Source organism: Thamnophis elegans, chromosome 1, assembly GCF_009769535.1.
Source record: "Thamnophis elegans isolate rThaEle1 chromosome 1, rThaEle1.pri, whole genome shotgun sequence".
Lineage (NCBI taxonomy): Eukaryota > Metazoa > Chordata > Lepidosauria > Squamata > Colubridae > Thamnophis > Thamnophis elegans.
In genome coordinates this window covers 25,609,906-26,130,209 of record NC_045541.1, presented here as the reverse complement: position 1 = coordinate 26,130,209, position 520,304 = coordinate 25,609,906, and the positions used below count along the sequence as shown (strand labels likewise).

The window sequence follows — 520,304 nt, the reverse complement described above, 5'->3', positions numbered from 1 at the left end:
AATATAACACAGGTTCGAATCCCAGTAAGGGTATGGCTATACTAGTCTCCCTTTATTTATTTATCAGCACAAATATAACACACACACACACACATATACACACATATATACATACATACATACATACATACATACATACATACATACATACATACATATATATATATATATATATATATATATATATATATATATATATATTCGTTTTTATTAGTTTATAATATAAAATACAAACACACAAAAGCAAACAATAGGAAGAAAAAGGAAGGGAAAAATGTAGAAAAGAGAGAGAAAAGAAAGAGAAGGCATTGACTTCTGACTTCCTTTGGCGCGGTAGAATAAGATAATAACATCAAACCTCAACTTTTTATTTTTATGTGGCAATATAAACTAGCCACTTCTATAACAACTAATCTACCTAATCAGTAAAACCCAAAATCAAAGTTTTATTGTTTTTCCGCCTCAAGCACCAAGTCCAGAAATGGTTTCCAAATAGAAACAAAAGTAATTGTGATTTTTTATTTATTTAATCAAAGCAGTTGATTTAGCCATCTCTCCTAACTCCATCAAATTTTGCAGCCGTTCATCCACTGTGGGAATTGAAGTGTCTCATTTTTGTGCGTAAAGTAGTCTCGGGAAGCAAATGCTCAGTGACAATAAATATGTACATAAAGGGAATTATGTAGATCAGTTCTTGGAACAAGTGGAAAAGAGGAAGTCAAAAGGTAGACCAGAAATGAAAAAAGCAGCATGGAGAATAGAAACTAGCATAAGAGGGAGCTTTGAGGCTATCCTGGGTGTGTCCCACCTGCCTTGGCAATGGTGGTAACTTTCTTTTCTTTATTATCCCACATCTGATACTGAAGCAGTTCCACATTCTGCCTCAACATTAATCATCAATATGTGGAAACAAAGCAGGGCTCTTGATTCCAAGAACCTCTTACAATTAACACTACTGTGTGTGTGAGGAGGGGAATAATTCCAGAATAAGCAGTCCTATTTAGCAACATGGAAATAAAGATAGCTTGACCTAGTTTGCCATTCGTTTTGCTAAGAATTATTAGTGATATCAATGTCAACTTTTGACCCAGAGTGATTATATTTGGAAATAAATGTAATTACAATGAGCTGAGTCATAGAGGCATCAAAGTGTTTCTTTCCTCACTGCTTGTACATTGCTAATATTTGGAAGAACTCCAGAGAGAAGCAATGTGTCTAAAAGTGCCAGAAAGCAAGTTTCTTCTTTGAACATATGAAGTGATTGTATGAACCACACCACTGGTGCCAATGGAGCTTTGATTGGCAAATCAAAGCTCTTCAGAGGGAACCCACAATCAGAAGCCAGCAAGTAATGCTCCATCAAGTGATAAGCATCTGCATGGAAGTGGATCTTAGTAATTGGAAGACAAGAGCTTTAAATCACCACGTGGTTTAGCAGATGAAAAGCAAATAAACCAGGGGAGGATGTGAATTAAATTCTGCGGAAATAAAGGAACTATTTCAACAGTTTTACCTCAAGAGTCCAATTTAAGTTTCTTTCTGGCTCCCGATTTCTCAGAGGTATGGATGCTTGCAGCAGGCACATAAACTCCCCTACATACCACTTTTAAATAAGGATCAACATTTGTTATCAACTGCATTACCCATTTGAATAACTGGGAATATATAAGAATGGGAAAACTACATATATGTGTGTCATTTGTTAATACACTGTATGACATTACTGTGGAATGTACAAAAGATATTTTGATGTAGTGGTTAAGGCACCAGGCTAGAAACCAGCAGACCTTGAGTTCTAATCCTGTCTTAGGCAAACAAAAAAAACAGTTGGGTGACCTTGGGCCAGTCACTTTATCTCAGCCCTAGGAAAGGCACAGTGGCAAACCACTTCTGAAAAAACTTGCCAATAAAAACATAGGTAATCAAAACAGTCACTAGGTATCAAGCATTCTTTTTCTAAACATACACATAGAGATGTACATACACACCAGGGACGTGCAGTCAGGGGAGGCAGTGGAGGCGGGGCCTCACCAGTGTCATGAGGAAAAGAAAAGAAAAATTAAAAGGAAAACGGCTAAGGTAATTGCTGCCAGAGTCACAGTGGATGACTCTGCTTAGTGCTTAACTGCAGCGGGAGGCGAAAGAACTACAGGCCTCCTTTACTCTATCTTTATGATCACTTGAGCAGAGTTAAGCAAGGGTTAAAAGGCGAAAAATTCCTTATGCAAAGGAGGCATGTGTTCTCTCGCCTCCTGTAGAGGGCATTTTTAGAGGCTTTTTAGAGTTCTCTGGGAGCAACTAGCTCAGTCTGACTCAGAGCTCTTGCCTTTCTCTTTTTACATTTTTTTTTCTTTTCATGAGGGCAGGCAAAAGCAGAGTTGTAATCCTCTCTGAAACAGCTGGAAAAGGTCCGTGTGGGGGGGGAGGGGGGAGGAATTCAAACAGTTTGATTGCATGCAGAGCCACGTTGCCTTTTCAAAAACACACACACACACACACACACACACACACACACACACACACAGCTGGATAAAAGTATATAAGCCCAGCTTCACTGATTACAAATTTGAAAAGGCAATGTGGCTCCACCTGCAATCAAAGGGTCAGATCAGAAGGCAGCAGGGGAAGGCGGGTATGGCAGAGGAGCTGCTTTCAAGTCATTGGAAAATATATCTAATCCAACTTCTGTGTTTGTGTTTGTTTGAGAGTGAGTGAGTGAGTGAGTGAGTGAGAGAGGGATCCAACTTCTCTGTGTGCGTGTGTCTGTTTGAGAGAGGGGGGAGGGAGGGAGAGAGGGAGGAAGGAGGGGGCGGGAGAAGAAAAAGAATGGGAAAACTTATTGTGCAAGGGGGGGAAATGCTGTCGCTTTAAATCGGAACTGAGCATGCCTGGCTGTGGAATTCTGGGAGTTGAAGTCCACAAGTCTAAAAAAATTGCTGCCTCACCAGCCATAAAGCTCACTGCACATCACCGATACACACAAACACAAACAAATACAAACATACATACACATTTGCATTGCAAAAGTCAGGTATCTTAAGCTGGAAAGGCAGACAAAATAATTCAAAGAATACAAATTTTACTTTTATGAATTTATTAAAAGCTCTGACACTTTTTCTCAAGGTCTAAGAACTGATTCAAGTCAGCAATATTCAAGACAACAAACACCCTCTCCCCCCCCTCCCAATAAGATTAGAAGAACAGTTAAAATGTTTGGTACAATTCGACTATCTTGGTAGCATCATGATTACAGATGGGGAAGGGAAGCAGATGTGAAATGCTGAATAGGCAAAGCAACTGTTGTCTTCCAATACTCAGCCTTCCCTAAACACAGCAATCGAGATCAGATTATTTAATGCCGTTGTTATACCGACTGCCATCTCTGCCAGTGAGACTTGGAAATCTACAAGAAGAATTATTCTAAGATCAACGTCTTCCAACAACATTGCCTCAGAAGGATTCTTTGTATCTCGTATTGGGACCAGGTCACAAATGTGGAAATTCCACACAGAAACAATTCCCAAAGACTCCCTGAGATAGTGACAGAATGAAGAATGCGTTTTGCTAGACCTGTGCTCCACATGAGTGAGCAACATCCAGCAAAGACCGCAATCAATTGGATATCACCAGATGGTTGGAGAAAAAGATGAAAGCCAAAGAAAACCTGGCACCAAACATTTCAGGAAAACCTGAAAAACATCAATCTTAAATGGAAGGATGCAAAGACTGTAGCTACAGATCGAGAACTGTGAAGTATGCTTATAGCTCGATGTCCTTAGCCCAGGACGTGAGAAGGTCTGATCTGAAAGACAAGTCACAAATGACAAGCACTCACTATTTATATTCTGTCAGAAAATAGACAGTGGAACATTTATTACTTGGGGACTGAACCATGAAGTGATTATTTGGATTATCCATTATATATAAAATACCGTACTCTGTTTTCTATATTTACTCAAATCATCTTAAGTTTTTCATATTAACTCATCATTAAAAAGTATAATACTTTTAATGGGATTGCTCCACATATTCAAATGTTAGCAAATGAAGAGTCATAACACAATGGATATATGTTACTAAGATCAGAAGATGTTTTGGTACTGATATATCTGGAGTGGTGTTCTTTAAGTACACGACACAGAGTAGTTTTATCATTTATTTATATCCTGCCTTAATTATTCATTATAAACTCAAAGTGGGGAATATAACTAATACTCTGTCCTCTCATTTTCCCCACAATAATAACCCTGTAAGATGAGTTGGGCTGAGAAAGAGTGACCGGCTCAAGGTCATCCAGCTGGCTTTCATGGCTAAGGCAGGATTAGAACTCCTGGTCTCCTGGTTTCTAGCCTGATACCTGAACCACTAGACCAAAGTGGCTTTCAAACAAAATAAATAAATACATGAAGTTAAGTAAAGAATTGCCTTTCTTCTCAATAATGGGATAAATCCTATTATCTTCAGCTGGTTAATTTATGAATACATTTTCATCACCTGAACATTCTCATCAACAATGGGATGCCTTAAGGTTCTCATACAAAATGTTATTTTGCTACTATTGCAAATGTTACTTCTCTAAAATGACAACTTTCCCCCAAAAAACTATTTCCAATATCAAGACTAACCTGGAAGTAAAACCAAAATCAAGAATTAAGCTATCCAATTATCTGTTCACATTTTCAGGTAATTAAAAAAAGAAATTTATTAATACTCTGCAAGAGGTTTTCAATAAATCTTCATCTAAGAACAACATTTTGAGCAGAAGGGGTTAGTTTGTTACCTTTTTCTGCATTTCAAAGTTTTGCATCACTAGCTATTTTTTAAAATGTACTTCTAAAAGGCTGTAGAATTCTCTGTTTTCTTAAAAGATGTAAACTTCACACACACACAATATAACCAACTACTAGATTTAAAAGAAAAATATGTCTTAATTTGATATTATTAAACTGTTTTTTTTTTCTGAATACTAATTGCCTATTGAGAGTCAACTTGGTGTAGTGGTTAAAGTATCTGGCTAGATGCCAGTAGACCCTGAGTCCTATTCCCACCTCAGACATGAAGTGACCTTGGGCCCATAACTGTCAGTCTTGAGAAGAAGGTAATAACAAGCAACTTTTGAAATCTTGTCAAGAAAACTGTAGAGATTTGTCCAGGCACTCACCAGAAATCAAAAGGATGACCCTGGAAAAAAAACTTTTATTTGAAATAAGTATGCTATCAAATCAAGTTGTTCTGGTTGGTCTAGGATATATTAATTATTCAAACTTGTTTTTAGAGAACAATTGAGTTATGGAATGAGTCTGTATTTGAGTAAATTTGCTAGTTCTTTTGATCACGAATAAAAATTCTACTCATAACAAGGTTAGCAACACAACTGTAACTCTATTACACACTCAAGTTCAACCAGCCAACCAACTAAGTTTATATCTAGAGATAGAGATAAAGTCTGATGTCACTAAAGGTCTGGTGAGCTAGTGAGATATTCACAGGTATATTGGCACCATGAAGTATTGTCTTGCATCTCTGACTTGAGCTTGTACATTGTTATCATTTTTGTATGGAAATATTTGTATTTGTCATACTGACTTTACTGATGATGTTTGTCTCTTTGTTATTCTATTTTTAAGATTTGTTTTGCGTTACCTTGTAAACATTTTAACACAAAAGCCTATACGGTATTCACATATTAACAAACCCAGTTCCCCGTGGAAGAGAGTTCAATTGGAAGTATCCTTGGATAGTTCCTTAGGCCTTAATCAACATATTGCAGGTACCCATGATGAATGTCTTCTGAATGAATATAAGAAACTGTCTTCTTTTTTTACTATGGCAGATGGATTGATTGATCCTTTTTTGTTTCTGAGATGATTCAAGTATCATTATTACTCTGTAATCTTATAGTAATAAATAACATGTAGATTCTTTTGAATTGCCATTTGACACTACACACCACAATACAAGGCAGAGTGGGCAATTGTAGGGTAAAGAAAGGTTATATAAACATTATATCTACAAGATAACTTTTGCTTACAATGTGATGTTGATCATCTAACTCACAGATTTTAGTGATAGGCAGAATCTTCCCATTCTTTCCCTGGAATTGATCAGAACTGAACTTCTGCAACGGAAGCAAGCAAAACACTGTCTAGAGCCGTGTTTCTCAACCTCAGCAATTTTAAGATGAGGGACTTCAACTCCCAGAATTCCCCCACTAGCATGGAGAATTGGAATTCACACACCTTAAAGTTGATGAGAAACACTGATCTAAGGACCGAGGAATCCATCTGTATTTTACTTTCCACGATATGCACAATAATTTGAACTCTTCTTTTTCTGTAGCATAGCTACAGTACATTCACAGTCTTGAGAACTTTTAACATTCTCTAAAAGTTGTCACCAATTTCTAGGGGCAGAACAAGAAAATAAATAAATGTATTTCAATGTATGAAATAAAGGGAAAATAATATCTAATTTGCTAAACTTAAAGAGACACTAAATTATATCCAATGGACCTGGGCTGTTGATCTTTCCCTCTGAAAAGTGCACGTTGCTGATCTAAAAATAGATGCATATGCATTTTGAGCTACATAAAAAATATGTCCACATTTTTGTAAACAATTATTCATAATATATGTGATGTGACAAGCGACTTTATCAGATAAACAATGTTTTAACCCTACTATTGGAAATATTTAATTTCAATTAATTTTTACCTAAGATACGTAGCTTTATACATTGCATACTTTGGGTAGCAACTTTTAGGAAAATGAAAAAGCCAAACGACAAAAGTCTTCTTTACTTGAATTGGAACAAGAATTGACCTCTGATTCATTTATTTACTGAAATTATTTCATAGGAACGTTATCATTTGCTGTTGCTGAGCTTAATCCAGCTACTGTTATCTAGACCAGTATCTTGTGCGTCTTTCCTTGACCGACCTTGTTTTCTCACATCTAGGTGGATTAGTTTGCCTTCACTTCCCTAAAAGAACATTTTATCCCCTGATAAAACACCAAGGCCTAAGCCTAATTCCCTAGATGGCATGACTAAAAGCTCATTTTGTGAATTACTAGCCTTGAGAACAATGGTCATGGTCATGAGTGCATGAAAAATTGTTATTTTAAAGCTTGAGCAATTGTAACCATTGTGCCATTTCCTTTTTTTTTTACTTCTAAGACTAGATTCTTGGTGCTCAAATGCCACAAATAACAGCCTCAGATTTCTACCTTTATTTTTCTTGCCAGAAATGACTGTCTGGAGAACAGTTCTAAATTGTGCCCCAATACAAGATTAAAGGTTTGTTTCTAAAAATGTCAGTCCAGATCTAAAAATCGAAACTTTGGATAATTTTTCACTGTCTCTCTTTAAGCCTCCATGACTACCATGTAACTATAACACCTTTCTGTCTGGTTCCAGTTTATTTTTTTCTTCTCTATCTTTTTTACCTTGAGTTCATAATTTCAGCTGCATTCGCAAGACTATATGTTCTATGTAACAATTCAAACGTGTCATTTCAAAAACACCTTCTTCTCTTTCTGACACTAAATGCTATTCTCTTCAGTCCGTTCTGTTGTCTTTTACCTTTAATCAAAATTAGTTGAAACAGTATGCCAGTTTAGGTTTTACTTCGACAGAAGTGTGAATTTTGCCAATTTTTCAGTTCTGTAATGCCCAAGATTGCTTCACAGTATGGCTCTATTTCCATAACAATGAAGAGTTCATTTCTCATGGAACAAAAAAAAAGCAGATCAACTAACCTAATCAATTAAATCCAAGGGTTTAAATTTATCTCTCGATAGACTAAATCTTGCACAGTTTAACTAGCTCCACCTAATCAGCTGGGATATTAAGCAATCCTTATCTCTCCCAAGACTGAGACAAAATCCAGAGACCTTTCAAAAATAGTGGAAGTCTACCATCCAATCTGGGTTGGTCACCAGAGGTTTAGTCTTCTGAGCTTTCCAGGATGGGCTCCAGCATAAGTCCAAAAGCTCAGAAGACTAAACCTTTTTTCCTGGTAACTGACCCAGATTGAATTCTGCAACATTATTCTGGGGCACATATATCTGCCTTTATTATGAGTGAAATTATAGGCCAGTAGTCCTCCACCTTTTCTGTCAATTCCTTATAATGCTTTTTTCTATTTTTTACAAATACAGTTGCATCAAGAATGCATGCTGGAGCTATAAATTGAATTGCTGGGTGAAATGGAATCTGTGAGAATCTTAAGAGTACAGAAAGTATTTATTTTCAGAAAATCTTTGTGGCAGTAAAAAAATGAGAGGAAAAATTGGCAGCTTTCAAATTATTTTAATTACTATATTTATCACATTACCAGTGTATTTCTAATTTTAAATAAAGTGAAATAACTAAACACACAGAAATGTATCGTGATAGTTTTCTTTCTTTTTTTATTTAGATTTAGAGATACTAACTAGGGCTTAATTTGATTTATAAGGCCTTTTGATATTAGGAAGAATATTGTAGATACACACTGGCATTTGTTCCTTAACCATTAGTAAATGTATCGCTTTTCTCTTACCCTGTTTCCCCGAAAATAAGACCGCCCCACATAATAAGCCCAATCGGGCTTTTGAGTGCATACACTAAAATAAGCCCTCCCCTGAAAATAAGCCATCACCCAAAACACAGCAACAGCCATGAGGTGACCACACTCACTGCCTCCTGCACCTCAAAAATAATAAGACCTCCCCAAAAATAAGACCAAGCACTTTTATTGGGGAAACACGGTATGGTTATGTGTCATATTATCTGCGTAAGTTGCACAGATATGCAATATATTGAAAATTGCATGAGAATTACTGGAGCCTTTTTTGATACTTGAGAGTATTCATTCTTCACCTTTATCAAAAAATTATCAAGAACTTTATCCATAAATTCCAATTTAATTTCAAGCTGAGGTTGTTGGGTAAGGGTTCCTTCAATTGTGTGAGACTAAGATGGAATTGGTTTGATTTTGCTTCATAAAGGGATTTTTTTCAACCAGTTTTTAGCAGATATATTTAGAAAACAGTGCTGAATTTTCTTTTCCAATTCTTCAAGATGCTCAGCAGTTTGAGGCATGACCTCACTGTTGTTTGTTGCAACAATATTTGGGAACATGTCCATATTGTCCTCTGTCATTTTCCAGCCTAAATCTTAACTTTTCTCTCACAGCATTAATTTTGGCTGAAGAAGACATAGACATTTTGAGTGTTGCTTTACATGCCTGAGTTTACCTTTTTTAAATAGTCAAAATCATCCTCTAAAATAAGATAACTTTGCAGACAAATTATCATTTGCCAGGAACCTTAAAATTCTTCTTTTTGCTCAAAAGTAAAAATAAATAAATCAGCATTTCATTTTTCAGTTCATAGAACGTGTGACAACATTTTTTTCTCAAAAGCCTTTTGGTCTCTATTAGGAAAAGGAGGTTTAGCATATTTGTTCCAATTTCTTCATTAGGTTGGGTAAATAAATGGGGCTTAATTGACATAGATTAAACATAGTCCAACATTTTCACAAATTTGTCTTGTGGAATTTGCTATTTATGGCCAATTGCTACGAATATTTCATAACCCAGAATGTAATCCTGTGTGATAATATGACTGTTTTTTTCCACTAAAAACACAAAGACATTTATTGACTCAATAAATATCTGTAATAATTCCTACACAGAATTTCCAAGGTCATGAAAGGATTTCTATGTAGTTAGTCATGACTATGTAAATATCTTGAACCATGATTGTTCTTCAGTTTCTTTCCAACATAAGAACAGCCTTTTTAAACAAAAGTGTAGTGAGTGCCAACTTCACCTCTGGGGATAGGAGGAGATATGTCATGATTATTATTTTTAAAAAAACTTACTCCACTTTGAAGGAAAAAATGAGAAAGGAGATGTGTCCTCCAAGTCTTCACTGCAGCATCAAAAAAATGCTACTGTAGTTCTTGGCTATATGTGCTGAAGTCCAATGGTGAGTCTATTAAGTAAAAGAGATGGTGTTTGTGTCATTCATGTTATAAGAACAGTACCACTATCCTTATTTAAAATACACTTAGAAACCTTGCAATGTTTTCTGAACAGGTTTTGGTAAATATTAACATTAAGTAGCACTTCCTGCTTGACTGAAGCAATCGGGGAGATGGGATTTCTGCGAATGGCTGTTTGGGGAGTTTGCTTAAGACAAGTTTTTTTTTTTAAATCAAGGCTTGCAATCTGCTTGATTTTCCCCCTGTCCCTTCTAAATAAACTATTACTACTTTTAAAATTACTGAATGTGTTTAATTAAATGTGTTGGTGTTGTCTGCTCCTTAGTTATAATTCTATCCATTCCACTTTGTTTTGAATCGCAGTGTTTAGCTAACTTTCTTAAACATAACCATTTATTCACCATCAAGGAATCAGAAACAGCTATCTCTCGATAAAACAGCAGTGCAAAATTCTGCTAATATCTGTCATATCTCATTGAAAAGATTTTTTTTCCTCTTGCATTTAACCATATGCAAATAAAGCTGCAATTTTTCACAAATGTAAGGAAGAGACCACTGGTAATAAAATATGGATGATCGTTTTTTGTTGGTTCATTTTGCTATGTGTTTTTTAAAATTAACATATCACTAATCAAGCCACAGTGATTCAGGCCAAATTATCTTTTGCGTAGATTTCTTTAATGCATTTTGTATGATGCTTCCTTTGAATAAAATTCCCAGACATTAGCCACTATTACCAAGTGTGTACTTCAGCGACCATACATCACTCAACTTGAACTAACTATATAACAGGTCATTTTTTTTCCAAGCTAGTTTGGAGTGTTAGCTTGGATCTATAAAGCTCAAATGGCTTGAGGCCAGGTTCTGGAAGATTGATTCCTTCCCATAAGGAACTTGCTTATGATCTATAGCAGGGGTGTCAAACTTGATTTCATTGAGGGCCGCATCAGGGTTGTGTTTGACCTGCAGGGGCGACAGGCGGCGTGGCTAGAATGGGCTGGCCAGCTCAACATCACTCGTGTCGGGGATGCCTGTGGTGGCTCAAGCACTCTGCCAGCGAAAACAGGCTCCCATGCACCGTTTTTGTGGCAGAGGGTTGCTGGAAGCTGTGGCAGCCAAAAACAGAGCTCAGGAGTCCTCCACTGTTTCCAGGGTCACCCCGCAGGCAGATCTAAGTGCCCTATGGGCTGGATCCGGCCCCTGGGCCTTGAGTTTGACACCCCTGATCTACAGTCACCAGGGAACGTACTTTATGCTCCATCAGCAAGAGAAACTGGTTCAACTGCAACGCAGGACAGTACCAATTCTGGAGCCTCCCAAAGTAAGACAAGTAAGTTCCATCTCTGCTGCAGGTATTCAGCTTTTTTATTTATAGAAATATAAAAGCGTACAGACAGACATTCTTGTTTTTGTTTCACATTAAAACAGAGTTAAGCATCTGTACATCGATTTGGAACTAAGCTAGTTTTTGAACACGAATAGTAATAGCAACTTAGCAGTTATCAGATGCCTAGGTTCAAAACTAAACAGAACTGGAGCTAGTTAGCACATGGATTGGATTTCTGCAAAGACTATAAAAGCCGAAGACTAGATTGGAAAGTAAAAACAAAAACAAAAACCCACCTCAGAAGCCAGAACAAGCCACTTCCCAAACTACACAGATTTAGCCATGATGTTACCAATAACTAATTTCAACAGATAGCTTCACTAAAAGCAGTCAACCTATGACATTGTTTGGAAGAAGAAACTAAAACTGAGTGACATACAAAATTGAAACATAAATATCTTCCTATTTAAAAAGAAGGCCATGTCTCCATCTTCTTTGTAAACATAATTGAGAAATTAGCAGAGCACAATAAGTTTTCAAATGGTTCATTTATTAATAAGTGTCAATTGGTTCACTTGTTCTTGCACAATACTTCTTTTGGGCCATAATATAATTGTCGCAGAAATGCCATTTTTTATTTACTGCTATTTACAGTTTTTCCACAGACTTAAAATAATCTGCTCATTAGTTTTAGCCTGGCTCATTCTTACTGATAAATAGGTCAAAATGTGCTGCCACATTAGAAAACAAGATTAAGCTTTCAAAGGAAACATTCCTAGTAATATTCACTTATACCCAATTTAAACATACAAGTCTCCATAGGAGGGGAAATGGCGGCTTCAGTTCAATATATCTTGCAATAAGCTACTGCCTGCACCTTACTAATTACATTTCTGTTGAATGCTAACGGTGTTCTGATGCACCTTGAAAAGAGTTGGGAAACAGTTGTTTTCAAGAATCCAAAGGGAAAGATTATGTGCAAAGTAAACAAGGTTTTGCACAATAAATCAACAAAAGCAACACAATTTTCATTTTCATAGTGCTTATATTGCATAGAAATATAGAAAAGGTTAATATCACTGAAATCTCACTCATATATTGTGGTCTTTAAGATTTTATGCAAGATCCTTAAAATTTCTACGGTTCGGGCATATTGCAATGATACCAAAGTCTTTAAAAAGGCTTCATTCCCTGTGTTTTGATTCTCTTAAGAACTGTATGCTCTAGGTTTCCAAGCAAATCACAAATTCCATGACACAGAATAATTTGTTTTTCTCAATGAGAAGGTACTTCAGCATGGTCTCACTATCAGCATCTGGCACTGTGAGAAATGAGGACAGAAAAGTTGAGCATAAACAATACTCTCAAGTCCACATCAGCATAGTGACTTTATTATTATTATTATTTTATTTAGTTAGTTTGTCACTCATGTACAAGATAACAGGAATAAGAATAATCATGAATAAGAACACACGAAATGGGTACAAATAAATGGGGACATTAGGACAAGGACATTAGGCACGCTGGTACACTTATGCATGCCCCTATTATGCCAGCTCCAGTATATATATAGTATAGAAAAGTGCTCAAAGGGGAAAACTACCTAGGCCTTGTAGTCAAGCAAACTAGAACACATCAAACCTAGACATTATTAGAAGGCTTTATATTATACACATTGAATGGACTATAAGGGATGACTTTCTAAATTCTCTGTTCTCCTCTCATACTATGAATCCATTGCATCAGACAATGTCTCAGGAGTACTGGGAAAACAAGGCTGGGATGCTCCTGGAATTTATTAAAGACAGAAGTTGACATAAACATAAGAAGTACACTTCTAGAGGCTACCTGTCTTGAAGACGCAATGATAGTTTGGGATTGGGACTAACAGGGGAATAACAGTAGAATCACTTCCTGCTCACAAGTATCTCAAGGACATGTAGTAGTTAATTGTGAGAAACAATATATATGATTAAGATGGATCTTGGTCTGATCCAGCAAGGCTATTTTTATGTTCTTAATGGTCTATGAGCTTTTTTTTAAAAAAAGCCAATGAAGCATCCAAAATTGCTTCAAGAAATGCTTGTAAAAAATGACTAATTTATTCCTACCATTTTTGAGCAAACATACTGCCTGTTCTTGCTAAGAATAGCAGAAGACAAAAGATTTGGATCAAGAAGTGTTGTGGTCTCCTGTTTGAGACACTGAGTGGACCCATTAATGCCTATGAATGAATGAATGAATGAATGAATGAATGAATGAATGAATGAATGAATGAATGATAAAAAGACGTTGAGACTCTAAGAAAGAGTGCAGAGAAGAGCAATAGGGATGATTAGGAGACTGGAAGTTAAAACATATAAAGAATGGTTGCAGGAATTGGGTATGTCTAGTGAAAAGAAGGACTAGGGGTGAAATGATAGCAGTGTTCCAATATCTCAGGGGTTGCCACAAAAAGAAGAGGGAGTTGGGGCTATTCTCCAAAGCACCTGAAGGCAGAACAAGAAGCAATGGATGGAAATGAATCAAGGAGAGAAGCAACCTAGAATTAAGGAGAAATGCCCTAATAATTAGAACAGTTAATCAGTGGAACAACTTGCCTTCAGAAGTTGTGGGTGCTCCATCATTGGAGGTTTTTAAGAAAAGATTGAACAATCACTTGTCTGAAATGGTATAGGGTTCCCTGATTGAACAGAGGGTTGGATTAGAAGATCTTCAAGGTCCCTTCCATTATTCTGTTATTCCATTATTTATTCATATACCTCTTTTGTGGGGAGGCTTGAAAGACAGAGTGACATAAGCAGCACTGCTGCGCAAACCCAACTCCTTTTCTTTATGTGTCACATGCATGCCCCAAAGGGACACAATTTGTGGCACAACACTGCTTTTCATTCTGATGAAAACAGTAACAGCTTGGAGCTACTCCTCATGTCTTCTGTGATCATTTCTTCCAATTCCTAAGAGACCATTCTTTTCACTTTTGTAGGAGTTGTAAAATAGTTGATCTGCAAAGCAGGAAGATGCTTTATTTTTACACATGTTGCCTAAAAATAATCCCAGTTGACTCACTGAAGAAGCGAAGTTAAAATAGTGAGCGCTTTGCCCATCACTGAGGGAACATTTTAAATCAAACCTCATCTGGGTTCAATACTTTGATCAGCCTGATTATTGTCCTGGCTTTTGTGTACAGGAAAGCCACAAAATATCTCAAAGCATTTCAGCTATGTGAAGAATGTGGAAATAGGAGAGATGGTTTTAATTACACCTATCCCTCCTTATTTAGTCAAAGAGTCCATTTACATTAATGGAGAAAAGATCTACACGCATCCATTCACTGTGAGAGTGTAGGAGAATATGCACGCTGGCACATAGGGCTAAGTAGTTGGACTGGGGTAAAAGAGGGGAAAACCATTTTGAGAGAGAATTTGTGCACATGGAAATGTTTTAAGTCTTTGTTGGACTCTGATACTTTAGACTGCAGGTGGAGAATCGAATGCTAAGCCAGCTTTCTCTCTCACATAAGCACACAGCATCAAAAACAACTGGATCACGTGACATTTATGTCTGTACCTTATTTAGATTCCACTTCTCTGTTCTCCAAATGATTCCCTCAATGACAGCCACATAAAAGATCTCAACAATATAGAATTAACACAAGAGAATTGGTTCATTTTAATATGCAAAAATCTATCAAGTCCAAATCTATTAATTCTGGGGGGAAAGATATGTGTAAGAGAGATGTGACAAATCCCACCCTTCCTTTACCCCCCCCCTTTTTTTTTCTTTCCACACAGATTTAAAAAAAAACCCTGTAAAACAAAATTGTGATGAGCCAGCTCTCTGCCAAAGCGTCCCGCTGGTTCTTCACATATTCATGCATCTTTGCAGCAGACACCCAAATAAAACAGGCTGTACTCACTTTGCCGATAAAGGGCTGAGAGTATGTTTAGTTTAGCTTCTCATAGGAAAGCTGTCATAGGAGAAAGAGGAGCTGCAGATGGACTGGACCAACGTCGGATGATGCCACCCTGGCATTAGAGGTGGAATGAAACACCATCAGAAAGGACTCTGGGACAGAAAAGGTTGAACAGCGAAAGATTAGAAATGGAGGTGATGGCTAAAAGAGCTAAAGACCCAAAATAGGGTGCTGAAGAATTAAGGGGGTTTGGAGCCAGGAATGTGCAGTTTGCTTGCCTGCTCTGATAAAGCTTGGCAGAAATTGCTTCTTATTGTCTTTTAAATGACTAAATGTGGGGAAACAAGTTGAGTATCTCTGTGGACTTGCCTCTTTCAATCAGATTCCACATACAGACCCATGGAAGATAAGTTTGTGATGTCAGGAGTGGAAGTAGAAGAATAGATGAACTGCAACATTCATTTTTCTTAGGAAAATTTATCTTGGACTTCTGGCAGCTACTAGTGCTGGATTTTCTATTATCTTTTTCCTAGGTCTGCCTTTCTTCTTCCCATGACCACTGCATGTGCTCTTTGCAGAAGGAAGGAAGGAAGGAAGGAAGGAAGGAAGGAAGGAAGGAAGGAAGGAAGGAAGGAAGGAAGGAAGGAAGGAAGGAAGGATGTTTTCAATTATTATTTTGAAAACTTCTGCAACACTTTTTTTCCTGTTAAACACCATATGTAATCAACTATGTATATTCTAGATGCCATTATCCTCCTTTGCTTTTTAAAATAGGCCTTGTTGCGCTCTGCAACTCCTACTATTCTTATGTTCCATTCTTATGCTTTGTTGAATGTTCCAGGAGATTCCAGGCTGACGTCCCTTCCAGTGCCCTCTTCTAACAGTCTATGGCAGTGTTTGAATATCTGAATGGCTCTGCAGTGTGTTATATTTCTATTGTTTTCTTGGGAGGGTGGGGAGATATTTCACACATTGCCCATTCTTTAATGCCCAGTGACGGAAAGCACAGGGCTGATTTCATTATGCAGTTTGTCACTTTGAATATGAAAGAGACACATACACACATGCTTGGGAACTCATAAATCTGTCTACCTACGTGACCATAATGCATTATGCTGGAATGATACATTGGCATATTATACTTCAACTGCTTACCGTGGTCAACATTCCTCCATAGATCTGTAACAATAAAAATCTGGTCTCTTAATGAACTAAAAGAATGTTTTTCACATATATCATATAGTACATCAATCATATATTTCCTGTCTCCCTCTCTCTCTCTCTCTCTCTCTCTCTCATCTATTTATCATCTAGAGAGAGAGAGAGAAACATTTAATAGCCATGTGGATTACAATAATAAGAGGAAAATATAAGTGGTTTTGCTAGAATCATATTTGTTCATTTGTTACTCATATCTCTTAGAAGGCTCCTAAACACAATCTGCCAAAGATGAACCACATGGAGCTTTTAATTAGTGAGCACAATAGATGGATTTGAGTGGGATGAAGATTTAAGTCTCTCCAGTCAAATAATGGTGTTCAAATGTCAGCTAGACTGGAGAAAAGGATTACCGGAGTCACAACCACTTCAGAATATTATGTCAAAACAAAGTGAAAAATGTTGAGCAATAGAAGATATTCTCCAGCAATTTCATCTTAGCAATTCACGGAGAATAACAATTTAATGGCTAGTTACTTTACTCTACAATATTCTAAGAAATTAAAGGTAAGATGTATTAACTGTGATAATGAAACCTCTCCATAAAACTAATAGTTGCACTGAAATTTAAAGGCCTTTGTAGTGACATTATTTTTACAGAACGTATTCAAACCAAATATGGATTCTTGCCTTTTTCAAGGGTAAGAGAGGGCTCAAAAGTTCTATATTGTGTGTGAGGAGCTGTAAAGGAAAGGCTACCACCAATGACATCACTACTTGGGTTCAGGCCTCCTTTTATTGCTACTGTTAGTGAAAGCAAGGGAGGAAATTGGGCCCTCTAAAAAACAAAGTGTGGTGGCCTTTGAAAACCCACAAACAAATTGTTAAGCGTGGTCGAGTGAAGAGGCAGGACGCTCCGCTAAACAACGGCTCTTTATTTGGTAAACCGGTACAAAGAAGTGCTGGCACTGTCCGGCAGCTCCCTCTTTTAAAGGGAGCTGTCTGACAGCTCAGCCACTGAGATCTCTGGAATTTCCCGCCTGTAATGTGAACCAATCAATTTAAATCACCAGACTTTTCCACCTGACAGGCGGACCAGAGGGAAACCTTCGCCCAAGGTTTCCTTCCCTATTGTCATATTCAACACAAACTGCAGTCTCCACCATGGACTCATACAGCACAGGATGATGAAGTTCTCTCAGAAACCATACATCAGAAGCCATGTATAAGGGCAGGCCACACCAAAGCTGCAAGATCTTCCTCTACTCCATTCTGAATACAGCCACCCGTGCTGTTTTCTAGAATAAAAGCATTTGCCATTATTGTATATACAACAACCAAGAAACATGAGCCTGAGATGCCAAATGTTTCCCAAAAGATTACGTGTTACATTGACAGATAGTTGGATTGCTGATGATTATAAATAAACTGGCAAAGAATAAAATAACTGCTTTGCATCTCCTGCTAACAATGCAAATACATTCTGAATTGAGTAGAAATCGTAGTAGAGCCACCAAGTAAGCTGTCCCATCTCAGAGCTCCGAAGAACATAAATGTATATAAAAATGTGGCCTGTTTCTACTGTGTTTTGCCTTCACATTGTACGTGCTGCCTGTTCACAGATACTCCTATCTACGTGAAGGTCACAGATCATCCTTAATCTGAAATGTGGTTTATTTTGTTTTGGGTTAGCTTCCTACATATATTCAGCATTTAGGCTTTTAAGACATCATGTACGGCTTAGCAATATTTACAAATCCAGCCACTAGGGCTATATCAACAAACATGGTTAAAATAACCATGATTTAGGCTTAAACATATAATGTGATCAGTGGGAAAGCATTACATTATTTCCCTTGGTTCTTTCACCCAAATAGCATGGCTAACAAACCACCCTCTGTGGTTTGTTTATAGAAGTATGCTTCTAGTTGGAGCTAATCTGAGAATGAAGCCATAAACACACTTAATTCAAGCCAAGAGTATAGTTTGTGGTTAGTTTCTCCTTCATCCTGCATTTGCTAAACAAGAAAACAAATAAACCACAGATGGGCTATTTGCTGCTTGAAGTTGGAAAGTATCCATGGCCGTGACTGGGCATGACTTCATTATCGCAGCTCTTATGGTTACATTGATATGCAAAGGTTTCCATTGAGTCAAATGGAAAATCTTATAGCAGACCACTTTAACTTTACATATTTTGATCAAAAACTTTATCCAACAAAATCTGAGAACTGAAGAAATATTGAATGCTTGTGGTATGGAGGCCCTGGGATACTTTGCAATTCCTCAGATATGAAGCAAATAAACTTTTAAACAGCATCTTAGCAAAAAAAATAGATCCAAAAGAAAAATAATGTTACTGTAGACAAAAATGCAATTTTGAAATATAAGTATTTCACTTATTTAATACAAGGAGGCTGTTTTCTGTTTCCTGATAATATTGACACATTGGATTTCTGTGGTTTTTCTCTTCTTTTATTAAATTTGTAAAAGCTACACTATGAATGACCTGAATGAATGAATATAGTAAACCAGTCAACAGTGCAATCCGATCACCATATTTTAAATTTTCTTAAGGTTCCAAATACATACCTTTCCCTTTTGAAGTAAATCCACTTTAATGAAACAGTAATTATCTGCCCCCTTACAAAAACCAAGACTGCTAGCTGTAATACTCATTTCTACATGCCTAATTGTAGGGTAGCCAGGTAAGTCATTGCTGATATAAAAGGCTGAGTTTTATGACCAAATATTAAAAGTACTCTATTTTAACTATTGTACTGGAAACCAATAAATTATTTGCATTCTAATAATTGAGGAAAATATATTTTAAATTATAGAGATAGCTTCATAAGCTAAGTATTCTAAACAATATTTGATTGTCCCAAAATTACTCAAGTAGTTTATTCATGAAAGTAATTCAACAGAGGTGAAGGAAACACAGATTAGTAATATCTTTAAATAGCAATTTCTCCTTTCTACCCAAAGAACTAGAAAAGGGGATGGAGGGAGACACATGCTCCAATCGAAGTTCAAAACTTTTTGTTGTGCTTGTTAATTGAATTGAATTGAAGATATGTGTGGAACATCATTCTTGCAGAAATAATAAGGTTGGCCCCACCCCTGACATTCTTTCAAAAAGCATGAAGATGTGGTTTTGCCAGCAGACCAGAGACCCCTGGGCACTATGGAGCCCACCAAGTGGTTGGTCTGATTGTTGTCGTCAAGGGTATCATTATGCTTTGTCAATCATGAAAGGCAGGGAAGGGCTTTTGACTATACAGGTAGTCCTCACTTTGTGACTTCTTGTTCAGCAACCATTCAAAGTTACAACAGTGCTCAACAAGAACACTTATGGCCGGTCCTTGAAGTTGTGGCTGTTGCAGTGTCCCCACAGTCACAGGATCATGACTGGGGCACTTGGCAACCGGCACATAGTTACAATGGTCACAGCTTCCCACAGTCACATCATCACCGCTTGTGATCTTCACTGCCAGCCTCCAATAAGTCAAGTTAATGAGGAAACCAGCCACTACCTGATGTTGTGCTTAATGACTGCACATGATTCCTTAACAACCACAACCTGAATTGTCATTGTTCACTGAAGATCGCATTTAATTTTGTTTTACAAGGTGCAATGACAATAATGTAAACTAACTAATTAACAGCAGATGCATTGTGGTTGTAGCATACAAATTTATCTTCCTTATATGCTATTTTGCAGAAAATAGCAAACAATAGTCACATAGTCACAACAATATAGGGTTTTTTCCTCCCACTAATCTGTAATCTTTTAAACTGTATATTTTCTCAGTGAATTACCTTATTTAACTGCCTGTGATGTTCCCATGTGTGCTTCCCCAACTGTCCATGAGTGGCCACAAGAAAAAGAATGGAGCCAGCTAATCTCTAAACTGTGACTATAAAATATCGCACATCTGGAATTTCACAGAAGAATTTGTTCATTCCTCCAGATGTTTGGAGCTAAAAAATATATTAATCTATGAAAAAGTTTTTGGACTAGCATCTTATATTACAATACTAGTTTAAGTGCTCAGGGAGAGATTTTGTCTTTGGTTTTTAATCATTTGTTCTTGTTTGTTCTGTGGGTTTTTTATAACCTCTGTGTTGTTCTAGATATAATATTTCAAGCTGTGGCAGTGGTTAGCATTGGATTCAGTAATCCAATGTTCAGATCATGATTCAACCTTGAGTTACTTTTGTTCCTTAAAATACTTTAGGATAATACACAAAGAGAAAGCTGTGGGTGTTGGGCTGGATTCCACACAAATTACATTAAAAAGCCAAACCTCTTAATACAAATTGAAATCAGTGTCAAATGAAATAAAAGACTGGATTTGGCTTTTTAAAAATACCTTGGTTGGCCTGAAGAGCTCTTATGATAGGTAATCCTTGAGCTAGGATCACAATTGGCACAAGGATTTTGACTAAGTAAATTGGTGGTTAAATGAGTTGAGCTTAATACCAAGACCTTTTTTTGCCACAGTTGTTAAGTGAAACATTGCAGTTATTAAGTGAAACATAAAACTGTTAAGTAAATCCAGCCTCCCCCCCGCCCCATTGACTTTGCTTGACAAAAGCCAGATGGGAAGGTCACACAGGGCAAGTGACAGTCTAAATGTTTTTGGTGCTGTTTTAACTTCAAATAATCATTAAACTAATGGCTATAAATTGAGGAAGACCTGTATTAAACTAGTACAGAGATAGCTAACCTTTTCCGAACCGAGTGCCCAAAACCTGCGTGTACGTGTGTGAATGCGTGTGGATGCGCCCGAACCCCCAAAAGGCAATGCACACACACCCCTAGCATATGCCCTGCCCCGTCAAGCATGCATGCCCTCCTCACACCCCTGCACATGCGCACAGCCTCCCATGCACCCCACCCCCGTGCATGCATGCATGCCCCCCGCATGTGCCCTGCACTTCCTGCATGTGCACACAGTCGCAGCCCCACACATGTGGTGCACATGCGCTGCAGAGACCTGATAACCAGCTGGCCAGTGGGAAGCATGCACGCATGCACGGTGGAACTGAATTGGGATGACGGCTCATGTGCCCACAGAAAGGACACTGTGTGCCAACTGTGGCACACATGCCATAGGATCGCCATCACAGGACTAGTACAAATAAGTTAAGCAAAGTTGTGAACGTACAAGAATGCCTCTGCAGTTCTTAAATAGCAAATTTCTCCATTGCACTGGCAAGTAATGTAATGAGAAATTACCTGGTAAGTAACAAAGTGTTTGCTTAAGGCAAACAAACGTGGATATACACAAGCACTTCCATATCAGGTTGTGTTAAGTTTGAATGTTTCTCATAAAACAGGCAAAAATCCCCACATATTATTTTAAACCCTGTCTTAAAATGAAACAATAATCAAATACTGACCATCAAAGAATTTCTACTCTAGAGGCAAGATAGTGCACTTCTGCGTAATATTTTTATCCCTTTCAAAATATTGTATGTCTTCCGCAGCTGCTTGATAGCTCAGCAGGTCAAGCAAATATGTCAAAGGCAAATAAGAAGAAAAAAAACAACTGGAAAAGGTATTTAAAATTTTGGGACTGGGTCCATACAATGGAAGCTCAACATATGGGTGCCTGTGGAATCACTAATTTGCATAAAATTCCACTATAGTTTACATTGTGATTCTTTATGATTATCCATTGTGGTTTCATTCAAACTCAAAACAAAACAGTAAGACACCCGGTCCCACCACAACCCAAGCTACAGCTTTCCCTGGAGTTAGAAAAGATTCAGCATGAAATTTAGTGTTTGATGGGACCAGAGGTGGGTTTCACTTAGTTTTACCACTGGTTCGCCGCACACTGAAAATGTGAGCGCGCACCCGCGCATGCTCGCTTTGCTCACATGTGTGCCTTTCACGCATGCGCAGCCTTCAGCATGAATGGCTTGCATGCATGCACACGGCTTAGAAAACGTGGCTAAATAGGACAGCATAGCGCCTAGGTGGGCCTACCAATTCACCTGAACCGGTCCGAACCGGCTGAGTACCACCACTGAATGGGACATAGGAATGGAATGATATCCCTACAACTGGAGAGAAGTTCTGAGAAAAATCTAGCCAGTTTGATTTAGTGGTTAAGTCACCAGGCTAGAAACTAGGAGACAGTGAGTCCCACCTCACTGTAGGTATGAGAGCCAGTTGGATGACTTTTGGCCAGTTACTGTCTCTCAGTCCAACCTCCCACACAGGGTTGTTGTTATGGTGAAAACAGGAGGCAGAATTTATAAAAAATAAAGGAGGGGATATAAATAAATTAAATCACTCAAGGGAAATTATCAAACGTTTTGATTTGATGGACAATATAAGGCTGTTGACGTACGGAGGTAGAAAAATGACAATTTAAAAGAATAGACCTACTTTTCTGAAAGACACAGATCCTTTTCAAGAATACACGTGATTCAGATTTCAAGAACATTAGCTACTAAGTTTTCTAAAGGAGAGATATTACCAAAGACTTTTTCGGAATATAATCCTGTGAATTTATTTCTTTTAGATGGAGACTAAATGAAATGTTGTCTATGGAGATTCTCAGTCATCCAGGTCATGGTTGTCCCAAAAGTGCTTTTTTCAAGAGGCAACTGGACTTTCTGGTTTTTCTTTGAAGACATTTCACTTCTCATCCAAGAAGCTTCTTCAGCTCAGACTGGTTGGTGGGGAATGGAAGGATTTATACTCCTTGCAGCCAGTTGGTCATTTACATTCTTTTAGAGAGACGTTAAGGCCACCTGGAGATTTATCTGTGTCGTCAGGGTCACCTAAGTGGTGCAAATGAGTGTGGAGCCTTCTTGGAACTGTTGACTACAGCAAAGTCCTTTCAACAAATGAATTATGCAAAACAAAAAACAATGAGTTTGCAAATAAACCAATGGCGTGACATGCATATTATGAAAAGAAAACAATAAGAAAAAATTGAAGTTACAGATAGTGTATTAATAGACAATGCAGCCTTACACTGAGCGTTTCATCAATATTATTCCAACCTGAATAAAGGAAATGACATCTCTCTTGGGAAAGTAGATGAATATTTAAAGGAACAAATTTTACCAAGGATTATAGAGGAAATGAGACAGATTATGAATGGACCTATATCAATAAGGGAAGATTGTGGGGCTATATAAAAGATTAAGCAAGGCAAGGTACCTGGACCAAATGAATTGTCAGGTTTTTATTATAAATGTTTTGGGGATGAGCTTTTACAACTTCTCAAAACATAACAAAGATGCTAGAGAGTTGGAAAGAGACCAATTTAGCAGCAATACCTAAACACAGAAAAAAATTGTTTTTAACTATGGATGATTCTAATTGATAGATTGAAAATAATTTTGCAAGAATTTATTCATGAGGATCAAAGTGGGGTTTTAATCTAAAAGTTAAAGGATAACATTAGAAATCTGTTGGATGTTTTGAAATATTTGGGGTAACATAATGAAAAATAAGCCGCATTGATTTTTTATTTTATTTTTTTTGACAAATTGAACTGAGCTTTCTTCTTCAAAGTTATGGAAGATACAAATTTTGGAAAACTTTATAACATTTGTAAGGTCGATCTATACTTTCCAAAAATCACAAATAATTGTTAATGAAAATCTAACAAAATCCTTTGAGATTTAAAAAAGGGAACTACACGGGGATGCCCACTGCTTCTGTTGTTGTTCTTCTTCTTCTTGAAATACTGAATAAAGATAGAACAGTGATGGTGAACCTTTTTCGCCTCGGGTGCCAAAAGCACGCGCGTGCATGCTATTGCGGGGGCTTGTGTGCCCACCCCCATAATTTAATTCCACCCCTTATCGTGCCCCCCTGTGCATGCACATGTGACACCACTACCCCACTGCCCCACACATGTGCGCATGGCTTTTTTGGAGCCTGGGGAGGGCAAAAATGATCTTCCCCTCCCGGAGGTCCTCCGGAGACCAGAAACAACCCATTTTCCGATTTCCAATGGGCCCAGTAGGTCCATTTTTCACCCTCCCCAGGCTCCAGAGACTTTCTATGAGCCTGGGGAGGGAGAAAAATGGCCCAACAAGCAAACCAGAAGTTGGGAAACGGACTTCCAGTTTGGCCGTTGGGTCATTTTTCTCCCTCCGGAGGGTGAAAAACAGCCTGCCAGGTTCCGTTCAGGCAAAGTAAACAAATAAGCAGGTAGTTCATGGTAAATGCAATCTTTGTAAGCCTATTCTGGTACTTTCAACAAACACACAGTGCAAAACACGAGTGAATTAAAGTCAAGCCTGTAATTCCGTACTTCCCTCCACCTTTTAAACCCTCCTGTGTCTCGCCCTCCTGTGGCCCGTCCTCTCCCATGCATGTGCAATACATCCAAGATACTCCGATGATGTGACAGACCATGCTGGTTTACATTGCCACGCCTGTGCTGGTGCCATTCTGTATGAAAGTCACTGCAGGATCCAAAAGGTCCTTCAAGCTCTTGGCGCAGCAGGGAAACAAGTGTGGTGTTCAGATTTCTGAAAGACCCCTAATAGACAGCAGCAATCCATGTCATGAAACATCCCAGTCACGAATCTCCCCACCAATGGAATGGCAGCCCCGGGCAGCTGAGAGCGCTGGGGCTGACATAGCCCAACGAGCAAACTGGAAGTCCATTCCCAAACTTCCGGTTTGTGCATTGGGTGGTTTTTCGCCCTCCAGAGGGTTTAGGAAGCTTCTCTGTAGCCTCCAAAGGGCGAAAAATGCCCCAAAATAAGCTGGCTAGTGCGCGCATGTGCGCTGGAGCTGACAGGACATCATCTTGCATGCCCTCAGAAATGGCTCCGAGTGCTATAGGTTCACCATCACGGAGATAGAAGATAAGGTAAGAGGATTGCAGGAGTAAAGTTTTAAAAAGAACCATAATGGATTTTGCAGATGACTTGGTATTGGTCTGGAAGATCTTTTGAAGAGAATTGAAAAATTAATCAGCAAATTAAAATAATTTAATACATTATCAAATTGCAAGATTAATAAACAGAAGATGAAGATGTTAGCAAAAATAATAGAAGATCAAACAGAACTGATAAATTAAATGGATTTTAAGATTGAGAAGAAAATGAAATATCTGGGCACTGTGACAAATATGAACTGTATGTTATTTCAAAATAACTATGTTAAGAATATGAAATGAAGTTTAAAAAGACGGGTTAAGAAGAGAGTTTGTCCTTGCTGGGGAGAATTTCTGTGATGAAAATGAATGCCTTGCCTAGAATGATATTTTTGTTTCAGACTGATGCACCATTTAAATACTGTAGTGACCAAAGGATAAATGTAAATTTGTGAGGCATGGAAAAAAACAGGAGTTAAATATTGTTATTACGAGATAAAAAGGAAAGAGGAAGATTGGGTTTACCTGATTTCAAATTGTATTTTGCAACTTACTGTTTGGTTTGGATGAAAATTTGCCAAACCCCAGGAAGAGGCAGTCACCCCCCTCTGTGCCCAAATTATGATCATGGGACCGTGGCAATGCTGCAATTGTCATAAGTCTGAGGACTGTTCATAAGTCAGTTATTTTTTGTAATTTCAAACTTTGTCACTAAACAAATGGTTATATGTTAAGGCAACACCCCCCAACGTTTTGGGCACCAGGGACTAGTTCCATGGAGAGAGATTTTTCCACGGACTGGAGGGGATGTGGCTTCATGTGCTGCCTGCATCGCACTGATGGGCTTTGCTTGTTTGTACAGCCGGTTTCTGGAATGTTGGTCCATGGACCGGGGATTTGGGACCTCTGAGTTAAAGGTTGCCCATAACTCAAGAAATAAACCCACATGAAATAATTAGGCACATGGTCAAAAATATCTAGAAGAAATGTAAAGAAAATGTTAGCTCATACATTTCATGGCAGTTACTACCATGTTTCCCCATAAATAAGACAGGATCTTATTTTCTTGTGACCCTGAAATAAGGCGCTTGGCCTTATTTTTGGGGAGGTCTTATTATTTTTGAGGTGCAGGAGGTGGCGAGCGTGATCACCTCATGGCTGCTGCTGTATTGCAATATTTTCGGGGAGGGCTTATTTTAGCGCATGCGCTTAAAAGCCCGATTGGGCTTATTATCCGGGGAGGTCTTATTTTCAGGGAAACAGGGTACCTATTTAATATCAGAAAGCTAATCATGTACAAAGAAATAGCACATGTCATCAGAATGTAGAGGAAGGCCTTGGGTAACATGATTTGTGAAAAACTACTAAGGTACTAAACAAATATATTAAATGGAAAATAGGCCCATATAATATAACTACTATAATATATTCATTACCATTTGTGCTGCTCTGCACCTTGTTCACTGGCACTGGAATTATTTGGAAATTAAATTATCTCTCCTCCCTCCACAGTAGCACAAGCTTGCCGAAGTACCAGGTTGAAGAAGAATGGCTTAAATACTGTTCTCTTATGTAAGCAGGTAATTGTATATGTGGAGTGTTGTGGTGACACCAAGAACTAGCAAAGAACCTAAAAGCTATATACAAGTAAACTTTTATATAAAAAAAATCTAACACTTGGTTTGTAGATACACATATACCTCACAACATCATTCAACAGTTGATCATTCTCAAAACAAACATCTGAGCTGTTCTCCAATTTTGCAGCGTGGGAACAAAAATATTCCCACAATTATCCATTTACACTGAAAATGTATCACCTTTAGAAATGCAGTATTTGGAAAAAAATTGCAGCATAATGAATAGCTATACCACTAGTCAAATTGGATGGTTTCAAAAAGTATTTCTTGGTGAGCATCTCTACGGAACATGCATGTTAGATTATCAAATGCACAGTCAATTTGTAAGGTTAAGCATAGGAGGAGAAAAGAGGAAGTATGTGAAGTAAAGTATAAGTAGAAGTGCACATAATATGAACCTAGTAGTTGAGATGGAATACTCTGGAATGTTTATTAGTTTTCTCTGAAGTAACCATGACAGTCCACAAAAAAATCTAGTTTCACTTTCTTTCCTTCCACAAAAAAAACAAAACACAAACTGTTAACCAAGGAGGGAGGTTTTCTGGTTGCTGATTCTAGGAACCTCCCAGCTTGATTATCAACAAATGAGAGGCATGATCTGTCTTAACAAGTAGAATGGGCATCTTATGGCTCTCCAGATGTTGCTGAACAAATCCGAAAATTAAAGAGTCTAATCAATGTGGAGTATTACATCCGAAATTAGGAATTCTTTCAAAACATTCAGAAGAAAAACGTATGTGGTCTGTTTTTAGGGAGATGGTGTGTAATACATTGGAAAGAAAACCGTTTTCTTACTCAATATAATCTGTGTAATCTACTGTCACAGGATGTGGTTACAGAAGACAGTGCTAGTGGTTTCAGGAAAGAATAGACACATTAAGAGGCCTCAAACTGTTGAGCAGGAGCCAAGATATTCAATCAAAAGTGGCTGTCACTAATAGGAGGTTTTGCGCAGAAGCAATGTTTCTTAAATGCTTCCTTCCTCCCTTTCCCCTCCCCCCCCCACTATAGTCTAACATGTGCATAACCATGGGAGCAAATCTTTGGAGACAGTGCTGGAACAGACTTCCTGCAACTTAGTAATACTCGAGATGAGAAGCATCCATACAGTAGCACTTCAACAAAAGAGCTGCCCCGATTAGATGATCTGTCATTGTAGAGATGACATCATGCCAATCAATTACTCCATAAAGTCAAAAATGCCAATGCTTTATATAAGAGTTTCTCCTTTTAAAATGTTTAGTGTCATTCATTAGGAGAAGAAGGAAACAAGGGTTATGTCATCTGACCCTGGAACAACCACTTCTACTGCAGGAAACCTACCATTGCAGGCATTTTCCAACAACACAGAAAACCACAGAAAAGGTCACCACTTTAAGCAATAGAAAATTTTATAACTGAACATGGGCCTTTGTGGCTTTGCAAGCATTGAAGTACAGTTGCCACTGGCCATTACACCGCAAAGTCATAAGTTGAAGTCCACTTTCAGCCACAGAAGCTGACTGGGTGAATGGGACAACCTGTTCAACCTGTTTCAGAGAGTTGCTGTTGTGGGGACAAAGGAAAAGTACAAAATAAATCTAACACAGAAATAAATAATTGAGTTTTTCTGGATTCCAGTTCATTCTTCTGATATTGTTATTGTTGCATTTGCTGTATTGTATCAACCAAACTCATAAATTTGGTTGAAGGGTTAGCCCAAAGCCACTCACTAAACATCATCTGTATCCCTATTCAGTCCCTTGATAACTCAGTTACATCTTGCGATCTTTGTTTTTTGTGCTTTATTGTAGTTTGATTGATTGTCATAAGCTGCCTAGAGTCATTGAGAGTCAGCCGGCACACAAGTTAATAAATTATTATTACATACACAACATTGTGAATTCACAACCGCTCGTTCTTTACTTGGTGTTGACCTTCATATGCATTGAGTTCTTCCTCCAAACCTGGCTGTAATGTACCAGTGTAGTATATTTGCACATCCAAGCAACATGGCCTTTTGTAATTGACAGATGAAAATGTTATCAATGCACAGATTTTCTAAGTGCTGTCCAAGATTTTTTAGCATGACACCCAGTATGCCGATAATCACCGGGACCCCTAGGGATGGTTTATGCCATAATCTTTCAATTTCACTTTTCAGATTTTGATACTTCATGATCTTTTCCAATTCTACAATTCCCCTGGTATTGCCACATCAATTATCACTTTCTTTTGAACCATAGTTAAAATCTGGGATGTTATATTTCAAGACTTTATCAGTTTGTATTCAGAAATCCTGCACTATTTTAACCTGCTCATTTTTCACTACTCTGTTTCCCTGAAAATAAGACCTCCCCGGATAATAAGTCCAATCGGGCTTTTGAGCATATGTGCTAAAATAAGCCCTCTCCTGAAAATAAGCCCTCCCTGAAAATATTGCAACACAGCAGCAGCCATGAGATGACCACATTCGCCATCTCCTACATCTCAAAAATAATAAGACCTCCCCGAAAATAAGGCCAAGCTTTTATTTTGGGGACTCAAAAGAAATAAGGCCCTGTCTTATTTTCAGAGAAACACGGTACTTTTTCAACTCTATGTTCCCACCAACTTCTTATTATTGGCACGATAATTTGTACTGTTCAGTTACAGTTAATATGTTGTTGATAGTCAGTTTGTATGGGCTTTTTGCACAAACAGAATAATAATCTACTGTTTCTTTGGCTTCCTTGCACAATCTGAACTTTGAATGATTTCATTTTTGAATTCTGGCCTTGATGCATTAGTTCGAATAACTTATTCTTGAGGAACCAAAATCAAGCCTTCAGTTTCTTTTTTAATGTTCCAGTTATAAGCCATTGCCTAGTTTTATTACTCTTGATCTTTTATTGACCATGCAATGTGTTTCTTTGCCAGCATTTTCTTGTTTTTATTCCATTATTTCAATATTATTGTTTTATTTCCTTATTTTTTTAGTTATTATTAGTACATTTTACCTTGCATTAATGCTCCTTCTTGACTTTGCATAATTAGCCAGTGCATGCTTTTCTTTTTCAACAATTTGCTTCACATGAAGTAAACCTCTGTCTCCATTTCTGCAATGTAGGTGGAATCTATCAATATCACTGGAGATGAAATACATAATGAATAGTTATCAGTTTTCTTGTTTTTTCAGTCTGTCCAAACTTCCCAGTTTAGCTTGTGTCCAGTTAATAATTCCAGCACAGCATCATATCATATGTATGACCAAACTATTGAGGGCTTTGATAGTCTTTCCACTATTTAATTTTGTCTCTAGCAATCTTATCAGTCTAAATATATTCTTTACCAAACACATTTTTAACTTGCTTGATGTTATCCAGCTGTAAAAATGTCTAGATAATTATGGGCTTCATCTTGATGGCTCCTGATGATTTTCATCATATGGCATTTAAATCCCATTACTGTTTGCTATTTTACCCTGCCTTATTGTTATTGTAGCATATTTCTCTAGGGCATACAGAATCTACTGTACATTTGTGCTGTGGTAAAGATTCTTACAGTTTTTGTCTGGATTTTGATTTCGGACTTCCCATAAAGCTTCAGATGAATCTTGTAAAGGAAATTTGTGATTTTATTAGCCCATTTTGCTATTTGATAGCCAAGATTTATTTTCTTCAAAATCACTGAAAGGAAGATCATGGCAATGAGAAATAATAAAGGTGATAATGATTATTTTCAAAGTATTTTATCAATTTAGCATATTGTTTTTTTTGAGTCTCCAATAGATCTTTCAAAAACTAGATTTTTTCCTTTTCAGAATTTCTACCTGTTTCCTTGAAAATAAGACCTCCCCGGATAATAAGCCCAATCAGGCTTTTGAGCACATGCGCTAAAAACGTGCTCCCCTGAAGATAAGCCCCCCCCAAATATTGTAACACAGTAGCAGCTATGAGGTGACCACGCTCGCCGCCTCCTGCATCTCAAAATTAATAAGACCTCCCTGAAAATAAAGCCAAGTGCTTATTTCAGAGGTCAAAGAAAATAAGAATCTGTCTTATTTTCAGGGAAACATGGTATTGCTATTCATAATTTGGTAGAATCACTTCTGGTTTGAGTGAAATAGATGATATTGTTTAAATTGGATTATTTGTGCCTCACACCACTACATTTCCCCAGCTAATGCCATTATTTATTGCTTTATGATTTCTAAAAATTCTTTTTTTCTGGTGCTAAGCGAATATTCCTAATTTTTGCTCCTTCATGCTTTTTAAATTACTTCCATCTGATCTTAATGTATCTTGACCTCATGTCTGATCTTCCACTTTGGGAATGAATAAGATTTTGCTTTTAGTTTTCTAATTTCAATACCCATTTCTTTATAATTTCTTTATAATCGCCTCTGCTGTACTCTAGGCAAGCTGATGGGTCTGTTGGATATATGTTATTTTAATCATTGAAAGCACATTATTCACATCCTTCATTACAGGTGTCAGGCCTTTGGGGGCATTACTTTCAATGCTGGTAGTCTTTGCCTGCTGGTAATTTTGCATATGCCATAATCTTCTCTTTTAATTCTTCTTTAAGGGGGTTCAGTTCATAGGTTGCTTCAATGTAGGCCTGTACTGATTCTGTTGTTATGATTTCTTTTAAGTTATCATCTGTGTAGTTCATATCAGTTGTTTTCTTTACAGTTCCAATTATTGTTATCTGAAATTTTTCTATTATTCTACTACTTGGGGTCTTTCATTTTCAGAGTTTTTCCTGAATCTCTTCCAGAATATTTTATTTTTGGAAATGGGTCTCCTCTGATCTGCAAATCATTTTTCAGTGATATTTGAGTTTGGATAAATTCTTTTCCACTGATCCAACTTTTACTTTACATAGCCCTGCTTTGTTAGTTGAAGTGTATAATAGCAGATCATTGTTATAATTATTTGGAGGGCTACAAATTCCTCTTCCTGTTATCAGCCAACTTTCCTCAGATTGTTTCTTCCTTCAGTTGCAGCTCAATGCATTTGATCAGATTTTGGCTAAGGAAAGAGAACCAGTTTGCTGCAGTTGTTAAGACATCAGGCTAGAAACCAGGAGAATGTGACTTCTAGTTCTACCTTAGGCACAAACCAGCAGAGTGACCTTGGGCCAGGCATCTCTCATAGCCCTAGGAAGAAAGCAATGGCAAACCACTTCTGAAATCTTGCCAAGAAAACTGCAGGGACTAGTCTAGGCTAATCACCAGAAGTCAAAAACTGACTTGAAGGCACCAAAAATTTAATATAAAAAAAAAAAGCCGAGGAAGGCTGGATATTGGGGGTGGGGGGGACAGACTATTTAATGAGTTATTTGCAGACAGGTTTTCTAATGGCGATGGAAATTATAAATCACTACTTCTGTCGAAAGTTACATTGGACGGTATAATACAAAGTTAACAAAAGTGTTTTATCTCGCTTGATTACTTGAGGGACCACCTGTCTCCCATAACATCTGCCTGACCAATTTGATCCTGCAGGGTTGACATGTCACACACTTTCTTTCAATTAAACAAGACCATCTCTCAGGGCTCTGGAAGTGCACTTTCTCTGTTGTAACACCTTCCTCTGGCTCCCTTGATATCTTGGATGGCCCCACTTCATTGTTGTTTAGAAGAGCCTGCGAAGACCACATTCTTCACCCAGGCCTTTGGCATGGGAGAGGGAGACCCCTTAATTCATCCTGAGGGCTGTCTTTTATTTTGATCTTTTATTGGTTTAATTTTAATTGGTTTGAGGTACCCAGAGTCACTGAGAGTCAGAAGACATACAGGTTTAATAGATTATTATTGTTCATTAGAACTAACATTAAATTGATACGCTATAGTGGTAAAGCTGCTGCTGGCCTAGAGACCAGCATCTCTGAATTTCATGTTTCCATTTGGCATGAAAACTGACTGGGTGCATTTGGGCTACTGCCTCTCTCTCAGCACAACTTACCTCATGGGGTTGCTCTTGCAGAGAAAATAAGAGGCAGGATCCTTATGCATGCTGCTTTGAATTGTGCAGGATAAAAGTTATAAGTTGTTAATTTAACAATAACAAAAAAAATCTTATTTTTGTGAGAACTTTCATATCCAAATATATTTTATTCTTTACACTGTTTCCATCTTCCCTTAAAATATTAACAGAATCCACAATGATTCTGAGAATCAGTGTTTCTGCTGATTGCTTGACAATCAAGCTGAAACTAAGTCAATCAACTAAAATTAGCAAACTTCCTCAAACTCCCAAGTTACCCAGACCTGATCCACATACCAAAGGAGAATCCTAGAATCAACATGTACAAACTTAATCCTGGACAAGCTCCCCCTATAAAAATCTGCTACTGTACCTCATTTCTCTGCAGCCTGTCCCTAAAAGCAAACTATTTTGCTTTTAGGAATAATATTTTTTCTTTCCTCACAGCTGTCTGGATCTCATTTTTATTTATTTTTGCAGAGCCCCAGCTCAAGTTGGAACCCCAAATTATTCTTCTCACATCTTGATCACTCAATTGTACAATTTTAATGGCTCTAATAAGAAAACATAAGATCTAAATGGGAAATCTGGTGGTGAGGGGGAAGACACAGGAAACAGTAAAGGTGTGTGAGTTTATCTGAGTGCATGTTGTATATATAATCTTCATTATTTGGAACTGTTCCTCATCCTTAAGAGCTTCACTTTTCCAAACTTATATTTTAATCAGATACACCTATTTATCAATATAGGATTTACTCTCAAATAAAGACTTGAGAAACTATACAAAGTTGTTATTTTCTACCTTAACAGCTTTTTGGTGGTTAAACTAAACAAAAACATGGCAGCAATTATAAACAAGAGCAAATTCAAATACACAGCAGCACAGTCAACAAAATTAATACATGTTAAAAGTCAGGCTGGCCAACAAAAGAAAACCTGGGGCATAAAGCTGCATTATAATGCAACAAATAATAGAGGCAATTTTGAGGGGTAGTAGACATATAGTATATGAAACACGGCAAATACATTGCAGATACTATCAAAGAGCTTAACACAATGTACCAAGAGTGTTGCCTTGCTCCTAGATATTTTCTCTCAGGATACACTCTACCACAGTTTGTCTTTTTCTAAGTAAAAGGGTAGAAAATTAAAAATGGTGGTTATGTGCTGTTATCGACTCCAGAAATATTCATGAAAATAAAGGAAAGGGGGTATGTTTATGCTTTGTGGCATTTCATCAACATTTTATTTTTTTAAATCAGCAGAGACAAGTTTGTAGACATCAAAGGAAGTGTCTGCAGATACTCTTGTGGCCCATTCTTGAATTACACTATGCCACTAATGACTATATATATTCATACTTGTTTTTTTTAAAAAAAATTTTTGCTGTGTCTATCAAGTCAATGTTGATTCTTAACCATCAGAAGTAAGATTTTCTCAAAGAGGATCTGTTCCCTAAACTGGCCTTTCAACACATACCCTATTATTTATTCATGGTAAATTTAACCACCTTATGAAATGTACAATGCACTGGATTACAACAAAGACTACAGACCTACACAACATGCCAAAAGCTAGCTTTCTAATTTGTAGTTTGGTAATCCTGCAGCCCAAAGGCAATTCCTCGCCTCAGGCAAGAGGAATATTTCAATTTGAAATATTGACTCTTGTAGGAATGAATACATGTCGCTTTCTCAAGAACCTGAAACAACCAGATTCTTATGCATTATATTACCCAAATAAAAGCCCAATGGATTCAAATGTCTTACTCTTAAAGAAGCAGCAATCTTATTATGCTCCACAGGTATCAATAGCAATTTTGCTAGAAACAAATGTAGATACTGTTCGGATCTTTTCCCACTGCCACTTTCTTTCTGCATTTAATTTCAAGTGATTAAATTCTTGGGGGGGGGGGGGGAGTGATTTTGAAGGTGGGGAAACGGAGCATCCTTTTCAAAAGGGAATTGCCCTCTGCAATCCATAGTACGTTTCGGATAAATCTTATTCGGGCGTCTCCTCTAATCCCATCGCTATCTTTAATAATACCGAACCAAATTCCGGATAATGGCTAAAAGAAAATGTACAGCAAATGAAAGCGTGGCACGTGCATGATGCCTGCGAAGACCACATTCTTCACCCAGGCCTTTGGCAGATCAGAAGACATACAGGTTTAATAGATTATTATTGTCCATTAGAACTAACATTAAATTGATACGCTGTAGTAGTAAAGCTGCTGCTGGCCTAGAGACCAGGACCTCCTCTAATCCCATCGCTATCTTTAATAATACCGAAGCAAATTCCGGATAATGGCTAAAAGAAAATGTACAGCAAATGAAAGCGCGGCACGTGCATGATGCCTTAAAAGGCTCCTCCTGCTGACTATTACAAAGCACCACAACATCGTCACGTTTTCTACCCCGCCCCCCGACGCGGAGGGCAATGCTACGTGACGCGCGACGGGGGGAGTTACGTAAGAAGGAAGCGGTGCATTTTGGGGATTGTAGGCATGCTAGACAACGAGGCCGCCCGCGCTGAGATGGTGAGATAGGGCATCGTTGTTCCGGGTCGACAATACAGAGCGGCGGAGGAAAAACGTGGGAGCAGGGCGGGGAGTGGGAAAGCCATCCCGGCCTTTTAATTGCGGCAATTTTGGAGGATTTAGTATTGGTATCGGAGGTTAAGCGGAGGGGGAGAAATACATCGGTTGTTTTGTATATATTGTTCTGCTAAGTGGGATTTTAGGCATTCCACCCCCTCCAAACCCACTTTTCATTTACTCTGCATGGCAGGTAATTCAGAAAAATGTGTCCCCGAGTAAGCCTTCTGGCGACACCGTGTTCCGTTTTACAAATAGGCAGCAATGCAGAGTCAGTAACGCAGCCTAAAGTTAGGTGGAAGGGAGCCTCCGATGTACTCTGCATTTAGGATTTTTTTTACTCGGCAGTTATCAGTGAGGACGGCGTCTTTAAGAATACAGCAGGGTTTTAAAGATATATTCTGTTCAAAGGATTACAAAATTAAGTGCTTCCGTGACTTAAATATAAAGTTAAGGTGAGAGAAGAGTTTCTAGCTAGAAATTCATGCGTGTTTGAGAATTTTAAGTAGATGATGCTTAAGAGGTTTGCCAACTGTAATAATATAATTTACGTTAATGCTTCAGATGTGAAGTCTGGCGCCAGAAACATGAATATTTGGCCTTTTCTTATCTGCTGCTGTCCAAATATAAATTGGGCTTCAAATTCTATTCAAATTCCCCAGCCTTCCAATTCTCATATTTTTCAACTAGATGTCCATGTTGAAGGCCAAATCTTGCCCAAACTACTTGTTGAGGATAACTCTGGAAATAATCACATCTCTCATACTCGGGATAGTACACGTAGTCCTTGAGTTACAACCACAATTGAGCCCAAAATTTCTGTTGCTAAATGAGACATTTAAGGTACTTTTACCCCATTTTATAAGCTTTCTTGCCATAGTTGTTAAGTGAATCATTGTAGTTGTTAAGTGAATCTGGCTCCCCCATTGACTTTGCTTGTCAGAAGGTCTCAAAAGGTGATTACATGACCCCAGGACACTGCAACTGTCATAAATATGAGTCAGCTACCAAGCATCTGAATTTTGATCATGTGGTCACGGGGATGCTGCAAAGGTCCTAAGTCATTTTTTCAGTACTATTGAACTTTGAACAATCACTAAACAAACTACTGTAAGTCGAAGACAGTGGTGGGTTTCAAAATTTTTAGAACCTCTTCTGTAGGTGTGGCCTGCTTTGTGGGAGTGGCTTGCCGGCCATGTGACCAGGTGGGAGTGGCTTGCCGGCCATGTGACCGGGCGGGAGTGGCTTGGCAGTCATGTGACTGGGTGGGCGTGGCCAGCTTGGGAAATATGGTGAAACTCACTTAACAATGCTCTTGCTTAGCAACCAAAATGTTGGCTCAGAAACTCTGGCATTTGAAGCATGCAAGTCTTAAAGCTGTCAAGTTACAAGACTCTTGCACCCCTAACCCTTTAGAAAAAAAAACCAGGGGTGTTCAAACTTGACAGCTTTAAGACTTGTGGACTTCCTCCCAGAATTCCTCCTCTCACTCTTCATCTTGATGATGTGCGGACAGGCGGGGGCAGGGAGCTGGAATCAGTTCTAAACGGCAGGGTAGATTTGTAGAACCTCTTCTATAGAAGAGGTTAGAACTGGCAGGAACCCACCCCTGGTCGAAGACTACCTATAATGCAAAACTACTCAGAAAGACCCATTAAAATTTACCTGGGACATTTTTCTAAACAAACATAAAGCTGCAACGTCAAACTGGAATTCTAAATTATACAAGAATGTATGTCTCGGCAAAGTATTCTGAAAGTAATGATTTCCAGTGGGAGGAAACTGAAAGCAATCTGTATTCTCTTCTATTTAGATGGCTACTGTTTTCTGAATAAACTATCCAAACCAGAAATTGGAATTCTTATCAAAATGTTTTCTGGTTCATCTTCATCTGCCCCAGCAAAAAACACTTCTACTGTTGCATTTGCTATTCACAATATCTGCCATCGACTAACTAGAAGATCACAGGGATTTTATACCAAAGATGCTGGAACTGTTTATAGGAAAAACATGGGTCTCTTGAGGAACCTAATATGCCAGGTAACAGCTATGGGAATTCTTGCAGTACATCTTATAGCCCAATCTATACCAGGTTTATTGACAACTTCTGCATAGAAACCTAGAATGAATTTCATATGTAGATCATACATTTGAGATTAAGCATGGGTTTAATGCTATTTCCTATACTTGTATGTTTACTAAAAATAGAAGCATGAAGTGATTCTAAAGGAAATATTTTTTTCAGTGATTATTAATGCAATCAAAACTACAGAGTTACCTGGTACTAAAAATTCCAAACAAATCTCTCTCAGTGCATTCCTATATATAGCTACTTAGAAATAAACCTTGTAGAATTAGATGAGATTTATTTTCCGGTAGGCTTGTATAGATGACAGCTTTATTGACGCTTCTGGGGTTTTTCAAAGGTTCTGTAGTTCAGTCCTATACAGTACATCTTTATTCAGAAATGAACCCTACTTTGGTCAATCTAGTTACTTCTACTTAATCATGCATAGGACTGAAGCTAATGTTATATACCGCTATGAGTAAAGGTACCATACTATTGCTTACATTATTAGATATATTATTTATATGAAATATGGTTATAGCATAAACAGGCTCAAAGAAATTGCAAAATCAATTAAAGATTGTATAGTTGCACTTTATATTTGAAGTTGGAAAATAGGTATATTATCTTCCATCTTTGATGTGATGTAGAAGTGATTTTCTTAGTTGCTAGTTTATTTTTGCCATAATTAAGATATGCTTTAATACACCTCAGTGTTTAATTGGAATACTACTTGTATCTATGGAGAAATGAAGAAAGAGAAATATACGGTATATAATTGTTTTAAAAATGTAATATAGTGCACGCTAAATTTTGTTTTAATTTATAAATCAATATAAATAAATAAATTTAAGGCATTTCTTCTTCAAATATCAAGTGATTTTTTAAAAAGTCAAGATTTCTCTGGTGGGAAGGATTGCCTTCAAGTCAATCTTGAATCCTGGCGACTCTCTGGTCAATACCCCGCAGGTTTCTTGGCAAGAATTTGGAACTGGTTGCCATTTCCTTCCTTCCTAGGGCTGAGAGAGAACGACTGGCCCAAAGTCACCCAGCTACTTTTATCATTCAAATAAGTTCTATGTTTATAAATAGCTGGTTTTACAGAAATATCTATTGCGACAGGTAAACACCTATGACAATTATGACATGGTACCAAAAATGATTACCTTTTGCAGCAAGTTACTATGAAGGTAACTGTCATGAATAGTTTAAGTAAGTATTTTAAGCCCAATCTTTTTATAACTCGTTATTGTTTATTTCAGGAGACAACAACATTCAAGAATGTTTGGACTATACATTCTTTATCTCCAATTTCTTATCACAGTGGAAAAATTTATCTTGATAATTACCGGCATTGTGTGAGCTGGTAATTATTATCTTTAAAAACCTTCTCCATTTCTTTTTTAGAAAGTATTTTAAAAAGAGATATTTTATCATTTTCTGAGTAATTTTATTAACTTCAGATGATAAAATTCAAACAGTCCAATATTAATAATATCTAGATATTCACAGAGACATAGTGTTTGGGTTAAAATTGGCTGAGGTGGCAATTCTATATAGAGCTAAAGCCTGACTTATCTACTTGGAAAGGTTCTGTTTATTTGATATGACTCATGTCTAGGATTACAGATCTTTGTTTTTAATTTTTTTAGCTTTAGCTTGGGCATTATGTTTTATTATAAACTAGCTGATAACCCGGCATTGCCCAGGTATTTATAGATGTCAAAGTGTTTGTCTGATAGGAAGCCATTGAGAGGGCCTTTCTTTCCCCTACTCCAGTGGTTCCCAAACTTGGCAACTTTAAGACTTGTGGACTTCAACTCCCAGAATTCTCCACAAGTCTTAAAGTTGCCAAGTTTGGGAATCACTGCCTTACTCCCTTGCCTATCGTCCCTTCCCTCTCCCTTCCCCTGCCCATGGACTCCTCTTTCCTGCCCTGTCTACGATCCTGGCACTTTGCCCTGAAGCATTTATCTGACAGGGAGCCATGTTTTTAACTTTTTTAGTTTTAGCTTGGGCATTATGTTTTATTATAAATTGCCAAAAGGCCTCAATAGCTAGTGGCATATTACGTTAAATAAAAAGTAACACATTAATAGCCTGGTATTTGTTTCTGGTAAATGCCAAATCAGGTAGCACATGACCAGGGACTTTTTGTTCAAAGTGGCCGTGAGCAGTGATGGAGAGACATGAGAAAGTAGAACTGAACTAATTGCAGTCCTGTGATAAAGTTGAACATTAGTATCACAGAGTGGCAGGTTAAAGATCCTGAATGCTGGTTGTTATGAAGATTTGGTAACAATTTAGAAGAAATAGTTCAATCGCGGAACTCATCCCCATCAGATGTCATGGTAACTCCCAACGTAGATTGCTTTAAAGGGCAGTTAGTCATATTTGGGAAAGGAATATCGGGCTATATCCTTGTTTCAGAATTCCCAAATACCAATTGCTGTGATGCTAAAATGAGAGATTAAGTGCTCATTTGCAGACTGAGTTTTCTGGGTGAATCTGCTTGGGCACCATGGCTCCTTCTCACAGTTTGCTACTTCACAATGGGACTTATTTAGTTTGGTTTAGCATGTTGTTATGCCCATATAAACCTTAATCAGAGATGGGCTGCACTTCACAAGCGGTTTGCTGGTTGTGAGGGTGAGGGTTTGCTGGTTGTGAGGGTGTGCGCGCTAGCTTTGCTCACATGCGCCCCTTTGAGAGTGAAACGGAGCTTCAAAGAATCAGGTGATCAATTCAGGCAGCTCCAGTGAGTAAAGCAGGGGCGGAGCAAAACTCGGGTGGGCAGCAAGGGTGAAGGGAACCAGCCAGAAAGTTAGTTATAAATGGATAGCTTAGCACAAGGGTGGGTGGGCAGGCCCAGACTGTGATCAAAGCTAAGGGTTCGCCCGAACCCATGCAACCACACAACAACCTATCATGTGGTACAGCATGTTAGCCAAGATAGGACTGTTGCCTATTCTAACAGAGTGCTTATGTTCTTAGTAAATAAGCAGGACTGTTTGAATAATAGAAAGGGATATATTTTAATTTCCTCCTCCTTTTGTCTCTGTCAGTATTATACCAAGAACGATTTATCAAATGCCAAGATGTCCTACCTCAGAAAAAATAGAAGATGCTTTATTTTTGGAATGCCCGATGGTAAGATTTTTTTTTAAATAGCTCTGCTGAGTATGACAAGTAGTTGATACCCTTGTGTCATATCCAAAATATGCTCCCTTCCTTTATCTTAGTTACAAGCACAACAAATTCAGTGAATTCTCAGAAGCATCATTTAATGAATGAAAGCAGCATTTTAATATCAAGTTTGGGTTCTCCCTGTTACATGTACTTGCTGTTAGTTGGGGTCAAATATGCGCTATGTGAAAGATGATAGAATAGATGGATGGATGGATGGATGGATGGATGGATGGATGGATGGATGGATAGATAGATAGATAGATAGATAGATAGATAGATAGATAGATAGATAGATAGATAGATAGATGATAGATAGATAGATAGATGATAGATAATTTTCAGGAATATGGTTGGACAAAACAGTTACATAACTCAAGAGTTTAGAAGAGGCTACAGTATTTTTTTACTATTCTGTTTTGCTCTCGGAATCAGAGGTGGGATGCTCCTGGTTCGACCCGGATTGGGCAAACTGGTAGCGGCGGCAGGACGTTCCCCCCTCCTGCTTGGATGCTTCTGCGCATGTACAGAAGTGTCACACAAGCGTGAGCACCTGAACTGGTAGTAAAAAAATTGGCAACCCACCACTGGTCAGAATATATATAAATTACAAGAAGATGTCAATACATTTGACAAAGTGCAATTCAACATCTTTTGTGATTCATACACCTTAGATCTCCATGTTTGAAATCTGATTACTATATTAAGTATTACGGTTTGATAGTGCTTCGGGTAGTAAACTATATATAATAAAGGATCGACCCAGTTTGTTGAGAGAATGTGAGGGAGGCAGTCCCCTCCTCTCCCCCGTTGCCCCATTGTTGCAGCAAGGACAGGTGGGAAGAATGGAGGAGAATCACAGATTATTCCCTACTGCCATTGCAATAATGGACCTGGCCCCAAGAGGGAGTGAAGGGAGTGGTTAAAGCAAGTATTGGAGAAGCCACCAGAATCACCAAAGGCTCTGCTTCTGGTCTCTGGTCTAGGCCTTACTTACCCCACTTCCTGGCAATCTGGAGCAGCTACAACCCCTCCCAAATTCTTGGTACTAAATTCTACACTATTTGTTCGTGACTTCTATAGGGTTCTTGCCTGTATAACTAGATTTACTGAATGTGTGGGACAAGGATTGGGAAGCCCTGCAGGAACTATGGGCCCCAAGCAGGGGTGGGTTACGGATCCCAGTGCAACTGGTACAGTGCAACGGGGCCCAGTGTCCCCCATATTCATGCGCACAATGCGCACAGCACGCACGCGTGTTCTTACATCCACGACGCCTCCGCAATGCCTCCACGACACTCCAGCTGCTCGGCGGAGCCTCATGCATGTGCCATACGCTCCATGCACATGCACGGAGGCGCCAAAGAGCTCAAATACAGGTAAGGAGCTGGGGTGGGCAGGTGGGCCCTCCGGAGTACCATACTGGAGTGCTTCCGGCAGGCACAGATACACCCATACTGGGGCATACTGCCTGCAACCCACCACTGGCCCCAAGCTAGTTACTTCTCCTGACTCTAGCACTTATTATGTCCCTGATAGCAAGGAAGGGCAGAAGGTAGAGTTATTCTGGATTTGGAGTTTTGGATTAGAAGATACAGTACCTGTTTTTGAGTGGGCTTTTTGTCAACATACTGGAAGGAATGATAAATACTTTGTACATCAGGGTTTAATAATAAAAAAGAAGAACTAGGGAAGACATGATAGCAGTGTTCCAATGTCTCAGGGGCTGCCACAAAGAAGAGGGAGTCAAACTATTCTCCAAGGGACCTGAGGGTAGGACAAGAAGCAATGGGTGGAAACTAATCAAGGAGAGAAGCAACCTAGAACTAAGGAGACATTTCCTGACAGTTAGAACAGTTAATCAATGGAACAACTTGACTCCAGAAGTCATGAATGCTCCAACACTGGAAGTTTTTAAGATGTTGGATAGCCATTTGTCTGAAGTGGTGTAGGGTTTCCTGCCTAAGCAGGGGGTTGGACTAGAAGACCTCCAAGGTCTCTCCAACTCTGTTATTTTATTCTATTCTATTACAGTTTAAAATTATAAATTGTATTAATGGGGTTGTTAATAATATGGAAGTTTGTATGGATTTTTCCTCTAAGAACATTTAAGCAACATGTTAAACTATTTAAATGAAAATAACTTAAGGAATAAGTCCTTCAGGATATTTTGAAATATAAGTCACTCGCTATTGCCTGTGCTAGCTGAAGCATTCCACAACATGTGGAGGGCCAAAAGATTGTCCTTGCCTGCTTTGGTGAATGTATCTGGACGACTTTTGCACAAGATGGTAAACAATCAGTGACATCTCTATAAAAATGAAGGCCTATAGAAGTACAGGTAGTCCTCAACGTACAGTCACAATTGAGCCCAATATTTTTGTTGCTAAGGGAAACATTTATTAAGTGAATTTTACCCCATTTTATGACTTTCCATGCCCCAGTTGTTAAGTGAATCAGAGTAGTCTTTAAGTTAGCAACATGGCTGTTAAATGAATCTGGCTTCCACATTGACTTTCCTTGATAGAAGGTCACAAAAGGGGATCACATTACCCCAGGACACCGCAACCGTCATAAATGTGAGTCAGTTGCCAAGCATCTGAATTTTGATCACGTGACCACGGAGATGCTGCAACGGTCGTCAGTGTGGAAAACGGTTTTTCAATGCTGTTGTAACTTTGAACAGTCACTAAATGAACTGTTGTAAAAGTTGAGGACTACCTGTAAAAGGCATTCCCCCAACTGGCTTTACAGGTAATCCTTGACTTGCAACAATTTGTTTAGTAACTGTTTGAAGTTAAAACAGCACTAACAAAGTGACTTACAGCCGGTCTCGCTCTTACTACTATCACACCATGCTCATGGTCACATGATCAGAATTGGAGCAATTGGCTACCGGCCTGGGCTTACAATGTTTGCGGCAACCCAGGTCAATGTTATTGTCATTTGCAGCCTTCCCAACCCACCGTTCCGACAAGTAAAAGTCAATGGGGGAAGCCAGACGCAATTAACAATTGCAAGTTTCACCTAAAGACAGCAATGATTCGCTTAACAACTGTGACCAAAAAAAGGTTGTAAAATTTGGCACAACTTGTCTATCAACCGTCTTGTTTCACAATGGACATTTCTGATCCCATCTCTGGTCATACGTCAAGGACTTTCTGTACACGAAGGCAGCCAATTGTAGTTTATTCAGCAAACTGTAGCTTAGAGAGCCGTGGCGTAGCATGACAGGTGACCTTTCTCTGAATTTTCTGGAGATAAAAGTCCTTTTTAATGCAGGGGGAAATGTTGCCCAGGCCTTCAGACTACAAGCCTTCTTGGGCAGCTGTGACCGCTCACAACTGGCTTTTCCGTCTGTCTGCAAATACAGGAGAGATACTTGAAAAGGTGTACCTTTCTTCCCACTGCAAATTCAGGTAATCAAGGTATGCTTGATATAACGCTGTATTGGTTTGTTAAAAGGAATTGAAATCTTCATGTTTCTGGAAAGCAACCCGGTCTAGTTTCAGTGCTTTAAAATGTAACCCTAAAGAGTGCAACCCATTGTACTCATTAGACTTATTCCTAGATTTCTTCAGGTTAGTTATAGGCAGTGGCGAAATTCAAAAATTTTCTGTGGGTGTGGCTTGGTGGGTATGCTTGGTGGTCATGTGACCGGGGTGGGCATGGCTGCACAGCTGACTCACACATAATATAAAAGCAGCTGGACTTCACACCAAATGGCCCCTGCAACAAACAGGAACCTCACAGAGAGCTCAAAAACAAACTATCACACTTTACACAAAAATAACACACAAGCTGCACAACTGACTCACACCCAATGTAAAAGCAGCTGGACTTCACACCAAATGGCCCCTGCAACAAGCAGGAACCTCACAAACAATCAGGCACAGCTGATTGTCGGAACTTTTTTTACTTTTTAAAGCATTTTTTTACTACTGGTTCTGGGGAAGCAGCCCGAACTGATAGCATTTCTCCCCTGGTTATAGACATGTGTCTTCCCAATTGTCTCTACCTTTCCTACTCGATCTGGCAGAAAAGATGTGCTTTGGGAGCTGTCGGCTTAGTGGTCCAGAAAGAGGGCTTTTTCTGCCATACTGTCTTCGTTTTTGTTGTTGTTGCTTTTTGGGGAATATCATCCCCCTAAGATTACATTAATCCTGTCCCTGTTACCCTTCTGTAAAACCTAGAAAATTTAGTTTTGTGACTGAGCCTGGGACCCTGAACATATGATAGAGCCCATCTCCTGCTGTGTGAATAATTGATTGGATAATACCTGAGTGCAGGGGTGAAATTCAGCAGGTTCTGACAGGTTCTGGAGAACCGGTAGCGGAACTTTTGAGCAGTTCGGATAACCACGGCAAATATCACCTCTGACTGGCCCCAGAGTGAGGTGGGGATGGAGATTTTGCAATAGCTTTCCCCCAAGAGTGGAGAGGGAATGGGATTTTACAGTATCCTTCCCCTGGAGTGGAGAGGGAACAGGATTTTGCAGTATCCTTCCCCTGGAGTGGAGAGGGAATGGGATTTTGCTGTATCCTTCCCCTGGAGTGGGGTGGGAATGGAGATTTTTCAGTATCCTTCCCCTGCCATGCCCACCAAGCCATGCCCACAGAGCCGGTAGTAAAAAAAAAAAATTTCACCCCTGCCCGAGTGCCATGTGCTTTATTTGTTATGTTATTTATTGTATGGTAAACTATTTAAAGTCACAAAGGAGCTATACAAATACATTTTATTGTTATGGTTGGTTGCACAGTCATCCAGATGTTTAGACTGGATCTGATATTTTTGCCCACCTGTTTCACAAGGACCTGGAAAAGGCTGGTGCTGTTGTCTGTTGATGTTAAAAGTGTTGCCTCAGGATGTAAGCTGTTCCAAGTAAAGCTGCCTTTTGCAATTGACTGGGGGTTATTTAGTTCTACTTCCATTTGCAGGTCTTTGTATTTTGTCATTTTTCTCCATTTCTTTCTGTTCTCTTCTGCTGACTCCAGGTACTGATTCTATCTTTGCTTTCTTTTGCCACAGTCATTATTATTAGACTACAGAATAGAAGATAATGGTAGAAGGACTGTGGCAAAAGTAAGCAAAGACAGTATCAATGCAACCCATTGTAGGCTCCTTGAGTGCGATCTTAAAAGATATGGAGCATCACTTGAACACCATCAACATTGACAAAAATCACTATTGGACAATTGCAAAAGCAGCCTTACACAGAACAGCTGATGTCCTGCAATACCTTTAACACTGTCGAACAACAACATTTGCCCATCCCAGGTTCTTGGTAAGGACTCAGTATGTGGATAATTATGATTATTATGGTAGTTTGTGTGCCTGCACTTTGACCCACACTGACTCACGAGTCCCTTTCAATGAAATCAAATGGCTATAATGACAGGTTTTACACTCAGGACTAAGATATAAACTTTTAACACAGTGTATTTGATAGCAGAGTTGAAACTGCAGGAGGAATAGCTGCTTTGAATCAAACAAAGATACATTTCCAAGTGTGTCTTTTCTTGGGCAGAAAACTCTCCTGGTTAAATCAAGCTGTGTTGTTTCTTAGTTAAATAAAAGATTTTATTCCCAGTTGGCTTTCTAAAAATATCTAATTCTATTTTTTATGACTTTTCCGCTTTATTTCTTATAGGTACTTAAGTTGGGACATGCCTCAAGAGGTCATGGCAATAAAGTCAACTCAAGTAAAACGCTCAGCAGCTGCACGACAGGTATGTTGACATGGAAGTGTTTATGATTGTTCTCTAAAAAAACTTGCCATTATATTTTAAAGAAACAGGTGTGTTGCTTTCTTTTGCCACAGTCATTATTATTATTAGGCAACAGAATAGATTCTTCATACTTTCTTGGTAACTGCATCTTTAAAGTACATAGTCCCCTTACAAATCTCTTTTGATGTTAGCATACAAGTTACTGCTCCGTTGTGTTGCAGGTTTCTAACGATACAGTTGAGACCTTGCAAGCATGAGCCACACCTTAATCCAGCCTTCCCCAATTTTAATACCTGGACTTTTTAGGGATACCATAAGTGGAGACTTAGTGGGAAGGTAAATTTGTCATTTTGAAAGATGGAAAGCAGATAAGTGCACATGTTTTATAAGTATTATAGAAAAATACGTAGGAAATGTAACAATGGCAATAGCACTTAGACTTATATACCGTTTTACAGTGGTTTTGCAGCCCTCTCTAAGAGGTTTACAGAGTCAGCCTTTCCCCCCCAACAATCTGGGTCCTCATTTTACCCACCTCAGAAGGATGGAAGGCTGAGTCCACCTTGAGCCTAGTGAGATTTGAATTGTCAAATTGCAGGCAGCCAGCAGGCAGCAGAAGTAGCCTGCAGTACTGCATTCAAACCACTGCACCACCACCACTCTTATGTACATATATGGATATCAGTTTTACACTATGTCTTGCATCTGTTTTCTCAGACAGGCATCCAGCAATCTGTACTGTACTTTCTTGCTATATTCAAAGTTTGGCCACTTTCATTTGTGGGTATGCTGGAGCTTGACAAAAAGGTACGTTCATTGTCTTAGTGATGCTCTCCTCTCTAGTAATACCTGAAGGTATATCAGTATTTTAAGCCTTCCACTGTCTTGAATCAATTAGCAATAGCTTATTTAAATTTAATATTAATGTACCATCATTATTTTGCTTCCAGGAGAGGCTATAGCTTAGTGGTGGTTTACATGCTCTCCATGTAAAAAGCCCCAGGTTCAGTTCCAGGCATCCCTCCTGATAAGGCTCCTAGGATTGACTGTGTAATACATGGAAAGGAATTGAGAGCTACTGAACAACAGAGCAGATGGTCCTTAACTAGATGGACAGTTGTGTGGTTTGGTAGAAAATAGCTACTGACATCCTCATATGGGCAACTCTTTAGGTCATCTTTTGTTATGAGTTGATCAGATGCTGGAATCCTCCAGTGATCGCTTGACTAATGCAATTTTTTTCCCATTCCTCAAACCAGATCTTTGGAAATAGCATGGCAGATGTTTCAGTATCTCATGAAATGCTGATTGTAACGCACAGCACAGGTTATGTCAGATTGTATAGCTTCCAGGCAATCTCTGAACGGGTAATAGCATACAATTACAATACTTTATTCTTTTTTTTTTTTTTTTTTTTTTTTTAGTATCACTATGAGCTTATATGAGATTTTTAAGTGAATTTTAACTTTTGCCAGTGAGGGCATGGGGAAGCAATTTACTATCTACCTAGGCACTAAACAAAAAGCATGTTTGGATCCAAATTGAAGAAAAGAAAAGATGATTGTAAAAAATACTTCCTATTTTTTATCTTTTTCCTCTTTTTGGTTTTTATTATTTTTATTATATTTAAAGATGGCTTCGTTTCATTGGATTTCTTTTAGTGTATTTAGATGTTTTGACAACATTTTGCATTTTTAACAAGAATATACTTGGCTCCAAGCCAATGCAGTGTAGAGGACATACATTTAATTTAATCAGCAATGTACCATTGAAAAGCGTTTGACCATTTTAATTAAGAAACAAGGCTATAATTTGACAATACAATTTGAGGTTGCAATCTCATACACACAATTATTCAGGAATAAATATAGGTAACTCCATACAAAGAAGATACCAAACATTTGTTATAAATCAACGTAGACCTCTCTTAGATGTGTATACAAGCACATTATATACTGTATGTGCAATAAAATTAACCAACTGTGATATTATTTTTAGTTCATGGAACACCCGGTGGATTTGGGACAGGAATACAGCTGGAATGGCAACGTTGGGATTGTGGGAAAATATCCTTTTGGCATTCCATGTAACATTAAAATAACAGGTATTTATAAAGGCTTATTGTTCATCAGCCTAACTGGTTGGCTTTAGGTTTTGTTTTTAAAAATGCTAGCATTCCCAATTGGTTTTATAATCTGATGGTATTTTTATATACTGTTATATATTAGCCTTTCCCAGTGTAATCCTATACAAAGTTAGCTCTTTGAATTCAGTGACAATCACTTCTAAGCAGGTGAATACAATAACATTGCAGCAGGTGAGGTGGTGGTGTTAAAAAGTGATACAATTTTTTAAAAGTTACACTGACTAAAATATTAAGGTGATACAGTATTCTGCTGGTGTCCCACAATAGGGAAGCCATCAGGGAAGGTCCCAAGTTGCTCTGGTTAAGTCTCTCTCCTTGCCCTTTCTTTCCTCACATGCACCAAGCTCTTCTTCCCCCCTTTACTCACATACCCACCAAGCACCCCCCACTTCTGTAGCCTCCCTGCATTCGCATTCACACATGTAACCACTAGGACCATGTTTGAAAGGAACTTAACAAAGGCACCAAATCAGAGGTAGTATTCAGCAGGTTCTATCAGTTCTGGAGAACCGATAGCAGAAATTTTGAGTAGTTCAGAGAACCGGTAAATACCACCTCTGACTGGCCCCGCCTCCATCTTTTCTCTGCCTCCCGAGTCCCAGCTGATCAGGAGGAAATGGGGATTTTGCAGTAATCTTCCCCTGCCACGCCCCACAGAATGCGCCAAATGAATTTATTTGGGAAAGTGCTCTAAAAATGGGACACCAATCTGAAAAATGCCCCTCTTTGTATCCGTCTGTTCTTGGGTGGGTGGGGGTGAGTAGGGACACACCAAGAGAGGCTGTTTCTAGACTTTGTAAGTTCATTCTACACTTTGAAGTGATTTCAAAAATTTAGTGGCAGCCAGTAAATATGGCAAAGTCCTGGCATATACATGAGACAAATTAAGTCAGCACTCTCTGTTATGAACTGTTTTCATTGGGAGGCTCATCTCCAATGCATGGCAATAACCCAAACTGCCTATATAGGTAGTTTTAAAAAACACTGTTTTCCAGACTCTTTTCTCCATCAGTATGTATCCGTCTCTTGAAGAGAATATTTTTGCAGTTAGATAGGCATAAGGCAATAGAAGCCATATGTAGCTCGCTAGATGATATTAAACTCAGTTCCTGTCAGTGGTAACTGGCTTAACAAAATATAAAGGAGTTGTACCACAACAGTATCTGAAGGACCACAGTTAATTTCTGTTACGCAATAATGCTCCTCTATAAGCTATTGATATTCCATTATGTTTTTAGCAGGACAGTTTAAAAAAAAATTAGCTTAGCATATGTGTCTCCATATGTAGCATATGTATGTATATATGCACATGGGTAGTTATTAAAATAAATTGTTTTTATGTGGCTCTATATGTGTGTTAATTCAATTTTTTAAAAGAATTAAATTATATGTTTTACCGTGTGCACCCTCAACAATGTATTTTTTAAGGTATGGTTTATGGCTTAGCAGATTGCATGACTCATTGTGGCTTCTTCAGCAAACCATTATTTAAACTAAACAAAGGAAATCATGAAATCCCACTTACAAATATACCATATTTTTTTGCGCCATAAGATACACTTTTTCTTTCCAAAAGTGGGTGGAAATGTATGTGCATCTTACGGAACGAATATGGGCGACTAGCAGCAGCCACGAACGCCAGTGGTGATCTCAGCGCCTAGAACAGCTGGTTGGCGGTATTCCGTGAGGCTGATCCAACCACCGATCAAGACTTCTTGAAGATGTTGGGTTTTCAGTAAAATTAAGAATTCTATCAAGATTTTGCTTAACTTTATATTTTTATTAGCCTGGATTATTTTTGCATTCAAATATGAACTTTTATTATTAATGGAAATATTTGCTCTGTACTTGGCAAAACATTACTAATGTTTTTGATCACAGACTCAGTTATCTAATTTTTTAATAATTAAAATCAATGAAGATAGACTTCATATGAATATTAAGCAGATTTTATCGGTTTAGCTGTCATGATTTCCCTCAAAAATGTGGAAGTAATAGAATGAAGTGCTGAAAATATTTTAGATCTGATTAATAATTAACTTACTTAATGGCGCCAATGACATATGACCAGATAGCATAACTGCTTTTCCAATAATGCTAAAGTTTCTATTGCTGTGTAATTTTTAATATTTCTTTATAATACTTACAGGAAATTGATTCCTTGAGCTGTTCATTAACTTACTCAGATAATCATTTGAAGTTCTTCTAATTGAATGCAAAGTTGCATGGTTTGTAATCATCACTGCATTATAAAGTCGAGAACTGCATTTTTCTGCACTTAGTGCAAATTCAAAGGAGAGTTTTATTTTGATTGACAAGCAGAAAAACAAGTGAAATGATAATGCTGTTCTTGTGAATATATTTATTAATATTCAGTTATTTCACAGACACTCCAGATCTTCTTTTTGAAGTCTCATCTCTCGAGAGCGCATTTCAGATTGGAGGATATCCTTGGCATTATATCATTACACCTAACAAGAGAAATCAAGAAGGAATCTTCCATGTTTGTTCTTTAAAAGACCACACTTTGGTAACATTCTAATGCTGTGAATTATGTGGTTCCCTCAGGAATGATAATAGAACCAAAATGTTAATGTTTTTTCCTTAGATATTGCCTTTTATCAAACAGCTTTATTTAGGTGGCAACATAATATTGAAAGTTAATGACTGTAATAATATTGAAGTGTTGGGCATGTACAAAATAATATATGACCAAGTTGAGGATTGTTTGAATTTCATTCTGAAAAGGATTCTGGAAATCCATATCCCATTGGGGGTGGGGGGTTATATCCAAAAGCATAGCGAACAAGGCTAACAATTATGATCTTAATCTTCATTTTCCCCTCCCCATCTGGAATCTATTTACTTATTCATATGTAGTCAGAAATAGGTCGCACTGAATTTAGTTGAGTACATTCCTGGAAAAGCATGAGTAGAATGTTAATGTTAAAGAGGGAATTTAAATGTCAGTTGATCTCATTCCAATTCAGAATTGCATTTTCAGATGTCCCTACCCTCTCCTTAGATGAATCATATAGAAATATAGCTTTCCATTAACTTCAATTTTAGTTCTTTGGATCTTTGCAGCACTCTCCCTGACCATGGCAAAAGGATCCACCATACTTAATTCTAACCAATAAGGAATTTAAAGCTCAGTGCATTTTTAAAAAGTGAGAACAACAAGTTCCAGAAACAGAGACAAACAAAACATTCTAAATATTTTTTAAACATAGTGGAACACCAAAGAAGTCTAAATAAGAGTTGATAACAAATTGGTGAAATTGTGGGTTTGGGCTGGGAAAAATTGTCTAGATTCCTAATTTCCCACAGCCTCTTTAAGAATGTTGGGATGTGCAGATGATAGATTTTCTCACAGCTTTTGATCTTTTCAATGTTAGTTTAGATTTAAATGCTTAATCTTTAATACTTAAATGTTAGTTTAGATTTAAATTTAAATCTAAATTCTGTCGATTTAGGCAAAGAATGGCATACAGGATATGAAATGTTGTTCGCTGGAACCTGACAGGATATCTTTCCACCCTGACAGTTCAGGAAGGATGCTACACGTGGGCCCAAATTTAATTAAGTAAGTGTTTGCTGAAAATTACTTTGCATCAGGATGAGAGTAACTTGCTAGTTCTGTGTGGGATTGGCTGCTCAGATTGAATATCTGATCAGCAAAAGTTAGGAGCCACACTGTGGGGTTGGGGTGGGTACAGGTGAATGAGAGCCACAGGTAATAAGGAACGGGCAAGCTAACCCAGGGTTTATATGATTGTTTAGATGACATAATCAGGTCTTTTAAGGCCAGTGAGGAGAGGATAAGTCTGTAGGCTATGATGCTGCAGAGAAAGAGAGCCTTGACAGGAAAAGCTCTCTTGGTCCTCCAGATAGCATTCTCTCATGGATGGGACCAGATCATACCTATACTACTGGATCTAACAGGACAGATGGATGCCACTGGAGAGAGACAGTTCCATAAATAACGTGGTCCCAAGCCAGGAGGCTTATCCACAATTGCTCTTTGGCCGAAATGTTTCTTAACTACTGTAGCATTGGACTTAACTGTGACAAGAAAGTTGTTAAAGAAAGGTTTAACGAAACTATGACAAGAAACGTTTTAAAGTAGGGCAAAACTCAACAACTCTCTTGCTTGGCAACAGAAATTTTGGGCTCAATCGTCCTCCATTTATGACCACAATTGAGCCCAAAATTTATGTTGCTAAGCAAGACAGTTGTTGAGTTTTGCCCTATTTTAAAACTTATCTTGTCACAGTTTATTTAAACCTTTCTTTAAAACCTTTCTTGTCACAGTTAAGTGCAACACTGCAATTGTTAAGTTAGTAACACAGTTGTTAAGTGAATCTAGCTTGCCCTTGACCTTACTTGTCAGAAGGTCACAAAAGGTGACCCCGGAACATTGTAACCATTGTAAATATGAACCAGTGGCCAAGCACCCAAATTTTGATCCAATGACCAGCAACGGTCATATGAAAAATGGTAGTCTCTTTTTTCAGTGCCATTGTAACTTCGAATGGTCATTAAACAAATGGTTGTAAGCCAAGGACTTAAAGGTAAAGGTTCCCACACACATGCGTTCTAGTCATTTCCAGCTCCGTTTCAAAGCCAAAAAGCCAGCACTGTCCAAAGACATCTTTGTGGTAATGTAGCCGGCATGACTAAAAGCTGAAATCGCACGGAACGCAGTTACCTTCCCACTAAAGATGTTCTTATTTTTCTATTTGCATTTTTACTTGCTTTTGAACTGCTAGGATGGCAGAAGCTGGACAAGAAATGGGAATTCACCCTGTTATGCAGCGCTAGGGATTTGAACTGCCGACCTTCTGATCAACAAGCTCAGTGTCTTAACCACTGAGCTACCATGTTCCCTTAAGTCAAGGACTATCTGCATGCTATTATGTATGTTACTCTGAAGAGGCACCTAGCTTTTTCAAAAAAGAAAAGAAAAAGCAGTGTTTGGCTCCATCGTGCAGTAGTTTGATCAAACAACCACAACTTCATTTTCTACCAGAAATAAAAAGCGGTAAAATAGGTATTTAGGGAGAAAGTACTTTCCCCATTCTTGTGATTGTGATTGATCCCCATGGGGTTTTTATTTCTACAGAGTTCTGAAGTTGAAGGAAACTGAAAGTACCAAGCAGCAAGAAGTCACAGAGGATTTTATCATAGAAGCCAACAGGGAAAATAAGGTGAGATTATAAAAAGAAAACTGGTTGAAACCATTATTCGTTAAGACTAATATATTTCATTGGGAGAGTTTCTGTTCCTCAGGCCTGAGCCAGAAATTACATATATAATCATGGTTTATCAAATATATGACAGTTGGCTGGATTCATAAAACATGCTAAGCACAAACCAAAACTTCCTAACCATAATGCCTGTCCTTTACCTGAACTCCTGTTAAAGGACAAATTGTTCAAGAGATGTAACATATCATAAAAATTGGGGGGGGGGGATCCCCTTCCAGCTATATTTTCTATTTTCTGCAAGGTGATTTTTTTTTAAAAAAAATCTCAGTTAAAGTTAGAATCTGTGTTCAAATAGAGGTAAAACAAATGCTCAGTTAGTGTTCTCCTTAGTTGATCATGTGTCAAAACAACACAAAAACCCCTCTCTTGTCTTCATATTTTTCATAACAAAGGTGAACAACTCTGTAACAGTAACAGCATCTGGCCGAATAGTGAAGAAGCGTTTTAAATTATTGGATGATGATCCTGAGCAAGAGGTAAATTCAGTTTTAGATAGTTGACAATCATTTGATCCTGAATAAAGCAATGACCCACATTGACTGGGTAAAGTTTGCACATGCCTACAAAATGTTTGTGTTTGTATGCCACCATTTCTTAATTGATAGCTCCAGGAATATGTTGGGGATTGCTCTCTTTTGCAGGAGAGAAAGAGAAATAAAGCAAGCATTTTCCCTTGATTATTGGCCTCTGATCTGTGAGCGATCTCCCTGTGAATTATTATTGAATAATTATTGTGAATTAGTGTGTTAATAGGACTTAAAGAATGTGAGGACTGTTAAGTTCTAGAAATTTAAGCTGAGTTGCTGCTTTAGGAATCCTGGAAAGAGAGGTGAGGAATTAACTTTGGTTGTTGATTATCCACTTAATCTCACAAGGTCGTGCCGGAAACGAATTCTATGCTGTTGAAGAGCATGCAGGTCACAAAAAGATGATAAATAATGCAAAGAAAACAGTTGAGATCTGAGCTGAGCAATGTGTCCCTACATCATTAGCAATGTATTTTTGGAAACCATTTTTCACTTTCTATTAGGAACTGTAGCCGAGATGACACAGCCACAAGAATTCTAATTCCTCAGCTTCTGGAAACCATTTCCAGCCTTGTTTCCATGGAAATGAATATAGTTGGGGGTGGGGGTGGGTGAAAACATGGTAAGAACTGTTTGAGGCTTTTAGAATCTGTAATTCATTTATATTCAATTGCCAAATTTAAAAAGAGATCAGAGAGAAGCAAGACCCCAGGTTTTACCTAAAGCATACCTTTTCTTTGGCTTTACAGCCTTAAATTATATTTTACAGAAGGAAGTTGTTTAAAATACTTGCCTGTATTTAATTGGGGGACATAAATGCAAAAGATTTTGCAGTCCATTTTAGAATAAATCTTAAAACATGGGATGTCTATATGAGTTGTCTGTGTGATAATTTCATTGTTAACAGTTATGTGCAGTATTTATTTGGGTAGTTGCTGTGTTGTTTTTCCCAAAACATCTCTCCATCTCTTAAGCTACAACGTAACGTACATTACAAATCAAATCCTGATGATGTCAGTGGTTCTGTGCCCATCTGTTACTTAAGTGGGTTGTAAATGTTATCACACATATAGGCAAGGGAACTAATGTGATGTTGAATTAGGAGAGAAACCTACAATCTATCCCACGCTTAGCCATTGGAAGCTCACTAAGTGGCTTCAGACCCACCTCACAAGATTGTAGTTGTGAGGGAAAAATTAAGAAATTGCCGCGTTTCCCTAAAAATAAGACAGTGTCTTATTTTCTTTTGACCCCCAAAATAAGCACTTGGCATTATTTTTGGGGAAGTCTTATTATTTTTGAGGTACAGGTGGCGAGCGTGGTCACTTCATGGCTGCTGTTGTTTTGCAATATTTTTGGGGAGGATTTATTTTCAGGGGAGGCCTTATTTTAGCACATGCGCTCAAAAGCCCGATTGGGCTTATTATCCGGGGAGGTCTTATTTTCAGGGAAACAGGGTTTGTATCTATGTCATGTTGAACTCCTGAATGTCAGGATGCAAATTCACTAAATAAACTTGATAATGTACAAGTAGACGTTCAGATGGGTATAACCTTGTTCATTGAAATGGAGAGGAGCCTACCTGCGCTCATTTACCTTTCTACACACACAGTGTTTACAGTAAGGCAACTGAAATTTGAGTTACTAAAGTCCACTATAGAAATAATGCAGCCTTCCAAAGATCTCAAGTAAACTGGATTGAAAATGTAGAGTATGACCAGATGAATGAGAGCAAGCACTTAAAAATGTAGAGAACATTTCCTTGTTTTTATGTTTTAAATTTGTATTGAAAATAGAAGATACTTTAAAATGTGACTAATGTGCCCAATGCTGGCTTTTTAAAAAATGTTTTTTTTGTGTGTGTGTATGTGTGGAAAGACCTTCAAAATTGTCGACTATGAAGATGAACTGAACTTGCTATCTGTTGTGGCTGTTACTCAGATAGGAGCTGATGGGGCAGCTCATCTTGATTTCCATTGTAACGAGCAAGGTATTCGGTTGAAGAGTTTTCCTTTTGTGGAACCCTGGGATGTGGTAAGTATAATGTAGGTTTTCCTAATGTTCCTACTGTCAGCATACTACAGTAACTTAGCTCTAATGACATGATACTGTCGAGCCATTTATGTGTGCCATTCAAATGCTAAAGATAAACATTTCCAAGAAATGGGACAAGTTAAAGTAAATGAGTTATAGAAAGATAATAATGCAGCAATCTGGAAATACACACCATACATTCCTGTTAGATCCATCTGATTTCTATCCAGAGCTGAGTTTTGTAGATTTAAATTGGCTGGTTGCTTTGAAGCTGTGAGATACACACACTTCCCTCCAAATAACCTTTCCAATTTAAAAATAAGCTTTAAGCATCTTTTTTTAAAAACAAAGTTGAAGGACAGGTGTTTTTGATAATTGGATAAATGCATAAATGGCATTTATTTATTTTTTAAAAGTCCCCAGTCTGAAGAAAAAAGCAAAGCAGGCTTTTAAAGCTTTAACATGGAAAAAAAATATGTCCACAGCTGAAATTCAGACAAAAGATGGACTTACAATTATACTAGTTCTTGTGTGTATGATATTGGCAATGTGTGAAAATCTGGCATTGTACAGAATGCCTAGGAAATGTACAGAATCGGTGATGATTTTAGGCAAAGTATCATATGTCTGTTATTTTAATATGCTATACCCGTGATGGCGAATCTGGTTTTGGTCCCAGGAGGCTTCAGGGAGGCCTGCTAGGCCCAAAACAGGGTGTGGGGTCGCATGTGCAGGGGGGCGAGTCGCGGGGGGGGGGGATTGCACATGAATTGCATTATGGGTATGGACATTAGCCATCACTGTGCTGTACAGTACCCTAGGTATTATATATATTATCTAGGCATTATGCAGAATGACAAGAACTATTTAGGCAAAGTATGAAAAAAGAGTCAAGAAAAGGGTTAGGCAGAGGTCCCCAAACTTGGCAACTTTAAGACTTGTGGACTTCAACTCCCAGAATTCTCCAGCCAGCTCTGCTCTGCTGGCTGGAGAATTCTGGGAGTTGAAGTCCACAAGTCTTAAAGTTGCCAAGTTTGGGAACTTCTGGACCGTTAGGGCTAGCCTTTATTGTAAAGACATATATGAAAATGAAAGAATGTTATCCTAGAACAGTGTTTTTCAACCACTGTGCCGTGGCACACTAGTGTGCCGTGACATAGTATAAGGTGTGCCGTGGGAAAATTACTTTATATATAGTCAATATAGGCACAGAGTTAAATTTTTTTAACATTTTCTAATGGTGGTGTGCCTCGTGATTTTTTTCATGAAAAAAGTGTGCCTTTGCACAAAGAAGGTTGAAAAACACTGTCCTAGAAGATCCAGTAACTTACCAATAATCTGGCAGGTGATGTCATACAAAAATGTTTTATCACCACAAAGAGTTTATGTGTCGTATAGCATTCAGGCTATCATTTGAAGTGTAAATTATGTTTTTGTTCTCCTAATGCAGATAGACAACCATGAAGTTCACTTTGATAGACATACAGTGCTGCACATACAACAACAGCGCCACAGGAAATTCAGCTGTCACGTATACCAGATGACCTGCAATATTGCAAAAGATGACTATGTATAGAAAGGAAAAAGAAGAGGATGTGCTTGGTCGAAAACTGGGGTGGGGGGGGGGATGCTGAATATTTTTAGATTTCACCTTGATTTGGAGACTTCGTTGTGGGCCATATCTGAAGACGTGCAAGTCTCTTTTTATGCAATGTAATAGTAGTAACTATTCTTCTTTGTATAAATGTAATTCTTTTTTAACTGCTTCTCAGCCTTTGGGATAAGATCAAATGTACTGTAGTATAAATTACTTTTAAATATTTATTTTTAAAAACACTCAAACGGCAAAATTGTAAATTGCCACAGATGTGTATATATACTGAATTTTTTCTAAAATACAGCTCTTTTGTATTAATATTGGTTGGAGAATTGTGCAGAATGCAAATTCAAACTACATTTTTGCTGTCATTAAAAAAAATGGAATTTAAATCACTTTTAAATTCTCTACACGGAGCAAAGAATATTCTTCAGTTTGGTAGGGGCTTAATCATGGTTATCTATGCCCTGCTACAGCTAGACATTGTATAAACACTAACTGACAGGGTTGTATTTCTTCTAACAGGCAGAGAGGGAGCTGACCTTAGTTCTTCTGTCAGCAGATAACTGATCACTTGCCAGTCATCTGAAGAAGATTGTCAAATGGGATTCTCTTTGGAAATAATACTGTGTGCAGCAGTCCACTACTAAATGCCTTGGGGTGTGTTACTATTTTACAGTTATGCAGAAAGAGTGTTTAAGCATTAAGAAATAGGCTGCTCATCAGAGGTGGGTTCCTACCAGTTCGCACCTATTCGGTAGAACCGGTTCATCAAATCTACCGAACCGGTTAGAAGAGGTTCCACCAGTGGACCCGGAAAGCAGGCCACACCTACAGAAGAGGTTCCAAAATTTTTTGAAACCCACCACTGGTCCTTGGATATGATTATTCTACACTATCATGCTCATATTTATAAAACTCAGTGCCTCTGTGAAAGGTAAGGATAACTACTGCGTTTGTGGTGCAATCAGAACGTAGCGTGTGTTGAAGTTGTTTCAACACAAACCAAAGATGCCTTTTAAAAAACAAGTTTACATCATATTCTTATGCATGCCAGTGCTATGTGTGAGGTAATTTAAGGTGGTTCTGACAAGTGTCGTCGGCATTTTCATATCCGGTCACATGGGCAGCAAACCACTCCCATCCGGTCTCATGGGTGGCAAGCCACTCCCACAAAGGAGGCCACACCCACAGAGTAGGTTTGAATGATTTTTGAAACCCACCACTGCTGCTCATTCTCCTGCTGCATTATTTCCCCAATATTACGTGTATTCCCAGGTATCCTGCTTTGGGAATTACCGGTTTTTAATTTCTTTCTTTTTAAAAGAAAAAAATCATTTTTGAAAGATGTTGCTGAGAATTATGTTCGATTACTTCAGTGTTTTATTGATAGTATAATAGAATAAAATAATAGAGTTTGAAGGGACTTTGGAGGTCTTCTAGTCCAACCCCCTGTTTAGGCAGGAAACCCTACACCACTTCAGATAAATGGTTATCCAACATCTTATAAACATCCAGTGTTGGAGCATTCACAACTTCTGGAGGCAATTGTTCCACTGATTAATTGTTCTAACTGTCAGAAATTTCTCCTTAGTTCTAAGTTGCTTTTCTCCTTAATTAGTTTCCATCCATTGCTTCTTGTTCTACCCTCAGGTGCCTTGGAGAATAGCTTGACTCCCCCTTCTTTGTGGCAACCCCTGAGATATTGGAACACTTCTATCATGTCACCCTAGTCCTTCTTTTCATTAAACTAGACATACCCAATTCCTGCAACCATTCTTTATGCTTTAGCCTCCAGTCCCCTAATCATCTTTGTTGCTCTTCTCTGCACTCTTTCTAGAGTCTCAATATCTTTTTTACATCGTGGCGACCAAAACTGAATTCAGTATTCCAAGTGTGGCCTTACCAAGGCATTATAAAGTGGTATTAACACTTCACGTGATCTTGATTCTATCCCTCTGTTTATGCAGCCTAGAACTGTGTTGACTTTTTTGGCAGCTGCTGCTGCAAACTGCTGGCTCACATTTAAATGGTTGTACACTAGGACTCCAAGATCCCTCTCAAAGTTACTACTATTGAGCAAGGTACCACATATACTGTACCTGTGTATTTTGTTTTTCTTGTCTAAATGTAGAACCTTACTTTTTTCACCATTGAATTTCATTTTTGTTAGATAGCGCCCAATGTTCAAGTATGTGAAGATCCTTCTGTATCTTAATCCTGTCTTTTGTAGTGTTGGCTATTCCTGCCAGCCTGGTGTCATCTGCAAATTTGAAGAGTTCCCCATCTATCCCCTCATCCAAGTCATTGATGAAGATACTGGGCCTAAAACAGAACCGTGGGTACTCCATTGCATACTTCCTTCCATGTAGATGCAGTTCCATTGAGGACTACACGTTGAGTGCAGTTGATCAGCCAGTTGAACATCTATTGAAAGATGTTCATTTATGTTAGAACACGTAAAACATTCTCACTTATTCATGTTAATATCCTGGCATTCTGGTGCTGAAAATAAATATTTCTTAATAGTCATAGATGTGATTTGCTTTATACAATATATTGTGCAAACTTAGTTATTACATGTTAGCTTAATACCGTACGATAGATACAGCACAAAATGTTACTGATAGTGATACTTATTGAATTTATGGGTTGAAGTAGAAAAATAGATTTTCTTATAGTTTTATAAGTTATTTAAACTTTAGCCTGCCTTTTTATTTTTTATAAATAACTCAAGGCAGCAAACGTATCCAATACTACTTCCTCTTCCAATTTTCCACTCATCAACCTTGTGAGGTGGGTTGGGTTGGGAGAGTATGACAGTCACCCAGCAGTCTGTTCATTCCTAAAAACAGCACAATCTGCTGGCTTTTAGCTTAGTGCCATGATGGCGAACCTATGGTACGTGTGCCACAGGTGGCACATAGAGCCCTCTCCATGGGCACCCCAGCCATCACCCCAGCCTAGCTCCAATGCACACACATGCACGCCTCCTGCTGGCCAGCTGATCTTTGGGTCTGCCACACATGCGCGGAGGGCATGCAGGGATTGCAGCATGTGGGGGGGGGTAGGACGTATGCACGGTGGCGCTTGGGGGACTTGCGTGGCATCCCTGCACCACATTTTGGGGCTGGAAGGCCTCCTGCACAAACCTGGAAGCCAAAATCAGGTGTGGGAGGGTGGGGTGCATGCGTGGGTGTCACACACGTATGCGTGGGTTGGGCCGCGCACGGGGCTTCGCAGGCACATTGCATTATGGGTGCAGGCACACATTCTTTCAGTACACGATGACAAAAAGGTTAGCTATCACTAGCCTAGTGTCTTTACTACTAGACCAATCGGTTTTCTTCCTTTTTCTCCTCTATTAGCTAGAAAGATCAGAATGAAATCCATGCTGAACACATATATTATAACCACCTTTGCTCATCTTAAAATGGAGAGCTGTTAATGAATTAAAAGAATAAAAAATATGTAATGCTATGCTAATTTATTATATTTCTCAAATCAAGCATATTTATATTTAAATAAATATGCAGATGGCAGAGGAATCAATTGTGGACTAACCCATCCTGCAACTCTGCTCAATGCATTCTTTTGGTTCTTACTGCATAATCTTATTCTTTTGGAACGGGAAGTCTACATTTTACATTTTGGAATTTTACTGCTATATATCAAGCTATGTAAGCCTCTGGCTATGTGACTTGGCTACATTTTTACCTTCCTATCTGTCTCAGCCAATGCAAATGAGAAGTAACTTGGAAATCATATTTTTAAATTATTCATTATGCTCAACAGTTAAGTAATATGAGAGAAAGGAAGAAATACCAAAAGCTTCCATATGATCTCTGGGGAGAAAATCTATACTTCAGCTTGGGAAAGGACCAAGAAAATAAATTATGCTTAAATATTTACAGAAATGCTCCAAACATTTTAAAAATAAATAGCCAAAGCAGAGGAGATTGTGTTTCCTTATTAAATATCTGTTTGGAGATAGAAGATAACATTCTGGTAACAGTGCTCAGGATGTGGAAAGAAGAATTTAGAAATTAACTTTATGAGAAGGTTAACAATCCGGATGTACTGTCAACAGCAACAATAACACTAATAGGAAAATTTGAAAATTACTTGGACAAATTCCTTAGCAATATAGGCAAAGTTGTTAAGAAAAAAATGGGCTTCAACTAATGAATAATTGAAGTTTTATCAAATAGTTATCAAATAGTTTTATCTTCATGAGAATCGGGAGAAGGCTGCCTGATATTTTGTGCAAACTACTTTCATGGTCTGGACTCAAGCCTTGTTTAGCTGATCATTGCCTTAGTGGTTGATAAGCCCATTATCCTCCAAGGACATTTCTCTTTATTCACTACAATTGTGAAATCCTGTGCAATCCCTCTAATTGGATGTGCCAAAGGAATAATTGAGCCAAGCTGAAATGGACAAAATTAGTTGGAAAACTAGGAAATTAATGACCATCAGTGGTGGGTTCCTACCTTTTCAGGCTGGTTTGGCGACCCAGGCCTGCCACGCCCCCAAACTGTTTCTCCCGGCAGCACCATGGACACGGCCATCTTGTTTTTCTGCTTCTGCGCATGCGCAGAGTAATTTTTATTGCTCTGCACATGCGCGCACAGTGCACATCAAGCGCGCCCACGAGCGAACAGCCAGTAGTGACTGCCGGAACCTCCCCTGATGACCATATATCATGTGCTTCACCCAATAAATGACGTTTACACATATAGTAGCAGTAGAAAAGGAATGTAAAAAACTAGAATAAGAAAAATACAGTCTGAATGACTACATCAGGAAAACTAAAGAGGTTCTGCTTACAAAAGATTGTAAAGAAAGGCTCCCAAAGACAACAAAACCTAAACTGGAATTTAAAAAATAAATAAAAAAATTAATATTTGAAAAAGAGCCAATTTATATCTAAACATTAAGTTTATTGACTCGAGGTCCCTGGAGATTTGATCCCAGTTTTACTTCCTTGTAACTTTCTACTAGGAAAGGGTCAGTTTTCCGAATTTATATACAACTCCATTAAAGTGGGAGTTAGAATTGTTTGTGAATATTCCAGCATCTTGGTGAAACTTGGCTGTAGCTGCATTAAAGACCTTAGCAAATAATTCAAAGCTATGCCTCAGCCAGGGAAAAGAGCGGTTAGAGATACGTTAGCTTCCTAAATATATTAATATTCTTGATGTTACAACTTTGAATGCATAACTTCCTTAATAGAAAACCTGCCTTGTAAATGTCCCCTGTAGTACTAAAATTTGTATCAAGATTAACATGAGCCTTATTTAGCTTCTTTCATTAATTGCAGCTTGATTGGAATCCTACATACAGAGGAGAGACATAATGTGATCCTCAACCATCTTGCTAAACCATGGGTTAAAGAAATGCAGCCTCTGCTTATGTGTGAACAAGTAAGCTGTAACTAAAGAAGCTATCAATGGTTTCTATATTATGCTAAGAAGAAACACTTTGTATTCCTCCTGGAGAAAAACCATGGTTTGTTTTAGTAATCTTTATTTTGTTTTGAACAGATCAGAATCCCTGGCTTTCCCCATACCATAACCTTGTGTGCAGACATATTGATTTTTTTTTTAACTCAACTCATTGCTTACTTGCTGTTAAGTAAAATGCATTATCAACACTCTGAATATCACCAGATATATCACCATGTTATTTTGCTGTACACAAAACAAGTGGTATAGAAAGAAAATTGGCCTGGAAAGAGTGGAAAATAGAATTATTTGCAAAATGTATAAAAATCAAATATATTTTGATAGAATAATGAAACAAAGTTATGCAAAAAGTAATATTGCCAAAGCAATAGCAATAGCAATAGCAGTAGACTTATATACCGCTTCATAGGCCTTTCAGGTCTCTCTAAGCGGTTTACAGAGAGTCAGCATATTGCCCCCAACAATCTGGGTCCTCATTTTATCCACCTCGGAAGGATGGAAGGCTGAGTCAACCCTGAGCCGGTGAGATTTGAACCGCTGACCTGCTGATCTAGCAGTAGCCTGCAGTGCTGCATTTAACCACTGCGCCACCTTGGCTCTTGCAATTGACTTGCAAAAATTGTATTTGTAGAAATCACTATAACTAGAGGACTGAATAAAGTCCCAAGTTATTTTCAAGGCACTGAGATAGTGATTATGTGCCATCAAGTCATTTTCAATTCTTAATGGCCACATAAATAAGGACCACACAGATTCTCCACGATCTACCACTAACTTTTCTTTCACATCTCCTAACCTCCTAACAGTGCACTCATGCCTCTGTTGTTGAGCCTATCCACCTCCTCCTCTTCTCTTTCTGTGTTTCCTAGAATTACAGCCTTTTCCAAGAATAGGTCTTCATATGGTATATCAGAATTTGTACGAGTGACAATTATGGGTTAATTTGTTCAATGAGCCATCTTGGCTATTCACAAAATACTCAGGCATCTTCTCCAATGCCAAAGTTCAAAGCATTGATAATCATTCCTATCCCGCTTCTTTAAACTCCAACTTTTGCTTCCATAGAGGGTCACAGATATAGCAGTAGAAAAAAAAATACATTTCAGAATCCAAAGCAATTCCTAGTGAAGCAGAATCTGGTTGGATCCTGAAATCACTTTGTCCTCAATCATGGGAGAAAAATAGACAAATATGGTTCTAGGATCCAATTGTGTACCTCTTAAGAACTATACTGAATCCAGAAACTCAGATCCAACAGAAGGTGTTAATATTTTTGTTGATTTTGTAAGAGAGCTCTTGTTAATACTACTGCCTAAACTACTCTTTGAATTTAAAAACTGGTTGGAAGCCATGTTTTAATGAAATGTCAACAGCTGTGTTCTCTGCTGGAAATACATTTAACTGTAGTCTTGTCTACAGAGCAAGCCTAATGCATATAGTGTTTGCATCGGGCTAGTAATGTAAGTATGTATAATTTATGTTTGAATTTTTTCATTGCATTTTTACTGTTTTCCATTGCTGACTGATATTTGCATTTTAATTTATTTCAAGATAAAAATTTAGACAGTTTAGAATGGATATGACCTCCATAAAAATGCTTAACTTTTGGCTGAAACTAGTACCCTAATATATATATTTTTTGCAATTTTGTTTAAAGGGTTTTTTTTGTTTAATTTTCATTTTGAGACTTTCATTTTTCACTAATCTGTGAAAAATAAAAAGTTAGGGTTTTTTTCCTGTGCAATCATACCCAGCAATCACAGATTATATTAAATGGAGAAAGCTATTGTAAAAAGAAGAGATGGAGAAAGAGACATAGTCAGAAAGTTGAGGTAAAAAAGAGATCAGGTGCAAACTCCTGGTTTGGGGTGAAAATTAGGGCCTGAGGGTGTCTGAAAGTGGTTAACTAATCAAACATTCCTCTCTCTTTCAATGTTCTACAATGTCTTCTTTAAAAGTTTCCACCTCTTTTCACCTCACTCCTACATCATGCTCTTATTTCTGCAAGATTTACCTTTCCATGTTCTGAAGGACTACCTTGTTTTTTATTAGGGATTATTCCTTTCTCATTCTAAGCCTGACGTGGATATATTAAGATGCAACCAGACTTTTTTTGACAGGCCTCTAACTTTAATGTCTTGCATATTTAAAGCTGCTTTAAACGAAACATTCTTCAACCGTCTTAAATATCTTGTGCTACTCATAATAATTTTATAAAATCATATACCCTGTGCATTCGTGTGTCTGTGTGTGTACATATACATACATAATAAATTTAACTCTTTAACTCCCAAAAGTCTGGGTGACTTTTAATACCCAACTATAAAATTAGAACAGTTAAAAGCATAAAATAAAACATATCAGCCCTGTTCAAAAACAACCTTAACAATGAAACCATAATACACTACCTTCAGGCTTGGAACAGATCCAGATCATCAGAGCTCCTGAAACTCCAGGAGAATATGTGCTCTACGTATCTCTGATGGATGTTGTTCCAGGTAGGGGCAACAATACAGAAGGTACAATTCATGGTCCCTAAATGGTGTTTAATTGAAGGGACCTGAAGCGCATTCACTCTACCTGAACACACCTGGTGGAGAGAAACAAATAGAGATAGGAGGCCTTTCAGATAACAGGCCCTAGGCCACAAAGGGTTTTATAGGTAACAATTAGCATTTTGAATTTCACCAGAAGCCAAGTGGCAGCCAACTCAGCTCACGTAGCAGCAATGACACATTGACATAACAAGTGCCCATTACTGCTCTTGCTACTGCATTTTGGACAAGCTGTAGCTTTTGGTCTTGGCAGTCCCAGGTAGAAAGCCTTCAATAATCCAATTGTGGGTTGATGATGAGAACATGAGTCTGATAAAAACATGAGTCTGAAAGGTCTTTTGGCTGAGGAAAGGGCGCATGGGATGCACAAGAAGAACCAGTGCAAAGGCCCTCTTCGTCATGGCTGCCACCTTCTCATCAAATTCCTGAAGATTCTCAAGTTGAACGGGGAACTGTGACACATTTTTAAAGCTTTCCTCTTCATCCTTATATTTAAGTAAGAAGGTAGGTTGCAGCAATTTTGTTCTCACAATAGAGTTCTAACTTTCTGGAAAAAGGATAGGAGCTGAAACTATCACTAGCATGTACCTTTTCTGCAAATAAATAAATAAATTCAAGAGTAAGAAAAAAAGGTGTTGCAGTAAATGATTCTGACTTTTTGCGGAGGCTTAGATGGATGAAACTCTGCATCTTATCTATATCCACTGATCCAACCCTAAATACCTTATTAAGCACATAGGGTTTCCTTTGGCTGGGTTCACACAACTCACATCCTCAGGTGAAACGACACCATTATTTTCTTAATTCAATTTTTGGAAGCTGAACAAATCAGTGTTTGCATTGCATAAGTTGGAATCACATAACAGTTTACCTAAGATGTGGTCATTCTTGGTTCAGTTTGCAATATAAACAGATATGAATTAATCTAAAACCTATATTTTGTAACAGCTTAAATTATTCTGCTAGATAACATAAATAAATGGATGGGAATGAAAGAATACAGAAAAACTTGACAGAGATTTTGGGGATCTAAGAATGAATGACAATAGTGATTATTTTGTATTTAAGCTTACATACAAATATAAAAGGGATGAATATGCAGTTGAAAATAAAACTGGTTTAATATGAAGAAAGAGTTAGTGAAGGATAGAAAAGAATGACAGATTCTCAGAGTAAAACAGACCAATTTCTGGTGGGGTTAAGAGTGAAAAAGAAATTGTTGGAAAGGAAAGAAATGGGAATGAAAGTAGAACTGCAAGAAAAAAAATGAATCTATAAAAAGTATTAGAAGACAAATTGCTGTCAAAAAAGAATGAATGGTATGCAGACAAAAAGAACATGGAAACTGCTTGGAACAAAATGAAAACAATGATACAGAATGCCAAGAAGTGTGTTGAATTGCGCTAATGGAAAAGTTGAAAAAGGATTTTTGGTAGAATGATCAAAATGAAAGGAAGAGAAAGATTGCTGCTAAAAAATTAGAATGACAGACAGAAATCTAATAAATATGTTTGCAAACAACATATTTAAACAACAAGAAATACATGTTTTGGAAACAGATGAAACAGTTATACAAAAGAGCTTCCAGCAGAGTGATTAAAATTAAAAATGAAAGTGAGAATATAATTTGGAATGAAACTGGAATAAGGAAATGTTGGAAGGCATTATTTTAGAAATTTGTAAAATTAATTATATTTATTTTTAAAAGTGGCTTTGAAATGAATACTATAAATGCTAGCATCCAATAAAACACTGATGAAAAGCCAATTATAACTACTATAAAAATATTGAAAAATGGTAAAAGTAATATAGCTTGAGAAATGATAAAATACATGTGTGGTTGGCTTGCAGAGTGGCAGTAAGATTTGTTCACTGTGTATGAACACATGTGTGAAGACTGCTTTTGTACCTGACACTTAGAACAATAACCTTTGGGAATTTTTCTAAATAGAAACGTAGCAAGCATGAATGTAAAAACTGCAGGGGAATAAATTTGTTTATGTGCTCAGAAAAATGTCCAACAAAATTCTGGCCAAAAGGTAACAAAGAGCAAAGTCTGGAAAATTAGGCAAAGGGGTTTGCTTAGCAAATGATTCAACATTATGCATGGACTTAGTCAAGCATTAGGCTTACAGAATAACAAGAGTTGGAAGGGACCTTGTAGGTCATCTAGTCCAACCCTCTGTTCAAACAGGAGACCCTGTACCATTTCTGACAAGTGGCTGTCTAGTCGCCTCTTGAAAGCCTCCATTGATGAAGCACCCACAACCTCTGAAGACAAATTGTCCCATTGGTTAATTGTTCTCACTGTTAGGACATTTATCCTTAGTTCTAGGTTGAATCTCTCCTTGATCAGTTTCGATCCATTGTTCCTTGTCTGGCCTTCTGATGCTTTGGAAAATAGGTTGTCCCACTCGTCTCTGTGACAGCCCCTCAAATATGCATATTCACTTGCTCGTTTATAATTTATAGAGAAACGCTTGTGATGGGGGCCACAGGTGTGTTTGGTTTAGACAGGAATTTGTGCACAAATGATGCTATGCTGGTCAAACATCCAAGTGATTTGAAGCAGATATTAGATTGTGTGCTGCAGCAAGAGGTATGAATCTGAAAATTAATGTATCAAAGACCAAGATGGTTGTGCTTGGTAGAAAAAAATGGAGTGAACAAATTGCAAGTTATATATAAATACCAAACAGCTAGAGCAAGCTGATTAAAATGTATATTTTAATATTGACTAAAGATAGAAAACCATGAAAAATGTTTAAGGATCGTTCAAATGTATCGTAAAAAGGGAATAGGTACTTTATGGTCTGTTGGAAGGAATGTTTGTCAAGCGAAAAAAAAGGATTGTGTAAAAGAGTGTACTTCTGCCTCTTTGTTATGGGAAGAGTTGGTTTATGTCAGGAGAAGGGGAAAAAATAAGTTGAATACACAGGGTTGGATTCCAGGTGTGTGTCTGTTAAAATAGGAAGTGGTAGAAATGAATTAATGTGGAATGCAAGTAAATTGAATACAAAAGTGACAGACCAATAGCAAAAGCATACAGAATGCTAAATTAGTAGCTACCTAATTTAAGTGCGGAGTGAATGAAAGAGTGGGACAGGCTGAGATGAAATAGAAAACTGAAAATAATAGCTGGACTTGATGCGATACAAAGGGAAAAAGTGCTAAGATTAAAGAGTAAAAGATAATGTACGAATGAGAAGGAAGCAAGGATACAAGGGCATTAAGAAGTATAGCAAGCTCTGTTGGTGTAAATCAGATTTTCCTTTCCTTTTCCTTTATTCATGCTCTTTATTCCTAGACTTATAATTGAACTTTTTTTCTGTACAAGGAAGAGTAATACACACCCCAAAAGGGAATAGCAATAGCAATAGCAGTTAGACTTATATACCGCTTCATAGGGCTTTCAGCCCTCTCTAAGCGGTTTACAGAGTCAGCATATTGCCCCCAACAACAATCCGGGTCCTCATTTTACCCACCTCGGAAGGATGGAAGGCTGAGTCAACCCTGAGCCGGTGAGATCCTGCAGTGCTGCAACCACTGCGCCACCTCGGCTCGGTTACTTAGCTCAGTGATGAAGACACTGAGCTTGTCAATCAGAAAGGTCAGCAGTTCGGCGATTCAAGTTACTTGTCCCAACTTCTGCCAAACTAGCAGTTTGAAAGCATGTAAAAAATGCAAGTAGAAAAATAGGAACCACCTTTGGTGGGAAGGTAACATTGTTCTGTGCACCTTCAGTGTTTAGCCATGCTGGCCACATGACCACGGAGACGAAATGGAGATGAGCACCGCCCCCTAGAGTGGGGAATGACTAGCACATATGTGCGAGGGGAACCTTTACTTTTATAGTATGTATATTTGTACATATGTGCACAGCGAACAGGGCCAATTTTGGGTCCTAATCCTATACCAAATACTTACAAGATGTGGAGGGATTCTGGCTACATGCTAGAATGTCATGGCAGAAATAGATCACAGGAAAGGGTGACAAGTCTGCATCAGAAGATAGACGGCATAAGGGAGGGAGCACAATATCACCTGAAAGCCACATAACATCCAAGCAGCTTCCAGTGCAAAAGGTACGGTAGCTTAGAAGAGCTTATATTGTGTCTTTTGGGCACCTACAACCCTACAATTTACTCCTCAATAGCCAACCACAGGCTTGAGCTTGACGCTGCCGTTTTCGGGTTACCGATATCAGCTCCGCCAGCCTCCGGGGGTGGGGGACAAAAAACCGCCTGGAGAGCCTAATAGTTCTTAAGCCAAAGCAATTTAGAAGCGCAAACTTTTGAGTTCGGCCGATTTCAAGGCCGGGGCGGGGGAGGGAGAGGAGGTGCCAAAAAAAGCGGCGGGTAAGAATGAGAAAACAGAGGAATCGAGTCTTGAAAGTCCCTGCCCGGTGCCTGAACTTCCTTCTCGATCTCCTCGTCATTCTCCAGCCCGGTCCAAGTGGGAGGAATCGCTTTGCTCGCTCTCACACCCCTTTCTCTCTTTCCCTCCAGGGTACGAAAGAGGAGGCCGCGCCCCGCCGAGCGATCCGTCTCCCGTCTCCGCCCCGCTCCCGAGTTTGTTTGGGTCCTCCGCACTTTCGCCCTGGTGTGGAGGAAGATGGAAGGCTACAAACTGTTCCTGGCCTTCCTCGCCTCCGCGTTGCTGCTCGGCGTCCTCTCCGTCGCCTTCGTCCTGGTCTGGGTCCTGAACTACCGCGAGGGGCTCGCCTGGAACGGGGACTTTCCCGAGTTCAATTGGCACCCGCTCCTCATCATCACGGGCTTCGTGTTCATCCAAGGGATCGGTGCGTAAAGGAGGACGGAAAGTGTGGGTGGGTGGCCTGGAGGACAGCCGAGCGATCAGGGGCGGGGGTGGAGAGGGAAGAGGTCGCGAGAAAAGGCTGCTGGGCGTGGGGGGGGGGGGGTTCTGGCAGACTGACGAGGGTCTGTCAGCTCTCGTGCGTGTGTGTGTGTGTAGGGGTGGTGGGGGCTTCTGGCAGACTGACAGGGGTGTCAACTCTCGTGTGTGTGCGTGCGTGTGCAGGAGTGGTGGCTTCTGGCAGACTGGCGGGGGTGTTAGCTCTCGTGTGTTTTGTTTGTGTGTGTGTGTGGTATGTGTGTAGGGTTAGGTTTAGGTGGGGGCTTCTGGCAGGCTGACAGGGGTGTCAGCTCTCTCGTGTGGGGGGGGGCTTCTGGCAGACTGATGGGGATGTTAGCTCTCGTATGTTTTGTTTGTGTGTGTGTGTGTGGTATGTGTGTAGGGTTAGGGCTAGGTGGGGGCTTCTGGCAGCCTGACAGGCGCCGTCAGCTTTCCTGCCCTGGGTTGCCACTGCAACCTGAAAAGGCGGCTTGGTGGCAAGCGGGCGCTCGCGAGGGCTGCGGTGCCAAGTTTAGGATCGCAGCTCCCAAGATGAGCAGATCTCCCTCCTCGCTGGCCCGTGCAATTGGACCTTCCCCAGGATGAGAGAAAATCCCGCAAGAGTTCCGGGAATTCTCTTGCCTTGGCGGACCGGTCCTTCCGCATCCTTGGTTCTGAAGCGGGCTCTCCAGACCCGCTGGCCCGGGAACGGTGCCTCATGACGCCTTTTAGCTAGAAAGCAAGCCTCACGCCCCCATTGCGTCCAGCGGAAGGAATAATTCTGAGCTTTGCAGTGGGAATTGGAGTTGGGGAGTCCTTGGCGCTCCCCGAGTTTGCTTTGCATACGTTTCATTACCCAACAGGGGAAAACACAATTAAGAGGTGTTGCAAAACTGCCAGCCAGATTCCGAAAGCAGACTGTCGCCTTTTCTGTTTACCCGTATAATTGACCATATCTCTCCCAGAGCAAGAAGGGCGTGGGGTATTCAGGCCTCCCTGTTTTGTCTCCCCCCCCCCCCCCCCCAGTGACTCTGCATTTTTAATAGCAGTTTTTGGAACCGTTAATTCTCTGCGGCGACTGTTTCACTGACGCCTTACCTGAGTTGAAAACCGCAAACGTCACAACTCAAAACTGCTAGTTGAGAAGCAGTTGTAAATATGGGCGGGGAGAGGGAAGATTGCTACAAAGGTGACTAATCGGGATGGTGCAAAAGAAACGACAGTGTCTGGTTTACTGAACAACCCCATTGTGTTCTGATGACTATACACTTGCTTCACTTTCTGTAGGATTGTTGTGTATATTTGACCATCTTGATTCTAGTTTGGAAGCTTGCAATAATTTTATTTCACATATGATGCAGAAATCAGCTCTGTGGAATACCTTCTGATTTATAATCCTCTTGCACTGAATGCTAGTTTTTGTGTTATTTAAAATAGATTTAATACTGCAATGGGAGGAAAACCCAGCTAGGGACTAAATACTTGGTAAAGTAATATGAATGGTGAAAGAAAGGAGTCTTAATGGTAGAAAAACTCTAGTAGGAGAAAAAAACACCTTAAAAATTAATACACATACAGTGTATAGTATTGATACTATATGAGGTTTATAGTTTCTGATAAGTACAGGAAATCAGATTTGGGCTTCTAAATTAATTGTACAAGCTGGGAGTTGTTAGATCTTCAGAAGAAGAAAAAAACGAGATTTTAAAAGTAAAAGCAAATCGTAAGAAAAGTTGTGCGCTTAATTTTAACAAATACACTTCTGTTGATGGAAGGATCAGTGCAATTTATCATTCACCTGTTAGAAGGCATAACTGCTAAATCTTTTAAACTACAATATGCATAAGTCAGGCACTAGATACTTCATACCTTGCCCATTGGCATCTGGTTATTCTCACACCCAGATCTGAATTGATTCTTCCTTCTGACATCCTACCCAATGCCTCCCTGATATTATATTCATTTTCAAGAACAACTTTGGAAATCAGATATTTTTTAGAAAAGAAATGTGGTATGTTGCAGTTTTGTATGAAATTACGCTCACCTATCCAGAAACAAATACAAAGAAAGGTAGGACTGTGCATTCTCAGACTAAAGGGGAACAAAAAAGCACAATTTACTTCCTGGTAAATAGGAGTGTTGCCAGTTGCAATGTCACAATGGCATAGCCATTATGAAAAATTTACACAGCATATTCTCATATATATCATATATAGCCACTAGATGGGTCCCATCTCATCATTGCCTGATCTTAGTTCTCTTTATTTCTCTTTCTATACACACACACACACACACACACACAGACACTCTCATTCATTGGGGTTAGAAAGGCACTTTAAGCAGATATGCTGGCAATAGTTAACATTCTTAAGGGATTCCCCCCCCCCATTCAACTGGATTTTATTTTGTTTTCCCATTGTTACATAAGCAATATCCATTGTGTATTGCTTCCAATATTATTTTACCTGTACATTATTCATGCCAGTAAAATAATTTGGATGGAACTTGGGTGGAACTATTGCAAGCCTGTGATGATGTAAATAATTTGGCAGGTGTGTTTTATCCTGGATTTAAGATCAGGGATTACTGTGATACGGAAGTTGGAGTTCTTTTGTCTTGGTTTCTGTTTGTTTTTATACACTACCCAGGTCTGTGGGGACTGGGGTAAATTATAGGCACTGTTAAAAAAAACAAATAAATACTCTATAAATTCATATAGGAATAAATTTGTTGAAAGTTGACAGAAGTGGATTAAGTTTATAACACTTATCACACTACACAGTGGATTACTGTAAATATATAATTCTGAAGTACTAAACATAGTACTATACATGTAATAAAAGCTATTTGCACAAGTTAACGGAAGGAAATGTGCATAGCATGATTGTGAAAACAAAGAGTTGTAAAAAACAAGAGCATGGGGAAAATAGCTAAGTAGTGAATTTTTTGTAACAGTTTATTTTCAGTTCAGCAAAGGTGCTACTATTTAGGAAAACTTGTGATTCCAGTTTTTATTAGTATCAACTTTTATTGTGATAAGTATATCTTGGCAAAATCATACTAAAAAGGGAGAGTCTAAATATTCAAATGTTATGAGTATTGGAGGACACATGGGCAGAATTACATAAGTATTTTATGAATGCTTACAAAACTTCATATGGGGAATACATACCAGAATAAAATATATGTACAGGAAGTACAGATTTCATATTGGAATCATAAGTTCTTAAGTGAGTCATGCCCAATTTTATAACCTATTTAGCCACAGATGTTAAGGAAATCACTGCCTTTGTTAAGTGAATTGCACTGTATTAAGCAAATCTGGTTTCCCCATTGACTTTGCTTGTCAGAAGCTGTCTGGGAAGGTTGCAAATAGCAATCACATGATTCCGGGATGCTGCAACTATCATAAATATTTGCTGATTTCCAAGCGCTTGAATGTTGATCACGTGATGGCACAGTCTTAAGAGTGAAGCCTGGTTGTGAGTCATTTTTCCCCCACGCCATTGTATTTATTTTATTTATTTATTTATTTATTATTATGTAACTTTATTTATTATTATGTAACTTTAAGCAGTTGCTCAATGGATGGTTGTAAGTGGTAAGTTGTTTTATGCTTCTTTACATAATACTTATTATAGTGGTGCTAATAAAAGGCAATTGACTGATAAATCAAAATATTATTTGGTAGCAAAATACAAACTATTTAAAACCACCATTTTTCCTATCAGCCTCTTGAAAGATTTTAAAGTAAGATTATCCCTTTTTTTATTTTGGGAAAAGCTATGAAACTGGAGTGTATGCAGTTAACTTAAACGGTGTCAAATGTCAATATTATATTTCATATAGGCATGGGGAAATGGACATTGAGCCTTTTCCCAGGACATTCCTTTTGGGGACAGAGATTTATTTAGGACTTTTATAGCACAAGTCCTTGGCACAGGCAACATGCATGTTAGTAAATATTTAAAGATATGGCGCTTAAAAAATATGTATTAGCCCAGATGGAATACTTCATTTCTTTCTTTTTGTTATCAAGAAGTTTAGCTTACTGTTAATATCTACCTATTCATGTATTATGGCCAATGTATTATGGGCTGCTGCTAAATTCTCTTTGATTTTTTTACTGGCCTAATTAGAAGATAAATAAAATAACGTACTCGGGTCATTCTGTGACATATGGGCCAGTGGTGGGATTCAATTTTTTTTACTACCGGTTCTGTGGGCGTTGTTTGGTGGGTGTTGCGTGGCTTGGTGGATGTGGCAGAGGAAGGATACTGTAAAATCTCCTTTCCCACCCACTCCAGGGGAAGGTTACTGCAAAATCCCCACTTCCTCCCCATCAGCTGAGACTCAGGAAGCAGAGAATAGATGGGGCAGAGCCCATCAGAGGTGGTATTTACCGGTTCTCCAAACTACTCAAAATTTCCGCTACCAGTTCTCCAGAACTGGCCAGAACCTGCTGAATACCACCTCTGATATGGGCTGCATAAGATACACCTTTTATTCAGTCACTCTCTCTCAGCCCACACCTCACAGGATTGTTGTGGGGAAATAAGAGGAAAGAATATTAGGGATATTTGCCACCCTGAGTTATTTATAAAAATAATAAAGTGGGGTAAAAAAGTAATCCCACCCATGTAAATTTTAGTGGAAGAATGACAGTGCTTTATCAGGTTGCATTCTGCAGCTTCCTCCCCCAGAAACCTCCTCTCAATGGGTAAACTCAAGTTTCCTTCCTTTTTTTGCATATTTCACTATGTTGTCTTAAGGCAGGGGTAGTCAACCTTTTTATACCTACTGCCCACTTTTGTATCTGTTAGTAGTAAAATTTTCTAACCGCCCACCAGTTCCACAGTAATGGTGATTTATAAAGTAGGGAAGTAACTTTACTTTATAAAATTTATAAAGCAGAGTTACAGCAAACCCCTAGCGCCCACCATGAAAGCTAAAATGCCCACTAGTGGGCGGTAGGGACCAGGTTGACTACCACTGTCTTAAGGAATCTATTTGCAGAAGCTTAAGCCATTTATTTCACTCCAAAAATCCCCCAAAATTCTTCTGGCCCAATCCACTTCTAGAAGGTAGCCATTTACTTGCTATGCATAATCCAGTGAGGTTAACATGCATACAAAGTGCCTACTTCTGCCTTTTTTAAGGTGAAATGTGGACCAGATTTGTTTATTTTTAACAGAGTTCCTTGCTTTATGAAAGATGGGCGTGCTATCTGATTTCCAATGTGCACATAGCATTTCACCCAAACAGTTTAGTAAATTGTCACAACTATAGATTCTGGTTTGTCAATCCCAACAGTAACATCTCAGAATATATAAGCAAGAGCCAACTTTATTGGTTGAATCTGGTTTAGAAGGAGCACACTAAGCCAGGAATTTTAATTTAAAAAAAAACAGAAAAAGTTTTTGTTCAATGTGTTGAGTCAGGTCATCTATCTTATCTAGCAAGTTTGCCAGTCAGTTTCCAAAATCTGACGTACATAACTTCATCACTCGATCTCTGAGATACGCCCTTTTTCTTCTAAACAAGATCATTTTAAAAAGTGTGTGTGTGTGTGTGTGAGAGAGAGAGAGAGAGAGAGAAAGAGAATATTTTAATTTCCAATTCTTTCCTTCAGAAAAGGGATAAACAGTAAAATGAGAATGCGTGACCTATTTGTTGAAGGAAATTCTCAAAAATGTCATTAGAATAATGCAAGAACAATTTTAACGTTCCTAATAAAGTTAGTTTTGTTTTAACCTTAATAATTCTTCCTTATTTCCCAATTGCAGCCATTATTGTATACAGGTTACCATGGACCTGGAAATGCAGCAAATTTTTGATGAAATTAATCCATGCGGGGTTACATACCGTTGCTCTGATACTTGCTATTATTTCCCTGGTGGCTGTTTTTGATTTCCATAATTTTAAGAAGATTCCTAACATGTACAGTCTACACAGTTGGATTGGATTGACTGCTGTAATTCTTTATGCTCTACAGGTTAGATATCATTTATAAAGTATACTTAAAAACAGAATAAGATTATTTTAACTTCAATTAAAAATGTGCTGTGTGTACATTAATTTTAACAAGGGATTTTGTATTTTGCAGTTCTTAGACATAAACCTTACAACTCGATAAATTAACCTTTGTCAAATGAAGGCGAATATACATGTCCCAGGATAATGTTGTAGGATCCAATCTGGGCGGTCACCAGTACTGAAGTTTTGTCTTCCAAGCTTAAGACTTGTACTGAAGCCTCTAGAGAGAAATTCCCTGAAGATGGGCTCCAGCACAAGCCCGAAAGCTCAGAAGACAAAATGTCGGTCGCAGTGACTAACCCAGATTGGATGCTTCATTAATCTTTGTGTTCATTGTAAACAAAATAAGAGATATAAGGTATTTTACCTTTAAGCAATTGGCATTCTGCTGCAGAAATCTGTCCAGGAACTTAGCTTCTTAAAAAATATGATAAGGAACAAATTATTTGCCAAGAAACTAAGCCAGCATAAGTGTTGTGAGACAATCTTTCTCACAAGAGGTAAATTTAAAAAGATATTATACACCACGTTTTGTGGATTCAGTAGTCTCTGAAAACATTCTTTCTATTTTGAGTACTTTTAGTAAGGAACTTTTTGATTCTCCAGCTTTTATTAAATTTTTGAGAATGCTGCTCTTTCTATATTCAGAAGTGTTTCATTTTACCATCTTTGTAAAGTGTCTTTCATATACTGTAATTTTTACAGAGTATCCTAGAAATACATTCAGACTTTCTTGTTTTTAATAGTAGGGAAGGAAATGTATATTATTTAATGTAAATTTTAATATAATATTGGGGAAGCCGTTGCTCTCTAGAAGAGCTCCATGGTAATGGTGAGGAATGTAGTTTACGGTAGTTCAACAGAATTTGAGGATACAAACATCCTTACTTCTTCCCTAAATCCACTTAGAGAAGAGGATAGGATCCAAAAGGATGATTGCAGTTTTGAGCAGTTTGACCCAATAAGCAACTAATTGCTCACTGTAGTAGAAAGCACACATTTTAAAAAGGTGGCAAAAGATTTGGCATTGGTAGCCACTCTTAAGTTTCAGGATTGTGGCCGAAGACCACAAATTTAATGGCAGTATTTTAGAGAGTTTCTATTCTGATTCTGTGGCTTGTAAGATGCAAGATTTTGCAGCCTGGCGTATCAAAATAATACACACAGGCTATTCAATTTTTTTATATTTATCTGTACTTCATGCCAAATGTGTTAAGATAAATAAAAGAAATAGGAAATAAAAGAAATGAAAGTAATATCAAGATCATTTTTTAAATAATAATAAAAAGAAGAAATAGCCTCTGCTCTTTCTGTTTAGATCAGCCATAGGACTTTGGCCTTTTAGAAGAGTATAAAGACCAGGCTCTGCCAACTGCCCCTAGGGTCCAAGAATGCTATGCAATTCTGTGTGTGGGGCGGGGGGAGGTTAGATTTTATGAGCTGAAGGTTCTCCCTCTGCCTTTTAGCTTACATACCATATTTTTCAGACTATAAGACACACTGGAATATAAGACACACCAAGATTTTGAAGAGGTAATTTTTAAAAAAAATGTTTTTGCCCTCCCCGGACCCCAGGAGCACTCTGTAGGCCTCCAAAACCCTCTGCACATCTCATTTTTTGTGAAAAGGGGGCATACAGATAGTTTGAGAAGCCTGCAAAGTGCTACTGGGGGCGGGGGAGGGCAAAAATGCAATGTGTGGGGGGTTGGGTGGTGAAAAATGGACCTGTTTTTCGCAAAAATGGGGCGTGCAGAGGGTGTGAGACCTGTAGAGTGCTCCTGGAGGCTGGAGAGGCCAAAAAACTATTTAAAAATGGCGGGCGTGCAGAGAGTTTGGAAGGCCTGCAGAGTGGTCCTAGGGCTTGGGAGGGCAAGAACAGCCCAGTTTTTGTGAAAAATAGGACCATTTTTCACTCGGTTTTGCCCTCCCCAGCCCCAAAAGCACTTTGCAGGCCTCCCAAACCCTCTCTGCGTCCGTTTTTGCTAAAACCTGGATGTGCGGGACAGGGTTTCGGGAAGCCAAAAATGCTGTATTCAGTGTATAAGACGCACCCAGATTTTCAGCCTCTTTTGGGGGAGGGGGGAAAGGTATGTCTTATACTCGCAAAATACGGTCGTTTTCCTTTTTAACTTCATTTTAATTGGCTTTTAGCTTGTTTTTAACTATAGCTTTTATATCATCATGTGATGAATGGTATAAAATATCCCTATAGGTTTTCAAAGATTTCAGGAGATAATTTAGGAATCAAATTTGGCACTGCCCCATAAAGATTTATTTTTATGCTTGTTTTTCAAATAATGGATACCGTTGCCATTTACTAAGTGTTATCTGTGTATCAGCTTGTTTTAGGCTATGTGGTCTACCTACTTCCCTTTGCCCCAACTTCTCTCCGGACAGCTGTTATGCCAATACACACATATTCAGGTCTTCTCATCTTTGGAGCAGGAATTGCCACAGCCCTAATGGGAATTACAGAAAAACTTTTTTTTGCTCTGTAAGTATTTATTTGCATGTCACTAATTTTTTTTTACAATAACATTTACTAATGAGCATTGTTAATTTGTTCCTAATTTTAACTTTTTTTCCCTGAAGGGTAAAACCAGTCCCCTATAGCCAGTCCCCAAAAGAAGCTATTTTTGTCAATGTTCTGGGTGTCCTGATTGTCGCCTATGGGGCTGTAATTTTGTGGATAGCTACAAGGCCTCATTGGAAGCGCCCACTCGAACACGTTTTCGTAATCCATCAAAGAATTGGAGAAGGATTCGGTGAAGATGACTGTCATAGTCCAGATTTGGAATTCAACAGTGATGCAGCTGCCAGGAAAAGAAACCCCAAACCTGATGAAACTGGACAGAGATCAACTATGTAAAGAAAGTATATAGCAAAATTTGCAAGAAGAAAACTCACTCTCCCTTATTCTCTCCCAGCTCTTTGACACACTTATACTTTGCTTATTAATATGTTAGAATTTCCTGAATAATGAGAAGAGTTAGTAAAGAGTTTAATTTTAGAAGTATCTATTTTCATATGATGCCACTATGGTAACTTGTACTGTATTTCTTGATAATTTTGAAAAACAAAATCTGGAATTATAACCAGGTCAACTACAATAAACACTTTTTCATTGATTTTGACTGATGGAAGTACAGATGAACATTAGATTTCAGATATTGGAAGAAAGTTATGAGAAAGGGAGGACTCCATTGAATAAACTGGCTAAAACCCTTGATATTTTTTTAATGTTGTTCAAACTTGTTTCCATAACACTATGGAACTACTGGCCATCTTGGAAAGCTGAATGATTGATTCCACAATTCATTCTTTTTTATTTTTTCTTGATTTCTGATGTTGCCTTCCACTGGCACTGGAGAACTATATGTTTTGCAGTTCAATATTATGATTATGGTGGCCAGAGAGAGAAGGGAGAGGCAAAGCCGGTGGTGGTGGGCTGATAATTTGATTACCCTGTGTAGCTTCTTTTTTCACATAGGTGCCAGCTTCTCATACAAACACATCATCTGATATCACAGCAGTCTCAGACATTATTGCTATAAGGTAATCATTGTTTTTGCACAATCACATTTAAATGAATATTGGCTTATACAGTAACTCCATTATTGGAATAGATACGTGTTGGAGTGTTTACAGTTTGTTCAGATTATAAAGCAATGTAATCTTGACTAGACTAGACTAGACTAGACTAGACTGGAAGGGACCTTGGAGGTTATTTAGTCCAGCCCTTTGTTCAAGCAGGAGAACCTGTACTATTTCAGATAAGTGACTGTCTAGGCCAAGGGTATCAAACTTGCGTTGACACAGTGTTATCATGTGACATATCACGACTTTTATCTCCTTCGCTAAATTAGGCGCGTGTAGCCAGCGCATGCCACATCCAAGCTGTGAGTTTGACATCCCTGGTCTAGACTCTTCTTAAAAACATCCAGTGTTGCAGTGCCCATGATTTCTGGAGGCAAGCTGTTCCACTGCTTAATTGTCCTCACTGTTAGGAAGTTTCTCTAGACCTAACTAAATTAAAGCTGTGTTGCTCTAAACACTTACTCTTAAAGAATGCCATTTCAACATGAGTTTGCAGGGGAGGAAATGATTTTTTCTTGGGCAATATATGGTCAACATTGTGTATATTTGGCAAAGAGCAAGTGTTCTCTCTGATCTCATTTTCCTTAATGAACAAGTGAAGCTGTTGCATTCTTTACATTGATGGCAGTTACTACCTATTTCGATAAGCTACTTATTTTTAGGAGGAGGAAGAACATTTCCTTTATTTACGCATAGAATTCAACAAGCTTTCTTCAGAAAAACTATAAAGTATTGAAAGTAATCAGGACATTCAATCTCCATTTTATGAGACGATGCTGTGTTTAGGATTGTCCAATTTTTCCAAGGACATTTAACACAGGCTTATTTATACAGAGGATTCATGGCATTTTATTTATGCTCTTCATAACTTTATTTAGAAATTATTGAAGTTAAAAATGCTATCTAGTTTTACTTTAACAATAAAAAAACTGTCTGGACCAGAGGTATCAAATTCAAGAACTGTGGGATTGATCTGGCCAATGGGGTGTTTAGATCTGGCCCATGGGGCCACTCTGGAAACAGTGAAGGACCAGCCCGTGGTGTCTCTGCCAGCTCTGTTTTTGCTGGCAGTGGGTTGCAGAGGCCATCACAGCCAAAATGGAGCTTGGGAGGGGCATTTTCGCTGGCAGAGTGCTCAGGCCACCACAGGCATCCCCAACACGAATGACGTGAGTTGGCCATGCCTACCCTGGTCCCCTGAGGTCAAAAACAACCCTGATCTGGCCCTCAAAGAAATTGAGTTTGACACCCCTGAGCTAGACTTGGTGGAACCCTTTAGTTATGTTATAGAGTATGTTATACAAAATAAAGATGAAACTTAATCTTATTCTAGGCAATATTGAGAAATATATTCAGCACATCCTTGATTACGTTTTTGAAAAGACCATCTAAAAGTATATTTGGACAGTATGGCATGAAGTACAATATGTAATTGGACTTTAGGAAAGCTAATCCGATTTTTGAATTATCACTGCAGCTCATTTGGAGAAAAGATCAAAACGGCAGCAAACGGAGAGCCTTTTAAACAGTACTCTTTTCTCAATACTTTTAACTGACTTCCCAAATCAGTTGGCTTTCACTCTAATTTGTTATGTAAATTAAAACATTCATTCTAGTGACATCTCAGAAAATTACTTAGTTTCTGAAAGAAAACAAGAAGATATTTCATGTCAGTGTCCTTATCTTGACTAGCTTGCTATTGTGGACAGGAAAAAAAAGTGAGCAGTCAACTTTCTGTGCCAGAAATTGTCTTTTCTATCCTGATTTGCTGCTGGTTGCAGTGTTACTGTGAGCCATTATAAGAATGATCTTGGGAAACAGTGGCCCTTCCTCAGACTTGCTTTTCAGACAAGTTGGGATTGCAACTTCCAAAATGAAGGATAATGAGTTAATATCTCAATATTAGGTAAGAACTGCTGTACTGTAGATGATAAGCCCCATCCCAAACATCTTCATAGCCATTTTCTATGATAACAGCTTTAGAGAACCCAAGAGCTCTCAGCATATTAGCCTGAATGCTCAGTAGGGTAACAGTAGAAGATATTAAAACTTGGCAAACACCGATCTCTATAGAAGGCAATGGGAAAGAAGAATGTGCATTATGATAGCCTTTATATTTTGAAATTTTAAACTAACATAGCAGAATTATGAACACCAAAGATTGTCTTGTGGACATCGTAAAATTGCCAAGGCTGAGAAACACGAGTTTTCTATATCAGCAGCTGTATGTGATCCACATTTCTAAAAAAAATGTATGCTGAACTATATATTTGAATATGTGGGATCAGTAGTACTTTGTAAAGTAAAAATTTTGTAACTATTTTTATATTACAATAAAAGCTATTGAAGAATTTACAGTGTTCTGTGCTAGTAACAATTGCTAGACCGTATGCTGATTTGAAATAGAAGGTGGAAATTGCAGAGGGTGAGTGACAAGCATTTTTTTCTCTGTTCGAATAAGTGGCAATTCCTTCTTATCTGATATTATTAAGATGTATTGATTCCTGAGCCTCTGAGTTGATTTTGAGGATAAACAAAGGGAGAACTCTAAGAGTTACACTAAGAGTTTACTCGGGCAAGGTTGGATTTTTGTCCTAGACCTAGAATTACAAATGTTTCAGCTGAATTCATCATTTAGACACATTATTATTTTTTTCCAATTTATAGGAACCATAAAAAAAGATCCTGTTTGCCAAGGAGTCATGATACCACCAGGATCTGAACACAATGCATAGCAACCATGGCTAGTTAGGCATATTGAATATTAAACACATGGGCTGTTCAGGAATTAATACAGGCAGCATATTAAGATTGTTAAAGTTATAATACCAAAAGTAATTGGAAACACTTTTTTTCAGCTGGTGAGAAAGAGATGGCAAAATGCCACTAAAATAAGATAATATATATTTGCTGATTTATTTTCCTGTAATGAAAAAAAAAACCTTACTGGCAATCATATATTAAATTGGATATTAATTTTCACACAAGAAATTACAAGGAAACAAGGTAACCCAGCAGTGTAATAAACTACAGTGATTTCCATTCTACCAGCAGTGTATGGTAAGTGGACCACATGAAGATAATTAAACTGTCAGTTATTTATCATACCAACTCCCTTTATTTTCACAGTTGCAATTTAAAGTATGATACTTTTTATTGTAGCAAAAAATTAAGAAAGCGATTGAGATTATTTTGCATTGATCATATGTAATCTTTCGGAAATCCCAAATAAGGATTTTTCTCCAGGGGTAAAATTAACTTACCTTCGCTACCAGTTCGCAAATGTGAGCATGCACGCAGGACCTTCCGTGCATGTGCAGACCATTAGAGCATAAAAAAACGGGACGTGATGATGTCCGGGTGGGTGGGCACAGCCTCCTGCCACCACCACTTCACCCAAACCGGATAGAAATGGCTGAATAGCACCACTGATTCTCTCCCTATATTGAGTAGAATCAGGGTCATGCCCTTTGTGATTATACCGTATATATACTTACAAAATGTAAATTCTTAATCAGGATAACAGCAGAATGTAAATGATAAACTTACAGTCATAAAATTCCCTTGCCAAGAAATCTTTATTGATATTTTGGTGCCTGAGGAAGATTACCCCACCCCACCCTCCCCAACAGTAGGGCTCTAATGTTTGGACAAAAAGGCTGGGCACTGAGAGAGGAGAATTACTGTAAAGGAAATGGAGAGCAAATAGAAGAGGACGGGAGTATGACAAAAGGAAGCAAAATGACGCAAGGATATGGAATGAGGAAGAAGCTGCACACAAACTGCTCCAGCCTTTTTAAAACAGGCCAGCAATCCCAGGCATTTTGACTGCTTTTTTGACTGAGTCTTAAAAGTGCACTAACTGGGAAAAGTTAGTGCAAATTAGCACTAACAGATCAGCAAATCTGATCTGTCTCCCAGAGTTGAAGGCCACTTCGTAGAGCCAAGAATAGAAAGAACCCCAGAGATTGTGGGGTGTGAGTCTCTCCTCTTGAAGTTGGACCTAGGGGTTCAATTGGGCTTGTTCTTGACGTACCTACCTCCCAGCTGCGTCACAACAGCCCTGCCTGCGCTCCTAGAGGCAGTAGCCGGGTTGGCGGTGGAGTTCCCCAGACTAATGGTACTGGGGGACTTTAATCTGCCATCTCTTGGTGAACACTCTGACGGGGCGCAGGAGTTCATGGCTTCCATGACAACCATGGACTTGACCCAAGTAGTTCAGGGTCCAACTCATAGAGTGGGACACACACTCGACCTTGTATTTCTCTCGGGGCAGTAGAGACATGATCTTGAGTTAAGGGGAATAGAGATCTTGCCCTTGACATGGTCAGATCACTCCTTGCTGAGGCTTGACTTTAGGATGCTACTCCCCCATTGCAGGGAGGTGAAGCCGATTAAGTGGTTCCGCCCCAGGCACCTGATGGACCCGGAGGGACTTCAGAAGGAGCTTGGAGGGATACCTGACTCCCTTGTCCACAATCCGATGGAGTCCTTGGTCGCTGCCTGGTATGTTGCAGCGGCTGAGGCACTGGATCAGATTGCGCCTTTGAGGCCTCTCCGCGGCAGTGGATCCAGGAGGGCACCTTGGTTTATCGAGGAACTCCGGGAGATGAAGCGCCAAAAGAGATGCCTAGAGCGACGCTGGAGGGCCAGTAACTCCGAATCTGACCGGACACTATTAAGAGCCTTTATTAGGACTTATTTAGTGGTGATACGGACGGCAAAATGTACACATTTTTCCGCTCTTATTGCATCCACGGAATCTCGCCCAGCTGCCCTGTTTAGGGTGACCCGCTCCCTCCTGAAAGGTGAGGAGGTGGGGGAACCCTTGCAGGGAAGAGCTGAGGAGTTTGTTCAGTTTCTGTCGGATAAAATCACTCAGATTCGGGCAGACCTGGACTCCACTTGGGCAGTACCAGCTGAGTTGCCAAGGGAGAGTTTTAATTGGACTTGCCGGGGTGAGTTCGAGTTTGTCACCCCTGAGGAAGTGGACAAGGCCATGGGAGCAATGAGTGCCTCTACCTGTTTACTGGACCCGTGCCCCTCTTGGCTGGTTTCGACCAGCAGAGAGGTAACACGAGGCTGGCTCCAGACAATTACGAACGCATCTTTGCAGGAGGGGTCCTTCCCGCAACCATTAAAGGAAGCGGTGGTAAGACCTCTCCTCTGTCTCCAACCTTCCTTTTTTGGGGAAGGTTGTCGAGAAGGGGGTGGCGCTTCAACTCCGACTGACCTTGAATGAAGCGGATTATCTAGATTCCTTTCAGTCTGGTTTCAGGCCTGGGTACAGCACAGAAACTGCTTTGGTCGCACTGACCGATGATCTCTGGCGGGCTAGGGATAGAGGACATTCCTCTATCCTGGTGCTTCTTGACCCCTCAGCGGCCTTCGATACCATCGACCATGGTATCCTTCTGCAACGGCTGGAGGAGGTGGGAGTGGGAGGCACCGTTTTACGGTGGTTCTCCTCTTACCTCTCTGACAGGTTGCAGTCGGTGTTGGTCAGGGGGCAAAGGTCAACCCCTAGGCCCCTTAAATGTGGTGTGCCACAGGGGTTGGTCTTGTCCCCCCTCCTATTTGACATCTACATGAAGCCACTGGGCGAGATCATACGACAGCACGGGGTTAAGTACCAACAATATGCAGATGATACGCAACTATCTTGCCAGCTCAGTGTAGCGGCGGACATGATGTGCTGATGCCTGGAAGCTGTCAGGATCTGGATGGGGGTGAACAAGCTTGTACTCAACCCCGATAAGACTGAGTGGCTTTGGATGCTGCCCCTGAAGGACAGCCCAGACAGTCAATCCTTAACCCTGGGGAGAGAAAAATTTACGCCCCTCAGAGAGGGCTCGAAATTTGGGAGTCCTGCATTCGCAGCTGACACTGGAACACCATTTGTCGGCTGTGACCAGGGGGGGCCTTTGCCCAGGTTCGCCTGGTGCACCAATTGCGGCCCTATTTGGACCGGGAGGCACTTCAAACAGTCACCTCAAGCCCTTGTCACCTCAAGGCTAGATTACTGCAACACGCTCTACATGAGCTACCCTTGAAAAGCGTTTGGAGACTGCAGCTAGTCCAGAATGCAACCACTCAGCGATATTGGGTGTACCGAGGTACACCCACGTTACACCTGTCCTCCGTGAGCTGCACTGGCTACCAATTGGTCTCCGGGCGCAATTCAAGGTGTTGGTTATTACCTTTAAAGCCCTACATGGCTTAGGGCCAACATACCTGCGAGACCGCCTACTGCCACATACCTCCCTACGGCTGGTGAGATCCCACAGATTAGGCCTCCTTCAGACGCAGTCAGCCGGACAATGTCGGCTGGCGGCTCCCCAAAGGAGAGCCTTCTCTGTGACTGCTCCGACCCTTTGGAATGAACTACCCCCAGAGATCTGGACCTTACCCACTCTCATGGCCTTCAGGAAAGCTGTTAAAACCTGGCTATTCCGGCAGGCCTGGGGCTGTTGACCTCATTGTTGAGGTCCAGCCCCGATCAGAATGAATGCATGTGTGGTAATTTTAAATTTGTTTTTTTTTTCTTTTCATTATCCCTTTTTCCTTCTTTTTGTAAGCCGCCCGGAGTCCTTCGGGATTGGGCGGCCTATAAATTTTATTAATAAATAAATAAAATAATTAATAATAAACAATAACAATCCCTTAAATGCAATGTCATGGCACAGAAGAGTTAACAAAGAAAATACAGCCAGCATATACCAAGACGCTCTAAGAAAATATCCAAAAAGTTAAAACAAAGAAATACAAGCACAGATCTTGGAAAAATGTGGGTATATGTGAAACCACAAATATTTTTGGAAGAGAATATTTGGCACTCAGGGTTGGACTGTGGGGTCCTTGGGCACACTCTGAGCTTGGTTGTTTGCTTGTAGACATTTCATTACCAAACTAATTAACAACATCGGTACTAGGAGGGAATGGGATTTGCTCTCATTTTTATACTATGACTTGCCCTGTCAATGTTTTTGGTGTTGATGAGACTGTTGTTTACTAATAACTTGTTTGTGTGAATTCATAGTTGCTTGATTGGGGTATTGTTTTCTTCTTGATGTTTGACCTGGTGTTGATCTTGTTTATAATCTCTGTTCATCAGGATCTTGATTACTGGCGATGAAGTGTTTTGATCTTTTTGCTTCTTTTTGGCTTTTGATTATCTTTTTTGAATGTCTGGATGCCCAGCCCTGCTCTGGAATGCTCTAGCAACAGAGAATTCCGGAAGCCTGACACTCAGACAAATCAGCCATCAACAAGCACATAAAGATAAACAACATCTACATACCACTCAAAAGAGACAATCAAAAACAGACAAAAAAGCTATCAGTAAACAACAGCCTAATCAAGGAATCACCAAGAATTCCCCCACCAACACTGACAGGGCAAGCCACTAGTAAATTAAAACAAAGCAAATCCCACTCCATTATAATTAAAGTAAAAAATAAATAAATAAATCATATTTAAGAAGAAGAAGACAAAGGAAGACGTTTTTAGTTAATCAAACGTTTAATAAAAGTTCATCTTTTAAGATTTGTCCAACACATCCAATGGTAACCTTAACAGTAAAGAATATCACCCCAGCTGCTAAAGGTTCAACCAGTCTGAGAACCATTGAAAAGACAACAGTGCAAATCCAAAAGACACAACTTCTCACCGCCATGCTTTGGTACCAAATCTTTGAGGAAGGGGCTCCAGAAAGAAGGAGGAGGAGGAGGAGGAGGAGGAGAAGGGAACCAAAGAGAGGCTTTTACCGGGTCCTGCGCCCCACAGCCAGGACCGTCCTTGCGCCCAAACCGCGTTTCTCCTGCAAAGCCCTTCGGGCAACCCGAGAGTTCCGCTTGACGCCAGAAGGGCTTTGCAGGAAGAAACGCGGCGTTTCTTCCTGCAAAGCCCTTCTGGCGTCAAGCGGAACTCTCGGGTTGCCCGATTTTTAAATCACTATCTCATCTTTTGAATTTTCACTTCAACCTTCACCTTGGTGCAAAGCTTATGCAGCAGCAATAATATTATTAACAAAAAAAGTATAAATAACAACGCAGATGAGTTAGGGACTATAGTATTATGTGTGTATTTTATATATGGATATTGTATCATTTCCCCTTTTAGTTTGTTATACCTGTTTTTTACTTCAATTAATTAAAGACAAAAATTGGGGGATGGAATATGGAGTAGATGAGCAATTAAACAATTTCAGTATCTTCATTATGCCAAATGTGTATAATAAGGCACATCCCATTCTCTACAATCCAGCAAGAACCAATTCTCTTATTTCAACAATACATACGTTCAACTTGTATTGACAGTGAGTGAACTATCCTTTTTGCCAACAATTGAGATATGAACTATCCCAACAGTTAAAATAAAGTCTAAGATGATGAATCTTTTCTTTTTCACTTAAAAATAGTCCTCTCAATAAACAAAATTCAACATAGACTGAGGATCAAACAATATGAGTTTGATAAACATAATAATTTCTCCCGTTAAATTATCTTTGGCTTCTGTCTGTGGTGAATTTCCCAAAGCAACATGCCTAATATTCTAATATTATTTCAATGCTTCATGTGATTCAGTCATGATTGTTAAATGAAACCACTTGTGTGACCACAACTTGCGACCTCCTGCCAACTTCCTCGTTGATTTTGCTTGTTTGAAGCCAGGTGGGAAGGTTGCAAATGATAATCCCATGTTTGCTGGTCAGTGCTACCACAATAAATACACAATGGTTGCCAAGTATCCAAATCATGATTATGGGGCCACAGTCGCAAATGTGTGATTGTAATTCACTTTTTTCAGCGCCTAACTTGAACCTTAACTTCAAATACTCACTAAATGAATAATCAGTGAGCAAGGACCCTGTTTCAGGTTTACTTTGGTGAATTCATGGGTATATTAATAAAGTTTTCTTGGAGATGATAGAAAAGTTGTCTCTCCCTTCTTACACAGGCAATCCTAGTTTAGCAACTGCCTTGGACAGCAACTGTTTGCAATTACAATTATGACAATGTAACTTTGCGATCAATTCTCACACATACATTATTTGCAATAATTAATTAAAGCAAAGGAAAGCTGAAATAAGATTGTAAGCACAGTTGATGATTGAGTCCCCAGTCCCAAGGGTGGTAGGCTACCTGCAGAATGCTTTTAATCAACTAGTTGGTAATTTTGACATTTCTTGGTCTTTCCTCTAAGGTCTAAGCATTAAGAAAAGGTACTTAGCATTCTGATATCAAATGATATCAGCAAAGAATTCCTCTTCACTTGTATGATTTGCTTGTGAAATACATCCTAAAACCCAAGTTGGTAATCTTTTTAGAATTCCTCTTCTCCCAATTGTTCTTTTTTTTAAGGCCTGCAATAGCACTACTGTTTTTTTAAATAGCTTCTCTGTACTACTTAATGTATTTTATTATTGCATTTTTTTTTACAGTAAAACCAATCCTGGATAAATCATCATCATTGTCATTTTTGTCTAATTTTTTCAGATATACAGTAGAACCAGCCACTGTTTCATGTTACAACAATACATTATATTTTTTCATTTAGTGTATATATAAATAATATCCACTAGATGGCAAGCATTATCAAGCTTCTTTGTCAGCTATCTCCAGCCTTCAGAAACCCCTGCTCTTGAAACATCTTACGGTACAAAAAAGAGAATTGTTACACTAACATTTATAGCCGTGTTTTTAATAATAATCCACTACTCTCCAAATGTTTTGAGTTGAAATATCTACAGTTCTTTGTATCTGAATTTTCTGAGTAGGATTGATGGAGAGTGAAGTCCAAAACATCTGGTTGTCTATAACCCTATATTTTGTTTGTTTGTTTGTTTGTTTGTTTGTTTGTTTGTCAAACGTGCAACATAGCAGGTATAAATCTGAACATGGACATGAATGAAGGAAATGAATACAAATAAATATGGACAGTAGGACAGGGACGGTAAGCACGCTGGTGCGCTTATGCACCCCCCCCCTTTATGGACCGCTTAGGAATGGGGTAAGGTCCACAGTACAGAGTTTAAGTTTGAAGCTGTGAGGGTTTGAGGATATAACAACGGAGTCGGGTAGTACTTTCCAGGCATTGACCACTCTGTTGCTGAAGTTGTACTTTCCGCAATCGAGTTTGGAGCTTCCATTTTCTTTGGAAGGATAAATACTGATGCTAAAGCTCACTGAATTGGCCACCAAATGAGAGGAGAGCACTCAGTGGAAAAGACCCTGATCTTGGGGAAGATTGAAGGCAAAATGAGAAAGGGATAGCAGAGGATGAGATGGTTAGATAATGTCATTATGCAATGAACATGAATTTGGACAAACTCTGAGAGACAGTATAGTGCTGTGATGGCGAACCTATGGCACGTGTGCCAGAGGTGGCATGCAGAGACCTATCTGTGGGCATGCACGATGTTGCCAGCTGCTCTTCTTCCAGCTGGTCTTTGTGGGCGCTGGAGCACCAGAAAAATGGCCCGAAAAACACACAAAAACCAGGCCATTTTCTGGACCGTTTTCAGGCTATTTTTCAAACCATTTTTGGCCCGGAAAATTGCCTCTTTTGGGGGTGGTTTGGGGAGCGTTTTCAGGGTGCTTTTCAGCCATTTTCAGCCCAAAAAAATAGCCTGAGAACGGCCCCAAAAAGGGTCTGTTTTGGGGCATTTTTCAGCCGTTCTCCGGCGCTCTGGCTCCTGCAAAGATCAGCTGGCTGGCACGCATGCACGTGTGTTCCGTTTGGGCACTCGGTGCTGAAAAGGTTCACCATTACTGGTATAGCGCATAGAATGCCAGGACTGGGTGGCCTGGAGTGCTATGATCCATGGAGTCACGAAGATTGAGAAATGGCTTAGCAACTGTACAACAATATATTGTCTATTTATGCTTCTTTCTTCATAGTTGGAATGTCAGCTGCCTTCAGGATATGTTTAGTCCAATGTTCTTGATTATGTTTGTTGTATTAGTCCATGGGAAAGGAACCCCATGTGTGAGATGGATCAATGAAAATATAGTTGAACTATATGATTTAGTTGAACACTCAAGTGAAAAAATGAAGTCAAATTAGTTTGCAGATAAGTATGCACACATGACTTGAGAGACCGCCTGCTGCCAATTACCTCCCAAAGACCTGTTAGATCTCACAGGGTCGGCCTCCTCCGGGTTCCGTCCACCAGTCAATGCCATCTGGCTACTACCCGGGGGAGGGCCTTCTCTGTAGCAGCTCCGGCCCTTTGGAATGAACTCCCCGCGGAGATCCAGACCCTCACCTCTCTCCAGGCCTTCTGGAAAGCCGTCAAAACCTGGCTGTGCCGGCAGGCCTGGGGTTGATGAGTTCCCCTCCCCTCTCGACTGGTATGGCTGTGTGATTTTCGTGTATTTTAATTATGTGTATTGTGTTTATGTTCCCTTTCCCCCCTGAGTTGTTCGCCGCCCTGAGTCCCTCCTGGAGAAGGGCGGCATACAAATAAACCAAATACAATACAATACAATACAATACAATGACAGAGTGATTAAAAACCAGGCTACTCTGGATTACAAGAATGTCCTGATTTAACACTAAAAAGTAATGAGCATACAACAGTGCAGTTCCCTAGAAACAACTACCAAAGTAATAGAACATGGGTGTCACGTTGCCGTCACGTGATTTATCACGACTTTTTTCCCTTCACGGAGCTGGGGTGGGCATGGCCTACATGTGATGCATCCAGCCTTTGGGCCACCAATTTGACACCTCTGTCATAGAATGTATATTTTAAATAGTTGTCTTTTTGACACTTTGTTATCTCTCAGGCGTTGTCATTTTCTGCACTCTACAGTGTTTCTTACTAATTTTAATTCCACCACTTTTAAAAGTTGTTTTAACTGATAGGGTTTTTTTTTTTATTATACCTTACTACACCCATTTTTTGACTTGTTTTTATTCTGCCCTTGAGAGCTGTAATAGGGAAAAAAGATGAATAAGTAGCTTATCATATTTTAGAAATCTATGGTAATCTTTTAAAAGGTTAACACCTGAGCATACATTAAAAAAAGAAGAAACATGAAAAATCAGTTACCGTATTTTGGGACTATAAGACGCACTGGCGTATAAGATGCACCAAGATTTTGAAGTGGCAAATTTTTGCACTCTGCAGACCTCCCAAAAATGGCCTTTTATTCCCGCAAAAACGGGCCTGTTTTTTGTAAAAAAAAAAAAGGGCATGAATAGCCTTTAGGAGGCTTATAGTGTGTTCTGTTTTTCGCTCATTTTTGCCCTCCTCAGCCCCCAGGAGTACTCTGGAAGCCTCCTAAAGGCTATGCACAGCCATTTTTACAAAGGGGGTGGGGTTTCAGGCCAAAAATGCTGTATTCAGTGTATAAGATGCACCCAGATTTAATACGGTACGTAAAAATAATAGTCATCCTCACCATTACAGTGTTATATCTATCACTTACATATGCATACACATATATCTGCTTTATTTAAATTTAATGGCTAGTTCCATGCTTGCTGTATATTACAGTCTGATCACATTTTTAGTCAAAGGAACCCCACTGAAATGACAACAGTTACAAATGGTTTTATGCAGAAATGAAAATTGTTCCCTTATTAACCTAGGCCACCAGTTCCAGATCCGAGACCTTTTTTCTGGCTTTTATTAGATGCAGCAGAACCCAAAATTGTGGCTTGTGGAAAATAATTGAATAAAACAATAGTATTGTTTAGCTCCCGCTCTATTTGCTTTTATTCTCTCCCTGGGGGAAAAGTCATTAGGCATCGTTCTGCTCAGTAAAGTTGCTCCTTCTAGCAGTCTTGTAAATCTTGGCATCTCTCTCCGAACAGAGCAAGTTAAATCAGTGCCCAATCTTTCTCAGTGTTTCATTTATGTCTGTTGAAAAATAAAAAAATCAAAGCACCTTTCTTCCTGGAGACACATAGATATTTGGGTGGTGGTGGTGGTAAAGCCTTTGATAATCCGCTTCAGGGGAGCTAGAGTCTCTGAAATTTTGGCATCCCTTCATTTGAAGCTATTGCAATTCAGATCAGTCAATAATAAGAAAGGGCTTCCTTTTTTGTGCAAGTTCTCAGCCAAGTTACCCAAACTAAATTCCCCGCCCTGATGATAAAAGAGAAAAAACCAGTGTGGTCCTGAGACTTTGTATCAAGACTACAAAGGAGAACCTGTTAATGCTGTCAGTTGATCACCACATAGAAAAAAAGGGGGGAAACCCTTGGGGTACCATGGTAGAGGCTTGTAGCAAGAAAGGGAAACATTCTGGCTGGATTTGCACAATTCACACTGAATTAATTAATTATTCAATTCATTAACTTATTTAATTTATATTTGAAACAGGTTTTGTTTTGTACCGTGTTGTATTCCCCCCATATTATACCCCCCACACAAATCCACACACACATGTACATACACATGTACAAAGACACACAGGTACAGACACACACACACACACACACACACAATTTAAACAAAAAATAAAGGAACCTTGATGCAAATACAAAACAAAATACTCAGCCCAGATTCCATGATCCAGACAATACAATGAACCATAAATTAATCCCAAGGGTTGGGTTAGCAAAATACATTAGTATCAAAGGTGCTTGGTTTTTTTTATAGCTGAAAGTATTTCATGGGTGTAGTTACTTAATGGAATGGAATGAAAAGGTGAGATTAAAGAAAACACCATACTGAGAAAAATATGAAAGTCATATACTGGCCATGAGGCGAGGCAGGTGTCAGGGCATGGATGCCTGGCTGTGAAGGCCCTGATGTAAGCCGGTGCAAGGCACATGGGGCAGCTCCACCCCCCGCCTCATGGTCGCAGCACCAGCGCATCTCTCAGTTTCCTGCTTTGTTGAGGCTGTGAGCAAGTGGAAGAAGTGGGCCGGCAGCTACAGGGGATCCTGCTGGACGGAGCTGCTAGAGTCGCTACTGCGAGGTGAGGCAAGTGTCAGGGGATAGGTGGCCTGGCTGCGGGGTCCCTGAGGTAAATGGGTGAACTCCATCCACCACCTTGTAGGTGTAGCACTGGTGTGCCACACAGCCTCCGCCATCCTCCGCGAACAATCAGAAGTAGGCCTCCTGTACATGGGGAAAATATAAGAAACCCCCAAAAATAAGCTTTACTCCTTATTTGGGGACTTAAAATAAAGTAAGACCCAGTCTTATTTTTGAGGAAACACTGGTAATAATTTTTCAGATATGCATCTGTAGGCAGTTAATAGTAGGTCACAATGATAAGTATTTCATTGATTAATAAAAAATGAGGTTGTTGTGCATTTATTCTAATATATTACAGCTATTATTTTGTGCCTGATGTCAACAGGATCATTCATATTTCCACAAAGCATCAGTGGTTCTCTCATTTTACTGAAAGATAAATAGTTGATAGCACTACTAGTAGTGCTACACTACTAAACATATACCCAATGTAACTTTTTAAATAGACAACTTGCCACTGTGGAAATCCAGCCACACAGAAAAGAAAATTACAGAATAAAAGATTTGGAAGGGACATTTGAGGTCTTCTACTCCAACCTCCTGCTGAAGCAGTAGCTCCTGTATCATTCTGGACAAATGACTGTCCGATCTCTTTTTAAAACCTCCAGTGATGGAACACTCACAACTTCTGGAGGCAAGCTGTCCACTAATTCATTGTTCCCACTGTCAGAAAATTTCTCAATTCTAGTTGAATTTCTCTTTGATAAGCTTCCATCTGCCCATGGGTCTTTGGAGAATGGGTTAACCCCCCTCCTCTTTGTGACAGCTCCCCAAATATTGGAAAACTGTTATCATGTCACCTCTTGTCTCTTCTCTTCATTAGACTAGACATACATAGTCCCCTCAATTTTCATTGTATGGTTTAGCTTCCATTAAACCATTAAAGTCTCAGTCTTTAGCTTTTAAGAAACGAGCTCTTCGTATTATTTTTCCAAATTGCAATAATAGTCCAGGTCAAGATAATGTACATGACATTTAAACTTCATCTTTAGTTTAAAGCACTGTAGTAATTATAGATTCAGGAAAATCTGAAATAATATCTATTTTGCAATGTCAGTTATAATAGAAATCACACTTATACACTTAGAGGTATACTTATGGTCTACTAAGACAACAGTAAATGTACAGCTTGCTGCTCAAAGAATAAAGTAAAGATTTCTTTAAAAATATTTTTGTATTAAATCCTTGGGCATATAACCTCAGTGAAAATTATAGGGCATCCACCATGTATAACTTAGATTAGAGGACATCCTTTACTCTATAATTACATTTTATACAGTAATGCACTAAGTGTATAGGCTGAGAGGGAAAAGTTAATAAAGCTATTAATTCAACTTCAAAATTTTATGCTTGCCAATTATCAGCAAAAAGTGTCCTAGAATTACAATTCATAAATTGTAAGTAAAGCAAATGTCTTTAAAAAAAAAAAGTACTCCATATTGTTGATCCACTTTGTTTTACAAATATGAAATTCTTTGAAACAGCAAAAATGGAAATGAATGCCTAATGATTTTAAACTTTGTAAGGAGTGAAATCTGGTGTTCAGACTGATAGTTGTGATGTGTCCATGGTTCTAATAAATAGAATCAATAGCTTGAAATTATTTTACATATACATAACCTTGAATACTACCAGGGACCAGATAGGACAAACACCTAATCTAAATAAAGACTGTCTTTTGATTAACACTCACAGCCCAATCCTCATTCACTCAAAAATGCCCTGGGACTTTAACACTGGGACTTAAAGAAAGTAATGCAGAGATGGGTTGCTCCCGGTATGTACTCAGCCATTGTGACAAGAATGGAATGGTTGACTGAATGATATATTGGGTCAAACTGCAAATATCCTAGAAATAAATTTAACAGAGATACTTCCAAAGTTGGCAACGTTTTTTGCCTTCTTTTATCCTTGAAAAAGGGACGTGGTGGCTCAGTGGCTAAGACGCTGAGCTTGTCAATCAGAAAGGTTGGCAGTTCGGCAGGTCGAATTCCTAGCACCATGTAATGGAGTGAGGTCCTGTTACTTGTCCCACCTTCTGCCAACCTAGCAGACTTGCACACAGAGAACCTCTCACAAGGCTTTCACAGAGGTAGGAGATGATGTCCCTCGAGTGAATTCTGTGACCACAAGGAAACATTTGTGGAGAGAGAGGGAGGGAGGGAGGAGGAGGAGGAGAGAGTCTCCCTCTTCATTCAGGAAGTTGGAGGGGTTGAACTCATTGGGAAACTTCCACTGAGATTCGTCACAATGGGCAGACTGGATATTGACAAAAACCATGGTGTCCTGCAGAGGTCAAAACAATAAGGTTATCTTGAAGAAAACCCTCATTGTCAAACATGGCTCTGGATGAACTTCCAGAAGAAACCCATTGAGATGAGGTTGAAGACAGAGACAGAGACACAGAGAAAGACACACACACACACACACAGACATAGAGAGAGAGAGAGAGAGAGAGAGGCAGAGAAAGAGGCAGAGAGAGAGAGAGAGAGACAGAGACACAGGTAGACAGACCCAGAGAAACAGACAGAGAGAGAGAGACAAGAGAGAGAGAGAGATCTCACATCAGACAACTACAGATTTGCCTGGAGAATCACCAACACTACATCGTTCCCACTCACAGGTTTCTGCCTTTACCTTGGGAATTTTGTATCCAAAAAGTTGCACATCATTAATAGTTTTACGAGATAGTTCAAGTGGAACAATACTTGATATGTGTTGGATTTCATGAATGACGGCATTTGTGTAGGCAACCTTACACAATCCGTGTGTTTCAGTCTCGCCTTGTTTCCCAGAACTGTGTCTATTTCCTTCTAGCATTTCTCTGAGGAACAAACAGTTCACTTACCTTCACTTACCTGGAAAACATTTCATTGATTTTAAGTAGACATTGGTTTGCTTCCAAGTACTGTACACAGTTCAGTGAGTTTCCTACCATGATACTAACTCCCTTCTTTCCCATTTTATGTAATTGGTGAAGATATTACTATTTCTACTAAAGAGCACAAAGAAAAAGTATCTATTTTCAACCTTTTTCTACCGTATTTTTCGGACTATAAGACGCACCATGATTTTGAAGAGGTAATTTTTTTAAAAAACGTTTTTGCACTCTGCAGGCCTCCCAAATCCTTTGCACACTTCATTTTTTGTAAAAAGGGGGGGGGGCATGCAGAGCTTTGGGAGGCTGTTAGAGTTCTCCTCGAGGCTTGGGGGGGAAACGAGGAAAAAGAGTCCTCCCCAGCCCTCAGAAGCACTTTGTAAGCCTCCCAAACCCTCTGCATGTCCATTTTTGCAAAGAGGGCGGGGTTTCGGGAGTCCAAAACTGCTGTATTCAGTGTATAAGATGTACCCAGATTTTCACCTTCTTTTTGAGGGAAAAAAGTGCATCTTATGCTCTGAAAAATTCAATATATATCTCTATATCTCTTTATATCTCTATCTATCTCTCTATGTCGATGGATGGATGGATGGATGGATGGATGGATGGAAGGAAGGATGGATGGATGGATGGAAGGAGAGATAGAGATAGATAGATAGATAGATAGATGGATGGATGGATGGATGGATGGATGGATGGAAGGAAGGATGGATGGATGGAAGGAGAGATAGAGATAGAGATAGATAGATAGATAGATGGATGGATGGATGAAAGGAAGGATGGATGGATGAAAGGAAGGAAGGAAGGGTGGATGGATGGATGGAGAGATAGATAGATGGATGGATGGAGGGATGGCTGGAAAGAGAGGGGAGAGGGAGAGAGATGATATAGATATTTTATTGAAGAAAAGTTAAAATACTAAAGACCAAAATATTGGAAGGGGGAGAGAAAAAAACACAAGAAGACATAAAAAGTGACTTTAAAAAAGATTAACACTTATGCACATAATATCCTCCTTAGTTGAATGCTGCTTAATATAATACAACAATGTTAATCTCCCACAATGAAAATGGAGATGGTCATCTTTGTAGTTTAATACTTTTGGGGAGTCATCATACTGTAGGAGGCTACCAAGACATCACAGGGCCAATATGAAGCACGGGGAACATAGAACGAAGGTGAATCTATGTGTCCCAGGATAATGCTGCAGGATCCAATCCGGGTCAGTCACCAGGACCAGAGGTTTAGTTTTCCAAGCTTCAGACTCATTCTTGAGCCCATCCACAGGGAACTTCTCTCTCACAAGAATGTGTGAATGGGGAACATAGACCAGAGTTGGCAAATTTTTTCAGCACCGAGTGTTGAAACAGGAGTGCATGCACATGCGCAGGGCAGTGCCAGAAACTGGAAGAGCAACTTCTTGGCATAGGTGCATGGGAGCACCGAAAACCACACGAGCAGCTACCTGGCGCGCATGATTGCCGGGAAGCTGAGCTTCTAGTTTCCAGCAAGCGCATGCTTAACGGCCACCTGCTCTTCTGGTTTCCAGCGCTCTTGCGCATGCAAAGACCAGCTGGCCAGTGAACATGCATGCACTGGAACTCGCAACAGCAATGGGTGACAGCTGGTGTGCCCGGAGAGATGGCTTTGCATGCCACTTTGTTAAATTATTCATACTGGCAGAGAAAAGGGAACAAGGTCAGCCAATGAATAGACATAGCAACTAAGTCAGCCAATGGGAGTTTAAACAGATCTGAGTCTGTGCAAAGAATTGAAACAGAAACTTAAGCAGTCTGCTGCTCTGAGAAGTAAACTAGAAGTCTGTCTATGCTTGTCTGCTGATATGAAACTAACTGCTTGTTTTTTCCTGTAACTCTCCTGCCTTGTGTTTATTTGGAAGAACCACATTTATTCATCTATTCTTATGTACGTAAAGAAGTTAACGAATCCAGCTGAATCAGTTATCTGTGTGTGCTTTCTGGGTTTGAATTGATGCAACAAACTCTGACACACTTCTGGCACATGTGCCATAGGTTCACCATCAGTAAATGGTGACAAAGAGTATTCCATGAAATCAAAAGTTGGTGACTAGTTACATTTTCTAGGATTTTAGGCATGATGAAACTTCCCATTTAACCCCAAACTTCTATCAACTTTCAAGGCATTCTGCCAACCAAGAACTAAGCACTTCAACCTTAGAAACATTACAGTTAAATGAAACAAAAGGTAGGTCTTATTTTGGCCAATAGGGCTTCAAATTTTATGCAATTGTAATTCTATGTTTCTGCCATTTTGCATCAGTGCACCAATTCAATGGCCAACTTTGAGGTCAACATTGTCCTATGGAAAAGGGAGCAGCTCCAAAGTGACAACCATCCCATCCTCTTCCAGAAGAGTTTACTCATGTTCTTGGAAAAAGCCTGACTCAAATATGATGCCTCTTCTAGGATCCTTTCCTCCATGAGATTTTTCCCCACGCCAAAGTTTCTGAAAAGCATGAGTAAAACCTCCTTTGCTCCCTCCACACTTTACCATAAGGCTGTGAGATTATACCTGTTAAGTCAAAGAGTGATACAGGTAGTCTTCGACTTACAACCACAATTGAGCCCAAATTTTTGGTTGCTAAGCAAGACAGTAGGTGAGTTTTGTTCCATTTTATGACCTTCCTTGCCACAGAATCACACCAGGTGTTAAGTGAATCATGCAGCTGTCAAGCAAATGTGGCTTCCCCATTGGCTTTGCTTGTCAGAAGGTCTCCAAAGGTTGTTGTAAGAAATATCCATCTTGGTTAGTTCCAAGTGGGGAGAAAGACACTGGAAACATGGAGGCTGATTGGAAAGAAGGTTTATTGATGGAGAGGACCCCTGGGTTTAAGGTCTTGGGCAGCTGACCACATGGAGTGGAGAGTGAGGGTTATTTATAACCTCTCTTGGGCCTAGACCTTGAGCTTCCTGTTCCTGTGCAAGAAATGTATTTTATTGGTTGTCAGACTCCCAGGGGGCTATGCAGGATGTCAGGCCTACAGCCATCTTTACTTTTGGATCTTTGGCCTGCCACACTTTCTATTATTATACTATGCATTTTCTATTGTGGGAAAATGGAAGGGGGGATTATAAGGAGTAATATACTATGTAGCCATAACAAAATTCTTTCTAGAAAGCCAAGGTCATCCTTTGTCTTTGCACCTCTGTACCTGACCAGAATTGGATGTGTGGAACTGCCAGCATGGCAGTGGGAAATTGGACCATTTGATGGACTTGTGGGTGTGGGGGCAAGATCATTAACTTTCAGCTAGGTGGGGAAAACTGGGAAGCTTTCAGATTTGGGTTTTCCCAGATGTGCCAACATGGCTCTCTTAATAAATTGGAACTTTGAGCAATACTTTGCCTTGGACTCTTATTTACTTTTGAATGCTATTTCGAATGCGGGTCATAGCTAACTTTTTAGGTTATCTGAATTAAATTTGGTCGAACCTTGCTGGGTGATGTAATGTCTCCAGGTGATTTTGTAATGCAGGGAGCTCTGCTGCTGGAATGGGTAGAGGGCTAATCCTATTATGTCCCCTCACCCTGGAGCTGAAGGTCTAATTGTCTTGTAGACAGACTGGCCCAGTCTTAATGTGCACCAAATATTTGCTGGGGGAAGGAAGCTGCTCTTTGTCTTTAAAAACATGTTTCCCCTTTTCTCATCCAGGGAAACATAATATTCTGCCTTTTTAATATTTCCTGGAATATTTCATTCTTCTAGGAGAGGGGTGGGTGCTAACTTTCTACACGGTGATCACATGACCCTGGGACACTAAAACCGTCATAAATGAGTCAGTTGCCAAGCACCCGAATGTTGATCACGTGACCGTGGGAATACTGCAACGGTTGTAAGTGTGAAAAGTCATCATAAGTTAATTTTTCAGTGCCATTGGTTACTAAACGAATGGTTGTAAATGAAGGACTACCTGTATTGAAAAATTAGCAAACAAACATTCATTTTGAAACTTCCTTTTGATTAATTAATTCTAAAATTTCAACTGATCACTCCTTCTCTTATTTGAGAGTAAGTAATGGTAGCACTCAGAGGAAAAAGGAGAGAGGACATTAGATAACAAAACAATTTTTTCGGAGTATAAGATGCACTTTCCCCCCTCCTAAAATAGCTGAAAATGTGGGTGTGTCTTATACTCTGAATGTAGCCCCGCCCACGGACCGGCCCCTACCCTTTGGCCTCCACGCGTCCTCTTCCTGGCTACAGAGGTTGCCACCGACAATGGCTTGTGTTTTTGGGCTCCGCACGCTGCATTTTCAGCCTCCAAATGCTCGATGCACAATGCCCAAAATGGCTACCTGGAATAGCTGCTGCCTTCTTTTACCTCTTCCCCGCTTTGCCTGCTTTAGTCACTGGAGCACCCTCCGAGGATCTGCTGTGCTTTTGAAGCTATTTTTCAGCCCACACACGAGGAAGTGGACAGAGGAAGTTTATTCCCTCAACGCTGGGAGAAGATTGGGTAATTGCACATTCGACGGTGTAGCTGGGACCAGGACTTGCTTGTTTTTCATGTTTTAATCTATTCAGTTTTATAGTATTAATATAGTTTTGTAAGTTTTATCTTTTATTGGGAGACTTCCCAGCAGAGATGGTATTCAGCCAGTTCTAACAGGTTCTAGAGAACCAGTAGCAGAAATTTTGAGTAGTTTGGAGAACCGGCCAATAGGCTGGCTCCCAGCCTCCCAGCTGATCTTCTTTTGTTGCCCTGAACAGGAGAACGGAGCTGGAAAGCAGGTTAGTGGGGTGGGGAGGGAATGGGGATGTTGCAGTATCCTTCCCCTGCCACCAAGCCACACCCACAAAGCCACACCATGCCCACAAAGCCATGCCCACAAAGCCATGCCCACAAAACCGCTATTTTTTAAAAAATTGAATCCCATCACTGCAGTAATGGTATCCTCAGTTCGGTAGTGGGAGTGCACACGGGGCAGAAGGTCCGTGATGACGTCTGGGTGGGTCGGCAGAGCCTCACACCGCCCCCACTACTGGTTCGCCCGAACCAGTGCAAACCGGCAGAATACCACCTCTCCTTAAAGATAACATAGATTTTCTTTTATATCATCTTTGCAATACAGGCTGATCTCAACTTATGGCCACAATTGAGTCCCAAATTTCTGTTGTTAAATGAGACATTTAAGTGAATTTTGCCCCATTTTATGACCTTTCTTGCCTAAGTTGTTAAGTGAATCACTGCAGTTGATAAGTTAGTAACCTAGTTCTAAATGAATTTGGCTTCTCCATTGACTTTCCTGCGAGAAGGTCGCAAAACATGATCACATAACCTTGGGACACAGCACACACCGCCATACCCTGCCCGCTCCGCTCTCACCAGCCAAAGTTGGGGCTCTGCGCCGCCTCCTCCCAGCTGGAGCACCACATTTGTTTGCTTTCTGGTCGCCTCCGAGGCGGAAACTGTGCTCAGGCCACCCAGGCCCCTAACAGGATCCAGGTTGGAGTTGTCTTATTTTGCATGGATCTCTAACACTTGGCTTTGCCTGCCAGCCCAAGTAGTTGGATTCACATGACACATGAAGCTGGTCAGGAGAACACAGACAGACAGACAGACAGACAGGACAAAGAGAGAGAAAGAGATAGGGAGGGAAAGAGAGAGAGAGAAACAGAGGGAGGGGAGGGAAAGAGAGAGAAACAGAGGCAGAGAGGAGGAGGGAGAGAGGGGGAGGGAGAGAGGGAGGAAGGGAAAGAGAGAGGGAGGGAAACAGAGAGGGAGGGAAGAAAAGAGAGAGGGAGAGAGAGGGGGAAAGAGAGGAAGGGAGGGAGGGAAAGAGAGAAATGATATTACAAAAGTTTTTCTTTTTTATTGTTGCTAAACATAATATTTCAAAAGCAGAAAAAAGGAAGGGACATAAAAATGCATTTATCACGTTTTTCTTAAAACAATTAGCTGAACTTTGCCTTGTTTATCATTATTTTAGGTAATAAAACCTAAAAATTCTGGTCAAATTGCAGTGTTGGCACTTTGCAATAAAGAAGTGGGTTTTGGGTTGCAGTTTGGGCACTCAGTCTCTAAAAGGTTCACCATCACTGGTCTAGGTATTGTGTGTTCTGTTATGCATACCCTTGGATTACCTCATAAGCCTCCTTAAAACACCTTGAGAAAGTAATGGCCAATTTGTTGCCAAGTGGGATGGCTTCTTTGATGCTTTGCTCCAGGGATGTGCATTGAGGGGAGGCAGGGGAGGCAGAGCCTCACCACTGTCATCATGAAAAGAAAAAAAAATGTAAAAGGAAAAAGGCTGAGGTAGTTGCTGCCAGAGTCACAGTGGATGACTCTGCTTAGTGCTTAACTGTGTAAAAAAGCCTCTAAAAAAGTGCCCTCTGCAGGAGGAGGTGAGAGAACCACATGCCTCATTTAGTCTATCTTTATGATCATTTGAGCAGAGTTAAGCAAGGGTTAAAAGCCAAAAAATTCCTTATGTAGATGAGGCACGTGGTTCTCTTCCCTACTGTAGAGGGCGTTTTTAGAGGCTTTTTAGAGGCTCTGGGAGCAACTACCTCTGTCTGACCTCAGAGCTCATGCCTTTTTCCTTTTACACTTTTTTTTTCTTTTCATGATGGCCGGCAAGAGCAGCGTTGAAATCCTCTCTGAAACAGCTGAAAAAGGTCTGTGTGTGGGAAGGGGGGGGAATCAAAAAGTTTGATTGCATGCAGAGCCATGTTGCCTTTTCAAACACACACACACACACACACACACACACACACACAGCTATAAAAGTATATAAGCCCAGCTTCACTGATTACAAGTTTGAAAAGGCAATGTGGCTCCACCTGCAATTAAAGGCTCGGATTGGAAGGCAGCAGGGGAATGGGGGCGTGGGTATGGCAAAGGAGTTGCTTTCAAGCCATTGGAAAATATATCCAATCCAACTTCTGTGTTTGTGTTGTTTGAGAGTGAATGAGTGAGAGAGGGATCCAACTTCTCTGTGTGCATGTGTCTGTTTAAGAGAGGGGGGAGGGAGGGAGAGAGGGAGGAAGGAGTGGGAGGGAGAAGAAAAACAATGAAGGAAAACTTATTTCACAAGGGGGAAAAATGCTGTCACTTTAAATCGGAACTGAGCATGCCTGGCTGTGGAATTCTGGGAGCTGAAGTCCACAAGTCTAAAAACATTTGAAACCCCTGTGTCAGTGCCTCACCAGCCATAAACCTCACCGCACATCACTGCTTTGCTCTGTGTTATCCACATGGATTTCAAGACCACAATCCTCCTCAGTAATTACAATTTTACTTGTGAGATATGCCTGAGATAGAGCATCTGTCATTGTGAAATCTTTGGTGGAGTGTTAATTAAAACTAATTTTCTTGTCAATATGATGATCTTCTGTTTAATAATTTTCTGCTATAAATTTCTTCCAGATGGAAATGAAATTGTTTGCATCCAAACTGTGATCCAAGTGCCTCTTTTTTATGTCAGCAGACATTTGTTCTGTAAAAGTCAGTGCATACGGTGAGGATATGAAAGGCTTTTGGTGTTCCTGGAATAAAATAGTATCAAACTACAGTCGGACTTATATAAAATTGCAGAACAGGTACTCTTCTTGGTACATTATTTCATGTTTATTTTTATGCTTATTATTATGCTTGTTCTATTTGCCTAAACGAATGTCGTAGTCTAATTGAATAGGCATTGATTTCAGTGATTCTGATCATAGCAAAGAACCGAAGAGACTTGGTAGAATCACCATAAAATGTATACTGTTCCAAGTAAGCTCAGCTTTTGCAAATCCTTATGGTATTGCACTGAGCGTCAATTGCAATCGGTAGGACAATCAATTTTTTCCTCTGTAATACTTCAACCTCAATTTGTATATCATGATATTTTGTTATTTTCTCCTGCTGTTTTTCATCAATTCGACCGTCTCCAGGTATTGCCACATCAATGAGCCACACATTTTTTCCCCTATAACAGCAATGTCTGATGTATTATGCTCTCAGTTTGAATTTTGAAATCTCACACTTCGTTCTCATTTTGCAAAACTTTTTCAGGTTGCAGGGTCTCAATGGTTTTTGCAAATGGTAAAACAAAATCAAATTTTCCACATAAATTGCGGTGGACAATTTTTGCAGTCCTATTATGGTGTTTATACTGTGTTTGAATGATTTCACCATTGCCATTAATGAGATTAGCTACAATGCTCTCCTTAATTTTACATAATACATTCCATTTTAACTTTAATAGTATTGATTTGCAGAGCTTGTTCTTGATCTGGCATGATTATTTGTTCAGTTTCTTTGTTAAATATTCCAGATTTCATTTGCAATCAAATTTTGATCTGTTTTTAACTTTCAATGGCATATGTTATATATGACATAATTTATTTGTTTTCAAGAACTAGGTGATGGCTAATCCGATATGGAAACTATTCTCTAATTTTCACCATTGTTAATGGGTTGTGAGGTGGTATGGTGGCTCAGCAGTTCAGATGCTAGGCTTGTAGGCTGGAAAACTGACAGCCTAGGTTTGAGACCCGAGCTCTACATGATGGGATGAGTTCCCAGTCTTGCCCTAGCTCCTGCCAACCTAGCAGTTCAAAAGTATGCAAATGCAAGTAGATAAATACATACCACTTCAGTGGGATGGTAATAGTGCCCCGTGTGCACCTTTGGCATATAGCCATGTTAGCCACATGACCACGGAAATACTTTCAGCTAGCACTGGCTCAATAGCCTTGAAATGGAGATGAGCACCGCTCCCTACAATTGCCAATGGTTGGTGGAGTACAATCCGTAAGGCCTCCTTTACCTTTTTTATTTAATCGGTTGTGGGATGCCTTAATCTTGGTTCTCAGTTGAGCTCTTTCTGGCATGAGTGAACTTCCAGGAGTTAAGGTCTCACCGACATCACTGGATCATGCAAACCCACTACCACAAAAAGCTAGATTTTTCATAATATTAATGCTACTGTTATTATTTTTACTACATGTATGACGTTCTACTTCCATAGACTCCGCGTGGCTTACAGTAGTGAATATAACAAGATAAAAGCCAAAATCAATTATAAACAGAAAATCCAACATGCCACCATTGAGAGGTTGTACAATCTTATCTATCTCCAAATACCTTCTTGAATGTTTTGCTTTTATAAGAAAGGCCACTAATAACTGGAAGTAATATAAGAAATATGAGAAGAAAGTTTAACCAAAGTTTTTGAAGATTGTCCTCTGATAGAGCTCTTCTCACCTTCTGGTCAAGTTGCCTTCTCTGTGGGAGCACCTTCCCTCTGGAATGAGCTGCCCCCGGAGCTTCGTATAATCCCCGACCTCCGGTCCTTCTGACACGCCCTTGCTTCCAGCAAGCCAGCCTGGCCTGAACAAAACAAAACAAATTATTGATCACTGTTAATTTTAATTGAATTTTTTAAAAAATGTCATTGTTAATTCTAATTGGGTTTGTTTGACATATTCTATTTAATTCTTTTTAACTTTTGTAATATGTGGGGTTTTTTTAACGTTGTATGCCGCCCTGAGTCCTTGGGAGAAGGGCGGCATATAAATCTAATAAACCAAACCTAATAAACCAAGCAAACCATTTGACCCTACATCTTGTTGGGCCTGCAGGAGAAATTGCAGGAATATATTGGTCCCTGAAAGGCATCTGGCGGATGAAGGGCTTCATGTATATACACAAAGGTAGATGATCACTTTCCAAGTGAGGTAGGGTTTCAAAATTTTCTACATAGTGTAATAAGTCCATAGAAGTTAGGATATAATCAATGGCGCTGGTTTTGGACCCTGCCATAAATGTAATCTTACCAGGATAGTTGCCAGCCCAAGAGCCGCTGAATATAAAAAAGTTGAGTTTATTCGCCATCTTTGCAAGACAAGAGGCCAGCAAAATTTTCTCTCTTGCCTTTAGAGAGTTATGTGAGGGAGGAGCTGGTTCTTATGGGAACCTCCGATGGTGGATTATGATGATATTTCATATATGGTGTATAATCATCTTCTTCCAATCTAGCATTGAAGTCTCCCCCTCCTCCTTCAACAAGACTCCATCTTACAACTCACTAGAAGTCTGCCTTGGAGTTTTCAAGCTGCTTTTTTAAAAAAAACTTCAGACTATCTTAACTCATCATTTTGTTTTCCCTTAGACCAGGGGTGTCAAACTCAAGGCCCGGGGATTGGATCCAGGCTGCGGAGTGCTTAAATCTGGCCCGTGGGGCCACTGTGGAAACAGTGAAGGACTGGCCTGCAGTGCCTCTGTATGTGGTCCTCCTGAGCTCTGCCTTTGCTGGCAGAGGGTTGCAGGAGGCCATCGCAGCTGAAAACGAAGCTCGTGAGGGCTGCGGGAGGCACTCCCAAGTTCCGTTTTCACTGACAGAGGGTTGCAGGATTCCATTGCAGCCGAAAACGGAGCTCAGGAGCCTGTTTTCACTGGCAGAGCGCTTGGGCTGCCACGGGGGCCCCCAACATAGCCTAAATCGCATTTTGCCACCTTCTGTACTAGAATCTCATGAGAGACAGTGTTGAGTATTTGTTGAAATCATTTTGAATGGGAACAAATGAAGATACCAATGAAATTAATTTTTCACTATTCCCAGTAAGGCCATATTTTCTGTATGATCAGAAAACCAATGAAACAGTGAGAATAAATATACTGAATTCTATGGACTAGACGCTGCTACCAGTTAACAAAACATTAGCGCCGCATCAGGAATCTGTTTCCAGCTGCTATTGATTTATTCAGCAACCTTCCTTCTGGGGAAAATACTTCCCAAATAGACCCAAATTATTTTGCCATGAAACATTGATGCGTACAATGTCTCCAGGCTAGAATGTGCCAAGCCCCCTTCCTGTTTAATTGGTGCTACAAATTTTAATTCAATTTCAATACTTAACTGGTCTCTGGGTATCCATTATGACATTGTCACCCACCACTGAAGCACTACTGATGATATGTCGTTTAAAACAGGCATTTTAAAAACCCATGGGATTAGTTGGGTCAGAAATTATGCACTGTGCTTCATTACCATATTATTGGAATTACATGCAGTCTAAACATTGTGTTTTTCCTCATATATATATAATCACATCACGTTAAAGTTTGATTCTAGGAGACTTAGCTAATTAGTTTTCATCATCTTCATCTTATGTTTACATTGCCTCGTTGCTGCGACATGTCTTATGTCAGCATTTTTCCAAAGAGTTTGTCATATGGAATTAACCCTGCCTCTGCTAGTTGCTTTCAGAGAATTGTGTGTATTTGCTTCAGAGTCGAGTTTCTTTTCCCAACCTCTCATTCTCCAGGTGACTTTGACCACAGCTTCCATAATTACATGAATCACGTGGCTTTGGAATTATGGACATTATAATCAATGTATCTGGCAGGGTAGATGATTTTAACTAGTCATGTCTATCTATCCTAGGCTACAATGCAAGATTCGTTTAATAAAAAGCACTACCACATATATGTGGTATTCAGTTCATAATTCACCTCCAGCAAATGTTCTGGCATGCATATAGTGAGGTAGTGAAATAAAATAATTGATTTGTATCTATTCTACTATTCCTTTCTTGTCCTCACATCTCTTACATTTGCTTGGGCGAGTGGGAAAACAGTATGGAACATGATGGTCTATACCAGGGGTATCAAACTTGATTTCATTGAGGGCCGCATCAGGGTGGTGTTTGACCTGGGGGGCCTGGCCAGGGTGGGCATGGCCAGCTCGACATCACTCCTGTCAGGGGGCACCTGTGGTAGCCAAATGCTAAGGCAGGACTTCCCTCAGACCCTCCCTCACTCTGATTATAATATCCTTCCTTCCTCCCTCCCTCCCTTTCTTTTCTTCTTCATTCTCCTTTCTTCTTCCTTCCCCTTTCCTTATTTTTCCTTCCTCACTCACTTCCCAACTTTCCTTCTTTTTCATTGTCTTTCCCTTTCTCCCTTGCTCCTTCTTGCATGCTCAAATGCAAAAGGGGAAACATTTTTCCTTTTGTTTTGTTTTTAGTTTGTTTTGCTAGCCCACTGCCAGTGAAAACTGAGCTCGGGGGGGGGGGGGGTTGCATGCTATTTTTGCTGGCAGAGGCACTGCGGACCAGTCCTTTGCTATTTCCAGGGCGGTTCTGTGGGCCAGATCTAAGCATCCCATGGGCCATATCCGGCCCATGGGCCTTGCGTTTGACACCACTGATCCAAAGGTTCTCTTGATTCAACAATTTCAGTTATAATATTTTGGTATTATTTACTCACAGCTGATACTTGCACAACCAAGTTCTTGTTTTACAGGCCCTGCTCTAAAGAAAGAATGAAAGAACCGGTTAACAAACCAGGAGGCTAGAACATCACTGAACAACTGGAATATTACACTGTGCAGCAGAACAGATTTGAAATACTGCCTTTACAGGTGGTCTTTGACTTATGACTGGTTGCTTAGAAATCGCTCAAAGTTACAATGGACACCCCAAATGTTACTTACAACCTGGTTCCGAAATTCTAAAGGCCCACTCGTGGTCACATGACTGCATTTTGGGTGCTTAGCACCAGTTTGCATTTATCACCGTTTGCAGCATCCTGTGATCACATTTACATTTTTGCCAAAAACTGGCAAACAGTGCATTTGCTTAATATTGCAGTGCTTGCTTAACAACCTTGAATTCACTTAGCCTGATGTTTTCCTTAACGAGTGCCACAAAAATTGTTGCAAAATCAGGTCGGTAATGACCTCCTTTAAGACTGTCACGACCTACAACCATAATGGGCAGGCTCCTCTTCAGTCCTAAGTCTGGGACTACCTATACTTTTCCCCATGGTAAGAATGGAATGAAACAGAATGGAACGGAACAGAACAGCAACTTTATTGTCACTTTAAATGCACACTAATCAGCATACATTAAAATGAGATTTTGTTGCATTCAGCTCTCAAAAGATAATCATTATAGCAGTTAGCAATAGCATAGACTTATATACCGCTTCATAGGGCTTTCAGCCCTCTCTAAGCGGTTTACAGAGTCAGCATATTGCCCCCAACAACAGTCTGGGTCCTCATTTTACCCACCTCGGAAGGATGGAAGGCTGAGTCAACCTTGAGCCGGTGAGATTTGAACAGCCGAACTGCAGAACTGCAGTCAGCTGAAGTAGCCTGCAGTGCTGCATTTAACCACTGCGCCACCTCGGCTCACTTATGTGTAGACACCCCTCACACACACACACATATATGACACAGAGAAACATCACAGACTAGTTCAAATGTGTACATATACATGGTGTAAAAAAAGAATCCTGTCAGTTTACAAGACAGATGGCATAAGGAACAAAGCTGTTACGGTTTCTAGTACATAGTCCTGCTATAGATACTTCAAACCTCCTCCCAGAGGGGAGCAACAGAAACATAATGAAGTGGGTGTGTGGGAGCTCTAAGCACATAGCGCTTATAAGCAGTATGTTGGATAACAGGCAGAGAGCTAATGTAGTATAGTGTAGTGTTTCTCAACCTTGGGAGCTTTAAGATGTGTGAATTTCAACTGTCAGAATTTCCCAAGGTTGATTAAACATAGTTTATTATTAAGCTATTAAATTAAGGTTAGAGACCCCCAGTTACCAAAACTACCACGGGATGAATGTGGGCCAATCCCTTTCATTCTGGTATATTTTCCAGCTTGTTGTGGCAGGGATAAAATGAAGAGAGAGCCTTACTGAACCAACTTCAGTTCCCAAAGAAAGAGTTGGATGTAAATCTAACAGGTAACATGCAACTAAAACAAACAACAATTCATGTATGGAGGAGGCATTAGAATGGGGCAAAATTCATTTAACAAATGTCTTGCTTAGCAACAAAAATTTGGGCTCAAATGTGGTCGAGAACTACGTGTATCATTTGTATAAAACAGAAAAAAACAGTTCAAGGTTTATTTTGTGCTGACCAGTGAAGCCCATCCAAACCCACATATGTAGAAGAATCATTCTTAAGGTCAAGCTGCTAATATGATAGCATTAAGGGCAAGAGATCAAATATTGCTTCTCTCCAAATACTATTTGTTGAGATGCTGTGAAAATAATCAGAATTACTGATCTAAAGTTTTTTTTTTTAAAAAAATCCCAACTGTATTACATGTGTGTGTTATTTACAGTATATTTTCATTGTTGGTTAAATTGCTTGTCAGTTTTCTGACACAGTAATTAGATTATGGTAGATCAGCCTCTCTTGATGAGAAGCAAATGTTCAGACTCTGATTGCTTATTTAAGCAAATTAGTTTGGATTGGAAATAAAATGTTGGTGCTGGCTTACACTTTAAAATAACAGTGAGGAAACATGCAAGAAAAACTGTAGTTCTTGCAGTACAGTATTTGTTGCAGTACTACAACAAATACTCAATGGATTTAGGAAATCTTATTGCCAAATTAAGCTTCTCTGGTAATGAATAGCACATCCAGAATGGTTTAAAACCAGATCTTCTTAACAGATTTGGTGGGGTAGAACTAGGCAAATATTTTGTCCATCTGCCAAGTAGCCACATCAAAAATAAATGTATTCATATTTCTATGTACATGCATATACTGTGTTTCCCTGAAATACGCGCTTGGCCTTATTTTCGGGGAGTCTTATTATTTTTCAGGTGCAGGAGGCAGCGAGCGTGGTCACCTCATAGCTGCTGCTGTGTTGCAATATTTTCAGGGAGGGCTTATTTTAGCACATGAGGTCAAAGCCTGTTTGGGCTTATTATCCAGGGAGGTCTTATTTTCAGGAAAACAGGGGATACATATATAGCACTGAGCATCGTGGCGCCCAACAGAACAGTATTGCAGCCAATCTTGAGCTAGAACATGGTAATCCTTCCCAAATCCAATTTTGGCTTGCTCTAGGCAGAAATAGCAATGCCAAGGCCTGTGAGTTTGAAAAGCCAACGAAGAGTGGCTAATAGCAAGGCCATTATCTCAAGGATGATAAACGTGTTATGCCATGATGTCAAAGATTGCCTCTCCTGCCAGAAACCGTTACTTTATTTTAGTGCATAATGGAGACTCATGATGAACACTGCTTGATTTCCCTGTTGCAATGGTGTTGAAATATTTCTTCCTTTCTAAAGGTCTATTTGTGTAATAGAATGTGCGGATGACCTTGGGGAATGAGGGGAAGAGACGCTGCCTAGAAAACAATAAGATAACAGGGGCAGGAGCCCTTAACAGATTAACAGTCAATGGAAGAAACCTAGGAAATATCTGCCATCATGGATCAAGCAGTTAAAAGTGGCAGTAGGAAGTTTCTGCTTCCAGACTGGCAAGATTCTGTTAATGAAGCCTTACAATAAAGTGTCTGGTTTACTCAGGAGGACTAACAAGTCCAAATTGTAGCAAACCATTCTGATTATTTTCAGATTAATATTTTTATACCGATGCCCAGTTCTTTTTTTGGAGAAAAAAAATTGGAAATAAAAGCACAAGGGAAGATGTGGAACAAATTCCTTTTGAAGAAGCAATGGCATTGCAAATACCCCTGCACTAAACCATTAACCACAATTTACCAGCCATGTTTACATAGTCCCACATTTACAAATACCTGTGTTGATTGAACTACAATCTGGTTTAATGGTTTTGCTGTTTAGTCCAGTGTACTGAACATCATGATGTAAGACTTGATGGAGATCATGGGACACCCCCACCACACACATATAATGTAAACATTAGCAGACATAACAAAGCCATATTTAAGGTGAACCCCAGAAAACGCTGGAAGCCATTACAATTGCAGATAAATTGCACAAAACACAGTCCTGGCAGGGAAGGAAATAAGCTACAAGGCGCACAAACTGTGCAAGAATTAGAAACAAGCTTTCTGTTCAAACTGCTGCCTATTACAATTCTAAAAGAAAGAAGTGAGAAAGAAGCAAAAACTATCTCTAATAAAGGATAAGGCTGTTCTTATCTAAATCAACTACTGTGTATTCCCAACGAAGTATGCAGGAAAAGGTAATGAAATGTTTGAAAACCAACATGATAAATTGCTTTAACACACTATGATCACTGATCGATAAACTTCAAAGCTCTCTTCAGCTGTTGGTTTTATTGCATTTAACAACAGGAAAGTTTTCCTTCTGAACAGCTATAACCTCCCACCATAATTACACTTACTAAATTATTTGATGGGGTCAATTGATTCTAATGATACTATTATTACCACAATAAAAAGCAGACAGTATCTGTATTGGTACTTGTTAGTTAATGATTTTGTATGATCCAGCCTCGCCAAATTTGTTACCAATAACTATGTAATGAATCAAAAAATCAGGTCTTTTTTTAGACACACTGCAAGTAGGAGGGAAAAGACAGTTTAACATGTGCAAATTTATGCTTATAAGTATGTCTCTATATGTGTATATATAAACATACATGTGTCCTTGTTTACCAATTACACTTCAATGATTGTTCACTTATATGTGAATAAGGGGCAGGAACTACCTGTAGATATAGGTATGATTTATATAATTGCCCAATCTCATGGCTACGACTCAGCAACATCTAAAGACTAAAATAAACCAGGAAAAGCAACAATCTACATAATAAATGTTTTGAGGCCCCAGATGTCAATAGTATCACCCCAAATCAGTCTTCTGCAGATCGATGGTTATTTCACTAAAGGTTATAGACCATAATATACCACAGACAGGTGCAGATTAATAAAATAATTTATTTTTACATCCCAATGTAGAGTTTAAAGAATAATAAGCCCCAAATCATCCAGCACTTCCATGCCTAAAGGAAGAGTAGAACCTGGGTTTTTCCACTTCTGATCCAGTATCTTAACTGCTGCACCTTACACCTTACCATACCTACGCTGTCTACATACAAAAATATATACGTACAGAGACCCATCTCTTTCCCTCTTTCTCTTTTTCATATCCACCCTACAGTATACAAAATAGACAATTGATGCTATGGGGTTGAAGAAACACTCCAATCACTTAAGGAAAGCCTTTGCTTTTGAATGTAGATTAAATAATGTGCACTCACCAATAAATAATGTAAACATAAAGAATTTCTTTCATTGCTTTGTAGAAATATTAACTACCAAATACCCTGATTCACATACCAGAGATCCAAACATCTCAAGGTTATTGGAGTGAATGCTGTTTTACATCAGTGTAAAAATCAATACAGTTAATGGTGAAAGGCAAATTAATATCAGGAGAGCCTCACTGTTTCTGGAATAATTATGTTGAAATAATCAGCATTTGCTGCTAGAGAATAACGAAGCAGAACATCTCCTTATGACCCCCACATTCACCAGCTTATCCAACTAAGCTAATTATTCCCAAATATTTCCTGCTCTATATTCCATTCAACCCAGTAAAGGATCAGTTTCCTTTGAAGCCCAGCAAAGCATATTTCGCATCATCTTATGCAAAGCAATGACCTTACTGATTCAAATGCAAAATTCACCGGGACAAAGTGTTCAGTAGAAAGATTTCATTTCCACTGAGGCAGAAAAGTATTTGCCAGTTTCTCATAATGGCTCTGCTATAAACAACCTGGATTCTAATCAGCATGAAGATAGAATGGCAATAAGGTTCTAGTTGAGGTGTTGTCATCTGAAACATTACCTACCCCCCCCGCCCCCCACCATATACATCTATTTCAATAAAATCTTGACTACATTTCAGGAAGAAAGAGAAGGAAATAACTTTCTACTCATTTTAATGTCAAAAATGTGATGCGTTTAGCAGTCTCTACTTTACCTGAGAACTGCAGATGTGCAACCGAGGCACAAAGGTTCCGTCATTTATGTTATTTCCAGGAAAAATGAAAAGTGCTCAATTCTCTGAACTGGAACTGGTCCATCAATTTCTCCCACCTCTTACACTTCCCTTGTTATCATTACTATGGCGCATCCCTTCTGGGATGCCTTTGATTCTTTCTGTCAAAAGTAATTTGTCCCCTTAATGGAAATATATAAAATTTGTATTAGTATTATAAGTTTAAATGAAAGGTCCTCGGGAACATTTTATAGATGACATTTCAAGAAAATGCCCAGTTGGAGTATTTTCAAATACCTTGGTTCATAGTACTGTTTAGGCCCCCCCCCCCCCCAATTGTCTGGGAGATGAGTGGAAGCCTTTTTAACATATTGTTTGTTTTTAATATTTATTTAGTCAGATAGCAAGAACTACAAGAATTAAGTCAGTAAAACAAGTTTGCAGTTTTTATAAAAAATTTACAGAGATAATCAGGTTTACAAACAAAAGTGCTTTAAGCTTTGTGAAGGCTTAACAGACCTATTTTTGCCTCATATCCTATTGAAAACAAGGGGGAACATGTAGTGCTACTGAAATTTTTTGGTCAGGGCAATCAATCATTCATACGCCAGCAAATGTTCATTAGTGCATAAAATATCTATCTATATACTACTAAAACTCTGATAGTTTGTAACCTTTATGTGGGGAGAAAACGCTGCATCATAGGACAACACAAAGGTATCCCAAATGGAGTAACTTACAAAACCCTGAGACCCAGAACTTCTGAGGGAATGTTATTTGGAGACTTCTTTTCTGCTTCAGCGGCTATTCAGTACGTGATCCTCCTTTTCAACGTCCACTGACAGCTTCTCATAAGTCAGTAGGGAACCCAGAAGGAACTGATATGATTGCTGACGTTCCGTGTCACCTTCCCATTTGTGGGAAGCTTGCAGATTGGAGAAATAGTGCACCCTTCACCAGTTCCTCTGTGCTCATATCATGTTGACCACACACACACACACTTCTTCACTCAGTCCTCCAGTCAGTAGTGCAATTCAGCCAGTTGTATCTGGTTTGGCCGAACCAGTAGCGGTGGTGGCCGGAGGCTCCACCCACCCACCCGGACGTCATCACGTTCTCGTTTTTGACATTCTGCGCATGTGCGGAAGGTCCTGGGCATGCGCGGAGGTGGTGCAAGCGCCCATGTTTGCCGGTAGCCAAGGTAACTTGATTTCACCCCTGCCTTCAGTCCTCCACCTGGCAGCAGCCACTTACCTGCCTGCTGGAAAGAGGAGGAGAAGGAAGGGGAGGATGGAGGGAGGAAGGAAGGGATTTTCAATACTCTCGGCCAGTTTCTCACAAGGAAACCCAATGGGGAAGCCAAAAGCAAGTCAGAAGTCACGCCTGCTCTTACTGCATTTTACCCAGCCACGGTTATACTATTTCTCTGTTTAAATAAGGAAATATTTCTGAAATGTTGTCATTTAGTAGTAACTAAAAATAATGTTCCAATCCAATATATTTACTCAAAAATAAGGACAAACGGTTTAAGTATGTCTTTCTAGTATCTGATTTTAAGATTAGAAATTATATCCACTATTATGGAAGTATTGTTACAGACACATTGATTAGGTTAAGTATTTTCTTGCAGCAGTTTTAATAGTTTCAGTAATAGAAACCTAGAATCAGTTGATACCATTTAAATTCTACAAAACAATATAAATAGGCAGAAATCTAGACAATAATCTAGAGGAAATAAAATGACCCATGAAAGGGAAAGTTAATATTTGACTTTGTGTTGTCCGTTTCCTTCATAAAGTTTAATAAAAAAATTCTGGTGAATAAACCTTTCCTTTCCTCTACCAATAGCTTCTTTCCACCCATAAAAAACTTGTGGATCAGCACCAGCTGAACCTTCATTATAGGATTCCTTGTAATAAACAAACATTTCATACCAGTATTTAAATCATATTTCTTCTGTATGCAGAAATATTATGGTGGGTGATGATGACAGACTCCACAATACCAAATATCATATATAACCATTTATAGAAAATGATGGACAACTGAATTCTTGACATGGTAATAAAGCTACTAACACTGTCACAAAGACTGACAATGTTTAAAAGATATTTCTTCAACCGACACCAGGATTACAGTTGCCTCACCCTAACCAGAAGACATAAAATGCTTTTCAATATCTCACTGTCATCCTGCTTTTAAACAGTATTAGCTGCCTACTAAGGCAAGAGAACAAAAGGATTGCCAACTATTTCTGGCATTGTCATCCAAGGTTATTTCCTTACTGCTGACACAAATTATTTTTTGTGAAGGTCAAAATACGTAATTTTCAATTCTGGTTAGTTAGTTTTAGCATATTTAAACATCTTAACAAAATTTAAAGCTAAGATATTGAAGCAAATGTTCTGAAAAGCCCAGGTCATTTGTTTGGGTTTGTCTTAGTGTGCTATGTAAACCCAGCCATTGTGGTTTGTGAGCCATTATTTATGGTTTAGCATGTTATTTATATGAACCTGACCAATAAGATATTCAACAAACCATGTATAAGCAAACCATAACTTTTTAGTATACCCATGTTCCACATAAGCTCCTTTATTAGATCTCTTCGAAGATAATCAGCATCCTAAAATATTTGTAAAACCTGAACTCAGTTGTTGAGAGTTCTAGTACTACCACAAAGGTGGGTTTTTTCACTCCATTCCTGGCCAGGAATTAATGGGGTAAAATTGCTCATTAACTATGATAACTTTTTGCAGCATATAGTCTGGAGGCATTTTAAAGATTTATGATGATGATGATGATGTGGTTAATCTTTGGTGAGATTCACAGCCTTTGGGGCTGGTTGGTAACTCAGCAGCTCGAATCCTAACCAAGGACCTAGGAACTGTTAAGGTAAGGAGGATATAAGCTGTTCCAAGTAGGGTGGTTTTTTGTAAAATCAGAATGTTCAAGTCTGATAAATTTAAAATTTCCAAATAGTGAGGTAGCCCTTTAGGTATTGCTCCAAAGGAAAATTCCTCACTTGATATTAACCATTCCGTAGATCTCGTTCCCTACTGCCAACTCAGTTCTCCATTGTTTCATCGCCTTTTCAGTAAAGGATGTAATATTTTTGCTAATGCCAGTTGTTTCTAAGCATTTTATGATCCAACTATGTGACAGTGAGTCAAATGCCTTTTTGAAATCAATCCAGACCATATTCAAGTTCGTTTTTCTGTTCTTACAATTTTCTAATATCATTTTATAAATTAGGAGCTGATCTTTTGTGCCCCTGCTCCTTCTTTTGTTGCCTTTTTGCTCTACTGGCAAGATGTTGTTTGTTTCTAAATAATCCATTATTATACAATTGTATCACAGCGGCCAGTTGTTTCGCCGGATTTGGCATTGGTTACTAGTCAGGCCCCACCCAGGGGCCTAGGACGTCGTAACGTATTTTCGTAAAATGCGTGCAGATCCAAGCAGTGAGGCTTTTTGCATTTGACTGATGGTGATTTTGTCAACTTTTAACTGTTTTAAATGTAATTCCAGTGCTTTTGGAATAGCACCCAGTGTGCCAATTACCACTGGAATTACCACTGCTGGTTTGTGCCATAGTCGTTGAATTATTATACAATTGTATCACAGCGGCCAGTTGTTTCGCCGGATTTGGCATTGGTTACTAGTCGGGCCCCACCCAGGGGCCTAGAACGTCGTAACGTATTTTCGTAAAATGCGTGCAGATCCAAGCAGTGCGGCTTTTTGCATTTGACTGATGGTGATTTTGTCAACTTTTAACTGTTTTAAATGTAATTCCAGTGCTTTTGGAATAGCACCCAGTGTGCCAATTACCACTGGAATTACCACTGCTGGTTTGTGCCATAGTCGTTGAATTATTATACAATTGTATCACAGCGGCCAGTTGTTTCGCCGGATTTGGCATTGGTTACTAGTCGGGCCCCACCCAGGGGCCTAGAACGTTGTAACGTATTTTCGTAATATGCGTGCAGATCCAAGCAGTGCGGCTTTTTGCATTTGACTGATGGTGATTTTGTCAATTTTTAACTGTTTTAAATGTAATTCCAGTGCTTTTGGAATAGCACCCAGTGTGCCAATTACCACTAGAATTACCACTGCTGGTTTGTGCCATAGTCGTTGAATTTCAATTTTTAAGTCCTGGTATTTTGCGTTTTTTTCATGTTCCTTCTCAGTGACCCTGCTATCACCTGGTATTGTGATGTCTATGATTGTGACCTTGTTTTTCTCAACCAATGTGATGTCTGGTGTATTATGCACCAGTATTTTGTCTGTTTGTATGCGAAAATCCCACAAGATCTTGACCATCTGATTTTCGGTGACTTTTTCAGGCTGATGTTCCCACCAGTTTGTTGCTGTTTTAATATTATAATTTTTGCACAAATTCCAATGGATCATTTGTGCTACTGAATTGTGCCGCAATTTATAATCAGTCTGCACGATTTTTTTACAGCAGCTGAGTATGTGATCAACAGTTTCATCAGCTTCTTTGCAAAGTCTGCATTTGGCATCATCAGAGGATTTTTCGATTTTGACCTTAATGGCATTTGTGCAGATAGCTTGTTCTTGCGCAGCCAGGATTAGTGACTCTGTTTCTTTCTTTAATGTACCTGTTGTTAACCATAACCAAGTTTGTTCACTGTCCACTTTATCTTTTATTTTTTCCAGAAATTGGCCATGCAGTGCTTTGTTCTGCCAACTCTCCATTCTTGATTTTATCACATCTTTTCTGTATTCTTGTTTCGTCTGTTGGGCCTTCAGTAGATTTTTGTTCTTTACTTCGATTAATAGATGTTCTTGACTTTCTTTTAAATAATCAGCCAGTGCATGTTTTTCTTCTGTTTGCTTCACTTGTAATAATCCTCTGCCACCTGATTTTCGGGGCAGGTATAGTCTATCAGTATGACCACGTGGATGTAAACTGTAGTGCATTGTAATTAGTTTCCTGGTTTTTCGGTCCAAAATGTCCAAATCAGCTTGTGTCCAGTTAACTATACCAGCTGTGTATCTTATAACTGGTATTGCCCAGGTATTTATGGCCTTGATTGTATTTCCACCATTCAATTTAGATTTCAAAATTTTCCTAACTCTGTTGGTGTACTCTCGCCTGACAATAGTTTTTACTTCTCCATGCTTGATGTTATCCAACTGCAGAATGCCTAAGTATTTGTAGGCTTCATTTTCGTTGCATTTAATTAGTTGGCCATTGGGCATTTCAATTCCCTCACATGCAGTGATTTTGCCTCTTTTTATGGATACAGTGGCGCATTTTTCCATGCCAAACTGCATTGAAATATCGGTGCTGAATACTCGGACTGTGTTTGTCAATGATTGGATTTCTATTTCTGACTTTCCATAGAGTTTCAAATCATCCATATATAGTAAATGCGAAATTTTTTCAGCTTCTTTGGCTGTTTGGTAGCCTAATTTCATTTTTTTAAAGATTACGGATAGTGGGATCATTGCGATGATGAAGAGAAGAGGTGAAAGTGAATCACCCTGGAAAATTCCTCGCTTGATATTAACCATTCTGTAGATCTCATTCCCTACTGCCAACTCAGTTCTCCATTGTTTCATCGCCTTTTCAGTAAAGGATGTAATATTTTTGCTAATGCCAGTTGTTTCTAAGCATTTTATGATCCAACTATGTGGCAGTGAGTCAAATGCCTTTTTGTAATCAATCCAGACCATATTCAAGTTCGTTTTTCTGTTCTTACAATTTTCTAATATCATTTTATCAATTAGGAGCTGATCTTTTGTGCCCCTGCTCCTTCTTTTGTTGCCTTTTTGCTCTACTGGCAAGATGTTGTTTGTTTCCAAATAATCCATCATGTTATCTGCAATAACGCCTGTGAGTAATTTGAAGGTTGTTGGCAAGCATGTTATTGGTCTGTAGTTTTCAGGTGTTGTTCCTTTAGTTGCATCTTTCTGAATCAAGTATGTTTTTCCAGTTGTCAACCATTCATCAATTTGGCCCTTTTGTAAAATTTCATTCAGTTGCCTGGCCAATATTGCATGTAAACTGGTCAGATATTTGAGCCAGAAACCATGTAATTGGTCCTTTCCAGGTGATGTCCAATTCTTTACCTTTTTTACTCGATTTTTGACCATCTCAGTTGTTATTTCTAATACTTGCATTTGTTTGTTGCCAATGCTTTTCTCAAAGTCATGTATCCACTTTGCTCCCTTATTGTAGTCCTTTGCATTTTCCCACAATTCTTTCCAGAATTCAACTGTGGCCTGCTTTTCTGGTTTTTCACTTTTGGTGTCACCATTCACATTAAGACTTTGATAAAAACGCCGTTGGTTTGATCGAAATTGCTGATTTTGTTTATATTGGATGATTCGTGCCTCATATCTTTCAATTTTTCTAGCTGTTGCTGTTATCTGCTGTTTTACAATCTCTACAGCTTCATTGATGTTTCTTGTATCAATCGATATCTTCTGATTAGCCGATCTATGGTTTTGTTGTTTTTAAGCCGTTGCTCATGCATGTTCTTTAAGTTACTAGCATCTGCCCTTAATTTTTTGACTTTTTGTTCTAATTGGATTTTCCACTTTGGCTTTGATGCTTTTTCTGTTGTGTGACTAGGTACTTTGATTTTAATGCCTAGTTCATTAGTGACTATTACAGCTGCGCTGTACATTAGCTGGTTTGTTTCCAAGATGGATCCCGATTCAATTGTTGAAAACACTGCATTAACCATTTTCATGATAGGGGCCAAAATTTTCTTAGGCACAGTTTTTAGTGATGGTAAACGTTGCCTTTCCTCATTAAGCAGAAAATGCTCCATGATTTTATCCTTCAATTCTTTTTGTTTTTGAGTTAGTTTATCAGTTGGTTCAGTGATAACTGGTTCTAGTGGTGGTGATGTTATTTCCTCCCCGAGAGCTTCTTCTGGGAGTTCTACTATAATGTCTTTAGTTGTGTCTTGAATATCAGTTATTTCCGCTTGTGATATTGTTTTTTGGGTTTTGCAATTTGCCTGAATTTCCTCATGTTCAACTCCACTAAACACTTTATTCCATATAATAAATCGCCTTTGATCTGCTAGTCGTTGTTCACTAACATTTGAATCTGGATATTGTTGTTTCCATAATTCATACATTCGCTTTAAATAGCCTCTTTTTTCTGGCTGAGTTGTAGTAACAGGCCATTATGGCACGGTTTTCATCTGTACTATATTTTTGTCGTTTTGTTGGCTGGTCCACTTGTAGCCCACTTGTCGACGGATGTCCAGGGACCCCAACATCCTCCGCGGCCCTTGTTAGCCCGTGCGACGACCGATGCGGTATGGAATTCTTATTTGTTTTTTTCACCATATTGTATGGGTTGGCGGGTTTTTTTTTTTACGGGACCAGATGCCAACCTGACCCCAACCCCCCTCCTTTCTCATCCGGGCTTGGGACCGGCAACGGCGGAGTTGTTGTTGTTGTTATTATTATTATTATTATTATTATTATTATTATTTCATAAGCACAAAACATATTTAGAAATGTTAATCTTGAGAAAATGCATAGTTGACAATGATTTGCTCTGTATTATTGGTTTCACTTCTGTCCTACATAGTATACATAATATCCATTTAATAAATTGCAAACTTCTGAATGACCCGGATTATTAGTGTATTACTAGTAGCTAACATTCTTGCAAAATTTTACCCAGCATTGGCAGTGTGATTTTTTAAAATGGTTAATGTGAAGAATTCTTATAATATTATTTTGCTTTGAAAGTTAAAGTACTGATGGTTAAGATCCCAGTTAAAAAAACAATATAAACATACTAAACAACATTATTGGGCTGGTGGATATATTTGGGATGTTGGCAATATGCCATAGAGGATATAGGTAATTAAAAAAATTAAATCTAAACAAAGGATAATCCAAGATGCTAACTTCTACCAATCTATGGTTGCATCTGGCATTACTTACAGATGGATGTGACTACTGATTTTTATAAATAAAGATTATTTACTCCTGTTATATGCTATTATGCTATGATTGACACTTTTCTGTATAGATTCAGTTGAATACAGAAATATTACTTTTGGTCCACCAAACAGCCCCCAGAATTTCAAATCCATGATTTGTTTGCTCAGAGATAACCATGTTAGGATGAGGAGGCTCTAGATGCAGTAACTTTATCTTGTAGGGACAAAACCTTAATATCAAATCCAAGCATATTTTTCTTTCTTTCATATTTTTCTTTCTGTGTCCAATTCTCAGAGATTGCCTGGACTAGTCCCTGGAGTTTTTTTGGCAAGGTGTTATAGAAATACCCCTTGCCTCCTTCCCAGAATTGAGAATGAGTGACTGGCTACGATCACCCAGCTGGCTTCCTGCCTAAGGAAGAAGTAGAACTCACCGTCTCCTGTTTTTTAACCTGATGCTTTAACTATTACACCAAACTGTCTCTCTTGGTTGAATTTACTTCTGAATAAAGAAGTAATACAATGGCTTGAACTCATAGACAAAAATCCTAGGGGAGGGGAGAAAAAAACCCAGAAGCACTTATCTACATTTGCTGGGGAAAATTTCAGAGAGCCCCTAGCAAAACAAACTTTCCAATATCAGCATATCACATATTTCCAGCAAAGACGGAAGATGGACTCTGAATTCACATTGTCAAGCCGGCTACGTAGACGGGGCCGCAGGAAAAATCCCATTGACAGCATTGACTTGCCGCATCGCATGCCGGGAACTGTAGTTCTCTTTCCGCATCGAACTTATAACATTGGAGACATTCGTGGACATGCTTTTCTTTTCTTAATCTAACCGTATTTCTTCGCTTCTTTGGAAGAAGATGTTTAAAATAATTAACAAACTCCCGGCCACTCGTGAAATGCAAAACGCCGTCCGCAAGGCCCGAAACGAATAAGGACGAATTTCTCCATTCCTTGCGCATGCGCCCTCATCCTATGTATAACTATGCGACCGAGCCATGACCGACCTCCTGTTCCGTCGACACCGGTTATTTCCGCGCATGCGTGCTCCTTCGGAGGATGCTGAGCTGTCGCCTGTAAGAGACCCAGCTACACGGCGGCTTTCCCCTTATTTGAAAGTCCGGCGGCGGCTTCCTCTTCCGTCCCTTCCCGTTTTTGTTGAAGGAGCGCCTGGAAACAAAGCGGCAGCGGTCTGAACCAGAGGAGGGCCTAAGTGACAGGTTAGCCTCGGGCAGGATGAGCCAATGCCGGTTCGCTAAAATCAGTGCCTCGCGGGCCCAGGGTGGCCTCTAGCAGTCCCGCATCGCCCAAGTGGCCCCTGGATGAGCGGGGCCCTAGAGGATGAGGAGGACGCGAACCACGGCCGTTGGGGTGGGAGCGGGAGGAGGGATAAGGCGGGCGGGGTGGGGGAAGGGGCGGGCGCTTTTTACGGGCAACGCCCGGCAGCCGACCCCTCTGTTTATCTCGGCCGGGTGTCTTTGGGGGTGATTCCTCCGGTCATTCCCGTTGAGTTTTTTCCGAAGAGGCCGCTGGGTGAGGCCTCCTATCTCGCCTCCTTCTGGGAACTCTGTTCACGGCTCTCCTCTCACGCGCGCGCGCGCACGCACACACACACACACACACACACACACGGCGGAAACACTCCTAGTTCTGGAGCGGTTTTTCTGGGGGAAATACAGCTAGTCCTCGACTTACAACAGTTCATGTAAGGACCTTTCAAAGTTGCAACGGCACTGGGGAAAAAGTGACTTATGGCCGTTTTTCGCAGTTATAACCTTTGCAGTATCTCAAAGGTGCTTTTTTCAGAAAGCAACTGGGCTTTCTTGTTTTTTCTTTGAAGAAGTTTCACTTGTCATCCAAGAAACGTCTTCAAAGAAAAGAGAAAAAAAGGAATTCCAGTGGCCTCCTGAAAAAGCACCTTTGGGACAACCATTACCTGGATGACTGAGTATAGACTTGACCTTTGCAATATTCAAAATATGCATATCTTTTTATTTATTTTGTCATGTTTCTGTAGTGTATATCGGACGCTTTGCAAGCTGTATGCAACGGAATTTCATTTTAATGCATGACGATTATTGTATATTAAAGTGACAAAGTTAGTCTAACTCTTAAGTTTGCAGCATCCCCATGATCATGCGATCAAAATTCAGATGCTTGGCAAACTGGTTCATATTTAGGACATTTGCATTGCCACAAGGTGATGAGATCACTTTTTGTGACCGCCTGACAAGCATAGTCAACGGGGAAGCCTGATTCACTTAACAACTAAGTTATTAATTAATCAACTGCAGTGATTCACTTAACCAGGGAGGCAAGAAAGGTTGTAAAATGGGGGCAAAACTCACTGAACAAATGTCTCACTTAACAACATAAATTTTGGGCTCAGTTGGAATCGTAAGTCGAGGACTACCTGTAGAGCCAAGTGTCTTGAGCACTTAAAAGAGCAACACAGTTATGTCTTTAATTACAATTAAAATATATGTCAACACTTTAGGCGTGGAGCAAAAGAGCTCCCAATAAACATCTAGATTCAGAACTGGGAACCAGACAGATCCAGATGCCAAATGTATTCTGTAATTTACAGCCACAATATGATGGGACACTGATTTAACAAAACATCAATAGTAATGTATGATTAGGGTCTGAATGTTTTACCCACTACAGAATGGAAGTGCTGCCTACCCAGTTAGCTGTCTTTGTTACTACTAGTCGCTACTATCCTGCCTCTGTTGGCTTTGTCTCAAGGCCTATGGTCACTTGCATTTATGGTGATAATTTTATCACCATAAATGCATTTCACAATCTGGAGAAGCACAAACCATAAAGGAAACTGTGTGTTTTGAGTTCCTGGAAGGATGATTTATTAAGTCACCTTGTTTAATAATGTTGACCCAAAGAAGTTTTCTAATATCTTTGCCTAATAGTAAGGGCTTCTTTGCAATATGTATTAAAGGAAAAGGATACGTTTATGGCAAAGAGAGATTTAACTGAATATATATATATGACTTTAAATATATATATGACTTTAAATATATATATATATATATATATATATATATATATATATATATATATATATATATATATATATATCAGCACAAATACAAAAAAAAAATGTAACAAAAAGGCAACAGTAAAAATATTGGGTTTCTGCCTGGATGGTCTCTTGTGACGAGCCGAAGGACAGAGAATGGAAGTAGTGATCTTCCTCCCACATTTGGGCATACCGGGGGTTGTAAAAATCATATATATCAGCACAAATAAAAAAAGACAAATATAACAAAGGCAACAGTAAAAATATTGGGTTTCTGTCGTGATGGACTCTTGTGACGAGCCGATAGACAGATGATGGAAGCAGTTAGCTTCCTCCCATAATTGGGGCTTACCAGGGGTTGTAAAAATCTAATAGATACCTTTCACCCTGGCTTCGCTGATAAACGGATAAGAGTCTGTGGCCTAATGGCTAAAGATCTCTGCCTAGTGTGCCTAGTATGCCATATAGCCCAGGTTCAAATCCCAGTAAGGGTATGGCTAGCTGATGAGAGCTAAATAGCTTGAAATAGATCTATACTAGTCTCCCTTTATTTATTTATCAGCACAAATAAAAAAAAACATATATATATATATGTGTGTGTGTGTGTGTGTGTGTGTGTGTGAGAGAGAGAGAGAGAGAGAGAGAGAGAATGTATGTATGTATGTATGTATGTATGTATGTTGTATTTGTGCTGATAAATAAAGGGAGACTAGTATAGATCTATTTCAAGCTATTTAGCTCTCATTAGCTAGCCATACCCTTACTGGGATTTGAACCTGGGCTATATTACATATTAGGCAGATGTCTTAGCCATTAGGCCACAGGCTCTGATCCGTTATCAGCCAAGCCAGGGTGAAAGGTATCTATTAGATTTTACAACCCCCGGTATGCCCAAATATGGGAGGAAGATCACTACTTCCATTCTCTGTCCTTCGGCTCATCCAGGCAGAAACCCAATATTTTTTTACTGTTGCCTTTTTGTTACATTTGTTGTATTTGTGCTGATAAATATAAATATATATAAATATATATATATATATATATATATATATATATATATATATATATATATATATAATCACAAAAATATTAGCTGGCTTTTCAGAAACATTATTATAAATAACTTTTTAAATGAAAGTGAAATATTCCCTATTCATCAGGGTGGATAAAATCAAATGATTTTTTTAAAAAAAATCAAAATATTTTTTTGATTTAAATCAGATTTTTTAATTTAAATTGGATTTTTTAATCAAATTTATTCTAATAAAATGCTTTTGGAGTAAAAATCTATCTAAATATAGTTTTCTATTTAAGATACATTAATAATTTAGTTTATTCAGCATGAAATGGAGCTTAGTTATGTAGGATGAGGCTGCAATATTGTGACTGGGTCACAGGAGGAGCAGCTGCGGAATAGATGATAGTTCCCCTTTAAAAATTATGATTTAAATCGAGTTGATTTAAATCAAGCCATTTTACTAGTGATTTAAATTATGATTTAAATCATGAGTTAAATTGACTTGATTTAAATCAAATCCACCCTGGTATTAATATGCTATTTTGTCATCCAGCTTCATCTGTTTCTAATTTTTATGTAGCTTCTCTGCATTTTTATTAAATTCATCTAGAGATAAATATGTTTACAATTTACAGTTTGGTGCCAAAAGTTTGTTTCAAACTTCAGGTGGTACTCCTTCATACATTATTGCCAAGGAACCATATTTTGTAGTATGCCTCTTTTATTTTAACAAATAGATGTAGAAAAATACTTAATTTTGTATTTGATTCATGTTATTGACAGGATTCTAACTATGTCTGATAAAAGTGAACTGAAGGCAGAGTTAGAACGTAAGAAACAACGCTTGGCTCAAATAAGGGAGGAGAAAAAAAGAAAAGAAGAAGAAAGAAAGAAAAAGGAAGTAAGAATTCTTTTTTCAAATTATACCTAACAGATAATTTGGTTACATACTAAAATTTACTAGTAATTTTTGTTAATAACAGTATATGTCAAGTTTTGAATGCAGTTAGCAATCTTATCTTTCAGAAACATCAGATAAATAACACTAATAATTTCATAGAATCATTTTTCTCCCCAGACTTTACATAGCTCAATATATGCATTGTTTTATCTGTATCACTACATTACTACTAGTAATTAAAATATTTCTGATTAAATATAATCAAGGCTTTATGCTGATTTATGTTTAAAAGATATCTAGTTTTGTTTCACACTTGAGTTCTTGGTGCCAGTATTTTTTCATTCTTAATTTGTTAAGGCGGTTCAAAACTACTTATATGCTCCCTGTTTGATTCAGTTCTTAAGATTCTCTTGGAAAAAATAGGATTCTTCTCTATAAAAACAAATGCAAAGAGCTCTGCAAACTTCTTTAAAGTTTTAAATCTAGCTATCTTGACCCCTTCCAGTCCGGCTTCAGACCTGGTTACAGCACAGAAACCGCTTTGGTCGCATTGACCGATGATCTCTGGAGGGCCAGAGATGGAGGCTATGCGTCCATCCTGGTTCTCCTTGACCTCTCAGCGGCTTTCGATACCATCGACCATGGTATCCTTCTGCGACGACTGCGGGAGGTGGGAGTGGGAGGCACTGTTCTGCGGTGGTTCTCCTCCTACCTCTCGGACAGGTCGCAGTCGGTGTTAGTCGGGGGGCAGAGATCGTCCCTGAGGCCCCTAACATGTGGGGTACCTCAGGGTTCGGTCCTATCACCCCTACTATTTAACATATACATGAAACCGCTGGGCGAGATCATTCGGAGGCACGGTATAAAATACCATCAATATGCGGACGATACACAATTGTATCTGTCCGCCCCGTGCCAACTCAATGAAGCGGTGGACGTGATGAACCAGGGGCTGGAGGCCGTTAAGAACTGGATGAGTGTTAACAAACTGGTACTCAACCCGGATAAGACCGAGTGGCTGTTGTGTTTCCCCCCCAATAATTTGGCTAATATACCAACACTTAGGCTGGGGGGTCAAATTCTATACCCCTCAGATAGGGTCCGCAACTTAGGAGTCCTCCTGGATCCACAGCTGACTCTTGATCACCAGCTGTCGGCTGTGACCAGGGGGGCATTTGCCCAGGTTCGCCTGGTCCGTCAGTTGCGGCCCTATTTAGATCGGGGGGCTCTCACAACAGTCGCTCGAGCCCTTGTGATCTCTAGACTGGAATACTGCAATGGGCTCTACATGGGGTTGCCCCTGAAGTGCATCCGGCGACTACAGCTAGTCCAAAATGCAGCCGCGCGAGTGATAGTGGGCGCACCGCGGTTCGCCCACGTTACACCTGTCCTCCGCGAGCTGCATTGGCTACCTGTTGGTCTCCGGGTGCGCTTCAGGATACTGATGACCATCTTTAAAGCACTCCATGGTAGTGGATCTGGGTACTTGAGAGACCGCCTTCTGCCGATTACCTCCCTAAATCGACCAATTAGATCGCACAGATTGGGCCTCCTCCGAATTCCATCTGCCAGTCAATGCCGACTGGCGACCACACGGAGGAGAGCCTTTTCTGTTGCTGCCCCGACCCTATGGAACGAGCTCCCCATGGAGATCCGCACCCTCACCACTATCCAGACCTTCCGCGCAGCCCTCAAGATCTGGCTCTCCCAGCAGGCCTGGGGATAGGCTCCTAATTACCCGCCCGAGTGTTTGTTTGATTGCTGAATGAAAGTTGGGTTTTATTATTTTTCTGTTGTTCACATATTGTTTTGTTTTGACCTTGCACTTCCCCTCCCCTGTGGTTGTAAGCCGCCCTGAGTCCCCTCAGGGAAAAGGGCGGCATATAAATCCCAATAAATCCCAATCCCAATAAATTATTTGCTTTTCATTCACATTTTTAACCAATATTCTGAGATATTTATTGGCTATATTAATATGCTTAGCAATATACTCGGGTGGGGTGGGGTTCCGTCTTTTATCTGTTTGCATTTCTTGCTAAAGTTTTGTTCTTTTCTATTTCTATTTGGCCAATATTGAAGGAAATCTTACCAATTTTTCATTTCTACAAAAAGCCTTTTTATCTTACAATAGCTTCAGTTAGTGACACTTCCAAACTGACATCATCATGCATCTTAGTGGTATACTTCCTGACCAGCAGTATTCTTCTGAGATGAGCCACTCTGATTGCTGTATTGAGTAATTTTTAAGGATCCTATAGATACACGAGAGTCTTTATATTTCATTCAACTCTTTTTGATTTTTGCATTTTAACAAGTGTTAAAATTAACACTATTTTTCTGTTTGGCATAATATTTGCTGTTAATATACAGCTGATAAAGTCAGTTAAAGCATACATGAATTTATATCACAATAAATTGGAGGTGATCTTCATGAATAGTGATAATGGATGAAATCTTTATGAACAAGTTTAAATTCAGATTGTTTGAAAAACTGTTAAGAATTATTATTGATATTAAATTCCTATGAGATCTCTTTCTAAACTGAGGACCAGGATAATAAAATTTGCTATGTCAGAGCAAAAGAAAATAAATATTTCTAGATTGTGGACAAATTAATTTGTTACTAAGACTTGTTCCATAGTAAAATTATCTTTTTTACCAAATTCTAAAAATTCATGGGAACTTACTAGGAAAAAAATTTTCTACTTATAATCAGTAAACTATATAAAGGTCGTATGAAGGAGTTTTTGAATAACTGTAACTGGTGGCCTGGAATATATTTTTGTTTGGCCATGTACGGTATTTTACTAGTACAAATACTAATTTACAGTATATCAGTAAATTATTGGTTGCAAGTCTACCTTAGTTCTTATTACTGCTATAGTAATCTGGAAGCTGAGCCTATTTTTCTGCATTGATCTTTAGAAATAAAGTGTTGAAAGTGTTTGTCTTGGCTTATAATTATATCATCCCCACTTACCTCAGTATAGTTACTAAGGATGTGCAGTGTTTCAGCTTCAATTTGGAATAGGTATTTTGGAACATGTAGTACCTCTGTGAGTCATTAAAGCAGCCATATCTTATTTCCATTCTATGGAATATCTGTGTTTTAATGAATCACATTAAAGTGGCTTCTTCACAGGTGCTATGTTTGCATTTCTGTGTATTCAAAAACAATGCACAGCCTGAATTATTATGTTCTGCTTTTCAAAAATTGGCTAAAACTAATATAGTCCTCTATTTCAATTTTTTAAAATACTTTCTGTTATCAATTTTAACAATACTAAATCATAATGCAGAATAATATAAAAATAGAAAATAAATATAAAATGTAAAAGAAAAGAACCTTTCTCTTCCTTCAAGTAGGATTGTTGCTATAAAATTTATTTTATAGATAACAGATAACAAGGTAAGACTTTTAGTAAAATATTACAGATTTATTATCACCAAATATTTTTGTTTTAAAAACATTTTTTTAAAGATGTGAAATGACATATTCATTTTAATAAAATGCATAGACTGATCAGAAGAAAGATGCCGTTCCTGCACAAGATGAGTCTGACCTTGAGAAAAAGAGACGGGAAGCAGAAGCTTTGCTTCAGAGCATGGGTTTAACACCTGATACTCCCATGGGTAAGAAGTGTACAGAACAAAATGTCATGTAAATGTCTTTCATGCAATTAAACCTTAGCATGAAACTTGAATTACTCACTCATGCATGTACCTGATATGTGTTCATTATCACTATTGTTAACTTAGGAAACTTCTCAGAACACATTGTTCTGTCTGATTTACAATTATTTTATTAGAATAATATTACTGATTTCTAATTCTTGCATCTCTTTATATTTCATCAACTAAAACTTTTAAGACTATTCCATTAAAATATAAAAATCAATGCAGCAAAAGGATTGTCAGCCTAGACCTCCAGATGTTTTTTACTACATTCAAATTGTTTAAGATTGCTACTCCTAATTTAAATATTTTCATTCTTCTTTTTCTAAGTAATTGAATGAAGAAAGGACCTATCAGTTCATAGAGTAGAAATATGATCCAGCAGAGACTTTTATTAGAGTTTGAGAGGAAGCTGGTTTTAGCTAAGTGTACTTTAAAGTTGAGAGAAACGTTTGAAGAGATTGTACCAGAAAGAACGGATATAAATTAACTCATTTTATATCATTTTCTCCAGTGGAAGCACGATGACTTCAATTCTATTGATAGAACCCCTCTTGTGAAACCGACATTTCTATTTGAAGTTTTTTTAAAGTTATTTTAAAATTCATATCAGCCTAATACTCTTTTAAGTAAAATAGTTAACTAGTGTAGATAGTTACTGCCTATTAGCACAAAGAATTAGAACTATGCCACAAGAGGGCATTGCAACATTGCAGGAAACTTCCTCATTCATTTATTCATTCAATTTCCATAGCCACCAATCTCAGAGAAGTAACTACCACTTGTTCAAGTTGTTTGAATGGGCCAATTTCTTAATGAATAAAGTAGTTTATTTGGGGTGCAAAAATGATTTATTTCTTTTAATATGAGTCTTAAAAATGAAGGATGTATTTTGGAAACAGCTGTCTAGAAAAATAGCCATATTTTAAAAAACAAAAGATAAAATTCCATTTTTTTAGCATTAGAAGTATTTAGGAAATCTTTTAAGCATTGGTTTCAAAAGTACACATTTTGTTTGTTCTAAAAATTATTTATTATCTGAAAAAATAGTCAAAGATAGTTTCAATTTCAAATGTTATTTGGCTGTGACATTTTTAAATGTTAGATTAGAAACTTGGGGAATTTCACTGCAAAAGGTAACATTCCTGGTTATCTTTGTTCATGCATATATATATAATATCAGGATAATTAAGAAATACCAGGACTATATATATTTGAATATAATATGTTACCTACCCTGGAATTTCTAAACTCTGGAGCTTATTTTCAAATGTGTTAAAGTATTCTAATTAAAAGGAAGTTCTCAGCCTTCATTAGAGCACCAGAAATTACTGTGCTTGATTTTTTTGGATCATAATTAACTACATCATTTTCTGCATCTTTATTTGGAAGTAAACATTGCTTTGTTTGGTAGTCCTTATTGCTTAATAAGTTCTGTGAGGGCAAATATTTTTGATCCCTTATATGAAATATTGTCATTACTTTATTATTTTAGTTAGGCAATTCATATGCAAGAGCACCATTAACTACATATGGTTCCCATCTGTTAATGAGGGTTCTCATTATCCTTAATACCAGGAAAAGGAAAATATTGAAGCAAATAGCCACAGTTCTACCTATAGAGGCCAAGAACCATAATCCCATAGTAAGCAGTTTCATATCAAAACGAGAGATTTAAATTTTAAAAGTTTAATTTTTAGATCCTGCATTAATTTAATTTTAGTTTTTAGATACTGCATTAATGTAAACTAATCTATTAACTGTTTAATTTAATAAACAATAGTCAATTGTATTAATTAACCCTTACTGTAAGTGCTAATTCAGCAAGATCTTTCATTTTGCTTTGTTAATGCAAATTTTCAATATGTTTTGAAATTCTAAAAGCAAAACTAGTATGCAAATAAAATAATGCTATTTCCACTTGGTTGCATTTTTTAGTATTACTTATTGTTAAGTAAGGACTCCCTTCAAATGTGAAATTTCCATTCAGAGTGCCATGAACAATAGAAAAGCTTTTGAAATTGAAAAAAAATCACATTGTTAAGTATTTTAAGCATTTCAATCTAAAAATATTTCATGAACATTACTGGGAATGAGAGAAGCTTAGTTTACTATGAGATTATTCCTACTAATATAAAATAACCAGTAGATGGCAGCAGTGACTAGTTAAAATATTTAGAGTTACAAGGCCTCTAATTTGACAATGACAGAGTATTGTACAGATTAAAAACATATAATATAAAAAAACAAAAAATAAACAGGAGTATATGTAAGAGGAAAACAAACATGCCCTAATCTGAACAGATACTGCACACCAAATAGTTATACCATCCTATATCAAAGCTTGGGGGGAAATACAGATTTTCAGAAATCATTTAAAGGCTTGCAGGGGCCATCCAAACCTCTATTCCAAAGAGCAGGAATCATAACAGAGAAGGTCCATTTCCTAGGTTCCATCAGATAATTGATGCAGCTCATGTGACAGAGGACGTATATGGGCAAATCAGCATGTAGTCATTATTGCTCGTACTACTGAATTCTAGATCAGTTGCAACTTCTAAGTTATTTTCAAAGGCAGATCAAGTAGAGTAAATTGCAATAATTCACATATGAGATGACCAAGACATAGGTTCCCGTGAGAAGGGATCCTTTATCCACAAAAGGTTGCAATTAGCCTGTGAACTAAATTTGAGTGAAGGCTGTCCTAGCCATAGATATTACCTCCTCTAAGCAGGATGTCCAGGAGGATGCCCAATTGTGTGTCGGTTTTGTATGGGGAAATACCACTAATTTAGAACCAAAGATGAAAAATTTTGAGCTCCGGAAAGATTATGCACCCATAGTCTCTCAGGCTTATCGGGGTTGAATATCCTGCCTATCCTACCCTCACCCGTATTCCAGTTTTAAACAAGGGCTCTTGACTTTAAGTCAACTGTCTCTTTTTAAAGTAATCAAATAATTAGTTGAACTAATGCTGGTTGTGAGGTGGGTTTTTTTTTTCAAATTATCATTTAAGGTACAGTGGTGAAAGAAATAATGTATGCAAATTTTGGTAAGATTTTATCAATTTCATCAGTTCTATAGTAAGTTTCAGCTATTTAAATATATTTCACCCTCCATCGGTACCTATATTTTAATTATCTGATAATATTGAGCAATACTGCATAGTGCAACACTGGAACAGGAATTGGCTGTCTCCCATTTTCTTTTATTGAGGCATACTGTGAGTATGACTTTTGTAAAAGGACACTGTAGATCAAAGCCAATACATTTAACCACAATAATAGTGAAAATATGTTTAGTGTACGAAGTTTCTGTGAAAAATTATGTTTTCTCTAAAATCAAAACAGTAAAGAATATACAATCCTACTCTCTTCAGTAATTAAAAAAAATCATTTAAGGTTAACCACTGCCACTTGACATTTCAGATTTTTTAAAAATTAAAATTAAATGTGAGAACTAGAAAACAGAATGGATTGAAAATAAATTATTTCAATACATAATAGAACATTTACAAGTCCTTATCTGCAAAATGCCCTAGGATTCAACATCAATCTCTTCTAAAACTAATTGCAGAGACGTAATTTTCATAGAACCTGTAAGCCGCCTAGAATTATCCTGTAGAAAAGATGGAGGCATTAAAAAAGCAATAAAATAAAAATAAAATAAAATAAATAACCTTGCCTGCCATTCTGTTGTTCTTGTGTAGCAGTTTTTCAAGATAATGTCTGGAAAGGATAATAATCTTAGTTCTTTCTCTCCTGATTCTTTCCTCAAAACATATGGGAATTCTACGCAATGCATTGCATTTTTAATTACTTAATTTCTAAGAAAAGGTTATTGCCATTATATTAATAATCTATATTTTCCTTGCATTTTAAGTAACATCTTTTAATATTATCCCAAAATGCATTTAATACTGCATGAATCTCCAGCATGATATGTTAACATTGTCTTTTCCCCTTTTTTTCTATTGTTCATTTTCATCCATTTTATTTATTTTTGTTTTCTTTTGTTTACCATCACTTTTTAATGCTTCCATGTTAAATTAATTTGGAAACATCCTAAGCTGTGCAACCTCTACGACTAGTAACAGCGGATACCTGTCTGTTTCACTATTTAGTCCCTCCTCCTATGTCTCCATCTTCGAAATCTGTGAGCACACCAAGTGAGGCCGGAAGCCAGGATTCTGGTGATGGTGCTGTTGGTTCAAGGTATGGTTCAAGGTTTTCTCGGAATAATTGATATTGTGAAGTATAAAATACTTTGTTAGGGTATTTTTTAGTAATATAATACACATATCAAAAGATATAGCCCATTCTTCTTGGCATGTCACAAGACATCCCAATGGCTTTCTCCTCCCTCTATTCAGCAGAATTTGTTTGAAAATGGAGGCCAGTACTTTTCAGTTTCTCAAGGCAGCTTCTTTTCCATTAAGCATGCTTGCCAAAATGTGTCTTGAATTGTACTAAATTCTCAGCTAAAACTCTGGAAAACCAAATAAGAAAATGAAAGTGTTTAAGTTGAGATAATGACAGGTATGCCTATACTAAGGAAAGAGAGTCCATGTAATATGTAATTTTCTGAAGGTTCCTAATGTTTCTAATTCCTATACTGATATTTTCCTAATGTTGCATCTTGGATTGGCACTCATTTGAATAAAATACAATTTAATTAAATAATTAAGTTCTTTGATTTCTACAGGCAAAATAAATAATCATATTTATTATCAAGTATATTTTTTTGCTGCTGCAGTATGTCAAAATACTCTAATGCTTGGTTTCACTTTATAAAAAAGTATGTCTGATAATCAACAAAATTGTTATTGGCATGGGGTGAGATGGGAAAAGTGATAGAAGCCTTGGTAGCTTACTAAATAGATTTGAAAATAACACTATGTTTTCTTCTATGGCCTTCTGCTGCTTTGTATTTATTGATTGTGGTGATATCTAATTGAGTGTTCTTCTCCTGTTCATCATTCCTTGTCTTTTTGAGTTGTGCCATTAGATTTCTTATTTTAATGTCCCAGGTTTCTACATTTCTACCACTGTACTAGTGTTTCTTTCTTTTAAGTAGCTGTCTTAGAGGTTTAAAGGATCAGTTAGAGCAAATTTTGCAAGAAGTAAAAAGGGAGAGAAAGGCCTGCTTCTATTAGTGTAAGTAGCTATGTTTCATAGTCTACAGGTTGAAACATAATGATTACTACTTGATTTTTTTAAATCTCTGGTTTACTATTAATAAACATAGTAATCTCTAGATTTATTTAACCACAGCCAGTTTAACATCATCATGTGGTCAGGTTAATATGTAGAGTAGGAGTTAATTATGCCTTTAAGCTATAAGTTTCACTTGTACCTATAATACTTGTATGAGTAGAAGACAGGGTGTGCTGCAGGCAGATGCTATGGAGTATGAGTGGGTGTTACAGGAGGTTGCTACAGGCAGGCACTATGGAGGGCAGGTGAAAAAGCAGCAGGAACAACGTGCAACCTCCTCCTGACTTCTGCCTTGATTTTGTTGTGGATAAGTCAAGGAACATTGCAAATCACAGATCACATGAACACAGTTTGCTGTGATGTTATAAGCTGGGCAACAAGTGCTTAGACTGGGAATATTTGACTTTGAGGCTACTGTGCCAGTCAGAACTCTGAGGACTGATTGTAACTCCCAGTCATTCAACACCATTGTAACTTTGAATTGTTGCTCAACTAATAGTTGTAATCTGAGAGCAGCCTGCAGCCTGATTTCTTTGTATTAATTGGTGTTCCTACTTACATCAAAGTTCTCTGCCACAGGATAATATCAACAGGATGTGTTTATTGTAGGTTTCTTCTGATAAACAGTATATAGATTCAAATGTTATAGCAAGTACAGTTCTGAAGGTAGTATATATTCTTAGTATTTTGGTATAAATTGGGGGGGGGAAGCTTATAGATTTTTTTTAAAAACTACAATTATATTTGCTTAAAAATGCTAAATAGTGCATAAGAAATTGCTGAATTTTATAGGTATAGTTGTAACAATCTTATTAAATTTAGTCTATTTTGTCTAGAAAACCCACTATAATCAGTCATCTGGAAGCTAGTTAAGTGTATAAGAATGAATTGGTTAAAAGGCACTTGAATCCTGCAAGATCACCTTTTAAAAGAATCTTGTGGATTATTTAAGATTACTGTGGTGTTAAATGTATACAACAAATAAAATATCTATAGGGCCCAGCATAACCTTACAGGCATTCCTAAAGACTCTACTTTTAAAGTCTTTTAAAAGTATTTATTTAACAAAACTAAAAAACATAAAACTAAAAAAATCATACATATTGACAAAAAAAGGTGAAATACATAATTTGAAAAGATTATTAAATATAAAGATAACAAAAACATATTTAACAATTCTTTTACCAATAACAAGAAATCAGGAAGGTGACAGAAACATTAAACACTAGTATTAGTAATAAAAGATTTTAAACAAATGGCGTATACAGCTGCAAAATTATAAAAAATGAATTATTCATCTTATCTTTTATTGCATGTTGTTAGTAAAATCTCTGAATACACATTCACATATGAATTTTAAATTGCCCTTGGGAAGTTTTCAGCTGACTCAGAAAGCTTTCTTGTCACTGATATGGTTGATTTGATAAATTTGAGTGATCTTTCTATGATTGGTACCAACATCTGCATGACTTGGCATGATTGCTGCCAACAGTATTTAAAATATGCCCTAGATAGATAGAATTTATTATGGCCAGATTTCAAAATAAAATGTTAGAAACAATGCAGGGTAAGAATGTTACATAAGTAATGCTGCATTTAGCAAAACATGTGAATATTTACTTTCCTCCTGATTTTAAAACTGCAGCGATGAGTGGAATCACCTAGGCAGTTGTATGGTTGGGCAATATCCTAGTGTAGGTTGCCATCCTGTCCAACAGTTACTGGGAAACTATTGTATTTTTCTGAGTATAAGACCTCCCAAAAACAGCCTGTTTGTCACGAAAATGGGCCTATTTTTTTTTAAGGGCATGAATAGCCCTTAGGAGGCTTGTAGAGTGTTCCTAGGGGGGTGGGGGCAAAATTGAGCAAAAAAAATGTCCATTTTCTGCTCATTTTTGCCCTCCCCAGCCCCCAGGAGTTCTCTGAAAGCCTCCTACAAGCTATGCACGGCCATTTTGGTGAAGGGGCGGGGTTTCAGGAGGCAAAAAATGCTGTATTCAGTGTATAAGATGCACCCAGATTTTCAACTTCTTTTTTAAGGGAAAAGGTGCATCCTATACTCCGAAAAATACGGTACATGCTAAAGTTTACCTCAAAGTCTTAGACATGTAGATCAGTTTGGCAAGGCTTCTTTGCCCCAGCTACCATGCCCCCCCTCAATCTTTACCAAGAATTCCCACTGCTTTTTGCTTAATAACATGCACATTTTAGGGTTACAACGGCAAGCAGGATTGACTAGATCAATAAATAATGCAGTTGGATGATGTCTCACTTTACAAACAGATTGTTTAGCAATGGCATCCCAATCCCAATTGCCATCATAATTCAAGAACCAACTGTTCATTTTTGGGGGTGGCTAGTCAGAAATCCAGTCTCCCTAGAGAAGAGAAGAAGAGCCAAGGTGGCGCAGTGGTTAAATGCAGCACTGCAGGCTACTGCTAGATCAGCAGTTCAGCGGTTCAAATCCCACCGGCTCAGGGTTGACTCAGCCTTCCATCCTTCCGAGGTGGGTAAAATGAGGACCCAGATTGTTGGGGGCAATATGCTGACTCTCTGTAAACCGCTTAGAGAGGGCTGAAAGCCCTATGAAGCGGTATATAAGTCTACTGCTATTGCTAAGAGCCTAATGCTGGGAAAGATTGAGGGCAAAAAAAAGAAGGGGATGACAGAGAATGAAGTGGCTGGATGGAATCATTGAAGCAATAGGCATGAGCTTAAATGGACTCTGGGGAATGGTAGAGGACAGGAAGGCTTGGAGGAACATTGTCCATGGGGTTGCGGACACGACTTTGCAACTAACAACAACAAGAAGCCAGAAATTACATAGCTGATTCCTTGCCATTCTTCAATAAGATTTGCTTTGTGTTTTTCAGTGCAACTAGGAAGTAAAATGCAATTTATAGAATACTTGGAAATAATCTTACTTGCTTACTAGCCTTACTTTGTCCTATAGCGGTAAGCATATTGCAACCATTTCATCCACAATATTTTATCCAGTAGAGATATTCAAGCCTGATAAGTCAGCTTTTCAATAGAATCCCACTAAAATATGTAGTCTGCTATGATTTATTTGCTAATTATACATTCATATAATAATTCTCTTTTAATAAACTTGTAATTCATCAGTTTCAAAGATAATAATAATCCTGTCTTACTGATATAGTTTCTATGAATTTATTATATTAAGATCATTTGGCTGCTGATAAATTTACAGTGATTTCACTTGATGGTGCAGCTTGGGCTATAATATGTCATTTTTTCCTTCTCTTTGTGTTTTCCACAAGTGCAGGGTCTGCTTTTTTTGGATCAACCAAATGTTAATCAATTGGTTGCAACTGGAATTGATCAAGTGGCTTGTTGCCCAAGCCTGACATCATGAGCTAACAGTAAATGACTCACCCCAAATCACCCAGCTGTCTTTCATATTTTAGGCAGGACTATAATTCACAGTCTCCTGATCTCTAATCTGGTGCCTTAACCATTAGACCATACTGGCGCTCTTTACTGTAATAAGCCTTCTCAATTCATATTCATTTAAATTAGTAGAGAGTTAGGAATATTTACAGAACAAGTCAGGATAGTGTTTGACCTCTTAATGTCCCCAGAAAGCACAGTAATGTAATCTCTTATTAAAAAAGCGTAAATAGTTCTATACCTGCTGAAAGTTTTAAGATCAAAGAAATCATAGAGTACTTACTGGTAAGCCACCTGCTCGATTTTTCAAATATAGGTGAATTAATTGAGTTTGAATGAATAAATAAATGTTTCCCTTTTTTGCTACTAACAAAATTGATTAAAAACAAGATTTAAAATATAATAAAATTGAAAATATAATAAAATCAAGATTAGACACTGCAATGTATATTCTTGAAACTTTGGGTAACTGGGAGAATGAGAACTAATGAAAAGTTTAGCTACTATGTATTTACAATAATGTTTTGTTGGTTGCTTGCTTTTTGTGAACCTTTATTAAGATCTCTTTCTTAAAGAATATACATGAGAATTATTGGATTTAAATTTTTATATGAAAGATTTTGAATAATGGAAAGTGTAAACCAGTTATACTCAATATACATGAGTCTCAAATTATTTTCAGGTTGCAGAAAACCAATTTCAATATTTATAATAGGGAAGAAAATCTGTGTATTCAGAGAGTAAAGCTGGTCTTTTTGCATACATTAGAGGAAATGGGAGTTAAAGAGATAACTGAACACTCCTTATAATGAAGGTAGGACAGAAAGCTAAAAAACTGTGAGAAAGTTGTAAGAAAGAGGCAGAGTAAAAAAGGAAACAGAAAGGTAGAGGATTTAATTAATTAGGATTTAATTTAATAAAAGAAAGAGACACTAGTTGCCTTTGAGAATAGTGTTTTGTGCCTTATTATTTATAAATAACTGTTCCTTTGAGTAAATGAGAGACAGAAGGTAATAATTCTACCCAATAATGACAATGACATTCTTCAAAGAAAAAAGCTGATAAAAAGTAACATTAATATAAACACTTGTATCATTTTTGGGGCCTTGGCAACATGATTATATCCCAATAATAATTTTTGGAATAATTATGCCATTTCTGACTCCAGACTATTGGCAGTATACATAAAAATAGTTAATAAAATGCATATGCATATTTAAAGAAAGTATTCAAATAAATATATTAAATATATTTGCTTTTACATTTTCATTGCAATATGTTGCATTGTATGTTTATTATATGAATATACTAGCTTCTGCATCATGCTCATGCACTTTTGATTCACTGGAATTTAAGCATATGTAGAATAAGTTTATTAAACATGCTGTTTTCTTGACATTGGATGTCTTGGGTTGGTTTTAAATTAAATGGCATAAGCCCAAGGCTGTGCTTAACCCGTAATTATAGCAATGTCATGTCTTGGAAACACTAGCAGTAGTATATCCCAGTGGAAAAGCATTTTTTCTATACCCAAAGGTTTATGTGTTGACTCATTTCCTTTACCAATATGACAATTTCCTGAACATATTTAATGCTTGGGGCAAGATTACAATATGTTAATGAAATGGATCAGATGGCACAACTAAATCTGTGTATCTATGTTATCAATGTGCTAACATGTTTTTCATGGTTTTGAAATTAAAATTCTTCGAAAATATAATGTATCTAGTAATACTATCAATTGCACCTAATTAAAGAAATCTTTGTTGGCTAATTTTAAAACATTTACTTTGCATGTATTTTGACATGAATAAAATTGATGAATCACAGATTTTATAAATAATTAATTTATTTAACATTAATACTTTAAAAATGTAGCATATTAATATGCTTATGAAAAGGTACTGTGAACTATTTGATTAATATAATATTGCAGTCATAATTAGGGGTACCATATATGGACTGCAGAAATCTAGGCAGCAGCAAAAAGATACCGAAAACAATTGGTTTTCAGATGTTGATAGCCCGTATATGATATTACTAGCAATGCTAATTGTTTGTATTTTAATTGATTATATATTGCATGTTTTCCTGTAGCACTGAATGTCTACTTGATTTTCACTAACTGACCTTTTGGCATTTCTTTGTTTTTGAAACCATAATATGAGTAACAATAGCCTTAACATTTCATAGACTGTACTTGCTTCACTAATCTATGGCCTTTTTTACTAATGCTGCATGGTTGTCCTTCAACCTATGTATCAGGACGCTGCATTGGGATACTGATCCATCTGTTCTACAGCTCCACTCTGATTCCGATCTGGGGTACAGCAGAGTTTTTTTTATCTTCCATCTTTATGTAGCAATTGTTTATATATGTTCAAAGTAAGATTCTTAAAAATAACATGTGAAACCATTTTTCTTGTGATTATGTTTTAGTAAGTAATAATATAGTGTTGAATTTGTTAATCAGCAGGTTTTTAGAATACATTTCCAAACAGTATAAAGCTAGAAAATATGTGTTTGGGAAAACTGACTAACAGAATTGGAAGGGAAAAAAACCTGTAAATACAACATAAATTACAATTCTGGATTGTCACTTTTGAATTTACATTCAGCACTTTAAGTTTTACTTATTTACTAAATCTTCTTTCTAGTTTTTTAAAAATAATTTATTACCTTTTGATATTTGTAATAAAGTATGACTCTGCAAATAAGTCTGTTTACAAACTTATAGTGCAGCAATTAAATTGGCCTATCATATAGGAGTAAAGACTAAACAATTGCACTGGGAAGAGTATAATATAAATATTATATTTATACTTTATTACAGTGGGTGAAATAGAACAGGACTATAGAACAGGGCTTTTCTACCTTATAACATGTTTGAGAAGCATAGGTGCATTATGACCAAAATACAGTAGACATATATTCAGATGCTTAATGTGAACCATCTCGTGATGTATTATGATAGTGCATGCAATACTTTGGATTTAGTTTTGAAGAGGTACTTTTCAGGAATGCAAACATGGCTCTTAACTGCAGCTCCTTAAAGATGTCTGGTCTGTTTCTAAGATCACACATCAGTAGCAGGAGCCCCCCTCTCCCCCGCTCAATAGTTACATGTTCCTTTGCATTCTGGCACACCTCTCTCAGATCAAATCTGTGCATTCCTATCATGAAGTTCTTCAGGCATTTCATGAATCTAATTCAAAAATCATTGCACAATCGTGTCTTAATTATAATTGATTTCAACATGATAAGATACTTTATAAGCTAAATTATAACTATTGAGTTAACATATAAAGCACATGCTTTATATTAGGTTGGATCCAGTCTTGCACATTATTTATTGTTGTTATTAGCATTTCTATATGGCAGAATAATAGAAAAAATAATCAAGTAAAAAAATCAGTTATCCTGTAGTGATGTTTTGGAATTCTTTGAAGGGATTTTGAGAGTATGGGTCTGTACATGACCATCCATAAAATTCTGGAATGAATCCATTTTATTTACCTTTAATAGCAACTTATCCAAAATCCACTAATATTTATGCCAGAAACAGTATAAGAAATTGTGGTCGATTTTAGTATAGTTATATTGATTTTCTGTCAAATTTTCACATAGAACTTCTCCATAGAGTACTTGTGTTGGGCACGGTGTTGTAAACACATTCCTTAAAATGTCCCACTTCATTTTCTTTAGACGTGGACCTATTAAACTTGCAATGTCCAAAATTACTCAAGTTGACTTTCCTCCTCGAGAAATGGTCACATATACAAAGGAGACCCAAACTCCAGTTATGACTCAGCCTAAAGAAGGTAAATATAAATATCATTCTTACTGTTTCCTTATACATCAAGAACATATTTCTATATAAAAAGACTTATATGTGACAAGGTAAGTATCATAAACCTTGATACCAAAAATAAATTCAATACTTTTATTGTGGAAAATATTAAAAAAATATTTGCAGAAAGGAAAACAATTGTGTCAAGAAATTTGAATTGACAAAGAATTCTGGCTTATTTCTTAGATGCTCTTACCTTCATTTGATATTTTGATAAAGTATCATATACAGGTCTTTTTCTCTTAGAGAAATAAGGCTTTGCAGAGTTTCCTTAACATAAAATAAATTGCAGAACCAGTTATAGTCACAAGGGCAACAAAAGGCACATTTATAGACAAAGTGGCCATGCACAATTATAGCTTTAAAAAAGTTTTTGAAAAAGTTAGCATATTTAGAACATGCAAAATGGCTTTCTATTTTGACACTGGGATGTGCTGTGGCAAAAACTAAAAACAAAACCCCTGGAACTATGTCTCTGCATGTTAAAAATGTGTTCTAAAAGACTGGGTAACTATCTAGAACACGGGTTGCTCTCACATGACAAATTGCAACATTTTTCCTCTTTGTGAAGCTGGGGTGGGCATGGCCTGCATATGACGCATCCGGCCCATGGGCTGCCAGTTTGACACCCCTGATCTGGAAGAAACTGGATGGTATGGGAGTGAGGTGCAATCATAATTGCCTCTCATCATTCTTTCTAGTTTGTATGCATAACAATATTTAGTTCTGACAAAAAACAAATTTTCTCTCCCTCCCTCCCACTCCCTCCCCCCCTCCTCAAGGCAGCAAACGTGCCTAATTTTTGACCCCCATTTTTCCACAATAAGCCTTTGAGGAGTGGGGATGGGGGTTGGACTGAGAGTGATTGGCCCAAAGTCACCCAGTCAGTTTGTGTGTTTATGTTTAAAACTTACAATATCCTGGTTTCTTGGCCAGCATCTTAACCACTGTAATAAATAGGCTTTGTTATAATTAACAATTAATTCCCTATATAGATGGTCCTCAGTTACCAATCACTTGTTCTGCAACTGTTCAAACAATAATACTGAACAAGTGATACTTAAGATCGTTTTTGAAGTTCTGGTAGGTGCAGTATCCATGCAGTTATGGTTTGATTATGGTTTGTAGCCTTCCCTTCTGGCTTCCCACAAGCAGAGTTGGAGGGGAAGCCAGCAGGAAATCAGAAGTTGTAGTCATATGAAGTCCTCATTTAATGACCCACAGTGATTAACTTAACAATGGTAAGCTAAGACAGCTTTGCTAAGCAACATGTTCATGTGATATCACACTTTACAACTGCATTACTTAGTGACAGAGGTTCTTGTCCCAATTATTTTTGTTAAGTGAGGACTACCGGTAATTGTTCTCTGTTTCTTGTCATAGATAAACAGATCCAATTTTTATGTATGTGTACTGATGTAGACATGTAGACAAAATTCCATAGAAAGTGTTATGAAGGTTATGGTTGGGTACTTGAAGAGAAAAATGGACGTTGGCAACAGATTCATAGTGCATCGGTATGGTTAGGAGAGCGCTGACTATTTGAGCCTTCCCTGTTTACATTTTGTGATAAAATACATAGCAAAATCCCATTGGGGGGAAAACCCACTTAGAGTCAGGTCAGCGTGGAGTCAGAGAGAAAATTGGACATAGGTGTGTATAAATATGTAGAATGATTGCTCTTTTAATTATCAAGTAGTCTGGTTAGACTCAATATGGATTACAAATCTATTTTAAGATTAAAAAACACTTCTATTTTTCTTCTGTTCAATTGTGCTCATTTCTTGGAGACCACCTGGACAAGTCCCTGTACTTTTCTTGGAAAGTGTTTTGAGAAGTGGTTTGAAATAGCCTCCTTTCTAGGGTCTGAGAGAAAGTGACTGGCCCAGCATCACCTAGCTGGCTTCATGTCCCAGGTGGGATTAAAGTACATTGTCTCCTGGTTTCTAGCCTGATGCCTTAACCACTATGCCAAACTTGCCCTCAAATATACTTTACATTTGTAACTTAACTTTATATTAAAGAGTTATACTAAAAGGTGTCCTGCAAAATATATTTTGTATGCTATATATTCTATTTATTTATTCATTTGTGCATTATTTATATATTCCTATTAGACTAAAAACTAAAAAAAAATCTAGAAGGCAGTGGTAAACTTCTTCCTAACTGTTGGTTACAGGGACTTTGAGTCAAACTCAACTCAAGAATTAAAGTGGAAAAAAAGTAACAAAGTATCTTGCACAATGTAAAAAAGCAAAAAATAAAATAAGGAAGTAACAGGTCAAAAGAGCAGCTATACGAGAATATACATATAAGAGATCCAAACATAAAGAAAGGAAGGAAGATTACCTTTCTTGGGAAGGAGGAAGGGGAGGTTCTGTTTTGAATCTTACAGTTTTCCCAGAATAGCTTATGAACTTCAGCAGAAGCTATAGGGAGCAGATTTGATGCTCAAAAGGCATATGATGCATGCCCATTGCATGGTCTGCTAGAAAAATTGTCTATAAAAGCAAAGATGTCCCCTTTTTTAGAAACTGAAAATGATTAGGAAGTTGTAAAGACTTGGTTCATTAATTATCTTCTCATTCTTAATATTTTCAGGTTTTAACAATTGGAAAACAATAACTCCATAATTGCTCTATATTATAGCTCTATATTATAGATATATTTGAGCTTCCATTTCTGGATGTATTGTTCAGTATGAAAGTACTAAATTATTACCTATACTTAATTCTTACAATGTTCCCATAACAAAATAATATATATGGACAGAATATTGTGTGTTAATAATTGTAATTTCCAGTCTTGTACTCTATTGTATATGTAGGACACAGTAGACCCCTGATATGAATAAATAGTCCCAGAACATAGGGAAAATAAAAGTCACCATACGTACTCCTTTTTCTTAATTGCCTGTGCAATGTTTTATAGTACTTTAGTATTGATCAAACTGAAGATTCAGTAAAATATTAGTCTCATGTGTTTCTGTACTTCTTTCCTGAAAGAAAAATGTATACAAAGGAAAAGTAGTCAAGTTAACACGTAAGTTAGAGGTTTGATTGTTGATGTGTATCTTCAAAGTGACTTCAGATTGCCTGTCTGTTATTCCCCAATACAAGTAACAATCAGTTAGCTTCCATTGAATGAAAGCTTGTCGTTATCTTGCAGTGTTACTGATAGGTGTCACTGTCAGGACTTTGATGCATAGGATTTTTAATAGAATGAGAAAAGAAAGGTAAGCAGGGATGCAAATGAGGCCTCTAGCAGAGAAGTGAATCTAACCAAATTATCTCAACTTAGTGCTTTAATATTGTCAAACTTTTATCATTTGAAAAATTCTAAATCTAGAAAAATTCTAGATGTAATACAAAAAGATTTGTCTAGGATACTTCCTTCTACTATTTTTAAGAAATATCTGCCAAAAACAAAATAAAACAGATAGTAAATGTGATCTGAAGACACTTCGGCTTAACAAAAGACACCCATTTCACAGATGATTTAACTTTGATTAACCTACTCTGCAACAACAGACCACGCAGACAACTGGAACTTCATTCTCTTAGAGTTGTAGCAAGGCGCTGTCTAATTTACAGTCTGCTTTTCTTCTCATCTCAACAAAATATAGCACAATTTTGATGTTAACACTAAGTAAAAATTCACTGGTTCATTTACCATTCATTGAGAAGAGATTTGGCATTTTTAAAGTAACTGCTACTTTTACAGATTTTTAATGCTTGCCTTGTAACCTTAGATCCTCTGTCAAGGAAAAAAACATAGTAACCACTTAGTATATTGTAATAAATATTCATCAGTAAAATGATTTGACATGTAGTTTCACTCCTCATTGTTATGTTCTTGCGTGGCAGTGTAGCTTTTAATGTGAAATAAATAAAGCATTTCTGCACCATTGGGGTAAATCTTGAATGCTGAATAATAAAAGAGATTACAGCAATGAAATAAAAGAGCTGGACATTTTTTCAAAATATTTTTCTGGGCCTAATCCAGAATGGTACAACTGGTGCATATATATTAGATTGTAAGCAATACTGTTTAACTTTTGCTGCTGTTTAGTACTCTGATTTTAATTCATACATAATACTGTATTTGTAACACCTTGTACATAAAATATTAGTCATGAAAATTGCCATTTTAAATAGTACATTCTATAGGACATATATATTGGCAAGAAAAAATAAACCTGTATGACAATTTAATTATAAAGTTTGGATAATTTTGCATTTTTATTCTGTGGTCCGTTTTTAGTAGAACCATTGATGTATATGAAGCTTTATTGAGAAGCAAACAAAAATGGATACTTATAGCTGCACTTGAAGATGGAAGAGGGAAGTGAGATCAATAAGGGAAAGATTTTGTGTTCATTGATATATGAATAGGTTTCTTTTAGCAAGGCAAGAAATTAAAGTAAAATTGAAACAAAACAGGATATTGGAAGGAATGAGAACAATTGGTATGAACGTTAATACCTACATTACGAATGAATATTATAGTATGAACAATAATAAATATACCCAAAAGAAAGGATATGTTAATTTAAGAGAGCAGGTGTCATTTGGATACTAAGGTGACAAAGTTGGAGAAGTAGATTTTATAGATCAGTATATATGGGGGTGGGGATTAAGTAGGTCTATATTTTCACAGTGTTGTACAGGATTAAGCAGCTTAATTTGGCAATGGGTTGAATGCAAGGAACAAAGAAGGCAGAAGCCGCAGGAATTTCAGATGTGCTTGCCATTATGCCAGCACAACTGCACCATTTAGACTAGTGAGTAATAGACAGAAACCTCATCTCTTGGATCACAGTGATGTTTAAAAGCATCAGGCACTGCTTGAAGTACTTCAAAGGCTCTGTGTACTATTGGGTAAAAAGCAGGAATAGGACTTTTGACAGCTAGAGAATTTTCTGGTCACATAGTTAGCCCAAATTTGTTGACCTGCAGAAGGATGATTTAGAAAAAGCTATGGCTTCTTGCCAGAATAGTAGGTTGTTCTAAAATAAATACCATGTGTGTGTGTGTGTGTGTGTGTATAATGAAGAGAATTTATAATTCTGCTGATTTGTTTGCATATCAATTTAAATTTAAACTACCAAGGAATAACTATTCTTGGCTATCCACTTAGTTCTCTTAATTCCGTTGTTAGTGCGCTATTAAGTGATAAAACATAAGATTAATAGGATTAAAGTTTGTTATTTATTTAGTGGTGTTTGCATATATCTTAAAAATAAGTATTAAACTGAGATGAAAAATTGCTCCAGTGCTTGCAAGTGTATTTATGTAATTGCGGAAATACCATTTCTAGGGCTGAGATTCAATAATAGTTATTCCTAAGCGTTGACAATAAATAAAGAATAAGGACGAGGAGGAATTTGTTTATACATCTGTCATCTACACTAAAAATGTGAAAAGGAGGAGGGGCAATTGATTATCAGATTTCATCTCTGTAATATATGTAAATAACCAGATCGCTTGGGCAGTAGTAGAGAGCTGCCCATCTGCTTCTGACAAGGATTTGACTTCTATCACAGAAAATGGTACTTAGAATTAGAATGGAATGGCAGAGCCAGGAAACTGAGATTTAACTTCTAAATGTATGGAATTTGAGCTTTGAACAACTTATAAAGGTTAAGGGGACATTCCTGTTCTGAAGTCATAGTGACATTGTTTGTTGTAGCGTGTCTACATACAAAAAGAGAAGTCCACACTTAATTCAACCAAATTATTTAATCTAGTCATTGCTTTGTAATTTGCTATTCACAATCTCGCATTATTAAGAGAAAATTATGCATTTATCAATTTTCTCTTCCCCAATGCTTGGGTGGAAATCTAGTCTCTTGTTTGGGGCACATGGCATAGAATTGCTCTGTTATCCAGTTTTCTGATTAATAGTCCATTGTATGTACAAATTCATCTAAAAAGGAGCAGTGTCTTTCCGTTTCTCTGTGTGATTATTTTGTCCAAAAAAGCTTTCATTTTTTTTAAGTAGCACAAAAGCTGTAATTGGCAGGCTTTGTAAGGAAATGTCAATGTGCAAGAGAGTGGAGATCACTAAGAATTCTTTTACGCGTTCTTTCCCCTTTGCACCACCGCCTCCTCAGCAGGGTCACTGAGATCACTAGCTTTTCTTGAAATGGCCATTTTCACTGGCAGGTGCATTATACCCTGTATTTTCAGATTGTTTTTCCATTCTGAATGTTTGGCAGGTTGATTGCTCTGGCTGCATTGACGGAGAAAGGGCTGACAAATGTGGTTGGGCTGGTTGAAAAGACAGTGATTACTGTTTTCCTTTGTGGCTGATTGAGGCCCTTGAAAGGAAAGATTTTAACCTTCACCATTTGGTTCAGAAGTATGAGCATATATTGAAATTGTTCATGCCATTTATCCTAGTTCTGTAAACTTGTCAGAACGTAAAAATCACTCGATTTCATATAATGTGGGATTGGCATACGTCATTATCATTTTGATTAAGTTGGAGTTTGTATTATTGTATGCATTATATAGTGTCATTTAAGACATTTGTTCCTTCAGGTATAGATTTATATTTTTATTGACTAAACTAGAGTTAGAAAGATTTTTTCCCCCCAGATTTTGCTTCAGCCTATCACTATGTGTGTGGCTTGGCAGCTGGTAGAGCCTACAAGCTGTATTTTTGTTTGCAGGGTAAAGGCTTGTCTCTGGACCTCCTGGAGAGTTGGTAATTGCACAGACTTGCCATTGGAGAAAAAACATAATTGGAAGCAGTCAAGCAGAAAAATGCTGTGCCATCCCATTGCCACCTCAGAGCAGGGATAGACAATCCCAGCAATACCATCTGGTTGCTGCTGTCTAGTCAGCTGGCCTGGCTGCTGGGACCATAGCTTGGCAGCTGGTTTGTACCTCTTGACCACTCTTCCCCCCCCCCCCATGACTTTGAACATGGGTCAGGGGAATGGCTGTAACAAATAAACCCCTGTTGAATCTTGCCTCATTACTTGTAAGAAGGCAGGATGCAGGCTTCTGCTTCCATTCTCTTCTAGACAGATGACATAGCTGGTTAATGAATGAAATAAGTATTTTAAGAAAGATACTCTGAGAAGCAGAACAAAAAGAGGCAGGAAACATATTCTACAACACCACATTGCTCTTTTTTAAATTTTCTAGGGACTAGTACTATTTACAAAATGTAACAATGCAAAAAATGCTACATATATTCTCAGTATTTCAAGGCATCAACACTTCGTACAGCATTCTACTTTTAAAATGCTCACTGGCAAACATAATGATAATGTGACTTGTAGTTAGAATGATAAGGAAAAAAAGATAATTTCTCTTGCCATTTTCTTAACAAAATTTCCCTTTCCAGCTAGCATCATCAAAACTAAAGCAATTTTTTTCCCTTATGAAAAACTTTTTGTTATTAAATCTATATCTAAAGAAGTTATGGTTCTGAGAGCTGTGTTAAGATGCTTGATTTTCCTTATTTTATGGCAGGTATATGTGAACATGCAGTGTAAAATCACATGGATGAATGTTTCATCTGCAGTGACAAAGCTGGATAAAAGTTAAGAATTTAAAGTGACAATCTCTGAAAAGCTCCCCTGTACTGTATGTTTAGTTCTGATGCTGTGTTAGAAAAATCACTAGATAAACTTTACTGACAATGACAGTATATTTGACATTATTTTTTTCGCTATTTAATAAATGTAATCCCAGATTCCAACTGGCCAAGCAATTATTGATAACTTTCCTCTTTACAGACGAGGAAGATGAAGATGATGTAGTTATACAAAAACCACCAGTTGAACCTGAGGAAGAAAGCATTTTGAAAAAGGAAGAAGAGGAAGAAGGTATAAATATTTTATTTCTTTACATCCATTCATATGCCATTTTTTCTAACAACTCTAGGTGATTTTCAGTATATAAAACTAGAACTAACCATAAATACTAAAACAATAAAGAAACAATTAACTATCATAAATAAAAACTAATCCTGCCAACAGGAAGTTTGCGTACTTCGGTATTCTCTTAAAGAGTGCTATGTTCCTCATTTTTAATATGAAGGAGGAAGCATATCTGACACAAATTTCTGTTTTCATTTTGTTGTGTATGTTTCTCTTTACTGTTTGAAATTTGTATTAAAGTTTAAAGACTAAAAACATTAAATAAAATTGCAGCTGTTCATCACTGTTGAAAATCTTAATACCCCCCCCCCACACACATCTCATTCTAATCATTAAATATATTCATTTTAGTCTCTTGGTTATAAGTCATATTCCAAATCTGTCTCCACAGTTGCCCCTCATGAACTAACAGAAGAAGAAAAGCAACAAATTTTGCATTCTGAAGAGTTTTTGAGCTTTTTTGATCAGTCTACAAGAATTGTAGAAAGAGCTCTTTCTGAGCAAATTAATATTTTCTTTGACTACAGTGGCCGGGACTTAGAAGACAAAGAAGGGTAATATGGGAATTTCAAAAATATGTTACTCCATTTGTTTTAATTTTACTGGAAATGATCCTAAATCCATCCTCTTTTATTGTTTTATTTTTTTCCCAGAGAAATTCAGGCAGGAGCTAAACTATCCTTAAACAGACAGTTTTTTGATGAACGTTGGTCAAAGCATCGTGTTGTTAGTTGCTTGGACTGGTCATCTCAGGTAACTTTACTTAGCCTAATAAATCTTCCTTAGTAGATATTATTTTCCTTACTCTTTTGTCAAAATAGATTTCCAAGAAATAAAGTTGTGTTCAGTAACTTAATTTGGATTTATTTGAATGTGTCTTATTTAAAGCCAATAACAGAGAATCTCTTATTTTTTTATCTAGTACCCAGAATTGTTAGTAGCATCTTACAACAACAATGAAGATGCTCCTCATGAGCCTGATGGAGTGGCCCTTGTCTGGAATATGAAATATAAGAAAACAACTCCAGAATATGTCTTTCACTGCCAGGTAGTGCAAGTTCTTATCTTGCAGGGTTAAAGATTTGGTATTAATGAAAGTGGACAAGACTTGCCTTTTAATTATCACTATAATGATTTAATTGAGGAGACATGAACTTCAAATGTAACCCATTCTAAACACATGTCTGAAGGATCCAGCTATCTTCTTTTTAGCATAATATACCTTATTTAAACTTACACAACCTCATACTATATAAAATATGACATGACGTTCTGTGCATTAAGTACAGAATCAGCATTTATTATTAAAAATATATAATCACATCTCAACCCAATTTGTATGTTGAAAACAAATATACATAGCCTAAAATTTAAGGGAAATAAAGTTAATAAATAAAAATGATCTAATGTAGATGTACAAGTTGGCCTCAATATAGGCTACTGTAAAATATTTACTTCTAATGAAACAACTAGTAAAATAATAAATGTAAGACATAGATAAGATAATATGACAGCTGAGAAAAACAGAACAAACTCATCTGGGCTCAACTATCTTCCTGACCCCCATGCTTACGAAAGTAACCTTCAGCATAATAATGAAATTTCATTTCCCTGTGTTATATATTTAATATGATATAACATTTCATAGGTTAAAAGATGATCCATTAATGTGCCTTTTCCTGATATAGTCATTCCTGAAGTCATTTCGGAAATATTTCTAGTAAAAAGTCATATTCAGAAATAACATTTACATTCTTTTTTCACTTTACAGTCAGCTGTTATGTCTGCTACATTTGCAAAATTTCATCCAAATTTGGTGGTTGGTGGCACATACTCTGGACAAATTGTGCTCTGGGATAACCGTAGCAATAAGCGAACACCAGTTCAGAGAACTCCCCTTTCAGCTGCTGCTCACACGGTAGGGAACAGAAGATCCATATATCTTCATCACCCAATTTCCTTTCAGGATAAACAGTGTTGTGCAAAGTGCACAGAAAGAGTGTGAAGTAGTGACAAAAGAAACTAAGGCAAGACATAAGAAAAAATTATTGATTTATTCAGTAATCTAGGATAGTGTTGGCTTAGAGCATGATGGGATAAAATTCAGAATGTGTGAAGAAAAAAAATATAACATTCAAGAAATGAGTGTCTTATATAAAAGATACTATAATCCTATTTGAATTAAACTTTTTGCTGAAAGGATCAATTCACCATTTCACATTACTTAGTTCTATGGTATTTCCTGTCATCTATATTTCTCTCTCTCCAGGTTCCAAGATGTCTGAATTTTTCATTATGAATAGGAGATCATATATTACTTGTTCCTTAGCTCTTACTTTCCCTTGAGAAGCACATTTTCCCTGCTGGGAAAACATGTAGGCCTGAAATGAAAATATTAGCTATTCATATTTTCAAAATCTAGACTGTCTGGTCATTCCTTTGCTCTGTGCTTAGGAATGTTGATAGGTATACCATGCTTTTGCATCACTATAGCTGTTCGTGCCATTTCCTTTTGTTTTTCTTTTGTTCTATTTTTATTAATGTTCAGCTTTTCTTTTGTCATAACTTCACCTCCTAATGTTGGCTTAGAGGTAGTATTCGCTTACTGACCACTCATTCATCAGTTGTTCAAAATTATAACAGTGCTGAAAAATAACTTTAAGGCTAATCTGCGATCATTTGCAACCCTTTGCAGCATCTCTCAATCACATAATTGCCATTACTATAAGTAGGCTTTGTGATGCACCTCACCTTTGGATTTTTTTCCACCACACACCCCCAAGCACTTCCCAGAGAAGAGAGATTGGAGTGGAAAGGATTACAAGAGTAACCTACTTGCCCTTCTAACTATCAAAAGCAATGCAAGGATCAGGCAAAGATTATCTTGATTGCATAAAGAAATCAATCGTTTCCCCCACCCCACCTCATAGAGCAGGGAAATTGGAGAAGAAGAGATTTCAAGAGAGTACTGTAAACTATTTGCATAGTGGCCCTACAGCTCCCAGCTTTGGGCTGCCATGCAGTCACATTGCTTTCAATGTGTACAAGAGAGTAAACAGGCATTCAAGCATTCTAAAGGGCAGGGGAGTGGTTAAAAGGCAAACAAAAGCCAAAGATGTGGAACTGAATAGTCTTGTCTTTTTCCAGCTTGAAAGAACAGTCACAGTCACATAATTTCCCATTTTGTGTCAGAGTTGCTGGTCCAAATTAGTATCAGTGGGTGAGGACTACCTGTATTCCAAGAATGAACTTTCATCCTTCCTATACCAGCACTGGTTTTTGTACTTTCAGAGACGTGACTAATCTTGCAGGAATGCTAAGCAACCAAATCTAGATCTTAGTTTCTGGGGAAGATTTGATGATTAGCTGTAGAAAACAATAGGTTGTTAAGTCCCTGGATATCTTTCTTGTCCTTCTTGTCTGATCATTTAAAATTTAGATTTGCATTTGATATTTGAAGATATCTTAAATTTCCATGGAAGTTTTGTTAAACTGTGCTATATGATTTTATTTTAGCATCCTGTATATTGTGTAAATGTTGTGGGGACACAGAATGCTCATAACCTTATCAGCATTTCTACTGATGGGAAGATTTGCTCATGGAGCCTGGATATGCTATCACAGCCTCAGGTATATTTCTTATTAAATATGTTAAACATGTATGGTTACATCGGTTTCAGGAAAGTTCTGCAGATAAAATACATGCCACAGCAGTATGAAATGACTGATAGCCCAAGATTCTAAAGATTCTTTTTTGAATTCTGAGAGCTGGCATGCAGTTTAAAGTAGTATAAAATTTGTACTGAAGATATTTCAGTTCACATGCTTGTTTAAATATAAAAGCTCATTAAATGATTTTAAGTGATAAACTTTCAGTTTAAATTATGTCGCAGAGCATCTGAGAAATGCTGAGAAATATGTAGTACATTTGTCTTACTGTAGATATTAATAAAATATACATTCCATAGGTTGAGAAAAAAATCCTACGTTGTCATCATCTACTCTGTGTTGTTTTTTTGTGTTAAATACTTTCAGCTGGATAATATGAATAAAGCAAGTATATAGAATAAAAATGTTTTGTAGAAGTCTAGTATTAGAAATACTCCATGATCTTAACAGAAAAGTTCTTTGGGAAAAACAGAAAACAAAAATATGACATCCTTCTCTCCAGGATAGCATGGAGTTAGTTCATAAGCAATCCAAAGCTGTTGCTGTCACTTCTATGTCTTTCCCTGTTGGAGATGTCAACAACTTTGTCGTTGGAAGTGAAGAGGGCTCTGTCTACACAGCATGTCGCCATGGCAGGTGATTAGACCCTTGGATTTCATTTTTTCAGCCACAAGGTGTTGCATCTTGGGTCATACTTTAAGGAACATTAATTTTGGGATTACTGCTCTTTAATTGTCATAGGATGATTACATACAGTTGCACTTCTCTAAAAGAAATTGTGTAAGGATTTTAAAAGAGTATTTAATAATTAAAATTTTCAATTAACATCAGCATCTCATTTTTTTTCTAGATAAGAATAGTTTTTGAGCTTTGATGCGGAATACGCTGATTAATCAAATTTGGAGGGGAATGGTGACAGAATATCCCAAATTCTTGGTTTTGTTGATAATTATACAGTACTATCACGCACCAGTCATAAATTGGGCAGCTTGTCTCCTGCTGTTCAATCTGTTTTGAAATTGTATAGCTGTAGCTTATCTATTGCTTTCTTAAATGAAATTGAGACTCCAGTCTCTTCTCAAACACACATCAGCCCATGCTGTCCAGTGCTTTGGGTTAGAACTAACCAAAATTGGTAGTTTACACTGATACGGTTGAGGGTTTATCATCCCTGATTTCAGACTGAAAATTACCCAAGGAGGAAATGCATCTCTTGGGAAGCTTGATGGTTCTTGGAAAACAATAATGTCTTAATGTTTGCGGCCCTAATATTTAGTTGGAGTTTGAAAAAAATAATACACCTATTTAGAATATGTAATATTTTGTAAACATTATCTTTCAAATTATATGTCTAGTTATTTAATTAATACAGTTTTTTATTTATAGTGCTACTGAGCTTAATTCCATTCCATGGATGATAATGTAGAGATAATTTGATAATTCCAATAATGTAGAGATAATTTGTTATGCACTTTGTGAACTGTTAAATAGTACTTTGTATCTAGAGTTTTGCGTCAGTATTTTTTTGCTTTTAGAGTAATTCTTTTTCTTTGTATGCATTTTAAACAGCAAAGCTGGAATCAGTGAGATGTTTGAAGGCCACCAAGGACCCATTACAGGTATCCATTGCCATGCAGCAGTTGGACCTGTAGACTTTTCACATCTATTTGTAACCTCTTCTTTTGACTGGACTGTAAAGCTTTGGACAACTAAGGTATCAGTAGATAAATATACACAATCTTGACTTGTATAAAAACCCATCTTATGGAAATTGTCTATGTAGAACTAAGTTTTCTGTCAAGAAGCTTCATTGAAGCATCCATGTCTTAAATCATCAGTTCCATAATTCAGTACATGATTGCAATATAAGAGTAAAATGTGTACAGATCAGATCTATCCATTACTCAGCCTTCTTATATTGGCTGAGGTAATTCTCATAAATATAAGATCCCTATAACCATTGTAGCAGTTTAAAGTTGCTGTTAGTATGTTATGTTTACATAGTGCATAACAGCGTGACACAGACACTACATGCACACACACAAAATGAAACAGTAGTAACTTGTTTGTTTCATGAATATTATCAAATTCTGCATGATTAAAGTGGAGGTCTTCTAGTATGCCCCCCCTTCCCCCGCTCAAGCTAGAAACACTATACCAGTGATGGCTAACCTTTTTGTCCTCGAGTGCCCAAATCGTGGGTGTGCACACACCCACAATGTAATGCACCCTGCCACCCTGCGCATGAGTGCAGACACCCCCTCCCCCTGCGCATGCATGCGACCTCGCTCTCTGCTTTTGGCCTAGCAGGCCTTCCTGAAGCCTCCTGGGACCAAAAACGGGGCACAGGGGACAACTGACACCCACATGCTCCTCCCACCCCTACACATGCACGTGACCCCCCCTCCCCCTCGTGCATGCATGCATGCATATATCCTGCATGCACAGTAGAGACCCGAAAATCAGCTAGGAGGTGTGCACACATGCGTGGTGGAACTGAGCTGGGCGATGAGTCGTGTGCCCACAGAGAGGGCTCCGTGTGCCACCTGTGGTATGCGTGCCATAGTTTTGCCATTACGGCACTATACCATTTCAGACAAATGGTTGCCCAAGCTCTTCTTAAAATCTCTTCTGTGTAAGTTCTGGGGAAATTAAAAATTGCAGCTTTATTAATATCTACTGTTATTGTTAAAATTACATTACTATACTTATATAATCAAATTTAGTATAAATCTCTATTTTTTCAAATTGAGAAACTTTAAGCATTTATTGAAACTTTGCTACTAAAAGAATTACTTGATGACACATAATGAATCAACAATCAAAAGACAAATCATAGCTAAACTTTGCTTTGATGTCCTCAGGATTAAATACAAGCATTGAGTACCAGAGGTTCATTTTGTTCCTAGACTCATTTCTTCAACCAACAAATTGTGTTACAGATAGTCAGTTCGCAGCACTGTAATACTTTCTTTCTAATTTGAGTACTAAAAGATGTGTTATTAACTCCACTACCTCCAAAATACACAAACAGGATTCAGTATTCCATATCCTCTCTGCTGACCATCAGCCATCCTTTGGTCCTGAAGCCAGAAAATGTAATTTAATAATAGCGTTTCCTGACTATCACAAATCTTGCCACCATGCCTTAATTATTTTTGTTTTTTACAATTGCAAGGTATATTAATGCTAAAGGTTTTTTTCCCTAGAACAACAAACCTCTATATTCCTTTGAAGACAACTCAGATTATGTTTATGATGTGATGTGGTCACCCACTCACCCTGCCCTCTTTGCTTGCGTAGATGGAATGGGAAGACTTGATCTATGGAATCTCAACAATGATACTGAGGTAAAGCAAAATTGGTTTGGTATCCCAAGACTGCATGGTAATAGAGCATATTTTCAGAAAAATATTATGTTAAAAAGTTGTACATTTATTTTATCTTCCTTGGCTCTTCACCTAATTACCTCACAAAGAGGTCTGTATGCTAAACCTTTAATGTTATAACTGGATAGTTTTTCATGGAATCAGTTGACTTGGATTATCTTGATTCTTTTCTGTTAGGATACAGACTGGATATGGGATGGAAACAGCACTAGTCCTGCTTTTGGAAGACTTCTTGCATGCCATTCTTGACCTCTCAAAGACTCTTGATCCCCTCAACCATGTTATCTTTCTCAGACAGCTGGGGTGGGTGGCATGGTGTTGTGCTGATTTGCCACCTTCCTTTGGTGTCGATCCGATTTGGTGATAATTAGGAAGAAAAGGTCCCATTGTCCCACTATATGGGCAGCCCAGGGTGGTACTTTCTCCTTTCCTTTTTAACATCTACATGAGGCCAGTGAGTGAGCTCATCCATTGCCATGTGTACCAATTGTATATCTCTGCCCCTGGCAAATTAAGTGATGCCATGACCCTCTTATCCTAGTGCCTCGAGACTGCAAGAGTCTGAATGGGGAACAATAGGCTTCAATTGAACCTTGGCAAGCTTGAATGGCTTTGGGTTTTGGGACCCTCTGATTCCAGGACTATGCCATCTTTGGTGCTAGATGGGGGTCCCTATAGATTCACAACTCATGCTCGCTAAACAGATTTCACTCATGGCAAAAAAGGCCTTTGCACAGCTTTGCCTTGTGCACCATCTGTGCCCCTTCCTGGGTCAGCAGGCCCTGCTTACAGTCACTCTTGCCCTAGTCACCTCCAGATTGGACTACTGCCATGGGCTTTACATGGAGCTGCCCTTGAAGAATATCTGGAAGCTTCAACTAGTTTAGCATGCAAGGGTGTGGACAATTATGTGCACTCCTACAGTCCATGTTAGACATCTGCTCTGTAAGCTGCACTGGTTTACTTCCAGCTCCAATTCCAAACGCTCATTTTAACCTATAAAGCCGTTACGGCATGGGCCTGGGCAATTTAAGGCAGAAGCTTCCAACCTTTTGAGCACCAGGAAACAGTTTTGCAGAAAGAGGTTTTTCCATGGACCGGAGGAGGAGTGGTTTTGTGTACTGTTTGCATTCCGTGCATGCACAGATGAGGCTTTGCTCATTTGTGCAGCCTGGGTTCTGGTGCACTACAGATCAGGAGTTGGGAAGCCCGATCTAAGGGACATCAGCCCTTCTCATCAGACTTTGCAGAAGAGGCATATTGCGGGTACCTTCAGCTACAGATTTACATTTGGTAGATGTGTCTTCTCTATTGTAGTGCCCATCTTACGGAACAGTTCTCCCCCCCCCCCCAATTAGATTGGGGTTTGATCCCTTTTGATATGCTGTAAGATCTTTAAGACTTGGTTATATGACCTGGTCTGGGCTTCTAACAGAAACAGAGACTTGGCTAGACGGCTCCATTGTGAGGGGGGCATTTTTTTATTTATTTTTTATATTTGTCTTCTCTGTTTTGATATTTTTATCTATTGTTTCATCTAGAGTCTCCCTTGGTGAGTTGGACAGCTATATAAATTTGATTAATAAAATTAATAATATGTTTTAAATGACCAGAAAATGAATGACTGTACATGTGGCTTATGCTGACAGGAATATGTCATGACATTGTTTCACCTAACTCTAGTACAGGGAAAAACCAGGACTTTTTTGCTATCTGGCATGAATTCAGGTTCTTTATGCTACCACATGCATCGTATCAACCTAACAGATAGTTGGAACAATTAAGCTTCATAAAGCTGGTATTCCGTGTATTGCTGAAGAATGCAGTGCTATCAGTTGCTGAGCATGGAGCAAAACCTAGGCATGATGTTCTCATTGAATGCTTTAAAGCATCAGACTCTGAGTGTATTTAGCACTACTTTTGTGCAGCAATCAGTTTTGCTCCCTATGATGTGCTTGAGTGGAAGAGTATTACCTATATTATAAAGTAATTTTTCCAGTGTAATTCAAACTCAGCATATCCAGGCAAGGTTTTAGCCAAGCAAGGAAGAACTCAGTAACTTGGAGCTGTCATCTTTGAAGGCTTGGGGCTCTAATTCCTATCATTACTAAATCCATCTTCCATTGGGCCTTGTGTGGGTATATCAGAGAGATTTATATTGTTAAAGGTAAAATATTTCCTTCTCTGTTGTGTTAGGATAAGGGACAGCTAGATAACTTTAATGGTCATATTGTCATCTGAATATTTGTGACAAATCTAGCAAAATTCCAAAGAGGGCATTAATCATGATGAAGCATTGTTGTTTGAACTGGGATAGGTACCAACAGCAAGCATTACCGTAGATGGAAATCCAGCCCTTAATCATGTAAGATGGACAAATTCAGGACGTGAGATTGCTGTGGGAGATTCCGAAGGACAAATAGTAATTTATGATGTGGGAGAGGTAGGTAATTTTCTAACTTATTTTGCTTTGCTTCAATAATAAAGAGTGTATAGGAGTCATGTTTTTGTTTCAATTTAGAAAGTGTGTCTCTATTTAAAGTTTGGGCAGATTTAAGTGCGAGTGTGTGTGCGTGCAAAGATGAAAATTTAAAGAAATTATCATGAATATAGTTTTGTGAAGCAGCCTAAGACTACTTCAACCCTTCCCCCTATTTCTTGGAAACTACTGCCCAACTCAATTTCCCATAATGCTGCTGCTCATTCACCATTCCTTTTTTATTCTGGGGCATCTGATGGCAACAATTGGCAGGACTTTCAAATTACAAACTTTTTCAGAAAAGATTGCAAGTTATCCAAAATCTTTCATGTTGCAAAGTAATGTAAAAAGTTCTCTGTATCCACCAAGTTTAAAACTGGAGAATATGAAAGGAGAGTTACTATACAATACAACAAAGATACAGTTTGTAACTGAGTTCAGGTCAGAAGACCAAAAAGAGTTGCTGTTTGACTGCTTTTGTGTCACTTCAGAATCCTTTATATTTGAGTTTGGGGAAATACTCCAGTGCTTTCAAAGTTGTTTAAACTAATAGTTGTGGCTTAGGTTTGCTTTACTGGTTTGGACAAGTAAATAGTTTTCAAATTTCTTTTTCTTATATATGGTCTTAACCAGACAGTAGAGCAGCTGGTTGGAAGTACAATTCTTCTAAAAAAAAAGAATGTGAAATATATTATGAACTGTTTGTGTCCAGTTAGACACTGGCTAGATGCTACTGCCTAGATCTGGGATGGCGAACCAACGGCACACGGAGCCATTTGTCAGGGCATGCCCGCTGTCCAGCTGAGTTCACCATTTTTTAAAGCCATTTTTCACCCTCCTCAGGCTCCAGAGGCTTTACAAGAGCCTGGAGAGGGCAAAAAGAGCTCCCCCCCCCCAGGCCCTCTGGAGGCTTCATGAGCTTCCCTGAAGCCTCCGGAGCACAAAAAAACGGCCCTATGGGCAAACCGGAAGTTCAGGAACGGACTTCTGGTTTGCTCGGAGGGTCATTTTGACTGTTCCGAAGGCTTCAGGGAAGCCTCCTGAAGGTCCCTGAAGCCCTCAGAGCGCTTAAAACGACCTTCCAATCAAACCGGAAGTGACTTCCGGTTTTCTTGGAGGGTCGTTTTGACTGCTCCGGAGGCTTCAGAGAAGCCTCCTGAAGGTTCCTGAAGCCTCTGAAGGGCTTCCGGGGGGGGGGGGAGGCCTCTGGAGCCTGGGGAGGGCAAAAAAAGCATGCAAAAAAAGGGGGGTCATGCCTGTAGTGCGCACATGTGCACTGGGGAGGTAGTGCATTGCATTATGAGTGCGGCGTGCCCGCACAGGACCCCCCTGTGCTCCCCCTACTTATGGCACGTGAGCCAAAAAAGGTTCGCCATCACTGTCCTAGATCTTTGTTCACTGTGATTTCCTCATTGTAATAGACATGGAGCCTACTCTTTGTGTTGAAATAAATGTTTCATATGCATAAAAATTCAGGGAACCTAGAAATGTATGTTTGTTTCAATTCTAAATTTTGGGTACAAACCAATGATTTAAAAAAAAAAATCAGCATATTCGTATGTTTACTAATACCTCCCATATAACTATTTCTCCATAGCAAATTGCTGTTCCCCGAAGTGATGAGTGGACCCGTTTTGGTCGGACGTTAGCTGAAATTAATGCAAACAGAGCTGATGCAGAAGAGGAAGCGGCAACTCGAATTCCTTCTTAAAATTTTACAGTGAATTTTGGAATGAGCTACAAGAGCTTCAATGTAGTAGCATGTTCTAGCCTGCAGCAGCAACTTGAACGTGAAAACGGGCAGTCAACTATGGATTTGAAAGATTACTGAAGCAGATCTTGTGAAGTTGCTTTTTAAAAGCTAAATCACATATTATTAATCTAATCTGCATAAATTAATATTTATCCTAACTTGGCAAATTGTATCATCAGTTGAAACACTACTTATATTGTATATTTAAAGTTACTTAGGCTGCCCAACTTTCAATGGGATTTAAGTAAGTTATGTAAACCTATCTGGGATGGGGGGTGGGAATTATGGAACTGCTTAGAGTTAGTTACACATGTATCTGTTCACAGCAACCTTTATCCTATATGTTATACAGTAGGTCCCATGGTGGTAGATCATGAAAAGGAATAAAAATAATCTATTAAACTTTTTTTTAATTAATGGAAAATTTCTAAAATCCCTTGAATTTTTTGTCAAATCTGTGTAGTTAATAAGAATTCTTTATAAATAAAATACGACATTTTTCTCATATGTATCCATTTAAAAGACTTGGGTTTTTTAATAGGATTGTGTTACAGGCTAATAATTCACACGAAATTTGTAGGGGGAAAAGGAATCTAAAATGTACTTTCTATTTATGCTTATAATAAAAATAAAGGGTACAAATGATTTTTAGGTTTAAGACTTCATCTTAAATTATTGAAATGGATATAGCTTGCACAATTCTACCCAAAAAGAAAAAGAAAATCTTTTTGAAATCCATAGAATAATCTCTAATTTTGTAGGCACTTTTCTAAAATTTAAGAAGCAACACTTCATTTTTGTATAGTAAACTCGCAATCTCATGTAACCAGGAATAGAACAATTTCTCTAGTTTCTAGCCAGTTTAGATTACTTGTAGAAATATTAAAAATAAAGCTTCAAATATTTTAGTACAATTGTAACATTTTGTAAATTAACCAGCAAATTGGCCGTAAAGTAAGGCATCTTAACCTTCAAGATTTTGCATTGCTATAAAGTTGATTTCGCCATTGATGGTAGTTTCATTTTTTTGTAAATGCCAGTTACTGTCCTGTGCAATAAGACTTTTTTACATTTGTAATTTAAATGCTTTGAAATAACTGCTTACAGGCTTTTACATATAGTTGCTTAGAATGAGTGGCCAACCTGTGGCTTGAATGTCACATATAAACCTTTTCCTGTTCCTTCTCTCCCCTCCCTCCCCCCCCCCCATATACCTGATTTGTGTTGCCTTAATTGAGAAGTAAAATGGCATATTTCAGGGATATGTTTGGGAGTGGGGAAGAATGTGTAAAATAAGTCAGTATATATTGGAGAAAAGCTGCATATAGTCACACAGATAAGTCCATTGGCAGATTTGCTGACTCTGAAATTTTTAACCAAAATGTCATGAAAAATGTGCCTACCCTCAATATTTTTGTATGATTTAGTTTTCACAATTGCCTTATCAGCAGTTGGTGCATTTTTCATGATATTTGGGTTAAAATTTTCAGGATCTGCTCATCCAGATTAGAGTATCTGCAAGTATATGAGAGATATATGGTATTTTAAAGAAGTTGTGGGAACAATCTAAAATACATAGATATAAAATCTAAAATATACTGACAGATAAGGCCATCTGCAGATAAGCCAGAACCATTTTTGGGGGTGGATTTTGGTCCCTAAACTCTTGCGTTATCTGCCACTATATACAGAAGGCTGAACATTTCAATCCTGTTTCTTCCACCATGGCATCATGAGGCACTCTGCAGCCATCAGTGTTATTTAAAAAAAGGGTAGCCATTTGAAGAATAAAGTTGCTTACTTCCAAGATAGGACACAGGATAGTCTGGTTCAGGTGGAACCTTTAAAATGATACACATAGATACAAAATATTGTCTATAACAGACAAATATTTTAAAAATGATTTTGTATTAGTAATCAGATTTTCCAGCCTTTGGGAAGGATGGGGATTTTTTTGCAGGCTTTTTGCCCCATTTTCCTATGAGGCTTCCAATTGAGAAGTGAGGGGAGGGAGTTGCCTTACAGTTCTGGACTTGAGGGTAGTTGGTGGTGATTGGCAGTTTCCTTGGAGGGATCTATTAATTGGTTGCTGGGAATGGTGTCTCTATTTTAATGGGTTTACTGCATTCTGCCTGAGATCTGGATCAGGCATCTGAGTGAGTGGTAGATTTTAACCAGGTCTATTGAACCGTTGATAGTTCATTACCTCAGTATTGATCTCCCAAAGACAGAGAACCTCATTCTAAGTCAGTCTTGCATTTTGTATCTAGCACTTTTATATTCTAATTTTTGGAACCTGTGTCTGCCTACAGGACCTTATGTATGGACCTTATAACAGAGTTCCTTTTATAGATAAGCCCCCAATTAAGGAGGAAATAGTCACATGGGTACATTGCCTGAAATTCTGTTGCCCTTGCATATTGCCATGACTTCATCAAGTAGCTCTCCTTGCATTCACCTAATTACTGGCCAGACAATGAGACCCCATTTCCAGGTCTTAAAAACATGCTTCATTCCCCCCCACCTTCAATCTATAATGGGGAGACCAGAGAGATTACTAACTCTTCAGCTTCTTTGGGCTTTTTAAAAATTGTACACATACTCCTAAAAAAACTCCCTAAACATCAGAGTATTAGAATATTATTGAGCAGTAACGTTGGTAGGTTAATTTTACCTTCTTTAAAACTTAGTCTCTTAAAGATTTGGTGTCAAAGAAAAGGCTCTGGTTTTAAATACATTTTATTGTCACATGATTTTTAGTAAAACACTTTCAAAACAGTCTGTACATTTCAAACTATTTAGAACTGCAATATCTGTTTCTAGAAATGCAACTGCAATTTCAATGCTGTAATGATGTCTCTGTACAAAGATGTACAATATGTACAGTAACATGGAGTGCAAGCTGTGCAAAGCCAAGCCCTGTGTACTAATTCAAGCCATCAGAAGAGGAGAAACAATCAATAGCTTGATCGTAAAGCCCGAATCAATCTCCCATGTGTGAACAACAATTGTATCTTTGTATAGAAAGAAGCAATGATTCAGTCTCCGTTCAGTAAAGTGTCATGCAGCTGGCTGGAGAGCCAAGGATCTGTTCTCGGAACTGTCCTTTGTGACCGCTTTTGTCTGCTGGAAAAGTCAGCTCGGGATTCAAGCCGCTGCTTTGGTTTGCACAGGAGTGGCACTCACTGCTCGAAATTTTGGAAGAGAAAGCCCAAATTTGTTTTCAATTCCAGCAAAAGTAGCTGTGGCAAGCCGGTACCCACCAAGGTGATCAGGATTAACAGGAGGCAGGCCTGAGATTCGAGACTTGGGATGAGGTTCGGAGCCGGCGGGCTTGCTAGTAAGAGAGAAACAAGCAAACATTGGCCACATTCAGCTACTGTTAGTAATAACTATTACAGTATGTTCTGTTCCTAGTTCACTGACTATAAGAGTGGCTTGGCTCACAAGTATATATAACCAAATAGCCATGGTTTACAACACCAAAACCAATAATTTGAATCAATTTTTTTGTCACTAAGTTTTACACTTATGGCTTGTTCGCCAGGTGTGTATTTTATCTGAGGTAAGTAAATCCAGGCCGGGGGAATCCCTTAGGAAATTCATAGCCACGCTAATCTATGTAAGATCAGGCCAAATGTTAAAACTACCTTATTTTTCAGAGTATAAGATGCAACGGTGTATAAGACACACCAAGGTTTTGAAAAGGCAAATTTAAAAAAAAAGTTTTTGCACTCTGCAAACCTCCCCAAAACGGCTCATTTTTCACAAAACACCTGTTTTTGTTTTTGTTTTCAAAAAAAGGCATGAATAGCCTTTAGGGGGCTTGCAGAGTGCTCCTGGAGGGTAGCCCCCCCAAAAAATGAGCAAAAAACAGCCTGTTTTTCATGAAAACGGTCCCATTTTTTGTCAAAAAAATTGCATGCATAGCCTTTAGGAGGCTTATAGAGTACTCCTGGGGGCTGGGGGGGGGGGTAAAATTGAGCAAAAAACGGCCCATTTTTCACTCTGCCTTCCCCAGCCCCTAGGAGCTCTCTTGAAAGCCTTCTACAGGCTATGCACGGCCATTTTGGTGAAGTGGGCGGGGTTTCAGGAGGCAAAAATATGCTGTATTCAGTGTATAAGACGCACCCAGATTTTCAGCCTCTTTTTTGAGAGAAAAAGGTGCGTCTTATACTCTGAAAAATACAGTATGTGTTTCTTCTTTCCCTGAAGCACTGTTTTGAACAGATGGTTTACATCAGTGGTAGTCAACCTGGTCCCTACCGCCCACTTGTTCCAGCTTTCATGATGGGTGGTAGAGGTTTTGTCCGATACTGAAGCACTTTCCTTTTTTTAATTTAATTGACTTCCCTACTTTATAAATCACCATTATTGTGGAACTGGGAGGCGGTTAGAAAATTTTACTACTAACAGAGATACAAAAGTGGGCGGTAGGTATAAAAAGGTTGACTACCCCTGGTTTACATTAAAGCTGCGGAGGTTGACAAAACAGCAAGAATAAAATAAGCAAGCTCTGATCAATTTCATTTTCCTTTCTGCAACAGACAAGCTGCATACAAAATATCAGTCTGCCTGGAATGTTTATTTCATGTCCTTTTTCCATGAAATAGGAATGAAAACATTTTATGGAGTCCTTGGTGCTCTCTGAGCGTGGTTGTTTGCTTGCAGATGTTTCAACAGCCAACTAGATAACATCATCAGTGCAAGTGAGTATAGGGTTTGCTTCCTGTTTATATACAGTAGCCTATCCTGCTGTTTTTTTGGGGGGGAGTGTGTTTAGTATTGGGTGTAAATAGCCTTAACCATTTTCTGTAATTTGAAAATACACTGTTACTCTGTTCTTCATTTATTACCTGACTATTTATCCATATTTATAAAGATTCTATTTAACTTCCAATAGCATTATGACAATTATCAAATCTGGGGATGGAAGTTCTTCAACCTTTGTCATTTTACAGTTGTACTTCACTGTGTGGCACTACAGAACCATTGTCGACAAATTTTGACTTGGAATTCTATCCAATCCAGTCCTGTTTGAACTAGCTGGTTTGCCGTACTATGGCACCATGCTCATAAAAGCATTTCATGAAACTTTTAATTGTACACTCTTCGATACAGGTGCTGCTCTCTATGAATAGGAAAGCTCCCTCTGATTCAAATTGATTATATGAATCAGATTATTAACCTGATTATTTTCTGTACTTATAAAAACAAAGAAAAGCAGAAATACAATTTACTAGACAATTTACTGAGATGCATCATTGTTGTAATGAGCTGGTACATGTCAACATCCTTTAAAATTTAGAAGATCGCTTATACTTACATGCCTCCAAAATCCACATAGAGCCAGCGCTGCAGAAGTTCATAAGTCACTAAAGTAACACCAAATTGGGGTGAGGATCTGAACACTCGGGCTGTTGGAAAAAACAAAAAAAGTTCAATATAACACACATATACTGAAAACATTATTCCCCTCTTTCATGACCACTGTTATGGAAAGCATAAAAAGAACAAGAAATAACAAGCAGAATAAAGATAACAGAGGAGAGGGGAGGAAAGTTAAATTTAGTTTACATGACCACCATTCACAAATACCCCTCCATAGTTTTTGGTACTTGAAACCACAGTTGCTTTCACCATATCCATAAACCACTTCATGAATTGTTTTTTGTCCTTTCAATTTCTACTTCTGTTGTTTGGTATGTGTGGATTAATATCAGATTTTTATTATTTATGAAGTTTTTATTGTTTTGTTTTTTTATGAGTTTTAATCCTCTGCTGAGATAGGCAGATGTATTAATGCCTTAATTAATAATGACATTCAACTTTCTCTCTTAATAAAAACAGTAGTAATCAATCAGCTTCTATGCGTATTGGCCAGCATTCAAGCACAATTAAAGCCAAATTTTAACCTAAATCTCTTTATGGTGTTCTGTGAAAACCAGAATCTCTAAATCTATCCTGCAAATTCGTCATCTTTTTGTCCTCATTCCCACCAATGAGGCTGTACATTCAAAGATATGAAGATGGCTCTGAAGTTGCCAGAGGTGGAAACAGCTGCAAGACTGGATCCATCACTCTCACAATTTTAATACCATTCATTCATATACGTTTCTCTACTATTAGTAGACGTTTCTCTACTGGTCAAGATGTGAAATCCTTTTCTTGCCTGCAGCTCCCTTCCAAAAGGCAGAAGGTCCTTCTTCCCGAAGTATCTTCACAAAGCAATCAATAACTCCATTGTAGGTTGTCTGACCAGCACGGGCAGCCACTTGCAGTCTTGTCTTGATGACATCAGCAGGAGTCACCAAAGAAGCCGCAGGCACACCTGTGGGAGAAATGGACTTCAGCTGAGTCTCAGTACTACCAAAAGTGACCAATAGTGCCTAGAAATACCTCCGGGAGAGGTTTTAGAAGAATAGCTTCAGGGTTTCATTCAGAGCTGTGACAGAGGAGCTCCCCGTAATTTTGAATAACACTGACAGGTTTTAAATAGCACTGTACAGGTAGTCCTTGACTTACAACAGGTCACTTAATGACCGTTCAAACTTACAACATTGAAATAAGTGACCTAATGACTGTTTTTCACATTTACAACCGTTTACAGCACTCCCAAGATCATTTGATTCAGATGCTCTACAGCTGACTCATGACGGTTGCAGTGCCCCAGAATGATGTGGCCTTCTGACAAGCAAAATCAATAAAGAACCCAGATTCACTTCACAAGCATGTTGCTAACTTAACACCCGCACTGATTCACTTAACAATTGTGGCAATTTTTTTAATAAAATGGGGCAAAACTCACTTAATAAATATCTCACTTTGCAACAGAAAATTTGGGCTCAATTGAGGTCATAAGTCAAGGACTGTATTGGACAAGGATGAGCCTACAAAATGTTTGGGCCACATTTCTCCTCCCTCACTCTGAATATTTTTCACTGCAAATCTAGCAACACAGTAGATTGCACCAATTCTAAAGAGCAATTCCTACAAGCAAATGTCAGTCCTTGCTTGCTCTCAATCAGTTTGAGTGCTGTATGCACACAGGCTTAGAGAGGAGGAGGTTGCTAGGTAACCATATATGAAACTTAGGGGACCTCACATGATCAACAAGAACTGGCTTAATATATTGTTCCTAACTGAGTGGCAATGCGCCTAAATGAGAACCGCCAGTGGAACGGAGGGGAGAAACTTCAAATAGACAATAAGTGTCATCTTTTTCCACACCAGGAACAAGGACGAATTTCCTTCCTTCTTTTACAGAAATATTTTTAAAGTTTCTCCTTCCAACTAATATGAGTCCAGCTTCCCAAAACTGAATTGAAAACTGCCTAAATTGGGTCTTTCACTTTGCATATCCTGCCAAAATTAAGAATTCTGCACCAAAACTTAGGAAAGGGGCATAAATCAATTCTTGCTGCCTTCAAAAATGGTCAACCAAGCGGAGAGCTTTGAAACCAAGGGCGAGCCCCAGCCAACCCGCCAACCCAATTTGACTACATGTTGCTGAGCTGCATTAAGCTGTTTATCCACATTATGCAAATGTAATTAGCCATCATCAAAATTAGGCTACCACCCACCAAGGATAAAGGTGATCAAATTTGGATTAAGTTAATCACAATAGTATATTAGCTTCCTCTACGTGGTCTAATGAATATTAAATGTTGCTAAGAATTTAAATGTGGGGTGGGTGGGTGGGTGGACTTATTTTGCCAATTACTCAACAAAGTTACCTGCAATAGCGCCAGCTGTAAGGAGATTAAGCCCTCCCACGTGACCATTTTCATCTGCAAGCATCAGTTTACAATGAGCGTACACAGGAAAATAGATGCCAGAAAAGGGAATGTCTCGGAGAAAACAGGCCTTGGCTCCCTGTCACGTGAAAAAGAGAAACAAAGAAGGAGTCAGTCATGCATACAGGAGAAATTCTCACCGCCTCTGCTCACAAGGGGACAGGGCACACCTCTTCTATGGAGATGTGGGAAGTGCAATTTATTATAGTGCCTAGAATGCGTTGAGCAAAATGCTTTTGTGACCCAGTAAACCAGCTCGATGATCTTCAGCCCTGTGGATCTAAGAAAGTCCCAAACAACTTAAGATACAAAGATGGTACCAAAGAAAAGGCTTTGTGCTTAGATTGTGTTGAGACAACAAGGCAAGGAACAGGAACACCTTCTTGTCTAGCTAAAAGAGTTTTTAAAGATATTCTGAGATGGCAGGTCTCTTTGGTCATTTGTTGGATGGAAATAAAACATGAGAGAAGAACAATCTCATTCTAAAACCGGAATGGTTTTTTGGGAGGGCAATATGGACCAGATGGAGCTTACAACTTTTTGCCACATTCATTCATCTCCAACATGTTTGCCTCGGTTTGACGCATGAACATTTGGGATGAAAACTCTACTTGAGATCTTCCAATTATGCACACACGCCCCTCAAATCCAATTCATGTACATTGATTCTCTATCATTCTTCTAATGCACTACAGCCAAATCCAAAACTCAACTGATGGAGAAAGATCTTCAAAGCAGGAATTATGGGGTGCTTAGGCCAACACCCATTGGAGTTCTCCTCTTCAAAATCCATTATTTCAGATTAAGAAAGTGGTAGGGTGAGGAGTCCTTAGTGCTCTCTTGAGCTTGGTTGTTTTCTTGCAGACATTTCATTCTCTAAACTGGGTAACATCATTAGGATAGTGATGATATAGCCTAGTTTGGGCAATGAAATGTCTGCAAGAAAACAAGCTCCAAGAACACCAAGGACCCCTCATTTCAACCCTGAGCCACAAATATTCTCCTTTATTGAAAGGAGCAGGCTGACAATCTCTGCAACCCTCCTTTCAGATAACATGCAAGTAAAACAGGGCATTGTTCACATGCTTTTCCTTAAAAAAAAAAAAAAGCAAACTGCAGTGAAATGTTGTTTGAAATTGCCCTTAAGGGAAAAAAAAATAGTCTCTGCGTGAATTTTAAGTTGAAAGGGAAGTGGCTGTGCAACATTCTTGTGCTGTCGTCACAAAGCCATGTACTAACGTGGGATTCTATTTTATATCGAACCAACAAATTCTATTTTATAAGAGCACCGTAGCTGCTACTATCCGCTGAATTTACATATTAGCCCTTTGCCCTGGCGAAGGGTAAAGGGATACCTCTCCCGGTGTAAGAAAACGAATAGCTTTTGCTCCATTACCTCTTATTTGCAATGATGGAAATAAGCAGACCTGCAGGGAAAGAATCTTGCCTAGCATCTTTCTAAAGAGCAGGGCATCTTGGGTCTGGCTATTTTTTTTTAAAATTCATTCTAGACAAATCCCTCCACTTAACTCCTAAAAGATTTGAATCCTGCTAAATGCTACTACCACTTTGCTGTCGTCATATTAAGACAAAGAGAGGAGCCTGCTGTGAATACAACAATAGAGACAGCATAGCTATAACAGAAATGTTCAAATAATTTGGGGGCTGCACAAAAAATATAAAAGAAAAGCAAGGAGAGTCTTTCTTTCTTTCCTCCCTCCCTCCTTCCCCAACCAGAAATGGAAAGCCGCAGAGCAGTGTCAATATCCAGCAGGTCGGCCATATTTCGTCCCTATAGCTTTGGGAGAAAGTGCCCATGGAATAAAGCGGAGGAGACTTTCCACACACGCTTTGGCCACCAATATAGAGGTAGCCTTCAACTTACAATCACAATTGAGTCCAGAACTATGGTCATATAGCATTGTGCTCATTAAGCAAACTGGCCATGTAATCCCAGTTTTCCTTGTGGTGGTTATTTAGCGCATGTGGTGCCTCAGGGGATAGAAGAGAGTAGCTGGGTAGCTGAAGGAACAGTGGGAAGTCAAGGATCCCCTGTACAAGTGGATTTGTTTTCTCCCATTCTTCCCGTGGCGAAAGAGAATGTTTTCAAATGTGAAAAGATTCCCCTATAGCCCATCACATATAAAGGTTTCCTTGGGATGGAGGGGGGGGATTGTTTGTTTCTTCCAACAGCCTTCCTGGCATAGTGTTATGGCCCGCCAGTGGCCAGCGGAGCTGGCAGTAGATTCGGATAATGAGGAGGTTGGGGGGGGGAACATGGGCCAGTCCTGGAGTCTGGGGAAGGCTCTGATGAGGGCTCCGTGTCGGAGGCAGAGAGGGGGCCAGAGCCCTATGCCAGCTATCAGCTGCCTTCAGAGTCAGACCTGGAGCCTATTCCCAGTGTGCATATGATCAGAGTTACCAGACTGAAGGGTACAACTAAAGAACAGGGGTAAATAACAGATGATGAATGGCCCCTCACAGAGGAAATAAAAGAGGAGCTAAAGGGGAGTGGAGTTTGCAGGAGACAATCAGTTTGCTTAATTAGTTCATGACTCCCTGAGACTCCTTGCCAAGTTTTGCAGATATCAACCTGTCAGCTCTCCAAGCCAGATAAGGTCTGTGACCGTAAATCCTCCTTTGAAAGACTTTGCTGGATGTGAATGAGCAGAATTCACAGTAAATCAATAAAAGAGGTTTTTGTCAGGAAAAAGGAGTTTGCTTCATGCTCTTGGGAAGCCTATATATGATAAAGAGAGGGAAGAAGCAAAACCAATAAAGGATGTACCTTATACAGTCCAAAAAGCCCCAAGTCCTTCAGAACGGTGAGGGCGCTAACTCTGGGTCCAGTGGTGATTTCTCCTGCTACTTGCAAGCGGATCTTGACAATCTCCAGTGGGTTCGTGAAGATGACTTGTGAACCTCCTGCCTGCAAAACCGTAAGAAAGGCAGCTCAGATCAGTTTCTTCCCAAGGTCTGCTACTTCTGACCAAGCTGCCAGGCCTGTGCTTGTAGATGCAACCGACTGTGTCAAATACACTATCAGGAAGTGGCTAGGAATACCATGCACCTTGTTAACTCGAATGAGAGTCTGTAATTCAGGATCAGGGTAATTTTGCAGGACCAATAGGAAAGAAAAAAAAATCCATCTACATCTCAGATGCCTGTGTTTATTTTAAACAATTGGTTCCATTACTTAACAGCAGCATTTACATGATTTAGTTATTTCAAATGATTTACCCCAAACCAATAATGCAACAAGTTTGACAAAATTGCAAAAGCTACATTGGTCGCCGCATTATAAATTAAATCAACCAGTAACTAAAACAGTATGAATGGTACTAGTACAAGTGGGATTCTTTCCATCTGCAACAGTGTTTCTCCATTTTGACCATTTGATTTGAAGACATGGGGGCTTTAGCTCCCAAAATTCCCCAGCCAGCAAGGTGTAGAATACTGAAGAAAAGCCCAAGGCAGGGAATAAAAACAGCCAGGTATTGGCTGGGTCACAGGCTTAATAAAGGTAGCAAGTCAAACCCATTGTAGGGCCATTGTAGAGCCTCATGCTGGCTCTACATGCAGACCATATTCAGTCCCTGGAGTGAGGAAGAGTGGAAACATTGGATATGTAGCTTACCAGCTATTCCAATGAGGAGTTTGCTGCCACCTATTTTAACAAAGATGCAGAAGCAGTCACAACCAGTGTTGAGCAAGCATATAATCACTAAGTGAGATTTTGATATTCCAGTATGCCACCTTTGTGCTAAAACCACTCACCACAAGGGAGAATAGCAATAGCACTTAGACTTATATATCCCTTTCATAGTGTTTTAACGCTCTCCTTAATAAGTTTACAATGTCAATACATTGTCCCCTACAATCTGGGTCCTCAGTTTACTGATCTCAGAAGAATGGAAGGCTGAGTCAATCTTGAGCCAGTCAGGATCGAACTTCCCAGCTTTGGGTAGAGTTAGTTTGCAATACTGCATCCTAACTCTGCAGGACCATTGCAAAATAGTCCACTGTCAACTTCCTCTCCTTCTGGAGCAGGGCACAAAACCATCTCAAAGACATACCACAATTCTTGATAGAGTGCTTCAAAATATTACATGGTTTTACCATGTTTCCTTGAAAATAAGGCAGGGTCTTATTTTCTTTTGACACCCCACCCCCCGCAAAAAAAACCCCCTACTTGGCCTTATTTTTGAAAGGTCTTATTATTTTTGAGATGCAGGAGGCAGAGAGCATGGTCACCTCATGGCTGCTGCTGTGTTGAATATTTTGGGGGAGGGCTGATTTTCGTGGGATGGCTTATTTTAGCGCATGCGTTCAAAAGCCTGACTGGGCTTATTATCCAGGGAGGGCTTATTTTCAGGGAAACAGGGTAACACCCATCCTCCGCGAGCTGCACTGGCTGCCTGTTGATCTCCGGGTGCGCTTCAAGGTGCTAGTTGTCACCTACAAAGCCCTTCATGGTATTGGATCTGGGTACTTGAGAGACCGCCTACTGCCAATTACCTCCACTAGGCCAATAAGATCCCATAGATTAGGCCTCCTCCGAATTCCATCAGCCGGCCAATGTCGACTGGCAACTACCCGGAGGAGAGCCTTCTCGGTGGCTGCTCCGACCCTCTGGAACGAACTCCCCGTGGAGATTCGTACCCTCACCACCCTCCAGACCTTCCGCGTAGCCCTTAAATCCTGGCTGTCCCGACAGGCCTGGGGCTAAAGACTTCAACCCCAACCAAATAGTACGACTGTTGTGCCTTTTTTAATGATGTATTGTCTTCATGTTTGTAACTTGTTTGTCCTTCCCTCCCCCTGAATTGTGAGCCGCCCTGAGTCCCCTCAGGGAAAAGGGCGGCATACAAATAAAGTAAATTGAAATTGAAATTGAAATTATTTATTTGTCATATTTAAGACCCACCCATTTCTCTCACAGACATCATCCATGAGAGGACTTCCTTTTTCCAAAATTGCACTGGAGGTTTCCCCAACTCTCTTCCATGGCAAGGAAGAAGGTGTCCCAGAAGGCTTCACTGAAGAACTGATCTACCAGTATTCCCTTTTCTGTAGGTGCCCAGAAACCCCTGGGTAGGAAACCAGGACATGTAGTTGTCATGACAGATGGAAGATGAAGATGGTAAAAGGATAGCTTGACTACCCCCCCCCCCCACCGCCCCCAGTATCTAACCAACCCGTTTGATAGTTAATGACGAGCCGAATCATGATGACATTTTGTTATTTTAACTAAGTGGCATGTCTCTTAGGCTTGCCTGTGAAGCTTTTTACCATTTCCCCCTGAAAATTCACTGTTTAATAGTGAATAATGGGTGCATCTCCATCACCACATCTGTTACAATAAAAAACCAGAAATGTCTGTATGTGTGGGGAGGAGGGGTAGATACAGACAGAAACAAACACACTTTAACAATTTTTTCTAGTCTGGACATGACACAAATTTAACAGCTGTCATGGTTTTTTTTTTAATATTTCATTAGTAGAGCAGAAGCATTACCCCTCGCAAGATGTTGCTGCATGAGCTATTCCCTCCTAAGTTGTGCATTTTAAGCCAAGACATCCACAAAGCTGCATTTCAAATTTCACAGGAAGATTTAATGTGACAGTTTTGCTCCAGAAGCACAGAAACAGACCTGGATGGGGTAGGTTTGGGCTCTCCCTTGGTAAGATTTACTCCTGGCAAAATGGAACAGATTATGGGACCTCCCCACCTACTTCAATAAAAACCCTTTGTTGTTTTCTTAAATGTATTCACCAGCTTAAAGCATGTGTGGTGCTCTAGTCGGCCCCAATTAGTTAGCATTTTTTTCTGTTCCAATTGAAAAGAGAGAGAGAGAGAGAGAGAGAGATGCTTTATTTGTATGCCGCCCTTTTCCCTGGGGGGACTCAGGGCGGCTCACAACTCAAGGGGAGGGAGGACAAACAAGTCACAAACATGAAAAACGATACATCATTAAAAAACACAACAGTCATGCAATTCGAGTGGGGTTGAAATCTTTAGCCCCAGGCCTGTCGGGACAGCCAGGACTTAAGGGCTACGCGGAAGGTCTGGAGGGTGGTGAGGGTACGAATCTCCACGGGGAGTTCGTTCCAGAGGGTCGGAGCAGCCACCGAGAAGGCTCTCCTCCGGGTAGTTGCCAGCCGACATTGGCCGGCTGATGGAATTCGGAGGAGGCCTAATCTATGGGATCGTATCGGCCTAGTGGAGGTTATTGGCAGTAGGCGGTCTCTCAAGTACCCAGATCCTATACCATGTAGAAACATTTCTCAACTTCTTTACACTGAGGGATGTTGGAGTGGGGGGGGGGGAATGGCATGTTTGTAGAAATAGGATCTGATCAATACGGATCTTTCACTGATCAGACAGAAATTACTGTAATTTTTTATCTTTGTTGATTAATGCCATTCTTTTATTTATATGTATATTTTTATACTCACACATACACACTAAAAAAAATTAACAATGACTTGTTGCTTTTAAAACAAGATGCTTAGTTACATAAAATGAATGAGCTGAAAATTCTTACTTAACAAATACAGCCTTATTTGATTCTGCGAGGCCTGTAAATTCCTGCCTATTGGCTTTGGGTTTTATTTTTGCCTCTTTCTTGTTTTTTTTTAAAATTACGTTTCCTTCCTAAAAATATTCCATAATTTTTCTTCCCTCCCTGTGTCCCCTGGTCAAAAGCAGGAATAAGAGCTGGCCTGCATAAACAGACCGTCATCCATTTAAACTGTTGCTAGTCTATATTATTCACACTATGGGCAGTGGAATAATGTGCCATATTGGTCTCAGCATGATAAGGCATGGCTCCTGCCAATGCTTGAATTAAAAACTGCCTAGGAAGTCTATAGCCCCTGCTTGAGGTCTGTAATAGAAAGCAAGTGTGAAGTAAATAACTCCAGAAATAAACCAGCCCTTTCAAATGGGACATTCTCCATCACACGCCTAGCCTAAGCCTCCCTATTTTCACACGAAACGCAACTCCTAAACTTGTCAGACAGCGTTTAAGGCTGCACATGACAAACTCAATTCTGAATGGAGGTTATTCATACCACTCAGGCATAGGAACAATCCACAGCCTTCCTTAAGTTAACCTCCACGTCGTGAAAAATAAAGTCTCCGCTGCGAGGAACAAATAACAAAGAACTGGAGCTGACGGCAAAGGTTACGAGAGGAGATGCCGCCCCAGATCCACCATAGACACTTCTCCACATGCCAGAGGCTGAAGGAAACGCACCAGTGACCTTGCAACAGGAGACCTCTTGCCCTTTCCAATTCCATCCCCGAGGCACCAGCCACAAGAGACAGGAGGGTGGACAGTGGGGGGGGCCTGTTCCCAGCCATTCCTCTGCTGCTGCTGCGCTGTTCACGCCAGATCATCCCAGGCTAACGTATTTTCCCTGCACAGGAAGTAGATACTTCCTTCAAAGGCTTCTAGGTGCTACATCCACTGCCTCCTCCAAGCCCTGGAGTCCCTCTCTCTTTTTCAGAGGCTCGAGTAAAAAAAAAAAAGTGACAAGGAAACATTTCAGAACCAAGTCAAGTTATTTGGAATAGGCAAAGTCTTTGCAGCTCCTGCATCTCTTGGGAGGGTTTCCGAAATTCAAAAATCAGCCTTTTTTTAATGTTTTAAAATTTTTTTCCCTAGCCTGCCCCTTCACCCATTGAGCTAAACCAATTATATTTTAGCTGGGGTGAACCCATTCAACATAACCTTATATGTATTTTAGCTGTGTGTGTTTTTTTACTGGCAATCATCCCATGAGCTGCTGTTATATGGTAATTAATGCTTTTATGAATAAGTAAATAAACTGCATATTGCACATCTAAACATAGGTATATATCCTTGTAGAGCTCAGCATTTTTAAAATACAAAGTAGGATCCCCCTGCCAAAATTTTTACTTGTCTATTACCAGCTATAGAGCAAGCATGCCACACACATCTACACACATACACACACACACCATCTGTTTGTCTGTGTACTTATCTATCTATCATCTATCAATCTTTCTACTACCTACCAACCTACCAACCTACCTACCTACCTATCTACATCTATCTACCTATCTACATCTGTCTGTCTGTCTGTCTGTCTGTCTGTCTGTCTGTCTGTCTGTCTGTCTATCTATCTATCTATCATCATCTGTCTGTCTGTCTCTATCTATGTATATACCCTGTTTCCCTGAAAATAAGACATCCCTGGATAATAAGCCCAATCGGGCTTTTGAGTGCATGCGCTAAAATAAGCCCTCCCCAAAAATACTGCAACAAAGCAGCAGCCATAAGGTGACCTCGCTTGCTACCTCCTGCACCTCAAAAATAACAAGACCTCCCCCCAAAATAAGGACAAGTGCTTATTTTGGGGGTCAAAAGAAAATAAGACATGGTATCTATGTATCTATGTATCTATCTATGTATCTATGTATCTATCTATCTATCTATCTATCTATCTATCTATCTATCTATCTATCTATCTGCCTATCTATCTGTCTATCTGTCTATCTATCACAACTTTTTGACTTCTCACTTCCACCATTTGAGTGCCAGGATAAAACATTGAACTGGTAAGTGGGAAGTTACTTCATGTTTGCCATACAGGATGCCATAATCAGATAAAAGTAATCCAAAGCTCAGCATTTCTGCTAAAGGTAGAGAGAACTAAGAAACATCTTAATTTTTTTTTGCTGGATTTACAATCCATTCCCAGGTTTGCAAATTATGGAGAAGGAATGAAGAACATGCTTAATGGAGGCTTTGCTAAGTGTGAAACATATTGTGGTACAAAACGATATTAAGTTAGGAGCCTTGATTATCAGACTTCATTACAAAAAATGAAATTGCTAACATTTGTGACTGAACACAAGTCACAGCAGGGGGGGAAATATCCTAATGAATGCATACCTGAAAACATCTTTAAGCTGTTTTTTTTTTAATATGAACCCAGTCTAATTTAAATGTGCATATATTTCCATAAAAATTGCACTGCTTTTAACTGTGCAGATTTCTTCACACAACCTCAGCAGACCTTTCCTTCCCCCATTACCCTCAGCAATGCACCCAGTTGTTAGAGCAGAATTACAAAGGGGAAAGGGTTAGCAGATGTGCTGAGCTTGGAAATACTTTTATCTGCAGCATGGAAGGGATTCCGATGTATATGATGGAGACATTCAATGGGCCTTCCAGAACAGATGAGATTCTCTCATAGTAATGAAAGACCGCTTGCTTTTGTTCCCTTTCCCCAAATTTAGATTTACAAGTGGACAATTAAAAGACTGAAGTATCAATAGAACTGCCACTCATAATCAAGAAAAACAAAAAAGCAAGTGTTACTTCAAGGCTGCCTCCTTGAATTTACCGTTGGCAAAGATCAACAGCTTTCTCATCCAAAGTTTAGATAACAAGCCAAAGCAGTTTAAATCCATCCTGCTCAAACGGAAGTTAATGCAGTGGCTACATGAAACCCTCAGTGAGTTTACTACTGTCCATGTCTAAGATGCTTGGAAGGGGCAACACCTCCATGTCACCAATTCATTCTCTCATTCTGGTGATCCAGGAGGCCACATTTGGTAACTACTTTCCAGGTTTTTAAAGATACAGAGATTGTACTTGGCAATTGTATAGGATACCATCCTACCAAATGTTGAAAATAACAAGCAAAGGCTGGGAACTTTTGCAATGTACATTTGAAAAAAATAAATGCCAGAGAAAGTTCACACCTGATGTTAAAATGTTTTCCAACCTGTTGGGAAAATATTATCCCACTGGAAAGCTACAGCTAAATGATAAAAATCACAATAAACTGAAGTATGTGCATCTTCTATAGATTTTGGTAGGACTGAGTTAAGTATATATGTTTAAAAGTCTTCCCCATCAGACTTAGAAAATCTTTCACTGATAGTTGCTTGTGGATGCTTCTCAAGAGCTTCTGTCAGAGAAAGCATGGCTAAAAAAAGTTAGACTAAAAACAGTTGTGTTTGTGGCATTAAAAAACTATGAGAAGACAGATATTTTCATTCCATATTGTTACTGAAAAGGATATGTACTACAAATAAGTTAATATTAACATAAGAAAATTGCCAAGGTTTTTAATGTTGATTTTGTATTATTGTATTTCTCTCAGTTTAAAATCACTTTTGTGGTAGCTGCGCCTTTTGAAATTTGCCACCATAAAACCATTCTCATTTACACATTAATTGCTATGGTACAAATTATTGCTCCCCGCCCCCGCAAAAAAAACCACCAGTTGTAGGTTGTAGAAATAAAAGTCTCCATATCAGCACCTGCCTATTTGTATTCTTTTTCCCCAACTACTTGGAGAATGGTATTGCTTTATATTTTAAATCATGCATATGTGTTTGTCTATATGTGCATAGTCTACAAGTTGCCAATCATTGGAAAACCTGCTTTAATTACATGTCTCCAGAAGTTGGAGAATGTTCAGGTCAAGCTAGAATCTGATTTGATCCTAATTATTTGTCCAATTTGTCTTAATTGTGGATTAATCATGGGATTTAAGGGTGATATATTCAGACAAAAATCTCCAATCTTTGTGATTCTCTCAACTACCCAGATTTTAGTGGGAGAGTGGGAAAGACCCAGAGGATATAAAAGTCAGCATACTATATGTCCCTCATTGACAATAAAACTTGTCAATTTCTTATTGGGAAAAGAAACACCAGAAACCAAAGATGTACATGAACAATTGCTTTGATTACTCTTCCTTCTGCAATAAAAGCTGCATAAATACAGATATTATTCATACCCCATATTTATTAATAAAATTTATGTATTAATAAAATTTATGTATTAATAAAATTTATGTATTAATAAAATTTATGTAGTAATCAAATTTATGTAGTAATCAAATTTATGTAGTAATCAAATTTATGTAGTAATCAAATTTATTTAGCTGCCCATCTCAAAAGTGACTTTGGGCAGTGTACAATAGTCAATAAAAAAGAATACATATATAAAAACACACACTAAAAATAGAAAAATCAAATTTAAAAATGGAGACAATTAAAACTAAAAATATGTGAAGAGGGAGGGTGAGTATATCTAGGTACCTCAATAATGGACCCAACTAAACAATCTATGATTCCTGGGCCCTTGATAGCCTAACCAGGTCTTGAGGGGACGTCCAGGACATTAAAAGGGATGGAGCCCATCTAATGTCTGGTGCCATAGCAAAGAAGGTCCACCATCTGGGACCCATCAAAACAAGGTCCTTGACAGATGATATCTGCACCATGTCTCTCTTCTGGATCTAATGGGATAGCAATAGCACTTAGACTTATATACAGCTTCACGGTGCTTTACAATCCTCTCAAAGCAGTTTACAGAGTCAGCCTCTTGCCCCCAACAATCTGGGTCCTCATTTTACCCTCCTCGGAAGGATGGAAGGATGGGTCAACCTTGAGCCTGGTGAGATTTGAACTGCCAAATTGTAGTTAGCTGGCAGTCAGCAGAACTGCATTCAAACCACTGCGCCACCATGGGATGATACAGTCTGAGGGAGGCATCCCTCAGATGACACAGTCCTGTCCATGAAGGACTTTAACAGTTAAAATCAGCACCTTAAATTGGACCTAGAAGCAAACTGGCAACTCATGAGGCTTGTAGAGCAGCGTGACCCGTCAAAACCGCGCTCAACTAAGCCGCGCCCGATTAAACCGCGTCGCTGACGTCATCAACAGGGCGACAACAGCCAGCGCGGAGAAAGGAGGGCGCTTTAAATAGCGCTTTGAAAGCAAGCCGATTCAACTTAAGGTAAGGGTTAGCTTTAGGATTAGGTTTAAGGTTAGGTTAAGGGTTAGGGTTAGGTTTAGGGTTAGGTTAAGGGTTAGGATTAGGTTTAGGGTTAGGTTAAGGGTTAGGTTTAGGGTTAAGTTTAGGGTTAGGTTTAGGGTTAGGTTAAGGGTTAGGTTTAGGGTTAGGTTTAGGATTAGGTTTAGGGGGGTTAGGTTTAGGTTTAGGGGTTAATTTTAGGTTTAGGATTTACAGCGTGCTTCTGTCTCCGCGCTGTTGTCGCCCTGTTGATGACGTCAGCGACACGGTTTAGTCGGGCGCGGTTTTGTGGTGGAACCGTAGAGCAGAGGTATAATATGTACTAGGAGCACACATAACTGCCCGCACTGCTGCGTTCTGTACTGGTTAAAGCTTCTGAATGCTCTCCAAGGGCTCCTATTTAAGCATCATTGTAGCACCAATAGGAAACGCTGATTGGCACATTCTCACCTTGAAACTATAGCAATTCTTCCCATGATTTAGTTAATATCTGTATTAAGCTGTCACTGCAATACAAACAGAGAGCAGACAGTGGAATCCTTTCTACAACAATAGTACTTACACAGCTGCCTGCGAGGATCTCTGCAAACAGTGGGATGGAACCATCTTTCTGAGTGAATTTATCTCTGACAAAGTCATTGACCTAATTAAAAAAAACATACATTTTATACTGTTACGCCGCTTCCCATAGTTTTCACTTTCAATTTAATACATTAAGATGACCTGAAAATCAAAAGCAATTCCTTATAAAGATAGATTACAATATTTGGGGACTATGTGCATGTGTATTGCAGAGGTGTAAACCTCAATGAATTAAATTTCTGAATGAATGCATATATGTAGCATAAATCTTTCTAAAAGAAAAAGGGGAAAGGAATTTGTTTGCTCTTTAACAGACTTACTGTAAGCTTTATGGCTTTTTCTGGAGCAACACCAATGAGCTGTGGAAGTAACCCTGTATAAATAAAAAAAGATTTATCACAATCATTGTACCTAGACATACATAGACAGCACAAATGTTTGGGCTTTCAATTAATCCATTCACTTCCATATGAAGAACTTCCATGGACAATTATCTTCACAAATATGTTGACATAACTTTTTTTAAGAAAAAATTCTCACTGTACTACATCTGGCAAGTCTGTTGTAGGTAGGCAGTCTGATGATGTATCAGTTCCTGCTGAAATCAACTACACTTCCTTCCCCCCAGGATTTCCAAATTCTTCTTGCAACATATTCTCCACATACATTACAATCCTCTTTTCAACAGAAAAAGACTCCTTGTTAATTTGATCAATTGGCAATCAATCTTTTGGAGACTTCATTCATTCCCATCAAATTATGACTTTTTTTTTTTTACTCGGAAATAACACAACAAAAGTCCTCTCATGTTACTAATTTACCAGATAACAATGGTGGGGCTTGAATTCCGGGAACCAGAAGTCATTATACAATCCCTGGTATCCCTTTGCTACCCTGAACAATGGGGGTGGGAGGATTGGGAAAGCTCCAAACCAGCAAAGATCTGCTCACATGAAATTATTTTGTCCAATTTGGGACAATTCCTTCTTTCTACCGTAATCTTCCCCAGCCTCTTCTACTACTAAGGAGATGGGTCCACTGAGCCACTCAAGGTTTTGCAGATACTGTGACCATGTAGTAAACAGGAAGAGACGGGAAGCATCTTCCATGAGGAAAACCTATTAGGTTTTTGAGACGCTGCATGTTTGCTACAGTAGCCTTTCAGACCAATACAATATATTAAAAGATAGAAGGTTTTCATGAGTTCATGTCATCATTTGAGAGGGCATCTGAAAAATTGCCTTTTAATAAAATGGGTTAGTCTAAAAAGGTAGGACCAGATTCCATTCAATTATTTTGGCTACCAGAGACTAACATTCTACAATGTGCACTTTACAAAAAAGGAACTGTTTACAAGAGGACACCAGGCCAAAGAAAAAAAAGATATGTTACGCATGTTCCCCCCACTCACAAATCAGTTTCTATAGTTATTTGGTGATGAGGATGTATCCTAATGATAAAGCAGCTCAGTGTTTTGCAATCTTTGCCAAAGGCCCAATCCCATTAAAATAGGTGTGATTGCTCCATTTCAATGACGCCCTTCAAATCCCCTGCAGACAAATTTGAAACCCGCCCATTGCTTCCTTACCTCTGTAAAGGCCAAAAAAACCCTCATAGCGCAAAACCTTCTTAAAACAATCGAAACTGTTTTTGTACATCAGCTCTCCTACCACCGAGCCAGTGGAGCGCTGGTTCTGCATGCGAGTCTTTACCAAGTCAATAGGATACACAGCGGTAGCTCCCACAGCTGAGAAGAACAAGCAAACAAGGACATCAACTTGATATTCTGATTTCTCATTGTGCACACCCACAAAAATAGGTCCTAGCCAGTGTTGAAATTCATTTTTTTTTACTACTGGTTCTGTGGGCATGGCTTGGTGGGCGTGGCAGGGGAAGGTTACTGCAAAATCTCCATTCCACCCCATTCTGGGGCCAGCCAGAGGTGGTATTTGCCAGTTCTCCGAACTCCTCAAAATTTCCACTACTGGTTCTCCAGAACCTGTCAGAACCTGCTGATATTCACCTACGACCTTAGGTGACTGTAATCATGCCAGCCTTTCTCCTTTCTCCACCTAGTGTCTAGTTCTTTAATACTACAAATCCCATCACCCCAGACATCTCTGGAGAGCACCAAGTTATGGGAAGTTCTTCTGAAGCAAGAAGGAAACCCAAGGAGGAAAAAGCAAGGAAGGTTTAGGAGAGTAGAAAGTGAAATGGCTGTTTCTGAAATCTGCTTCTGAACTATAACCCTAAACAGTTTAGATTCAGGGTAAATATTCACATTTTCTATTTCATGTTGCTTCTGAGATCTGGCATTAAAATGAGGTTCAGGTGCCATATCTCAGACCAAATTAAACCTGTGGCATGGCCGAGGAATGAACTTGCTTCAATCTTCTAATTTTGTATGGAGACATTTCTATTTTGGGGGGAAATTCTCAGGTCACATGGAAGTCATTTGATATTAATATTATATGGATCCCCTTTTTCTTTCTATTTCTGTTTTTTCCCCTTAGTTTTTTTTTTAAATCACTGTAATGCATATATTTGCTACCCTTAATGAGTTTTGATTGTTTGCTTTTACTAACACAAATATAAAAGGAAAAAGTGGGAGGGAACAGCATATGGAAACTCTGGCTTTACTTGCTGAAGAAAGATAGGTCTTTGACCGCATTTCTCATTTTCTAACAAATTAGAGAGCCAGTTTGGCATAATAGTTAAGACATCAGTCTAGAAACCAGGAGACCATCAGTTCTACTCCCATCCTAGGCACAAAGCCAACTGGCTGACCTTGGGCCAATCACTGTCTCCCAATGAGGCGATGGCAAACCACTTCCGAAGAAAAAACTTGCCAACAAAACTGCAGACATTCTCTGAGAGTCAGATATGTTTGAACTGAAGGCAGAGTTTAAGAGGTGACTGTCTTTGTACTTTTGAACAAGTACCCCAAATCTGGAATGACTTGTCACTGGAGGTGAGATCCACAATCACCCTTTCGGCCTTCAGGAGAGCCCTTAAAACCTGGCATAGATCTACAACTACACTAGCCAGATAATAATACAACAGTCTTGAAACATTCACAGTCACATGTTACTTACCTCCAGCAACTGAGCCCAAAGAGAACCTGTAAGCTGACTCAGCTATCTGGAGCCAGATAGGCCTGCCCCGATCGCCATAAGATTGCTGTGGGTGAAGAAAAGAATAGGGCAGAAACAGAGAGAGCAAAGAAGGAAGGAGTGGGGGAAAGGAGAAGGCAAAGGTAAGTAAGAGTCATATATGAAATTGTTCAAAAACTAATTAAGGGCTAAAAACAGTTGTGGCCTGAGTGAAGATAAATATATTTTGTTTAAAATCCATTGAAATAATTGCCTTTCTTTCAAGATACAGTATTGAATCACAGCTTTATTTTTTTCATAGCAAAAGTAGTATCTTTCAAAGATAATAAACCTGACTGGGACTAAGAAATAGGCACATAGTTAAAGTACCAGGGCTTGCTCTATTTTGTAAAAAAAAATGAAATACATGCTATAGACCAGTGGTTCCCAAACTTGGCAACTTTAAGGCTTGTGGACTTCAATTCCCAGAATTCCCCAGAGCTGGCTGAAGAATTCTGGGAATTGAAGTCCACAAGTCTTAAAGTTGCCAAGTTTGGGAACCACTGCTATAGACAATAGTCTGATCAACATTAAACCAACTTTGCTCCAAAAGAAGGCTTTTAAATATATCTGATGAAAACAGCAAATAAAGATTCTTCCAAACAGGTTTGTTCCCTATTCCTGTGATAATCTTAGTCATCTGTTTTGTGAGAAAAAGGGTCAACTGTTTCACAGTTGACAACAGTTGGTTTTTTTTTTTATATTGCCTTATAAACAAGGAATATAAGGTTCTGGATACCTCATATCCTTTTACATTCCAGCTGAGTTAAACCCTTCACATTCCTGAGAAAAGATTTGACGTGATACTATCAGTAGCAAAGTTTTTATCCCAAGACCTTCATATGCTATGATACTTGTGTAAAATTCCTACACCCAGCAGCCTCTCCACTGAACATATCCACAAGGAAGATAGCACCACTTTCTTCCCTGGAGGAGCCATTCTTCTATGCAAGAAGACTCTAAGCCAGTGTTTCTCAACCTTGGCCACTTGAAGATGTCTGGACTTCAACTCCCAGAATTCCCCAGCCAGCATTCGCTGGCTGGGGAATTCTGGGAGTTGAAGTCCAGACATCTTCAAGTGGCCAAGGTTGAGAAACACAGCTAAGCAATCATCTGGATTCAAAGCAAATGTGATGCCTGTTAGGAACAGCATGTACTTGTGCCAATATGCCAGAAAAGAAGTACTGTAATCTGTACACTACTTGAGTTACAATGAACATATGAAGAACACTGAGAAATGAAGAACCAACATGAAGGAGTGGGTTAAGAGGCTAGACGGGACAGTGAGAACCAGGTTCAAATCCATCTTCAGCCATGGAAACCTCCTCATCTAAAGATCTAAAGTCACCCTTCCTCAGCCCAATCACTCTCACAAGTTTCTGGGAATGAAATTAAGAAGAGCTGTGTTTCTCAACCTTGATATCTTGAAAATGAGTGGACTTTATGCTGGCTGAGGAATTCTGAGAGTTGAAGGCCACCTATTTGAAAGTCACCAAGTTTGAGAAGCACTGGTTTGGAAAATAAGACATGATAGAAATGCAATAACAGAGAACAAAAAAAAAAGATGCCATATGGCTGGGAACTAACAATCTTTACAACAGTGGAAAGGAAGAAGTAATCCTAAATGGGAGGTTCTTTTTTCTGATTTCCCCTTTCTCCTTCTCAACCTTGTTCTCAGTGCAGCCTCTGTTCCTAAGGTTACTACTCAGGCAATAAAAGAGCTATAACAATGCAGATACTCTTTTTTCTTCTGATGCAAATATAACTTACAACCTATTTATGAAGATGCTTACTACATCCCACGTATTGCCTGCATTCAGATAGAAGATGCAAATTAGTAAAATTAACACTATGGCTTTCAGAACATGAATATTTATAAACAGAAAATGACTGTGACAAGCATCTCTCCACAAAGCTCCCGCACATGGATATTAACCAGCAAAACAAAGACGTTTTTCCAATGATCATGTCAGCAGCCAGTGTGATAGAAAGGCCGGCTTCTATTCTTGTTTTGCACGTAAAATAGCCATAAAAAGTGGAGAATTCATCACGGATAAGCAAGTTCGGGCTGCATTCTGCTCCCTATTTCTTTGTTCAAAAGCCACTCCACAGAGTGCAGAGGGTGTTCATCAGTACTAATCAGAGGTCCCCCACAAGGCCTGCTCCCGCTCGCATTGCAGCCTGAGCCTATCCAAGAAGCAGTCAACAGTGCTATGACACTGACATAAAGTTCGCACAAGGGTCTTTCCTGAAAAGGCAGAACACAACAGAAATGAGGGATCCTTGGTACTCTCTGAGCTTGGTTATTTTCTTGCAGATGTTTCATTACCCAACTAGGTAACATCATCAGTGCTAATTAGAAACAACCAAGCTGAGAGAGCACCAAGGACCCCTCATTTCCACCCTCGGCTACAAATAACCCCCTTTATTGGTACAGCACAAATATCCTGGGTGTCAACTCATAAAGTTGCCATGGTGAGGAAAGGCGAAGGAACGCATTCCACGCATACCTTTGGCTGGAGTCAGATCTCAGATTACTACAGCAGGCTTGTGAGGGGTGCACCTCATTGGAAAATGTGATTTATGACACAGACTGAGGGGAGGGAAGGAACGGGGTAAAGTTCAGCCATAATTCAAATGAGGCTTAGATCTGAATGCAATACGGTATTGCTGGAATGGTGCTCCTAATAAATGACTGGGTTTTTTTTTTTTTGAAACTTGGTTCGAGGCTCATGAATCAATTAGGGCATCTTTCGGAAACCTGACACGGGGTTCATTCTATCTCAACCTGAGACTGCAGTTTCTAACAAGTCACCCTAACCATAGGCCACAATAGGAAGCCCTGAATGATGTCTCTACTGCCTACTGCAATTCAGTCAGGATTAAACTTGGGGGCTCTGACTCCATTAGTTAACATGACTATAAATCCACTGTCCATCACTTGCTTTTAGGGGAAGGTGTTGTTCAAATCCAGTGCAACTCTTCCCAGCAGGAACAAGCAAAAGATCTAACTTTCCTTATCTGTTTTTTTTTTCCAGCCAGAAGATATTGAAGATCAAATCCAATAGCAACGTAGGAAATCACTCAGAAAGGGTGCTTTGTAACCTCATATCTCTCAGAGGAGACCATAAAATAAGGACAGTACATGGCTAAGCCATGAACTGAAACCATATTATCCAGAAGTATGTCACTCACTCCACAAAGCAGAACTAAATGAAAAAAATAATTCTCTCTTCACTAAACGTTTGCTCCAAACAGCATTTGTATGAAACGAGCTCTATAAAAATCAATGAAAACAGATCACTTCTTTGTCTCGTTTCTCGTGCTCTCAAATGTGTTAATTTTGCATAAATGGCAAAAGACTGCATTTTACCTACTCATTCATTGGAAGCATTAATTGCAATCTCTACTCTCTCACATTAGGTATTCTTCCTGCAGACAACATAGCTGTTGTTAGTCCTTTCCTGACTCACAAATCTATCTAGTGGCTGCTTCCAGAGTGTCCTGTTAATGGGGAAAGCACATGGTTCAATATAATAATTTCACAAGGGATCCAGACATATTACCTGCCTTTAGCTATCAACCCATATTATTACCCTCGATGTCCTTTGTGGCTTAGCAGAGATTATTTGTTTAGGCAGAAAGACCCAGAGCAGAAAAACAAACCTCAAAAAGTATAGATATTCAATGCTAGTATAAAACTGGATGGGTGGAGGTGAGGGGAAAGCTTAAATGTGAATAGTCATATTGATCAGCTGCCTCACATGTTTTCACTCCTTTGAATGCCTCAGTTGTGAACAGGATTTAACAGTGATTTTTGCACCTTTCTACAATACTGGGATTTTCAGAATTTTGAAATGTTATACATTTGCTTTGAAACTAGTTTTCATCTCTTCCCTGTTCATCTTTTCATCTTTCATATTTAAAACAAACAATATTTTCCTGATATTACCCTGTTTCCCTAAAAATAAGACTTCCCTGGATAATAAACCCAATCGGGCTTTTGAGCACATGCGCTAAAATAAGCCCTCCCCTGAACATAATCCCTCTCCAAAAATATTGCAACACAGCAGCAGCCATGAGGTGACCAGCTCGCCGCCTTCTGCACCTCAAAAATAGTAAGACCTCCTTGAAAATAAGACCAAGTTCTTATTTCGGGAGTCAAAAGAAAATAAGACCCTGTCTTATTTTCGGGGAAACACAGTACAAGTATGAACCTATCTACTAATAAAAACTGCTTCTTAGCACTATACCTTTACACTGTGATGATGCAGAGGAAAAATAATATGGCAGTGGTCTCTTAAGACAATGACTTAATGCAGTTTTAAGGTTTTAGTGGAAATTACACATTGTTTCGTTATCCGGAATCACGACATGTATCATTTTTATAGGAGGGATTGAAAAGATGGATTTACAAATCTCCATTTAATATTGTTTTTAAAAGTAGCTGTGCGAGTATCAGAAATGAGTGTGCAACTTCACAACATGTACAATGCTTAGAGAAATTAAAAGAGGTGAATAAAACAAACAATCAAAATAAATCCCAGTACGATCTGTCCATTAGTAGCATTTACATTAAATCACCCTGAGTCAGAGCCAAGCAATGCTGAATCCTTTACTGAATTCCATAAAATAATACAGACACCCAATCTATTTTATGTAGTTTTTCATCTCAAAATGACAAGCAGAACGCAGAACATACATTACTATTCATTTTAATACAACCAATTTAAGCCGTGTTTTCCCACAATGAAAGTTTAAATAATAAATGTGCAGCATTGCTATGGCAACAAGTTTTTTTTTTTAAAAAAAGCTAGCAAGTAAACCTAAGTAAAATTCAGAAAGACAGTCTAGCTAAATTGTCCTGGTCAATCTCCATGATAATTAGTTTAACAAATCTTTCATATGTTGATTGTTAAAGTATAATAACTGAGTGGCATTATTGGCCAACAACAGAAATAAACTGAAATATTACAGGCAACTTAATTTTGAAAATGAATTTTAACACAAATAGATAATGCAGTCATTTGCAAACAGAGGAACTGGCATAACACAGACTCATAAAAATAATTCCACTAGCCTGTGTTTTCTTCCAGAACAAATCACACTCTGGCAGTTTGATTATATGCTGTGAGAGCTAGATTTATTCCTTTTAAATGATCACCTCAGAGATATTTCTGTTATTGGGAATTATTGGTTTTAAGAAATATAAAAACGCAAGCTTTTGCATCCACAATTGTCAGAGGTCAGGAAGAAACACAACTGCTTATTTTGATGATAAAGAGCAACTTCCTTGAAAATTTGGGTTGGGGGCCTCTCATCATCTGAGAGTTGTCTACATCCTCCTGTAGGCAGCTACCACATCTCAAAGGCTTAAAAAATACTAAGACTGGCAGAATAATTGTTTGAAGAGCTCCTTAAAAATATGGATCAGCTTTGCTTACGCCATTCACCACTTCAGTCAATCCTTTTATTATTGTTATTATTATTTGGAACACTATGAAAAGCTGTTCATAGTAGTCATAGCAGTTTTAGTAGTTGAGCAGAGGCGTTTTTTGAAGAAAGAAATCAGTGGAATGTGCATTTTTTCAACAAACGTCAATAAAAATGCCATGTAAATCTTTAAATGGGGAGGTATTTAACTTAATCTCAGGAGTTTTAACGTCCATCCATTTACCAGAATTAATAGAGTCAGCTTTTCCCTGAAAGTACCTACCTGCCTCTGCAGTTCTGCCAGGTTGTAAGGTAGGGCTCCTTCAGCCAACGGTGCAATTCTCTCAATATCTGCCAGTGTCAAGCGTCTACATATAAGTGCATGGAAAACAGATCACTGTTAAAGAGAATTGTAAATAAAAGGTACAATATATTCATTCCAGCACCCAGAAAACCGTTACTTCAGTAAGAGTTTTCCTCCTAGTCTATCTGTCTTTCTTGTAATGCATAGAGAGCCTCTTATATGACAGCAATATTCATTACCTGTAATTCATAACTAAAAAACTCCAATCAGACTAAAGCTGTCTCTCAATAACCAATCTGCCATGGCTATATACCAAAGAGCCGAGGTGGCGCAGTGGTTAGAATACAGTACTGCAGGCCACTTCAGCTGACTGCTATCTGCAATTCAGCGGTTCAAATCTCACCGGCTCAAGGTTGACTCAGCCTTCCATCCTTCCAAGGTGGGTGAAATGAGGACCCAGACTGTGGGGGCAATATGCTGACTCTGTAAACCGCTTAGAGAGGGCTGAAAGCCCTATGAAGCAGTATATAAGTCTAACTGCTAAAACATGAAAGCCTATGTTGTAGTATCCCCTACTTGTTGAAAGGTATAAATATTCTGTATTACACTTGTGGTGCCTGTTCTCAAACAGGCCCATACCTCAAAATCTCTCAAAACTCATCAACCTCCCACAAAACCTTACAAGATGGTGCGAAATCCAGTTCTTTCATTCTGTGATATCAAGGATAATACAAAAGATGTCGATTATGCAGGAAAGCTATCTCTCAAGCTGCTCCCTATGTTTCTTTCATAATTCCCAACCTATAAGGTCTTTGCCCAGTTGTGTAGCATGCAACATCTAAAGGGTATAAAGTTAGGGAAAAGTGCAGTGAAGAATATTGTGGGACATCAGATCTCTAATTTTTAATATTAGACAATCAAACAAAATTTTGTTTAAAAAGAAACAAATTTGCCAGCAAAAAAGAGTTTTGCATACAGTAAGTTTTCAATCTTTCATACATGTAATATAAAATAAATCACAACACAGACTGAATGTCCATATTGCTCCCCTTTAACGTGGGGGAAGGAAGTAGGAAACTAGATATATTCTTGTGTATTCTTGTCCTCATGCCAAATTATATGTACTCTGGCTAACATCTTGTCTTCTCAACATTTCACCATTCTGTGCCACCATTCTATTTTCTTTCTTTTTTTAAAAAAAGTTCAAGATTACCCAGTAGCATTATACAAGTCAGACATCTGGTAGAGAATATCAATTTCCAAAGGTGTAACTTGTCCAAATTTGATGGCAGACTGAGAGAATTCCTCTGTTTTTAAGATATTTTCAAAGAGAGAGAGAAAGAACCAATTATTCATAACGGTTAGATTATGCACAATCTAAACTTTATCACTTAGAAATTCTTGGTATTGTTCTTCAAACACATTGCTTGATCTCTACCATTTGGCATACAAATTTATACATCAAAATACAAAATTCACAAAATGAATCAACCAAATAAGCATTGAATACTATACAAAAGGGCAGCCTTGAAACTCGGGATAGAACTGACTGTGGTTAACATAATGTAATCTCCTTCAAGTATATGTCTATGGAGATTGTCAGTCATCCAAGTCATGGTTGTCCCAAAAGTGCTTTTTCAAGAGGCAACTGGACTTTCTGGATTTTTTTGAAGACGTTTCGTTTCTCATCCAAAAAGCTTTTTCAGTTCTGAGCTGAAGAAGCTTCTTGGATGAGAAGCGAAACGTCTTCAAAGAAAAACAAGAAAGTCCAGTTGCCTCTTGAAAAAGCATCTTTGGGTCCTTCAGGTATAGTAAGTGCCATGTGGCAAAAGTAGGAAGCACAAGTTTAAATATAAGTCTCACAGAATGCCTGACACAATCACATTCATTTATGTTTCACGTCATTCTAAAACTGCAAAAGCAGAACTTTCTATCTAGCAGTATGACCAGTATTATTCAATATTTGGCTTTATTTGATTCATATAAAAGTCAATTGAGATTGTCCTTCAAGGGAGGACAATCTCCCTTGACAAAGGAAGGAAACTTCTCAAACGTCAAAATTTGTAGCAGCCAGACATTACCCTACAAAAAGAAAACTTCCAAAGGAGTATATACCCATTGTCCAGGATCTGACCTGGACATTATGACATCACTGAAGGGGTACAGCCATTTTCAGCCTGATATTTGGTAGTCTTGCAAAACCAAAAATGGATTGTTCTGAACCTTCTAAGGGTACTTTGGAGGGACAAAAGTAGGGTTGAAGGGGCCATCAACTTTTTGTAAAACCCGTCTTTTTTTTAAAAAAAATCACAATACAAATAACAGGGGAGAATGCAGATGTCTGTCTTTTGGTTTCTCTCAGGATGACTCTATTAAATGTGTTGTACTAAGTAGATTTACGGGAGAGGGAAACACACTGTTCAATAATGTCACAGGAATTATCCGGTTCTTGCGAGACAAATCCTTCTTGCAGAGGATTCATGTTTTAAAGACAATTTTATGTGATTGATTGATATAGTTGCCCATCTCACACACATGACTCTAAGAGGCCTATAGTAAAATAGACAAAATACATAATATTAAAGAAAAACACATAGCAGTCAGGCACCAGCTCAACAACTATCAACACAATCAGGAGATGGGCTCTGTCAACACCCCCCAAGTCCCCAGGGTCAGGCACAAAACTACGTTTTCAAGGCCAGCATGGATGGGGCCAAGCCAATCTAATCTCAGATGATGTTTCAAAGGGCAGGCAATTATATAATATGATTTGGATTCAATTAAGCTAACTGAAGTCCAAAAGATCTGTATCATCTCTCAAACTTATATACAATCCCAAAATGATTCCCATATTCCCAGACAACCTAAAATATTTAGAAATGGAGCTTTATTCTGCCAGACCCACTAATTGTTTGGGGTACAGCCCCCAAATAAAATATGGCCCCTGTACAATCCTGATTTGGCTCTTTGACATCTCAGAGAGAAGTCTTTCTCCATTAACAGAAACTTAATTATCTTAATTTAATTAAGATAATTAAACCAAATAGTTTCTCCAAATACATAAAAAGGGCAAAAAGGGTTGAGAATGCACATTCCAATAAAACTCTACAGGAGACTTACAGGTTGGGTGGGGTACCATTTACTGACCATTCCTGCCCTTAGGGGTCTGGAGTTAAAGATAGGATGCTCCAGCTTTGTTTTCTATATAGCATTAAACGTCAGTAATCTAAACAATATAGGTAAAACGTCAGTAATCTAAACAATAATGAGGTTGACTCCTTTACCTTTTGTAACTTCTACATCTTTTCTAGTGCCTGCTAGGAGACTGTATATCTTTCGAACAAGTTCCATGTTGTTCAGCAGAGCATTAAAAGCATTGAAATAGGAAAAGCTGACTTGATGCGAGACAGATCCACCTGCAGCCTTGGAGAAAGCAAAACACAGTAAAATCACACAGAGAAAATAATTATCATTCGTTTAGAACAGGGGTATCAAACTCAAGGCCCACAATGTGTTTGGATCCGATCCAGGGGGCCATCCTGGTCTACTGATTATGAAAAGGAAAGACTGGGCTAACGTGGCTTCGGCCCAGTCTACCTAGTGCAAAAAGGAAAGATCAGGCCAACATAGCTTTGGCCCAGTGTATCCAGTGCGAAGTGGAAAGATCAGGCCAGTGTAGCTTCGTCCCAGTGTACCCAATGAGAAGAGGAAACATGCCAGTAGTTTGGAGTGTGTCGTCAAGCTGGCCACACCCACCCAGTCAGCCACACCTACCCAGTCAGCCACCCCGCCTAGCCGCGAGGTCAACCACAGTCCTGATGCGGCCCTCAATGAATTAGAATTTCTCCTTACATTTCAATTCCCAAATAAGCAGGGAATGAGAAGATTGGAAATACTGTGACAAAAGCAAATTTCATTCGGTAATAAGATTTATTAACAGACCTAGAATGTGCTAAGATATACAAGGAATTCCAATTAAAGGAATTTTTGCTACTGAAAAAGAGGCAAATGAAAGCCCTCACACCCACCAAAAAAATTCTTGGATAATTAAAAATTGGAACAGATATCTAAACCAACTCTCAGAGGGTAAAGTATACATCTGCATATTATTGTGCTCAAAGCAGAATAGTGAGCAGAAAATCCTTTAGTCCTTTATAGGAGAAGGGCAGGCAGAGCTGGAGAGTGGAGATAAACCCATCATCAGTTTAGAGTCCTTGCATTGCCACAAGAGATCCAAGTCCAGACCCCCTTGAATTCCTTTGGCCATTTTCTAGTGCAAATTTAGTGCTGACTTTTAGCTGATCAAATTCTTATGTACAAATGTGAGCAATAAATCTTTCTGAGCTACAACTCAGGCTCTGGCTCCAATCCTTCGAGCCTAACACTAACATTTAGGCCAGTTAGGAAAATCTGTGGAACTTTTGTATTCCCAGAAAAGTCCATTCCACCCAATCAACTAGGTAAATGGAAGTGGTTCTTCAAAAAGTATCTAGAAAGTCACTGAACGTCTTCTCCAGTTTAAATGTGCTAGTCTTGAACTCAATGGTCTGACATTAATTAGTGACATTCTAACATAACAGTTGTCATAAACCATACAAATGTATGTTAGGAAATATGAAGAGGAGGATTTGGGTGGCTGATTGATCCCAAGTCTGAAAAAAATTAAAGGAAAATTTTTTAGTAGTAAGATTATATACAAGCTTTCAATTTTCATTGGGGGGGGAGGGGGGTATTAATACTTCAAAAACAACAGATGACTCCAAAATGTTAGCTTTATTTTAATTGTCCCCAAATTCTAATTGAAAAAACTTGATTCTCCCACCAATATTACCATTCTCCTATTTTCTAGTTCTGCAAATTTGTATCAGCGTTGTTATGATGGCCTCATTAAAACAATCCTAGTAGGGCTAAAACAATGTTGCATCAGTGATAGATTCTTCTTTATTTCCAAAGACAACCATTACAATCTGAGCAACAGCTGATCCAGAGATTGCCAGCTACTTACTGAGACTAGGTTTTCTTCCACAAAAGGAGTAAGCATGTGTGGACGGATAGTAACCATGATCTCACTGAAATCTAGGCCGGTGATTAAGCCAGATTTGTTTTTGTCTTTCAGCGCAAATGCTTGTCTTGCGTGTTCTGACTGCAGCTCCTGAAATCATAGTACAAGGGACAATGTTTGGTAAATCTTACTCCAAAAACCTATGAGAATAATGCATAGAATCCCCAATGATTTTTCTCTGGTAACTGTAACCTTGCATTCTTCCAACCAACCAACCCACCCACCCACCCCACTAAAACTAATAGAAGAAAGCTACACATATGGAGTTCATCATCATGTGTTGTCATGTTGTAAGGATAGCAAGATTATTAACAACCATTTTTCTATTTGCATTAAAATGTAAAATACTGAAAACTGAAATAGCAATGCAATTTATTACTATTTTGCAAATATGATCTTGTGTTCAAGAAACATACATTATGTTACAGAGAAAAATAAATAAAAAGCTACTGACCTGCAAAAACTGAGTGAATTCTGAGTATGTCAGATGTTTCTTTCTATTATGTCCAAAGTGCAATCGAATGAATTCACAATCCCAGTTAAAAGGGATGTGATGATGAATAATGGTCTGTCCAAATATTTCTTTTACATTTTCTTTAAAAAGAATAAACATGTTAGAAAATAAAAAGTCAGCCCTGCTTTGCTTTCTTTTAACAGAAAACGAAATTACTTTTCAGGAGCTGTTCAGAGTTTTTTAAAAACATATAGAGGTTAGAAAGCTATTTATTTTTGCAACACAAAAACAAACTTCATATAGATTATTTCCAAATTCCACTTCTATGTTTATATTATGCAGATCCGTGAGAACCATGATTTTTCCTTGTTCAACTTTAATTAAGGAGCAATTTATTTTGTTCATTAGAAATACCTGGTGCTTTGCATGCTGATATAAAATCAGTGTTGTGTTTCTTGATTCTCCAATGTGTCAAATTAAGACCTTATTGAAAAGCAATGAACACCCATATTTCTGTATACCACAATATTTTCCAGGCTATGCGTGCAGTGATTGAGAGTTGATTATCGTATTCACGCTTGTGCAAATGCCACTATTATGTATATGTATATGAAACGTACGGCAAATTGTGTCATTAACAGCATGAAAAATAAATTAACTGTTTCAGATGATTGCTCTGAAAAAACTGACAGAATGTTATATAAAGAATCAAACTATAGTAATATTTAAAATATCCCATTATTGGGCCTATTTTGCCTTGGTCAGTGAGATGGTTGACACATAAATGTAATAAATAAATATTTGCTAAAGAACATGAATTTTCAGCCCTGTAAAATATGTTGGGATCTCACTCTTCAGGTGAAATCTTCATTATATCTGATCCAAGATATTTTCTCAAAGTTGCCCATCAAAGCATCTTGCTGGGCATGGGTTTGGGTTAGGGAGATTTGTCTGTCTAAATAAATAAAGAATGGCCTACATACAGTTGTTTTGTGTTGAAAGAGGATGCATAGGAGCTAGAAACTATTTTATTTCTGTTATACTTCCATACTAATCTCACATTAAGCTGTCATTAATGTCATGTGCTCAATGAGCTTCATATTATCACCTAATATTTCATAAGTAAAGATTCTTACCTCTTCATGAAAGGGACTGACACTAAAATTACACAAGTGACAGTACAGAAACCTCAACTTGTAAACATTTTCTTTTAAGGGTTTTTCTCCCTCTTTCAAAATATTAAACTCCAGAGTCCTCCAATGAAGCTGGAGTCAGTATATATACACTGACCTTCATTAAACCTTACAGGTCTCTCTTCAGAGACATAATTGTTCAAAGGATTAATCTGCAAGTTGATTCATTCTCTTGAATGACCTGTCCAAACCAACTCATGAGTCCAAATGTCTGAAATTCATGCTTAAAGTCACAGCTACCTATTTCTGGAATTGTGTGCAAAACGGTCACAAAAGTCACAGAATCACGAGAACAGGATCGGAATGGAAATCACAGTGAAAATGTTGAGAACTATTGGAGCCCCTTTACTGAATATAGTACTTCATCACACCCTGTGGTGAATGCTGGGCGCAGCTGCTTTGTTTTATTCAATTTGAAAAATATACTGTGTCAAAATAAAATATAAACAATATAAATGTAACTATAGGCTCAAATTAAGCCTGATGGTGTTAACAGGATACAGCCAGGCCCTTTTCTGGCAAAAATTACAGAAGTCGTTCACCTGCCCAGGAATAAAAAGGCCATCTAGTGCCTCACCCAATCATAAAACAAAAGAGTTGGGGACAAGCAGGGAATCTGGAGTGCACCGAGATTTCCACGGGTATGTTGAACACTATACTGACAAACAACTTCAATTTTTTCAGCTAGCTCAGAGATACTTCTTGTTCTTTGCAGTTTTACTTGCAACTGACTATGCAATTTCCTCAGAACTTTTTCTTAATACATTATAATGTACAATTGGAATTATAATTTCATGTTATCTTGTGATACTCTATGTTTCCAAACAGTACACTGGGACTTGACTCAACTTGTATTTCCTTCAGTGAAAAAAAGAAAAAAAATGGAATGTAAGATGTGCTACAACTATAATCCTGTCTCAGGGGGGAAAAAATGAGCTGAATGAGAAGAAACCTGCCATTGTTTTTATAGGTCACTTCATGAATTGGCAAACAAATAGGAGGGAAATATCTCAAATTCTTCATCAATAAGCCTGGCTGGATTATTTTTAATCCACAAACTATGTTTACTTGATTGAAGCAGCCCATTCCCAAATATACATTCAAAACTAAAACTTCTGAGGGCCTACTGGAAAAAGGAACGCATTCTGCTGCATATAAACTCAACAATGCTCCCACCACTTCATTGTCTTCAAACAATAAAGGTAGGTATTATATACAATACAGAAGTACCCCTGAATTCTTTCCCAGCAAATTATCTCCAGCAAAGGTGCCTTTTCATCCTGGCAGCCACAAATAATACTGAAACATTCTGAATGGTATTTGTTTCATTATTCCAGCATTTTACAGAATGGACAATGCTTTCAATCGAAGTGAATCAGTTTTGAAGTCAACTCAAACTACACTGTTTTCTGCAAAGTTACCAAGAGTAGTAAAAATGCAATAGAAATATAAGGGATGCCTGATATTTTAGTAGTTTCTAATATTTAATGAACCAAATTACACCTTTCTTATTCTCTTTTAATGTCAGACTTCTCTATTTTACAGAAATTTCCATTCCTAGAAAAGAAAAGGAATTATTGTACTAGGGTGATTGCACAACTACTATATAGTGTTTCTGTATCTTACATCAGAGTTTCTCAAGGTTGGCAGCTTGAAGGTGTATGGACTTCAACTTCCATGCTGGTTGAGGAATTCTGCTAATTGAAGTTCACACATCTTCAAGGTGCCACTGTTGAGAAACATCTTCTTAGATGTACCGCCCATATGTCTAACCTCCTGGCCTTCTAATGTGGTGAGACAACAATTTCTAAATCCAATCTTGCGATTCTAGGAACTGTACATTTAACCCATTGAAAAGTTTGATATGGCTTGTTTTGTTGTAACAGAGCAACTAATTAGTGTGGAAGTCTTCAGTATGGGAAATCTGAAACTTGTGCGGACAGCAACAATTTCAAGAAAAATCAGTAGAAAGCATATCAAATACATTGTTAAACTATTTTTTTCCTATTTGGCATACTTAATTAGGAAAGCAAGCATGTGCACAAATCAATCTACTTAGTACTAGCATGTGAACACAATTTTTGTTCTATAGGCATAGGGACTTTGATCTCTATAGCTGATTAAGTTGCATTGTATGCAAAAAGAACTGGAAAGGGAGACACTCAGGTAGATCTCCCATTCCTGGTGTTTCCCAGCTGTGTTATGCCAATTGGACAGGGTAAATGGGACTGGTTCTTTTTACACACGTATAAAATGTTCAGAGGGGACTATTAATACAGAAAATAAGTGACTTACATCCTCAAGCATAAAGTGTGGTACCTTTAACAGAAAACATTAATTTAATTACATTATAGGCCTATCAAAGCCATTAACATTCAATGTTTACCATCATAAAATACTAGCCAGGAGCAAAGCCATCAGAGGTCTGATTTTAGTATTAATGAATACATAAGAGAACAAGTGAAAAATGCAAAAAAAAAAACAAAAACCCAGAAACAAGACAAGAAACTCCATACTAGCAAAATATCCAGAAGGAAACTTGACATGCTAACTTTCAAAGTTTTGAAAATGTAAATCAAATTCTTATTTCTTGCCTTGTTTTTAAGCATGCTTCTTTCCTTTCTTCCAATTTAAAGCAGCAAAATGACCCATCTTTTTTTCTTTACACATGGATCCATCAGTACTATGACTGATGTAATGAAAATGGAATGCTGGGGGAATATATTTCTGGGACATTTGCAGAGCAGGGGCAGTAAATAACATCTCACATCAAACAGCTGATGTTTTGGCAAAAAATGAGTTGATAAGGAAGCTTTCAAATGTTATTCTGGAAACTCAGGGAAAACTAATTACTTGAAGCTAGATTGGCCCAAAGACAAGCTTTGTACCAGTTATTTTAGGAAAGTTCATGCACTACAGTTAGACTATTATGTTGTGTTTTTAAATGACTTATTACATAGGTCCTGCATTTAAATCTAAAAAGAAATATGCAGTTTGTCCTGCAATGTTTATTCTGAGATTTCTGAAATAAAAACTCAAAATATTCTCCTTTCCCATGACATAAATAATATTTAGCCCTAGATAAGCTCTTACCAAATGTCACTTCGCCATTGCCACTCTTGTCAAACAACTGGAAAGCAACAATGAACATTGCATCTGGTGTACATAAAACTGACTCAAAGGCCAAGAACTCTTGGAAGGAAATTAACCTGTGAATCAAAAATCACAAATTTTAGAGCGGAAGGAAGTGCAAAGATGGGGTAGAAAATATTTCAAGAGGTTCAGTTATGAAACAATCAAATCTTATCAAATCTAGACGCTGGGCAAAATGCAGCAAATCCTAGGAAATTCAAACTCTAAGCAACTAATCAAGAAGTGGAATGGGACAACTCACCACAGCCAACTCGCTGTGGGACAATTTTAACAATTCTATGTAATTATTTAAAAGAAATGAAAAATATTTTAATTTTTGCCTTTCACATGTCATTCTGTCCCTCCTTTTGCATCCTTTCTTTAGTGATTCTACTCCACCATTTCTTTGATATAAGTGTAACTTTTGTCCTGCAGCGAATTGCCACAGACCCAATCAGAAGCAGGAAGGTTTTCTTCCTGGTTTGCTTTTAAAAAGGGACAAGGCAAATTCCACTTTGGCTTTGACCTTCCTTCCAACAGCTTCTACTGGATAAGGAACACATCCCAATCAGGAAAAAGGCTAGAAAATCATTTTAAAAATGACCATTTACCGAAAATATGGAGCTAGATACAAATTAGCATCCTTTTAAAATTTATGTTATGGATTGACCTGAGCTGGAGTTATTTGGATCTTTAGCCCTTCAGTATTTTGTTCTGAATTTTGTGTTTGCCTGGATGCATATTTGTCCTGGAAATTTAGATATTTAGGCCTCCAGGATTTAGTGTACTTTCCCTTTTCTTTTCTTCAATTATCTTCAATTTTGCATTAGCTCCTTAATCTTAATCTACATAATAAACAACACATATCTTTGTATTGAACTCAGCAGTTTTATTCCCTTACAAATTGGCCTATCGCACATCTCAGCCACTCCACTTGCTATATAAAGGAGAAGGGGAACATTGAAGTAAGGACATTCAGAATATTTTACTAGCCTATAGAAAAGAAGGCAGAGTTCTCCTTTAAGTTTGTAATGAAGCCAGAGACAAGTCAAATTTTAAAAAAGTGACAAAAGAAGAGAAGTTCCCAATCTGAATTCCTAGAGACAACCCAAAGGCCCAGATACAGCCTCCAGGGACTTCCAAAAGTTGTCCACAAAGGTAATATTCAAAATGAATAAATGCATAATTGTTCATATTAAATTTAAATCAGATCAAGCTTAGTCTTTATTCTTTAGCCAATGACTATTTTGGAGATATAGCTACCAATATGTTAATAAAAGATGAAATGCAACTTCCAGCCTCTCAAAAATGCACCTCTATGTAAGGGAAGAAGAGAGGGATAGGAGAGGGGGCAGAGGGGGGAGAGGAGGGAGAGGAGGAGAAGAAGGGGAAGTAGAGAAGGGAAGAAAGGAAGCACGGGGAGGAGAGAGGGAGAACTAAGTGATGGAGTACAAATATGGTGTATGGAGCCCAGAAGAGACCAGAAGAGCCAATAATTGTTTTGGGGAGATGATGTTAAGACGAATCGATATAAACATTTAACAATATAATATGATGTTGGTTATGTAATATTATACATGTGGTTATTTGTTATGAAAATGAAAAAAATAAAAAACTTTATTTAAAAAAATGTACCTCTATCCTACAGCAACATTTACAGCCCCAGTAAGGAGATCTAAGAAGAAAAGCCAGCATGTCCTTTTATTGCAGTGATAATAAGGCGTCATTTCTGGCATGGTTAGAAATTAATTTAACTCATCTACTTGGCAACTTATAGCTACTTATGCTTAATGAACAACACAATGAAAGAAAGAATAATTTAGAATAGCAGCAAAGGTCATATGTGCCCACCAAATAACCCTCAGGAATTTAAGAGGTTTTTAATTTTACAAAAATGAAATTTAGAGATATTTATTCTGCCAGTCACCCACAAAAAAGGCTACATTTAACTTTGCAAGTAACCTTTAATTGCCTCTCTATCAGTGTCCTCCAATGGTATTAGTGGCCTTTGCACCCCACTGTGTTTAATTCCTGAATATTGTCCAGAAACATCTGCCCTTCTCGAAAATAAAATTGGAGATCCAAAGAAAGCAAAATGAGAAAAGGACGCCTGCTGAGCTGCTCTAAAACTGCATGGGTTAAAAGGTTATGTCTGAAGAGAATGGATAATCTGTAAATTAGTTTCCATAAGCAATTTAAAAATAAAAATATTGTTCGCAAGAAATACTTAAAAGAAGCATTAACTCTGATTCGGCAAATAGTTTTCTTGCCACGTATAACAACATTTGTGATTCAGACTCCAGAAGCTTAGCTTGTCAAATTATCCTATCTTTTGAACGCCCAGAAATGTTATGGCATCACTAAAATATGCAAGGTTTGGGTAATCTCACGCGGAGGCTTGTAAAGGAATATCAAAATCCAATAAGCTGTTTTAAGATTTCAGTACTTTTACAGTTTATCAAGATTTGGGCATTTTTTAAAAAGAGTAATTTTAATTTTAATTCATTTTAATTTAACTGTAGAGGAGACCCAGGACCACTGTTTAAGGATAATATATTGTCCCAACATCTGCTGAGACTGGGTAGTTGATCCCTACCTTAGAGACTATTATATCATGCTGTTATTTACTCTATTTCCCCACTATATTCACATGTCTGCTCACAGAAACAACAAGCACAGTATGGGTCCTCATTTATTAAAGAAGTAATCCAAAGATGTTACATGTATTCATAATTTAGACCATAGCATCTAATGGCTTAATCTTCAGTTTTTAAATTGTTCATTTATTAGACTGATACCTGGCTTTTCAAGCAGCGTGCATACACCTGTCTTCTCCCATATTTCCCCCCAACAATTATTTAAGACAGGCTGGTCTAAGGAAGAAAGACTTGTATGAAGTACCCAGGGAACTTCTGGGGCTGAGGTTGATCTAGAACAGGCATGACCAGCTCATCACCCATGTGTTGCATGTAGCTCTGGATAGCTAGTAATGTGGCCCCATAAAATTGTAACTCATGTGATTTTTATTAAAAGCTAATATACTATATATGTTGTACGTAGCCCAAGACTATTCATCTTCACTCAATGCAGCCCAGGCAAGTCAAAAGGTTGGATACGCCTGGTCTAGAGCCTGGGTCTCTCCAGTCCCAGTTCAACCCCTTAACCATTATAGCTGAAGTGACTGTTTTGAAAACTAAATAATAGTTTCTTAGACCAACAGAAACTGCTGTAACATGTGATAACCTTCACACGCTTCTCACTTTTGGATTGCAATTTAAAATGACATCATTCCCTATCAAAGGTTACAATTAAGTGGTAGATTGCTCACCCATCTTTTGTCTGATCTGCTACTCCTGCCAATAAATCCACCGTTTTAGGATTAAAATGAGGTTCAGTATACAGTCCCAAGTATCGCCGGACAAAATCTTCAGGTGTCATGTAACGTTCTCCACTTTGTTCAACAGTGGCATACTAAAGACAAAATCAAATAGAATTATTGTATACTTTTTCAGCGAATAGAATAGAATAATAGAGTTAGAAGGGACTTTGGAGGTCTTCTAGTCCAACCACCTGTTTAGGCAGGAAACCCTACACCATTTCAGACAAATGGTTATCCAACCTCTTCTTAAGAACTTCCAGTGTTGGAGCATTCACAACTTCTAGAGGCAAGTTATTCCACTGATTATTTGTTCTAACTGTCAAGAAATTTCTCTGTAGTTCTAGGTTGCTTCACTCCTTGATTGGTTTCCACCTATTGCTTCTTGGCCTGCCCACAGGTGCTTTGGAGAATAGTTTGACTCCCTCTTCTTTGTGGCAGCCCCTGAGATATTGAAGCATTGCTATCATGTCTCCCCTAGTCCCTTTCATTAAACTAGACATACTCAGTTCCTGCAACCATTTTTCATATGTTTTAATCTCCAGTCCCCTGATCATCTTTGTTGGAAATAGAAATGTTAATATTATAGTGCTGTCATTAAGGTTATGCAAACTGCTTTTGCATAACCTTAATCTCTCTTTTTAAAATCTCTCTTTTTAAAATTATTAGGTAAATATCAGTGCTTCATGATCAGAAATCAAGCTTTCCCTTTTCTACTCCAGGCGAAGAAGTGATAGGAGAGATGTCTAGAGTACTGCAGGATGGTAAAGAATAAATCTGAGTTAACAAACGACTACAGATTCCAGTTGGATTAAAATCCAGTAAATGTCATAAAAAAGAAACAAATATAAATCAAATCTGTACAATCTATCAGTCTGAAGTACAATATTATAAACTGTTTTGCATTAAAGGTACAGAATTAAGACTGAAGCAAACAATAGAAAATGGATGACATACATTACAAATGAAAAAGATACTTCAATTTCAGGGTCAAAGAAGTTTCGACTAAAAACACTTATTGGCTTCCACGCAACATCAAATTCTTTTCTATCAAGTTCTTGGTTACATGGAAAAGAATGCATGCATACACAATTGTTGCCCTCTTTCAGCTATTGTTGCTATATGTGGATCTTCTGAAAGAAACTGAAATAATGTTGGCAGGAAATGGAATTTACATATCTGTTGGTCTGAACAGAAACCAAAACAAATGTTCACATTTTGTTAAGCAGTCCCTAAAAGTTGAAATAATCATTCTTCTTCAAACTGAAGACTCCTGGATAGAAAATGCAAATCTTGAAGTGCCTAGACAAATGAATATAACTAAGGATATTTATGTTCTGGAGGCGGGCTGGGAGAATCCATGTAAACATGTCAAGTAATCCAAACTATACAGAGTAAGTCACATAAACCAAGAAAGTAAACCAAGTGATTTTTTTTTACATTGTTTATTCTGCTGCTGAGGCCCAAATCAGTTAACAAACATGACCAGAAAAGTTGTAAAACGAGGCAAAACTTTTCTGGTCATATTTGTTAACTGAATCATTGCAGTTGTTAAAATGAGTAACATGATTGTTAAATGAATCTGGCTTCCCCATTGACTTCACTTCTCAGAAGGTTGCAAAAAGTGATTACAATGACCCCACAGCAACCATCATAAATGTGAGTCGGTTGTCAAGCATCTGAATATAAATCACGTGACCATGGGGATGCTGCAATGGTCATAAGTGTGAAAAATGGTCATAAGTCACCTTTTTCAGTGCTGTTGTAACTTCAAATGGTCACTAAATGAACTGTTGTAATTCAAGGACTACCTTTATGATGTTTGTCCACGTTTCTGTGAGTATTCCCTGCCACTTCACCTGCAGTCACAAGCTCTGCCTCTTTTCATTCCACATGCAGCTTATATATTAGTTGAACCACGTTCAACATGCAGCTTATATATTAGGAAACAAACTGGTAAGGGAACTTCTTTTTCAATTGATGACAGCATTTCTTCTATTGAGACTGCAATTGAGGAATCTGAAGCTAGATGTAAGTGTGACTAAATCTCTAACAAACTTTTCTTTCTCTCTCCCATTCAAGTATCAGGCTTTTAGAGAAGGGACAAATAATTTCTTACCAGATTCAAATTAAAGTCTTCAAGAGAATTTTGGAAATCATGACACGGCCCAAATGAAAATAAGCTCAAGGATGCATGCCAGAGACTTAACATTCACACTCCAATTGAAAAACGATTTGTGTGTTTGTGTACTCCATCCAAATAATGTTTGTTCACTTTCCACAGTTTTGAATCTTTTACTTGAAAGACAGGATGTGCAACTTAATAAACAATAATGAATCAAAGCCATATTTGAAATGCACAGCTGATTTGCCACCATAACCAGGGTAAACCCAGGAATGACAAGGGCTCTTAGCCACCTTGAATGGATATTGTATTTAGAAGTATTCAAAAAAATGAGAAGAAGAAAAAAAAATACAGTGGCCTTCCTGAAGCGGATTCCCTTGTACATAGGTCAGACTGCAATACTTACCATCCCATTCATACCAATGGGAGCTATCATCCAACATAATTGGTAGGCCCCTGGGAGAAAGCTGATGTACAGTGATATGGTTAAGTCCAGAACCTTTTTTGAACCAATAACCCACATATTAACTGGAAAGTTACAGAGAACTCTGTCTAAAAGCTAACTACTGAGCTCTCCGCTGATCCGATTAACACTCACTCACGTATGAAGGTGAATACATGCCCCCAGGACAATGTTGCAGGCTCCAATCTGTGTCGGTCATTGGGGCCAAAGGTTTTGACTTCTGAACTCTGGACTTATGAGTCACCTCTGGTCCCGGTTAGTGACCCAAATTGGATACTGACTAACACTCACTAAAATTTCCCAATACAACTGGAGCAAAGCATTTGTTTTTTCATTTAATCTGATTTACCATATTTTTCGGAGTATAAGATGCACCTTTTTCCCTCAAAAAAGAGGGGGGAAATCTGGGTGTATCTTATACACTGAATACAGCATTTTTTTTGCCTCCTGAAACCCTGCCCCCTTTGCAAATATGGCCCTGCATAGCCTTTAGGAGGATTCCAGAGTGCTCCTGGGAGCTGTGGAGGCCACAAATGAGTGAAAAACGAGGCATTTTTTGCTCGTTTTTGCACCACCACCCCAGTCCCCAGGAGCATTCTATAAGCCTCCTAAAGGCTATGCATGCCTTTTTGACAAAAAATGGGCCCGTTTTTGTGAAAAACTGGCCTTTTCTGCTCATTTTTGCCCCCCCCCCCCCCAGCACCCCAGGATTCTAAAAGTCTTCTAAAGGCTATGCCTGCCCTTTTTTTTTTTGGAAAAAAACGGTCCCATTTTTGCAAAAAAACGGGACAATTTTGGGAGATCTGCAGAGTGCAAAACCTTTTTTTTTAAAAAATTGCCTCTTTAAAATCTTGGTGCATCTTATACTGCGTTTTATACTCTGAAAAATACGGTAATCTGATTTAATTTAAATGGCCACTCAACTCACAAAGTGAGTCTAGGCAGCTTACAAATTATATACAAGCTGAAGAGAAAAGAAAGATGTATGGGTGCACCTGCTCCTTGCTATGCTCTTCCAGCAAGAGTCCTAGAAGAGACCTCAATAGCTTATCATTCTAATGGAATGCAAGCCTTTCTATTCTAAAGGGGAAAATACCCAAGACCTCACAACTCACAACCACTCCTATCCACACCCCAACAGCCTCCAGACCAGAGGTGATATCCAGCAGGTTCTGACCAGTTCTGCAGAACCAGCAGCGGAAATTTTGAGTAGTTGGGAGAACCGGTAAATACCACCTCTGACTGGCCCCGCCCCCATCTATTCTCTGCCTCCCGAGTCCCAGCTGGTCGGGAAGAAATGGGGATTTTGCAGTATCCTCCCACTGCCACGCCCCCCAAGCCATACCCACAAAACTGGTAGTAAATTTTTTTGAATCTCACCACTACTCCAGACATCAAGACATAACAGCATTACTTGACTGGCTTATGGTAGAGATGAACAGCTGGTATCAACAGCCTTTGGATGATACCTGAGTCTATTATTGGAATGGATTACGCTAAACAAGGCTACTGGATGCAGCAACCATAGAAAAATAGCTACATTTCGCCACTCTTATTTCTCCAATGTAATTTTAAGAAATAATTTTAACCTTACTCAGTCAGATTTACTCTTTACCATTCTCCTGCAGCACTCCACATCTCTCTTCTATCACTTCATTGCCTGGATATCTCAGAAAGTCAAGGAGCTCTCCAGGATTTTCATGAGGAAAGACTCCGCACAAGTCCAGTCCAAGGCCATGATTACCACCTCATTCCATGGAGCAATCAGGACATCAATTGAACTATGTATCATAGCCTCAGGAATAGCCCCAAGTTCCTTCTGAAACCCAGTTAGGTTCATCAATTGGGCGCATCATTCAAACAGGCGCTTCCTCGGTCTGATGAAGTGTGGCTGTAGAAAATTTGTGGCTTAACAGAACCATTTTGTTGCTCATTGAAGCCTGCATATTGATTAATTATAAAAGGAACAAACAATGCCATCCAAAATGGGGCGGGGGAGGGGGAGAGAATCTGCACTGATAGAATACATAGATAATTACAATTACAATTCATTTAACAAATAATTGAATATTCAATGTTTGGATTCTCATCTTTTTCCTCACACACCAAGATTGTATTTATTAATGTGCACATTTACTTACTAAATTGATGCATTGTATTTTATTGGTGTTTTTATAGGGTACTGGAAAGAGTAAAGTATTAAATGGCCCTATATAATTAAGAACACACACACACACACACTCTCATTTCAAAAGATTACAGCTTGCGAAATACCCAGTTTCCCTGAAAATAAGACCTCCCGGGATAATAAGCCCAATCAGGCTTTTGAGCACATGCACTAAAATAAGCCCTCCCCTGAAAATAAGCCCTCCCCGAAAATATTGCAATACAGCAGCAGCCATGAGGTGACCACGCTAGCTACCTCCTGCAGTTCAAAAATAATAAGACCTCCCCGAAAATAAGGCCAAGTGTTTATTTTGAGGGTCAAAAGACAATAAGACCCTATCCTATTTTCAGGGAACATGGTATCACACAATATGATTAAGGTTAATAAAGAACAAGAACATCAGTCACTTAATGTACTACCTATGGTACAACAATCAGGAGAGATATGGTATCTGAGTTCTTCCTTTCCCTACTTTCTGGAGCTCCCCAAGATGACCCCTTGTAATTTTGTGACAGATCATAAAAATAATGCCTAAAATAAGTATGTTAAACAGAAGTGCATTTAATGCACATGTTTTGGTTAAAACTTCCAAAATGAAAACATCTGCCCTGAATGAAGCAGAAGTAGAATTGAGGGGAGCCACTAGTGTTTGTGTGTGTGTGTGTGTGTGTGTGTGTGTATGTATGTATGTATGTATGTATGTATGTATGTATGTATGTATGTATATTTAAAGTCACAACCCCTGGTATGCCCCAATTATGGGAGGAAGCTAACTGCTTCCATTCTCTGTCCATCGGCTCGTCACAAGAGACCATCCAGACAGAAAGCCCAATATTTTTACTGTTGCCTTTGCTACATTTGTGTAGTATTTGTGCTGATAAATAAATAAAGGGAGATTAGTATACATCTATTTCAAGCTATTTAGCTCTCATCAGCTAGCCATACCCTTACTGGGATTAGTGGTTAACACATCTGCCTAATATGTAATATAGCCCAGGTTCGAATCCCAGTAAGGGTATGGCTAGCTGATGAGAGCTAAATAGCTTGAAATAGATCTATACTAGTCTCCCTTTATTTATTTATCAGCACAAATACTACACACACACACACACACACACACACACACACACACACATGTATATGTATACACACACACACACACACACACACACACACCCTATGGAATGCAGATAACATTGTTGAATTAGACCAAAGATTTATCAAGATTAGTGTCGTATTTCGCAGTCACCAACCAGATGCATTTGGAATCAGCTCTAGAGTTAACCATATTACAGTATTGATAAAGCCTGGAAGCTGTAGTTATTAGTAGCTCCATTGAAATACCAATAAATCACTAATTAGTTTTTTTCTCTTGACATGCTATAGTTCTAGAGGTTGTCCCCTATTGTAAGGAACTCTTGCTTTCCACTGCTGCACAGCCGCTTTTCTCATCATTTATTCTCCATATTTTTACATAGTGAAATATAACAGCCTTGAAAATAACTACAAGTTGGTTTCACACTGTTTTGGAAGGACTGGAATATGAAAACACTGGTAGAACTGAAGCACCCAGAGACCAAGAAAATGTAAATTGAAACAAAACAGAATAGCACTGAAAAAAGATTTGTCTACAAATATATCAGAAAACAGGTACATTCCAGAAAAGGATATGGGTAAACGTGGACTTTGAAATCAGAGAAAAAGATAAATAGGGACAATTTTCGGTTAGATGCAAAAGACAAGAAAGAAAAGTATGTAATAGAAATGGATCTGAAATTTCACACATAAGATATGAATGCAAGTATAAAAGGAAACACTGTGTTAATGTGTAATGTCATATTTTTTTCATGTTAATTCTGTGGTGCTCCCCATCTGACTTAGTAAAAACCTAGACCCTGTATTTACTTTACCACTGCAGATCAGGGATAGAGAGGAGACATATGTCTGCAGTCCCATAATGCTCTAAAAACAGCCCCCTTCGTCGTTTTGTCTCAGTCCTGTCTAGACAGGAAAGGCAGACAGATATTCTTCTTGGATGCTCCCAAAAGAAGTTAATCCCTATGGTGTCTAATTGATAGTGCCAGTATCAAATTGAGCAGAATACCTCATTGAAGCTCTTTCTGCATTATCCTTTGTAGAAATATATTCACTAATTTTCTGGCATGCCACCAGAAAACAGCACATAGAAAAAGGTAAAAATATAGAAGCCTGCAAACATCAAACATTATCTGCATCTGATGAAAGAGATTATACTCTAAGAAACTTTATAAATGTTTAAGGACTACTAGAAGTCTCTGCATTTCTGTTATCCACAGCTATCACAACTCTCTCAGAAAAAATATTACTCACCTGCAAAAATATGTTACGCAGTTCATTTGGATCTGCTCTTTTGGTTGCCTGAACCTATAAAGACAATATTGGGGGAAAAAATTAATAGTTCACTGGTCAAGTTATTCAACAACCAAGAAGTAAAGCCTCTCATAGTACTCTTTGATAAAGGCAGCAAGTTTCTTATCTAAATGATAAAATGTTTACAATATTTATATACAGATTTGTTCTATTTAACTTAAAGGTGCTCATATAATTGTCAAACTCAAAAGGAATTGCCAAGAAAAGAACAGACCGTGTAACAAAGAAAAGTAACAGAATCAACAGGATGCCTCTTGATGGCCTTCCTGATGCTATCAGTCAAACCACATTGCATTGCTATTTCATCTTTCCCTCTTGAATTGACTTTTTGTGGAAACAAAATAAAAATAGAACTGTGAAAAACCAAGAAAAATTTGACAGTAACATCTGGCCTGCAATATAAAATTCGATGAACAAAGTAAGACGGGGTTATGATGAAGTCTCATGTGAAATTATCAAAATGTTCTAAACAGAAGGTAGCTGTGTTCTCAGGCAAAGACAACAGAAACTCAAACATGATCTTGTAGATGCCCGAAAGGACAAGCAGGCTTCCTCAAGTAAATTAATCTCATTCCTGTTCCAAGAAGCAAGATCATATAACCTCTGCAATACAGCATGTGTGAGAGAATATTTTTCTAGATGGACTTCAACTGAATAACTTAAAAATCTATAAAATGACCTTACAGTCTTTTGCATTAGCCACCTACAAAGTTTAGGGAGAAGAGAACATCAAAATATCCATGTTTGTTATGCATTAGTGACCATTTCAATCCTAATTCTTTTTTTTCAGAATCCCCTTTCTGTTCAGAATCACTCACGTCTTTACATTACTCTTTATCATGTGGGTGCCTTCCAAGATATGCTGAACTACAGGTCCCAGAATTCCCAGCTACATTGGCCAAGAATCATCTAGGCCAGGGGTCTCCAACCTTGGCAACTTTAAGCCTGGTGGGGAATTCTGGGAGTTGAAGTCCGCCAGGCTTAAAGTTGCCAAGGTTGGAGACCTTTGATGAAGGCATCCCTCCAAAAACCAATCAAACCATAGAGTAGGATTGGGGGGGGGGGCAGGGGTAGATATTCTAAGTTGAACTCTCACCTTCTTCTATATTAAATTAGAAAATAAAATGGTTGGTTGTTTGGTTCCACATCCAAAAAATGCAACATAGCTAGCATGTATGTAGGCTGCGAAAATCAGATTTGTTTCCCTTACAGACTATCCAAACCTAAATTGCTAAATGAGCACAAAGCTTTACTTTTATAGATCAAAGACCACATCGGAGCATTAAATAAAAATTGTCAACTCCCCCCACCCCCAATAATCCACACCTCAACATTCCACTGGCCATTAAATCAGATTAGAGCACTACTCCATTATGCCCACAAATCTGAGGCTGTGAAAAATGTGCTGTGTGCACGAAGAACCTGGACTCAAACTCAGGTGTATCCAGAGGCAGCTTTTAAACACTCCTCCCTGAATCTGCTAAGAATTCCTTACAGTTCGGGAGACTGGATACTGAGCTAGATGAACCACAATTCTTTAAGCCACCTCGATGTCAACCACGAAAACCCCAAGAGGCAAAACTCTCAGGGAATCCAGGAGAGGCAGGGAGAAGATTATTCCACCTTCTATGGTGCATGGGTGGATTTGATCGTTACACCACACTTTCCACTAAGTAATGGGGAATGGCACATACACAGTTTACGACAGTTATTAAAAGCAGGCTGCAAGAAGGTGCAGCTCAGATACATTTGGCAGCTGAGAAACCAAGTCATCTGGAGTTCATGCTTAGCCAACGTGTCCTCCACCAGACCTCTACGATAACCTTCCCCAACTTGGGACTCTCCATATATGCCAGGCTTCAACTCCCAGCCTCAGGGACGATCCTATTCTGACCAAAATTCCCGGAAGACGCCGGTGGGGAAGACTGCTGCATATAAGCTGCCCCTTCCCTTGGCTCCAACGGCAGGACACCGCGCACCCCCCCCCCCGGTCTTTCTCTAGGGTCATTTTTTAAAATGTCCGGTTTTTGATAGAATCCACCGCCGTCCCTCTAACTAAAACTATTCCCCTTCCCGCTGCGAGGGGCCCAAGAGCAGGGTGGGGTGGTGGTGTCGAAGCTCTACTCGGGGCTGGCGGGACGGAGCCTCCTGTCCCCCTCCCCGAAAGGCGCGGGTTGGCCCCGAACAACCTTGCCCGCCGGCTGGAAGAAGCCGCTCGCGCCAGCCGGCTTCTTAAGCAACAAGCAGAGAGAAGGAGAAGGGGAGTCACCTTGACCGCCATGCTGCGCTCGGGAAAGCGGATGGAGGAGGTAGGGGAGGAGGAGGAGGAGCCTCTCGACGGCGTTGTCAAGCAGCGGGCCGCGCCGCCGCCGCCCGCCTACCCTCTGCGAAGGAGGCGTCTCTGCTAAGTTCGGGCTCCGAGCTTGTCCCAGGGTGACCCCGGCTTTGGCACTCCGTCGCCGGAGCGGGCTTGGTTCTAGAGTGTCGGCGTCCTGGACACTCCGCGGAGTGGGGCCGGCGGGGAGAGAAAAGGCCGAAAAATACGTTTGCTCCGCATTCCCAAAACGTTGAGGCCCGCAAGTCGATTAGCCTCCCGAGTGCCACCTGGGCGCGGAGAGGGCGTTGTCACTCGAGTTGCATCTGGAATGCAGTGGGAATGCCGAGCCCTCATGATCGGCGATGGAGGAGGGTCTAGATGGTTGAGGGCAATAGGGTGACTCTGTAAACCGCTTAGAGAGGGCTGTAATGCACTGTGAAGTGGTATATAAGTCTAAGGGCAATTGCTATTCTGCTACACTCTCTCTCACTCTCTCTCTCTCTCTCTCTCTCTCTCTCTCTCTCTCCCTCCCTCCCTCCCTCCCTCCCTTCCTCCCTCCCTCTCCCTCTCCCTCTCCCACTCTCACTCACTCCCTCTCTCACACTGTATTGCTGAATCAGCTTCGGTTTATGTAATGAGGCTTTCATCGAAGATGGTGTGCTGGTAAAACCCACATGATCTTGTGTGGATTAATGCAGTTGTGCCAGGATTATCATTGGGATCTCAAGTTTAATGCTCACTGTAGAATGTCCACTGAAATTGTTCCCACACTTGTACCCAACTTTTAAAAAGGTCACATTCAAGGGCAGCACTACTACATTTAGAAGGTTAAAGATCACTTCCGTTCAGAAAAGCTAAAGTGTGATGGTCCCGTTCCATTAAATCAAATTTTGCCTCTCTTGAAAAATAATACAGTTCTATCAAACAATCATGAAAAGCTGTAGCAGCAGCAAATGTGTTGGTTTTTATTTTTAATATGGTAAATATTAAATATAACATGTATAAACAAAAGCTCTTTTAGGCTCCTCCAGCATTTTTTAAAGTGCAGAAGGTCCTGAGAGAGAAAAAATTAAGAAACACTGATTTAAGGTATCAATCAGGGGCTTATCCCCCTACTTTGAATCTAGCAAGCCTTTGCAGAGGCTTAGATAGTTCAAGAGTCTAGACTAATAGAGACCAGTAGTTAAAGTACCTCATTTCCATTGTTCATTGGGAGGGATTCAAACTTGCAAGCAAAGGCTTTTGAGTCATAGATGCTTTTCCCACCTGCATTTAACTATGGTACATATATCCCCAACATCTTTATTCTCTCATGTCCCAATGATGTATGTATTTATGTATTTATGTAATCTGTGTGTGTGTGTTTGTGTTCATTTATAAAATGTATTAACCATCCATCTTACTTCAGGGTAACTCTTGGCAGCTTACATTAATAAAAACTGTGCAAAAATAAAAGCACAAATAAAATACTACACACAGCCAAATAGAGCAATTGGAAGATGGGGAGAGCAGGAGCAGGATGGGAGAGAGGTGGGATCTATTGTTAATCAACCCCTACCTGTGATTCTACTGTAATGCTCCCCTATTGGAGTCCGAAGTTAACTGGCAGAGCCAGGTCTTTGAAGGTGTTGCCTTCATTTCGTCATCAACTTGTGTATAAGACAGCCTTAAGCAGTCCTTAGTTGTGGTTTCCCTTAGACCAGCAGTAATCAGTACCAGTTCTGGGGAATATCAACTCTGATACCATTCATGCTGTCAGTAAGCCAGTCACATGTCCCACAAGACACAAGGTCCATCAGTGTCTGTTGGCTATCTCAGGCTGATGTAACACACCTTTTCCCCTTTCGTCCCTGGGTGCTTTCTTCCAATGTTGTTCCATTTTTCTCCTCCAGATGCAAGGAACTGCAGAGGAGCTAAGTTTTGAATGAGTCACGCTCTCTTGGAAACTTGTGACAAGGGTTTTATGAAAGCCTCAATTTCTGGAAACCACACTGAGCAGCTATTTGGCGGGCTTGCCCATACACATGTTTATAATAATTTTAAAAATTCTTTAGAAAGCCAGCCTCCTGGTGAATCTATTGGATAGTTCAGTTGACTTGCCGATGAGCGCAGTTTTGAGAGAACTGCACTTTCATGCTGTTGAAAAGGTGTGGGGAGGCTGGGAATTAAAACCAAGCTATCCTGCTTTCTCCTGCTTTACCATCCAAGGCTTCTCATCTGTTCTGCAAACCCTCTGAAGAGCTGTTCATTGGGCTTCTTGGGGTTCTCGCACATCAAAAGTAACAATGTGATAAAAGGTAACAATAAAGGTTCCCCTCACACATACAGTATGTGCTAGTTGTTCCCAACTCTAGGAAGTGGTGCTCATCTCCATTTCAAAGGCAAAGTGCCAGCGCTGTCAGAAAATGTCTCTGTGGTCATGTGACCGGCATGACTAAACACTGAAGGTGCACGGAGCACTATTATCTTCCCATCAAAGTGGGTTTTTCTACTTGCATTTTTACATGCTTTCAAACTGCTAGGTTGGCAGAAGCTGGGACAAGTAACAGGAGCTCACTCTGTTACACAGTGCTGGGGATTCGAACCGCTGAACTGCCGAGCTTTCTTAATTGAAAAGCTCAGTGTCTTAGCCACTGAGCCACTGTGCTACTGCGTTCCTCTCAACAATTTGATAGTCATTAGCAAAATAAGGATAAAACAGGAGCTGCATCTCTTGGCCAAATAATAGTTTCCAGCCCTTTGCATGGAACAAGTGGGAGAAAGATGTACAGGAAACCTAAATGTTAATTGTTACACAGTGACACAATTTCATAGCTTCATAGGTTTGCTACATTAAATCTTTCTGATCTTTGTGTTCTGGGAAATATATTGTTACTGCATTTTGCATTCAGCCAATTACAGTAATCTAGCAACCTTTTCATGTTCTCTTCACAAAATGCAAACTTTGAGTTTTCTTGACCCAGACTATAGCAAACTGACTCTCTTGTCATGCCTTTGACTGCTTTAGCACTGAAACCAGAGGTGGATTGCCAATTTTTCTACTACTGGTTCGGGCATGCTTGTGCGCGGAAGCGTCCAGGTGGGTGGGCGGAGGCTCCTGCCACCGCTACGAACCAGGAGCAACCAACCTCTGACTGAAATCAAATTATTGTCCTAAATAACTATATGGTGCAAATCAGAGGTGGGTTGCTAATTTTTTTTACTACTGGTTTGGGTGCGCTCCCGGCGCATGCACACACACATGACACTTCTGCACAGAAGCTTCTGGTCGGGTAGGCGGAGCCTCTCGCTGCCGCTACTACCGGTTCGGCCGATCCGGGGCAAACCGGCAGCAACCCACCTCCGGTTCAAGTAAGGAACCAACCAGCACACCAAATAGGACGGATTCAGCAATTGTCAGATTCTGCACAACTTCCTGTAACAATGTTGCTTTGATCCTGGAATTCCTTGCCAGATATAACTTATGATGCTCCAAAGACCTTTATTGCTCTATGACAGGGCTGTCAAACTCACAGCCCGCAGGCCAAATGCATCACACACAGGCCAAGCCCATGCCCAGTTTAGCAAAGGGGGAAAAAAGTTGTGATACATTGTGTGATGCCACCATGATGTGAGTTTGACACCCCTGCTCTATGAGATATATTCCTGACAATATCAGTTTTCTGAATTTTATTACTAACATTGGTACTGTATTTGTAAACGTTAGTGCCTTAATTTAACTCCATCTTAGAGAAAGTCTCAATTTTATATAAATTTTTTAGTATCTGTAGTTACAAATGCCCGGGTTTCTAAAATAGCATATGTCTGTCAAGTGCTCGTATCTCCTTCGTTATCGAAGCTGTTTAATTCTGCTGGATCATTGAAGGTGATGAATGGAAAGTTCTGAACTGTAAATAAGATCAACCATAGTTTGCTGCTTTCAGATCTTCAAAACCTAAGGACTGGAGATTTTTACAATTTTAAAATTGTGTTATCTATCTTCAAAATTAATTTCTTGTCCTGTAGCTTTAAGGTGCTGAAAAAGGAAGGAAGTGGCGCAGTGTTTAGAGTGTAGTACTGCAGGCCACTTCAGCTGACTGTTAGCTGCAGTTCGGCGGTTCAAATCTCCCGGCTCAAGGTTGACTCAGCCTTCCATCCTTCCGAGGTGGGTGAAATGAGGACCCAGACTGTGGGGGCAATATGCTGACTCTGTAAACCGCTTAGAGAGGGCTGAAAGCCCTATGAAACGGTATATAAGTCTAACTGCTATTGCTATTGTTTTTTCTTTTTTTCTTACTGCGTTCTTGTGTTCTACGATGTGTGCATTTATTCTCCTGTTCGTTTGTCCAATGTATGTTGCAGGGCAGATTTTGCATGGTATTTTGTAGATTCCTTGGTTTTCTAGCTGGATTTTGTCTTTGGGGTTTCTTAAGATGTTGGCTATTTTTTGGTCAGTGCTGGAGGCTCTCTTGATATTGCATTTGTGGAGAATTTTGCTGATTTTATCTGTGGTGCCTTTGATGTAAGGGAGGTGGGCAATGCCATTGTCCTGTTCTGTGTCTCGGTTCTTGGGGGAGTCTCCCTTTGGATTAGGTTGGTAATTGGGTTTTTTTGGAATCCGTTGGAGATTAATACATTTGTGAGAGTATGTAATTCAGTTTTCAGGTGGTATTTGTCGGCTAGGCATTTGGTTCTGGAGATGAGGGTCTTGGCTACAGAGTTGATCTGTGCAGGGTGGTGATGGGATTGTGCGTTTAAGTAGCAGTTAAATCTAAGAAAACACACACTCACGGACACACATATATGACACTCCTTGGGACGTGTGTTCTGTTAAGATACAGCCGGTTGTGCCTTAAAATGGCTTGTACTCTACTGCCGTAAAATGGCTTCTACTGTACAGTGCAGTGGAGTTGCCATGGTAATGGCTTCACAGTAGTCCACAAGGGGTCTTCCTCTGGTAAGGGGGAAAATCCAACATTAGAAATTACATTTGGTCCAGACATTTCCCCCCTATAAATAAATACCCAGGCAACACCAGGTTATCAACTAGTTTTAAATAAATACATATTTTCAATCAACAGTGTTATGTGGAGAAAACAAGAAAAGTAGAATCAAGAAATCAGTAATTTGAAAGCAAGATTTGATATGTTACCAAATCAAATTCTACAAGGCAGATTGAGAAATATTCCACATATTAAAAAAAAACCTACCCCTGTGAAGCAGGAGCAATTAAAAATGAAATCCATGTGCTTTTGTATCGTAATTTATATATAGTTTTAGGTACTGGGCACCAGTTCAGTTGGCCATTATTTATACTTCCTTTGTTCTTTCATATTTCATCAGATAAAGATGAACCCATTAATCACAACATGATGAAAGTTTGTGTTACAGTCCATAATGTCAGAGAGAACAATGGCTAATGCTCTTATAGTGCACGTTAGTAGATTATACTGTATGTTAATTTTTAAAATAAGGATTTATTAATTAGCAATCAATAGTTGTTTTAGTTTATTACAAACTGGATGGATAGCTTTTGATTGTGATAATAATTGATTTGAACTGTACAGATCCATGGGTATAATAGGAATTATTTTCAGAACTTAATAGGCAGAATAATGCTGGAGATGAGACAATGAGCTTTAGTGCTGCAGTGGTTAGAATGCAGAATTGCAGACAAACTCTGCCCAGAGCCTGGAGTTTGATACTGATAGGCTCAAGATTGACTCAAACTTCCATTCTTTTGAAGTTGGTAAAATGATGACCCAGATTGATGAGGGCAATATGCTGACATTGTAAACTGCCCAGAGAGTGCTGTAAAGCAATATGAGTTGCATATACTGTAAGTCTAAGTACTATTGTTAGTGCTATACAGCCCTGTATAATGAGAACTCAAAGGCTTGAGGGATGAAATTACTCTCTGGGGAAGAATTACAGATCCTTGCTTCAATTCTTCAAATTTCAATATTGGTCCAAGAGACAAAAATAACAACAATCCTGCCTTGAAGTCTGGAGAAATTCTGATGATGAACATCCAACCTTTTCTAACCTCTGTCACTTAATCCATTCCTACTCAATAAGCAGTCTTCTTTAATAGCCATTAAATTATGAAAGTTGTAGAAAACAAATCATGTATTCTATGTTAGGAAGACCAGCTTAACTATTTTTCTGTGAACACTGTAATTGTTAGACTGAACATACTCTTAACTATTAAGAATTTCTACGGTTTGTAAAAGGGCATGATTCCTTTAGTTTGCATGTCCCTTTACAGTACTTTGCCTGAGAGACAATTAGGCCTCATGTTCTGACCTTCTATAGCTCTTCAGCCAGTAGATCTTGGCTGTAGCAATATGATTAATTTTGAATATATTGGAAAGGAATAGTATAAAAGTAGCATGTGTATCGTTTAAAAAATACCAAACTTAAAACATATTCTAAATTCTGCTCTATGTGTATTTAAAGCCTCAAGTCTAAATTATGGTCACGTTTAAGCAAACATTTATACAGTAACGGCATTTAAATACAGAATTAGCATATGTTATACCTTCAACTGCATTTCCCAATTTACTTCCCATTATTGCTCACTTGTATCTTTTTCATTAAAAAAAGCTATGCATTCCATATTCATAAATTTGTTACTGAAATATTCACATCATTATATCTCCATTTGTTATTTCTTCTTGAATAGTGTTACTTGTGATTGGCATATTATCCTACAACATCAGATGTCTTTATTACATTGGATTGGAAATTCAGTAGGAAGATGAAGTTTAAGTCATTTCAACTGTTTAATATGCACATTAAACACTAATTTCAGCCTTATCAAAATGATCCCATACCTATGATCCTCTTGTTCCAAAATAACCGAACTAAAGCAAGTATAGTAATCAGAGAATCTGACTGGTTACTTAAGTATGTTGCCATTGTATGCAAAGAGATGTGAATAATTGGAGATCTCTGACCTTTAAGTACAGGTAATCCTCGAATTACAACAACTCATTTAGTGACCGTTCAAAGTTACAACAGCACTGAATAAATTGACTTATGACTGTTTTTCACACTTACGACTTGCATTGCAGGTCATGTGATCAAAATTCAGACACTTGGCAACTGAGTCATATTTATGACGGTTAAGTGTCCTGTGGTTATGTGATCACCTTCTGAGACCTTCTGACAAGCAAAGTCCATTGAGAAGCCTAACAACCATGTTTCTAACTTAACAACTGCAGTGATTCACTTAACAACTGGGGTAAGAAAGGTCATAAAATGGTGCAAACCTCACTTAACAACTGTCTTGTTTAGCAACTGAAATTTTGGGCTCAGTTGTGGTAAGTCCAGGACTACCTATATAAAAGACTTGTGCTGAGGCAATTTATCATTACACTATAGTTTGTAGTGAAATGAGGCTTTTGGACATAGCGGCAGGGCTTTTGGATGCCCCAGCACTGTGTCCGCCATAGAGGCGGGACACCTCTATGTCGGACACAGTGGCAGGGCTTTTGGATGCCCTGGCACTGTGTCCGCCCTAGAGACGGGACACCTCTATGTCGGACATAGCGGCAAAGCATCTTTTGCCTGCTTTCAAGCGCCGGGGAGCGCTCTATGTCTTTGTTTTTGCCTCACCAGCCATAAATCTCACCGCACGTCACTGAAATCTACATACCATCTATTTCACCAAGAGGTAAATATAGGTGGCTTAAAACCAGAGGTGGTATTGACCTACCTTCCCTACTGGTTCGCAAATTTGAGCGCGCGCATCTGAGAATTGGCAAATAAATATTTCTCTTCTCTCTTGCCATGTAGATAGTAGTTTAGCATTTTCTGTTTATGTCTACTGTGCTCTTAGTTCAAGATGAGTGTTTGGATGGTTTGTTCCTTTCTACTGGTTATTGCAATTATTCTCCTGCTTTCCTACTATACCTACCAACTCTTGCAGATCCCTTCTTCTACCAAGGGTAAGTCCAGAGAAGTTTGTCCAGGAGGGTTTGTTTCTACCACCCTTTATTACCAGTAGCTACTAGTAGGTTTGACTTTTTCATTGGTTGGCTGTTTGGGGGGATATTCCTGCATGGGGTCAGCAATTGGTTCTTGTTTGCACTGCTGTTCCCCACTTGTCCCAGCTTTTTGGATACCAAACCGAGTTAAGCTCTTTTCCCAACTTCTTCCTATGAAGCTTTAACCAGTCTCTGCTTTGGTGGCCTTCAATTCTTTGGCACTGCTTCAGCCTAAATGATAGACCATGTGTCTCAGCTGCTGCCTCAATGCTCAGCTGTAGAATTCACTGTGTGGGAGGAGGTTTGTCCTCCCTGAACACTATAACATAAATCTATGCATGTCTTCCTCTGGATCTGTGTCTTCCTACAAACCATTTTCCAAATCTTCATATGCCAATACTATACCACCATTTCAGTCCTTCCCTGAGTATAAGAAACTCAGCCTTTAAAGACTTTCAGTCTTAGATATGCTGGTCTGGGTGCAATCCGAGACTACATGCTTTGTGCAGAACTGCGCAGGTATTTCCAGTTGGAAATGTTGACATAAATTTAGTCCTTATGAAATGCCTGCGGCCATGATTTTGCAACTACAGTAATTGCAAAACCACTTACTGCACTTTTCATCCTATATTAACCTCAACTATTGACACTTTGGGGGCAGGGAATCACTTTTTAAAAACTTTATAAGCAAGCAGATTTGCAACAGCAAAATCCACTATATATGTTTGAGGATATGATTTTCAGGAGAACATTCTTAATATTTTCTCCTTGGGACACGGGGAATTGCATTGAAATGGCTCTCTCTATATTCCTCCTTCCCTCAGGGAAGAAGATTTATACTGTCTTTTGGCAATAAAACTGTTGGTCATTTTGGATTTTTTCAGAAATACACCTTTTACTCCAATATTTTTTGGTAGCCTTTCATCAGAGATTTTAGAGGCATGAAATCTTCTCTCTCTTCTTGTCACATTTGCTAATATCCTAAGCCCGTGAAGGCGAACCTCTGGCACATGTGACAGAGGTGGCATGCAGTGCACTGTTGCCAGCTGCTCTTCTGGGTTCCAGCTAGTCCAGCATGCATGTACACCGGCCAGCTGCTGTCTTCTGGGTTGTGGTGCGTGCATGCACGCCAGACAAATGGTCTTTGAAGACGTGCGCACTGGAATCCGGAAGAGAGCAGGTGGCCAGTGCGCATGTGCGACAGACCAGCTGTCCAGCACGCATGCACGCGACAGAACCCAGAAGAGCAGCTGGCTGCCACACACAGGTGTACTGGTCAGCTTCTCTCTTCCGGGTTCCGGTGCATGTGCACTTCAGTTTCAGCACTTAGTGACAAAAAGGTTAAGTGTCCTAAGCCTTTAACCACGGAACCAATTGGACTGTTACATCCTCTGATTTCCCCAAACTTACGGTAGTACAACAACATCTAAAAAAAACCCCTATGAAACTACCTAGATCTTATCAAGGCTATTTTCAAACGTATGGCTGTGATTGTCACCTTCAAAAAAGGCCTACTTTCTCTCTCTCTCTCTCCATTAATCCTTCTAGAAAATTTATTGTTCTCTTTTCTCACAGAAGTTGAATAGAATCATGGGGGAAATGGATCACTTTCCATTCAGAAAGCTGCACATTACTTCGGAAAAAAAACCATTTATGTTAAATAAAATATATCTGCATTCTATGAAGCTGACCCAAGAATCTGTTAAAGGTTAAGATGCTCAGGGTTGCCTGAACCATAAGATAGGTATCAAATAAAATTGATAAATAAAAAAAATAAAAAAGTTACGTTCTGGTGCCAGTCTGAGTTTGCAAGGAAACCAGGATGACTAGATAACAATGGTTTGCAAGCCTTCAATTCTAATTGAATTCTACCCTGCTTTCCCTGAAAATAAGACTTCCCCAGATAATAAGCCCAACCAGGCTTTTGAGCGCATGCACTGAAATAAGCCCTCCCCCCAAAATAAGCCCTACCCAAAAATATTGCAACACAGCAGCAGTCATGAGGTGACCATGCTCGCTGCCTCCTGCACCTCAAAAATAGTAAGACCTCCCTGAAAATAACGCCTAGTGCTTATTTCGGTGGTCAAAAGAAAAGAAGACCGTCTTATTTTTGGGGAAACACAGTAATTCCTACACTGAATTCTTACAATTTCATGGCTGGCTGATATTTGCTTAAAAGGATCCTTGATGTTAGCTCTCAACTGTTACCAAATTAGCACTTTGCCCAAATCAGGATTAGCCGCAATCAAAGGTTATCTGCTTTGCAGCTTCCTTAGTCTTATACAGCAATTAGGGTTATCACAAATCCTATCCAAACCGGATTTCTTGAGAAAGTCTTCCTATCTCAGGGAGTTCTAGAACTTACCTTGATTAAGGAAAGCAGTAAATTTGGCTCTTCCTCGTTTGTCCACAAAAACATTTCTCTCCATCATTGAATTTCATATAGCAATTGATTGAGTTCATTCATTTTGGCTTCCTTGCAGGGGTGGGCTGCTGGGGGTTCGCACACAGTCCGTTTTGGATACAGGAAAGTGAGGGGCGCACACAGAGGCTCGGAAAGGGTGAAAAACAGGCCTACCAGAAGTTCGGGAAGGCCAGAAGTGGGCCCGTTTCTGGCCTCCAAAGGGCCTTAGGAGCCTGGAGAGGCCATTTTCGCCCTCACGGATGCTTGAAGAAAGCCTCTGGAGCCCAGGGAGGGCAAAAAATGCCCCCCCCCCACCAGCCTGGTGCAGGAGGCCGACTATGCCACGCCAGAATGGGTTTCTGCCGGTTTGCCCTGGATCGGACGAACTGGTAGTGGTGGCAGCAGGAGGCTCCGCCCACTCACTCGGACATTTCTGCACATGCGCACAAGCAAACCGGTAGCAAAATAAATTGAAACCCACCACTTGGTCATGCCCACCATGGCCATGCCCACGCAGCAACCGTGTGAGAACCTGTTGCTGAAATTTTTGAAGCCCACCCCTGCAGTGCCTTGTGCTCTGTTTCCCACCAAATTTATTGGGGTTACTAAATGATGATTGAGAATTATCTCTGCAGTTTTCTGTACTCACACTATAATTGCAATAAGGATTTCACATCATTCAATTACAGTGGGGGTGGACATGACTTTTTGGACAAGAGATTTTAATCTAATTGCAGACAAAAAAGGAACAAGGGCTGTAAATTTGCTGAGATTCTTATATGTATTTGTCTGATAACAAAGCAAACTTTTGATATTGAAAGGATTTTAGGAATAACAGTGGTAATTGCTCTGGTAGCAGCTGCAGAATAAGCTTGTGCTCCCACAGTGGGTGACAGCTTATGGAGTTAGCTGATTTTATCTGCTCTTTTGGGTTAATTGATCCATCATCTGAGCTAGTTAGTTCACTTTGATAGCTTTCTGAGTCTAATATTGATACTTGCAACTTAATCAACTGTTAATAATAGTTCCCAGGAAGTTGGTAGCCATTATTCACATTGTAAAGTAATATTTGAATAGTAATGGAAGATAAGGACTATCAAAATGACACAGTCATTAAGGCTTTGAAACAATTTCCCAGACTCAGCATGATTTGCCTAGGCTCTAGGTTGATATATATTCTGTTTAAGGCTCTCCAACATTTGGCATCATTAGATAAGAATCTTTATTACATAGTAAAAAGAAGTCACTAAAACAATTGCTTTCTATCAACATGAAAGTTTAATTCCGGTTTGTTTTTTTCTGCCCTTGCCTTGCAGTTTATCAGACTATTTACCCTATGCTTCTTAGCCTCAAAGCTGGATTACTATGGATTGCTGTCATAATTAAAATCTCCTCTCTGAAGAATTCTGGATGTTTACATCTGTAACTGGGCATCTCCAGAGAACATCTGGTGAAACATATATTTTCCTCTTTACATGTGCAGGAGTGTGAGCCACTAAAATATATATGAGTGTTCCAAAAACGTCACTTAATGTGGGAGGAAAACACAGCTGAGCCTTATCAAGAGCAATACCTAGAGCTACAATCCCTTAACAGTTGATATGTCGTTACAGTTTGCTCTCAATGTATGACCCCAATTGAGGCCAAAATTTCTATTTCTAAGACATTTTTTAAGTGACTTTTGCCCCATTTCACAATCTTTCTTGCCACAATTAAGTGAATCACTGCAGTTAGTAACAGGGTTGTTAAATGAATCTGGCTTCCCCATTACTTTTCCTTGGCAGAAGGTCACAAAAGAGAATCACATGATCTCAGGACAATGCAACCATCATAAATATTAATCAGGTGCCAAGCATCTGAATTTTGATCATGTGACCATGGGGATGCTGCAATGGTTGTAAGTGTGAAAAATGGTCATTAGTCACTTTTTCAGTTCTGGTTCAAACAATTGTTGTTTGTTACAACAAACAATCATTTGTTGTAAGTCAAGGACTGTCTGTACAGGTAAAAGCATCATGCTGCCAAAAAATATGAAAATGTCAATGTGTGTTGCCCTAAAGACAGGAAGACAACAATTTTGATGTGCAATAGATGCCAGCAACTATCCCAGAAGTCAAAAAACTCCAAAATCTCAATTCTTCCTTTAGCCATGGCTTGTACCAGAAACATTGCCATGATTGGTTTCTGTTTCAGAAAGGGATTCTGCATTCTCCATCAGAACAAGTTGGGGCTATATCCCCCAGCTTGTCCCCCAGGATGAAGAGAGCTGAGGCAGAATCCTGCCTGTGAAGCCAAGTGCCTCTTGAGCAACTATTATTAAGCAGTCAGGTAAGTTAAATAACCTAGAGGAAATCAGGACCGCTCTGAGTGTACATAAATATATATGCATGCACATACAGAGAATTCCTCCTTTTTGCAATCTGTGTTACCGTTATTTATAGATATATATTTAAATTTATATTTAAAGAAAAACAGAAAGTCGAGTTTGCCTACTTTAAAACAAAAACACCTTTGGGACAACCATGACCTGGATGACTGAGAATCTCCATAGACATTTACCGTATTTATAGCTCACCCAAAATTTACAGTATATAATATAAGAAGGTACAACTAGAACAGAGATCTTCAAACTTGGCAACTTTAAGACTTGTGGATTTCAACTCCAATTCTGGGAGTTGAAGTTCACAAGTCTTAAAAGTTGCCAAGTTTGGGACCCCTGAACTAGAGCGACGGAGAAGCAGCATGAGAAGTACGAAAAATGACAAGTTCTGGCGCTGGAAATTTCCTCAGAAAAAGACTGGCTGAAAAAGCGAGTTGGGCGGGGCTGTCCCGATCCCAATTCTTAAGGGAAGGCCATCAACAATAGGGAGATCGATGCCCAAATTGCGCATGCGTGTGGGAAAAAAAAAGCGCGGGCGTCGCTCCGGTCCCTTCAGCGCAGAACGAACGGAAGGGCAATTCCTTTCCCTCCCCCCTCCCCACACCACCCGTGTACATCATTTCCGGCGTGTGGGCGCGCGGCTTGATTCGTTCAGTTTGGCTGGGTCTGTTGACTTCGCGGGCGCCGAGGCCGCCGCCGTTTGGGAAATGGCGGGTAAGGAGGGTTCCTCCGGGCGCATAAACGGGGCGGGTTGGACAGCCGGGTCTCCGCGGTGTCCGCTCGGTGCCCTCTCGGCGAGGGAGGTTTCCAAGCCAGAGTCTGGCAGGTGATGAGCGGGGAAGCCCACTCCGCTTCGACTCTTAACCTGCCGTCTCGGAAAGCTCTACTGGGCTGGGAAGGAGAACCGTCCCCGCTGGCGGAAACGGGAAAGGCTGTCTCGTCCTCCAGTTCGTGGCTGTTTCTCAACTCGCTTTGAAGATCGTCCTCTGACGGCCAATTCACCAATGGCTCGGAGGAGAAAGGGGTGTGCTCGGTCCTTCAGGGTTATTATATGAGGTTGATTAGCACAGGTAGTCCTCGACTTACAACTTGTTCATTTAGTGACCGAAGTTACAACAGCACTGAAAAAAGTGACTTAGGAGGTTTTTCACAGTTAACTACCTTTGCAGCGGCCCTGTGGTTACGTAATCAAAATTTGGAGGCTTGGCAACTGGTTCATATTTATGATGGTTGCAGTGGTCATGTGATCACCTTTTGACAAGCAAAGTCAAATGGGGAAGCCCAATTCACTTAACAGCCATATGCCTAGGTTTAACAACGGCAGTAGTTCAGTGAACAAAGGTCACAGAAAAGTTGTAAAATGGGGCAAAACTCACTTCACACATTTCTCATTTAACAACAGAAATGTTGGCCTCAATTGTGGTCGTAAGTCAAGGACTACCTGTAATTAGGTCGCAGGGTTAATGTAAAGCAGGGGTCCTCAAACTCTTCAGCTCATCGACTCCCTTCATGAAATTTCAGATTGTTCGTCCACCTCCATCCATTCATGATGTGAAAATAATTTAGCAAATATTACTTTAATAGTCCTATGAATAATTATAACATCAATTCCTTAGATTGTTCCCTTGGAGATTGATGTTGACCACTTTGGATAAACCTGCTGTAAACTATTTCATATTATAGCCCTTACCTTTTAAGCTGTTGCAGAATAGTAGACAGCCAAAATCGGCAACCATGGTGTGACTATCAAATCATCATCCTAAACAAAAGATTCTCCAAGTAAATAACCACTTAAATGTGGGTATCATGTTTGAAAATATCGGAGCATATTACTCTAACACAGCTTTTCCCATACTGGTGCTCTCACAATGGCAATTGGCAGTTTAATACATCTGAATGCCATTAAGTTGAAGAACAAAACAAGTATTTGACAACAAATATCTGAGTGCCTCAGTATAACTTGGGAAACTCAAAAGCCCTCTAATTTTCCTGCTTATGTTCTTTGAAACTTATTATATTATAAATTCTGTTCTAGCATTAGGCATAGGTTTTGTCTCTTTTTTAAACAAAAGCTTATAGAATCTGCAATAATTATAAGATACGTGCTTTTACATATCTATAGCTTTTAGAGATTTTAGAGCAGAAAACTAGCCCTTCTAGGGTGGTGATCTCTAGGTGTTGCAAAGTCCCTGCAGCCAGGAATTGATGAGTGATGGGAACATTGGGATAAAACACTGAAACACTGAATTTGCACCTCTACCTTGTTTCTGTCTTCATTCTCACAGGAAGGATGAAAGTGTTGGGAAAAAAACAGTGATTGAAGCTAAAAATGTAATTTGCTGACATGGATCTTTCCAGATATTTTGAGCTGCTGTACCTGGTAGTCAGAATGGGAGTTGTAGGCCAAGGCCTCTGAGAAATCCACAGTGCAGAAAGCTGATATGAAACATAATTAACTTCTTGCATGGGTGAAGTTATGGCAAATGTCACAAACCTAAGTAAGGCTACCCTCCAAAATTCTATTTGTTCCAATGCAAAGTCAAATGAGTAGTGGTTTGTGTATCTTTGCTATAAGTTTTCAAGGAGATGTTAGGTAGCCATATTTTTGGACTAGTTTAGTAAATTTCTGTGCTGAGGAAAGATGTGGACTAGAGAGCCTTCGAGGTTTTGTCTTAATGCCTGCATTCTATGATTTAATCACTTTTAGAAGTTTTAGGGTGCCATCCACTGTTGTAATACTTTGAACTAATATATATATATATAGGTTCTGAAGCAGTTCATGCCCCTTTTATTCATTACTTGTATTGAAGGATCTTTGCATAATTATCAGAGAATAGGATTGCACTGTTCTCCTTTCTCACAATCTTAGGTCCAATATTGGCCTTACTTCCTTTGAGTTCAGTGTATTAGAGATGTCTTTGCTAAATCTCAGAATAGCATCTGCTCATGTTACATAGGAACAAGATACAACAAACAAGATACAAGATAGCATACAACTAGAGGACATTATCACAAGGTCTATATGGTCATAGATTGAGAGTCAGTATTATACTGCTGTTTCTTAATTGCTACAAATGTTATTGTGCTAAAGCAGTGTTTCTTAAACTATTTTGGAGGATCCCAAAAGAGCTTTTGTTGGTATGGGTTATATTTATTGATATTTACCATATAAACTGTTAAACTTGACACATTCCTACAATATTTATTGAGTATCAAAATAAAATATTAAACCAATTAACATAAATACTTTTCATAAAAACTATTTTAACAAATTAAAAATAGTAATAGTAACAAATTAAAAATAGTAATGCCACTGTTTTACATTTTTGCAAATGTAAAACAATATCTGACAAATAATTTTGAATTTAAAGACTCATGACAAAGTCTAGGGAGCCTAGGACCACACTCTAAAACAGTGTTTTTCAACCTTTTTTGTGCAAAGGCACACTTTTTTCATGAAAAAAATCACGAGGCACACTACCATTAGAAAATGTTAAAATTTTTTAACTCTGTGCCTATATTGACTATATATAAAGTAATTCTCCCACGGCACACCTTACACTATGTCACGGCACACTAGTGTGCCGCGGCACAGTGGTTGAAAAACACTGCTCTAAAAAACACTGCTTTAAGGGATCATTCATAGATATAGTAGCTATTTCGTCTTGAAAATAGATCCTATGCTGAATCGCATAATATATTATAGTTGTGAATAACTGAATATTTAGAAAAATTACAAGGATGAGATTTGTTCAAATGCATTTATGTCAATTTTCTAGCCTAATATAGGATGATTTATAAATAAATCTGTTAGTGGAGTATATAAATAGTTAAGTCTTCAGGTGCCTGAGTTAGTTTATTCCACTGTGGAATAAAGCAGTAGTAGAACAGACTTGTGATTGCTGCGGTTGAAATTCTGAGATAACTGGGCAAGATGACGTGATCTTCAGAGTCTAGGCATAGGATTTCTAATAACCGAGGAAGGCAATGTACTGTGCTAAATCTTCAGTTTAATGGCTTTCCATGTGCAGAAAGTAATGGAAGGACAATTATCTTTCTGCAACCTGAAATGCATAAGTAAAAGTATAATCTCTCCCAATTTGTTGAGCTTCTAAAAGTACAATGCATCTTATAAGGAATCTGGGGAGGAAAACTGGTCCTGCTCCTTGCTTTGTGGCAGTGATCTTCAGAATATGGTGTCTATTATTGGTTGCCAGCGTTGATAATTGCCAGCTTATGAAGCCAGAGAAAATATAATTGTGATAAGACCTCTGAAGTTTCAATCTGTTCACAAATTGGATTTTGAGGAAGAGAACAAAGAATTACTCTTAATATTTTTATGGGGATGGATTGAGTGTATAACCAGCCAAGTCCAATTCTATCTAGCCCTAATTCGTGATGCACTTTTACCTCAGAGGCACTGAACTGCTCTCAAAACAAAAGGCAACTGAACTATGTTTTTTCCCCTTGAGGAAGAAGACATTTCCCTTCTCATTCAAGAAGCTTCATCTGTTCTTGCTGGATTGGGGAGGAAAATGGAAGTATTAGTTCTGACATTAGTTCCTTCAGTCCGGACATGCAGCCAGAACTGATGAAGCTTCTTGGATGAGAAGCGAAACATTGTCTTCCTCAAGAGGAAAAAACAGTTGTCTTTTGAAAAAGCACTTTTGAGACCATGATCTGGATGACTGAGAATCTCCATAGACACTCTCAAAACAATACCCACTTTTGGAGTGTAGTCTTCAACATGTTGTTCTGGTATGATGCTCAATCCAATAGAAAGTGCATACTTTCACAGTAAGAAATTTGATCCCTAAAAGAAAAACAAGAATCCACTTGATTAGACATACTTTCTTGACCACACATTTTATTTCTTTTGGACAAATGGCATAATACAAACATGACATACTGTATGAACTCCAAGATCATAGTGAAGAGTTGTGCTTGTTAGAATATCTTTTAAGGTGCTTGTGTCCTTCCTTGATATCCTTGCTTTTATTGAAAATAAAATAATGTGTAAACTAAAATATTTGCTTAAATGCGTGTGGCAAAAACTGATTTAAAATTTGTTTCCCTAGGTCTCTCTGCTATGGAAAAGAAATTGGCTGAGTACAAGTGTAGTACAAATGAAGCAATTCATCTAAAATTAGGTAAAATTTTAAATATAACTCTGATGTAACCCATTATTTCAGTAGTTTTTGCTAAATAAAAATTAATTTTTAAAGACTAGCAAAGTATCAGTAGTCTTTCATTATTATATGTGCAAGCATCTTTATAGAATTACTATAACAGTAGAATAATATGGTTCCTATTTTATTTACTTAATGATTTGTTGCATCTCTTGTTATGTGCTGGATATATTTGAAAGTTATGTGGTTGACTTTGAACAGAGAAGTAGGCATTTTCCATCAGATTCGTGTTAGAACAGGGCTTAAATATCACTTCAGGTCAAAATCATCTTCAGGAAAGTTGGTTAATTAGCAAAGCTAGAAATGTAAGATTTATTTCACAGTCTTCTGCTAACACCCGCTTCATCTTGGAATTGCTAATATTTTATACATTTTCTTAGTCTTTTATAGTTAATTCTCGATTAGCAGTAACTCCATTGCTAAGCCTTGCAATCAGAAGCCAGAGTGAAGGTCACAAATGGTTATCATGCTTATCATATTACTGTGGGGCACAGTGAGCATAATAATTGTGAGCTGGTTGCTCAGTGCTGGAATATATGACTTGTCATAAGTGTCCCTCGTTCAACAATGTATAACTTCAAATGGTTGCTAAAGAAGGACTACCTGTATTTAGTTGATTTGTATACACATTTTTGTTTTTTGATATGGAAGTGTGTGAAGAAGTCTTAGGAATTCAAGACTGTTTAAAAGATATATGTCATAAAACATAAAAATACTGTGGAGAAGATAATGGAAAATAGATTCTTTTCCATATCACTACATTCTGAATCATAAATTGTAATAATGTCAATCTGAGAATTTGTATAGGGCCTAATTATTTAATGGACTATATCTGCAGTAGAGTCTCAAACTGATTTTCTGTAACAAAGAAAACCTTGCTGTGACATGTATTTGAAACTGAAGAAAACATGTATCTATTTAGGTTTGAGCAATTCTGTGTTCCCAAAATGCATGGCTAAAGCAACACAGAAGGTTCTTCACTTCCCTCTTCCAAGATGTTTTCTTGGTGGTAACAGAAAGCTGTGCTTGCATTAGCATTTATACCCTGCCAGTAGTGGGATCAGATAAAATATATTGTAATATCCTAATAAGGAATGCTGAGTTTTACAGATTCCTAGATAACCACAATTCCATTGTAATAATGCCAACGGAAGTAGTTGACTCCATCCTATTGGAAGTGGGTTGTGGGTGAGTGAATTTAAGGGTTGATAAATATTAGCCCAGTGGTAGATAAGATTTCAGACACCGTGGTGTAGCCCTCTCTAGATGCAAAGATACTCCTCTTTTTTATACTGCTCTTCCCACTGATACGATTTCTGTAGATTAACCAAATTATGTTGGCAGATCACTGTTAGCTATTCAAATGCAAACAACTGTTTTTCCCATCAGTCCGCTTCCCAGAGGATTTGGAAGATGATAGTACAACATTTCATCCAGAGTTCAGCCATCAAGTTTTTGGGGATGAGTAAGTGAGAAATAAGATATTATATAAATAGTTTTAAGACATTGGATTTTGTACTGATGCCATAAAATTTAACACTAATGTTTATTAAATTGCATGCAGCTCTTTCAATAAATATACTTATATGGGTCTATAATTATTTTTGCCATATAATTAGCTGTGGTTAAGATCTATAGAACACTTGGCATTGCTTCTGTGTTATAAGATACTGCAATTTTCTAAAGTTGTAAGAGGTTTTAATTTCAATTTATTGAAGATTCTAATTACAATAATAATACAAACTAAATTAAGAAAGAAAGGAAAATAAAAAAGAGTAAATGGTGAAAAAGAAAGCAAAAGAACACACACACGCAATCATCATCACAAATATTTTTAATAATGTTATTGTTTTTTAAAGAAAACAAGATAAAACTCAAAAATACTTTTGCTTAAAAATATTTTTAAGCAAAAACTTAGAAATAAGTGAAAAAATCAATCAGACAAATATAGTGTATTATCTTGTTACAGTAAACAGTTACAATTCTATATTCACTCACACACACCTACTGCATATACATTCGCAAGTGATAAAACATTAGAATTGGATGGATTCTCTAGAGTGATATAACATTTATATAGCTTTTGGTGGCAAAACTATCAATTGTATCTTGAGGTACTTGATAAGTAATATTATAAGTGCATGTAATCAGGCTTATATTACAGTAATATCTAAATCTTTACCCAGGTAAAGATCATACCTAATGTGCTAATTATCATCCAAAGTCATTTATTAATATTGACAGGAAGATCTTAACAGCAGTAGAGCAACTGTTATTCGTTTTTAAGAATGATCAAGTAGGGTTTATAAAAATCAGGCAAGCAGTAGGTACTATTAGGTAAGTTGTAGATTTAATAGACTTGAATACAAGGAGTCCTCAACTTATGACCAGAATTGAGTCCAAAATTTCTATTGTTAAGTGAGACTTTTGTTAAATGAGTTTTACCCCATTTTATGACCTTGCCATCATTAAGGGAATCATGGCAGTTGATAAGTTAGTAACATGGTTGTTAAGTGAATCTGGCTTCCCCATTGACTTTGTTTGTCAGAAGGTTGTAAAAGGTGATCACATGACCTTGGACACTGCAGCCATCTTAAATATGAATCAGTTGCCAAGTGACTGGATTTTGATTACATGATCATGGGGTGCCTCAAAGGTCATAACTGTGAAACTCACATTGTTCAGTGCTGTTGTAACTTTGAACAGTCACTAAATGAACTGTTGTAAGTCGAGGACTACCTGGATCAGTAACCAATTTGTAATCTTGTCATTATAGTGAAAAAGCTTTGACCAAATATATCAATAACACATACTGTGTTAAATAAGTTTGGATTTCCTTTAAAATTCATAAAATTGATCCAGATACTATATGACTCACTCACATCTAAAGTAAAGATTAATGGTTTGTTTTTTGAAACTTTCCCATTATTTAGAGGAACGAAATAAGAATGTCCATTTTTACTTTTTTGTTATTTGTGTAGAACATTGGCTTGTGTTATTAGACAATTAGGTAAAATTATCCATCAATTTTCCTATGTTTAGTTGAACATATACTGATTTTATTTGCAAATGACGTTCTTCTATTTATTTCTAAACCTTACACTAATATTCCTGTTTTTATGCAAATGTTAAATGCTTTTAGTAAAATAGCAGGATATTCCATCAAGTGATCCAAATCAGAGATGATGTCAATAGGTGGAAATCCATCCATTTAAGAAATATCAGTTCCATATTTGTATCAAAACCATTAAATATTTAGATATGGGAATACAGAAAAATATAACTCCTATATGTAAAGATTTCTTCAGATATGGGTAAGTGGGAATCATTTAAACCTCACTCTTTAGGTGAATAGCCTCAAAATAAATATTTCCATGTTAATTTATATTCTGAGAGGAATTCCTGCTCAAATATGACTTGCTTCACATTTGTCATTTTTTCATAAGCATCTTTTGAACATAGTCTATCCATAAAAACAGATATTGTTGCTGACATTGTTGATATTGTGGCTACTAATTTCTGACCCCATTCTTTAAATATCTCCTTTAGTACTTAAAATGTTAAAGCATTTTGTGTCATTTTATAAATGCCTGATCAAAGCCAAAAACAATTTTATACTTTCCCCCCTTTTTGCCTGGAATCTTTAGTCCTCTCTTGTGTCCAATTTCTAAAAATATAAAGTCTCCAAACTCTGTTACAAAATACAGTAGACAAAATAATTTTAGTTCTCATGGAAATCTGCTTATTTTACATAGTTGGTAACAAAATCTTTATTCTAAAAGTTTCAATATTCCAAAATTATTTGGCACCTTATTTTGCTTATGCTGTAGTATAACTTTCTTAGATCAAAATCTTCTTTAGCTTTTTGGCATTCATTTTAAGTTCTTAAACTTGTTAATTTTTCTTTTGTTAAAAATGAAGATAGAGTCACCAAGTAGCTTTTCAAACTTGTTCTAAAGATCTCTAACAGCTTTAAGATGATTAAATAGGCAATTTCTGAAAGTCCAAGCAATCAGAATCAGAATTGAGCTGGAAAGGACCGTGATTTCAAAACAAGGTTAGCAAACCTAGTGTCCTTTAAAAGGTTCCATGTAATTTTGAGCTTGATAACATATCTCTTTGTCTCCTGGTGCTTGACACTTTGTTCTAGAGTAGGGGTCAAACTCATGGTGTCACGGCGGCATCATGTGATATATCGGCACTTCCCCCCCACCCAAATCAGGTGTGGGCGTGGCCAGCGTGTGATGGATCTGGCCTGCAGGGTCGGGAATTTAACAGCCCTGTTCTAGAGTTTCCTCATGAGGACCAGCTGTGTAGAGCCCATGTGGGTGATCTCCTGTCCTCGTTCAATCAATTAGAATCAGAATAGAGCTGCAAAGGACCTTGAAGATTTTCTAGTTCAACCCCCTGTTCAAGCTTCCTGGGCCTGTTTTTTCTTCTTCTCTTTTTTGAAGATGGGAACCACATCAGCTCTTTTTCATTCCTCTGATAATTTCCACAGGGCTCTGGGATTTTTTTTAAAGATATGGTACAATAGTTCTGGGATAACATCTGCCAGCTCCTTCAGAACACTGATATAATCCATTAGGACCCAGTGATTTATATTCATCAAGATCAGACAGATGTTCTCTTACCATTTTCTTGCTTATTTTAATTTAATTTCTAGTCTGCTTTTTACAGTTATGTTTTGGGTAGGTTGGGCTATACTAGTATCTTTTTGCGTGAAGACTGATACAAAGAATGAGTTAAGCAGCTCTGCTTTCTCTCTTCTGCCCTTTACTTCCTTGCCATCTTCTCTTTAGTGGACCTACTGTTTCTTTGACTTTTTTCTTGTTATTTATATGTTGCAAGAAACTTTTTTTTTATTGTCTTTGACTTTTGTTGCAAGTCTTTGTTCATTCTGAGCCTTTGCTTTCCTGATTTCATCTTTGCAGATTCTGGCTATCAGCGGATATTCTGCCTTAGTAATGTGTCCTTCTTTCCATTTTTTTGTACTTATCATTTGTGTCTTTCAGTTGATCAGAGAGATCTTTGTGCACATTACAGTGTTTTTGGAAGTCCCTTAAAGTTTAGAAGTAGTTTTGTCATGTGAAACAATAGGCTGCTATTTTAGAAATATGAACCTTAATGTCTTTTGGGCTTGTGGTTCTTTAGATCCAGATAAAGCTAGAGCTTAATTGTTATGAATGTCATAGCACTCACTTTTTCTTATTGTTTTAACCTATAGACCAACATTATCTATTTCACTCCAGAAAGTTAACAGCATTAACAAAAACTCCTCAATGTAGTTTAAGCATCTGTGGTAAACAGGAATACAATTACTTTAAATTAAGTTTAAAATCAAAATAAAACTGAGCAGCCATCAACATTAGCAAATCAATAAGTCGTGTGTGTGTGTGTGTGTGTGTGTGTGTGTGTATGTATGAAGAGATATAAATGATACCAGGAGATGTCAGCATTTTTATGCAGTATTGGGAACTACTGAATTTGTGGATAAATTAAGTAGAATCCAAACAAGACTGGGTAATTTTTGTCTATCACATGGTCTGACATCTCCAGTATCATTGCCCAGGAAGATACAAGTTTGCAAATTGATTCTGTTGGATGAGAGTTTCACCCAACCTCAGCAGGTGCATCAGTTGCTATCTTACCTAAATGTAAGGACCTTGCAATACGACTTACACCCTCATTTGCATTTGCCTGAATTTATACAATGTGCTATATATCTTTTCCTGTGAACACCACCCAGAAACCTCAGAATGCAGTACTTGACTACTAGCCAGCCTGTGACAATATAAGCAAATTGGGCTATGGGGGTGGCTGAGGGGGCTAAAGATACGGGAGAGGGTCGGGGTATTGCGGTCGTGACAGGGAGGGGCAGATACGGCGGGGACTCTAGGGCAGGCCATTACCGGGGAAGGAGGGTTCGCTACATCACAGAGATCCCTCCTTCCGGCCCTAGGAGTCCCACTCCAAGACCAGATGGTGTAAGTAATCAGGACCCTGGTCTCAGGCTGTTGTCGCTAAATGCCAGGTCTGTTGTACATAAAGCACCTCTCGTCCGGGACTTAATTTTAGACGAGAGGGCAGACCTGGCATGTATTACTGAGACCTGGCTGGGCCCAGAGGGAGGAGTCCCCCTTGTAGAACTGTGCCCAGAAGGATTTCAGGTGCTGCATCAGCCGAGAGCCCAGGGAAGGGGTGGGGGTGTGGCCGTTGTTATCCGGGAGTCGTTAGTTCCTCGTAGGGTCCCTGCTCCGGAGATTGTCGGGTGTGAGTCTTTGCTGTTAAAGTTGGACCTCAAGGGTCAAGTGGGTTTGCTGCTAACGTACCTGCCTCCCAACAGCGTTGCAGCAGCCCTCCCCTCGCTCCTCGAGTCAGTAGCCGAGCTGGCAGTTGAGTTCCCTAGGTTGATGGTCCTGGGGGACTTTAATTTGCCGACGCTCGGTGAAAACTCTGATGGGGCGCAGGAGTTCATGGCTTCCATGACAGCCATGGGCTTGACTCAAGTAATCCGAGGCCCAACCCACTCGGCGGGACACATGCTTGACCTTGTATTTCTCTCGGAGCAGTGGATGTGTGATCTTGGTCTGAGGGGGAGTGACATCATACCCCTGTCGTGGTCAGACCATTGCCTACTGAGGCTCGACTTCCGGAGGCCAAACCCCCACTGTAGGGAGGAGGAACCGACCAGGTGGTTCCGCCCCAGGCGTCTTATGGAGCCAGTAAGGTTCCAGACAGAGCTTGGGGTTATTCCTGATACTTTCACCCACAGTCCGGCAGAGACTCTGGCTGCTGCGTGGCACTCGGCAGCGTCAGAGGCCCTCGACCGGATTGCGCCACTGCGGCCCCTCCGAGGCGGCGGATCCCGGAGACCACCTTGGTTCACCGAGGAGCTCCGGGAGATGAAGCGCCGGAGGAGATGCCTGGAGCACCGCTGGAGGTCCGATAAGTCCGCATCGAACCGAGCAATGGTAACCACCTGCACCAGGGAATATACTAGGGCACTTAGGGCAGCTAAAAGATCACATATAGCCTCCCTGGTTGCGTCCGCTGAGTCCCGCCCAGCTGCCCTGTTTAGGATAACCCGCTCCCTGCTGAACAAAAGGGAGGCGGGGGAACCCTTGCAGGGCAGAGCTGAAGAATATGCCCAATTCTTAGCGGACAAAATTGCTCGGTTTCGGACGGACTTGGACTCCACATCTGCAGTTCCAGCCGAGACTCAGGGGGACCAAGTACAACAGCTCTGGGTTGAGTTTCAGGAGGTTACCCCCGGGGATGTGGACAAGGCCATGAGAGCTGTGAGTTCCTCCACCTGTGCTTTGGATCCGTGTCCCTCATGGCTGGTTTCCAACTGTAGTGAGGTGACACGAGGCTGGATCCAGGCGGTTGTAACCGCCTCCCTTCGGGAGGGGAACTTCCCCGCCGCACTGAAGGCGGCGGTGGTGAGACCCCTCCTGAAGAAGCCATCTCTTGATCCAGCTGTCCTTAATAACTACCGCCCGGTCTCCAACCTCCCCTTCCTGGGGAAGGTTGTTGAGAAGGTGGTGGCCTTCCAGCTCCAACGGTCCTTGGAGGAAGCAGACTACCTAGACCCCTTCCAGTCAGGCTTCAGACCCGGTTACAGCACTGAAACCGCCTTGGTCGCATTGATGGATGATCTCTGGAGAGCCAGAGATGAAGGACATCCCTCCATCCTGGTCCTCCTTGACCTCTCAGCGGCTTTCGATACCATCGACCATGGTATCCTTCTGCGAAGACTGCGGGAGGTGGGAGTGGGAGGCACCGTGTTACGGTGGTTCTCCTCCTACCTCTCGGACAGGTCGCAGTCGGTGTTAGTGGGAGGGCAGAGATCGTCCCCAAGGCCCCTGAAATATGGGGTGCCGCAGGGTTCGGTCTTATCCCCCCTACTATTTAACATTTACATGAAACCGCTGGGAGAGATCATCCGTAGGCACGGGATTAGATACCATCAATATGCGGACGATACTCAATTGTATCTGTCCGCCCCGTGCCAAATCAATGAAGCGGTTGCCGTGATGGACCGGGGGCTCGAAGCCGTCATGGACTGGATGAGGATTAACAAGCTTGTGCTCAACCCAGAAAAGACCGAGTGGCTGTTGTGTTTTCCTCCCAAAAATTCGGCCACTAATCCAACACTCAGGCTGGGGGGTCAAATTCTACACCCCTCAGAGAGGGTTCGCAACTTGGGAGTCCTCCTGGATTCACAGCTGTCATTCGACCATCATATAGCGGCTGTGACCAGGGGGGCATTCGCCCAGGTACGCCTGGTGCGCCAGTTGCGACCCTACCTGAACCGGGAGGCCCTCACAACAGTCACTCGGGCCCTCGTGATTTCTAGGCTGGAATACTGCAATGTGCTCTACATGGGGCTGCCCTTGAAGAGCATCCGGCGACTTCAGCTAGTGCAGAACGCAGCCGCGCGAGTGATTGCGGGTGCACCCCGATTCACCCGCATTACACCTATCCTCCGCGAGCTGCGCTGGCTACCTGTCGATCTCCGGATGCGCTTCAAGGTCCTATTGACCACCCATAAAGCCCTACATGGCAGTGGATCTGGATACTTGAGAGACCGCCTTCTGCCAATTACCTCCCTACGGCCTATAAGATCTCATAGGTTAGGCCTCCTCCGCATCCCATCGGCCAGCCAATGTCGGCTGGCAACCACAAGGAGGAGGGCCTTCTCAGTAGCGGCCCCGACCCTTTGGAACGAGCTCCCCGTAGAGATTCGTACCCTCTCCACCGTCCAGGCCTTCCGCACAGCCTTGAAGAACTGGCTCGCCCGTCAGGCCTGGGGATAAGGACCATTACCCCGCCCGAATGTTGTATGCATGTTGTGTATCATTTTTATTATGTGTTGTTGTCTTAGTACTGTATTGTATTGCATTCCCCTCTCCCTGGTTTCTGTGAGCCGCCCTGAGTCCCCTCAGGGAAAAGGGCGGCCTACAAATAAAATCAATTCAAATTCAAATTCAAATTCAAATTACAATTGTGCTCTAGGCTGTGCACTGGCTTTCTGTTGGCTTTAAAGTGCTATTTTTGACCTTTAAAATCCCGGGCTTGGTTCTGAGGTATCTCCTGCTACAACGTTTGTAAAATGCTTAACCTGAGTCACTTGAAATATTTGACTCTGATTGCTGCCATCCATTTATTTATAAGGTTTTTAAAAAAAATATTTTTGAACTTGTTTTTTATATGTTATATGCGTATTTCATTGATTTTTATGCTATAATATTACAGCATAATTATTAACATGTTTTGTTGCTAATGCCTGATACATTAGGGAATCTTATAAAATAATATTAAAATATTTTTTCTGGGTACAAATGAATTATAATCTCAATGAGAAATAATAATTTTGTGATTGTGTTGGCACATCTCAGCAATGATTTGCTCTGTGTTTGAAGCTGAATTGTTTTAGGTGAATAAATCACAATTTGAAACAATTATTTGTCAATTGCATCTCTGACTCAGAATGATATATAAATATTAATGGTTTTCGTGTTATTTTTGGTTCATTTTTATACACTACTAAATACAGCAATAAATTCCTAGAGGTACAAAGTAGGAACAACTAAAATGGAAATATTGAAATCAGAAGCCAAACATCTCAATTTCTCATCTATAAGATTGTCTTGCTCAAGAAACTATAATTAATTAAAACAAATTGTGGATTACTGTGATGTATGATAATTGTTTTAGGAATTTACTAATTTTCAACTGTAGAAGAGCATTTCAGAAATTCAATTTGTGTTTCTCCTACAGTGAAGTTGCCTTTGGTTACAAGGGACTGAAGGTTCTTTTGTATTACATCGCTGGTAACTTGTCAACGCTGTTTCGCATTGATTATACATCAAAAGTTAATGAGAACTTCGAGTGTGTGGAGGTAAAATCAAATATTCAGATGTCATCTAAACTTGTAAGGTTGCTTCTCTTCAGCTTTTTATGATCATATGTTTATTTTTAAACTCCTTCATTATCACAATCCATATATCTTTTATTATTGTACTGGGAATAATGTTTAATGAGTATTATAAACAAGCTTTCTAGAAATTTGTCATCCTTTGTTGGAAAGTCTGCTTTATACAAGTAAACTGCATACGCATCAGAAGTCTTAATGTTATTTCATGCTTCAAGTATATTTGCCTGAAGAAATTTTCACTTATATGTTTGTATTTATTTGTATCTGTTAGTTTGAAATAGAACTGATGTAAAACTATAATTTGTCTGACCGCATGGGCCACTTCAGAATTACCACATGGCAGCTCTAAACATAAGAAGTGCTATTTTACATTGTTGGTCATTTTTGAGTATTCTGAGAATGTGATGATGCTAGGTAATAGGTTTACTCTAAGGTATGCAGCTACATCTCTCTTTTAATTAGGACCAAAACATTGTTTCTTTTCGGCATTTGATATTGATAACCTTAATCATCAGGACTAAAGTAGACTGTTGGGCTCAAGAATTCAAAAAATTTCCCAGGAATCTTTTTATTATGTGTTGCTGCTCTTTTTTACTTTGAATAATAAAACTAGGAAGATGGGCAGAGTGCCCGTTGAATGTTTTCCATATTGCAGAGTAATTTAGATATATTTCAGTTTGTATTTTGACAATTTTTGAGATTGGAAATTAAGGTATAGAATATAGATTATTCATTAGGCTAACAATATGTGAAAAAAACCCGGACCCGTAAGTATATTGTTTTATTTTTAATGTGGCGGAGGGGAGTTGTAAAATTATTTTAATAAAACATTACCTTAGTGTTTACATTGAATCTGCTTTTACTTGTTCACAATTTTGGCAACTCCGACCAATTGTTTCAGTTGATGGAAGAAAATGGTAGACTGTTAACCAGTGCACAAGACCAGAAACATTAGTCTGAGTTTTAACAATGGCTTATTTTATGGCATTTTACCTGTATCAATAGTTGGCTAAAGTACCTTGTAAGCAGAAAGATGCGATTTAAATCATAAAAGAGTTGTCTTTTTTCATTCAGTGCTGACTTCCATGAGCCTAATAGGATTTTTAACATGTAGAATAAAAATGTACTACAAAGTAATGCTACATTAAAAATAGCTTGGTTTTCATCTCTTAGCCTTCTGTTTTTATTATTATTATAGTCTCTAAGAGTTACTTCGGCAATTCTAGAACAGCTAAATAAAGGCAGGCTTGTATCTTTATACACATAGATTTCATTTAGAAAAATGTCTTTTAGCCTTGTCTCTACCACTTTAATAAGTTGCATAAGATGAAAGCAAATTCGTAGAACCTTATACATTAATTACACAACAGCATCTTATAAATATAAAGCTGATATATATGAATGTTAATAGCATCAAGGCATTAAGAATGAAGTATGCAAGGGCTGAACTCCATCCATACTCTATGTCCCAAAATATAGCTAATAGTGAAGTATTATTCCTTTGCAGGTGCATTGCTTCTACTTAGGGGGATAATAGTTGAAAGGACTGCCATTAGCAGTGTGTTGTATTAGCCTTTTGTAGTGTATTTTGTCCTAAGCATCTTAATTTCCCAGTTTTGAATGCTAAGTAGCAAAGGTCTTGGTTTAGAATTAATACTCATCATGCATGTAAACGGTGTGAAAGAGCTGCTTAGTAAGTTAACACAAAGTGTTCTTGTGTCAATCCTTATGGAAATAGATACAATACAAACATTACAGCTGAACTCATGACAAACTCCATTAAGTAAAAACCTGGGCTCCTTGTTCAGAGCATGGTTGAATAGAATGTAAGCTCATTTTGTTGAATGTAATGTCAGGCTTTTAGGAGTTGTACTGAGGGGGGAGGGTTTTGTTAAGTTGAGACCAATTCATTAAGTTTTATTGCCTGGTGAAAAGCAGCAATACATTATTGTTAAACTTCATCAGATATTCATGGCTAAAGAGAAGTAGTAAATGTATTCAATCAAGTGGCCGTTTGGGGGCCTGAAAAGGATTATGATGTCTGGTCAGCTGATAGTCTATCACATTTACTTTGACTATTTAATAAGGCTACTCTTAATTCAGTTTTGCTTATAAAATGTGTATGGTTTTCCTCATCCTTTGGTTAAATTAGATTTAAAAATAAGTTCTCTAGATATAGTGGTTTGCAGTCTTTATTAAATTGCTAAAGTAATTTGAGGTAGGACAGTATTTTCTGGGATTTCTTGACATTTGCATGATTGGATTTTTCTTGGATTCTAGTTGATATATGAGGATGGGAAAAGTGTTGATCTTTAAACTGGGGCTAGCAAGCCCTAGTTTGTGTCAGTTGCTTTTGCTCTTTGCTCCTAGGGTATAAGAATGGATTGAATATGCACTGCTCAGAAATAGCAAATGTATGGAGAGTATGTTTTTTTTTAATTTTCTTTTTGTTACTGGATAGTTACATAGTTGTATTTTATCAGAGGTTTTCAATTAGCTATAAATAAAACACCAGTGCTATTTTCTCAATTTTTATTTCCCAATACTATATGGAAAAACATTATTATTGATGCTCCAGAGCAAACTCGTGTATCAGTGTCGTCATGTGATGTATCAGGACTTTTTCCCCCTTTGCTAAACCATGTGGGGGCAGAGTCAGCACGTGATGCATCTGGCCACAGGCAACGAGTTTGACATCCTTGCTCCAGAGCAAGCGTGGATAAAATCAGTTATAGCATGGTTTCCTGCCATTTTCAGGAAAGACAGATATAAAAACTGTAGTGTAAACTAATACATTTTATTTTATTTTATTTTTTAAAAAAACACCTTTGAAAGCCCAGGAAGAAACCTGAAATCTAGTGCTGCCCAAGTGTACAACATAGTCCCATCCACATGCCATTTTTCTTCCCACTGCTGCACTCAATTTCCCAAATATTGATCATGCTATTGTAAATAATCAATATATTATTAAGAATATACACGTAGTCCTATACTTACAACAGTTCATTTAGTGACCATTCAAAGTTACCTCGGCACTGAAAAAAGTGACTTATGACCATTTTTCACCCTTATAACTGCTGTAGCATCCTCATTGTCACGTGATCAAAATTCTGATGCTTGGCAACTGGTTCATATTTAAGACGGTTGCAGTGTCCTGGGGTCACGTGATCAGCTTTTGCAGTCATCTGATAAAGGCAATGGGAAAGCCAGATTCACTTAACAACCTTGTTACTAACTTAACAACTGCAGTGATTCACTTAACAACTATGGCAAGAAAGGTCGTAAAATGAGGCAAAATTCACTTAACAAAATGTCTCACTTAGCAACATAAATTTTGGGCTCAAAATGTCGAGGACTACCTGTATTGGGACTATGTATTTTTTCTTAAAATAAAAATGCATATGGATTCTTCAAAATCAATATTTTTTTTTAAAAAAAAACCCCTTTTCTATAATTTCTGTTTTCTAGGGTTTGAGGTTTTTTATTATGACTTTGATTTATAGGTACTCCTTGACTTACAACCATAATAGACCCCGAAATTTAGGTCATAAGTTGTTATGACAATTAACTGAGATACCCACATGACTGCCTTGCTCAATGACAGCAATCCTGGCTGTCACCAGTGCAGTTGTTAAGCAGACCCAGTGAAAAAGCGGCAGCTCTCATTCTTACATAAAAGGGAACTGCAGATTTGGGCTGGAGAAAGAAAAAGCTTACATCTTTGTGGTCCAAGCTTCTTTTCTCCAGCCCAGCAGTTCAGTTCCCTTTCCCTTAGTGGGCAGAAGGGAACTTTGCCCATATTCCAAGCAGAATTTTGTCACAAAACCTTTGCAGTATTGCCTACCCCCACAAAGGAGAGGGAATTGACTCATTTCTGAGGATTGGGTACAAACACTGTGCTGCAAACGCTCCATGCCAGAATTCTGTTTGGATTTCAGCCTGGGCTTTTTCAGCCAGTCTCCCTGAAAGCAAAACTGCTTGGTGAAAAGACTCCACCCTATGTCAGGTGAAATCAATTCCCACAGGAAGCACTGTGACACTCAAAAGAGGCTGGGTGACAAAGTTCCTTAGTGAGGAGCCTTCTTCACGCAGTGTCCTTGATAGCAAAAAGAAAGTTTGGCAAAAAGGCTCCAGCACAGGATGAAACCAATCTGTCAGACCCCGCTATTGCTCTCAAGGAGGCTGGGTAAAAAAGCCCTCCTGAAATCCAAGACTTTTTCGGCCATCTCTAGGCAGGCAGCAGCAGCAGCTTGCAATCTTCCCTGCTGGCTTCCCCACTGACTTTCTGGGGAAGCCAGTAGGGAAAATTTCACATGGTGATTTCAGGTGCTTGGCAATCTGTCTTAAGTACAAACAAGTTGCCAAGTGCCCAGATTGCAATCATGTGACCACAAAGGTGCTGCAATGGCCATAAATTTGGGCGTGGGTTGTAAGACTGATCAACTCTATCATAATTTTGAATGATCACTGAACAAATGGTGCTTAAGCCAAATATTGTCAAGCCTCAGCATTTTCTTTTATGACCTAGCTGACACCTATTTCTGTGAATTTCCTCAAAGGATTTTGAGGAAATCATTTTATCTATTTTATTACAAACCTCTGTCCTCCGACAACCAAAAAGCATAATAGCTATGGTAAATGTTTTACTAAACTAAATGTTTTGCTTAAGTATCCATTATTGAGCATCAGTGATGATATAATGACTGGGACCTTTTTGTTTCATGTTTTTGAAAGTGGAACTAAGAGTTTCCCTTAGTGAAACCTCTAAAGTAAGAAAAATACAGCAACTTTCTGATGAATTTTAAAAGGATTCCTTCACGGGGTAGATATGAAAAATATTACTTTACATTTAACTTTCCAGTAACTGAGCTTACATTCCCATTGCTTTTCCTTCTTTATTTTCAGGCGGATGATGTGGAAAGTAAAATTAGAGAAATTATTCCCCCAGGTTTTACCAGAAGTATAGATGACTTGGCATCTCTGCTGGAAAAAGAAGTTAACTTTAAACCGTTTGGGATATTATTGCATACATATTCTTTGCATAATGAAGAAGCAGGTGAAGACATAACATATCAAATATACAAGGTAAAAAAAAACAACATGATTTGCCCAAAGTGACAAATTTTCATGATAACATTTAAATGGCATTAAAGTTAATTGTTCGCGATATATGTAAAAAAAACTTATTGGGGGGTCATATCACTTTTTGTGCCTGCCAAAGAATCTGAATGTACCCTTCTAAGAGCTCTTTTCACATCTGTGAAAAGTTTCACCTGACTTTTTCTAGCTTTTTCCCTAGGCTGACATGACATGCCCAGGCTTTCGAGAGTATCATGAAAGGCTTCAGACCTTCTTGATGTGGTTTATTGAAACAGCGAGCTTTATTGACGTGGATGATGAAAGATGGAACTACTTTCTAGTGTAGGTACAATTCTAAAGCAATAGTGGACCTTATTACTTCCATAAAGGCTGCATTTTAATTGTGGCTGGCCAATTATTGGGACAGTATAATGATATTTTTCTCAGGACAGGAAAAAACTATTGTTTATCAAGCTGGAGTTTGCATCCATTATGTTTCGCAAGACCTTGAGAATAGAGCCAAATTAAATACTGTTGTCCACTGGAGCTCTGAATGTAGGGCTTAAACAGTAAAATGAGCTTTGCCTGTGTTTTCTTTTACTTGCCACCTATTCATCGTTATAATAGGCAAGTGTGGTGAAGTGCTGTAAAGAGGTCTGATTTATCCAAGTTGCTGCACACCAATTAAGTGAATTGTACATTCAGAACATAGCAGGTGTACCCATTGGGCGCGCACGGAGTAGCTTGCTGACACTGAAAATTCAGTCACAGAATAGAAAAGAAAATGGACACTGCATGGGAGCGCGACTGTAATTGACCTGCTTGGCTTTCTGTTTTATCTGCAGATTTGAGAAGTATAATAAGGATGGAGCGACACTCTCTGCGACTGTAGGCTATATGACAGTCTATAATTACTATGTGTACCCAGACAAAACCCGGCCACGTGTAAGGTAATTGGAAGCATAACACGTGCCTTGCCTTTTATTTCAGAAGAGAGGACTGTTGAAATTCCCAATAATGGTTGATAATGGTTTTAATTTTGGTTTTAATTTGGGAGGGGGGATATATTTTTTATTGAAGATTTTGGTTGGCTTTGCGTTTTTTAAAATGTTGTTCTTTGCATCTAAAATGGGAAAGAATCTCAGAGTTACATGTATACAAACTCCTTTTTATAGCAAATCATTATAAATAATGATGTACAGCTTTCAGTTAACTTTTTCCCCCTTTGTCCTGTAGCCAAATGCTGATATTGCCTCCGTTCCAAGGAGAAGGCCATGGAGCCCGGCTATTAGAAACTGTCCATAGATACTACATGACGTCTCCTACAGTGCTTGATATAACAGGTATGTGAAATGAATCTTCATTGAAGCTATTAGTCTTTTAAATTCATTTGTCAAAATGAAGTGAACTTTCAAAGTTTTCCAGAGGAAGGGAGAGAGTGGTCACGTGTGGGTATTCTCAAAGCCTGATTGGTCCAAAGACTGAGAGCAAACTCTTAAATACTGGTGCCTTCCAATCCTGGTCCAGTTTCCTCTCAGTCTTTCTTGGTCCAAGAACTGTTGAGAATATTCCTGGTAGGATTTCTGTTTATTTCAATCTGGTCTCTCATTTGGTTTAATTGGGCATTTTAAAAGTTTTTCCCAAATTCTAAACTGTGCAGCTGTGGCCCCCAGGGACAGTTCTCTGCCTCGGGTGGTTGGGGAGGGCCCTGTGGGGCATTTTGCTTCCCCCCCGGAGGGCCCGGCGCCTCAGCCCTATCCCCGGGATTGCGTGGGTGCCAGCTCCAGGATTCAGCTGCAGAAGCGGCAGCTCTCCTTTAAGGGGACGGTGGTGAAAGCAGCTTTGACGCCATGTGGAGCGCACGAGCCGCCAATTGATCTGGGCGGCTGCTGCTTTCACTGGTTCTTGTTTACTTTGCGGGGGACGAGTGGGGGTGAGGAGTGCGTGCCTGGGTGCTGCGTGGCTCTCCCCGACATCGTTTTGAGCGGCGTCGGCTCCTGGAAGCCCGGCTGAGCCGCTCAGGTTATCTGCGACTCTTCGCCCACACGCAGAGCTCCAGCGGCCATTTTGTCTGCCGCCACGTGCGCGGGGCTTCTGATTCTTCCTGCGATGATCATGAGGCCTGGCCAGGGGGCTTTTTTGGCCTAGTTCCTCCACAGTCTAACAGGCCCTGGTCCGGCGGGGCCTACAGAGGCCTGTGTTTCCTGCTTCCTTCGTCAGACACGTGAGTAGGCTATGGACGAGGGCACAGAGATTTCCCAGGGCCTGGTGGTGGGTCTGATCAGGGGTGGTGAAGACCTGGAACAGGGGGTGGGGCAAGGGGTTCCCCCTCCCCCGGGTTCTTTGGCTGCCCAGCGCCCATCTAGATCCTCCACCAGGGAAGAGGCCAGGCAGCACAGGGCAGTTGAAAAGACGTTTGCCAGGGCAGAGAGGCAGTCTAAGTCAGCCGAGCCCTCATCCCGAGACAGGTCCCGTTCTCCTCTCGGGCCTATTTCTAGCTGGTCTTCCCCTAGGGGGTTTAGCCCTTCTCCCTCGGTCTCTCCCGACAGGCCGCATGCCTGTTCCAGGAGGAGGGGATCTCCCTCTCCCTCAGGTGATCCTTTGGAGGGTACGTCTATGGGACCCTGCACTTCGCGCAGGTTGACTCCTCAGGGGCCTAGTTCTGCTTATGGCGATATAGAGGATTTGGATCACCTCCCTGAAGGTCTTAAAAGACTTATTTCTATAGCCATTTTGCGTGGCATTGCCCAGCGGGATAAGAGTTCTTTTTCTTCCAGGCATGGGGCTCTGGACCGGACCCAGTATCGTGCTTCCTCTCCTTCCATGGTTAGCGAAGCCTCGGTCATGGGGGAGGAAAATCTCCAGGACATAGGTTTCTCGGAGGATGAGGATGCGGCCCCCTCAGATGAGCCGCCTTCTTCGGGCCTCTTTGTCCCAGCCATGTTTAAGATTCTCTTGGGCAAGGCGAACCACCAAGGTGGGGACTGGGGACCTTCAGTGCCTCCACCTAGGGATCCTGACATGGCCATGTTTTCTGCCACGGCCATGAACAAGGAGAAGATTCCGGCTCCTACCTTGTTTATGGAGGTCCTGACTAACCAGTGAGCACGCCCCTCCAATTTCTTGACTCCTGGGAGTAATGACCGCCGGCACTATAATGTGGAGCAGGCCTTTGCTCGGGCCACTCAGTTGCCAGCCATTGACACTCTGGTAGCTGCCCTGGTCTCCTCCTCTCCGGTGGTATCGGGTGATGCGGCAGATAAATTGAAGCCGGAGGATAAGCGCGCTGAACTTACCTTGAGGAAGAATTTTAATGCCACTGCATAGGCTATCAAGTCCGCGGCCACGGCCTCCTATTTCAACCGGGCCGCAGTCATGTGGCTTAAACAGCTCCAGGAACACATTCCCATCCAGGATAAGCGGCTCCACCAGGATTTAATCAAGATCATGGCGTCTCCCAGTTTTCCGCTGATGCGACCCTGGACACGGTCAAGTTTGCATTCAGTGCTTTGGCCACTTCTGTCACGTCTCGCAGGCTCTTATGGCTGCGTCACTGGCAGATGGATAACAAGGCCAAGTGGAATTTGGTGGCAGCTCCGTTCAAGGGGCCTAATCTTTTTGGGGAGGCCCTCGACCCCATTCTGGTTGAGAACGAGGACAAAAAGAAACTTCTGCCATCTAACGCTAAGAAGCCCGAGGCTAGGTCTCATCCTTACCATAGGCAGCATTATAGGGCTACAGATTATGACTATAACCAGCGTTTTTCTTCCTTGCGCTCTGACAGGCAGTTTCCCAGGTCGTCCTTTCAGGACAGAAACTGTTTCCAGCACCAGTCCAGGCAGCCCTTTCGTGGAGGAGGCAGCCGTCCCTACCGCAGGGGGAAGTGACTCGAACCCGAGTCGTCCCATCGGCGGCTGCCTTTCCCTCTATGCGGATCAATGGGACGAGATCACATCGGACACTTGGGTCCGAGCCACGGTTCGTCACAGTTTCAGGTTAGAATTTCTCTCCACCTTGCCGAATCTCTTCAGGTCGTTCCCTCCGTCCCGGAGTCTGGAGTGCCGCCGCCTGATGGAACAGGCTATCTCCCACCTGCTCAACATTCAGGGGGTGGAGGCGGTTCCTCTAGAGGAACGGGGCCTGGGCCACTACTCCAACCTGTTCGTGGTTCTGAAGAGCTCGGGGGACTGGAGGGCGATTCTGGACCTCAAGTGCCTGAACCGTTTCCTGGTGTACAGGCGATTCAAAATGTCCTCCCTCAAGTCTATCCTTCAGGGCATAAGGAAAGGGGACTTCTTGGCTTCCCTGGACCTCACGGAGGCCTATCTTCACATCCCTATCCTGCCCAGTCATCGCAGGTTCCTGAGGTTCTCGCACGAGGAACTCCACTACCAATACAGAGCTCTTCCCTTTGGGCTGGCCTTGCCCCCCCCCCCCCCCGGACCTTCACGAAGGTTCTGGCAGCCCTGGCGAATCATCTATGCTCCATCCCGGTACGGCTTCAATGTTATTTAGACGATGTCCTACTTCAGGCGGGGTCTCTTCCTCAGGCCATTTCGGACCTTCAGCTCACCATCCAGAGTCTTCAGAGCCTAGGTTTTTCGGTGAACTTCCCCAAGAGCCACCTTTCCCCCTCCACGCACATTCTTCACCTGGGGACGGTCATAGACTCGGTGTCGGGGGTGTTGCGTCTGTCCCAGGAGTGCCAGGGCAGCCTATGTCAACTGGCAGAAAGCGTTCGCGGAAGTTGGTTAGTTTTGATCCTCACTCTGTCGCAGTTACTGGGCAAGATGGTCTCTTGCATCGGGATTGTCCTGTGGGCCAGACTTCACCTTCGGCCTCTTCAGTGGGAGCTCATCCCCTTTCAGAGGGGGCGACTGAGCAATTCGCTTCGGACTCTCCGCCTCCAGGTGGGGGTCCGGGCCTCGCTGGGGTGGTGGCTTTCCCTGGCTGCTGCTTCTGGGAGCTGGACAGGGTGACCGTCACCACGGACGCAAGTCTATTCAGATGGGGGGCCCTGGTGGGTTCCCGGATGGCTCAGGGCAGGTGGACGACCTCGGATCTCCGCCACAACATAAATTGGTTGGAGCTGAAGGCGGCCCACCTGGCTCTGCGACACTTTCAGGCCTCGGTGGAGGGGTGTCATGTGCTCCTCAAGGCCCACATTAATCGTCAAGGGGGGACCCATCTTCGGGCTCTCTCGCTAGAGGCTTTGAGGCTGGGCGCCTGGGTGGAGAGGCACCTGTTGTCGTTGGTGTCGGAGCACATCTCTGGGCTCTCCAACATCCAGGTGTATTGGCTGAGTCGGGCGACTCTGGACAACGGCGAGTGGCAACTCCATCCATCGTTATTTCGGGTGATCTGTCAGAGGTTCGGCACTCCTCTGGTGGATCTGTTCGCCTCACCCGCGAACTCACAACTGCCCCGGTTTTTCACCCGTTTCCGGTCCAGGTCTGCAGAGGGCACGAACGCCCTCAGGAACAGGTGGCCCTCGGGCCTTCTGTATGCATTTCCTCTCATCCCTCTCGTTCCGGGCACCATCAGGAAGGTGGTGGCGGAGAAAGCCCTGGTCATTGTGGTGGCCCCTTATTGGCCCAGGAGGCCTTGGTTCGCAGACCTAGTTCAGCTGTTGGTGGCCCCTCCGTGGAGGATTCCACGGGAGGAGGTGGTCTTGCAGCAGGGGGTCCTGCTTCACCCGGAGCTCCAGTGGCTCCATCTGACCGCCTGGCTCTTAAACGGCGGCTACTGAGGGGGGCTAATCTCTCCTCCGGGGTCATTCGTACCATCGAGGCGTCTCGGCATCCATCAACGATCCACATTTACAATTCCACCTGGGCGGCCTTTGTCTGGTGATGTTCTCCTCTTGGGATCTCTCCTGACAGAGCCACTATTCCAACGTCTTGGATTTCCTGCAGAAGGGCCTTGATGACGGGCTTTCGCAAAATACGTTGCGCCGCCAGGTGGCAGCTTTGTCTTTGGTCCTGGGGGGTGTGGGGTCTTCTTCCCTCTCCCATGTTCCCCTGATCAAATGTTTTTTGAAGGGGGCGGCTAATCTCAGGCCTCCCCCCGTCCACAGGTTCCCCGCGTGGGATCTTCCCCTGGTTCTCAGGGGTTTGATGGGGGCCCCGTTCGAACCTCTCCCGTCTGTTCATTTACGGTTCTTGTTTCTGAATTGCCTCCGCCTGATGTATTTCGGAACTGGGAGCCCTGTCTTCTAGGGACGACCTTTGCCATTTTCACCAGGATAGGGTGGTCCTTCATCCCAAAGGTGAACACTCATTTTCATAGGGCTCAGGAGATTGTCCTGCCCAACTTTTGCCCGGGCCCATCCAATGATAGGGAGAGGCTCTGGCATCGGTTGGACATGCGCCGCGCTCTGTGGATCTACCTCCAGCGGACCCAGGGAGTTTGTAGGTCGGAGGCCTTGTTTGTTTCGTTCCAGCCGGGAACGTTAGGATGTAGGGTGTCCTCGGTCACCATTGGCCATTGGCTGCGTCAGGCCATTGCGGAGGCCTACGGAGCGGCTGGTCATCCGGCCCCGTCGGGCATTATGACCCACTCTACTAGAAATGCCACAACCACGGTGGCGTGGGCCACAAGAGCCCCTTTTGAGGACATTTGTCGGGCGGCCACTTGGGCTTCTCCGATGCCTTTCATCCAACATTATCGCCTGGATGCCTTTGCTTCGGTGGACGCGTCCTTTGGGTGGAGGGTCTTGCAGAGGGTGGCGGCTGATGCTCCCCTTGGGCCTTAGGGGTCTATTGTTCTCCCTCCCTGGGACTAGAAGCTTGGGTATGTCCCACACGTGACCACTCCCTCCCTTCCTCTCGAAAAAGAACATTGGTCTTACCTGAACGTGTCTTTTAAGAGGAAGGGAGGGAATGGTCACGACCCGCCCTGGGGCCCAGGGGAGGACCCGGGTGGTTCCCGGTGAGGGGGGGGAGTTTGTTGTTGTTGTTTTATTGTTTCATTTCTACCGTTCGCCTTCGAGGAAACTGGGTCAGGATTGGAAGGCACCAGTATTTAAGAGTTTGCTCTCAGTCTTTGGACCAATCAGGCTTTGAGAATACCCACACGTGACCACTCCCTCCCTTCCTCTTAAAAGACATGTTCAGGTAAGACCAACGTTCTTTCAACTAATCAGAGGTCAAGATAATACTATCCTTTCTTACATAAGAACTGTGTATAATATAATTGTTCAAATCCTTTTCTTACTGAGAAGAGTGCATCATGGAAATCCATCCCTTTGCTAAAGGATTACCAGATAATTAGGCATTTTGGTTGCAAAGTACATAGCTGGCTTGACAAGGGATCTAGGTTGTTGGAGGGGGGGGCAATGGTTAATTGCCTTGGAGAGATTGTTTCCTTGAGGCAAACAAATCAAAAACTACTGTTCAGGAACTTATTTCTCTTACACATACAGTTATGTTTTTAAACATGAGAGGTTAAATGTGTGTGTATCTGAAGGAAATGAAACAAATCCTGTAAAATAATTTTGGAAACAACTTTTGAAAAGGTCCAAATTGACCATAGAACAAATGAACCATAACTTTATTTTTAAAGTTAAAAAGTAAAATATGCTAGTTTCTCTAAAAGGATAAAAGGAAAATAAAAACTTCTGTGTAATTTGTCTCTGATAAATATCAGAAATATCATGAGGAATTCTTTCTTCAGGAAAGAATCAGACATTTCTATTATGTTTATCCAGAACGTAAGAGGGAAATTAATCTTTATTGATTCTTTTCATTTCATTGTCTGAATCAGTCATTCCACCTCCAAAGAAACTATACGGAATAAGGGAAAGTGGTAGAAATTGCTTCATTCTCATTTCAGTCAATAGATAATATAGTTTGACAAGAAAACTAATAAGACATTGCTTCCATGAATATTAGTCTCCAAGCCATTGTTTTCTGATGTAACATACAGAAGAGTACCCTCTACATGTATATAGTAAAAATGATATGGTATGTTAGCAAAATAAATATAAATTATATTCATATGGATCCACAGATTCCTTTTATTTATCTATCTGTTAAATTTATTTTCAGCCTATCTTGCCGTGTGGCTACTCTATATCTTTGCCAGTTATCCTTCATGCTGCAGATTTGGCCATATTTCATATCTTTTTGTAAGTTTCTGTCTTTTAGAAGGAGCTGTTAGAAGGGGACAGTCATAAAACTATTTTCCTCTTTAAATATTTATGATCCAAGACCCTTTTGTGAAAGGAGCAACAATTAAGCTTCTTTGGTATCCGGTACACTAGTTCATTTGAACTCATATTTGTCCCTGTGCTATACTGAAAGCATGAGATAGTCTTTATAAATTGTTTCTGTATGCTTTCAAGTTTTGTGTTTCTTAAACAAAAATTGATATACTTTCACAAGCCACTTTTCAAACCCTACAGGGTCATTCTTGCATTATAATGTAGGGCTGTGCGCATGCTTTGGATTCAAAGGCAAAGGAGGGTTTTGGAGTGGGCAGGCTCCTTATATAGCACTTGTCTGCAACTCAAAGCAGCTGTGTCTTTTTCTGGGATTGCATGTCTGCTCCCTGCAGCTGCTGAACAGTCTTGGGAAAAGATCTATTTGGTCTCAGGGATTGCAGACAGGTGGTACATTGGTGCCCTTGCATGCTCCAAGTCACCCTTTTGCCTTTCAGTCTGAAGTATTATGCAACCTTATTATAACATGTATTTTAACATATTCCTCACAAATCAGAGAGGGATTACATTTGATGGCAGGATAGTGGTGGGGAAAGAAATGCTGGTAGCGTAAGTGTATTGGAAGCAAATCACTACCATGCAAATTTTCAGTCTCATTATGTGCCTTTTATGCAATTGAATGAATGTGCTCAGAAAAGCTAAACTCTAGATTGCGTCTAAACTGTATGATTTAAAGTTTCTAGATTTTAAAAATGGCTTCCCATTCGATGGTAGCAGGGTAAAAACACAGAGAGATTCATGTAGAGTTAAATAATGTAATTAATGTAGACATACATATCTGAATGGCGATTGCATATCTGTACTTGAATTTCAGTCTCATTTATAAAAGCCATATAACATCACACAGGATACCATTTTTTTAAAAAAAAAATACTACCCTAGCTGGTGTCTGTCAGACCTCCATAGTAAACCAGACAGGAAACACAACTAAGTGTACTAAATCTACTTTAATGAAGTCTTGTCATAAGACTACATTAACAGAATTGTGTAAGTCTGAAGTTACAAACTTTCCCTTGCCACATTTAGGATGTTTTTTCCCTAAGTTTCTTTCTCTGAGTGTTAAGTGGCTGTAGGCTTCTTTTTTCCTGTCTGATTATTCCCTAGCCAGCATCTCTTCTCCTTGTCCCTCAAGATCATCCAAATAGTCCATATCATTCACTAAGGGTAACGTAAATGTCAATTTTTTAAAAATCTATCTGAATTTTTTTAATAAGATACATATTTACTGTGTTACTTACAGTAGATAGAAATGGAACTGTCAGTACACATTGTAGCAGACAAAACAGGGCTCTGTCTCATTACATGGAGTGTGATGCGCATTTTTCAGTAAAAGTACTCTAAAACAGATTAAATTGCCCTGTAGAATAATTTGCTAGGGAGCGTGCCTTTTTTTTTTACTAGGAGCTTGAAATGCAGAGATGGATCTCTTTTTCATCTATTTCTCATTGCTATTGTTAAAAGACAACTGGGTTGGACAAATGGGAACAGGATAGACAATTAGGAAACTGAGATGATATTGAAAATTATCAGGTGGCTATATAAAAAAATACATCAAACTAAGGGAGATACCCAAGATAATCGCATTTGTGAAATAGTTATTGATGAGATGAAATTCTAGCAGTTTCAGGGAACATTTTTTTTATTGAGAGCTGCAATACACAATATGTAATAGCATAATTTTGGTATAAGAAAACTACCTGAGCAAACTAATGTTCTGTTAGGGCTCTTGAGTTTCACTTGTAGTGAGAATGGTACATCCAGCATTATACAAACAGTATCCCACCCCACTTCATGTTTGAGACCTGTATTGGTACCCTACTTCCTCTCAATCTTTTGAAAGCACAAGCATGAAGAGGAATGTGTTGTGCTGCTGAACAGATAGTCCTTGGCTTACAACAGTTCATTTAGTGACTGTTCAAAGTGACAATGGCACTGAAAAAGTGACTTAAGACCATTTTCACACTTATGACCATTGCAGCATCCCCGTAGTCATGTGATTTACATTCAGATACTCCACAACTTTTTATATATATATGAATGGTCACATTTTGTGACCGTCTGACAAGCAAAGTCAATGTGGAACCCAAATTCACTTAACAGCTATGTTACTAATCTAACAACTGCAGTGATTCACTTAAGAAATGTGACAAGAAAAGTCATAAAATGAGGCAAAACTCACTTAACAAATTTCTCAGCAACATAAATTTTGGAATTAAGTGTGGTCGTAAGCCAAAAACTATCTGTATATTATTCTGTCAACAGAACTGCACCATTTCATACAGCCTAGCTTCCTTAACTTAATGGTACCAAAAGAGATAAATTCCTGACATTAATGCTTAGGGAAGAAAATGGTTTTATTACTTAGTATGGTTTCTATCCTGGCAGGTTCTTGATAGTAAAATGTTTTGTCACAAGGGCTTGCTGTAGATTCTCAAGTTTTTAGAAAAACCCAATATAAGGTGTTTCAGATTATTTTTCCTTTTATTCGAAATGCCAGACATAAAAACAAGCAAGTTACTTTGGTTAAGAATCTAGTCTTGATTTCCTAATTGCATTCCTTTATAGATTTAGCAAGTTTATTTACTTCCAGAAATGTTAAACTTGGACCTTTCCACCTATGCTTTAAAAAAAGGTATAAATTTTATGAAGATTTTAACATACTAAAAGATAAACATGGGAATATATAAATAAGGTAGAAAATAGAAGGTAAAAGAAAAAGTAAAAAAAAAACAGTACAGCTAGAAAAAGAAACAGGATAATTAAAGAAGTGATTTCTTTATAGCAGCTACAAACTTTCATTTTCATTAATTTTATTAATTGGGCCTTGGGCCATATCAAAGTGCAGAGTTCTAGAAACATTATTACTAAAATTTCATAAAAGCAAAAATAGAATTGGATAAAATACAATTTAGCTACAAACTTAATTATCATTACTCCCTCTTTAAAATTATATTACAAAAATTTCTCTGTCCCATACTCAACCTTTTTTTCATTCAAATCCAGAAATCACCATTTTATTCTTTTTTTTCATTTTCTGGAAGAAAAAAAAAAGTCCATAAAAGGTTTCCAGTCTTGTATAAAATTACTTGTTTTACCCCTGACCAGACAGATCCATTTTACCATTTCTTCTAATCCACCTCCTCTTTTCCATTTCTAGATAAACATAGTTGGTTGAAGATTCTGAACTGCAGAGTGACCTAATCTTTCCTCTCTGCTTAATATAAGGTGACATAAGTATTTTCTGACTGGAATGCGTATGCACTCCATAATGTTGACTTAATATATATGAGCGCTACTTACTTTATAATTTAGGAAAATCTTACAAATACTGAGAGCAATTTTCCCTCTGTGAGTCTGGCTGCCAGCTGGTTCTACTCTAGTTGGTAAAACCTTTGATCTTTCATGCTCTTCTATCCCAGGAGGCTCATCTGTCCAACTACATCCCACAACACATCTTCCTCTTTGGGTCTTCAACATTCTTCTCTGAATTTACCTTCAAATCAACAAGGCTTTAATGTAGCTACTGCCCAATTTAAATCCGGTTTCACAGCTCACGTTTTGTTTTTTGTTATTAATTTTACCTCATTTCTTTTTCAAGTTCTTCCCCAGTTCTTGAATTTTTAAGATAATGCATCTAATGCCAGTCTAGTATCTGGAGGCCCTCTGTTTTTCCCCTGCGGGAACACTTCCTCTATAACACTAAATCTCTCTCTTCCCATCTTTTCCTTATCAGAAAAACTAGCACAAAGTGTGTATTTGAATATATGAATAGCCAACAGAAAGCTATGGCTAAATTCAGGCTGTTGCACATTTGTTACATTCATTGTCTGATCCGAATACCCTCATGGCTTCTGAAACTTTGGATGCAATGAACATTTATGAGAGGTCTTTACTGAGACCATACTGATAATTTGCTACATCTTTTTACACAAAAATAACTTTGGATCAAAGAATGGAGTATTCCATAGTAGTTAGTGGCTTCAATTTTTAGTAGTTTCAATATTTATTATGCCTAAGTGAATTACATTGTGTTATTTTGCCTCTTTTTGGACTCAGAGTTAATTCAAACACTGGAACTGGCAAACTTAATTAAACCAACATAATGGAATTGATCAAACCAGACTACATAAACACTTTTAAATAAGAGTCCAAGCTTAATATTCATTTCGTTGCTCATAGACTGAAAGAGTTCAGAATTGGGAGGTATAATTCAAAATTCAGCAAAAATGTATTAATTGGATTAATTTGGTTTCTGAGACCATGGCCCAAGTTACCAGGATGAGGGAGCCTGGTATGAGAAGGGCTACACCTTATAAGGATGAGTACAAAAATCTTTTTTGCCAAAGACTGACAAGGTTGGTCATGGTATCTTTAAGTAAAATCCTAGGTGGAAGGAAACCAAAAATATGTAGGGGAAAATGCTTATTCACCATAAGGGATTGCTCTTTACAGTGGCCTATTAAATCAACCTGTGAGAAATCAACAAAAAATATTCAAAATTCATGGCTTTCATTATCAAATATGGATGCATACATATGTATGTTTGAAAAGTTAAATATGCAAATACAACACTCTGGGGATGCGTGGGATGTAGACTAGAAATTCATTTAATGTTCAGTGTTTAGAATCATCTTGAAAATGATTATTTAAAAATGTTTTAATCGTTAAGATCATCTTCAGTTGCAGATACCTAAGAATGACACTAAGTATTATGATACATTGTTTTATTGTGTTTGTGCTTATATTGCAAATCATTACGAGTTTTTGAGAGTGTAATAGTTTAAGCATAATGAATGCATACATGTATACGTTACATTTATCTAACTAAATAGTTTTGATGCATGTAGAATGAAATGGGATATTACTATTTCTGAGTCATTATTGAAATATTCAGAAGAGGAAAATGGGAGCTAGGTTTTACAATCTATTATTTTTTAAATGTGCTTGTATAAATTTCCTTGCAACGGGTTTTTGGTTTTGTTTTGGATTGGGGCAGTACCAGGGTTGGGTATGTGTTTGCAGGACTCAAAATAGATTTTTGAGGAGGGCTAAGCATGTAGCAAAGAGTTAAAGTTTTGAAGTGAGGTCAGGAACTCTTCCGATGTGCTGGAAGCTGAGGAATAGCTGTCCTGGCTCTTCTTGATACAGGGAAACAGAATGTTATGGTGGTTCTTCTCCTTTCTCCAAGGCCAATCTAATCATTATTAATAGGGAAAGGGGGTTGAGCCTGGAGCTTCTACTCTGTGGGGTTCCTCAGGACTGTACATTCTGTATTCCTAACAGCTAAATGAAGCTAACTAGATGAGGTCATCCATTGAGATTTGACATGGTATTACCAGTACATTACTAAGTCTGGAGTTCTTAGTGTCTGATGGCTGTGAAGGTTTGGATGGAGAATAACAGGCTGCATCTCAGTCTGGCATAACTGGGTAGCTATGAATTGGGGAGGATTAGGAAACTTTTCATCTTTTGCTCTGAATAGATTGCACTTCCTCAGACAGGTGTGCAATTTGGAGGTCTTATTGTAATAATAGTTCCGCTCAAAGAGTAATTGGCAACTGTAGCCAGGAGAGGCTTTGCACAGATTTTTATAGATTTATTGTATTTGCAGTTGGTTCTCATTTAATCATTCGGTGACCATTTGAACTTGGTATTGAATGACACTGAATAAGCAGCAGTTACAATTGGTCCTCATATTTGTGGCTGTTGCAACTTCCCATGGTCACATGTTCATGATTTGCAACCTTCCCTGCTGGCATCCAACAAACCAAGTCAATGAGGAAACTGGCAGCAAGTCACATAAGGTTCTTACTTATGGGACTGCCGGAACTGTCATTGCTAAGCAGTGTGGTCACATTATTTTTTTCAACTTACAACCACATCTCTTAATGGAGTTTCTAGTCCCAATTAGCTTCATTAAGGAAAACTACTTGTATTTAGATTTATTAGCTGCCCAAGTCTAATGGATTCTATCTCGTGCCAATTTCACCTTTTTTCTATATGAGGAAACACTCCTCATAGTAATAGAAATGGGAGGTGCACTTCAGTATCCTGCCCATTTCTATTATGGTAATATACGCTAGTTGGGCCTGCCCTTGAAAAGTAATCAGAAGATGCATCTTGTCCAGAATGCAGCAGGATGCAGCATTTCAGCAATTCCAGGCATTTTGTAACACATTGTTGCCTGCCACTTGCGTTGCAGTAGTTTCCACTGGGTTTCAGATGCATCAGCTTCCACGAAGCTACCAAGTTAAAAGTGCTCGTTATTGCCTGTAAAGCTCTACATGGCATAGGACCATGTTACTTGCAAGGCCACTGATCTCCAATTGCTTGTGCTTGTTGTTTGTGCTTGTGTTGTTCCACCTGCACACTGGAGCATAAACAACCCCTACCACTTTGATAAAGCAATGACGATATCTTGGGTATTTGAATGAGAATATTAAGCAAACCCTGGTGATAGATTTGTTGGATTTTTTTTTTAAACTGACATCAGCTATGGAATGGTTTCAGGCCTTGGGTATGGGTATATGGATAATCTCAGGTATTTCTCTAACTGTTTTGAATTGTCTTGTAATTCATAAAGGGAAATTTCTGGTTGAAAATCTAACAATTATCTTTTCTTCTTTTAGCTGAAGATCCATCTGAAAGCTATGTGAAATTGCGAGATTTTGTATTAGTAAAATTGTGTCAAGATTTACCCTGCTTTTCTCCAGAGAATCTTCAGCAAGGCTTCAGTCAAGATATGGTAATAGAAGCTCAACAGAAGCTGAAAGTAAATAAGGTATTAGTAATATTTTAAATGTAGCCAATATTAACCAAATTGGTGTCCTGTTTGAAGACGTATTCTATATCCTACCTGGGACTTTGCTAAATAAGATTTTCGTTGATTTCTCTTTTCCTTTGCAGCTGCAGGAATGTAAAATGATAGAGGTATAGGCAATCCTCAACTTATGACAGCAGTTTCTGTTGCTAAGCATGCTCTCATCATCCCTAGGGCTGGCAATCCTTACAGTCCTGGTTGCTGCTGTTAACTGAATCCCATTATCGTTAGGGGAGGCAATTTCTTGCCCACTTCCCACAACCAAAGTCAGTGGGGAAGCTGGCAGGAAGTTGCATGTCCCAGACTAGCAGGCAGGGGGAGGGAATAAAGAGATGTGGGGGAGGGTCAGGGCAGGTTCACAAGAGCCACAGATCAGGAAAGGTACATGAGAGAGTATGCAAGAGTCATGGCCCAAGTTGGTGAGAGTATGAGAAAGGCATGACAAGGGTTGGGAAGAATACATGAGGCTCATGACTGACCAATGCAGTGCAAGTGCAGAAGATCTGCAGAAGGGAGCATGGGTGTGGGATACTTATCCCAGTGACTTTTAACCTTCCCAGATTGATGGCTTTCCAATTGACTGAGTAAGCCAGCAGGGAAGATTGTGATCATGGGATTGTAAAGCACTGCAACTGGTTGCAAGTGTGAACTGCTTGCCAAGTGCCCAGATTGCAATCATGTGACCATAGGGGTGCTAGGATGGTCAGAATGCTGAGGACTGGTTATAACTACCATTTGTTCAGTGCTGTCATGACTTTGAATGGTCACTGAACGAATGGTTCTGGGTCTAGGACTATCTGCAAAGTGTCCTTAGATAAGGAATTATTTACAGAAGGACTACATTGTAACCAAAACTATATATGATCGTAATTATGTTGAAAACTATTTAGTACAATACAGCTTTTTTTACGGATAGGTTCTACAAACCCCATGCGTTTTAAGGTAGCTTTTTGAATTTTTAGACAATGTTTCTAGGTTAAGATACTATTTTTTTCCAAATTCATGGTAATATTTGTATTGGTTAACAACAGTCAATTTCAAATTATTGTTGAGATCTGACTTTTGTATAGTTATTCAATAAAGCCTTTGAGGGATTTAGGACACCAATTTTCTAGGGAGAAAAGGTTCAGAAGGCTTGACTATTTGAAACTTACAGATTTCAAAATGAAAATAAATCTTTTGCCTAGAACAAAAATGTGAGTAAATTGTAACACACACCTCATCTAACCACCCACCCCAGAATTATTTATTTGCTTATTAGAATTATGTGCCACTTTTTGATCAGGAGCTTAATGTCTGCTATCTTTTTGCAATTTATATCTTGCTGAAGTTAGGTTTTGATATGTTTGAGTTTTATGTATTAATCTTACTATTTTAAACAACCTGGAGTTATGTAGGCTAGGTGGTATATAAGTGCTATAAATGAATATCCAAGATTTGAGAAAGTTAGGTCCTTGAAAAAGGAGGATAGGTTAAAATGGATATGATGAATTGTATAGTGACTGCTGAAGTTTAAGGAATGGAAACAGTAGTCAAGAAGAAAAGATAATAGGCAAGATTTTTAACTTTGTACATTGGGAGCAATAATTTCAACTCTTTTTATCACGTTTTTCCTTTTACTCTTAGCAACATACACGGCGAGTTTATGAAATTCTCCGGTTACATGCAACAGACATGAGTAATGCAGAACAATCCAGAAGTTTTCGATTGGATGTAAAAAGAAGATTGATGGGCCCATATAAGGTGGCTTTTCTATCATTTTAATTTTTTATTTGAATTTGTCATGAGGGGAAGGAGTGAATGAATATTTTGTCCACCACAGACTTTCCCAAATTCCAACTTTCTTTCCTTCTTTTTATTTTGCCTGAATATCCCTTCTCCAAGTTCTTTTAGTTTTCTGCTTCTGTTCCTGGTAAGGAAATCTCCAATTAATCTTTAATTTATTTTAGTAGAATACAAATCTATCATTTTAGCACAGTGTCAATGAACTGGCAGGAGGTGGTGAAATGTGGTAATGTTGTTCATATGTGTAAATGCTTTTGTTTTTTAGAAAAAGCAGAGAGAGATTGCCAAGATGAGAAGATGTTTAAGACCAGAAGAGTTGACCAATCAGTTGAACCAAATAGACATAAATTTACAACATAAACAATTGGAAGAGACGTACCAGCAACTTATTTCAGATTATCGACGAGTCCTAGAACGACTTGCTCAGGTCTGAGGATTCTCTGTAAGAAACACGCAAACTTCTGCCTATTGCATTGTGAAATACATTCATGATCACTGCTCCACTGCAAAATTTCATGTGACATTTTAATCACTTTCGAAATGACTGTGGTTTTCTGTATTTTGGATTTTTTATATTTTTGTGTTGTAGATTCTAAAAACCAGTACTTCAATTTACTGGTACTTTGCTGAAATAAAGGAAGTAGATTACAAGCATTAAAAAAAACTGGTCTGAATCCCTGCATAGTATGTGTAAGGTATAGCTTACCGATTGAGATGATTTAACAAGATACCAAAGTACAATGGCATAAACATTAATACTCTGTGAAATGATGCTCAGTAATAATGAGTAAAACAAATAATGGTTTGCATCAAAAATTGAACTCCAGGAAGGAAAAATAGTTTTATTTATTTAAAACACTTATATAACACTTCGAATTAAAAATATCAAACAGTTAATAATTGCATTTTAAAGAGTCATAAATAAATGACAAGCTAATATCAGTTAAGCATCTTTTTCATTAAACAATCAAGCCTGATTCGGGCCAGTCCTGACGTATATAAATTCTCAGACTTTAGTTCATCTTATCACAGTGAAATTCTCTCTATACAAATTGCAGAGACAGATTACACTCCTACTAAAAAGAAGTGCCCATAGACCTCTGTAAAAAAGATTACCTGCCTATTAGCGCTAGTTAGTAAATTATTTCTAAAGCTTATGTCTTAATGTCATGGTCTGGGACAACAGTGAATTTTTCCAAGTGTGGCTCTCTGTCAAAGTCACACCAACAGCATAATATCAGATAGGCCAGGAAATCGCGAAGGACCCCAGAACAATAAAAATTGCAAACCCTCTTTCACCTTTGAGAATATTAGGATCCATGATCCAAATCACTAAAATCTACAGCATTTCATAATAGTAAATGGTTTGATTATCATGTAGAACTTTAGGTGCAACATAGAAAGGCACGGTGGGAAATTAAAGACTAAAATTTAAAGACTAAAATTTAAAGTAGCGGGGCCCCCCCCTCAAATGTATGGTCTCTGTCGTTCTAATGGACCCAATGCCTAAGAGTATAAATTGTGATGAATTGGTGTCCCAAACTGAATAAAATTAGCACCTAACTACATTTAATGACTGTTACCATTTGTGGCTGAAGCTCACAGATTACAGATAGTATTACAAGTTTGCTACTTTCTTCCAGGAGTTAAAATTTAGTGGTCAAAATTTGGTATAAATATTTGGGAACTAAAATTTTGTTAACATTATTTATAGATGCACCCCATGAGAGAGCAGCAGATTCTGCTTGACCTTCTATGTCAAATCCTTGCCTTAAAATTAATTTAGCTTGATATGGCCTGAATGGTAGATTAGCAGAACTAGGAAAGCCACAACATAATTTCCTTTGGATTGCTTTTTACCCAACAGTATTTGAAATTATTTGCCAGTGTTAGGTGGGTCAATCCAATACAGTTACAGAATAGCTTCATCCAGTTAGTAAAAATATTTATCCAGGTTTACTGGATAAATAATGATCTCAGGTTTATTGACTTCTGCTTTCTGTCGAAGTCACGTTATAGAAGCAGAAAGGTGTAGGTAACGGGTAGAACTGAGCTCTAATTTTATTGGTGTGGTAGGGGATATTGAGGTTTTATCAGAATCAGTTGACTAACCAGCTATTAGCTACAAAGTGTTAGTATATTTCTGATCTCAGTTCAAAATCATGTAGAACTTTAGGTGCAACATAGAAAGGCACGGTGGGAAATTTAAAGACTAAAATTTAAAGTAGCGTCCCCCCCCAAAATGTATGGTCTCTGTCGTTCTAATGGACCCAATGCCTAAGAGTATATAAAATGTGATGAATTGGTGTCCCAAACTGAATAAAATTAGCACCTAACTACATTTAATGACTTACCATTTGTGGCTGAAGCTCACAGATCACAGATAGTATTACTTTGGCATTAATTGCCAAAATATGGCAATTAATATACTTAAACTCATTTGTAATTTGGTTGGTAATTTGCCTGGCAATGGAGGGACATTAGAGACCTTGTTCATGTGCCTCATCTTCCTAGTAAGATTCCTCAAAGTAGCAGGAAGGACAATTTCTTGATTGTAGCCATGTGACTGTGGAACTTCACCCCCAAGAACAAGAGCTTAAACTCAGATACTCTTCAAAAAGTTTGTAGACCTGCTGGTGGTTTGTAATTCAATGTATTTTAATTACCGGTGTGTCTCCTCTCCTGGTATTATAGTAAATTTGTGGCAGCTTACTTCCACACAAATACTTTAATCTCTGTAATAACATTTTGTATGTTATCATTTGCTTTGCACAGTCCTTATCACCCAGAAAGATGGAATACACAACATCAATAAATGCAATTTCAAAACTTTTGGGGCAATGGCAGGAGAATGTACAGAAATCCATCATGCAGTGATAGTTGGCAAAAAGATTTTTGGAAGTGGTTTGCCCTTGCCTGATACCTATAGCTGAGAGAGGACTTGCTATAAGGATCACTCAGCTGGCATGCTTCCTACTTCTACCCTGATGCCTTAACCACTGTATTAAACTGGCTCTTAAGTCAATCAATCAACATCATCATATGGCATTCTTCAAAGAAAAACCAGAAAGTCCACTTGCCTCTTGAAAAAGCCCCTTTGGGACAACCATGACCTAGATGACTGAGAATCTCCATAGACATTTAAGTGTACAATAGTTGCAACCCCTTTTGCATTTAGGCAGGCGTCTTTTCAGCAGGAGTCTTAATGGAAAGGAGAAGAATACATGTCAGAGTTGGTAAGGACGTGTGTGTGTATCCTGTAGACAGATATAGATATACAGGATATATATTATATGCACACTTCGGTAACAGTATGTGTGTGTGTTTGTATTTCGGCATCTCAATCTTACACGGGAAAAGACCCTAATACAATAAGACCAGCATACCTACACCCGTGAAAATCTACAAAAACAATATATATATATGTGTGTGTGTGTTGTTTTTTTTTATTTGTGCTGATAAATAAATAAAGGGAGACTAGTATAGATCTATTTCAAGCTATTTAGCTCTCATCAGCTAGCCATACCCTTACTGGGATTTGAACCTGGGCTTTATTGCATACTAGGCATACTAGGCAGAGATCTTAGCCATTAGGCCACAGGCTCTTATCCATTATCAGCGAAGCCAGGGTGAAAGGTATCTATTAGATTTTTACAACCCCTGGTAAGCCCCAATTATGGGAGGAAGCTAACTGCTTCCATCATCTGTCATTCGGCTCGTCACAAGAGTCCATCACCACGCCACAGGTCTCCTCCTTATCAGCTGAAGCCAGGGAAGAAGGTATATATTTAGTGTCACGACCCCTGGTAAGCCTCAGCACATGTTCGAATCCCAGTAAGGTTATGGCTAGCTGATGAGAGCTAAATAGCTTGAAATAGATCTATACTAGTCTCCCTTTATTTATTTATCAGCACAAATAAAAAACACAAATATAACAAAGGCAACAGTAAAAATATTGGGTTTCTGTCGTGATGGACTCTTGTGACGAGCCGATTGACAGATGATGGAAGCAGTTAGCTTCCTCCCATAATTGGGGAGGAAAACCTCCCCATAATTGGGGAGGTGTATGTATGTATGTGTGGATAGATAGATAGATAGATAGATAGATAGATATACATACACACACACGCACACACAGACACAAAATACATACGCATTGTTACCAACTCTGAAACGTATACTTCCCCGTTCGTGTATGTGTACAGAAAACCCAAGTTTGTCTTTTTTTCTGCAACCTGATACTGCAATTAACGTCTCTGTTCTTTGTCTAAGGAGATTTTCAGGCATCTGGTCTGGTGGTTGTCCCAAAGGACAACCTTAGCATATTTTGTTTCAAACGGCAAGCACCTGGACTTTCTCGGGTTTTCTTTGAAGACGTTTCGCTTCTCATCCAAGAAGCTTCCTCAATTCTTCAGAGAAGCGAAACGCCTTCAAGGAAAACCCGAGAAAGTCCAAGTTGCCTTTTGGAAGGCAACCACCCCAACTTCGCGCTCCCTGCTTTCCAAGCAATCGTGTGAAAGGAAGACGAGCAATAGCCGAGAAAGGGGCGTGGCTTCCTCTCGGCACCTCCCTTTCCCTTTCGCGCGCCCGTTTTTGCCCCCTTCGCTGAATTGCCGTCTCCTCCCGGCTCCGTGGCGGGCCATGGGTGGGAGTGTAACGCCGCTCCCACGTGACCGGCGTGTTCATGCAAAATGGCGGCGCCCAGGGGTACTGTTGGTATGTTGCGGCTGTTCACGGGTAAGTGCCTTCTGCCGTTGCCTCGGAGCCGACTGCGAAGAGCTATACCACAAGCGAGGAGAGCGGATGCCTCGTATGCACGCCTGCAAGCTGACTTATAATAGCTTTTCTGTCTAGAAGGAAGGGCTCGATTTAAAAGTCTTTCTCCTTTTATTTAGTAATGCTATTATTTTAGAGAAACTCAGAATTTCCTAATCATTATTGGGGGGGGGGGCGGAATCCAAAGAGTTACCACAAAAGTAACTGATGTACTGTACAACATCCTCTTTTTTCTACGGTGAAAGTTTTGCTTGAAATTTGCTGCTGGAATTATACCTTAAGGATGCTTTCTTGTTATTTGTGCTCCATCCTGAGTGTAGAAAATATGGTATAGGGATTAAAGTATCCTGTAACTTCATAAACGGAAAATGTGTTTTCATCTGAATTGAAGTTTGCAAATCTTGATCGGTGTCTGGTTATCTAAAGTATGAGTGATTGGTGAGATACACGTACCTAAAATACTTTAGCTCCCGTTTGCTCAAATGCGATTCCACTTCGTGTTGCATCAACAGATTTTGTTTAGTATAAGTAGCTGATTTTCAAAATTTAAACAGGATTGGAGTTGGTTAGTACCTGAAGGAGGAACGACCAGTGGCAAACTGCTTCCATATTGCTGCCAAAAATCCCATGTTCTACTGTATCTATGAAATCACCAGGAGTCAGATTTGACTTGTAGGAGTGGTTGCCTTTATAGACAAGTATATTATATTCTTGGACTGCCACTAAAGACTCTTATTTCTAGATAAGTATAGGCAATTGTAGCCAATGTATAAGTATAAGCAATTGTAGTCAATGTATCTCTTTGCAAAGTCTAACTTTTGTTGGATTGAAAGTTATGTATAATAGTTTGAAAGAGAAGTTTTATGATGAACCTGGATACTTTTTCTTTAAGAACGCAAATGTGAATATAAATTTAAAGCAAGTTGTCTGTCTAAACTCTGGCATAGCCTGTCTACGGGAATATGATTGATTGCAATATTGGAGTAGATTGTAAATGTTCTGATTATGCATTGGAACAGTTTTCAAGGATTAATAATTTCCTTAAAATAATATTCTAATTTCCTAATAACAAAAATCAGGATAATACTCTTTGAAACACATCTTAATGGTCATGAGAGCCTGCAGTATCCTTATATGCACTGATTTGCTGATTTTAAAAAGCTAAATCATTATGAAGTAGGCACTCTCCGCATCTTCTGATAAGTGGCTCTCAATCTTTTAAAATATTCTGTTTCAGACAAAAACTCGATTTATATTTTAAATTCAAAAACAAATAGGAAGGCTATAGTTGTATTTGTGTCTCCTTGAAAGTTCAGATGTTGACCTGTAAAAAAAAAAACAATTGTGTTTACAAGAAGCCGTTTAATGTATCACTTCTTCCTTCTATGTTCATGCTAGTAAAGCATGTTTATTTCTGTTTCTGAGGGAATAAAGGTTATTTAATGAGCTGCCAACTGATAGTTAATATGCTAGTATGTATTTCCAGTCTATGTTAACGAGTTGAGTGCCCATATTAGAGTATAGAACATAGAATCATAGGACTGGAAGGGACCTCAGTCTTCTAGGCAGGACAGCTTATACCAGGGGTGTCAAACTGGCAGCCCGTGGGCCGGATATGTCATACACAGGCTATGCCCACTTCAGCTCTGTGAAAGGAAAAAACGTTGTGAAATGTCATGTGACAGCAATGTGGTGCCGCAAATTTGACACCCGTGCCTTATACCATCTTGGTTGTCCAGTCTGCTTTTGAAAACATCCACTGAAGGGGTATCCACAAATCTGGGAAGCAAACTATTCCACTGATTATTGTTCCCACTGTCAGAAAAGTTCTCCTAGATTGCATAGAATTTCTGTCGGAACCCAGAATATGAACTTAAGGCAGAGCTTACTTTTGGCTTTTTAAACATGCAAACCCGTATGTACATAGAAATAGATTGCATTTGTCGTTATGTATTCTGTACTCTTGCACTGGAAAAATAGAATCCCTCTGATGAACTGATAATTAACGATAACAATTAACAACAATAATAAACAAGAGAATAGGAATATTGGCCTAACTGTGAAATCATTCTGTGCAACATTAAAAGAGAAATAAAGTTGCAATAACATTGGAGTGTATTTATACAAATGAAATGAAAAGGATGGAATTCAGCGAAAGGGAATCTGGCTTCCCCGTTGACTTTGCTTGTCAGAAGGTCGCAAAAGGTGATCACATGACCTTGGGACACAGCAATGGCCATAAATATGAACCAGTTGCCAAGCATCTGAATTTTAACCACATGATCATGGGGATGCTGCAAAGGTTATAACTGAATAACCGTCATAAATCACATTTTTCAGTGCTGTTGCAATTTTGAACTGTCACTAAATAAACTATTGTAAGTTGAGGACTACCTGTACTTAAATATTATTGTAGTACCATGTTGTGTCTGATCTTTTTAAAAAATATTTATTGTTTTAGCATAAAAGATAAAATACAAAACAGTAAAACAAACAAAACAAAAAGCACATATTCAATCCTAACAACAACAACAAAGAAAAAAAAAACACCAGTGTGTAATAAAACAGGAAAAAGTGGTCAATTAAATTTAACATTTAACATCTAGGATCCACTCTGGCTGTGTTGTGTTTGATCTTTTTATAAGTAAAAATAATATACCTATATCTACATCTCTTATCGGATTATTCTTTTTTCAGGAATCCTTCTTTAATCTACTAATTTGCACTGTTTTCATTCTGTTGATGATGGATTAGAGGATTAGAGGAAGGTTTGGCAACCGATGGGCCACATGCAGCCAGCAGGTGTTTCCTCCAATTTTCCCTAATCAACTGGGAGAAGTGAACAAAAAGTCTGCCTTCCTTCCACTAATGGGAGCAAAGAAGCAGCAGTCTTAAGTAGAATTGTTGGGATGAAGGACACCCAGCAAGGCTTTTCCCTATTTCTTCCATGATCCTGAGGTTGGGTTCCCTCATCACCCTAAGCCATGGTTCGTTGAGCAAGCCATAATACCTCACTTAAAACAAAATACTGAGCGGTAGACAACAGTTAAATGCGTGACCCGTCAAAACCGCGTTCCACAAAAGCGCGGTCGACGAAACCGCGTATGTGACGTCATCACAACGCGACGAAAAAGATCGAAAAATTGAAATAAAAATTAAATTACAGCAAGCCGATTCACATAAAGGTAAGGGTTAGGTTAAGGGTTAGGGTTAGGTTAAGGGTTAGGGTTAGGTTTAGAGCGTTAGCGTTAGGTTAAGGGTTAGCATTAGGTTTTTCGTTAGGTTAAGGGTTAGGTTTAGGGTTAGGTTAAGGGTTAGGTTTAGGGTTAGGTTTGGGGGGGTTAGGGGAAGGTTTTCGCTTTATTTTTACATTTTTCGATCTTTTTCGTCGCGCTGTGATGACGTCACATACGCGCTTTCGTCGACCGCGATTTTGTCGTCCGCGGTTTTGTGGTGGAACCGTTAAATGTTCATAAACACAACACCTGGATTTACAATTTGTGCTAAGTAAACTAACATAAGCGGCATTATTATTGTTCTGACCTAGACTTCCTTAAAAAGCATGAAGCAGAGTCTTGGTCCCGGTAAAACCTCTTTTATTTACAGGACTGGGAATTCCTTTCATTCACAGTCAGCAAGGCTTGGCAAACAGTCGTTCAGAGGAATATTTATCAACACGAACCTTATCTCGCTTGGAGAACTATCAGACAACTACTGTATATACTTGAGTATAAGCCTAGTTTTTCAGCCCACTTTTTGGGCTGAAAAAAGCCGCCTCGGCTTATACTCGAGTCAGTGAAAAATTTGCCCGAAATGGAGGAGAAAAAGGGGCGGGGCCATGCCGCTGGGTGACACTCGTGAATGGCCCAGTGCCCCTGTGAGTTTCCCCTCCCTCTGTGTCAGTTTGCCGCGCAGCGCGCACCGCACCATCCCCCCTCCTCACGTTCTAATGTAATGCAGGGCTGTCTTACGATTCCCCTTCCTCCCCCTCCTGCCGCTCTGCAACGATGTCCCACCTCCTCCTTGTTATGGCAAGCAGCCACATAGCGATGTCCCACCTCCTCTGGTACAGTGATCCAATGATAGGAATCACTGTGCCGTGTGTCATAGGAGGCGGGACATCGCTCCCGCGGCTGCACGGGACATCATCATCACAGCGGGACATCAGCATCATGAGGTGAGTGAAGTATTTCATTGAATACACCGCTAGTTTACTGTTTTTCTTTGAAATAAATATTCAAAAACATTATTGGTATCTATTTTTATTTTTGAAATTTACCGGTAGCTGCTGCATTTCCCACCCTAGGCTTATACTCAAGTCAATAACTTTTCCAGTTTTTTGTGGTAAAATTCGGTGCCTCGGCTTATATTCGGGTCGGCCTATACTCGAGTATATACGGTATTTTCTAAAAGCAGGGCAAGGCAACACTTGGCACAGAGTCTCTTATAGTCACAAACACAACTTGAAACGACCGAAGGAACGAATTGTTTTCTGCAAAAACTCCCTCCCCATTCGTTCCTCTTTTGTTTCCTATGGGAGGGGCCAATCACCTCCCAATCCAATCACCTGTGGCTTTGCTCCCAAGTCGACCCTGCTTTCTTAGTTATTCTTGTCTTCTGGCAGCTCTGTGCATGTGCACACTGGGAACAGGCTCCAGCTGTTCCTCTGCCTCACTGCTGTCTAGCTCCCTCTCTGCTTCTGACGCAGAGCCCTCGTCTGAGCTTTCCTCAGCTCCCAGGACTGGCCCATGTTCCTCCCCAACCTTCTCACTGTCTGATTCTGCTGCCAGCTCTGCTGGCCGCTGGAGGGCCACAACAATTATTACATCTGTGAGAGGGCCACAGGGTTGCTTATTCCTTACTCTTGTTAGTTGTGATAGAGTAGCAATCTTGAGAGAGAGAAAGGGAGGGGGTGCTAGAAGGGCAGAAAACGTCTCACTGCTTCTTCAGTCATCCAGTGCAATAGCACAGTTTCCATTAAATTTAAAAGCAGTGAACTCGCATTAGGGAAGAGGAGAAAGCCATGAAAATTCCTCACTGCATCCCAGCATGCCTGCTGCTTATAACCGAGACAAAGCATAATCCTGAGCAAAGCTTTCTTGGATGAATAAATGGGGGACCCGAGTACTAGATACCACTTGGGCACCTTTGAATAGGCAACCTTCAGTTTCTCAATGTATTATTGGAATTTGGTGGCAAATTAAAAAAAAAAATGACCATTTCCCCTGTTTTTTCTTAAATGAGAAAATAAAGGCAAGCCTTTGGAAGATTTAACAGATTAATTTTATTTCATTAAAAAAGTAGACTAAACAGCAGGAAAAAAGAAAAAAGAAAAGGCATGCATGTGATAAAATCCCAACCCTGTTTTTCTGGTGACATCGCTACCCTACTTGCTGCCCTAAGTGGCCCAAAAATGAAATAGAAAAAGAATGCAGTAAAACCAAAGGGAGACACGATCCATAACCTCAAAATAATTACCCTCCTCTAGTTTCAGGGAAAATTGGATGTTAATTTGGGGAAAACAATTTCTTCATTTTGAAAAAATAAAAAATGGTATTTTAATTATCATTATGAATTGTTTTGCTTTTAATAAATGTGCTGGGCATGGGTTTTATATCTGTGCTGGATATTCCATTTATTTGCCAACCTCACCAAATTGGAATTGAAAAGTGCATTTCACAAAACCGAGAAGAGGAACAGATGGTGATGTTTGACTGTCAACTCCTTAGTCTGTATCTTCCTGTTATTGCAGGCTGTGGAAAGAAGACCTTTAGTTAAAGCAGTGCACTAATTTCATTTGTTATCAGTTACAAGCTTCTGAAAGGGCTTTCTGATCACTACTGTTATTCGGTGGCGCCTAATTTTTCATCGGTATTAGACAGGCAGACTAACTGGATCTGAGCCCAAATTTACTGTTGTAAGTGATGAACATGATCCCTTGTGTTAAGGAATTCAGGGGTAAATATTGGAATTCACAAAGGAATTGGAAGCAAACTGTTCAAGGCTCAACTCTCATTTCCAACCTTCTCTTTGTAGCTGTTATGCATTATGTTACAATCTTGATTTATAGTACAGGACGAAATCCTTTTTTCAGGTGTTAGTTAAGTCTCTTATGTAAAGTAAGTACAACCCATTAAATGCACACTGAGTCTTGATTGCTGTTTAGAGATGATCTGACAACAGTGACTAAAGAAAGCAGAGCTTATTTATGTCAAAAACAATTAATGACAACATTAACAGAATAATTTTGATCTACCCATTTACACGGCTCTCATTCCTTTTGAAATCCAGGTAGCTATGCAGATTTCAAAGTTGAGGAACTGTTGTATGATTCTTAAATTATACACGTTGAGCACTGAGGCCAAGTAGGATAATCTATAATAGAAGAAGATGTGAATACATTTGGATGCATAATATCTGAGGCCTTTCACACATGATTATTACTTTTATATTGCCGTAGTTAATTTTTTTCTGGGTTGAGGGAAGTTGTAGAAAAATGTTATGAAAAACAACAGAAGCAACAACTGCATATCTAAATTAGAAATAATAGCAGAAACAATATCAAAAATAACAACAAAGAACGAACAAACAGTATCAATAGCCTACCTTGGGTGTTAAGTTGCATACTGTCCAGTAGTTGACTGACTATATCTGGAACCATTTGTTAATGGGATAAGATTATTATGTCATATCTGGATGTGCTTGAAGGGAAAAAAACAACAACCAGAATGCAGCATTGCATAGTTCAGGTTCACTAAAATGGAGCTGCATCCAGGTTTACAAAGCGGTGATGAGATACAAAAATAATAGGTTATCTTTTTTTGGTAAGGTATTAATACATGGTTTGTGGTGAGCTGCCTTGAGTGAGAATATGCCAGTAGAGTATTTAATGAGCAAGAAATTTAAGTTTCTGTAAGTAAAAATCCAACTTGTAGTTTGAATCTACATTCATGTACAAAGTATGAAAAAAAAAATCTTTTTCCAGTTTTCAAAAAAGTTGTTTTGTTTCATAATGTAATAATGGAAGATCAGATGAAGTTCATAAACAAAAATACTTTTATTCAATTGTTTATTAATAGCAGGATCCCATATGTCTTCTCTATGTTATCCAGAATCTTGCTAACTACATAGAAAAGGCTTCTCATCTTTTTAGTAGTTTTTTTCTTTATGAAATAACTATGTTTAGGCTGCAGCTTTAATTATTTAAAAATATTATAATGAAACAGGAAATTGATAGAATGAAAAACACCTTCCAGCCACATTCAGACTTCATGTATTTAAGAATTTAAAAAATTGGCTTGTGGCTGTAAGCCAATCTGCTGTGTTTGCAACCTACCCAGAAAAAAGTATAAATTAATTGTAAATTGGTGTGGTCAAGAACATCCTGGAGAGTTAAAGTGGGTGGCAAGGAGCTTCTGAGGCAGCCCCATGTAGAGCAAATTGCAGTAATCTAAGTGACAAGGTGTTTGTCACTTTGCCAGGGTTTTCTTCTCCAGGAAAAGGTACAAAAGCTTCAGCAACTGAAGCTGGGTACAGCTCCTCTAACCACAATAGTAACCATGGATCTAGGATGACCCCCAAATTGGACAACTGCTGCTTCAGAGCTAGTATTGTCCTTCCAGAGTAACAAAAGCCACATAGTTTCTGCTGGGAATTCATCAGTTGAATCATTATTCCCTCCCCTCAATCATTATAGCTTCCAGATATAAAGTTAGGACTTCTGCTCCATCAAGGCTTGACCTGCTCCATCAAGGCTTGGTTTACTTTTTTTCAGTGGCTTCGTATGAATGTTAAATATTAGGGAATATATTTAGCAGAAAAGATCTTCTCTAACAGATGTGTAAAACTCAATTTCATTGAGGGCCACATCAGGGCTATGGTTCATCTCGGGGGGGGGGGCATGGACGACTGGGTGGGCATGGTCAGCTTGGTGTCACTCCCCAAACTGCTGGCATGTTTCCTTTCTGCATTGGGTAGATCATCCTGGAAAATGTAAGGGGCCGGATCCAGCCACATTGCAGGCCCGCCGGCCTTGTGTTTGACACCCCTGTTCTATAGCATTCCACATTGCAGTAACCAATTATTCTCCAATTATCACTGACTAGAACCATCTACTCACCGCTACAAAACAGTGCTCCCAGTTTTCAGCCTGGGATGATGATGTGGTGAGGAGCCAGAAGGATACTATTGTTGATAGTACTGAATACCACTGAAAGATTTCACAGAACAGGAGGGATAGAGTCATCCTATTGAAGCTTTGTTTCATCCTACCCACTAGTGTGACCATTACAGGGTCTGCATCATGCCCAAATCTGAATATTGACTGAAATGAACCCAAATAAACCACTTCCAGGATGCTTTGCAGTTGGAAAATCACTTTTTTTAGAAGCTTCCCTAGAGGAAGAAGTTAGTTGATGAATGAATAATAATTGTTGCACCTGACTGACCAGAAAAGTGTCTTCAGGAGGAATCTACCCCACCACCCTGAAGGAACCAGGAAGCACTCATACTGCCCAGTATCCTTTCTATTTTCTTAGGATTCACAGAACGAGAGAAATCCCACCAATATCATAGGGCTCTTCCTTGATTCTGCCCATGGAGAATCAAGATTTGAGTTATTCTATCAGCAAAACTCTCACAGCAACCCGTTCTGGGGTCTTACGAGGGGAACGGTATATTTATTATACTTGAAATAATTTTGTATTTTCCTGAAAAAAAATATTCACACTTGTGAAATTAAGAACTGGAGACCTGTATCTTATGCTTCTGAGATGCAACCTGTAGCACCTTTACAATGGATCACAGAAAATAATTAAAACAATTAACATAGGAAATCAAGACCTAAGGGTATTTTTTTTCCACCTCTAAGAGCTAGGATATAAAAACTAAGTTTTCATTTGTGTTTTGCACAGTAAGTGTATAAACTTCATAAAGAGTTTAAAGACATTTATTATGTGTTTGTAGGTGCTCTAACTCTGTATGCGTCTCAACTTTTTCTGTGACTTCGTTTAAAGAAAGCTATTGCTTTACATCTCTCGTGTGGAAATAATCTTTGAATTTGTAGAAAACCAAGCAGCTGTGCACCATACAGGTAGGTCTCGATTAGTGTAGACAATGAATCCCATGAAATGGTTGCATTATTCAAATTTGCTCTATTCAAACTGATATTTCTATGGGAAATAGAGTAATTGGTTCCAGCTTGATGGAAATAGGCAATTAAAAATGTTAAGCATAAATTTGTATATGGTTATTAATGAAATCCTGTATAATAGTAAAAGAGGAGAAACCCATATCTAAAGTGTACTTGTTATCTTCTGTATTCTGTTGTAGTTCTTCAAAATGGTCCTCCTCTTTTTTTTGAACTTTCCTCAGCTGAAACTGCCTTTTTTCCAGTTTCCACACAAAACAATTAGCATCTAAAACCTCAATTACAACCTACTGTATGTACATGGAGCAGCCTGCGAATCCAGTGTGTATGCATAGCTTCTGGAAAGGCCCCAGACTTTTGGTTGTTAAATTGAGTACCATTATCTGCTTTGAAACGGCCTTCTTCCAAATATATTGTTTCCATAAATAATGGGTTATTTATATCACCCACATGTGCAAAGAACTGCCAGTATTCTCCATCTAACAAGAGTGCATAAATCTCATTTAGATAAGTGGCATTTACATCACCAAGCAGCCTTTACATGATACACAGACCTTCCTAGGAGCAAAGATGTTAGGACATCTTACTTTTGAACTGGAACTCAGGACAAAATAAAGATTTCACAAACAATATATCAGTTGAGAAACATACAGATGAAGCATGTGTTGGAATAATGCAGAAGTAGTATTGCAGTTACTACTTACTTATGGTACAGCAATATCATCTTGTTTGAGTTGATGTCTCTTGGGATTTGGGACATGGCTGTGAAGTTATTATACAACAATAATGACATTGTAGCTAATACTTTCAGACAGATGTTTGCATCAAGTTACCGGTGTTTGTAACTGATGTATTTCAGACAAAACTGATTTTTTTTCTTCAAAATTGATGTGAATTAAAATCATAGTGAAAGAGAAAAACTTGCTACACATGTTCAACAACTCCCTGATATATTCTTAAAAATAGCTCCGGTTTTAACCTGGACAAAGGCGCAGTAGCTGGGAATGTATATAATTTCTTTAGATTTATATTCTGCCTGTAATTTGTACAACTCAAGGAGGTGTAGGTAGTGTTCAGTAGTTCCAAGAAGCACCACGTTGGGGAAGAATACATTATCCCCCACCCCCCGCTACTTAATATAATCTACACAGGCCTAGACTTTATCTTTAGAGTTGTGCCTGTGGCTAACCTGTGGCTACTACTGTATTTTTTGGATTATAAGCACCAAGATTTTAAAGAGGCAAATTTTTAAAAAAAGTTTTTGCACTCTGCAGACCTCCCCCCAAACAGCTAATTTTTGTCAAAAAAGGGCATACATAGCCTTTAGGAGGCTTATAGAGTGCTCCTGGGGACTGGGGGGGGGGGGGGGCAAAAAACAGCCTGTTCACTCATTTTTGCCCTCCCCAGCCCACCAGAGTACTATGGAAACCTCCTAAAGGCTCTGCACGGCCATTTTTGCAAAGCGGGTGGGGTTTCAGGAGGCCAGAAATGCTGTATTCAGTGTATAAGACGCACCCAGATTTTCAGCCTCTTTTTTCAGGGAAAAAGGTGCGTCTTAAAAGTCCGAAAAATACGGTAATTGGAATAAAAACAGCTAGTCCTGCATGATGATACTTCACTTTGAAAATTCAACTAGCGTAAGTTGTTAGTTCTGCAGAAAGCTGATCTTGATTGATGTATTCCCCATATTAGTAAATTGGAATCAAAGCTTGAGCCTCTGAATTACACCAAAAATTAGTTATGGTTTACTACCCATTCCTTCAAAGGTGCAATTCACCCTTCCCCCCAACCTGATCTTGTCAAGATATGCTTTGCCATAAGTGCCATATGTTGTGTTGTCAGTCCACTAATCTGTTCTCCTATACCTAATATTGGTGGCCCTTTTCATACTAATGGCTATAACCATTCATCCTAGCCATTTAAATCGTAAAATTTTCTAGTGCAACACTGGAATGAATTAAACTGCCCATGGAATTCCATAGAATAAAGATCAAATTATTACCTCAGGAAAATACTTCAAAATAAATTGGTCACAGATACTAGAAGTTTTCTAGTATCCAAACTGCATTGGAATGGCTGGTGTAATTTTAGATATTTCATGTAGCTTACCAATAACCAGCATGGTGCAGTGATTAAACTTCTGGTCTAAGAGAGAGAGATCTGGGTTCAAATCCTTTGTAGGACTGAATAGTCAGTCATTCTTTTCCAGCCCTAAACAGCCTCAAGCTTTGGGATAAACCAGCTGAAAAACAACCCCCCTCCTCAAATCATATATTGATAGGCTGCATTGTAAGAAAATGTAGGACAAGTGATAAGAATAGCAGCAAAACATATCTAATATTTGATTAAATTTTTGGTGTATAATTATACATAATTAAATATTGAATTTAAAATCATGATATTGACTTTGAAATTTACAACACTGAAGGAAACAGCTATCCTTTTAGAGACATACCCATAAATGTCCTGAGCATTGACATAGGAAACTTCCATCAAGATGAATAAAGCATCGAGTAGTAATGTTAGGTTTCTGGTTTCTATTTCCATTCAGATTCAACAATACACCTCCCTCTGATATACACAAATTGATTGAATAAAGAAACTCCTTTCCTTAAGGATACTGTGACATGCAGGGAGTCCTTATCTTATAATCATTCATTTAGTGACTGTTCGGAATTACAACAGCACTGAAAAAAGTGACTTATGACTTGTTTTTTCACTTTTACAACCATTGCAGCATTTGGTGATGTGATCAAAATCTGGATGCTTGGTAACTGGCTCATATTTATGACGGTTGCATTGTCCCAGGGTCATGCGATCACTGTTTGGGAACCTCTGACAAGCAAAGTCAATGGGGAAGCCAGATTCATTCAACAACTTGTGTTGCTAACTTAACCACTGCAGTGATTCACTTAACAAGTGTGTCAAGGAAGGTCATAAAATGAGGCAAAATTTACTTAAATGTCTGCCTAGTGAGATAAATTTTGGGCTCAATTGTGCTCGTACATCGAGGATTACCTGTACTAATCACACAAAGTGCATCTATTGTGTTTTTTAGTCTTCCTTTTTACAATGTTGTGGGGTTACACTGTCAGGAAAACAAATTGCAAAACGTTTCTCTAAGGTCCAAAATTGTACGATGCTAAACATTCAGCAGAAATCCTGAACCATATTAGGAAGGAAGGAAGGAAGGAAGGAAGGAAGGAAGGAAGGAAGGAAGGAAGGAAGGAAGGAAGGAAGGAAGGAAGGAAGGAAAGAAGGAAGGAAGGAAGGAAGACAATCAGTTGGGAGACCTGAAAAGAATTGGTTAAGGATAGATTGTCATGGAGAAAGTCTATGTGGTCACTAGGAGTCAAAGCAACTTCACAGCACATAATAAATCATTGTTTTCATAACGTTTAGAATAAAGACAAACAAAGGCAAAGTTCCAGGTGGCCACTTGCAGTCCAGGAAACATGTCTTATTATTGTGCCCAAAGTTGAGTGCTGCTGTCTTACAGCCTTGTCTATGCAAACTGCTGCAAATGAAAAGTGTAATTAAGACCAGGGACTTGTTTCTGCACGTTGTCACCTTCCTTTTGAATAAAGTCAGACTATAAAGTTGCTCTTTTGTGAACCACCATGGCTTCCAGAAGGCCGTCTAATGCATCAGTGGTTAAAAGCTGCATTAATTCTTTAGCTAGTCAGCCTGTAAATGTTGAATAAAATTGGGGTTGTTGAATTCACAGATAAAAGCCTAATCAGAAGGTTTCTGGGTACCACTGGAACTTGCTTCCTTTCTGGTTCTGTTGTCAACTTGCAAAGCATCCCTATGCTATGCTATGCTATACTAATACTATACCATATCATACTATACCATATCATACCATACCATACCATACCAAGATGGCACAGTGGTTAGTATGCAGGCTACTTCTGCTGCCTGCTGGATGCCTGCAATTTGGCAGTTCAAATCTCACCAGGCTCAAGGTTGACTCAGCTTTCCATCCTTCCGAGGTCAGTAAAATGAGGACTCTGATTGTTGGGGGCAATATGCTGACTCTGTATACAGCTTAGATAGGGCTGTAAAGCATTGTAAAGTGATATGTAAGTCTAAGTGCTATTACTATTGCTATACTGTTTTTTTCAGCATTATTGTTCTCTTTGATGACCAATTTTAAAGATGCTGGAAGGGGAGCATATACATTTTGGGGCAGAAGAATGAGTGGAAACAAATGAGTTTTCAGTTCCTTTGTTTATTGGTATAATAAAGATAAGTCTCACAGTAGTTGTGCCCACTTTTGCTTCTAACTGTGACCCCTTTCCCCCTCTGAATTTTCCTAGAGAAATACCTGTTCACAATATAGATGCTATTATGGATGTAGCTACCATTTCATTCATTTAATGGGTTTGCACATTGTGATGAGCATGATTTGTTTAACAATGCTTTACTGTTTTAAAAAAACACATTAATTGCATATTACATTACATAAATTACATTACTTAAATTTCCTTAATTGCATATTAATAAACCTTTATTATTTCCCTAAATATTTTCAAGCCTAAATGGTTCTTGTATATACAGGTAAGTCCTCGACTTACGATCACAATTGAGCCCAAAATTTATGTTGTTAAGTGAGACTTTAAGTGAGTTTTGCTCCATTTTGTGACCTTTCTTGCCACAATTGTTAAAAGCGAATCGCTGCAGTTGTTAAGTTAGAAACACAGTTGTTAAGTGAATCTGGATTCCCATTGATTTTGCTTGTCAGAAGGTTGCAAAAGGGATCACATGACCTTGGGACAAAGCAACAGTCATAAGTGTGAGTCAGCTTGCCAAGCATCTGAAATTTTGATCACATGATCGTGAGGATGCTACGAAGGTGGTGTGAAAAAACCGTCACATGTCACTTTTTTCAATGCTGTTGTAACTTTGAACAGTCACTAAATGAACTGCTGTAAGTCGAGGACTATCTGTATTTTTAGATAAAGATAATTCAATTCAGCCAATTCTTTTCACCTAGAAATGTGCTTACCTGTTCAGAAAAAAAGAGGCAAAGATGAGCTGGAGTGCTAGAAAACTTCCTAAGGGATAGAAGTAATTTGAGATGGGTTATGACCAACAAACTCCAAACAGATTGAGCAGCTTACACTTAAAAATCCCCCAATGAAATAAAAAGAACAAAAACATTGCACAATCAGAGGAAACAAATACATCACACCAGAACAAACGTATAGGGCAACTATCTTTCCCATTTTTCCACCTTGGTGGACCAACGATAGTGAAGGGGGTGGGGGAAGGATGGTTTTGCTTGCACGCTGCTTTCACAAATGCAGCTTAGTGCTTGTGCATGCATGCTCACCCACCACTTCCACAGCTCATCTGCAGCCTGGTAGAGAGAGAGCCTCAGGCCAGGGGTTGGGGACCCCTGCAATAAGGGTCTCAAAAACTACCACCGAGCCTGACAGAACGGACATATTTTCAAGGATTTTCAGAATATCATCAGGGTGAGGAGCATGCAGGTCTTGGGGAAGATGCTGTTGTGATGGAGAAGGAGATGGAGAACCCTGATAGACAAATTGTTTAATTGAAGGGACCCAAAATGAACCCACTTTGCCTACTTTTGTTGGGAAGACTAAAACTGTTGGAGAAAAGCAGGCCCTATGAAGGGCTTTTGGGGTAACCAGGACAAAAGTCTGTCTTGTCTAGCATTATGTTCCAGACTGATCAACGCTGGCCAGTGACAACTACACAGACAATATGCAGTGTGCCCTGCTGGAAATATGGAAAACCAAAGATGCAGAACCTAAGGAAAGGTTCTGTGAGCTTCAACAAAGACAAAACTGCCTTGATTGTTACTGTGCTATGAAAGTTCATTCTTCGGCAGGAACAAATTGCCTCTCGGACTGTTTCTCACTGGTTTCTTCTCTATGAAAATTAGTTCCATATTGTTTGTACTGAGTGGTAATAGATTTTCCCTGAAATATGCCCCAGTCTCTCTCTCTCTCTTAACACAGATGATGGACTTAATCGGTGGAGGATGGTAATAGATTTTCCCTGAAATATGCCCCAGTCTCTCTCTCTCTCTTAACACAGATGATGGACTTAATCGGTGGAGGACCGGTAATGCAGAGCAGCATATTAAATGCATGCTGTTGGTGCTGCAATCCAAGCACTTTAACTTTATTTTTAATACATCTGTTTTGAATAAAAAGGAGTCACGAAATAGGGTCCTCGGAGAAGACTGTTGGATAGATGATTAATTGCCTACCTGCTGATTAAAGAGATTGGAGCTGCTGAAGTTATCTAAGCCATTTTCCATGGCTGTTACAATACATGGCAGCAAAACACCAGCTGGTCTTCTCTCTCTTCGAAGTACGAGTTGTGGACACCTGTTCTTTGCCCATCCCATTGTTTAGTCACTAGGTTCTTCTTCTGACCCTTGTGCCTTGGCACTTAGAAGCTTGCTGCTTGCTCTAAAAACAAATTTACAATGTAGATGTGCATATGTATTGTGGTAATCTTCAGGTGCTAATTTCAGAGCCGACTGTCTACACAGATAAATCTAACCAGACTTTCTCCACACTGGTTATCCTATCCCCATGATGGCGAACCTATGGCACGCGTGCCAAAGATGGCACGCAGAGCCCTCTATATGGGCATGCATGCCATTGCCAGCTGCTCTTCTGGTTTCCGGCATGCCGGCCGGCTGGTCTTCATGGGCACTGGAGCACCAGAAAACAGCTTGAAAAATGGCCTGAAATACACCCCGAAAAACGCCCCAAAAACAGGCATACACATGCCATCCAGCTGGTCTGTGGGCAACAGAAAATGGCCTGAAAAATAGCCACAAAATAGGCTGTTTTATGGGCCTTTTTACGGGCCACAAATGGCCTAAAAACAGCCCGAAAAATGGCCCAAAACGGCTAAAACAATAGGCATGTATGTGTCAGTCAGCTGGTCTTCGGGTTGCCGGTGCTCCAGTGCCCATGAAGCGCATGCACATGCATGCACACACATTCTGGTTTGGGCACTTGATGCCAAAAAGTTTTGCCATCCCTATCCTATCCTTACCTCCCTTCTTTTCTTAAAGAGAAGAGGCATTTAGAACAGTACAGTACTTGAGTTACAACAGTTCATTCTGTGACCGTTCAAAGTTACAACGCCCCTAAAAGAAGTGACTTGCGACCATGTTTCACACTTGCGATCGTTGCAGCATCCCCATGGCTACATGATCAAAATTCAGATGCATGGCAACTGACTCATATTTATGACGGTCGCAGTGCCTCGAGGTCATGTGATCAGCTTCTGCAACCTTCTGGCAATGGGGAAACCAGATCCACCGAACCACCGTGTTACTAACTTAACAACTGCAGCGATTCACTTAACAATTGTGGCAAGGAAGGTCGGAAAATGGGGCAAAATCCACTTAAATGTTTCATGTAGCAACAGAAATTTTGGGCTCAGTTGTGGTCATAAGTCGAGGACTACCTTCATCAGAGCTTAGAAGTCCTTTCTATTTTTCCTGGTGTTGAATAAGAACAGGCCATCCCCAGTTTCTGGGGTATAATCATGGGGTAACTTGATCCCTGGGTATCTGTTGCTAAATGTAAATTTATGCTTAGGCAGCAGGTGAGAAGCCAGGTTGATGCAGGTCTCTGAAAGAGTTCTATTTCGGGTGATTAGTAAACTATGGCTCCTGAAATATTGCAAAAATATGATAATTTGGATACAGTGTCCTTCTCTCTGTCCTTCTTTTTTGACTATAAAAGTCCAATGGACTCCAAGAAAATATTGGCAAGGTAAATATTTATCTTTGTTTTTTTTGCAATTCCGCAACGCCAGTAAGTTTTGTCATTCTAGGTGACTCCACGGAAAAAGAAACCAGCCTTCCACTTATACCCGTTACTGTTTAACAAAGACCTTTCAGCCAGTTTGGGTTAAAGTGGCAAGTTTGCCATCTTAATCAAAAAAGTGAAATGTCACCAGGGGGTGACTCGTCTGATCAGGTTTGGACTAGTTTAACGGGTTTGTTGCATGACTGCAAAATAACGAGATCAGGTCAGCCCAATCGCTTCTCTGCCAAAACAATATCCCATGGTGGCTTTTCAGTGTTAGCAATTGTGTGAAATCTCCCATCAGAATCCTTTGTGTGCTTTTATAGAGATGTAGGGTCTTCTATTTCTCTCTCATTTCTTACCCAGGCAAGTGTCCTTCAACAGCTCCTTCATCACCAGTTAACCTAGCAGGGGTTGCGATCAAATGTCATCATTCCATGCCATTGCACCCAGTGATTTGATGCAATTTATTTTTTATGACTCTATGTGGAGTTTCGAGGCTGCTTCAGAGTAAGGGGGGGAAAAACATGATGGGTGAGATAATGTAGCAAAATCCTTGTGCTATATTTCACGTGGGTTGATGTACACAGTTCTCTGCTCATCCCGTCCCCAGGGCAGGGAGTAACTTTCAGATATTTGGAAGATAGCATATATCTTTCTTATTTTTTTTTTGCCTCAGTTAATGCAGGAATAGCCCATAGTTCAATATTACAGGATATGCTTTATGTACAGAGGTGTTCAGTTCCTCAAGTTCAGTTCCTAACTTCTCCAAGTCAGGGGATCAAGAAGCAGATGATAGGAAAGATCTTAGCCCTGGGCTCTGGAGAATTGCTGCCAGTCAAAGTAAATTACTCTTTTCCTGCATGGGGCCCCTCACAACTCTCCTATCTTCATTTGGTATAACCGATAGAGGATGAAATCCAACATACCTACATAGACTAGGTTGAGAAAGGTTGGAGAAGGCAGTAGCAGGTGAAGCAGGCAAACAGGTTATCACACAGCACGGCCCTTGACTGAACACCTTTCTGGAGGCCTGGTTCACACAAAATATAAAAATATAAAGCACGATTTACCAATTAAAATGGTTGAGCTCACACATTATGTTAAGCAGAAACTATATATATATTATGGTCTAACACATTAAATGATTAGGTGTGAAGTAGATTGCACAGAAACTGGTGAAGTGGTATGTATGTCTCTATGAATTAAGTAGTTCCAGTAGGTCATTGGTGAAATTAACGTAATCAATGACCTCTGTTGTGAAATGAAATTTGTCCTGAGCTGTGAAATGTGTGTGTTTCAGCCAATCCTCAAAACAAAGAAGAAAGAATGTGCAAATTAATGCACTAGATAATTAAAGATGGTAATGTGAGGGAGGAAAATGTAGGCATTTAGAAGGAAAAACCAAAGTATAGATTAGGCGAGACCTGGCTGAAAAACAGTAACTGTGAGAGGGACCTTGAAATCCTAGTGGATGATCACTTGAATATGAGCCAGCAGTGTGCAGCAGCAGCCAAAAAAGCTAATACAATCCTTGGTTGTATAAACAGAGGCATAGAATCAAAACACATGAAGTGTTTTTTTTACCCCTTTATAAAACCTTAGTAAGAACCATACCTGGAATACTACGACTAATTTTGGTCACCACCCTACAAAAAAGATGTTGAGACTTTGGAAAAAGTTCAGAGAAGACCAACTAAGATGATAAAAAGGCCTGGAGACTAAAACACATGAAGAACGGTTGAAGGATTTGGGTTTGGCTAGTCTAGAGAAAAGAAGATCTAGGGGTGACATGATAGCAGTATTCTAATATTTGAGGGGCTGCCACAAAGAAGAGTGGGGGTCAAATTATTCTCCAAAGCACCAGAGGGCAGGAGAAGAAACAATGGTCGAAAGCAACCTGGAATTAAGGAGAAAGTTCCTAACAGTGAGAACAATTAACCAACAGAAATTGTGGGCGCTTCATCACTTGAGATTTTTAAGGAAACAGGACAACCTCTTGTTTGAAATGGTATAGAGTCTCCTGCATGAGCAGGGGGTTGGACTAGAAGACCACTAAGGTCCCCTCCAGCTCTATTCTAAAGGAGGGTAAAAGTGCATTGCTGTGTGTATGGTTGAAGGAGGAAAACAAGACTCCAGTGTTTTGAACAAAGCCTACTAACTGGATTAAAATATGTGAGTTCCTTGGATACCAAGAGGAAATCTTGCAATGTCTGAATTAAAGATAGCAACTGGCCAGGACTGAAAGAGTCAGTCTGTGAGAGCTGGATGCTTCTAAATTTGTTTTCAAGGCTGCCTTTATTTGCATGACCACTGCATGCTCAGTCCATGCTCAGAAGACATTCACTTCTGCACACTAATATTTATTTACAGATTACAATGTCCTAGCAAATCAATTTGCTATGTGTAAAAATTGGCCTTATACATGACAGTTTCTTCGTTTGAGAATGGAAGCTGCAGACTTGATGATTTCTGGGAACCACTCAGCCTCATCTTATTATCTTCAGTCACAACCTGAATTCTTACCAATAAATGTCTGTATCTATTTTGTCACTGAGGCAAGTTTCCTTTGAGAAAAACAAACAGTGGACCTGTGTGTGCGTGGATATGTGCTGACAATCCATTGATCCTACCCATCATAGTGGAAATATAGTCCCTCAAGTGTAAATACAAACATCTCCTTTTTTAATTTGCCTAGGATTTGGAAGTAGTACATGTGAGTGGTTTTAAAAACAACTCTAATCTTTTCAACACTTTTTTTTACATTAACTGTTCGAGTTATTAATGTTAATCAGAAAATATTCTTGACCCATTTAACATTGGATAATATCCAGTGTTCAGCTGAAAAATGAAATACACACCGAACATTAAATCCTAGGCTTTCGGGCCAGTGAACTATACAAGTACATTTTAAATTATGAAATAATTATATAGCATTTAGCACTAATAATAGTATAAAATATTACTCAACCATGTTTACTGTCAGCATTAAGAAGGGCTATATGCTAAAAATACTATTATTAATTTAGTTACAATGGATAATTCACAGCACAATCCCATATGTGTCTCCAGAGAAATAAGTCGCTTAGCTTTTCTTTCTCCTCCTGCTTTTTGTAAAAATTCCTTCTCATGAAAATCCATTTGTGATAAACCAACATTTTGAGGTTAATATTTTATATGCCGTTTTGTGTTCCACTTTAATTTATTAATATTAATTTGTGAGAATAAAACATATTGATTTTTTTTCATAGCGCACAGTTTATCTTTAATTTTAAAAAGCAAATTATCAATAATTGAGATGGGGAAAAATCATTTTCAGCTGCAGTTAGGAAACAAAGAAAACAGTCAGAGACTTTAAGATAAAACCCAAGAATGTTATAAAGGAGGACATAATTTGCACCATTTTAAAACATATGTAAACTTAAGGATGCTGAACTTATGCTGTGGGATTTGGTGATTACCCACCTTTTGACAGTTTTGTAAGATGCGTAAGTGATTTATAATTATTTGTTTCTTGTATGTTATATTGGGGACCTTGTGTTCAGTTTGCATCTAATATAGTTCCCTTCCCGTGCTTGAGTTTATGTATATTTTACCTTGTATGATTGACAGTGATTGAGCAATTTTTATGGAGTGCTTGCTCTTTATCTATCAGAAATGATGTATGTTGATAGTGCTGAAAAAGTAAACAATTTTACCTGCATCACAATTTTTGATAAACATGGATTCTTTTTATGCAATAAAGAAAGAAAAATGTATAGCTATAACAAAGTGTATTATTTGATTTTTTTTTTTCCTGATTCAATCAGGTTTGTAACCCTGTCTGTTAAATGTATTCATCTAATCAAATGCCACACACGTATGGATAAATATTTCTAGATATCCAAAAATGAAACACTTTAATGGTGTTATGACATGAAAACAAACACTGACAATAAAGGCAACAAACTTTGGTCCCTTGCACAATATGTGATTTGTGATACAAAAATATATTTTCAAACTCCATCTGCATCTTAAAAATGTCAGACAGCTTGTTGCTTTCATGCACCACATCCCTGCCCACCCATGGCCCTGTTAGTTTGCACACTCCAAATGACATGTAAATGACTTTGTTTAATTTTTTTTGGGGGGGGGATACTTTAATTTTATGGTGGAATCAAAGTTATCTAAAATATACTCCTTTTCATGGGCATGCTGAAGAATTTATGCCTGTAAGTTGCATTTGTAAATTCTTTCTCGATAGGAGGTTAACCCCATAATGTATAAAACAGTGTTTTCTGATGTTTCAACTGCTGCTTATAAAACAAGATAATGCAGGTAATTAACCAAACCTGACATAGAGGAGGAAACACTCACTGCTAGATATCATTTTCAAACAAGCAGCCTTTTATTAAAAGCTTCCTTTCAGATTTGAACAACTGTTATTGCAGTTGCTCAGGTATATTGAAGTTAGTATTACAAAGTTGTACTTGCTGAATTATAATGTGCTTTATTTGGTGCAAGAATGCTAACAATCCCTTGGATATGGAAAATCAAAAAAATATTCACTTGTATCTGTAGCACCCACTTACAGTTTTGTTCCTTGGTGTTTTTTTGTAAAGGAAATAATATATTCATTAAAAGTGTTTTAGGAGAGTACAGTATTATGAACTAATCTTAAAACAATGGCATTGAAGGAATTACTCCCGTAAAACGCATAGACAAACACATATGTATTAGGATGCTGGACTACAAGTGTAATGTTACATACAGAAATAGTTTTTATAGTTGTAATTCTTTTGGTTGTTTTCACTTTTACAATAGGAATTTTTCTACATAAATTGTATGGAGATCTGCAAATATGCATTAATAGGGTCCCAATCCTCTAACCATTATTTACCTTAACACCAGTTCATTAGGAGGGTTGTGTACATAATTTACAAAATCTAAATATTAGACCTGATGGGCAGTGGTTCCCTATTACAATTGACAGAGGGGTTCATGAGTTTTGTAATAGTGACTGTGGAATTTTTTACTTCCTGCCATGTCGGATGGATTTTAAATCCTTTAATGCATTAAATATAGGAACAATCTGTACTTTCTCACAAACATGTTAAGGTTTCCTCATTTTAAGTGAAGTGCTGGCAGTTTAATAGGCTGTTTTTAACTAGGTTTTTAAAAGTTGAAATTTGCCAGATGTCATTGGCGTGTTTGAGCCTTTATTCCCTTGGTAATAACCATGTGTGAAGCTTTTTTTTTTTAATGCTCTGTCCAGCCTTTGGACCCAGTGTTTCATTTATCAGCACTGCTGCCTTATTCTGTACAAGACTAAAATTTGCTATTTATGTAATCTTGGCAGGGCAACCGATATTGTTGCTTTCTTAGGACTCTTTTTGCTATGCTGAGAGTAAAGATATATATCTTTCATCAAAGAAATACCAGTGGCATTTTTTTAAAAAAATGTTAAGAATTTCAATTTTTAAAAATAGAAAGCCCTTCACATCTAGTCATGGTTTTATTAATAGACAATGGATTCCCTTTGCTGAATACATGAATGATAGAGGCTCATAAAGCTTTGCTATGGCTATTTTCCTCGCCGGCTGCTAGAGCATTATGTTTAATGAAGCATTAATTTAACTAATCTTACTGTCTTCTCTAAAAACAAACCACCAAATTCTGAACAACTGCTAGTGCAATCATTGGGGGGGGGGGATTTCTGAATTTGTTTTTAAGAGTGTAAAATGAGACGTCTTCTATCTTCCAGGCTTGTTAAAGTTGCACAGTATCAATTGCCATTGATAAAAAGCGACTCCAAGCCAACTTCCTGAGGGGACTCTGGGGGAAGGGTCATAATTTGTCATGACCTAGGCACGATTACTTGAATGTTGTTATTATTGGAGTAGAAGACCCTTAGGCTGTCATCCTTCCTGTTCAGCAGCCTTCCCCAACCCAGTGCTCTCCAGATGTGTAGTTCCAGAACCCAACCCCCATCACTCCTATGTCTTAGCTGGAAATGCGGGATTGCATGTTCGACACATCTAGAGGGCACATAATTAAGATAAATATACATACAGATATATATTTACATCTATATAGGAGTTGGATTCTCTAGCATGTTCCAAATTTTCTGCCTTCCTATTTTTTTCCTGCACAGCAGAGGGAATTGCAAAAAAAAAAAAAAAAAAAAACCCAAACCCAATCTCAGACACCATGCTTTCCGAAGAATGATAAACAATGGAGTGAAGAAATTAAAATAAGCTGTATCACAACTGGAAATGTCAAGATGACATGTAGTTACTACATAAACACAAAGGAAATTTTGTACCTAAATGTAACCCGGTGACTTTTGAAGATATTAACAAAACTATTTGTTCGCTGAGAAGAGGATCTGAAGAATCCTTGTTCAATTTGAGGCTGTTGTGGAGTCTAATAAGTTCTGAATTAAACTTTGATAGCTGCCTCAGTTTGGTCATAAAACTACCTCTAGATAAGATTAGTGGTCTATTATACACTGTGGGTGGTCAGCCAGAAGCATGACTGCCACATGTGTTATAGGAGCAGAAATACATTGCATGCTTAGACTGGTGCAAGGAGGCCTATGGGTCTGACTCTGAGATCTCAAGACCTATGTTTCTGCATCTTCTCTATCATGCTTTGGCTTTGCCAAACTGTACAATAACCTGGAAAGAAGGGATCAGAATGGCATTCATGTCTACGCACTCAGTGCTAGAGAGATGCATTTTCATACTTACTTTTTTGCCCAATGTTTGACTGCAGTTAATCTGTCTACTCCAGAAGCCTTAGTAAAATATTTGAAGAAATAAGATAGTGTCTTGCCCATTTTCCATGTTGCCATGCTCTACAAATGGGATAGAACTTTACTTCCCAAATTTCTCATTGTAATGCTTATCAGAGATTGCATTGTGTTGAAATAATTTCACATTCCAGAGAACCATCAAGAAACTATCAATGTCCAGGATCAAGAAGGATACAATAGTAATAGATAATAATCCTTTGTTCACCATATATCAAACAGCCACACTCCTCCTAATCTTCTCAATCTGACAGCCCCCAAGCATGTAAGATTGCCTCTTATCATCAGTGCAAATGGCCCTTCCACATATTTGGAGACATCAGTCTGAAGAAGGTTGTCCTAGACTTTAAAACAATTTTGCTTGAGAATCCTTCTAGTTATGCATTAATACATTGAATAATGCTAGATTTGACAAACCATTTCAATTGATATGAAAATAAACCTAGGCTGGTCCATTTTCTCCCACTTTTACTTGCATTTTAAATAATTTACTTTAAAATGCATTATCCATCTGGTTCAAACTATTGACCTCTGGATTAATAATTAGTGGGTAATGGAGTAGTATAATAAAATGGCTGCTTTGCATATGTATTCCAAATCACTATTTTTACAACCATGTTTGTGTGCCATTACTTTTGATTCCATTTCTATTAAATTACATTTATTCTGCCTAGCCAAAATAGCCATTATGATGGTGGAAAACAGCAGAAAGGTTATAGTGTATTATTTGGCCTGTATAGAATAAAATGTATGCATTGCATTATATGCTGTGTGTATTATGGAGCCTGTATTTGGAATTTGTGACTAAGTAGGCTATGCAATTTTGCTTATCTGACTCGAGAGAAGCAAAACAAGATCCACCTGGCAGCTATCCGAGCAAGACTATATAACCCATTTTCTAGAGCTATCAAATATACATCATCTATGTAATTTATGTTTTGATATCATCAAATCTTGATTTTAAGTTTTCTTGAAGAGAAGCATTTTATTTTACAGAGAAACTAAAAATGTTTCTGAGGCACTCCTGGAGTGGAAGTTACCTTGTTCTTAAGGTGAATTGTTTCAAGGGAAGAAATTAATTCAGCTTGGTAGCTGCCATATTTATTCTTGCAAATAATGGTAGAAAATGAAATCACTTCTTCTTTAGTTCAATTTATTTAAAAGTATGTGACATAACTCTGGTTGAAAAAATTACAAACCTTTCAAAATGAATGGTTTATTCACACCTAATCTCCATTTTTTAATGTTATCAATAAAATAGTTGCTAGATGATTAGCTTCTTGGCTTCTCTCAACAGGTGTTTTTCCTGCTAGAAATGCCTGATAGATGGTTAAAATAATTGTAAATCTTCCTCAGATGTGAAATTTATATATTCCTCCCAAATTGATTTTCCGTTTATTCCGATGTTTACTTTTGTGTTGTTTTCTTATCATTTTGTTCTTTTTAATCCAATACTTTGCTAAGCTACTACTTCAGTTAATTTAAAAATAAGAAAAAGCCGTGACCAGGGTATGATAATTGGAAATTGTTTGCTTCCATTTAATGACACGCTAGCTAGCAGTTCCACAGAACTGAAAATGGAAGAACAGGTAGACTTTGACTCATTACCACAGTTGGGACCAGAACCTCTGTCACTAAGTGATTAGTTATTAAGTGAGTTACACCTAATTTTATGACCTTTTTTTGTTGTCATCATTAAGCGAATCCAATTTCTTCCATCCACTTTGCTTATCAGAAGCCATCTGGGAAGGTCATGCGTGGCAGTCAAGTGACCCCGAAACATTGCAAACATCATAAATAAATACCAGTTGCCAAGTGGGTTCCACCACAAAACCGCGGTCGACTAAAGCGCGTGTCACTAAAGCGCGGTGAGAAAACCGTGCCGTCAAAACCGCGCGACAACAGCGCGCCGACAGAAGCGCGCTTTAACATAACCCTAAAAATAACCCTAAACCTAACCCTAAACCTAACCCTAAACCTAACCCTAACCCTAAACCTTACCTTAAGTTAAATCGCGCTTCTGTTGGCGCGCTGTTGTCGGCACACCGTGCGCTTTTGACATCGCGGTTTTAGCGCCGCGGTGTTGTCGACGCACTTTTGACTTTTGCGGTTATGTCGTGCCACGGCCAAGTGCCCAATTTTGAACTTGACCATAAATGCAAGGACCAATTCTGGGTCACTTTTTTCAGTGCTATCATAACTTTGAATGGCCATTAAAAAAAATTTCATAAGTCAAAGACTACCTGTAGCTTGTTCTTTGGTATGCAGATTCTTTGGCCTGTGCCTTGCTTCTTGATGGGACAATCATAGGTAATATTGGATATAGATAGAAGGTGTATTTTCATAGTGTTTCCTAGTTTTCTGAAAGGAGCAGTATCTAGGACCGTGATGGCGAACCTATGGCATGCATGCCAGAGGTGACACATAGATTCCTCTCTGCTGGCACATGCGCCATTGCCCCAGGTGAGATCTCCATGGCGTTTCTTTTGTGAGCTTCTATTTCCCTGCAAACGACGAAACAGACGCTCATGAAAAAAAAAATCTTACCTCTTGTAAGGTGTTGGGAGGCCCTGCCTCCCGCCGGCAAACTAGTCTTGGGGTCTCTGCTGCGCATGCGTGCATGTCAGTGCTTGTGCATGCACATGTATGTGCATGTGCATGTTTGCGTGCATGTCCATGTGTACTCGCATTCATGTGCACATGCACGTCTTTCAGTTTGGGCATGCGCACACAAGCAGTTTGGGCACGCAGTGTCTAAACGTTTTGCCATCACTGATCTAGAATAATGTGGGCACATAGTAAGAGCGCAAGAGTGAAATTAAGACTTCTTTTTGATAGCCGAGCCCTTTTAATCAGCACAGACACTATATCAAAATAGTAATATGCTACTCGGGCTAGTGTCTATTTTTGTTCTGATCTACAAGAGAGGAGACTTCTGGCATTTTTGACTCATTTAGGGTGGATTTGCTATTGACTAGCATAATCTGGCCTAACTTAATCCATGTTTTTGATTCCTCCTCCTTTTGTCCTGAATTCCAAGCTCTTTTAGGGAGGAGGAGATATGTATATATACAGTTGAAAGGGTTCCACAAACTTCCTTGCACTTGGAAATCCCAATGAAGAAATTTCTTTCTGATTAGGGATAGGGTGTTTGGAACACACTTTCAGTCTTCTTCTCCTGTCCCAGCCAACTTGAATGGCACTATCTGTGTCAGGGCAGCCCTTGTCCAATGGGTTGCACAGCTTCGTATCACTTGCCCATCTTTCCTCCAGTTGAATAAATATCTAATATGTGAGCTTCGGCACAATTTATAGCTTTGGAAGTAGTAGGCAGTAATTCTGGCAGTAATTCAAGAATTAATCTAGGGTCTAATATTAGCTTTATGGACACTGGGAAGAGGACTTTTTTGATCATAACCTCGGGGATTCATTGGTGGGTCTCAAAATCCCAACCCCAGGGCTGGGAGGTCCCAAATATTTGGGATTATGAGATGGATTATTTCTTTTTGAACAAAAATAAAGAATTCAAAAACTGAATTATTCCCCACCCTGACTTGGGCTATTCCCCCCCCCCCCCATTTTAGGTGTTAAGGCCTCCTTTTGGCTTCTGAAACCCCAAAGGTTTAGTTGATTTGGTTGGTTATTGCTCTTGGAAATCATGCAGCTAATTGTGATGTTCTCTGCATACAATTGTGCTGTGCTTTACTTTTATTTTTACTTAGATGTTAACACCAGATATAGGGAGCAATGTCTGCCTCACTGGCATCCAGCATGCTCAGTGCTACTCTTGACCCTGTTCACCCTGCTCAAATTGCCACCCATACTCTGAATCATCCCATGGCAAAATCCAGGCCTTATGACAAAAAAAGATCAAGACACCAGTGCTCCTAAAATATCTGCCACGGTGTGCATCCCTACAGGGGAGATCTGCTTCTATGGTCTTAAGGGTCAAAGCCCTCTTCCTTCTCCTTAATGGCTCCCAATTCACCAATGTGGGCAAACAACGTGGGAAGATGCGAGAGATGCCTTGAATTATTTCCTTCTGGACAGCTATAATTACAGTGACCATACATTCCTTATTATAAAGGACAGTCCTTTATACCAGAAAGCTGCCCTTTAGGTTTATTTAATTGAATGGTTTATCCATTCAATCATATGTTTCTTTTTCTCTTTCAGATTTCCCCCTTTTTCAAGATTGTCCTTTATTTTTTCCATGAAAAATGGTCAATGTGTCTATAATGTAGAGCAGTGGCCCCTCACCTCTGGGGCACCAGGGACCCATTCTGTGGAGAGATACTTTTCCGCAGACCGGAGGGGGCTTGGTTTCATGTGCTGCCTGTATCCTGTGGATGGGACTTGTTTGCGCGGCCCTGTTTTAGGCATGGTGTAGCCTGATGCTGGTCCACAGACCAGGGGTTGGGGACTTCTGATGTAGAGGAGCCAAGGGAAAAATTAAGCAAATACGCAGCCATTATTAGTGACAAGGACAGGGCTTAATTCCACACACACACACACCCAAGTCTATGGGAACAGCTATTTGTAAGGCAAAGATGTGATTGGCATTTTGCCCAATGGCCTCCCACTCAACAACTGATGACTTCGGAGATGTTTTAGACGTTCTGTGCATATCTTCTGTTAAATTAAGAAACTGAAGGCATGAAAGTGGTGTTAAGGATTTTGAATATTTTTTCCTTAATACAGATGCATGAGAGAAGTAGGGTAGGTTGGGGGGGTTCGTGCCTGCTGGATCAGTCCTCAGGGAGGGGCAGGGGGAAGAGAAATGGAGAATTATCTTCCTTGGGGGCTAAACATTTCTTGTAAGAGTCTGTCCATAGCATGATTTCCGGCCACAGAGAAGAGTGCAAAGCATCTGGAGAAAAGGAGACTTTCTTTACCAGCTTGTTTCCTGCAAGTTAAATTGGAAGACCTTGTCTGTGCAAATAGATTTCAAAATAGAGCCTGCCCTTTGACTGTGTCTGTAATTGCACAGCTCACACAGTGTTTTATTTGGCTGCCAAAGTAGTTAACCCCTAGAACTTAAAGGCTATGGATGGCGTGACCAGCACGGGTGTGCAGACATGACCATGTGAATGCCTTGTTGTTTAAATAAGCCTGCTTACGCCAGACTCTTCTTATAAATCTCAGGGTGGGTGTGAGACACACAAACACACGCACACACATCTAAGGTATAGATAAAGCTATTAGATATGCAGATAATGAGATTATAGTAGCTAACTTTCAAGAAAGAAAAAAAGTTATTTCATTGCTTTGATGTAACCAACATCTGTCAACAGGGTAAATTTGCTTTTCTTTAATTTCAAGAGCTCTTGTGCTTCCTTCTATGTCCAATCAGTTTAAGCTTCTGCCTGAGGCATTCCCTGTGTTGTTCTTTTCTTCCACCAATGTGCAGGTTATTGCATGTGAAATCTGAGCCTCACTTCTCTTGCACAGGTTACAAAGAGTTGCAAATAGCCTTTATCATTTATATGGCTTTCAAGCATATGTGCATTAATTCCTCTCTTCTATTTACACAGATTGTTGTGTCACTGAGCATTTTGGGACTTCCTTCCCGTATGTTATTTCTTATTTGTTGCAAGATTTGGTAACTTTATTTTAAAAAAAGTTGAATAGCTAACCAATTAAAATGTATATCTTCCAATTTAATTTGTTAGACTCCACAGTCATTCTGTTCTTTTTCAAATTTAAAATTGCCATACCTGTTGCAAATAATCTTATTTTTTCTAAAGAGAGAGAATTAATCCAGAAACCAGATTAAACTTGTGTGGGTAAATGTTAACTATGTCAGCATGATAGTCGTAGATAAAGCAAGTAATTTTATGCTTCACTGCGCAAAAGTCTGTTCATCCAGTAATCAGTTGCTTATCTTGGATAACTTGATGGCCATTGTTTTGAATATCATTTCAGTTATTTATTTGTGATTTGGTACATGGATTGTATTTGCAACTTGTAGTAATATAGTTTAGTATTTTGAAGAGTTCAATTTTTTTGCATTTGAATATATGTGGGTGGTCATAAATGGATAGATACTGAAATAGACACATAAATTATATAAAATTTAGTTCCTGCCATTACACTGAGAATCTACTGTGGTAACCTTTTAGCATGTTGATTGAAGTTTAAACAAGTTTTTAAATAGCTTGATGAAACATGAGAGAATTTGCACTAATGTAAGTTGAAATTATGTGGTTTTCTGATTCTTATAGCTCTTTAAAACATAAAGTAATTATTGTTGCTACTATTAAATTAAGTCTGTTGGGATAGGGTCAAAATGAATCTTGTTGACCAGAAGAAAAATCATATGTGAATTACTAAAATTTCCTTAATTAAGGGTCATTATGGAATACACATAAAAATCCTTACTACTAAGTGAGTGAAATGGGAGCATTTCATTATATACTTCAACACACATGAACAGATAATGATTAAAATAAACCTAGAATAAAAAAGGATAATAAATGTGACACATACTAAGTGCAATAAAAATAAAAAATATATATTTTCTATGTTTATTGTCAGATCATTTCTGTGTACAACATGTTTAGTCAAGAGAAATTATCTAGTATATATTTCATGAATGGAATGGAGGAAAGTGAAATCTTGAAGATTAATAACGAAATATTATTTAATATCATAAAGATATATTGAGAGCTATCATATTAACAGAAGGCACAAAAATATTTTTATGATTTATTATTTCAGCAGTAAAGAAATGCTGATGGGTTTTTTAAATTAAATTTCAAACACATTCTAAATATTTTATTTTGTTCACCAGCATCTGCCATGTCTTGCTGTTCCTAAAATAAGATGATAATAATCAAGACACAGCACTACTTTTAAGGACATTTTTTTCAAAGGAAATATTAAACCTGGTAAAATATTTTAAAACTAAAATGTTACATAATCTTTCTGAAAAATAGAAGCGTTTCTTTAAAAACCATGTACAATTTCTAAAACAATGTTTGATCCACTTAGAGAATTGTATTTAAGACACTAAATGGTTCAATACACGAAAAAGGTATTAGATATTGGTTATCTTATTTGACATAATTTGACAACAACTGAGATTTTTATAAAGTAGGAGGCAGAATTATGGACTGAAGAATGCAGTGATTGAAGAAGCCAGTATGGCAAATTGTTGTGAAACTTGGCAGATTTGAAGATTTTAGAACAACATTCTTTGTCAAGGAAAAAAATTCTAGTGCAATTAAGTTTTCAGTGTCTCTGAAAAGCTCTCCTCAAGATGACTTTCTTCAACCAGCCTTTTTAATTGTGTTTTCTAATGCAACATTTTATGTTAACACAATGAAAAAAAGATTAATTTTTCGTAGTTTGGGTTGCATTAGATGACATAGTGCTTTCTGATATGGTATGCCTTGTTGCCGATGGTTGCATTCTGTGGTTTAAATCAAAGCAGGTTTCCATTTGTGCCTAAACAGCTGCTGTAGAATCCTCTGAGAAAGGAAAAAACAGCGCTTTGTAAGTTGTTTTCCGCTTGCAAGTAAAAGCAAAGAAAAATCCCTTGCTACAGCTCTTGGCAGTCGCAAGAGGGAGCTGGGGACTTGATCCACATCTAGAGGCCAAGAAACGTATCTCTTATCAATACCCACCCGATAAGATCTGCTAAAGCAAGTGGATGCAACCACTTTGGACCATCCTTATTATAATCCTGTTTTATTCTACTTTTATACAGCAATTCATAACATTTCGCCCTCTGTGCAGTGTGTTTTAAATCCTATATTATAAGTAAACAACCACAGAACAGGAATAATTCCCTATGTTCTGCTGTCCTCTCTATTTTTTTTTAAAAAAGTCGTTCCTAAAAAGTCGTTCCTGAAATTTTACCAAGTTTCCAGTCCCGCGAAGCACTTTGGCCTTCTGAAGAAAAGAAGATGATGGAAAGAAAACAAAAAAGGGAGGGCAAGGAAAGCGGCAAGATGAGAAAAGGGGAGTGTTCTCCCAATAAAAATAAAAGGATTTAATGAAAGGAGAAGGCGAGGCAGGTGCAAAACGTCATCAGCTTTCCACATGGCCCAGATTGCACACTGCATTACTTTCTGTGCATTTTCCTTTCCTTTTGTCTCCAAAAGATTGTCCAACTTTTCCACTCTTGGTCCTCTCGTTAAAAGTTTTGTGGTAGGAAAATTGATGGGGAAGGAGTTGGTATCCTCTAAGAGAATTACAAATAATAGACTTTTTTTCCTTCAGTGTTGTCCCATAACATTCCATGAGGTATGCAAGACACAGCTGTTTTAAAATCTTCCAGAGGAAGAATATATCTATTCACTTACAGAGAAAATAGGACAACTCTCCCAACAATTTCTATTAGTTGTATGTTTCCCAGTCCATGGTAGATAATTGTTAGTAGTGCCAAGTGTTTAAATGCCCCCTAAAAGGTTGGAGACTTTTGGAGATGAGTTAAATATCTGGAAAGTTGCAGATTTTCTATCCTTAACCAGGAATCAACTTAATTTGCTTGAGAAATAAAATTACAAACTTTGTTCTGTCATACTCATCTTTATAGCAAGTTAGGCTATATAGGTCTATGTTTGATAAAGAATTTAAAACCTTAATGGGGGCAATTCTGAATTGTGATATCTCTTTGAACCGCATATCACTGAATTCAAAAGCATGCTGGTTTACTCCACCCCTGCCCCCGTCCTTCCTTAAATTTTTATCCAGTCAATGAGGATATTTTGACAAAAACTTACTTTTTAGATAAGGAAACTCTGAAATGCATTCTGGCGATTAGTGGTTTAATTTAGCATGATTTACAGCACAATTTCATGCATATTTTCATACAAAGAATGCCATTATGTTCACTGGACTTTATTGTTCACATAGTATTGGATCCTTGGTTCGGTGGACCTTATTTAACTTTTATATAATTTATTTGCTGTTGCTTTTGAGTAACTATAATCCTTCATATGAATCTCCAAAATGTTTAGCAGGTGGAATGAATAATTAGTTTTTATTGTATATTCTGATGATAGCCAAGGAATATAGTTGACTCAATTTGCAATAGCAGTTGCCTTTATGTTGATAATGCATTTTTGTCAGCATAATCATTGCATTGAAGAAAGTTTGCTGAGATGCAGGGTGAAATGTCGTTCAAAAATCCTGAGCAATATTGATCTCCTGGAGCAGGAGAACCTGACTACTAAGAGAAACTGGGTTATCTCTATTCCAAGAAATCCATAGTAACTCACCACTTTTCCAATTTGTCCCCTGATCAATACTTTGGTATTGATCTCCTGAAACCAGTAGAACCTGTATATAAGTATGTAGAAATGGTGACGGTTATAAACAGGGATTGGAAAGCATAACTGTGTTTATTGCTCTGTCCTGAGAATCTGCCAGTGTAGAGTTTAGTAATGAATAGAACTTTCAGTATCCAGAGTGTATTGACGTTCAATAAGAAGAGAGAGAAAGGAGAATAAATCTTAACCATGTGAAAGATGCCTAATAAATTCTTAGATGCTCGATGAAAGAACGTAAACAAGATTTCACTTTTTGTGCGGGTTGGATTTAGAGGCATAGCTTAACCCTACTTATAATTAGCAGAATAAAATATACAAAATGATCAGATAATGAATGTTTTGACTATATGGAATGTATATGCACTATTTAATTGATATTGGTTTGATTGTTATTTTTTGTATACCTGGTACAGCGGGACCTCGGATCACGAATGGCTCAGACCATGATCAAATCGGGTGCCAACCAAAAAATCCGCTAAATGTTTCACTCAGGTCACGAACACATCCTCAGGTGCTGAATAAATACAGCCGCAGTGATTTACCCTTCTGCACCATTTTTGTGTGTGTGCGCGCGCATGCACAGTCAGTCTTGGTTCTGGTCATGACCAAATCGGGTGCCAACTGAAGTCCTGGAAGGGATTACGGTCGGCACCCAAGGTCCCACTGTATTAGTTAATTAGTTTACAGTATTTTTATTTTAATGTTATGAACCTGAAGATGAATGTAAATGTAACACAGGATGGAGGAGAAGGATGTAACAGCAAGAGTAAAAGATGGTTTTAAAAGAGGCATGAAAACATGTTAGAGCTGGCTTCAGTAACCCATATGGAAGATAGCCCAATAATGTTTTTTGGTATGAGTTTTATAAAACTGCAAGGGTTGAATTTTTACTTCTGGAGCATCTAAGCCAATAGGCACTGAAAAATATACAGAAAAGAGAAGTTGAATCAGATCAACCTATTTTCCAAAGCACCTGAAGGCTGGACAAGGAATAATGGATGGAAACTGATCAGGGAGAGATTCAACCTGGAAATAAGGAGACATTTTTTGACAGGGAGAACAATCAATCCATGGAACAGAAGTTGCCTTGCTTGCTTTTGAACTGTTAGGTGAGCAGGAGCTAGGTGAAGACAGGTGCTCACCCTGCTGCATGACACTCAGGCTGTTGACTTTCCAGCTGACAAGCCCAGCATTTTAACTGCTAAGCCATCGTGTCACCTATCTGCCAGTGAGAGATTGCATGTATTCAGTTGGCACTCTGAAATATTCAAGATGTACATACATTTTCATGAATCTGTTCAGGTATCTTTCACATTTGTCATTTATATTTTTACAAACTTAGGAATGGTCTACTGACTTGTAGAAACTAAGAGGAAACCTCTTTTCCTTGTTACCAGAGAACGTTCCTTAATATTTCCATCTTGCTTGAAAGATTTGGATTTAAGCTTCTCACAATCCATTTCCTACCCCATTAGTCCATGTACTAGGCCTATGGAATAATGGAGAAAAGGAAGTTGCCTGTAATATGTTGATCCTTGGTCATCCCTTGAGGCGCTATACAAACCTAAGCCATTTTCATTTACTTGCCTGGAAAGAACATTATGAACTCTGCAGAAAGTCTTAAAATGGCAGCTGCTATTCAGCCTGGCCTTTTGTTCAGTATTTTTTGGGCTCCTGAAAGGAGTGTCCCACTGCTCTAATTACAATAAATGGGTATATTTCATGTATTCTGTATTTCATGTGTTCTGTGGAATACTAGGAGGAGGAGGGAGCATAAAAGAAGCCAAATATTGTATAAATGTAAAGTGAAAATGTCTCTATAGCTACAAAGGAGAGAAATTAGTAGGATTGAAAAACTACTATCTGCAAAGAAACCCCTGTCTTTTTCTCAACATTCTAAAATATATTTTGAAACATTTTTAAAAAATCACTGCATTGGACAAGAAGATGCAGATAACTCTGGTGTCTGGATGTTCAAAATGGAAATTGTGGAGCTGATGTATCCCAGAAACTTCTTTTCTTGCCAGTCAGGCATCCACCTGATTTTATTTTGGACTATTTTTATTACTTTAATTAGAAAAATAAAATAAAAATCCATCATGTTTTGAAATCAAATTCCAACCTTGAGGATAATCTTTATGTCTAAGAATGTTTCTGTGCCCCTATATCTAGTCCTAAGGCAGTCTTTGCAAATAAAACAATATGGGGCTACCACCACTGCTTTATTTGGAATTATGTCCATTTGCCCAGAAGAAAAGGAAATAAACTGAGATGATAGACAAGATGGACAGGAAGATGCCTTGTTTGTTTGCCTTTCATAAATCAGTAGGCATTTGTATTTAATCATACCAAATCAATTTTTTTACATTGATGAAATCCTGCAATTCAGATGGAAATCCTGCAAATCATGGAAAATTCAGTTTATCTTATACTGATTCTGCAAATTGTAATCCTCAAATATCCAGTGTTCTGGTTCAAATCTGAATTCAGTGAGATTTCTTGCTGAATGAATGGACTTAAGATAAATCACAATTTTAAAGAATGGCAGTTATTTGGCTTACTGATTAATTAGCTTATCTTTGTCTGTATCTGTAGTTTTCCTTCTTATTTTTGGCAAGTAATCTATGTGTTTCTTTTGGCATAGCCAGACTGGTAATTTGTTTAGCATAGCTCACGTTATAGATAGGCAGAGGTGGTGGTGATAGCTGCCTTTGATACTATCATTATATGGTGTTTGTAATTTTTAGAGCCAGTTTGATATAATAGTTAATGCACCGAGCTAGACATTGAAGGACTGAGTTCCAGTCCTGCCTGAGGCATGAAGTCAGCTAGGTGACCTTGGGAGAGTCACTCTCAGGCTTAGGAAGCAGGCAACGGCAAACCAAATTTGAAATCTTGCCAAGGAAACTGGAGGGACTGGTTATCAGTGCTGACCTAGGCATAAAAAAGTATTTTTATCTTCAACATGGAACAGCGGTGAGATCTTCGGAACCAATATTTCTTGAAAGAATTTTGATATATTTCCTTGACTAAAGCGTAACCCTTCGGACAGTAAAATATTTTGGGCCGCTCGCTCCTGCTGCTCATTAGCTCATCACTGTGAAAAGTACACCAGTATTAGTTCCATCCTTGCTATCTTTTTGGACTCCCCTCTTCTCTTTTTCCTTACAATATTGTACAATTTCTATCATCTTCATAATAGCAAAGAGGCTTATATTCTTTGGCTTGCACAAAGCAGCCTCACTCTCTATTTTGTTACAGCCCCCTTTGCTCTTTTATCTTCCTGCTAAAGATGTGTCATCGCCCAAACAGAATTTTATTTGTTTGTTGTGAAATCTAACTTATTATTGGTGTTCTTTTCTGTAATATTATACTGTGTGCATATGCATGCTGTGCAGGCATTTTGGAAATGATGGCTAAATGAAGTAGAACTAGTAATTACCAAAAAAAATAAATTCAGAATGCCAGTAGAAAGAGTCTATCTTTTTACTGTAGGGTAAAATTTAGATGAAACCTTTTTTGTCATTGGCAGGGGATGGGGGATCTAATATATTTGCTTTGATTGGTCTGGAGGAAAGAAAGAGAGAGGGAGAGGCAGGGAGGGAGAGATAGAAAGGGAGAGAGGGAGAAGAAAAGAGGGGGAATAGATGCCATTGAAAGATAAGAGTCGCCTTTGAATTATGGCTCATGCTTTCTTCATAGCGTTTCTCGAAGTATAGTTTTTGAGCTTCTCAATCCTGAAATTTTTTGGTGATCTCCCATTCAAATCTGACCTTGCTCAGCCAACAATGCATAATCGTTTTTCCCCTTAGAAAATAAGAGATGCTTTTACTCACAATAGATGACCTGTGATATTAGACAGTATTTACTCTCCTTTTATAATACACTAAATAAACTAGCTTCCTTAAGGCTGCTGGTTGTAGATTAGAAGAATGTGATGTATCTTAGTTCCTCCCAGGTTTTCACTGGAATTTAATATGATGTGGCTGATGATAAGCCACAATCCTCTAACAGACATGTTAATTGATTAAAAATAAAAGCTGGTTTTGTTTTGAGCCACACTAGATCTGTGTCCTATCAATGTCATATCGAGCTATCCTCTCCTCTGATTGTGCATATGATATATTTGCAAGGGTAGAACAAAGCCAAACTTTATTTTAAAAAGTATTAATAGTGTCATTAATATGATTACATGGTAATAAATGGTAATTTATTCCATTGATGCAGATACTGTACCATATATATTTGTCCACAGGCCATGTGACAGGCTGTCAGCGTGTTTTCTGCTCATCAGTTAATCATATCTACTTATACCAGTCAAGCATTCATCAAAGAAGATACCTTTTTCGTCACAAACAGAAAAATGCTTATAAGGTAGTTTGGCCAGCTGATGTTTCTCCTCCTCATCCAGTTCCTAAGGTACTATCATTTCTATGGTTTCTTTCAGTAGTCAATATAGAGCTTTATTAGAAGAATAATCAAGTACATCCCAACAACTAGCAGTTTGAATCATGATTTTGTTACCAGGGCTAGGATTTGACACCAGAGCTTTGGTGCATAAAGTAGTCTAGTCCCTGCTATAGTAAAGAGAACATTCCGTCAATTCCTCAGCCATTTCAATTTAATACTCCTGCTCCCAATATTTTGGTTAGCCTCTTGTTTTAAAAAAAATGATGACATTGCTTATAAATCATGTATATAGGAATTGGCCATACATCACCAATTCTTTTTATATCCATTTTTAAATTCGGAAATACAAAAACAGTTCTCTCTGTCTTAAGTTTTATTGAGTAGCAGGCTGCTAGCTAATAATGCTCCTGTTAAAAAGTTGTTCAGTTGTCATAATATGTAACTTAACAAACTTTTATTATACTGCTTATAACATGCAGGAAGATAAAGGAGCAAAGGCCACATAGTATGTGATATATTTCAATGTTTAATTCTTGATTCAGACAGATTCTTAGAAAATGCAGGGTGCTGTTGTTTTTGTTTCATGTTCATTAACAGTTTTTGAATTGTGATGGCTTTTATCATTGAAATTACTTTGTAATTTGTAAACTATTACTTTCAAAATATTGGACATATTTTTGTGTGTATTTGCGTGAGTGTCTGTGTGTGTCTATGTGTGTATCCTGTTGTAAACTTCTTTGAGTGGAATTTGATCTCCGAGGACAGCATGGATAGGTTCTTATTGTTTTCTTTGCCATAAGCGAATGAAAGTGATCTGTCACCGCCATCATCTCATTTATTTTAACAATTTGTGGGACTAGTCTAAAGCCTGGGATGTTGTGAGATTGGGAATGACTTGCCTTTCAGAGGATTCTGGTATTGCTGAATTAAGAAGAGTGAAGAAAAGTCTCCTGCCCACCTAGGCATTGAATGCTATGGTGCCATTATGGTATTGCACTTAGCCTAGGTTGAATTCAGCCAGCCATGGAAGGTCCTAATGGTTTGGGGCATTATTCATTATCTTAAGTTCCTGAAGAAAAGGAAGGATAGAAATCTAACTCACAAATAAAAGAATAAAATACTGAGGTGTAGTGTCTTTCATGTAAGAAATTTAACAGATCAGGCATAGCACACACACAACACACAAAGAGAGAAAGAGACATGAAGACACATATCCATCCAAACAGACTTATATACACACTTTATGTTATACATGTGCAAGAGTATAGAATAATTTTGAATAACTGTTACATTGGTATTCTTTTGAACAGAGACAGAATTCTTCTTCACTTTTATGGGATTCAGAATTTAGGGGTTTCCCTTTTCATTTTCATTCATATATCAGTTCAGAACTCTGTGAAGGTACCTGGCTTGTTTTGAAAACATGGATTTTTCTTTTTAAAAAAGGCAAACTAGAAGTGAGAGTGCCATTAGGAACCTTTGATCTGAGCGAAAAGCTGTTGTGATACCCCAAATTTCAGTGCTGTGGGGCTAACAGGCTCTGCAAGTAACAAACACTGTGAAGTTCAAAAGGGCAGTGAGACAAATACTGGGTCAGGCTTCAGGGTTTGCCCTGATGGCTTAGGAAGGTCACTCAGACAACCAATAGGACAGGCTGGTGGAGGGGGGGGGGCTATCTGAGAAAATGATCCCATTGTCATGCTCCATGTTCTGATCTTCATTTTTGTTCCTTCATTTCCAAGCATATAAAGCAGCCAGACTATGTGACGACAGGCTCTCTGCCTGACATGGGAGACGAAATAGACCTTAAGAATGAAGATCAGATTCAACGGCTTCGTCAGGCTTGTCAGCTGGCCCGTCATGTCCTGCATCTGGCTGTGAGAAGTGTAAAGGTAACACAGGCTTGGCAGCTCCTGGCTTTGCTTTTTGAAACATTTCCTTTTACATATATGCATTTCATAGTTATTTATTGTACATCATAAACTCCCCAGACTGATTACAGTAGAAGCCCTACTTTTCACATGCTTCATTCAACAAACCAACTTGATTATTCATAAGCTGCCCTTGGTTAACCAACTCCCCCCCCCCCCCGCATCTGTATTTATACCAAACAACCAAAATCTAATTCCAATATATGCCTTGAAAATTAAGCAGTTTCTTTTCAAGTATTTATTTTATTTGGCTTATATGTTTGGAATTTTTAAATTCCCGTCCTTCACACTGTGGAAGGCCAGAAGAAGACAACAATTTGTGCATATGAGAAATACAGAAATTCTACTGCCTTAACTATAGGAAAAAAGGAAAATACAAGCTTGTCTTTATAAACTGAACAATTAAAAGCACATTATTAAACTCTGAATTTGCTCTACTCAAAGCTGTGTATCCAAAGCTTTCTAAAATCCTTGTGGTTTAATAGTCAGAGTTTGGTGTCCAATTCTTTTGAATAAATGTATCAGCAATTTGTGTTACTTATCTCTGTGTGAAGACAGATGGGCATCTCCATTGTTTGGTCACAGACAGATTCGTGGTTCAAACTTGCTGATTTTCAGCTGTATAGGTATTATGTTGGCTTCATTTACACAGTACAAATAGTCCTCTATACATGACCACAGTTGAGCCTAAATTCTCTATTGCTAAGCAAGACAGTCGTTAAGTGAGTTTTGCTCCATTTATGACCTTTCTTGCCAAAGTTGTTAAGTGAATCACTGCAGTTGTTCAAGTTAGTAACGTGGTTGTTAAGTGAATCTTGCTGTCAGAAGGTCGCAAAAAGTGATCACATGAGCCCAGGACACTGCAACCTTCATAAATACATAGCAACTGCCATACAGTCAAATTTTGATCATGTGATCACTAGTGATGCTAAAATGGTCATAAGTTTGAAAAATGGTCATAAATCACTGTTTTAAGTTCCACTGTAACTTTGAATGACCACTATACAAATTGTAAGTTGAAAAGTACCTATGCTGTTTTGGTAGATATCTTTCTGCCTTCCTCTTCCTCTAGACTAATTCTGAATTTGTTACTTGTTTGTAAACGCATATCATGGCACAATGTCTAAACTGTTTATTATATTAAAATCTATAAAAAATGCATCCCCCAGGGAGGGAATGGGGAAATTACATTTTAAAACACACATTTTTTACAAGTATGGTTAGTGCATTTACATTCCACATTTTTTCCACATTTTTCAAAGCACATATAGAAGGACTTCTCTCATTTTACCTCCACAACAATACTATGTGGTAGGTTTGATTGAAAGGGAAGGGCTAACTCAAATTAATCCAATGAGCCCCATATCCTAGTGAAGAATTAAACTTGTCTAATGCTTAGCTACTTTTCAACATATGTTGATGGTAATATTGTGGCAATATTTTAAAATCGTGTATTTTAGCTCTTTTAAAGAAGATTGGGGGCAGAGAAAAAAGCCCTACATGCTCCCTTCAGCACTCTTGGCCAAATTAATATCTCATTATTCCTAAATTGAAGACACTCTTTCAAAATTATAAACTGATGAATGCACAACAAGGGGTACATCAATATATGTACTTGGGGACCAAAAGGCCACCTAACCCCCAAATTTTGCTGATCCTCTTTGCATGAAATGGACAGTAAATGAACTTCTGTAGTGGGAAGAGGCTCTGCTTGTCTTAATCAAAATTTTGCAAAGTTCCATTCATACAGTCCAAGTGGTAAACATGATTGTGTTTGAGCTGTGCTCTCCTCAGAATCTGCATTTCCTGCATCGGATGAGGAGAACACATCTTCTCCTTCCATCCTGGCCACTTTTTACAGAGGCACGATTGAGAACGTTTTAACAAACTACATCACTGTTTGGTTTGGTGGCAGCAGCGCCTCAGATAGAAAGTCCATACAGAGAGTGGTAAGGATAGCCGAGAAGATTATAGGAAGCTCGCTTCCTGTTATTCAGGATACTGCATATAAGCGCTATGTGCTTAGAGCTCATTTTAGAGAGCACACATAGCCACTTCACGGTCTGTTTCTGTTGCTCCCCTCTGGGAGGAGATTTCGAAGTATTTCTAGCAGGACTACCAGATTCTATAACAACTTTGTTCCCTATGCCATCCATCTGGTAAACTCTCAGGATTCTTTTTTCTCACCATGTGTACGTACACACACACACACACACACACACACACATATCCGAACCAGACTGTGTTGTTTCTCTGTGTCATATAATATATGTGGCCATATACATAATTTTGTATTTATTATTCTGTCATGGTTATGTAGTAATTGGCGGTGATGACCCTTTGAAAGCTGTATGCAACAAAATTTAATTTTTAATGTATGCTGATTAGTGTATATTCAAAGTGACAAAGTTATTCTATTCTATTCTATTCTATTCTTTGCTGACCTATCCTTTAGGCATAAAGTATTATCAACAAATTAACTGAGACCATCTAGCCAAAGAAGGGGGCAGAGATGGAAAACAGAAATGTAGGGCAGTGTAGAAGGAAGATGAATTAGAATGAGCAGCATGAGCCTGTCAAGATGTAAATGTAACCTAAAGAAGTTTCTAGTGAAGATGAAAGGAAAATAAGAGCTAGAATAGAGAACAAAAAAAGGAGAATTAGATGGCTGAAATCACAAGCACTTGAATATGTCAAGCAGCTGGATTAAGGACCAAAACGAAAGGTACAAGATATGAATAATGAAGCCCTAGAAGAATATTGCAGTAATGGAGATGAGGCTTCATAAGGTTTTAGATAGGTTGCAAGGTAAGGACCAATTTTTCCAATGTTCCAAAGATGAAAACAAAAAGTTTGAATGAGAGACTGGCTGGATAGAAAAATTAAGGTGAGAATTGAATCTTACAAAGAGGTTATTGACTTGAATAGGTGAACAATTAATCATCTTAAGAATGAAAAAATGGTACGGTTAGATGGAAAAAGCAAAAAAATAAATAAATATATCAGTGATGTTCAGAAGCTGTGAAAAAACTCCTCATCCTCAGAAAAAAACAATAGACAGGGCCAAACTTACAAAGGAAATTAAAAGATAGTTGAAATCAAAAGAGAAGGGGGAAAATCAAATGCATGGAAGCAATATAGAAAAGTAAGAAGAATCAAGAATTTGAGTTCAACCAAAGGGAAGAAATATATGAAATGGGTAATGGACAATTATAAACTGACATTTTAAAATGTATGTGTTAAAACCAATAAAGATAGATAAAAATCAAAGAATTCAAACAAGAGTAATAAAAAAGAAAGAGAAAATACATGCCACAAGGCATAGAAAGCTTTGTATAGAAGCATTGATGTGTTGGATGTCATTCCATCAGCCAATGTGTGCCGTAGACACAATCCTATACCTTTTCAGTTTTGCCTGCTGTTGGAAACTACACAAGGTTAGTGCTTGGATGGAAGACTGTCAAGGAATTCCAGACTGTAAGCTAAATGAGAATTTTTAAAAAAAGAATATGCCAGAAGAAGGCAAGAGCAAGCTCCTTTATGTATATTGTTGCTAAGAAAACTGCATAGATGAATCCATTGCTAGCCAGACATAGAGCTTGACTCAGAGATATCTTTATTTTTTTATTTAAATGGAATGAAATCAGCCCACAGGATGTTAAAAACATTTATGAAGCGTAAAGAAGAACAATGAAAAGATAGAACCTTTATTACAGAAGGAATAAACAATTTTGAATGAGTAGAATATTAACATAAGGTCAACTTAGAAAGAAAGGAAAGGCTTTGTTAAATGACAGTTCAGACAACCCAAAGAAGAGAAAGGAGGTGTGTGTTTATATAGTACGATAAAATAAAGAACAGATGAAGAGGTACTTGAAATAGGAATGAGGAATGGGAACAACAATAAAAATAATATTGGATATTTCATTCTGCTGATTCCTGTTCAGTATTACATTTCACCATTCATACCTTTTTACAAGATAATGAATAAGAGGTAAAGTATTCAAATAGACTGATTTGTATCCCTTGTTTCCCATTTTTCTTTTCCATCATTTCATACCTCTATTTCTTGGTAGGTTGTATATTGAAGGGCGGGGGACTTTGATGGTTCTTGAAAAAATATGCTCTGTACTTCTGCAGACTTCAGGGTTTCCTCAAGCATGCCGAGATCCCCCTCTGGTTTCTCTGCAAACTAATTTTGCCTCCATTTTTCTTGGCAGTGAGTTTTCTATTAGAGAGAATGCAAGAACTGCATGAAATAATACAAAACGGGATAAAGAGGGGAAAAAGAACACTAAAAAGAGAATAATTTAACCCTTTCCCCATACTTCATTTTCTCTAAAAAGCTACCCTAGTTGAACTGTTACTTGACCTATCAGTAAAAGGATTTTGTTAGTTAGGAAGAACTTTTTTTAATGATGGCTTTAAAGCCAACTGATACAGGATACTGAACATTGAAAATTGAAAACTCATTCCTTTTAAGATCACTTTTGAGTCACTGCTAGACACTGGAACTGAATTCTCTTCTTCAGAATCCAAACCTGAAATATTAATATTAGATTTTAGTTTTCTATGTCAAGCTGCTGTTGAATCTAATATTATTTAACATGTTAATCTAGTGCAGCCAAAATTTTGATGCAAAAGCCAGGGAATTCTGTATGAAAAAAATATCATAACAAAAGCAGTCAGTGAAAGTCAGCTAATGTTACTTTAGCTTCTTTAAAATGAAATATACCTATTTACTAATATTGCATTGCATAAATAATGCAATATTAAAGTGAACTTAGGATTCCATATATTACCCTGGTTCCAGGGCAAATATATATAATATACAAGATTTAGGAGAATTTTTATTATTTCTATTCATAAATCTTTGATTCTAAAATAGTCTGTTTTGAATAAAACAAAGAATTACATTTGCAACAAAACTGGTATGGTCCAAAGATTTAATCTATACTGTACATATCTTATCCCCAAAGGTAGTAAATGAATACTTTTCAATTGTTTTGCGGTTGCAATTTCCATACAAAATCCATTGAGAAGTATTTCATTCAACTGCCGTAGCTGTTTTTTTAATCACTTGGATTATTTAAATTTGAACTTATTCAAAACTGAGTGTAATTTTTCTTTGTAAAATATCCAACAGATACTGTACCTTCGTTTATAACAGAAAGTGAATTTGTGTGTATGTGTTTGTTTCTACATAGACCAAGACCTTTTGAAATTGGCAGCAGAAAAAAAAAGAGAAAGGGAAAAATGTATAGGAGAAAGGAAAGAAAGAAAGGAAAAGATGGGATACAGAATTTTCACCATGACTGGAGTGTTAAAATGGAGGAAAAATAATAATAAGGCAGACTGAAAAATATGAATCTTAATTTTAAAAGGGACATGGTCTATAACTTAAATGAGGATCACATCCCTCCTATTTCATCCGCAAAAACAATTTCCACGAGGACAAGAAAACATGCCATTGGATTCCATGATAAACCCTAAATGTTAAGGAGCATGCTAATGGAAGATATATGTTAATCAAAGGTATTTTAGAAGATAGGATGATTTCTTTGAAATGTATTTATCTATCAAGAAATCCAACTGTGTGTTCTTTAATGTAATTGTTGAATCTGATAAAGGAGAAATCATGATGGTGAGTGACTTTTAACAGAATATGTTATGCTATTAAAGACAGTAAATATATTCCTCAGATTTTAAAAAAATGTTGGGAAAAGTTCCACTTCATTGAATCACTATGGTATGTTTTTATTTCTCTCAGACTGTATATCATACTTACACAGAATATATTTGCTTCTGGTTGCTCCTACAATCTAATACGATTCTATGACAATATATGAGATTTATTCTAGCATTAGAAAAGTTGAAAAAAATCTCATATATGATCATACTACATCTGCTTAATTTTGTCAATCAAAATTCAAGATTCAGCCTGCATACAAAAGAGGAAATATTAAGAGAATTTTTTATCAACATGTGATACCATATAAATTGATCAGCATACAATCCTGGGTATATATAAGATTTACATCATTTCCTTTGACTAAAAGAAATACAATGTGAAAGATAGTTGTAAGAAAATAGCTACAATGAAAGAGTTTTGAGATAGAACATATGTTTGAATCTTTGACAACAAAAGAAGTAGAAAATTGTGAACTTCACAAAAGCAGAATTCTTGAGGAGTACCAGATATATCTGGAGGAAAAAATGTAGAATGAATTATTCAGTATAAATTGTATATGTAACAAATCAGCAAAAAAAGAGGCTCATTTCATCAATATTATTTTCATGCAGTCTAATGATAATAAATTATATGAATTAATAAATGCATAATCTCTTTGAGGAATGATGCATCGTATAATGTGTAAACTAAAACAATTCTTTTTCTTAAAAAATATCAAAAATAAGAAAACTAAAAAAATCCTCAAAAAGAAAAGATTAAACAATAAAGAACTCAGTGTTAAATAAAATTCTTGGTCTTTATGGGGCTGCCCTTGAAGAGCATCCGGCGACTTCAGCTAGTGCAGAACGCAGCCGCGCGAGTGATTGCGGGTGCACCCCGATTCACCCGCATTACACCTATCCTCCGCGAGCTGCGCTGGCTACCTGTCGATCTCCGGATGCGCTTCAAGGTGCTATTGACCACCCATAAAGCCCTACATGGCAGTGGATCTGGATACTTGAGAGACCGCCTTCTGCCAATTACCTCCCTACGGCCTATAAGATCTCATAGGTTAGGCCTCCTCCGCATCCCATCGGCCAGCCAATGTCGGCTGGCAACCACAAGGAGGAGGGCCTTCTCAGTAGCGGCCCCGACCCTTTGGAACGAGCTCCCCGTAGAGATTCGTACCCTCTCCACCGTCCAGGCCTTCCGCACAGCCTTGAAGAACTGGCTCGCCCGTCAGGCCTGGGGATAAGGACCATTACCCCGCCCGAATGTTGTATGCATGTTGCGTATTATTTTTATTATGTGTTGTTGTCTTAGTATTGTATTGTATTGTATTCCCCTCTCCCTGGTTTCTGTGAGCCGCCCTGAGTCCCCTCAGGGAAAAGGGCGGCCTACAAATAAAATCAATTCAAATTCAAATTCAAATTATGGTTTTCCAGCTAAATTTGGTAAATATAGATGCTTTATTCTCTGCTCACAATTGAATTACACCACAAAGGACCCTAATTCACCCCAAAGATTTTACAATACAATATTGTAAAATGCATCTATTAATACATGCATCTATTAATTCAAATTAATTAGCTATTGCTTCTAATGAAGTTAATTCTGCTATGTCCAGCTAATAATGTCATTTAAAGTAGATTAATTAGAGCTTTGGTGGCATGGTGGTTAGAATGCAGTATTGCAAGCTAACTCACTGCTCACTCCAGGAGTTTGATTCTGAACGGCTCAAGGTTGTCTCAGCCGTCTATCCTTCTGAGGTGGATAAAATGAGGATCCAGATTGTTGTGGGCAATATGCTGACTCTGTAAACCACTTAGAGAGGGCTGCAAAAGCACTATGAAGTGGAATATAAATCTAAGTGCTATTGCTATTATATTATATATCAATTCTTTCTTTTCAAAAATGGAGCAAGAAGGTTCATTATATTTCCCATGCCACAGTTGGGGACAAGTCTTAAAACTTAAAGGGAAAAATCAGGGCTTAGATATGCTTCTCTTATTAAATATATTAAAGCTATATTAAATAACATCTATTATATGCAGGTGGCTAAATGAAGGCCTAGTATTTTATGACATCATGTAAAATTGCAGGTTATAAATTAAACAGAGCCAAGATGAAATTAATGGAAATAAATATTTAAGATTGTGACAATGAAAAAATAAACAAATGGAATAACATGAAATGATCAAGAAGCCTGAAATGTTCAGAATTACATCTTGAACAATGCTTGACTTCACAGGTTTGTTTGATTAAAAATGATATACTGTATTTTTCGGAGTATAAGACGCACCGGAGTATAAGATGCACCAAGGTTTTGAAGAGGCAAATTAAAAAAGTAGGTAGGTAGATAGAGGGAGGGAGAGAGAGAGAGAAATGCAGTAGGTAGTTAGGGAGAGAGAGAGTAGGTAGGTAGATAGAGGGATAGAGAGAGAGAAAGAGAGAGGAATACAGTAGGGAGAGAGGGTAGGTAGGTGGAGGTTTTCAGGTGTACTTATCCATGTGCTGGAGAAGGAAATTGCTGACAATCTGCAGCACCTAAGACTTTGTTTCTGCTGGCACAGCACTTGATCAATCTAATTCTCATAAATCACTCTAACTAAAGAGCTTTCCGAAAGGGGGGGGGAGTTTTTGCACTTTGCAAGCCTCCTAAAAACAGCCCGTTTTTCGCGAAAGCGGGCCTGTGTTTTTTTAAAGCCATGAATATCCTTTGGGGGGCTTGCAGAGTGCTCCTTGGGGGGAAAATGAGCAAAAAACGGCCCATTTGTCAAGAAAACGGGCCTGTTTTTTGTCAAGAAAATTGCTTGCATAGTGTTATAGAGGCTTATAGTGTGCTGCTGGGGGCTGGGGGAGGGGAAATTGAGCAAAAAAACTGCCTGTTTTTTGCTCATTTCTGCCCTCCCCAGCCCCCAGGAGGTCTCTGAAAGCCTCCTAAAAGCTATGCAAGGCTATTTTGGTGAAGGGGCAGGGCTTCGGGAGGCAAAAAATGCTGTATTTGATGTATAAGACGCACCCAGATTTTCAGCCTATTTTTGAAGGAAAAAGGTGCGTCATACTCCGAAAAATACGGTAACCATAAAAATATCCCAGGTGAGATATCTTTAAAGACCTGGCACACCAGCAAACTTAATTAACTGATCTTGTATTATCAGATAATAAATTGAGGTAGAACTTGCAATACAAGAAAGAATAAAACCTAAAAGACTCATGTTATATGCCAATATTATACAATATGATTCGTACTATATGGTAGTACTAAGGGAGATTACTTAAAACCAAGAACATGCAATTCTTTCCAGCCAAGAATTTCATTTCCAGGAATCACTTTCTAACAAATGGACAGAGCCAGAAAAGACAGTACATTATCAATAAAGTAAAATATGTGCAGCTCAAAAGTTGAAATGAGGAATCCTTGGTGCTCCCTGAGCTGGTGGTTAACTTGCAGACATTTCACTATCCAAACTAGGTAACATCATCAGTATTAATTAGTGCTAGACTAGCATTGGTAATGTTACCTAGTTTAGGTAATGAAACATCTGCAAGAAAACCACCAAGCTCAGAGCGCACCAAGGACTCCTCAGACGCAGTACATTTGATAAAAAAGAAACTTAAATAAATTACTTTTAAAGCAACTGTTCTTGTGTTAAGAATTAAATTGCTGACAACTTTTGGAGAAACTCTTCTAAGGCTTGGGCTGGGGAAGTAGCAAACTCATCTTAAGATACTAAATTGCATGTCCTCAAGTTTAATAAATATTGGAATGAATAGTTGTAAACAGCAACCATCAAAATTGTCTTGGCCTATCAGGAAAAACATCATAATATTAAGATTAAAAGGAATGGATTACGAAAACATACTTTTCATAGGCTTTTGTTAATAAGTTTTGATTGATAGCGTGCACAGGATTTAATAGGCAGATAGATACTGCTAGTTACCTCTGTAAACAAGGATATGTGAAAAAAGTGATTTTATGTGATGGACAAACTGCAGTGATTCCATTTTATTCAAATGGCAGATTATAAGTACCATGTGTATAATGTTATAATGATTCTTTCAAGTACTGACTTTAAGATTAATATTAGATACTTTTTTTTTTAAATGAACTTTGGAAGTAAAAATGTTTAAATGTCTGTTATCAAATATGCTGTCTGTTTTGGACAAAGGCAATTACAATATTATTTTAGTATATTAATGGAAATCGAGATTTACAAGTGTAATGTCAAACACTAGTTGGGTTACTTTTAGAAATAATTACTAAATCCATGATTAATGTAGTGTGTAAAATGTTACTTATATAGTCTTATTTGAAGATATCACTAAAGATTGGTTAAACAGGCTTTTTATCTAAAATCCATGTTATTTTTTCAGTGTGATGTATGTAAAACAAATCAATCAATGAAAACTAATTTTGATGGCAGCAAAATTAATCACAAGAAAATGCTAATTATATGTATGGATTAGTAAATTGGAGCAAGCAATACAGTTACAGAAAATCAGGCAGATTTGCACTAGTAAAATCCAAGATTTTTGAGCAAAAAAAATTATATATTGAATACTGTACTGATTATTCAAGGAAATTAATGCCTAAAATGTTTCCCTATCTCTCAGTTAACTATTTTCACAGAATTTTAATTGAATATTTAGATGTATTTTCATTTCATTATATACGAATTGATAAATTGGTTTTGTATATTATTTTGTATACTAAAATAATTAGTATCGTTTTCTTTTCCTTATTACAGTTTTACTATTGTTTACTCAGTGGTTTTATTTTAACCATAGCTTTAAAAAAAACCTCCAAAGATTATACATATAGACTGACACATTCATAAAATATGAATTAAATATGTACAAAGGGCATAACTGGAGAATTAATTAAGCCATATATACCAATGGACAGCAATTTTGTTGCTTTGTTTATTTAAGAGGTTGCATCTTAGCTGGAAGGCACTGAGGTCACGGCCCATATCTGGAATTGATGGGATTTTTACTGTGAAAGAAAAGTAATAGATTCAAATTTCTGAAAATCATCATATTTTTACCCAAACTTTGTTATCCAAGTATGATGAGATAACAACTTATCTATTTGTTTCTCCCTGTCTTCAGTCGCAATATCTATTTTAATAAAAAACGGAATTCCTCAATAGTTTTGTTTCTAATTCCTAATTCTTTTGCTATGTTGCAGGTAACTGCACATCTTTGTAAAGTAAGAAAGCTACAGATAGTTTAGACCCATCATAATTCCTTTGTTAAAGCATCATATTCATGGGCTTATAGCTCATTCAAATCACAGCCAATTTTCGCAGGAACACTCAAAGCCACTTCTTGACAATGAGAGAGGTTTTTCTACTAAATTTCAAAGTTCAGCCCTACCTATTTCCTAGCTTGGCACCGTTCCAGGAAAAGGAGTTGCAATGATAATATTTAAAGTTCATTTTCCCATACTTTACTTATATTCAAACATGATATGGACCTTTGTTGCAAACTCTTACTAGAAATAATCAATTCCAGTATAACTCAAAATCTGGAAAATTTGAGCTGCAAAAATGAATTTCTAGAAATGATAGGTATCTAAAATTGGGGTGCTGGATTGGAAATGCTAATATAGGAATATAGCTGCTTACATTGATATAGACACTGCTTCCAGGGGCAGGTTGAAATATTAAAATGGGATGGCATTTCTAAAGGCAGGGAGTAATATAGTCAGCAATGCACAGGGGAAAAATCATGTAAATTGTGGGAAAAATAAAATTATTTTGCCTAAGCTGCTAAGAAAAAGATGATTGTATGGGAACATGCAGATGTAGTTAAAATAAAATACAGGAGAACCATATGGTTTTCCTGTATTTATATAGCACTCTCAACAATGTACACACAGGATTTTAGAACATCAGATGAGCAAAAGGGCAGGGCCTGAGACCAAGTAATTGCATTTCTCTTATGCCTGACAGTGGCCTGGGAATGCAAAAGAGGATTGTGTGGACAGAATACATTTGAACCATGTGAACAAGGACAAAATGGGGTATTTCCTAGGACTCCGACTATTCTATAGCAAATGATTCACTTTCCTAAGAGTGGTGCCTTTCTTGTTCTGTATGGGAGCTTCCAAGAAGTCTGGATGGAGCATGACACAATATGCCATTTGCACTATCCATTTCTTCCACTTCAGGTCAGAGTTACAGCTGGAGCAGGATGCAGTGGCAGTATTTCCTCAAAAGATCTTGAAGCAATGGAATAGTGTTTGACATCTCAAATCTTCTCTGCAGCTAAAAAGCTAATACTTTATGTTGAGAAGAGAAGTTTCAAAATAGGTAGTTGTTTACTTGAGACAAGATCTTTATTTAGAGAAGCATTCATGTATGTTGCCTTAAAACGTGGTAGAATATATTTGATTGTACTTTCCTGACCTTCTGCTGCACATGTAAATCAGATCAAAGGAAGCTTGGAGAGGTGACCTTGCCTGTTAGTGGTATTTTGGAAGGGGATGATTTGGGGGGGCATCCTAGAGAGGTCAAGATGCTTCCTGGAAGAATGCATTGATACTAAGCGACTCTATAGAAATAGAGTGTTTAAAAAAAAAAAGCTTTAGCCATATTCGTTTAATATGCAGACTACACTAGCCACTTAATTCAGCACAAATTTGAAATTGTGATCTTTCAGGTTGGCATGACTACAGAAGAAATAGATTATTTGGTTCACCATGAAATAATCAAGCACAATGGTTACCCGTCACCTCTAGGATTTAAAGGTTTTCCAAAATCTGTGTGTACTTCAGTAAACAACGTGGTAAGCCATGGAATTCCTGACAGGTACTCATGTTTTTGTTATTGCAAATTAAGATTATGTGGCTATCCATGTCATTTTTCCATGTTACACTCTCATAATGTACTATCCATTCAGCCTACTTAATATGCCACATTACAGATCTTTGCATATTCCATGTGGTTTGCATGGAAGTTCTCCTTTAACCCAAATGAATCAAGATGAATACAGCAGCCAGGCTCGGTTACTATATTTTATCAAAAACAAGTCCCACCGGTTGCTGTGCAGTAAGAAAATGATGTTGGCACTTATCAAAGGGGGATAATAATAATAAAAGCAAAGATTATTGCTTCACCATCTCTTTTCCCAGCATGGTACAGTACCTCAGTCTGGGATATATCATCAAAAACAGAAAAGTCACTCAACAGAAAAATTATACTAATTTTCTGTAAATCTAAAGGTGGAGTGTGTGTGTTAATTATACATGAATATGTTGCTAATTATTAATGAATATTACCTGTTCAGAAAATAAGAGGTGCCAAATGTCAGTCTTTCCATGATGATAAGATAATCATAATGGTGATTTTTGTTCCTTTGCTTCATATTATGGATTCTTTCTTTTATTTAAATTATTGTTTGGGGTTAACTTGAACTGGTAGGAATCTCAATATTAAAAGTGGTTATCCCCTTTGCCTCCTTCCATTCTACTTGGCAATTATATTGATGCTTTTCATGTGGCTTTGGGGTAAATGGGATAAAGTGTATTTGTTTTGTTACCCTGTCTTAACTAAGATTTGCCTGTCACCATTAAATAGTATATCTTTTTTTCCCCTTTCCTTTCTGATTATGCTTAAGCCGCCCTCTCCAGGATGGCGATATTATTAACATTGATGTCACAGTAAGTAATTTGTTTATTATTATTATTGCTTTGGATCGATTTTCAAAATTCATAAATCACAGTAGGAAGAACACGAAATTACAAATGTGTAAAGGTTTTATTACAAAGCTAAGGCAAGGGCAGTTAGTTTCTTCTTGTATCGCTGTTTTCTCCTCTCTATGCTTATTCTGACTAGACCTAGGCTTGACTCGAATTTAGGGCTGGAATCAGATTCACTGAGATCAGTGTTGGCCTAAGTGAAATGTCACCCCAATCCTGCTATGTGTCATGTTTTTGAGAAGATGTAATTGTTATTGATCCACCGTGTAGTTAATGCAGAGCGCCCCAGTACTGGGGCAGCAGCTGAAGGCAGATATGTATGAGATGAGCTAACATGAAGAAAGCCGGCATTTTTCCTTCACTCTGCCAAGATTGATCTTCCTCTTCCTGCTGATTTTGAGTGGGGCCTGTCATTATCTTACTCTGTCATTAGAGGCTACATTGGCCTGTGTGTCAGTCTATTTGGACAGCAACCCTTTGGCTGGCTGTGTTCCCTACATTTATTAAAATCCTCAAAGGTAGCGTTGTGTTCTGTTTGTGGCGTAAGAGCCTTGAACTCTTTACTCATGAATGCACAACCTGATCCACAGCCCACTTAATCCAAAGTACTCAGGTATCCCCGTGGGACTGATTCCGTTTCAACCCAGTTCCTTGACTTAGCTGGCTTATAGAACCCACTAGGGGCATAAGGTACATATGTAGACTTAAAACATGACAAAAGCAAACATTTGCTATGATGAGTATTCGTTATAAAATGTATTCATATATGAGCAACGAAAACATGATGAGTTTATGTCCTTATATGCATATCTTTAAAAAAAGGAAACATTTCAAAAGATGTTATTAACATATTTTTCTACAATTCCTGAAATTTTGAATATATTTTCCCTAGAATGTTGAAGATTGAAATCCTATGTGGATTGAATTTATAAATGTTGAAGCAAACGCTTCCTTTTATTTTAATAATGGCTTTAGTTTGATTCCATCCTACAGTACTTCTTTTTTCAGCTGTCTTTTTTAAAATCATAGTTATTGCTTTCTCAGTATTTGCTTTTTCTTTTTTTACAGTCAGCTAATAGTGACTTTTAGAGTATTGTTCTAAAATGCCTACGTTTGTCTCTCTCTGTGTGTAACTTAAGAATTGTAGCCATGGCCCATACTTTTGATTATGTTTTAGATAAGACAGATTATTATATTATGGTAAGTATTAATTTGCTGTTGAGTGCAAAATTATGTGTTCTCATCCCCAGAACATTTTATATTTTTTTTTCTCTCCAAAGAAGCTAATCCATCCATTTTTGTTCTTCATTAGTGTATCTTCCAGAAAGTGTTTCCTGGGTTTCTGTTTGGAGTACATCCCATTTTATTCAGAATATTAGAAACCCCTTCTTCTGGAAGAGTCCTTTTCAGAAAATTATAGCAACCACCAATTGACCAATATAGGGAGAAAAATAACATGTGTCTGGGGAATACCAGTATGTTCTATAACCAGAATGTGGAATTTTGCATGTCCCTTTTTGTGTCTCTGGGTTTTTGATTAAAAATGCCTACCATAATCAGTACAACATTAAAACTTTTAAATGCAAGTATTCAAAATGTATGTATATATATATATATATATATATATATATATGTGTGTGTGTGTGTGTGTGTGTGTGTGTGTGTGTGTGTATACATACATACATACATACATACATACATACATACATACATATATATATATATATATATATATATATATATATATATGGTAAACCTTAATCTCAAGCATTATAAAGAAGAATGGGGGTGAACTAAAATCAGCCCTCACCAAAATATACATTCCCAAAAAACTAAAGTCTCAGTTCAGCCATAACACATTTAGAACGCCAAGGTATTGGAAAGCAAAACAAGATAGAAAAAAACATATTCATCAAATACTGCCTCTTTGTTTTCTCAGAACCCCCATTGTCTTTGTAGTCCTGCCCCATCACCTCATGGTATCTCCTTATTGCCTGCCTTATTGAGTTCATCAGATACATGATGTACTATATCCAGTCAAATACTTGTTATTTATAGGCAATCAGATACTGCTTGCTAAATGTACTCTTAATTTGTTAACTCTACAAATGGGGGCTGTAGCCCCTTCCATGTTTAGACGTGTTTTTGCCTCTAGCGCTGCTATCACTAAACCAGATTTTGCTTCAGTGTAACTATTTCCTGGTTGCCAATTCAAATGTATTTTTGAGAAAAATTTCCTACACCCAATTTCTCCAATACATTATAATCAAGCTTATACAAATATATTTCACCTTGCTAAGCATGCATCTTTCACCTGACAGGGTGGGAGCAACTTAATTGGAAGATTTGGAGCAGAAAAAAATGAAGACTGAGTAAGAAATAAACATTTTGTTCCTCACCCAGTCACTGTGCATACACATTTGAGGAATCCAAATTTTACTTTATGAAAAATGCTTTTCTACACATTTATATATGTGTACCTACATTTTCAAGATGCCTTTGAAGGGATAATGTCAAGGGTATGCTATCATATATTAGGGCACTGAATTGGGAATTTCATAAACAGTGGTATAGGCAACCTGATGCTCTCCAGATGTTTTGACTCCTATAAGCTCTGATCATTCATCATGCTGACTATATCTTGTGGGAACTAAAATCCAAAACACCTTCAGGACATCAGACGGTATGCATTAGGGCAACGCATATGGCCTTTTTTTAGACTTCAGCTTTCAAAACTTGGAGGGAGGCATACATGGTCCTGGGGCCTCCAGCTGTGCATTGCTGGTCCAGGTGTTTGTTGTTCATTTATTTATACATCCAGTGGCTTGCACATTCTCCCATGGGTTTGTTGCCTAAGGATTTTTCCTTTTAAAACTTGAACACCCTATACTCAGACATTTCCTGTACTTGTCATAGTGCACATAGTGGGTCACTACAGCTGTTTGCATGATGAAAGCTATAGGAACTGGCTAAAAATAGAAAGTTCAGCCTCTCTCCGGATCTGGCAAGGTAATCAGTTCTGCTTCCTACCTGTGATTACCGTTTCCTGTGTATGTTCACTGTTTCTTGGTTTTCTTTGAATTAGGTATATAATTTCAATGGCAGCTTTGTCCCAAAGATGCTTTTCAAAAGGCAACTGGACGTTCTTGGTTTTTTCCTTCAAAACTATTCACTTCTCTGACTGAGTCAAAACTGAAGAAGCTTCTTAGATGAGAAGCAAACATTTTCAAGGAAAAAAAAATCAAGGAAGTTCAGTTGCCTTTTGAAAGGCACCTTTGGGGCAACCATACATAATAGCACTTATGCTTGCCATGGAAACTAAAATCTTCTGAGATTGCATGTACCAGATTTTTACCACTTCTCCACTCATTGGATTTATTGCTCATGCCAGTTTCTCCCTTCTAAGGAGTCACCCATTTTTTCCCTAGCAATAAGATGTGAATTCTGTTGAATGCAGTGCCACTTCCTTTTGAGTAAACATATTTTGAAACTGAGAGCAAGAGTCAAATCACACAGTGCATTCAGCATATGAATGCTGCTCTCTTAAATGTTTTCATTTTACCCAGATGAAGACCCCAGCATGCAATGAGTGGAAGCTTAATCCCTTTCCATATGTGACTATTTCCCTCTATTAAAAAAAAGCTGTGCCCAGATATGCTGCAGCTGAATAAGAAAAAAAATATTTGCCTTGCACTTCAGCCCACATTTACTTGTTTTGTTCTCAATAAATTCTAGTTAAACGAACATTTGAAAAAAATCTTGTTAATTATAAATTTATTTTTGAAGTGACATGCCAATCTAACCATTTCTTAATTTTAATTTCAAATATTTCCTTAGCAGAAAATCTTTGCTCTTACAGTAAAATGATGGCATATTAAACATCCAAGGAAAACCACTTCTACAATTATTGTTTATCCTTTTTGTATAAAGATTGAAAAGATTGCTGCTCTGTAATAATTTGCTGAATTTAATGAATTTGAGGAAGCATTATTTGATCTCTGCAAACGGCATAACTAGGCCATTTTAGAGGTAGAAAAAACTTATGGGCCAAAAGGGGGACAATTACAGTAGATGACATTTTAGAATAATTTGTGATTCTACACAAGATAAAATGATTAAATAATCAATCAAATATAAATGCTCTTCTGTAACTGCAGATTTTTAAAGAATGAACTAAACTTCACTTACTTTTGAAAAAATAGCGAGTACCTTGAAATGTGTTTCATTTGCTTCAGTCACCTGAGTTTCATATGTTGTTTAAAGAATTAGAGAAGCCAGTCAGTTTACTTCAGTGGTCATCAACCCATCACAGCTCTTAACCCATAATGATCAGACGATTATTCTATATGTTAATAGACAATCATAATTTAGCAAATGAAATCAATTATTCTTATGACCAAGTTTTATGTATATTTACTTGAGAATCTGTCTCTCTGTATATAAGGAGTATTTTAATGGAAGCTGGTATAGAATATCCCAGATTTTTGCATGGGGTTGTGTTTACTAGCTTTCATTAATTTAAAAGGGAACATTTAAGAAAGCAAGAGGCAGCCAAAACAATGCTTCTGAGCTACTCGTATTGATCAGTTCTTTAAGTGTATTCTTTAATTCCAGATGTAAAGCTTTATAGTGGTTAGCAACTAAGATCCTCATCCACTGAGGTATCTATAAAACACTCTAATATAAAATCTTTCAGTTATTGAAAGTTTCACTTCCATAAAATCATAGTGACAAGAGGAATATTTTATGTCTGAGAATGTTGTTTCCTGTTGCATAAAAATCCATGTCTAGACTTATGAAAGAAGAGTATCAAATAACCTTTTTTTTTAAAAAAAATCATCAAATGACAATTAGTTATAAATGCTGTCTTAATCTAAGTAACCTAATAATCTAATCTAATCTAATAATCAAATAGTCCAAAGGTATTGAAAGCATAGCTGTTCATACGGATAATGACTTAGCCTAGTTCTCAAATATAGTATCTCTTTATTTTAATAGACCATTGTTAGGAGGGATTCCATTATTCCCAAATGTCTGTTAAATATGAAAGCACCACTGTGATAATTTATCATTTTGCTTAATTATACCAATACCAAATTTCTATGAATGTGGCAAAATTAAAAACAAATGTAACTGCCTCACCCAAATTATTTCTGATGCAGCAGAATTATTCTTTATTTGGGGAAAATGTTTGGATGCAAATTTGGATCCAAAGTCTGCTGTGGGAGTCCATTAAATGGAGGTTGGCTGCAGGAGAATAAGTGCCCTCTGCTGTTCTGCATAATGATTTGCTTTTTATTTATTTTGCACATGTGCTAATGCAAATGACAAGTGTAGTTCTTGATAGATTTTTAAAGGAAACTTGTAACCTGTTCCATAGGCCATAAGTACTGCCTGCTGTATCTTTTAACATCTTCTTGAAAGCCTACTGTTGTCTATTCTTAACTGACTTACTTTATAATTTCTATCATAAACAGATCTAATCTGACATAACAGATAATAGGAGAATCATGAGATTAAAATGTGGGTGAATTCAGTCACTTGTCAGTAAATGAGGAAAGAATCTCAAATGAGAAGTACGGATGACATACAGATGTCTTGCCTTACACTGATGACCAGCTGTGGCTAAAACAGTGGATGAGGCTTCCCAGTCCCTACCTTTGCTCTTCCATCTTACTGGAGAATTTGTCCATTGTCAAATCTTTCTGCCTTGACAAATTTTATTTTTCACTATGAGATACTACGGACATCAATGGAACCTGCATAACCTAATTGTACAGAACCGTAGCCTTAATTTGAAATTATTGATTTTGTGGCTTACATCTGGGAAAGAAACCTATGCCGCCAATGTTTTTGGGATGCTGCTTGTGTGATCAGAGTTACAGAGACAATTTACTGTTCTTTCCCCTCCTTTTTCAAAACTCTATTCCCTGTTTAATTTGGGTTTTGCAAGTTATGCTGAACTGCCCCTGAAATACACCCAAGATGTACCCAATTAATTAAACTTCCATCCGAGAGTCCCTGCCTGTAAAAGTGTTTCTTTTTACATTTCTGCATCTGTTTAGGTGTTTCTTAACGGCTACCATGGTGATACATCCGAAACGCTGCTAGTGGGGAATGTGGATAAAGCTGGTCAAAAGTTAGTGGAGGTTGCCAGGAAATGCAGAGATGAAGGAATTGCAGTTTGCAGACCTGGGGCTCCTTTCTCTGTAATTGGAAACACAATCAGGTAAGCCTTATGCTAAGGAGTAATGGGACAGCTGCCCAAGTAGGACAAAGGCTATTGGTAGCTTGGTTTAAAGCTGATGGCATGTTTTATGATTCAGAACCATCATTTCAGTCTGATATCACCACGTGAACTCCGTTGTTCCCCCAACGGGGTTAGAAAAGATTTTAAATGGTGAATTATGCAAGACCAGGTGAGGAAAACTCTCTGTAAAAAAAAAAATTAAAAATATTTCTAAAACTGCACTCTCCCTTTCCCCAATATAATCACTAGCTGTTTGGACTGCATTAATACAATATGGCTGTATTAAGATTTATATAAGTTCATCTGTTTCTTGCATGATAACAAATAGTGCCAAGTAAGGTGTTGGAGGGCTTAAAAATTTCTCCTTTATGACAAAAACGCGTGAGTGTAAAAAGAAAAGATGATTCCGGGGTGGGGTGGGGTGTTCTCTTCTGACCTTGGTAAAACCTGATAACGTTATATTGGCCTATCATGTTCAACTTGATTAAAATATATTAACAAGGATTTTCATAATTTCTGCACGGGTCATTTTTTGAAAGGGTCCATCTTGTTTTTTGCCCATGTTTACTAACACTATTAGGAGAGGCATATGTATCTTAAGGCTATAAATCATGCATTGCTCAGCATCCTGAGAATATGCTATTTTTATGTTTCCTCCCCTCCCCCAAATGCTTTACAAAAAATAAGAAAAGAGAGCAGCAAAATATCCGTTTGATGTATTTATAGCTTTAAAAATATTGTAACAGAGTCTGAATCAAACTTTAGTAAAACCACTTTGGGTTATATCCGAGAAGCTTTTATTGAAGACTTTGTATAAAATTGTGTTTTTGACAGTTTTAAATTATAGGCTAACTAGCCTGGGGAAAAAGGATAGTGTCTTTTCTGTTCTTTCATAGGAAATGTTGAATCAGACCCCTACTGGGAAAAGAAATTTAATGCATATCTCACTATCTTACTGTCCATGAATATAATAGAAGCGAATTCAAAATGTAGTTTTATTTTTGCAAATGGGATGAGTCGATGGATGCACCTCCCGTATTTTTGAACACCTAGAGTTCAACAAATTTACTGGTGGTGCGCTTGCATTTTAACAAAATTTATGCTCAAGTCGAAGGGGGCAGAGAAGACAAGATTCTTATTCAGTCGTTCTCTCGAGCACACGGCATTCATGGCAGTGTCTAAAGGGCATGTCAGCCTTTGATTCTCTCTGAGAGGTAATTATCCTTTTCCTGTCACAGAACAACAAATGATAGCTAACTACAGAGGCACATTTGCAGTAGTCACATTCATCAACTGCAGGGGGAAAAAAATTCAATTTAATTGTGCAACACAGCTGCACACAGGCTTTTTGAGCAGTTGTGTTGTTCTCCCTGTCTTGCTATTCCTTCCTACCAGATCTATTTTTTAAACTTTTTTCCCCTCCTTGCTTTTTTCCCCCTCTCCCTTCCCCCTCCTCTTTTTTCTTTTTTTTTGTCTCTTCTTCCATTTTTACTCTCTGTACTTTCTTGTTAAAGTAATTTTCCTTTGTGGCTCTCATTCTTTTTCCCCCCCATTGAAGGCTATGAATGTAGAAAATTATCACAATTACTCATATAATTGAGCCTCTTTGTAGCAAGTGCAACTCCAGTAGCCTTTCTCCATCATGAAAATGGTTTCATTATAGGGTTTTTCATATTCTCTGACACCATCTACCCAAAGGAACAGGCGTGCAGATGAGATGTGCTAGGAATAGGGTAGATCAGGAAGGTCACAGTGGGAATAATTAGCTCTGCTATGGAAAGAGCATCTAGGCCTTTTACTGCTACATAAATGTACTGTCCATGGCTTTTAGGCACAAAAAAACTTACTAACAAATGGAGCTCCCGCCTACTACTTTGAAAAAAAGATTTGTATCAACACTACAATTTTCCATCATTAAGACTAATAACACAGAGCCTCGTATACATCAAGGGGAATAAAAAGAAAAATCTCACATTCAAGTGGCGACTGGGTGCTGACCTTTGTTCCCCTTTTTTGTGTACGACTTAACTCTTTACAAAAAAGAGCCACACGCCACACAAACAGGCAGGTGAACTCCAGCCAGTGCTGGCGAAGTGCTGCGTTCAACTTGAAAAATTGGAGAAAGCTCCTTGTTGGATAATGTGTTTCATTAGATTCACTCCATTAATTCTGGCTACATTAAAAGTGAGAAAGAAGGATCACAACTAAAAGTAGCTTTAATCTTTTCTTTCCTTCCTTCCTTCCTTCCTTCTTTCCTTCCTTTCCCCCATTTTTTCTTTACGGTGTTGACGCAGAGGTCAGTATTTTCGCAGCATGAAAATATGTATGCAAGCTCTGTTGAAAAGCAAATTAAAGCAGATTGATCCATAGTCACAATTGCAGACAGAATAACAAATCACAATCAACTGGCTCTTCCCTCCCTTTCCTCCTTTGATATTTCCTTTTGAATTTATATATGCTACTTTTATTTAAATCTTCATGCAACTAAAGATTTTTCTGGCCTAAGCTGTCATATATCTCTGAGCATTGATATTTTTAAACTCCCGTAAACAAAACTACAAAGTGGTGGGGAAAATGTGTAAAATTTTTCTGATGTTTGTGGTGATACTTATTAAGCTATAACTGTACGTCTTCTATCTGGCCTGTGTTCAGAACATTTGTAGACTATTTTTAAACACACCATAGTGCATACTACATATTAACATATAGAATCGATGTGAATATGGTCTGAATTCCAGAATGTCCTGTCGTTTTATGATTTGATCTTAAAGGCTTGTGGCTTAATATGGGCTAGATTCAATCAAACAAATGAAAATATTTATGAAATTTGTATTGCACATTAGCCAATTCTTAGGTGAAAAATCGCTTTTGTTCAAATCCCTTACATTGCTCACCAAAATTCAAATGGAAAGTATTGTGATCATAACTACTTAGGAGTGTTCTTTACACATACCATATCCTTTTTAATGTGATTATTACAACCACATACCAATTACAGTTTTTAAAATAAAGAATCTGGGTCTCTGAAAATGACTTGGAGAACCAAACAAATATAAGCATAGTTAAATCAAGGCAGTTTAAATTCTGTTGTTAACATTATTGAGATAAGAGTATCAATAAATGGTTTCTAAATGTTTTAAATTATAAATACAATGTTTTGATACTACCTTAGAACAATACAAAGGCAGGTTTTTTTTAAAAAAAGAAGAAATCTGCTTCTATCAGATTATGCACATTTAAACAATAAGTGGCTCAGGCAAAATAAGTCATTTTAATGTCATCAGTGATAGATTTTCTTTGACAGCTACTGTAAATTACAATTACACTCCTCTTTTGAAAGTAAGCATTGCAATAAATTATCTTTTATTTCAATCCATCAAGACTGCCTTTCAGAAATGGAACACCTCAAATAAAAGTTCAACGGCAGTGTAAGAAAAATATAGTAATTTGTGTTAGTTTGAAACCAAAAATGTACCTTTCTTTACAAAGAAAGTCCACAATTGTGGGTTTTCAAAAATATGGTTAATTATACCTCATCGTTCATTGTCATTAGAGGGAATCCCAGAAATTGTACACTCCATTAGTCTAGGAATGCTACAGAAGGAATACCTTAAAACTCCCCCAACAGACAGTTGGGTAAGCCAGTACAATACCGATGGCCCAATTAACATAAACTATCCTTTGTTTAAATATCTTTAAAAATTAGATTATATCTGCATTGCTATTTGTGCTGTTGATTTTTAGAGCTAAACCAAGGCAACTACTGAGACTATGTGGTCCTGGGGGCCTTCAAATGCTAAGAGGTAGATCTTCATGTATTGATCTTCTGCTTGTACATTGGGGCATTCCTGTCCTGCCCATCCCCCTTCTGAATGGTCCCAGAACCCTTCAAGGAATCCTTTGAGGCTACTGTATATGGACAAATTTTATTTCCGATGCCACTAGTAGAAATTAGCATTTGATTCCATCATATAAATGATAACCATGGTTTGGTCTCCTGGAGTGGCCTTCATTTTTTCCCCCCTCTTGATACTAAATCACTTAAAAGGATTGTTTTAAATCTCATAGTTACCGTCATCAGATTTCCCCCCCTAAAGTAATGTGTTGTTAGCTGAAACAAGCAAATATTTTGTTCCTCTGAGAAATATATATAAAATATAAAGGAAAAAAAATATGTAAACTCATCTTTCAGACCATAATGTGGATAAAAAGGGGCGCTTGATTCCAGCCATGGGAAATAGATGTCTTATGTGTAGAAATATTAGTTCAGTAATATATTTGCATGGATAAATTGAAGCTACTTTTTCTTGCACCGTAATAATATGGTGGAAGAAAATATATAGTTCTAATTTAGAATCAGTTCACGCAGGAAGACGATACTGGTACATGGGAACATCTGAGTAGCATCAAGTAGTCAGATTTTTAAATTGTGGATTCATTGATGTAGTTGGTTTCATGAACATAATCATATTTTTAATACATTGTAACCACATATGTTCAATTTAAGTATTGTTAACATGAACTTTTTTCATTAAAAATATGCCCATTTATTTACTTTTAATAAAAAATATTTGCAGACCGTCCATTATCCAGGGAATCTTGTGACAGGCTGAAATTTGGCATGTGACAGATAATGCACTGTTTAAGCTAGAACAAAGGTTGCAAGATAATTGTATTGCAGATTTGCAATTCCTCTGTGTTTTCATGCAAGCCTCTAATTGTTTCTTTACCTGCACTGACAGTCTAATGCTAACAAAGCTTTGGCTTGACCTGTTATTTTTGTATGTGGAAGGCTATTAAAATCTTTCAGGAAAGCAAATGCACTGTGAAGTTGTGTGAGATAGTACTGTTGTATGAGGAAGTTCCAAGGTATGCCTTGCAAAATTGCTTTAAAAAAAATTGAAATGGCTCAAATCAATGTTCTAAATGCTGGGCTCATCCATATGTCCTTGTTGCCACGACATTAAGACATATCATGTTTGCAAAGGTACTCACTATGGTACCTCCATCTTCTTGCCAACCCACTGAAGTCAGTCCATGGCACTTGATTTGAAATTGATGCTTTCTCTGCTGTTTCAGTGGAAGAACTCTCTAATACAGGTAGAGGAGGTCAGCAGCCAGCTGGAGTCCATTTGGCCTGTAGTCTGACTTCAGCCTGGTTGAAGGGCTCATAGCCATTTTTGGTGGAGTCTGGTATGGGACTACTAAACTCATCTAAGACCAACATGTCTACCAGGAGTTCAATATTCCCATCAGTAAGCAAAAATGAGAAAGACAGGTCTTTGACCAGCAACATTTTGGTGGGCAGGTGAGGTGAGGGAGAGGTGAATAGGAGTGAACAGAGCATCCTAATCATATTCTGGCTAAGTTCTGGAAGTAAGTCATGCTGAACTAAGGAGAGCTCAATCCTGTTTGTATATATATATTAAATGAACCATACGGTGGGATTTATGGAACTCGAAGATTTACTAGAGTCAGAGAAAAATAAAGAAAAGGACACACGTTCCTAAAACACCCCTATCTTTCCCCTTCAAATAAATACAAATGGGATGCTCCATTGGTTGCATTCCTTGAAAATTGACTTCTCTGTCCAGGTATATCAATTTGGAAGTAAGTCCCACATCTTTCTAAAGCAGGTGAGCAAAGAGGCAGCCAGAATAATTATCTGGAGAGGGTAGTGTACAATTTTCCAAATAGGAAGGCTAGTTTCAATTGGGAGGAGGGTGTTGTGATAGCCATCTCTGCCCTGTACAATGTTCAGGGGACTGACTCATTCATTTTCCCATTGGTAAGTATTACTAAGTGGGAGGGGGAAAGAGGACAGTTTCCACCAATCACTGACCTAAAACTACTCCATGTTATAGTGCATATAGTAGTAGCCTCTTCTCATTTATATCAACCTACCTCATTATATCTGACAGAGGAGGCATGCTGCAGACATCATCTGCCAGGGACTTACATTTGGTAGGTTCTAGGTGGCAAGACGTCTCTGCTGTGGCTCCACATTATGGAACATCCTCCATAATGTTCCATAATGAAACTAGGTTCGGCTCCATCTCTTGCTCAGAAATCCCTCAAGACCTGGTTATGTCATCAGTCTTGGAGCTTCTGGGGAATTGGAGATATATCTCAGTGGCTCTATTCTTGAAGTGTATATATTCATTCTCTCTGGTGGCATTCGTATATTTTCAATTTTAATTAACCTACATTTTTTAATATTGACTTTTTATACTTTTTAAATGCTTACTTTTATGTATATATTGTTTTTATTTGATTGTTGTATGCTGCCAAGAGTCACTTCTCATGCGAAGGGATGCTAAATAAATTTGATGAATGAATGAATGAATGAATGAATGAACGAACGAACGAATGAACGAACATTTGACTGACCCTGATCAGAGTCTGATTTGGGTTTTCCAAGAATGCAAGCCACCTCTGTCCTTCTGTAACTAACTTTTTCAGAAAAAGCTGCTTTGTACTTCAACTACAAAAAATAACAGAGGTAACTGGGAACTTCTTAACCATAAAATGCTTCCGATAAACACTATTTCACTTCAAGCTCAACATCTCTTTCCCCAAAGTAATTGTCACTCCCCTATTGTGTTTTTCTATCTCTGTGAGTTCTGCTGAAACACAGACTCATGGAATGGGAAGGGATCTTGGAGGTCTTCCAGTTCAGCCTCCAATGGTTGAAAACCAAGAGAGTCCTCCATGTTCTGTAGACATAACCTCCCTTGCTTCCCATTGGAGCCATCGATGCTCTGGTAGCATTTTGAAAAAGAAAGGGAAAGAAACCCCAAACCTTTTCTCTGAAGTTTTTTATAAAGAATATTCACACTACCAGGTTGTTGTTGCTTTTTTCTTAGATCTTAAGTGAGGTGGGAAATGCCTCCATAGTGTCCTGTTTCTACACAAGCATAGAGCCCTTGGGCATCTTTCCCTTTAACTTCGGGCAATTTGCCCTAGGCTGAAGCTCTAAACAAGGGAAGTAGGTCAGCATCTAATCTATAGAGGTGCTTCCTAGTCCATGCAGGTGTCATAAGCAAGATCTTTTGCAGCATGACAGGATCTTATGTGTTCTGAGTTGCTTAGAAGGTAACAATAAGACCTGGGTTTTGATGCCACATTTACTAAATATCAGTTTGTTACTATTGCAAACAACAGACAATTCTTGCAGCATACTGAGCCATGACGTCTCCCCCGCCCCTTATTTTGGGTTAGTCTGTTCCGCGATCATATCCATTGTGGTTGCAAGCCCAACTTATCAGGACCTCATCCAAAAAACCAACCTAAATTTGAAAGTAGCTGAAAAAGGACCAGACAGCCTGAAGTATGCTGATTTTGATATTGGTCATTAATGAATAGTAACCTTTCCACAGACATTTCTTTATTTTTATATTAGGTTTTGCCACTGTAAAAACAAAACCTGAGGTGGGAGAGGCAGCAAAAAAATGTTGATTAAACTACCAGAGTAGGATAAGCAAAAATCTTAAGGAAAACCCTAATCATGTGCAATGTAAGGAAATTATTATTATGGCTGCATAGCCAGATAATAATTTCTATTGATTATTTATTGACCATTTTACTACTACTACTACTACTACTACTACTACTACTACTTAATCTTGCATGGCAATTGACTCTCAAGGACTCTAGGCAACTCAAAACCATAAATGAAATTATAATAAAATCAGCAAGAATAAAGATAAAAGATGGTCTTACAATTCTGAAATCCAACTCTGTGTGGAGTCAGGGCTTAATAAGTATTGAAAACAAATAAATGCAATGCTGCTCCTGTACAATTTTTGTCTATATGCATCACATTTTTTATTCTGTGATAATGTTAAACAGCCTTTGTCTTCAATACTGTTGTCATGCCAATAAAATGGAGCAACGTAAAGCTACATATCTTGATCAGCTTGATCCAGTTCAGTTGAAATGTTTGTTACTTTACGTCTTGTTGACCCAACTAAGAAAATAGGAATGATTTGTTTAAATCCAAGTGTTCTAAATTCACTGATTTGGCATAAGCGTGAATAAAGTGCTGGAACTGAATTGGTGCGAACCACCATAATAGAAAACTTCACTATCGTCTTTCAAGCTGATAAAGATGATGATCCTAGTTCCAGTTGCTGGCATTTTGGGCCGCGTAACATTTTTGTAAAATAGTAAGCCAAATAAGAGGAATTTGTCCTCTTCAATCAGGTGTAATTTGCGGTACAGTAAAACAGCATGAGACTTCGCTTAGGCAGATACCCATCTATTGTTAGAATAGATGCTCAATAAGACACATCGTGCAGAAGTACACTACACTGCCGCTCTGATTATTTATACATTAGCCCCTGCTTGCTGCTGATCCACAAAAAAGAAGAAGAGGGGGAGCCTGGCTTGCAATAGACTTTATTTTCCATCCGGCTGGTGTTCTGGAAGGCCTTAAAGTTTGGTTGTTCTCCCGGGCCCTGAAGTAGAATGGGTAGAAGCCCTGGTTAGCTGGGCTTGTCATCATGCTGCCTATGTTTAGGGACTTCTCTTGAATTCTCTTGCCTTCATTTGCTTTAGTGTATTTTTTTTTAACCTGGTTGTGTTTTTATCTTGTCTTTTTTTATTGGGAGCCACCCAGAGTCATTTTTAAATCAGGCAGTGCCGAAATCAAATCAAGTGAATAAATACTGCTCTTCACATTCATGTCCCTCCCTCCTGCCTCAACCTGTTGATCTCTCAATATTTTGGACTACAAGTCCCATTGCTGTCAATGCAACACTATCGTGGAAAGTGGGAGAAACTGATATCATAAATGGAAGGTCCTTTAACACTGAATGTGTGGTACTGATTGCCTAAGAATCTTGTTCCTATTGCCCTGGAATCAAAAGGCTTCTCTGACAATTTTTTTAGCAGAAAATACTGAGAACAAGGAAAGGAACAATGTAATCAAATATCTGCAAAATGACAGCCACAAATCAAATGATGTGAAAGAAATGGACATTTTTTTTAAACGTATGGAAGGTTTTTTGATATTTTCATTATTCATAAGCCCAATTTCCTCTCTCGGTCGCACACAGGCACATACATCATTACCTTAGCTAAGAACTGATCACCATCACAAGATAGCCTCCATAAAGTAGGTCTTCTCTGATGGTGGTGTAGCTTTTTGTGCTCCCAATATGCACAGGGATTTGGTTTTGGGGTATTAGCCTGTGCAAAGCATTCAGAGAGATGCATCACAAAAGGGTTTGAGTGTGAGCAAAGGCTCAGGGTGGTGGTTTCTGGGTCATTCCCAGGAAGGACAGCTGTGTGTGCTGGGGCAGTTGCCTGCGAAGATTGGTTGGGGGAGTCCACAAAAACCACAACTGAGTTTTATGGAGGTGGCAGTTGCCCCAGTGCTTCAAGAAGGGAGCAATTTACTCTCAATAAATGGTTTTTGGAAGTGCCCCCTTGAATCATTTGCAGAGAGAACATAGCAGGAAGTCAACAAAAGTCCAGAGGGCTTTTTTTCAGTGAAACAAAAATAGGGAGGCTTCAGTTTTATAGCCAACAAATGGTGTGCACACATGTTGTCTGTCACTGGTTTATTTATTCAAATTCTATATCTGCCCATCTCAAGCAATTGACTGTGTGACAAAGAATCATAAAACAATTAAAAATGGCTACAAAATAATACAAAATTAACTTCGGGTATTCCTTGACTTACAACCATTTGTTTAGTGACCATTTGATGTTACAACGGCCCTGAAAAAAGCGACATGACTGTTCTTCGCACAACCATGGTTACATGGTCAACATTGGAATGCTTGGCGTGTATGTTTTGATGGTTGCAGTGTCCCAGGGTCATGTAATCATCTTTTGTGACCTTCTGGCAAGCAAAGTCGATGGGGAAGCCAGATTCACTTAGCAACTGTGTTACTAACAACTGCAGTGATTCATGAAAACAAATTGTAAAATGGGGCAAAACTCACTTAACAACTGTCTTGCTTAGCAACAGAAATTTTGAGCTCAATTATGTTCGTAATCACAGGTATCAATACAGCAAGGAAATGGGGTCCTTCACACATACAGGGCTCCAAGCCCAGGCACAAATCCAGGTCTTTAAAACCTTATGAAAGGCCATTCTCAACCCATAAGAGAGAATGTTTCAGAGCGCAAGGACTACGTTAGAGAAGGCACATTTTCTGTTCCTCGCTGGTCAACTTTCCATGTTAGGAATGCTTCATTGATATTATTCCAAATTAAAGAATCATGTTTTTCTTCAATACATTTAAAGGTTCTGTGCTTAATTTGACAAATTCTTCATATTTCTACAATTGGCTTTCACATCTTTGGTAAGGCATCAGCTAGAGGATTTTAGTCAAATAATTGTTGGAGAAATTTAAATTGATATTTACTTTTTCCTCCCTGCAAAATTCAAGTCTTACTCAAAATTGAGGATCTAAGAACTCTTGTTTCCTTGGCTTCTAGATTTAATCTCTCTACAACAGCCTTGCCACTTCATTCTGCTCTATAATTAGCATAATGTTTGGGATATTACTTTGCCTCCTTTCTCTTTGAGTCTTCTTTCGCCTTTTATTTCCTCAGCTTCCTGATTTTCAGTTCCTTTCCTATGTTTTTGGACTATCTAAATCTACAGATAGAGTTCTCTCTCATACCACTCATGTCTTCTCCTTCTTAAGTTCTTGCTCCAGGTTCCATATCTCCTACTTTCTTGGATCTCTTCCTGCTTTTTGGATGGTCATGCAAACTATTCCTTTCCATAAGAGATTTATTCTAGTCAGAGAATTATCCTTTATTTCTATTAGTGTAATAAGATTGTACATATGGAAAGCTCTGGTTTGATGAGCTTAGTTGTAAAAGCTATTCCATTCATCACAATCATTGAATTAATACAGAAATACAATATAAAGCAGATTTATATATATCAAACTATTTTGGGTCAGATCTTTAGACCCAATATAGGAGGTTAAATTGCTCTTGGTGAAGTGTGCTTACTTTTCGCCTCAAGTCAATCTTGCACAATAGTACATCCAATGGCGACACTAAATGACTACAGGATTCCCACTGATTTAAAATGGGCACTAGATTTCAGACACATATTAGAAACTGCATCCAAATGAATGGAATTGCTTTGAGTGTAGTGGTGGTTATAATATATAAAAACCACATAAATCATTCATACTGAAGTTTACATATCCCTTGTTATATCTGTCAACTAGGAATGTGCAAATTATGCAAGGTCTTATTTGAACTAGTTTAGCGGCAATTAATTAGAAGGGATGATTTAGTCAAAACTTTGAATGGAGGCTTTACATAACCATAACATCATCTCTCTATCAGCCACTGATTTATTGCGGAGATGGGAGAACTTCAGGTCCCTGGATCTCTGTGTTTTAATTTCAACTCCAAAACTAATGGCAGCTTACCCTGTTTCCCCGAAAATAAGACCTTCCCAGATAATAAGTCCAATTGGGCTTTTGAGCGCATGCGCTAAAATAAGACCTCCCCTCCAAAATAAGCCCTCCCTGAAAATATTGCAACACAGCAGCAGTCATGAAGTGACCACTCTTGCTGCCTCTGACACTTCAAAAATAATAAGACCTCCCCCAAAATAAGGCCAAGCGCTTATTTTGGGGGTCAAAATAAAATAAGACCCTGTCTTATTTTCGGGGTAGTATAAAGCTATGCAGTTAGGATTAAACAATTTGGAAATCAAAACTTATTTGAGTTTCCTAAGAATTAATTTTTTTTAATAAAAACACTTTAATTTTGCAAGGTAATAGGCATGAATAAATCCAAATAAAAAATTAATCCAATTATTTTGGCACCAGCAAACGGAGAAAAGTATAGAAATGTAAAAAGGCTGTTGCTCCATTGTTGAATAAACAGACTTATTATTTTCTCTTTAGCATGTTCATTTTTATGTGTAAGTGTGGACACTTAACTTTCTGGCTTCTTTTCATTCTCATTTTTCTTGGGGACTCCAATTAAACCTTTCAAATCCTATCAAGACTGATTTTCTACCCCGTCTTTTAACTTCCATGTTCCTATTTCTTTGTGTCATTACTTAACTCCCTATGACTATTTAGGTGATCCATAAAGACATTTCAGCTATCATGCATTTGAGATCTATACTCTGCTGTGCACCAGAATCACGCAAAATACTGTAATCGCTAAAGATTTTTGTTGGTGTGTTGGTAGGCAAGCAGTAGCTAATCTATAGAACCTGTTCAGAAAAATCCATTCAAGGTGTTATCTGTGAACATAATGAAAAGCTATTGACCTACTTCTCCACTTTGCAGTAGTTGGGAGTCTTCTGCATCCTGGTAGCACTTGATTGTGGCCATGCACTCGTGAGCATTGGGGCAAAGGGCACGGCCTCATGTGATGTGTAAAATAAATGGGAGAAAAGAAACCAATTCCTCGCCTTTACAGACACACAGGTTGGCGTCTTTGAAACAAAACCAACAAGAATATTGGGGTGGGTGGGTGTTGTTGTTGATATAAAAATTGTAATTTTGTAGAGCTGACAATATCTCATGCCAAATGAATTCCATCAACAGACATAATTCTACATATAGACTACATATACTACAGACTGCTGTTTTTTTGTGCATGTCATTTCTTCGTAAAAAAGAAAAAGCACTGGACTCAACTCATGAGTGCCAGTGGTCACAGCCATCTCTATCGTGTTCCTGGGGCAGTGTACAGTATGTACAAATAGAGTATTATTTAATGAAAGACCTGGAGTAATAAGACTATTTCTTCAACTGTCTTTCCTTTTACATGACAGACTTTCAGTTGCTATGGCAAATATCAAGGGATATTTGCCTTGAACATTCTATAAAATACTCTATACAACATGGTTGCAGTCTTCAAATGTGAGGAAATTGGGAATGTGGGATGTGAAAGTATAAAGGTAAAGGTTCCCTTCGCACATATATGCTAGTCGTTCCCGACTCCAGGGGGCAGTGCTCATCTCCATTGCAAAGCCAAAGAGCCAGCACTGTCTGAAGACGTCTCCGTGGTCATGTAGCCGCATGACCATTATGTGGCACTAGGGATTCGAACCACCTAACTGCCGACCTTTCTGATCAACAAGGTCAGCATCTTAGCCACTGAGCCACCTTGTGAAACTATATGTAGCACCAATTTTTCCCACAATGCATCTAAAAAGGAGCTAAGATGAGGCCACCAAGCAATAACAAATGTGTTACTGTATATGCATTCATACGCAATCCCAGAGAACTGTAAAAGGTCCTCTCTGTTTTTCTTTTTAAACAAAGAGCTCTCCAAAAAGGATTAAACCCAGTTAGCAGCATTAGGAGCCGCCATATGCTGAGTGAATTGGAAAATATAAAGATAATGGGAATTGTGGAATCCAGGGGCTCCATGGTTCAATCTTGAGCTATGTATGTTCTCTTATATCGGAACAGTAGGCATTGAATTAGCTTGAACCCTTAACAGTTTATTAATCCAGAGGAAGACACATCCTGTTAGTGATGATGAAGTGGTACTGCAATGGTAGGCAGCAGAGTGCCATCCAGTTGTTTTCAACTATTCCTCCTACTGTTCTTTGCTATTAATCAGGCTAGCTGAATTTGATCAACATTTGGAGTTCCTTACCCCAATGCGCTGCAACATTTGTTTGCATTCTAATCTCAGGTTGGTAAACTGGTGTTTTCACTTCCACTCATAATTGGCAATCTTTGCCCTCATTCCTATTATGCTTTCGACATAATATATTGGACAAAAACTTCACCCTTATTTAACTAATGTAAAAGATCATTCTAGTACCACATGCCTAATTATTATGTTCATTACATTTAAAGCTGGTTTTTTTTTGGGGGGGGGGGGAGAGGTAATGGCTTAGCAGTTAAAGAGTTTGTCTGCCAGAAAGGTGACAGCTTGGGTTCAAGACCTAAGCACCACACAGCAGGGTGAGCTCCCTTTACGTGTCCCAACTCCTGCCAAACTAGCAGTTAGAAAGCATGCAAATGCAAGTAGATAAATAAGTACCACTTTGGTGGAAAGGTAGCAGCATTTTGTGCACCTTAGCAATAATCATGGACAATGGACAACATTGGCTCCTTCAGCTAAGAAAAATTAGATGAACACCACCACCTAGAGCCGTGATGGTGAACCTATGGCATCCATGCCCGAAGTGGTGCCTGGCATGCACAGTGTCACCTGTTCCTCTTCTGGGTTTCTTACACACATGCACACGTGCCTAGGCAGCTCTTCTTCATGGTCACGGCCCAGATGAGCATGTGCACAAAGTGCTCTTTTTTTGGCACTCTGTGCTGCGCATGCACACACGTGCTGCCCTTTTGGTACTCGGTGCCGAAAAGGTTCACCCTCACTGACGTAGAGTCAGACAGGACTGGACCTGAAAACCTTTATCTTTACTTTATATTTAAAACCACAAGCACACAAAGCTATTAACAGATCCCTAACCTTTGCAAACGCTTGCTAATGTGGGTAAGTGCTGCTTTTAAAAATATTTTATTTTAAAACTCCATAGGCAGGGTTGGTGACAATACTTTGCCAGGCCTTAGCTTCCAATGCAATCCAGTGGAGACAGCAACATAGTTTTTATTTAAGTGCATGAAACAGCGTTTGAGAAAAGAAGTTGCCTGTCATCTCTATTGTACTTCCTACCTGTGCTCTGGGAATGCCTTTAAAGGAAAATGGCAATCTTCAGGTTGCTGAGTTTCTTTTGAATGAAAAGCAACAGTTGCCCAGCTCTTCTGATTCTGCAAATTCTGGAGATAGGGCCAACTCCACTCAACTAAAGGGAACTGTGGCTGTGGTTCTGTTTAAGACCAGAGATGAGCCTATCGATTTGGGCAGGTTTCTTGTTGGGCCTTCCTCATTTTTGCAAATAGATTGCTTGCTTCATCAAATATATGAACTTATTTTGTAAAGAAATCAGAATTTAACATGTGGATGTATTCTGAAACCTCAAATGTGGATTTTTCTTTTCGGTAGTGCAATGTATCTTACCTATTTTGATTATTTTTATTCATTTGTATCCCACCTTTATTATTTTGACCAATACGTCAAAGCAGCGAACAGATCCAATACACCTTCCTCCTTCTGTTTTCCACACAACAACAATCCTGTGTGGTGGGTTGGGCTGAGAGAGAGTGGCTGGCCAAGGTGACCCAGCTGGCTTTCATGGCTAAGGCATGTCTAGAACTCAGTCTCCGGCTTTCTAGCCCACTGCCTGAACCATTTGATCAAACTGACTTTAATATAGGTGTTTTGTGTAATCTTTTCCCTAATATACTGTGTTTCCCTAAAAATAAGACAGGGTCTTATTTTCTTTTGACCCCCGAAACAATCACTTGGCCTTATTTTCAGGGAGGTCTTATTATTTTTGAGGTGCAGCAGGCGGCGAGTGTGTTCACCTCATGGCTGCTGCTGTGTCGCAGTATTTTCGGGGAGGGCTTATTTTCAGGGGAGGGCTTATTTTAGCGCATGCACTCAAAAGCCCGATTGGGCTTATTATCCAGGGAGGTCTTATTTTTGGGAAAACAGGGTATTTTTAATTATTGAGGTGTATTGTAAATTCTGCACATTTTGAACTATGGCAAAAAATTTGGTTCAAATAATGCATTGAAACTGTGAAAGTAGGTAAGTTCATAGTCAAATACAAACTAAAATTCTCTCCTCTCTCTATTTAAGGCAGGATTATAGAAAGCAACAAATAAGAATTGAAAGCACTACAGCTGCAAAATCTTCCTTTTATAAATGCTTGTATGCCTAAATTACATAAATTTGGATACAGATTCTCAGCTTATGAGTACTGATGTAATGCTTGGTGGATTTGAAGTAATTCTAATTTGGTAATCCTCTGTCAGTTCCTGGACAAATGTAATTGTTTTTTAAAGTTCCTGATTTTTAGGGCCAGGATAACCTTCAAAAAGACAGGATTATCTTGCAAAGCTCTTAGCACAAGTTAATACCTCCCTAGGTCTTAATGGAGATCCCCATTAATAACATTCTCCATCTCAATTTCCCTTTTTATTATGGAGACTGAACAGCAGAGTATTCTGCTATTTCAGAAATGAAAGGAAGTCTTGAGTTTTAGGAATATACGAGAATGTGCTTTTCTGTCAGAAAGTGATAGCGTCAGGATCATCAGCTGTGTTCTTTTGTGAAAAAGTGGTAATGATATATTTAACAAAATGCATTCTTCTGAATTTGGAAATGGTTTGTATTAAACATGTCTATCTTTTTTTTAAAGCAACATTGCCCATCAAAATGGTTTTCAAGTCTGCCCTTACATTGGTGGTCATGGGATAGGAACGAACCTACATAGTAATCCTGAAGTTTGGCATCATGGTAAGAGGGTCCCCTCCTTAATTTTTCCATGGTTCTTTGAATACCTTACATTATAATTGCATCCAACTGCAAAAGGGTTGTGCTCCTGCCAGTACATAAACTTTTTTGTCACTTTTCTTAGAAATAATTTTCCCTTTGCTTTCTCAATGGAAGTTAATGGACTTTAAGGGAAAATTCAAATGAACAAATCAGAAACATGATCAAACAGAATCAGTATCCAGAATTGTGGGAGACATTTTTCTTTCCACACTAATTCAAAATGCTTACTATTGGCAATAAGCCTCTAGGGCCAGGGTGTGGAACTCGCGGCCCTCAAGTCAGATGCGTCACACACTGGCCAAGCCCACCCTCAGTTACGACAACATGATGCTGTGCGTTTGACACCCCTGCTCTGGGGGCCTTCCGGTTTCCCATAAACCAAGGCTTGCTTGAGAAATACAAAGGTTTTGTAGTTCCCACTCACCATGATAAATCATAGTTTGTTGAACCAGTCATAGGGATCAGGTGTTTTGAAAAACACTAACCTTATGACAAGATTTCCACTGTAATTGCAATGCTTATAACTAAGGTGTGTATGTTGCATTAAGCCAAACTAAATCGCATATGACTTCGTGCAGCCTTTTGCAAACTAGGGCCTTCCGAGTGTGTTGGAATTGCCTATCTCCAGGAGACAGGTTGGGAAAAGATAGCTTTCTACAATACAGGGCCCCAATTGGTATCTACAGCAATTGACTTAAGGCCATTAACTTTAGACGTTAATGGAAGAAAGAGGATACACTATGGCTCTCCTTCGAGACATGACTTCTGTGCAAAGAGCAGGATGGGGAAGCAGAATCAGAAATGCTAGTTTCCATTTGATACTGAATGCCACACATTTCTTTTGTCATCTGTCTTCAGATTTGTGCAGATTACTTATCCACATAAAAATGTATTGCTTAAAAGACAGCTCTTGACGATAATCCCTCAGCACCCCACACTTTTTCCTACATTGGGAATTGGAACATAAGCAGCATTTGGGGCTAAATCTAAAATGACTAAATAAAAACTAGAGGGGAGTGGGGAAAGGGAGAATATTAGCATCTTTTCACTTCTACTTGGAAGTAACTTTGTGTTATTTATTTTCAAGTAATGATACTGAGGAATCCAGGTGTGAAGATAATAGGTGGACTCCACTCTTTGTGCAAAATAATCATTCACCTAGATCTCCTTTAGTTTCCTTGACTTTCCAACCATGTAGGGTGATTTTGATTTAAAATCTGAATGAATTTCTTTCCTCTGATATTTTTTTTCATTCCGACTAGATGACCGCTTAGATTATTCCACTGTTCCCCCAAAGTAGTTTCAGAATCAAGTGCAAACCTCAAATTGGCCAGTCCTGTCTTCTGAATTCTGACAAATTGGCCAGTCCTGTCTCCTGAATTCAGAATACTCTAGGACGGATGAGCAGCTTTGCAGGGCAAAGATGGGCTTAGCTAGGGGATGGTCCTGTTTGAGAGAAACACAATTTCTAGCAAAAGACCATGTTTTTATTTGCCTAGGTAATTTTAAAAGTTTCTCTTTTATTTTGTAGCAAACGAAAACAATGTATTAATGGAGAAGGGAATGGCATTCACAATAGGTTAGTTATGGTTTGTATTGAAATGGTTGTAACATCTTGACGCAATCTTACTGTTCAATTGGATTTTCTTTCTCCGGAGTCATTAGATGCTATTGTTTTAATAGAATAATACCCAAGCACCTCTGTTTGAATGTTGAATGTCTTAGTATACTATAATGTCTCATAGTTATTCTAAACTCATTGGATGTTATTTCTATTTGCATTTTCAACACTATCTACATTTGTTAGTTTTGATTTTTTTTAAAAAATATCACTGACTTCTGATTTTAATATATATTTTCTTTATTAAATTGACATGCTGCCCACCTCTCTATTCAGAGGTGAGATGGCTTCATTACCTGAGATAGTGTTCATTTGTCCCGAGCAGAACAGCTGCCCCCTGACTATTCTGTGCAGTAGAGCCTTGGTTGGAGACTTCAGGAAGAGCTGGCTCAGGGAGGCATCGAACAAGGGGGAAATTGGAGAGCTGACAATGCCTCAGTCCATCCTAAGGATAGATTTAGATGGTGTCATGACAGCCCAGTGGGTTTTGGGAGGAAGGGAAGTTGAGCTCACAGTAAGAGGTCAGTTTGAAGGCTGATTCCCCCCAAATATCAGATTAACCACCCAACTCTCTGGGAACAATTATGCCCCTTTATTGGAGCCCAGGAGCTGCCCTTCTGTCATTTTGGCTGAGTAGCCAGTCAGCAGCCCTCACCTGGGAGATTGAACACGCTAAATACCAATCATCAAGAGCTTATCAGGGGGTGGAAAGAGAGAGGAAAAAATGTATTCCTCACTCACGGCGTGCCTAAATGGTACAGCAATTAAGGGGAAATAAGAAAATTGTTGTTTTGCTGATTTAATGAACATTTTAAAACCTGCTTTTAAAAAAATCAAATATTTCCATCCTGCCTGCTCTTTGGAGGAAAGTGGCTGGGGGCTTTGGTTGTTATGATCCACGAGGATCTTAATTAAAGCTTGATTAAAATGCCCTTCTTCCACCTTTTGAAACAGGGACACGCATCCAGGTTCTAGCTTGAGGGTTGCTATGCTTTCCTCCACCGATAGCAACTGCTTTTGTGATTGGGATTTTTTGAGCGATGGCTGAAGTAAAATTCAATATGGTTTATCTGGACAAACTGGCCCTTGGAGGGTTAGGAAGGACAAGCTTGCAAATCACTATAATACTTATTTAATTCTCTGTTTGTTGTATCAGAGCCTGTAATAATGGAAGGATTGACTGAATGTTATCTCCTGGATGATGATTGGACTCTGATAAGCGCAGACCTCAGAAGGTGGTAACTTTCCTGTTGTCATTTCAATTCTCAGTTTAATTGATAATTCCCTAATTGGACATTTTGCTGTTGGTTCTCATGCATTTTCCCTTCAAAATAGAATTCCAGGACCACCTTGTCCCCCTAACTAGCTGCTTCTCTTTCAGATCAGCCGTGTTTGAGCACACCATCGTCATTACAGACAAAGGAGCAGAAATCCTGACCCTCCTGGCTGAGGAAACTTAAGAGCCACCAGCTGGCAGAAGAACCTTTTTCCTGTGGTGCTCCCGGGAGAAGCTGGCACGAAGGGGCTGTATCAACCCATTTATTTATTTAGGGGAGCTGCTTTCTTGCAGGATCCTCAAAGGACACTAATGTAAAGTGGATAATCTGTGAACAAAGCATGTAGCCTCTTCTACTCCACAACCATTATATATATATCGATTCCCAAACTTGGGTATGGCTAGCTGATGAGAGCTAAATAGCTTGAAATAGATCTATACTAGTCTCCCTTTATTTATTTATCAGCATAAATATAAATATAAATATAAATATAAATATAAATATAAATATAAATATAAATATATATATATATATATATATATATATATATATATATATATATATATATATATATATATATATATATATATATATATATATATATATATATAAACACCCCCCTCCTTTCCTAAAAAAAACAAAAAAACCTGAGGATGTGTTTCTCTGCCCTCCCTTGTTTTGGTTTCTTATGCTTTGTTTCAAGGCTGTTCCTAGTTCCTGTGGCAGTGCCCACATGTTTACATAGCCAAATGGGTTTTTTCCCCCCAAAGACATGAAAACAACAGCAAAGCAAAGGGGCAACTTCATTTCTTGTGGCTTTGCAGCCACTTACATTTTTAGCAACCGTATCAGAACCTTCAGACCAAACAACCCTCCTTTACCAAACAGAAAAAAAGTGGTTTTTACTGTATTACTGCGTCTCTGAGTTACTCCAGGGGGTGACCTTATTCCTTGAGGAAGAAAGGACCTTGCCTAAACTGGTGCCCCTTTTCCCAGGACTCCAGCCTGAACCTCCCATCTTTACTGCAGAGGGATTGTTTGATCTGTGGCTTTCGGTACCCCAAATCCCAGAGCAAATCCCTAGCAAGGAAAAGAGAATTCTGGAGGCTTGGCCATTGAAGACTTGGGGGGGGGGCAGTACTGACTACCCAGAAGAAGGACTGCCTCTAACTTTTCCCCCATTCCCTTCTTCCTGCCAGGAGTAGCCTGGTGCTGGTGGCTTCTGCTAGTTGAGCTCTAAACACACACACCCTGGCCCATCTTCAGAACCAGGAGGGAGCAGAAGTCTCTTGCTACCCCGGGTGTTAAGGGCCTTCCCGGGGGGGGGGGGAGCTGCTGGGATCTCCAGGCAGGCCATAAAGACTTCAGTCTTCGGGGTATTGGGGGGGGGGGCAAGCGGGAGTGGGTCGGGCGGAAGCTTGAAGCAGGATCGGCTGAGCTAAAGGCGAGCCAAGAAGGAAAGGGAAGAGGGGAGACAACAGAAATACAGGTACAGTTGCCGATGCAAACGAGCTTGGATTGGGCAAATAAGCTGGGAAGGGAGAAGGGGGAATCCCCTGACTGGGCTCGGCGTCCGTCACCTGAAATTCACTTTTCGGCTGGTAACAATTACGCCAAAGCCCGGAGCTCACAGCCCCCCCCCCCCCCGCACGCAACCAAAAGTTGCGGTACTCTGGCTTCATTCACGTCGAGCCCAAGCTACGTTTGCCAAGTTTCCCTCTGTGAAGCCGACTCTTTAACCTGGCCCCTGGGGCTATTTCAGGTGTCCCCATCAAAGCGAATCGTGCACTGACGGACAACCCCCAAAATTGGCTTCGTTTAGAAAATAACATTAAACCGGCAGGACTGGGCTTTGAAACCAAATTTTGACAAACTCGTTAACGAATTTTTGCTCCCCCGTTCGGCGCCCTCCCAAAGGTGAGGTAGCGGGAGGGCCGTCACCAAAATAATAATTGACTTAAGTTTTGTTTGAAGTTTTTATTTAAAAAAATATCTGATCGTTCTCGGGTAATCAATTATTTCCGGGTACTGGTCGTTGTGAATGAAACTTTGGTCGTGTGTACTAGGATAAGAAAGGTCTCCGGGACAGAAGTCAACATTTTGATGAGGACTTTAGGAATATGCAACCTGGCGATAAGCTATGGTTGAGTAAATAAAATTGTCTGGATTCACACAAGTCTCTAAGTCACACATCCTAGTTTACGAATGGCTGAGATTCCACGATTACTTTGTAAACAACGAGGCCTCCTTGCATATAAACGATTGGAAAGATTACAAGTAGAGGGTTTTTTTTTCTTTTCGTTTGAAGGAACCGTAAGGACGGTTTTCCAGACTTGCGATCCTCCAGAGCTCCTCCATTCTCCTGGACCAATGTGTGCCTATGTATAATGGAAGGTCTTAGAGTACCAGGGTGGAAGATCCAGCTTTTGGACTGGATTCTCACAATAGCTCGATTAGATCATTGACATTAAACATCTCGCGCATCATGTAAACTACCGGTAGTTATAAAGCTGGATGCGGACTGGAGCTTACCCAGGCTAGGCAAACTCAATTCAGGGGATTAATTCAGCAACCAAATTAAGCGAGTGCTGTTGGATGCTTCGGCAAATTTGATTCCCTCATTTCCCGGATAACTCAGGAGTGGGAGGGGAGACGCCCCCTCGCTTTAAGCAACAGAGAATAATAGAATAGGAATATATAATATAATATAGAATAGAATAGAATAATATACAATATAGAATGGAATGGAATAATGGGATGGAATGGAATAGAAGAATAGAATAGTAGAATATAGAATAGAATAATAGAATACAATATAGAGTAGAATAATAGAATAGAATAGAATATAGAATAGAATAATAGAATACAATGTATAATATAATATAGAATAGATTAGAATAATAGAATAGAAAATAGAATAGAATAGATAGAAGGGATCCTGGGTGTCTTCTAGTCCAGCCCCCGAGGGAAGGGAAGGTTAGAAACCAGTATGTCAACCCAGTCAATTGTGCAAAGAAAGTCTAAACCCGTTTACCTCAAAGGACTTGGGTGATGAAGATGACCCCTAATTCATTGCATCTGGCTTCACATTCTGTGGGCCCTTTTGAGTTCAGAGCACCAATGGGCTCTTCAAGAGGGGAAACTTCAGCCGGGCTATTTCTCAGGTCACTTTTCTTTCTATTAAAGGGCATATACCAAGGACACCAGCTCCCGCAACCTATAGTCCATGTGGCACTGCGATTCACTAGGTCCCAACTATAATAAATTCATGAGGTTTCAAGGTGGCACAAGGCTCTTTGATTGCATCCGCTTCCTTTGAGATTCCTCTGGGAACCTCCCTGCCCCCACCATCATTAAACCATCATGCTAAACCTTGCATTTACAAACTATGTTTTATGATTTCACTAGTATCTGAAACCAGCCATTGTGGGTTAACACAATAAAATATTGATGAAACCAAATCAAGGCTTAGCAGGCTGTGTCAATATTTACTTGGCGTTAGATGAGAAAAAGCCTTGTTTGTATAAAATAGAACTACATCTGGCCTTCCACTCTGGGTTGGAGTGAAAAGATAATCCGACAGGCTTTTGAGTAGTTGCCCAAGACTTTCTAAGTAGGTAAGACTTTTGAAGTGTCTGGAGCAAGTTGGGTGTGAGGTCCTAGACAACACTATGCTTCCTACTTATTTCAGTGGAAGAACTAAAATTTGATATAAAAGTCCCAAGCCTTTTATGTATTTCCATGAGAGTGAGTGCTACGGAATCCAGAGAGATTGACTACTGAGTAGCTATGCCTAGGTTTAAGGGTACATCTTCTGCATTGGGACAGCATCTCTCACTCTCTCTGTTTAATTGCAGCCTTCCCAGAGGGTTACTCCCCCCCCCCTCAGGTTAATTTTATTAGGACTGCAGGATTTTACCAACTGCTGTGGTAACAAGCTGTTTGCCTAGCAATTAGACTGAGGTAGCAGCATTTATGATACACATTTATAATCCTAATGATTAAGGTGATTGCAGAAAGGTTTATTTTGTGTGTGTGTGAGAGAGGGGGGGGGAGAGATTGCTGTCGAATAACGAAGTTTGGGAAGTTCTGTGCTTGGTTGGAACTTCCCTTTTCCAACTCCCTCCCTCTGCGGGGTCTGAATACAAAGTTGGTAGATCTCTAGATGAAACCACTCTTTTCCTTCCCTGGCCTCCTACCCCCTCCAGGAACATTTCTCAAGCACTTCGGGGCCTTCAGAGCACCAGCCTCCCAAAACGACTTTGGCCCAATTATTTCATCGTAATGTCCCTTTGCTCCGATCATAAAGAAATGCTGAAAACAAGCAAAATTGAAGCCAATTTCAAAGCAGCACATTTTCTCTCTCTTCCCCACTCCCCGCATGCACAACGTGTCTTCTACACGTGTCTTCTACACGTACACGTATTTTCTCAAAGCCCTTAGGGATAAACGGACTGTGAGTTCCACAGGAGAGAGTTAAACTTAGAACGAAGTTAAGCTTTGGGGCGATCGGTTTGGGGCTTCTGTCAGCCCCAGCGGACGAGGAAAGGGGCAGCCCCCTCCGCCCCCGTAGGGTCCCGGGTCCGCCCAGCACCATAGCCAGAGTTGGACAGGTTTTATTAGAATGGGTTACCAGACCCGATTCAATGTTCGTGGATTCGGCCACCTCCACCACTGAATTTCAAACAAATTCTAACACAAAAGTCGACGGAAAGGAAACACCCCCTTCCCCCCGATAGGTTTCAACCTAAAAAGCACGTCAGGCTAAGTTCAACGGGGTTAAATTCAGTGTAAGGGCCCAACCGATGCCGCCGCCTGAGCATCGAAACTGAATTGCGCGCAAATCAGAGGGACTTTTCCGCCAGAGGATCCCGCGATTCAGACCAGCGCGTTGGCGCGGAATCGGGGCACATTTCCAGCGCGTGAGAGAGTGCTATACCCCCCCCTGCCCCCTCCCTCCAACCCATTTGGCAAGGCCGGCGCAAATTTAACCTTCCTCTCTAGGGCATCTCTAGCAACCCCACAAGGCGCTTCCCCCGAAAACTCTCATTCTCCCGCAGGAAGGAAACCTGCGGGGCCGGAGACTGGCACTTTTTACAGGGACGCCAGAACCGCCCTCCTTGTAAACGGGTTTCCCTCCCCTCTCTCAGCGCACCCCCCCCCCACCGGCCAGGCTGGCTTCCTCTCCATCGCAGCTGGAAAATCCATCCGATTGCCTCAATGAGGACTAGGAGACTGAGTCTGCACTCCAATTGTATTCCAACCAAGAAGTGCCCGGACTCCGGGCTGGAAGGCAACTCGCCCCCCAATTCCCCCTCCCCTCCAGCCACCTCCAAACTTTCTCCCAGTTTGGAAAAACACTTTGGAGAACTTCAAAAAACACCAACTTAAGGTTCGATTTCCAGATAGAAGAAAAACTTCCCTTCCCTGCTGGGCTCCACACCGCTTCCCTTCTCCCCACCCGAGCAAGACCCCACCACCACTTACGCGCTCCAGGTCCAGGTGTGGACAAGGCGGGCTGAGTCGCCAGGTGCGTTGCGGTGGGCACCGAGGGCACCGCTCTTTCCTGCTGTGGTTGGAGGGGGTGGTGGGAAGGCAGAAGGGGCTCCAAGCCGCGGAAAGAGATCCAAGGAGGCAGGTGGCCCTTGCTTAGCCCGGCTCTCCAGAGCCCCTCGGAAGTGGCTGCTTATGGGGTGGGGGGCAGCGTTATAGTGTGGCCTTACAGCCCTCGCCTCTGCCCGCCACCGTCGCCTTCTAGTAAGCGCAGGCTTCTGAAAAGCAGCCAGCCAGCCAGCCAGCCGGCGGGGAGGGGAGGCCTCTCTCTCCCCCCCCCCATTAATATCTATAACGCCACCCGCAATGCAATTTGTCTGCATGCTCATTTTTACTGGTGATCTCCCTTTGCCAAAAAAAAGGGGGGGAGTGGGCTTGATTACAGAGCCGGGGTTCCGTGCGCGCCCTCGACGCGCCGAGGTGGAAGCGAGCGGGGCAGGCAGGGAAGGGAGAAGCGGAGCTCAGGCCAAAGAGGAGCGCGTGCGTGTCTCGGGGGGCTCGTGCGTGCACGTGGGGGTGAGTGAGTGTGCGTGTGATACACACACATATATTTATATATTTCTCCCCCTCCCGTTGTTTAAAACGCGCCAAAGGCTTTGCGCGCGCCGCTATTAGTGTTAAATATATGGCTAATTATGCGTATGAGAATTAAACATCAGTGTTATGCTAATGGGGGCGCCTTCAGCTGTGGATCAGAGCACTTGAGACTAGCATTTAATCAAGTGAATCAGTAACTAATACAGCTGCACGTGTGAACTTTCCGCAAGATCAGCCCTCTCCCCACCCTTAACCCCCTCCCCTCTCCCCCAGGACGGCCCGGCATCTCAATCTATACACATACACACACAAGCACGGATCGTGAAACGAGGAGTGAAATAATTAGCCGCCGATGCTTTCTAATTATTAGACCTCGGAAAGTCAGTGGAGATTGCACCCCGGAGGCCTCGCCTGGCGACGGCGTGGAAACTATTTTGATGCTTTGCTCAACTGGAGGCAATGGGGGGAGGGGGAATAGAGGAAGGAAGGAAGGAAAGGAGGAAGGAAGGAAGGAAGGAAGTTTGTAGAAACAGATCAGGTCACTTCAGCCCACAGCCTCCCCCTTTTTCTGTGCCACTTGTATTTGAAAGTAGCCCCGTTGTTCTCAGAGTGGGGGGTGGAGACATCAAGTTGGCACCCCCCCCCCTTTCATTTTCAGGCCAATTCCTAGGAAAGCAAAAGTTTCTTTAGAATGTATCACCAAGGGCAGGTTTTCCTTCTTAATCGCCTAGTTAGCAGTACTTTAGGTTGAATTCTGAAAAACCGTCCACGGTAATCACTACTCAGAACATTAGTCTGCAACTAACCTGCTCCTGGGGGGGGGGGGAGTTAGACACAGCAGCTTTCCCACCGCCCCTCTCTTCTCTGCAGGACTTCCACTTGAAAGGAACCGAGGTGGACCAGGTCTTGCCATAGATAGCTTTGGAACGGGAGGAGTCAATCCCGTGGCCCTGACTCTAAAGTGGGCATCCTCCTCCTAAATGGGGCTAATCCAACCGAGTCGAAAGCTTACTTCACCCCCCTTCGGACCGCACGGTGTCAGCTACCGACTGGATGCGTGGAGCCGTGAAAGTGACCTGGCCTGACCCCACGAGGGACCTGTCTTGTCGGGAGAGTGGAAGCGCTGATCCCTCACCCCTCCGCGCTCGACTTTGGCTTCCGATGCTCCTCCGGCGGTCTTCCTTCCTTCCTTCGTTCTTTCCTTCCTTTCCTTCCTTTCCTCCTTTCTTTCCGTCCTTCCTTCCTTCCTTCCTTCCTTTCCTTCCTTCCTTCCTTACTTTCTTCCTTCCTTCCCTCCCTCATTCCTTCCTTCGTTCTTTCCTTCCTTCGTTCTTTCCTTCCTTCCTTCCTTCCTTTCCTTCCTTCCTTCCTTCCTTTCTTCCTTCCTTCCCTCCCTCCCTCCTTCCTTCCTTCCTTCCTTCTTTCCTTCGTTCTTTCATTCCTTCGTTCTTTCCTTCCTTCCTTCCTTCCTCCCTCCCTCCCTCCCTCCCTCAGCCTTGGTGGAGCGCTTAGCTAGTCCTCCCGCTCCACCGGCCCCACTGCGCGCCAAACGCAGCCCCGGGGGAAATCACCTGCCCCGCCAATTGCGCGCGCCTGGCAAGGAGGGGCCTGGCCGGCCTCGCCCCGCCACCACCCCTGCCAACGGCGCTCCCCTCGCTATGCTGCTTAGACCGAAGACCGGCCCGCAACCAGGCGCCGCTCCAAGACCCCCCCCCACACACCTGAGAGGCTGGGGGGGGGCAGGAAAAGGGGCAAGGTTGGGGTGGGGGGAGGGAGACCCTTAGGCTTCTTTTCCAGCTTACACATAGTTGTGGTGGAGTTTAGTCACGAGTTACACCGGGAGGGACACCTGGAAAAGTCAAGCAGAGCCGGTGGGGAGAGAGAGAGAATGGAGCCGGGGCTCCATCCTCCCCAGAGGAGAACAGAGGGCCTGGTGGGCGAACCTTTCCCGCCTTCCTCCCCGCATCCTTGGTGGGGGTGGGGGGCGGTGGGGGTTCAGGCGTCTGGAAGGGTCCCGCGGCCCCGTCTCCTCCTCCCAGGCGAAGTCCGTCTTTCTCGCTCGCCCGGTCCAGCCGGCGAAGCCCCCGAAAAGCGTCTCGGGCCAATCGCGAGCGCTTCTGCCAGACGGCGGGCCAATCAGCTCGGCGAGCTCATGCATATTCATGGCGTTTGGCTGAGTCAAAGCTTTTAGGCGAGTTTGTGTAGATCCCCCCAGCATCTCATGCCTTAGAGACACTTTTTTTTTTCAAAGAGCCAAACTCCCTTTTTCTTATGAATGGAAAGTGAAAAGCCCCGGGCCTCTTAAATTGGGTCCCGAGAAACGCCAGGCCGGGAGAGAGGCCCCCCCCAAAGACGAGAGAGCCAGCGAGAGCAGGAGCAGGAGCGAGCGAGGGCGAGCGAGCGAGAGAGCCACCCGAGTCAGCGGCGAGCAATGACCATGACCACCATGCCAGAGAGCCTAAATAGCCCCGTCTCAGGCAAGGCGGTCTTCATGGAGTTTGGCCCGCCCGGGCAGCAAATGCCTCCGTCGCCCATGGCCCACGGCCACTACTCCATGCACTGTTTACACTCGGCCGGCCACTCGCAGCCGGACAGCTCGTACAGCGCCGCATCCTCCTTCTCCAGACCGCTGGGCTACCCCTATGTCAACTCGGTCAGCGGCCACTCGGGCAACCCTTACATGAGCTCGGTGCAGTCCTACCCCAACAGCACCAGCTTGGCTCAGACTCGGTTAGAGGAGACAGGTACGTGCCATTTGCCGGCGAGAGGGGAGGGCAGGGCAGGGCGGGGAGGGGGGGGTCGGTGGGGAAGGAGGGGGGCAGAGGGAGGGGAGGGGAGAAAACCCTAAATGGACCCCCTCCCTGAAAAATACGGAAAACAAAAAGAAACGCAGCCAAACTGAATTGAGGGGGGGGGCTTTAGATTTTTCTCCCCCACCCCTCAAGCCCCCAGGATTCTGCCCCAACTGCCCTCAAGGGACCAGCCTAGTTTCCAAGATTTCTGGAGTTTGCACACAAAGCCACAACAGGCCCGGCTGGCATAGCCCCGAAAAGCATTTCCTCTGCACTCTTTCCAACTCAACCCACCCCCCCCCAGATGTGCGCCTATTAGGCTCGGCAATTATTTATTGCGTCGCGCTATAAACAATGTATGCAATTAAGGGTAATTAAACCTAAAGTGCCGCCGCCTGTAAAAATAGAAAAACTTTTCCTATTCTCCCCCCCCCCCCCGCCCCTCTTCCCCTTCCCCACGGGCGATGGAACTCCGGGGCTGCCAACAATCCCCTTCTCCTCTGCGCCACGGCCGCCTTGTCCCCGCCCGGCTTCGGGGGGCTCTGCCGGTGGGGCTCCGGGGCTCATTAAGTATGACTGACTGGAGGGCGGAGGAAGGGAGCCTGACACCGGCTGCTCCCGGGGCCCTTTGGAGGCCGGTGCGGGGCCGGGGCCGAACCTCTGACCTGGACTGACTGAGAGGCTGCGCGGCTGGGGTGGATCCTCGCCACCTCCGCCTAGTTAGCCAAGTGCCCAGCTTTCTCTCTCTCTCTCTCTCACGGGCCTCTTTTGTCCCTTCCTTCTTCTCCAGGGACCGAGACAGAGAAAAGCACCGTGGTGGAAGGCGGCGAAGTGCGCTTTAACGGCAAAGGGAAAAAAATCCGGAAACCTCGGACGATTTACTCCAGCTTGCAGCTCCAGGCTTTGAACCGGCGCTTCCAACAGACCCAGTACTTGGCATTGCCGGAAAGAGCCGAGTTGGCCGCCTCCTTGGGCCTCACTCAGACTCAGGTAGGCAGAGCGGGGAGCCGTTTCCCTTCCTTCATCCCCGGCCATGGGACGCTCTCCTTTCCCACCCCAGGAGGCTTCGGGCTTTTCCCAGCCGAGCTTCCTTCGGCAAGGAAGGAGCCGGAGAGCTTCGTGGGGAGGGGGGGGGTCCGGTCGAGGTGAAGAAAAGCTCCCCTAAAGGATTCCCTCCTCTCTATCGCATATCTGGATTGAATCTATCGACTCTGGGAAAGCGCCCTAAAAACACATTAAAATATGTTATTTGCTTTAGCGGCGATTTTCTTGTTCTTGAGCTACGAAGCCTTTGGTCGAGCTTCCCTTCTCCTCTTCCCAAGGCATCTTTGGCTCAAAAGATCTCTGCTCTCCCTAAATAGGGCCCGAGGAACCCTATTTAAGATTTTAAGGTGCGAGTTTCTCAAGCTCCGGAAAAATTTCTTTCAGGACCTGGAGAAACCCGGGCCAGATTCACAGACAACAACCCTTTCCAGAAATCCGACCCAAAGGAAAACCACTTACCCTACCATTCGTATCTCCCCCCACAACCTTTCCTAGGTCGAAAACCTCAAATTTCGAAAGAAAAAAAACCTTGGGGATTTTTTCATTGACGCCGGACGTTTATTTGGCCTGGGCCCTATCCGGTTTAGAAACGGGAGTCCGCTGTCTGTGGCGCAGAGTTACACTCTATCCTGGCCGCATCCTGAGGTCTTAAGCATCGCGGCAACCCCCCCCCCCTTCTTAGCCACGTGTGGACGGTGGGAAATAAAGTTTATTGGCCTTTCCCGGTCCTTGGACGCTGGGCAAGAGGCTAAAAGTTAAAAACGACCCTGTTAGTCTCGGAACAGCAGCTGATTCGCTTACCCCCCCCCCCCATTAAAGTCGGGGAGGAAAACTCGGAGCGCGCCTCAGTTCCCAGCGATGCGCCTCCAGCTCCGTCGACCTTTCTGTCCGAGGTCGCAGCCATAGCGCTGCCTGGCGCCTTGGGGCCGAGAGCGGATTCCTCGGAGGATGGGTGAGGGGAGAGCCATGAGGGTCCGAGGGCGGTTGGGGCAGGGAAGGGGCTTGTGACTTCTGCGGTGTGCGTGTTCTGAACGTTTCATCTCTTTGGGACTGTGGGGGGGGAGTGCAGGTCAAGATCTGGTTCCAGAACAAGCGCTCCAAATTCAAGAAGCTAATGAAGCAAGGGGGAGCCGCCTTGGAAAGCAGCGCCCTGGCCAACGGGAGGTCGCTCTCGGCCAACTCTCCGCCCGGGCCGCCCGTCTGGAACACCAGCTCGTCGTCGGGTAAGAGCTCCACGGGAACCCCGGGCACCTACATCCCCAGCTACACGTCTTGGTACCCTTCGGCCCACCAGGAGACTATGCAGCAGCCTCAGCTGATGTGAGGTTGAGCCAAGGGCTTGGCCGGCTCCGGTTTCTGTTTTTTCTTTTTGTTGTTGCTTTGGCTTTTGTGTTTTTTTTTGTTTCGTTTTTATTTTTACTTTTGCAACGTTGAACCGATAAGCCGATCGCCCCATCGGCTGGAACCCCCGAACGAACGAACGAACGAACGAACTAAACGAGCGAAGAAAAAACAAAGGCCCCCCTTGTTGGTCTGGGGAAATCGCACCGCGGAAGGAAGCCGCCTTCGTTCCCCCCTTTAGAAAGCCTGAGCCAGCCGGAGCGTCTCTGGGCAGCCGAAGATTTTTTTGGGGAGGGGGGTCGCAGCTCCCGAGACAAGCACAGATGCCAGGCGGGGCTGGTTCCCACTGCAGACAGCTGACGCGGCCGCCCCAGATAGTCCCCCAGCCACGCCGGACGACAGCCTGCCAGCAGCCGCAACAGCAGCGCGGAATCCGGCCCTCGGCCTGGGTGGACCATCAGGACGCCGGCAGCAAAGAACCTGTTTGTCCGAGGAAGGGAGGGGGAGCAGGGTCCTCTCTCTTCTGTCCGTCTTTCTGTCCTGTCCAAATGACACTTGGCCATTCCCTTCTCATCTTTCCTTTCTGGGCTTCGCCAAGGAACAACCCTTCCTTCCTTCCTTCCTTATTTCCTTCCTTCCTTCCTTTTCCTTTTCCGTGTTCGTTGTAGTCCTCTCGGTGTACATTTTTTTTTTTCCTTTTGTCGAATGGGAAAGGGGATTTTTTAAATTATTATTATTTATTGACTTAAAACTACCACTATGAGAGTCCTAAACATTTTTTTAAAAATAAACTTATGGGCGGATCTGTTTTGCAAAAGTGATGCTGTGTTCAGGCCGTTTGTTTCAAACCAACCGCGGGCACACTTGAAGGGAAAGTCTCCTTATGGCTGCTGTTTGTTTTTGGCTCTGGGGCAAAGGCGCACAACACGAGCGAAGGAAGGCCATGGGATTCGGACTGCAAACACATTTGCAAAAACCTAGTCTGACGGCTTTTTGAAGCCCGATCTCGGGTTTATTTCTAGGGTTCATTTGCATGGATCTCAGCTGAAATGATACCAAGTGTAAAGTGGGTTGTGTGATCCACCAAATCCCCGATGTGGCTAAAGTGGTTAAAAGCATGTCATATAACTTTATTTTAATGTTATTTGATCTATTGCTCAAAAGGGTAACAAGTAGTTTTGAAACACATGTGCAAGCGCTTTCCAAGGCTGGGAAACTTGTAAACTATGATCTTAAGCACTTTACTTGACATGGAGTTATAGAACTGGATGGCATTTGTATCGGCTGGCCTTCCCTTAATGGGGGGGGGGAGTTGGTAACAAACACAACATAATTCACTTTAGAGGCTGGCTGGTGATTGCCTTACTTTTCCTAAAGCAATGTAACAGGGCACAATGAAAAACTAATTTCTCTTTAGACTGTTTTTAAACCTTTTTGATTCATCTTCCATTCACGCATCAGCCTTTTTTGCCTTCCCTCCCCGCACCCATGTCCGAGTTCAAGATGTCAATATATTTCGCTAATGAATAGCATGGTTTAGTTCTTTGGGCTTTTAACAAACGCTTCTGGTTTCTCTCTTGCTTTCTCTTCTTCCTCCACAGGCCCATTTAGTTGGGTATAACTAAAAAAAATCCCTATTTTTTTTTAAATGAAACCCCAAATCTTCAATAAATTTGCTTGGGGGCAAAACAGAAGCAACCCATTCATGGGGAGAAATTCTCTCACATGATGCATGCAAATACCTGGACATTTGCTGTTCTTTTTGAGGTTTATTAGGAGTCTGGTTTTATAATGAGAATATCCTTGTATTGCTTTATTGGGGGGAGATGGAAAAGAGGACAAAGTAAGACTCCCCCTTACCCAGAAAGCACTCCATCACAAAAGCATTTTTAAATACAAAGCAAAAGCATTTATAAAGATGCCCAATGGCAATGGCCAGTGCTTATTCCCAACCCTGACCAAAGCCAGAAGGGCTGGAGTCTTTGAAGATTGGTGGTTTCCCCATGGCCTAGCATATATGACTCTCCTCGGGGCATTGGATCTGGCGCTCTGAGCCTGGATTTGGATGTGGGTGTGAGAAGGGACAGCCTGAAGGACTATGTCCTTGGTACCCAGAAAAGGAGATCTCATCAGTGATGGAGGGCTCTAAAGGAAAGGAGGTAACAACAACAACAACAACAATAATAAATATTTGATCAGGATAGCATTATTGTTGTTATCCTTAACTTAGCTTCCATAAAACTATGGTTTGCCCGTCCTCTGTTACTGTGGTCTGCTTGGATTTTATTTTTCCTAGGAATCCAGGCCAGTGAAAAGCCACTCACAATGACCTCATGACAGATCCTGATCTAGCCATAGGTCTGAGATGATATCTCCTCTTTGCCCCAGCTCTAATGGAAGGGAATGTTAGCTTTCTCCCGGGACAGATGGCCTTCAGGAGGAAAGCTGGTCTAAAGAAGGTCTCCAGGGGCTGACAGACAAAAAAGTTGGGATAGGGGAATTTATCAGGATCCCAAATGAAATGGCAAAAGGAAAGTTGGGCGGCCTAGGAATGTTAGGGTCAAGCAAGCAGCCAAGGCATTCATTCCCGGTGCCTCCCGCTTTTTGGAGGCCTGGCACTCGCTCACCAGCCTCTCTCAACTGCCTGGTGCCTCCTCTCTTTTTCTGCAGTAACCCAAACCTCCAACCTCACCCAACCTCTGGAAGCGGCTCCAGGGTAAGGAAACAATCCGTCCCTGGAAAGGCTGGGGATTGGCAGGCAGGGAAAAGCAACCGGTAGCCTCCCAGCCCCTCTGTGGCAGGACCTGCACCTTGCTAATAAACTCGAGGGGAGTTTGTGGTGGGTAACAGGAGAGGCAGCAGATAAGGAACTCTGGAGAAAGACCTGGGGATTGGAAGTTGGGATTTGCTTTCTTTTCTGCTTGCGTTTTTACCAGTGAGGTTTTGTGGGATGGAATGGACTCTTAAGGAGAACCGGTTTAGAATAACTTCGAGACCTTTGCCTTTTATATTTTCAGAGTCTTGGGGGATTTCAGGGAACTGAGAACTAACTTCCTTCTTTCCCAACTGAAACAAGATTTCAGAACTCAAGCAGAGTCTCTCCCAAGGCTGCCTCGTGAAATCTCTGTTCTCAGCTCTGTACAAACCCAAAAAAGGACGGCAGCCCTTCTGCTCCGAGGAAAGGCCTTTCCGTCCCTGGAGCTAAGACAGCGAGGCTTTAAAAAAAACCGCCTTCAAGGTTGAGCCCGAGAGCAAACGAATTCCCCGGGGAGAACCCCGCTGGCAAAGATCACGACGACCTACCGGGCGGGCGGGCGGGTCGAAGGGGAAAGCTCGTCAGATCTCGGCCGGGATCAGAGCTCCCGGCCCCGGTGTTAGGTCGAACCGGCACGATCAGGGGGGTTCGGAGCTGCAGAAAGCCGCCCTTGCCTTGCGGCTGAGGTGCTCATCCACTGGCAAGTTTCTTTGGGGTGGGAGAGAAGCCGAAGGAGAGGAGAGGCTAAAGTGGGTGTGGATCGGGCGGGGGCTGGGGAGTGGCTTTCCAGGAGGCTGCTCGAGGGAAGGAAGCGGGTGAGAAATTGTATCGATTTTTGTTTTGACACGCACCCATTTTTCAATTCTGGGCGATGAGTGATCGGATGATGGGGCTCCGGCTAATGCACTTCCTTGCGAAGAGAGGAGAGCGCAGGCAAGGCGGAAAAGGCGCAAGAGCGCAGGGCCGGTCGGGGCTGGGCCTTGAGCTCGGAGAAGAGGCGATGCCGGCCGTAGGAGAGTCCCGGCTTCCGTTTACCTTTGGCGGGGAGGAAGGAGAGTTGTCCGGGGTACTTTTTGCAAGCGCGGGACTGCTTTCCGGTGTCCAAAGCCGGAGGTAAATAGCTGGGATGGGGCTGCGGCAATTCGGGATTGCCATCCTCCAGGAAGGAAGGCCTCGAACTGACTTCGAGGCAAGGCGAGAACCCAAGCCAGGGGAAAGGCCACCTGAAAAGGCCCCCGCGGTCAAACAAACTCGACCCGGAATCCTCTCCAACGCCTCGGCTTCCCTTAATTAAATCAGGTCGAGCTAACCCGTCCAAATGGAGAAATTATTAGTTTTGTCCCGGTGAAGGCGGGCTTGGAGTTACGGCGCCTTGATAAAAACCGTACCGTTTTGCAAATGCTAATCTCGCCGCCGCAGAGCTCATTAATTCTGCCTTATTCCTGACAAGTAGTTCATCAAATATCTGATTCGAAATTCATCATAATGAGGATATTAATTAAACTCTGAATCATCCGAAGGGGCTTCTATTGAAACAATACCTCATTACAATGATTAAAAATTGATGCCGAGTACTACGCCTTTTTCAACCGTGGTCTCTTCGCCAACAACACAGTCCTACCGGATAAATCTGCCAATGGTAAAAAAAAAACGCAATTTAAGAATAGGTAATTTCTCTCCCGCATAGGGAAGGGGGGGGGGGAGAAGCCTCTGCCTCTCATTTCCCAACACTTCTGCAGTAGGTTACACACAGCTTAATGATAATCAGAATGACTCCTTTTCTCCTAAAAAAGACCCCAAAGTGCGCGTGCAGCTGCAAAACCCAAGAGGGTCAGCATCATTTCACTGTATTCTCTTCTTGATTACAAGCCGAGCCCATCAAACACAACATAATTACAGTAATTTCAGGTTTATTTATTCTAATGCAGTTTCCCCATCTCTCTGGTAATTATGAGCAATTTTTTCGCCCGGGGAATCTTTTTTTGCATTAACAAAAGAGATAACGCACTGAAAGCCAAATTTGCTGTGCACTGAGAATGGGGGGAATAAGGGAGGAGAGAAAGGCACAGAGAGAGAGAGAGAGAGGGAGAGAGAAAGAGACACACACAGAGAGAAATGAAATCCGTGCGACTGCCGTCTCTCCCTCTCTATACTGGAGCGCGCCAAATTGCTTGCAGGTGTAAGGCGCAGACTTGTCAAAAGGAAGGGGGCCTTTCGCATTAGCAAATGCACAATGTTGAAGTAATGAAGACAGACTCCCGGGAAATGGGCAAGCAGATCCCTCTTTAATATGTCCCAAAGCCCCCCTCCCCAAAACAAATCTCATTCCCCCCTCTCCCTCTTAAAAGATCATCTTCATAGCTGGAAATGCGTCGGCCTCCCCCAGCAAAGGCAGCTGAGTCCTGCATTTTGAAACGGTTGAAATCTAAGGAACCCATCCAGACATTCATCTGCCTTCTTCTACTTGTCCCACCCTATCTCGCCTGGCGGACACCGAAGAGCTTTCTCTAGTTGTCTTCTCCATTGGTTTCTCTCTCTCTCTCTCTCTTTCTCCCTCTCTCTCATACCCCTAGGGGTTGTAGTTGAGAATGTTATTTCCCCAAAGTCCGCAACTGTCACCATACTATGCCTATGTATGTGAGTGTCTACCTCTGTCTCTGGTAGAGACGTATCACATCGTGCGCATGCACAAAGCCACGCGAGCTCCCCTCCCCCCCCTTTTTAAGCATGGTCAATTAAAGTTACAAGACAAAGCTCTTTAGATCAGCGCAGATCAAAGATGAACGAAAGGGCAATCAAGAAATAAACGGGCTTCCTCGTTCCCTTGGGCTCGCCTTACATTTCTCCACTATACATCCTGTCCCTCTTTTCTTCCTCCCCATTAAAATCAGGTAGGGCAAAGGCGGGGTCGGCAAATCATTGGTCCCCCAGGTCAGCTGCACTAGCCCCAGAGAGCTTCATTTAGTCGCACCCTCCTCTCTTTCCCTCTCCGCCCCCCCCCCCACCTATACCTACAGCTTAGTTCACAGGCGACGCTATTACTGTACAAAACAGCACAAACCCCAAGTGGGCTTCGTTTGACAGGCTGGACAACTAAGCGGTACTAAGACGGGTCCTCCCCATTTTCCCTCCTTCGCTCTAAACTTCCAGAGATCGAGCGGCGGTAGCCCTCGCTTCCCCTAATCTTGCACATCCACGACGCGCGAGCGCTCTTTCTCTCTCTCTCTCTCAAACATCCATATTTCATTCGCACGCCTGGAAATAATCCCGACATTCGCCAAGAAAGTTTCGATCGAAGAATTTAACAGGCGCGGAACGAACCGTGTCCTTTTCCCCGTCTTCCTCTCCGTAACGGGAAAATCGAGCGTCAAAATGCACATATAAAAGAGAGGGGAGAAAAGACACTGCCCCCCCACCCCACCCCGGGAAGGCGCTGTCACGCCACCTTTGCTTACCTCTTAGCCGTCAATGTTCCATGCCATCTCGCCCGGGTTCATTCGCTTTAGCTCAAGGTTCGATGCAGCAAATTGCTGCAGGAAAAAAGTTGGGGAGACACTGGAAAATAGAGGGCTGGGTTCGGGGGTGTTGGTGTGAGAAACAGCCCCTGCCACAGGAATAAATATCCAGACAACACCCGGGAAAAAATGGGCTCGAGGGACCTTGGAAGCTGGCGCTGAGCTCAGGAGGGTTTTCGCAGCCCGTCTCTTGCAGAATATCACTGAAATTTTCTGCTATATAGCCTCTGTCTTTATAGCTGATGGGAAAAAAATTGCAGATTATTAGCATAAATGTTTACTCTTCATTACGCTGATGACATTGTGCACTCGAGATCTTGGTAATCTTTGGGAAAATTATGAGTAATTTTTTAAAATTTTAAAGCAGCAGCAGTTACCGTGCAATTCAGGCTAATTCTGCGTAGGCTCCGAACGGATATAATTATCGAGGAGTCAAGATGTTATGCTAAAAACTATGCATTGATATTCCCATTTATTATGTACATACAACTTTGACAATGTTGATGCTTGAAATAGCAGGAAATTGTCTTGCGCAAAAATTACAGTCCATATTAGGACATGTGAAATTGCGAAGAATTATATAGTAATTGCAGGCTTTCAGATGGGAGAGCCAGAATGCTTAAACTAGTGCAAATGTGGATAAAATTACAGATCAGAGCAAAAATTAGGGGAAAAGGGGGTCTGGGATTTTTCAAGTTGGCTATAGGATTCCGGAAGTGTCTAATGCCACATGATTGCTCCAGCTTTAGGGGAGATATTCATACCTCAAATAGCTCTTGGGCCAGAGCGGCTTTAATTGAATTTCTTGGGTGTTCTATCCCCCCACCCACTTTTAATAAGGCTAAATTAGCAAATTGCCTACCGAATGGCATTTTTTAAAAACCAGGTCCTCCCCCCACCATGTCCCCACACTACCACCATTTTTCAGAGGAAAATTACTCCCTTGAAGGAAGTTGCATTCCAGGGTGACCTCCGCCGCCGCCCCCCTCACAGAAAATGTGTGGGGAGAAAATTAATTACATTGCTTTACCTCTCCCCCAGTTCTCCTCCCCGTTCCCTGGAGGGCCAACGTAAGCAGCAGTCATGGGAGTCTGTTTTCAAGCGGGTATTGTGGCCAGGCAGGGCAGGGGGAACGGGAGGAGATGGCCCCTTCAGTAGCCCCCGGGAAACGGGGTACAGCTGAACGTAACCGGAGATGATGGGGGGAGATGATGGGAATCAGCAGAAAGTCAGGTGGTCCTATCTCTCTAGAAAAAAAAGAAATGTGGTAGCGGGTAGGTGGGTGGGGGTTGCGTGGGGCTCAACAAGGCCCAGCACGTCCCTCTGTTTTCCCAGCTCTACTGGGCTGCAAAAGGCCGGGGAGCTGGTGACGAACATGAACCTCAGCTTTCCCAGGCTGCCCGTCCCTCCTCCCTCTTCCACGGTGGGTCTTTGAAAAAAAAGGGGTGGTAGGCTCCTTCAGAACGGGTGAGGTTCTACCTATTTGCGGGGAAATCGTTTAAAGACAAATAAACGGAGCGAAGGGTCTGAAAGGGAGCCATTGTGCAGCTCAAGGCATCTCTTTCGCGGGCTGAATTCTACCGGGTTTCTCCCCGACCTCTTTGATTTTAAAAACCAGGTTGGGGAAAAGAGATTGCCTGCATGTGGACATGGAAACATCTATTTTGTATTCTCGGTGTATTTTGGAGCCCATAACAGCAGCAACAACAATGCGATGTAATATAACGCAATGCAGTGCAGACCGATGGGCAAAGGAAGAATAGAACGTTGGTTCGTAAAAGCCAAGCTGATCCTCCCAAGATGGTACAATCTTGATGTGCAAATGCCCACATCTACCTAAATATCATTTTTCAGGAGATGGAAGGTCGGCTCTCTCTTCCAGTCGCAATCTTCCGTGTCTTGTCATGTAGAGCTCCCGAGGGGGACGGCTGAAAAGCAGCTGTTACACCAGAAGCCATGGAAGGATTTCTTCTGAGGCGGATCGGGACCAGGAACCAGACTTGTCTGCAGTCTGATCCCATAGCGATGGGGAAAGATCCCTGGCGACTGATTCCTACTTGACTCTGAAATTCCTTTGCCCCTACCTTTGCAAGTACTGATCTGCAATGGTCTCTTCTTTGAAATAATATTAATATTAATAATAATAATGTCCCAAGTCCTTGGCATGGATAAATGGATAAAATTGACAAATGGATAAAACTGCCAGTCTAACCATCTGGCTGAATGTGCAACTAACCATAACGTCATATTGCAGTAGTGATATTTCCACTGCAAGTATTGAGACCCAAAGCTAACAAACACACATACCAAATCCAAAATTGCTTTTCTTTATAATTGTCTATCAATGTAGCTTCTTAATATCACCTATGCGGTCTTTAGATCATAAGCTACACAAAATCCTTCCTTCCCCTCCTTCCCTCCCATATATAGCTATGTGAGCAATGTCCAAAAGCTGTGGTCTAGCTTTCTTGGGCATCTAGATCTAAAAACGTTCACTTCAGTTAGTTGATCTTCTGACTTAACTCCTTAAGGCTGGCCTTAAAAATAAGCCAGCTTTCTCTGACTTCCAAGGCATTTCATCTGTAGAAAATTCCATTGAGGAAGATTAAGCTTTATTTGGGGAGGGGAAGGAGAGTAGGATTCTAATGCATGGCCAAAATGTTATTATGAACATCATTATCTCTCTTTCTCCTTCCCTCCCTCTATGCTCTCACATTTCTATATATTATTTTAAATCTTAAACCACCCCATCTTGCAGAAAAGCAGAATAAAACCTCTTGAAATAACTGGGTTTGTTTGATTAGCCTGATGGAAATCTTTTATTTACTAAATATGTACCTGTTGTGAGACCACAGTCCTGGTAGGATCAGACACCTTTTGCCCAGATCTAGGGAAGCAAGTCAGACTCCTGTTATTTTTGGGTGCTTGTGTGTGCATTGTGGATCACCAACACGATTGGATGAGGGATATTGCACAAGAAGTGTGTGCATGGGGCGCATTGTGTTGTTCCATTGAGCAACAGTGAGCAGTAATTTAATAAATTATATTTCCCATTCTGAAATGTACAAAGCGGACTTAAATATAATATTTATTCACACACACTCCTCCAATTTACTGGGTTTTATCTCTCGGGGTGAATGCACTCTGAGCCTACTGGTGTAGTAGGTAAGTAATGTAGGATCTTCCATAACTGGCGGCCAGACACACTTCCTAGGGCAAACCAAGGCATAAGGTTGTTTCTTTTGAAGAAACCTGGGACAAGGAAGACCAACGCAGACCCTCATGTTCCTGTTTGACAAAAAAAAAGCACAATAAAAAATTAAACCATCGTTAATAACACTAACAACATCCAGCTAAGAAGATGCGGCCGGCTTTCGAGGGTGGAAAGGCCAGTTTTTCGGACCCAGGTGGCTGTCAGCGCTTCGGGCTACGCTCTGTGGTGACTGGTGCGGCGCCCTCCGAGCAATTTCGGCTCTTCCTTTGGAAAGAAGCGGCTGATGGGGTGCCTTCCGGTCACCCTCTGGACTCTGGGCTGGCGACCCCTTGGTTCCTGCGGAGGCCGAACTTCCTCCGTTTCCCGTTTCCATTTTTCACCAGGCCGCGTTCGCCCCAGAGGAAAGGGCGGGGGTGGCGGGGGAAGGAAGACTCCTCGGAAGGATCACAGGGCCCGTTGTCTCGCAGGGAGCCCGGGCTGTGTGGGAAAGTCTCCTCAGCGCCGCGCCTTAGGCGGCCGAGGAGCTTCGCTCAGGCCCCGCCCTCGGGCTCTTTCCCGCCCAGGCTCCGGAGCGCCGATTCTCCCACGCTCTCCTCCTCCCCCTTGCTTGTCTCCCGCGTTCGCTTCCTCCAGCTGCCCCTTCCCTCTCTCCCTCCCGCCGCGTCTCGCCTTCTTCCCGAGGCCTCCTGCCTTCTTTGTTCCTCGCTGGGCCCTTCTGAGATGGGTGCCGTGCGCGCTCGCTCCGAGGCAAACGGGGTGGGGTTGGGGGTGCTTGTGCGCGCGTTTGGTTTGCCGGAGCGCCATTCATTTTCCCGCCCTCGCCGTCTAGATTGGGGCGGGGTGGGAGGGGGCACGAGATATGGGGCCCTTCAAGCGGAGCCGGGCTCTTCACGGCGCAGGACTTGAGGCGCGCGCCGGTTCTGGAAATCCAAGGCGGCCTCACTTCGGCTCGAAACTTACAGAAGTGTGGCCGTTTCAACCCCCCCCCCATTCCTTCTTAAGCTTTTTAAAATCCAAGATGGGCCTGACTAGGCCTGACCTGCTTCGCCCGGGTGGTTTTAAGTCTGATGGTTGGTGGGAACGCTGCTGTTGTGTTTTTGGTGGGGGTTTGTGAGTGTGTGTGTGTGTGTTGTTTTTCGACAAAGCCAACCACGACGGGGCTCCTGATTGGGGCGGAAGGGAACAACACCGCCCCCACCCCGCTATCTTCCGGAGTTTGTCCGCCTCCTTGTTCCGCCCACCACCCCATTTCTCGTGCCAAGGCCGCTTGCGTGATTCCGACTCAGGCTGCACGTTCACCGCCTCCGGCGCGTTGAGGTTTATATGCCTCTTAATCATCCCCTTTGGCAGCGCATTCATCTCCCCCCCCCCAAAAAAAACCTTCCTTTTCTCATCCCGCCACCCCGGGATGGCGGGAGCGGACAGCCGAGCGATTCACCCCTTTGCTCCCCCGTTGGCGCGTCTGGAAGACAAGGGAGCCTCTGCTGAAAAGGGCGCCTAGGCCTGGCCCCGGGCTGGCAGCCAAGCTTTGGCTCCTTCGCCAGGCTCCTGTCGTTTTCCCGGCGTCTGCTTAGGTGCACCCCCCCCCTTTCTTTCTCTCGTTCGAGGACAGATCTGCCCAAACAGCACCTTCCTAAGATGTTAACAGAGATACGGGGGTTGCTTAATCTTTCTACTGACGCCGCTGTTGGCGTTGCTGGAGGAGGAAGCGGCCCTTTGTCCGGGCATGAAAGTAAAAAAAATCGTTAGGGGGCTTTTAATCATTTCGAGAGAGGTGAAGTCTCCCCCCCCCAACCACCTTGGAAAAGATCAGGCAGTAAAAGGAATTATGGGGGGGGGGGTGGAGAAACATATACAACAGGGAAACCAAAACTGCCTTCAAAAATGAAGAATCCTCAGCCTAATGCTTTTCTTACATCTTAAGACTCCAATATTCTTTATCCTGTCTGTTGGCTGGGGATTATGGGAGTCGAAGTTCAATACAAGAAAAGGCGCTAGGTAGAGAAAAACAAGTCTGCTGTGTGAAATTCTTCTCCCTGCTCCTGTACAGCCACCGGCCCTCAAATCAATCATGCTCATCATCAGAAAAAGAACATTTTTTTCCTCCTAAAAACTGAAGCAACACAGCCTGGGATAGTTGTAAGAATTGGAACACCAGTTACGGCTTTCAGAATGTCATATTTATAAAAAAAGAAAAGAAAAAAGAATGTCATATTTATGAGTACAAGAGCGACAGAGAAACAGGAGATTTATTGACATACAGTAGGTAGCTGGTTCATATATTTAAGGTCAGTGGTCAGATTTGTTACTGAAACCCAGCAGATATAGACTGCCAACAGCCTGGAAAATAATTCTATATTCAAGTCTGGATTTCATCAAGTTATTTGAAATATTAAGAAATAAATACCAAATACATGCCCAAAGGGACAACTTGTACTACAAAATGTGAGGAAAGGGATAAGAATCATCATAAAGAAAGAAACGAGGCTTCTGAAGAAGTATCTTCCCCAGTAGACCCTAACCCAGGTGCAGCCAAAGGAGCCTTATTTTGCACAGCACAATAAAATACTTATGAGACACTGAGCCCTGGGACCTTAAAAAGATTCGCGTTTGATTTGAGGGCTCCGATTGGGCAGGCAGCAACCTGTATCTGAAGGGAAGTTGGTGAGAGCATCCCTTGGCCTCGCCTGCCAAACAGTGAACCAAAATTACCTGTTTGGCATTAAATTTTCTAATGCAGCAGCATCCAACAAACTGGATGAGAGATTCATTGTGGCATAAATTGTAACAATTTATGAACCTTTGGGGGTGGGGTGGACGGGACGACAAATACTAATATACCATGTTGCCTTTAAAGCCACGTATAGCAACGTGCTGGATTTGGAATACAAGTGCAGTGAGTAGTGTATTAGCAAAGGAGCGTCGCCCTCATCTAGGGAAAGAAAGCTTGAGAGGAAAATATAAATAACCAGCTAGGAAGTCAGGGAGTTGAAGCGCTGTTTCCCACATCTGCATCCTGTGTCTCTTGGGTCGGCCTCGGGTAAGGGGAGGTGTCCCATTTGTTCATAAAGAAAACTCCTGCAAAGCCAGCAGCCGCCTAATTCCTCGAGGTTTGCTGGCGGAGAGACGGCCAAGCGCGCCAAACAGGCCAAGCCGAAGGTATGCGGGGACTCCCTTCTCTTCGCTGCTGGGGCCTGGAAGGCTGCTCATCACGAGGGTCGCCTGCAGCTTCAGGAGCCGCCGTCACGCTGCTGGGATTGTAGCGCGGGAAGCCGCCAGGAGCCTGTCCGGCTTGCCTCCACGTTTAGTGGCGCCAGATCGCAGTGGGGTGGGGCCGAGTCTAGGCGAGCGAGAAGGATCGTTGAGTGATTCAGGCTGGGCTGCCGAGGGAAGCCTGTCGCGGTCCTCCTGCCTCGGGGCGGGCGTGTGTGTCTTTGTGTGTGTGTGTGTGTGTGCGCGCGCGCGCCCGTTTGTGTGTGGACGGGACGGCGCTGCTGGCAGTCTTGGCTGCGCGACCCCGGCTGAGCTCCCCTGAATGTGTGCCCTCGCGGCTCTTAAAATACCCTTCAAGAATGCCCTCCGTTCAACAAGTGCAGCGTTGGGGAAGCCAGAAGGCCGCCCAGATTCCCTCGGAATCAGAATGGAGCGCATAGAAAGAGAACAGACAAAGTGCGTCTTTCTGCCTGAAGGGACGATTAGTTCCGTGGAAAGAGCTAATTGGGGAGTGGCAGGAAAAACTAGATTTCGTTGGGGGTGGGGGGAAAGACGGGAAGAAAACAGGCGCCTCCAAACCTCAAGCAGGCTAGAGAGGGGCTTCTCACTCAGCGCAGAGCCGGGCCGAACGTCTGAAGGCGTCGCCAGAAGATAGAAAAACGACTGATCGACCCAAATACGGTGCAAACAATAATTTATTTAAATAATCTCTTCATATTGTAAAAGTAACATTAAGCGATTTTTTTTGTTTGGTTTTTGTAATAAATAACCAAGAACATACATTTAAAAAAAAAACGTTTTAAAGATTTTTTCAACTACGAATTGGGAAAATTCAGTAGCTTGTACTTTGTGGTAGTGAAAATGAAAAGGAATAAAACAGAATACACAAAAGAACGTATGGAAGCTGCCCGGAGAGAAAAAGATGGAAAACGACGCCATAAAAAAAAAATATTGGTTCACAAAACATAAACAAATGTAGCCTGTCCAATAAAACTTCCCCTCCTCTTTTTAAGGCAAAGAGGTTGGGGAGAATGGGCACAAACAACTCTATTACAAACAAATATATATATGTATGTATATATTTATATCTTTTTCTTGCGAAGAAAAAGTCCTGCAAACATTTAAAAAAAGATAATTTAAACACAGCTGGGTTTCTTTTTTTTTTCCATTTTAAATATCTACATATAAAAATTATTTTATCTTTTCCCCCAACATCAAAATGAGGTCATCTGCAAAGGCACCTATAAAAACGTATAAAAAAATAAACAAAATTAAATAAGAAATTTTGCACTAGCGATTCAATGAAAAATGTGAGAAAATTGGGTTCTGTGCTCACCGCGCACACACGCACAGTTTTTAAAGTCTTTATTTGCTGCAGACTAGGAGGGGATAAGTAGAAGGTAAAAAGCTGGTGGAACAACAAAAGACTGGTATAAAAAAAAGATTAGGTGATTGGGGCGGGTGGTCAGAAAACCCTGGAGGAGAAAAACAATCATTGAGAATTTTTTTTTTTGGGACCAAGGGTGTGACCACAGCTTTTCCCGGATTTTCACGCTTGTTGATAAGAATGTTGTCAGGGACTTCAGAGTCACCAATTGGGTGAGCCACATTCTGAGGTTTTTTGGGGGGGGGGAGGGGGAGGGAGATTAGATTATGATCGAGTCCGAAACCAGGGATTATTGGCTGAAGTCTCAAGGCGCTTGTCCCGTTTGGCACCACCAAGTCGGGGCCGGGGTGCCGCGGCTGAGATGTTTTCAGGTGGGGAAGGAATTGTGGACCGTTCCCCAAAGAACCGGGGGGGGGGGGGGGAAGCAGGGAAGGAGGTACACCCCTGCCCACCAGAAAGAGGAGGGAGCCTTCCTTCTCCACCCTGAATGGTCCCTTGGAGAGTAGATTGGGTGCCCAGGCTGGAGTTAGAAAATAGTCCCTGCGCTGACAGTCGCGCCATGGTGATGGGCGTGATGAAGATGGGGGTGATGCTGGTGAGACTGCCCTTGCTGCAGGATCGGGGAGGCTCCTGGCAGGTGGGAAGCTGCGGCGCTGGACGCCTGGTGATACCACGAGTAGTTACCCAGGAAAGCAGTGGCTCCGCTGGGAGTGCCGGGGCTTGAACCGGCACTACTGCTGCCGCCGCCACCACTACTCATTCGCTGTGGGTGGGGAGCAAAATCCCAAGTGAGGGTGGCTGAAGCAGGAGGTGAGGGGCAAGGAGGAGAAGAGCTGCTGACCCGTTGCTGATCCCCCGGGATTTCGCCGCTTTTCCACATCTTCTTGAACTTGGATCTGCGGTTCTGGAACCAGATCTTCACCTGGCCAAAGAGAAAAGAGAGAGGAAAAGGCAAGGATGAGCAGGGAGGTAGCAACAGCCCAGCCCTTTCCCATCTAAAATACAAATAAAATAGAAATGCCCCACAACAATTGCCCTTTTTCTCCCCTCCAACTTATTCAGTCTTCTGCCTTCTACAAATTCTCACATCCTGCCTGCCCTGCTCTGAGGATACCATGGTCCCCCTGTTGATGTTTGGTAGCGGCTATTCAAGGCCTATTAGATTGGTTGTTTGTCTATGCCAGGATGGAAGTTTTGTAATCCCCAAGATCTGTGACTAAGAGGAGAAGCCTGGTCCCCAAAACAGACTTTTGGGAAACTCACAGCTCAGGTGGGGGCAGGGCGAAAGAGGTTACAAGAGGGCAAGGAGCTTGCCTATTGTTTTGTGAGGTCTTTAGCCAAAAAGTAGGCTTGGCGAAATTCTTTGCACAGTGAAGGGGCAGTGCTGCTGGGACATTCCCCAGAAATACCTAGGGGCCGCCAATGTAGAGAATCTGCTATAAGGATAAGGCAGTTTGAAGAATGCCGGGCTCTACAGCATCTTCCATGGGTATCAATTGAGATTGTGTCTCTCCATGGTGTACCTTTCTTTCTGGATTCTTTATTCCCATCTGACCTTCCTAATCATGGGATTTAATTGAAAATGTCATGGGACTGGATCCAACTACGAATGGATAGAGCAGGAAAGGGGGAAGACCCGGCTATCTGGAAAAAATGCGATGGTCGAGTTTAATTTCAAATAAGAGTTGATGAAAGATCCCTGCTATTAGGTTTCCCTGATGTTTGAATTCTGCCACTTTCCCCCCATTTCGAATACTATAGTACAGACTCCAGCAAAGACTCACTAAATCCACTGAAGCACTGAGATCTTAGGAAAACAGGATCTGGTCAAGCCTCATTATTTCCAGGCAATGACCTCTACAGGATCCAACACATAGCAGCTGAATCGGGACCCTTATACCGGAGAAGAGACAAAGAAGACCTTCCATACGTTTGTGGAAGGGATCTAAGGCTGAGGCTTGTCCCATTTTCACAAAAGGATGAGAAAATACCATTGGCACAAAACAAGCATCTCTGCCCGGAGGCAAGTCACGGCTTCTAAGGAGCAGCTTCTGCTCAGCTGAATAATGTGGCAGGGCTGTGATCCTCAACCCGTCTGCACAAAGGGGGAGATGGAAGATCCCACCTGGTGCTCTTAGCATTGTCTTCAACCAACACGCCTAATCTGTTTGTTGAATTGGCTCCTTGGCTGGATTGGACAATACATTGGACCATAAATTGACCGAAGAAGCATTAGGATTTGAGCAAGCTGTACTCACAATACAACTAGCCAAGATCAAAAATTGCATCAAACGTGGCATGCAGCAGCATAGGTATTTCATCGATCTGGTTAAGGAAATCGCTCCCGGACACCCTTCTGATGAGTCTCCTTACCTGAGTTTGGGTGAGGCCTAGCGAAGCTGCCAACTCAGCTCTCTCGGGCAGTGCCAGATATTGGGTCTTCTGGAAGCGTCTCTGTAAGGCTGCCAACTGAAAACTGGAATAGATGGTTCTCGGCTTTCGCACTTTCTTTGGCTTCCCATTCACTATTCGGATCTCCGGCTCGACCTCTTCTTTTTCTGTGGCAAGAAAGGAAAATGGGTGAATAATCTGGTTCCAGCAATATATGCCCCAATTTTTTTTTTGGGGGGGGGGAAGAGCTGTGGCGCTACAAAGCCTTGCTCTGCAAGGATGGGTCAAAAGATCCCAGTGCCACAATGCCACCCAGGAACTATTTGAGTGCACTCCTCCCTCCCCCTTCCAAATTAAATAATCCAGGTTTAACCAACCAGAAGGAAAAAACGGGGAGAATGGCCACATTTGGTTAAGAACTTTCCCCCAGGTCCTCTTGTGCCCAAGAGTCTTACCAGGTTCATTGTTGATTGGGGGCGTCCTTGTCCCATAGGTTGCATAGGAGCTGTAAGAGGTGGGGTATCCCAGATCGTAACTCCCGGCTTTGGTGGAGTAGGACACGGCGCCGATGCCATTCGGGTGGTACTGGTAAGAGCCCATCTGGGTGTAGGGTGACCCACTGCTTCCGTTGCTGCCTGTGCCTCCTCCAGCTCCACCGCTGTGCTGTTGCTGGTTGGTATAGTAGCTGCTGTCCGTGGCGGTCGACACAGGCAGAGTGGGAGATTCCTGGGGTTTATGCAAGCTGTGGTGCTGCTGCTGCTGGTAACTGCTGGAGGTAATCTGGTTTGAATGCATATCTGAAACAAGGCTGTCAAAGACTCCAGTCATCCTGGTCCTCTATCCCCGCCCCTCTCCCTCCCTCCCTCCGTCCGTCGCTCACTCGCTCCCACCCTCCCTTACTCGCTCCTTGAGTACAGGACCGCGAGCAGCAGGGAGGGAAACTAACTCGGAGTTTCCTTTTTGCAACAGGCCGAGGCGCAAAGTCTTGCTCTCTTCCCCCCTCGCTGAGAGATCCAAGAGGAAGGAGGAGGGAAAAAGAGAGAGGAGAGATCACTGCAGATCCCTAGGGCTGGCCGCCTCCGGCACCGCAAGAGTCGCGGGAGAAAGAGGGCGGAAAATTGCCATCGCCGTCCGGCTCCCTTCCAACTTTGCGCTTCTTTTAAAGGGCAGAGAGGCGACCGTCCACCCTCCCTGGGGGAAGCAAGTGGCAGCGATGCTCTCAGCCCGGGCTTCCTAGCAGCGCCCTTTACGATTGTCTGCGGCTCGTGGATGCTGCCAGGTGGGCATTTAACACCGGTCACGTGAGCGCCGGCTACGTCACCTAGCAACAGCCAATCCGGGCCTCCCTTCTCGTTGTTCTTCTTTCTCTTTTCTTTCCCTTGGCCCTCCCGCCTCCCTGCCTCCTCCTCGCTTCTAATCTTTGGATCCCCGGGGCGGTGGAGGCGCCTCGCAGATGACACGCGCTGGGGAGGGAGGGGGAAAGCGGCGCGGGTGGGGTGTGTGGGGGGGGAAAATACCGAGAGAGAGAGCGGGAGAGAGAGCTCCCATCTCCGGGCGATCTGGGGAAAAAGGGAGGCTTAATAACCAGAAAAGAAAGCATTGCTTGGGTTCCTTTTTTTTTTTTGCCGAGTTGCGTTTGAAAGCTTGCACGACTTGGTTTGTAAAGAGATTTTAAAAAGTGAGCCAGATCAGATCAAGCAAAGCAGGGAAGTTTAGTTTGGAGGCTCCCTAGCTTAGGATCACTGGTGAAATTCTTCTTCTTCTTTTTTTACTACCGGTTCTGTGGGTGGGATAGCAGGGGAAGGATACTGCAAAATCCCCATTCTCTCCCCACTCCAGGAGCCAGTGAGGTGGTATTTCCGAACTACTCAAAATTTCCACTACCGGTTCTCCAGAACTGGTCAGAACCTGCTGAATTTCACCCCTGTTTAGGATCCCATTTACAACCTCGTCACTCGAGCAATCTCTCCAGCCTCCTCCAAACTGCACACGTGTGAGGAGAAATCTTTGAAGAGAAATCTTTGGGACATCTTGTCCTGCTTGCTTCCCTTATATACGAGGATGCTATCAGTAGAGGGTGATATATGAAGTCTCTTAAACTGAATTCAAAATGCTTGGGAGAAAAGAGGATTGTGAGTCATGGTCCTGATTTGCCCGTTTTGGGGATGGAGTAAGATCTTGTTGTTAGTGGTGTCCAACCCATCCCGACAACGTTCCTCCAGGCCTTCCTGTCCTCTTCCATCCTCTGGAGTCCATTTAAGCTCACGCCTACTCCTTGGGTAACTCCATCCAGCCACCTCATTCTCTGTCCTGCCTTTCTTCTTTTGCCCTCAATCTTTCCCACCATCAGGCTCTTCTCCAGTGAGTCCTTCCTTCCCATTAGGTGGCCAAAGTATTTGAGTTTCATCTTCAGGATCTGGCCTTCCAAAGAGCAGTCAGGGTTGATCTCCTCTAGGACTGACCTTAGTTTTTCTTTTTCATAAGACAAAGTTCAGTAGGTCTGTGAAGACTGTCAATCATCCAGGTCTTGGTCACCAGGTGCTTTGCAAAAAGCAACTGGACTTTAATCCCCCCCAAGCATTATTTATTATCCTTGAAAACATTTCTCTTCTCATCCAAGAAGCTTTTTGGATGAGAGGAAAAATATTTTTAAGGCAAAAAAAGAAAGAACCTCCAACTGCTTTTCGAAAAGCACCTTTGGGGCAAACTTCAAGCAGTTGAAGCTTTGATCCCACTCCATGCCAAACACCCAGCCCTACCTGTTTTCTTCCTCAAAACCACAACTTGCAGCGCGGTGGGGTGGAGAAGGCTTTACGCCTGTTGTAGAGGTTTGGTGATCTTTGGGGAGAGGAAAAGCAAATGCTTACAATGTGAAAGAAAGATCAGAGTCGCCTGCAGTAATCCAGGCTTCACCTACCTGGCGCCCTTCAGAAATCTGGATTTATATCTCTCATCATCCCCAGGTAACATTGCCCATCCTCCCGTAGAATAATAGGCTTCCTGTTCAATGGGGGTGGGGTGGGGTGGGGGAGTTAGTTGGGATTTTACGCCCACTCCGGTGGCCCCCACTTTAGGAAACAGGGACTTGGAAGGGACCGGTTGGTAGCTGCGTTCTTGGCCTTACCGTTTATCGCCACTTAGTGGACAACTGCTGCTACTAAAGACCGGAGGAGACTGGATAATCGTACCTAGGCGCCAGGCTCTTCAATCACCGAGCCCAGCAAAACAGTAATTAAAAGCCACAACACTGAGCCAGCGCACATCCTCTGAAATCCTCAGAAGAAAGAGACATACCTGTGTGGGAGAACCAACTTGTTGCAACAGCTGCTAACGGGGGAAAGCGGAGTTAGCCTGTAAGAAATTCTTAAAAACAGAATAAAATCTACCTCTTTCGGCGCACATTTTGTAAAAAGTGAGTTTCCAGCATCAGCCTTCTTGCAATGCTGTGCCCCCTTAATAACGTTAGTGAAGTCCATGCTTCCCATTGTCAATACAAAGAATACCAAGAAGGTAGCTTTCTTATAGGCTTCTTGTTCAATTTTTGGTCACTTCTTTCTTATACGACAGTTGTTGTTAGTTGCAAAGTCACCATCACGACCCCATGGACAACGTTCCTCCAGGCCTTCCTGTCCTCTACCATCCTCTGGAGTCCATTTAAGCTCATGCCTACTGCTTGGGTAACTCCATCCAGCCACCTCATTCTCTCTCCTCCCTTTCTTCTTTTGCTCTCAATCTTTCCCAGCATTAGGCTCTTCTCCAGTGAGTCCTTCCTTCTCATTAGGTAGCCAAAGTACTTGAGTTTCATCTTCAGGATCTGGCCTTCGAAAGAGCAGTCAGTGTTGATCTCCTCTAGGACTGACCGGTTTGATCGCCTTGCAGTCCAATGGACTTGCAGGAGTCTTCTCCAGCACCATAGTTCGACAGTACAACATACGATAGTAGAAAGAGAATACTGTTTGGAAAAGATGGGGCAGAGGGGTGTGTGTGTGTTGATCTGGTTTAGAAAGAAATCCCCCCCCCCTCGCCCAGTTGGCAGGGTGCAGTTGGGTGATTTTTCCCCCCAGGACAATCTTGCTTTATTGCAAGTTGCCGTGAAAGCTAGCAACAAAGCTTGGGAGTTGTTCTTCAGCTGCTACACCCTTTCCTTGATACAATTTTGATCTTAAAAGCAAGGTTTTGAATTGCTCCTTCATTTTGCTGACTTCCCTGCCCCACTGACTTAACCTGCTTCATACTAGTCGCAGTCCCTCCAAGGCACTGTCTCATTTCAGCTTTCCTGACTGCATCTCATCTCCCCAGCTTGTTGTGAGCCAGTTCTTGCTCTCCTTCCCTCCCTGTTGACTCAGACTTGGTCCTCAGGCTCAGGAGACGCCTTTTGACTGCAGATACAAAATGCACCAGGAAGTTTCGACTAATGAGCAACCAGAAAAGGTTGATCTGAAAGAGAAAAACATGTTTAGTGACCCCCAAAATTTAGGAAAAGAGATGTCCTACTGGACACCAATTATTACTTTGTTTAGGACCTTTAATCCAATAACAAAAAAATAACTCATAATAGTTTTATATCTAACTGGAAATAAAAGTGACCTAAAATGTTATCTTGAACATAACATAATAAAGAGCATTCTATTAATGCAGGTTAAAAAGGGGAACCTTTTAAATGTTCAGGAAACCAGCAAATATCAAACTAATCTAATCAAAACATGAACAGAATGTAATGGCAAGGAAAAGCATTTCCTGGTCAATTTCCACAAAGGATTCAAGGGGAAAGAGGATAAGATATAAGCTGGCAATGGTTTACAATTGGAATATTAAAAAAAGAAACTGAAGGCTTGATTTTGGCTGTACAAGAGCAAGCTACTGTACTTCAGTTAATGTAATCAAGGCCAGAATTGAAAAATCATCAAATGACTTAACATGCAGCTTGTGCAAAGAAGCAAAAGAAACAGTAATCCATATTCTCAGCTCGTGAAAGATCGCTCAATTGGGTTATAAACAATGGCACAGCAAGGTAATCAAAATAATTCACTGGAACATCTGTAAAAATTATGGAGCAGGGATAAAAAATCAGTGGGAACATATAATTGAGAAATTAAAATACTGTGGGATTTCTAAATACAGACTGATAAAAGTCTGACTCATAAGGCGTTAGATACAACTGCAGTTGAAAAGAAAATGTAGATAATTGAAGTGGCAATACAAGGGGAATAGTAGAACAGAAGACAAAGAATTACAGACGATCACAAAATATCAAGATCCATATTTTAAAATGGAACGATTATGGCATAAAATGGTCATTGAGTGCTTATCGGCACACTCAACACAATGCCAAATCTTGGAAGGCACTTAGAAAATCTGTGAATTGACAAAATTTTCATCTGTCAAGTTACAAGACCACATTGCTGGGATCTGCAAACGCTAATGCCTCATGACATCCAGGTTCTTGGGAAGAATTCAGTATTCAAGGCCAGCTGAAGAACTGGCAGCTGTGATTTCACATTTCTGGGTACATAATGATATACCTAAGTCTTACCTTGTGGATGATGTTATTAGGCCTTTTAATACTGCTGCCTGAGTAGGTCTGGGGACACAGTGGTATCTTCTTCAATTATAGAGTCTAGTTCCCATGTCCCATGGTTCATATGATCTCTTGCTATTGCTGAGTAGCTTTTTGTGTGAGGCAGGGGCTATAAACAAGTGTAGCCCTATCATTCAGGCCTTATGAAACAGACATGTAATTGTCCAGGGTGGACTGTAGGTCATTGATGATACGTCTGACTGTGTTTTAGTTGAAGAGGGACAAGTGATATTCTGTTGTTTTCTTTCCTGATTATTTTCTTTAGATCTTTCTTAAACACCAGTGAGCCCTCTTTTTTTTTTAAAAAAAATATTGTTTGGTAGATACTGTACTTTGTGAAATGTCTGATTTAAATCCTTAAGTTGTGAGTCTGACAAGTCTGAACAGAGTTGGTTGTTATATATGGGGTGGCAGTAGATAATGAATTCTTGTGTATTTCGAGCAAAAAAAAAAGTACAAGAATCTAATCTGGTGTTTTTATTCTGTAGTGGCACAGTAGTTTTTAGGAAATGACCCATTGGCATGATTTAATTCAACCCTAAGTTGATTGTGTGGTGAAATGTATTGAATTCTAACTTTGCTAGGATTTTGTTTCCATGAGTCTAGTGTTTTTTTTAATGTCATCAATGTTGTTCAGATAGAGAAGCTGTGGAGAATAGGAACTACATGGAAACAAGATCATATTTCAAGTGTTAAAGTATGATGTTATCTGCAGTCACGTACACATTCATAGGAATGTTATTGATTTTGAAGATATTTTATTTGTCTAAAGATGAAATCTTGTGGATAATTATAAAGTCCTAAGGTATGAAGGCTTAATATATGGAGACAATCAGAAATGAAAATCTTTGTGGCTTTTAATTTATCTTTCTGGGATAGATTGCTATAAAAGGACTCAACATTGGTGATAGCTGTTTCTTGGGAGATTTACCAGTCAGTTGTCTTTTCTTAGAAAACCATTTATATTCTTATGTCAATTGTAATAGAAGAGTTATGTTCAAAACAATGAATGAACAAACACTCTTCTCCTTTGGGCAGCTTGTCACTGACCTTAAGAACAAAGAATTTCAAAGACAGATTAGAATGCAAAGTATCTGAGTGACAGTTCATAAAGATTTTTAATTTTACTTAATTTGTGCGCAGTAGGACAAAGCCCTTTATTTAAGGGCAATTGACCATGGCAGAGTGAGCTGTTCCTGACCTTTCCTTAAGCCAATCCTCGTTGCAGTGGTTTGGCAATGGGGTTGGGTTGATGCTTATTCTAGACTATGGCCACAACAGGTTCCCATTGGTCCTCCCCAGTGGTGGGTTTCAAAAATTGTTCGAACCTACTCTGTGGGTGTGGCTTCCTTTGTGGATGTGGCTTGCCACCCATGTGACCGGATGGGAGTGGCTTGCCACCCATGTGACTAGATATGAAGATGCCGACGACACTTGTCAGAACCACCTTAAATTACCTCACACACAGCACTGGCATGCATAAGAATATGATGTAAACTTGTTTTTTAAAAGGCATCTTTGGTTTGCGTTTAAACAACTTCAACACATGCAATGTTCTGATCGCACGACAAACGCAGTAGTCATCCTTACCTTTCACAGAGGCACTGAGTTTTATAAATATGAGCATGATAGTGTAGAATAATCATATCCAAGGACCAGTGGTGGGTTTCAAAAATTTTTGGAACCTCTTCTGTAGGTGTGGCCTGCTTTCTGGGTCCACTGGTGGAACCTCTTCTAACCGGTTTGGTAGATTTGACGAACCGGTTCTACCGAATAGGTGCGAACTGGTAGGAACCCACCTCTGGTCCTCCCCCTCTTTCTTCCACGTTGGGAAGGTAATCCGCTTCCCCAGCTAGCTCTTGTATGGGTAGGTCTACCTGGGCTTTTAGGGATTGTGGTCCATTTGCTAATCTCCTTTCATTTCTTTTGCTTTTACAGATGTTTATATACATGGAGGTGGCTGGATGGAGTCACTGAAGCAGTAGGCATGAGCTTAAATGGATTCCAGAGGATGGAGGAAGACAGGAAGGCCTGGAGGAACGTTGTCCATTGGGTCGCGATGGGTCGGACACAACTTCACAACTAACAACAACGTACACATGGATTTCTTCCTACCACTTTTCCACATTTTCTTCTTTGATACTAACACAGACATACACACCCGCCCCCCTTTTTTTGCTGTAATGATTAAAGCAAAACAAGAGCAGTTCTTCAGTCCTTCATTCACTGAGAAATTTTGTGGCAACGAAAAAAACACGACATTCAACGTTCACACAAGCAAAGAGGAGGATTAGTTGACGCATTGTGAATCCAGCCTTCATGCCATTACGCCTGCACTGTAATTTAAAGGTTGTTTTTCAGCTATATAGGACAGTGGCTGATATTGCAGGCAAGTGCTGAGAATGTCATTAGACTAAAATGAAGCAGGTAAATCAACCACTCCGGAGGTCAGGAGAAAAGGCAGCTCAGGAAAGAAAAAGTACTGCTGAAGGAGAGCTTCAAAACATGACCAGAGGCGCAGTTTCAGTGGGCTACACATGGATAGAAGATTTATGTTGTCTCTAGACTCAAGACATTGTAAGTGGCAAGATAGACAACAAAGCAAGCAGAAGCCCAATTGTGGCCTTCATAAATTAACAAATTCTGAGCATTTCAAAGATGTTTCTGATACCCCCAAACAATGCACTCTGTGAATGGCCACACTGATTATTGCATTTATTTATTAGATTTTTAAAGGTAAAAGTTTCCCATATCTAATCATGTCTGACTATAGGGGGCAGTGCCCATCCCTGTTTCTTAGCTGAGGAAGCCAGCATTGTCCAAGGACATTCCCACGGTCATGTGGCCAGCATGGCGGCATGTCGTAGCACAGAGTGTGCGGTGAAACATGGAACGCTGTTATCTTCCCATCAAAGTGGTACCTATTTATCTATTAGCATTTTCATGCTTTTGAACTGCTAGATGGGGAGGAGCAGGGGCAGGAATAGGCACTTTAGATTTTTATTTAGATTTTAGCTTTAGATTATTTCAATTTTAGATTAGATTCGTATCCCACTTTATTACTTTATAAGTCACTCATACTTCTTTCCTCCTGTTTTCCTCACAACAACAATCCTTCAAGGTGGGTTGGGCTGTTGCATTGTATGCATACCGTATATACTTGGAAATATTATTGTGAACAAATTATTTACCATATTTTTAGGACTATAAGACGCTCCGAAGTATAAGATGCAGCTAGCTTTTGGGGAGGAAAACAAGAAAAAAAATCTGCTTCTGCCTCCCAACAATTTGCCTCCCAATAGCCTGTTTCAGTTTCAGCACAGCTTGATTAGCACAAGCAGCTGATTGTTGGTTGGATCGTCCTCTCAATGATTAGCTGTTTCAGGCTGCGGGCAGTGGAAATCAGAATGGGTGGAAAATGGGGCATGGGGAGGCTGAAAATGGGGCGAGCAGAGGTGAAAAATGGGATGCGGAGGCCAAAAATGGAGTCGCACAGAGGTGGCAATGGCAATCCCTGCAGCCTGAAACAAGTGATGGTCGGGAGGCCGATCCAACCGACAATCAGCTGCTTGTGCTAATCAGGCTGTGCTGAAGCTGAAACTGAAACAGGCTGTTTGCTGTTTGCTGTTTGCTATTTGCTATGAAGAGGCAAATTGCTGGGAGGCAAAGGGTGGGGGCCGGTGGGTGGGCGGGGCTACATTTGGTGTACAAGATGCACCCAAATTTTCATCCTCTTTTTTGTGGGGGGAAGTGTGTCTTATACTCCAAAAAATACAGTAATTAACATTTAACCTTTCCTGATATTGAGTCTCTAGAAGTCATTGCTCTTGAATTTCAGGTGCTTCCTACATTTGGATATTACCTGCAGCCCTAAGGTTGCTTGCTTGAGTTCTGTAATCCTATTTTAGGCTACATGAATTGTCTGTGTAAGTCACAATACAGGCAGTGTAATCTATTAATAGAGAAAGGAAAAGAAATACTTATGCAAATAGCTAATCTTGGGGAAGAAAATGGGTCATGTGCCATCCATTTTGAAGTAGTCCTTCTAATTATTCTTGAGATACTAAACTACACACTGCAAATATAGTGTATAGTTACCAAAAGGTCAGTGGATTATTCTAGCAATTTGTTGTGTTATTTGTTTGTCATTTAAAGACAAGCGGGAATAAAATAGAGCGACATGTTGTGCCCAGGGTCAATTATATTTTTTCTATTACTGCTCAGCACTTCTTGACTCGAACCTAATGTTGAGTGAACATAGGTTTATGATTGCTTGTTGTGAGTGGTGTGCTTTCTTGTTACAGCAATTTGGAGCAGTTCAGAAAATATTTGGAAGAATATGAACAGGAAATAATTCCCTTAGACTGCAAAAGAAATGGTAAAAAAATCTTTAGGTTAGATTAGAAATGGATGTAAAAAATGGATTCTAGTTCTTTCTGAATACACAACATTAATGCTGAATACAGAAAAGAGCTGTGTGTGTGTGTTTGTGTTTTACATTTCCAGGTGCTCAGAAAAAGGTTCCTACTGGCAGTTTTTGAGATACATTCATATTCTTCAAAAGTACTCTACCTTTAAACCAAAATAATTTGACCGGTTCAGAATTTAGACTGATTCATTCTGTCTGGGGCAAGTTTATTTCATTTTCAGTGTGGGGATTTTTTTTTTTAAGTGCTGATATCACCACCACAAAGACAATTAGCTAGCAAGAAAGCTGCCAACATCCTTTGGTCTCTCTCTCTCTCTACCCGCCTCTCCACCTCCAGTGACTATTCACCACCAAGAAAGCAATCAATATTCATTCAAAGCAACATCCAGCAGGCTGGCTGAGTTGTTTACAAGCCAGCTGCTCGTGAGTCATAACTGTGTTTAGGAGCCTGTCTCTAACATCCTTCACTAGAGCATAATACTTGGTTTTTCTTCAGTTGTTTTTGCACTGCTAGTTTGAGTAGGGGGGCGGTTCCTTCTCTGTTTATTGCACAGTTAATCTAGCCTGGACCAGTAATCCATTAGTGACATTGCCTTTCTGGGAGAAATCTGGAGGGAGGTCTGTTATGTTGGGAAGATAATCTTAGCAAGTTATTGAGAAAAACAAAAAAACAAAGATAAGGGGAGTGTTGTACCAATTCATCCATCTGTGGTCAGTGTTTGGTAAAGTAGCAACACAATAAGGTTTTTAATTTCGTTCAGACGTTTTTAGTTGTTGAATGGATTAGAAACAAATAGGAATAAAGTGATATTTGCTAAGAGTAGAGCAGATGACATATGTATTTATCCTCTAGTCAAATAATTAATTAATATTTCTAATTGTGCTGAGGTTAGAACTACAACTACCATACTTTTTTTCACTGTGCAAAATTTTCTTACGCAAACTCATTTTCTTGACTTTTGTAGCAGGAATTCATCCTAAAACAGAAGATTCTGCTTCAGTTTCTTTAATTATTAGGAAAATCTCAAGTGTAATATGTAATACAATTTTGCAATGTATTTTCATCTTCTACTGGGAATTTTTGTGTTCAGGATTACATTCAGAAGGAGTATTTGCCTCCGAAGTGCTCTACTTTGCCTTCCCTTATTCCCCCTCCCCCCCCCGGACTTAGCAGAGTTTATTTTTTCTGGCTGGGGTAAGATTACAAATATTTTTGACATTTTTTTCAGGACTCAAAATTAACTTGATTGTTCTTGCTCTTTTGTTTTTGTGGCTTCATTGTTATAGAGTAATAGAATGTAAGGTACCTTGCATATCATGTGGTCCAAGTTTTTACCCAGTTCAGGAATACCCTAATGGTATGTAGGAAGGGAGGTTGGGCCAAGAGATGCTGCCAAGGGAACCATCAAATAAGAAAAAAACATAGCCCGTAGCTGGATAATGGGTGGGGTAAGAGGTTCCCAAAAGATTTTCCCTAGTTTCTTGTGCTATAAAATAGATGTGTCAGGGTCTGTGAGGGGGTAATTTATCACAAGATTTCTCACTAAAAACATCCTTGAGGTCCCAATATTCCTTTGGAATTCTTTCCTCCCCCTCAATTTTCTCCTGCCCCCTGGCCGCCAGTGTGGGGGTAGTAGTTTCAGAGTCTGGAGTTTCAATTGTCCCCTCAGGGGGTGTGGCTGTCCGAATCCGTAACCACCCCTCTCTCCAGTTAATGCGTGGGTTCCATCTACGGAGCCAGGGGAGCCCTAAAATAAGGGGCCGGTCCATCCCAGGTGCTACAATAAAAGTTATTATTTCTTGGTGGGTACCCATCCACATCTCGATGGGTTCAGTAGAAAAATGAGCAGGACCGCCCCCCGCAATAGAGCCATCTATTTGGCAATAGGGATTTTTAAGGTTTTTAGTTTCAAGCCCAGCTTCTCAACCATTTCAGGGCTTATCATTGGAAGGCTACGGTTGCAGCGCTCTGCAACGGGAGCAACCAGAATCTAAAAGGGCCATACGTTTTTCTTTTGCGCCAGAAGAGGGCACTCTAACCTCAACGGGAATAAGCATGGGGCCAGAGCGGGAACTTGCCCAGCGATCAGCATCTTCATAATCACTATCGTCAGATGAGCTGGGACTTCCGTTTCCCCCCTCCTCTGGCTCAAAGCGTCGAGAAGTTTCTTCCCCAGCCAAGGCGGTTTCCTTTCTCTTGCCTGGAGTCTTCTCAGGTTTCCTCTCCCTCCGGTGGGGTGGGGGGATGGGGGGATGGAGCAAAGTGGGTCGGCAATTTACAGCACGATGCCCCTCCTTTCCACAGCGGAAACAAGCGGAGGGCTTGGGCTTGCCTGTAAAACCTCCCCTACCCCCTTTTTCACTCCTTGAGAGGGTTTTTTTTGGGGGGTGGTGGTGGAGGGGATTTCTCAACTTCTCCCTCTTCCATGCAATGAAGCCTGGTTAAATCAAGCTCAATATCTGCAGCATTCTCATACCAAGGCTCCAAACGGCGGGGAATGCGTCTGTTTATGCACTGCTGGTAAACATCTTTATTCAAGCCATCAGCGAATCGATCCAACAAGGCTTCTTCTGACCACCCCCTCATATAGGCCGACAACTCCTGGAATTCCTGCACATATTCAGGCACAGTTTTTTCCCCCTGTTTGAGGGTCATAAATTTTAGCCTAGCTCGACGCTCGGTGAGGGGGTCATCAAACCTTCTCCTCATTGCTACCGTAAAGTCATCAAAATTCCTCAGGAGAGGGGAGTTACTATTATGTAATCCGACCATCCAGTCGGCGGCTTTCTTCTCTAGGGCCATTAACACTATTCTCACTTTAGATTCATTGGAGTCCAAATCAGGCCCATATATTTGCATATAATTCCAGACCTGAATAATAAACAACCCCAGACCACTGGGCTCTCCATCATATTTTACGCTTAAGGGTGGGACCTTAGCCATCCGGCGTCGCCTGCCCCCCCCCCCCGCTCTCGGAATGTCTCTAGCTGCAGGGGGAGAGGTCGGTGCTGGGTTTTCTTGCGCACATCCCCCTTCGGCCCCTCCAGTCTCCCTTAAACTATGCAATGGGTACCTTTTTTCCAGTTCCTCTGCTGGTTCCCTTTTCACAGCACTCTCTCGAATCCGGCGTTCAATCCATGCCTCTTTGAGGAATCTCATGGCTTGGGACATTTTGTAGTCTTCCTCCCTAGAGCCACTCCAGTCAGCAGCTGGTTTTTTTGGTCTCCTTCTCGTGACTCCAGTTAGTAATTCCTCAGGTTCCTCTTTCTGTCTCACACCCCAAATCCACCTGGGTCGAACAGGAGGTTCCTCCACTCTCAGGTTGGCTAGCATTTCTGTTAAAGATAGTGCTGCCATTGCACCTATGTTTTCTTCCTGGTCGCTTTCATGTAAAGACATTTTTCTTTTCCTTCTGTGAGGGCACCCCCCTTGGAAGTTGTTCGCTCCGGGTTGGGTGCGAGGTGAAACTCAGCTTATTGTCAGGTGCTGCTTCATTTAATAACCAGGAAAGAAACCACTCAACTCCATTTGTTTGAAATTAAGTGTACTTTTACTAATTACAAACGAATAGTAGCAAAGCTAACCTGAGTCTGGTTAATTAGGTGCGAAAGCAAAGAATATCATGTATAGGTCAATCCCCTCCCCTTGGTACCCCAGTCAATAGTCCAATTATAATTCACCCAACTGTCAGGTGGGAGATATCTTCAAAAAACATCATCAGGGTGGAATGCTGGACAGTTAACCTTGGCAGGAAACTCCCTCCACATGCGCAATGAGATGGTCAGGACAGTGTCTAGAATATTCCTCCAGCACATAATGATTCCCTTCCCAAATACCATGCCCCCCCTCCCCGTTTCAATGGCAGCCGAAGCAGCAGCAAAGCAGAGGCTGACAAGATGAGGGGAGAAATATAATTTCAGATTTGCAAGATTCTGTCAATGTAGCTTTACAATAAAGTAGAATGAACTCATCTCTTTGTGTTTCCTATCTGATTTGCTGCACAAGACTGACAAATATGTTGCCATAAGATACTCAAGAGATAGCTCTCCAGTTTTTGCTTTAAAAAGGACACCACCTGTTAAGACCATTAGTTTCATTATTGACCAGGAGAGTTTTCCTAATGTTGAAACAACATCTGTTTTCTTTTATTTAAATGCTTTTTTTCCTTAATATGTCTTTTGGAACAATTCTGAAAAATCCATTCCATCTTTTAAATGAAGACAGCTACATGTCTCCCCTCCCATCTCCTCTCCTCCCCTCCCCTCTTCTCCTTTCCCCTCCCATCTCCTCTCCTCCCCCTCTTCCCCTCCAATTATCAAAGGACGTTCTAACATTGGGTGCCCAGAGCGGGATATAACAAACTATGTGGGATCTGACCAACAATATACATTTCAGTCTCATTGCACTCACTAGTGTTTGCTATTAAAAACAAATAAATAGGACCCAGAATGTCTTTTTAAGAGCTAGGTCAAACTAGATGAAGCAAAGTCAAGAAGAATTAAGACATTAAGAGCCCTTGTGGCACAGTGGTTAGAATGCAATATTGCAGGCTAACACTGCTCCACAGCCTGGAGTTTGAGCCTGACAAGGCTCAAGGTTGACTCATCCTTCCCTCCTTCCAAGATGCTGACTCTATAAACCACTTAGAGAGGGCTGTAAAGCACTATGAAGTGGGATATAAGTCTAAGTGCTATTGCTATTGTTAAGAATAACACTAAAGTTTTGCTTTGAAATAATAGTTATTTTCAAACACTGCATGGTTTTTATAAAATATTTATCATATTTATCAGTGCCTTGGCTTAAGGGATCCAGTGAAAGTTGCAAGTAACCTGATGGCACTCAATCATTGGATGAATTTCAATATGTAAATAAAGAAAAATTAAAAATTATTTGCAGTGCAGATCCTTGTTTTGGTTGAGATACTTATAAGTAGCAGCTCAGTTAGTAAAATTATTAGAGGAATCTTTCTGCATATTTAAAATTAAAGCTAATGTGAATAGCATTTATATGTTGAAACTAAGGTTTCCATCCTTTTTTCCAACAGGTTCCCATCTTTTTTTTCTTATGTGTTTCCCTCTCTCTTTGTAACAAAACCAAATGTTGAATGTAATTGCTTCTCCTTATAAGGGAAACTTAACATCTGTTAAATTAAGCCTTGCAATACTTTTATGGTCTGATTGAGAAAAAAAATATAATAGCAATAACAATAGCAGTTAGACTTATATACCGCTTCATAGGGCTTTCAGCCCTTTCTAAGCGGTTTACAGAGTCAGCATATTGCCCCCAACAATCCGGGTCCTCATTTTACCCACCTCGGAAGGATGGAAGGCTGAGTCAACCCTGAGCCGGTGAGATTTGAACCGCCGAACTGCTGAACTAGCAGTCAGCTGAAATGGCCTGCAGTACTGCACTCTACCCACTGCGCCACCTTGGAGCAGTCCAGAAAACTACTGGATTTGCACTGCTAGACACAATAATATTAGTATAATATTAAAGCAGCATAATAAAAACAACCAAGGCTATTAAGGAAAAAAAATCAAAACACACACACACACACAGACACACACACACACACACACCTAGATTTTGCAGCAAAAAAGAAAGGTTCACCAGGAGAAAGCCCAGGTTAGTTACTCTTACCAAATGATATTAAAAGCATATGTTACTACCAAAATTAATAATCTCAGATTTTGCTACATCTTTTTAAGACTTAATCTAGATCACAAATGCATTATTATTTATTTGGGTAATAAATTAAAAATGGTCAGTGTTATAAGCCCTCTAGAGCAGTGTTTTTCAACCACTGTGCCGCGGCACACTAGTGTGCCGTGACATAGTGTAAGGTGTGCCGTGGGAAAATTACTTTATATATAGTCAATATAGGCACAGAGTTAAATTTTTTAAACATTTTCTAATGGTGGTGTGCCTCGTGATTTTTTTCATGAAAAAAGTGTGCCTTTGCACAAAAAAGGTTGAAAAACACTGCTCTAGTGCAGGGCTGTCAAACTCGTTGTCTGCAGCCTGGATGAGTCATGCACTGGCCCCACCCACACCCGGTTTAGCAAAGGGGAAAAAGTTGCAATACATCACATGATGACGCCATGACAATGTGTGTTCAACACCCCTGCTCTAGAGTAATGTTTCTCAGCCGTAGCAACTTTAAGATATGAAGGTTTCAACTCCTAAAATTCTTCAGCCAACATGTTTCTGAAGTTGAAAAGGTTGAGAAATTCTACTCTAGAACCATAGCTTCATTACACAGCACCTATTTCTTTAATCCTTGGTATGTCCAAGTATTTTTAATGGGGTATTAGCAGCGCGGGTGGGTTCAGCAGGCACTACTGTTGGTTCGCTCGTATGTGTGCTTGATGTGCACTGTGCATGCATGTGCAGTGCAATTAAAATTGTTCTGCGCATGCACAGAACTGAAAAAACAAGATGGGAACGAGTTCAGGGGCATGGCAGGCCTGGGTCGCTGGAACCTCCAAACTACTACCGGTTGGGTCGAACCAGTCCAAACTGGTCCAAACTGTTAGGAACCCACCACTGATTAGCAGAGAGTGAAATGGAGAACCATGAGGTGTATAATCCCTTCCTCCCTCTCCTCCCTCCTACAGTACCTTATATACACAATAGAAAACATAAGCTAATACTGAATTAGATTTTGTGGGAATTGATGGATAAATCTGGGATTTAAGAATATGTTGGTGTTGAGATAAGTAGAACTCCACTTCCATAGAATCACAGAGTGCCCACTGGTTCAAGCTTTGTTCAGTGCAGTTTAAACCATCCGTATCCAATGGCTTCTCTGCCATCCTACTGTTTTCTGATCTCCTGTTTTGAAGTAATCAAACTAACCACCAGGAGTCACTATCGGCTCATGTAAACCAATCCGGCACAACATTTATCCAAAGGAACAAAGTGTTTTGCTATGAATTCATGGACAGGAATTTCTTAATGTGCTCTGATTATCATCCAGTCTACAGTACTGTCCTTTGTGACAGCATCTACTGGAAGGAACATATCTTTTAAGAGATTCTCCCAACCTCTTTCCCTCCACATCCAATTCCACACATCACATTCCACATCTACATCCAATGGAGGTAGTTCTACTGTATTTAGAGCTGTCTAGAATTTGAGCAATTCTACTCTATATAATATAGTGTACAGCTGAGGAAAATGCCACTCAACTTGAGACAATAATTTACTAAAAATTACTTTATTCATGTTAATTGTCACTGTAACTTCTTGGTCAAAATGCAACCTGATTTATGGTGGCCTTCTATAGTCACATCACAATCTCCAGCACTTGCTGCTGAGCTATTAAATATATGGGAAGTAACTGTGCTTATATTAAGTGGAGATTATGTTAATACAGAGTGAGTTTTGGTATTTTTCTTCAGCCCCTTCTTTATCTTGGCTCTACCCAATTTTTGACATGTGGCCCACAGAATTAGGTTTTTATATATAGGCTGCAAAAATCTGAATGGTCTCTAAAGAGCAGCAAAAAGGGTTTTTTTCTATCTTTTTGCTGCCACGGTCAGCCAGATTTTTGTAGGCAGATATAGATGTGCTAACTAGTATGTCAATTGTTTAAGCACAATCCTTAATATGGAAAACTTTTGGGGGGTTATTTTTTTTTAATAAACCGTCTAAAGTATTACAATTAACATTCCTTAAAAAAACCTTAGTAGTTTGTAGTATTGCAAGTAAATTTAAATATAGAACACTATAAAAATAAACTATTGTAAAAGCTCAAAAGTTTTAGAAGTATCATTGCTTAACAGATGTTTGAGCATAATGATTCCATTATGAGCCTGTATTTTTAAAAAAAAAAGTATTATTAATCATTTTAGAATAAGAATTACTCCAATATGTCTATTTCTCATACAAAGAAAAATCAATTTTAGTTTTTCTTCCCAATAAGGCCAAGAAATGTTTAGTTGCTTTCAGTGCTGGAATAGCAACCAAATTCCTACTATAATTAGTACCAAGAATTTGTCATGCCTTCAAAGGTATTTTCTGAGCTCACAATGGTGCATATTCAGTATTGTTTCCATTCCAGTGCATAACGAAGGTTAATAGATAAACCCAATGTGGAAAATTAAAACCACCACCATTACAATGAAGACATAACTAAGAAGAAGGTCTTAAGTATTATGCTCCTTCCATAAAAAGTTAACTATTAATTTATCAATCTATTTAAAATATTTAAGTGGAACTAACATAGCCATTGTTCTCAAATGTCTATCAGACATGATGCAAAATTCATCATCACATTATTTTCCCAAAATTAAGGGTATTTTAATTAATCTCTTAATACATTCCTTTTTTCTGGATGATGCATTTTGAAATGTTTGTATTGATTAAAGCAGATCTTTTTTCTAGGGATAATAGTCCTTAGGTATTTAATAAGTTTTGGACATTATACAAAACTGTTTTTTCTCTACTTCTTTTGAAACCTTCTTGGCAGTTGGAATAGTATTTGACTGTTGTATATTAGATATTCACTATACAATTGTACAGCTTCTACAAATTCGGATAAATATTGTTGCTATTTAAAAAAAACCTCATTGTCTACATATAATAAGTATGCACAGAGATGTAACAACTTTAGAAACAAATAAATAAACTTTATAGAAATCTAAGGTTCTGCAATACATTAATTCCTGATATTTATTATAAATCACTTTGGGATTTTTAAATTAAAATTAAAAGGCAGGCTATATATGGTTGTATTATAAACAATCAAACATATGTCCAAGTGGTATTATAGAAGCTAGAATTTAGCAGGTTGATTAGCAAAAATTAAGCTGTTTTTAAGCTGTTTTCAAAGGCTCAAAACTGATTTCTTTACTCCAGAAAGCTTTAATAATTTGTAATTGAAGATTTTTTTCCCCCTTCCATTCAATGATATCTGAGACTGCCTGGAGGAGTCATTGCATTTTTCTTGGTAAAGTTTTTCAGAAATCATCTGCCCTTACCTCCTTCACAGGGCTAAGAGAGAGTAACTGGCCCAAGGTCACTCAGCTGGCTTTGTGCCTAGGGTAGGATTAGAACTTGCAATTTCCCAGTTTTAGCCTGATAACCACTACGCCAAACCAGCTCTCTAATTTGAGATAGATTTATTTATATTTTTGCACTTACCCACAGCCTGTGATGACACAAATAAACATATAAATTCTACTTTCTTAGTTCAGTCTTAGCATGGCAGCATCATCCTTTAAAGGTAATTGAAAAGTTATCTTTGTAACTATAAACAATGTCCTCTATTTATATACAATCCCCATACTCATCCACACTGATGTTGTTGTCTAGTTGGGCAATGAAATGTCTATAAGAAAACAACCCAGCTCAGAGAGCATCAAGGACTCCATAGTTCAAACCCAGAGCTACAAATGTTCTCTTCTATTGATACCTATTATAAGTTGCTGTAGTGCTGACATAATGTTAATTCTATACTGATACAATTTAATTTAATTTAATTTAATTTATTAGATTTATAGGCCGCCCAATCCCGAAGGACTCCGGGCGGCTTACACAGAACAAGAAAGAAAAACAAACAAAATAAAATAAAAATGAAGATTAAAATTCTCCAACACGCATACATTCAAGTTGGGGCTGGACCCTACATAATAAGGTCAACAGCCCCAGGCCTGCTGGAACAGCCAGGTTTTAACAGCTTTTCTGAAGGCCATGAGGGTGAGCGAGGTCCGGACCTCTGGGGGTAGCTGATTCCACAGGGTCAGAGCAGCCACAGAGAAGGCCCTCCTCCAAGGCCCCGCCAGCCGACACTGTCCGGCTGACGGCATCCTAAGGAGGCCCACCCTGTGGGATCTTATTGGCCGTTGGGAGGTATGCGGCAGTAGGCGGTCTTGCAAATACACTGGTGCTGAGCCATGTAACTTATTGGAAACAAGAGCTTTCTGGCTGTTATTAATAGTTATCAAAAGACTGAGTGGATCTGAGACTTCTTAAGATGACAGCTTCAACAGATCATAGCTGTAATGATCTGGGATTAAAAAATATAGAATGGCCAAATTTAATTTATTCCTTTCTGATGCCAGCTAGTTCTTTCGAAACGCAAGTGGGTTTGCAATAACATGGAAGTAAGATTGTAACACAGCCACATTGAGTTTGATAATTTAATAAGCCTACTTCTGTTTTGTACATCAGGTGATTATTGCTGAAACCAAAACACTATGGTTGTCATATTTGGTTCTTCCAGGTGACATGTATGATGGACTTAGCCTATTTTTCAGACGTTATTTTTTGAAAAACACTCTCCTATTTTCTTCTCACATCAGAAGAAAGTGAGGTACCTAACGTTAGAACTAATCTGCAGATTATTGTATGATACATCAAAGCCAGGTGTTTGGGGTTTTGCTTTCTTAGAAGACAGCTTATGATGCTGTGGTAAAGAGATTTTTTAAAAAAAGGGTGATGCCATTTTAAATCTCCTGGCAACACCCAAAGAATGGACAGAGATCATCACTACATTTGAGAGCACATTTTGTGGTTATTTCTTCTGCTTTCCTAATAATTATGATGATGTTATCAACACAGGCTACCTCCTTTTTTTATAGTAAAGAAAGTTATGTTTCTGGCACAGGTAAGATCATTTAACTTTTCTTTACTTCAAAGCATTCATATATTATCATTCAACATATAGTTTTTAAAGTAGCATCCATAGGAAAATTTGGCTACTGTTAAAACATGTGTATTCTATTTTTTTCATGTTCTTTGGTTGTAATCCTTAAACAAAATGCCCTTAATTTGACCTACTTGGAAACCTGTTCAAAGGAAATCCCATTGAGTTCAGGCTTACTCTTAATTACAATGGTTATAATCTTATATTTTATTTATTGGTTTGATTTCCATAACAAAGACCATCTCAGTAAAGACTCTAGATGACTCACAATTCAAAAATTGAATTAAAAAGTTGATTAAAAGTTAGAATGAGAGATAGAAAAGGGGAATATTAGTGTATACACTTTTATATAATAAATAAGAGCAATAATAAGAGAAAATATGGAATAATCGAATAATGACAAATAGCAACTTTATATAAATATGTATTACCATTAGAACAGTGGTGGGTTGCAGGAGGTATGCCCCGGTACAGGCGTACCGGAGCCTGCCTGGAGCACCGGATACCGTTCTGTTCTGGTGCTCTGGAGGGCCCACCCGAGCTCCTTATCTGTCTTTTAAGCCGTTGGTGATTCCGCGTATGCGCATGGTGCATACAGCACCTGCGCGATGCTCCGCCGAGCAGCTAGAGCATCATGAAGACTTACAGAGTTGTCGCAGGCAGGCACGATGCGTGCGCGCGCGCCCTGTGCATCTACATGGGTGGCGCTGGGCCCATTCCAACCGTACTGGTTGGAACGGGATCTAGAACCCACCACTGCATTAGAAATATATAAGTTGGTTGAACGTAATAACTATGACTAATGCTATTAGTTTTATTTGTATTAGAATATATGACACCCAGGTGCCGCACTGTTCATGCATTGATATGTTTGCAAAAAAAATAATTTAAAAAAACTTTTAAAAAATGTAATTTTAATGGGACAGAAAGTATCTGGAAGCTGAGACTCATAAAAGTCTGTTGGTGGAGTAGAAAAACAGGAGTAAAGATCCACCCCAATTATTTTGTTGCTCCAACAGGGTTCATGGTGCGGGGAGGAGAATAGGTGATGCATTGCCACACCTTATAATAACATCACATTGGTTACCAAGTAAAGGTAGGTGTTCTTAGAGTTGATGAAAACAGAATAGTCTTTTAACATGGAGACACGGCACTAATGTAGTTCTTGTCAAGGGTGAACTGAAGTAAAGGGATGTAATGGGATGAAGGCACACACAACAGCATCCACAATAGGGGCAAAAGGGCATAGCAGTGTTACATTTGGAGTCTGATGTAATGGTTCAGGGGCTAGCATAGAAACCAGGAGTAATGTACAGTGGTTGGATGCAACTGGTTTAATAACCAGTTCAGTGAGTGCATCCTTATGCACACTTTGCGCACATGTGCGTTAAAATATGACCTTTTTAAGCTTCAAAACTTATCTTCTGTGTCAGCGCCTGTGAGTAACTGACACATGGCAGTCCACTGTGCCACACGAATCAGCTGAGCTAAAAAACAGGGAAATATAGGACAGGAAATCACAGGGGTGAGTGGGCTGGGCCAAATGCTCACCTGAACTACTGGTTTGAACCGGCTGAATCCCACCCCTGGTAATGTATGAGAATAACCTTGGGAGACCAGAGGAAGAGAAAGAGCTACAACCTAGACAAAGGTCTAATAAAGAAGTCAGAGTCCAAAGGAGGGACGGAGGTGGCCAAAGCATCTTAGAAGGGACCCTTCCTAGTTCTTTGGAAAGTAAAGACAGAGGAGGCTGTGTGTGTGTGTGTGTGTGTGTGTGTGTGTGTGCGTGCACGCGTGCACTTTCAGGCTTACAAAATTCTTTTACTATAACCTTGCAATAAATGTGGTTTAGTACTCAGGGGTTTTGGTTTCTTGACTGAATTAATTGAACGGCTAACAAATAAGGAGTCCCAGCAAGATCAATTCTTATAGTGAGAAATTCAAATATGGAGCAATAGTCAAATTTGGCCACATGTCTGGGCTAAAAATTTCTGGGTGGCCATTAGATGGCAGGAAAGATGTTGTTTTTTCTCTTTTCATAATTGAGGGAATTCTGTGACTGGCCAGAGCATTATTATTTTTTTTGGAAAAGGGCGATTGATTCCCAAACATTTTGTAGGCACAGAAGTTTGCTCGTAAAAGAAGAAAGTCAGACACAGAAGCAAGTGTGTCGAGAGAGTTTTCACAGAATAAGATTTGGCTTATAAGTCATATTTCCAAGCAGCTGACCCTGATCCCTTTGCTTAGCCATTCTAGATAACGTACAGTATTTCATAGGGAGGCATTGGGCAAGGAAAACTATGCTATATCTTAATATTTCTAATGATGTTTCTATTATTTGTTAGATTTCTTGGTCATATATGAGAAGAAGATCAATGCTGAACTTTTTGTACTTCTAGACAGGTGTGGATAAAGCAAACCTTGAATGCAAATTAGTAATGGTTTATTGCTGAGCTGAGGAATATAACGGAATAATGTTCCAGAGGTGACTAGGTTAAATAGAAGAGACTGTCATGTAAAGAAGAATAGAACAGAATAGGAATAGGAATAGGAACAGAACAGAACATTCTTTATTGGCCAAGTCTGGACACACAAGGAATTTCTGTCTGGTGCATAAGCTCCCAATGTACACATAAACAGCAAGTAATATGTCATAGGTCACAAATCATAGCTAGTCATTAATCACAAGTTATAAATAACAATTGATAAATCATAAGAAGCCAATAGGAGAAGATTGTAAGAAAGATAAGATGAGAAAAAATGAGAAATAAGGCAGTGCTGTGGGAATTAAGTGTTCAGCAGAGCGAAGGCATGGGGGAAAAACTATCTTTGGGTCTAGTTGTTTTGGCAGTTGTTTTACAATACAAATATATGGTAACCTTCAACTTACGACCAGTTGCTTAGCGACATTTCAAACTTATGACAGATCTCCGAAAATATATTTGCAATCCGGCTCCAAAGTACTTGAGAGACCGCCTTCTGCCGATTACCTCCCTCCGACCGATAAGATCGCACAGACTGGGCCTCCTCCGAATCCCATCCGCCAGTCAATGCCGACTGGCGACTACACGGAGGAAAGCCTTTTCTGTTGCAGCTCCGACCCTGTGGAACGATCTCCCCGTCGAGATACGCACCCTCACCACCGTCCAGGCCTTCCGCGTAGCCCTTAAGACCTGGCTATCCCAACAGGCCTGGGGATAAGTCTCTAATTTGCCCCACCCGAGTGTTGAATGTTGAATGCAAGTTGTGTTTTTATTACGTTATTTATTTTGTTCACATATTGTTTGTTTTCTATTGCACCCCCTCCCTAATGATTGTAAGCCGCCCTGAGTCCCCTCAGGGAAAAGGGCGGCCTATAAATCCAAATAAAACCATAAAACCATAAACCAAAGTTCCGACAGATACTTCCTCTGCAGTGACAGACGAGGTTTCAAGTAATTGGCAGCTGGCCAGTATTAGCTGCTCTTTGCAGCATTCCGGAGTGATGTGACTGTGATTTGTGATGGTTTTGCCAAAAATTGGCATTTACCATACTTCCAATTTTTGCCAAAAAATACCCAATGCTGGTTTGCTTAATAGCTATGATTTTACAATCTTTGGTGTGATCATAATGGTGTAACCATTATGACCACAATGCTAATTTAATGACTGCCACAAAAAACAAAACACCAAAGGTTGTAAAATTGGGTTGGTCACATGGTCGTGATGTATGGTCAATAATAGGCAGGTTATTATTTTGTGGACCAATTGTACTTTATGCAGAGGGTTTGTAATAAATATTATGGATTTATATTACTCTTCCTTTGCATTTTGGAATTTTTGCTGATGTTAGGAAAAAGGGTTTACTGAAATGTCAGGCTGAGCAGAAAAGCAGCTAGTTTATCGTGTTTTAGGTAAAATCATCAACATACTAATGGATTCTGATTAGTTTTAAATATGTCCACTTGGTTGCAGTAGAACTTCAGATACACTCCAAAACTTTCATTTCTATTCTGCTTATAAGGCTGGGTGGTCAAGGACTCAGAAATCATTCCCCATCTCAGCAGAACTTATCATATTTTTCGGAGTATAAGACACACCTTTTTTCTTCAAAAAAGAGGCTGAAAATCTGGGTGCTCTTATACATCGAATGCAGCATTTTTTTGCCTCCTGAAACCCCTCCCCCTTTACAAAAATGGCTGTGCATACCCTTATGGAGGCTTTCAGAGTGCTGCTGGGGGCTGGGGAGGGCAGAAATGAGCAGAAAATGGGTCATTTCCCCCCCCCCAGCCCCCAGCAGCACTCTATAAGCCTCCATAAAGCTATGCATGCAATGTTTTTGACAAAAATGGGCCTGTTTTTGTGGAAAACAGGCTGTTTTTTTGCTCCTTTTTGCCCCCACATCCCCCAGGAGCACTCCGCAACTCCCCCAAGGCTATTTATGTCTTTTATCTGAAAAAAAAAACAGGCCCATTTCAGCACATGGATAAATGCACCTGGAAACATCTACCTACCTACCTACTCTCTCTCTCCCCATCTATCTACTGTATTTCTCTCTCTCTCTCTCTCTCTCCCCCTCCCTCCCTCCCTCCCTCCCTCCATCCATCATCCATCCATCCATCCATCCATCCATCCATCCATCCATCCATCTATCTACCTACCTACCTACCTACCTACCTACCTACCTACCTACCTACCTACCTACCCTCTCTCTCCCTACCTACCTACTGTATTTCTCTCTCTCCCTCTCCCTCTCTCCCTCTATCTACCTACCTATTTTTTTTAAATTTGCCTCTTCAAAACCTTGGTACGTCTACTTCTCTCTCTCTCTCTCTCTCTCTCTCTCTCTCTCTCTCTCTCTCTCTCCCTCTCCCTCTCCCTCTCCCTCTATCTACCTACCTACTCTCCCTTCCTCCCTACTGTATTTCTCTCTCTCTCTCTCTCTCTCTCTCTATTCCTCTATCTACCTATTACTTTTTAAAAAATTTGCCTCTTTAAAACCTTGGTGCCTCTTCTCCTCTGGTGTGTCTTATTCTCCAGTATGTCTTATACTCCGAAAAAATACAGTAACCCAGTCTTCTCCAACAGGAACACATCAAATGCATCAATTTTCAACTTCCATAATTCATAGTTTATAGTGGACTATCTGATAACCTGTTCTGTATTAGACAGGAAAAGGAATTCCATAATCTAATCTAATCTAATCTAATCTAATCTAATCTAATCTAATCTAATCTAATCTAATCTAATCTAATCTTATATATATATATAGTGTGTGTGTGTATATGTATATGTATATTGATAGAGGTTATGGAAGGCAAAGTCCAACCTTCCTGAAGGATGCCTGAAATCTGATGTAGTTTGTTTCATTGGAAATATCTCTGAATGTTAAGAGTCACAACTGTAGGTGCATATTCAAGGAATGACAATGTGAGGTCGTTCCCCAGTTTGCTTTTCTTTAATGTAAATAATTCATTGATTGGGATGAATGAAAATAAAGGAGAGAAAAAGGCTTCTAATGGACAAAATGATTTCAGGAAAATCTGTGCCCCTATTTTCAAATCCGACTGCTGTTAAAAACAATAACCTTTACTCCAATATAAATCATATGAGGCTTTTGCTGGGAAAAATACAAATATTTACTTTAGGATATCATTCTACTGTATTAATAAATTACCAGATTCCTTTTGGAATCGATTTTGAGGGATTTTGAGGGATGTTGGGGTGCTTGGCTACCTTGGCAGATCCCCCACTAATGTTCTTGTGACCCAAGTCACAATATGTAATTGCTCAAAGCATAGTAATTCACTTTTTCAAAATGTACTCTTTGGTGGGCAGTGTTCAAGACTCACATTCTTAATAGAAGGAGGACAGGGCTGCCTTCATAGTTTGAGAATAGGGGAGGAGTGTTAATGAAACCTCACCATGGCGAGTTACAACTCTTGGCAGCTGATTTCTCCAGTTTATATATTTTTTTAAAAGCTTCGCCTTTCAAATCAGAGCAATCTTTGTGTTGCGGTCAACACACTTTTGATAACACTGCTTTATGGGCCTATAAAGCTTCCAAAGAGGAAAATATACTATGAAATAGCAGCTGTAGAGTTGGGGAATCAAGCTTGAGCATTTCTCTTTCTGGGCTAGCAAACCTACAGAAGACAAAGTCTTCCATGACATTGTTCTTTTAACCAGATGTTCCCAAATGTCTTCATATTTTCCCCCTGGAGAAACTCTCTGCAGACCCTGGTTGCTTTTCCTGCGGTCGCTGGTGCCACGAAGTCCTTCTTTGCATGCTTTAAAATGATGTTGTCAATTTTTAAAAATATTTCTAAACTGCTTATGGTTAGAATAATTCCCCCCTCCATATGTTCTGACCTGACCTTCCCCCAAAAGCACAAGGCAGAGTCCTGGTCCCGACAAAACCCCTTTTATTAAATGAATGTGAATTCCTCTCTTTTACATTCAGCAAGGCCTGGCAAACAGTCTTTCAAAGGCATGTTTATGAGTACCAGGGATGAGTTTCAGCCAGTTCTCACTGGTACGCTAGAACCCGTTCGTGAAATTTAGCATACCTTTTGGAACCTGTTCATCCGGTGGCACAGTACCGGAACTCTCTCTCCCGCCCGCCCCCCTTGCTCGCTCCCCTCGCCCGTCCAGTTGCCTCTTGCTCGCTTGCTCACCCCACCCATCCACACCATGCTTTCCCCACCCGCTGCTCACTGATTGGCTGGCTCACCAATCGCCCCACCTCTGAGAGGCAGTGGGGGGGGGCTTTCTTGCACGTCTTCTTTTTTTCTCTGAAGATGTGCGAGAAAGCCCCCCCCCCCCATTGCCCAGCAGGGAAGCGAGCCCTGGGCCTCATCTCTGCCTCCTTCCTTGAGAGCTGGCTTCAGAGACGGCCAACCTCTCCCGTCACTGCACCCTTCACTCGCCTTCCACCCAGAGGCTCTGCCGCTGGGAGAATGTCCCCTTCGGGTTGTCAGGATAACAAATTTCAAGGGAAAACGCAGCTGCTGGAATCGGTGCACCACTGCGCCTGCAACTTAATGCTCTCCAAGAAGCCTGCATTACTGGGAGCAGCAGAAGGAGCAGCAGCGGGCACCACCACTACCCCTGGTGTCCAGCGTCCTCCTCGGAAGCCTCAAGTTGCGGCTGTTTGCGCATCTCTCCTGAACTTCTCTCAGGAGGTGAAATGGCAGGTGCCTGGCTGGCAGAGCCTCTGGGTGAAAGGCAAGTGAAGGGTGCAGTGATGGGAGAGGCTAGCCATCCCCGAAGCCAGCTCTCGAGGAAGGAGACAGAGATGTGTCCCGGGGCTTGCTTCCCTGTCTCCTTCCTTCGAGAGCTGCAGGTGGCAGGGAAAACAAGGCTTCTTTGCCAGCTTCCCAGCTGGCAAAACAGAAAATTTCGCCAACTGGAAGGTATGTGTATGTGAGAGAGAGGGGGGCGAGAGAGAGAGAGAGAGAGAGAGAAAGAAAGAGAAAGAGTAAGAGAGAATAAAAGGAAGAGAGAGAGAGAGAGAGAAAAGAGAGAGACAAAGAGAGAAAGAGAAAGAAAGAGAAAGAGAAAGAAGGAAAGAGAAAGTAAGTGGGGGAGAGAGAGACAAGAAGGAAAGAAGGAAGGAAGGAAGAGAAAGGAAGGAAAGAAAGAAAGAGGGAGAGAGACACACAAGAAAGAAAGAATGGAAAGAAAGAAGAAAAAGAAAGGAAGGAAAGAAAGAAAGAAAGAAAGAGAAAGAGAACTTATGATCACAACTGAGCCCAAATTTTTGGTTGCTAAACAAGAGCATTGTTAAATGAGTTTCACCACATTTTACAAGTTGGCCACTCCCACATAACCGCCAAGCCATGCCCACAAAATAGGCCACACCTACAGAATAGGTTCTACATTTTTTTGAAACCCACCACTGATGAGTACAGACCTTATCTATCTTGGAAAGCTGCCATGTAAATATTTTCCAAATGAGGTGTTGTGCAAGGAAAGACTGGGCACAGAGTCTCTAAGATTCACGGACAGATCTTCACACTCCTGAAACGAATCTAACAAATTGTTTCCTGCAAAAGCCCACTCCCCTTTCGCCCCCCTTTTATTTCCTATGGGAGGGGCCAATCACCTTCCACCTGTGACTTTACTCCCAATTCTACCCTGATTTCTGAGTTGTTCTTTTCTTCTGGCAGCTCTGCGCATGCGCACACTGGGAACAGGTTCCAACTGTTCCTCTGCCTCACTGCTGTCTAGCTCTGTAGGCCCCTGATCACTGCCCTGTTTCTGCCTCTGACGCAGAACCCTCATCCGAGCCTTCCCCAGCCTCCAGGACTGGCCCATGCTTTTCCCCAACCTCCTCACTGTCTGATTCTGCTGCGAGCTCCCCTGGCTGCTGGAGGGTCACAACACCATATTTCTAATCTGATCAATAAATACCTGGCACTGCAGCAGATTTATTATATCCAAGGGGCAACCCACGGCTAAAAAGCTTGCAGGCATTCCTCCAAACTCTAGTTTGCAGAGCCTAGAGGTTCTCAAGATTATATCATCTATATCTGATAGCAAAATAGCAGTTTTCTCCCCCCCTTTTTTTTCCAAAAGTGGCAAAAGTCACAGTGGAAAATGTGAGAAGCTTTCAGGACAAATGTATTTGCAAATACTCCTAGAGTTATGATGGCAGTTGGGACTGAAATGTCCATTGCTAAGTGATATGGTCATAAAGCTCAACATCACACACAATCACATTGTTTAGCGACACTAATCGTGCCACTCCCTGTTGCTGACAATAATCGAATCCCACTGGTAATTAGCCAAGGACCCACCCCAATCCAAGCCATTCCTGACTTGGTCCTTCCTAGCCCTGAGCTTCAATGGAATGGGACAACTTGCCACAGTCAACTAGCTGCAGTCAACATGCCATGGCCAACTCACCAAGACACTTTGCCATGGCCAATTCACAGTAGACAACTCACTGCTGGACAGCTTGCCAAGGCCAACTCACCATGGGACAGCTTGCTGTGCAGGATGGAGAATAATCGATGATTTAAAAAATAATAATAACAAAATCAGATTTTTAAAATTTAAATCAGATTTTTTAAATTTAAATCAGATTTATTTTTATCAAATATATTTTAACAAAATGCTTTTGGAGTAAAAAATAAATATACAGTAGTTTTCTATTTAAGATCCATTAATAATTTAGTTTATTCAGCATGAAATGGAGCTTAGTTAATGTAGCACGAGAGGCTGTGTATTCTGCAATATTGGGACTGTCGGTGAGTCAACAGTGGGTCAGAGGAGGAGCCGCTGCATGATAGAAATGACAGTTGCTTGTTAAAAATTATGATTTAAATCAAATTGATTTAAATCAAGCCTTTTTACTGGTGATTTAAATCACGATTTAAATCAACTTGATTTCAAACAAATTCACCCTGTTATACAGCAATTTAACAATTCTATTTAATTATTTAAAATACATTTTTAATTTTTTTTTGCCATTTTCATTTCGCCCTGCCCCTCCTTTTGCAGCCTTTCTTTAATGATTCTATTCCATCATTTCTTTGGTATTAGTGTAACTCTTGTCCCATGGTGAGTTGTTCCGTGGTGAGTTGACTGTGGCAAGTTGGTTGTGTCGAACTGCCATAGACCCGACCCTCAGTGCTTCCAAGCCCCTTCAAGCCCCTCCCCCCAAGCATTTCTGCTCTTTTGGCCACCTTGTACACCCAACTTGTGGGGCAGCAAACAGCCCCCAAACCAAGTGGCACTGAGGCTGCTTGTTGTGCTGTGGGTCAGGAACAGTGACGTGCGGTGAAGACGAGGAGGAGTGAGGCAACGGCGGTAGCTCCTCAGGGATGGTGACAGAAGGGGTTCCGGATGCCTGTGCCATCTCTCACACGTCTTCTGGGACTCGCCCAGCCTGGTGTGCAGCACTTTAAAGTGCATGCCACCACCCCGGCCATACAGCAGGACCTGCTTTATGGCCAGAAGGCATGCCGGCACTTTAAAGTGTATGCCGCCTCACCCTGCCATAGAGCAAAACATGTCCTGCTTTATGGCCCGAGAGGCATGCTGGCACTTTAAAGCGCATGCCGCCACCCTGGGCCTGGCCATACAGCCCACCAGCACTTTAAAGTGCATGCTGGCGCATGGCTTTAAAAAATAAGAAACAAAAAAGTGCCAGCCCGCACACCAGCAGAGGTGGGTAAAACACACACACACACACACACTACTTATAATAAAACAAATTACAATTACTTACAAATAATTTTGAATTCTCCCCCCTGCCCCCTCCCTCGGACCCACATACCTTTTCCAGCTATGTCAGAGGATTTCAACTCTCCTCTTGTCCGCCATGATGAAAATGTAAAAAGAAAAAGGCAACTTAGGCAAGATTTGCTGCTGCCAGAGCAGGAGGCAGAGAACCATGTGCCTCCTTTGCATAAGGAATTTTTCGCCTTTTAACCCTTCCTTAACTCTGAGCAAGGATTAAAAGGTGAAAAATTCCTTATGTAAAGGAGGCACATAGTTCTCTCACCTACCCCTGCAGTTAGCACTCAGCAGAGTTATCCACTGTTACTCTGGCAGCAACTACCTTAGCCTTTTTCCTTTTAATTTTTCTTTTCTTTTCATCATGACACTAGTGAGGCCCTACCTCCCCTGACTGCATGTCCCTGGTCAGGAATTTCTTTGCAGTGTGAGGGCTTTGGGGTTACAAAAAGCCCCTGTGCCACAGTACAAAGTCACAGCCACCTTGAGAAGCCCCAGCTCCCACAGCCTGGTTGAGTACTGCAGCACAAAGCCCCAAACCATAATCCCCTTGACACCCTGCACTCCAAGGCCCCTACTGCCTCACATGCATCCACCTTGGCCGAGTTTTGCAGTCTTCGTCCTGTTGAGTCTGCCTGAGCTAACCCTTCATAGGCAGCTGCTGGATATGCGAAAGGCCTTCTTCCCCAACTCTTGCAAGGAAACTGTGGCATGCAATCTTGGGAAGAAAGTTTCTTCATGTGGCCAGTACTGACCGACAAAAGGTCAGACTCGAGGTGCTTGATTGGCAGTGGGAGCAAGAAGACAGTTAAGTTCAGCTGGAAACAGAGGCTTTGGGGTGTAGGGGGCCAAAAGGGCAGAGATTGGGGGGAGACAGGCAGCTTGAGGTGCCCTTTTGGTTGTAAATGCTGCCAAGCATCCAAAGTTTGACCACATGACTATGAAGGTATTGCAATCATTAGAACTTCAGGAACAAGCCATAGTAAGTATTATTCACTCTGTGCCATTATAAGTTTGAATGATTGGTGAACGAATGGTCATAACTTCAAGAGTATTTGTATTTCTACCTTTCAGCCACTTTGAAATCTCCAAGTTTGACCCGTGATTAGTGGTGGGATTCAAATTTTTTTTACTATCGGTTCTGTTTGGTGTGGCTTGGTGGGTGTGGCAGGGGAAGGATACTGTAAATTCCCGCCTCTCTCCAGGGGAAGGTTACTGCAAAATCCCCATTTCCTCCCGATCAGCTGGAACTCAGGAGGCAGAGAATAGCTGGGGGCGGGGCCAGTCAGAGGTGGTATTTACCGATTTTCCGAACTATTCAAAATTTCCGCTACCGGTTCTCCAGAACTGGTCAGAACCTGCTGAATGCCACCTCTACCTGTGATGATGACTTGAAGTTGAAGTCCACAAATCTTAGTTGCCAAGTTTGGAGTCCCCTGTTCTAAGCTGGTGACACACTTAACTCCACCCTCCAGTTATGCCTGCTCTTCTCCAACCCAGTGGTCTACAACCTTGGCAACTTTATGACTTGTGGACTTCAACTCCCTGAGGAATTCTGGGAGTTGAAGTCCACAAGCTGTAAAGTTGCCAAGTTTGGAGACCCCTGCTCCAACCCACACTGAGCTAAGGAAATTACTGACAATTGCTGATAAGGAGGAGCAGGCCCTGAACAGAAAACATTGATTGCAACTAAATGCAATCTTTAAAGAAAATTAAAATTGTGGAAACCAAGGCAGGAGGGGAAAGGGGGAAGGAACATTCCTGTATCCCAATACTGCAAAATGTATGTACAAAATAAATGTAAATTAGTAAATCAATAAATAAAGGTAATATCCGAAATGAAATAAGCGTCTGTTTTTTTAAATTGTTTCTTTTTAAAGACATCATTCCACTGTATCAAACCATTTCATATCAACTCAAGAATTTCCAGTTGGTCAAAATTGTATTGCCATTAATTATAATTTCTGCTCCTTGCCCAAGTTCTCTACATTTTGCCTTTGTTTGCTCATAAGTGCTCTGCTCAGTCTCTTTGCCACCAATGCGATATGAACATTTTCAGGTTCTGATTCTAGCAGACTCTTTGCGCAGTTTCCTTAAATATCCAAAGCGAATGTGGAGCAAAAGCTATTCTGAGGATGCCTGCAGACCTTAATGCATAGTTGAGGAATACTCATGATCAACCTTTTTAGGATGATATATGCAGATATATCATATACATCATAATTGTCATCTTCTCCACATAATCCCTTGTAGGGTGGAGTCTGGGTAACTGAATGGAGCTGAGTTTACAGGCCAGATGCCTTTCTTGTCACCAGTATGGAGATATACACCATATACATCCCAGAAATATATTAGGTGATATAATATAGCAGGGTGGTGGCGCAGTGGTTAGAATGCAGTATTGCAGACTAATTCTGCAGACTGCCGGGTGGCAGCAGTTCAGCAGTTCAATTTTCACCGGGCTTAAGGTTAACTCATCCTTCTCTCCTTCCAAGGTTGGTAAAATAAGGACCCAGATTATAGGGGGCAACTGCATGCTGACTCTGTAAACTGCTTAGATAGGACTGTAAAGCACTGTGAAGCGGTATATAAGTGTAAGTGCTGTTGCTATAAAATAGGGGAAAATAGCTGAATGGGAAGGGGGAAAAAACGTACAAAGTTTCTAATTAAACTTAGCAATACAGGGGAACTGCATTTGTACCTTAAGATATAGCTGATGCTACTGCACATTAGGTCATTCTTACTTGACTTCGACCTTTGATCTCCTTGGTTTTACTGAAAACCCCCTTCATTTATATTTTCCCCAACAAGGCTCAACTTGTACAATCAGCACAATGACTCCATTGTAAACCTCCTACATGTTGTCACAGCAGAAAAGTCAGAAAGAAAGGAATGAGTCTGCAAAAATGTTACCCTTCAATCTATTAAGTGTCACTTCCTTGGGAATATAATTGTAGGCTGCAGGTACAGTAAGGTGGAGAAAATTGCCCATTCCAATTTTCCTTGAAGGGATGATTTTGCACTGTTTCTATCAATGAAGATGAAAAGAGTATTGGTCCCTAGGGAAGAGGTTACTGGGAAGCAAGGATGAACATTCCTCTGCATGAAGTAAATAATACCCTATTTGGTTTCCATTTCCACAATGAATTCACCCTGGACTCTGATCCCCAAATAGCTAAAGCCAAAAAGAGGCAGGAAACTATAGATAGGCAAGGTCATCAAATTTGCTTGCCAGGGTGATGATGAGACTATAATGAAAGGATGGGGAATATGTCATTCTCCAGATGACATTGAACTCCCAAGTTCCATCAGTTCTAGACTGTGTAACCAATGAACAGTGTTGATTGGAAATGAAGTCTAACAAATCTAGAAACACATTGTCTACCTTTGCCCTTTGAGGCAGAGACTTACAACTTAATATATCCATACATATGGGCTATTTTGATGGAATAGGTAACCCAATAACAACCCTTACAGAAATACAACAGAAAAGGCCACTAGCCAGACAATGACACCTTGAAAAGACCTTGTTATATAGACAAGAGACCACCAGGAAATTTCAAGATTGTAGGTTAGATCAGGAAGTTAAAAAAAAATCTGGAAGAGGCTAATCTACATACTGTATTTTTTAGAGTATAAGGGCACCTTTTTCCCCTCAAAAAAGAGGCTGAAAATCTGGGTGCATCTTATACACTGAATATAGCATTTTCTGCCTCCTGAAACCCTGCCCCCTTTACCAAAATGGCCATGCAGACCCTGTAGAAGGCTTTCAGAGAGCTCCTGGGGGCTGTGGAGGGCAGAAATGAGTTCAAAATTGCCATTTTTGGCTTAATTTTGTCCCCCCCGTCCCCAAAACTGTAAAGTCTACAAACTTGAAATTTGGCACATATGTTCCTCTTGGCTTCTAGGTGCTCTCTAAGAAAGGATTTTTTGAAATGACCATCAATCATTAGTATTTCTTATATAGTAATGAACACGCTCTCATGCTAAGGAGTTCTACTTCATCTCCCCACCTGAAAAGAACTCTGTTCCAACTGCCAGTTGCCTTATATTAACATGCTCTGATGCTAATGGGTTAGACATTCTACTTCCCCTCTCCATCTGAAAAGAACTGTATTCCAATTGCCAGTTGCCTCACATTTCGTTACGTCAGTTCAAACTGGCAGATGTTCCACTCCTTCACTCAGGAGCAGTGTAGGACTCCTTACGTATTAAACGCTGGTACCTCACCAAAATGGCTACGCCTTCCACCTATGGAACTGCTTCCGGACTCAGGACGGCAGGAGTGATATTCCCTCATGTGTTTCAATCACCCACTACCACTGAGCCAACGGATTGAACTGGAGTGAACCAGATTTCTCCTGCTTTGCCCAATCACATAGTTTCACCGCAAAGCACGGGTATCCAGTAGTGGCAAATAAATTCCATTTGCAAATGAAGGCAAATGTTCCAGGATAATTGTGCAGGATACTCCTGCAAACTCCATTTGGTTCCAAGGTAAACTACATGTTCATGAATGTATCCATGAAGTTACTAGGAGTCACGTTCAACCTAAAGGAGACCTTAACCTCTTTCATTAAAATAGTCAGCTCAAATCACTGGAAAACCCTGCTTGGTTAGACTCGTCTGTGAAAATCTGCATTCACTTGACTTACAGAAATAATAACACAACAGGCAAAGCAAGTGTCCAGAAAGATGATTAAAAAGTTCCATTGTGGCCTTTTGTTAGCACCGTCTGCATTTTCTCCTCAACTTTCTAACTCTTATCGTAAGTACTGCATAATCATTGCTAGGTTGCTCTTTGTTCCTTGGCAAACTATTTTACTGTTACTTATGTTGCAAAATGTAAGCATTTTTAAAAGAGAAGTTTTGGCCCTCTGGCCAACAGTTCTGCAGAGGGTTTTCTACCCTCTGGAACATCATCAGGGTTGTAAGTTGTAACATAGTCTAAAAATGGCTGAGAGGAAATCAGAATGACTTCTGTTTCCTGACACAGCTGTGCCATGTTCCACTATTTAGATCGTGACTGCAGACGTTTCTTTGTAAAGGAAGATTTGGGGGAGACAACCTAGCCTCTCTTTGTTCTCTTGTCCTTCATAGCAATTCCTCATTAGACAGTCTAATAAAGTTCAAGAGAGGACCTTGAGTAGAGGTGGTCCATAAAGATAACATTGGAGGAGTTGCATACTGGTAGAACAATATGCTGTTCTTACACCAACTGGATTTTCCCCAGGTAAAGTTTATAACTTGCCAACTGCCTGGGAATTGGCTGTCTGCTTGACAGAAAATTTGTTCTCATTTCTACGGTAGCAACATAGAGGATCAAAACCCTATACCTGTGAAGGTGAACCTATGGCAGGTATGCCACAGGTGGTATGCAGAGCCACAAGGTGGCGCAGTGGTTAAATGCAGCACTGCAGGCTACTGCTAGATCAGCAGGTCAGCGGTTCAAATCTCACCGGCTCAGGGTTGACTCAGCCTTCCATCCTTCCGAGGTGGGTAAAATGAGGACCCAGATTGTTGGGGGCAATATGCTGACTCTCTGTAAACCGCTTAGAGAGGCCTGAAAGGCCTATGAAGCGGTATATAAGTCTACTGCTATTGCTATCTCTGTAGACACGCAAGCTGTAGCCCAAGCTCAGCTCCACCGTATATTTGTATGCGTGTCTCCCGCTTACCATCTGATTTTGGGGTCTCTTCTCAAAAGGATGGGGCTCATGTGGGCGATGCACGCATATGTGCGGTGGCCACACACACATGTGGGGGGAATGCAGTGCCCCCCGTGGCCTGTTTTTGCTCCCAGGAGGCTACAGGGGGGCTACTACGCCCAAACGGGGTGCGTAGGGGGACACATGTGCATGCACAGGTGGTCACAGGAGGGGGTCGTGCACACATTGCATTATGGGTACAGGCGTGCGCATGCTGTCATGCATGCACTGTGGCTTTTTGGCACATGACTACAAAAAGATTAGCCATCACTGCCCTATAGCCTGATCTGGGTTTATTAGTTGAGACGTATTCAGTAATATTGCAACTTTAGAATTTATTTATTTTTTATTTTGCATATGCCCACCCACATCACCAAGTGACTCTGGATCATGAACAACATTTTGAAAAGAAAAGCAATTAAAATAATACAAACATTACAATACATAGTGGCTGAGGATTAATCACCCATCATAATGACTAAATTAACCAGGAAAAGGGTCCTGCACACAGTCAGGTCAATTCAACCATGGAGCAAAATGAACTACTAGTAATGTAATTCCCAAATAGTGAATATGGGGTATTAGTAAAGGTAGCTAATAGCTATTGGTTGCTATGTTATTTATACACCAGAGATTACTTTTCTTTTTTTTAAAGACACTTGTGGATTGGGTTTTTTTTTTTAAACAACTTGATCATTATGCAATAATTTGACTTGGGAGTGTAAGGAGGGCACCATCGGCTGCACTTCCATCTCAGGGAACAAAATCTCTTGGGCCAAAATGCATGGAAGTCTTAAATGTTATATATGCCAATTAAAACAAATCAGATTAATTGTATATATTGAGGACAAACAATTTATCAGGTAGAGACATTTCCCTACCCCCCCTCCCCGCTCTTTGTGTAGTTCAGGGGTATCAAATCCGCGTCGTCATGGCATCATCACATGATGTATCAGGACTTTTCCCCCCTTTGCTAAATTGGGTATGGGTGTGGCCAGTGCTTGACTTATCTGGCCGCGGGCCATGAGTTTGACAGCCCTGGTGTTGCTTATACAGGTCTCTGATTTTACCGATGGGAAAAAGTAGAAATTCTAGGAGGAAAATAAAGCATGGAATGTTGCAGATCAGAAAATCAAACTTGCGTTTTCATGATGATGAGTTCAAAATGAATGCTTTCTCAGGGCCAAAGGATCAGGTTAAAAAAATGCATATGACACTCTTTCTCTTAAATTCTATGCAATGGGACTGGTGCTTAAATCTCAAAGTGATAATTTTACATTATACGCTTGGTCAAAATATTTTACAATTACTGTTAATTGTTCTTAAAACCACCCTATGAAATAAGTCAGCACTAATTTTAAGGTGCAGTGGAGTTTGGGCAACGGGTGGGTGGGAAAACCAAGCGTGTCTAAAGCCATCTAGAGTCTCTGTTCCATTCTGGCTTAGCCAATATGTGTCCTGCAGTGAAGCATTTCTGTAGGCTTTAGATGTGCTTTTCATGACATAATTTTTGGGTGTGTTAAATAAATAGGGCAAGGCAACTAAGAGAACAGACAGCCTGAGGCATATAATTTTCAGCTTCAGCTCAATGTGACTTTCAAAATTGGGGATTAACAATTTCTTATATTTTTTTTCTTATACCACAGGTATCTCCCAGTTGATCGGGGGCATAGAAAAGTAGATTGGCTTCCATGGAAATATCTAGATAAGGGAATCACTTTGCACGGAAGGAGATAAAAGTGCACTTTGGTTGCAGCAGCTGACCAAATGTGTCAGTATTAATGCTACTATACTTACAACCTGTACTTTATGAAATATGAATATTGGTAAGGCTAGTAATCTCAGTGTATGCCTTTGATTTGATGAGCCAATTGAGTTATGGTGGTGCAGTGGTTAGAATGCAGTACTGCAGGCTACTTCTGCTGACTGCAGTTTGGCAGTTGGATTCCCACCACCTCAAGATTGACTCAGCAGTGTTGGGTTCCTACTGGTTCGGCCCTGTTCTGCTGAACTGGTAGTAACTTGGCGGCCTGGGTTGCTGGAGCCGGCAGTGACCAAGGCCTGCCACGCCCCCGAACTGGTTCCCCCGGAGGTGCCGTAGGCACCACCATCTTGGGTTTTTTGCTTCTGCGCATGTGCAAAACAATTTTAGTTGTACTGCGTATGTGTGTGCAACATGCAGCATGTCCCTGAGTGAACTGTAGTCTCTGCTGAAACCCACCCCTGTTTCTAAGGCTGGTAAAATGAGGACCCAGATTGTTGGGGGCAATATGCTGACTTTGTAAACCGCTTAGAGAGGGCTGTAAAAGCACTATGAAGTGATATATAAGTCTAAGTGCTATTGCTATTGCTATTGATTTTCTACTAAAATGTAACGTGAGAGTATTGATTGACTAAGACCTTGATGGATAATAGAGGTCCATAACCATCGGATCATTTACCGCTGATCCTTGAATATAAAGAGCTGTGATTGCAACCATAAGAGGAGTAAATGGTAAAGAGTATGAATTAACAAATCAAAGAAAATTTGAGAGAAAGTGAAAATGTGAAAGGGAAGTATCACTGGGGGAAGAGGAAGGAATTGACAAGATGACAGATGGAGTTGCACAATGCAATTGTCACTCTAATTAATTTAAGAAGAACCATGGAATGGTTTTCCTATGTAGGAAAATGGAATGAGTGATTGCAAATGTTATGTAAATGGTGAAAAACTAAATAAAGTAGTCACATTTGTGAGAGAAGGTACAATGAAATAAATTGAATGCAGTGAGAACGATGTGCTTAAGAGCTACTTGTGATGAAAAAAAGATCAAGAATGAAAGAAGGAGTGAATGAGTGCTGAATGAATATGGACTGACCACGATAAAAGAAACACACTGAATTGTTTCATCAAATACAATAGATAGATATATAATTCATTCTGTCTATGTAATGAAACAATTCATTGTACTTCTTTTATCCTGGTCACTCAGTTTTGTATTCAATCCACAATCCACTAATCCACTAATTAATTAATATCATGGATGAATGATGTTGATGAGATCCTCGGAAAAAAGAGAGGTGGCCAATTTAAAGGACAAAAGTTAACAAATTATGAAATTATTATGGTTAGTGCTTCTTGGAAAGATGAGTGTGGCTACAGACTCTGGAACCAAATACCCCAATTCCCATATGGCCTCAATCTCTTTTTATCTGTGATTATTTAAATCTTTAGTCTATAGTCAAATGTAACTCCTGTGAATAATGGTCTATAATAAATTTCCATTATATAAATGGTCCCCAGTATATACTTTTTAAAAATGTGACATTGTGTGTTGCCAATACTGAGGATTCACAGCATCTTTGACATACTTCAGTTTTCAGAATTCTTTGGAGTTTAGCTGAAATAGTTGAAATTACACGTTTGCAAAAATTATATCCTGAAATGCAGCTTTACTTTGCAACTTAATTTTATCCCTAAATGGCTGAAATAAACGTCTTATCCTGGTGTCAGGAGTGAATAAGTCCTGGATAAACCTAACTCACAATATAAAAACGTATAACTCCAAAAAGCTCTGGATTTCTCATTTTGCCATAGGGCATCTGTGCAAGACATGTTGGTACAATTCCATGAGGTTTAAGGTCATGAAGTGATGAGCAGGCTCTACCCATAACATGAGTGTAGCGTTTAGAGATTTTCAGATTAGCCTGTGGCTATCTGTATTTTTCCCCCTGTAAGATCCTTGATGATACATGATTCATCATCGGACATGAATCACCACTGATATTGAGTGTAAAAAAAAGTCTGGCTGTATTTTATCAGCAATAGCAGGATGTAATCACAAGAGAATCCTTGCTATCTCTGTTTCTACTCAAAGGAAGTCTTGAACAACCAGCTCTGTAACATTTAACTAAGACTGTTTCCACTGCCTTAAAAGTAACATGGTCAATTGTCAAAATGCCATGGACTGAAGCAGGGGTGAAATCAACTTACCTTCGCTACACATTCGCAAATGTGAGCACACGCCACCTCCGCGCACACACAGGACCTTCTGCACATGCGCAGAGCGTCAAAAACAGAATGTGATTATGTCCAGGCAGGTGGGCAGAGCCTCCTGCTGCCACCGCTACCAGTTCACCCAAACGAGAAAGAACTGGCTGTGGGTAGAACAAGAAGCAATGGGTGGAAATTAATCAAGGATAGAAGCAACTTAGAACTGAGGAGAAATTTCCTGACGGTTAGAACAATTAATCAGTGGAACAGCTTGCCTCCAGAAGTTGTGAATGCCCCAACACTGGAAGTCTTTAAGAAGATGTTCGATAGCCATCTGTCTGAAACCATATAGGGGTTCCTGCCTAGGCAGGGGGTTGGACTAGAAGACCTCCAAAGTCCTTTCCAACTCTGCTATTGTATTGTATTGTAATTGCACCACTGGACTGAAGGAAAGACCTTTGGGTGATATCAACAGATAAAAATACAAAATGGCTCAAATGAAAATGGCAATGCGCTTCTTTGGGGTTCTGGAACATACTTTTCCTCTCATTGTATTTATATATTAATGACGGTTTTTCTCTGCCACTTCTTTGTTGACTTGAAGCAGGGGTTGCCAAAAATGTTTCATTTGCACTTCTTAGGTGTACTTATCATATTTTTGATAACATTATGTCTAAATCCTACTCTCTGAAGAAGTCTGCAATGTTGGGAAATGCGGTTAGAGAGAGGAAAAGAAATTAAGCAGAAGCAACGTAGATGGATTCAGTTACAACAGGAATGGGTGCACCAATTGGAAACAGATTGTCCAACTGTATGGCTGCTAAGAGTCAACCTAACACAATAGCACATAATTAATCAATATTAATTATGGTGGCTCAGTGGCTAAGACGCTGATCTTGTTGATCAGAAGGTTGGAAGTTCAAGGGTTCAAAACCCTAGCACTGCATAATGGAGTGAGCTCCCGTTACTTGTCTCAACTTCTTCCAACCTAGCAGTTCAAAAGCACATAAAAAAATGCAAGAAGAAAAATAGGGAACACTTTGTTGGGAAGGTAATAGCACTCCACGTGCCTTTGGCATTTAGTCATGCTGGCCACATGACCACAGAGACATCTTCAGACAGCACTGGCTCTTTGGTTTTGAAACGGAGATGAGCACCGCCCCCTAGAATTGGGAACGACTAGTATGCATGTACGGGGAAACCTTTACCTAATCAATATGTGTTGGCTCCTTTTCTTGTTATTTAACTCATGTAAGTTCTTAACAAACCTGTTTTTCCATTTCCCTTCTTGTTCTTCAGTATTTACATGTCATGCTTAAGAACTAATCATTGAACAAGCTGAAATGGTCCACCAGTTTACAAACTGGGTTCATTTTTTCTATCAAGCAGGAAATTTGTTGGCTATAGAAGGCTGGTAAGATCTGGATGGGAGCCTGGTTTGAAGAAGCCAATCTTCACACAGGACTTGAGGAAAGACAAAACTCTTTTATTTCTGTACTGAGGCAGGAGAGGAACCCCTTGGGTTTCACACCAGCAAGAATCAGGCGCAGTTATTTTTATGCAATTGGCTGCAGGAAAGAAAAATAAGAGAACTGCTGATTGGTTGTAAAGTTACAGTACATGACAGTCACACATAAGCCATCCCGTAATATTCCATTAATGATTCAATTCTGCTTCATTATTATATAAGCTGGCTACCTATGGGTAGCTGTTGTGGCCCAGCAGGAGCCATTGGAGCTGCCGACAGACTCCCATAGCGAGGGACCCTATGAGTCGGCTCTGGACGATGTCGAGGACCCTGGGCAGGGTTCAGACTCCGAGCAGGGACCAGAGAGGCTGATTGGCCACCAGGAGGTGCCTGAGGCATGGAGCAGCAGTGAAAGCCAAAGGCGTCAGGCCCTGGAGCAGTGGGGAGGAGCAAAGGGAGTTGGTCCTGGACGCCAGGCAGAGAAGGGTGGATAAGCACAGGAAGCAATTAGGGAGATATAGAAGATAATCGTGCCCAGGTGGTTGTGATTTGGCCCCTCCCAAGAGAGTATATAAGAAGAGACTTTGGGAGGAGATCTTTTGCAGGACACAAGTGTTTTACTAAGCTGGAGAAGCTCTTGTGTTTCTCTTATCTGTGAGAGTCTGGGTTGTTGCCAAAGTCTTGTCTGTGAGTAATTACTGTGAATAAAGCGTGGCTAACAGTAACCTTGTGTCGGCATGACTCACCGTATGGAGTGGGGTCAGAACAGGTAGCCATATTTTTTTTTTTAAACTATGCTGATGATAAACTTTGCTAACCCACGGACTCTTATCAGGACCCCTCTAAGGCCTATTTAAGCTAAATGTCACGTCACCTTCCTTGATTCCAGGAATGGGTTCGCTTGCAAGATATGAGTGTCAAAGCCACAACGTATCAGCTGGTCTATATAAGAGATATTTGTGGTCAATCTATAGCGTGTTTGTGGTTGACCCCTCTAGCAGAGAGATGTTAAAGAGATGTTACTTCAAGCAGGCAAAAGCAGAAATATGCTAACTGCTCTGTCCAAAGTTAATTCATAGCTGACCAAAGCCTCTAATTATTTATAAACAAGCAAATAAACCTCCAGACCTTCAAGCTAGAGGATTGTCACAGCTATAAGTAAAAACTAGGCAAATTTCCACTCAAATGCATTTCTATGCTTTTAGAAATGTAGCCAGAGGTGAGAGGGCGTTTCCTCAATCCTTTGGCTCAGAGACAAGATTTCAATAAAGGAGAATATTGGTAGCTCAAGGTTGAAATGAGGGGTCCTTGGTGCTCCCTGAGATTGCTTGTTTTCTTGCCGACGTTTCATTACCCAAACTAGGTAACGTCATCAGTGCTAGAGACAAGATTGCATCCCAAGCTTTGGATTTTCAGATTTATGGGCATTATGATTGGGATCCTATCACAAGAGTATTTCATTACTTCTATTGGCTTTCATTCAGAGCTCTGGTTCTAATCTTTAACTCTTTATAGTTGAGTACAGAGAATCACAGATTTAGATCATTCTCTGACAGTTTCTCTAATGAGATATGAGAACTACTAAGGAAAGGAGCTTCTTTTAAGCAGTGACTCCATTTTATGGAATAACCATCTGACAGGACTGCAGAAGGACTGCAGAAAAAACAATTGCAACCAGCCTGCTATCCATTGAGCACCTGTATAATGTGGGAGCCAGAAAGCGGGCTGTGAAAATATCTACAGACCTTTCACATTGTGGACATGTTCTTTCAACTTCTTCCCTCAAGATAATGCTATAGGGCAGGGAGGGGTGCCAAACTGGATTTCTTGGAGGGCTGGATCAGCATTGTAGTTGTCCTCCATGGGCCGGCCGGTGGGGGCAGAAGGAGATGGGTCAGACCCCCTCCTGCAGCACCCTGCCGGTCAAAAGGGGTGTATTGGGGGCTGCCTGTAGTCCCCCACACCCCATTTTTGCCAGCAGGGTGCTTCAGGATGCCACCCGGGACAAAAACAGGGCCTGCAGGGGCCACCTGCGCCCCCCCTGCACCCTATTTTTGTTAGCAGAGGCACCGCATTATGGTCCTTTGCTATTTCCAGGCTGGCCCTATGGGCTGGATCTAAGCATTCCACAGCCCAAATCCGGCCTGGAGGCCTTGCTATAGGGCAGGGGTCAGCAAACTGTGGCTCTGGAGCCACATGTGGCTCTTTCCTTCCTCTGCTGCGGCTCCATCACCGGTCGGCGCCACAATTTTGAGAGGAGCTTCCGGTGACGGGGGGGGGGGGGGGGGGGGGGGAAGAGAAGCACAGTGTGCCAGGAGAAAACTCTATGGCAATGGGCAGGTTTTCCAGTTGTCTCCACAATTGATAGGGCTTTCGGTTATGACAGGTAGAGGAAAAAGTACGCCGCGCTAGGAGGAGACTCTATGGTGGGGGAACTGAACTTCCAGTCAGCTCCAGAATTGAATAGGGAGCTTCTGGGTAGGACCTTTGTGGCTCCCGGTGTTTTCTTTTCTGTGGGAAACAGATCCAAATGGCTCTTTGAGTGTTTAAGTTTGCCGACCCCTGCTATAGGGCATTGCACTCCAAAACAGCACAAAGGCAGTTTCTCCCCCGCCCCCACATGCTATCATTCTATTGAACAATTAATTCTCATAACACTGTCTATGTCTTGAGATGTCAAACCACCTAGTAGGGCTGTATTATTTATTATCCTTCTCATGTATCCTATTACTATTTCCTTAGAGTCTTATGACTATAACTTGTTCTATCTCATGATTTATGTTGATTGCTTTAGTATCCTATGACTCTCACTGAGTGTTGCATCTATGACTTCTGATGATTGCATTTTATGATTATGATCTCTTATCTCTTTTTCCTTGTATGTACACTAAGAGCTTATGCACTGGAGACAAATTCCCTCTGTGTGTCCAATCACACTTGGCCAATAAAGAATTCTATTCTATTCATTAATCTCTTTGCCACCACTGTCTTTTTGCAACTCGATTGCAGGAAAGCAAACTCTATGCTAACTCAGCAGTTTGAAAAAGAAGGAATGGATAGGTTAGAAAATGGTTGAGCAGCAAGACACTTAGTTTTTATAGTAACCCAAGTTCTAATGGGAATAATGGATGGAAACTGATCAAGGAGAAATTCAACCTGGAAATAAGGAGACATTTTCTGACAGGGAGAACAATCAATCCATGGAACAGAAGTTGCCTTCGGAAGTTGTGGGAGCTTCATCACTGGAGGCTTTCAAGAAGAGACTGGACTGCAATCTGCCAGAAATGGTGTAGGGTCTCCTGCTTGGGTGAGGAAGTTGGACTACAAGGCCCCTTCCAACTCTATTGATCTGTTAATTAAAGGACAAGATCCAGCCAAGAGTGAAGCTTTCTTCGCCCTGAAGAGGAAATAGGAAGAGTCCTTCAGAGGTAGATAATTTTCACCTCCCCTTTTCAAGAGGTAAGAATTCTTCTCAGAAAGTAGCACTGACAGCTAGCTGGCACAGCTTGGTGTGTTATAACCTTGAATGCCTGACTTTCTGAGGCCAAATGCCTAATTAAAGAAGAAACAGAATTGCAGGCTTCGGCTCTCTGATTTCTCTTTGTAGTTTCTTTTTTAGGCTGTCACAATGAAACTGAAGCTGGGCAGCTGGACTGAAAATAACACACTTAGTTTTCCTGTCGCCTAAGGAAATGTCTTCCTGTTCTAGATGTGTCTTTTGGAGATTGGCCTCCAAATATGTCAGCCAGGAAGTCTGATTCAGAGTCCCCTTTGCAACAGACACCCGACGGAGGAACAAAATGGTGAGTCACATTTCCCAGTTTGCAGCCAGAGCGATGGTTGCTTGTGCTCCTGCCAAAGGCAGCGATGCTGGTTGACACAGGCTGCTTTGCAAATACATGCTCTTTGGTGCATTCTTATCACATTCCTGCTGGTCCTTGGGAGTGTTGCAAAAACATGCCTGTGTGGCACTCCTAGCTACAATTCGGAGTAATGGTTTCTGGTTAATGGTAGCCATGCATTTGCTTCTCAGCCAAGTCCTATCTGAACATGAAACCAATGGGAAACAATTCAGATGTTAACTTTAAGAATGAAACATTACAGTGCTCAGTAAGGCTCTGCATGATTTCTCCTACTCTGTTACAGGTAGTGCTCAACTTACAACAGTTCATTTAGTGATGGTTTGAAGTTGCAACGGTGCTGAAAAAAAGTGACTTATGACCATTTTTCACACTTAGGACCATTGCTGCATTCCCATGGTCACGTGATTGACATTTGAATGCTTGACAACTGACTCACATTTATGATGGCCACAGTGTCTTGGAGTCACGCTATCAGGGGTGGGATTCAGCTAGTTCGGGCTAGTTCGGACGAACCAGATGTTAATTTTAATCCGGTTCACCAAACCGGTAGTTTAAAAGACTGGCTGACCCCGTCCATCCCTCCCCTCCTCGGAGTCTCCACATGGCCCATTTTGGATGCCAGGTAAGTGCAGGGCCCGTGCAGAGGCTCTGGGAGGGTGAAAAATGGGCCTAGTGGAAGTACCTTTTCCGGCCTCTGGAGGGCCTCCAGAGCCTGGGGGAGGCCGTTTTCACCCTCCCGGAGGCTTGAGGAATGCCTCTGGATCCTGTGGAGGGCAAAAAACACTCCCCGCCCTGGTGCAGGAAGCAGACTAGGCCACGCCCTATGGCCATGCCCATCCACTAACCGGGCAGAGAACCAGTTGCTAAAATTTCTTAATCCCACCCCCGCACGTGATTCCATTTTGCAAACTTCTGACAAGCCCAGTCAATGGGGAAACCAGATTCATTTAACAACCGTGTTATTAATTTAAGTACTGCAGTGCTTCGCTTAACGAATGCGGTGAGAAAAGTGGGGTAAAACTCCCTCAACAAATTCCTCACCTAACAGCATGAATTTTGCATTCAATTGTGCTCATAAGCTGAGAACTACCTGCTGTTTATCAAATGTCAGCCAATCACTTTGCAACACTCTAGAACTGCGCTCCCCAAGAGATCACCCACAGGCAGCAAAATGCTAAATGTCATCTCCTACTCTTTCTGCCATGTTTTGGGTTTAGTCCTTTATTTTTAAAATAAAGGGAATGGCTAAAAAAATGAAAGCCGAGCAGCTGCCTCTTGTATTATTTTTATTTCCCCCAAAAAAACTGCTGTGGGCCTCAGCCATAGAGCATTGAAGTTCAGTTCAGAAGATCAGTTCTTAAGCAGGAAGTCTGTGTATCTTTTTCCAGCAGGGGGAAAATGAATAAGCTGACTGAGGTGAAGAGCACCTTGGGAAAGTAAATGGGGCACTGGGAGTAACCTCAATAATGCACCTTTTAGTTAATGTATATATTACTGCGCACATATAGCTGCTCTGACCTAGGTTTCCTGAGAAAGCATAAATCACAATCTTAGCCCCAAAAACCTTCTTTTATTTATACGGCTGTAAATTGTGGTCATTAACAGTCCTCAAGGCTTCACAAACAGTCTGTTGCCAGTCTTTCAGGGGAATGTTGATAAACACCCACTGTCAGGCCTGTCAGAAACCTAATTGCCAAATGCAGAGCAAGGCCAAATTTAGCACAGTCAAAGCTTGAACGGACCAGATGAACTAATTGCTTCCTGCAAAAGCTCATGTCCCATTCGCTCCTCTTTTATGTCTTATGGGAGGGGCCAATCATCTCCAAGCCTTACTTCCAAGTCGACCCTGTTTTCTTAATTGTTCCTGGCATCTGGCAGCATTGCACATATGCACACTGGGAATAGGCTCCTGCTGTTCTTCTGCCTTGCTGATGTCAGACTCCAAAGGCTCCGGAAGCAGGAAATAACTACTAGATGGCCTTGGTCTCCTCTCTGCCTCCGATGCAGAGCCCTCGTCCGAGCCTTCCCCAGCCTCCAGGACTGGCCCATGTTCCTCCCCAACCTCCTCACTTTCCGAATCTGCTGCCAGCTCTGCTGGCCACTGGCGGGCCACAACAATAGCAGCCACATGGTGAGAGTGCTTCCTGGCACATTTCAGAACCACAAATGTGCCAAATAGCCTTTTAGAATGAAATGGCAAGAACTCAGACAAGAAACTTCAACTAGGAAGAATATCTGGACTTTCCTCAATCAGGCCAGTTTAGATGGGGATTGTAATCTTTTTCAGGATATTATTCCAAAAACTCCACATTATATGTGAGTTTCTATTTCTCATCAATGAATGGAATCTTTGCTGTGAACAGATCCAGTCAAACCACTATGCCCATCTTGGTGCTCATTGTAGGAATCCAGATTCAGAACTTGGGCAAATGACTGTCATTGGGTAGATTTTGCAATGCAATCAGGCAAACCAAGGGCAGCGAGTTCCACTCCTACAACATAAGATAATACCGATCAGCCCAAAAAAGTATCTCATACAAAGCTTACCGTATATACTCGAGTATAGGCCGACCCGAATATAAGCCGAGGCACCTAATTTTACCACAAAAAACTGGAAAAGTTATTGACTCGAGTATAAGCCTAGGGTGGGAAATGCAGCAGCTACCGGTAAATTTCAAAAATAAAAATAGATACCAATAATGTTTTTGAATATTTATTTCAAAGAAAAACAGTAAACTAGCGGTGTATTCAATGAAATACTTCACTCACCTCATGATGCTGATGTCCCGCTGTGATGATGATGTCCTGTGCAGCCGCGGGAGCGATGTCCCGCCTCCTATGACACACGGCACAGTGATTCCTATCATTGGATCACTGTACCAGAGGAGGTGGGACATCGCTATGTGGCTGCTTGCCATAACAAGGAGGAGGTGGGACATCGTTGCAGAGCGGCAGGAGGGGGAGGAAGGGGAATCGTAAGACAGCCCTGCATTACATTCGAACGTGAGGAGGGGGGATGGTGCGGTGCGCGCTGCGCGGCAAACTGACACAGAGGGAGGGGAAACTCACAGGGGCACTGGGCCATTCACGAGTGTCACCCAGCGGCATGGCCCCGCCCCTTTTTCTCCTCCATTTCGGGCAAATTTTTCACTGACTCGAGTATAAGCCGAGGCGGCTTTTTTCAGCCCAAAAAGTGGGCTGAAAAACTAGGCTTATACTCGAGTATATACAGTATTCATCCCCATCCTATGTTATCAGTGCCAAACATGGACACTTACAATAAAACATAAACAAAAGTTAGTCACCATGGAAATAAGATGTTTGAGGAAAGCTGCTGGAGTGACCAGAAGTGATAAGATCCGAAATGAGATCATAAGAGAAATAATTGGCATAAAACCAGTCCTAAACTACATACAAAAACAGCAAATAAAGTGATTCGTTCACCTGGAGAGGAAGTTTTGGGATACCATACAAGGCATATACAAAAAGAGGAGATGGTCAAAGAACATGAGGCAGATCCAGAAGAAGATGGAGAGACAACATTAAGGACACATTGCAATAGCATCAAATAACAATAGTTGAGGATGCCAGAAGAACAAGAACTTTGCATCACCCTTGACACCTGAAGCGATAAAAGAGAAGGAGGAGGAGGAGGAGGAGGAGGAGGAGGAGGAGGAGAAAGATGAGAACAAAACAACAATGGGTAGAAATAAGAACAATCTACCATTGACATATAACTCCTATATTGTCTACAGGCCACACATTATTGCTTGGTATATAATGAGTGAAGAACAATCTTCTTCCTGATATAGTCAGATTTTGTGTATTTTAGAAGATGCCTTCAGTTGTGTGATTCACTACCCCTCTCTCAAGCCACAAACTAGAAATCAAGAAATTGTTTCCAGCAATTGTGTCCTCTCTAACTTTCCTCAGACTCTGGAGGGCCCTAAACCTTGTATTGTTGTATCTTCATTTATGATGCTTCCCTCTGACTGAATACACAGGATGTAAAAACAATTATTGGTGTGGATGTATGGGTGGTGTCTACAATCTGTCATCCCTGCCAAATACGGATGCTGGAACTGAAATAAAATTTGAAAAAAGTTTAATTGAAAAAAAAAAGATAAGTTAAAACCCAGGAATGAAACAATATAACCAATAGACAGTCCAAATCACTCTAACTACTTAAGCCAAAATCTTTCTTCATCAAAGATTTTTGTTCTCAAATTTTATGATTAATAAAATCCTTCTTGTTATATCTTTGGGCAGCAGATAGCAAATTGCTGATAACTGATAAATTAAGATTTGCAGCTTGGTCGGAGACTACTAAGAACAGTGAAAATACCAAGAATTCAGAAATTGATTTCTCATCTAAGATAGCAGGCAATTCTACTTCTGGAACACAAGTGGGCTTTCCTTGCAACACAATGTTCCAAAGTGGAATTTTGCTTCCAAGACTCCAGTTTCTGCCTTCTGTTCCTTTCCTTTCTTTGTTTTCTCCCTCCTCAAGGGCCAATCTACCTTTACTGATAGCAACCTTCTTCTGTCTTTCCTAGAGCTGTTTTCTTTCCACTCCCTCTCCCCTGTTGGACCTTTTCAAGGAGGGCATTTTTAATAACTTCTGAAACCTTCAGCATTTCCTGAGTTATCAAAGGATTCCCTTTGCCAATAAATACACAAGTCAATGCCCTTTTGGCTCTGTAAACTATGACACAGCCTAGATTATATTGTGTATAGTCTATAGTCAATTTTATATATAATAATAATTGAATTGAATTGAATTGAATTTATTAGGTTTCTATGCCGCCCAATCCCGAAGGACTCGGGGCGGCTTACAGAATAAAAAGAGTTAAAAAACTTAAAAACAATAGTACACACAAAGTTAAAAAAGAACGCAACAAACACCCAATCAGAAGGCCTGCCGGAAAAGCCAGGTTTTAATGGCTTTGCGAAAGGCCATGAGAGTGGGGAGGGCCTGGATCTCAGGGGGCAGCTCATTCCATATGGCCAGAGCGGCAACAGAGAAAGCCCTACTCCTAGGTGCCGCCAGCCGGCATTGTCCTGCTGAAGGCACCCGGAGAAGGCCCATCCTGTGTGATCTTATTGGTCTAAGGGAGGTATGTGGCAGGAGACAGTCTCATAGGTACCCAGGTCCTAGGCCATGTAGGGCTTTAAAGGTGATAACCAGCACCTTGAATCGTGTTCGGAGACCAATGGGCAGCCAGTGCAGCTCGCGGAGGATAGGTGTGATGTGGGTGTACCTTGGCTGCATTCTGGACTAGTTGCAGTCTCCAAACACTTTTCAGGGGCAGCCCCAAGTAGAGCGCATTACAGTAATCCAGTCTTGAGATGACGAGGGCATGAGGGACTGTCTGAAGTGCCTCCCGGTCCAAATAGGGCCGCAACAGGTGCACCAGGCGAAGCTGGGCAAAGGCCCCCCTGGTCACAGCCGACAGATGGTGTTCCAAGGTCAGCTGCAGGTCCAGGAGGACCCCCAAATTGCGAACCCTCTCTGAGGGGGGCAGGTTTTCTCCCCCAGGATTAAGGACGGACTAGATGGACTGTCCTTAGGGGCAACATCCACAGCCACTCGGTCTTGTCAGGATTGAGTGCGAGTTTGTTCACTCCCATCCAGACCCTAACAGCTTCCAGGCACTGGCACATCACTTCCACCGCTTTACTGAGTTGGCACGGGGCGGACAGATACAGCTGAGTATCGTGCGCATACTGGTGGTATTTAATCCCATGCCGGCGGATGATCTCACCCAGTGGCTTCATGTAGATGTTAAATAGGAGGGGGGACAGGACCGACCCCTGCGGCACCCCATAATTAAGGGTCCTAGGAGTCGACCTCTGTCCTCCGACCAACACCAACTGCGACCTGTCGGAGAGGTAAGAGGAGAACCACCCCAAAATGGTGCCTCCCACTCCCACCTCTTCCAGCCGTCGCAGAAGGATACCATGGTCGATGGTATCGAAGGCCACTGAGAGGTCAAGGAGCACAAGGACAGAGGAATGGCCTCTGTCCCTGGCCCGCCAGAGATCATCGGTCAGTGCGACCAAAGCGGTTTCGGTGAAGTAACCAGGCCTGAAACCAGACTGAAAAGGGTCTAGATAATCTGCTTCATCCAAGGTCCGTCGGAGTTGGAGGGCCACCACCTTCTCAACAACCTTCCCTAGGAAAGGGAGGTTGAAGACTGGACGATAGTTTTTAAAAATAGCTGGGTCCAGAGAAGGCTTCTTGAGGAGGGGTCTCACCACCGCCTCCTAATATATTATATATAATGTTGCCTATTCAATTTCTAATTCTATTCTATTCTATTCTATTCAACTTGAATGCCTCCTCCCTTGTCATTTCAGTTGAAATGACAGTCTCACCATATGTAATACGAATTGTGTGGAAATATCCATTTATATGTTCTTCCACATGCTATATTTTCATATGTTTACTTTTTTTAGCAGCCTAACTAAACAATACATTTTGACTAGCCTACATGTGCCAGCATGGGCATCAGTAGTGATGACATGCCAACCATTGGTGATGGGGGTGAATAGATGCATGCAGTGAGCTAATGCACCCGAGCACAGGGAGCCAGCCTACTGGGAAAACGCATTAACAAATGCCTGGCATTTATCAGCTTGTACATCCCTTCCATTAGCTTTGGCACATAATAATTGGGCCTGAGTGAAGTGAATAGGCAGTCTTGGCTCCTTATTAAATAGTTAAATTGCATCCTGTGTGACAAAAGGAAATTGGACACATTTATGCGGAATATTCTAAAGATCCATGGGTGATTTTATCCAGGCTATCCTCTAACTTTTAAAAAATGAGAAATTTTATTATTATTTCGCTACTTTTCTCCTTATGATAAATGTTTCCCGTAATTGGCTCTTGACTTTATTTCCTAGCCTTAGTATTTTTATAAATAAGAGAGAGCCAGTCACTCTCTCCCAGCCCAACCCACCTTACAAGATTATTGTTGTGGGAAAACTAGGAGGAGTAAGGGGTGGAAGGTACAGTATGTTTGCTGATGAGTTATTTATAATTCATAAGATAGTTATTTATAAATAACTATCTTATGAATACTACGGTAAGATTGGGGTAGGGATGAAACCTATGCAGTGCATTGAAATGCTTGTAGTGTTGAATGTGTCATAACTGAAGCAGGATCATTCTCTCCATCACCTCATCATGGTGAGGGGGCAATGTGCAGACTTTGTAAACCACTTAGAGAGAGCGCTATAAAGGACTGTAAAGCAGGATATAAATCGAAGTGCTATTGCTATTAGAAGAGAACAATGCAATTAACTGTATTGGGGATTTATGAGTATCGAAGGACATATCTGAAAGAATGTTCTTGAAATAGGTCAGGGATGTCAAACTCAAGGCCTGGGGGCCAGATCAGGCCTGCGGGGTACTTAGATCTGGCCCACGGGGCTACCCAAGAAACAGCAAAGGACCAGACCGTGGTGCTTCTGCTAGAAAAAAAAAGGAGCTCAGGAGACCCCCATACGGGCTCCCCGAGCTCCATTTTCGCTGGCAGAGGGTTTGCAGGAAGCCATTGCAGCCGGAAACCGAGCTTGCGAGGGCTGTGAGTGCCCCCTGCCCCCCTCAAGGTCCATTTTTTATGGCAGAGGGTTGTCAGAGGCTGTTGCAGCCAAAATGGAGCTTGGGAGCCCGTTTTCACTGACAGAGCACTCGTGCCACCACAGGCACCCCCGACACGAGTGACGTCGAGCTGGCCATGCCCACCCCAGCCCCCTGATGTGGCTTTCAATGAAATCGAGTTTGACACATCCAAAATAGATGTTCCAAATAATACTGAAGTTTAAGCCACTCAGCTTTGTGCCAGAGCAATATGATCTTGGCTTGATTGGCTATTTAAACGAAAACAATGATTAGGCATAATCATAAATAAGAACACAGACCATTAAAACAACTAATTTAAGACAGGGAATACGTTCTTTCTTTATAATATTACCTGGCTCAACGTAGCATACAGTTATAAAAAGACAAGGGCAAGTCAGTGAATTAAAATTCTTATGTCCACATTCTTTCCAAGGCAACACGAATAAACAAAAACAAATGTACAGACTCAAAGTATGGGAGAACATTTTCCTGTTGAAATGAACACCAGGTTAATATAAAATATGCCTAGTATCTTTTATGATATTCCTAAAAGGGAGGGGGGGACTCGAGGGCTGTCTCTAACATCACACTTACTAGTAGAATATTTTCCCCACCCAGGTTTTATCACTATAGATATTAAAGCAATGATCATTAAGATGATGTCATTTCCTCTTTTACACTTCTGTAACTCTGGTGTATGTGCTGATAACAATTACCATATAAAATATGAAACAGGGCTATCTTATCCGAGCTGCGAAAAATCTCAACTCTCTGCTGCTATCTACTGATCCCCCAGGATTCTGCAGCTCAGATCTGGCAGGCAAAGCCTGTTTTTGTAGACATTTCAGAAGCTGCTGTCCGGAGGAACAAGCCTATTTTAATAAGGTAATAGGCCAAAAGTTCAAATATAGTCATTGCTCCCGACACATTTCCTCAATCTTTTATGGGACAAGCCAGCGTCCAGCCAAACAAAATAAAGGTTGTTTGTACTGCTGAGGGATTTTCTCCACACCTGGAAAAAAAAGGAATCTAAAACATAACACAAGAAGATTAAAATCTTAAATTTTTAAAAGTGCTGAATGAGGTCATGTGAACAGAGGAAAACCTAGAATAAATGCTGAATATCAGTATCAGAGGTGGTATTCAGCAGGTTCTGACCAGTTCTGGAGAACCGGTAGTAGAAATGTTGAGCAGTTAGGAGAACCAGTAAATACCACCTCTGACTGGCCTCGCCCCCATCTATTCTCTGCCTCCCGAATCCCAGCTGATCGGGAGGGAATGGGGATTTTGCAGTAACCTTCCCCTGCCACGCCCACCAAGCCATGCCACGCCCACCAAGCCATGCTACACCCACCAAGCCATGCCACGCCCACCAAGCCATGCTCCCAGAACCAGTAGTAAAAAAAATTGAATCTCACCACTAAGCAGCACGTTTTGATTTTTCAATATGACTGAAGAAATAGTAGTACAGCCTCAAAAAGTGACCCTGGATTAGCATTGAAGAGCTCTCCCTTTTCCAAACTTCATCTAAGGATGAACAGGCAAAGGGCAGGATATCCTGTATGAGTTATAAAGATTAAATGTTATAAAGATTCTTTCACAAAGGGAAGTGTATGAAGCAAATACTAAGGCAGATTATTGAACTATCAGAGAATGTGTTGATTTTCTCTCTGGTTGTCCAAAACTGTCTAAAGGGGGGAAAAAAACATAAGCAGGGTTAAATTGATCAGTAATTGGATGAGACAGCACTAGGAAATGCCACATACAAATAGTCCTCAACTTACAACAGTTCCTATAGTGACCGTTCAAAGTCCCAACGGCACTGAAAAAAAAGTGACCGATGACCGTTTTTCACAGTTACAACTTTTTCAAACACCCCTATGATCACGTGATCAAAATTCAGATGCTTGGCAACTGGTTCATATTTATGACCGTGGCCGTGTCCCAAGGTCCTGTGATCAACTTTCACAATCTTCTGACAGGTAAAGTCAACAGGGAAGATTCACTTAACAACCGGGTTATTACCGGGATTCACTTAACTACTGAGGCAAAAAGGTCGTAAAACGGGGCAAAATTCACTTAACAAATGTCTCACTTAACAACAGAAATTTGGGGCTCAATTGTGGTCATAAGTCGAGGACTCTGTATTCTGCTGGTCTAAGAGATGAAAAATAACATGCTGGAGAAAAGCAGCAGAAACCATTCCTCCTGTTGGCAAGAAAACTAGATGGTTATATTCATGGTTGTCTTCAGCCTGAGGGAGATTTTACTGGCTTTTTTGGAAAGGGTACCTGTACTGACTCCTGCTATGACAGTCTCTCTTGACCAAAGAGATGGAAAGTAAATTGAAAAATGTTACAACTCCAGAAGTAAAATACAGGTCTTGCAACTCTGCATTTAGTAACTTTTCAAAGTGACAAAAGTACCGTGTTTTTCGGACTATAAGACGCACCAGAGTATAAGATGCACCATGATTTTGAAGAGGTAAATTTAAAAAAAAGGTTTTCGCACTCTGCAGGCTTCCAAAACCCTCTGCACACCTCGGTTTTTTTTGTAAAAAAAAGAGGGCATGAAGAACTTGGAAGGCTTGTAGAGTGCTCCTGGAGGCTGAGGGCAGGGAAAAAATGAGCAAAAATGGCCAATTTTTTGTTCGATTCTGCCCTCCCCAGCCCCCAGGAGAACTTTGTAAACCTCCAAACCCTCTGCACATCAATTTTTGCAAAGGGGGCGGGGTTTTGGTAGGCCAAAAATGCTGTACAAGATGCGCCCAGATTTTCACCCTCTTTTTTGGGGGAAAAGGTCTGTCTTATATTCTGAAAAATACGGTACTGAATAAAGTGCTTCTTGATAGTTCTTGAACTTATAACCCAGAATGCCCCATAATTGTTTACTCAAAATTTGGGTGCTTGGTGACTAGCATGCATTAACAGTGATTCAGTGTCCGGAAGTCATTTAATCACCATTTATAATCATTGCAACTGACCTCTGACAAGCAAATTCAGTGGGAGAAGCACTATTTGCTTAATGACTGTGTGATTGGCTTAACAACTGCAGTGACTTGCTTAACAATCACAGCAAAAAAAATCAGGTATAATGAGTTGATAACACCTTGCTTATCAGCAGAAATTCTGGTCCCAATTGTGGACATAACTCAAGAACTACCTATGCCTTCATTCCATAGGCAAACCCTTGAAAGGATTTGCATTCTTACATTCCCTACTCAAACCAGAAATAGACAAAGGGCTTCAAGCTTTGGTACAACATGAAACATTAAGTTCTTCTTCCTTCTTCCTGTGAACGTACTGTGCTCATTATGACTGTCTAGCATGATGATGGCAAACCTCTGGCACATGTGCCACAGATAGCATGCAGCATGGTCTCTGTGGGCACACGAGCCGTCGCCCTTGTTCAGCTCCACTGTGCAAGCATGTATGCCTCCTGCTGGCTAGTCATTGGATTCTGCTGTGCATGTGCGGAGGGCTTGGCACATGTAGGTGGCTGTGTGTGCATGCGTGGAGTGTGTGGTGCATGTGGAGAACATGTGGGGTGTGCGTGGGTGTGTGTGTGCATGCGCGGGGAAAAGGGTGCCTGCAGGAGGGCCATGCGCATATGCACAGGGGGTGAGGCACATGCATGGGATCCACACATGCATTGCATTTTGGGAGTTTGGGTGTGCGCATGTGGTTTGGGCACTCACTCCAGAAAGTGAGGGGGGGGCACTAAAACTTACAATCTCCTGGTTTCTACCCTGGTACCTTAACTACTACACCAAACTGGCCCTCTTATGGGTAGTTATAGAAGAACAATGTGCCTACACTGAAAGTAACCTCTTTTGCTGAAGTTGTCTTAGAACAGCTTTTTCTAACCTGATGCCCTGTAGATGCCCAATGTAGTGAATTACAATTACATCTTTTGTAGATCTACAATTACAATACAATTTCAGCATCAAGGTTGCTACAAGTTCACCTGAGTTCGGGAGGACCCATAGCTAACATTATGGCCAGTTTGGAGAACTACAAAATCCCACCCCTGGCTGGCCCCGCCCATCCCACCCCACTTCTCCCACTTTGCCCCTCCCCTCCCAGGAATCCCCACATGGCCTGTTTTGGATGCAGGTAAATGCAGGGCGCTTGCAGAGGCTCCGGGAGGGGGAAAAAATGGGCCTCCTCGAAGTTCCATTTCCAGCCTCCATAGGGCCATGCCCACCATGGCCACGCCCATCAAGCAAAGAGGCAGAAAATTTGTTGCTGAAATTTTTGAAGCGCACCCCTGATCAAGGGGCCCAGCATAGTGAATGGATACACTGCCTGGGAATGATAGGAGCTGTAGTTCAATCCATTTGGAGTTGGAGATGTCTATCATAAGAGTTTCCATTTACAAACATCCTGTGAACTGAGATTTTACCTTCCAAACCATCTCTTGAACCCTGAATTTACATCCTTTCCTGTCTTCTGGAGTTCAGTTCAAAACATTGTTATCAGAAACAAGCTATATTCCAGACTTGGCAGAGTTCCAGCCTTTATCCCAAGGACTGCAAAATCACAGATTTGCATTTCTTCCCCATAAATTAATGCCTTCCAGTTTATTATAAAGAAAGACCCATGATAATGGGTGGCTTGAAGGATTAAAGGAGAAAGAGAGGACGGCAACTCAGCTAATAGAAAAGGGAAGGGAAGGTCACAGAAAAACTGAATGGAATTTTTATGTCTGTCTTCACTGCAGATATCCTTGTCTAAGCTGACTTTTTCACAAAGTGTGTCTGCAGAACTAGAACAAATCACTATGATAAGAGATGATTAACTGTGACTGGATGGTTGATCCTGTCCCCCAGTTTGATTCAACCGAGAAGACTTACAGAAATGTAAATTAGTAATAAGGTAAACACAATAGCACCAGGAAGAACTGATATTATACAAAATTTAAAAAAAAGGCAGGAAATTCAAACCCTTGTGTCCTCACATAAAACATACATTACACACTGAGCTTCACCTCTTAATCATCTTTTTTGCCCAGGAAGCAATAAATCTTAGTTAAGTATTACAAAAGTTAACAACATGGAACCTGGGCCATATATTGACTTTTGAGGAAGGGAATCAACAATGAAGTAATATTTAATCACTTGAATATGTGTCTTTGTGAGGGCCTAACACTACTGTGTTTATTAAACAAAGGGGTTTTTCATTTTCATCAGCCACATAAAAATAATAAAATAGATGAAAAAAATGTCTCTGAGCAACACAGTCAGTGTAATCTCATTTCTCCCTGTACTTTGAACTGAAATCCAGCTGTTGTTTTTCTAGTGTCATCCCACACAATAGTTGTGTAGAAGGTTTGGTCTTAAGAAAAGCTGAGGGGAATTCTCTGAGACATTCACCATTAAAGCCTGATATGGAAAAGAATCTTTAGAATGTAGTTTAAGCCTGAGGTCAAGGAGAGAAGGAGACTGATAAAGCAGGATTAATGCTTGACAAGTGTAAGATTGTGGAGGCTGAGGTAATTTCAAGGCTGGAGTTTGTTGAGATAAATGACTGCTTTCTTAGATCCTAGTTGGAAGTAGTAACATACAACTTGGGGTGTGGAAATTATTCCAGGAAAGACCAGAAATGCACAGACCAAAACGTACACAATGAAAAATATGTGTTGCCTAGAGCGGAGGTGGTGCAGTGGTTAAATGCAGCACTGCAGGCTACTTCAGCTGACTGCAGTTCTGCAGTTCGGCTGTTCAGATCTCACCGGCTCAGGGTTGACTCAGCCTTCCATCCTTCCGAGGTGGGTAAAATGAGGACCCGGATTGTTGTTGGGGGCAATATGCTGACTCTGTAAACCGCTTAGAGAGGGCTGAAAGCCCTATGAAGTGGTATATTGTTTGTATTGTCTTATTTATTCCCTCCCCTGTTTATTGTGAGCCGCCAGGAGTCCTTCGGGAGTGGGCGGCATACAAAACCAATAAACCTAACCTAACCTAACCTAACCATATAAGTCTAACTGCTATTGCTATTGCTATTGCTATTGCCTTTTTTTTTACAGTAATGAAACAAAAAATCCTAGAGTCAGGAATAGCAACCCAGGTTCAGTGAGAGATCATAAGCAGCATGCTTAATTTATCAAGTAATAATAGGAATACACTACCTCAGAAGCGTCAAATTCTCGTAGTCATGTCGTCAAGACATATCGTGACTCCCCTCTTCGCTAAAACGGGGTTGGGCGTGGCCAGCGTGTGATGCATCTGGCCCGTGGGCCATGAGTTTGACACCCCTGCACTAATCCTTCCCTTAAAATACAGACCCCATTATATCTACAAATCTAAGCACTGTGGTAGCTTTTCTTTACGAAATGGATAACATCCCTCGTTATGCTTGGCAGGAATGCTTGATGTGTCCAACAAGATATTAGTAGAACCTCTGGTCACGACCATAATTCATTCCATAACTTTGGTTACAAACCGATTTGGTCATGACCCAAACCTAATTTTAGAAATTTGGCGCTTATTAAAAAATGGTGCAGAAGGGGAAATTGGCCGCGGGGGGAAGATTTTTTTGGTGAATTTTTTGGTTGCAACCCGATTTGGTCGTGGTCAGAAGCATTTGTGACCAGAGGTTCTACTGTAGGTCACTGTGGAACAACCATCAGTTGTATGTCTATTTTGGGGGCAGGTGCTTCTGATGCTAATTCACAAATTAAAGTTGAATCTCCAACCGCATCAAGGTTTCTGCACCTTCTCTGGTCAATGTGACTCTCCAAATCTGAGCTGCAGCAATCTTCACAATGGAAGAAAGAACTCCAGATCTTTCCGCGATCTTTCCAGTTGCCTGCTTATACTCCCCTTTTACAGCTTCTTGCTAGTACAGGTTGTCCAGTGGAGAGGAGTCTTGTTTCAGCATGATTAGATTGCTCAACTCGCTTCAGATGTTTGTCCCGAAGACTTCAAATTAGCTTGGAAAAGGTCCAGCATGAACTTAAGGCACGATCAAAGAACATTACTGGCATTTTGACTTATTTTACATACTGCATTATGCTAAGCAAATAGCAAATAGCAAATAGCAAAGCCTTTGATTCAGTGGGATAGTTTCTCCAGATATTGTTCAGAAGGCATGAATGAAAACTTTGGGTAAACTTTTCAATCAGTGTGTAGCTGGCCAATATAATATTGATATTATATATAAATTTGATAACATTCTTTTTCAAGAATGATCTACGTATTGGGGTACTTGACTCAATAAAATTAGTCTTGGCTAGAGTGGTGGAATTCAATTTTTTTTACTACTGGTTGTGTGGGTGTGGCTTGGTGGACGTAGCAGGAGAAGGATACTGCAAAATCCCCATTCCCTCCCCACTCCTGGGGGATGGATATTGCAAAATTTCCATTCCCACCCCACTCCAGGGGACAGTTACTGCAAAATCCCCATTCCCTCCTGATCAGCTGGGACTCGGGAGGCAGAGAATAGATGGGGGCGGAGCCAGTTACAGGTGGTATTTACCGGTTCTCTGAACTACTCAAAATTTCCACTACCGGTTCTCCAGAACTGGTCAGAACCTGCTGAATAACACCTCTGCTCGGCTATAACGGGAAGACTTTCAATCTCTGTGAGGGGAAAACATATCCAAGGAAGCCCCACCGGATGTGGATTTTTAGGCTGTTTACCTTATAAAGATAAATAAACACGGACCAAATGCCTTTGCATGATTGTATAACCTTCTAAAATGTGTTTTCTATCTGTGTCCTCTAAGGAACCAAACGTGCTGCGTTTGAAAAGCTGCTGAAAATAGAATGCTATTTTGTGGGCTGAAGCAGTGGCTTATAGTCAGTGATGAGAGTAAACTTCCTTTTGTGTGAGGTCTGGATTAAACTGATTAAACCAGTCTCCTTACTTCCCTTTCTGTTTTTGCATAACTTTTAGTTGCAGCCGTGAAAAGGTGTGATGTAAAGGCTATTGGGCATACACTGCTTTCTTTCTTCTATACTGTATACTGTTGCCACATGGAGAGGCATCTTAACCCATTGTCCCTCATAAACTGAGGCTATAATGTTTCAGCATCTGTGGCATTTGATGTGACAATGTTCCTTGATTCTGTGAAAATTTGTCTGCGCTGTTTAGTCCAGCAATCTACCCTCCCTCCTTATAGTAAACAATTCAAAGGATATAGCTTGATAGCTAAATTTGCAGAATTGATTATGCCCATCACATACAATCACAGGCAAATTTAATTCAACAATAACAATAAACTACCATGCAGCTCGCGTCAGTCCTATGTTAATCCCTGTTGACTGTCTTGAAACCATGGACCAATTCTCTGAACATTGTCCATCTCAACATTCTTTTCTAAAACTTTCTATCAACATGACAATTAAAATGAAAGTAAGAGATTTAAATGATACAAAGGAAATACATTTTAGAATCTGCTGGTTGATTTGAACCACATGCTGGTGTTATGGATCATTGTAGGAGCTGTGGTGGTGCAGTGGTTAGAATGCAATATTGCAGCTGACTCTGCCCACTGCTAAGAGTTCAATCCTGATGAGCTCATGGTTGATTCAGCCTTCTATCCTTCCGATGTTGGTAAAATGAGGATCCAGATTGTTGACTCTGTAAACCACTTAGAACAGTGATGGCGAACCTTTTTGGCATCGAATGTCGAAAAGGGAGCATGCATGCTCGTCAGGGATGCAACCCGGAAGAAGAGCAGACCAGGGGGCATGTGCGTGCCAAGAGATGTACTTTTGATTTCTGGCGGGTGCTGGTGTGCTGGCCAACTGGTCTTCCAGTTTTTGGCATGCATGCAATCAATTGGCATGTGCATGCCAGAAAATGGAAGACCAGTTCTTCTGGTTTCCAGCACTGCTACATGCGCAGCTGATTGTCATGCACATGTGTGTGCCAGAAACCTGGAAGAGCAGCAATGCCGCATGTGCCAGGCGACATGGCTCTGCGTGCCATTTCGGGCATGCGTGCCATAGGTTCGCCATCACAGGCATAGAGAGTACTGTAAAGCACTATGAAGTGATATAGAAGTGCTACTGCTGTTTTCCATGAGACACTGAGGGTTGTATCACTGTGACATACTTACGACAACCCCTGTAGGACTGACTACAATGACTTGGAAGTCAAAAAGGTGAGCAAACCTCATATAGTTACTAAGTTCCTGCAGCAATATTCTTTTGGGTGAAGTCCCACTTGAAGAAATTGGTGCTTAAAAGAATAGTTTATAGTGAGTGGACTGTGTAATATGTTACAAAAGAAGCTAAATTGGGAATAGGTAAGGAAAATTTGTCAATCAGTAGATACAGATAAGCTATTGATGTTGTGCATTAAACTTATTTGTGCACTTACATTGGTCCTAAAACTAGATCTGAAACCTACAGTACTGAATGCTTCATTAGATAGAAGATGGAAGAGAGTTAAATATAACTGGGATTAACTTTAAACTGATCGATCTATTTGAGCTTCATTTTTGATGTGTAACTGCAATGGTGAATAGAAACAGTTGAGCATGTGGCAACTGGATTGCCTCCTTTTTACCTTTGACTATAATGGTTTATAGAGTAGACTAGACTAAAGTCTTAGAGTTGAAACAATTAGATCAAAAATCCCTATAATCCATGGGATTTTAGGAAGGAAACTGCACGGATAATGATAACATCCTTGTGTGATGTATTCCTCTGGAAACCTGGGCAAGTTGATGGGAGCAATCCTTTCTCTTCAAATTGTTGCCTTGATATAAATCACAATGTGTTTTCCTTAACTCTCATCTGATTTTTAAATTAGAACTCAGGATATGATAGGAGGAAAAACATGTTAAAGTTCATCAGGCCTGATTTCCCCCCACCCCCCACCCAGTGTTTACTAAAATTATATATGCTTTTAAAAACAAAACATGGAAATCCTATGTAAATGACCGACCCATATTTTCCAGGAAATATATCTTGGTTAGAGGGATTGAGCTTGTATTTGTTTTAATTTTAATGAACCTTTTGACAAGATTCTTAGAAAATACCACTTCCCCTGCTCAATCACATTCTCTTTGTTCTGCCTTTTTTTCCGGTGTTCAGGGTAAAATTTGAAGTACTGTATGCTGCTTGAAAGTGCCTTCTTTCTTACAAATGGCTTTGTAGAGAAGAAGTGGAGTAGAAATCAAGCATCCTGGGCCTTGAATGTATTTAGAATTCCGTTCTAGTGGCAAACTGTATTAACCATGCAAAGCAAATGTTTTTATTAGCAATTTCCAGCTGTTAGACCTTCCTATTTAATATAAAACCTCTTCTTTTACATATTCCAGACAAGGAGAACAGTGCTGAGAGTGTCGGGAAGTGGGGAATAATCCTAAAAGACATCAACTAAAATAAAGTAGGTTTCCTCAACAGGGTGTCTCATATTTCTTGATTGATCAAGCTTTCTCGGTGGGAATGATTTGCAAGTAGGAATGATATTTTGATAAGGATTTAAAAATGTACACATATAGATGCTAGCTACTCTGCAGACAATTCTGGCATCATGCGGCTAAGCATTATTCTTTTACAAATCCTTGCATAATGTCAGTTATATACTGAGGTTAGTCATAAACTGCAAATGCAAGCAAAAAGTTGGAAATATACTGGTATGTGACATGGTAACATGTGTACAAACAATATGATAAGTTATGGAGAATTCTAGAAGATGTTCATTGAACTTAAATGTAAAGGTTTCCCCCATAGAGCCGAGGTGGCACAGTGGTTAAATGCAGCACTGCAGGCTACTTCAGCTGACTGCAGTTCAGCACTTCGGCTGTTCACATCTCACCGGCTCAGGGTTGACTCAGCCTTCCATCCTTCCGAGGTGGGTAAAATGAGGACCCGGATTGTTGGGGGCAATATGCTGACTCTGTAAACCGCTTAGAGAGGGCTGAAAGCCCTATGAAGCGGTATATAAGTCTAACTGCTATTGCTAACTGCTATTGCTATACATGCATGCTAGTCGTTTCCAGCTCTAGGGGGTGGTGCTCATCTCTGTTTCTAAGCCAAAGAGCCAGCTCTGTCCGAAGACTTCTCCCTGGTCATGTGGCCAGCATGACTAAACACCAAGGGGGCACGGAGCACTGTTACCTTCCCACCAAAGTGGTTCCTATTTTTCTACTTGCATTTTTTAGGTGCTTTCAAACTGCTAGGTTGGCAGAAGCTGGGACAAGTAACGGGAGCTCACCCCGTTATGTGGCGCTAGTGTTTCGAACTGCTGAACTGCCAACCTTCTGATCGACAAGATCAGCATCTTAGTCACTGAGCCACTGCGTCCCCCTCATTGAACCTACTATCATACTTTCTCAATTTCATATATCTGGGGCCAATTCATAAATTTGATGCCTAAAGAGGAAGAGTACCTAAACATGTTTTCACTCATTCCAAAGTCAAGACCCATATTATCTAAGGCTAGTTTGTTATCCTGATAACTGAACGGAAAGTCTCATGATCTTTGTAGGAGAATGAATATCATCATCACCATCATCATCTCAACAACAACATTTGCTACTGTTTTGCAATATTAAAACCAGTTGTTTCACCAGTTGCAATTGCCTCCTTAGCCTTGCAATAGGACCAATCCCAATTACTGTGTGTGATTAGTAGTTGAAATGAGATGAAGATGGAAGAGCAAATGCTTATATTTGACTCTTGGTCATTTTCAAAGAGGAGACAAAAGGGAAGAGAAACTTTGCTCCAAGAGTTGGAAATTGTACAGCAGGTATAGTGTTGGTGGTAGCCATAAAGTGGGATTAGGAGGACGTGAAATCTTCTGAGCCCTTGAAAGGATCATCTCAAAAAATTGAATTGAATTGAATTGAATTTATTAAATTTCTATGCCGCCCAATCCCGAAGGACTCCGGGCGGCTAGAATTAGAATCAAGCAGCACAGAATGTTATATGTTAGCACATATGTGAACAAGGTGTGTCTTTGTACTAGAGTAGCCACTCCTTTTGAGGGGGAGATTGGAAACATTTGGGATAGTCCACTCTGGGAACAAGAAACAGGGGAAATGTGAAAGGAAAGGGGGAAAATGTCAAAGATCTCTAGGAATGTCAGCATCCTGAAGTAAACATGTTGTCTCAGGAGAACTCATAGAACTTTTAACAAGTCTTCATATTCATTTTTTTCAGGAATGCCAAGCTCTGTTTAATAATTGCTTATGGCATTGTTTTAAGTAGAGAGTTACCATGGTATATTAATAAAGATGTTGGATTAAGGCTGGGGAAATCAGGTTTGAGTCCAGCTTTGGCTAAAAAACTCAATGGATGTCTTTAGGCTAGTTTATTTTCTCAGCCCAACTTTTCCTGCAGGGTAAGAGTCATGGTCTCCCTCCCTCCCTCCCTCCCTCCCTCCCTCCCTCCCTCCCTCTCTCTCTCTCTGTGTGTGTTTGGGGGGGAATTAAAGGAAATTGCTCTATGTATGTGGCCTTGAGTTCCTCAAAGAAAGGCAAGATAGAAATCCAATACATACACACCTACCATGATTTAATTGTATTAGTATACAAATAGATTGATCTATGAATGATGAATGCAGAGATGTTGAAACAAAATACTAAATTTAGGAGGCTCTGAACAACAGCCACATTTAAGAACTTTCAAAAACATCAAATGTTGCAGAAGTAGGTGAGATACAAAATGTGAGAAAAACAATAACAGCAAAAGGAATTTGTGCATTTTATACCATCTACCAAGATACGACAAGGAGAATTATTATCCGAGACACTAACATACGGAGAAAATAAATCCAAGATACTGATCTTTCCATTTCCAAATCTTTTTGAAATTTTGCATGTGTGCAAATCTAGGCAGCTGTCAGTTCTTTTAATCTAATACCTGTAGGAATTTATCACCCAGCCCTCTCCCAGAAAAATGAAATACCCTAGGAAATATTGAAAAGGCAGAATATTTCTCGGGATGTGAAAAGGAAGAAACATGTTTTAAAAGACAGAATAGCTCCCTGTAGCTTCCTGCCCATCCCCACTTTGTCAATGGGCCATTAAGAAGGCCAACCTAGTCCACTTTACATAATAAAGAGTTCTCCCCTTCAGATCCAGGGTGATGGGATTAAGGCATTATAATATTGGCCCTTTACCCAACTCGCCACATGGCATCTGAGAACTCAACCAAACCTGGATTCAAAACGCAGCCTAGAGAGTTGCCCCTGCATGGCCCCATGGGAGTCTGACAACCAATCAGAATACAAGATCAAGATCAAAGGCCAGAGGGGGATAAAACCAGGGACTTAGCATCTCAGCCTTTTTTCTCTTTTTCTCCACCAACACTGAAGCATGTGATCACCTTTTCTGTTCAGGGCTCAAGCCATGTGGTCCTGTCCACCAATAAACCATCTTTCCAAGCTGCCTCCATGTCTCCAGTGTCTTTTTCCCCACTTGGAGCTGAACCCGGAAGGACATTTCTTTCAACAGGGGAAAGGTAAAAAGAGAAGAGAATGACCAGCAGCCAGGTGGATTTCAATTACAGTAGCAATGAGCGCATTTGTTGGAAGACCTAAACAATCAGATTAGGGACAGCTCATGGAGAAAATCTATGTGGTTACTTAGAGTCAACAACAACTTGGTGTCTTGTAATCATTGTTAATTGATTGCTTTGTCCTTCTTCCTTTGTCTTATGACTAAGCAGTAACCTTTCCCCAAAATAAGGAAAAAGAAACCATCCAGCTGGCAGATTTCTGTTCCCTTAAAAAGACTAGTAAATCAGGATTCCTGCATTTGAGCTCTTTTCACAATCCATCATACTGGTGGGAGGCAAATTGGTGGAGCACAGGCCACCCTTTAAAGAGAGATAGCACAACATTCCCAATTCAGGAACAGCAATTGCTTCCTTGAAATAAGCCTCTACCCCAAGACTGTTTATCTTCCAATTAGTTTTGGGCTGGGCAGTTCTTCGAATCCTGAAGGCCTTCAAAGGGAGGAGTAGCCTCTGCATAGACCACCCATGTGAAATCTTTCACTAATGTTGTCTTCCGGCAGTGTTTATAACAACTGAGATTTGACATTGTCATAAATATTTATTACTATCTCTGAAGGAATGAACATCAAACTCCTGAGTGGCAAAAACAATACCGACATATCAGCCTTTTCATCATTCATTTTCTTTTTGTTTCTTTAGGAGGAGGCATTCTAAATGTCTCACATTAATCTTTTCCACTTCCTTAACTCAGGCCCATTTTGCTCTTCTATCTGACCATTTCATACCTAGGTTTTCTCTTCCACCTCTCCTTGCTTGTGAAAGAGGCAACATGGAAAACAACTGAAAACTGAGTAAAAAGTCCCGGGGGGGCCAATTTAGAGGCCCAGCTGAGAAGTGAAAAAAAGGAGACATTCTCAAAAGATGCCAGAGTTGTATATGCACTTGAGACAAAGGAGTTGCTTGTATTCTGGAAATAAATCAACTTCTTAGCAGCAGGGATGTGCAGCCTTCTCCAGGACTTTGAGGACAGAAGGGGACAACTTGACACAGCCAACTCTCCATGGGCCAACTCTCCATGGCCAAGTTACCCTTGGGACAATTCGCTGCAGGACAATTTAACAATTGAATGTAATTATTTAAAATATATTAAGAAATATTTTCATTTTTGTCATTCACATTTTATTCTGTCCCTCCTTTGGCAACCTTTCTTGAATGATTTTATTCCACCATTTCTTCGTTATTAGTGTAACTCCTGCCCCGCGGTGAGTTACCTCTTGGTGAGTTATCCATGGAGAGTTGCCCCATGGAGAGTTGGCCAAGGCAAGTTGACAGCAGTGAGTTGACTGTGTCAAGTTGGCTGTGGCGAGTTGTCATAGACCAGTGTGGCTAAACTTTTTGTCATTGCCCCATAATGCAATGCACCTGTGACCACCCCCCATATGTGCCCCACCCCAGCGCATGCACCTGTGACTCCTGTGACACCCTGTGCCCCCCTCCCCCTGTGCATGCGCATGAGGCCCTGCACATGTGTATATGACCCCCACCTCCTGCACATGCACATGTGTCTCCTGCATGCACCCTGGCCCCGCACATGCACAGCAGACACCTGAAAACCAGCTGGCTGGTGGGAGGCATACGAATGCATGGTGTAACTTAGCTGGGGTGATGGCTTGCCTGCCTGCAGAGAGGGTTCTGCATGTCACCTGTGGCATGTGTGCCATAAGTTCACCATCACGGTCATAGACCCTTTGAGGAGCACCCATCAGATCACACTAAGTGAGTCTGTATTTGCCTTGTTTTAAAATGCCTTTACATTAATCTGCTTATTTTCCCCTTTCTGCCCCATAATAAAAAAAGAATTGAGTGGCAAACAGTTGGAGGGATTCAGAGGCCCAAATGCAGGCCTGAAGTGGTAATAGATTGAGGGGCGGTCTGATATTTTGGTTCATATTACAGCTGCTAACTTTAAATGGCATCCCCAATATTCCACCCAAGGAGACCAGTTTTGGTTCATTTCAATTAGCAATCTTTGTCTCACTGTTTCACTTTGTAGGGAGTTAAAATCTACCCCTCTCCCTGAAAAGTGAAATATCCTGGGAAATATTGAAATATTGAAAAGGCAGAATATTATATTTCCCTGGATCAGAAATGGAAAAGCATGTTTTTAGGTAGGAAACAGACTCACTCTTAATAGCCTCCACCTTTGTCAATGGGCCATTAAAATGCCTGAGCCAGTCTATTCTACAAACAAAGATTCCCCTTCAGCTCCAGGGTGATGGGATTAAGGCATGATAGTATTAGCCCTTTACTCACCACAAGGCACCTGGGAAAATTACATCAGCCAGCAAGGCAATCAAACGTGGACTCAAAGCACAGCCTAAAGAGTTGTGCCAGCATGGGCCCATGGCAGTCTGACAGCCAATCAGAATACAAGATCAAGATCAAAGGCCACAGAGGACATAAAGCCGGGAACTTTAGCATCTCCCTCTCTTTTTCTTCTTCACCCAACATCTTGAAGCATGTGATCCTCCTTTTCTGTTCAGGTACTCAAGCCATGTGATCCTGTCCACCATTAAACCATCTTTCCAAGCAGCCTCCCTGTTTCCAGTGTCCCCCCCCCCCCCACTTGGAACTGAACCCAGAAGGATGTTTCTTCCAACAACTTACTACTGGCTTTTAATTCCCAGATTCAGATTCTTATTCCAGGTTGACAACGGGTCTATTGATAATTAGCTGGCTGGGAGAAAGAAAAAAAGAAGTAATCTAATCTTTTCCTTGTGATTATCCAGCAGCAATGCAAAACTCTTTCCTTCATGACAGCAGTCCTTGTAAACTGAAGGTCAAATGACCAATATATTTGTCTTCCTGGGCACTGCACAAGCTAGCCATGAAAATAGTCATGGGACATAGAATGGATGGGGGGAAAGGCCAGAGAAAATAATGAATCTTCCAGACTGTCAGGTCAATCATCCCTAATGTTTTCCCAGTCTAGTTGCAGGGCCAGTCTTTGATCTAAAAAAAATTTGTCCCCGGTTTATTTACTTAAGTCTGTTGCTCCTGTTAAACTGTTACCAAAGCCAGCGCAGTTTGACAAGCATTACTTATCTCGTTAAGCAGGAAGAACACTTCAACAGGAGAATGTGATCTTTGGCGTTTACTAGATTGCTTTCGTAGGTTAATTTCTCTGGCTGATGGTCTTGGTTAAATTCTCTGGCTGATGGTCTTAGCGCAGGCCTGGGCTTTCAAATTTTAAGACATGGGTGGAGGAAGAAGGACTGCGTTGCATTTATACTCATCTCTGATAAGAATGGCACTGTGAGCTTTAGTTCAGCATCCAACAACAGGCCCTGGCATCGGACTTCACTTTGTCAGCTCCCTGCAGCTTTTAAAGATCCCTTATTGAAAGACATGTCAGTATCCATTTGTCTGGTTTTTGTTTTGCTAAGGTCAAGCCTAGACTAAAATTAAAAATATCAACTATTGTTCTTTTGATCATGCTTGATCGTGGCTCTTAGCATGGGATTCAGAGCTAGACTGGCAGCAATCCCTTGAAGACAGGAGCTTTCTTTCACAATATTCGCTTTTTGTGGCGTGCAGATCTGTAACATCAGATCCAAGCAATTTGTCTTGTAAGCAATCTTTCCCATCCCATCCGTATTGAGAGAAACATGACAAAACATGCTTTCTGGACTCCTATATACATTGATATATATACTCCTATATGCATTGATATATGGACCCCTAGATACTCCTAGATACACACTGAGTGTGGTAGCTCAGTGACTGTGACACTGAGCTTGTCGATCAGAAAGGTAGACAGTTCGGCGTTTCGAAACCCTAGTGCTGAGTAACAGAGTGAGTTCCTGTTACTTGTCCCAGCTTCTGCCAACCTAGCAATTCAAAAGCATGTAAAAAATGCAAGTAGAAAAATAGGAGCCACCTTTGGTGGGAAGGTAACAGCATTCCGTGTGCATTCGGCATTTACTCATGCCGGCCACATGACCACGGAGACGGCTTCTGACAGCGCTGGCTCTTCGGCTTTGAAATGGAGATGAGCACCGCCCCCTAGAATCAGGAATGACCAGCACATATGTGCGAGGGGAACCTTTATCTTTACACATTTTCAAGTCCGTTTAATTATTATTATCATTCTTTCTTCCCACCTTTTCACTGTTTACATTGGTGTAGAGCATTGTTTGTTCATGCTGATTCGTTATACATTTACAAGGCCAGCTTTAAACTTTAAAATAAATGGAACCAGTATTATTATTATTATTATTATTATTATTATTATTATTATTATGTGGTTAATCTTTGGTGCGATTCACAGCCTTTGGGGCTGGTTAGGACAGCTTGCGTCCTAACCAAGGACCTAGGAACTGTTAAGGTAGCGTCGGAGGATATAAGCTGTTCCAAGTAGGGTGGTTTTATGTAGAAACAGAATGTTCAAATCTAATAAATTTAAAATTTCCAAATAGTGAGGTAGCCCTTTAGGTATTGCTCCAAGGGCTCCAATTACAATTGGGACAACACATGACTTCTTTTTCCACAGTTGCTCAACTTCAATTTGCAAGTCCCGGTACTTTGTGATTTTTTTCTTGCTGTTTATCTTCAATTTGTGCATCTCCAGGTATTGCAATGTCAATGAACCATACTTTTTTCTTTTCAACTATTGTTATGTCAGGTGTGTTGTGGGCCAAATGCCTGTCAGTCTGGATTCTGAAGTCCCACAAGATCTTGACTTTCTCATTCTCGAAAACCTTCTCATCCTGATGTTCCCAGTGGTTTTTGCTGTACTCAAATCCAAACTTTTGGCACAATTTCCAGTGAATGATCTTAGCAATGCGGTCATGGCGTTGTAGTTAGTTAGTTTGTGAAATTTTGCTGCACCCACTGATCAAGTGGTCGACTGTCTCATCTTTCTCATTACAGAGGTGACATTTGCTGTTGGTGGTAACATGTTGAATTTTTGCCTTCATGCAGTTTGTGGCTAAGGCTTGTAATTGAGCTGCCAAAATAAAGACTTCTGTTTCTTTTTTCAGTACTCCTGATCTTAACCAGTTCCAAGTTAGCTTTTGGTCAACTTTGCCTTCAATACTTATTATTATTATACAATTGTATCACAGCGGCCAGTTGTTTCGCCGGATTTGGCATTGGTTACTAGTCGGGTCCCACCCAGGGGCCTAGGACGACATAACGTATTTTCGTAATATGTGTGCAGATCCAAGCAGTGTGGCTTTTTGCATTTGACTGATGGTGATTTTGTCAATTTTTAACTGTTTTAAATGTAATTCCAGTGCTTTTGGAATAGCACCCAGTGTGCCAATTACCACTGGAATTACCACTGCTGGTTTGTGCCATATTCGTTGAATTTCAATTTTTAAGTCCTGGTATTTTGCGATTTTTTCATGTTCCTTCTCAGCGACCCTGCTATCACCTGGTATTGCGATGTCTATGATTGTGACCTTATTTTTCTCAACTAGTGTGATGTCTGGTGTAATATGCGCCAGTATTTTGTCTGTTTGTGTGCGAAAATCCCACAAGATCTTGACCATCTGATTTTCAGTGACTTTTTCAGGCTGATGTTCCCACTAGTTTGTTGCTGTTTTAATATTATAATTTTTGCACAAATTCCAATGGATCATTTGTGCTACTGAATTGTGCCGCAATTTATAATCAGTCTGCGCGATTTTTTTACAGCAGCTGAGTATGTGATCAACAGTTTCATCAGCATCTTTGCAAAGTCTGCATTTGGCATCATCAGAGGATTATTGTTATTGTTATTGTTATTGTTATTGTTATTGTTATTGTTATTGTTATTGCTATTGCTATTGCTATTGCTATTGCTATTGCTATTGTTATTGTTATTGTTATTGTTATTGTTATTGTTCCTAGCATATTCCCACAAGTGCAGGGTCCGCTTAAATGGAACCAGTATTATAGTGTTTAAAAATATTCAGGATGATAACACAGTTTAATATATTATCACCACTGATATTTTTATATTTTCTAACAATAAAGTAAGTTTTATTTATAAGGAAGCCAAGCATCATCTCTCTAGCATCACTACAAATATTTTGCATATGTTTGTCTACAAGTACATTAAACAACCAAAGAAATATCACATACACCTGCCTTTCTTTTTGCTTGATGTTGAACTATTCCCTAAACATTTGACTCAACCCCCCCCCCCCCTTATTTTCCCCCTTCCTCTTCAAGTTAATCTTGATTCCTGATGTTGGGCAAAACTTCGCCATATATTTGGGCAGTTGTCTAGACAGCATTTTTAGAAGTGGTTTGCCATTTCCTCCTTCCCAGGGTTGAGTGTAAGTAAGTGGCCTAACACTGTAGAGATTCTCAATCATCCAGGTCATGGTTGTCCCAAAGGTGTTTTTTTTCAGGAGGTAACTGGAAGAAGCTTCTTGGATGAGAAGCAAAATATCTTCAATAGAAAAAAAGAAAAGAAAACAACAACAACAATAAAGTCCAGTTGCCTCCTGAAAAGAAAGGACCTTTGGGATAAGTGGCCTAAGGTCACTCAGCTGCCTTTGTGCTTAAGGTGGGACTCAGAGGTGATATTCAGCAGGTTCTGACCAGTTCTGGAGAACCGGCAGTGGAGATTTTGAGTAGTTTGGAGAACTGATAAATACCATCTCTGACTGGCCCTGCCCTCATCTATTCTCTGCCTCCCGAGTCCCAGCTGATCAGGAGGAAATGGGGATTTTGCAGTAACTTTCCCCTGCCATGCTCACCAAGCCAAGCCAAACCCACCAAACCATGTCCACCAAACCACACCCACAGAACCGGTAGTAAAAAATGTTGAATCCCATCACTGGTGGGACTAGAACTCACGGTCTCCTGGTTTTTAGCCTGGTGCCCTCAACCACTGCACCAAATTGGCTCCTGATGTATGCATATTTTACTATTTGGAATGTGAAAAGAACTTTAAATTTTTAATTCCACATTGTTGTAAAAATTCCTTCATCAAAATTCATTTTATCATATAGATCTTTCTTGTATAAAGAGGCATACAGTAATGAGCAACCCTCACTTACTGGATTATTTAAAGCAACAAAGTTTGAAAAAAGGAGAAAAGAAAGGAAAGGAAAGGAAAGAATGCCATGATGGCAAATCTATGGCACATGTGCCACAGGTGGCACGCGGAGCCCTCTATAAGGGTAGGTGAGCCATCGCCAAGGTCAGCTCCACCGCACATGCACGCACACCTCCCGACAGCCAGCTGATTGTCTGGTCTCTGCCAGGAGATGTCTGCGCATGTGCAGGGCGTGGGGAGGTCACATGTGCATTTGTGGGGTTCGCACACACATGCACAGGGGTGGGGGAAGCACAGGGGGTGCAGCATGATGTACAGATGCGCAGAGGGCAGAGAAGAGGAGAGCAGTGGAAAGCTGTGGGCCAATCCTGGGGAAGGAAGAGCCACCGCTGCTAACGAAGCCCCACCCTAGCTCTGGGGATAAAAGGCAGGAGGCGGAGATGAATAGGTGTGGCAGATAACTATTCATTTTCCAGCCAGATGGAAAAACTTTTTGCTGGGACTGCCAGCATTCCAAATAAATGAATCTTTTGAGTTCACGTTAGAGGGTTTGTCTTGTTTGGGGAGCTGTGTGAGAACAGAAAGCAGGAACCTAGAAAGGAGCAAAATTGGAATTAGATGGTGAGCCTTTCCAGGAAACTAACCAGGAAAAACTCATACATTGTGCAAATAATTTACTTTGCACTTAACCTGAATAAACCCAAAGTCTAAAAGTCCCAGGCCATGTGAGAAAAGACAAACAGTGTATGTGACTCACTGTTTCTCCCTCTAACCTATTCTTTAGGTTGCTGCAACAATATTTTGAATCATTATTATTTGATGAATTGCTGAGTTTCTTGGAAGATGGGTTGCAAGTGCAATCATAATTAAGCCTCACCTAAGGAACTGCCTAGAGAGACTTGGTGGCTGATTGGCTAAGACGTTGAGCTTGTGGATCAGAAAGGTGGGCGGTTCGGTGGTTAGAATCCCTAGTGCCATGTAACAGGGCAAGCTCCCATTACAGCTTCTGCCAACCTAGCAGTTCGAAAGCATGCAAAAATGCAAGTTCCCTTAAAAAGACTAGTAAATCAGGATTCCTGCATTTGAGCTCTTTTCACAATCCATCATACTGGTGGGAGGCAAATTGGTGGAGCACAGGCCACCCTTTAAAGAGAGATAGCACAACATTCCCAATTCAGGAACAGCAATTGCTTCCTTGAAATAAGCCTCTACCCCAAGACTGTTTATCTTCCAATTAGTTTTGGGCTGGGCAGTTCTTCGAATCCTGAAGGCCTTCAAAGGGAGGAGTAGCCTCTGCATAGACCACCCATGTGAAATCTTTCACTAATGTTGTCTTCCGGCAGTGTTTATAACAACTGAGATTTGACATTGTCATAAATATTTATTACTATCTCTGAAGGAATGAACATCAAACTCCTGAGTGGCAAAAACAATACCGACATATCAGCCTTTTCATCATTCATTTTTCTTTTTGTTTCTTTAGGAGGAGGCATTCTAAATGTCTCACATTAATCTTTTCCACTTCCTTAACTCAGGCCCATTTTGCTCTTCTATCTGACCATTTCATACCTAGGTTTTCTCTTCCACCTCTCCTTGCTTGTGAAAGAGGCAACATGGAAAACAACTGAAAACTGAGTAAAAAGTCCCGGGGGGGCCAATTTAGAGGCCCAGCTGAGAAGTGAAAAAAAGGAGACATTCTCAAAAGATGCCAGAGTTGTATATGCACTTGAGACAAAGGAGTTGCTTGTATTCTGGAAATAAATCAACTTCTTAGCAGCAGGGATGTGCAGCCTTCTCCAGGACTTTGAGGACAGAAGGGGACAACTTGACACAGCCAACTCTCCATGGGCCAACTCTCCATGGCCAAGTTACCCTTGGGACAATTCGCTGCAGGACAATTTAACAATTGAATGTAATTATTTAAAATATATTAAGAAATATTTTCATTTTTGTCATTCACATTTTATTCTGTCCCTCCTTTGGCAACCTTTCTTGAATGATTTTATTCCACCATTTCTTCGTTATTAGTGTAACTCCTGCCCCGCGGTGAGTTACCTCTTGGTGAGTTATCCATGGAGAGTTGCCCCATGGAGAGTTGGCCAAGGCAAGTTGACAGCAGTGAGTTGACTGTGTCAAGTTGGCTGTGGCGAGTTGTCATAGACCAGTGTGGCTAAACTTTTTGTCATTGCCCCATAATGCAATGCACCTGTGACCACCCCCCATATGTGCCCCACCCCAGCGCATGCACCTGTGACTCCTGTGACACCCTGTGCCCCCCTCCCCCTGTGCATGCGCATGAGGCCCTGCACATGTGTATATGACCCCCACCTCCTGCACATGCACATGTGTCTCCTGCATGCACCCTGGCCCCGCACATGCACAGCAGACACCTGAAAACCAGCTGGCTGGTGGGAGGCATACGAATGCATGGTGTAACTTAGCTGGGGTGATGGCTTGCCTGCCTGCAGAGAGGGTTCTGCATGTCACCTGTGGCATGTGTGCCATAAGTTCACCATCACGGTCATAGACCCTTTGAGGAGCACCCATCAGATCACACTAAGTGAGTCTGTATTTGCCTTGTTTTAAAATGCCTTTACATTAATCTGCTTATTTTCCCCTTTCTGCCCCATAATAAAAAAAGAATTGAGTGGCAAACAGTTGGAGGGATTCAGAGGCCCAAATGCAGGCCTGAAGTGGTAATAGATTGAGGGGCGGTCTGATATTTTGGTTCATATTACAGCTGCTAACTTTAAATGGCATCCCCAATATTCCACCCAAGGAGACCAGTTTTGGTTCATTTCAATTAGCAATCTTTGTCTCACTGTTTCACTTTGTAGGGAGTTAAAATCTACCCCTCTCCCTGAAAAGTGAAATATCCTGGGAAATATTGAAATATTGAAAAGGCAGAATATTATATTTCCCTGGATCAGAAATGGAAAAGCATGTTTTTAGGTAGGAAACAGACTCACTCTTAATAGCCTCCACCTTTGTCAATGGGCCATTAAAATGCCTGAGCCAGTCTATTCTACAAACAAAGATTCCCCTTCAGCTCCAGGGTGATGGGATTAAGGCATGATAGTATTAGCCCTTTACTCACCACAAGGCACCTGGGAAAATTACATCAGCCAGCAAGGCAATCAAACGTGGACTCAAAGCACAGCCTAAAGAGTTGTGCCAGCATGGGCCCATGGCAGTCTGACAGCCAATCAGAATACAAGATCAAGATCAAAGGCCACAGAGGACATAAAGCCGGGAACTTTAGCATCTCCCTCTCTTTTTCTTCTTCACCCAACATCTTGAAGCATGTGATCCTCCTTTTCTGTTCAGGTACTCAAGCCATGTGATCCTGTCCACCATTAAACCATCTTTCCAAGCAGCCTCCCTGTTTCCAGTGTCCCCCCCCCCCCACTTGGAACTGAACCCAGAAGGATGTTTCTTCCAACAACTTACTACTGGCTTTTAATTCCCAGATTCAGATTCTTATTCCAGGTTGACAACGGGTCTATTGATAATTAGCTGGCTGGGAGAAAGAAAAAAAGAAGTAATCTAATCTTTTCCTTGTGATTATCCAGCAGCAATGCAAAACTCTTTCCTTCATGACAGCAGTCCTTGTAAACTGAAGGTCAAATGACCAATATATTTGTCTTCCTGGGCACTGCACAAGCTAGCCATGAAAATAGTCATGGGACATAGAATGGATGGGGGGAAAGGCCAGAGAAAATAATGAATCTTCCAGACTGTCAGGTCAATCATCCCTAATGTTTTCCCAGTCTAGTTGCAGGGCCAGTCTTTGATCTAAAAAAAATTTGTCCCCGGTTTATTTACTTAAGTCTGTTGCTCCTGTTAAACTGTTACCAAAGCCAGCGCAGTTTGACAAGCATTACTTATCTCGTTAAGCAGGAAGAACACTTCAACAGGAGAATGTGATCTTTGGCGTTTACTAGATTGCTTTCGTAGGTTAATTTCTCTGGCTGATGGTCTTGGTTAAATTCTCTGGCTGATGGTCTTAGCGCAGGCCTGGGCTTTCAAATTTTAAGACATGGGTGGAGGAAGAAGGACTGCGTTGCATTTATACTCATCTCTGATAAGAATGGCACTGTGAGCTTTAGTTCAGCATCCAACAACAGGCCCTGGCATCGGACTTCACTTTGTCAGCTCCCTGCAGCTTTTAAAGATCCCTTATTGAAAGACATGTCAGTATCCATTTGTCTGGTTTTTGTTTTGCTAAGGTCAAGCCTAGACTAAAATTAAAAATATCAACTATTGTTCTTTTGATCATGCTTGATCGTGGCTCTTAGCATGGGATTCAGAGCTAGACTGGCAGCAATCCCTTGAAGACAGGAGCTTTCTTTCACAATATTCGCTTTTTGTGGCGTGCAGATCTGTAACATCAGATCCAAGCAATTTGTCTTGTAAGCAATCTTTCCCATCCCATCCGTATTGAGAGAAACATGACAAAACATGCTTTCTGGACTCCTATATACATTGATATATATACTCCTATATGCATTGATATATGGACCCCTAGATACTCCTAGATACACACTGAGTGTGGTAGCTCAGTGACTGTGACACTGAGCTTGTCGATCAGAAAGGTAGACAGTTCGGCGTTTCGAAACCCTAGTGCTGAGTAACAGAGTGAGTTCCTGTTACTTGTCCCAGCTTCTGCCAACCTAGCAATTCAAAAGCATGTAAAAAATGCAAGTAGAAAAATAGGAGCCACCTTTGGTGGGAAGGTAACAGCATTCCGTGTGCATTCGGCATTTACTCATGCCGGCCACATGACCACGGAGACGGCTTCTGACAGCGCTGGCTCTTCGGCTTTGAAATGGAGATGAGCACCGCCCCCTAGAATCAGGAATGACCAGCACATATGTGCGAGGGGAACCTTTATCTTTACACATTTTCAAGTCCGTTTAATTATTATTATCATTCTTTCTTCCCACCTTTTCACTGTTTACATTGGTGTAGAGCATTGTTTGTTCATGCTGATTCGTTATACATTTACAAGGCCAGCTTTAAACTTTAAAATAAATGGAACCAGTATTATTATTATTATTATTATTATTATTATTATTATTATTATTATGTGGTTAATCTTTGGTGCGATTCACAGCCTTTGGGGCTGGTTAGGACAGCTTGCGTCCTAACCAAGGACCTAGGAACTGTTAAGGTAGCGTCGGAGGATATAAGCTGTTCCAAGTAGGGTGGTTTTATGTAGAAACAGAATGTTCAAATCTAATAAATTTAAAATTTCCAAATAGTGAGGTAGCCCTTTAGGTATTGCTCCAAGGGCTCCAATTACAATTGGGACAACACATGACTTCTTTTTCCACAGTTGCTCAACTTCAATTTGCAAGTCCCGGTACTTTGTGATTTTTTTCTTGCTGTTTATCTTCAATTTGTGCATCTCCAGGTATTGCAATGTCAATGAACCATACTTTTTTCTTTTCAACTATTGTTATGTCAGGTGTGTTGTGGGCCAAATGCCTGTCAGTCTGGATTCTGAAGTCCCACAAGATCTTGACTTTCTCATTCTCGAAAACCTTCTCATCCTGATGTTCCCAGTGGTTTTTGCTGTACTCAAATCCAAACTTTTGGCACAATTTCCAGTGAATGATCTTAGCAATGCGGTCATGGCGTTGTAGTTAGTTAGTTTGTGAAATTTTGCTGCACCCACTGATCAAGTGGTCGACTGTCTCATCTTTCTCATTACAGAGGTGACATTTGCTGTTGGTGGTAACATGTTGAATTTTTGCCTTCATGCAGTTTGTGGCTAAGGCTTGTAATTGAGCTGCCAAAATAAAGACTTCTGTTTCTTTTTTCAGTACTCCTGATCTTAACCAGTTCCAAGTTAGCTTTTGGTCAACTTTGCCTTCAATACTTATTATTATTATACAATTGTATCACAGCGGCCAGTTGTTTCGCCGGATTTGGCATTGGTTACTAGTCGGGTCCCACCCAGGGGCCTAGGACGACATAACGTATTTTCGTAATATGTGTGCAGATCCAAGCAGTGTGGCTTTTTGCATTTGACTGATGGTGATTTTGTCAATTTTTAACTGTTTTAAATGTAATTCCAGTGCTTTTGGAATAGCACCCAGTGTGCCAATTACCACTGGAATTACCACTGCTGGTTTGTGCCATATTCGTTGAATTTCAATTTTTAAGTCCTGGTATTTTGCGATTTTTTCATGTTCCTTCTCAGCGACCCTGCTATCACCTGGTATTGCGATGTCTATGATTGTGACCTTATTTTTCTCAACTAGTGTGATGTCTGGTGTAATATGCGCCAGTATTTTGTCTGTTTGTGTGCGAAAATCCCACAAGATCTTGACCATCTGATTTTCAGTGACTTTTTCAGGCTGATGTTCCCACTAGTTTGTTGCTGTTTTAATATTATAATTTTTGCACAAATTCCAATGGATCATTTGTGCTACTGAATTGTGCCGCAATTTATAATCAGTCTGCGCGATTTTTTTACAGCAGCTGAGTATGTGATCAACAGTTTCATCAGCATCTTTGCAAAGTCTGCATTTGGCATCATCAGAGGATTATTGTTATTGTTATTGTTATTGTTATTGTTATTGTTATTGTTATTGTTATTGCTATTGCTATTGCTATTGCTATTGCTATTGCTATTGTTATTGTTATTGTTATTGTTATTGTTATTGTTATTGTTCCTAGCATATTCCCACAAGTGCAGGGTCCGCTTAAATGGAACCAGTATTATAGTGTTTAAAAATATTCAGGATGATAACACAGTTTAATATATTATCACCACTGATATTTTTATATTTTCTAACAATAAAGTAAGTTTTATTTATAAGGAAGCCAAGCATCATCTCTCTAGCATCACTACAAATATTTTGCATATGTTTGTCTACAAGTACATTAAACAACCAAAGAAATATCACATACACCTGCCTTTCTTTTTGCTTGATGTTGAACTATTCCCTAAACATTTGACTCAACCCCCCCCCCCCTTATTTTCCCCCTTCCTCTTCAAGTTAATCTTGATTCCTGATGTTGGGCAAAACTTCGCCATATATTTGGGCAGTTGTCTAGACAGCATTTTTAGAAGTGGTTTGCCATTTCCTCCTTCCCAGGGTTGAGTGTAAGTAAGTGGCCTAACACTGTAGAGATTCTCAATCATCCAGGTCATGGTTGTCCCAAAGGTGTTTTTTTTCAGGAGGTAACTGGAAGAAGCTTCTTGGATGAGAAGCAAAATATCTTCAATAGAAAAAAAGAAAAGAAAACAACAACAACAATAAAGTCCAGTTGCCTCCTGAAAAGAAAGGACCTTTGGGATAAGTGGCCTAAGGTCACTCAGCTGCCTTTGTGCTTAAGGTGGGACTCAGAGGTGATATTCAGCAGGTTCTGACCAGTTCTGGAGAACCGGCAGTGGAGATTTTGAGTAGTTTGGAGAACTGATAAATACCATCTCTGACTGGCCCTGCCCTCATCTATTCTCTGCCTCCCGAGTCCCAGCTGATCAGGAGGAAATGGGGATTTTGCAGTAACTTTCCCCTGCCATGCTCACCAAGCCAAGCCAAACCCACCAAACCATGTCCACCAAACCACACCCACAGAACCGGTAGTAAAAAATGTTGAATCCCATCACTGGTGGGACTAGAACTCACGGTCTCCTGGTTTTTAGCCTGGTGCCCTCAACCACTGCACCAAATTGGCTCCTGATGTATGCATATTTTACTATTTGGAATGTGAAAAGAACTTTAAATTTTTAATTCCACATTGTTGTAAAAATTCCTTCATCAAAATTCATTTTATCATATAGATCTTTCTTGTATAAAGAGGCATACAGTAATGAGCAACCCTCACTTACTGGATTATTTAAAGCAACAAAGTTTGAAAAAAGGAGAAAAGAAAGGAAAGGAAAGGAAAGAATGCCATGATGGCAAATCTATGGCACATGTGCCACAGGTGGCACGCGGAGCCCTCTATAAGGGTAGGTGAGCCATCGCCAAGGTCAGCTCCACCGCACATGCACGCACACCTCCCGACAGCCAGCTGATTGTCTGGTCTCTGCCAGGAGATGTCTGCGCATGTGCAGGGCGTGGGGAGGTCACATGTGCATTTGTGGGGTTCGCACACACATGCACAGGGGTGGGGGAAGCACAGGGGGTGCAGCATGATGTACAGATGCGCAGAGGGCAGAGAAGAGGAGAGCAGTGGAAAGCTGTGGGCCAATCCTGGGGAAGGAAGAGCCACCGCTGCTAACGAAGCCCCACCCTAGCTCTGGGGATAAAAGGCAGGAGGCGGAGATGAATAGGTGTGGCAGATAACTATTCATTTTCCAGCCAGATGGAAAAACTTTTTGCTGGGACTGCCAGCATTCCAAATAAATGAATCTTTTGAGTTCACGTTAGAGGGTTTGTCTTGTTTGGGGAGCTGTGTGAGAACAGAAAGCAGGAACCTAGAAAGGAGCAAAATTGGAATTAGATGGTGAGCCTTTCCAGGAAACTAACCAGGAAAAACTCATACATTGTGCAAATAATTTACTTTGCACTTAACCTGAATAAACCCAAAGTCTAAAAGTCCCAGGCCATGTGAGAAAAGACAAACAGTGTATGTGACTCACTGTTTCTCCCTCTAACCTATTCTTTAGGTTGCTGCAACAATATTTTGAATCATTATTATTTGATGAATTGCTGAGTTTCTTGGAAGATGGGTTGCAAGTGCAATCATAATTAAGCCTCACCTAAGGAACTGCCTAGAGAGACTTGGTGGCTGATTGGCTAAGACGTTGAGCTTGTGGATCAGAAAGGTGGGCGGTTCGGTGGTTAGAATCCCTAGTGCCATGTAACAGGGCAAGCTCCCATTACAGCTTCTGCCAACCTAGCAGTTCGAAAGCATGCAAAAATGCAAGTAGAAAAAAAATAGGGACCACCTATTTTCCGTGTGTTCTGTGTGCATTCGGCATTTACTCATGCCGGCCTCATGACCATGTAGACGTCTTCAGACAGCACTGGCTCTTCGGCTTTGAAACGGAGATGAGCAGCGCCCTCTAGAGTCGGGAATGACTAGCACATATGTGCGAGGGGAACCTTTATCTTTACCTTTAAGGAACTACCTAGGGACCAAAGAGCTGGAGCTTTGACCGAGTCTAGCATTTTTAGTTTCAGAATATTAAACTGGTTTATTAAAAACATTCACAACGCCACTCACGAAGGAAAAAAGGACAAAAAAGCAATAATCCCAATATCTGAAATAGTACAATCAGGTTCTTATAAGTAGTGATTGCTGCCTGGTAGAAAAGCTGATACTTACACACACACACACACACACACGCACACACACATACATCTCCTATTCCGTTTGCATCGCATGTCATGCTGCAGGCTTCCTTGAATCACAGCACAATCCTAGAACAGCATCAGCTCTGCAACATCTGAAATTTCCGCTGGCGGGGAGCCAGTGTTTTTCTTAAAACAATCTGATGCTCCACCCGTTGCAGGATGCCCTGCCCAAAGGCAGATTCAGGAAGTGACCAAGAGATTTGTTTTAGAATAAGAGCGTTTGCTGGTACGGGGAGGAAACGAACGCGGATCCAACCGTGCTTTTTGCAACGCCAGAGTTTGGCTGTCCTTGAGGGACCTGACATTTTCTCGGCTAAAACCATCATCCTTCAAGGTGAATTGTTATAATAGGCACAATCCATTAGCCGATATGAAATGCTAAGAGCAAACCAAGAGTTTCCTTCCTGACCTCTGTGGATCCTGGATCTATTATGAAACGTGGAAGCTTCAAAATATTGGCTGAGACTATGAAACTAACATGGTTTGGGCTTTAGTTTCTGCGATTCTGTGAGCTCTCAAACACGCACAGAAATTATATATCTCCATGTAAAAGAAGACCATGCCTTCACGTCTTGTTTCAATGAGAAACATGAATGTATTTCAAAACCAATCAAAAGATAAATCGAGAAACCCATAGATTTTCACTTTCTGGACCCATAATTAACAGATTTAACACATATAACAGTTAGCAGAACAATTGAATCAGTGGTGGGATTCCAAATCTTTTCCTACCAGTTCTATGAGAGCATGATTTATGCGTGCATGCCTAATGCACACTTTGCACATGCGTGTGGCATTCAAAGACCGCTCTCGGTATCAGCGCTGGCGAGCTGAGCTGGATTTTTTTTAGCTCAGCTGAGGTGCGGCAATCTGCTCTGCTTCGCGTATCCGCTGAGCTAAAAAACAAGGGAATATAGAACCGGGAACGATGGGGCGGGAAGGTGGGATCAACCAGAGGTGGTATTTGCAGGTTCTCTGAGCTACTAAAAAATTTCCGCTACTGGTTCACCCGATCTGGTCCGTACTGGTTGAATACCACCTCTGAATTGAAGATATGTTGCAGTGAGATGAGATCTATTTATGGCCATCATCTTACTTAAGGCCAGGGATGGGATGCTTCAATGAAGTGGGAACCACACATACTTTGACTTTTGGGGCTACCCACCTGAACTGATGGTAGCTCCTCCCATTTTTCATGGAGTAACGATTTCTTAAAATAGCAAATTGAAGGCCGTCCCAAAGAAAGAAATTTCTTTGGGGTACTTTCTTGGGTTTTTTCTTAGCATATGAAACAATGACTGTTCCAAAAGTAAATTTATTGATCTTATTAGCACTGCCCTCTCAGTCTCAACCTGTCACAAAGGTCACTTTTGTCTTAAAAACTATCCCTGAAGCTATCTTATTTTTACTTTTCCCCATCTTCCTGTAACACTGGGAAAGCAGAAATGTTTTTAGCCAGCTGTCGACAGGCAGTCCTCATTTATCAAGTGCAGAGGTGGTATTCAGCCTGTTCGGACTGGTTCGGGTGAAGCAGTAGCTCCAACAATCAGCTGGCCCCGTGCACCCGCCCTTGCTCTATCTTCTTCTTTATTTCCTGCTTTCTAGCTCATCTCAATTGCGCAGCACAGCTGATTCCCCCTCCCAGCTGTTTTACTTACTGTTGCTGATTTGGAAGATAAGCAGCTGAGCTTCTAAATGCTCCATTTTCAGTGCTGCGTGCGCAAACACTGAACACACACTCACCAAACCAGTTGTGAAACCGGCAGCATCCAACCACTGATCAAGTGCCTCATTTAATGACTGTTCTAAATTATCATGACATACAAAACAATTTTGTGACCAATCCTCACATTATGCAGCCGTGTGATTGCCGTTTCCATGCTTCCCAGCCATTTTGCGACAAGTAGAGTTCAAGGAGACCAAGGAAGTCAAATCTCAAGCCACAACCAGCCAATGTTTTGCTTAACCACCCATGGTGACTTGCTTAACAACCCAATGGGAAGTTTCACTTTAAATTCATTATGGTCAGGCAGTATTCCATTAAGTGCTTAGTGACAGAATTGCAGTTCTAAATGTGGTTGTTAAGCAAGGACTGCCTAATATATATTTAGCCAATTTAGTTAGTTCCGAGAGGGTTGCATATTCCTGACATCTTACTTAGAGATGATGCAGGCCAAGTACAGTTGATAAACATTCAGTTTCAAAGTCTCAGCATGTCGTTTCTGCGTCACAGAAGCAGAAGGTAGGACAGTTACCGAGCCTCTTGACCTGCTTCCTGTGTATAAAATTATAAAAGTATAATCACTTTGATCAATGTACATCTTTGGTGTGCAGGATCCCTCCCTTTCCAGAAATTGATGCCCTCAAGTTGAACGATTTTATTGTTGTATTTTTACTATTTTAAAATGTTTTAAAGATTTTAATTGTCATGTGTATTTTTGAATTGTGAGTAGCCCAGAGTCGCTTGCTGAGATGAGTGGCTGTAGAAATCAAATAAGTAAGTAAGTACATCAATAAATGTATTTAAGTTTTGGGTCCATCATGCAGATGCCTTCAAGTTTAAATTCATGGGAGTTTACTTTCTATGTATTTGTACCGATATTGCTGGAGGATGGAAGCCCACAGCTATAGAAGAAGAAATAAGAAATAAATAAGGGATAAGAAGAGATTGGACGATCATTTGTTTGAAATGGTATAAGACCGTGATGGTGAACCCATGGCAGGCATCCAGAGGTGGCACGCAATGCCCGCTCTGTGGGCACACAAGCCATTGCTCCAGATCAGCTCTGCCATGCATGCATGCCAACCCACCAACCAGTTGGTCTTCAGGTCTCTGAGTGCATGTGCGGGGGGCAGGGAGCATGTGGGGGGCCTGCAGGCACATGCCCGGGGGGTAGGGTGCATACAGAGGTCCATGTGCGCATGCACAGGGGAAAGGGGGCAGGGGCAATGCACATTTGTGGGGAGTGTGCAGGGCCACGTGCACACATGCGTGGGGGGCACATACGCAGGGCCCACATACACATTGCATTTTGGGGGTTTGCGCGTATGCTTGTGCATTTGCGTGTGTGCTTTGGGCACTCGGTCTGGAAAAAGTTAACCCTCACTGGTATAGGATCTTCTGCTTGAGCAGAACCCATGGAGGATAGGTGTAACCCATCTACACCATGTACACCTATCCTCCGTGAGCTGCACTGGCTTCCCATTGGTCTCCGGACCCGCTTCAAGGTGCTAGTTGTTACTTTTAAAGCCCTACATGGTATTGGACCTGGCTACCTGAGAGACCGCCTCCTGCCATTTACCTCCAAACGACCAATAAGATCACACAGGTTGGGCCTCCTCCGGGTGCCGTCGACTGGACAATGCCGGCTGGCGGCTCCCCGAGGGAGGGCCTTCTCTGTAGCTGCACCGGCCTTGTGGAACGAGCTACCTGCAGAGATCCGGACCCTCACCACTCTCCCGGCCTTCCGTAAAGCGACCAAGACCTGGCTGTTCCAGCAGGCCTGGGGCTGTTGATTAATTTTCGCCCCACTTGATGGAATGGATGTTGTATTGATTTTAATTCTGTATTTTTAAATATTTTAAATGCTTTTACTTGTTGTGAGCCGCCCAGAGTCCCTAGGGAGTGGGCGGCATACAAATCCTATTAAAGTTTGAAGTTTAAAGTTTAAAAGATGCACTAGAAGACCTTCCAACTCTGTTATTCTGTTATTCTTCTGTTAAAGCAGCCAGGGATCCAACATTCATGTCTTTCTTCTCTGATGCATGAAGTGGGTCAAATCACAAGATTGGTCATGCCCAGGCATTGCCCGTACTCACAGGTAGGACAGCTGTGTGGGACAGCGCCTTGCTGAAGGAGCCTTGGTCTAGTTGTAAATGCGTAGATGAAGGAAACCCAAGGAATCTTGATACCACAGGTTTTAGGAAAACCGATGACTGCTACATGTGTCAGAACTTTATCTAAGAACAGAAAAAGCAGACCAAGTATGTGCCACTTTAAGTCCTATATTTTACAACAATTATGTTTGAGCTCTTTCCTTAATTGCCCCCTTTTGTTTTCCTGGTTATGAATCTGTGAGCTGTCAGCAAAAATTCCTAGCCTGAGGTACCGTATGAGACTATGCTACATGGTTTGACGTAAATGCAATTTGAAAGAATCTGATGAGCATGGAGGCAATTAAAACTTTATCCAAAGGAAGGGAAGGTGCAGTAAAAGTTATAGCCAGCATTTAACAGAACAGTAGTTTCAAAATCCATTTTAGTGCTTGCACATGTTTAACCTACTGTTGCTACATTTATTACAATTTTATACACCGAATTTATACTTGCTACTAGCACTGCTACCATATGATTTTATCTGGATGTGTATTGTTTGCGTTCTGTATAAAAAGCTTTAATTGATTTCTCTTCTCCTGCTTTTATTAGGTGGTCTAGAAGTACAAGAACAGGAATTGAAACGAAGACTTAATGAAAATGAAGTGGGTGGTAGAACTGAAATTGGTTTCGTATCAGGCTGATTCGGTGCTATCATTACAGACATCACCTAAAGGGTGGCGTCTGCTAAATGAGTAAGATTTCTGTTTCAAATTCCACCCCACTTCATATCCCTCCAATCTGCTCTGAGGGCACTGAAGACCCTCCAAATGATTGAACAAATGCTACAGAAGAGATAGGAAGTCACCTGCAATCTTGTCATTCAATATCAAGATGAGTTATTGTAACTTATCTGTCACATCTTCTACTGACCTATTCCATATTTCATGCTTGTTATTTATTTGGACCAATCCAAGTGATATCTTAAAATTCCATGTTTAACTTGACTTGCATCAAAAAGAGACATTCACATGTATGATCACAATTGTATAACCTAGAGAGCTTTTCCACCATATGGGTATTATTGATTTTAGATTTAGATTTTTTTAAAAAATCCCACCTTTATTATTTTTATAAATAATTCAAAGTGGTAAACACACCTCACACTCTTTCCTCCTCTTATTTTCCTCACAACAACAATTTTGTGAGGTGAGTTGGACTGAGAGAGAGTGACTGGCTCAAAACACCCAGCTGGCTTTCATGACTAAGGTGGGTCTAGAACTCCTGATTTCTGGCCTGGAGTCTTAACCACTAGGTTATCATGGCTCTTAATAATTGATATTTTTATATTTTTATTTGATATTGCCTTAAACATATTATTTCAGTGAAGTCTGTTCACATTCCACTTGTAACATCTACAGCTGTGCCTGTATAGAAAGCATCTGTATATGATATTTGTCCAAAAGAAAGGAATTTATCACATTTATTTATTGCATTTTGGGTGAACAGAGACAACTGGCTTTAAATGATGGTGTTCAGGAAATCACTGTTTTTTTATTATATTTCAGCCTGGATTGTGGCTATACTAATAGAGTTCTTAGCAAGAATAAAATAGCTTCATTAACATTCACTGCTTCTTGATCAAAGGAGGCATTTGTGAAAATAATGATTCTATGACCATAATGTCAAGAGTTTTTAATATTTGCATATGCTCATATATCCCACAAACAATAGTTTTCAATACTGAAGAGTAATTTGTCTTCTATTATTTTTCAATACCAATTACTTGAGTTCAAATACGTGTGGTTAAAAGGCCAATTACTTACAAAGTTCACAAATTGCCGGAGTAGCAAGCACTCTAAGAGATGCTGATTGAAAGAAGATTTTTGTGAGGAAGATGGTTAGCTAAGTCATGCACAAAAATCATAAGTTCAGTTTATCTACATGGAAGAAATTAGAGTGTGACAACAAGCTTTATCTTTATGAATGACTTCATTCTTAGCCTTCTTCTGGATGAATGATCCAACTTATGCACCACTGCCAGGATAGCTAGTGGTATAGAGGCCCACTTGTCACTAAGTCTGATTTATGACTTAGCACAGGGCTGGAAAAACTTTCCAGGTCTACAGGTGTTATTGCATTATCTTGCACTGCGATACAGGTGATTCCCACTGAAATCTCACCTCAAGTATAGTGAGACTGTGCAATCACTCAGAACAGCGAAGCACAGAAACCTTGACAGGATTGTTGTTTGAAAATTTTCAAAGTCTCAAGAGGTAACAGCAAAGGTTTATGAAGACATGACAATTTTGTGATATTTGGGGCATTTTTAAAAAAGTGTGTGTGTTTCTGTGCGCAATGCAGGGACTATGTAGAATGTTTAGGAGTTTTGTGGTTTCATCATGTTGCTGATTTCAGAAATATGTGTAGACTGGTTTTTAGATATGTAAGGCAGAAAAGTTTGTCTGAAATTCTGGTTAAGAATGTAATTACTATCAGAAATTTCTAGTGTATGTGTATTATTATGTAAGATGTCTCTTTGATATCTGACATTTCACTATAGCAATATCATTTACTTATATACTGCTTCATAGTGTTTTACAGTCCACTCTAAGCGGTTTACAGAGTCAGCCTATCGCCCCCAACAATCTGGGTCCACATTTTACCCACCTCGGAGGGATGGAAGGCTGAGTCAACCTTGAGTCGGTGGGACTTGAACTGCCAAACTGTTGGCAATCAGCAGAAGTACTCTGCAGTACTTTAGTCTAACCACTGCGCCACCACTATCCAATCATAAATATTTAATGTTGATTCATTGGGCAGAAAGAGGATTCAGAAATTGTTTTTCATGTTTAAACATTAATGAAAAATGGGCTTTTGTATGAATAGTTGTCTTAATTTTTCCTTAAGAGTTCTCTCAGGCTGGATCACAGTAATTGATTTGGCCTCTTCCTCCCTGTGACACAGAGAGGGATGGTGTTTCTGAAAAATTAAGCTAATTTCAATGCGAACTCAAAAAAAAATCTGCCACCAGAAATCTCAAGCTAAATGACATCTCCCTTTAAGAAGCCAATTTTATAAATTTAATGCACCTTTCACACGTCACTTCCTACTTCCTTGCAAGAGTAAAGAAGGGTCATCCTGGCTCAGGGCAAAGTTCTCTTTGATCCAACATGCTTCCTGCAGAGGTTAGCCAGATGTCTCTAGGAAATCCAGAAGTAGGAGAGAACAGCAGTTGCCTTCCCATCATGGCCCATCGCGGTGCTTGAAAAAAACTCGTTCAGGCTGTTATACAGCATTGCTTGTTGGAGTGCAAGGAGCATTGGATCACAGCATCCTTGTTGTGAAAGGCTCACATGAATGCAGTCCTCTTTGAAAATTGAACAAATTAAAGGAAAATGAAATTTGTCTTATATTTTTTTACCACTGAATACATCTGAAGCTCCCCACCTTGTAGACTATATACAAGGCTGTATTCCCATGCAGGCTTCAGTTCTCTGCATACTTATATGAAAGTCCCATTGCTCTCAAGAAAGGAACTGATTTATTGAACTTTATGAATTTAATACATTTGTATAGGAGTGCACTGCAAAACTAAACTCTACATTTCATCCCAGAGTAACCGAGTGTTTTACAAAACAAAATATGGGAAAACAATAACTAAAAGCTCGGCCTGTACATCAAAATATCATATCTGGAAAGAGAGATTTGCACAAGAGACAAAATGTACACTACATTGAGCACGAGATGCAAAGGGTTCCATTCCTGCAGATATGTGTGGTTGTTGGGATACAAACTCGAGAAGCTGCATTATCTGTTTGCATGGGGTGGCTAACACATGAAGGGGACTGTTCTCTCAGCTGTTCTCATGTCATCAGCTGGAGTTGCAACACAGAAAAATAAAAAGGACAATTTTTTCCCTTTCCCTGCAAAGGACAATTTAGTAATTATCACCTTTCCATTTAGACCAAGCCCAGCCTTTCATGACATTTTAAAGACTACTTGGACTAGTTCAATTGTTCATGACATTTTAAATGATTCCCTTGCTAGAAAGAAAATGATGGGCAGGATTATAGTATAGCATACAAAGCCACTTGACGAAATTTCTTTATCAATTGTGGATTGATTAAAGTTGCCATTTGGTTGAAAGAACAACAGAATAATAAAAAGGTTTTCAAGAGGGTCAGATTTACAAACTTCCAGGACCACAGTTACCATGGTACAACTCATAGCAAGTCAGAACCTCAATAGCTTAATAAAATCCTGGAGGTTTCCCAGCTACAATTTATGAAGGTAGATGAAAGCAAGCCTATCTCTTGAGGTCTTCATATTTCCTGATTAGAAAAGTCCTTCTGAATCATATCCTTTCCACTACTGCTAATTGCCTTTATTGGACTGGTTCCAACTTGAATATGTTGCTGTGAAGTTGGCCTTGGAAGAAGGCAAACTGGAAAAAAAAATGTCCATCTTGCCAAGCTGCCAGAAGCTGTTCAATAATTGCTCAGGGATTTAAACTCACAAAGCTCTAACAATAGCACACTTCCCAGCCAGCAGCTTCTTAGTTAAGGCTTTGATTTGCTTCCTGTTGCAGGACGGCTTCTTGTTGTTTCCTAAACCTACTCATTGGATCTTGGGTGCCCTTAACAAAATTATGCTGCACAAAAAAGGAACCCCAAGGCCTCGGCAGAAAATTGGGTAGAAGCTAAAGATGAGATATCCACCTGCCCACCTTGGAGAAAAGGGAGTAGGACTTAAAGCAGTGTTTCTCAAACTTCTCAAAAAAGAGATGTGGACTTCAGCTCCCAGAATTCCATGGTGACTTAGAGGAATGAGGGTCATGCCATTTGATCACCCATTGCTTAGTTTCCTAGAGTGGAGATGCGCAACCTCCAAGGTTACACACTTTCAACAGTTGCCATAGATGGAAAGTGTCATTTTTTAAAATGTCACAGAAATGGGAGATGAATAAATACACCAGGAGTAACAGTCCAAACAGTATTTAATTAATTGCTTTAGAGACAGATCAGTTAGATTATTTACATGGTATATTGTTCTGGTGGTTTTAGTCTGGCTGCCTGTTTATGTTTTTAAATGTTTAAACTCTTTCCTATTATAGCAGTAGCAGTTAGACTTATATACCGCTTCATAGGGCTTTCAGCCCTCTCTAAGCGGTTTACAGAGTCAGCATATTGCCCCCAACAACAATCTGGGTCCTCATTTTACCCACCTCGGAAGGATGGAAGGCTGAGTCAACCCTGAGCCGGTGAGATTTGAACAGCCGAACTGCAGTCAGCTGAAGTAGCCTGCAGTGCTGCATTTAACCACTGTGCCACCTTGGCTCCTGGAATAAATTATGATTTATTAAGTATCTAATGCCGTGATGGCAAACCTATGGTACACGTGCCACAGGTGGCATGCAGAGCCCTCTCTGTGGGCATCCCAGCCATCGCCCCAGCTCAGCTCCACCGTGCCTGCATACATGCCTCCCGCTGGCTAGTTGGTCTTTGAGTCTATGCCACGCATGCACTCTGCCCTCGTGCATGCGACAGGAATGCATGAATGGGGGTGCATGAGCAGGGGTGGAGCGCATGCATAGGAGGGCACTCACATTGCACTTCGGGGTCTTGTGCAGTGCCCCTGTGCCCCATTTTGGCTTTTAGGTTGGTGCAGGAGGACTTCCAGGCCCAAAACAGGGCACAGAGGGGTGCACGTGACCTCCCCAGCCCTGTTATGGGCCTGGAAGGCCTCCTGCTGCACCAAGCTGGAAGGCCAAAATGGGCACGGGGGCGGGGCAGAGCACATGCACAAGGGAGACAAGGGAGTGTGTGGGGGAGTCATGCATGCATAGCTTTATGGGTACACTTTCGGCACACGACGACAAAAAGATTAGCCATCATTGATCTAATGAATGAGCAGCAATCACAAATTTAATAAATTATTTCTGTTGGTCTTGCCCTTATTTTTTCTCTTTGGGGAATGCCTCCTGTTATCCGCTCCAATAGGTAACCACACCTTACTAACTTTGTTAGTAGTGACTATGTTTTTTTTTTAATGTGGGCAATGATTGGTTTAGTATGAGAAGACAAGGAACAGCTTCAGTTAAGGGATGGACTCTATCGATGAATCCACAATTCTGTTGGCCTTTGAGGCACTAGAGAGAAAGAGCTCAACAGTGAAAGTAGAATTGGGGCTCCGGAGTGCTTAGGCCCAGCAGCGCCCTTTGTTTGTGAATGCATTGTAGTTCTCATGCTTTTATTGCAGACCACCAGCTTCTGGGTGCAAAAGGTTACTCCTATGTGTGGTCTCTCTGCTAACAACCTGCTTGGGCTCATCATTTAACCTGCCATTTCAGATGGCTTCACGCTAGGGAGGGAGTAGAAGGGAGAGAGAGAGAGACATTAACACAGGGTGGGGGGAGGGGGTTGGCCAGGGTCCCAGGGCTCACTCTTGTAATTCTGAGAGGGAATTAACATTGTCTGGCTTTGCAAGGTTACTTTCTAAAGAACAAGACCTTTCTTACGACTGTGGAAAAGGAAGGAGAGAGAGGCTATTTCAGTGCTGAGGAAAAACTGCCCCAAAACAGGAGATGGGAGAAAAATCATTTCATTGCTCAAATTGAGATAAATCATTTCATTGCTCAAAGGGGGGGGGGATATGATTTGAAATGCTTATGGAGCTCCCTAGGAATCCCATTTGGCTGGCAGGAGGGCATCCTTCCCTTCACCGGAACAAATACTCAACCATAGCTAGCCGGATGTAACAGATCACTTGATTCTCGTATAAGCAAAATAGCATCATCTGTGAAGATGTCCAGAGTGTTTTCCTTTGGGTAGGTCACAGAATTATCAAACCAGTGAGGGGATTGATTATGAGAGGCATGCTGAACTCAAACAATTTTCAGCTTTCAAAATAATTACACAAGCAGTTTGATGGCAGCGTCAGTAGGATATTTGGCATATGCATGTGATGACATGCTTTCAGATGCTTGATCACCTCTTCCTCTATGGAGATTGAGAATGAGGCCTACTGGAGCCTATACGTTCTCATTCTAATACAAAGATAGGGCAAGAACCAATGTTTGTCAGGTATTACTTAGATGTAATATTCATTTCATCTGCATTTAAACCGAAGCCTCACAATTTGCCTCCTGGGTTTTGGATAGAGTCAGAATTGCTTCTCAGGCTGATAACCTTGAAATAATGGCCTGTGTCAGTAATTAAAATGCCAGTGTAGGTCCAAAAAGGAAGTGATTGACTGTCACTGCTGTTTAACAATAACGTCTGTGTGTCTTCTTAGTTTGCTTACTTAATGTGTTTTCTAAAGAACTGGAAGTGAAAAATCTAGGGATTGCTTTCAGAACAGATGCTACCTTTGTAACTTTATCTGAGATTGGTAATCTTAACTTCTAATTTGCATTTTACTTAAAGAACAGGGGATGTGATAGCACTTTCATTACTTCATACTTTATTGTAACAAAGCTTTGAGGGCTAGAAATAATTTCACTAGCTGTATGAAGCAGCTTCAGAAGCAGTCAAAGTGCTGTGAAAATTGTAATTATAATAATAGTAATTTTATGTGATCTAGCCAAAAGATAAAGAATTGCACAGTGATGTTATTTTTTATGTAGAATGCAGATGACTAGAATTCATCTTGATGAGTTACATAACTACAACTATTGCTTACTATAGGAGTTCTCTTTGATATACCACAACTGATCCTCCACTCCCACCTATATCTAATCTAATATAAAATACTGTATGAATATATTTATACATTGGCTCCAATTGGCCAGAACAAGCTGCAGTTTGGCTTCTTAGAGGCTTAAATTGTATAATCCGCTTCATATTATTTGCTGGAGGGAAATATAACCTACAAATGTTTTTCAGGAACAATTCGATCATAGTTTTGATCTCCTATTTCGGGAGTCACCAATCCCTGGGCCATGGCCCATTACCAGGCCAGGGCCTATTTGGAACTGGGCCACGCAAGCGGAGGGCTGGCACACGAGCATGTGTACACCAGCCCACTCCTTGTGCAGCCTGTTTTCCCTCTCCCTCCCCAGCTGGGCTGCCAAGCCACAAAGGTTGAGGACTGCTATCCTGTTTGAACCATGGAAACCACCTAATATTATATAATCTGCCTCCCTGCACAACCAGATTGCTGCATCAGGTATTGCCCACAGGTGGTATTCAGTAGGTTCTGACCAGTTGTGGAGAACTGGTAGCAGAAATTTTGAGTAGTTTGGAGAACCGCTAAATACCGTCTCTGACTGGCCCTACCTCCATCTATTCTCTGCCTCCCAAGTCCCAGCTGATGGGGATAGAATGGGGATTTTGCAGTAACCTTCCCCTGGAGTGGGGAGGGAATGAGATTTTACAGTACCGTATATACTCAAGTATAAGCCGAGTTTTTCAGCCCACTTTTTGGGCTGAAAAAAGCCGCCTCGGCTTATACTCGAGTCAGTGAAAATTTGCCCGAAATGGAGGAGAAAAAGGGGTGGGGCCATGCCGCTGGGTGACGCTCGTGAATGGCCCAGCGCCCCTGTGAGTTTCCCCTCCCTCTGTGTCAGCGCCGCCGCCCACCCGAAGCCTCCTGATTCCCACCGCCGGAGTTACTCACTCATGTGAAGCTGCCTGCCCTTCCCTTTTTCTTTAAACGAGCTTCAGTTTCTGAGGGGGGAAAAAAGCTTTATGTGCCAGGATTATTGAGTTCCTCGTCAATTGAGATCCGCCCATGATCAAGGGCAACTGAGGCACCTGCAAAGGCGTCACATCACCACCACCCATGTTCACGAGGCGCCAGGCATCGCAGGGCACAGAGGAACCCAGCAGACAGATGGGAGACTGGGGGGGGGGGGGAGGAAGAGATCCCGTCTAGGGTAAAAAGAGGGAAAAGTGGAGAGCCTACCCTGGACGGGATCTCTTCTTTCCCAGTGCTTTCCCCGGGCTCGGCCATCTCTGTTTCCTCCCCGCCAAGCCTACCTGCCGGCGGACCCTTGCTACGAACCTCCCTTATCTACCGCAAGGAGAACCGATACACGTGGCTGCCTCTTTTCCCTTCCGCAGCCACTTCCAGCCTGCCTTCTCACATACTGGCCAAGCGCTTCCCGCCCGTCCTTCGCTTTGGGGATGCTTCGCTTGCTCTCTTCGGCGCGCTTTGCATTTAGCCCTCACTTCTCATCTCTGCCTCCCCGGCTCAGCTGCGCCCTCGCTTCCCCCACCCGCCAACGATCATCCCAGAGGCTCCAAGCAGAGACTGAAGGAAGACCGCATTTCAGTTAGCGCACCTCGGAGTCACCGAAAACTCGATGCCGGCTTCCCCGTGTTTTGTTTGTAGTGAAGAATAAACTGACAGTTGGTCAGAGGGAAGGTGGTGGTGGGGGTGGAGGCTGAGTGTCCAAGGAAGCCAACCCAGATGGGCATCGCAGGGCGCAGAGGAACCCAGCAGACAGACGGGAGACCGGGGGGAGGGGGAGGAAGAGATCCCGTCCAGGGTAGGCTCTCCGCTTTTCCCTCTTTTTACCCTGGATGGGATCTCTTCCTTCCCCCCTCCCCCGGTCTTCCGTCTGTCTGCTGGGTTCCTCTGCGCCCCCCAACTGGCAACGGTCAATTTCAGACCCTCTAACTGGTAAATAGACCTGAGGCCATAAGTGGAATTCCTCCAGCAGGGAGGATTTGAACTTTGGGGTCCAGCGGAGGAGAAAGTAGGCAGAAAGTGAGCAGAATTCCAGAGGGCTGATCCAGACACGGCTGCGGCGCGGAGGGTGGTTCTTGCGCTCCGAGCTAGCCTGCCCGCTTCCTCTTGCCCATCCGCCGCCGAGAACTCAGAGGCGGGCAGCTGCTGAGAAGTCTTGGGCTTGGAGGCGGAGCGCGCTTCCCTCCGGTCTTTTCTTTCTTGGCTCTCGGGCTTCGGCAGTCTCCGGCGCTAGAAGCTGGGTGGAGCCCTAGCGTGCAGAACTTCAGGGGGAAATGCGCGGTGGCGGCCAGCTGAAGAGCGAGGCGCGCTTCAGGGCGCTGCAGGCCTGGGGAGCGGGAGGAGCACTGGTGGTTTGTTTTTGGGGTGGGGGGTGCGACGGGGAAGGGGGTGACTGTGCGGAGAGGCTCAGAGGCGGATACGCCTGGCAGTCGGTGGGGACGTTGCCGAGAGGGGTTGCGCTGGGAAAGGGTGGCATGCGGCAGACCGTGCAAGCTCTCTCCCTCCGTTTTGGTGGAAGGACAGCGGTGGCGGGGAGGCGTTTTGTTCCGAGAACAGGCTGCTCGGCGAGAGGAAAGGGGGCTCCCTGAGAAGCGAGAGCAGCGAAGAGGTGGTGCAGTCACAGAATTCCCCGACACTCGCTTTTTTTTAACCCAGCCTACCTCGTAGGGTTGTTGTTACGGGGCTAGACTAGGAAAGGCAGCCTTTCTCCCATTTTCGAGAAAAAGTAAGGATGTCCATCTGGTAGAACAACCACCTGTGCAATTTGGTGGCGATCCGCGAACGTTCAAGCCATGTAATGCGTGGGAAGGCATAGAATAAAGTTAGCATACTTGAAGTGAAATAGGCTTTGGTTATGTTTAGGTTGCATTAGCTAAAATGTGCCAATACCATCCTTGTTGGTAAGAATTGTTGTCATGTTAGAAGAATGACTAAGCCTGACAGCCTAATCTACTCTGTATTAAATAAATAAAATGGGTTCGTGATGCATGGGAAGAGATTCTGGAGGACATGGTGCAACGCGCCTTCAAGAAATGTGGCATTAGTAATGCTATGGATGGCAGTGAAGACAGCGCTTTGTATGAGTTTTGAAGGATTTTAACTCTTGTGTTTTAGCTTGGTTGCTGAATGAGCTAAGGTTTTTGTACTTTTAAAGTTATTGTTGATACCATATTGTTTTTATTGACCCTCTTTTCCACTTACAGAGCTAGTTTACTGTTTTTCTTTGAAATAAATATTCAAAAACATTATTGGTATCTATTTTTATTTTTGAAATTTACCGGTAGCTGCTGCATTTCCCACCCTAGGCTTATACTCGAGTCAATAACTTTTCCAGTTTTTTGTGGTAAAATTAGGTGCCTCGGCTTATATTCGGATCGACCTATACTCGAGTATATACGGTATCCTTCCCCTACCATGCCCACCAAGCCATGCCACACCCACAGAACCATTAGTAAAATAAATTGAATCCCACCACTGGTATGGCCATGTCTTAGAATCAAGCCAGCTGGCTTTTGTGGGTGGGATATGGAAGGGACAACAGGTGATTCTTCACTTCAGATAGCACAATGTTATGGGTTCACCCTGATCCCAAACATATTGAACTCCCACCACCTTGCAAAACTGTCTAAAGTCAAAAGGAAGTACAGGGGTCTTCAGAGTAAATATAATTCAGATTATACTGCCCACAGGAAAAGACTTTTTGTTTTTCTGTTTTGGCTCTTGTCAAGGACACATTTCTTGTTGCTGCGAGTCCAACAGATCATCAGCATTCAGGGCATAAACATTTAAAGCATGGATGTCAGGTATGGGCTGAGTGATCTGTAAGCTACTGTTGCCAGAATGATCTCACTGATGGTGGTGAGGTGACTCTTCTGGAATCAATTATCTGAGACAGTTAGTGCTATTTTTCTTATTTTAAAAAAGTCCTTTGTGCAGTGCTTTTCTTTTCTTAATGAAACTGAATCGATAGGCAGTTGAGCCGTTTGCAGAAAGAGTCTTTCAACCTCTGGGTTATGGCAGTTTCAGGAAATTCCCTGCATTCTTAAAAGAAAATCTGATAAATGCAGAGCAGGTGCTGAGCTTCCAAAGACCTGATCTCTTCATTGTATTGTAAAAAGAGATTGAAGCAAAGAGTTACAAAAATGGATGCTTGTAACGATCTTGTTTTCCAGAGCAAAATATATGTCTCTAATGGCCAAGCTAAACCTGATGCTAAACGAGTCCTTACATTTAGCTTATCTATTGCGGGAGGGCAGTGGACCTATATTTTGCTGTAAATTGATCAGCTACCAGTGAATTCAGAAAAGTACAATGCCGGATTTTCAGATAAAGCTCTTTGTGTGCAATAACTCTACCTTCTTTGACAGGCAATTTGACAGGCTGTAAGCAGAAACTTTTGTCTTCTTTGTAATTCTGTGTTTTGCCGTGGTTTCTTCACTAGATTTTTGCTCTCTTGATTACTAGTGGAGGAGCTATCTATCTTGGAAGTAGCTGTAGTGGTGGTGGCTGGTTTTATGTTAGATACAAAGAGCAATCTTAAAGGAAATCAATGCAGAGAGGAAAAAAATTCATAGGGAAAATACAAATTCCTCAGTTTTATTGGCTTGTAGTTTGAAGGGCAAACAAGGGGGGAAATGCCCCCCCCCTACAGATTTCCTAATAGCTGGAAGAAATGTCCTTCTGGGTTCAGCTCCAAGTGGGGAAAAAGACACTGGAGACATGGAGGCTGCTTGGAAAGATGGTTTAATGGTGGACAGGACCACATGGCTTGAGTCTTGAACAGAAAAGGTGATCACACGCTTCAATGTTGGGTGAAGAAAAAGAGAAGAGAGAGAAAGGCTTAAAATTCCTGGCTTTATACCCTCTGTTTATTAATTAATTAATTAATTTATTAATTAGACTTATATACTACTTCATAGGGATTTCAGCTCTCTCTAAGCGGTTTACAGATTTTTAGCAAATTGAGTCAACAAATTGCCCCCACAGTCTCATTTCACCCACCTCGGAAGGATGGAAGGCTGAGTCAACCTTGAGCCGGTGAGATTTGAACCACTGAACTGCAGATAACAGTCAGCTGAAGTGGCCTGCAGTACAGCACCCTAACCACTGCACCACCTTGGTTCTTTTAAGCCCCACCTCTCTGTTTTCCTGCTCCTGTGTAAGAAATGTATTCTGATTGGTTGTCAGACTCCCATGGGGCCAAGTTTGAATTCCAGATGTGGTGAGTTTCTGTGAAAGGCTAATACTATCATGCCTTAATCCCACTCCCTGGATCTGAAGGAGATAACTCTTTATTATGTAGAATGGACTGGCTTGGGCATTTTAATGGGCCATTAAGGAAAGTGGTGGCTATTAAGAGTGAGTCTGTTTCCTGCCTAAAAACATGTTTCTCCATTTCTTATCCAGGGAAATATAATATTCTGCCTTTTCAATATTTCCTAGGATATTTCATTTTTCTAGGAGAGGGGTGAGTGCTAACTTCCTACTCTACCCACTAAAATTCACTAGAAAGAACCAGGTTGAGATAGCTGCAACTATTGTTGACATTTGAGCATCACACAATAGTGAAATATTTGGAATTTTGTGAATGTAAGGTTTCCTTTGATCCATCTGCATTCTCCTTTATGTTGGAGGGCTGATTTTAAAGAAGGAGGTCCACAATATCATATTCCCCCCTGCCCACAACACACAGATAAGATATGGTGCCAGAAACCCAATGTTTGTTAAGTCACAGAAGAAATACTCACATGGATTCACAATTACTTAATCTATTACTTACTTAATAGAATGTTTACCTGAGATATATTTTGATGGCTGATAAAGCATTAACAATAGCTTGCTGAAATAAATAATGCTTATGCCTACCTTTTTATGTTGATTGCTTAACCATAACTCTGACATCTCTTTGTACATGTTCTTTTTTATTTTGAGGTTGATCTGTATTATTTAAAACCTGAACTATCATTCTTGGTATTATTCAAGATTTGATGACGCTCTTACAACAATTTTTCCCAATCAATGTATACTATGACGAAGAGTAAGGTGACCAGGTTTTCAGATTGGTAAAGAGGGACACCATTGACCGGGGGGGGGGGGGGGGGGGGGGGGGGGGGGGGGGCGCGGCTTGATTAAAAATTTTATATTTTGTCAAAAGGTCACACAAGGCAATTATATGACCCCAGGACACTGAAAGCATCATAAATATGAATCTGTTGCCAAACATCAAAATTTTGATCACGTGACCATGAGGATGCTTCAACGGTCGCTAAGTGTGAAAAATGGTCACTAAGTGTGAAAAATGGTCATCGGCCGTTGTAACTTTGGTCACTAAATGAACTGTTTGAAAGCTAAAGCTAGCTTGCATTATGCTAGCTTACATTTTCAAGAGAGAGAAGCTAAACTCCTTATTAGAATTGAAATAGAAATGAGTAGAGTAGAGTAGAGTAGAATAGTTTATTACCCAAGCGTGATTGGACACACAAGGAATTTGTCTTCGGTGTACATAAATAAAATAAAATACAATACATTCATCAAGAATCATAAGCTACAACACAGTGATAGCCTCTCTCTCTCTCTCTCTCTCTCTCTCTCACACACACACACACACACACACACACACACAAATACACACACACTCCTCCTCTGGATTCAATGGGGTTTAGGAAATCTCCCACCCTCATACACTCCCCTTTCTTTCTTTCTCTCTTCCCTCCTCTGGATTCAATGGGGTTTAGGAAATGTCCCACCCTCATACACTCCCCTTTCTTTCTTTCTTTCTCTCTTCCCTCCTCTGGATTCAATGGGGTTTAGGAAATCTCCCACCCTCATACACTCCCCTTTCTTTCTTTCTCTCTTCCCTCCTCTGGATTCAATGGGGTTTAGGAAATCTCCCACCCTCATACACTCCCCTTTCTTTCTTTCTCTCTTCCCTCCTCTGGATTCAATGGAGTTTAGGAAATCCCCCACCCTCATACACTCCCCCTTTCTTTCTCTCTTCCCTCCTCTGGATTCAATGGGGTTTAGGTCCCCCCTCGGCTCGGATCACACCTCAGCTGAGCAGGGAGGGATCCTTTGCTTTGGGAGGCTTCACAGCAAGGGTTCTACCTCCCCTCTTCCCCCCTCGGCTCGGATCACACCTCAGCTGAGCGGGCAGGGAACTTTTGCTTTGGGAGGCTTCACAGCGGCGGCGGTGCCTCCCCCTCCTCCCCCCTCGGCTCGGATCACACCTCAGCTGAGCAGGGAGGGATCCTTTGCTTTGGGAGGCTTCACAGCAAGGGTTCTACCTCCCCCACCGATGCCGGCTTCCCCGCTGCGACTGGCGGGAACGGCAATGAAAGCTCGGGCTTCACTCCTCCGTCTGGGGCTGCTGCTAACAGGGACGGCCAAGCGCTTTCCTCAAAAACCCTGCCTTCCACACACACCCGGCTTCCAAAATCCGGAGAGTTGCGGGGAGGGACGATCTTCTTCCCCTCTCTCAGGTTGCCCGGTTCCCCCCCCAGTTCCTCTCATGAGTAGCTCGCAAGGGAAGGCCTTCCCTTCCCTTGCTAAAGGCTGCCGCCGCCCACCCGAAGCGGCGAAGCCTCCCGATTCCCACCGGCACCGGAGTTACTCACCAGGGCAGTGCAGCAAAAACAAACAGCGAAGGTGAAATGAAATGGAGACTGGTGAGAGTCACGACTCGCACGGCGTGCTTAAGCGGACTCCAGCCAATCAGTGAGCTGGCTGGGATGGAAAATTTTAAGCACCCTCGTGCGTGCTTAAAGTTTTCCATCCCAGCCAGCTCACTGATTGGCTGGACTCCAGGCCAATCAGTGAGTGGCAGGCTGGGCTGGCTTAGATATTGAAAGTGTAGATAGAATAGATTGGGGAACGGAACGAGCGAGCTAGCGGCAGCTGATGATGGGCAGGGGAGCCAGTGAGCGCCGAAATAAAGCGGGGTTTTTTGAGAAGCGGGCGGGACGCGGGAAAAACGATGAAAAATCGGGCCTGTCCCGCCAAATCCGGGACGTCTGGTCACCTTAACGAAGAGGGACAAAGTTTTGATTCCCTATGATATCCAGGCCTTTCAACGTAGTTCTTTGGAATCATTATTATTTACATTAATGCTTAAAGAATGTTCTTTGGATTTTGAGTTTTCTCCTCCAGTTCTTTGTGAAAAGATGTTACCTGACTGGCAGTTTAACAACACACAGGCAGCAAAATGTCACCAGTGCTTTTAAGAAAAGTTGATCACAGCTTGCTTCCATTTTCAAATTTACCTCACCACCTGAAACCAATTGGAACTAGGCCACTTACAGAGTTTGCATACTAAGAACAGGATGCAAAACCAGAATACAATTGGAATTTGAGAACATATATTTTCAAGACTTTGTTTCCCTAGTAGCAGAGATTAACTAAAAAATAAATGAATGCATTTGTATTAAGCAGCCATTAGTTTATTTGAAAACCCTGAGGAAAGAACCACCCTGTTGCCAATTTCCCCAAAGGGAACCTGCAAAGTTCTTCCTCCCACACTGTGGTTTTCATTTTGTTTTATCTATTTTACAGAATAATCTCCCCATCAGTAGAGTTTTTCATATTATTTCTCTCCATATAGGTTTTATCTAAAGACTTTTTGAGGTTTACCAGTGAGCAACTATTACTTTTTATTTTGGTGTCCATGAGTCACTTATGATTCCTGACAATTGCCTGAACAAATCCCTGCAATTTTCCTGGCAAGGCTGTCCAGAAATGGCTTGCCTTGTCTTGCCTTCTTCCTAGAGCTGAGGGAAGATGACTGGCCCAAGGTCACATAGCTGGTTTTGTGTGCCTAAAGCAGGACTAGAAGTCATGGTCTCCCATTTCTAGCCTGGTGTTTTCATCAGTATGCCAAAGTGGCTCTTAAATATGACCTTGGAAACAAGAAGTGGTTACTGTATTTAACTAGGAAGGAAAGTTAAATTTAATTCAATTCAATTCTCCCTGAACAGGAATATCACACACACACACACACATGTACACACACACACAAACAATATTAGAATCATACCTAAACCCATAATTTATAAAGTGGATGTTTCAAATATGTGAGATGACTGTATTACAGGGAACTCTTAACTTACAACCATAATGGAGCCAGCCAGTCATGGCAATCATAAAGTGGGTGACTCACATGATTGACCGAATGTTATGATCTTTTTTCGCGGCAGTTGTTAAGTGGACCTATTGTTTGCTATGGACTGTTTTTGCCAAAAACCATAAGTAAAGGCTGGTTTTTCAACAAAAACGTTGTAAATTGTGGTCATGTAACCATGGGATGATGCACGGTGGTGGGATTCAATTTTTTTTACTACTGGTTCTGTGGGTGTGGCATGGTGGATGTGGTGTGGCTTGGTGGGCGTGGCTTGGTGGGCATGGCAGGGGAAGGTTACTGTAAAATCTCCATTTCCTCCCAATCAGCTGGGACTCGGAAGGCAGAGAATGGATGGGGTGGGGCCAGCCACAAGTGGTATTTACCAGTTCTCCGCACTACTCAAAATTTCCGCTACTGGTTCTCCAGAACTGGTCAGAACCTGCTGAATACCACCTCTGATGATGCAAATGGCAGTAAATGCAGGCTATTTGCTGAGCAGCTAAAATGTGGTCGTGTGACCACAGGAGAAGGCTAGCTGTCAGAATTTTTGTAAATATTTTTTGGGAGGTTCGTTGCAATTTTGAATGGTCGCTAAATAACCAGTCACAAGTTGAGGACTACCCATACAAAATTTTTAATGTTAAAGCGTAAAGTTCACAGCACTTCATGCTTAATTTAGATTTTTATTTTTTATATTGAGTCAAAGAAATTAAAGATGTTTTAAAGATGTTTAACTATTCTATTCTTGTTTATTGGAGGTCTGTAGAGATTCTCAGTCATCCACATCATGGTTGTCCCAAAGGTGCTGTTTCAGGAGGCAACTGGACTTTCTTACTTTTTCTTGTTTAGGTGTTTCACTTCTCATCCAAGAAGCCTCTTCAGCTCTTTGTTTGTTGGAGCTTTAATTCCCCTAAATAAATCAGCTATGGTTGTCAGCCTTCAAAATACTACTTGTCTTTTGGTAAAGTTTAATTTTTTAAAAAAACACGAAAGTATTACTTAATTATAAACCCCTCTACATATTAATGTCTACGTTCTTTTGCTCTTATAATAAACACAGGTCTCCCTTTTTGACCCTACCCAGTACAGGAAGGAAATGTGGAGCAGTTCTCCTTTTGCTCCATTAATAAAGTGCTGAATAAGTTTTAATGGCAGTTGTCACTTAGACTAATGACACTGTAACATTTAGAGGAAATTGAGATGCTTGCACATGGATCTATTTAAACAAGATTGCTAAACATGTCAGTGTTGAAGAAGAGAAATGATGCTAGTTACAGCTGCTGTTGAAATAAATGTATAGGGGTTAAGTGAAATGTGGCATTTTTCTTCCCTTCCATTCTTATCGTGATCCAAAGCCTCAGACTTCATGTAAAAGAAACTTCTCAGATTTTCAAGAAGACATTTCACTATTTGCTGTATTTTCTGGTTTAGTTGTAGAGACTAGTTGTTCCTGCAGACCTAAATATTGGAGAGGGTGGTTTCGGTGATATCCCATTTCAACTTCCTTACCACTATTACTAAGATGATACTTATATATCACAATGGTCTGATTATTCATGGACATTTGGCAAGTATGCTTATCATACTATGTTACTGGGTCCACCATTATCACTACCTAATCTGTCTGATTCAAAGGGTTAATATGGTCCTGCGTTTTGGGAAGAAAATGAGAAATAGAGCAGTATTTCCAGTGGTGGGTTTCCATTTTTTTTCTACTGGTTTGCTTTTGCGCAACACTTCTGTGCATGCACAGAAGCATCCGGATGGGTGGGCACAGCCTCCCACCACCTCCACTACCAGTTCGCCTGATCCAGGACGAACCGGGAGCAACCCACCTTTGAGTATTTCCTATGCTTTTAGGAAGTATAAGTGTTCTAAACTTCAGAAGAACCGGCGTATATTCATCATTTTTCTTAACTCTACTGTAGAAAATCCTTGGCTATGACATTTCTACTTTTTTCTTCTTCCTGGTTTTGTTCACAAATCATCAGATCTGGGCAGTTCTCGATAAAGGGTTCAAGAATCCAATAATGAGCTCCACCAGCTTTCTTATTTGAGTTAATTTAATTCCATATTTTGCATTCGTAGACCTTTGTTGTTTTTCCACACCTAGAAAGAGAAATAAAGACTTGAGTTAATTTAATTCCATATTTTGTATTCATAGACCTTCTAGAACAGTGTTTCTCAACCTTGGCAACTTGAAGATGTCCGGACTTCAACTCCCAGAATTCCCCAGCCAGTGAATGCATTTGCTGGCTGGGGAATTCTGGGAGTTGAAGTCCGGACATCTTCAAGTTGCCAAGGTTGAGAAACACTGTTCTAGAAAGAGAAATAAAGACTTGATTGTGTACAGAGGTGGTATTCAGCCAGCTCTGACAGGTTCTGGAGAACTGGTAGTGGAAATTTTGAGTTGTTCAGAGAACCGGCAAATAGGCCGGCCCACCCCTGCTGCCTCCCAGCCGATCTTCTTTTGTTGCCCTGAACAGTAGAACGGAGCTGGAAAGCAGATTAGTGGGGAGAGAATGGGGATTTTGCAGTATCCTTCCCCTACCACGCCCACAAAGCCATGCCCACAAAGCCACACCACACCCACAAAGCCGCGCCCACAGAACCTGTAGTAAATTTTTTTGAATCCCACCACTGATTGTGTATACTCTGTGCACCTGAGGAATCAGTCTGGTAACTCTCAGTTATGGCTTAGAGTAAACACGTTCATAGAATATAATTAAATATTATGGTCACTATCAATGATAATGAGTTCATTTTTTACGTTCTCTCTTAAGAAAAATCGTATTTGATTTTTTTTAAAAAAACTACTTTTTATAAATTATCTATTGGGGAAACTAGCAATTTTAACACAGTAAAATAGCATGGAACTTTGATGCAAGGGCATTATCTTGTAGATGTGGATGCTGCTTCTAACTATGGAAAGATTTGCATGGTGTATGCGTGGGTGTACACCCAATGAAAATGAAAAGACAATTTTCTGAAATTTGCACATTTAACAGATTTTGGAAACATTGGCATCAGAAGCGGAGGATGGGCAGGAAGGGGATGAATAGTGAAAGCTATAGTACCCAGTGCAATGTAAGCTCCATCTCTTTTGTACAAATAATAAAATAGTTGTGAATCCTGCCTATTTTTCCTAGTCCAATAAATACTCTAGCCAGCATACTGTGGACAAAATAATTTTTTCTTGAGGCGAAACAGACAGAAAACCAGCTCAAAGGGACATGTTCATCTAAGCAACACTGTCCCAATCTGTCTGATTTTATTACCTCTTTATTATTTGAAGTAGAAACACAGAAAGACAGGCCTTTTTGTCACAAGGCCAGACAAAAAAAAACATTGAACAAAATGAAAAGAGAGTAATTCCCTTCATGTAGATTTGTTTCACTGTATAAAGTGTACTATTTATTAAAGCTGGCTTTTTGCCACATCCTCTGCCTGCAGTTCACTTACATCAACGTTCAGTTCCCACAATTCTCCAGCCTGCTTGGTTGATTTGAAAAGCAGTGACTTATGTGAAATGGACTATCTGAGCTCTGGTTGGCCTGGGCTTCATTTCCACTGGAGTTGATTTGCAACTCTAGTGCACTGTGTGATACAACCAGGCTTGTTATATTTTAATTTTTGGCTTTATTTCCAGGAAATTGAAATGACTTGCTCTCCAGAAAAAACGTTCTCTTCATTTTTAACCACAAAATGAACTTGCGTTATAATTTGGCAAAAGTAAGGAGCAAGTAGATTGCTACAGAAACACATGAATGTCAAAGAGAGTGATTGACTCAAAATCACTCAGAGCGAGCATTTCTCAGAGAAGCAGAATTGATCTTTGCACCAGAATTTTTTTCTTGGCTGTATTCAAGTACCATCCTACAAATCTCCTTTGCACATACTTGGTAACTCTCATTCACAAACTGTTCACAAATTCCATAACCCTTTTCTTGATAATTTATTCTCTTTGACTTTGTATTTGTGGTCAACTAATACGTCTTGACATAATAATGCCTCATGTTTTCTGGTGACCGATAGAGGAAATATCATTGCACCAGCTCAGTAGAGTATTGAAATATTTCATATTTATGGAATAATCATGCTTTCATGTACAAACTTGATTTCACTCAAGAACCCCCCCCCTCCTGATGAGTTTATGACAACTTGTCATGTCCAATTTGCCACAGTCAACTCGCTGCAGCCAACTTGCTGTGGCCAACTCAGGACAATTTGCCATGGGACAAGAGTTACATCGGTTCCACCACAAAACCGCGCTCGACTAAATCGCGTCTGACTAAACCGCGTCGCTGACGTCATCAAATGGGCGACAACAGCGCAGAGACAGAAGCACGCTGTAAACCCTAAACCTAAAATTAACCCCTAAACCTAAACCTAACCCCCCTAAACCTAACCCTTAACCTAACCCTAAACCTAACCCTTAACCTAACCCTAAACCTAACCCTTAACCTAACCCTAAACCTAACCCTAACCCTTAACCTAACCCTAAACCCAACCCTAACCCTAACCCTAACCCTAACCCTTAACCTAACCCTAAAGCTAACCCTAAAGCTAACCCTTACCTTAAGTTGAATTGGCTTGCTTTCAAAGCGCTATTTAAAGCGCCCTTCTTTCTCCGCGCTGGCTGTTGTCGCCCTGTTGATGACATCAGCGACGCGGTTTAATTGGGCGTGGCTTAGTCGAGCGCGGTTTTGACAGGTCACGAGTTACATCAATATCCAAGAAATAGTGTAATAGAATAATTAAAGAAAGGATGCCAAAGGAGGGACAAAATGAAATATGAACGACAAAAATTAAAATATTTAAAAAAATATTTTAAAAAATTAAATTGAATTGTCCTGCAGCAAGTTGGCCATGGCGAATTGGCTGTGGCCATGGCGAGTTAGCTGCAGTGAGTTGGTCACGTTGAGTTGTCCCATTCTGTTCCCGACTCCCCTCCCTATTGCAATGGTTGCTGGTTTTGCCCTTTCATGAAATTCTTCAGTAGACCTGAGCCAATGGTGTCCATGTTCTTGGAAGCCAACTTTGGATCTTTCCAAATTCAGTTCCCAATCAACTTAACCACTTTGAACACAAGCTAAAAAACAGCAATTACACAAAAAATAGATATAAATTGTTTAGCTGATTGAGCAATGGTAAAATCAGGGATCCAATCTGATGAAAGCATGTTTGCCTTTGGGGAAGCAGGAAATGATAACATTATTTTTTCTGTTTATTGAGCAGTGAATATTCCAGGTATGTCCTGAATTTACTCTTCATTTCCTTTTTCAACTTCTTTTAACCTTTTTCTTTTGCATTCTTTCTATCTAGACCTTTGTGTAAGTTCCCTACTATTACTTTCCAAATGCAGTTTCTGATCAATTTAACCAGTTTGAACGCAAGCTAAAAAACAACGAACACACTGAAAATAAATATATATTGTTTAGGTGATTGAACAAAGTCAAAATCAGAAAAGTCTCAGCCAAGGAATAATTTACAATTGAACGTAAAGTCACATTTTATAAGTTAAGTGCTCCACTGTGCCTTGTTGCCAGTGTACTATCCCTCTGCAAACCTCGGATAATAGCCATTTCAGAATTAAACTCAACATGCACAACCCTTTGCCAACAAAGACTACATTCATTCATTCATTCATTCATTCATTCATTCATTCATTCATTCATTCATGTTTTAAGGGTGCTTCAGTCATGAAAGCAAGCCTATGCTGCTTTTGGTCATATTTAGTTGTGAGTTATTGCTTGAAGTTATTAGTTATACCTTTTGAATATTTTAGTTATTACTATTTTAATTATTAGATTTATATATCTCCTTTCCTCTAGGACAGTGATGACTTACGTTTTTGTTGTCATGTGCCAAAAGCGTGCACGCACACATGCATAATGCAATGTGCGTGTGACCTCCTGTGACCCCCCTGTGCATACGTGCCCAATCCCCCACATGTGCCTTGCCCTGCCGCATGTGCGTGTAACTCCCTGCACTCCCCCAGTCCCTCTTGCATGTGTGCATGATTCCTTGCAGGTGCCCCAACCCCGTGCATGCACATGTGATCCCTGTGCATGTATGCACAGCCCCCACGCATCTCCAGCATGGGCTCGCTCCACTCCTGCATGCACGGCAGAGATCTGAAAGCCAGTTGGCATGTATGAATGTTCAGTGGAGCTGAGCTGGGGCAACGGCTTGCATGCCCGCAGAGAGGGCTCTGCGTGCCACCTCTGGCACGTGTGTCATAAGTTCGCCATCATGGCTGTAGGACCTTAGTACAGCATACATAGCATTTTATTTTTTATTTTTTTATATCCACCTTCAACAACCCTGTTAGGTACATTGGTCTGCCAGAGAGAAACAGGCTCAGAGTCACCCCTATCAGCTTCCATGGTTAAGAGTGGAGATTTACTATATTTGAATTGGTGATAGAACTTTTCCAAACAAAGCAAAGTTCACTCCCTTGATCTGCTTTAAGAAAGTGTATTTGCAGTTTTCACCAAAAGTTGATGGGACAATATGACAGGGAGGTTGGAAATTGTCCCCCCCAAAAAGGATTGCTTTCCCTAATAAAAACCATGCATGGAAATCAGCGCTTACAATACCTTCAATAGTGCCATCATAATGCTCCTTATAGTGCAGATTTAATCGAAGAGCATAGGTGTGAAACTGGAATCACATGGAAAAATCTGAGTTGGCTCTCAGAAAGTCCCTCAAGTAGCTCTCAATCTCTACAGTTCTGGAAGTAACAATCATTATTCAAAGTATAATATATGTGGCAGTACAAGGATGGAATCACCTGCATCATAATTACTACTATTATTATTTTTTGCATGCTATTTCTACCCTCCCGCCCTCAAAGGCTAGGAATAGCATACAAGAGCTCATTCTGCCATGAATACAAAAACTATTGTAGTAATACATTAAAAAAAAGTCAAGCTGCACATCTGCTTCAATGCCTGTTACCTATCTGTGAATTTAGTTTGTCTCTAAAGAAGTTGCCTTTTGTGAGAACCAAAATGCAGAGAAGGCCATGGGAATAAGCACAAAAAAACCCAAATAAGAAGAACCGCTGGACTAAGTTTGCCCACAAAAAAATCCCATTGTACTGTGAATTATTTCCCCACATCTTCTGCTGGAATGGACCATTTTTTGCCCGATGTCCACAACAGTGTGTCACTTTCATCAGGACAATACTCTGTATTTTTTGGAGTATAAGATGCAATGGAATATAAGACGTAACAAGATTTTGAAGAGGTAACTTTAAAAAAAAGTTTTGGAACTCTGCAGACCTCCCAAACCCTCTGCACGCCTCATTTTTTGTGAAAAATGGTATTTGGCCTGTCTTGTTTATCTTTATAAGGTAAACAGCCTAAAACTACACATCCGGTGGGGCTTCCTTGGACATGTTTTCCCCTCACAGAGATTGAAAGTCTTCCCATTATAGCCGAGAAGAGGTGGTATTCAGCAGGTTCTGACCAGTTCTGGAGAACCGGTAGTGGAAATTTTGAGTAGTTCAGAGGACTGGTAAATACCACCTCTGATTGGCTCCACCCCCATCTATTCTCTGCCTCCCTAGTCCCAGCTGATCAGGAGGAAATTTTCACCCTCTTTTTTGGGGGAAAACGGTGCATCTTATACTCCAAAAAATACAGTAGTTAAATACAATGTATTCTGTCATTTCCCAGCCTTGAGGGCTAGGTTTATTGTTATTTCAATAATGTCAGATGTTAGAAGAAAGAAAGTTATTGATTAAAAAGTCAATAAATGATGGAATTTTAAAGAGATTAAGAGATAATGGATAATGAAAAAATGTATTAATAAAAGAAGATATAGATAAATATTAGTATATATATTAATAGGCAATATATATTTGTTATAACCCCAATAAGTAAAGATTAGTAGGTGGGAATTTAGGATTAGATAATGTAATTGTATTAATAACATTAATAATGTGTTAACATATATTGTGAATTTAAAATAGTAAGGAATAGAAATTATGGGGAGTTTGAAATATATTCCCAGGATTGATTAAATATTGTTAATAATTGGCGTTGTTAGCAACCCTACACATTGGACATTGAAGTTATGGTGGAATAATGAGTAATTTTTAAAACTATTAAATGATATTACTTAGTAGGGGGTAATAAATATAGGGCAAAAAGAAATGTTATTTATGTTTAAATAAACTATTGGAAAAATGATAAAGGGTTATGGAAAGAGACCAATATTGTTAAAGTTGGAAGATTTGAAGTATATATGTTTATTTGTATTATTATTTTTTAAGTGGCTTAAAAAGACTTGACCCAGTCAATGTACTGTCCATAAAATATGAATATTTATACTGGGAATTTTTTTAATTAAAAAAATAATGTCAGATGTTGACCATTTGGCTTATATTGTAAAGGAAGGTGGATGTGTAAAATATGTTGGTTTGAAAGAAGTTGCAAACATTTTTTAAATAAATCAAAAGTCCTTCTTTTCTCTATTTTAAGAACTGAAAGATCATCTTCCTGTTTCAGTGTAATTTTATAATTCCTGAACATTTTACTATTCATGTAATTTTAAATCAAACTTAAATAAATGAACATATGGCAAAAGGCAGACCAGAACTTGCCCCACATACTAGTTGTGTTATAGCATATTGGATACAGTCTTCATGACATATTTTAGCTCATTTTCAGGAGAATATGCAAAGTTCTAGAGCTATGTTGACTACCCAATGCATGGGTCAAAATTATGCCAATTTATCAAGTAATATTGGTTTTTTATTACACAAACTGAGGAGTAGGAATTTCAACTTCTCTCTCTTGCTCCAAAAAAGCATTAAAAAACATTTTGGAGGTATTGTCTTAAATAGTTGCCAATAAATTCATCAATGAGTTCATTTTCCAAGGTTGTGGATTGGTTTCCGAGCATTTTGTTACCAGGCTAGGTAACATCTTCAGCAGAGTTTAGGAGGTATCAGTCAGGGGTGAAATGTTCTGAAGTCTGCAAACAGGTAGTAAAAAAAATGCTTTAAAAAGTTTTTTTTAAAGTTCCGACAATCAGCTGTGCTGCATGATTTCTAGCAAATATAAATCGCACAGCACAGCTGATTGTCACACAGCTGAGTACCTGTTCACCCAAACTGGTAGCATTTTTTACTACCGGTTCGGCCGAATTGGCCCTGGTGTCAGTGTTCTTCTGTTTATTAGGGCTTCCGTTGTGGCTGTGTCAAGTAGGGGAGAGGTCTTGTGATGGGTCAGCTGTGAGTCATTGGTGAGTCTTGTGATGGGTCTTGTGGGTCTTGTGATAAGATTATAATATCAGGTCAGGGTCATCGGGAGGTTAACTGCTTGAGTGTGCGTGGCGTGTTTTGTTGGTTGACCCTAATCTCCTTATCACAACACCCATCACAAGACTCACAGCTGACCCATCATAAGACACACACCCCCACTTGACATACCTACCCGAAGCCCTTATAAACAGAAGAACACTGACACCCACTAAACTCTGCTGAAGATGTTACCTAGCCTGGTAATGAAATGCTTGGAAACCAACCCACAAGCTCAAAGAATTAACCCTCACCTTCAACCTACACCCGAGCTACAGATATTCACCACTATTGCAAAATTAATCAATCTTTGGATTCTCTTGGCATTGCCAGATGAGCATTGATATTGATATTGTGCCACCAAGTCAGTGTCACTTTTAAATGGCCATGTAGATAGATTTTCTCTGGGAGGATCTTTCCCCAACCTGATCCTTCAAATCCAATATTCACCCAGCACCACTGCAAAATCCATCTTGCTGTCGGTCATCCATTGACTCCCCTTCTTTTCCAGGATATAGATTTCTTTTCTGAGGATTATAGACTTCTCTAGAGAGCTAGGTCTTTGTTTAATGTGTCCAAAATATAAGTTGAGTCTGCTCATTTGTTCCTTAATTGGGCTGATTTGTTTGACAATCCATTCCATTTTCTGTTTTTCTGGGTATCCATGATATTATTTTTGGGAATCTTCTCCAACACCAAAGTTCAAAAATGTCAATACTCTTTCTGTCCAGCTTCTGCAAAGTATAATTCTCACCATTGCCTGCATAATGTTTGATATTTATAAGTATAGATACATCCCAGCCTGCAGTGGAATTCACTTATCTTCCCTACCGGTTCGCAAATGTTAATGTACATGTGCAGTCGCTTTGCTTGCACATGCTATGTCTGCGCATGCGCACTGCCTTCTGCATGTGCACAGTGCCACGCATTATGTCAGGATGGGTGGGCGGAGCCTCCCGCAGACACCGCTACTGGTTCACCCAAATTGGAAAGAACCACTGAATACCACCTCTGATCCCAGCAACTAAATATATTTTCCAAGGTTACTTGACCAAGTCTACAGCATATTGCTTGACTGCTGTTTCTTTTATTGCTGATAGTTTATTTAAAAGGCAGAAACTATCTTCAGATTCAATGACTTCATTGCCAATTCTGAGGCTGGTTGCTGAAACTGTTGTCATTAGTTTGACTCTGGGAGTAATCTTACACTCATTTTTTCCACTGTGTTTCTTGACTCACTAATATAGTACTGTATAATGAGAGCATTTTCATTTTCATAATATAGCATTTGGATTTTCAGCTATCAGAATGGGATCATCAGTAGGGTGCAAATTACTTGTCTTTCTTCCTCCAGTTTTTAAAATCATGCAAATTTATTCATCTATCTATCTATCGAGCCGAGGTGGCGCAGTGGTTAAATGCAGCACTGCAGGCTACTTCAGCTGACTGCAGTTCAGCAGTTCGGCTGTTCAAATCTCACCGGCTCAGGTTGACTCAGCCTTCCATCCTTCTGAGGTGGGTAAAATGAGGACCCGGATTGTTGGGGGCAATATGCTGACTCTGTAAAACTGCTTAGAGAGGGCTGAAAGCCCTATGAAGCGGTATATAAGTCTAACTGCTATTGCTATTGCTATTGCTATTGCTATTGCTATTGCTATTGCTATTGCTATCTATCTATCTATCTATCTATCTATCTATCTATCTATCTATCTATCTATCTATCTATCATGTATCTCTCATGACCTGGGTACTTGAGAGACCGCCTGCTGCCAATCACCTCCACTAGACCGATTAGATCCCATAGATTAGGCCTCCTCCGAATTCCATCCGCCGGCTAGTGCCGACTGGCGACTACCCGGAGGAGAGCCTTCTCTGTGGCTGCTCCGACCCTCTGGAACGAACTCGGGGGAAAAGGGCGGCATATAAATACAATCAAATCAAATCAAATCAAATCAAATCTATCTATCTATCTATCTATCTATCTATCTATCTATCTATCTATCTATCATCTATCTACCTACCTACCTACCCACCCACCCACCCACCCACCCACCCACCCACCCACCCACCCACCCACCTACCTACCTACCTACCTACCTACCTACCTACCTACCTACCTACCTACCACATATTTATAAACAAGGGTAGCATATGCACTTATGCAGCCTTGTCTATTCCTTTGCCAACATGGAGTTAAGTCTATTTTGTCATGTTCTGACCATTCTATGGCTTCCTGTCTTGTGCATGGGTTACATAAGAAGAAAATGCAATGTCTTCCCTGGCATTTCTGTTTTTCTTCCACATGAAGAAAACATCTCATTAATATCATTGACCCAACATATGATCTTTGGGTAATCATTGAAGCAAATAATACCCCTTTTGTACTCTTTGGCTTTCTCAATTATTAAATGTGCATCAGCAATAATGTGTAATGTGCCTTTGACTTATTTAAAGCCATGTTGAATATTTGGCATCTCTCACTCCATGCAGGGCTCTAATCTGCATTGGGTGATCCTAAACATTGTTTTGCTAGTCTGTAAAATTGTGGATATTACATGATAGTTTGTACACTTTCATTGGTCTGATATGTAGATTCTTCTAATCTATTGGTCACTATATTATTTAGTGAGAAAGCTTCGGTTAGAACCTTTAGAGATCCATCTTCTGTTGCTTGCCATATTTCTGTAGATAGTCAATCAATCCTGGTAGCTTTCCAACTTGGTAATGACCAGAGTTCTGTTTCAACTTCACTTTCTTGCACTAGAAGTTCTTGTAAATAAGAGACAGATTTTTTTTTGATATCTTGATATCTGTACTGTATATAATTTCAGTATCCTCCCTTCATCTTTGTTTGATCTTCTTTGAGTCAATATTTGTCTATTGGTGTCCTTTATCAAATCAATTCGAAGTTGAAACCTCCTTTTTTTTGTTGGGAGATCTTTTGGAAAACTTTCCTTATTTTTCTTTGTCCGCTTCCTTCTTTGGTGACTTCTTCATCTGCTTTGCTTTCTACTGTTTGTTGGTCATTGAATTCCTCTTTTTCATGTTAATTCTTTAAAAAGTTAAGTTCATTCCACAGTTCCTCTGGGTCCATATCCACGAGGTTCAAGGTTTCAAAGTGGTTCTTGATATTCATCTTGAAAACAGTGGGTTTGTGTTCAAGATCATATTATGGACATTGGTTGGCTTTCTTCTGCCATTTTAACTCAATTTGAAGTTGCACATGAGCAGTTTGTGATCTGTTCCACATAGACGATTGTGCAACCCTTTGCTCTTTAAACCAAGCTCTTCCACCTCTTTCTAATAATAATAGTACATCTGGTTTGCATAAATACATGATAATATTGTGCTCAAATGTGATAATAGATGTACAAAATGATGATGGAAAAGGGAATTTTTTTAAAAAAAATATAATTTATAATTTCTAAGGAAAAAACCTACATGTACATAACAAAAGAGTATGAAATATTTTGTCAGACCACAAGGAACTATTACCGTATATACTCGAGTATAAGCCGACCCGAATATAAGCCGAGGCACCTAATTTTACCCCAAAAAGCTGGAAAAGTTATTGACTCGAGTATAAGCCTAGGGTGGGAAATGCAGCAGCTACGGTAAATTTCAAAAATAAAAAATCAGTGTTATTTGAAACTCAAAGTTATGTTTATTCAAGGGACCCGCTTAATTAAAGTGTTCTATAATATCAGTATGACTTATAATACTGCAAGTCTGCAATATTAAAATACTTGTATAGGGGATCCCCGGGATCCCCCGAAGAGATCAAATCACAACCAGTATGCCACCTTCTTGGTATATTGTTTTTATTTTCACTGAGTTTTTTAAAATGAGCATTATTTCATCCTTTTTTTCTTTATGTTTGATTGGTATCTGCAATTTGTGTTAATTCTGTTCATACATATAATATAAATGAAAAACCCAGCTCTCTTAAAAAATATTTTAAGTTCTTTCTGGTGCTCCCTTTTAGAATTGGCCAACTAATATTTCTGTTCACCCAACTAATGTCAGGCAGAGTTAACTGAAAAAGTAATTTTTCATGAAAGGACATTTTCCTAGGATTTTAATTGTTCTTACTGTCAGATTGCTCGTTATTTCCAGCTTGAGTCTCCTTCTGACAAGTTTCCATTGCTTCTTGTCCTGTCCTCAGGTGCTATTGCTGCCGCCGCCTCCTCCTCCTCCAACAGCACCAGCACATTTGCTGCCCAGCGCTGCGGCTGAGGTGAAGCCGCCAAAGCTCCCGCTGGCGCCCCCGCAGCGTTGGGCGGATATCCGGCAGTGCTGTTGGAGGAGGAGGAGGCGAACCAGCCTGCCATCGCCGGCCACTGCCAGCCCCGCCGCTCTTCCCACCCCCTTCCAAGCCCCACAGTCCAGCGGATGGAGCAGCGAAGCCCCGGGGCTTCGCTACTGCTCCCCGCATTTTCTGCACGGAGATCCCTTGGAGAGGGGATTCCAGCCTGCCATCGCCAGCCACCGCTAGCCCTGCCGCTCTTCCCACCCCCTTCCAAGCCCCACAGTCCAGCGGATGGAGCAGCGAAGCCCCGGGGCTTCGCTACTGCTCCCCGCATTTTCTGCACGGGGATCCCTTGGAGAGGGGATTCCAGCCTGCCATCGCCAGCCACCGCTAGCCCTGCCGCTCTTCCCACCCCCTTCCAAGCCCCACAGTCCAGCGGATGGAGCAGCGAAGCCCCGGGGCTTCGCTACTGCTCCCCGCATTTTCTGCACGGGGATCCCTTGGAGAGGGGATTCCAGCCTGCCATCGCCGGCCACTGCCAGCCCCGCCGCTCTTCCCACCCCCTTCCAAGCCCCACAGTCCAGCGGATGGAGCAGCGAAGCCCCGGGGCTTTGCTATTGCTCCCTGCATTTTCTGCATGGGGATCCCTTGGAGAGGGGATTCCAGCCTGCCATCGCCAGCCACCGCTAGCCCTGCCGCTCTTCCCACCCCCTTCCAAGCCCCGGGCTTGGAAGGGGGTGGGAAGAGCGGCAGGGCTAGCGGTGGCTGGCGATGGCAGGCTGGTTCGCCTCCTCCTCCTCCAACAGGCAACAGCACTGCCGGATCCAGTTGTAGACTCGAGTATAAGCCGAGGCGGCTTTTTTCAGCCCAAAAAGTGGGCTGGAAAAACTCGGCTTATACTCGAGTATATACGGTAAGTTATTTTTAATTGGATAAACATCCTATCTTTTTCCAGAAGATCTATTTATGTATTGTTTTTTTTTGCTCCTCGCATTAATTTTGGATTGATGAAAATACAGTAATTGTCGTATTGTTTAGAACTAGAAAACTTTATTGGATAAAAAGAATTTACACTTCATTTTCACCATTATTTTGTTTTGTTTTCTCATCACTATTTTTACCAACTTGTAGATTTAGCATAACATAAAAGCAGTCACAAGAAGGGGTTGGATAGGTAGCAAATTAAAACATCCCACATTTTGGGTTGGTAATAGGTATGAAGCAAAACTGTATGTTAAATATAATTGGCTTCCCATTTGATCACATATTCAGTATAATAAAAGTGGATAGAAAATAGATATGGATTCACTGGTAAATCTCTGGCTAATCAGAAGCAATTCAGCCATGATTTATAGCACAAATGTCAAGAACAGACATACTTCCTAAAAATAGCTTCTTAGCTAATTATAACTTAAAAATTATAAATGCTTTGCCAAATTAGATAAATTGTGCACATTGCCAAAATATACTAGGAGTAATCTACAGTAAAGATCACTATGCTCTAAACCAGTGGTTCCCAAACTTTTTCAGTTCATCGCCCCCTTGGTGCTACAAACTGATCCTCAGTGCCCCCCCCCAGTGGTGGAATTCAAATTTTTTTACTACTGGTTCTGTGGGCGTGGCTTGGTGGGCATGGCTAGGAGTCATGTGACTCGACGGTTTGCACGATGGAAGGAAGATAGTAACAGTAAAATTCAAAACTGTAACAATTAATTGCACATTTATTCAAAATCTAATTTAAAAACCTTTTTAGTTAATGTTAATTCAACAAAATTGTTGAACATGATCCAGTGATACCAGGTTTTCAAAGTCTGATAGTCATTTATCAAGAACCTTAGTAACTAGTAACTTAGTAAACTCAGTAAAATTTAGTAACTACTTCACTGTTCTTAGTAGATGATAATTCCTGTGTAAATATTGAAAGAAGTAATGTATTATCACAAAGCACAAAACTGCAACAGATATCATTAAGATATCACAAACTTACACAAAAAGATGATCTTGTAAGAAACCCAAAATGGATAATAAACACTTTTGTCTTTTATCTAAAGTTTTTCATCTTTAGATCAATGACCTTAATTATTTTTTCTCTCCCTCACAAACATACACACATACCAGTGGTGGGTTTCAAAAAAATTTAGAACCTATTCTGTACGTGTGGCCTATTTTGTGGGCATGGCTTGGCGGTCATGTGACCAGGTGGGAGTGGCCAACTTGTAAAATGTGGTGAAACTCATTTAACAATGCTCTTGCTTAGCAACCAAAATTATGGGCTCAATTGTGATCATAAGTTGTCTCTTTCTTTCTTCCTTCCTTTCTTTCTTTCTTCCTTCCTTCCTTCCTTCCTTCCTTCCTTCCTTCCTTCTTATATCTCCCTTTCCCTCCTTTTTTTTCTTTTCTTTTTCTTCCTTCCATCCATTCTTTCTTTCTTGTGTCTCTCTCTTTTTCTATTCTTCCTTTCTCTTCCTTCCTTTGTTCCTTCTTTCTTTCTTGTTTCTGTCTCCCCCACTTACTTTCTCTTTCCTTCCTTCCTTCCTTCCTTCCTTCCTTTCTTCCTCCCATCCTTCCTCCCTCCCTCCCTTCTTCCTTTCTTTCTCTTTGTCTCTCTTTTTTCTCTCTCTCTCCTTCTTCCTTTTATTCTCTCTCTCTCTCTCCCACCCCCACTCTCTCTCTCACACACACATACCTTCCAGTTGGCAAAAAAATCTGTTTTGTCAGCTGGGAAGCTGTCAAAGAAGCCTCGTTTTCCCTGCCACCTGCAGGTCTTGGAGGATGAAGGGAAGCAAGCCCTGGGCTTTGCCCCTTAGCGCCCCCCTGCCGCCCCCCTTGCCTCTTAGCACCCCTCTAAGACATCCCACTGCCTCCCAGGGGGCGGTACCACCCACCTTGGGAACCACTGCTCTAAACAGTTTGCCTTATCTACTTCAATTAAGAAAAGGTATTCGTCTTTAAGGTCCTAAGCCTTAAATTTTGAAGGGAAATGCTGCACTCAGTTATGTCCTTACATCAGAGGTGGTATTCAGCAGGTTCTGACCAGTTCTGGAGACTGGTAGTGGAAATTATGAGTAGTTTGGAGAACCGGTAAATACCACCTCTGACTGGCCCTGCCCCCATCTATTCTCTGCTTCCCGAGTCCCAGCTGATTGGGAGGGAATGGGGATTTTGCAGTAACCTTCCCCAGGGGTGGGGAGGGAATGGAGATTTTACAGTATCCTTTCCCTGCCACACCCACCAAGCCACACCCACCGAACTGGTAGTAAAAATCCCACCACTGCCTTAAGTTCAATGTTTGTGAGTTGGGCCCAGAAGAAGACCATGATTATTAGATGGTTCAGAAAAATACTCTCTGGCCAGTGTCTATTATAGGTTATATATTAAAATGATTAAGACCAACTTAATTCAAAGATCAGAACATAAATTAGAAAAGTAGGTATACTAGTTTGTTTCATCCAGTCAAATCTGAAGAAACACGATTATTTAAAAATGAATGCACATGGAATTGACTTTGACTCCTTAAGAAGCCTGTTCATTTCCTAACTTTAAGTTAACCAGAATGAATCCAATCTATCTGTATAAAGATATTTTATATATTCATTCTTATTTAATCATGGTATCCGAAGTAGAGAGCGGATGACTGTTTTTTATGTTTAAACTGCCCTGTAAATTGCCTATGGAAAGCAAATGAGCAGTTTTGCACTTGATTTGTGAATTAACAATATGGAAAGCCTTCCAACTCTTCAGAATGGTTCTAGTGTACCTGATATAACGGTAGTGGGGGTGAGAAGGGTATCTAGGGAACATTATCTATTGAGCCCTGCAATGATATGATGATATGATGTGGGACGCGGTGTTTCAGTGGCTAAGATGCTGAGCTTGTTGATCAGAAAGGTTGGCAGTTTAGTGGTTCGAATCCCTAGCACCGTGTAACAGAGTGAGCTCCTGTTATTTGTCCCAGCTTCTGCCTATCTAGCAGTTCAAAAGCATATAAAAATGCAAGTAGAAAAATAGGAACCACCTTTGGTTGGAAGGTAACAGTGTTCCATGCGCCTTCGGCATTTAGTCATGCTGGCCACATGACCACGGCAATGTTTTTGGACAACGCTGGCTCTTTGGCTTTGAAATGGAGATGAGCACCACCCCTTAGTGTCGGGAACAACTAGCACATATGTGCGAGGGGAACCTTTACTTTTACTGATATGATATGGGGCCCATCCAGATCCCTAAATTATCATTTCCGTGAAAGTGTTGGCTTATATGTTGCTACATAATCTCTGCTAGATTTAAATTTTATGAAGTTTCCTCAGCTTGAAAGAGAACCTTCAGATGTTCTGTCTCCTGTAATGCATCCACAGAGGTCACCTGAATTTGAACAGATGTTACATATCTGTTTGACTTCCAGAAATCATATGATGGAACATCTGGACTGATTCATTACTAGCTGTAGAATAGAAACTCCAACCTAGCATTTGCTGGCTGGGGAATTCTGGGAGTTGAAGTCCGGACATCTTCAAGTTGCTAAGGTTGAGAAACATTGGCCTATGCTGAATAGCACGCAGCGTTCGGCACACAGCATTTCCTGTGCTCCATTAAGCTGGTCTGCTTTCCTCTAGGGTGGTAAAAGAGTTTATTCTACGGTTATTCTGTGTAGATCAGAATCAATTGTCAATCTGGCCCTCAGCAATGGAATGGGGAAGTTGTGAGCAAAATTGAAAGACTACTCAGCAAGATAAATCATGACCGGAACGAAACTATGAAAGTGAATGGAAAGACAAGACAGTGGCAAGTCAATACCTCAGCATATGAATGACCTTTAAACCTCTAAAAATAAAACTAGGCCACACACTGGCAAATCACCAATGAACCACCCATCATCCTTCTGTCCTTCTTTGATAGACTTTACAGCTGAAACTATCATGTACAAAAAGAGGCTAGCTGTCCTTTGGTGTCTTTCTTTTCAGGATTCTGTTGTTCTAGTCAATTTTCCTTCAGTCTAAAAAATGAATCAACACATAACCAACTGATCCACAAAAGGCTTTTAAAACACTTCTGGTGTGTGTGTGCGTGTGTGCGCGCGTGCACGTGTGTACACACATTGTTTTCTACTAGAACTTTGTAGGGAAAGATGAGTAGCAAAATTATTTTTGGGAGAAAGATAAATTACATCCCTTTGTCTGCCTGTCATTACAGGTAATCCTCAACTTACAATCACAATTGAGCCCAATGTTTATGTTGCTAAGTGAGACATTTGTTAAGTGAGTTTTCCCCCATTTTTCTTGCCACAGTTGTTAAGTGAATCACTGCAGTTCTTAGTAACTTGGTTGATAAGTGAATCTGGCCTCCCCATTGACTATGCTTATCAGGAGGTTGAAAAAGTTGATCAGAGACCCCGGGAAACTGCAATCATCTTAAATGAGTCAGTTGCCAAGCATTTGAATTTTGATCACATGGGATGCTACAACGGTCGTACGTTGGAAAAATGGTCATAAACCACTTTTTTCAGTGCTGTTGTAACTTCAAATAGTCATTAAATGAACTATTGTAAGTTGAAAACTACCTGTATAGTCCAGGTTTGCTTGCATCAGAAGTTGGTATCACACAGAAAGGTAAAATCTACCTTTAAAAAAGGCAACACTTTTGTTTAAATAGAATAGAATAGAATTCTTTATTGGCCAAGTGTGACTGGACACACAAGGAATTTGTCTTGGGTGCATATATTCTCAGTGTACATAAAAAGACAAGATACGTTCGTCAAGAATCATAAGGTGCAACACTTAATGATAGTCATAGGGTACAAATAAGCAATCAATCAATATCAATATAAATCATAAGGATACAAGCAACAAAGTCACAGTCCTGTAGTCATACGTGGGAGGAGATGGGTGATAGGAGCGATGAGAAGACTAATAGTAATAGTAATGCAGCCTTAGTGAATGGTTTGACAGTGGTGAGAGAATTGTTTAGCAGAGTGATGGCGTTTGGGGAAAAAACTGTTCTTGTGTCTGGTTGTCTTGGTGTGCAGTGCTCTATAGTGTCGTTTTGAGGGTAGGCGTACTCCCCCTTCTCCACAGCCTTGCTGGGAAGCAGAATAAATTTATCCCTTGTTTTATAAAAGTATGAGGCGAGTGACAAAGCAAAAGTTCTGCGCAGGAAACAACTGCTTCCTTTGCCTCCGTTTTGGGTGTTTATATAAACAACCCTACAAGTGTTACATAAGGCAGTGGATTTTTCTCTTCATAGCATTCCACTACTGTCTGTACTCTGTGCCAGCCGTAATAACACACTGTCACTTTCTTTTCTTTTGAAGCAGTTTATCTATTCGGAGCAGCATAAATAGAGAAGATAATAATTTATAGATTGTTTGAGATAATGCGTGTCAAGAAAATCCTAGAGGACCTACTCAGCAACCGTTCCTATGGGATGTTTACATAAACAACGTGCCCTAGTTTATAATCTGGGGAATGAGAACATTTTACATGGAATAAGTGTTCTTGATTCTTTCTTCAATAAAATATACTATCCCAGGATCCAAGAATGACCTTCTAGTCTTTTGAGTCCTGTTATCCTGCTGCTGAAAAAGGAGGAACCTTGTGATAATGAACTGTTTCTTCATTTAGAAGAGTCACATTCCTCCCCGCCCAAAGTTAATTGCTTTTACTGCATTATCGAATACAAATAATGTATTATAGAATGCAGATAGTAACTAAGTAACAGTGGCATTTATACAATGGAAACTAGAAACTGCTACCACTGTGATGATTAAGATATCTTAAACATTTAAAGATGATCAAAAGATATCAATGTGGAACATGATTTCTACAATATTAAAGAACATAAGGGTGCTTCAATTGTACAATTAATGCTAAACCTGTGACCTGTGAGTTTAATACTAACTACATAATAATTTATACTAAACTCTCAAATGTTTTATTATTTATCAATATAGGAAAGAAAAAAAAGGGAGGGAGGGAGGGAGGGAGAAGGGAGGGAGGAAAGGAACTGCTTGTAAAAATACATAGGTATTTAATTAATTTCTCCCTCTTAAAAACCATAGCATAAATATTCTGGGTGGGATTAAGAGTAGAAAGAAATCTGTTGGATCTGATAAAGAAAAAGAGAGAGATTGGGAGGAAGAAATAAATTAAGCTAACCAGGTAGATCACCATCAATAGGTTATGCATACTTGCTGGAGTTTAAGAGCCAGTAATTTTATGCATAGGTTTATGTCAAGTAGGTCAGATTTCCACATACTATCTTTCCCTGGATGAAAATATTTACATCCTTGTGTGTGTTTGCACAAGAGCTTGGGCTTTTATTTAAAAAAACCTGCAGTGGTATCAGTAGAATCTTTGAAAATAGTCAATGCCTGTTTGACATCTGTAGCATTGTTATCCATAAAGGTCCATGGAGAAGAATTGGACAATCTACTTGCTGGCCTTGGTCATCCTAAGTATTAACATGTATAACATAATGTATTGGTATGAGAGCAAATAAACCCATCATGTACATTTTACATATTGTATAGATTACCCTTCTGATTATTTGCATGCCTGAAATCCATTGGAATGGAATACAACTTCAGGCTTTTGGTGTTATGGATCTTTCTATATTTTTGCCTGGTTTCAGAATGACAGTTGCTTAGACTTTCACTCTTGTAGCATACAAATGTGCAGTCAGCTGTAACCAAAGTAAAAATAGAGGGTTGGCATAATGTCTATGTAGGAGGCATTGTTTGTTGCTTTAGAAAATGGTCTACTTTTACTATAAAGATATAAACCCCCTCACACAAACAGCCCAGGGGGAAATTAAAGGAGACAGTGACAAGCTGCTATTGTCTACAGCTCACAAAGGAGGCCTATTGTAGAACTTGTACAGCTTTCCTGCAGCTGACTTCTGTGTTAAAGATAATAGCTTTAAAAGCTTTCCTTAAGTCATATTGTTATGTAGGTGAAATAAAACCTTTAAAACTATCTCTAAGAATTTAAGATTAGGAAAGAATCAGACTTTTTAACCGCTCTTGAAATCCAACCAAAATTGTAAAATGAAGCGCAGCAAATCATTTAAACATGGATGCAATGATCCCCGTGGTTCCTTTTAAGTCCGTAATTTTGTGATTCTACAGTTCAGCAATTGCACCAGCTGATTACAAAGTTGGTCTTGTGCATTGCACTATATTACATATTAGAAAGAACTAACAATAAAATGAACTGTTAATAGATCAGTAAACTCCCATAAGGGATGTGGTGGCTCACTGGCTAAGATGCTGAGCTTGTAGATGAGAAGGTCGTCAGTTTGGTGGTTCAAATCCCTAGTGCCACGTAATGGAGTGAGCTCCCGTTACTTGTCCCAGCTTCTGCCAACTTAGCAGTTTGAAAGCATGTGAAAATGCAAGTAGAAAAATAGGAGCCACCTTTGGTGAGAAGGTAACAGCGTTCCGTGCGCCTTTGGCGTTTATTCATGCCAGCCACATGAGCACGGAGACATCTTCGGATAGCGCTGGCTCTTTGGCTTTGAAATGGAGATGAGCACCATCTCCTAGAGTTGGGAATGACTAACACATATGTGCGAGGGGAACCTTTATCTTTACCTTAAGCTCCCATTATTCAAGATATTCACGTTTATTATATCTTAAATCTGATTCTACTTATCTTTGTCCAAACATTCAAGGCACCTTTAAAAGATGTGAGATGACCTACAACTGCCGTATCCATTCAAGCAGCCCCAGGTATGTTGAATTACAATTTCTATCTCTCCCAAACAGCATAATCCAGGTAAATTTTAAAAGAGTTCTTATTGTCATTTCCAATAAAACCTATGCAAGCTCAAATGAAAATAAGTCTATAGCTATAGTAGCTATGTAGCACTTTCTAACCACTGCTATAGTACTTCCTAATTAATAGCTCCAATTAGCTCTCTGTCAATTTTCCATTTGATGTCCATCAAATGATTGCAGCAAGTGTATTTCCATTAACCAATGGGCTGTATAAATCTGTGAACATTTGGGGCTTCTTTGGGCCAGTTGTGGGCATATTGGGAATTTGGTTGAGTACAGTGTACATGCCTTCACAAAATGGCTGAAATGGGAAGCCTGCCTATATTTACAAGATGGCTGCTCCTTTGACTAGACTAATTTTTAACCACCTGCAAAACTAATGATAATGCTCCATGCCATCCCCTTTAGTCCCCTACAATTCTCTTATTTTTGTCTTTTATTGTAGAAAGGTGGGCATACTTCCAAAGGAAACACTAGACTGCATCTAATCACCGCTCTTCTTTTCCAACAATGCTGTGAAGTTTCTGTGCTGCCCACAGGCAGTCTTGAAAGTAAAGATGATGCAAGAGGCCAATAATTTGCATTGTGCCTGCCAGCTATCAATTCTTTTAATTAAAATATTTTTAATAATTTAATTTAAAAAAATATATTAATGCCAGATGCAATAGAAAGTATGTGGCCCCCAGTAGCTAGGGGTTTACTGCTGCTCACAAAGCAGTTTAGTTTGAAACTGTCCCACTCAAACATTGTTTCATAGTGTGATGTATGAATTAGTTTGCTTTTTGCCAAGACAACAACTTACTTTACCGAAAGATTAAAACATTGATGCATTTCTTATTGTTCAATCTGATTAGAATGGTCCCCTAGAATTTCACAAGTTTTTTGCTCATCAACTGCCTCCTTCCTGTGCTGCTGAACCCTTGCCTGGCTTCCCAGATCATACGGGGGAAGAAAATGAATATATCTTGTGGGAATAGATTTGGTTCTTTCTACATTCCTGGGGGTTTATGGGATGAATGATTTTGGGATTCAAGTCCATAATGGAGGCATTTCCTCGATGATCTCATTGTACTGTATATGCTATCAATTTGGAATCCATGAGATTTGCTGGAGATGCCCCTTATTAATATCACCAGGAGGAAATGGGTTAGGAATTTCCACAATTCCTTGTGGAATTGTATATGTACTGTAGGCTAGTCTTTCCCAGGCTGGTATCCTACATCAATATTGACACTTCCAAGATTGCTGCAGATGCCATGAGATGTAACACCAATACTCACCTAATTTTGCGGAGCTACTTCTCAGGTAACATTGTATTGCTAACTCGGGCATACAAAACCTTTGCCAGACCTATTCTCGAATACAGCTCGTTTGCCTGGAATCCACACTGTATATTGGACATGAATATGATCGAGCAGGTCTAGAGGTATTTTACGCGAAGAGTCCTCCACTCCTCTGCTCACAATAGAATACCTTATGCCACCAGGCTCATGACTAAATTATTAGCGGTTGAGCAATATGAATGGCTTAAATTAAGCAAAACCAGAATAAACTCCAATTTGATCTTAGTTTTGAACAGTTGGCAATAAACTACCTTTTTACCCTGGATTCAAAAAACAGCCGAAGAAGCAAATCAGATGGGAGAGGATTCATGGCTCTTTCAGCATCCTTTACCATTGTCCATACTGGCTATGGTTAGTAGAAAGTACCCCCCCCCCCCATGGTTCATCCCAACTCCTCTGGTGCTGCAAGAAGAGTTAACTGCTTTGCCATCTAAAGAAACAGGTGTGCATTGAAAGAGAGAAACACTTAAAGCAGAAAAGGATATACAGTGAATGGTGGGGCATACGTTAGCATAAGACTCCTGAGTGCTCATGAACACATCTGAAAATGAATCTCTGATTTTGACTTTAGTCCAGGTAAACCCAAATGTGTTGATTTTTTGCGGTTTGCAGATCTGTCTGGGCAGTGACTCAGAAAAAGTTAATCTTCTGGATATCAAAAGCTTGCTGATTCACGATACCAGGGGTAGCATTTGGTTCATTAGGACTTATTGCTCAGCTCTTACGCTGGTTGCTTCTACCCATTACAAGAACATATAATATATACCCAGGAGCAGCCATGCAAATACCTAAAAGCTACCTAAGGCTACGTGTCTTTTTCATCTCTGGCATGTGGAGACACAGCATCCTGAAATATTTAGGTGTTGGCTCCTTGTAGTCATGATGAAGAAATGTCTTCAGGCAAAAAGGAAGGACGCTTGCGTCTAGCATTCCAGAAAATGAAGGCATGTGTTTTCACCAACATCCATGGATTCAATGGGTAAGTTCCAGGGGTGGATTTCAGGCGGTTCGCGGCGGTCCCCGCGAACCGGTTGGTCGGCGAACCCGGAAGTAAGTAACTTCCGGGAATGCCGAAGGGTCCACCCGCCCGCCCGCATTTCTTACCCGGTTTTGACAAGTTCTGCGCTTCCATGCATGCGCAGGATGCATACAGCGCCTGCGCGATCCTCCAGGAGCAGCTGGAGCATCGCACAGACGCTAGTACGCATGCGTGCACTGCGTACGTGCATGAGGACGCCGCCGGCCCCGTTCCAACCGAACCGGTTGGAACAGGGCGAGAAACCCACCCCTGGTTAGTTCCCAACTCATTCATACTTAAAGCAGACCCACTGAAATTACTGAAATTTAAGTTAGCCATAACTACGTTGTTTTGATATCTATACCAGCTTTGTCCAAATTTGGTGCCTTCTCCAATCACGACCATAATTCCTTCAGCATAGGAATTATGAGAGTTGTAATGCCAACGCACCTAAAAGGCACTTTATTTAATTATTTTAGGCCTTACTGGCTGCTGCAATCCAACCCTTGAGCAATGTACAATTCTCCAATATGTAATTGGGATTAAAATAACCAAAAAGACTGAATTTCAAATCAGCATATACATAATATTTTATTGAACTGGGAGATGTGATAAAAACATTAATATTGACAATAGCAACACCCCCCCGCCCCCAAATTCAGTGACCCAACCCAGGATAGTTGTAAGAATCTAACTTCTCTGACTTGTATGTAGTTTTCTTTTATGTTATTAAAGCCATGTATTTGACATGGGCAGCCATAGAAATCCAGCAATACATTATAGAGCTGTAAATTTTAAACAGAAAGAATTAAAAGTACCAAAATTTCAAATCAACAATTAGACGTTATATTTATTTCTATTCCCGTTATGGGTAAGAGAGTTTGGAACAGTTCTACAGCGGTTCTTACTATTTCCATGTTTATTAAGATGATCTACATTTTTTTCACTTACATATTAACTATTCAATTAATTGTGGAAAAATAAAACCTCTATGTTGTTCTGGGAAGATTAACAGTGAATCTCAATAAAAAAATAGTATTAATAACAAATATATTATTATACACTATTACAAGAAAGTGGTTAAGAAGTTCTCTGGCACAGATCAATATTATGATAGAGGATAACTTGAAATATTTTGGTACATACTTTTTGATATGTATTCCAAAACTATCATGGCATTTTTTAATTTTATTAAATTGTAGTCAAATAGAGTAAAAATTGGGAGGAGAATAATAGGGAAGAAAAGAAGAAAAGATTGAATAAATTGCAGGTTGACATAAAAAAGGCTTCTTTGAATTATTTTAAATGGATTATGTGCTTGCAAACTTTCTCATACACAATCTCTTGTGCATTACAAATTAATTGCTTTGCTGCTTCTTGAGCTCTTTCAGATAAACTTAGTGAATCACTCAAATCCTGCAAAGCCACACAGCCATTTCTATTGTTTGCTGAGGTTCCATGAAATACTTTTTACCAAATTGATTAGATTTACTATTCGTTTGTGAAGCTTGGCTGCTCAGGACAGCATAATGCAATCATCCTTTTCAAAGGATGAAATTGGAACTACGATGAGAAACTGAGCCTTCTCACAAAGTGAGTCCGGTTGATCTGGAAAAGCTGTATTCCTGCATACCCCTTCCTCCTTCCATTCAGAATGGCTAGTCTAAGATCTAAGAATGTATATACCCTTTCTAAATGGCATTTTCTTTTTCAACTTTATAAGATGTTCCTAGCATGAAATAACAAATGCATCTTGTGGGGGATGAGGGCAGGCCTTGGATAAACACAATTAAAAAGGAGAATATTTGTAGCTCAGGGTTGAAATGACAGATCATTGGTGCTCTCTGAGGTTGGTTGTTTTCTTGCAGATGTTTCATTACCCAGAGCATGTAACATCTAGTCCCGATTAACACTGCTAATGTTTCCTAGTTTGGGTAATGAAATGTCTGGGGGGAAAAAACAACCTAATCTCAGAGAGCACCAAAAAACCATCGTAATCACTATTTAGAGGAGAAAAGTATAAATCAACATTCCTATCCATTCCTCATATTTTTGATTTTTGAGCTGCCGAGAATTACTTCAGTGAGATCATTGGCTATATAAATTCAAATAAATAACAAATACCTACTAATGTTTAAAAAAAGATTTTTAAAAGACTTAAAAAAAAAGATTTAAAAGATTTTTTTAAAAAACCCTGCTCAAAAGAACCAATCTTGTAAAGTTCTAGGGTAAATATTATACTCAACCAAATTCTAATTTAGATTATTTAATTTTAATTTCCTTAAACATTAGTCCATTGGAAGAATTAGTGGTTCCTTAGCAAAGAGGAAATATGTTGTTTTGAAACGATAGTCAATTTTATTGGGCTGGAAATAGTCACAATTGTCCATATTTTTCATTTTAAGATTTATAATGTATTGTAAACTAAGAAGCTGTAAGTTTTCTAAATTATTTCTAAATTTGCAACTATAAGTATAGGTGAACAAGTATAATTCTCTGCAAACTCATTACTTCTTTTGATGATATACATCCAGTGTCTGAAAGCCAGTTTGGAATGTAGTTAAGGCATCTGGCTACAAATTGGGATATTCCTGCCACAGGCACAAAGCCAGCTGGATGATTTTGGGCCAATCACTTTCCATCAGCCCCAAAAAGGAGGCAACACCAACCCACTTCTGAAAAACCTTGCCAAGAAAACTGCAGGGTCTTGTCTAGGCAGTCCTTGAGAATAAGACACAACTGAAGGGGGGGGGGGAATCCTGTTTCTAGGAACCGACCTAGGTTTTGGAAGCATGTTAACCTCAACAAGGTTCAGTTAAATCCCTCTAGCTCTCAAACCATTTTGGTAAGTGCTTTGCTTAAGAAAGCTAAAATTCAACATTAAAATAGTCTTTAATCTTGAAGAAAAAAAAGTGAAGGGATCCAGAGTCTTCCACACATAATTACCATTCAATCCATTTCTAAGGGGCCATTCAAGCTGAATAAAAACCAGTTTCTAAAATAGAATCCATTATACTGGAAGCTTTGTTGCACCAAGAGGGTTACATAGGCAATTTTCAGTACTTGCATTCAAGTATTGGATGTGTCAGTCGGGTATTGTCACTACCTGACTGTTCTTAGGTTTCCTGTGCTAAAACCCAGCTCTGTTTAATTGTGAAAACGGAAAAAGACCCAAGCTCTCTCTTCATGTAGCAGCAATGCCTGTGCTGATGCAGCTCCCTGCAGTCTGGTAACTAAGGGCAATTATGCAGAGGTTTGCTTGCCTGGGGAAATGAGCGATTGTGGGTGTACCTCGTTACACCCACGTTACACCTATCCTCCGCGAGCTGCACTGGCTGCCTATTGGTCTTCGGATACGCTTCAAGGCGCTAGTCGTCACTTATAAAGCCCTTCATGGTATTGGACCTGGGTATTGAGAGACCGCCTACTGCCAATTACCTCCAATAGACCGATTAGATCCCACAGATTAGGCCTTCTCCGAATTCCATCTACTGGCCAATGCTGACTGGCGACCACTCGGAGGAGGGCCTTCTCTGTGGCTGCTCTGGCCCTTTGGAATGAGCTCCCCGTGGAGATTCGGACCCTCGCCACCCTCCAGGCCTTCCGCAAAGCCCTTAAAACCTGGCTGTTCCAACAGGCCTGGGGCTAATGAGTTTTTGTCCCCTCTCGAATGGTATGGTTGTTGAGTGTTTTAAATTGTAGTATTGTTTTTGTCCGTGCTCTTTTTTCATATTTGTACCCCCCCTCCCCCGACTTGGTTGTGAGCCGCCCTGAGTCCCCTCCGGGAAATAGGACGGCATAGAAATATAATAAACTCAACTCAACTCAACTCATGTATTTGTGCCCTGCAGATAGTTTAGGACATCATTCAACAGTATCCAACTTAGCATGTGCTCTGTATTTGCTTCCTACCTTCACACATAGAATAGAATAAAAGAGTTGGAAGGGACCATGGAGGTCTTCTAGTCCAACCCCCTGCCTAGGCAGGAAACCCTACACCACCTCAGACAAATGGTTATCCAACATCTTCTTAAAAACTTCCAGTGTTGGAGCATTCACAACTTCTGGAGGCAAGTTGTTCCACTGATTAATTGTTCTAACTGTCATTAATTGTTCTAACTTGATGGAGATTTGTCAGTCTATAATTCCCATGCTAGCATGAGACGAAGCAAAACAGAGCCGAGTTCTCTGTCATTTTCAATAAAGCTAGGTATTAATAAGAATGACTTATAACTTGATGTGATCCATCCCTATAGGTGAGGGACTATATGCCGGTAAAACAGGGATCCACAACCCTTCGGTCGCGGCCCAGTATCGGACCTTGAGCCATTCAAAACCGGGCCACAGATGTGGCAGGTACATTCACACACATCCCCAGTTACGCAAGCAGCTGCTTGGAAGTGGGCTATGGAAGTGGCAAACGAGCGCACATCTCCAATTGTGTGAGCGTGCGTGTCACTTGCGCAGAATCATCCCCCCCCCCCTTCCCGGCGGCCTGCAAAGTAAGAAAGGTTGGAGAATTACAAGTCCAAACTATGTCTATGCTCAGTATGACAGCCTACGCTCTCATACAGCCAAAATCTACATCAGTGAGGGGAAATTTGTTGCCCTTCTGATTTTTTGTTGTTGTCTCAACTTTTTTCAGCTTTGACAACCGGTGGCACTGAATTGTAATCCAGCAATATTTGGAAGGAGGGCTTTTTTTTTGCCTGCTGTATATCAATTTACAGCAGCTCCCCAAGCTTTCAGGCAGAGGGCTATCAAAATCCTACTTATAGTTTGCACCGGGGTTTATAATCAAAGCGCCCACATCTCTCTGTAAGCTACAGCATCCGTGTTAAATGGAGCCTCTCCTCTACAAGGGGGTGCTATATCCTGTAATTCTGAGGAGCTTAGATTCCATTTCACCTTCAAGGCAGGGGTGGGCTGCTTGGGATTCGCAAGGGTTCGGGAGAACCCCTAGCTAAGATTCTGTGCAGTTCAGAGAACTCCCAAATCCCACCCAACACTGCCCCTCCCAGGAGTCCCAACGCGGCCTGGTTTTGGATGCAGGTAAGTGCAGGGTGTGTGTGTAGGCTTGGGGAGGGTGAAAAACAGGTCTACCGGACGTTCGGACAGTTTTTGCCCTCTTGGAGGCTCGAGGAAAGCCTCTGGAGCCTGGGGAGGGCAACCTCTTCTGCCGTGGAGCAGGAGGCTGACTAGGCCACATCCACCATGTCCACCCAGCAACCGGGCAGATAAATTTGCTAAAATTTTTGAAGCCCACCCCTGCCTCAAGGCCTTCTAAAAAATTCTTGGAAAGGATGATCCTCTTTTCAATGTTTTGGGAAGGTTTTAGGGGTGGGAATGGCAGGGAGAGAGTTCTTCTATCTTTAAGAATAACTTCCTTGCAAATTGTGCAGCTGGAATTTAGTCAAATTGTCCCCCAATGCCAGCTGCATGTTTTTTTGGCATGGGCGGAGGCACAAACAGCCCAGCCATGGGGGTCTCCAGGCAAAGGTTTGCCCATCTGTGCTAAAAATCAGAATGGCTGGGTCAAACATCACAGGGTAAAGTGAACCTTTTAAAAAAACATCTCCCTGTTCTGAATTCTAGCTGGAAATGGAAAGGATAGCACCCATTGCAGGCAAAGGCTGAATTCAGCTGAAAGGAAAACAGAACAGCACAGGCTATTCAGTTGTGCAAATGAGACAGTGCCAGGACAGGCTGACCCCAGGCAACCCTCTCCTTCCTGCCATCAGATAAGTGATCCTACATCTTGATAACCCTTAACAGTGCTGGCTGTCAGCCTTCTCCTTAATCAATCTTTTTGTGTTTTGCCTTAGTAACTCTCAGCAAGCAAGTAACTTCTTGTAAACATTCAGACATATACTTTCCCCTCCCTTAGTGGTATAGGGAGGGAGGACATTATTTCTGCTCATGAAGCAGTCATGGAGAAAGAAGAGCAATGGAGTGGTCTAGTCACTGAATCCTGAAAGAATCCATTGACCAATCGAGGACTGCAGTGGGCAATTCCCCCCCCCTCCCTTTATCCCCTGTGAAGGAATGATTGTCTTTACACATGATGGGGATTTGTTGGATTTCTCTAGGGTTGGATCAGGCCCAGTTGCAGGGGTGAAATTGAGCAGGTTCTGGAGAACCGGTAGCGGAATTTTGAGTAGTCTATAGAACGGGCAAATACTATCTCTGGCTGGCCCCAGAGTGGGGTGGGAATGGAGATTTTGCAGTATCCGTCCCCTGCCTTGCATATCAAGCCACGCCAAAAGAACCTGTAGTAAAAAAATAATAATTTGAATTTCACCACTGCCCAGTTGTATTTGAATGGGACAGAGCTGTCAGTTACACTGGGAAATCGAAAAGAAAGAAAGAAAGAAAGAAAGAAGGAAGGAAGGAAGGAAGGAAAGAAAGAAAGAGTCTGGAAAAAGAAGTTGCAAAATGTTTCTGCACTGCGGTCAAGAAACCTGCATATAATATCAAGACCTAACTTGACTTCAAGGGAATGTTTTTACATCTCCAATGAATTTTGTTACTTTAAGTGGGTAGGTGTAATCTGCCCTCAGCTCATGCTGCAATGCTTTGTATCCTGCTGACAGGTTGCTTCTGATTTCTTTCCGAAGAGCAGCTTCTTTTATTAAGAATTATTGGGTCTGAAATGGCACAGGGAGGCCCGTTTTTTGCCCTCCCAGAGCCTCCACGCGAACCCTGCATTTACCTGGCACGATGAACGGGCCTTGTAGAGACTCCTTGAAGGAACGGGATGGGGCAAGGCGGCTGGGGCCAGCCGGTCCTTGCAACAACCACTTCAGCGAACTGGATGCAAAATCAACATCCGGTTTGCCCGAACCGGTGAGAACCTGCTGAATCCCACCCCTGCCTTCAGCCTTTTCATTTAATCCAAGTTTATCTTAATTTTCAAATCCATAAGTCATCCTTTTATTTCGATCTTTCAACAAAAAGTCCATATAAGGTTTCCATTCCTTCAATAACATGTTTCCCCCCCCGCTGACCAAACATGTCCCCCCCCTGACCAAAATAGATCAGTTTTGCCATTTCTGCAAAGTCTTAACATCTTTACAATCCAACCCTGCATCGAAGATGGGAGATTTCATTCTTCTGCCATCCTCGTGCATATCATAATCTTGCTGGAGTTACTACTTATAAGAAAGGGAGCAGCTTTTTCTCCAGGGAAGAAGGCGGTTGCTATTCATGTGGCTTCAGGCTCCTCTCTAATAAGGGGGCGATGATGTGAAATTCAGGGGCGCGCACTGAAGGAAGGTTACCTTGAGGAATCGCCCTCAGGTTATTTTCTTTTCTCATTTTGAAGCAGGGAGGAGAACCACAGAGTACATCCAACTGTTGCGTAACTTGCAAGGCAATTAGAGAAGAGTGTTTAAATTACAAAATCAAAATTTCAGGGGGAAAGCAATTGAGCAGGGGTTGTTGGCCCTGTTGCCCAGCTCTCTCATCTTTTATGCTGTGTGAATGAGTGAGAGAAGGATCCACCTGATTGTTTGGGCTTCTTAGAAATCAGTCTGGAGGAAGGAGGCCAGAGAAGGAGGCCTGCAACCATTCCTTAGCAAGAGAGAATAGCTGCAGTCAGTACGCGTCTCCCAGCCCCCCCAAGGCAACTTCCAGGCCTAGCCTTTCTCTCTGAAAGGAGGGCCTGAGTCAGCAGCATTGTGGAAGTTGAATGCCGCCTATTCAGCGTATGCTCAAGCTCTTCTGTTGGACTTCACACACACACACGCACAGAGAGAGGGGGGTGGGGTGGAGGGAGGGAGGGAGGGAGGGAGAGAGAGAGAGAGAGAGAAAGAAAGAAAGAGAGAGAAGGGTTTTCATCAATATCTGGCTTATGGCAGTTCAAAATTTAGCTTTTCCACATGCAGCCAAGCCTGAATATCGTCTCAGTTCCCCAACACGGAGCAGAGGACGGCTTACTTAAAACTGATCTAATCACGAAGATGTAAAACCAGTCCCTTTCAGTAAATGCAAAATTCTTCTCTGTTTATTTTCAGCTGGAGAGAAAAACTTGCCCTCCCCAGGCCATCTCTTTTCCTTAAAGGCCTCCAAACATGTGGAAAAGCTGTCTTGATTTGTTTCATTATAGATCTCCTGGAGGAACTGCCTGGAAAAACCTTTCACCACTTCTGTCTCAGAGAAGACACGGATGGTTGTTAGTGTAGCTTTCAGAAAAGGACTGTGAGACAGGAATATATATGTCGGCTCTATTTTTAAGCATAGCTTCTGAATATTCCTCCAACTAGGAAATTATTTATGAGTTTTTTCTTAAAGGAAGCATATTCTTTATACAGACGTTGTCCTCAAGGTCTGTATAAAGGGTGATTTATACAGAGCTTTATAGGAGAGAAGGGTGGTTTTAGGTACAAAGAGACTAAGCTCAAATCCAGCCATGGCCAGAGAAGCTGATCTAAAGCCAGTCACTATTCTGATCCTGACCACTCTCAGAGTGATTTTGTGTGTGTGTGTGTGTGTGTGATCAGAGGAGGGAATGCTATGTATTCTGCCTTAAGCTCAACACAGGCAAAGCAGAATACAATTCTGACAACCGAACAACAATAAAATATGTCCATGCAAGGGGTTGGTTGCTGCCGGTTTTGCTACTGGTTTGCAACCCCCGCACGCACTGTTCAATGTAAATTGTTCTTCGCGCATGCGCAGAACAATTTACAGTGACCTGCCCACGCAGAGTCACTAAAATCCAAAATGGCGGTGGCCCAGCGGCAGCGAGGGAACAGGTTCAGGGGCGTGGCAGGCCTGGATCGCTGTCGGTTCTGTGACCCAGGCCTGAATTCCACTACAGGTTCAGCCGAACTGGGCCAAACCAGGAGCAACTCACCTCTGGTCCATGCTGTTGTGTTGAACGTGATATGTTTAACTCAAATGTCTCTATGCCATTGGAAGCTCCTGGTCAGAAAGCGGATAGCAGCACTGGATTCTGCCAATCTGAGTCAAGGAACTGAAAAAGTAATTGAGAGCACAGAGAAATATCTCCAAAGCCCAAGAAAAATCAGAAGGACCCGACACCAGGCATGCGATGACAGGGCCCTGCCCTCTTCGTATCTTCACACTCTCCTTTTCCCAGAAATGCTATGTGGGCTCCTCCCCAGCCATCAACGCCTTCCTTTGCATGCCTACCCCTGCAGTACTCTGGCAGTGCCCCTGCCTGTCATGTTGCAGATGCCAGATCAGCTGTATGACTAAATCTGGAACGTTTCATAAAGGAATCAGATGAATCACTGAATCATTAAGTAGGGCTGGGCTTTAACGGTAGCTTACAAAACTTCTTTGGCAGCTACCAATATTATTCAAAACAAAACCTCCAAAATGGCTAATATGAAAAATGATGGGAAGGATACGGGAATCGTAGGCAGGCTCTAAGACACAATAGCCTTTTTAAAAGATAGACTTAAGCCAGTCTTGATTATGCAATTACATGTACACTCAGCTTTGGGTTGCTTTGCAAAATATCTGGACGAAATACAGCAGAAAGGAAAGAGGTTTTTGTTTTTATCATTTTTATTACTATTAAGCCACTTAGAGCCATGTATTTGAGATGGGCAGCTATATAAATCTAATAAACAACATACCATAACGTGGAGAACCTCACAAAATGGTACAATGACTGTTTAACCCCCCTGTTCCATTCCTAGCTTGAAAGTCTCTTCCTATAAAGCTTGATGGGCAGCTTGCAGCCATCGTATTCAAGATGCAGCCATTGATTTCAGACATTTTTATTCTAAGGGCGCTTATTATTTTCGGTGCTGGCGCAAGACATATTCGGTTTTTAAGAACGCAGCTTGCAATACACAGCTGCGTCTTTATCTATTTACCAATATGGAACATGCTGTGCTTGAGGCCAAATCAATGGGCCAATTTTGTGTTTTGTCCTTGTAGCGAATGTAGACTTGGCAAGGAAAGAGGCCCTTCAAATCGCTCTAGAAAGCAGATTGAAGAGCCTCACTTGGGTCTAACTTCCTGTCTACCTTTCCCCAGCTTCAAAAAAAAAAAAAAAAAAAAGACAATTTCAGGCTCAACCCTATCATTAGATAAAGAATTGTTACATTGATGAAGAGAGCATAGCTGGCACTGCTGTGGCTCAATATGTGGGCCCAGCAGGCTCACATCTTGCAATGCCTTTGGCAGGGGGCCCACACGACTTTAATAAAAAGGCAGCTAAAAATTCAGCAAGATCAATGCACGTGTTGGCAGTGGAGCCCGGCAGCTTTCCTCTGGCTAAGAAACCAGCTTGGCAGTGAGTTCTTCAGAATCCGCCTTCATATATATATATATATATATATACACACACACCATTTCTTTCCAAAGACAGCTCCCGGTAATTAACATATAACCACCATGTAATTGGAGACACACATTCTTAAACAGTAGAATCCATAGGAAAAAAAAAGCAGCAGCCGCTGATAAGTCAGGCATTTTCAAACTATGTTCCAGGAAAACCTGGCTTCCAGAAGAACTTGATGGGATTCCATGACTCCAATGTCACGTTATTTTTTTTTAATCCCTTTTCTTTCATAATTAGCGGAATTTTTAAAAAAGTAGAGAACATACAGATCTACAAAAGAAGCCAATTTTCAATCAGCAGAACTTTCCCTTTTGATCATGAATTCTGAGAAATATTTTTTCTTCAGCTTGAAAATTTGACTGCTGGTTCATCAGTTGGATGAGTTTGCCAAAATATCCTGTGGAACGGAACTATTTTTTAAGAATAACTATTCTGTTTGTATGTGGCAGGCAGTGGTGGGATTTATTTATTTTCACTACTGGTTCTGTGGGCATGGCTTGGTGGGCATGGCTTGGCTTGGTGGGCGTGGCAGGGGAAGGATACTGTAAAATCCCCATTTCCTACCCACTCCAGGGGAAGGTTATTGCAAAATCCCCATTTCCCCCCAATCAGCTGGGACTCGGGAGGCAGAGAATAGATGGGGGCGGGGCCAGTCAGAGGTGGTATTTACCATTCTCCGAACTACTCAAAATTTCTGCTACCGGTTCTCCAGAACTGGTCAGAACCTGCTGAATACCACCTCTGTTGGCAGGTCTCTTTTTGGTTGGAGTTACATCTGAGTGATGCCAATGCAAAAAAAGCCATGTTACATGTTACTGATATTCTGGTTGGGAGAATGCAGGAACTCAAGACAACATGCATAGGTTGACAACAGCACTTTGAGGCAGGTTGGGCTAAGAGAAAAGGTCTTAAAGTCATCTAATGATCTTCCATGGTTGAGGGGAGACTTTCTTTAAACCTAGTTTGACCTCATAGTCATTAGATCACACTGGCTTATATTTGTCACACATCTGGAAATGAGGCCCTAGTGAATCCAGCTATTATTCTGAATAAATTAAACAGGACCACATTGTGTTTGCCTTATAATATTTTAACAGGTATTTATTTTCCCTCTTACCAAAGTTGCGTAAAGCAACTTTGAAATGAATGAATATGCTCAGGGCCTTTAGCTCCCCTCCATGCCTGCAAACCCCTTTCCCTCCCATTCAGGAAAACATGAATATAACAATTGCACTTCTATGATAGCATTCAGCATAGCACCTGATGGGGAAGAAGTTGACGTGCCAGATACATAAATAACTGTAATAAATAAAGCTTCATACAATATTGTTTACTAAAATTCACATAACTATGGACTAAAATTCATTTATTAAACCACAGCATTTCAAATTATTTGAAATCTGCATCTGAGGCGATTGTACTACTTTGTTCTTTTATTTAAATCTAATTGTTTGTTGTCTGTCAAAAAGCAGAATCATAAGAACCCTCCAGTGGTGGGTTTCAAATATTTTCCCTACCGGTTTGGTGGATGTGGTGTGGTGGGCGTGGCTTGGAGAGTGTCATGTGACTGAGTGGGCATGGCCAACTCAACATCACTCACAGCAAGGTGGGGCGGCACCACCCCACCAAGCCATACCCACTTAAAATCACAGCCACTGAACGCACAGGAAAGTTCGGCCAAGTTTTCTAAAGTTCAACCTGGCCAAGGCGGGCAATGGCTCCGGGGCCTAGGGGAATGGCACGTCCCTGGGGCCCCGGCCCCTGACCCAAGGTGAAAGGCGAGGTGGCATGCTTACTTATCTTTGGTGAGCTGAGCAGAGCGGATGAGGTGCGGAGGCGATTGGCGAGACCCGTAGCTGTGCCATGTTGTGAATCAAAGACAACATATATAGGGCTGGGATGGGCGGGACGAGCATGAGGTGGGTGGGTTGAATGAGCGAGCATTGAGTGGGCGGGCGGGGCAAGGAAGTGAGCTGCGACCAGTTTAGTGGCATGGCCAGCCAGCAGTTGCTACAGGTTCGGGGACCCAGGGCAAATTTCCGCTACTGGTTTGCACGAACCGACTGAATACCACCTCTGGAACTCTCCCATCTCAGTCACATTTTAATGGAGGTGGATGGAGAAAAAAGTGTTGTCCATTAGTAATCCTATGTTTTTATCCTACTTCATTCATCTGTTTTACTAGCTTACTGCAAAATAAAACCCATTAATAACAGAAAGATGAAATACAGGTAGTCCTTGACTTACAACCTGAAATGAGCTCAACATTTCTGTTGCTAAGTGAGACATTTGTTAAGTGAGTTTTCCCCATTTTACAATCTTTTTTTGCCATAGTTGTTAGGTGAATCACTGCAGTTGTTAAGTTAGTCACATGTTTGTTAAGTGAATCTGGCTTCCCTATTGACTTTACTTGGCAGGTCACAAAAGGGGATCACATGACCTGGGACACTGCAAAGGTCATAAGTATGAGTCAGAATCGGAATTTTGATCACATGACCATGGGGATGCTGCAATTGTAAATGTGAAAAATGGTTGTAAATCATTTTTCCCAATGACGTTGTAACTTTAAACGGTCACTAAATGAACTGTTGTAAGTCGAGGACTACTGATACCGTATTTACCTGACAGAAAGGCAACCGTAATTGTAACAGTATTCCTATGTTAGATGAATATGGAATATTAGAGTGCTGGGATAGGGTGAAGTGAATGACAGGATTTAACCAACGGCTGAAAGTTTGGAAGTTTAACTTTGATGCCAGGTTTTTAATGTTTATGGTTTTAATAGATTGTATTTATGTACTGATTTATTGATTATTTAATTTATTTATATAAAACCCCTTTTCTATCTACATTTCCATGTTTAAGGTAATCACAGACTACCCCTTTAAAAGTGAAGCATCTGATGAAATAAATCAATTTTTCCTTTTGGGTGCACATGCACCTGTGAATGGGCTGTACTAGAAGCTGTTCCTTTGAAAAGTATCCTATTCAGAGGTCTTTTCCAAAGTCAGTGAACAGCCTATGATAATGCAGATTAAAGCAATAGAATGCCAGAATCCTACCTCTCATGAAGGAAGCAGAATATACATATCCCATGTATGAGCAGTGGTGGGACAGTGGTTAGAATGCAATATTGCAGGCAAATTCAGTTTACTGCCAGTGGTTCGATCCTGACCCATTCAAGGTTGACTCAGCCGTCCATCCTTCCAAGATTGGTAAAATGAGGACCCAGATTTTTTGGGGGGAGGGAATATGCTGACTTTGTAAACTGCTTAGAGGGGGCTGTAAAGCACTGTGAAGGTGGTATATAAGTGCTATTGCTATCCCAGGATAATGTTGCAGGATCCAATCTTGGTTGGTCACTGAGACCACAGGTTTGGTCTTCCAAACTTTTGGACTTGTGCTGGAGCCCATTCTCAGGGGACCTCTCTCTCTATCAAAGTGTGTGATAGCCCAAAGCACACACTCTTCTAGAGAGAAGTTCCCTGAAGATGGGCTCCAGCACAAGACTGAAAGCTCAGAAGACTAAACTTTGGTCCTGGTGACCAACCCAGATTGGATCCTGCAATTCTACATCTCTTCTAACTGGTAATGTTTGTATCAATACTTTGAAAGATAAGTTTCATCCAGGGGTGAAATTCAGCAGGTTCTGGAGAACTAGTAGCGGAAATTTTGAGTAGTTCGGAGAACCGGCAACTACCACCTCTGGCTGGCCCCAGAATGGGGTGGGAATGGAGATTTTGCAGTATCTTTCCCCTGCCACGCCTACCAAGTCACGCCCACAGAACAGGTACTAAAAATTTGAATTTCACCACTGACTACATAGAAATAAAACTAGCATTGTACTAATTTATTCACCACTCCAAGAATTAATGAACACAAGAATCTGATTAGAAATAAATTAGCCCCTCCCTTTTTCTTACAGTGTGACCGCGAATAGGCAATTCAATGCATCTTTAATCCAATCACATTTTCCTTAAGTCACATTTGATTTATACAATGCAATAGCAGAGTTGGAAGGGACCTTGGAGGTCTTCTAGTCCAACCCCCTGCCTAGGCAGGAAACCTTATACCGTTTCAGACAAATGGCTATCCAACATCTTCTTAAAGACTTGCAGTGTTGGGGCATTCACAACTTCTGGAGGCAAGCTGTTCCACTGATTAATTGTTCTAACAGTCAGGAAATTTCTCCTCAGTTCTAAGTTGCTTCTCTCCTTGGTTAGTTTCCACCCATTGCTTCTTGTTCTACACTCAGGTGCTTTGGAGAACAGTTTGACTCCCTCTTCTTTGTGGCAACCCCTAAGATATTGGAACACTGCTATCATGTCTCCCCTAGTCCTTCTTTTCATTAAACAAGACATACCCAGTTCCTATAACTGTTCTTCATATGTTTTAGTCTTCAGTCCCTTAATCATCTTTGTTGCTCTTCTCTGCACTCTTTCTAGCGTCTCCACATCTTTTCTACATCGTGGCGACCAAAACTGAATGCAGTATTCCAAGTGTGGCCTTACCAAGGCATTATAAAGTGGTATTAACACTTCACGTGATCTTGATTCTATTCCTCTGTTTATGTAGCCTAGAACTGTGTTGGCTTTTTTGGCAACTGCTGCACACTGTTGGCTCATATTTAAATGGTTGTCCACTAGGACTCCAAAATCCCTCTCACAGTTACTACTATTGAGCAAGGTACCACCTATACTGTACCTATGCATTTTGTTTTTCTTGCCTAAATGTAGGTTTATGGCTCCATTGTCACGCTGTCTTTACCATCAAGAAACCGTTCCTAATGTGCTAAACCTCCAATAAAACGTAAACCCTTTGCATCCAGCATAGAACAAGTATTCATCTTCTGTGAGCACTTCAGCTATCTCTAAGAGCACTTTGAGTGTTTGAGCTCTGAGAGCATTCTCAGCCTTGTCATATCTAGCAATATTTGACTAGCCTCTTCACTCTTTTCCCACAGATTCCATATTCACGGCCACCTGCTCAAACAGTATCTTGAATAAACGTTCTGAGAACTTTTTATGATGTTTCCGACATTGCAATTCAGATAACGAATTCAAACCTTACCAGCAATAACAGATATCACCACTGGAACTCTAATTGGAAGCTTGGGAGCCACTTTTTCAGGCCCAGAGTCCTATCCTACGATCTTGCACCAGTGGTGGGATTCAATTTTTTTTTTTACTACGGGTGGCTTGGTGGACGTAGTGTGGCTTGGTGGGCACGGCAGGGAAAGAATACTGTAAAATCTCCATTCCCTCCCCACTCCAGAAGGATACTGCAAAATCCCCATTCCCTCCCCACTCCTGGGGGAAGGATACTGCAAAATCTCCATTCCCACCCACTCTGCAAAATCACCAGGAGGCAGAGAATAGATGGGGCGAGGCCAGTCAGAGGTGGTATTTACCGGTTCTCCCAACTACTCAAAATTTCCGCTACCGGTTCTCCAGAACTTGTCAGAACCTGCTGAATACCACCTCTGTCTTGTACTGTCGCCTGAGCAATCTGCAATTTGTCCGGCTTTTATAGAATAATTAAAGGGTGTGCGATTTCACCCAGTTGAAATGTTCACAGGGGAACATGAACAGCTTATGAATTCTCACA

General features: G+C 40.2%; 8 protein-coding genes across 13 annotated transcripts; 6 read left to right on the top strand and 2 right to left on the bottom strand.

Moving 5' to 3' along the window:
- The first annotated feature begins 35,308 nt into the window (after positions 1-35,308).
- DCAF17 (DDB1 and CUL4 associated factor 17) lies at positions 35,309-58,398 on the top strand. Of its 4 annotated transcripts, none has more exons than XM_032223955.1 (15): positions 35,309-35,388; positions 37,259-37,485; positions 38,776-38,879; positions 40,579-40,663; positions 43,982-44,118; positions 46,350-46,428; positions 47,146-47,235; positions 47,688-47,795; positions 48,427-48,532; positions 50,962-51,104; positions 52,051-52,160; positions 53,700-53,784; positions 54,237-54,320; positions 56,250-56,405; positions 57,856-58,398. In XM_032223955.1, the coding sequence occupies exons 2-15, from the start codon at positions 37,315-37,317 to the stop codon at positions 57,979-57,981; spliced, it is 1,584 nt and encodes a 527-aa protein (XP_032079846.1). In that variant the 5' UTR covers positions 35,309-35,388; positions 37,259-37,314; the 3' UTR covers positions 57,982-58,398. The 4 variants fall into 4 exon arrangements, with proteins under 4 accessions (XP_032079846.1, XP_032079862.1, XP_032079838.1 ...); XM_032223971.1 differs by lacking the exon at positions 35,309-35,388 and adding an exon at positions 35,395-35,638 and having other exon boundaries at positions 56,313-56,405; XM_032223947.1 differs by lacking the exon at positions 35,309-35,388 and adding an exon at positions 35,395-35,638.
- Positions 58,399-70,505: 12,107 nt separating this feature from the next.
- LOC116517043 (cytochrome b reductase 1) lies at positions 70,506-80,592 on the top strand. The gene is made up of 4 exons (XM_032229811.1): positions 70,506-70,826; positions 76,666-76,874; positions 79,255-79,409; positions 79,508-80,592. The coding sequence occupies exons 1-4, from the start codon at positions 70,640-70,642 to the stop codon at positions 79,782-79,784; spliced, it is 828 nt and encodes a 275-aa protein (XP_032085702.1). The 5' UTR covers positions 70,506-70,639; the 3' UTR covers positions 79,785-80,592.
- Positions 80,593-124,092: 43,500 nt separating this feature from the next.
- Positions 124,093-166,328, top strand: DYNC1I2 (dynein cytoplasmic 1 intermediate chain 2). Of its 2 annotated transcripts, none has more exons than XM_032209844.1 (16): positions 124,093-124,304; positions 127,923-128,040; positions 131,559-131,673; positions 135,785-135,929; positions 144,051-144,166; positions 151,949-152,038; positions 152,484-152,646; positions 152,746-152,845; positions 153,015-153,140; positions 153,864-154,010; positions 155,609-155,722; positions 156,264-156,397; positions 157,331-157,475; positions 158,971-159,111; positions 161,468-161,593; positions 163,227-166,328. In XM_032209844.1, the coding sequence occupies exons 2-16, from the start codon at positions 127,933-127,935 to the stop codon at positions 163,338-163,340; spliced, it is 1,884 nt and encodes a 627-aa protein (XP_032065735.1). In that variant the 5' UTR covers positions 124,093-124,304; positions 127,923-127,932; the 3' UTR covers positions 163,341-166,328. The 2 variants fall into 2 exon arrangements, with proteins under 2 accessions (XP_032065735.1, XP_032065740.1); XM_032209849.1 differs by having other exon boundaries at positions 124,096-124,304; positions 135,839-135,929; positions 163,227-164,027.
- SLC25A12 (solute carrier family 25 member 12) lies at positions 166,106-215,453 on the bottom strand. Its single transcript, XM_032209833.1, has 18 exons — positions 215,113-215,453; positions 212,784-212,837; positions 205,632-205,774; positions 202,265-202,380; positions 197,979-198,118; positions 197,468-197,614; positions 195,747-195,885; positions 193,676-193,769; positions 192,442-192,526; positions 186,669-186,753; positions 185,162-185,320; positions 183,894-183,946; positions 183,554-183,634; positions 173,967-174,107; positions 171,119-171,257; positions 169,555-169,713; positions 168,709-168,799; positions 166,106-166,719 (listed from the first exon to the last, which is right to left on the bottom strand). The coding sequence occupies exons 1-18, from the start codon at positions 215,122-215,124 to the stop codon at positions 166,530-166,532; spliced, it is 2,028 nt and encodes a 675-aa protein (XP_032065724.1). The 5' UTR covers positions 215,125-215,453; the 3' UTR covers positions 166,106-166,529.
- A 13,023-nt stretch (positions 215,454-228,476) lies between these two features.
- HAT1 (histone acetyltransferase 1) lies at positions 228,477-265,643 on the top strand. 2 transcript variants are annotated; one of them, XM_032228705.1, is made up of 11 exons: positions 228,477-228,628; positions 232,993-233,064; positions 234,493-234,568; positions 242,890-243,010; positions 247,952-248,131; positions 248,346-248,467; positions 248,971-249,075; positions 249,362-249,468; positions 262,976-263,127; positions 264,793-264,909; positions 265,217-265,642. In XM_032228705.1, exons 1-11 carry the CDS (start codon positions 228,622-228,624, stop codon positions 265,382-265,384), a joined length of 1,227 nt encoding a protein of 408 aa, XP_032084596.1. In that variant the 5' UTR covers positions 228,477-228,621; the 3' UTR covers positions 265,385-265,642. The 2 variants fall into 2 exon arrangements, with proteins under 2 accessions (XP_032084596.1, XP_032084588.1); XM_032228697.1 differs by lacking the exon at positions 228,477-228,628 and adding an exon at positions 230,240-230,412 and having other exon boundaries at positions 265,217-265,643.
- Positions 265,644-269,534: 3,891 nt separating this feature from the next.
- Positions 269,535-348,435, top strand: METAP1D (methionyl aminopeptidase type 1D, mitochondrial). Its single transcript, XM_032215573.1, has 10 exons — positions 269,535-269,688; positions 307,016-307,179; positions 308,913-309,062; positions 321,442-321,590; positions 322,399-322,441; positions 328,546-328,709; positions 344,968-345,065; positions 346,636-346,683; positions 347,882-347,960; positions 348,107-348,435. Exons 1-10 carry the CDS (start codon positions 269,643-269,645, stop codon positions 348,183-348,185), a joined length of 1,020 nt encoding a protein of 339 aa, XP_032071464.1. The 5' UTR covers positions 269,535-269,642; the 3' UTR covers positions 348,186-348,435.
- An 8,088-nt stretch (positions 348,436-356,523) lies between these two features.
- On the top strand, positions 356,524-359,252 carry DLX1 (distal-less homeobox 1). The gene is made up of 3 exons (XM_032233303.1): positions 356,524-356,836; positions 357,675-357,874; positions 358,998-359,252. Exons 1-3 carry the CDS (start codon positions 356,524-356,526, stop codon positions 359,250-359,252), a joined length of 768 nt encoding a protein of 255 aa, XP_032089194.1.
- A 14,627-nt stretch (positions 359,253-373,879) lies between these two features.
- DLX2 (distal-less homeobox 2) lies at positions 373,880-376,629 on the bottom strand. The gene is made up of 3 exons (XM_032233247.1): positions 376,200-376,629; positions 375,727-375,911; positions 373,880-374,275 (listed from the first exon to the last, which is right to left on the bottom strand). Exons 1-3 carry the CDS (start codon positions 376,570-376,572, stop codon positions 373,880-373,882), a joined length of 954 nt encoding a protein of 317 aa, XP_032089138.1. The 5' UTR covers positions 376,573-376,629.
- Positions 376,630-520,304: the final 143,675 nt, after the last annotated feature.

What these genes read in the sequence shown, in the direction of transcription:
- DCAF17 (XM_032223947.1), top strand. An exon ending in TCCAGGCAATCTCTGAACGG is followed by an intron (nt 47,796 to 48,426) that starts GTAATAGCATAC and finishes TATTATTTTTAG; the next exon opens with TTCATGGAACACCCGGTGGA. An exon ending in ATGTAACATTAAAATAACAG is followed by an intron (nt 48,533 to 50,961) that starts GTATTTATAAAG and finishes GTTATTTCACAG; the next exon opens with ACACTCCAGATCTTCTTTTT.
- LOC116517043 (XM_032229811.1), top strand. Translation starts at nt 70,640, where the DNA reads ATGGAAGGCTACAAACTGTTCCTGGCCTTCCTCGCCTCCGCGTTGCTG. An exon ending in CGTGTTCATCCAAGGGATCG is followed by an intron (nt 70,827 to 76,665) that starts GTGCGTAAAGGA and finishes TCCCAATTGCAG; the next exon opens with CCATTATTGTATACAGGTTA. An exon ending in TAATTCTTTATGCTCTACAG is followed by an intron (nt 76,875 to 79,254) that starts GTTAGATATCAT and finishes TCTGTGTATCAG; the next exon opens with CTTGTTTTAGGCTATGTGGT.
- DYNC1I2 (XM_032209844.1), top strand. Translation starts at nt 127,933, where the DNA reads ATGTCTGATAAAAGTGAACTGAAGGCAGAGTTAGAACGTAAGAAACAA. An exon ending in GATGGTGCTGTTGGTTCAAG is followed by an intron (nt 135,930 to 144,050) that starts GTATGGTTCAAG and finishes CATTTTCTTTAG; the next exon opens with ACGTGGACCTATTAAACTTG. An exon ending in GACTTAGAAGACAAAGAAGG is followed by an intron (nt 152,647 to 152,745) that starts GTAATATGGGAA and finishes TTTTTTTCCCAG; the next exon opens with AGAAATTCAGGCAGGAGCTA.
- SLC25A12 (XM_032209833.1), bottom strand. An exon ending in GACTTGTATAATGCTACTGG is followed by an intron (nt 192,527 to 193,675) that starts GTAATCTTGAAC and finishes ACTTATATGTAG; the next exon opens with ACGCTTGACACTGGCAGATA. An exon ending in AAAAAGCCATAAAGCTTACA is followed by an intron (nt 183,635 to 183,893) that starts GTAAGTCTGTTA and finishes TTTTTTAATTAG; the next exon opens with GTCAATGACTTTGTCAGAGA.
- HAT1 (XM_032228697.1), top strand. Translation starts at nt 230,379, where the DNA reads ATGGGTGAAGTTATGGCAAATGTCACAAACCTAA. An exon ending in AAAACCCGGCCACGTGTAAG is followed by an intron (nt 249,076 to 249,361) that starts GTAATTGGAAGC and finishes TTTGTCCTGTAG; the next exon opens with CCAAATGCTGATATTGCCTC. An exon ending in AGAAGCTGAAAGTAAATAAG is followed by an intron (nt 263,128 to 264,792) that starts GTATTAGTAATA and finishes TTTTACTCTTAG; the next exon opens with CAACATACACGGCGAGTTTA.
- METAP1D (XM_032215573.1), top strand. Translation starts at nt 269,643, where the DNA reads ATGGCGGCGCCCAGGGGTACTGTTGGTATGTTGCGGCTGTTCACGG. An exon ending in CTCCTCATCCAGTTCCTAAG is followed by an intron (nt 307,180 to 308,912) that starts GTACTATCATTT and finishes TTCATTTCCAAG; the next exon opens with CATATAAAGCAGCCAGACTA. An exon ending in TGGCTGTGAGAAGTGTAAAG is followed by an intron (nt 309,063 to 321,441) that starts GTAACACAGGCT and finishes GTGATCTTTCAG; the next exon opens with GTTGGCATGACTACAGAAGA.
- DLX1 (XM_032233303.1), top strand. Translation starts at nt 356,524, where the DNA reads ATGACCATGACCACCATGCCAGAGAGCCTAAATAGCCCCGTCTCAGGC. An exon ending in GACTCGGTTAGAGGAGACAG is followed by an intron (nt 356,837 to 357,674) that starts GTACGTGCCATT and finishes CTTCTTCTCCAG; the next exon opens with GGACCGAGACAGAGAAAAGC. An exon ending in TGGGCCTCACTCAGACTCAG is followed by an intron (nt 357,875 to 358,997) that starts GTAGGCAGAGCG and finishes GGGGGAGTGCAG; the next exon opens with GTCAAGATCTGGTTCCAGAA.
- DLX2 (XM_032233247.1), bottom strand. Translation starts at nt 376,572, where the DNA reads ATGACTGGAGTCTTTGACAGCCTTGTTTCAGATATGCATTCAAACCAG. An exon ending in CCCAATCAACAATGAACCTG is followed by an intron (nt 375,912 to 376,199) that starts GTAAGACTCTTG and finishes TTCTTGCCACAG; the next exon opens with AAAAAGAAGAGGTCGAGCCG. An exon ending in TAGGCCTCACCCAAACTCAG is followed by an intron (nt 374,276 to 375,726) that starts GTAAGGAGACTC and finishes CTCTTTGGCCAG; the next exon opens with GTGAAGATCTGGTTCCAGAA.